This window comes from Schistocerca americana, chromosome 3 (genome assembly GCF_021461395.2).
Source record: "Schistocerca americana isolate TAMUIC-IGC-003095 chromosome 3, iqSchAmer2.1, whole genome shotgun sequence".
In the NCBI taxonomy this organism is placed as follows: domain Eukaryota; kingdom Metazoa; phylum Arthropoda; class Insecta; order Orthoptera; family Acrididae; genus Schistocerca; species Schistocerca americana.
The window spans coordinates 303,132,610-303,709,325 of NC_060121.1; the positions used below are offsets into that span (position 1 = coordinate 303,132,610).

The window sequence follows — 576,716 nt, forward strand, 5'->3', positions numbered from 1 at the left end:
TGACTACCTCAGCCAGTTGGATGTATTTTTCAATTTGTTCTCCTGTCTTCTTCTGTATATTTGTTGTATTGGGTATGGATATTTCAATTAGTTGTGTTAATTTCTTCTTTTTATTGGTGAGTGTGATGTCAGGTTTGTTATGTGGTGTTGTTTTATCTGTTATAATGGTTCTGTTCCAGTATAACTTGTATTCATCATTCTCCAGTACATTTTATGGTGCATACTTGTTTGTGGGAGCGTGTCGTTTTATTAGTTTATGTTGTATTGCAAGTGGTTGATGTATTATTTTTGCTACATTGTCATGTCTTCTGGTGTATTCTGTATTTGCTAGTATTGTACATCCACTTGTGATGTGATCTACTGTTTCTATTTGTTGTTTGCAAAGTCTGCATTTGTCTGTTGTGGTATTGGGATCTTTAATAATATGCTTGCTGTAGTATCTGGTGTTTATTGTTTGATCCTGTATTGCAATCATGAATCCTTCCATCTCACTGTATATATTGCCTTTTCTTAGCCATGTGTTGGATGTGTCTTGATTGATGTGTGGCTGTGTTAGTTGATATGGGTGCTTGCCATGTAGTGTTTTCTTTTTCCAATTTACTTTCTTTGTATCTGTTGATGTTATGTGATCTAAAGGGTTGTAGAAGTGGTTATGAAATTGCAATGGTGTAGCCGATGTATTTATATGAGTGATTGCTTTGTGTATTTTGCTAGTCTCTGCTCGTTCTAGAAAGAATTTTCTTAAATTGTCTACCTGTCCATAATGTAGGTTTTTTTATGTCGATAAATCCCCTTCCTCCTTCCTTTCTGCTTAATGTGAATCTTTCTGTTGCTGAATGTATGTAATGTATTCTATATTTGTGGCATTGTGATCGTGTAAGTATATTGAGTGCTTCTAGTTCTGTGTTACTCCATTTCACTACTCCAAATGAATAGGTCAATATTGGTATAGCATAAGTATTTATAGCTTTTGTCTTGTTTCTTGCTGTCAATTCTGTTTTCAGTATTTTTGTTAGTCGTTGTCTATATTTTTCTTTTATTTCTTCTTTAATATTTGTATTATCTATTCCTATTTTTTGTCTGTATCCTAGATATTTATAGGTATCTGTTTTTTTTCATCGCTTCTATGCAGTCGCTGTGGTTATCCAATAAGTAATCATCTTGTTTAGTGTGTTTTCCCTTGACTATGCTATTTTTCTTACATTTTTCTGTTCCAAAAGCCATATTTATATCATTGCTGAATATTATCATTATTATTCATATTATTATTATTATTACTATTATTATTATTATTATTATTATTATTATTCTATCAATAGGATTGTGGAAACATCACATCTATTACCGTTAGCGAAACAGTGTAATTTGAAACCGAACATTTCACAATTAGCAGTGTTGAGATGAATCATGGAGAACAATATCTGTGAGAAGTGTAATGTGCATTAGGTGGAACAGCACACAGGACTGACAGCCCATTTATACTGTATGCACTGTCCACCAGACAGGGACTAGTTGTGAGTGGAGTAATACACCCGTGACAGACTCCAATGTACATTCGCACACGTATAGAATTTTCTCATTGTAAATCTCTAAATCAGTGTGGCAGACATATGGCATAGAAAAATGATGTATATGTGGATATGCTTCTGGTCCTTGGTGCATGTGATAACCAGGCTGGTGTTGCCGCTCGTGAATATGCTGCTAGATATCCTCATCGATGCCAGCCAGAAAAAATGTGTTTTGTCATCTGGAGCTGTGCCTTCAGGAGTCACGTTGTCTCCTTCCACCGTCGCGTGACAGAGGTCGTCCATGGGCTCACTGTACCCCAGCTACTGAGGAAGCTATTCTGGAGGTCATACGCCAGGAACCTCAGTGAAGTACACGTAGCATAGCAAAGCAGCTGCGCGTCTTGGAAAGCACGGTCGTTAACATGCTGCACTCGCATGAGCTGCACCCCTATCATTATGCTTTCACGCAACACCTGCATCCTGCACATTGCCATCAGAGAATGCAATTCTGTGAATGGTTCCAACAACAACAGGAATCCAATTATGAATTTGTGAACACTGTCAGATGAACCAGCATTCACTCATGGGGATGTCTTTAATATGCACAATGCCCACCTTTGGTGTGAGGATAACTCACACATCACCGACAACTGTGGATACCAAGTTCACTTTGGTATCAACGTCTGGGCCAGAATATTAGGCAACAGGTGGTTGGGCCCTACATGTTGCCTGACCGGTTGACTGCACGAAGATATCAAGCATTCCTCTCAAACTATCTGCCTGATGTGCTGGAAGATTTTCCACTACATGTTCAGCAGAGGATATGGTTCCAACATGATGGTGCACCTCCACACTCTGGAATTAATGTGCGACAGTATTTGGACAGAACATTTCCAGGGAAATGCTCGGATGTGGAGGTCCAGTTGTATGGCCACTGCTTTCACCTGATCTAAATCCCTTGGATTTCTTCCTGTGTGGACACCTGAAGGAGCTCATGTACTCTACTCCACCGACAAATGTGGAAGAATTGGTAGTGTGTGTTCATGCTGCTCTTGTTACTGTAGACTCAGCTTTGCTGCAAAGGGTCCAGAGGTTTATGATCTGGCGATTTGCACAATGTCTGGATGTGGAGGGGGATTGATTTGAGCATCTGTTGTTCTGAAGACAACGTATTCTGTTGTGAAGGTCGTTAATATGGACATTATTTTTGTCACTGGTAGTTACTGTCCGATGTCTGAATGCTCATATTACATGTAGTATAAATGACAAGTAGATGTTTTGTTATTGTACTGTGCTGTCATCTTTAGCATTTTGAAACTGATATTGTTTTGTAGTTATTTTGTCCTATGACAGGTCATTTGTTTCAACTGTCTATTCTTATTTGTCTAACCATGTATTTGTTACAGGGTGTTTCAAAAATGACCGGTATATTTGAAACGGCAATAAAAACTAAATGAGCAGTGATAGAAATACACCGTTTGTTGCAATATGCTTGGGACAACAGTACATTTTCAGGCGGACAAACTTTCGAAGTTACAGTAGTTACAATTTTCAACAACAGATGGCGCTGCAAGTGATGTGAAAGATATAGAAGACAACACAGTCTGTGGGTGTGCCATTCTGTACATCGTCTTTCTGCTGTAAGCGTGTGCTGTTCACAACGTGCAAGTGTGCTGTAGACAACATGGTTTATTCCTTAGAACAGAGGATTTTTCTGGTGTTGGAATTTCACCACCTAGAACACAGTGTTGTTGCAACAAGACGAAGTTTTCAACGGAGGTTTAATGTAACCAAAGGACCGAAAAGCGATACAATAAGGGATCTGTTTGAAAAATTTCAACGGACTGGGAACGTGACGGATGAACATGCTGGAAAGGTAGGGCGACCGCGTACGGCAACCACAGAGGGCAACGCGCAGCTAGTGCAGCAGGTGATCCAACAGCGGCCTCGGGTTTCCGTTCGCCGTGTTGCAGCTGCGGTCCAAATGACGCCAACGTCCACTTATCGTCTCATGCGCCAGAGTTTACACCTCTATCCATACAAAATTCAAACGCGGCAACCCCTCAGCGCCGCTACCATTGCTGCACGAGAGACATTCGCTAACGATATAGTGCACAGGATTGATGACAGCGATATGCATGTGGGCAGCATTTGGTTTACTGACGAAGCTTATTTTTACCTGGACGGCTTCGTCAATAAACAGAACTGGCGCATATGGGGAACTGAAAAGCCCCATGTTGCAGTCCCATCGTCCCTGCATCCTCAAAAAGTACTGGTCTGGGCCGCCATTTCTTCCAAAGGAATCATTGGCCCATTTTTCAGATCCGAAACGATTACTGCATCACGCTATCTGGACATTCTTCGTGAATTTGTGGCGGTACAAACTGCCTTAGACGACACTGCGAACACCTCGTGGTTTATGCAAGATGGTGCCCGGCCACATCGCACGGCAGACATCTTTAATTTCATGAATGAATATTTCGATGATCGTGTGATTGCTTTGGGCTATCCGAAACATACAGGAGACGGCGTGGATTGGCCTCCCTATTCGCCAGACATGAACCCCTGTGACTTCTTTCCGTGGGGACACTTGAAAGACCAGGTGTACCGCCAGAATCCAGAAACAATTGAACAGCTGAAGCAGTACATCTCATCTGAATGTGAAGCCATTCCGCCAGACACGTTGTCAAAGGTTTCGGGTAATTTCATTCAAAGACTACGCCATATTATTGCTATGCATGGTGGATATGTGGAAAATATTGTACTATAGAGTTTCCCAGACCGCAGCTCCATCTGTTGTTGAAAATTGTAACTACTGTAATTTCAAAAGTTTGTCTGCCTGAAAATGTACTGTTGTCCCAAGCATATTGCAACAAACGGTGTATTTCTATCGCTGCTCGTTTAGTTTTTATTGCCATTTCAAATATACCGGTCATTTTTGAAACACCCTGTATGTTCAGCGTTACAAAATGTAAATTTAGGATACGCGTGACCTAAGAAATGGTGTATATTACAGAATAAAATGTCAGAATGAAATTAGCAAATAAAAAATGCGCCCCAACCCAGGATTGAGCCCTCGACCTCCTGCATGCTAACTCAAAACTTTATACACTGCACCAACTGCACAGTACAACCAACATTTGCTGACAGAGGTAGTTGCCTCACATGTGGTTACAGTGTTGCCAGATTGACACTCTCTATCATCCTTTTTCTGCCAGATGTACTCATCAGACAAAATTTGGGGACAGACATTTTTTTATCGCTGACATGTGAGGAGTCGTGCTGCGAAGCCCATGTGCACAAATTTCGCTTCACCTTGTAGGGTAAGTATTCTATGGAGACCATGTACAAAAAGCATTTAACATGAGCTGTCAATTGTAGTTATTACATTGCCTCACACTGCTAAAACTTTCAGATTAGATACTTTTACAGCATTTGGATTTACATTTCAGGTCACTGTCAGTTCAGTTTCAACTGGTATTATCTTTTTGATTTTCAATAATTTTTGTCAAAAATTTTCAGTTAATTTTTGCACCAGACCTTCACTGTGCATCAGTCTTCAAGTTACTCATAATGTTTAAATTGTCAGCATTTCTCAGTTTTACTAAGGCATAACTAACTCTTTTCATACTAATATACAAACTCAAACAGAAAATTGACTGTTTGGAACATTAGGTGTAGTCAAGCTTACATCCAGTAGGGACTGGGTCATATTAACAGCTGTAGTAAAAGAACAGATTGTGACTACCATATGGCAGTTCCAAGCTCATAGTAAATACATAATATATTGTTGATTCTTACCTGTTTATAGAAAAACTGCTGCCAAAATGATTAGGTTCAAAATACTTCTCCTAGCTATATCCCACCAAGACTCTTGAACCCCAGCTTTATGAGAGATCCAAAAATATCCTGGCTATCACTACTCCTTTCAGAGTAAGAGTTTCCATAACAGCTCAATGGAGATGTACTATACTGTTCGCATTACTTAAGTGACATAATTGTTGCTAGTGTTGAACAACAGAACCTTTGAAACAACATCTGGGCCTCTTTCCTCATTACTAGATGCTGGTCTTGAGTAGAATTCTAACAAATACAATTTTTTTTCGGGAAGAGGTTTTTGAGCTACCATCTCAGTGGAATGAGCACATCATTCAGTTTTAGCAACAACCAACACTCTACTTAATATCAATAATATTACTGAATTTCTTATCTTCACAGGCAAAGCAAATTACTATGTGACATTCATTCCCGAAGCCGCTGACATTATGTGTCCATTGAACAGACACCATCACATAAAGACTTTCCTTGTAAGTTGTGTGCAGCATGTGACAAAGCACTCTGCAAAAATTAGGTCCAGCCTCACGTGTAATATGATCCATTCCAGGTGCCTCCCCACACTGTAACAGAGCTGTATTGGAACACAGACAGCCTGACAGTACTGAATAGTCTATTGCACACATGGCAAAAACTCTCAATGAAGCCCTAAATCAATTATTCACAAGTTGAAAAAGATGCTTCAGTGAAAATCTATATAATTAAGAAATAATGTCTATATATATATTGTAAAAGTCCCATTTAACAACTGAATTGGTGCCTTGTAATGGTTTTTCCAAAAAAAAATTACATGGTGTTTACAGTGTTAGGGACTATTCTTCACATCTTCTCATCAAAAAAAGGTAAAATACAAGATGAGATCGCATGACACAAATGGACTCTTCGGCTACCTCACCCCATATAACAAATTCAGCAAACAGGAAACTGTCAGTTTCAAGCTTGGCAGTAACCTCAATACATTAGTAGAAGGGTTCTCCATTAGTTTACAGGTTATTGTATGTGCCACAGGAAGCAAACCTCTTCTAATGAAAGTGATGAACATTTACATCTTTCAAAGTGCCGCCGCACAGTTACGCGGGTCCTCTACATGCGGCGCTGTCTGCCAGCCATGCCGCCTAAGCGGCCAGCCAGCCAGCGGCCACTACACTTGGACTCAGTTATGATTTGACTGTTAAAGTGTACACACATCTTACTCTGTTTACTTGATCTGTGACTTTCATGTATTGTGTTTTCCTTGAAATATATTTGTTCAACTTGAAGTTATAACAATTGGCGACGAGGTAGTGATTTTTCTTTTCCATCGTTGACCCACATGTTTCCATGGCTACTTTAGAGCAACTATTGCAAGGTCTCATAGAACAGCAAACACTTCTCACAAATGCAATTCGTTATTTCGTCATGGCATCAAATGTGTGGCGTCTCTTGTCGTCGTCTCTACCTACTTTTCCTCCTTGCGACGAGATGGCAGAAGACAGGTCTGATTACGAAAAACGTCTTCGACAGCACTTCTTGGCATTTCATGTAACGGACGAACAAACATGTAAGTCTCTATTCCTTTCATGGATTTCACCTCAAACGTATCGGTTGTTGTCACAATTGGCTCCTTTGAAAGATCCTGCGTCTTTGTCCTTTGCTGAAATGTGCTCACTTCTGTCCGTCTATTTTCAAAAGCAAACGCATGTGGTAGCCTCTTGTGTTGCCTTTTATCATTGTCAAAAACAACCGAATCAATCCTAACGCACTTGGGCTGCTGAACTTCACGGCCCCAGTAGAAAGTGTCAATTTGTTACTGAAGTTCACAAAGAATTCTACGCCGATTCCATGGTACGGGGTGCTATTATCCGATCGGCACCCAACAAAGAAGTTAGGCAACGTGCCCTTCGGTTGGAAAATCCAACTCTAGATGAAGTCCTATCCATCGCTCAGTCTTTTGAAATTCCTCGCGCCGCTGGAGCACAAATAGAGGCATGGGGCGACATCAGGGAAATACAACCTCTGTGCGATGTCGACGAAGCGTGTGGCGTGTCCCCACTGGCCGACGTGGCCGCAGTACGCTCCCAAGTGCAGCCTTGGCCTAACCAGAAACAAACCTCTAAGAAACTGCAGCAAAACCCACGGCAACTTCCTTCATGTCCACGGTGTTCTACGAAACATTCACGAGAAGATTGTCCACAACGTTGGACCATGTGTCACAAACGCAAAAACAAAGGGTCATGTGTCACCCGTTTGCAAATCTGACTGCATACATGATGTTCATGAACATGACGCTGATTCTGATTCTGTGCTGTCTGTCAATTGTCCTTCTTCCCTTTCAGGGAAGTTATTCCTCACTGTCCAAATACTTGGTTGAGATGTTCGCATGCAGATGGATACTGGATCTGCTGCCACTATCATCAATTCTCAGACGTATCTTCAGTTGGGTTCTCCAATCCTGTCACCTGTCACTAGGCAATTACGGACTTACAATAAACAGAAGATTTTTCTCTTGGGACAATTAGATGCTGAGGTATCTTACCAATCTGTCGTTCGCACTGTTCCCATATTTGTGGTCGACCATAGTAATGCAGAGAATCTTTTTGGTTTCGATGCCTTTTGCGTTTTTGGGTTCTCCATAGATGACTCTGTCAATATCGTCGCTGATGTTATTCCTTATGCTCAATTGGATTCCTTGTCAATGACATTTTCGTCCCTTTTTTCTCCTGGGTTAGGCCGTGCAAACGACTTTGAAGCTCATATCACACTCAAACCCACTGCTCGGACTAAGTTTTTTCGGGCTCGGCCCATTTCTGTGGCCCTTCATGGTCAGGTCAAAAGGGAGCTGGATCGTCTCACTGCTTCAGGGGTCCTTGCTTCCTGTCACTTCCAGTGAGTGGTCCTCTCCTGTCATTGTCGTTGCTAAGCCAAATGGTGATATTCGTCTCTGTGGCGATTTCAAAGCCACTGTAAATGCTCAATGCCTTATCGACACTTACCCTATGCCTCGACCTGAAGAATTGTTCACTAAACTTGCTGGAGGCCAGTATTTTTCTAAACTTGACCTGTCAGAAGCTTATCATCAACTTCCTCTCAACGCTGCCTCCCGGCAGTTTCGGGTTCTTAATGCACCTTTCGGCCTCTATCAATACCAACGATTGCCATTCGTGGTTGCCAGCGCCCCTGCTCTCTTTCATCGATTCTTGGAACAATTATTGCTCACTGTCCCTGGGTGTATAAATTACCAGGACGACATTGATGTCACTGGCTCCACCACTGATGAACATCTACAAAATCTCCGCACACTTTTTCATGTCTTACAGACTGCCGATCTTAAGTGTAATCTTCAGAAATCAAAATTTTTTTAGGCATCTATCATGTACTTGGGTTTTCAACTCTCTCGGTATGGTATTCGTCCGCTTCAGCATACTGTTGCCAGGATCGATGCCCTTCCTCGCCCTACATCTGTTAAGGAACTGCAGGCCTTCTTGGGGAAAATAGCATACTATCACAAGTTTTTACCATCTGCTGCTTCAGTAGCTCGGCCATTGCATCGCCTGTTGCATAAAAACGTGCCTTTTCACTGGTCCGCATCATGCGATGCGGCTTTCCAGAAATTGAAGACTATGCTGAAACAGGCCCCGTGCCTGGCTACTTATCGACCTGGCCAACATCTTGTTCTTGCCACGGATGCCTCTCAATACAGGGTAGGTGCAGTCCTTGCGCACCGTTTTTCTGACGGTTCTGAACAACCCATTGCTTATGCCTCCAAAACACCCACGGATGCCCAACGAAAATATTCTCAAATTGAAAAGGAAGCTTTGGCCATTATTTACGCTCTTTGTAAGTTTGGTGTTTTTCCCTATGGATCCAAAGTTCATCTTGTTACGGATCACAAACCACTTGTTTCCTTGTTTCATCCATCGACGTCAGTTCCCGACAAGGCTGCGCACCGCCTCCAGCATTGGGCTCTTTACTTGTCTCGTTTTAATTATGAGATTCATTTCCGGACGACGGCTCAACATGCGAATGCTGATGGCACTGTCTCGCCTTCCCATGGGTCCTGATCTGGCATTCAATAGGGACGAACTTTTGTGTTTTCACCTGGATGTTGCCGAGCAGTGGGTTGTGGATGGGTTTCCCATCACCGGGGACCAGCTGGCGGCTGCTACGGGTTCTGACCCTACCATCTCCCGGGTTTTACACTGTATTCAGAAGGGTTAGCCAGATCATCTGAGCGCTAAGACTTCTGATCCATTGCGGAACTACTACGCTTTGCGTTAACGCCTCACGGCTAGGGATGGTGTTACCCTCCTTTCCACCAACAATGCTTCGTCGCGTGTTGTGGTACCTGCGTCTTTGCATGCTTCGATCTTGCGCCTCCTTCACCAAGGGCACTGGGGTGTCTCTCGCACAAAATCTCTGGTGCACTGTCATGTGTACTGGCCTGGCATCGACTCTGATATCACACACATGGTCACTGCCTGCGGCCCTTGTGCGTTTACAGGCCGCTACCCCGAAGTTATCTTTGTCACAGTGGCCTTCGCCTGAGAAGCCCCGGGAACGTATTCATGCTGATTTCAAGGGACCTTTTTTAGGTACTTATTGGCTTCTTGTTATTTATGCCTACTCTAACTTTCCTTTCATTGTCCGTTGCACGTCGCCTACCACCGCAGAAACCACCAATGCTCTAGCTCGCATTTTCTTTTTGGAAGGCCTTCCCTCTGCTCTTGTTACTGATAATGGTCCGCAATTTGCCTCTTCCGATTTTGCAGATTTTTGTGCCCATCACGACGTCATGCATGTCATGGCCCCTCCGTTCCATCCACAGCCAAACAGTGAGGCTGAACGACTGGTCCGCACATTTAAGGCTCAGATGTGGAAACTCCTGACTCCTTCTGCTGATGATGCGCTTCTCCAATTTCTGGCTTCTTACCGTTTAACCCCCATGGGCGACCACAGCCCGGCTGAGCTCTTACATGGCCGACAGCCCCGCACGCTACTTCATCTTCTGTGCCCTTCCACAATATGGCCGCAGGTGCCTTCGCTTGGCCGGTTTACCGCCGACGACCTTGTATGGGTACGGGGATATGGCATGCGGCCAAAATGGAATCCTGGCCGCATCTTACGACACCATGGCCAACGCCTGTATGAAATCCAGACAGACACGGGTGTTACAGTGTGTCATTCGGACCAGCTTCGGCCTCGTGTGCCGGCAACGCCTGTTCCGGATGCTGCTACACCACCTTTGGCTCTACCTGACGCTCGGGATACTGGAATCTTTCATTACTCACAACACAGTCTTCTCCTCATCACATTGTTGCCAGCACAAGAACTGACACCACCAGGAGACATGCCCACGCAGGAAGCAGATGACCATCATCTGTCGGAGCAACTCTACTCGTCTCCTTCTCCTACGGACGCGGACACATCGCCCGTGTCTCCTGTTATAACAACCGGACTTGCCGCAACAGGCAGATTGGTGCACGGGGCCCCAGCAGATTTGACCCCCACGTCTCCTGCCATCTTGACCCGTTATCATCGGGGACACTTCCGTCCGTACGGGATGCCTCCTCCTCGAGACTTTACGGCCAGTCAAACAACACCTATGGACGTTAGAAATCTACTGGCCACCTCCATCGAGACCTGTGCAAAAAATTCAAAGGCGGGAAAAGTGTTGTGACTCGCCGATCTTTCAAAGTGCCGCCGTGCAGTTACGTGCATCTTCTACATGCGGCACTGTCTACCAGCCATGCAGCAGCAGCGCCACCTAAGCGGCCAGCCAGCCAGTGGCCGCTAGACTTGGACTCAGTTATGATTTGACTGTTAAAGTGAACACACGTCTTACTCTGTTTACTTGATCTGTGACTTTCATGTATTGTGTCTTCCTTGAAATATATTTGTTCAACTTGAAGTTATAACAACAGAAAATCAAAACACATTAAATTGTGCACCTTCTTCTAACAACACTATGTATTATCAACTATAATTCATTCACTGTTTTCCACAGAATGGCAAAACTGATTTACTCCCAGACACTTTTTTACCTCAAAATCCTTCATTCCACTTGGCCACTATGCAATCATGACAGGCTATTCACTTAGACGTAGTTAACCCACTGGTGAAAACAGTGGGGATGGTGATAGTTGATGGATTCGCTAATTTCTTGTGTGTACACTAGTGTCCAAAATAAAAGCAACAAACTTCTATGTCCCTGTCCTGTCATGATGTAATCATACAATCTGTTATCAGATGTCTGTATGATCATGTTCTGCATGGAACATTGCATGCCGCTCAACGGACGACCATACCAGCAATGACATCAGGGAACCTATCACATGGGGTAGCGTTTGCCAGGTAGTCCCACATCCACAGTCATTATGTAGACAATCACAAATGGTGCAGTATGGCACAGAGAAGATGCCTGCCAGACTCTCTGCGGTGGAGGGCCATAGGAAGAATGAAAGCAGGACAGTTGCAAACTGATGTGGCCTGATGGCTTAATGTGAATCATTTGGTTTTTTCTCAGATATGGTGACAGTTTTGAGGACCAAAACTGTATCCCACAGATTAAGGCAGGGCCAACCATGTGTGACATCCAAAAGAGAGGACCATTATTTGGCTGCAAGGGCACAACAGTACTGCCTTATAAGTGGCATCTAACCCCACTGCATCAACTGAATCTGTTGTATCGAGGCAAATGGTACATAGAAAGCTTCATACTGAGTGGCCTTTATTGTCAGAGACCTGCTGTATGTGTACCTCTGATGTGTCTTCACAGAAGGGAACGTCTAGAATGGAGACGTCAACGCGCCCAATGGATGGTCGAAAAGTGGGCCAACATTCTTTTCAAGGATGAGTCCCAATTTGATCTGGAAACTGATTCATGATGGATTTGCATCTGAGGGGGACATGGAACACAATTCTGAGACCCAAACAGTTTGGAAAGAAACCATTATTGAGGAGGATCCCTAATGGTGTGGGCAGGGATTGTGTTGATCATACAAATACCTCTTCATGAAATTGGCAAGGTTTAACTGCTGTCAGGCACAGTGACAAGATCTTGGGATCTCATGTGAGGTTGTTACGAGGTGTTGTGGTCCCAGACTTTGTACTGATAATGATCAACCTAATAAAGGTTGACGTTTTCTTGGAAATGGAAGGTACTCATGCATGATGTGGCCCACTACTCTCCCAATTTCAATCACATAGAGCACGTCTGGGATGCACTGGGGGACAGATTGTATCATGTCAGCATCCACCAACCACTCTCCAAGATTCGTGAGCAGCTCTGCAGGAAGAATGGGCATTATTGCGTCAATATGAGATTGACGACATCATTCAAGCATGCCCCATAGATGTGCAGTCTGTACTGCTGCCATAGGTGGTCACACTCTGTTCTGAGCACATAACCAGTTATCAGAATGTGTATGCAAATCAGGTAAATTGGAAAAAATGAAGAACATTTTTGTCTACCATTATGTATGTTCTAGTGGTTTGGTCTGTATTCTGTACATTGTTTCTACTGTACTATCACCTATTTATACTGTTTTGTGACAAAATAAATGCAATCTTGCAAAATTTCTGTTTGTTGCTTTCATTTTGGACACCAGTGCATTAACTTTGTGTCTGAGTATTACAACATAGACAATGCAACTTCAGGTTAATCACAAATTATTGCTGCTGATAACTGCCCATAGCTCACTTCACTGTAGTTGCAGGCAGTCTACACCAAAACAACCACTGAATCACCCTTCCTATTCTGAAGAGTAACAGAGAAAGGGAGCACTTGGTGCAAATATTCAAAAGACAAATGACATAGGGCAGAGGAGAGTCTTCAACTGAAGGAGCACTTCCCATTTTCCTAAGTATTTATAGAACCACACCATTGCACTGTAAAAATTCTGACTGATCTGTAGCATGATGGGCAACTGTTCAAGTTGGACAGACATTTCAAAAGTTCTCTGCATATCCTAGAAAGAGCCAAGTCCTTCAGCAGGTGCCCAACATGAACATCCAACATGGTGAAGGCCTTGCTTAAATCATCTTGAATACAGTAGCCAATAAGCAACTCTCAGTTGCAAAGACTTTTGTCAATGTGCAAATTGCTTCTGAAGTTGCATCAAACACATGAAATGCACCCTCAAAGAGTGCCACTAGCTGCATTACTGTTGCCATTGCATCCTGGCAGACAGTGGCTGTATCACTTGTGACACATCTTGCCGTATCTCTGTTGTCATCACCCTACCCAGGTGTGCCAGAGTCAGGAGCATTGCAAACAATGCCTAGTTATCTTTTTCCATTGGTGCATGGGAGAAATTAACCAACACAGAGATATTGCTGGTCAAAAGTAAACTGATAGTAGGGAAAGGGTGATGAAGTCAAGAATGCAGAACTAATGGAGATTATGCAGCTTTGGAGGTCACAACCGTGTCACACTCAATGCCATAGCACCAGTGCATCATGTGGATAATATGTCTCAGTGTAGTCATCAAATTATGGACAGCACACCACTTAATGTTGCTTTTGCTTACGATACAGTCACATGCTCTAATTTATATGCTGCTGGACAGATCTACTTACAATGAATTCTACAATACATGGACTCTATTACCAAGACTCATTAGAATTATTGTGAAGCTGCTGTTTACAAATCAGGGCTGAGTAACGGGCTATAGTCATGAAAATATTGGTATCTTACTGAATTACCTCTTTGAGATAAGAACATTTCACTGAGTGCTTGGTCTCTATTCTTGCATGTAGCATATTTCAGTTCAATAAATGTCTGCAGCCACACAATGAACACAAAGTTTACATAGAAGTCATTTTTGGTTTATTGTACTGTGGTTGAATAATATACAATTCATTCAAAACTTTCTTAATGCACATTTTTCCTGGATAATTATTTTATTTACTCTGGGATCATTATCTCAAAATATAGTTCCATAAGAGAGTGGAGTGTGTGAGAATGCAAATAAGTTTTCACTCTTATCTTCAAATCAATGCTATATGGCAGAGGTTTTCAAACTTTTTGGGTCCTCAGGTCCCATAAACATCTGCAACTCCTTTCTCACAAAACATCAAACTCCAGGTGTGAGGTAAATAAACTTAAGTTTAAAAAAATGAATAATAGTATGTATTTCTTGATTCACTGTTGATGTAACACATTTCAATCAAATTTTAATGTTATTACATCTTATTCTTGCCACAAAATCAGTTTTTCAAATCTCTGCACAAGATTGAAAATTGCAACTCAAGTCTCTTTCAACGCACTCATTCATGATAAATATTTTGTATTGATGACTTCTAATCTTGAAGAACATAGCTCAGAGAAGTAGGATGTTGCAAAAGATATTCAAACTCATAAGGCCTTGTCACCTGTTTGTAGATAGTTACGCTTCAACAAGCTCCAAAACTCAAGCAGTAATGAGGAAACAAACTTCGATTTTAGTGTATAGTCTGGGTAAATATCAATAAATTACCCTTGCTCCTCAGTGGTAAGTGTTGAGGAAGTTCTGTACCAAAAGAATCTTTAATCCAGTCATGTTCATCAGCTTCTTCTGGAAAATACTTCAGAAAGTAATCACTGAGTTCAGTTAAATGCTCAAAAAATGCAGACCAATTCTTCACTCAGCTGAAAGATACCGTCTTCAAAAACTGTATGAAGAGTGGGAAAAATGTATATCTTTACCATCCAACTTCTTCTTCCACAATAGTTGTTTCTTTCTGATGCCTGAAATTTTGTCTGGTGGTTGCAGAATGTTGCTTTCGTTACCTTGAAGGGAAACATTCAATGAGCACATACCACAAAGATATGCCAGCTTCAAAACAAAGTCAGTACCTACAAATTTCTCAAAACTCAAATATTTTTCTTGAACAAGATAAGAATAATGTTAATTCCTGAGGTTTCCACACAAAAGCCAGTGGGAGCTACTGTTATAAATTAGAGCAATTTTGCTTAGCCCCATACCATCATACATTTGTTGATAATATCTCAACTTAAGGGGCCAACTTTTAATTAAGTTTAACATTTTGATCACTGATTGAAGAACCTCGTGAAGGACAGAGATTGTACTTTTTTATGCCAGCTTCTCAGTGAATAAAACTGTGCCAAACAGTATGAAGATCCTCTTTGTGGATCAGAGCTTGCAATCTGGCATAACAGGTAGCCATACTTCAGGTAGGACCTCCATCTGTATGCAAATCTGCACAAATTTCCAAATTAGTGCCATTTTCGTCCATAGAAGAGTGTAGTATTTCATTGAGGTCTACTGCTTTTGTTAAAAAGGGTTATTTTACTGCAGAAAAGAAGATCTTCAAAAAATCTGTCATCTTGTATAAACTGCATGTAACAAATTGCATGTGGACCATTGTAGTTCTCTGCAGCTTCATCTAACTAACTCTTTAAGCATTTCAACCAACTGATCATTAATGTCATTAGCCATATAAATTATTTGATGACTGATAGTGTTGCGTGACAAAGGCACAATTGCCAGCTGCTTGGCAGCTGATGCACTTATCGTAATTGATACCATGTCCAGAGCAGCTGGTGAAATAAGGTCTTCTGGTATGCTGAGGGGTTTCTTGCCCTTCAATACACTATAAGCAACTTTGTAAAATAAAGGAAGAACTTTAGAGCCATTGTAGGAATTGTAGCTTCTTTAGCGAAAGGTTTTTCTGTTTTCAAAAAGTTGGAAAAGTATTCTTGTGATTTGCTTACCAAGCTACAGTGATTTGATTCCAAATGTTGTTTCATTTTATTAGGAAGCATGCATTTGGTACATAGAACTTTTAAACAAATGATACATTGTGGTATTCTTCATTTACAATAGCAGTATATCTAAAACAGAAATTCAAGTAACTGTCATACTTTCTGCATTTTTGTCTATTCATGTCTTTAGAACTGCATGATACATTTGAAATATCACATTCTGTACTTTCATTCAAACATTTGTCCATGTTTACAGAGAAAATCATACAGTAAATAACAATTACAAACAATCTTTGTTCAACAAAAACAATCTTCAAACCGATTGTTACTGAATAGAAACTAAAGAGTCACATAGTATGATTTGACTGCCATGTAACAAGCTGCATATTAACAATCCTTACTTGCCAGTCAGACAGATATCACTACTAGCACACACACTGTTCTTTTACTGAGAAAGCAAAGAACAAATTATTATTTTTATGAGGCCACCACAACAGCTCTACTGTGAGGTCGTGATGCCTCTGGAAGCTGCAACATGTAGTTTGAAAATTCCTGCTATATGAGATGTCAAAATGGGCTCTTGGTTAACTTATATAGGGGCTGACACCATCTTATTCTGTCACCTAGCTGCCCGTAAGGCAATTTCACACATAGTTTTCTGTGTCCAATTTCAGTAGAACACTTCTGAGCATACCACAGCATCTTAATGTAAAGTACTGAACTAACCAAAGTGTGACTTTCCTTGGTGCAAGTGTTGTGTGTAGTGGAAGTTGGTGCTCATACTTATTGTATCTCTGATAGTTGTAAAGATCATTAGGCAATCACAGCAGTGTCTGGTTGAAAGTGTGGCCCATTGGTCAGTCATTTGTTTCATTGATTCACTCATTGTGTTCTGTAGATGCCATCAAGGAGAACCTTCAAGAATGTGGAGCAAGTGATGGTGTACATTAACAAAATACAAAGAAATCATAAAACTTAAAAAGTACAATAAATGTATTAACCATATGCCATCACTGCATTGCTTACCGCTATTTGTGCTTAAGTCAACTAAATTTAAGCAAGTGAACTAAAAATAAAGCTGCTGGTTCCTCCATAATGTTTAATATCTGCTGTTTATCTCCTGTTGGTAGCTTAATTTAGCTAGTTACAGTAATATCCTCCCCCTCACTGCAAAATAGTTACCTACATATGTAAATAAAGTGTCCTCTTTACAGTACATTACTTCTTGTCATGGATCTTTTCAATGAACACTGCCAGTTGTCAAGCAACTAAGAGTACTCTCGTATCATTGAATCTAGATATTCAGATAATTTGTAGAAAGAGTGGTTAACGAGATATGTTTTTAATTTTCTTATGAATTGATAGAGACAATTTCTTACAGTGTGTTAAAAAATGGAGCTTGTTGAATATCTTCTCACCAGATTACACAGCTCCATCTGAACCCAAGATAAGGAGGCAAAGTCTACATGAAATTTATTTTTGTACATTGCACTGTGATTTTATAGATCACAAGTTGGCTAAAAATGATTTTTAACATCAGTGAAAGAAATCATTAAGGAGTAAATAAATGGGAAAGTGAGTGTAAGAATTCTAAGATCCTTAAAAGTGCCTCTGAAAGATGTACAGTCATCTACTTTACACAATATTCTTACAGCTCACCTCTGCTAAATAAATACTTGAATTGCTTTACAAACACTGTCTCAGAAGATAATTCCATAAGGCAACAGACATGATGTACAGCCCATCATGCCGAAGTCACTGGCAACCAGAATGTATGGAACCATTAGCAATCCTAGGCTGCTACAGGACTTCAAGTTTTACATTGACACTCTGCAACTGTCTTGCAACCACTTGGACATCCGGGAACATTATAGAATAGCAATAGTTGTGGGAGTGTTATGCAGCCTCTGATTTATAGCGCTGATCCAATTGCATATAACTTTGAACATACACTGCTGTGCTTGGGCCAACAGGCCTCCTGGTTTGCCCTACACTATCAGAACTACAATGCATCCTTGGTGGCTCTGACATATCCTGTAAAGTCCTGAAGCAAGCAAAAAATATTAACAGAGAGGATGGCTAAGCACTCCAATGCCTTGGTTGCCAGTGATCTCAGAGTGATTTCTGGCCAGGAATTTCACCACACACTGATGTGACTGCCTAAACAAATACAATATTACTGGCTACATAACTGACCTGTAATTGTTGTTTCTGTTTCTAATGTATACTTCAGATCATTCCACATTTGAAGTTCTCCTTCTGGACATCTACAGAACATGACTAATAAATATTCAGAGTTTATCCTATTTGTGTAGCTGATAAATAAGCATTGTTTTCCTCTTTGAATTTAATGCACAGCAACCTCCTCCCATTTTTCCCCTAGATCCAAAGATTTGGGATTTATCAACTTTACTGTTCTCTGTTGCTGCCAATGCTGTCACAGACATTTTATTTGTCAGACTGAGGAGTGCAGCATCGGCCAAAATTTCTGGCCTATCTTCATAATTAGACTCCAGAGCGCTGAAGGGTGGGTCACACAGTGATGGTGTCTCACTGGATGCACACAAATATGAAGTTCTCATTCAGACCAATTCAGTTGCCAATATTTTATGAACTCATAAGCATTGAGCTTTAGAAATGAAAGCCAACATGGCAATGAGAATAATGTCACTGCTCAATGATTCTGTACTCACTCTCAATTAGCTCCCCTTACCTCAAAGTCAGACAAAAAATTGAGTATGTTGTAGGCTTTAGACATCAAGAAAATGGGGTGTGCTGTGAATAAGTGAAGGACGAAAACCCTCAAGTACTCATTCAACATGAAAGTAGTTTTCTGTTTGTACACATACAGTTACCCTACGATTGCCAAAGGCACTATGTGACAAAAGCTGCTTGGAAACCTTGATTTCTGTTAATACAATACAGTTCTTGTCCAAACACACTCTAGTCATTTGAGAATGAGTAAACATATTTCATGGGAATATCAATGTATTAAATAGTCTTCTTACTCATTGACATAATGCATTCCCATATGGCAATAAAATTTTCATTGTTAAGTTGGGAACAGCTGCAGTGAGTCCTAAATAAAGCATCTCCGCAACAAGAGAATCACTGCTTGAAGCAGATTATCATAAAGTTGTATAATTAAGAATTTAAAATGTAATTAAGTAGACATAGTGGCTAGAGAGAATTCTATTTGATATTTAAATGTGTCAGCAATGTTTTCACTTGCTCATGAGGAACTAGCTAGACATATATGAAGTGTGTTTGAGCAGGATAGACACACATCACAAAAACCGCTGAAAATTCTGATGCAGATGTTGGGTGGTCATTTGATAGCTCTAACTAGTATACTCTCATGACATATTTACATACCTGTCTACAGCCGTAAATTTCTAAATGTTGTCCCACAAGGCTGCAAGCTGTTAAGTACGCAATATTCTGAAAAAATTGTTGTAAACCTCACGACATGTTGAAGGAAGATGCTAAGAATTTTAAAAAGTGATCCTATATGGCTATCTACACACATCAAAACAAATTTTGCATCATCCTGGTTCCAAGAACTCCTGAATTAGACATTGACTGTGGGTATTGTATCACAGACACAGTCCCTTTGACTGTTGAGATATGTCACTAAACCTGCCCAAAGATGTAAACAACCATGCATGAGCAGCACCTATTAGACAGAGGGGGTCCGACAGTCGATCAGTTCCAGTCGTTCCACCAGGAAGGAGGTACAGCGGCTCGTGTTGCCTGTATTTCAACCATGCCTAGATGGTCAATATGCAGTTAGATCACATCCGCATTGTTACTTTGTGCCAGGATGGGCTCTCAACAAGGGAAGTGTCCAGGCGTCTTAGAGTCAATAAAAGCGATGTTGTTTGGACATGGAGGAATACAGAGAGACATGCCTCGCTCAGGCCGCCCAATGGCTACTACTGCAGTGTATGACCGCTACCCACGGATTATGGCTTGGAGGAACCCTGACAGCAAAGCCACCATGTTGAATATTGCTTTTCGTGCAGCCACAGGACATCATGTTACGACTCAAACTGTGCGAAATAGGCTGCATGATGTGCAACTTCACTCCCAACGTCCATGGCGAGGTCGATCTTTGCAACCATGACACCATGCAGCGCAGTACAGAGGGGCCCAAAAACATGCCGAATGGACCGCTCAGAATTTGCATCACATTCCCTTCATCGATGAGTGTCGCATATGCCTTCAACCAGACAATCGTCGGAGACTTGTTTGGAGGCAACCCGGTCAGGCTGAATGCCTTAGACACACTGTCAAGTGAGTGCAGTAAGGTGGAGGTTCCCTGCTGTTTTGGGGTGGGATTATGTGGGGCTGGCATATGCCACTGGTGGTCGTGGAAAGTGCCGTTACAGTTGTATGATACATGAATGCCATCCTCCTACCGACAGTGCAACCACATCGGCAGCAAATTGGCGAGGCATTCGTCTTCATGGATGACAATTCGCACCCCTATCATGCACATCTTGTGAATGACGTCCTTCAGGATAACAATGTCGCTCAACTAGAGTGGCCAGCATGTTCTCCAGACATGAACCCTCTGACATACCTGGTATAGATTGAAAAGGGCTGTTTATGGACAACGTGACCCACCAACCACTCTGAGGGATCTACACTGAATCGCCATTGAGGAGTGGGGCAATCTGGACCAACAGTGCCTTCATGAACTTGTGGATAGTATAGCACAATGAATACAGGCATGCATCAATGCAAGAGGGCATGCTACTGGGTATTATATGTACCAGTGTGTACAGCAATCTGGACCACTACCTCTGAAGGTCTTGCTATATGGTGGCACAAAATGGAATTTGTGGTTTTCATGAGCAATAAAAATGGCGTAAATGATGTTTATGTTGATCTCTATTCCAATTTTCTGTACAGGTTCCATAACTCTCAGAACCGAAGCGATGCAAAACTTTTTTTGATGTGCATATTAATTTCTGCAAGCAAAGGAAGCACAGGTTTTTAGAGCTAATGAATTGGTTAGAATTTGTATGTGTTGTCAAACTGTTGCCCTCTACCAAACAATAAATATTTGCTATCTCTGTCATTGTCTACAACACATTTCTTTACCAATAGTCTGCACACGCTCACTACATTTCAGATGAAGTGTTATGTCAGTACTTTGTGCTGCCTGAATAGTTACTCTATGCACGGACATCAAATTATATTTATTCCTTTTAAACAATGGAAAGTCCAAGATGAAATAATGACAATATTACTTAAAGGATAGATTCCTACTCACGATATAGAGGAGACACTGAGTCACAGACAAGCACCACAAAAAGAGTGCTATACATTTTCAGTTTGTGTGCAGTTTGGAAGGTGACAAATGAAGCACAAGAAAGATGAGAAAGAAAAGAATGAACACTGTGTAAAGTAATGCATTAGAGAATAGAAACAGATGAAAACAGCACTGGACTATGGGACAGCAGAAAAGCTGATGGGAAAATCAAACAATGGGAAGTCCAGGAGGAACAACGGCAATATTAAAAAGGAGAGACTGGTTCCCATCACATAGAGGGGACACTTTGAGTCACAGAAAGGCACAACGAAAAGATTGCTATGGATATTCAAAGCATGTCCTGCATGGAAGGCAATAGGCATATCACAACCTTGTGCTGTTTTCCTTTGTTACTGTTCTCTAATGCATTACTTTACTCATTGTCCGATTCTCTTCTTTCTCTTTTTTCCTGTGATTTACCTGTCACATTCCAAACCACATATGCTCTCAAACGGTACAGCAGTCTTTTTGTCATGCATGTCTGTGACTCAAAATTTCCTCTATGCGATTAGTGGCAATCCATTCTGTTGTTAATATTGTATTTCTTTCTTTTTTTAAATGTAATGGATTTGACTTGCATGCATGCTGAATCTAAAACTCATGGTGGAAGGGTTAATAATGTTTTTAATCAGTACTTAAATATTTGATACTCTTCAAACATTATAACAGAAGCGAAGGATGTATCCAACGGTTTCCTATTTTCTTAATAATATAAAAATGCATGCAAAATACACATCAGCAATATTGGCTCCTATAAGAAATGTTTTCAGCATTTTTATGTTCCAATTTCAGGATGAGAATAAAGTGAAATAATTGATAGGAAAGCTTCTAAGGGCAGAAAGTAAAAAGATAAGTAAAGCAAGACTTCAGAATAATTGAGACAAGAAAATAATTATAAGGTAGAACAGCAATCTGTAACGGCAAAGTTTAACTTTTTCATCCACCTGCAGTTATTCTGTATATTAAATACTTCTGGGTGTACATGTTCTGCCCTTGCTCACGTTTTGTTCCTCGTCTTAGAATTAAACAAACTGACTGAAGCATACAGAATTGGCAAAAAGGCATTAGGCTCCCTATGTACTGTGTGACAGACTTTTTTATTAAATATGCACCAAAAGAAGCAGCTACTATTCGTCCTTCTCACCACTATATTTTCTACCTGTTATTTCCACATGAGTTGCTCAGTCCCCATACTGTTACACCCTCTTGAGTAAGCTATATACAGATAGTCCCTCCCTTCTTCTTTAGACCTACTTACATACACTGATCAGCCAAAACATTATGACCACTGTCCACTGCAATGTTGGATGTTGCCTGGTGGCATTGTGGACATGTAATGTGGTAACAAAAGTACGTAAGTGGAGCAAACATGGACGGGGGATCACTCTAGCAAAGATATTGGCTAGAAATGGGGAAATCCATTGAGGTGAGTGACTCTGATAAAGGGCATGTTATTATTATGCAGAGCCTGTGACTGGGTGTCTCAAAAATGGTGACGCTAGTCCAATGTTCATGTGCTTCTGTTGTGAGCTTCTACAGAAAGAGGTAAAAGGGTAGTGAAACTACCATTAGGAATAACACAATGCTGGTACACGCACAACTGTTTTGGAGCACACTGTCCATCGTACATTGTTGAACATCGAGATCTGCAACAGATTGCCCCTACATGTTCACATGTTGACCCAACCACTTCGTCAGTTACAACTGCAGTGGGCACAGGACCACTGGAATTCAAACATCAATCAGTGGAAATGTGTCAGCTGCTTGGGTGAATCACATTTTTGCTGCACTAGGTCGCTGGTCATCTTCACAAACGCCACCATCAAGGTGAACAGTGGTTCGAAATGTGCAGCACCCCACGGACAGAGGCTGGTGGAAGCAGTATTATGCTATGGGAGACATTCTCCTGCGCTTGCATGTGGCCTGTGGTAGTATCGAAGACATGCTGACAGCTGTGAAGCACCTATATCCCTTCATGCCTGATGTCTTTCTTGGTGGTGATGGTTTCTTCCAGCAGTATAACTGTCCACATCTCGGAGCCAGAACCATGCTGCAATGGTTTGAGGAGCATTATAGTGAACTCGCATTGATGTCTCAGTGACCAAATTCACCTGATATAAATCCTTTGGAACCTATCTGGGTTGCTATTGGGTGCCATCAGCAGCCTGCTATTTAAATGAATTATGTGACCCGTGCATAGATGTCTAATGCCACATACATCCACAAAACCACCAACAAACTGTCAGATCTCTAATATGCAGCATCTGTGATTTATTTCATTGGAAAGATGGACAAACAAGCTATTGAGCAGTTCGTCACAATTCTTTGGCTCATCAGTGTACATACCTGTAAACCATTGTGAACAGCATGGAAGATAGTACTTGGGATTATACAACGTATTAGAGTTACTTCTGTTTCCAGTTACATGTGGAGCACAGGAAAAGTAACTTTGCCCAATGTAATTAGTCTAATCTTGTTTTTGCAGTCTCTTCGGAGGATGTACATAGGGGGCTAAATTTTAACACTAGATTCGTCATACAATATTGGTTCTTAAAATTTTGGAAGTAGGTATTCTTGGAATAATTTATGACTATCTTCAAGCATTTGCCAATTCAGAATTTTCAGCATTCCTGTGACGCTCTCCTGTAAGTCGATCAAACCTGTGACCACCCATGCTACTCGTCTTTGTATGCATTCGATACCCCCTCTCTCTCCTACTTAGTATATGTCACACTCACTTGAGCAGTAATTTGAGGTAGGACGTAAGTAGTCTTCATTGCAGACTGACTGCCTTTTCACAGTATAGTGTCAATGAATTGAAGTCTGCCTACCTGCAACTGAGCCAAGGAGTCATTCCATTACATATCGCCACACATTGTTACAACCTGATATTTGAATGAATTGCACAATTCCAACTTGAAATAATTGTTACTGTAGTTATATAATACTATGACTCTGCTTTCTGTGAAGTGCAAAATTTTACATTTCTCAGCATTTAAATTAGTTTCCTTATCTTTGCACCACTTTTAAATCCCAGTGAACATTTCTGAAGCTTTTTTTCAGATTGTACTTCACCATAGATAACTGCATCACCTGATGTCCCCATTAATATTGAACATCGACAGTAAGAGTCTTCATACACATCCCTGAGTTACTTCTACATCTGTGGATTACTTTGCTAAAGATATACTGTGCCCTCCCTACCATGAAATCCTTAGTCCAGTCACAAATTTTGTTTGATACCCCTATGATCATTTTCATCAACTAACACAAATATGACACTACCCTCTATAAGCACTCTCATCACCTACAATAAACAAATACATTTGAGATATTTAACACACAAGCCAATGAAATGCCACAAAAAGTTCTAGTCCACACAAAGCACACACATTTTCCTGTAAGCAGAATAATAAACTTTCTAAGTATGTTGTAATTTTTAATTCTTGGAATGCTTTGACAGCAGCTTATACTACATTTAGACCACAGCTTGTTTACAGTAATAAGATTCTTCCATAAAAGTCGTTTGTCAGCGAATGGGGAGGGGTGAGGCAGTGACAACATAGAATAGTAGGACTTCATAGAGCAGAGTACAGGTGAGTACAAGGTAACTTGACTAAAAGTGACAAGCAGAGATAAATATGAAGGGTGTATGTGACAGCAAGTGTGATGAAACCAAGGGTAGACATAGCACAGGGACTGGTAGAGCAAACTAGGATTGCAGCACCAAAGGATGTATGAAGGGATTGTTCCCGTCTGTGCAATTCAGATAATTTAGTCATATGGGGAGAAAGGGAAAAGGAGGGCATGACTTGAAAGGAATCTGAGCAGTATGGGCTATACTATGTGGCCAAAGAGTGCCCTTGTAACACTTTGATAGTCATCATTCATATGGATAAGCAGTTGGTTTGTGCCAATGCCCACACAAGCAGTAATACAGTGAAGCTGATGTATAAGACGGGCAGGCAGTTGAAAATCATTTTTGGAGGATTAGGGTAGATTTTGGAAAGGGCTGCTTATTTCAGAACTCAGTGAAAATTTTTTTAAAAGTGCAAGTGGAGAATGTTATTCAGCTGAGCCATTTACAAGAACAGAAGAAAATATTACGGTTAGTATTCTACTCAAAATGAGGGCATTCGAGACAGAATAAAAGCTCCAAGCACAGAAGGAAATTATTTTCAAAATAACCATTTCCACACTTGCCTTGAAGGATTTAGAGCAACAACAGAACATCTAAATTTGGATGATCAGGAGAAGTGACTCCCATTTCTCCTGCATGCAAGTCTAGCATTCATACAACTGAAGGAGGGTTGGGAGACGGGGAGTGGAGAAGTTGGATAAGTCTCCTTTCTGATCATATTTTTTTCTTTGTATCCTGAACTTAATTCTCCTTCGTGTGGTAATAAAACAACAGAGGTAATTCTGAAACCACATTTTATATTTTGGGCCTGTCCATAAGATAGCTGAATGTGTCTATCAGTGTTGGAGAGTTTTGCTGGTAATTATGCAGTACATGTAGTGCCCAGCTAGCCAGCTGCAGCTATTATTTTTCATGTTTGGATATAGCTTCCACTCTGGTTTTAGCACATAGATTCTATTTAACATAGCTAGTTTCTCCCTAGTCCAATTCAGTACAAGTATTTGATGTTTACCTATTATAATGTGCAGTAATGTAACCATTAAATTCATTTTGATGTCATCTCTGACCAGTGTGGGTCCTTGTAGTCAGCACAACCTAGAAGTACTAGCTTATCCTTTTTTATGTTAATACTTGTTCCATTAGCCTTAGCGTATTTTCAGTACTGCGGCAATCACCTCACTGGAGTTTATAATGACAATCATATCATTGGTGTACACGTGGCAAACTGTATTTGTACTGAATATTTCCAGTTCTTGTAAGCATATCTGAAATCTTACCAGCAACGGTTTAGTTGCATTGCGAATAAGATCACTGAACAAGGGCAGCCTCCTTACATATCTTTTTTTTACTGGTACGATAATAGTAAGTAATCCACTTCGCTTCATTCTTGAGATTGTTCCACATATATATTTGTGTGCAGGCTGTAGGACTTGCCCATTGAGAGTACGGTATGGAAGAACAGTTTGTGGACAAGCTTTATGGGGTTGTGTTCCTCAGAAAAGATCTTTACAAGGCTTTATATTTGGTGGCTGTTCATTCTACAGGTGATTGATTTTGCAGATGCCATGTCTGTACAGTAGAGGAGATTTGGTGTGGAAGGGGTATCAGCAGACAAAGTCGAGGTAGTGCTGGAAGTTTGTGGGCCTGAAATGTGTAAGAATGTTTACAGAGACATCAGAGAAATGTGAGATGACATCTAAAAAAAGGTACCAACTTGAGCTGAACAATACATTTGCCATGTTATTGGCTGCGAACAACCATGTGATTATAAATTTTAACTATGAAGTTTACATCACAATTTTTATTTATTGGCTACACCAGTTTTCAATTGTCAGTCATTGCCAACATAAAGCTTCTTGGTTGCATCACAATATGGTAAGAGTAAACATACCCTCAAAACTGTTAGTAGAATTGTCATATTCACAGACACAAAAACTTGAATGATACACAGCAAGTGAACATTGTGGGTTACATAAGAGAATTACTGTACACGATTGCAGTCCTGTTTCAATTACACTACCTGACAAAAAAAGTGAAGGGTCCAAAAGCGGAAGAGGAAACAAAATAGAAGTTCACAGTTGAAAGGATATGCGATATTTTTTAATTTCAAAACTGAGTTACATTTACAAGAATTTGGCAGTATGATCCCTCTTATGACTATGACATGGAACTCCTTGTGGTCTGGGTGTAAGCACCAATTTGGTGGGGAAATGTGTCAAAGCCATTGTATCCACTGCTGAGGCACACTGGCCCACAACTGTTGTAACTAGTCCTTGATCTCCTGGACACTGGCACCAGGATGGAGCTGACGCTGAAGCTGGTTTCTCTCATTCTTCTTACTGGCTATGTAAAGAACCTCAATATCTCACTCTCTCACACACACACACACACACACACACACACACACAAACTGTGTTGTCAAGCACTGCCCTGTTGAAAACTAGCCCCACTATACTGTTCTATGAGGGGATGCAGGATGTCCACGACATACCATTGTGCTGTCAAAATTCCCTTAATCACTACAAGCCATAACTTTATTAAGTCACACTCAGTGGCTCCCCACACAATGACACTAGAAGTAACAAGACTGTGCCTCTCCAAAATATTGGAAGAACACAACCTACCCACATGTTGCCATTAATGGACCCCCGCGCTAGTGCAGAACTGTAAGTCATCGCTGAACTTAAGGTGATACAATTCATCAGAAGTCCACGTTTCCTGGTCACTCAGCTCCTTGTGTCATAGCATTAACAGCAGCCTATGCTTGCGACAGTAATTTCCTAATCCAGATACTGCTCATCACCAACCAATGGTGTGGGATAACACAATGTTGCAGAGTGCCCATTACTTGTTCTTGAATTACAGTCACAGCTGTGAATAGACTGCTATGTGCTCAGTGCAGAATACAGCAGTTGTCCCTTGTGATGGTGGTCAGATCTGGTCAAGCATGACCTTGACAGGTATGCCTGCCCTCACTTTCCCATGCAGTCCCACACTGGGTCCTTGTGACATCAGAACGCCTAACAAATATAGATATTGCTCAATTTGATCAGCCGGCCAAACTGAGATCCCCAATGGGATCCTTTCAAACTGCTAAGTGCTCACAACACTGCCTCAGGCGAGTGTGCAGCATTTCTGTGTCATTCAGAGTAATCGTCAACATCTGATGCTGTCTCTGCCCCTTATACATCCTACCAGGCTTCGTAACAACACTAACGGCCATTCCACCTGACACAAAGGAATGTAACTCCAATCATTTAAATACCTGCAACAGCAAGTATGTGTACAAAGTTACAATAACATTAACAATGTCTTCTGGTTGCTTTACTTTTTTGTCAGGTAGTATAGTCAGCATCTGATAGCAAGTGGACTGGATTGTTCCCATTACCAATACATTGATAGGAGGCCAATATTGTCAGATCCCACTGTCTTGCCACTTCCACTGTGAAAAGCTTAGTGCCTGCCAGTTTTCGAGCAAGGAACTTTTCTGGGCACAAAAATTTCATCTATTTTAAGAAAAAACTCTTGGACAATTTGAAATCAAAAACAAATAATTGAGTTACTGATAGACAAAGGATCTTACACCACACATTAATTTCAGAATTTTTAAGTAATTTTTGTAGGAGACATGAGGCTTTACAATAATTTTCTACTACCAGGAAGAGCAGAGCACTGGTGGATGGCTTAAGTCAGTACCTACTATGACGCGGTTGCAACTTCAGACCTTACAGGTAAGATTCCACTAATTTAGACTAGTTTGTTGACTTTTCAAGGATATTTCATGTGTCACAACCATCAACTTAACTGTGAGGGAATACGTAGTAAAGTAGCTGACAATATAAAATCATTTTTGTGTGCATGGAAACAAGTTACTGAAGTGAGACTATCAAAGGAAGAACAGTTACATGGTGTGAGTGAAGTGAGTTAAGCACTGGTAGTGCACACTTGCTTTTATACTGTGTATGATCTCATATACTTGTAGCCACATGCTAAATAAATCTTTTATACTTATGTATAGCACAGCACATCAACTGATTTACAAAACAATACAAAGCCAAAAATACAGATACTTGGTTGGTTGATTGATTGATTTAATTACTGGCTGATTTGGGGGAGGTGACCAAACAGCAAGATCATCGGTCCCATAGGATTAGGGAACAAAGTCAGCCATGCTCTTTCAAAGGAACTATCCTGGTATCTGGCCGAAATGGTTTACTGAAATCAGGATGGCCAGACGCGGGTTTGAATGGTCATCCTCCCGAATGAGAGTCTAGTAAGCTAATCACTGTGCCACCTCTGTCAGTGGAGTTACTACTGCCATTCCAGTCTGTACAAAACTAGAATACAAAGAGAGAACCTTTTTTTTGGGAAGAGGAGGAGGTGGCTGGAGTGGTTTGTACATCACAAGCAAATAATATATTCAGTTCCACAAGAGACTGAAGTTAATGTGTGCATCACAGTGTAAACTAAGAACTCCAGATGGCTCATATATTCAAACATTTGGGTAATACACAAGCAACATTCATTCTATTATTTATGAAGTTTTCCATGTATGACTGACCAACTGTAATGCTAGTAACTTGAATAACAAGTTTCTGTCCAGCAGTTTAGTAGCAAAATATACTCTTAATGTTTTACATGTTCATTAAACAAACACAATGCAAAATAATGTTTTTTTCGCTGTTCCTTAATAAAACAAATTTAAGGAACTTGGAGATAATTTTTTTTTCTGCTTATAACTGTTAAAATGATTTCCTCTATCGACATCAGTTTTTGCTATGTTCATTGACTGACTGGCTGCTTAACAATACCTGAAAAACAATAAGTTATGCATTAGTGAAAACAAATGAAAATTTTGTACAGCAGTAGAAAAATCAAATTTATGTAGGATATACAATCTCACTCAACCTGAGTTAATAATACCTAATAACTGTAGCTCTAATGAACTAGTCCAAAAGTACTTCCATCTATGAAAGCTGTTTCAATACATATCACACTTCCTGTCTATAGTATTCTGTGTATGTGTGGGCAGAAGTACACAAGTGGTTCACAGAAAATAGTTTTTGGGAACTTTAGAGTTAGGCTAACATACAGTTTCAGACAGCAAATAAAAAATTTCAAGTTTATGAAGTGGAGATCAACAGCCAAAAACTTTATGAAACCAAACATACAGAATTTCTAGGCATCCAAATAGATACGCAGCTAAGATGGACAAAGCAAATTGATCAGCTGGTCAATAAACTTGGCACAGTGTGTTTTGCCCTGAGTGCTATTTTTCACCATGTCGAAGAAATATCGCTTTTGTCATATTTTGTCTATTTCCATTCCTTACTCTTCTATGGTATTCTCTTCTGAGAAATGCTACAGGGGTTGAAATAATCTTCAAACTACAAAAATGAGTAATGAGGTTTATATGTGACGTCTCTAACAGAACGTCCTGTACAGGCCTCTCGAAGACTCTCAGGATGTTTACTGTTAGAAATCAATACATATACTCACTGATAATGTTTACAGCCAGCAACAAGGAATTATTCCAGAAAAACTGACATTCACAAGCATAACACAAGACTGGAAAAATTTCCACCAGGGCTCTGCAACTCTCACAAAAGTCCATAGGGGAGTAACAGGCAGGAATAAAAATATACAACAAGCTTTCCATAAGTACAAAAAAATTAATGCAGTTATTCAAAAGGAAAATGAACACATTCCTCAGAACAAACTGAATTCCTAGAGTAATTAGACATCCTTTTGAATAAATATAGAGGAAAGAAATCTTTACTTGTGTTATGAAGACAAAATTGTGTATTCTAACAAATCATAGTGATAAAATGTAAATTTATTTATATCATAGATAAATATGTACCATTTATTTTACACAATTAAGTATTCACTTTAACTTACTTATGTGATGGAGATAAAAAAAATTGTATTTTAATTTAAATCACAATGACAAAATGTAAACTTCATTATTTAGCCTGTGTGTGGCACTAGGATAAAAATATGCACTTCCATTCATTCTGCTAATTTTAAGCATTCACTTTAAAAATGTAAAATGCTGGTTGTCTGAAATCCATCATTCACAGATAATGACTATTTGTATGACATATAAAACGCTCACATAATTTTGTATTATTTCACTCGACTTGTCCTTTATTACTAGTACACCCTTTGTACAATATGTAATCAACAGGTCCAAATAAAAAATCAAATCAAACCAAATTTAACAAAAGTTACTTAGTGGACTCCCTTGCATTTTTCAAGAGTTGTGTGATATATGTACATAATATGCTCCAACATATTGGTACAGGATTTTTCCAACATATAAGTTTTCTGAATTACCAAGCAGTTTTTCTATTGACATAGTTTTAAATTAAAGGAGACAACTCACAAGAAAGCAGCAGCACTGAGTCATCGACAGCCAAACACAAAAAGCAAGAAAATTTGCTAGCTTTCAGGTTCTCTCTCTCTCTCTTTCACACACACACACACACACACACACACACACACACACACACACACGACTACAAACTGCACATAATACAAGATGAAAAGATTTTCCTCCACAGTATGCAGGTATTATAGTGATGGAACAATATGACTTAAATTTTTTTTTGTTATATATGCAGGACTTAGCCTATACTATTAGGCCTACTTCCACTGTCCTAGACTTTTAATTTGTTTTCTGTTACCAATCATGTCTTCTACATGCCAGTGTTTGGGCTGTTCTGTACACTAAACTTGCATTTATGATTATTTTGGTGTCATAATTCTTTATAGCCCTGAGCAATCATATAGCAAATTATTGTCAATCACTAAATTTCTTTAGTAGTCAAAAGACAATGTTGTAACAGTACACAGACCTGTCCACCAAGCATGTGTTGGTTTGGTACAGCTGTAACCACACAAACACTAAATTTCAACAAAACCATCTTAACATTCAGATTATAAAAGACTACATATTTCTGTTGCCTTATTCTCATCTAGATGAGGCGGTCTAAACCTGAAATATCTGAAACTGAAATCTCTACATAAATCAAGCAAATATGTCAACATACACAGTGAAAAACCAGAACTGTGCACAGTAGGTAAATAGAACCAGAATGCTGTTATCCTTACATGACTAATATGCAATGAAATTCTCTCTCGTATGCGTATGGAAAGCTCTTCAGTATCCGGTGTAGCTTAAAGTACAAGGTACAGGTTGTCTTTCTTTGCCAACATAATTACACACAATAAACGCTGATTACAAAATTTTGTGCTTCAAGCGAAGTGAGGGCACTTACCTACAAAAATTTTACAAAAGTTTCCACACCACAAAAGGCGTGGATTGTTCGACAGGACACATGTTTTTAAACACAGTTTCCTCATGATTTTCCAGTCATCAAAACTGTTTCAGTGCGTATGGAACTGCAAATGAATAAAAACATGTACAACTAGCTGCACCCGAATTTGATGTCACACAACTTAGTTTACTGTCATCACAGTGTTTTTCAGAGACGGAAAGAACAACACACTATACAACTCACCTGCTCTGATTAATGCAATTAAAAGGAAAAACGTTGTAATGTTCCCTATTACTCCTTCTTTCGCTTTCTTCTTTTCTTCTGCAGTTAATTCCTCTGGTCCTCGAATCCGTATCATTCTACAGAGCGTGTCACTACGTCACCAATTTTTTAAAAAAAATAATGAACAACAAATATCCTTCGCTCCACAACAAAACACCAATCAACCACACGCTTCGAGGATGCTAAGTTCACCCGACTTGGATACGATGTGACGTCTTTATGACGTATACACGCTACATCGAAAACGATAGAAACCGTATATCGACTATTCGACTTTTGTGAACTTTCGAGAGATTGTGACAGGGTAGCGCTGTGCTCTGCGCCATTCGTTTAAATGTGTTTTGCGTTCCTTGCGTTTAAATCGTGTATTGTACTGTGTTTGTGTCCTGTGCGTTGTTTTTCGTTTGCTTGTCTCTAATTATGTGTTCAGCATTTGGGAGACTAATGAGAGAAAAGCTTACCACCATGGAATGCTTTGACACTGCATTCAATCATTTCATACGTCAATCAGTACTAGACACTAACCTTTGGTTAAGATTACATTGAGAAATCCACTTCCCCTCGTATTTCAACCCCGGTCGACGAGTTTTCTTCAACAATGCCTCATATTTTTCTTTTTAAGTTCGAAATTCAATCATTCTACACACCAGTCATTACTGGACACTAAGGTACCTGTCTCTGCGGTCCGAGTGTAAAATTACGTGGAATTATGGTCGATAAAAGACTATCTTGGGATGGACATATAAATTACTTACCTAACAAACTTGCACGAGTTTTCTTTCAGCTATATAAATGAAGAAAAAAAGTCAGCAAGAGTATGCTGCTACAATCTAATATGTACTGACAAGACCAATTGTATGAAACCATACTAAAATGTTGATAATAAACAAATATTATTTTCGGCGTAAGCATTCAATACAACAATCACACAATCTAATCTGGTCGGGACATAAGAAGACTTCACTTTTTTACGTGGTGTTTTCAAGGCCACGGTCAGGAATATTTCTATTAATATCCAGCTCTTTTATTTTGGCGAAAGACATATACGCTGCCACACTGAGCTGTTTTCAGAATCGCACGTGTCAAAACAAACCACTAGCTGACGACAGTATAGAATCTCGAACGTTCGTAAAAGTCGATAGGTGCGTTAATCGACTAAAGCGTGTATACGTCATAATGACGTCACATCATATCCAGGTTGGGTGAACTTAGCATACTCCCACACGCTTTTTCAACGTTCCCACTTAACTACTCTCGTTGATGCAGTTGCAGTCCGTCGTTCGACTATAGCTCCACGGAAAGAGCCGAAGTTGCAAGAGGAAGCACACAGATAATACTCACTGCTCACCATCAGTCAGAAGTTGGCTACTTGACTCCCAGTAGCGCACGTGGTGTTTCGTGTATCTAACGAGTGTAATTTTCGCTGCCCTTGCGTGAAATGAAAGCGCAAAGAATTTCTTCTTCTTCCGCTAGGAACAAGGTGACGTTGGGTCAGTACCATCAGAAATATTATGAATGAAGATAAAAAATACTCACGTTCAGAGTGTGGGAGAAGCTGTGATTGTCGATCGCTCCACAATCAACGACGCAAAAGTTTACAAATATTTGTGTTCCTTAGTTTACGTGGCAAACTGTTCAACAAGGAGCGCAATTTAATGTGTCACGAAAGAGACGCTGTTGTACGAAAATAAATGTCCTTAGTGCATTATTTGACTTGCATGCAGACAGAATCTACTTTCATCACTGCAGCGCATTCCAACTTCCAAATGATCCTCTAACGGCACCATTCGAGCCCTACACGTCGATGCTGTGGTGTGAGTGGAAGACGGCTAGAAATGTGTGTGCCTGTAGTCCCGCTGCAAATAACTTGTTTGCAACAGTTCGTGTTAACACGTCTGGGCTCACAAACCCTCTTATCTGTGCTGTGGTGCCTGTAGGACTTGCCGCTGCTGCCCTTACCTACGACGATCATGGCGGAAAGATGTGCTGTGTGGAAGTCCAGAACCTCTTCTACATTAGTGAGATGTTCACTTGACCACTAATATCAGCATTGTTGGATACCTGACACAGAACATCCAACGCATGTGGCGGTTCTCTGAAAGGACAATCCCGCAATTCGTAAGGACACAACTTGACTCCTTTCAAACTTGCCCAGTAGGCTGTAGAAAGAACGAATGCATCTCCATGGCATGGTTGTCTGCTTGCTTCACACGTCTGCACCACATTGAGCCCCCTTTATGTACCTTTTCCCTATTAAAGGGTAGATACAGATGGCGCTCTGGTAGCTATGCCACCTTGCTATTTGTTCAAATGTGTGTGAATTGCTATGGGAGCAAACTGCTAAGATCATCGGTCCTTACACACTACTTAAACTAACTTAGACTAACTTACGCTAAGGACAACACAGCACCCATGCCGGAGGGAGGACTCGAACCTCCAACAGAGGCAGCCGCACGAACCGTGGCATGACCCCCTGAGACCGCGCGGCTACTCCGCATGGCACTTCGCTATTTGTTGGTGAACCACGTTCAAACCATTACCAGTACATCTGCTCTCTCCCAGGTGGCATATGTCATCATCAGATCAAAATCGACATCACCTTTCCAGTGTACTATTTTTTTCTGGCAGCCTAAGAGGCAATTTATTTGCTTCCAAGTTAGAGCGAAGTACCCTGGATCCAAAAAAGAAGCATATAACACTGAGCAGTACAATGATTTACATTCCATTGTTATGAAACATAAAGGGTATGGCACCTGTATAGAAACGTGGCTAAATGATAGTGATAACCCTTCTGTGATGTTCTCCAAGACACAAGCACCTGACACAATCGATTCCTGAGAAGGGAAGACTTTGTCCTCATTATTATGAATAGCGCTCAATGTAAAATTCTGTAGAAGTACAGGGTGATTCAAACAGAATACCACAACTTTAGGAATTTAAAACTCTGGAACGACAAAAGGCAGAGCTAAGCACTATCTGTCGGCGAATTAAGGGAGCTATAAAGTTTCATTTAGTTGTACATTTGTTCGCTTGAGGCGCTGTTGACTAGGCGTCAGTGTCAGTTGATGCTAAGATGATGACCGCTCAACAGAAAGCTTTTAGTGTTATTGAGTACGGCAGAAGTGAATCAACGACAGTTGTTCAGCGTGCATTTCGAACGAAGCATGGTGTTAAACGTCCTGATAGGTGGTGTATTAAACGTTGGTATAAACAGTTTACAGAGAATGGGTGTTTGTGCAAAGGGAAAAGTTCTGGACGGCCAAGAACGAGTGATGAAAATGTAGCACGCATCCAGCAAGCATTTGTTCGCAGCCCAGGAAATTCGACTCGCAGAGCTAGCAGAGAGCTGCAAATTCCACAATCAACTGTATGGAGAGTCCTACGAAAAAGGATAGTTATGAAACCTTATCGTCTGAATTGAACGTCAACTACCCGAGGCGATGGATTGGCCGCCAGGCAGCCCGTGACAGAACACTTCATCACTGGCCTCCAAGAAGCCCTGATCTTACCCCCTGCGATTTTTTCTTATGGGGGTATGTTAAGGATATGGTGTTTCGGCCACCTCTCCCAGCCACCATTGATGATTTGAAACGAGAAATAACAGCAACTATCCAAACTGTTACGCCTGATATGCTACAGAGAGTGTGGAACGAGTTGGAGTATCGGGTTGATATTGCTCGTGTGTCTGGAGGGGGCCGTATTGAACATCTCTGAACTTGTTTTTGAGTGAAAAAAAAAACTTTTTAAATACTCTTTGTAATGATGTATAACAGAAGGTTATATTATGTTTCTTTCATTAAATACACATTTTTAAAGTTGTGGTATTCTTTTTGAATCACCCTGTACTGTAGTGACTGCTTTTACATTGGTGGAACTAATGGCTGTGGTTTTGGGTTAATTACACCATTTGCACTTGATGACATGAGACGACTTTTTTTTTAACTTTCCTTATTTTGAACAGGTCTCACCAAGAGATACTGTCATTATTTTAATGAAATAAATACTGAAATAGGAAATGCAAGTCCACAGGTGTTTATGTATGAATTAGATGGGTCATTTTATAACACTTTGCTTCCACAGATAAAAGAAGTTATAACTTTTGAGCTGAGTTTGGTAACTATGCTATCATACAAGCTCCATCCACAAAACTTCTAGTCGTATGGGTGGACGAGCAATTGAGATAGTAGAAGTATCTAGAATTTTTGAACAAAAAACTAAGTAAATACTATTATGTGGCAAAAATGCTTCAGGACTAACACAGAATTGAATCACTGTTGCGTGCCTATTAAGCTTACATAAACAGTTTGCTTAGATATGGTGTGATCTTCTGGGGAAATACAGGTACGGCAAAACAAACTTTCAAACTTAAAAAAAATGGCTGTCAGAATAATGAAAGGAGTTCGCTATAGAGAGCCATGCAGGGAAAGATTTAAAGAATTTAAAATAATGACATTTCCTGGTTTATGCATTCATGAATGTGTATGCTTTCTGAAGACTCACCAGGAATTTTCAAACATCAAACAACCAGGTTCATAACTACAAAACAAGAAACCGAGATAACTTTCACAGAGATATCCACAAAAAAAACTGTTACCAAAAAATCTTCATTGCCAAACAAAAATACTTTTGAATGCCTTGCCTGCAACTATAAAGAAAGTTAAGGAGTTTAATAAATTCTGAGTAGAGGTAAAATAATTTTTAATAATGCGTAAATTATATAACGTTGAAGAATATCTGAATATGAGAAAGTAAAATTATTTACATATACTGATGTAAGATGGTTGTACTTTTTATGTGAGATTGTAAACACCTTAAATATAAGAAATCTTACTGTCACTAGCCCTGGCTATGAACTGACTATATTCATACAGTTATTGGATGAATGAAGAAATTGAATTAAATGAATTTAATTAAATTTCTCTAGCAATGGAGTGACTGATTTTAGATCCTGTTACAACTAAGTCAGAGCAGTGGCATAATGTGGATTTTTGTTAGCCTAAACAAGCCCTAAATTTTCCGCTCCTTTCTCACCCAATTAAGCAAAATATAATTAAGATCTTTGACAATGAGGAGCAATATTTAGTTAATACTTGTAATCAGAAGATAGGGACGTTAGAATTTATTTTCCCTGCATATTTTTTAGTGTCTTCTATGTTTGCCTTTACGCTGAACAGATAAGCTCTCAAAAATTATTTACATAACTTGTCTGTAACAGCAAAGAAAAAATCATGTATCCAAAACAGTTTCAACAAAGAAAATACATACTTTCATGCAATGAGAAGTAAATAATTTGCTACATCTGAACCTACAGAGAATAGGCTTTCATAGCAATAAATTATGTTGTTCTGGTGTATGTTTGGGGAGTACTTTTATGTATGTTAAGTCTGTAATACTTCCTTGTCAATAGGACCTTAGTAGGCATTTCCACTGAACGCTACGTGATGTGCATTCAGTCCGTGTATGGACAGGCATGCTACATTTTGTCAGCTTACAACTAGCTGATGGGATGAATTCAGCTGGCTTTGCTGGATTCAGGAGAGTTTCACGACTTACAATAGCTTACCTTCATAATACACAAATCAAAAAAAGTTTTGCATCACCCCGGTTCCCAGAACTCCTGAAGATAAACGTTGACTGTGGATATTGTATCACAGACACAGTCCCTTTGTGTTTTCAGACATGTCACTAAACCAATCCAAAGATGTACACAACCATGCATGAGCAGAGCCTATTAGACAGAGGGGGTCCAGCAGCTGAACAATTCCAGTCATTCCACCAGGAAAGAGGTGCACGGCTTATGTTGTCTGTAGTTCAGCCATGCCTAGACAGTCAATCTCGTCTGCATTGTTACTTTGTACCAGAGAGGGCTCTCAATGAATGAAGTGTCCAGGCATCTCGGAGTCAATCAAAGCTATGTTGTTCGGACATGGAGGAGATACAGAGAGATAGGAACGTCGATGACATGCCTCGCTCAGGCCGCCCAAGGGCTTCTACTGCAGTGGATGACCGCTACCTACGGATTATGGCTCAGAGGAAACCTGACAGCGACTCAGCCATGTTGAATAGTTCTTTTCGTGAAGTCACAGGACGTTGTGTTATGACTCAAGCTGTGCGAAATAGGCTGCATGATGTGCAACTTCACTCACAGCGTCCATGGCGAGATCCATCTTTGCAACCATGACACCATGCTTTGTGGTAGAGATGGGCCCAAGAACATGCCGAATGGACCGCTCAGGATTGGCATCATGTTCTATTCACCAATGAGTGTCGCCTATGCTTTCAACCAGACAATCATCAGAGAAGTGTTTGGAGGCAACCCAGTCAGGCTGAATGCCTTAGACACACTGTCAAGTGAGTGCAACAAGGTGGAGGTTCCATGCTGTTTTGGGGTGGCGTTATGTGGGGCCGGTGTACGTCGTTGGTGGTTATGGAAGGCGCCATAACGGTTGTACGATACATGAATGGCATCCTCTGACTGATAGTGCACCCATTCAGCAGCATACTAGCGAGGCATTCATCTTCATGGACGACAATTCGCTCCCCGATCATGCACATCTTGTGAATGACATCCTTCAGGATAACAACATTTCCCGACTAGAGGGGCCAGCATGTTCTCCAGACATGAACCCTCTTGAACATGCCTGGGATAGATGAAAAGGGCTGTTTATGGACGATGTGACCCACCAACCACTCTGAGGGATATACGCCGAATCGCTGTTGAGGAGTGGAACAATCTGGACCAACAGTGCCTTGATGAACTTGTGGATAGTATGCCACAACGAGTACAGGCATGCATCAATGCAAGAGGAAGTGCTATTGGAGATTAAATGTACCGGTGTGTACAGAAATGTGGACCACCACCCCTGAAGGTCTCGCTGTATGGTCGTACAACATGCAATGTGTGGTTTTCATGAGCAATAAAAAGGGCGGAAATGATGTTTATGTTGATCACTATTCCAATTTTCTGTACAGGTTCCGGAACTCTCGGAAACGAGGTGATGCAAAACTTTTTTTGATGTATATATTATACTGAAAGTAGTAGCAACGAATAGTTATGTCAGGAAGCGACACCAAGGAGGAAACTGCTCATAGAAGAGAGAATGGGAATGCTTATACTGGGGTGAAAGCTGAAACATTTAATCTAAAAGGAATGTCCTCCATACTAGAGATTTAGATCGCCTAATAATAAACCTTTGCGGAGTCTAGAGCACAGGCAGACATCCGGTGGGGTATGGGGAACACATGGGAGATTTTTTAATTTGCAGCTCTGATTTTCGAGAGTGAGTGATTATGCATTAACTTAAGCATGGCATTATCTTTCGGTGGCAGCCATATGACATGTAGTAGAAGTAATAGTTAGTTGAAGAAGGTTTTTTGTTGAGAAAATGGAGTTCTCTATAGCTAGGGCTAAAAGCAGCTATGACGGAATATTCTTGTTTACCGATTTAAGGTGTATCTTTCAGTATTTCTAGAACCGTCGATAAAAATCCAATTAAAATTTTTTTAGCAGTCATGATGTTGTTAAGAATGCTTTCTGTAACGAAGTAGAGTGTGTCTCATGTCACCTGGAGCACAGGGACGAAGACAGCGTGTGTTGTCATAGACATCGCGAAAACGGGAAAAGGAACGTCACAGCTTCGCTATGTTTTGGATTCGTTCGCCTCTAATGTCCTAGGTATCTGTACAATGGGGAAACTAATTGTTCTGTGAGGGAGGATCGGTAAATAACGCACAATATTTTTTTCTCCATTCGTACAGCAGCTGGAATGTTGGAATTTCAAGATGACACAGTATGAAGTTTGTTCTACAGAAGGTATTTAGTTTTCATGTGTAGCTCCAGCGAGAAAAGCCTGAACTGGAAACAAACATGGCGCGCATGTTACAGTCGTCAGTTTGTTAAGAGCAGCGAAGTGCAGTTCGATATCTGTAAGATATGGGCATAAACCGAGTGATATTCATAAGAACATGTGTAGCGTGTATAGGGACGACTGTATGGACCACATCAATGACTACAGGTAGTGTGCATTCAGCCAAGAGGACAGCGTGAACCTTAGTGATTCGCCACGCTCGAGGTGGCCAATAACAGCTACAATCCTTCAGAAAGTCAGAGCCATAGAGGCAGCAATCGTGAACTACTGGCGAGTGCAACTGCGAATCTTACATAGCAGTTCAACATTTCCTATGCTGTGCTGTACGATATTGTTCACAACATTAATGCCAATGCTATCAAACTTCTTTATGACAATGTTCGCCCCCATGTTCCTGGTCCTTGAACCGTCCACTGGTGTGCTGCCATTTCATAGTGCCAAAGAGACACAAAATTTGGCGATCAGACATGTCCCCATCGTCAGGTGCGTTGACGAATTGAACTTCTGACAGACAGGCAGATGTGGCTCGAGTGCATTCATGCACAGCTGATGAAGGTTAAGCAGATCCAGCTGTTCCTGGTTTGGAGATTCATGCTGAAATTGTTGACCTTTTATTGGCTTTGTCCTCTCAGTTGTCACTGCTAATATGTTTGTTCTTGTCTTGTTGCCTGGTGTGTTCCAGCGTGTGGCCTCAAAACAACGACAGCCAACCTCTTCCGCACCAGTTCGACCTGGAAGGAGCTTTGCTTCTGCTGCTGCTTATACAGCACCTGCCAGATCAGCCGAGCAGCACCTTGCCGCCCCCACAGACGTCTAAGGGCGTGGCAGACTTTTATTTTGTGCAACTACATCAACAGCGGTAGCCATTCGTGGGAGTGGACCATCGTGCAGCAGCTGAGGCAGGCCTCTAGTGCAGATGAAGGAGGAAGTGTCCACCTCATGAGTCTGCCACCTCACAGCCTGCTGTGCGAGTTCCACACATGGATAAATACACCCAAGGACTAACCATCTGTGTGTGGAAAGCAAACACCATCAGAATTCAAACTGGAGAATTTCAGCAGTTTCTGCATGATGAGCACGTGGACGTCTGCCTCGTCTCCGAAATATGGCTGAAACCTGGCGTGGATATGTGTGGAGCGAATTTCTGATGCTATCGCCCCAATTGGGCGACTCAGGGAGGCAGGATGGCAGTTTATGTGAAGATGACGCTGCACCACTAACAATTGCAACTACTAGAGATGGCAATACTGGAGACCACGGGCATTATGGTCAACACTTCAGCTGGCCAAGAAACGTCGTGTCGGCTTTCCGGCAGCCGACAGGACTCCTGCAACCCAAAGACTTCGAGACGCTGCTGTCGATGCATGGGAAACTTCATCGGTGGCTATATCAAAGCCAAACACCTGGAGTGGAACTCCTGGGTCACCAACAACTGCGGTAGGAGGCTACTCCAGTTAGTTAACGACCATGACACCATAGTGCTGGGTCCATTTGATCCCATGCACTACCCGAAGCGCGGCCGACGCGACGTTCTCGACATCGCGATTGTCAAAAGGGCAGCCTACAACGCAGTTGCGACTGCTGACCCCCACGCTCTTACACTGGATAATGGTTTCACATAAAGACTACCTTTTTTACACCATAGTTTCCTTTAAAAAATTACAATTTTAATATGACAAATAGTATTAAAACAATCTGAGTGTCTGAAGTGGCAGTGTGAGCAAGTAATACAATGAATAACAAAACCAATACTGGCAGTGCTTGTACTACAGCAGCTGCTGCCACTAGTAGCGTTAAGAGTAATAATAATAATAACAATAATAATAATAGTGGTGGAGATAAAAAGAATATAAAGATGCACCAAATAGATGTTTTCTGATATAGCGAGTTCTGGGGAATGGAAATGTAGGGAGATTGCACCAGCTAAGAATCCTGGGAAGAGAGGAAGATCTGGTCGGAAAGATGGATGCACAAGGATAACAAGTGTGTACAGGGACAATGATAATTCTTATTGCTGCTTCAGTAGCAATGTCACTAACTGTCTTCTGAAGCTGGAGATGTTATTCAGTTCCCTACTATAATGCCAGAGGTTATTCTAGTTGGGTTCCTGCCACTGAGGAAGACTTCAAGAAAGAGACTGGATGATATGGAGTGGGATAGAAAGGTTTTGCTCTCATGGGAATGGGTGTTTATGCCATGTTGTTCAGATAACAACGTTAGGACTGAGGAGAAATATGAGGGACAGTGTTCGCTAATAAGCGATTAGGGAAGACAGAGAGTATGGAAATCTCTGCACTTGTCTGCATGCAGCCAGGATAACTATGCATATGATGGTGAAATATGATCAGAGTCGAACACCACAGATATAATGAACAATGGTACTCATAACCATTTCCAGGTATTGTGGGCTTTCCTGATAGACGCCTTGCAGGATAACATTGCAGAAATCAATAACTGAAAGTATAAGTATTGAGGAGTAAACGAAACAATAATTATTCATTGTGGCAAACAAGCCAGAACGAAGTCTCTCGTGGCCAGTATATGAACTAACAAATCTATCCATACTAATGCCACTGCTGTTACGTATTCGAAAATCATTGTTCCAACACTTCTATCATTAACTATTTCCTCTGACAACAGATCAAAACTTTTTTCCTCTTCTGGCTGAAGCTAACACTAAAGAGTTCAAGTAAACCTAGTTTATGGTGTAATCTCACACCTTCATTTTGAACCAGTTCCATTTGTTCACTTGCCTTCAGATTATGTGTAAACACCTATGTAGACAGAATTAAAATGCATTAACTAATCTAATGATCATGCAGACAGGATTATCCAGCTTAGTCACTACCTGCCACCCACCATTTGTGCCGCCTGTGGTCATGGCTGTGCCAGAATCCCCCTCCCTCCCTCCCCCGTGACTACACCATTGAGTTAGAGTTGTATCTCCAAGAACAATATGCTAAAACACCAGGTTCTGAGCATATCGTTACAGAACAAACAGCAGTGTTAGCACAAACATGCATCCTGAAAGACTGCACCAAACCATAAAATACATATATCTGTACGACAAAAACGTGAAATGTCTCAACAAATCATTTCAAGTATTGATGAGCGTCGTCAGGGACATTATTTGACAAGTTCATTATTTGTAAAAGTAGTAAAGTCACAAGTAAACTCCACGATGTTCACAAAAAACACAACTTAAGTGTAGACATGGTTAGAGAACGCATAGTTGAGAAAGGAAAAGGCTGACCTCACATCATCCACTTCTGAGGTGAATTTCACTTATTTTGCTCACGAAAATTTACACAACTGCAGTTACAAATTGATTTGTACTGCATCTGAAACCTGTATCCACCAATACATATGTTCACACTAGAGTCCACAATCAGGTCTGCTTATGCAAAATAAGTAAGCCATCCAGCAAGCGAATGTCAGAAGCTTTGACAGTCTTAATGATGTCATACAGGAAGATGCATCAAATTGTATGAAGAAGGAGAATCAATAAGAATGTCCCTTGATAAATTTGAACAACTAAATTACTGTAGTGCTGTGCTTTTTCCTCTTTTCTCTTATATTCGTGATTAAAATAGTAAAGAGTGGTCTTAAGCTGTTCATGTGCCAGTGATATGGAGAAAGAAACTATTTCATGTAAGTCGATTTTGGGTTCAGCCTCTGTCACCAGCAGAGAACGAGTATATAACACAATAAGTAAAACATCTTTTTTTACAGTTGCATTTGATTTCGGCGTGTTGATATGTACTTTCAGTCATATCACAGTGTAGTGGTAGGTTGTAAAGATCAGGTTACTGTTGTGTTGGCTAACACATAAATATCACTGAAATTCGTATGTCCCACCAACACTCAGGTCACTTCATAAGCATGGAGCTGCAATTGCACATCAGGCCCTAGAAACGTGTCTCAGCAGTCACATACATCCAGCGAATGAAATGAAATGATTGTATGGCACTGATGGCTGGGAGTCCCTACCTGGGGAAGCTTGGACAGTTGAATTGCAAATCTTTTCAGTTGACACCACATGGGCAACTTGTGTGTCGATGACGATAAAATGATGAGGAGGACAACACAACCCCCTGCCCCCGAGCAGAGAAAATCTCCAAAAAGGCCAGGGATTGAACCTTAACTCACTGCATGGAAGTCAGAGACACTGACCACTCAGCTAAGGGGGTGGACCCACATTCAGTGTCTGTGATCGAAGACAACTTGGGTCTAGCTCTCGACCATAGCTATGGCTCCTTACAGCTTTCATAAAGGGAGGAACACCATTGATTATTTAAGTATCCTGATGATACAAGTCGAGAAAACCTTTGCTTAGAATGCTTATATTACAGATTTATTCTCAGATATTCCGGCAGCTTATCACTGTGATGATGTTTTCTTGTTTACGCAAAAGTTTGGTGTCCCACATGTTTGTCTTTGTGTTCTTCTGAATAATTTACATCATAGAACCGCTTACATTATACAGCAAGACAACAGTTTACACAGAACTTTCTTAGCGCCGAAAGGAATACCTCAACGTGCTATCCAAAGTCCCCTCTTATATTCATTATTTGCAGCAGAATTGGAAAAAAGCTTCTGTCAGCTTAGAACTGTATTGCTCACAGATGAATAATGCAGCTGATCTACTATCTGAATGATCCCTGAGGAACAGTCTCATTCTGATGCCCTCAAAACCCAACGAATACTATCAGCCTGGGACCTTTTAGATTAAATGTACAGAAGTCAGCAAAGCTATTCAGGCCTCTTCTGGACAGCAGATTATCCTGGACCAAACGTGTTAATCGTATTGTCATGAAAACAGAAACAGCTCTGAATGTTGTTTAACAGCATTTTACCTGCAAGATGTGGATATAAACCTCCGACATGTCAAATACTGATATCTGTAATTTTGTATATGCAAAAGACTTGTAGAGTTAAAATTTAATTGTCTTCTGTAACCTTAATAAGCAACTGTAGCAGCTGTATTGTTTTAAGGAAACAAACCCAATAAAATTACAGCTTCAAACTTGTGAAGTGAGCCACACTTAGGTGGGAAATACGAATTTCACCAATTTTTGTGGCATACAACACGAAGTAAGCTTGATGTTTACAGCCAACCAGAACATTGTATTATCATTGAAAGAATTTATAAACACGCTTAGCTTAAACGCATTTGCAAAAGAACAGTGATTTACCACACATATGGAGACCTCAAAGACATCGACACAAAGAGAATCACTCACCAATACTGCAAAGTGGGGATGTGAAATCTCTGAGATCAAGACGCCAGTTCGGACCGAGCAATCGTAGATGGCACTCCCCTCTCATATTCTTGTGTATTGAACATATGTTTATCCACACATAACAGTGTCCACGTATTATTATCACGTCACTTATTAATATATTGAAGTGTACTTCCACATTTGCGACACACAACAGCAGAGTACACTGTGTGACTTGTAAAATACTGTCATGTGCCATGCCACTGCGCATTAACAATGGACACAAATTTAACCATTTCCCTGTTCCACAGAATTATACTGCTACAAATCCATCAACAAGGACTGCAGTGCAGTGTACCCATTGCTTCAGCCAACGAACTATACTGTATACAGAGCAACAAGTATGTACAGACATAGCCTCACAAAATATGGTGACTGTGGATCAATAATGGCCACCATCAGAGTCTGGATAGGAAGTTGGCCCCAGCGGGCAGACTATATCCAGTCGTTCAGCACGGTCGAAATATCAATTTGGTACCCAAGCCTCCTCTGCCTGGCTGGCCGGCACACGCTCTGAACAATTGCGATGCCTCCTGACTTCACACAAAGCTGTCATCACAAGCTGCCCTACAAAAAATGAGGCACCACCTGTACATGACATCACAGCAACAGTCAAGTCGACTCCACCAGCTAACTGCACCCCTTCTCTCCTGGAACGCTGCTGGTATCATATGTGATAAGGTACATCAGCATACAACTGTCTTCAGCCTTGGGAATGTCTAAAAGACAACTGTGCACCACCCACCATTACATAGACGAGTCACCTCCCCTCATCTACAGTGACTTCACACAATAGATATCTCTACATTCAAGATCTTGACACTAATCTGTACTTTCTCATTGACACAGGATCAGACATGTGCACCGTGCTTTTTCTACTATTTGAACTAAACATTGCGAACATAGTACTGCATTTGCAAGTGGCTAATAGTGCAGGTATCCCTGTACATGGCATTTGAAATTTCGCAATTCATGTTTCCAAAAAAATTATACTGTAAATGGACCTTCTACATAGCCGATGTCGCTGAGCTGGTGATAGGGGTAGTTCAATCTCTTACCTGACCTGTACCATGGTGCCTTATCAGTGGCGGCTCGTAGGAATGGATTCTGGATGTTCACAAATGTTCAGATAAATATGAGATACGAAATTAATAACATATGCTGTATATCAGTTACACTTATCAACATATTTATACAGCTTCAGCAGTTGTCAAATAATAATAAAGTACAGTTTATGGCAAGAACGAAATAATGTTAAGCTTTCACTACTCTCTGTTTCGCATGTCTGTGTAAGTGGAAGTTTCCATGCTTTTTTATCTTTTTGGACAAATGCGCAAGGTCTCTAATACATGTATTAATTAACGAATTAACTTCAGGGCTGAAAATCAGACATTATTACGTTGCACCCACACAACTTAAGCTTACTGTACACTTCGTTAAGTGTCCACCTGTAGACACGCTTATTTGATTTTTGCCACTTTCTCAGGCAATAGATCTAGTTTGGGAGGTCCTACTTTCTTTGCGACTAACTTTTCCTGGTAGTTTTCTTTTCTGTTAGTGCTTAATAAAGGTTCAACAGAAGCCATGTTGACACTGCACAGGATAGACAATTCCTGCACAGTAAGCAACCAACTGCAAACATAAACTGCCGTTTGTCGAAATTATTAAATTCCAGTAGTACTATCAACCAACAAGGCCACTTGATTAGAATACAAATGAGGCACTGAGAGTCATAAGGGCCAAAAGCAAGCCTTCTTCGACCCCCGCCTCCCCCAACCCCCTCCCCACCATATTTATGTTAATATCAGAGAAACCAGAAAGACAGCTTTTCATGAATGTTGATATATACGAGGGTATTTCGGAAAGTAAAGATACACCGTATGCCAGAGTAACAGAAGAGTTTTGGCGAGCAAGTTGGCAACACTGGTGTTAACCATGAACCGTTAGCTTTCTCCTCGCAGTCGTTCGGCAGTTGAACGTTGCTTCTGGTTGGAGTAGGTCGTGTTTAAAATGGCTGTACCGATTCAGAATCCCGCCAAATGCGAAGTGCGCTCCATCATACGTTTTCTTCATGCAAAAGGTCATCGACCAGCGGATATTCACAAAGAAATTGTTTCTGTTTCTGGAACCATTATGAATCAACAAAATGTAACGAAATGGTGTCGTCATTTCTCTAAATGTAGGACCGATCTTCATGACGAACAAAGAAAAGGTCAGCCATCTGTGATATTTGATGCCCTTCTTCGGAGAACGGAGGAAGCAATTCGCGCGAATAGACATCTCACATTGAAAGAATCGCATCAGATCATACCAGACGTGTCAATGACATCTCTTTATGACACTGTGACTGTCAAGTTAGGGTACAGGAAATTGTGTGCACGCTGGGTTCCAAAACTGTTAACGGAAGAACACAAAATGAAAAGGATGGGCTTTGCACTCGACTTTCTCACACGCTATGCTGAAGCAGGTGATGAGTTCCTTGATCACATTATGACAGGTGACGAGACGTGGGTTTATCACCATACACCTGAATCCAAGCAACAATCAATGCAATGGCACCATTTGAATTCACCAAAAGCCAAGAAATGCATAATGTCGATTTCAGCGAAGAAAATCATGGCTTCTGTGTTTTGGGACAGACGAGGCATTCTTCTGTTGGAATTTATGCCTCCTAGAACGACAATTAATGCTGGTGCATATTGCCAGATTTTGAAACATCTTCGAAGGGCAATTCAAAACAAACGCAGGGGAATGCTGACAAGTGAAGTCCGCTTGTTTCATGACAATGCTCGGCGTCACACAGCGCTCGTAACCAAAGCACTACTCAGACAATTCAAATGGGACGTATTGGACCATCCACCATAAGGTGGACCTTGCGCCCACAGCCTTCCATATCTTCCGTTACCTGAAGTCACATCTTGGTGGAAAATCATTCAACGACATTGAAGAGATCAAATGTGGTTCCGACAACAGGCGGCAACCTTCTATGACTGTGGGATACAAAAGCTTGTGCACCGACTTAACAAATGTTTGGATAACGGGGGTGATTATGTCGAAAAATAACAAATAATTGAGTTAATAAGATGTAACTGAAATATTCTAAATAAATTTTCTATTTAAGGATTGCAAGCCATTGTATCTTTACTTTTTGAAATGACCTCGTACACACAATGTGGGCCTACAGTACAGATAAACCTGAAACACCATAAGAATGACAGATGTTAGAAACATGAACGAATGCTACAGTCTCACAATCGAAAAAGATGTGCTTCATGGTTCTCAGCGCCTCAAACGGATTACTGTATGATAAAATCCAAAACTTAATATACTGTATCTCATTCAAAACCCCATGAAATAGGTTTTTCTGTGAATAATACTATAACATATACTGACGTCCGACCTAATTTTAGTATATTGTGGTGTCACTGCCAGACACCACACTTGCTAGGTGGTAGCTTTTAAATCGGCCGTGGTCCGGTAGTATGCGTCGGACCCGCGTGTCGCCACTGTCAGTGATAGCAGACCGAGCGCCACCACACGGCAGGTCTAGAGAGACGTACTAGCACTCGACCCAGTTGTACAGCCGACTTTGCTAGCGACGCCACACTGACAAATACGCTCTCATTTGCCTAGACGATAGTTAGCATAGCCTTCAGCTAAGTCAATTGCTACGACCTAGCAAGGCACCATCACCAAGTTATATTGAGATAATAATACTGTATCAACAAGACCAATGTTCACCAATTGTGGATTAAAGTTAAGTATTCCAGCAGCTACGTACTTTTCTTTATAGGATTCATTACGTATCCTGTTTCAGACCTCACGCCAGTCTGTGTGAGTTTAACGCATGCATTTAGGCCTTCTCTAGCAATACATCAAGTGGCAACGAGGATAAAAACGAGCTTCTTTATACTTGCTTAATTTACTTGTGCCATGGCTTCGCCACATTCTCCAGATGTACTGCCCGAATTTTATCGCTTGCAGAATCAGCAGACACAGTCGTTATTGGATGCCCTTGGACAGCTCGTCCAGGGTCAACGTGCAATGCAAAACGATGCGGTGGCCGCCGCTCCACCGCTACCGCAGCCACAACATGCAGTTGCACACCCATTTCGGCAATTTGATATGGCGATGGAAAGCTGGACGGAGTGGTCACGCCAATTTGGATTCCATCTCGCCGCCTACAGAATTCAAGATAACGAGCGGCAGCCTTTTCTATTGGCCTGTGTAGGTGTGTCCACCTACCGTGAGATAGTGAGATTGTTTCCCCGACGCGACACAGCAACTCTGTCCTACGAAGAAATTTTGTCAGCATTGGATGCCTATTTCAAAGAAACAGTCAATGTCGTTGCAAAAAGGTATACGTTCTTTGGTACAAAATGTATGGCTGGTCAGACTAATAGGGAGTGGGTTGCAACTTTGCAAGGCCTTACTAGGGATTGTGCTTTTGAGTGTGAATGTGGACTAACTTATTCAGATACTATGGTACGTGATGCCATTGCACAGAACGTTTCTGATGTTCGTATACGGGAGCAAATTTTGAAACTAGTCAATCCCTCCCTTCAACAAGTGATGGACATATTGGATAGGCAAGACACACTTGACTTTGCTCAGGAATCATTTGAAACTTCGCCAGCCGTGTGTCACATTAACCGGCCCGCCGGGCGAGCTGCACGGAACTGTAAACAGCCCTCGAGCCCGTCCGCGCAGCCATGTGTGCCGCGTATGCAGGCAAATGCAGTGATAAAATCATGCCCGCGGTGTGCAACCAGACATTCGCGCGAGAATTGCCCGTCACGCCAAGCTATTTGATTTTTCTGTAAGAAAAAAGGACATGTTCAGAGTGTTTGCCAGAAAAAGCTCAGATCGGACACTAACAACCATTCCAGGCCCTTTGCTTCGCGCCGGAATCGGAATCGAACCAAGAATACTCTGGCTCGTGAACCTTCGCCCATGGACATTCATGTAGTTAATTCCACTCCGCCCAGTGCCAATCTCTCTAACAGTGACTGTGTTCGTCCCACAAAAAGTGTGCGTCGACGTCGCCGGAAATCACTTCAATTAGCAAGTGATTCTGTACCAGTGTCTGTTCAAACTGCACGAGACAGTCGCTCTTGTCGTCAGCAGGACAATGAACTTTTTGTAGACTTGGACATTAATGGCAACGTGATCCCATTCCAGCTCGATACCGGAGCTGCAGTTTCACTAATCAATCACGACACGTACCAACAGCTGGGCAAACCTCCGTTGCGTACCCCCAATGTTAAGCTAACTACATATTCAGGTCACAAGATCCCTGTGTTAGGACAGTGCAGCCTTCTTGCGACATACAAGGGACAAACAAAACTTGTGTCATTTTACGTACTTCGTTCTTCTTCTGCAGTGAACGTGTTTGGTTTAGATATATTTCAGTTGTTTAACTTGTCTATAGTCAATCAGCCCCTATCTGTAAACAAGACTGTGCCTTCAGCCAGTGTTTCTAGTCTATGTGAGGAATTTGCAGACATTTTTGCACCGGGCCTTGCGCTAAGAACTATGAAGCACATTTGGAGCTGAAAGTAAACGCGCAACCGAAATTTTTCCGAGCGCGCAATGTTCCTCACGCATTGTGTGATGAGGTCGCAAGAACATTACACGATTTAGAATCACAAGGTGTAATTGAACGTGTGCAGGCTTCTCTCTGGGCTTCACCCTTAGTAATTTTGCACAAACCTTCCGGAAAATTGAGACTTTGTGTGGACTTCAAGGCCACAGTGAATCGACAACTAGTGATTGCAACTTATCCTTTACCCCGCCCGGAAGATCTTTTTGACAAACTGTGCCCGGGTAAATATTTTTCGAAGTTGGACCTAGCAGATGCGTACTGCAAATACCAGTGGACGACGAATCTCAGTACGTCTTGGTGGTTAACACGCATCTTGGTTTGTATCGGTTCAAAAGCCTACCATTCGGGTGTGCATCCGCCCCTGCATTGTTTCAGCAATATCTGCAAACTGTTTGTGCCTCGGCCCCTACTGCAGCAAACTATCTGGACGATATTGTGATCTCCGGAAAGACGGAAGAAGAACATTTAGCCAATCTCAGAACATTATTTCAGGTCTTGCGACAAAGTGGTCTTCGCTTGTGGAAGGACAAATGTGTGTTTTTTGCTCGTGATTTACCATATCTGGGACATGTAATCAATGCCCAAGGCATACATTCTAGTCCAGAGCACCTCCGTGCCATACAAGACTTGCCTTCGCCGCAGAATTTGAAGCAGCTACAGAGTGTGCTGGGAAAAATTAATTATTATAAAAAATTTGTGCCGCGCGCTTCTTCCATTTCAGCTCCACTTCATCGCTTACGCCGTAAAGGTGTTCCGTTCATCTGGACGACGGAATGCGAACGCGCCTTTCGCCAGTTGAAATCGGCGTTGCTTTCAAATACTTGCCTTACGCCATTCGATCCCCAGAAACCCCTTTTGTTGATGGTAGATGCATCGGATTTCGGGATCGGTGCTGTGCTTGCGCACAAAGATGATTCGCACGATCGCCCTATTGCCCTTGCGTCCAAATTCCTCTCGTCTGCGCAAAGACATTATTCACAGATAGAGAAAGAAGCCCTTGGCTCTCGTATTTGGTGTTACTAAGTTTCGTGATTTCTTGTATGGTCGTCACTTTACCGTCATCACAGACCACAAACCTTTGACATCGCTTTTTCATTCGAACAAGCCTGTACCTCCACGTCCAGCGCAGAAATTCATTCGCTGCTCTATTTTCCTCTCGCAGTGCCGCTACGATATCTTGTATCGGTCCACTGCTAAGCACGGAAACGCCGATGCGTTGTCCCGTTTGCCTGTTGCTGAGGATAGAGCATTCGATTCTTCCGAACTTGCTTGCATGTTCATTGATGCGGAAACCGATGACGTGGTCGAATCGTTTCCGATTGATTTTCCTCGTGTAGCTACGGCCACAGCTGCTGACCCTGTCCTTGCTACCGTTTTGCGTTTTGTTGCTACGCAATGGCCCTTGTCGAAATCACGGATCGAGGATCCGTTGGTTCGCCGATTTTTTGCTCACAAGGAGAGACTTTTTGTTCGACGTGGTGTTTTGCTGTTGCGTTCTGATAATGATCAGTCCAGAGTCGTGGTTCCACGTTCGTTACAGTCCTCTGTCTTACAGCTTCTCCACCAAGGACATTGGGGTATAGTGAGAACGAAACAACTTGCTCGTCAGCACTGTACTTGTTTCGGAATCGATGCTGCGATTGCGAATATGTGCTCTTCTTGCATGGCATGTGCCGAACAACAATCCGCACCACCGCGGAAATTCTTTGCGTGGCCGAAAGCCTCTTCCCCTTGGCAACGCTTACACATAGATTTTGCTGGTCCATTCTGGAATGCTCGATGGTTGGTTGTTGTCGATTCCTTCAGTAACTTTCCTTTTGTTGTCAGGGTGTCTTCCACGACGTCATCTGCCACCATCCAAGCGTTATCCGCTATTTTTTGCATTGAAGGTCTTCCACAGACTATTGTTTCCGACAATGGCCCACAATTCATGTCCGCAGAATTTCAGTCATTCTGCAAGGCCAATGGTATTCAACATCTGACATCCGCGCCGTTTTCGCCTCAGTCAAACGGTGCCGCTGAACGCTTGGTCCGGACTTTCAAGTCACAGATGTTGAAGTTAAAAGAGTCGCATTCTCGGGAGGACGTGTTGTTGCTCTTTTTGTCCTCGTATCGCTCTCAGCCCCGAGATGGTCGCTCGCCGGCTGAGTTGCTCCACGGTCGTCCTCATCGAACCTTGATGTCTTTGGTGCATCCGCCGCATCAGGTTCCTGTGCAGCGGCAGACTCCTGCTTTTGCTCCAGGCGACGTTGTATTCTATCGCAACTATCGAGGTTCATGGCGTTGGCTCGCAGGGCTGATTCTTCGCTGCCTCGGCCGCGCGATGTATTTGGTTTTGGGGGCCTCTGGTGAGGTGCGTCGGCATCTCAATCAGCTGCGCCTCTGTCGTCGCACGGGTTCTGCCGCTCCCCGTCTGCTTTCAGCGACGGTGCCGTCCGGTCAGCGCCCTGGGGACCCATCTACTGGCTCGCCTCATCCCCAGGTGTTACCGACGCTGCCTTCCATTTTGCCCCATGGCGACGCGCCGCCGCCGCCGCCACCGCCGCCTGTTCTCCCGCCGGCGCCGCCCGCAGTGGACGCTTCGCTGCAGCCGCCAAGCGCCTTCCTGGGTCACGCGCCGCCGATCGCTTCCCGTGACCAGCTGTCCTCCGACATGGACATCTTGCCCGCTCCGGACCAGATGTCGTCTTCGCCCGTCAGCTGCCCCGACGCGATGGAGGTCGAATCTTCGGCCCCTCCTGTCTCTTTACGGGCGCATACACCGCATGTTGGCGTGCACCCTGGACTAGGTTTTCAGGCGTTTCCTAGCTCCCCTCGGACCGAATGGCCGGGTGCGGGTGGCACAGCCTCGCCTGTTGTTAGGCTCTCCACCTCGTCGCATACGTCAACATGGGGTCCCCCCCACGGCGGGCGGAAGCCTTATAACACAACCGTACGCCGATTTGCGGGGGAGGAATGTGGTGTCACCGCCAGACACTACACTTGCTAGGTGGTAGCTTTTAAATCGGCCGCGGTCCGGTAGTATACGTCGGACCCGCGTGTCGCCACTGTCAGTGATAGCAGACCGAGCGCCACCACACGGCAGGTCTAGAGAGACGTACTAGCACTCGACCCAGTTGTACAGCCGACTTTGCTAGCGACGCCACACTGACAAATACGCTCTCATTTGCCGAGACGATAGTTAGCATAGCCTTCAGCTAAGTCAATTGCTACGACCTAGCAAGGCGCCATCACCAAGTTATATTGAGATAATAATACTGTATCAACAAGACCAACGTTCACCGTGAATTGTGGATTAAAGTTAAGTATTCCAGCAGCTACGTACTTTTCTTTATAGCATTCATTACGTATCCTGTTTCAGACCTCACGCAAGCCTGCCTGAGTTTAACGCGTGCTTTTAGGCCTTCTCTAGCAATACATCATATATAACGAGTGATTTGCCATATGTGTGGAGTGTGCTACCGCTTAGTGGGATTTATGACAAGTGAACATGCATAGGCGTGCTGCAGTGTGCTTCTACCTGGTGGCATTAACGTAAACCTGTAGTTGAGTAGGAAGGACCATCAGTGCACACCATGAACTGTGCATGTTGTATATCAAATTCGTATGTATTTGATCTGTAAGGCAATTACGTCACACCAGTTGCGATTGAGCTGAACCTCCTTAAAACGTGCACAAGTGAAGGTGTTCTCACAACCCTGATGCCAAGTTCACCGACTATAGAGGAGCAATATAGCACAGCACAGTGGATTTAGTGCCGTGTGTTTCAGATTACCGCACCTACATTACATTTAACAGCATGCAAAGAAAAACAATAAATACATCCGCAAGGTGTCATAAGTTAGGGTGTTCATGTGCTCTTGTGCTCTTATATAACATCTGCCACTGTGCCTTATGCTACCATGCCGCCTAACATCTCATACCAGGGGTTTTTGCACTGACATCATCACAGGCCACGAATTACAATTTGCAACACAAATGGCCTATGTCATGTGCTACACTGACAGTGGTCTACTACTATGTAAGTATGTTACTAGGCCACAGCCTGCCTATATTGCAACACATGGCGTGTTGCACTACTGAATTGTACAGGTTAGTACATCACTATCTACCTTGCTTTCTCCTCTGCAGTGGGGACATTTCAATCCATCGTGTAACACACCAAGGGTTAAACTCGATCAGTGTGCAGTTAGAAACGGTACTGCACACTGTATCAGCGCAACCCCAAGTCTGTCCACCTGCCACAAGGCACGGTGTCTCACACCAACTCTTCTTCAGGCAGCCACGACAGTGATAGATGATAGGTTGCAAGTGGGCATTGTCGATCCTTCCGCCAGCGCCAGGTCAGCGCCCATAAAGCTGGTGACAAGAAAAGACGCTTCTGTGAGACTCTGCAGTGACTACACGTCGCTCAGTTCTGATACATGATAGCTACCCAATACCAACATTTCTCACATTCGCTCGCAGAAGCCACGATTTTCAGCGCAACTGACTGCTGAAAAGCCTCCTATCAGAGTCCCGTGCGCTCATATGATATCAGTAAAACCGCCATCATCATTCCATTTGGATTATTTGAATTTTTGGTGGTGTCACATGGCCCAAAAAACGCGGCACAAGTGTGGCAACAAATCATTGATGATGTAACACACACAGCCCCAAACAGCACCTCCATTTAGTTCTCATTACTCTCCGTAACGCAGGTGTCATCAACAATGGTGACAAATCGCAACTGAAAAAACAAGAAGCCACGTTCCTTGGCTACGCTCTCAAAGCAGAAGGCATAGAACCGACTCTAGATCGAACTGAATCAGGTCGCCAGCTTCCTCCCCCGCAAACTTACCACGGCCTTTGTCGGTGCTTTGGCATTCTGAACTTTTATCGACGTCATTTACTTCATGGAGGAGATGTAGAGGCACTCTTACTGACGCCCTAGCGCGCCCTTACATACAGGGGAAGCGGAAAATAGAGTGGACCACAGAAATTCAAAAGGCATTCGATCGCTGTAAAGAATCTCTTACGATGACAGTGTCCTTGGCATATCCAGTATCAAACACTTAAATTACACTTACAACTGATGCCAGCGACTCAGCTATCAGAGCTACACTGCAACAGATGGCAACGGATATAATACAGCATCTCAGGATTTTCGCCAAGAAACTGACAACTTTACAATCAAAATTCTCAGCCCTCGACCAGAAGTTATAGCAGCATACGAATCAATGTGGAACAACCCGGAAGCCACAGAATGGTGTCTTGTCCTCATTTACATTGACACTAGCCGTTAGTAGAGGCCGTAAGACACCCTTTGGTGATGATTAACCCCAGGCAGTACAAACGCCTAGATATAATCGTTCAATATTCAAACAACATTTGGCACTTTCACAGCAGAGACAAAGTAGTAGCAGACCACCTGTTACAACTTCACACAATCTCTCTCACACAGGACTGTAGCACACTAACAGAAGAACAAAAAAAAAAAACACATTCTTCCAAGCCTTGCTCACAGACACTTTGTCCAACCCACAACTGAATGACAATCAATCCGTGGGTCAGAAATCAATATCCTTTGTGACATTTCATAATACAATATTCGCCCCAATCTTGCCCAGCTCCATGCAACAAATGGTCTTTGATAGCATACATAATCTTGCACACCCAGGTATCTACTCCATAACATGGTTAGTCAACAATCGATTTTGTTTGGTGGGGTATTAGAAGAAACTGTCTTAACTGGACACACATGCACATTGACTGCCAGTGAAGTATAGTCGGTCGACATGTGCAAACACTGCTTGGCAATTTTGAAATATGATGTGGGCACTTCCATCACATACACCTAGTCCTTGTGGGCCTGGTACCGGTGTCAGAGGGCTGCAAATAACTCCTCTCCATGGTTGACAGAGTTTCACTCTTGGTGGAAGCCATCCCACTAACAGACATCACAGTGGGATTCACAGTTAAGGCATTTATTACAGCCTGGATATCGGGTTTTGGTTGTGTAAATATTATTGCTATGGGCCAGAGACATCAATATGAGTTGACACTTTTTGCAGCTATCTGTAACCTCTGTGGCATCTCTCGCCATAGTGTAATGGCATAACACCCTCAAAGCAATGATTTAGTTGAGAGATGGCACTTCACAATGAAGATGGCTACCATATGCTTCGAAGGCACATGGGCCAAAGCTCTCCCATGGTTACCCCCTGGTGTACATAGATCGTGTGAAGAAGATCTACAAGCCTCAGTAACATAGATCCTCTAAAGTGAGACATTAACGCTGCAAAACAAGTTTGTATTACTGGCACCCATGCCTGAGCCCTCGAATCTTCTGGCAGTGATACAACGTGTCAGTAACGATATATGCAATTTGCTTGTACCTCCTCTGGTGCCACACATCTTATTGAAACCATTCATACATAGGAGACTCACGCAACCCACACACACCATGCTCCTTGACGATACTCTAGGAATGGCATTTCAGCCTCCATGCAACTACCCATTTCGAGTGGCCAAATGGGGAGCCCATTCCTGTGAAATTAATACCATTGGAATTACCACAATGGTCTCAATTAACAGACTGAAGACAATGTGGAGACTTATCACCAAAGATGACACAAATACCCAACATAATTACAACAAACAAGATATCTCACATATCTGTGAATCGTGCCCTGCCCAAACGGAAACAATTAATTCACAAGAATAACTACTGTTTCCATCGAAGCAAGAACAGCCTCTGTGATACTTTTCCAGTTTTTCTCCTTCAGTGCTATTCAGAATAATGAGAACGATGACTTCTTTTCTGTGGAGTGGTTGTCATAGGCTTTTTACATCTTGTTGCTTGTAGAACAACACACAGGGTTATCGCTAATGTTGATCTCGTTTGTAGCTTACCTATGTCTTTATGTCAAGACTTTTGAACGTATATTATTGTATTGCTTAATGTCATATAAATCTATTTTATTGGCAAAAGAATTACCTCTAACTTGGAAGCACATAGAGGTTCTCTTACTGTCATGTATGTCTGGAATTGAATTGTATTAACGATGTCGTTATCAATGCCTTCCACTTTTGTTAAGCCTAAATGACTTCTAACACTCTGATGACCCACATGAGTGGTTGCATAATTGATTTCTTAGCAACCATACACAGTCTTGGTTATTTCAATGCTGCCAGGACAAGCACTAGTTTTTCGTTACTAGGTCATGTGACATTATCTAAAGTATGCTAAGATACATGCCTTTTTATGTTAAGTGACAACATATTCCTTTCACTTTGCTGCTTCAAGTCATTGAACATCGAGAAAAATTCAAATTTAGTCTCTTCTGACATGATCAACAGATCATATTTCGACTGCATGTCTTAGAAACGACTGAAGGATGGCATGGCCGACGTTATATTTCCACATTATCACCATTTACTGATAGTGACATTACAAGTGGCGAGTCCACTAAATATTGTACATAAAACCATTTGGTTCAGTGGTATGTGAATGATAAGTTACCATGAAATGCTCCAACCAAGCAAGTTAGAGATGGCACTGTTCAAAGTACACCTATTGCGTCAAGCTATGAATGGATATGGAGAGCTGCTCAGCTAGTTACAGCGGCCTAGTGACGTGGAAATCCTGTGGTTTTGGAGGAGAGTGAGCTGCTTTATGGTTAAGGAAATGAGGCAAAATGGTCAGCAACTGTCTATGTTAAAAGTGAAACTTCTACTGAAAAAACTAAACCTAGTTCCACACATACTACGAAAAATCTAAAGACAGCGCCAAATTCGTCGTAGTGAGACAAGCTCATTAAAATTATCACCATACGCAAAAGATTATTATTAACAAAGTTATTAACATATACACTAAAAATTGTTTCCAGAATCACTAAAAATAATACAGACATGTAAAATATACTTATGACACACAGTTAGGAAGATTTTGATGCCAACTAGGGTTGACCATATTAATGTTACTATTAAAAAACTACACAAATAGTTATAAATTATTTACTGAATTATTTGTACAACACTGCAAAAACAAAAATTTCTCCACAAGTACACAAACGATTACTGCCAGTAAGAGAGAGTTGTTCTATTAGTCTACTATCCATATGTTTTAATGTTCAAATGTGTGGGAAATCTTATGGGACTTAACTGCTAAGGTCAGCAGTCCCTAAGCTTACACACTACTTAACCTAAATTATCCTAAGGACAAAAGGACAAACACACACACATCCATGCCCGAGGAAGGACTCGAACCTCCGCCGGTACCAGCTGTACAGTCCATGACTGGAGCGTCTTAGACCTCTAGGCTAATCCCGTGCAGCCCATTTGTTTATTTAATGAGATTTTAGTAACTTAAATTTTGCAAAATCGTCATTTGAGTAATGTAGAATTGTAACAGCAACGCGAATAAAGTTGTCAGGCTGACAAGGTCACTGGAGATGCCTTTCTGGTGTATAAAATTGAATAAAGTCAGTATATTTTTTATGTTTAAAACTAAATAATGTGATATGAGGTTGCTAGTCTCCTGCAGAAGAGCTTCTGTGAAGTTTGGAAGGTAGGAGACGAGGTACTGGCGGAATTGGAGGTGTCAGGATGGGTCATGAGTCGTGCCTGGGTAGCTCAGTTGGTAGAGCAGTTGTCTGCGAAAGGACCTGAGTTCGAGTCCGAGTCCTGCATACAGTTTTAATCTGCCAGAATGTTTCAAGTTTGAAATGTAGTATCCCAGTTATCTTTTTGTCAACAGTAATTGGAATACCACATTTCAAGCTTTTTTTATTCCATGAAACAACAAACATCACAGTTATCTTGTTTCAATTAAATTTTACAGTTAATTTCTGGCTTTTTAAATTTAGTTTGAGGTGGCTTGTTTGTGGACGTCATTAGTTATTTTATCATCAAGAAGCCAAGGTTGCATCTTAATTCAATGTTCGATTAATGTTTCACAAAAACTAACTATTTATTTATGCAGTCATGTGTCACCAAGAACATCATTAACCAGCAATGACCTTTTGGCCTGAAGTTAATTGTCAGTCAATCTGTTAAAGTCAATGAGTATAATTTTTTAATTTGAAGTAAAAGTACTTCAAATTTTTTAATAATGTCAAGCAACAATTAGAATAGTTGTGATGTCCTTTCTTGTTCCTTCAAATCGATAATTTATTGTTGAAAGTTCGCACTTGGAGCAATGTTACTTGTATATTGTTGTTTTATATGGAAATATGATCCATATGAATATGAATAATTTCAGCTATTGGTGGCAGCGTAAAAATAGTTAAAATTATAAATATGGAATCTGTAGAAAAAAGTGATGATGTTGACAGCAAATTTGCTGATCCAGCAGTTGATCACGTAGAACCTTCAACTGTTGATACAGAATCGTATGCTTAGTTAGGAGTTTGTCCACAAACTAAACACATTACAGATCCATCTGAGAAGCTGTATTTAAAGATCGAAAGAATGGCAAATACAAATTTCGATTGCATATCAACAAAACAGGACGCCTTTCAGTCCAAAGAGAATTCATTTTAGTCCATTCAGCACACCTTTCAACCCAAGGATGCACTAAGAACCGAAATCTCGGAATTATGAAGTGATTAAGAGAATAGTCCTGATACCACAAAAAAATTAACAGGAGAAGTGGGTTCAGTACGATCAGAACAATTCAACGTAAAAGAAATTGTTCAGCAGCTAACCAAGACAGTAGATAGCTTAGGCATTGAACGAGTCATAAAACCGAAAGAACAATTTGGTGAACAGAGGTAGAATTTTTCTCGTGAACTTACAAAATGGGTATCTGAGAAAGACACACAGATTAATGAACAAGTGGATTTTGAGTTAAAAGTTGCATCACGACAGTCTACTATTGGAGTATCAGCAGAACGAGATGCTTCAGGGGAACTAACTAAATCTGTGTTGTGTCAAATTAAAACTACACTGAGTAGGGCCTCCCTGACTTGCGTAATGATGTTGCTACACAAATTAATGATATGAGGAGGGAATTGCCTGCCGCTAAGGAAACTGTGCATGACACACTGCCCCTTGTTATTAGGGCAGGTGAGGCTTTTAACATCCTGAGTTAGTTTGATAGGATACATAGAGATGATGTAGATCGTAGTAGCCCATCGCCTAACCATGCACCTTTGCACCTTATAGGATTGGCGAAACTCCTACTTTGTTATCTGTTCTTTTAGAGGAAGGTCTGCTAAAGCATAGGCAGTTCGAAGTCTTCTCGCCTCATAGAAGGAGCACAAATCCAGCTGTTTTCATAAAATCGTTTAAAGAAGTTTTACCTAAGACTTTCTAAAAAACATAATTCACTATAGATTTATACAGCGCTAAGTAGCAGTATGGGCAACAGCAACTGTCGACTGTTGCCGCTCATATGAACAATTTTAAAAGGCTTCCTTGTCCATACGTGTACAGGAATGGTTTAGAAATGAAGTCTTTAATCCAGAGTCCTTCTATAGCTGACAGATTAGTTTGTGCAAATACTTAAAAAATATTTTGAGCGAAACGCAGTACTGGGTGAACCGAACTCACGCCGAGATGTGCTACAGATTCTTAAAGCTAAAGTACCCCCAGATATTAGAGAAAAATTAATATATGTTTCTGAAACAAACTTGGAGCATTTTATGTCCATATTGGACTCGAATGATGTGACACAGGAGGATCCAAAAACAAATAATGTCAACACTACTGGCCAGACCACTCTGTCAGGTAACCATTTCAGCAATCAAGGTAGAACAAACAATTGCCGCAACAGCTGTATAACGTCGTCATTAGGGCCTCTAATGAGCAACCATGCACAAAAAAATCAAAGTCCACAGAAACAAAATAGAAGAAGAAGACACAACAATAGTCTCAATACCACATACATCGTTAATGGAGGAAATCAATGGCATTGTAATCATTACACTTGGTGAAATCCTAATTTAGGAAATCACGATCTATAAAATGTAAATAATATTCACCAGGGCTATAATCAAGTCCAAAATTGCACTGTCAAAGTGAACTGGCACACCCAGAATTCAACAGTTTGTTTGGCTGAGGTGGCAGAAGATGGCCATTCTGTTATGTCAAATTCAACAAATTAAAAGTGACGTCATTAAACCTTCAAATTTCAGTCACAGGATAGGTTGGTTGAATACGACGCCAGTTCTGTTAACTTGTTGCAATACAGTGATGGAATGGAAACTAGAAATGAGTTGTATACTGATCTTAACAAGTGTAATGAGCAACATGAAAACATAGTTCAGGCTGCTGTTAATGATGTAACGTGCCAAGTATGACTGTACCAGATAGTGGAGCTACTGCCATTGTGATATCTACTAATTTATTTAACTGAATGAATGAGTCTAATAAAGTGCCTACTTTGCCAGTTCAGAACTCTACAATTCTTGGTGCAATCGATACCAGATCACACAGTATGAAGGCGCAAACATAACTTCCTCTGGTCCTACAAAATGGAGTCATTAGATGCAACTTCCTAATTCTAGATGGTCTGTTCATCGATTGCATCTTTGGTATTGAATCTTTGCAGGAGAGGGACACCAAGTTACGCAAAGAAGTACGAGAGCACAAAAAAGCTGCAGACATTAATATGACTTGTACTAATAGACATACTGTATGTATGATATATGTATATTCTGTCGCTATTTTGTATGTATTTCAAGACGTACCCAGTAACAGAAATTGTCTGCTGTCAGTTACATGACTGTCTCCACACAAATATAGTTACATTGTGAAACTGTGTAAGTGTGTGATTAGCTAATCCCCTCCATGCCTGCTGTATTTGTATATATCACATAGTAGTGAGTAAGCACATAGAATAAAATGCACTTTAAATTCTTTTTTTAAAAAATCCAGGCAGGAATGGACCTAGCAATTAATGACTATCTACATTGCTATTGGCATCTGTCTCTATGTTGATAATTATCGTTAGCTCATTGAACTACAGACATTATTAACATTTGAAGACATAGTCGATAAGATGATACATACACTCCTGGAAATGGAAAACAGAACACATTGACACCGGTGTGTCAGACCCACCATACTTGCTCCGGACACTGCGAGAGGGCTGTACAAGCAATGATCACACGCACGGCACAGCGGACACACCAGGAACCGCGGTGTTGGCCGTCGAATGGCGCTAGCTGCGCAGCATTTGTGCACCGCCGCCGTCAGTGTCAGCCAGTTTGCCGTGGCATACGGAGCTCCATCGCAGTCTTTAACACTGGTAGCATGCCGCGACAGCGTGGACGTGAACCGTATGTGCAGTTGACGGACTTTGAGCGAGGGCGTATAGTGGGCATGCGGGAGGCCGGGTGGACGTACCGCCGAATTGCTCAACACGTGGGGCGTGAGGTCTCCACAGTACATCGATGTTGTCGCCAGTGGTCGGCGGAAGGTGCACGTGCCCGTCGACCTGGGACCGGACCGCAGCGACGCACGGATGCACGCCAAGACCGTAGGATCCTACGCAGTGCCGTAGGGGACCGCACCGCCACTTCCCAGAAAATTAGGGACACTGTTGCTCCTGGGGTATCGGCGAGGACCATTCGCAACCGTCTCCATGAAACTGGGCTACGGTCCCGCACACCGTCAGGCCGTCTTCCGCTCACGCCCCAACATCGTGCAGCCCGCCTCCAGTGGTGTCGCGACAGGCGTGAATGGAGGGACGAATGGAGACGTGTCGTCTTCAGCGATGAGAGTCACTTCTGCCTTGGTGCCAATGATGGTCATACGCGTGTTTGGCGCCGTGCAGGTGAGCGCCACAATCAGGACTGCATACGACCGAGGCACACAGGGCCAACACCCGGCATCATGGTGTGGGGAGCGATCTCCTACACTGGCCGTACACCACTGGTGATCGTCGAGGGGACACTGAATAGTGCACGGTACATCCAAACCGTCATCGAACCCATCGTTCTACCATTCCTAGACCGGCAAGGGAACTTGCTGTTCCAACAGGACAATGCACGTCTGCGTGTATCCCGTGCCACCCAACGTGCTCTAGAAGGTGTAAGTCAACTACCCTGGCCAGCAAGATCTCCGGATCTGTCCCCCATTGAGCATGTTTGGGACTGGATGAAGCGTCGTCTCACGTGGTCTGCACGTCCAGCACGAACGCTGGTCCAACTGAGGCGCCAGGTGGAAATGGCATGGCAAGCCGTTCCACAGGACTACATCCAGCATCTCTACGATCGTCTCCATGGGAGAATAGCAGCCTGCATTGCTGCGAAAGGTGGATATACACTGTACTAGTGCCGACATTGTGCATGCTCTGTTGCCTGTGTCTATGTGCCTGTGGTTCTGTCAGTGTGATCATGTGATGTATCTGACCCCAGGAATGTGTCAATAAAGTTTCCCCTTCCTGGGACAATGAATTCACGGTGTTCTTATTTCAATTTCCAGGAGTGTATATTCAAGCATTCGCTTAGGAAAAGCACAAATGAGTACTAAGCTGAGGAAAGGTATACCTGCCAGCCACTGTGGCCGAGTGGTTCTAGGCACTTCAGTCTGGAACCGCACGACTGCTACGGTCGCAGGTTCGAATTCTGCCCCAGGCATGGATGTGTGTGATGTCCTTAGGTTACTTAGGTTTAAATACCATTGTTCTAAGTTCTAGAGGACTGATGACCTCAGACGTTAAGTCCCATAGTGCTTGGAGCCATTTGAACCACATGAACAGTATACCTTACTATGTAAATTTTGATACAGTTTTGAGAATGAGACCTATTTTTCAATAGGATAGTGTTTGACTCCGTCTTAGATGTCAATGTGGTGAAGACATATAGTGTACATGGCATAATAGCTGTTCTCCAAGATCAACAATTGACAGTAAAAGGAATATTTCTACCATCAGGATGTACACAACTGGCACAAAAGAATGTGCAAAGGTAATGCAAAATATGTATACGCCTCAACACTTCTCACACTTGTATATATCTATCTACAACAGTGGCAAGACGCAATCAATATCTTCACTGCACAATAACAATGGTGATGTTGCTTATGACACTACTAAACACGTATTTCCGAAATTCCTTCACCAAACAATATGAAATAAATATTCCGAATTCGAATCAAGAACAACTTCCAATATGAGTAACTTGGTAGTAGATAGCCTCGGTATAGCAAAGCAGATTAAATCTCTTAATAAAGGCAAGGTCTCTGGTCCAGACCATAGAGTAAATATCTCTGGAGTGAGCATCACATGCGCAGAACAGATTTTGCGTTGGAACTTCCTGGCAGATTAAAACTGTGTGACCCGACCGAGACTCGAACTCAGGACCTTGCTTTTCGCGAGCAAGTGCTCTACCATCTGAGCTACCGAAGCACTACTCACACCTGCTCCTCACAGCTTTTCTTCTGCCAGTATCTTGTCTCCTATCTTCCAAACCTTATAGAAGCTCTCCTGCGAATCTTGCAGAACTAGCACTCCTGAAACAAAGGATACAGCAGAGACATGGCTTAGCCACTCCGCTGCAGAGTGGAAATCTCATTCTGGAAACATCACCTAGGCTGTGGCTAACCCATGTCAACGCAGCATCCTTTCTTTCAGGAGTGCTAGTTCTGCAAGGTTCGCAGGAGAGCTTCTGTAAAGTTTGGAAGGTAGGAGATGAGATACTGGCAGAAGTAAAGCTGTGAGAACCAGGCGTTAGTCGTGCTTCGGTAACTCAGATGGTAGACCACTTGCCCGTGAAAGGCAAGCTCCCAAGTTCGAGTCTCGGTCGGGCACACAGTTTTAATCCGCCAGGAAGTTTCATATCAGCGTACACTCTGCTGCAGAGTGAAAATCTCATTCTAGATTTTGTGTTGTCAACATACATTGCCGGCCTGGTCACTTGTTCTCGGGACGTCGTATGTTTGTATATTTCGAATGTCACTACATCCCTAGTACAGATGGATTCTTTTCGTACGTGTCGTGGATTGTTTATATATGTTGCGCAGACATTTTAACAGTATCCATTTGATGCCAGGAATAAACCAGCTACGTAAATTTTAAGGGCAAGTGATATTGCATTCTGCTTCTTTTCGATAGGTGTCACAGTTCAGATGCACTCGGTTTTTGGTAGTTTTCGGTATGATACGGCACTTAATAGTATTACAGAGTCCGACTTACATTTTTGCAGTGATAGTCTCGCAAAACGACTTGACAGGACGCTAGTACTTTTGCAAGTGTCCGAAAAACACCGAATTTGCCTCACATTAGCGATTATATCCCTGCTAATTCGTCCTTTTTTCTGCTATTTCTGCGTATGTATTTTCTCGTTTTTGCGAGCTAAAGCACAATTTTTCTTAATGGTGACACTTTGAAGTGGTTATTTAACGCATTTTACGTACTTGCTCCCAGTTTATTAAATAAATAGTAGACTGAGTAAGAAGGGGGAAAAAAGGCGATCGGAGAATAAATGTACTGTAAAGCAAATACAGTTGGTCATGTAACAGTCAACCCATATAACACCATTAAGGGAAGTGAAAAGTGACACAAATGAATGAGTTTGGGGACATGTTTACCAATATTTTACGCTTCTTAATCAAATGGTGAAGAAAATAAATTGAAGGCAAAATACACCAAAGATGATGAATGTGTACTTTGATCAGCTACACTATTGCGTTTTTTATTTGATTTGTGCAGAAAATGTATTTAAGCTGAATGCAGAAATTGGTAGTGGGTGCTGTGGAAAATTAAAAATAGTTGGTATAGCATCTACCTTCAGCCACACACGTCCAAATTTTTCTCTTTCTAAACATTCCTCTTCAAAGTGTTTTGAACATACTTTGGAATATTTTGTGGAGACAAAATTACTCCGTCTTATTTTCTGGAGCCACATCTTTACTCGTTGTTCATCCTTCGGGAAACTAAAATATGAATCACACATAATCATTCTCCATGTCCTAGACACACTTAACATGGTCTCCTACTGCAACTTTATAGTAAGCAAAAAGGTCTGAAAACACATATTATACGAAGACAATTACAGACTCTCACTCTATTGAATTTCTCTGTCTCCCGTCTTTCAAATCTATATACATAATCGACAAGTCACTGACAAATACATGGAGGGTAGTATTTGCTGAAACAACTAACCATTCCCTTTCCTGTTCCACTAGCAAATTTACGAGAGGAAGCGATTGTTTGTAAGTTCTTGTACGAGCTGTAATATCTATTATATAGTCATAAAATCGTAGAAAAATAGGTCTACAGAATCAAGCTTTAATGATAATGCGTCTCGAAATTTTTAAACATAGTACCCATGAAAAGTTACTGTCCCTCCTTTCATAAATTTTCCTTTGCACCCGTAGCAACAACAGTAATTCACCATCGCTATTACACTATCAACAAACGGTGAAAACACAACAAAAACTCTTGATCTTATAAACTTCAAACTCTGAGGAAAGCACACACGCGCAGCGAAGTCCCGAAAACACGTGACAATCCTGGTTTAATGTTGACAGCATGCGCAGAACGCAATGCTCATTCCAGAGATGTTTACTCTATGGTCCAGACTGCGTAAAATGTCTGGTTTCTCTCAGAGTATGCTGATGTAATTGCTCCATACTTAGGAGTCATATACAACTGGCTCACTCATAGAAAGACGGTACCTAAAGACTGGTAAGTTGGACAAGTCACATCTGTACCCAAGAAAGGAATTAAGACTAATAAGCTGAATTACAGATCGATATCACTAACTTCAATTTGCAGTAGGATTTTGGAGCATGTATTTTGGTACATGTATTGTGTTTGAATATTATCATCAGTTGTGGGACTGGATTTGTGATATGCTGTCAGAAAGGTTCTAGTTCATAGTAACTCACAGAAAATCATCGAGTAAAATTGGCATTGCCCAGGGAAGTGTTATAGGGCCTCTGCTCTCTCTGATCTATATAAACGATTTAACAGATAATTTGAGGAGCCCTCTTAGATTGTTTAGGCATGGTGCTGTTACTTACTGTTTTGTAAATCATCAGACGATCAAAACCAATTGCAAATGATTTAAATAAGATATCTGTATGGTGCATAAAGTGACAATTGACTCGAAATAATGAAAAGTGGACAGCCGGAGTGCCCGAGCGGTTCTAGGCCTTACAGTCTGGAACCGCGCGACCACTACGGTCGCCGGTTCGAATCCTGCCTCGGCCATGGATGTGTGTCATGTCCTTAGGTTAGTTAGGTTTAAGTAGTTCTAAGTTCTAGGGGACTGATGACCTCAGAAGTTAAGTCCCATAGCGCTCAGAGCCATTTGAACCATTTTTAATGAAAAGTGTGAAGTCATTCGCAACAGCACTAAAAGGAATCCGCTAACTTTTGGTTACACAATAAATCACACAAATCTAAAGGCTCTAAATTCAACTAAATACTTGAGGATTACAATTACGAATAATTTAAATGGGACCGATCACATACATAATGTTATGGAGAAATTAAACCAGAGACTGCGGTTGATTGGCAGTATATTTAGAAAATGCTTACACTACACATGTCTGCCCTCTTCTGAAGTATTGCTGTGCAGTGTGGGATCCGAATCAAATGGGACTGATGGAGGACACTGAAAATTTGAAAGAAGCGCAGCTCGTTTTGTATTATCGCGAAATAGTGGAGAAAGTGGCATGGATGTAATATACCAATTGGACTGGAAACCATAAAACAGAGGCATTTTCAGTTGCAGCAGGATCTTCCCATGCAATTTCAATCACTAACTTTCTCCCCAGTGTGTTAAAAAGTTTTGTTTGCACCCACTCACACAAGGAGAAATGATTATCATAATAAAATAAGAGTAATCAGAGATTGCACAGAAAGATTTAAGTCTAAGTTTCTCCTGTACACTGTCTGAGAGTGGAATGGTAGAGAATTAGCTTGAATGTGGTTCACTGAAAGCTCTGCCAGGCACTGGAATGTGAACTGCAGAGGAATCATGTAGCTGTAGCTGTATGATAGATATAGATGTAGATGTATGGTTATTCAGAACTGTAGTGTAGTGTCAATTTCCAAGTGGTACATGAGGATGTTCATAGGCCTAGAGGTAGCAATATTGAACTTACTCACATATGGCCTTTGAACTATTTATTGTGGAGCTGACACTAGCCTGTAGTTAGGAAATAGTTGTTTCAGACATCTAGAGCTTATCGTTGACTTTCACTTCAAACTAAATGAAGTCTTCTTCCAGCATTCTGATATAGATATAGTGTACGGAAGGACTTACGCTTTTGAAAATAGACAACGATTCCCTAAATTTAAAGTAAATATAATAATTTCGTGATGGTTTGCATGCCTGTAAAGTTCAAGCTAAAATGACAAACTCTTATAAATATGTGAACAGCTGTGGATCAGAGTTATCTATGAAATGCATAAATGCGATGAAAATATTTTTCGTTGTATGTTGTATCATGAGAAATGGCGACCGTGGGGACAAAATTAGAACGTCTGCGCACATAGAACGAGAACTGAAAAGCTGTCTGTGGTGCTACGAATTCGTTGTAGTAGTGTTCGAATTTAAACTTTGCAAAGCGAACGGTTAAAACACTCCTTTGAGTGATGCTAGCAAGTGGCGACAAGAACAGCAAGTTTAGTACATAAATAAATAAACTGTAATTTCTCACTCATCTTATTTGAGTTTGCAGTAAGATGTGTTCATATTCATGATCCAATGAGAGCTCTCAACTCCAGACAAGTCTGATAAATTGTTTTTTATAAACAAGGATAAGCACGTTCACTGTAAGAGAACATTAAATGGCCACTGTATCCATGGTTTCTGTAGATGACAATTCTGAATGCACTGTTCCTGATTTTTGGCATGGAATGCTGCCAGCTTGATCATTACTGACTTAAACTTTGTAGTTCCAGTATTGAAACTTAGCTCTACAAGACCTTATTGAGTGCATATAGTAGATATTGAAATGTATGAGACTTGCCTGTGAAATATGTACAGTTCATTAATAATAGACAACAAATTAAATCAGTATATGAAAATGTGTGGGTCAGTGGTCAATAAACGAAAAGGAAAACGTGTCCCTAATAAAACACCAGATCTGTTTAATGTGCTCAAGTACTTACCAATTTGTTCATATACACTCCTGGAAATGGAAAAAAGAACACATTGACACCGGTGTGTCAGACCCACCATACTTGCTCCGGACACTGCGAGAGGGCTGTACAAGCAATGATCACACGCACGGCACAGCGGACACACCAGGAACCGCGGTGTTGGCCGTCGAATGGCGCTAGCTGCGCAGCATTTGTGCACCGCCGCCGTCAGTGTCAGCCAGTTTGCCGTGGCATACGGAGCTCCATCGCAGTCTTTAACACTGGTAGCATGCCGCGACAGCGTGGACGTGAACCGTATGTGCAGTTGACGGACTTTGAGCGAGGGCGTATAGTGGGCATGCGGGAGGCCGGGTGGACGTACCGCCGAATTGCTCAACACGTGGGGCGTGAGGTCTCCACAGTACATCGATGTTGTCGCCAGTGGTCGGCGGAAGGTGCACGTGCCCGTCGACCTGGGACCGGACCGCAGCGACGCAAGGATGCACGCCAAGACCGTAGGATCCTACGCAGTGCCGTAGGGGACCGCACCGCCACTTCCCAGAAAATTAGGGACACTGTTGCTCCTGGGGTATCGGCGAGGACCATTCGCAACCGTCTCCATGAAGCTGGGCTACGGTCCCACACACCGTTAGGCCGTCTTCCGCTCACGCCCCAACATCGTGCAGCCCGCCTCCAGTGGTGTCGCGACAGGCGTGAATGGAGGGACGAATGGAGACGTGTCGTCTTCAGCGATGAGAGTCGCTTCTGCCTTGGTGCCAATAATGGTCGTATGCGTGTTTGGCGCCGTGCAGGTGAGCGCCACAATCAGGACTGCATACGACCGAGGCACACAGGGCCAACACCCGGCATCATGGTGTGGGGAGCGATCTCCTACACTGGCCGTACACCACTGGTGATCGTCGAGGGGACACTGAATAGTGCACGGTACATCCAAACCGTCATCGAACCCACCGTTCTACCATTCCTAGACCGGCAAGGGAACTTGTTGTTCCAACATGACAATGCACGTCCGCATGTATCCCGTGCCACCCAACGTGCTCTAGAAGGTGTAAGTCAACTACCCTGGCCAGCAAGATCTCCGGATCTGTCCCCCATTGAGCATGTTTGGGACTGGATGAAGCGTCGTCTCACGTGGTCTGCACGTCCAGCACGAACGCTGGTCCAACTGAGGCGCCAGGTGGAAATGGCATGACAAGCCGTTCCACAGGACTACATCCAGCATCTCTACGATCGTCTCCATGGGAGAATAGCAGCCTGCATTGCTGCGAAAGGTGGATATGCACTGTACTAGCGCCGACATTGTGCATGCTCTGTTGCCTGTGTCTATGTGCCTGAGGTTCTGTCAGTGTGATCATGTGATGTATCTGACCCCAGGAATGTGTCAATAAAGTTTCCCCTTCCTGGGACAATGAATTCACGGTGTTCTTATTTCAATTTCCAGGAGTGTACTTCTGTAAATTTCATGTATGTGTTAATAACGTTTTTATTTCAGAACAATTTAATGTAAGTCTTATGTTACATGTTTTTGAAACAATTGTACAACTGCTTCATGTAATCCATATCTTACAAGTTGCCTAATGTCTCCATGAAATGAAATCAACCTATCCTGAGGGCCGTGACCTTCCACCACTTCACTGATGTGGCTGTCTCTGGAAGCTAGGTAGCAATGTAATGAACCTGTATGAAGATTAATTTCTTATTATGATTACCCCCAGTCACGTTGCAATCAGTCTGGCCTTGTCCAGGATTAAACACTTGTAACTAGTGGTGGCCCATGATGCACATATGTTTCTTTCACACCACATTAAATTTAAGTCCTGGTTGTACTGTATGCCAAATAAACCATACAAATACTTGTAAAATATTTGCAACTGTAACTGTGAAGTGACGCTCTAACTTCTCTGAATGCGAGTGGAATAAGATTTTTCTTAAATTATTGTTGTGACCATAACTTTTCTCGCACTCTAAGCCATCAAACATTAAGCCATTAAACAATGTCTATCTTCCATTTGCTGTCTCACAGATCCTTGGCTCTTCCCATGAGAGACGGGACTGTGGAGACATAGCTGCAAGACAGAGTAGAGACACAAGTCAAGAGAAAGAAGAAGAATATTTATGGGGTGAGCATTCAGAATGTGGCATACTAAGTCATCTTACTTTCTGGTACTTACATAAGAAAAGTAATTTGTCCCTGTTAATTTTAACTGTTAGTGGATTCTTTTTCACCAGACTTTCATTATCAATTACACATCATTCTAAAAAAACAGTTGAACACAGTGATGAGTTTCTTAGATTAAAGGGTGATTCCTGTCTTCAGCAAAATGGAATAGCAGGCAGTATCACCATTAAATAATGATCTAATTTGATTTACTTATAAAGCTAGGGATCATATTACAGTGATGACATGTTGTCATAATTCGATGAAAGTAAATAGTTCTAAATAAGCAGAGACACTGATATGTAAGTACAGGTTGGCCATAAATGTTTGCCCCAATTTTAATATTGTCTATTAATTTCATATTTATTATAATGGTAATATTTGTTTTTTTGCTACAGATCTACTAGCAAACCCATGAAGTTACTGTGCATCCATATCTCATTCAACACTTTCGCCATAAGGACCACTGTGTCAGCTACATCGTAAAAATAGCTTCCCTCCCCCCCACCGCCACCCCGCCCAGGAGAAAGCTCAATGTTTTGTGTGGATAGCAAAAACCAAATCAACAAGTACTGTGCAGTGATAGTTTATGTCCCATTAATGAAAGAAAACACCTAATGTCAAGTTAATAATGACATGGATGGAAACTTTTTTATTAGGGGTTGTTTCACAAACAAACAAGCAGCACCAGACCATCTGTTTTGGAGGAGATTGAGCAGGCAGCTGAAACTACAATCATGAGGTCACCCAGAAACGAATTAGGCATGATTCACAGGATCTTCAAGTGCCAAAGGGTACAGTGCATGCAGTGGTCGCTAAAGTCTTAAAACGAATGCATACAAGGTCCAAATTATTCAGGCATTACAATTAGATATTCGCCCAAAACATGAACTACTAGCAGCGAACGTGCATACCGTGTGTATGAGGACAATAATTTCTTGAAGCACATGTACTTTCCCAATGAGGTTACATTTCATGCCTGTGGCTCAGATAACCACCACAATGTCCGGATTTAGCGATTAGAAAATCCTCATGTCATGCGAGAACACATTTGGGACAGTCCAAAGATGTGTGTTAATGTGCGATCGAGTGACTGGTCCATTTCTCTTCCTTGAGAGCAATGTGAGTAGATATGGTTACCTATACATATTAGTAAATTACTCCATTCTCTAGCTGCAGGATATGCAAGACATTGTCATTTTTCACACTGATGGTGTTCCCCTCATTGGGCCCTAGAAGTTAGGTATTTTGTTAATGAAATCTTCCCCAACAGGTGGACCGGGAAAAAGAACCCAATTCCATGGATTCCCAGATCTCCTGACATTACCCCCATTAGATTTCTTTCTTTGGGGGTATGTGTAGGATATTGTGTGCAAAACAGCAATTTTTGATATTGTGACATTGTAACAACACATCAGACACGCCACTGGCACGATAACACTAGACATGTTGCAGAATGTGTGGCAAGAGACTGAATACCGGTTTGATATTTTGCGTGTTACCATGGTTACACATGTTTAAATGGTTTATATGTTGAAGTACACTACCTGTATTAAATTTTTGTGTAAGGTTCAAAGCTTAACGGATAGTCAATGTCATATAACGCATTTTCATTTACTGTGCCAATAAATGAGTTATATTGTTTTGTTTTGAGGATAATAATTTATGGAAGCTCTCCATAATTTTATGGGGTAATAACAGGTGATCGGCCAAGGCTTTGAGAACGAACCATCCTAACATATGCCTGAATGATTTAGGAAAACCATGAAAAACAAAAATAAGGATGGCCAGACTGCGTCTTTCATTGCACAATGTTTTTCACTTTACACACAATTTGAAGCAGATTACTGTAATACAAAAGGTTGTTCCGTACTGCATCACTGAACATATTAAGGTCACCCACTGGTGCCTCCTGAACCATGAAAATGTTGCTATGCCCATTGCAGTAACTCCAACCTGCTTGGACATTTGAAACCAGGATCATAAACTCGCAGCTATGCTCTGTGCATGACTTCAGGGTCTCCCATCAGTCTGCCTGAAAACTCTGTTAGCACCAGCTGATGGTGGGTGAGCTGTTGACCTCAGGTGAGTGACAAGACATGAGAACCATGCATTATAGATCTTGACACATGACTTTTTGTAGAGCTGTTACGTTGTGATCACATATTGTAATATGAGTGGGAGCTGCTGTTATCCCTCTTCATTATTAACAACTAATCTGGGTCCTCAAAATAATCCTTAACTGAATAGTATGCAATGCTTATGATGAATGTTATACCTGCCTTTTCAAGCAATGGTATATTATAAACCTAAGATATCCCTTTGTGCAATTCACTCCTTGGCATAACATTTTTTCCATGATAAATTTAGCTCCAAACTGGCGCTTGTTTCCTGATTATGTATAGAAATAAAGAATTGTGAAATGCTAAAAAAGGTTTTCCATGATTTGCACTAGAGATTGGTAGACCTACTCACTTGGTGCAATAAGTTGTCTGTGTTTTTTAAGTAGTTCTTTATTCGACTCCATTACTGTTTATAAGTGTTATTCTTGTGGCCCTTTTCTGCAATTTAAAAATTGTGTCGTTTTTTGTGCCTATGATCCTCAGAAAGGACTCCTGTAGCTAAGACGTGAGTGTATTTAGGAACAGTAAGTCACCACAAGTCATTGACTGTTGCAAACTGATTATAGAAGCCTTGCTCTAGACCGTACATCAACACTTCGTCACTTCAGCTAAACCTGGTACTGAACAGAGAAAGTGAGATTATTAGATACCATCCATGATACAAAATGGCATATTATATTATTGTAAGTAACGAATTACCAATGATGAAGTTTATTAGCGACCAAAGGAAACCTCACAGGTGTTATTATTGATGAAGTTTGTATTGAACTGATGAGAAGTGGAACAAAATCAAAAGTTTTGTAAAAATGACAACACTTATTTGCTATATACATAGAAACACATAAAAATATTTTTAAGATAACACAGAAACCCTGTTAATGTAATGCATAGTATTTTTTTCTTGCCAAAAACCAAATAAGGCCAAAAAGTACTGTGTTTCACTCCCACAATAGAACTGACTCTTTTAATTGTTAAAAACAATTATTTAACGAAAATATCTTCATCATTTGATATTTCTAATTATACACATGGCAGGCTTTTCACTGTGCAGTTATTCTAAAATGTAAATCAATTTTTGCTTTCAGATATCTGGTCTTTCATGTGGAAGCACACTCACTAAAAAAATATCAGTGTCATTATGGGACATCTGCATTACATCATGAAAACAAAGCAAAAGAATAAAAATTAAGACCAAGAAGAAATAAAAATACAAAAACCAAATACTATATTCTCATGAGCACGGCAAAAATACAATTCCTTTCGATATTAGAAGATGGTGACATGCTGCTCTCATGTGGTGTAATATTATGGGGGTTGATGCTAAAGTGGACAAAGCTTTTAAACTACAAAAACGAGATATGAGATTTATGTGTGTTGTTACAAATCACCTATTGTGTAGGTGCCTACTCAAGACCGTTATGATATTGACATCCATAAGTCAGTACAGCTACTCACTGATGATATTTGTAATAATCAACTTTAAAAGTTTCCAAATGATCAGTGACATTCACAATCATGACACAAGGCAGAAGCAAAGACTTCATGAAGAATCAATAACTCTCAAAACAGTGCAAAAAAGGAGTTAGCAAGTTTACAGTAAAAATTTATGATAAATTCTGTGGTGTCACCGCCAGACACCACACTTGCTAGGTGGTAGCCTTTAAATCGGCCGCGGTCCGTTAGTATACGTCGGACCCGCGTGTCGCCACTATCAGTGATTGCAGACCGAGCGCCGCCACACGGCAGGTCTAGAGAGGCTTCCTAGCACTCGCCCCTGTTGTACAGACGACTTTGCTAGCGATGGTTCACTGACAAATTACGCTCTCATTTACCGAGACGATAGTTAGCATAGCCTTCAGCTACGTCATTTGCTACGACCTAGCAAGGCGCCATTACCAGTTACTATTGATGCTGTAAAACATGTACCGTCAAGAGCGATGTTCACCAATTATGGATTAAAGTTAAGTATTCCAGCAGCTACGTCCTTTTTTGCTAGTCTCATTTCCTTGCCCTGTTCCAGACCTCACGCCAGCCTGCGTGAGCTAAAACGGGTGCCTTTCGGCTTCCTCTCATAGTGGGTTGGCTGTCTTGCCAATCCACAACAAATTCCAACTGAATATAAATAAGGACATTGGCAACAATCATTCAAAAAGAAAGTGAAACGATTCCTCATAAACCACACTGTATACAATTTAAATTAACTTCTAGATCTATAAGTCATGTGAAAGATGTCTTAAATCATAAATGACACTGTAATAATATATGCTAATGCACAAAATACTGTATGCCTTGTAGATATATTTTTAAAGTATTCTTGTATTTCATGAAACCATGAACATAGGACTGCATACCTTGATTGTTAACTGTTTTCATTATAACTTTAATTTATTTTGTTTCTCTGTGTAATACTGAATTCCTTTATTTGTCCTGTACAGCCTATATACATAATGTAATTTAACAGGACCAAACAAAAATCAAATCAAATTATCAGCCATTATGTCAGGAACTGCCATCAACTGTCTCATATTCCTAAACCATCCACACAGATAAACACTAGTTCACATGACATCAACAGGACAAATTGGATCATTAGTTTACATTATCATTGGATGATGGAGGCTTCATGCTAAATGGAACAACAACATGATGTCAGTTCAGTTAAAGTGGAGTTATTTGATACTATCTGTGATCGAAAAGTCAGAGTATAATAAAATCGGAATTGAGGAACTAACAACGATAAAGTATATTAAAGGCCAAAGTTAACTTCATACTGGGTGTTCTTGATCAATTTTGTGTTGTAAGTTGCTGAGAAGTGAAACAACAATTCAGATTATCGACATTTACTTACTACAGAAAATATATACATAAAAAATATTAAATGATATTTACAAGAGAATACACAGAGCCTGCTTATCTTATGCATTAAATTTTTCTTCTAAACAGCAAATAACGCCATGATAACTTAAGTTTCCACATGGAAGGACACCAGATCAAATTAACTGACAAAGAACCTCTCTATATTATTTGTCCCTGAAAGTCTTGAAATACCCAATCAGGTTCTGGACCCAGGTATTAAACGGTACGTCTGAGAGAAAAGGACAAGTTGTATGATAAGAAGTTACTCAGTAAAACGCTGTCAGCCGCTGTCAAGTGGTGCAGTTTCGTTAGCTGTGCTCACGACATGTTCGGGCGAAAAGTAATCTACAATGGCTGAAAAAGTTTTTGTAAGACATACCAGGAAATTAGACAGGAAGAATTATCATGCCAGTAAATTCCAGATGACTGTTATTCTTAATGTCTAAGTAATTTTTGATGTTCTAGTTAGAAAAATTATTCAGATATCTAACATCCACAAAGCAGCCTTGGAAATTCAGAAAAGAGAAAGTATCGAGGATGTTCCGCATCAGTCGACGAAAATCAAACGCAAAATCTGATAGTTTATGATACAGCACAGGGAATGAGGAACAAGTTGGGATTCATACCCAAACAGCAATCAGAAACCAGTCAGTTATTTTTAAAGCAGCATTTTCATGATATTGGATAGAAGGTGCTGAAAGTAGCCCTATTGCCGAAAATCGTCACATCATTACTATGGATGTACAACACATTTGAAACAGCAAATGGTAGTGAGAACCACTTATCAAAGCACGGTTCACAGCTGATGATGAAGTATTGTATTTGCAGCAATGGCGATCAGTAAGAAAACAAAAAAGGTAATTAAACGTGATGAAACCAAGAGTGAAAACCACAGTCTGCTGTCGAGTGTTTTTACTACAAAAAGCAGTGACACTTACAATATCTCATTAGTCCCAGAAGAAAAGTTAGACATGGAGAAACATAAAAGAGTCAAAGTTAAATCTTTCTGTGCATTTATAGTCTAGTCCGATAAAACATGCCCTGTTGTCAAAACGTCGTGATAGATTTGTGTAAATTGGTTTGAGTATGCATGTTCATGGAGAGTTGTGCCTTACATCAAGCACTTTTTTATGGGAACACTTCTGAGAGGTTCAGTTCTCAAGTTCAGAATATGTCTCACTCGACAATAATAAAGAATGCCAAATCACCAGTATAGCAACCGTCAGTCTCAGCAAAAAATTGATAGCAAATAGAGCAAATCATGTCATGAAAACATTCTCGATCTACCAACTATCAAAAGAATTTGTTTAGTGTCAGAGCATGTACTTCACAGAAAATCACTACATTTTTCCAAAACTATCAAGTTCTATTAGTGTACAATAAATAAACTGTAGCAGAAGTTGAAGTATGAAAATAATATTTATAGACTGCTTTTGATGATGAAATCCACTCAGGTGAGTGATGAAGTAAACACTTCAGCGAATGACTGAAGCAATGGCATGAACAGTTGGAGCTTGTCAACAGAAGGATGCTGCAGCAAATGTCAATGAAAGGGACCATTGAAGGACCTAATGAAATAAAACAAGATTTGTTTGCAAATCTTGTCAGAAAGGCAAGGAAAGTTCAATAACAAAGTCACAATCCATTCCACAAACTGAGATGAATTTATACATTTGAACATCTGTGGTCAGATGTCAGCTGAATCAGGCAGTGGTGCAAAGTTTCTTATCAAACTGAAATATGACATTACTATATACATGTTGTTTATTATACACAAATCTGATATGTTTGATCAGTTTTGTGAATTCAGTGCTCCTGTGGTATACAAGCTTCGTTAAAGAATGAAAAGTTGCATGCAGACAATGATGATGAGAAATCTCGTAGCATTGTGTGTTTGTGAGGAAGAAATTTTAATTTTAATTAATTTATTCACTGAAGAAAGTATTATGTTAGAAATGCTTTGTAACAACACACACTCAATGTACAGAAAAAGTCGAAGTCTATCCATTACTGAAGATGAATAAATAGGAAACAGATCATAAGGACTATAATATAGAATTGCTGTTTTTTCACTCCACCTCAATTCTATTTAAATATAATCCACAACTTCACACATTCCCAACCCTTGTGACAATTCCAAATTTTTGTTTACACAACGTTTTGTAAAATGTCAGCTACCTGATTTTCTGTACTAAACACCTATTTTCCTTTTTAGACGAAGTTTGTAACAAATCCATATTAACATCTTAGTCTGTTATACTCCTATTTACAAGGAGAGGCAATAGAAGACTGATTGTCTTCATAAATTATAAGTTTTTCATTTAAATTTAATAAACTGTGGGTTTTTTGTGAAACATTGTAAATTAATTAAACAAACACTGCTTTTAGCTTTGTTTCACAATTTATTACTAATATTATTGCACAACCTAGGTTTCAGGTTATAAGCCTAATTTCACGTACATGACTGACTCCCAAAGATGATAATGCACAGAAAAACATGACGACAAGGCAAAGATAATCATTTCTAGTTCTTGAGACATCAATCTATAATTTAATGTACAATTACGTCAATGACCATTTTTTAACAAATTATATACAGTGTTACCATTCACCAATTATACTACAATGACCAAACTAAATTTATGCATCAGCCAAGATATTTTTAACTACAATGGACTGGGGCCGAAAATTTCGCTTCTGTCTTGGGGATCTAATCTTATCTGAAAGAGGTGAATAATTGAATTGGCTTCGCTTGTCTAAAAATAGGTGCAGGGAAAGATGCATCTGTTTTTTAATTTGTAAAATTTCTAATTGGTTGCGTTTGACCCCGTTTACCTTTGTGTGTAGCACTTGTACATCTCTTGTGTGGCAAAGGCAGAATCAGGCTTCCTTTATCTCCAGCTTCTGTGGTGTTCTTTAAGCCTGGTACAGATTCACTTCCACATCTGTTCAATGTAGCAAGACTGACACTCATGGCATATGATTTTATAAACCCCACTTTTTGTGGTGGCTGGCTGTTTGTCCATTGCATTGAACAACAAACCACCTATTGTCTGAGGGACATAGAAAAGCACATAGGAACCCTTTGCCTTCAATATGTTATTTATGCTATTTCATGTTTTCCCTATAAAAAGTAATCTGCACCATTTATTTTCTTGTTTCTCTGTGTTTCTCATTGGGGACATTAGGGACCTGGCTTGCTTCTTCATCTTTTTACCTAAAATTTTATCAGTGGTGGGGTCAAATTCATTGTTTATGGCTATCGTTTTTATTGTGTTAGAAAGGAGACAGTGGATCATGTGATGGACTGCTGCATGTTTGTGGGTTGTAGGATGTTGGGAGGAAGCTGGGATAAAAGTGTCAGTGAAGGAATCTTTTCGGTAAATTTTAAATTTATGGTTACTGTCTTCTCTCTTTCAGACAATGTCCTGGAAATTTATGCTGGGCGCACCCAACTCCATGCTGACCTTTATGTTAGTGTGCCACTGGTTCATATTTTCCACAAGTTAATGGAGTTGTCTATTGGAACCTTTCCACATGCAAAGAATATCATCTACATATCTGTACCAATACACAACATGTTTTGCCAGTGGTTTTATCTACAGAAAATCAGTCTCCCACTGAAACGTATTATAAATGATGTCTGAAGCTGTTTCCCTAACAGTATTATCCATCCACATAAATTCACATAAATCAGGTGCATACTGACATTATCAAGAATTCTGTATTAATTCGAAGTTTCTTGTTTATCCCATAGTTTTTCTGCTGCCTTCTTCATATGTCTTGCTGAGGCTAAGGTCTGTTTGATCATGATGTTTCTGTGTCAAAAGAAGAAGTTAGAGCAGTTACTATCAGTGAAGGAGAGAACATTAACCCCAAAAACGCCGATCCACTTTGCAGATAGGATTGTTAATTTATCAACATTAACCCTTTCTGAACCGAAAGAAAAGTTAATATCAAAAGGCCACAAACACACTCCAGACATGACAACAAAACCTCAAGTGTTAGACGATCAAGGGTAGATCTGGAACTAGCCCTATAGAAAGATATAATAACGAAAGTGCAGTGTATGGAAGAAATCAAGCAGGCACAGAAACAACAACAACAACAACAACAACAACCACAACATCAGAGGAACAACTAACTCCTAGTCGTAAAGGAACTTAAAACTATGATTGAAAACAGCAACAACAACAACAACAAGCACAAAATCAGAGGAACAACTAATTCCTAGTCGTAAAGGAACTTAAAACTATGATTGAAAACAGTAATGTGGTTCTGACTAGGGCGGGTAAAGGAAGGACTGTAGTGCTGTTACATAAAACAGATTACGCAAGCAAAGTAGAGGATTTTTTCCAATCAGTGCAGCTACAGAACCTGCAGAGAGACCCGACAGCTAGTTACAATGATCAGGCTAAGCAAATAGCAAACAAGTACTCCAATATCTTTTCTGAATATGCCTGTAAGAGCATACTGCAAATGAACCCTAGGCCACCACAGCTGTATGGTTTACCAAAACTCCACAAACCAAATGTGCCAATCTGTCCTGTGGTATCTGCAATACATGCTCCAGTATACAAGATTGCCAGGAGAATCAACACCATCTTGAAGAAGAAGCTGAACCTCAAAGGGAAATATACTACTGAAAACAGTTTAGATTTAGTTAACAAGTTAACAGATGTTAAGGTTCCAACAAATGAAAAACTAGTCTCTTTTGATGTGCATAGCTAGTTCACTTGTATTTCAGTGAAAGACTGTATAGGTATTGTGGAACAATCAATGTATTCACACAACATAAATCCAGAAGAGCACCTGAGCATTGTTAGTGCAGTGGAATGTCGTTTAAATCAAAATTGTTTCTGCTTTCAAGGGAGCTACTACCAGCAAGCAGACGGTCTGGCAATGGGCTCACCTTTATCCTCCTTACCAGCAGTAATGTTCATGGACAAGTGGGAGGGAACCACTGGCAAAACATGTCGTGAATTGGTACAGATACGTAGATGATATTCTTTGTATGTGGAAAGGTTCCAATAGACGACTCCATAAACTTGTGGAAAATATAAACCAGTGGCACACTAAAATAAAGGTCAGCATGGAGTTGGGGGCCCCACAATATAAATTTCCTGGACATTAGCTTAAAGATAAAAGACAGTAACCATATATTTAAAATTTACCGAAAAGATCCCTTCACTGACACTTTCATTCCGGCTCCCTCCCAGGAACCTACAACTTACAAAGATGCAGCATTTCATCACATGATCCACCGTCTCCTTCCTATCCCTATCTCCAAGAAGACTTTGACCAGGAACTTATTACAATAAAAACAATAGCCATAAATTTTGAATTTGACCCCAACACCACTGACAAAATTTTAGGTAAAAACATAAGAAGCAAGCCAGGCCCCAATGAAAACACAGACAAACAGAAAAACAAAGAACACCACAGAAGCTAGATATAAAGGAAGCCTGATTTTTGCCTTAACAATAACCACACAATAGCTGTACACGTCATACACACAGACGAAAACGAGGCCAAATCAAAAAACGTTCCGAAACCAGACAATGTGGCAGCAGTTCACCAGAAAATGCTTCAGAGTCCTACCACATCAACCCAGTGCCTGTCGATAGACACTGGCATATCATGTCAATCGTGTGGACGAATACTCCACCTGAACCTACACATGCATCCCTAAGTTTTAGAAATTAAAAACATATGAGTATATCCACAAACCTATTGTTAAACAAGCGAACCCAATTCAATTATTCACCTCTTTTAGATGAGATCGAACCCTAGGATAGAAGTGAAACTTTGGGCCTCAGTCCATCATAGTTAAAAATATCTTGGCTGATGCATAACTTTAGTCTGGTCAAGGTAGTATTATTGGTGAATGGTAATAATATATGTAATTTGTTAAAAAATTGTCATTGACGTAATTGTTCATTACACTATGGATCGATACCTCAAGAAGTTGAAATGATTATCTTTGCCTTGTCAGCATGTTTATCTGTGCATTATCACCTTTGGGAGTCAGTCATGAACTTGAAAATGGGCTTATAACCTGAAACCTAGGTTGTGCAATAACATTAATAATAAATTGTGAAACCAGGCTGAAAGTGGTTGTTTAGTTAATTTATGAATTTTTCATTTTCCAGGATTATTAAGTAATACTTCAACACAAGGTACAAGTGGCATAAATTCTCCTTTTGTAGAACAAGTTCTCCTACCCAGAGTATTACCAAACATCTTCACAGCATAACCTTTTACTGACTTTCTATCTGAGCTGCTGGCCTAATCAGCATCAGCATTAGCTGTTACAGTTCCATTGTTTCCTCATTTTTGTAATGCATTCCATAATTCACTTTGCCTTGCATTTAGTGCAGTATTCTCTTTAAACATTATTAATGCAATTCCATCAAATCACTTTAATAATGACTGAAACAACTCACAGTAGAGTTTAAATCAGGTCATATGGTTTGTATTACATAAGACAAACATCCTGTCAATTGTATGTAAGAAACTTTCTCGTGCAGTTTCTCATTGTCACCAACTTATCTGTATTTGAGTTCCATGAATGCTTTAATTAGCTTGCTTTCATTCTTACCAAAACTCTTCAACAGATTTCCGAGTAAGTTTTCTGATTCAAAATGATTCCATTCTCCCTCTCACCTTCTCAGATCCCATGACATGGAATATGCATTTGCATGTTGCATATGCATTTGTATGTTTGGCTCCCTTTCACCTGTTATTGCATATTTTAACTAAAAACTAGTGACGATGCACATTTTTTTCTCTATGTTTACAGTATTTTAAAAATTTAGAAGGGCGGTCTCTAGCTCGATCTAATTTTGATGTCTCTCAGATTGAACCCAACTGCCTAGCGAAATCATTACAGAAGAGGAACAGGAACAGGCAGACAGAGTCAATGGTCCTGCGCCCGCGTCCCCCGGTTAATCTGCTCCACAGTCATACCGTATGAGTCGGCAACAATTAAATTAAATTTCGAAAACTTTTACCCGCACGTTCATTGTTTTAATTTATCTTTCTATTTACTTGTACACAGCTGAATGTGTTTATGACGTGTAGTGTGTAATGTGTTGTGCTCCATGCCAGCCGAAAAAAGAAACGCCGTTTTGTGGATAGCTGACCATCCTGGAACATTTATATATGACGGAATTGTTTTATATTGTCGAGTTTGGCGAGAAAATCGTTTCGTGCAAAAAACGTTTCAAATGGACCAGCATGTCAAGACAAGTCTTCATATCGCAAGAGTGCAGACAAAAGGACCACGACAACAACTTCAGACAATAGCAAGTTGCAGTAGCAGGGATTTGTCGAAAGGTAACGAAACAAGTCAGTTTAACATGGATCTACGTGAAGCATTCATTGCAAGCAATATGCCTCTTCACAAACTTACAAACCCTATTCTCTAAGGCTACCTAAGCAAATATTTCTTAAATCGAAATATAACAGATGAATTACATTACGTAAAACTTATGTACCGAAAATTTTATTTAAATGCTCTGGAAGAAACATGCAATGAACTCAAAGACAGCATTATCTGGATTTCAGATGACAAGACTAAAGACACTTGTGGCCGTTGCATTGCAAATTTAATTGTTAGTGTTTTAAAAGAAGAGCATTCTTCTTCCTATTTAGTGGCCTGCAAAGAACTTGAAAAGGTAAATCATTCTACGCTCGCCAGATTTGTGAATAAGGTTACTAGAAAAATATTTCCAGAATCTTCTGCAGATGAAAAGGTATATGATTTTATTTCAGATGCTGCTCCCTATATGATGAAAGCAGGAAAAGCCCTCTGAGTATTTTATCCCAATTTGATTCATGTGTTGCGCTTTGCTCATGGAGTGCATTGCCTTGCTAAAGGAGTGTGTTCCACATTCGTGAACGTAAATAAATTGATTTTACCCACAAAGAAATTGTTTCTAAAGTCACCTGCTCGCATCAACACCTACAAAGATAAACTACCAAATGTGCCTTTACCTCGCAAACCAGTGGTAACTCGTTGAGGTACGTGGGTCGAAGGTGTGTTGTTCTACAATGAACATTTCAAGGCCATTAATGGGGTAGTACACGACTTCAATAGTGCAGAGGCTTTGGCAGTTTGTCAGTGCAAGGAAGCTTTTAATGATTCTGGTATTAAAAGAGACATAGCTGTGATTAGCATTCATTTTTCCCATATACCTACAAGTATAAAAAAAGCTTGAAACTCAAGGTTTGGCGTTGAATTAATCTGTCCAGTTAATAAATAAAATTGTTCTAGTGAGCTCCTCATTGCCAGATGTATTCCCAAGAAAACTTAAAGAAATGTTTGAAAACATTTTAGACAATAACCCAGGCTTTGAACCCTTGTGAAAAATTGATAGTTTTAGTAATAGGATGGGTGAACTTTTACCAGAAACAATAAATGTCAACATAGTACCCAACTTCAAATACTGCCCAGTTATCTCAGTTGATGAAGAAAGATCCTTTTCTGCTTATAAAAATATTTTGAGTGATCGAAGAGAAATCTTACTACCGCGCATTTGGAACAATACTTGGTCATTTATGTTTACAATAGAAGAAAAATGCAAAATAAATTCTAAATAATGCTTTGGTCCTACAGTACTAATTAAAAGTTAATACTGTTCCAAAAAAAATTGATAATTGCATGTTGTTTTTCAAATAAAATATTACAGAGTGTGATATATCTCGATGTGAGTCCTGTACATATCGATTGTTTTGCTACAACTCCCTCAAGTCACATACTGTTGTTACCGACAACAGAAAATAAGGAACAATTCTCAAAACACGGTATGTGTCCCTATTTTGCAAATTTTTAGAAAATAATCCCAGGAAGTCCTCCTTCCTAACCTCTACAATAAAGTATTCAGAAAATGATATCAGCATTCTGAATTTACGGATTTTTCGTAATTTCATAATTGATATGCACAGGTTTGACTCTGAGATATAATGCACACAGTAACTACCATGTTTTGTTTATTATTTGATCTTGCATATTTCGACACTTTTCACGCATTTTTTAAGAATTTTTCATGCATATTTTAAGGTTTTTGTGATGTATATAATTCAGTCCTTACCTATGAGAGTCTCAAATTTCCTAACTCTTTCACTTTAAATTTTCTTCTGAAAGTAACTGGAATTTTTCAGTTATCATCTTATCATTTCCTAAATCGATAATATCATCTACAGATAATAAAACGTAAGCTGTAGCATTTAGTTTGCTGTAAGTATATAGACAACAATAGAACTGCTTTCAAAAAAGCCTAGATCTTTGGAAAACTTGTCAGACAATAAATTCCAAGATCTTGATGCATGCTTTAATGTTGCAACACTGACTCATTGCTGTGTGCCTATTATGCTTACATGAACAGTTTGCTTAGATATGGTATGATCTTCTGGGGAAATTCAGGTACAGCAAAACAAGCTTTCAAACTTCAAAAAAGGGCTATTAGAATATTGAAAGAGGTTCCCTGCAGACTGTCACGCAGGGAAATATTTAAAGACTTTAATATAATGACTCTTCCTAATTTATACAGCTATGAATGTGTATGCTTTCTGAAAACTCACCAGGAATTTTCAATATTAAATAATCAGGCTCATAACCATGAAGCAAGGAACAGGGATGATTTTCACAGAAACACCCACAAAGGAGCACACTACCAAAAAAGTGTAAACTACCAGCCCAAAATACTTTTCAGTGCATTTCCTTCTACAATAAAGAAAATTAAAGAATTTCATAAATTCGAGGTAGGCCTTAAACAATTTTTACTATCACATAGTTTTTATAGCATTGAAGAATATCTTAATATGGAAAAGTAATATTATTTATATACACCGATATAAAATATTCCTATTTACTATCCAAGTTTTTGAAACAAGTTAAAGGTATGAATCTATATTGAAATTGACTACAGCTATACAATGTGTATTGTTAATGGATGAATAAAGAGATTGATTCATTGATTGATTAACTGGTTTGTTTAGCATACATACAGTACCTGATAATGCATTAAATTCTGCCAGTATTTTTATACACAATTTGTCATCCAAATTTCCGTAAAGGACAGAATCTTTTATATCCATTTGATTTATAATCAGTTTTTTATGATTCGCAACAGGAAGTAATGTTCTCAGAACTGCCAGTCTTGGTGCAGGGGAACATAATTCCTTTAATGAAAACCTTTTCTTTGACAACAACCACAAGCATCTAATCCAGTTTTACATTTGTAATGTTGCTTACATCATTGCATTTCTCTTTAAAAATCTACTTCGTGTCAATAACCTCATTATTTTGAGGTAAATCTTATATTGGCCAGGTTTTGTTTTCACTTATTATTCATATTCATTCTATTACAGAGTGAAGCCATTGTCTTTATCCAATCAGCTGCTAATGTCACTGAATGTCTTCAGAACATCCCTGATGTACTTTTCTGAATGCAGTGCTAATAAGCATAGTTTTCCATTCATGCTGAGCTTTTCTTTCTCTTTGGATTTCTTATCTTCGCTTCATTATCACTTGATGCAGAGTCATTTCTGTTGTCACTGACATCTTCTTCATCAATAATAGCATCATTTTTGCCTAATTTGCGAAAGAATCAATCTTCTTTGTTAAAATCATAACATCAGACTTGACGTTCTTCCAAGAATGACATGTCTCTCTTCAGGACGCTATAGCCCGTATCCATTTATACAATATCGAGCCAAGAAGCACTTCTCTATTCTGCAATCAGTGTTTCCACAAATCACTTCTTCTGGAAGTCATAAATATGTCAATTCACCAGTCATTTTCTGTTTCTCCCACTGTGGTATTTCACCATATCACAGAATAACAGGAATTGTTATTTTTAATGCATGCATTCGTGTTCTGTTTATCAAGTAAACAACAGTCTGTACTGTAATTCTTCAAGCTTTCCCAGTGATGCGTTGTCATGCTGATTAATCGGGTTTCTGCCGGTTATTCACGTGTTTCCTGCACGATATTTCAACTGCGTGGCTTTCAGTCTTCAGGTGCTGTCCGATACTGATTCCATTGTGGAATATTGTGCACGAAAGACGCGAATAGCCGTCAGAAACTCGATTAATCAACATGACAGCGGTCTGTACTACTTCTCACAAATCGTTTTTTCAAGTTTACCGCTCAACAACATTCAGTGAGCCCAGCCCTCACATCTCTCATAGTCGATCCAGTTTTCTTCCAAAAATTCGTCACAAACCATTTTCGTTTGAAAAACCCCATCTGGGGCATCATAGATGTCTCGTGATTCCATACAAGTGATGTTAATCTCCTTTGTAGTGTAGTTCCAGGAACATTAAACCGATTAGCAGCTGCTCTTTTGGTCATTTTCTCTTCTTAAACCACTGAAATTGCACATTCCATTGTAGTTTTGGAGCACCCTCTTCAAGGATCACTGGCATGCATCTTCTCAAACATCAGCTTTATTCCAGATAGCTGTCCACAATTCGTTCTATTAGTTCTGAATAATAGTTTTTATCATATTTTGTGAGAATTTTTGATTTGTTTATTTTCTCAATTCATTTCTTTTCTGTGTCACTATCTAGAAACTTCACCTGTTGTCTGTATTTTTCTGCAGTGAGATCCAACAAATCTAATTTGTCTACCAAACCTTGCATTCGAAATTTCTAGTGGCCAAAATTGTTTGCATTGGAAAGTAGATCGCGTTATTTCGTTCTACATTCTGCCAGTATCTAGACGCTCCAAGCTGATGAACTAGAAATATAAAAATTCTTCCACAATAGTTATGATTTAAGCTTTCAACTACTTACCTTGTGCCTTTGCACCTAGACAAGGGAGGCGCTAGTTTCACCTCTGTAACACTTTGTAACCACCCTGTTAAATTGTTAAAAACTCAGTCAGTCAGTGTCGTAATTTTGAAATGAGAGTTTGTATGAATGTCATGTAACAAATATTTTTGCATGAAGCACTGTTGCGAAAGAGGCAAAGGTCAATTGTGGAAATTAAGCCACTGAATATTAAAAGTAACGTTATTAAGGAATACACACGACTGACTATGCAAAATAAAAGGGCATGTACATTCGCGAATGAGTGGATCAAAATAAGAATTAATACTGTAAGAGAAATGGGTCATAAGTATAGCTATGTCGGTACACACTCAGATGTATGCGAACATGCAATCGGGATAGAGGCAAGTACGTTATAAGTACTATCATTCCCTGTGGCCAGTGTAAAACGAATTGTGGTTAAAATGCATTTATTCGCCTGAGAAATAAAATAAACAGACTTCGTAATTAAATGAAAAGAAACGTTTGAGGTTTTGAATGTCGTGGCAAGTATGACCTAAATACTGAAATACTAATAAACAGAGAGCATAAGTCTTGTTTTGTCCATCAGTGTCAAGTACTTTTCAAATGAATCTTTGGTATGAGAGCCGAATAGTTATCTACAGATTTATCTTTATAAGAAAAAAGTCACTTTACTTATACAGTTCTGGTGCCAGTCTGGCTGCTTAGCTAATCATTTGTTGTAACATTCGTTTCTCTCATATATTGTATGTTTGTGGTTTTTTAGGAATGAAAACATACACACTAGGGTACAAAAAATATACATTAACCTACACTGTACACACAAAAATTGCTGCATCGTCATTTACATCAATACATGATTATTATATTACATTTTATACAAGCTCATAGTTAAGTTCTTTATGTTTGGTCTGTAGCGCCATTATTCATGGGTACAAATATCATTCTCAGTAGCACGTTGACAACAAAGTTACATTCCACAGGTCTTTTCTATGCTTCTACGATTACATTTTTCCTGAAAATAAAAAAAAATTCATAAGATCAGCGTTTATTTTGGTGTGCTGATCCAGGTTGTAGGGTTAGCAAGGGTATCTGGAGTGGTAAGTGTGACAAATTCTTCCTTACAGTTGCTTATGCTCTCTGCTGCCTCCCTCTTTTATACCACGATCTATTTGATAACATCCCAGTGTATCTCCTGTCTCAGTTTTATAATTGTCTCATCATGGCCAAGATGAGCATGTAACAAACAAAGTTCACAGAGATTAGTACTTAGTCTAACTTAACACTAACATACATGTAAACATACCGGTAGGTGCTGTTCTGCCTTAAGTTCAATGAACACGGACGTCGTTTTTATTTCGTAACGTGGGGTGTAGATCATGAGCTGTAGTGGTAAGACTTTATTTAGTGAGTCAGGTTCAAAAATGGTTCAAATGGCTCTGAGCACTATGGGACTTAACATCTGAGGTCATCAGTCCCCTAGAACTTAGAACTGCTTAAACCTAACTAATCTAAGGATATCAGACACATCCATGCCTGAATTGGGATTCGAACCTGCGACCGTAGCAGTCGCGTGGTTCCAGACTGAAGCGCCAAGAACCGCTCGGCTACATCGGCCGGCTTGGGTCGGGAAACTGTGTCGATACATCTCTTTGCACTATAGTGAGTGTCCATTTGAAGGTAGATTTCGCTTTCCTTTCAAACTGTCCTGCTGCATGACGCCGTCAGTCAATAATGCGTCAATTACAAGTAACCAAACAAGCAACAATTAGTCTGGGAGCACTCTACGCACCGTTTGGAGTTCAATAACAGCGCATCCACCTGCGGGTAGTGGTACTGCGCGTGCTGATCGATGCATCTTTATGAAGTATTTTGCGCAGCATTTACGAAACTACTGCACCTGCTTCAAATCGTCGTACACCTTGGCTGTGATAAGGGACCTCACGGCACCTCCTACGTTCACTGCTCGACGGTAAGTAGTGCACTTTATTATTTAGTGTGCCAACAGCACACTGTCCTAATGCACCCATACTGTAGCAGGCGTCCTGGATTCACCAAGTCTCATTTATTTCGAAGTAGAAGGCTCGTGGTATAAAACTTGTTCTCACTTGCCTCTATGTATGTAACTCACATGTCACTTAATAAATCACTATCACTGAACAACTCACTGTCATTACATTAGGTAACTATACACTCTTCCATTCAAAAAATTGTAGCTCATGAGACCACTGGATAAGTTTTAGTAGTTTATGCCCATGTTCGTTATTTGCTCCTGTATCCTCTTTCGAAACTTTATCTCTGTGCATACTGCTCAAAATATTTAATTACCCAAGTTGGTAAGTGAATGTGCTCTCAGAAAACACGTGCCTCTACTGCTACAGTTCGCGATCGCGATACTATCTTACATCTCTCAGGTCATAGGAGGACAAGTTTTCGAGAATAACGGTACTTTCCTAGCTTAGGATCGTGCTACAAACGCAATCATACGTCGAAACGACTATACAATAAATGAATGCACCAAAAGTGCCTATAGGAATTATCTCTAAATGAGGCAAAAGCTGTGCTTTAACTACTCACGAGTTACTAAGGGGCAAGAATCTCATGTTTACGTCACCCAAACCAAAGTAACAACGCGTGATAAGAGGGTGGTTTGAAAAGTTCTCGAAACACAGTAGGAAAAAGTACTTACATCACCGAAACTTTTTTTTATTTTTCAATGTAGTTTCCTTCGTCCACCAAGACAAATTTTCAGTTTTGGGAAGAGATGGAAGTCTGACGGAGCCATATCAGGTGAACCAGGCGGGTGTGGCAACAATTCCTACCTTAATTCGTGTAATTTTGCCAAGGCGACGGTACATGTGTGCGGGCGCGCGTCAAGAGTGGCGGCACCCATCTTGCAGATTATTTTTTCATTTCTAATTCTTCAGTTGAAAAGTGATATACCCTTTCAGATGACGTCTGACAAGCGTGAGCAATTTCATACACTTTGAATCGGCGATCCTTCATGACCATTTTGTGCACTTTTGCAATGATTTCTGGAGTAGTGACACGTCTTGGCTGACCACTGCGAGGATCATCATCTAAGCTCTCCCGACCAAATTTAAATTCATTTGTCCACTTGGCAATAGTTGAATATGAAGTATCAGAGTCCCCCAATGTATTCTGGACACCGGCATGGATGTCCTTTGCTTTCATTCATTTCTTTACGAAGTACTTAAACACTGCTCGAATCTCGATTTTTTCCCATCTCCGCAAATCGGTACGCTGGAACAAAAACAGAGCAACGTCACCACCTCAGCTCTCTTCCAAGAACACTGACGTGGCACATGTTTACAGGAAACAGTGCAATGAATATCACGTGTACAATTCGTTGCGCTGGTGCTGTCCTCTCGTGGTGATTCCGACAACTTTTCAAACCACTCTCGTACAAACGCCAAAGAAAGAAAGTAATAAATAACACACAAATAAAACGAATCTCTATTTCTAACATCACATAAATATAAAGCAAACAGGAATAACCTGACAAGTAATACAAGTAATATTAGTAATAAATGAAGCTTGGTTGCAGTGCACTAGACTGCTTCTAAGTGCGTGTCAATGTATTGTACATGTCTTATGTTGTGTATGCTTCTTCAATGCACTAGTATGTGAATGTATTAACAATCATCCTGACCTCTGTCACCTCTCAACTCCTATCACACATAAAATATCTTGCATAAAATATTATAAATATAAGAAAATTCAAAGTATGTACATTTTTTATTAAAAGCAATCATATCATGTTTTCATGACATTAAGCTCATGTTTCCACTGGGGTTACTGAACAGCATGGTGAGTGCAGCCAATGCTATGATAAACTTTACAAGATTGCCTGGAATAGTTGTAATGTCTGTATAACTTTACTACTTTTTATCGCCAGATGAAGTCTTGTAGAATTTCGATGCCACCATCCGTAAATAATTGCGATGACTTGGTGCTACATAGTATTACTTCCCAGGTTTGCATTTGTAACTTATCTTGTACTTTTTGTAGACTGTGTCGTATTTACCTTATTCCATGTTCACAAATTGTACATCATTAGTGTAGTCAGCATCTCACATATACAGATAAAGATAAATGTATCCTTGCCAGTTCACACTAATTCTCTATTATAAGTATTATCTCTGGATGCACATAACTTAGGCTAGGTTGCCAAGTAAATAGTAGATGATGTGAGAGACTTTCTTCAGCAGCTCAAAATCATTTAATCTGTGTAAAACATACTATAATTAATTCAGTTCTAATCAAAGCTGCATCGAAACTGCATAGTGGTGTGGATACGTCATTAAAGGTTCTATGCACCATGACATGTACTTGTGTAACCATATACCCTGCCTTGGCGGGTCCAAATTTTTTATGTAACTTACCCAGATCCTTATTATCCTGATCCACAAGTGGTGAATTAAACTTACAACTACTTTAGTTTAGTACCATGTCAGTGCTAATTGTTCTCTTCAAGTACCTGTATTCATAAGCTTAAAACTAAAACCACTGTGATAAAAAAATCATTCAATCAGAACCTTACAAGTACATTCTGTGCTTATTTCACTAATTCTTGTCTGTGTGTCCTAGTATAATTACATTTTGTGTCCATATTCACTTGTGGTGAAAACAAGTATAGTATAAACATAACTTTCTTGGCCAGATTTTTTTCTCTTATCATAGAGCACTTAGTGTATTTATGTGCATTAACAGGTATAATGTGTGATTCTAAACATGGTAAAATTTCTTTAAGTCTCAGTGTGCGTAAAGTCCTTTGACTTCGCTGTTGTGAGGGTACACGATTAGGTAACATCGATCGAGTGGAATATGTACAATGGTGAAAGGGCCAGTGTATTTAATTTGCCACTTATCGTTTCCCTTAGTTAATAAAGATGATTTAACATGAGTTTCAAGCAACATCTTCTCTCCAATAGCAACTCTTGTTATACCACGTAATTTCCTGTCAAAATGTTTCCTCCTACGATTGGCATTCTCTGTAATAGAAACTAGCACTTGCCTCACCTTTTCATCTAAATTTACTTGTTCTCTTGGAACAGATAGGATGGGATTTACCCACTCATTGTCCTTCTTCTTGTTATGAGTTATATCCAATGGTGTAACTGTTGTGTCGTAAATTGGTAAATTGTTTAACAATAGTTCAAAGACATTTAAGTACTGGATCCAATCTGATTGCTTACCAGCTACATATGTCCTCATGAATGTATTTAGCTCACGGAAAACACTTGCAATGGGATTAGATTGTGGGCTGTACTTTGATATCAAAATTTGCTGGATCTGCTGCTCCCTTAAAAATTGTTTCTAACACTTGCAGGTAAAATTAGTTACATTGTCCGATAAAATCACTTGAGATTTCCCAACAGAGGAAAAGTAGTCACTTAGGCTTAGTTGCCATAGATTTTAGTAGTAGTAGTAGTAGCTTTATTCATCTGTAGATCTCTTTTTACAATGATATAGGACATGTCAAATTATTTACAAGTTTAGATCAATTTAAAATAAGCTAATTCGTATACACATATATTTACAGACTCCTAGTTAGAGACAATCATTAGATTTACTCCTGGTATACAATACATTTTTTTACAAATAACTTATTAAATGATGTAATGCCACACTGTTCACTCATATCTCACTATCAGTCACTGTGCACACTATGCATACATTGTTTCATAACACTTCACTCACTACACACATGCACAGAACACCCACCCACCCACCCACCCACACACACACACACACACACACACACACACACACACTGGTGATCTCTGAGCCGTTTTATGTTCCAGAACGTCCCATCATTTGCTCTCCTGACAAACTGAGTCAGCAGCCCTCCATAATGAGTGAGATATTGGGCTCAGAAAGAGGAAGAGGTGTTACTATTGTGCTATGCATTGCTTTGGGGTAAGTTTTTCTAGAAAAGAAAAAAAGAAGGAAAAAAACGTAGTGTGAAGGTGTTATGTGGAATGTTGGATGTTTTATAATCATTTTTACTATTTATTTGTTTAATTTTTTTCTTACCAAAGCCCTACTCTGTTTTATCTAAGTAGTCCTTCAATGCATAAAATGTATTACATTACAGGTACTTTTTAGCTGCCTTTTTAAATAAGTGTATTTTTGCAATTTCTTTAATCTCTTTTGGTAATTTATTGTACAGTTTTATTGCTTGGTAGAAAATACTGTTTTGAGCTTTGTTTATTTTTCCTTGGTAAGTGTAAGTGGAGTCTATCAATTGCTGCATAGGTATGGACAGAGCTGTTCGTGCAGTAATTACCAATGTTATTTTTGATGAGTACAGCTTACTGGTAAATGTATTCACATGGAGCAGCTAAAATCCCCAGTATTTTTGACAGATCTTTACAATGCACTCAAATAGTATTTTTTGTTATTATTCTTATGACTCTTTTCTGGAGTTTGAAAATTGTGTTCATATTTTGTGCATTTTTCCCCAAAAACGAATGCCATAGCTAAGAGTTGGGTGTACACATGAATAATATGTAACTAAAAGACACTGAATGTTGCACACTGATAATAGGATTCTAAGGGTGTTAACATGCTGATGACATTCTGTTTGTGTGTTCACACCACTTCAACTGAGAATCAATATTCATTCCTAGAAATTTTGCATTTGTTACACAGTCTATAGTGGTGCCATCTACATTTAATTTAATACTGTCATTTTTCCTTGTCAAACTGAAATTCATGGCATTAGTTTTCTTTATGTTCAATGTCACTTTGTTGCTTATTGACCCATCAAACTTCCTTGAGAGTTTCATTTGCTTTCGTGGCAAGGAGTTCTCTTGTTTTCTTAGTGACTATAATATTGCTGTCATCAGCGAAGAGAATTTTTTCACCATGAGTAACACTACTGGGAAAGTCATTGATGTATATCAGGAACAGTATTTGTCCTAACATGCTACCTTGTGGAACCCCTATATTAGTGTATTTTGATTCTGATGAGTGTTTTACTAAATGTTTACATCTATTTGAAGTATGTGTTATCTCTACTCTTTGTGCCCGATCTGTTAGGTACGATCGAAAGCAGTCATTAGCTACCCCTCTTATTCCTAATGCTTCTAATTTATTTAATAGAATCTTGTGGTCGACTGTATCAAACGCCTTAGGAAGATCCAAAAATATGCCTGTGACACACTCATCTTTACCAAGAGCATCAAGTACAACTATTCTGAATTCTACTATGGCTGACTCTGTATTTTTGCCACTTTGGAAAACCAAACTGTGATTCACTTAAAAGATTGTATTTATTCAGGTAATTCATTAATCTGTCTTTCATAATTGCTTCTATTATTTTTGAGAATGCTGGCAACAGGGAAATGGGGCAATAATTTTCTGTATCTTCTGCATTACTTTTCTTAAGCAAAGGTACAACTCTTGCCTGTTTTAACTGCTCTGGAAATGTTCCTGATGTGGAGGATTCACTTATTATATTTGTTAAGGGGCCTTGTATAATCCCTATGCATTGTTTCAGTACACACATTGGTACTTCATCTAAGCCTACTGACTTTTATTTTTTTATTTTTGAACAGTTTTATTGACTTCATTCTCTATGGTTGGAAGTAACATCATTGTATTTAATGCGACATTATTTACAGGTGTTGTATTTCTTTTGGGGAATTTTTGCTGTAACGTCCCTAAAATACTTGAAAAATGCTCGTTTAAATAGTTTACTAAGTGTTGTGGATCATATATACCCCTCCATTAGCAGTATATTATTCTGCGTTTGTTTGCCTCTCCCAATTTCCTTTTTTATAACATCCCAGTCTCCTTCGCTTTTATTCTCTGCATTCTATATTATTTTGTCATTAAATGACTTTTTTTGCAGCAATCAGCTTCTTCCTATAAATCTTTTTGTACCTATGATAGAAATTTAAGAGTTTTGGATCACTGCGAAACTTTTTCATGAAACTGAGGTGTTTAAGTGTGTTCAGGGACTTCTTAATACCTGCTGTTATCCATCTGTTTTGTGAGATGTTGATACAGACATGCATACTTTTGGAAATGCCTTTTCAAAGTTCAATGTAAACAATGTGGAGAGTTTAGAGAATTTCATATTCACATTGGCTTCTTTGTACATTTCATCCCAGCTTTGTTTTGCTAGTTCTTTTAAAAAATCTTTTATTTTAATTTCTGATAGATGTCATTTGTAGGCTCGTAGGTTAGGGAATGATTCGATGCCTGATTTTAATGTTGTTATTTGACAGAGATGGTCTGATAGTCTGAGATCTTTTACAGCTACATCATATTTTTCCCTGTCCATATTTGTGGCCACATGGTCAATTACTGATGCAGTCAGTGTAGTAACCCTTGTTGGACTATTGACCAATAGGGGCATGCAAAACTTTGAAGGATGTTTATGAAGGAGCTGCTGGATTCATTTATCATATGTGTTGATGTTAATGTCCCCACACAGAAATATCTTTGACCTTTGTACTTGAGACTTTATCTAGAATTTCTGTTAATTTATTGAAAAAAGTGTTCACATTACCATTGGAAGATCTATACACACACAAAATAATTAATTGCTCAGTGATATCAAGCCTTGTTAATTCAATAGCTGATATTTCAAAGTGTTTGTCTTCACTTACTGTGTTGAGGTCATGTCTTGATTTGAACTTTGTTCCTTTTCTGATATAAATACATGATACTCCACCCCTTGAAGTAGTTCTGCAGTCAGAGTTCGCCTTTTCATATAATGATAATACTACATGTTGGATTTCTGTGTCTCTGCACCAGTGCTCTGTAATACAAACTACTGTGCAGTTCAAAGACTGGAGCTTCTAATAGTTGTATTTTATTTTTTATTGATTGCATGTTTTGATGGAGGATTGTCAAGTCTGTGAAATTTCCCATGTTATTCTTTCCAATTGTTTTTTTTTCTTTGTGACATCTGGTATGTGTGATATTTGGAGTATTAAAATCTGTCTTGTGAGTTATTGTTTTAGTATTTTTTAAACTGCTGGAGATACTCTTTAGGCTGGAGAACCTGTTGTCTGAATTTATCCTAAAAAAGACCTACTTTTCCTACATATGACAACAGGAATTTGATCACTTTCATGAATCAGCTGTACCAATCTTCCATTCTCAGTCCTGTTTAGGTGTAGGCCATGCCTAGTGAAACCCCATCTGCTGATAGTCCTGACAGGCACAAGAGAAACATGAGCAAAGTTGGCTGTCCTTAGGGCCATCCCTAACCCACATTGCTTCACCTCACAACTCCATCAAGGTGTGGTCAATCATGACACCAGAACAGCTCAACAGAGTGTACATTGGTGCCATGAGTCAGGGAAGCTATCTTGTCCAGGTCACCATCTATGTCGTATGCACCACCCCTGACCAAACTGTTTCCCGCACCACTCACTATCACAAAATGGTTCTCTTTTGTAAACTCCTTACATAAAGATGTCTGGGTCCTCTAACACATGACTTATCCCTGCATTTTGCCTGAAGATACTGGTGGCCTGGTACACTGCTCCTAAACTTTCCTGTAATTCGGGGCCTACACCTCGCCCATGGCTACTACCTAGCAGCAGCACTTTCTTCTTCCAAAGACTTTGTACATTACTAGGCTTCTTGGCCTCGGTTGAAGTGTGATGGACATTTCCTGCTCCTCACTCTACCAGATCCCTTAATCGGGCAGGTAGGTTAGAAAATTTAAAAAGGGAAATGGATAGGTTGAAGTTAGATATAGTGGGAATTAGTGAAGTTCGGTGGCAGGAGGAACAAGACTTCTGGTCAGGTGACTACAGGGTTATAAACATAAAATCAAATAGGGGTAATGCAGGAGTAGGTTTAATAATGAATAGGAAAATAGGAATGCGGGTAAGCTACTACAAACAGCATAGTGAACGCAGTATTGTGGCCAAGATAGATACGAAGCCCACACCTACTACAGTAGTACAAGTTTATATGCCAACTGGCTCTGCAGATGACGAAGAAATTGAAGAAATGTATGATGAAATAAAAGAAATTATTCAGATTGTGAAGGGAGACGAAAATTGCACACAGCACAACATAATCATAGCTAACACTTGGTTTAAGAATCATGAAAGAAGGTTGTATACATGGAAGAACCCTGGAGATACTAAAAGGTATCAGATAGATTATATAATGGTAAGACAGAGATTTAGGAACCAGGTTTTAAATTGTAAGACATTTCCAGGGGCAGATGTGGACTCTGGCCACAATCTATTGGTTATGACCTGTAGATTAAAACTGAAGAAACTGCAAAAAGGTGGGAATTTAAGGAGATGGGACCTGGATAAACTGAAAGAACCAGAGGTTGTACACAGTTTCAGGGAGAGCATAAGGGAACAATTGACAGGAATGGGGGAAAGAAATACAGTAGAAGAAGAATGGGTAGCTTTGGGGGATGAAGTAGCGAAGGCAGCAGAGGATCAAGTAGGTAAAAAGACGAGGGCTAGTAGAAATCCTTGGGTAACAGAAGAAATATTGAATTTAATTGATGAAAGGAGAAAATATAAAAATGCAGTAAATGAAGCAGGCAAAAAGGAATACAAACGTCTAAAAAATGAGATCGACAGGAAGTGTAAAATGGCTAAGCAGGGATGGCTAGAGGACAAATGTAAGGATGTAGAGGCCTATCTCACTAGGGGTAAGATAGATACTGCCTACAGGAAAATTAAAGAGACCTTTGGAGATAAGAGAACGACTTGTATGAATATTAAGAGCTCAGATGGAAACCCAGTTCTAAGCAAAGAAGGGAAAGCAGAAAGGTGGAAGGAGTATATAGAGGGTCTATACAAGGGCGATGTACTTGAGGACAATATTATGGAAATGGAAGAGGATGTAGATGAAGATGAAATGGGAGATATGATACTGCGTGAAGAGTTTGACAGAGCACTGAAAGACCTGAGTCGAAACATGGCCCCCGGAGTAGACAACATTCCATTGGAACTACTGACGGCCTTGGGAGAGCCAGTCCTGACAAAACTCTACCATCTGGTGAGCAAGATGTATGAAACAGGCGAAATACCCTCAGACTTCAAGAAGAATATAATAATTCCAATCCCAGAGAAAGCAGGTGTTGACAGATGTGAAAATTACCGAACTATCAGTTTAATAAGTCACAGCTGCAAAATACTAACACGAATTCTTTACAGACGAATGGAAAAACTAGTAGAAGCCAACCTCGGGGAAGATCAGTTTGGACTCCGTAGAAACACTGGAACACGTGAGGCAATACTAACCTTACGACTTATCTTAGAAGAAAGATTAAGGAAAGGCAAACCTACGTTTCTAGCATTTGTAGACTTAGAGAAAGCTTTTGACAATGTTGACTGGAACACTCTCTTTCAACTTCTAAAGGTGGCAGGGGTAAAATACAGGGAGCGAAAGGCTATTTACAATTTGTACAGAAACCAGATGGCAGTTATAAGAGTCGAGGGACATGAAAGGGAAGCAGTGGTTGGGAAGGGAGTGAGACAGGGTTGTAGCCTCTCCCCGATGTTGTTCAATCTGTATATTGAGCAAGCAGTAAAGGAAACAAAAGAAAAATTCGGAGTAGGTATTAAAATTCATGGAGAAGAAATAAAAACTTTGAGGTTCGCCGATGACATTGTAATTCTGTCAGAGACAGCAAAGGACTTGGAAGAGCAGTTGAATGGAATGGACAGTGTCTTGAAAGGAGGATATAAGATGAACACCAACAAAAGCAAAACAAGGATAATGGAATGTAGTTGAATTAAGTCGGGTGATGCTGAGGGAATTAGATTGGGAAATGAGACACTTAAAATAGTAAAGGAGTTTTGCTATTTGGGGAGCAAAATAACTGATGATGGTCGAAGTAGAGAGGATATAAAATGTAGACTGGCAATGGCAAGGAAAGCGTTTCTGAAGAAGAGAAATTTGTTAACATCGAGTATAGATTTAAGTGTCAGGAAGTCATTTCTGAAAGTATTTGAATGGAGTGTAGCCATGTATGGAAGTGAAACATGGACGATAAATAGTTTGGACAAGAAGAGAATAGAAGCTTTCGAAATGTGGTGCTACAGAAGAATGCTGAAGATTAGATGGGTAGATCACATAACTAATGAGGAAGTATTGAATAGGATTGGGGAGAAGAGAAGTTTGTGGCACAACTTGACCAGAAGAAGGGATCGGTTGGTAGGACATGTTCTGAGGCATCAAGGGATCACCAATTTAGTATTGGAGGGCAGCGTGGAGAGTAAAAATCGTAGAGGGAGACCGAGAGATGAATACACTAAGCAGATTCAGAAGGATGTAGGCTGCAGTAGGTACTGGGAGATGAAAAAGCTTGCACAGGATAGAGTAGCATGGAGAGCTGCATCAAACGTCTCAGGACTGAAGACCACAACAACAACAACACTCTACCTGACGCTCTTCTCCACTTAACTCTGGCAGTGGTAGATACCTGTTTTTGGTGTTGATGATAAAACTGTCAGACCGAGTTCTCTTTCTTACTATCCTCCTACCTCCCCCCTATCTCCCTTGATCCCTATGAGTTCCTTCCTTGCTTCCTCCAACTGTGCCTGAAGGGCACAGATTTTCTTTTCCTGTTCCCCAATCAAAATGTTTCTACTGCATACTCCTCAGTTCCAGGAGAGGGCCTCTTCTGTTCTGCCAACATTCTCCCCACTCCATCCCCCCCCCCCCCCTCCCTAGTGAAAATATTTCCTACAATATTGGCAACAAATCCCTCTACTCACTATCATATAACAGCTTCCATATTTATTACTCATGGTCAGTTTCGAAAGAATAATTAAGTTTAAAGAATGTTTTAAATTTGTTGAAGACGAGAGATTGGCAGTGTGTAATCAAAAAACGAAACAGAGGTCTTATGTGCGGTGGTTGTTGTTTTTGTACTGATTTAGAGACACAATGACAGAAGAATGAATTTGTAATTAGTTTGCCTTTAGAGAATTTACGTAATCAAGCGTGTTTGGTCAGGTTTTTAAACGTTTATAATTCGGCAAATTTAGGCCTAGATCGCGTCTATGTAACCAGTAAACAATATGAAATGTGTTAGTTAAATACGATTTAGAAACGTTTCATTACACATTTATTGCTACAATAGACACTGATGAAACTAGTAGCAGTCTTTTTTAAACGAATTTTGCACTATCAAGAAAATTGGAATAGATTTTTTTGAGTTTATGTCACGCAACATTTCGGGTTATGTCGCGATTATCGGGACTTCATCGAAGAACAAGTTTTTTCACGAAAAAGCTCTGTTGGGACGCTAATATTCAATTGTGTGACAAGAACGGACACTACAGCAAGTATACAAAACAAAGAAAATTTAAATTTGACACTATTTCCTCTTAAATAAGTTCTTTTAGTAGACGAAGGAAATACCTGTGATCTCACTCGGCGGCCATGCGGCCGTCTTGTCTGTGGACGAACACCAACCTCCGAATGTGGACTCATACTCTCACTCACCTGGTGAGTTTGCAGCTGCAGACCTAGTACTGTGGTGTACAGTTTTACATTTTTGGAAAATACATCATATACGCTTATTATGTACTTAACACTACCTCGAGCAGATGGCAGGGGTCCTGAAGCATCAATACAAACTAGTTCTAGTTGATTCTTTGGCAGTATAGGACATAGTACTGTTTCACAGTTCTGGTTGGAAGGCTTAGCCTTTTGGCAAAAAATACAAGTTTTTAAAACTTGCTCGGTGTGTCTGAGTATATTAGGAAAATAGCAATAAACATTTAACTTATTACAGCACTTACGGGCACCGAGTGTGCCAAATTAAATTCCCTTCACACACTTTGGGAATGCAAACACACCACGAATTGCTGTATGGGTTTCTCCTATAAAATAGCACATCGTGATAAAGTTGGTAATGCTGGTACACAGGTACATGTTAATTGTTATTTAACTGTAACGTTTTTCCGCCGACGATCCTCCTTTTGCAGTTTAGTCATGTTATTACACACATCCAAAAAATATTTTCTATACTTAGTGTCCTTTATAAGAATAGTCCTAAACTTAGTAGCCGGTTCTACCAATTCCACAAATTCAGGTGAACCTTGAGGCAATTACGTTGTCTTTACTGTTCACATGTATAATTTCAAAATCGTAAGCTTGTAAGAACAGTGTCCACCTTGCAAGCCGATTGTGTAACAACCTACAACAGAGTAGAAAACTTAGTGCTTGATGATCGCCGTACACTCGCACATGCATACCAAACAGATCGTTGGTGCCACCACCTTCAGTCATCTGAAAGAGGCAGGCACCTGAACCTGAAAATGATACATCGGTAGTGATACAAAAGACTTGGCTAATGTCTGGGTGGCCAAGAATGTTAGAGTTTACCAGAGCACATTTTATGTCCTTGAAGCGGCTTGTCAAATCCATTGCCTGTCCTTCTCTAACAATCCTAACAAGGTGGTACTATTTAGCAGTTGATTAGGTACAAAACGGCGAAAGAAAAACCAACACATTTAGCTTCCGTTTTGTGCAAGGTACAGGAAAATTCTTAATCGCCAGCAGTTTTTCAGGGTCAGGCTTTATTCCAGTAGGTGAAATTATGTGACGTAAAAATTTAATATTTTATTGTAACGAACTCTGATTTCTTAAGATTCGCCGTTACCCCAGCTGCCAAATATCACTGTAGCATTCTGTCTAATAGTTATAAATGTTCAACCCAGGTAGATGTTGCGATTAATATATCATCAATGTACACATTGGGCTTGTCTAGGAGATCAGGCCCTAATACAGTGTCAAGTGCAGTTATAAAAACTCCAGCACTAATGTTCACCCGAAAGGGTAAAATGCAGCACTGGAAGGACCTGCCTGAAAAAATAAAGGCTGTGTACTTTCTGCTTTCAGGTGGCAGTGTGATCTGCCATTAAGAACGCCGGAGGTCAACACTGGACAGATACTGCACGTCATGAAAGAGTTATAACTGTTCCCCCAAATTTTCAGGCCGGGTATTTAGTGGGACAGTAATTTTGTTAATTTCCCGATCGTCGAGAACGAGCCTCACTGTGTTATCTGCCTTTTTTTACCGCTAGCGGCGGGCTGCAGTATGGTGATAACGATGTTTCAATAATATTCCAGACAGCATCCTTTCTATCTCGCGAGCTACCGCCGCTCTTTGACCATGGTATGGAATATGTGTTCTTGCAAAACGTGTCGTGGGGTCTAATATCCACGTGGTACTAATACATTCTAATAACTCCGGGTGCTTTATCGAACACACGTGTATATTCCTACAATAAACTTCTAAGTTCTTTTTGTTGCAGAGAAGTCTCTGTGCACTCTTCCACCTTATTTTCGATTTCATCACGCTCCACTTGTTGGAACCACTGTTCTGTCGAGTCATGGCAGTGAAACGCGTTGACCTTCAAAATTTGAATGTGTATGTTTCTACAAGGCTTACCAATCCTACCTTTAACCTTTATTAAATCTATTACACAGTTTTGACCATTGATAAAAATATGACATTCTCCAGATTCTACATCAATTGTAGCATACTTTTCCCTCAGGAAATCCAGTCCGAAAATACATCGTTCTATCAACCCTTCGACCGCCAGGAAAATCGACTGGAATACGATCTCCTCAGTCTGTACTTCGATCATGGTTTGCACTTTAATCAGCTTGGATTTGCCACCTATGGCACCTAGTATCCTATAATTTTTAGTGGGTAGGTTGGAAGGGCTCTGTGACTGTCAATCTCTTTGAAAAGGGCTTTTGGTAGCACACTAACCTTGACGCCGGTGTCCAGTAAGATATTGATCGGTATTTTTCCTATTAGCGCCTGTATTCTTGCTTGAACTGTGTCATCCTTCTCGTACAAATGGGGTATTTCATTGTTTGTCAATACACCATGTATGTCAGCTTCATCTTGGTATCTCAGTAAATAGGTATGCTGATTGCATGGATCGTCCCCACGACAATCCATGGCCAACATTGGAGGGTATAATGTGGCCACGTTTAGTTTAACACCATATTTTTGTCGGTTGGTATCTTATTCATACTTCGATAATGTTTACGGCTGCTGTGTTATTTATACGTTTCGCATTGCGGTCATTATTTGGTCCTGAGTTCACAGGTATAATATTAATTAATAATTAATATTAATTAATTAGTATATTATTTTGTGCCTGAAACTGAAACAGTTTGTTCTTTGGGCATACTGCCATTGCGTATTTCTAGGATCGGATAAGTTGTTGCTATTGTGCTATGGTTGACACTGGTTGTAAGCGTTTCCCCACTGATTTCTACTATCCTGCCTATTCCAGTTTCGATTTCCGTTGCCTTAATAATTTCGATCACCATTCTTCCTCTTTCTTTTAAAGCCTTGGTTGTAATTAGAATTGTAATTGGGGCTAAAACTGCCTCCCGATTTCGGGTTTTGTATTTGCGCTGCAGAGGCTGAATCGAAAAAGCCGGTCCTGGCTCAGCCGCGCGCTCGGCATTGTTGACTTGCGCTTGGTGCGGCGCAGAATGAATTCCGCCACCGTTACGATAGCCATTTTGGCTGTTACCGCTGTGCCTCTTGTCTTCATAAATCATATCTGTGGAATATAAGATCGATAAGATGTACTGCAAGTTGGTCTCAGGTACCTGTACAAGTTTTTCTCTAATGTTAATGGGCTGTTACACTTTCAAAATCAGTATAACATCAGTACGTGAAACTTGTTCATCCCAGAAACGCTTTTTGTTTAGATACTTTTCGAAGGATTTTCGTAAAGATCCAAACTTTATATTGTATTGTTGAGAAGCATATGCCGATTTCCTCAGTCGTTCCTGTACACAACGCGACCCGTACTTAGAATGAAAAGCATTTTCGAATTGCTCTAATGTTTGGCAACTTTCAGATATTTTGGTTGCCCACAGCGAACGATCGCCTTGAATGTATCCAGTAACATACTGAATCTTTTGCTATTCGGACCATCCCTTGGGCAACACATCTCTGAATAACCTAATAAAAATAACAGGATGTACAAACTTGCATTCAGGGATAAACACCTGAAACTGCCGATGTTTTATAAGACTCTCGTCGAGCAATATAGTCGACAAAGCTGGTTTTACTGTTGTCTGTTTCCTAACACATTCTGGTGTCGTTGATTGCCATAGGCAAATACATATTAACGTATATACTGAAATAGTCTCTATGTAAACTGTCTTCCTTACCTGCATGCGTGTGTTCAGGTTCTTCCTCTTCTTCTGCATTTCTACGTTGCCCCAAATTTCATGAAGTTGCCTGTTAGTTTGCTCTATGTCTGTGTGTAATTTCGTAACGTGTTCTGTTTAGAGTAAACTTGTTCCATTATGTTATTTATAGCTTTCTGTTTCTAAAGTGCGCTTTATATTAATATCTTTCTCCTGCAAAAATTCATCAAACTGTCGCTTCTGTTTTTTAGTTACCTCTTCAACTTGAGTGCCAGCTTGCTGCATTTTTGTGTTAAGTGTTGTTTGTTGTAAGTGCATGGCATTAAAGTCTGCAGTTAGCTTTCTTATTTCTTAAAATAAAACCTGTCCAACTTAAAAGTGGAAGCTCTCCTTTTCAAGGAACGTAGAACAGTGTGGTACTAATCAACAGAAAAAAAATTATGGGTTGGCATTTTTGCAAAAAAAAATTCCATAAATTATGAAAAAAGCTCAGAACACTATGGTAAAAGAACTTTGACAGATAAGTCCAAATGGAGGATTTCTTTGTAATCATAATGCAATTCTCTTTCAAATAAAAAAAAAAAACCAACAAAATATCTAAAACTATTCCAGAGATACAGCATTTTAGAATTTTTTCCAAAGTTTGCATCTTCAAAACGGTGTTTGCAGTGTCATCTTTGGAGGCCTGTATCTTAGGGCAGTAATTTTTTTTGGAGAAAACAAAAAAATATGTGTTTCTTATTTACTCCTGAATTTTAACATATACCAAATTCAATAACATCTGAGACTATGAAGGTAACCCCCTGCCATTTATATATAATACAATATATTAAGTTATTTTGAAGGTCAACTGCCAGTCCCTAAATCAAATGGCAATCACTGCTGGCCTTCCTATATTTTTCTATAGTTTTCTGAGATTATGACTTTCCTATATACAACAACTTTCCTACTTCCTACTACATCATCTGTAAACATCCTCGCTACCGTATTTACTCGAATCTAAGCCGCACTTTTTTCCGGTTTTTGTAATCCAAAAAACCGCCTGCGGCTTAGAATCGAGCGCAAAGTAAGCAGAAGTTCCGAAAAATGTTGGTAGGTGCCGCCACAACTAATTTTTTTTTTCCTTTATTGAGTTTCGATTCCCCTTAAAGGGGGCGGGCTGGCAGCAGCTTATTACGCCGCTCTTCAGCCTACGGAATTTGTTTTAAAAAGATGAAGAAAAGAAAAAAATAATAACAGTTGGCGATAAAATCGGTGACTTAAAGGTAAAATGGCAGAAAATGCTGGAGCTTAAAACATAAAACACAGGGTTGATGATGCTAATAAAATACACAGGAAGCAGAAAAATAATAGACAGACAATTAAAAAACATGGCGGCAGTCTGGGTTCTGTTCACAAGAGATATAAAATGCACACCCAACGACAGCATGATTTCTGTTCACAACACTGTGGAAAGACGCACAACACTGAACACTCACTTAAGCACTGCACTAAAAAGTTGGCACAAATATGACATACCACACCAGAGAGCAGGTGGGGGAAACTGGTCAGATGACGGGAAAAAAGGGGGGGAAGGAGAGGAAAAGTGAAGTGGGAGGGGGGAAAGGAGCCAATGGAAGAGGAGGATCCATAAGAGGGGTGGGGGGTGCTGAGCAGACGTGCCAGGGAGTGGGGAAGGCAGAGGAGGGGAGTACAAAAGGACTCGGAGGGGGGGGGAGAAAGGAGATAGGGAGAGGGTAGGCGGGGAGAAAACACAGGATGGAAGGGGGGAGGAAGAGGGAGCCCATGGAAAGGACGGAGGAAAGGAGGAGGGTGAGGATCAGAGTTGATAGGAGGGATAAATGGAGGGAGAGAGGGCACCATCCGGGAGGGGGAGTTGATGGAAGCCACCTTGGGAAAGGAGATGTAGGGTGTAGAGATGGAGGGTAGGAGGGATACAACAGTGAAGACATGGCAGGGGGCGGGGATGGGAGAGGAGAGGAGCAACCAGGGGGTGAGGGGGTTCAAGGCGGTGGGAGGTGTAGAGGATGCAGATATGTTTGAGGAAGAGGAGCAGATGGGGGGAAGGAATGAGTTCATAGAGGATCTGCGTGGGGGACGGGAGGTGTATACGGAAGGCGAGGCAGAGTGCATGACGCTCAAGGATCTGGAGGGACTTATAGAATTTGGGGGGGGGGGGGCAGATATCCAGGCAGGACTGGCATAACAGAGGATGGGATGGATTAAGGATTGGTAGGTGTGGAGGATGGTAGAGGGGTGCAACCCCCATATCTGGCCAGAGAGGAGTTTGAGGAGTCGGAGGCGGTTGTGGGCTTTGGATTGGATGGTGCGGAGATGAGGGATCCAGGTGAGGTGACGGTCAATGGTGAGGCCAAGGTAGGTGAGGGTGGGGGTGAGGCGGACAGGATGGGCACAGACAGTAAGGGAGAAATCCAGGAGCCGGAAGGAGCAAGTGGTAAGACCTACGATGATTGCCTGGGTCTTGGAAGGATTGATTTTCAGGAGCCACTGGTTACACCATGCAGCACAAAGGTCAAGGTGATTCTGGAGAAGGCGTCGGGACCGTTGGAGGGTAGGAGCGAGGGCGAGGAATGAGATGTCATCAGCATATTGCAGGAGGTGTACTGGAGGGGGGGGGGGGGTTGGGGCATATCTGCCGTGTACAGGAGGTAGAGGAGAGGGGAGAGGACAGAGCCCTTGGGTACACCCACAGAGGGGTAGAAGGTGTGGGAATTGGCATTATGGATGGTAAAATAGGAGGGGCAGTGGGAAAGGAAGGAGGCAATCAGACAGATGTAGTTGATAGGAAGGGCGTAGGTTTGGACTTTAAACAGGAGACCGGGATGCCAGACATGGTCATAGGCCTTTTCGAGGTCAAGGGAGACAAAAATGGCGGAGCAACGGGAGTTAAGCTGGAGGGAGAGGAGATGAGTGAGGCAGAGGAGTTGGTCATCAGCAGAGAAGGAAGGTCGAAAGCCACAATGGGTGTTGGGGAGGAGGTGGTTTTGGTGGAGGTGGTGATGGATGCGCCGGGAAAGGATGGATTCCAAGAGCTTGCTGAACACCGATGTGAGACAGATAGGACGATAGGAAGAGGCATCAGATGGAGGCTTGTTGGGTTTGGAGAACATCAGGATACGGGAGGTTTTCCACAGGTCGGGATAGAAGCCAGTGGCAAGGATGACATTGTAGAGGGTGGCAAGGATTGGGGATCATCTGGAATGGAAAAAACATCAGAGAGGTGAGAGGCAAAGTGGTTGGCCTTACAGAGGTTGTCAGGAAAGGGACAGTCATTAAGGAGGAGAGGGTACTGGGGGGTGGGGCGGGTCCCAGTAAGGCGGTGGAAAGCAGACCAATACTTGGAAGAGTTTATGGGGAGCGTGGTGTTGAGTTGTGTACATGTCTGGTGCCAGGCACAGCGTTTCTTCGCTGTAAGCAGGTTGCGGATGTTTCGTTGTAATTGCCGGTGGCGGGTAAGTGTATCCCAGTCACGAGTGTGGAGAAAAGAGCAGTAGAGGCGGCGGGACCCTCGAAGGAGGAGGACGGCCTGTGGAGGCAGTGCGGAGCGGTGAGGGTGGATGGCTTTGGTGGGGATATGGGTGGCGATGGCGTCAGACAAGGTCTGGTGCAGGAAGGCAGCAGTGCGAGAGATGTCATCAGGATATTGGAGGGTAAGGTCGTGGCCGGCAACCTGAGTGTGAATGGAGTCCCGGTAGGCATCCCAGTTGGCACGGGAGTAATCATGGACAAGTTTAGGAGGGACATCAGGGCGAGGAGCGTTGCGGGGATGGCGATCATTAGAGATAGTGAGGAGAACAGGAGCATGGTCACTGCCAATGAGGTCAAGGACATCTGCGGTGATGCGCCCAAGGCGGTTGGGAGAGGCAAAGACCACATTGGGAGTGGTGTTGGATTCGGGTCGAGTGTTCTGAGGCAGGGGAACCAGGTCTCCCTGGAGTGTGGTGAGAAACTGATGCCACCGCTGGAGGTCGGCAGGATCACGGCTGTGGATATTGAGGTCGGCGACAATCACATAGGTGGAGAAGGTGCGGTCAATGTGGGCCAGGAAATCGTACGGGATGGGGGTGCGAGGGCGGACATAAATGGTGGCACAGGTGATGGTAAGGGTGCGGAAGAAGAGGCCGAGGGTGAGATGCTCGGCAGGATTGTTAAGGAGAGGTTGGGGCCAGACAGGGAGGTGCTTGAGGTGGCCTATAGCAACTCCGCCACGCACCAGAGGGTATGGGTTATCGGTGCGGTGAAGGGTGTAAGGAGCCGTGGAGATGGAGATACGGGGTTGAAGGAAGGTTTCATTTAGGACGAAGGCATCCACGCGGTGCTGACGGAGGGTGAGGAGGAAGAGGAGTTTGTGGGTGGGCAGGGAGCGAATGTTGTGGTACAGGATACAGTAGGGTTGTTGTACCATGAGAGGAGAGAGTTAAACGAGGGTGGTGAGGGGGATGAAGGTGAAGTGGGCCTGGTTGTGGGAGTATGTGGCATAGGTGGTAAGATGGAAGATGGAACGGGCAGCGAGGGCGATTTGGGAAAGGGTGTGGGAGCACTGGAAGGGCTGGATGTTTTGGAGTACAATGGTGATGAAACGGATGATGTCCTCTGCAGTAGGTGGAGGGCGGAGCGAGCTGTTGGGGTGGATGGTGTCATCAGCAGGATGGACAGGGACGGTGAGCTCAGGGGTGACTGGAGGAGGTTTCGCTTTACACTTCGAGGAGTAGGTAGGATGTGGTTCGTTGCAAGTGTTGCAGGAGGGGGGAGAGGTGAGGTTGGGGCAATTCTTGAGGAAGTGTGAAGCTTTGCAGTGGGGACAAGTAGGGGAGTTCTTGCAGGCAGAGGTAACGTGGTCGTTGTACGTGAGACAGCGTTGGCAGCGGTAGGATTGGACTGGGGAATGGGAGGGGTCCACCTTATGACGGCGATTGTAGATGAGGGCTCCCTCGGTGAGGAGGCGGTCAATGGAGGAGGAGGATTCGGTGAATATCCACATGAGAAAAGTCGGCCCGGCATCATTGAAGATGCGACGGGCCGAGCGGATTTCAATGTCGGGCCGGGAGTTGAGTTCCGCCAACACCTCAGCCTCCGTGATCACGGGGCTAAGCTTCGTGATCACAGCGGTGAAGGTTGGCGGACGTCGGGGACGTTGAGGCTGACGGGTAGAGGAGGGGGTGTGGTAGGGGGTGAGGGTTGGACGTTGGCCAAATTGGATACGGGGGATGCGGGAGAGGAGATCGGTGTGGAAGGAAGCATTGGGGGATTTAATGAGGACCGAGTCCTTGCGAGGAATCAGAAGGGAGATGGGGGCATTGGGGTAGTATTTCTGGATGGCGAGGGTGAGGGAGCGGGCATTAAGGAATTGAGGGTCAGGATTGGAGAGGACAAAGGTGTGGGTGGCAGGCGTGGTGGGGGCGGGGGCTGGGGTCGCGTCCATGGGGGTGGGTGAGTCACGGGGATTGGGGGTTTTTTTGGAGGAGATGTCGTGGAAAGGGTCAACATTCGGGCACTTTGAAGGTTTCGTGGTCACGACTGGGTGGAGAGGGGGCTGGGGGATGGGTTGCAGGGGGAGATGGCGGGGGCAAGACCACCCTGAGCAGCAGATGACGCAGAGGGAGGGGGCGTGGGTGTCACAGAGACAGTGGAACGTCGAGCCGAAATCTGCGCTGACTTGGAGTCCGTCGGAGGCGGTGCAGGGAGCAGCGGAAAGTCAGTAGCTGTCGATGGGGCGACAGTGATAGAGGAGGGTGAGTTGGGGGTGGTTACAGCGGAGGGAGAGGTGAAAATGATAGTGGTGGTGGGTTGGGACATGGTGGCGGTGCGCGAGAAGGGCGGCGGCGCAAGCACCGGCAGGCGGCGACCAGGCGGCGGCGGCGGCAGCAGACGACGGCGGCAGGCAGCGACCGAACGGCGGCGGCGGCGGCGGCGAGCACCGGCAGGCGGCAGCGGCGGCGAGGAGGACCGGACGGTGAGCAGTAGTGACGGCGAGCAGACGACACGGCAAGGAAATGGTGGGGCTCTTCCACGTCGAAGATACACCCTGAGAGTAGCCCAGGCAGTGAGAGTCTTCGATGAAGAAGTGAGGGAATCCAACCCTCGAAAGCCACAACTAACTTCTGCCGTCAGTAAATGAATTAAAAAAAAAAACAAAAAAACTGGAAGACGAGCTTTTTTCTCCGTCCCGAGTTTCGATCACTGCATTTTGATACATTATCCAACGAAGTAAATACAAATTCCGTATTGTTCATCTTCGAATGTAGCAGCATTTCAATGTACTACGAAAATCCGACTGGCAAGACTGTTTGGGGTTTTTGTCAATATGGCCAATTCTGATTTTTTTCCTACCTGTGAGAAGAAATGGTTGCTAATAGGAACTTTTATGAATTGTGAATCACATGCAGTATTCTCTTCACCATAAGAATAATACGAATATAAACATTTTGCCATGTATTCTTTCGTGTTGCTGCTATCTCATTTAAATCCTGTCTGCCTAATAAACTACGAAACTAGAGTGAGACAACAGCAAACGCGGAAGAATATACATATCATATCATGTTTATATTCGTATTATTCTTATGCCTAATAGTGATACAGTCAGAAATGAAACACGGCAATTGACTAGATTTTTAAATCTAAGATGACTAATTTCTGTGCAGAATGTAATGTACTAAAGGGGCGTCTGCAAAGATTTTCAAACGGAGAAAAATTTTCGCTAAACTCTCGTTCAGAACGTCTTCTATCATACGCAGTCTGTTATTTGGCTCTTGTTGATCATTATCAAAGAAAGCAGCAGTGTAAGTAACAACAAATAGCAGTCTCTTGCCATTGTTTTGCTAATGAGTCAATTCCTTTCTCTCTCTCTTTTTTTTTTTTTTTTTTTTCATTGTAAGCGGCGGTAGCGCGCACAAAAGCAAGCCAAGCCGCGAGCGGCGACAGGCCGTAAACGCACATTATCGGAATGCGGCAAACAATGCATGACACAGTACAGTAATGCATTTTCAGCTTAGAGTGACGTTAACACCTATAACAAAGAGAAAGGCACTTATGAGATCAAAGAAAAATAAGCAATCAATTCAAACCAGACGAAGCACGTGAAAAAGGAAGGGTACCCGTATAAATAAGGACGGAGCGTCTGACGCATAGTAATGGCTGCCTGGTAAATCTTAACTGCTAAGCTTTACCACTCGAACCAAGCTGCTGTAGCTGTATCATTCATTCGACCTAAATTGTGTCTCTTACTAAAATGGACCAGCTTTGTTTCGATTTGGAGGTGCGGCCTAAAACTTTTCTCTCCCCTTGAATTTCGAGTCTCAAATTTCAGGTGCGGCTTAGATTCGGGAAAATTTTTTTTCCTTGATTTCGAGTCTCATTTTTCATGTGCGGCTTAGATTCGAGTGCGGCTTAGATTCGAGTAAATACGGTAAGTTTATGAAGCTATTCTGCATATAGGTTACATGTATCATGAACAGCAACTGTCCTATAACAGTCTCTCGCAATACTCCCAAAACTACGTTAGCGTATTTTGTATTGACTTTTTTATTCTCTTTTGTCAGTTATTGTACAAGATACAATAAGATATGATATAATTAGGTGAGAACTGATACCATGCACACACATTTTTTGTGATAATATAGGTATATATTTGTGGTTAAGTTACATAAAATAGTTTAGAATTGTGTTATAGAAACTAATAGCCTACTTCCCTGAAATTATTTTATACACACAAGCAAGAAGAGAATTATATTTTCTGTAGTGATAAAATATGGAATCTTACATAGTGCGTTTCTGAAACCCGTAGTCAATCTACAGTTTATAGCAGGTGAATTCTTACAATTGCTGTAAAATTTTAAACAGCTTGTAAGCAGTACTTAAATATCTATGTGGATTGCTTCCCAATGAATTCCCAAGCCATAACAGTAGCTATGAATTAAATAAGCCTTCAATCTGACTTTAAGATGTGATTATAATATCTAGATATTTAATTTATTTCAGGAGCTTTTGTAAAATTTTTTAACCTTAATGTAGTGTTCATCTCTAAATGACACTTGTTTTTTGCCTGTTCAGTCAACAGATTCCTTTTCTTGTCATATTTTACAAACATGAATATCTTCATTCCTGCAGAACAGATATCCAATATCAGATGCATACCTCTTAATGAACATAACTGTGTTAAATAAACAGGGCATTCCAAAATTACATCAACAAACTGGGAGAGGATGTTGAAGGTGTCTTGAGGAACAAAATGGGGGTAGTAACCAGAAACATCGTCCAATGATGCTACAGAGTTTTAAGGTTACAAGTGCCAGCGCCTGCCACTAGGTTAACCCTTCGGCAGCAGACATGACTTTTTATACTGACAGACTGTAGGGGGAATGTTGCATAGTGTTTGTTGATTGCAACTGATGCCATGATCAGGCATGGAGAAGATAGAACTAGATGCTGAGTCTCCTAGGAATGTAATGCTCTGTTGCGTTGAGGAGAAAGGTCTTGGACACAGGTTTCCATACACACTTTATTTTCTGTTGGAACTTTCTAAAATCTCCGTGGTTTTTGCTATAAGGGAGAAAAATGAGGCAAGAGAGCTTTGCGATCATAGGAGGCAAGGCCTGTCTATGCAGCAGCTAGCTTCAACTTCTCCACTGGCATTTGTGGCAGTCAGTCACAATCAATGAACAACAAACAACACTGCAAGACGCTCTGATTATAGTCCATTGGCGAGCAAAGTCACATCTGCTGCTGAAGGTGTAGTCTAGCAGTGGTCAACGGCACCTATAACTTCAACGCTCTATAGCTTCATGGGACGATGGTTCTGGACATGGGTTCCTACCTTCGTTTTGTTTCCCAGGACACCTTATACATCTCCTTGAAGTTTGTTAGTGTAATTTTCAAATACCATGTACATATACTAGCAACCAGTCCCAACTTTGCATCGATAGCACTGAGCATCCACAGCTTACCAACTTTTCTCGTGTAGCGGCAATAAATTGTACACACAAACCTTCCACAGGAATCAGTGTATCTCTTAGTGAAAACATTACCAAATTTCCAATAGTAGCCCATGAGATTAACCTTCACATACAGACAGAAAAAAATGAGTAGGAGTTTACTTTACAACTTATATAGAAGACGTGTGTAGATGAATACATTCTGACCAAGCTCTGCTGTTCTCTGGAGTTGCTGCAGCTGTTTACATTTCTGCTTTTCCTGCCAGATGCCACCTCATCTGTAGTTGACCAGCTCATAGTTTCCATCTTTGCCACAAGATTAAATACAGAACAGATAACAATTCACATATTACACACTCATAATTACTATAAATTACGTACACAAACCATGCTCATGAATCAGTCTGTGTACAGGGTGTTTCAAATCTTTTGGGTCAAATTGAAACAGGTGATACTGGGTCCACAACCAATTATGTTGAGATAGGGAACCAATTGTCAGAAAGGCATATTTATTGTGTTTTGGGTATGCATGCATACACCACATTACAACAACATAACTCATAGTAATTGTTGAAACAGATGACTGCCAATCTTAGTCCATGCATGACAATGATGTATGTAGTTCTGCCACACTCTCTCAAAGATATCTGGTGTTTGTTGTACCAGGATACAGGCAGCTTGGACTCTAGGAAGCAGGACTTCATTTGTTTCTTGGGGGGGGGGGAGTTAATATACCATAATTTTGACATAACTCAAGAGGAAAGAGTACAAGGGTGTGTGAATTGCCAATTGCACTGGTCATGGGACAGGACCTCCCCTTTCAATCCAGTGATGAGGGCAGGGGCGATTCTAGGGGTCGGTCAAGAGGGGGAGGGGGTTTGGAGGAATGGAATATGGCTTAACAAAAGGAGAGTTGGGGTCCTCTACCAATAAATTGGTAAAATTTGGTGTTGCTTAAAATAGCTTTTGGTAACTGTTTAGGAGTTCAAGGTAAAAAATGTGTATTAATAAATAATAAGGTGCCTTTTTTAAGTTAAATGATATTTATTGGTTTAGGTAGTAAGCTATTTGCCACTCTTATGCTTTTGTTAAAATGTAATTGGAATACATTGCAACTTATATTGGTACATAATTATAAAAAAAATTATTGAATCTGTTGGAGTAATATATTTGCTGATTTCTGAAGTAATTTTATCCAATGTAATATAATACTCCATGAGGGGGGAGGAGGGGGGGGGGCTTAAGCCCCCCTGGCCCCTTCCTTGCCACCGCCCCTGGATGAGGGTATGTATTCTTCAGATGTTCGTGGACATTAACATCAAAGTGAGCTGGTGTACTGCCATGTTGAAATCGACCTTTCATGGACAACAAGGGGTACAGTCTCTGAGAACTGAGGCAGCACATCTCACAGGAATGGATCAGCCAAATGGGAGGTAGCAAATAAGATCATATTAGATGATCTTGAACAATGTCTGCCCATTTGGTGACAGAGAATTGTTGCTGGTGGCCACCAATGTGAGTGGCGCAGGGATTGTCCTCACTCCAGAAATGGCTGCTGCAGCTGTTTCAAACACCATCACAGGCGATTGAGACCTCATCTTGTACAAAGATCAGCACTACAGTGCTTCAGTGGATAATCCACCGTCAGAAGTGAACGTGGGGTCTTGCTTGCACACATTCTTTATTATAGGGGTGTAATACCTGTTCTGCCAGTACTCTCCACACTGTATCCTTCAAAGTGTGCATTTCATGGGTAAGTTAACCAGTGTGTATAAGTGAGTGGTCAGGCTTATGATCCAACATCATCTCCTCGAAGTCTGCTATTCAGATATGGCTTTAGAGGGAACCTTGTGAGCTCTCTGCAGTGTGAATGAACTCATCTCTCGTAAGCTGCTATTCACGGAGATAAACTTCTTCCAATTAAGATTACACCTGTTGAAAAAGCATTCTCTGTATCTTTGTGCTGCTTTATGAGCACTGCATCCTGCAGCACTCTACATTAAAGGCATCTCTGCCAACTCTTGTGATGAGTATGTGTAACATACTGTACACAGTAGTACACCTCACTATGGACACATCACAGGCTGTCTGATGCAATGGACAACTGATGCCGGGGATAGTGGCATGCACATAGCACATGTTCATATGCCAGTGTGATGCATGCAGTTGTCACGTGACACTTGTGGTATGAGTTGTGTACTCTACCTCAATTTGGCAGTCAGGGGTGTATGCAGTTTATCACCTGCTGCCTGTTCCAGAGTAAAAGACACACCAAGGATCTTCACAAGAGTTTGGAAAAACTGTTTGCATCATTGCAATGTATGCATTGAGAGTAGCAGTCAGCACTTTGAACAATTACTGTGAGCTATGTTGTCATTACACTATGTATGTTCACAACACAATAAATACGCATTTCCAACCATTGGTTCCCTATCTCATTATAATCAGCTGTGGACCCTCTAATGTGAAATGTGTTTTATTCATCCCATACCGTACACGATTTCAGAACATATATCTGATGCATAGGAGACATGTCAAGGTTACAATTAGCTTGTTTGAAATTTTGTCACATTTGGAATAATACCTTGTGGAGAATTTACTTATTTAAAATTTGTCAAACTTACAGTATTTACATCTACTATAACTATCAAAATTTTTATTTCATTTTAGGGATCAAGCTCAAAATATCACTTCATCCTTCATGAAATCTTCCACAGAGTAGTAGCATTGTTCAATTAGAAAATCATGTAACTTGCTTTTTAAAATATTTATCTTCATACTCATTATGTTATACCCTTTTATTGTGTTGTGAATTTTCATGGCTATAAACTGAGGAGTCTGAGCACGCAGTTTTAAGTGATGTGAGATAAGCATAAAGTTTTCTTTACACCTTGTGTTGCATGAGTGTTCAAAATGATTTTTTTTAATAGATCAGATCTGCTGTATAGGAAAAGAACCACCTCAAAGATGTATAAAGAGGGGACAATTAATATTTTTAGGTCTTTAAACAATGGTTGACTTGATGCCCTCAGCTGTGCAGAACACATGTTGCAAATGATTCTTTTTTGCAACTTTCTACACCTGATTCAGTTCGGCCCAAAGAGTTTGAGACACCCTTTATTACAGAAAACTGTATCAAAATCCCTACAGTAGTACCTGATATTAGTCTTAACATACAAACAGAAAAATTTGTTGAAGGACTATAATTTATAACTTGGTGTAGATGGTAAGGGCAGTATTCCTGTTTCACCGTATAGTGATTTGCAGGATGTTCCATTTTGTACTGCTTGTAATTCTTAAAATTCATTGATGAAAAAAGCAAATAAATTCTTCTCAGGTAGTGTTTGTGTCAGTAATTTTCAAGAAATCTCTTTATGTAACATACTGTGCTTAGCTGCTTCGAGACATTTTCATTGTGCATTTCATCAGAAATCATCCAGGAGTCAAATGCCAAGAAATTCTGCAGTGAATACTGACTGAGTTTTTTTAAAGTGCACTGCTTGTTTGTGCTATGGAATTCTTATTTGCTGGAATATGAAAGCTTAACATGAGAGCTTCGTTTCCACATTACTCTTTACTAGGTGAAGTCAGAGGTGGAAGACCTGCCCAAACCATACACTCGGCACTTCCTATTCCAGTACTGTCAAAGGCTTATCCTACCCCCTGAGGCACTGGGCCACTTCTGAGAGTAGCCAGGGCATATACCAACTCTGCTGCAGTTATTGCACAGCTTTTTCTTTTGGTATGACTACCACCAGCCAGCTGTCCATCAGGATGAACGGCCACCACCAAACTGTGGCAAAGAGCGTGGTAGACTATCTTGTGGCACAACATGCAACTAAACATAACACATTTGATTTCAATGGCTGCTGCACAAGCAGGTCCTCCCCTTCACTATCAGCTTAACTGAACTGCACAGACAGGAGTTATCCTTACAACACATTCCCTGCTCCTAAAATTATCACGGCCTCAACCTACAGTAACCTACTGTCCTCACACCCTCCACCCATCAGTTCCCTTCCCTTCTGTCATATCACATCCCTCCTGTTCATGCTCTCTCACTCTCATTGTGTGCCACACTTTGCCAGTTGCACACATCTTTCCCTGTCCCTGCTCCTCTCTTCTCCTTTCCTGCTTCCCCTACCCCCCACCCACACATAGCTTCAGCCTCCTGACACTGGGACTGACAGTGAGGGTCCCCCCCCCCCCCCCCCCCCTGTCCTCCCATGCCTCCATCTAGTGCATATGGTATTCTTCTCTCTCCTCACCTGTACCCTGCTATCCCTCTCACTTCCCTGCCCCACTCCAGATTGCTGCTCTGTGTGACAGCCCCATTCTGGTTCAAGTTGCTGGTCATGTGCACACGAGGTGTGCTTGCTTTTCTGAAGAAGGCTTTGGCTAAAACCTAAACTTGTAACAGTCTTTTTGTTGTGCCTGTCTGCAATTCAATATGTTGCATTTATGATGAATAACAATCTATCCTTTTCCTAATATTGTTGATACTATAACCTGGAGTTTTCATTGTTATTTTTTCTAGGTGATGTACCAAGATGATGTTTGAACCCACTCATTCAAAGTGTAGGTCCAGTGTTTTAATCACAATATCAACTCTCCCAGTTAGGATGTGTAGGAACATGATACTTAAAGGGAAATAGTCCAGTAAACTACAAATATATCAAAACCATTGAACCGTTTTATTAAGAATTGTTTTTACTTTGTACATCTGTGGAGTTTATAAAATCTGAGTGATTAATGCACAACTTTGTGGTCTTACTCAATCTGTGGTGCAAAATGTGTAATCAGATATGTCCAGTATGCTGCATCATTTCATGCGAGAGTCTTGTATAATAGTTTGTGGCAGTATGTAGCATCAAAAACAAACATCTATGGTATCTATTGATACTGCCATATGCATATAATTACACATTATTTCAGTTGTAATACTAACAACAATGTCCATAAATTTTGTTACTGCTGTGGCTTAATTGAAAAGATTAACTCTTTGAAATGTCTGTCAGAAGGCTTTGCTTTTGAAGTGCCTCCAATGGTGCACACCAAACAACAGCATAATGAGATGCAGTTACAGTCCATTTACATTAATTTCTTTCTAGGAAACAACTATTTAAGATTTCTTCTTTTAGTGACAAAAAGAGAGTTGTTTGTTTGTTGTCTGAATATCAGACATTACATTCTGAAGGCAAGTGAGCTGAGCATCATGATATAGAATAAGACAAGATCATCTCTGAGTGCCTCATGAAAGTCATGTGCTTTTGGACAACAGCAGTAAAATGACAACTGTTTGGGAACTGTGTGCTTCAGAGGCATAATGCATGCTATAACTGCCACACAGTCATACATCATTTTCATCACAAAACTCTATTTCTTCAGTATTATTATGAAGGTGCTGCAGTTCAATCTGTTCTTGGGACACTTTAATGCTATCAATGCACCCTCTGAAGCCAACATAGAAAGGAGCAGGAAGACCAGCTGGAAGGACAGCAGCACCACCTGAGGACAGAAGGATAAATGATACGCAATTTTAAATATGTTTCAAATAAAAATAGTATTTATCTATAGCAAACAAATATGTTTTGATTGATGCTGCCCCAGATACACTTTCTAATACAAATTATTGCAAAGAACTAGTAATTTTGCATGAAATGCCACAGTTTTATTTTAGTTATCATATGCAATGAAATGGATAGAAACATATAGTTGATAATTTTGTAGACTGTGAGTTACTATGTTTACTTAAAGATGGCGGCTAGTATTGCTATACGTAGTGTTCATGCGAAAAAAGTGAAAATTATACCAATAAAAACAGTGTGTGCGTGAATTGTAGTGATGAAATCAGAAAGTTAAATGATCATGTAAGTAGGCTGCAACTAACCATTAATATGCTGATGAGCAAACTAAAAAAACTTACATCTGAAAAGTGTGAACTGACAGCAAACTTGCCTCACAGTAACTTTGAAATTCCAGGCAAAGTGAAAAACAAAGTAATTTTTTTTTAATTACTGCTACCAGTCACAAAATACCACATTCTCAATGAAGCTTATTAAATGAACTTAATATCGTGTTCACAAGCATATTCAGTGTGCAATCAACACGCAAGATAAGAAACACTGTGCACATGATAAAACTCATTTGCGAGCTGAATATGAAACTACAAATATGCAGAGTGATACATCCGAAATAATGCTTAACAACTCGATTACTATTACGAAAGAGAAAGAGTCTGCTAGACCTGAACACTTGTATGACTTAAATATCAAGTGTTTGTTCAACACTGATACTAAATGTTTTTGCTATAAAGCTGGCGGCCCTTCTAAACATGCAAAGAATCCTGAACAAAAAAAAAAGTAGTTGTTATGGCAGACAGTCATGGTCATGGATTTGCTTGCCTTCTGAATGGTCAATCCAGTGTACAAACAATCTCTTACATAAAGCCTGGTGCTTCTATGTCAGAAGTTTTCAAGTATGTACAATCCACAGACTTTGCTGACTTATCCTCTGAAGACTTTGTTGTGCTATTTGGTGGGTCAAATGCCATGTACAAAAACGAAACTTACAACAAAAAGTAAAAAAAGTGCTTAGGACAGTTGACACACACAAATGTTTTAGTGCTGAACATCCCACATTGGCATGACTTACCATTTTGGTCATGCATAAATAAAGAAATAATTAATGACAACCACCAAATTTCATTTCTTTGCTAACATTTCAGAAATGTACAACTTGTAAATGTTAACAATATTGGGCACAGATTCCACACATTACATGGATTCCATTAACAACATAGGGAAAAAACTGCTTGTCAAAAAAATTAAGAAATTATCAAGAGGCATCAAACACTCAAAAGCAAAATCATCCTAGACTCCCCCCCCCCCCCCCCCCCCCCTCCATTATCCAAAAGAAAGGAAACAATGCCAGCAAGACGCCAGTCACCAACATCAACGATAACGAAAGAAAAAACAAGGTGCCTTCAATATTTAGTCACAGCAACAACAATGAATGCAGTAACAGCTACACCAATTGCAGATCCAGTTCTAAACCAGCAGCAAAATCATCAACAGTCACATCAGCAGCAGGATCAACAACCAGAACAGCTGAACAACTAACAGGGGAGCTAGACACAGAAGAAAATTCTGCAGCAGATGATATTAGAAGAATAAGTGATTTAGGGAAAAGAAAAGTAGTACCTCCGTCACACCTGAACGATTTTTTACTGACAAGATAAAGGTAAATGATCAATTAAATATGCCAAAGTCCAAACAATCTTTTAATTTCATGCTGATTCATCAAAATGTCCAATCATTGCAAAACAAAAGTAAGTGAACTTGAAATTTTATTTACTGATGAGTTAAAAAATGCTTCTGTAATGTGTATAACTGAACACTGGCTGCCTAAAGATGCAATGCCAGTCACAAAACTTGCAGACTTCACTCTTTCATAATCATTCTCTAGAACTACATCTAGTCATGGAGGGTCATGTGTATTTGTTAAAATTGGTATTGATTATTGTAACATAAAATCTAATGAACTGTTAGCTGAAGAGAATGTCTTTGAAGTATCTGCATTTGAGCTCTCCGCATTAAAATTAATAATCATCTGTGTATATAGAAGCCCTGATGGGTACTTAAATGATTCCTGTCATCAACTAGAAGCAGCTTTAAACACCATAAAAAACCTCAACAAAACAATGATCATATGGGGAGATTTTAATATTGATTTTCAAGAAATCTCAAAAGACCAGCAAACTGTAATGGCCCTACTGGGAACATATAACATAAAAGCCACCATAGATTCTCCTACAAGAGTTACATCAACAATAAACTCAACAATTGAGCAGATATTAATAAACACAAATGTAAATCACAAATTCTGTGCTGGAAAGCTCAGTACTGGCTCCACTGACCATTATGCACAGTTTATTGTTTTACATACCCCAAGCAAAACAAATGAGAAAGAGGAACTTGTAAAAGAAACAAGAAAATTCAGTAACAAACAAAGGTTTTTACACAGAGACTAAGTGAAGAAACCTGGTATGAAGTGTATACTTGTGAAAATACCAATAAAAAGTTTGAAAAATTCATGGAAATCTTCATGTCATACTTTGAAGCTGCATTTCCATTAAAATAACAAAAATGTCAACTTAACTTCAACAAGAACAAATGGATTACAACAGGTATTAGAATCTCTTATGCAAAGAAGAGAAGATTACACAGTATAGTAAAGACACAGAACATGTCTCTTGAATTTAATTTATACCTGAAGAATTACAAGAGGATCCTCAAAAATGTAGTAAGGAAAGCTAAAACAATGACAAATGATAAATACATTGAAAATTTAAAAAAATGCTAAAGCTGTATGAGAAGTTATAAAAAATCAAACAGCAAGTGAAACCAAACAGGATAAAAATATAAACTTATGTTATGAAGGACAAACGATTTCTTGCAGAGACTTTCAACAAATATTTAGCAAACGTAAGTGAACAGTTGGTGAGTGGACTTGAACACAACAAAATAACATATCCATCATACAATAGCATAAGAAATATGTCAAAATCATTGTTCCTTTCACCTAAAAATACAGAAGAAATTTTATCAGTTATAAAAACCTCGAAAACAGGGTACTCATGAGGAATTGATGGAATAACAGATGCGATTATTAAAAAATGCTGTCTTGTCTTAGCTGAACCCTTGACACACTTGTGCAAAAGCTCACTGGCACCAGGAACCTTCCCTTCATGCTTAAAACAGCAAAACTGAAACCACTGCTCAAAAACGGAAATCCTAAAGACCTTTTAGTCCCTACTGCCTGTATTTTCAAAAAATTTTTAAGAGATTGTCTGATTTCCTAAATAAACATAAAATTCTCTCTCTCACACACAGCATGGTTTCAGGAACGGCTATTCAACTGAGAGTGCAATATTTGAATTTCTTAATGAAATCTATGCCTGCTACGTGATAAGGATCTTAAAAAGTTGTTGCGGCAAAGCCAGCACGTTATGTGTATACTACTCCTATGTGCATTCTGTAATTAAAAATGGTATAATCTTTTGAGGCAATGCAATAACACATATTAAACTTTTCACGATGCAAAAGAGAATATTAAGAATTATTGAAGAGGTAAACAATAGGAAATCATGCAGATCCATAATTTAAAAAAAAAAGTTCAATTCTTCCTCTTCCTTGCATTTTTATCTACGAAATATCAGTTTTCATAAAACAATATATTGATAGACACCCAGATATCTTATTAAAAAATGAAGCTATACATGCATACAATACAAGACAAAAATCTGATCTTCATATGAAACAGGTGAGAACATCATTGTGCCAAAAAGGCACTCTACATATTAGGATAAAAATTTACAATAATCTGCCTAACCATATTAAATCAATAAGTAAATTCAGTAGTTTTAAGGCTGAGCTAAAGGCATATTTAATTGATCATTGCTTTTACAGTCTGACAGAGGACCTAGAAACCAAACAACAAAAATAAATAAGCATTATGAATATTCTACTTTCCATGTTGTCTCTAATGTTTGTTGTATATATGATTCTTTGCTAAATTAATTAAATATCTAGTCCTTAGGAATGCAATACAAATTGTATTTTATGTTAAGACTTAACCATGTCCAATATCCTTGTATATATTCCATACAGGTAGGATTAGAAGGACTAAATAAATAAAAAGTAAATATTGCTTACAATGCTTCTGAGTAAAAGTTTGTAAGTTCACAAAAAAATCTGTACACATAAGAGTGTTGCCACAGAAATAACTAATATAATTACCAAATGAAACTATAAGGCTCCAGAAACCTTTTCCAGCATAAAACATCTGTGATATATAAACAGACTGAAGCGATGAATGAAAATCTGCACAAAGGCTGGGATTCAAACCCTGCTTAAAAACTAATTTCAACTGTGTGTGTGCAATTATCAGTATATTTATGCAGTTTAGTCTGAAGAGTTAATATTTTTTTCTGTCTTTATTAGGTGATAATAATAATGGAAAATGAAATTTCAATGAAATAAAAAAGATATACTGATGAGCCTGAAATATGACCATAACTCTATGTTAATAAGGAGAAAGGTGAATTAGCACTTGAAATGTAGCCACAGATTTGGCACTGATGGACCCATAATATACCTATGTAATTCATTTTACAAGGTTAAACAAAGAAATTTTCCAATATATTTGGCTGTAGATAGACACATTAAAGCAGGATAGAATTGGTATTAACAGACAAATAAATTTACTTTGTCAAGGATGCCCTCTAGAGATATTTTTCTAGAACAGTGCTAGAAAAACACATGAATTTCTTCTTCAGTGCTGTCTTCATTCCACTTATCTGTTTGGTTGTCAGTAATGTTGCTTTCTCCCCACTTTTGTCTTATATCCATCTGTTGATCCACACACTCAAGGTAGCTGTCTTACTTATTGCAGCACATGAAGAATGAGTGTTTACTTACCTCTGTGCATGCTGTAACTAATCTAATCCTGTCCCCATGATCCTGAAAGGAGCAATATGTAGGGGCTGTAGTTCATTCATAGACTTGTCATTTAAAGCTGGTTTTTGAAACTTTGTAATTAGGCTTTCTTGGGATGGTTTGCATCTATCTTCAAGTGTGCACCAGTTCAGTTCTTTCTACATAGCTGTAACATGCTCCCTTGGGTCAAACAAATTACTGTCCTTCTCTGCATATGCTCAGTATCGTGTGCTAGTCATATTTCGTGCAGTTTCCACATACTTGATCATTTTTCTAGCATGGGTCATATGACTGAATGACAAGAAATCTCTTTTGTAGGGTGATTGCATTTCCCTAGTATTCTACTAATAAACCAAAGTCCCCTATCTTCTTTACCCACGACTGAGCCTAAGTGATTGTTCCATTTCATGTCCCTACAAAGTGTCACACACATTTATTTGTATGGGTTTACTGGTCCCAGCTGAGACTAGTTGATACTGTAGCAATAAGATACTATATTTTTTTCATTTTGTGAAGTGTACTACTTTACATTTTTGAACATTTAAAGCAAGTTGCCAATCTTTGCACCACTTTGAATCCCCTACCAAAAAAACCTCAGTTGAGTCACAAATTTTGCTTGATACTCCTTACAATTTTACTTTTGATAATAAGTGTAGGTGTGGTATTAATTCAAATCAAGAAACATGCATGTGCATAACCATTTATATATGAGAGTGCAGGCTTTCTCAGTGAATTTCATATATGAAGTCTTTATGGGTTGTCAGCTGAGGAGCATCGTCGTCTTGTAGCAACGTTTCGATGGAATGTGTCTCCATTATCTTCAGGTGAAGTGTCGGGATATTGTTGGTCACAGGCTGATATCTCTACTGGACCACTCTCCACTTCCCGCCGCTGGCCAATCATGTGCCCACGGAATTGCCCGATGTGCCTGGAGCGGCTGGTGGAAGGGGGGACGTGTGTGCTGGGTTCGTGTCCCGCCGTCCGTCTCTGTCTGTGGCCCTTGGTGGAACAGAACGTTCTCTGATTTTCCTGATTGCAGGTTCCCAGGCTGTGCTGAGATGGTAGCCACTGTCACGGTTGATTAGGTTGTCGTGTAACCGTATTTCTATGGACTCTTTGATTACAGAGTCCCAAAATCTGTTTGACCACATACTTTCTTTGTGTCCTCGAAATTGAAGGTGTGCTTCTCATCAATACTATGTTCCACCACAGCAGATTTGTTGGTCTGACCCAAGCATACATGCTTGATGTGTTCATTGTGGCGCTGTGAGATGCAATGTTGCGTGTGTCCTATATATTGCATCCTACATTCGCATCTGATCTTGCACACACCAGGTGCCGTCAGACCTAGCAGGTCCTTGGTTGAACCGAGAAGGTCTTTGATTTTTCCCACTGTGTGGAAAATGGTCTTCACTTTATGTATCTTGAGATTTCTCGCGATCTTGACCTTTTGAGGACTTGCGTATGGCAAGAATGCACAGCCCATTGCTTCGTCTTCATCCGGTCTCTCTTCTCTCTTCTTGTGGTCAGTCTTCAGAGCTCTCCTTATCTGTGTCTGACTGTATCCATTTTTCTTGAAGGTGTCATTGAGGTGTTGCAATTCTCCTGGCAAACTTTCCTTATTGCAGATTGACCTGGCCCTGTGCACTAAGGTGTTGAGTACAGAATTGCGCTGCGCAGGGTGGTGGCAGCTATTGGCATTAAGATAGAGGTCCATGATGGAGACGCATTCCATCGAATCATTGCTACGAGTTGACGACACTACTCGGCTGACAACCTTTGAAGACTTCATATATACATTCATATAACTAGTTTCTCCAAAGTCTACTTCTACAGGAGTCAGGGAAAACACTCAACATCTCTGATGAAATATTTATTCCCTGACATGCACATGCCATTATTTTACAGAGTTTAGCAATAGTTGCAAGTATGAAGAACATTATGTTTAATACAAAGTTGTAAGTGATTCTGTCAAGTTCAAGGAATGTCAGTAAGGGGCTTCACTGTATATACCAAACATTAAATATTTACCAATCCAGAGTGTGCTGAATACTGGCTGGAAAGACGTTCTGTTGAACTGAATACGTACTGGATTCTCACTGTCAACTTGTAGAGAGCTCAAATGAGCAGTTACTGTATGCCATGTTCCATCACTCACATACACCTGCAATACAATATCATTTACCACTGATTATAAAGAAAATTTAAATGATAGCAGAGCTGACAAGCTCTGCTGAAATTGTTCCTAAAGTGCTACATATTATACAAGATCTGACTTTACCACTGCATTGCATTAACCTATTTTTCCATAAGTTACCTCTCTAAATTAAAATCTTCACTTACAGTTTCAATTTATAAATGGAAAACAATGAGAAAAATCATTAGATCATGATAAGCTTAATAACTTGTAAATAAATATTCAACTTCTCTTTAAAATTTTAAAAGAAATAAAATTTTAGATACTTACCTTAGATTTTGCAACTAATTTTCTGTCATCTGTTAAATGAAGTTCTACAAAGCCATCAGAAATAACTAATGAGAAGAAATCAGATTCATAAGAGAAGTCATTGGATAACCAGAGGAGAAGGCTATTTGATTCCGCTGTACGAAATACAACTTCGTAACTTTGCCTTTGTTCAATGGTGACACTAAAAGGTAAATTGAAAATATGAGACTCAAATTACAACTTTTCATTGTGAAAAATAATATAGAACAAGCTTCAAATGCAAAGAGCCTAATGATAAAAGTTACCTGTTAATAAATTTAAGAGCACAAAAACAATAAAATAACTCAAAGAACTGAAGAAAACACTTATTTAATTGTTCATTATGAACCAGCTTTCAGTTATCTGACAATGGGCTAACAAGCTGAAAGCCAGTTCATAACAAACTATTAAATGGGTATTATTGTGGAACATTAATACTGTGAATTGAAGTTATTAATTTGTCTATGTTTCTCCAAGAACTGACAGACTATTCCATCAACACTAATTTTAAAAAAATTTGTGTACTTTATTCCTTATTTATGCTACAAAACAACTACAAGTGTAACATGTAATGATAGTTAAATGTAGGCAAGAAAGAAGAAACTAATGTTTAATAGACAAACTGCTGACAGCTTAAACATATTGTAATATAGTGTGCTTTGTTGATCCTTGTCATCATGTAAGGAGGTAGGTGACAGAGGGAGTAGTCATGAAATATCTACACTTAATGTGTCTGCTCACTTAGCTGAGTGGTAAAGTGCTTGCATACCATGCCACAAGCCTGGGTTTGATTCCTGGCTGGGTTGTAGATCTCCACCCATGGACTGTCTGTTGTGTTGTCCTCATCATCATCTCATCATCACCAATGAGAAAGTCGCCCAACGTGGTATCACCTGAAATAAGACTTGCACCCAGTGGCCAAACTATCCTGGATGGGGCCTCCTGGCCGACAGTGCCACACTATCATTTTTGTAATTAAACTAGATGAGAGTCATATTGAAAACCCAGCTCCAGTATCAGTTTATATTAATGAATTCTTCGTAAATGTTGCAAAGGTGGATGTCAACATGGGAGTGGGTAAAGTAAATCCCCCTGGGATCTGAGTGAAGTAAATCCCTCTGGATTTCAGCAAGAAGCCATGTATCTTACAGACTTATAAAGATTTCAATAAAGGATGGGGGAAATGTTACACTACCACTAAAAAGCAGAAGCTCTGCAGGATAGCAGTACATCACATAACTGAATCTCCACTAAGTTAAATAATCAACCAATATTTTGATCAGGGGTGCTTTTGCGATGCGTTGAAGTATGCTTAAGTTCAAGAATGGCTGGAGGGAAGACTTGGGAAACAGTCATCCTATTTCTATACTTCCATTTCTGTCAAAAGTGCTGAGGAAAGTAGTTGCAAACCAGATTCAAAATTTCATTATAAACATTTTAATATTATTCCAGTCTGGACTTTCCATTGCTTCCTTATTAAATCTGTGTACTGAATCAAATGATTTAATTTATTTTGTGAAACTAATAATCCGTGACTCACTTTTTCATAATTCTTGTACTAAGTACAATAAGACATGGGGCAAGTCAATTTATAAATGATGTGATGGCTACGTGTTTTTTTAATGACGTTATGTGTACATATTTTACAGTTAAATAATAGTTTATAAGTGTCATACATAACAACCTACATCTTTGAAATTATTATACACATGAAGGCATCAGTCCTACAAAATTCATCAAACTCAAATTTTTCAATTAGTGGGAAACTTTGTCATGCAATTGTTTTGCCTGAATAGACAAGGAGCACAACAGAGACATTTCATCAAGAATTTTCCCATGATAGTGAGCATTTAAATCCCACCTCTACTCTCCAATATGTATTATGAATTATTATTCACAATATGGTAACCACACAAAACAGAGTGGCACAGGAAACAAGATAATTTGAAGATGGAGATGATTATAACTTGACAATGATAGCAGAAGTGGAGAAAGGGCATCAAACTTGCATAGCAGTAATTTACAATTTAGTGACTATGAAGCACTGGAGTTGTGCAGTATGTATGTTTACCACACATAATGACAGACTGACAGTAATAGAACAATTTCAGAGCAGCTATTGTAACAGATCTCCAACCCAGCCGGGAATCAAAGCCAAGCCTGTGGCATGGTAGGCAAGCACTTTACCACTCAGCAAAGTGGGCAGACAGATTAATTGTTGATATTTAATGACTACTCTCTCTGTCACCTATCTCCTTACATGATGACACTTGTTGTGTTATATAGGTGCTGCCGACCTCAGCGCCGTATTCCGTCTGTTTGCATATCACTGTATTTGAATGTGCATGCCTAAACCAGTTTCTTTGGTGCTTGAGTGTAAAATCTTTGAATGTGCTGTGAAGCCCATTATCTTTTAATAGTTACACAAATAAACAGAACTTGAGTTAATAGGCTCAAAATAATTCTGCTCAAAGCCACCAGTATCCATTACACAGTGCCAAAGTTACAATATGGCTTGCAGTATCGTGTCACAATATGATGGGCCTTTATGTTTTTGAGCGTGAATGAAGCACCACTGTTGCTGTGACATCTGAACAATACATCAACATGCTTCAGACAATTATTTGGCTCATAGGCTTCAAACATTCCAAAATCTTGGCATTTAGCATATTTAGCCATTTTTGCACATGGCAGGACAGTGCATGACAGCAATGAATAATGTATTTTAGGATCACATTGTTTCAAGGAGTGCTATCACTGCTAGGTCAACCTGGTCTCTGGGCTTTTGGCTTTTTCATATCAGACTATGCCAAATATTTTTGCTCAACTCATGACACGAGTGACAGAATTAATTGTCAGGACCCCTAGTGACACATTTTACCTCTGCAGAAATAGTGTACTGAAAACCTGTAGTAGGATTGGATGGCATTCGACTGATGTAATTTTTAAAGAGATGCTAAATGTAATTTCTAGTCTTATAGAGCATATTTTTGATCCCAAATAAAGTTTTGTCATTTTTCTTAATTTTTTTCTAGTGACTTAAACATTTCCTGTTTCCATGTACCATCATTATTAAAATGTTAAGATTAAATTACGTTACCTTTTCTGAAAAAGGTGTCCATCATTTTCATCGTACATATCTTGCTCCCAAAATGTTTCATTCTCCATGAAGAGGGATTCTTCTTGTATCTTCTCAAAATTCACATTTGAATCATTAAAACTGGCAGAAATATTGGTGCTGGAAGAAAAAGTGTATGTGATGACAAATTTAAAGACAATGACCTTTCATTTCTCTATTGAGACATTTTTGGGTACTACTGAAATGTTGATGACTGTTATTGTGAACAATGAAGAAACACTTGGGCTGTATGCAATTTATAGCCAATATGAATTTCAGCACACAATCATGACACCTTTGCAAATGTTTTGTACTTGCAATGTAGGCTCTGTTGCCACGGAATGCTGATGGAACAAGTGTTTCTACAATCATAATGACAGTGTTGAAAACTAATGAACACCAACACTATATTATAGTTTACCTGTCTAACTGCCTATAGATTCCAGTCTGTCAATGAGTGCAAAGAACACTTTACACATTGGCACTCAAATATCTATATTGTCATTAATGGAGGCGTAACATATCTCATATCTTAGAGGCGGGCCAGAACACTGGTCTCAACCCATGTACAGTCTGCAGAGACATGGACAGAGGTCAATGTTCTAGCCCACCTCCGAGATACAAGATATGTTACACCCTGTTAAAGATGATGTAGATCCTGTGCCTAGTGTGTAAGGAGTCCCCTGTGAATGTGGTAGCATCCACTTAGGCCAAACTATTCACACTGTTGCTGAGTGGTGTTCTCATCACACACTACACACTAAACAAAGCAAAAATGAGAATTCAGCTGTGGCTGAAAATTGCCTAAAGAATGGACACAAAATACAATCTGAAAAGATGAGAGTCTTGACTCATGCAGTACGATACTGGGATTCCATTATAACAGTGGTGAATGAAATTAGAATAAATTCCAACACTTACATCAGAGACCAGAGTACATAATTAGTAGGGCATGAGGGTGAACTTTGGGAAGCAAAGATGGATGCCTGATGCTTATAGGGAGGTGGGAGTGCTAGCACTTCATGCCACCTGAACCCAACACCTGCAAGCCAGAGCTGCATTGAGCTACCCAACTCGCTTTCCTATACATGCATCACTCCAGCCCTCTCTGGAAGGTTCCAGATACTGCTATCATGTCTCTATAAATGAAACACTGTTCCAGCTCTGGAAGTATGGGTGAAGACAGCTGGCAAAAGTTAAAGCGTTTTATTCGAAGGGACTGAGATGATTTTATTTGAGAATGTTATCATGAAAGACTCTGAGACTGACTTTCAGTTAGTTAATTAGTTTCATCTTCCATGGATCATTTGTATGATAAATCTTAATGATATGGAATGAGTAACTTTACATTCACATTGCAAATTAGTTTCTAAATATGACTACATGCTGAAAATTTAGAAGTTTTTTTTTACATTATTATTATTATTATTATTAAATATGTATTTGTGAGTTAGAATTCCTACCCACCACCTTTTACATATTACAATAACAGAAATTCTTCTATGGAATAAAAGGAGTTGTCAAAGATAAACTTTTTCAGCTGTTTTGAAATTTTACTTTGCTGTCTGTCAGACATTTTATCTCTCTGGATAAGTGAGAAAAATTTTAATTGTAGTCTTGTGCACCACTTAAAGCACTAAAGACAACACTTATGTGGAGTAATGAACATCTTTTTTCCTTCTGATATTGTAATTATGTAAATCATTGCTCCTTTGAACTGCAGTGGATTATTTACAACATACTTCACAAGGGTCACTGTGAAGCAGTAATCACAATGCCCAACTCCTTAAACAGATGTCTACAACATGATTGGGGGTAAGCACCAAATATTATTCATAGAGCATGTTTTTAAACTATGAAGACTTCTTTATTAAAGATGAGTTAGTCCAGAACATTATTCGACTGACATTATTGAATGAAGATATGTCAACTTACTGATTTTTTAAAATAAGTTTCCTTAGTAACTGTGAGTAGTTTTTGTAGTGTGCAACTGCACAGGATCTTTACTCATTCTTGACAGAAGATACAATTCCTTTTTCATTCCACATGATACATTAATCCCTATAGTGATTCGTGGTATTTATATGGCCAGTCAATGTCCTTTCTGATTTGCCTATGCAGAAAGCTGTTTTCAAATAATGATATGAAATTATCATGTAATAGATTAAATTTGATTCAGCATTTGGTTCATTATAGATTTGATCCCAAGTCATCTCTTGTAAAATATTCTTGAAAAGATTTGTTCAGGAGTCATTAATTATTCTAACTCTCATACACTGAGGAGCATCTATACTGTAAGACACTATCTCATTTATCCTAACTTACTGTGTATCATGATCAGAGTGAGCATTTGCTGCTGGGTCTATAAACAATTAAAACTGAACTATTTTTGAGTATTAATTCACCAGCACATACTTCTAAGTGCAGATCACTGTAAACCCTACTTGTCTCAATGTTTTTGAACTTGTGTTCTAGCTTAATACATGGAACACTATCTCCTTTCTCCACATTAGTTCTACATGAGTAAGATGCTAGAATGTAATCTTTTATGTTTAGCATCTCTAACCCTGTGGTTATGTGGTTCTCAGACAGGCAAAGAATATCTATCTTTCGAGAGCTTTCTAAATTTTTCAAACAGGCAAGAAGCTTTCTACCTTATACTCAGTACTTTAATGTTTTGATGAACTAAGCTAATGTTTCTTTTCTGTGCATTATTAAACATTTTGTGTGACTCTTCTGGTTTTGTAACTTCCTTCTTAACAGGGTGGCCAACTGCTGATCCTAAAATAAAAAAGGTACCTCTGTGACACGAGTAACCACAGGGATCTTGCCATTGTGTGATGGTGGCCCAGATATATCTTCGGTAAGAAGCTCAGCCAGTTTATCTTTCCCTATCTTATTCAGGTGTAGGCCACATTTAGAATATCCACATCTTCCAATTGTAGCGACAGCCACTGCACTCATTTGCAGTTTCATTTCCATCAGCAGCAGCCTGTCCACCTCTGTGTTTATGCATCTCAAGGAGTGTTAACACAGGGCTGGTCATGGTGCTGCAGAACCTTCACAAAAGTCACAATTGTGTGTGTCGTTGCTACACCTATTTCATCCAGGTCACCCCTATTGTTCTCTTGTTTTATATGTCTGTTAAGAGTTGGAGATATGCAGTTTGAAAAAGTGAACACATTTAAGTATCTAGGTGTGGACATCACTTTGAGAAATGAGATTGAATCCGAACTGAAGAAGAGATTACGGGCGGGAAATGTGTGCTACTTCTCACTGAATAGATTACTTTCATCACGGATATTGTCTAGGAATTTAAAGATTAGAATATAGAAAACTATTATTCTACCAGTTATGCTGTATGGGTGTGAGACTTGGTCCCTCATTGTGCAAAATGAAAAGCCATTTCGAGTATTTGAAAACAAAATTTTGAGGAAAATTTTCGGAGCAAAAAGGGATGACATTCACGGAGAGTGGCAAAAACTGCTTAACGAAGAGGTTCACAAACTCTATTGAAGCCCTGACATAATCAGTATTACTGAATCACGTAGGCTGCGATGAGCGGATCACCTAGCTCGAATGGATGAGGGCAGGGCATCGCGCAGAGTACTGGTAGGGCACTTAGAGGGAAAACGTCCTGTGGGGAGACCGAGGTGTAGATGGGAGGACAATGTGAAGGCTTGTTGTGACTTAGCAAGACAGCCAAGTCATAACGAGAGGAAGCCGAAAGGCACGCGCTTAAACTCACGCAGGCTGGCGTGAGGTCTGAAACAGGATACGTAATGAATGCTATAAAGAAAAGTACGTAGCTGCTGGACTACTTAACTTTAATCCACATTTGTAGAACATCGCTCTTGATGATACATTAATAGAATCTCAATATCAATTGAATACGGCGCCTTGCTAGGTCGTAGCAAATGTAGCTGAAGGCTATGCTAACTATCGTCTCGGCAAATGAGAGCGTATTTGTCAGTGAACCGTTCCTTGCAAAGTCGGCTGTACAACTGGGGCGAGTGCTAGTACGTCTCTCTAGACCTGCCGTGTGGTGGCGCTCGGTCTGCTATCACTGACAGTGGCGACACGCGGGTCCGGCGTATACTAATGAACCGCGGCCAATTTAAAGGCTACCACCTAGCAAGTGTGGTGTCTCGCGGTGATACCACAAGGCTGATTTGAGGATCCTAGGTATTGAAGGTGAATGGAAGGAAACAGCCCAATACAGGGACAGATGGCGAAAGTACACTGCTGTGGTAATGGACTCTTGAGTCCGGTATGGACAGTGTGTGTGTGTGTGTGTGTGTGTGTGTGTGTGTGTGTGTGGATGTGTGTGTGTTGTTTACTCTGGTAACAAGGTTAGTTGACACTGCTTAGTAATTCGAAACACTAAAACGAAAAACACTTTAATATTGTAATGTAATGCAGATGTATCCAAATTCATTAAGTCAGTGATAATGTTAAGAAACAAATGTTGTAAAATGATTTGAATTTTATTCATTTCTTTTAAAAAAAGTTTGTCTTTAGAATCACATGAGATATTTATAAGTCCTCACTGGAAATGAGTTGCAATAAAAGTGACATACTCATACAAACAAAAATACAATTGTAATAATACTCACTCCTTCTTAATATTAAGAGGACTGCTGAAGAAATTTCTGCCATCAAATTTCACTGGTTTTACAGTGTCTGTAAAGAAAATCACAGCTAAGTTTACATTTGTTGTTATATCAGGGTATGTAATAAAATTTCCTCCACATTTAAAAATTACATAAATAAATCACTTTAAAACATCAAAGTAATTGAAGAAGCTTCACAATGCTTCCCAGTCACTATCAGAGAGAGGACGGAGAGCAGGAAGGGAGTAGAGATAGAGAGAGAGAGAGAGAGAGAGAGAGAGAACGTTCTAGGAAACAGTGAATGACACTCTTCTTATCTTATGAGAAACTTGGATTGCAACAAAACTATCAATAACTGCTTTAAAAGAAATGTGTCAAATGCCACTGGAAATACTGTTAGTAATCAGGAAGAAAATAACTTATTTGTACTGATCACAAGATAAAATTCTGACAGTCAGAACTGTGTCTTATAACCAAGAAAAATAAAATGTACACCGAACAGTCAGATTGTATGATACATAGTTTGATCATAGAAAACGTTTTAGAATCAAGGAAAGGGCTCCACAATGACTCCCATTTCAAATCTACCCCACATACAAATGAGCCAGAAATGAGACAGACCTGCAGAAAATGAAAGAGTGAAATTTTCATATGAGATGATTTTTGAAATATCTGCGGTAAGAATAAAGTTCAGAATAGCAGTTTAATAATAGGTAGCTGTACAGATCTCCTAATTCTTTTGTCATTTAGAGGAATTTATTGATAAATTCTAACCTCATAAACAGGCTATAATAGTAAGGGATGTGAACATTGCCTCCTTAAATAATAATGTAACTTACCTTAGATATACTGGTATGTTGCAGTCCTATAATTACTTCCATGTGATTTCAACAACAAAAAGCCTGACATGTGTCTCTCAGGTATGTATGGACCATGTTATTACAAACTTCAGCAAGGAAGACCTTGTGATTAGAACTGCTGAGCACCACAATTCTGATCATAGTTATTGGTCCTGAAGCTTCATATAAATAAAGAAATATTATCTCACGGTGACCTATTTACCTTTTATAGAAAAGGTGTCACACATTAAAGGAAACCCGTGCACACATAAACTGGCAGTTTCAAGAGCCTTAAATTCCCTCTGACGTTATAGAATTAAGGGAAGGTTTACTATCTTTTGGTCCAAAAAATCGATTTTTTTAAAATTTCATTTTTGGATCCACAAAAGTGTTTAGAATTCACCCCTGAAACGGTTTTCTCAAATACAGAACAGAAATGTTTCTTATTCACGGTAGAACAAAAAAATGCACCTGCCTGAAATCGGCCTTTTTCACGCACCAGTTTTTTTCTTTCAGAGGACAAGGTATTGTACTGGTGCTTAGTAGGAAAAACACAAAATTCAGATGAAAGTTTGAACACGTGTGTTTGGAAGTTAGCCCCCAAGCATTTGCATTCTGGTGTGAAGACTGTGGAGATTGCGACTTTCCTGGCAGTGAGCAGCTTCAACGAAGGGTATTCAGCAATTATGAAGACCATGACAATGATGAACGTCACCCTGGGACTCTATTCGATGCAGTTCGCCAAGCATTCGGACGACCACCGAATTCAAGCGACCGAAAACCGCTTGTCACCGGCCGTACGAGCGGCTCTGGAGCAGTGCAGGATGGCCCAGATTGAGCAGAATGGCCTCTATGAGGAAGAGGAAGGACTAGTTTATGGACCCAGAAGAGCAGATTGAACGTAAGTTGCTTAATATTGCATTCATATGTAGTCAAAACTTCAAACGCGTTTTTCTTGAAATGACTTTTTTTTTTATCGCGCGGTATGGTAACTTCAAATCTACTGAATGAATTGGCATCATTCTTTGTTTACAATGAAGCTAACTAGATTATCTAGGAGTTTTACCACTTTTATTCTGATCCATCAACTATAAATACTTTTATTTGGCTGACAAAGTCGAAAAATAGATGAAAAAAAACCCCTTTTTTTTTCAAATGGCTGCCATTTTGTTTCCTATGGTCCAAATACACTCCTGGAAATTGAAATAAGAACACCGTGAATTCATTGTCCCAGGAAGGGGAAACTTTATTGACACATTCCTGGGGTCAGATACATCACATGATCACACTGACAGAACCACAGGCACATAGACACAGGCAACAGAGCATGCACAATGTCGGCACTAGTACAGTGTATATCCACCTTTCGCAGCAATGCAGGCTGCTATTCTCCCATGGAGACGAGCGTAGAGATGCTGGATGTAGTCCTGTGGAATGGCTTGCCATGCCATTTCCACCTGGCGCCTCAGTTGGACCAGCGTTTGTGCTGGACGTGCAGACCGCGTGAGACGACGCTTCATCCAGTCCCAAACATGCTCAATGGGGGACAGATCCGGAGATCTTGCGGGCCAGGGTAGTTGACTTACACCTTCTAGAGCACGTTGGGTGGCACGGGATACATGCGGACGTGCATTGTCTTGTTGGAACAGCAAGTTCCCTTGCCGGTCTAGGAATGGTAGAACGATGGGTTCGATGACGGTTTGGATGTACCGTGCACTATTCAGTGTCCCCTCGACGATCACCAGTGGTGTACGGCCAGTGTAGGAGATCGCTCCCCACACCATGATGCCGGGTGTTGGCCCTGTGTGCCTCGGTCGTATGCAGTCCTGATTGTGGTGCTCACCTGCATGGCGCCAAACACGCATACAACCATCATTGGCACCAAGGCAGAAGCGACTCTCATCGCTGAAGACGACACGTCTCCATTCGTCCCTCCATTCACGCCTGTCGCGACACCACTGGAGGCAGGCTGCACGATGTTGGGGCGTGAGCGGAAGACGGCCTAACGGTGTGCGGGACCGTAGCCCAGCTTCATGGAGACGGTTGCGAATGGTCCTCGCCGATACCCCAGCAGCAACAGTGTCCCTAATTTGCTGGGAAGTGGCGGTGCGGTCCCCTACGGCACTGCGTAGGATCCTACGGTCTTGGCGTGCATCCGTGCGTCGCTGCGGTCCGGTCCCAGGTCGACGGGCACGTGCACCTTCCGCCGACCACTGGCGACAACATCGATGTACTGTGGAGACCTCACGCCCCACGTGTTGAGCAATTCGGCGGTACGTCCACCCGGCCTCCCGCATGCCCACTATACGCCCTCGCTCAAAGTCCGTCAACTGCACATACGGTTCACGTCCACACTGTCGCGGCATGCTACCAGTGTTAAAGACTGCGATGGAGCTCCGTATGCCACGGCAAACTGGCTGACACTGACGGCGGCGGTGCACAAATGCTGCGCAGCTAGCGCCATTCGACGGCCAACACCACGGTTCCTGGTGTGTCCGCTGTGCCGTGCGTGTGATCATTGCTTGTACAGCCCTCTCGCAGTGTCCGGAGCAAGTATGGTGGGTCTGACACACCGGTGTCAATGTGTTTTTTTTTCCATTTCCAGGAGTGTAACTTAATCGAGGTACAACTTCTAAAGAATCTTATATACTTGGCTAATGTCAACTCAATTTTGATTTCAGATGAGCTGGATGACCTGTGACACATCGCACGTGGAGATCTGCATTGAAATTTTGTTTCGTTCCAACGGCACTTCCACCTTGACTCTTACATTTCCGGTCGAAAAAACATTTTGACCAAATTTGACAATGATATTTATAACACATCCAGAGAAAAAAAATTGTCAATGAATATGCTTTTTTGGGGCCAAAGATAGTAAACCTCCCCTTAAAGTATGATATGAAGGATTTATATATATTTTTTTAGAGACCCCAAACTGCAGTACTTCCAGTCTAAATACAAAGCCTGTAGAAAAACCTACAGGGAAGCACTTAAGACATTAAAAGCACATATGCAGAACAGATGAGACAATCTAGTAATGTTAGGAAAACAGCAAGGAGTATAGTAAATAAGGAAAGTGGGGGGAGCAACAACGCAATGTGCAATAACTTAATAATAAGAGACAATGAAAAATTGCTGAGTGACCAAAAGGAAGTATGTGAGATATTCAGAGACCAATTTAGTAAGAAGAATAGGGAGGATGTGATTGATCCACCACAGGTGCTAAATCTCAGTAATGGCATTCATTCTTCCTGAGTGTGTTAAATAACTGGAAATCCTGAATTAATTGTTTTTACCAAATATGTTTCACAGAATCATGTTAGGCTCTTCAGAGGATTGCAAAGTTTAGTTCTGTTTTTTATTATTTTACCAAATATGTTTCACAGAATCATGTTAGGCTCTTCAGAGGATTGCAAAGTTTAGTTCTGTTTTTTATTATACTATCAACAACTTGCTATGATGTGGAACATATCAACTTGTTTTCAAGTAAGATATATTTTCTTTGTAAAACATGGCTTCTTGCTGGCTATTTACATAAATGAATGTTTTTAGATCTTAATCTTCAACATTATTTAGTTAATGAAACCCAACCACAAATATACTGTCTATTCAAAAATTCATCTATGTAGTAGGTGCTGTCAAGAAGAAATGAATTCAATTTGTTTTTAAAACTTTCATTATCTACCAACATCTGTAATTCACAAGGGAGGTGATCAAATAATTTTATGGCTGCATACTTTGCTCATTCATGTGCAAGAGAACGGTTAAGTTGTGGCTAGCTTCTTTTGTTCCTAGTTATATATTTATGCATGCTATTTATTATTTTCAAACTGTGCTTATTATTCATAATAAACTTTGAAAGAGAATAAATGTATTGTGAAACTGTTGTTAGCATGCCTAATTTTTTAAACAGTTACCAGCAAAAAGTTCGAGGATGGGCACGAAATATGTTTACTGTGTATTTATGTGCAATGAATACTGTGTGTGTGTGTGTGTGTGTGTGTGTGTGTGTGTGTTGCCTCAAATAATACCATATGACATAAATGAATGGAAGTCTGCATAGTAAGATAACTTCCTAATGCTTTCATTGCCAAAATTGGCAATTATACATAGAGCAAACACTACTGAACTCAAGTGCTTAAGATTAACAATATGTCATTTTCAGTTCTACTTCTGTCAGTATGAACACCCAGGGATTTTGGAAATTGATTCTACATATTTTCTTTCCCTCTGTTGTATTGTTGTTAATGATTTATTTTGCATTATGAAGTACTGAAAGAACAGTGTTTCTTAAAAGGTAGGTGACAGACCAGTTACCGAGAGGCAAACAATAATTACTCTGAATATTTTATTTATGGCTTCTTTTACAGTTAGGCTTGATTATGATGTCTGCATAATCAACAAAGAGCACTGTTCCTATTTTGTCAGCATAAGAGGGAAGGTAACTTATATATAGCAAGAACCAGAGTGGCCCTAGAATTGAACACTGTGGAATACCAATAATAATTTGTCCCACTCTGAAGGAGATTCATAATAAAAGTTACATGAAGTACCTAATATGACCCTTTTCTTCCTGTCAGTTACGTATGAAGTAAATCACTTAGTTATTTTACATTGAAAGCCATAAACTTCAAAAGGTTGTTATGAAAAGAGCTAATGAAGTAATTATCCTTTTATTTTTTACAGTTTTGAACATGGATTTTATTTCTTTTTAGATCACAGATCGTAATATGATTACATTACACACATTTGGTAAATCAATAATAAAAATTTAGTTGCAACAGAGACGTACCGTAATACTTATTCTGTCTACAAGAAGTAACAACTGAGGAGGAATGACTGTAAAAATCAACTACATAAACAAGGATGGATGGGAGCAGACATGTCACAGAAATACAGAGCTCACAGGACTGCACTGAATGCTATAAAAATGAAATTTAGAAGAGTGTGTATGAAATGCAACTGACAAAGGTAAAGCACGCAATGCTTTCGAAAGTTTTGTAATACATCTCTATAGCTGATGAACTGTCTTTGAAACACTCCATATCATACAGGAGACTACACAAAGATATTTGTCATTCAATTAAAGGGAACATCAATACCAAAGTCAGGCCCAAAGACCACAAAAAAATGATGCAACTGTGAAAACCAAAGGGCATAAACACACAAAACTGATGTTAAGTAGAATGTCTTTCATCATAATACATGCTACTATCATGAATGGCAAGAAATAAGGAACATTACGGTTTAATGAACCACTGATGACAAGAAAGCTGAGAGATGGAAAGCATGCTCAGAAAGGATAGGGATAGAGAAGGATATCACCTGTTATCTTTTCAAAGTGATGATTCTAACGTTAACCTTAACAGATTTAAGGAGATGAGGGACAAAATAAATTTGGGAAAATGAACCGAAATATTAACACTACTCCTCTTTAATATGAGTCCAGTGCTGCCTAACTCTTTATGAATTGCAAGAGCTAATGCATAGTAGCCTTACACACTTAGAGAAATGACCTTGGACTTTCTGCAGTGAATATAGTGATGTAAGTTAGCCTTTGAGATTCATGTTAGAAGAGCAGTTCATATTAACTTAATCTGGTAGAAAAGAATATACTTTTGAAATATGAAGGATTAGCAGAAAGTAACTTCTAATTAACAATTGCTCCTATAAATATGGTAATGAAAAGTTCTGGTGGCATTTAAGTAATTTAAGGACAAAAGATTGTTGTTGTTGTTGTTGTCGTCTTCAATCCTGAGACTGGTTTGATGCAGCTCTCCATGCCACTCTATCCTGTGCAAGCTTCTTCATCTCCCAGTACTTACTGCAACCTACATCCTTCTGAACCTGCTTAGTCTATTCAACTCTTGGTCTCCCTCTACGATTTTTACCCTCCATGATGCCCTCCAATGCTAAATTGGTGACACCTTGATGCCTCAGAACATGTCCTACCAACCGGTCCCTTCTTGTTTTCGGACAAAAGATAATTCACCAACTAGTAAATTAGTGAGTTGCTGAAAGAAACATAAACAAAGCTGAGAAATTTGACAATATTTTGAAAACGATAGCTGCTACTCACCTCATAGCAGAGATGGTGAGTTGCAGATAGGGGCGCATGCACGCACACGCACACACACACACACACACACACACACACACACACACACACACCAAATGCAACTCTCACACAAATGACCACAGTCTCTGGCAACTGAAGCCAGACTGAGAAATTTGCTAGCTTTCACACATATATCGTTTTCCACAGCTATACAATACAGTATACATATACACGCAGGTGTATGTGCATTACACTGCCTGATAAAAAAGTGAAGCACCCAGAAACAGAGCAGGAGACAAAATGAAACTTCATCAGTTGAGAGGGTAGGTGGTGTTATTTCAGCAATTAAAAAATGTGAGTGTACATAGAACTTGGCATTCTAAACCCACTTATCAGTACAATGTTGCACCTCCAATGGAATTAATTCATGCACTGATTCAATTGGGAAAGTATCATGAAGCTGTTGTACCCTCTCTTGAGGCAAATTGCCCCACAACTGTTGTAACTTGTCCTCGATACCTTGCACACTGGTATTGAGATGAAGCCGACATCAGAGCTGATCTCACACTTGTTCTATCAGGGACAGATCTGGAGACGTTGCTGGCTATTGGTGTACCTCAGTATGATGTAGACAGTTCACACAGTCATGTACCATGTGTGAATGAGGATTGACATGTTGAAAATGGCACCACAAAACTGTTACATGAGAGGTAACACAGGAGGACACAGGATGTCTGTGATGTACTGTTGTGCCATTAGAGTTCCCTAAACAGGTAGTAGCCATCAGACCTGATGGCCTCCCACATTATGCCGTCAGAAGTTAATGCTGCTGTGCCTCTGCAAAACACTAAAAGAATGGAACCTCTCTCTCTAGGTCATCGCCATAGCCACTAATGATGGTCATCTGCAGTAGTGCAAACTCTGTTTCATAGCTGAACACATTCGGGAGGACGACGGTTCAATCCCGCGTCCGGCCATCCTGATTTAGGTTTTCCATGATTTCCCTAAATCACTCCAGGCCAATGCCGGGATGGTTCCTCTGAAAGGGCACGGCCGACTTCCTTCCCCATCCTTCCCTAATCCGATGAGACCGCTGACCACGCTGTCTGGTCTCCTTCCCCAAACCAACCAACCAACCATAGCTCAAGATAATGCTATGCCATTCATCAAAAGTCCGTAGTTCCTGGTCACAGCACCACTCCAAATGCAGTCATTTGTTTTATGACATAGATGGCAACCTATGCAGGAAAGGTACCTCCCTAGTTCAGCTGCTGCTATTCTTTGACCAAGGGCATGGGATGACACAGAATGTTTCACAGAGTCCATTACTTGTTTTCAGATGGCAGGCACAGATGTGAAGGATTTGATGTGCTTGGTGCAAGAGTCATGCATAATGAAAGCAGCAATCTGGAAGGGGTGGGGATGGGGGTGAGGAAAGGAGAAGGGACAGCAGGGTATGTATGAGGGAGAGAAGAGCACTGTCTAGTGGAGTGTGCAGGGTCTAGACAGAGGCACGACAAGACTGTCACCAGGCGCAGCATCAGAACGCTGTGGGACATGGACTAGGAGGAGGGGAAGGGGTGGAATGTGGAGTGGAAAATGAAAGGAACAGGGAAAAGAAAAGATGGGTGGGTGCACACAATGAGGGTGAGGGGATGTGAATAGGGAGCAGGTGACAGGACAGTGGGAGTGGAAACTGTTGGGTGGATGGGATGGGGCAATGGGTTACCATAGGTTGAGGCAGAGATAATTTCGGGAGTGGAGAATGTGTTGTGAAGATAACTCCCATCTGCACAGTTCAGAAAAGCTGGTGGTGGAGGAGAGGATCTAGATGGCACAGCAGCCTCTGAAATAAAGCATGTCATGTTCAGCTGCATGCTGTATCGTAGGAACGTTTACTTTGCTCTTGGCCACAGTTTGGTTGTGGCTGTGTATCCTAGTGGACAACAGGTTGGTAGTCACAACAATATAAAAAGCTTTGCAATAATTGCAGAAGAGTTGGTATGTGACATGGCTGCTTTCACAGGTGGCCCAACCTCTGATGGGGTAGGATAAGCCAGTGACAGGACTACAATATGAAGTGCTGGATGAATGAATTGGGCAGGTCTTGTACCTGGGTCTTTTACAGGGATATGAATCTTATGGCACAGGGTTGGGATTGGAATAGCCATAGGGATGGACTAGGATGTTGTGGAGGTTGGGTGGGTGCTGGAACACCACTTTAGAAGCGATGGGAAGGATCTTTCGTAGGATGCCCTCACTACAGTGCATCACAATAGGTAATAAAAGTGCTCATGAAGGATGTGGTTCAGTTGATCCAGTCCAGAGCGCATTTGGATGATGAAGGGCACATTTTTTTAGCTGGGCCTTGGGGGAGTGGTGGGAGGTTTGGGAGTGTGTGGGAAAATGGTAGGGGAGATCTGTTTGCAGACTTGATCTGGGGGATAGTACCTTTCTGTGATGGCCTCGGTGAAGCCTTCAGCATATTGGGCAAGTCAAAATGCAGATACTGTTGCTGTTTAGTGGGTTTAATGTGGACAGAAGTGTGGCTGGAGCCATCAGAGAGGAGGAGGTCGATGTCCAGAAAGGTGGCATGCTGGGTTGGAGAGGACCAGGTGAAGCAGATGGGAGAGAGATTGTTGAGGTTGTGAAGAAATGGAGGCAGGGCATCTTGGCCCTGATTGCAGATCATGAATATGTTGTTGATGAACCTGAAATAGACCAGGTGTTAGGCATTTTGGGGGAGCTAGGAATGTCTCCTCTAGGTGGACCATAAACAGGTTGGCATAGGAGTGTCCCATGCATGTGCCCATGGTTGTACAGCTGATTTGTTTGTATACCTTCCCTTCAAAGGAGAAGTAGTTGTGTGTTAGGATGAAGTTAGTAAGGTATATGCGGAATGAGGTGGTGGATTTGAAGTCTTTCGCTCTACACCCAAAATTAACCATATTTGACTTTTCAAAGACCTACTCTCCTTCTCCCAAACCCTGGAATGGAAAAATTTCTTTGCCATGAATCCCTAATCTAAAACATTGAACCCTGCCTCTCCAACTAAAAAAGTGCTTAGAATAGTTGACGCACACAAATGTCTTCATGCTGGATATCCCACACCGATATGAATTACCACTGTGGTTGTGGGTAAACAAGGAAATTACTGCCGCCAATGAACAAATGTCAATATTATATAAACATTTCAGAACTGTAAAAATCCTTGATGGTAGCAACATTGGCTGAAGATTCCAATCAATGCATGCATTACACCTTAATAGACTACAGAAAAACTGTTCATAAAAAATATAAACAATAATGTCAACAACAGGATTCAAATGTGCAAAAGTGAAATCATGTTAAACTGGCACTCTTACAACACAGCAGAGACAACACCAACACCTCCACTATCAGCATTTCCAGCAGAAAAAACAGCTCATCTGACATGCACAAGAAAGGAACCCCAGTGTTTTTTTTATGGTGAGTCACACAAGGGAAGTGCAGCTTAAGTCATCTGATGCATTTCACCTGGGGCAGCCACATGACAACAGTCAAGAATTTTGTGTGTCCAACAGCCAGACAATATTGCAAGAAGTTTGTTTTTCTTGCACATTAATATGCAGGCACAAAAAAAATGGAAATGGAATACTGGTTGGAAGAATTAAACTGCAATGTTTTGCTAGTAAATGAACACTGGTTAGTTCACTGTGCACTAGAATTAAATGTACCTCATTGATACAAATTAGCAACAAGTTACTGTAGAACAAATCTGAAGCAGGGTGGTGTTCCAGTCTTTGTCAAAGGAACAAATAATTTAATATATGAAGTGATAGATAATAAGTTCTCTATGTATGGAAGCAGTTTTTGAAGTCTCAACAACTAATAGCTATATCAGTATACCACTCTTCTAGTTGTAGAGCCGACTTCTACCACCAAATGTATCACGATGACCAAATGTAGTGGGAAGAGGTAGAAGCCACTGTATTAAGACTCGACTGAGCTTTCCAAGTGATTTATTGTTTCCAACTACAGTGCTGTGTTCCCCTTGGTCTGCGTCACTGGGTCCCACAATGCTGAGGACACCGCTTCGCTGCCTGCAAAATGGCTTGGCGCGGAATGGCTGCCTCAGTGACCCGTGCACACACTGTGTGATGGCCTTGTATGCCAGCAGAGTTGTGTCGTCATCAGGATGCCGGCAGTTGATGCAGTGGTCTGCATCCCTGCCAACTCGACACTGCTCGGTGCAAGCTGCAGGCAGCCAGCTGCATCCTTTTCTCTGGCGTGGCTGAGATCGTGGAGCCAATGAGTGCCCATTATCCGGCATCCAAATCTGTGGCCCTCGTCTCTGGCATGCGTTGAAAGCTAGGACACCTGCCCGCGATAGCGAGCCATGGAGTGGCCCACTGCTGGCTGGCTACAGACCCCGTGTCAGCCTCAGAGGGTTGAACCAGTGACCCGCAGTGGACTGGAATGCTAGCGCACCATCTGCTGCTGTGGCTAGCTGGTGGTGTAACACTCCCCGCTGTCCAGGACAGCTGCCACACTTGAATGAATCTCGTTAGAAACCCGCAGCTCTTTATATGCAGCTGTGCACCTCTGTTTTGCTATGCATGCCGCTTCGCATCATGTACTCATAACACACTAGGTTGGCCAGTGGGCCCCTTCTGCCTGTAATTTGCGACATGCAAAACTGCTACGTATACTCTTTCAGCAATTTGATGGCCCTGTGGCCTCTATTCTACTTCGAAACTGTTGGTATGTGCAACTCACTGCAATTTGGCTCGCACCTAGCTGTAACCTGTGCTCAGAATATTGCACAAAACTGACTTTCTCTATCCTAAACGGTGGTGCCGCTATGTTATTCCCCTCTTTGGAAAGACCTGGTCCCCAGGTTGACTCTTAACTAGCTCTCATCTTGTTTGGGTTGGCACCTATGGCATATTTCCTTACTATTAGAAAACTTAAATGTGGTCTAGTTCCCCTTGAAACCATGACATGAAACAAAACGAAAAATTCCCTACTGGAAGAGCACTGCTCAAATCAAATGGTTCAGATGGCTCTGAGCACTATGGGACTCAACTTCTAAGCTCACAGTCCCCTAGAACTAAGAACTACTTAAACCTAACTAACTTAAGGACAGTGCACACATCCATGCTCGAGGCAGGATTCGAACCTGTGACCATAGAGGTCGCGCAGTTCTAGACTGTAGCGCCTAGAACCGCTCGGCCACCCCCACCTGCGACCACTGCGCCATCAACCCCTTACTTACTCATCTCACGCCCTCAGTATCCAATCCACTGGGACTTGGACTACCCTTGGTTCCCTCTTGAAATTATCTCTCTGCCTGATCTGAAAGAAAACAACACATAACAAAGTTAAGGCTGCATTGACACTTGGCACCGAGGTGCTCAAAATGATCATTGTTTGCCTTTGCCTTTCCCTATACTGAGTGACATGTTGCACAAGCTGTTCAGCTGAGTCTGATTTAACAAGGTCAGGTTCTGCCTTGGCAAAAACTCTAAAGTGGTTTCTGGCCAGTACGGCTGTGGCTGCATAACATTCAATTGTGTGACTCCTGAAATTGACGCTGGCAGGTGGAAGGTTGATCCTATTATGCTACACTTAGTTCCATTGATTAAAATTCCATTCCCCTCGAGCTCTATACATTTTGCTTCTGCAAATACTCCCCGCTCAAAACAACTTGCTACTACTACCAAATTCTCATAGGTGGAGAAGATCCAATGTATCCCAACCCATTGCAAGCTCAATTTTGGCTCCACGATGTCCCTTGGACAGTCTGTTCCTTTCCCCCTGGCTAAAAATAATTGCACTGTGCATGTGTCCAGATTGGTACTTACCACCCTGGCTGGACATACCATTACCTTCCCTCTATGGCAGCTTCGTAATTCCTCCCTTGCCATCTCGGCGTACCAGTTTTTAGTTGCTGAGATCAGCAACACCTCATTAGTTTTCACTTCCACAAACTTGCCCAACTTCACTAGCCTGAGGACAGGGATCCCCATCCCCCTTTCTCCCTCTTCAAAAGGACTGCTGTCCGCAGCAGGCTATATTCGAAAATACACGCAACATACGAAATACAATGCCTATGTTGCTCTCTATCTTCCTGATGTTCTCTGTGCTTAGCACCTCTCTTCCCTCTCTCTTTCTTCCTCTTTCCTACCTGTGACATGCCTGGAACCACATCTGGGCAACCCTTAAATGGCCGTAACTCCCCAATGTGTACTATCGTTGTTCTAGTTGGCAGCTGAAGCTTAACATTAACGTGGGATGTGGTTTCAACAACTTGGTATGGCCCTTGATACCTTGTGAGTAACTTCTTCATTTTCCTTTTTTGCGTATAGGGGTTGGACAGCATTACTCATTGCCCCACTCTATACTGCGGTAAACTGCCTTTCCACTTTACTGCGTCTTCCTGCCTTTCCAAAGCCTTTGTATTCGCCTTTTGTACCCATTACCAAACAACCCAAATTGTCCTTGCGAATTTCACCGGTCCTTCCTTTCTGTAGCCTCACCAAATCAAGCAGTGACGGCATTTTTCACCTGTACACTACCTCATATGGAGACAAACTGGTATTTGTATGGACTTTTGCTTTTTATGCGCATACAGTATGCTTCAAATACTTGTCCCACTGATGTTAATGAGAATCCACATAAAAACTCAGCATCTTCTCGATTGTTCTGTGTACCCATTCTATCCTTCTGTTGGCCTGTGGATGCAAAGCACTCACCCTCCACTTCTTTATGTTCAACAATTTACACAGTTCCTTCATTAAATCTGACATGAAGTTGGTCCCTTGGTCAGTAATTATTGTCTCCGTTACACAAAACTTCAAAATCCAGTTGTTACTAATACTTGCACTACCACTGCTGCCTGCTGATTTGGCATAGCCACCACCTCCACATGCCTCGAAAAATGGTCTATTATTGTCAGAAGGAATCTGTTCCCCTACGGTGTTCACCTGAAAGGTCCTAAGACATCGATCCCCAACAAAGAAAATGGACATGTTGCTTCTAGTAATCGTTGTAGCTGTATCTGTTTCCAACTCAAATCTGCTCTCCGCGCACATGGTATACAATTCTTGACATATTGATCCACATCTCCTTTCCTACCTCTTCACAAATATCTTTCCGCCACTCTCCTATTCGTTGCTCTACACCCCCCATGACTGGATAATGCGTGATCATGTGCTTCCTTTAAAACCTCATCCCTCAGTTTCGCTGGCACTGCTACCCTTGGCCCTAACTTTGTTTCCCTGCACAGAAGACCGTCATACATATTAAACTGTGGTTGTGTTCGATACAATTTACAATTGTTGTCCACGTCCTGTAATACTTGCCATACTGCTAGGTCATAACCTATGATTTCTACTTTTGCCACCTTCCTACTTAGTGCATCCACATTACCGTGCTTCTTCCCAGGCTTGTGCACCACCACGTAGTCGAATTAAGCCTCACAGCCCATCTAGCGAGTCTAGTGGACGGATCCTTCAACCCCAACAACCACTTCAATGCAGCATGATCTGTCACTACCCGAAATCTTCTCCCATATAAATAACATTTAAGATATGTGATTCCATAGATTACACTAACCATCTCCCTCTGAGTTGTTAAGTAATTCCTCTTTGCTGCATTCAACTGCCTAGACACATAGGCTACAGGATGTTCTTTCCAATCAGTTTCCTGACTAAGAACACACCCTAATGCTTGATTCAATGCATGGCATGCTAGTATAAACTCCTTTTCAAAATCTGGAAACACAAGAACCGGACCTGATATTAACACTTCTTTCAGTTTGACAAACACTTTCTCACACTCCTCTGTCTACTCAAATTTCACACCCCTCCATAACAATCGAATCAAGCACTGTGCTAAACCTGCAAAATCCTTCACAAACTTTTGGTAGAAATTGCAAATTCTGATGACTGACTGCACATCCTTAATTGTTTTTGGTTCCCGAAAATCCCTTACAGCCTGTACCAACCTCAGATCTGTTCACACTCCGTCCTTACTGATAATATGACCCAAATATTTTACTTCTTTTAATGCAAAATGACACTTCTCCAGGCTCAACGTCAAACAAGCTGCTTTTAACCTCATAAAGACTTCCCTTAACTGCTTTCTATGTTGCTCCATGCTACTTGAAAACACTATAATGTCATCTGAATAGACCAGACACTGCTGTGGTTTCAAACCCCTCAAGACACTGTCTAGCAACCTCTGAAATGTAATCAGAGTGTTTTTCAAACCGAATGGCATTCTAATGTACTGGTAATGGCCTCCAAGAATAGAGAAAGCAGTTTTTGTGTGATCCTCTGGAGCCACCTCTAATTGATGATAACCACTTGTCAAATCCATCGTGGAAAAGTACTGGCACTGCCCTAAATGATCCAAAGTCTCTGATATGTTTGGAATGGGATATGCGTCTGTTACTGTCTTATTATTGAGGCATCAGTAGTCACAACAGAATCTGTATTTCTTAGTTACATCCATAGATTTTTTTAGGCATAATGACAATGCCCGCTCCCCAGCAACTATTACTATGCTCTATAATACCATCTGCAAGCTGCTGATCAATGAAATCCTCCACAATCGACTGCAAATACCCCGGTATTCTGTAGGGTTTACAGTAAACAGGTGCTTCATTCCCTGTTGGTATCCTATGTTGAACTAACGCTGGTAACGGCTCTAATGGTAAAAACAAATCCTTAAATTCCCACAATAATTCTTCCATATGCTCTCTTTCTCCTCCTTTCAAATGCTTAATTTGCCAAGCAATGCAATTCTATTGGCAGTTAGTGGTTGATCACTTCGCCTACCTCTCGAACATCAGTCTTCACCATCTGGGCACATACAAATTTGCTACTAAAACTCCTTTCCTCACATTCGCGTCTACAGTGCTAAAATTATCCACGTTCATGGGAAATACTCGCCCGTCATTCCCCTCCTGTATGCGTCCAACACTACGTTTCACAAAACAACCCAATGAAGCCAAAACTTCATTATCCTACAATGATTCAATAACACATACTGTACCCACAGGTAGATTTGACTCCACACTTACCCAAAGTGACTTTCCTGTGCCACTAGACACACACTCATGCGAATTAAGCCTTAATGCTAATGTACGCAGTTTAATTTGTTTGTTCATTACGCTGAACGCCCCTGGTAACAGCTCTGCATTGACAACAGCTTCCCCTAGCTGAAATAACATTCCAACAAGTTCCACAGTTCATTGTCCAAGGTCAATTTTGGCATGATGTTGATGCAAGAAATCTACTCCAAGGATCACGTCGTAGCCCTCACTTAGTCACGGTACTACCTTCATGCATTCATTAAATCAGACTTTCTCTATTTGAAAGTCAACTGTCACCAACCTCAAAGGCATGACCTCCTTATCCCCCACTCTATGCAACCTGTAACGTGGTGGGTCTAGCTTCCTTCACCCCATTATATTCCTAGTAGCCACTGACACTTGCGCCCCTGTGTCCAACAAAATCTTAAACTTTTTAGTTCCTATGGATCCTACCACTGAACATTCCACCTCTGCATATGTATCCATAGCATTGAAATTAAACGGGAACTCCCTTAGGTGGGTCTTGGGCCCCCTCTGCCATTTAGCGCTTGTCCATCTCTCCTATCCCCACTTCTCCATCCTCCCCGCTGCCGATTTCCACCCCTTCCTTTATTCTTTGGTGACTGGGAACATTACCTCTGCACATGTCCCGTACAGCCACACTTAAAACATTTCACACCCACTGTAAACACTGTTTGCCTCTTGCATACCCCTGTTGCCACATCTATTTCCTCTCATTGAATTGCCAGCTGAATGGCTGAATACAAATCTTTCGGAGACCCTTCATGCATTTTCTGTGACATATGCACCAGTAACCCTCTCAAAAATACATCAAGTGCTCTTTGATTGGCCTTCTGCAACAGAACACTATTCGCTTCATCACTCTGACCCAACTCATAAGTATACTCATTAATTTCCCTTATCCTGTCCACATATTTCTCCATCATCTTCCCCTGTCTCTTTGTCATTGTTCTTAACCTCTCTCTAAAATACCGAGCGCTATTCTGTTTTTTGTACCGTTGTAAAATCCCTTCCTTTAACTGCTTAAACTGTCCTGCATTCCATGCGGCCTCAGAACACCTTACATATGTTTTCGCTTCACTCGTTAATCTAATCTTGGCTACATGTAACAACTGCTCATCAGACCAACCATTCATCACCGCTGAAGTCTCCAAGTCCTCCACAAACGAACACACATCCTCAGATGCCTTGCCAGAAAATGGAATAATCAAACTTGCAGCAGGTGGATCAATCTCCTGCACCCTAGGCAACAACGACTGATCAGATGTGGTTTCCCGCTCACTTCTAGATGTTAATTCATTTCTCAACTGCATATTGTCTGCTGTCAATTGTGCTACTTTTTCCAATAAAATCCATACTGCTTCTGGTTCCGACACACCTTGCGTCCTTGACTCTGCCATTGTGTTGCTTTTGTTCCTAGTTAGTCCCGAAACAAAACATTTAAGTACAAGAATAATCCAACCCCCTACACCTCAGTATTGTCATACTCAGTAACATCATACTCAAATCAATACAAAAGTAATTAAATACCACGAAAAAAAAAAAAATCTTACTGCCCCAAATACACTAACACTTATTCTGACAAAATAATAATAATAATATGCCTACACAAAACTTATAAAATGTGGCTCCTGGCAGTCCATAGTCAAAACACAAACAAGAAAGAAAATGACTAACACTCAAAAGAAAACTGGTCAAAATTCACCACATCTTGTGAATGTAATGCGGGTGGTGGGCTTGAATGTCGTACTGGACAGACAATGACCACTATTCTGACACCAAATGTAGTAGCAACTTCTACCACCAAATGTATCAGGATGACCAAACGTAGTGGGAAGAGGTAGAAGGCACCGTATGAAGACTCGTCCAAGCTTTCCAAGTGATTTACTGTTCCCATCCACAGTGCCGTGTTCCCCTCAGTCTCTGTCACCGGGTCCCACAATGCTGAGGACACCGCTTCAGTGTCTGCGAAACAGCTTGGCATGGGATGGCTGCCTCAGTGACCTGTGCATGCACTGTGTGTCAGCCTTGTACACCAGCGGAGTTCCGTCGTCGTCAGGATGCTGGCAGTTGATGCAGCGGTCTGCGTCCCTGCTGACTCAGCGCTGCTCGGTGCGAGCTGCAGGGGCCCAGCTGCGTCCTTCTCTCTGGCATGGCTGAGATCGCGGTGACAATGAGCACTCGTGATCCGGTGTCTGAATCTGTGGCCCTCACCTCGGGATGCTTCTGGCATGCGTTGGAAGCCAGGACGCCTGCCCGCCATAGTGAGCCAGGGAGTAGCCCACTGCTGGCTAACTACGGACCCCGTGTTGGTCTCAGAGGGTCGAACCAGCAACCCACTGTGGACTCGAATGCTGGTGCCTCATCTGCTGCTGCGTGTAGCTGGTGGTGTGACATGCCCCACCATCCAGGAGAGCTGCCACACTTGAATGAATCTTGTTAGAAACCCGCACCTATTTATATGAAGCTGTGCACCTCTGTTTTGCCATATGCGCCACTTTGCGTCACGTACCCACAACATGCTAGGTTGGCCAGTGGGCCCCTTCTGCCTGTGATTTGTGACATGCAAAACCACTACATATACTCTTTCAGCAATTTGATGGCCCAGTGGCCTCTATTCTACTTTGCAACTGTTGGTATGCGTAACTCACTGCAATCTGGCCTGCACCTGGATGTAACTTGTGCTCAGAATATTGCACAAAACTAATTTTCCCTATCCTAAATGGTGATGCCACTACGTAGTTATGACACAGAATTATTATATAAAATCTTGAAAAATTGATAATAATGCTCTTAAACATTTGAAGCATCTATTATAAATATTAAGATCATTAAACTTATACTGTCTAAATGACAAACCCACCAGGCTCAGTGCTTGCTTAGATAATATGATATGCAACTTTTGGCCAAATAAAACTGAATTTGTTACTGTAAACCTTGCTATTCAGAACATGCATGGCTGTGGTTTAGGCACCCTTTAAACAACAATACAGACAGTTCAGCAACTGAACTAGGAAGAGTAACCAGGCCAATCAATGAACATAAATTGAATCAGTTAAAAACCAATCTTAATCACATAAACTGGGATACAGTACTCGCTAGTGATACGTATGTCAAGGGTTCAACACAGAAATTTTTAGAATTATTGGCAGAAAACCTCAACTTATGTTGTTCCAAGTATCACAGAAAGCACCCAAAGCAGACCTGGAGTAATAAACTGCAAGAACTGAGAAACTGGCACATGTGGCACCTGCGCAAACTTAGGGAAGAATGACGGTGCACTATGACAGATTGCATCGGAATCAAGTTGAGAAGGCAACTTACACAGCAGCAAGAAGAGTGTATAGATCACAAATTGAAGCACCCAAGAGGAAAGCCAATGATAGTTACATATTCAGTTTGACAAATAAGTGTAAAGCAGCATGGAATATTATCAAAACTGAGATAAGCTCCAAAAATAAACACAACAACATTCCAATGCAACTAAACACCTCAAGTGCACACTATACCAGTTCTGGCTCAAATAAAAATCTCACTGAAGATGCAAATAAAGTGTAGTTTTGCTTCCAGCTCTAGATAGTAAGCAACATGACAACTTCTGCTGGACTTGTGTACGCTACAGACAGTCAGCAAAACAATTGCCAAACTTAATAACTCAAAAGCAGAAGGCTTCTATGTGCTCCCAAACAATATAATAAAAAATGTATAGAAAGAAATTCTACTGCCACTAACCAAAATCATGAAACAAATGCCAGACAAAGGAATTTTCCCAGATTTCCTAAAAATTACTATTGGAACACCTTTCCATAAGAAAGGCGATAAAGCATCTCCTGATATCTATCATCTCATCTCACTCATACCAGTCATATAAAAAATTATAGAGTATTGTATGCACAAAAAGATGAACCAGCATTTCAAACAAAATAATCTACTTAGCTCCTCACAATACGGTTTCAGACCTCATTGTTTCACAGTCAAAGCAGTTGAGAAAGCCATCACAAAAATTTATGGCTGTTTTGAGACTAAGAAAACAACCTGTGCAACTCTTCTAGGTTTGAGGAAAGCTTTTAACACTGTCTCCTACTGTTTACTTATAAAAAGGCTCCAATACTATAGAGCTGGAGAAGATGTTCTTTACCCTCCTCCAAGTAACCACTCATCCCACTCTTCCCCAATTCTGTCAGCCTCAGCAACTGTTCAATAGCTGCCTGCCACTTTAGCCATTACTGCCTGGGTTGGATGTCTGTGTGTATGAAAGTGATTAAAATGATTAGAACAATAGCTACACAACCATTCATGTGAATGACTAACGTCAATAAATCCACCAAGAGGATAAAAGCATTTTTATATTTGGCAGAACAGATAAAGAGTCATTAATCTCTTACTTACAAAACAAATGGCCATAATTTAAATGAAGTGTGATGGATATAGAGGAACTGTGGGCAAAATTGAACCTTGCTGTGCATTATTCTTTAGATGAGTGTGTGCCACCTATGTTGATTAAAGGCATAAAATGACACAACAATGGTGATGAGTTAAAGTTAGTAGAAACTCATGCACTTATATAGAGTTTATGCACTATGCCGCCATTACACGTATAAAATGCATGTTTGGCCATTAGCTGATTTATCAACCAGTTTCAGCACAGACCATCTTGGACTGGCATGAGATGCTGGAGTTTGCAGTCATGTGTGCATGTGGTGTGCTTGCTTGTGTATGTGAATGCTGTGTGTGTGTGTGTGTGTGTGTGTGTGTGTGTGTGTGCGTGTGTGTGTGTGTCTTTTACTGATGAAGGCTGTGCCTGAAAGCTTTATGCAAGGGTCACTTAATTGTGCCTGTCTGCAACTTGACATGTCTTCTTGTGGATAATGACATAAAATACACAGTCTCTTCTCCACAAACAACACAACACATAAAATACACAATTTTAACATCAGTATGTGTCATGAAAGGTAAGCATAGAAACATATTTAAATAATAGTGGTAAAGCATGCATAAAAATGAAACAAGAAATTGAGTAGCAATTTACCATGGCATAAGTGCCACAACTTCAATTAGGAGGCTGTATGTGAAATTTTTAAAATTAAGAATGGAAAGAATATAACAGAAATGGAGAAATACAGTGGCTTTCAAAGAGGCAGATCAAGTGTATACAATATCTTCACCCTAAGACAGATCATTGGGAAGAGACTGTAAAGGAATACAAGCAGTAACTTGAGGTCTTTATGGGTCTTGAAAAAACTTATGACATGGTGACACTGAAGATGTTGTTTGAGGTGCTGTGGTCAGGGGAACTGCCAAAAACTTATGTAAGGAGAATCTTAAACCTCTACATGTAAGAATAATATGCCATTAAAGTAGCAAAATAAAGTTGTACAGAGGGCTTCCAATCTTTAAGATGTATGTGCAGAAAGCACTGGATCTCTGGTATGAAAAGTGCATGGGCATGGGAACAGAAGCAGGGAACCAGTTCATGTACATACTGTTCTATACTGATGGTCAGATTGTTGCAGCAAACAATGAAGAGGATATATGGTAACCTGCTTAGGACATTATTGGAAGAATATAAAAAGTGGTGTTTGAAAATGACTTTTGAGAAGATAGTATACCTATGTTTGCAAAAGGAGAAAAGTAACTTGGACATTGGTGGACATCAAATTAAAGTGTGTAAAGATGATTCAAAAGGCTCTGAGCACTATGTGACTTGAAAAGTGTGTAAAGAGTTTAAGTATCTGGTCAGTATTATACGATATGTGACGGTAGATTTGACAGGGATATCCAACAATGGATTGGACAGGGAAGGGCGGGAAGGGTGGTCCTCAAAAATGAGTTTAAAAGTTAAAATGCAGTAATACAAATCCACTATGGAACTAATAACAAGTAATGGGAGTGAGTGATAGGAAATCATGAAAAGAAATAAAAAGACTTAGAACTTTAGAAATGAACAACGTGAGAAGAGAATGTAGAATTTCCTGACTTGATTGCATGAGAAATGAGGACATACGAGAAAAGAAGCAGACCTAATATGATATTATGAATAGAATTGAAAGAAGACAGCTAGGATGGTTAGAGAATGTCAAAAGAATCGACAAGGACACATGATCAAGCAGCACTTTCATGGCAGCCTAATGGAAAAAGAAGAAGAACACCATGATAATGATGGCTAAGAGGAATCCAAGAAAAAAAGGAGAGAAAAGGATGAGGAAGAATGGTGATGTTGAGGTGTTTGGTGACAGAGATGCAGGATGTGGTGACAGCTATAGGACACCCATGACAAAAAGAAGGAAAAGTATCCTGCATTCTCATCTCCATCTCCTTCCCTTCCTCAAATGTACAATTGTTATATATATCAGATCCATCTCCAATTTAATAGAAAACTTAATTCTTCACAGTTTTATCTGAGTATCCATCACCATATCAGTTAGAGGCAAAAAATACAGCTCTTTTGATGATGGAATTAACTTACTGGAAATCTAGAAGAGAACTTTAAACATTTACTCCTATTTTCGATTACTTACTTCCATTTTCACAGAACCTCCCTGAGTAAGGTTCTGGACAAAGACAAGTATACTCCTGTAACATGGGTTGACACACACCACCATGCACACAGTGGCTTTGGGAACATGGTATTCCTGTCCACTGTGGTAAACCAGATGTTCTGAAGTCCCCTATGGAGTTTCCATTGACAATAAATTGTTGCACTGCTCCATCTAAGCCAACAGAGGTGTTATCTTTTGATCTGAAATGTTAATAAGGCTACTGTAATACATTAGTGATACTTATTACTGTTCTTGAAGAAAATGCCCATCAGTAAACCAACACTGCTTTCAGGTCAAGATTAATAATGCTGTTACTATGGTTCAAAAACAATTTGTACTTGTTAGTGTCAATTGAATAGCTTTTTTTCTTTACAGAGAGCAGAGTTTAACACATTTTAAATAAAATGTGCAACTGGACATACCACATTTACAAGTTTTGAGGAACAAGATTTACATCTAAAGGAGATTAACAGCAAAACATTCATTTATGAAGGTATGCAAATAATTGTGAAGATTGTATCACAATGTACAGACCTTTATGTGATAAGGGGTAAAGCATACCAACCATATTAGCAGCTACAGAACCTATTCCTCCTGCCAACAAGCAGAAATCATTTATCTTACAGTAAGGTTTCAACCCATGTAGAATTACAGTATATCCTATTAGTTTTCTATTATTCAGTGACATCAATTGTGTTTGAACTTTATAATCACTTATTCTTATAGCTCCTATTTTCGTATTCATGTAATGATCAATAGAAGGGTCTCTGGCACAATTCATCTGTAACACAACTTCCAAATGCAGAGTTTAGAATTTTGGCCTCCACTTCATCGTTTTCTAGACTGAACTGTGACTGAATATATTCAATCTCTAAACTGATTTTGCATAAGTCCAAAGGTTCCTGTGACATTTTGTACAATTTGACAGATAAAATTGTGCTTTTGAATTCTTTCAGCGCTTCTCTCCCACATAATTTTTTAAAAATAATTTCCTTATACTATCATTAATCAAAGTTCAACTCTCTTGTCATTTACTATGTGCACGTAGCTAGCACACATCCTTCAATATGTTTGAATTTAAAGCAAACATCCTTTACATTTTCCCCTCCACAGCTGAAATTTACTGCTGGACACTCAAATATTTAGTCAGTTTTTGCACTGCATGTCTAAAAATGCAAGTAGCCAATGAGACTTATTTCTTCCTCCAGAGTAAAGTGATTGAAGACTTAGGGCTTGTTTATTGCCATGAAGTTTAGACTACTAGGAAGACAAACAAACTTACGGGATTCCTCCAATGTACAATGGAAGCTCAAGGTTTAATTCAACAAGAGGCAATCCTGATTCACCCCTGGTTAAAGCACCATTATCCAGCTGCAGTGTTCCTTCACGGTCTTGTCTATTCACTTTCACAGAATGCCATTTTCCAAGAACAATTTCATCATCAGATCTGCAAAACATGTTAAAAGTAGAATACTGTGATGAATCTGAACAGTTTCTCATAGATGTCTGTATTTATTCAAAATATCATGGACAAATAATAAATAACAATACTTAAATATACATTCTGTTGCACTTATATTTGCTATTTTTTTCTCAACAATGTAGGTGCAAGATGAATAGACATATCAGTACTCCATACATACATGATTTTGCAGAAAAGCAGCTAATCTTTTCAGATATTGTAGTTTACTTTTGCTCAAGATAGCTATGAGGCATATCAAATAAGAAGGGCAACTTGATATTTTTAGGCTATGATTATGATATGATGATGATAATGCACAATCAGAATTAGTAAGGGAATGTAATTTTATAGTTCTCATTTGTTTTAGTTTTATAGATGTTTTTAATGATGCAGGAAATTTAGCTAGACATTTGTTAACTGAAATGGCAGGAGACGAGATTTTAAGAACTTACTTTTTACTTTAAATTTGAGCAAAGTGCTTTTACCCCTATGCTCTATCAAGTTGATATGCTAATTATCAGGAAGATAAGGCTGCCTGCAGATTGAAACAATCTGGTATATACAAGCAGTAATTCTCATTACTTCAAGGGCATGTAGTGGGGATCAAGCAGGTATCATTTTGAATACTAACTCATGTTGACTTATTAGCAATATAGTACTACAACACTTTTAAACTTACTGCATGTTTGATACATCAAAGAGAGGAGTACAATTGTTGTTGATTTGCTCTTGTGTTCACTTAAAAGAGTAGCTCAACAAGATGGTGGCATCTCAAGTTTTGGTATGCATGTTTACTAGTGCCTGTTAGTCCAACATTCCCTGCTGCCGCAACCTAACCCAGCATATGTTTTTACAGATCTTTCCAAGATTTCAAGGCTGTAAAAAGCCTGAAAACTTGCTTTAAATGTTCAGAAATGTAAAACTGCATATTTTGCAAACTGCAAAACGAGAGTATCATATGAAGACAGTATTAGTGAGTTACAGTTGGAGTCAGTCAACTCAGACATGTAGTTTGATTTAAGAATTTGTGAGGATATGAAACGGATTGATCACAGAGGTTCAACTGTACATAAAGCAGATAGTAGGATTTGTTCAGTCATAGGATGCTTGTAAAATTTCAGGATATTCACCTCAATAATAAATTGACATGTACAGAACACATCAGTATAATATGTAGTAAAGTAAATTCAGTCTGTTATGCATTTCAAAAGTTAGCCAGAATTGTGAGTACCGAAGTTCTTAAAATGTATTAATTTGTACACTTCGAATCTATTACATCATATGGTCTAGACCTATGAGGAATCTCAGTAAATATGATGAGATACAGAAAAGGGCTTTCCGTACAGTGACTATTGAGAAACACTGAACACACACATAAAAAAAGAACACTACTCATAGGTACATCAACATAAAATGAGAAACTGTTGAAAACTAAGAAAAATTGAACACAGGTCAAGTCATTCCAAGAAAATTATAGTGTGCATAAGGATGTACCTATTCAACTTTCTTTCATACAATATCAGCTAAATAAAGAACATTAATGCCTTTAAGAAAACAGTTACAGAAATAATGAAGAAAAATCCATTTTATTCAGCAAATTAATTTTATTCTTATTGGAAAGTAAATCACACAGGCTGCAGCAGTTTTAGATGGGGATGTTTTGAACTGTGGCTGCCAAAGATACCAATAGAGGTTATGACCTAATACCACATTTACAATACTGCCGATATTAGCAAACAATTGTGCTCTAGACATTACTGAATGCTTCTTCTGTTCTGCTTTGTTTTGTGTTATATGTTGCTCATTGTTTTCTTTTCTTATTTTCAAATGCATGAAGTAACTAACCCTGGTCCATGAAGGGTTTGAGCACAATCCTTACAACATGAGATGGAATCAGTGATCCCTGATAAGTACTGTTAAGTACTGCTGATGCTTACTGGCAATTGATTGATCTTATTGCAAACCATTCTTGACTGGAACTGGAAATGAGGGAAGTGACAGTGGTGCACAAAGCCTGCCCCCATCCTCCATCACACACTGCAAGGTGGCTCATGGAGCATAGATGTAGATGTAGATACAGTCCCTGGCCAAATCATTAGATGCACTGCACATTTTTAATGTTATTTATAATAATTACATGTTGAGTACTTTATTTAATGTGTTTAATCAGAAAATTTATGACAGTTATTCAGGGCACTTATTACATTGTTGAATTTTTGTATTTGTTGTTGCTACGTGACATTGGATTGTTGACTTATTGTAGGTATCAATGTGCAGAGTACAGTGTACAGGAAAGGACCTGTTCAGTGGCATTCTTGCGTGTAAATGGTGTAATACTTTGTTCATTTTGATTATCAATTTCATAATATTGACATCACAACTGATTGTTTAACAGCCAGATATTACTAATTGTGACCTTTAAAAATGGGTAAAAGAGGGGACATTTCACCATGTAAAAAAGCTGAGGTCAAAGCCCTCGTTAATAGGAAAATGTATTCCAATTGGGAAATTTCACTAAGGTTGGAAATGTCAGGAGCTGGCGAGAGGTGTATAAAGAAGAAAATTAATTCAGGTAAAGAACTGAGTCCCAGAAAGAAGAATAAATGTGGAAGAAAACCAATTTTCATCCCAAGGTCAGAAAGATTTCTCAAAATAATTTGGCTAGTAAACAGATTTGCAACAATGAAACAGATAAAATCTCAACTGGAAGAGGCTCATGTGAATACATCTGAATGCACTATTCACAGAAAGCTGAAGGATATTGATTTCAAGACCTGTCGACAGGCTAGAAAACCAAAGTTAACAGCCAAAATGAAAGCAAAGCATCTGAAGTGGGCTAAATAGTGGTGTAATAAGGATGTGGACTTCTGGAGATCAGTAATTTAACTTTAAAACTGTTATTTATGATATGATATAATCTATGTAGATTTATTCATAATGTATTAAATACGTTTCCTGATTTTTACAGGTATGCTTCAGCGATGAAAGCATGTTTGAAATTTTAACTAACATATCTCAGTATGTGCGCTGTTCAACAGGAGAAAAATTTCATACTGACTGCATTATTCAGACCGTAAATTGTGTCAATAAGGTTATGACTTGGTCTGTCATCTGTGGCAAGGGTACAGGATGTCTTTACGTGGTTAAAGGTATAATGAGGCAAGACCAGTACAAGGAAGTCCTACAAAAATGGTTAATAGCACACCACAGAGAATGGTTCATGAATGGGGAACCATTTATTTTTATGCAAAAAGTAGCTCCCAGTCCCACAGCCAGATCAGTTAAATCCTCTGTTAGACTGGCCAGGTAATAGTACCAACATGAACCCCATAGAAAACATATGGGAATTAATGAAGAGGGAGGTGGTAAAAGATGTTGTCACAATAAAAACACAGCTCTTAGAGAAGATTATCCATGTATGGTATCATCATCCACAAACGCAGGAGACTGTACAGTCCTGTATCGACAGCATGCTATGCCATATTAAGGATCTCATAGCTGCAAAAGGTGGCTCAACAAGATATTAAAACTAATGTTTTCACTTTCACAATATTTTAATTTTTGTTGTAATTATTGAAATAAAATATTTCCAACAAATACTACATTTTATTTATTTGTTGTATCACGTTAGTTATGAAATAGGCTACACATAATCATTTCATTACAATTTATGTATTAAAGAACAAATATCCTTAGACATAAATCAAAATTTGCTTAAAAACTGTAGTGTGTCTAATAAATTGGCTAGGGACTGTGTATTCTCTAACAAATATGATACTTAGTATGCAACATATTCCCACAGGTAGTTAATGAAGTCTTAAAGCCACAGCATTTGTTTAATATATCTAACAACACACATGTAAAATAAAACTAAAAATAAACTCCTCCCAAACAGGCCATGAAGGCCCAATGGTACCGACCAGCAGCCGTGCCATCCTCAGCCCGTAGGCATCACTGGCTGCAGATATCGAAGGGCATGTGGTCAGCACACCGGTCTCCCGGCTGTATGTCAGTTTCTGAGACCGGAGTGGCTACTTCTCAATCAAGTAGCTCCTCAGTTTGCCTCACAAGGGCTGAGTGCACCCTGGTTGCTAACAGTGCTCGGTAGACTGGATGGTCACCCATCCAAGTATTAGCCCAGCCCGACAGTGCTTAACTTTGGTGATCTGATGGGAACCAGTGTTACCACTGCGGCAAGGCCATGTAAAATAAAGGAAAAGCAACAACTTACCTACAGTTGACTGATGAGAGGTGCATAGAAATATGCAACAGGAGACAATATTCACACTAGCTTTTGAATTCTCACTCTTTCTCTAATAAAAGTACACACATTCACACACACAAAACCACACAGACATCCAAATGCACACACCTGTGGCTCCAAAGAAATTATCGATGGGAACAGTGCCTAGGTAGTTGGAGGTGATGAGGGGATAAGGAAGGATACATGAGACGAGAAGAGGGTTGCAGGCTAGTGTGAGGCAGATTTCCAAACAGATGACTCTCTGAGTGCACGAGAAGATGAGAGGAGATCAGAGGGTAGAGGCATATCAGAGACAGAGGGGTTGGGGGGAGGGTTTACAGTGGAGGAAGGTTGAGATCAAGGGAGAGACAGGGAGAGGAGTGCAAAAGGGGAGGGGTAGAGAGTGAATGCCTGTATTGGGGGGGGGGGGGGGGGGGAGGAAGGGATGTAGAAGAAGGCAGTACACGTTCTGTATGGGAAAGGTGTGGAGTGGACAGAATAGAGAAGGGAAAATGTCAGGTGAGGCAGTGTGAAATAGGTTAGCAGAGATTTAAGGCAGGAGGGTTGCAATGAGTGCAGGATATACTGGAGATACATTTTCGAACTGCAAAATTCAGAGAAACTAGTGCTGGAATTGCTTGCACAGTGAATCAGCTGTTGAAGTCATTTGTGTTGTAGTGTGCAGCATGTTCAGCAATTAGATGTTCAAGTTTGCAGTTAACCACAGTTTGGCAGTGGCCATTTATGTGAGAATCATCTCATTACACAGTGAGAGGTAGTCAAAGCCCTGGTGAAGGATGTGGTTGAGCTCTTCAAGGCCAGGGTGATACTGGGTGATCAGAACACTGCTGGTTGTTAGCCAGTTAACAGTTTTCCTGGCATCAGAAACAAAGATGGCACAGAAGATCTGTTTTTGGATTGGCTGGGTATGATACCATCTGTCAATAAAGGCTGTAGTAAGGTTCTCTGTATATTTTGAAAACTCCTGGTTTCCATTGCAGATGGGGCATCCACAAATGAATGACAAGGCTGTAAGGGAGAGACTTTTTGACATGGAACAAGAGACAACTGCCAAATTGGAGGCACTGCTGGTGGTTGGAACACTTGATATAAACAGATATGTTTATGGAGCCACCTGGGAGGATGAGACAGACATCTAGGAAGGTGACATTTAGAGTTTGGAAGCACTAGAGGAAGGGGATTTGCGAGCAGGTGTTGAGACTGAAGAGGACAGAGCAAAGGTTGTCCCTGCCATGAGTACAGATCATAAAATGTCTAGAATGAATCTGAACCAGGCAAGGAGCTGTAGGTGTTAACTGGATAGGAGGGATTCCTCCATATGGCCAGTATACAAGTTGTCAGAGGGTGGTGGCAAGTGAATACCCATGGCAGTACCATTGATTTGTTTACAGATTTGGCCTCTGAAAGTGAAGCAATTGTGCCCCAAGATGTGGTTGACTAGAATGATTAGGAAAAGAGGTGGTGGGTTTGGTATTAGAAGGACATTGGAAAAGTTAGTGTTCCATGACCACAAAGTGACAGATATCAGGGAAGTTGGTGTATAAAGTGACCAACAAGGAGTCTGGAGGTAATGGGACAGGAAATGTGGAAAGGCAGTGAAGCAAGAGAGATTCTTGAACACAGGATGTGTGGCACTTGCATTACGCCATCCTACGCAATTTATTTATGGGCCATCTGGAGGAATCCTTCCTATCAAGTCAAAACATAAAACCCCTTGTCTGGTTGAGAGTCACTGATTGTATTTTCATGACCTGGACCCTTGGCAGGGACAACTAATGTTCTTTCCTCCATCACCTCAATACCTACGCCCAAATCTGTTTCACTTGGTCTATTTCAACTCAACAAGCCACTTTCCTAGGTGCCAATCTCATCCTCTCTGATGGCTACATAAATATGTCTGCTCATATTGTGCTCTCCAATCACCAATAGTATCTCAACTTTGAAAGCTGTTCTTTTGCATTACCACCCCTGCACATTCCATATACAGCAGAAATCAAGAGTTATCTATATACAGGATGAATCAGAAGGAAAGGTACATGCTTTGAGGGGTGATAGTATTAGTAATTCTGAACAAAAAACTTAATAAGGACATATACCCTGTTCTGAATGGTTTCTGAAATAGAACACATTTAATATCACTTTTGTACGTAACTCGAAAACTGCACCCTCCAAAAAAAATGTGTCGCTGTACAAAACTGAACTATATTTAATTTCCTACAAAAAAGGTCCTATTCATCTTTTTCTCTAGAACTAATGGTTTGTGCAAAGAGAGCAATGTTGAAAAACTAGCTCGACATGCATGCACGGTAGCTTACATAGTTTTTGTAGGCCAATTTGAAGTAGTTTCCCGACTTGACAGACTACAAGTGTCCCATATCAAACTGTTTGTCTCAACTTGCTCTACACTACTGTGATACATTACAAACCTAAAATTGGCCTACAAAAACTTCCGGAACATTGTAAACCTCAAATTGGCCTACAAAAACTACATAAGCTACAGTGCACGTGCGTTGAGCGAGTTTTTCAACATTCTCACGCCCTGTTCACACAAACCATTAGTTCTAGAGAAAAAAATGAATAGGACCTTTTTTGTAGGAAATTTAATATCGTTTAATTTTGTACTGTGACACGTTTCCGCTGAAGGCTGTGGTTTTCAAGTTACTCAAGAAAAACGTACAAAAGTGATATTAAATGTCTTCTAACTCGGAAGCCATTTGGAATAGGGCATATGTCCATATGAAGTTTTTTGTTCAGAGTCATTAATACTCTCACCCCTCAAAGCATGTACCTTTCCTCCTGACTCATCCTGTAAATAGATAACATTACCGGAGCCTTTACTGATAGACAGTATTGTACCTAGCCCATCCAGGAACAGATCTCCTGTGCTGTCTCCTTCTCTGACACCAGTAAATCTGTTAACCGGCCACAGACCAGCACTCCTCTGATCAGCCAGTATCACCCTGCCCTTGAAAATCTCAACCAAATCCTTCATCAGAACTTCAACTACCTTACTACAAGCCCTGAGAAGAGGGATATCTTACTCAAATTCCTACCCACATCACCCAAAGTAGTGTAGTGCTGCCCAAGCACTCTACAGAATATCTTTGTCCATCCCTACTCCAGCCCTGCACCACATGGATCATTCCCTTGTGGTCAACCCAGGTACAAGGCATGTCACATACACCCATCCACCACCTCCTACTGCAGTCCAGTAACAGGCATTTCCTGTCTTATAAGAAGCAGGGACATGTGTGGAAGCAGCTATGTTATATATCAACTGCAATTATTGTGCAGCAGTCTATGTGGGCATGAAAAGAAACCAACTGACTACTTGCATGAATGGCCACCGCCAAACTGTGGTGCATTGTAAACTTGGCCATCTAGTTGCCAACACAAATGGCTTCAAATGATCTCAACAGCTGCTTCACTAATGGAGCCATTTGGATACTCCCTTCCAGCACTAGTTACTCTGAACTATGCTTGTGGGAATTGTCTCTCCAGCATGTTCTGTACTTTTTCGGTCCTCCTGGCCTAAATCTCCACTAACGTGTCTAGTACTGCCTCACCTAACATTTTTCCTTCTCTCTTCTGTCCACACCATTTCTTCCCCATTCAGATTGTTTCCTGCTTTTTTTCTACAACTCCCCCCCCCCCCCTCCCACCAATGCAGGCATTCATTCTCTCTCTCTCTCTCTCTCCTGTTTTTGCATCTCACGCCTCTTTCCCACCCCTCCTCACTATCTCTTGTATGCTCTACCCTCTGATCTTCCTTCATCTTGTTGTTTAGCAGCTGAGTCATCTGTTGAAAAACCTGTCTCACACTAGCCTGCTACCTGCTCCTCACCTCATGCATTCTCCCTTATCCTCTCAAAATCTCCATCTATCCGGGCAACCGCTGTCAATAATCAATGTCAACATTCAGTCTCATCACTTCCGTGGCTGTGTACATTTGGGTGTCTGTATGGTAGTGTGTGTGAATGTATGCACTTTTGCCAGAGAACGAGCAACTGTTCCAATGATAGTGTGAATACTGTTTTCTGTTGCATGTTTCTTTGTGTCACACATCAATCAGCTATAGGTAAGTGGTTACCTTTCCTTTATTTTTTTGTATTATTGCATCCAGGAATTTCCATTGTGAATAATATGTATGCTTATTTCATAAATATACAGTTTCAAAACTATGTTAACGAGAATGAAATGAAGTGAATTTAACTGCTCAGCATTATAAAGAACTACAGGATGTGGTCAAAATTCAGCAAGAAATAAACACAGCATCTCATGTTCCCACAATAATGTATATGGTGTGCATACATCACTTAAATTGTACATGCAAATATGATGATTCACCATAGAGTCAACTGTATTTCCACCTGATAGATACCCATGAAAAATTTAATTCATTTAAAACACATTGATTTCCATTTAAAGTGTATACAGATGTAAGCAAAGGCTGTCTTAGTAAATAAAATTAACCATTGCACTATGCTTTTATGTAGAATACAAAGATAAAATCCTCAAAGACAAATTACAACTTTTTTAACTTGGTGTGGACTTGACAGGAGAAACTTAGTATGTAAAAGATTAAAAAAATTCAAACATGCTTACATACTTGTTACAAGAATTTATTTATTTTCTGCAATATTAAGAGCACCATACTTTATATTTCAATTAGACTGTTATAAACACAATAAAAACTTTTATTTTTTATTTGTAAAATTTACATATAGCTAAGAAACTCACGTTATATTTGCTGGGCCACTTCCCAAATCATACTGGAATTGTACATGGCCATTAATTAATTCTAGTGATATGAAATCACCTTTTCCATTTGCCATCTGTCCATTATAAAACAACATTCCATCCAAAGCTTGTGAGAGGAACCACATTTCTATGGAGAAAGCTCTTCCCACACCTTCTAGCTTTGGAAGTTTTATGTATGAGCTGCCATTAAACTCAGGGACATAAATCTCCTGTAATGCAACATCCACTGGAAAATAAAACACACATTTCTTTGTATTTTGTCTGCAAGAGGGAAAAGAAATTAGTTGTGTCAGAGTTAAAAGCCTATATTTAAAGTTCACTTTTGGTTTTCTGAAATTTAACTCTCCATTCCCCCACTGTTTGTTTATATGGCATATAAAGAAACACAACCTTGGATCTGTTGGAGCTGCAAATGGTTGGAAAGAGTTTAGGAAAAAAACTGTTCACAAGTAATAGGAATGTACGCAGTAAATGTCTGCATGATGTTTTACAGTACTGCATGCCATTTCCTATTCTATTCACTGCACATGTAAGCAAATTTTAAATGAGTGCATGTTTTCGGGTCCTTCATTCACAGGCAGTTCTACATTAATTCAGAGATTCTTCACTAGTTTACCTCACAATAAGGTGTCATCAGGGTAAAAAGGGGGGGGGGGGGCAGAGAATGAGAGAGAGAGAGAGAGAGAGAGCGGGGGTGAGGAGTCGGGCATCATATCCTATGCACTCACAAAGCATTAATAACTGTATCAGGTTGCACGGACCAGCATTTAAATGAAGCTAGTCCACAGCTCATGGTCTAGTGGCTAGTGTTGCTATCTCTGAATCACGGGGTCCCGGGTTTGATACCCGGTCGGGCTGGGGATTTTCTCTGCCCGTGGACTGGGTGTTTGTTTTGTCATCATCATTCCTGGAAGTGGCTACATTGGACTGTGTACTGATTAGGAATTTGTATGGGTGCTGATGACTGCACAGTTGAGTGTCCCACAAACCACACATCCTCATCATCATTAAATGAAGCTGCTTCCAAATGTAAATCCCAAAGTTCAGTGCTCTGTGGTGGAAGAGTGAACTAAATTTAAGAAATTAAGTAAAAGTAGAAATCTGTATAAGCTATAGTAGCAGGAATGCAGAAAATAGCTGAATGATGCCAAAGTTGCATTAAAATTCCTCATTTAATAATACATTGAAAGACTGCTCTATATGTCACAGAGATTCAGAAAGATATTGATCTTATAATCTTTTATTTTTTACATTTGCTAGGCAGTCAACACAAGAACAGGAAACGATGCTGTACTAAACTGAATTTTGTTCTGTTCATTGTGATGGTGAACAGTTTTTGGAAATATTAGAAAATATGTGACGCAGCTGCCAGCCCCTTGAAGGAGTTACCAAGTCCCACCACTCCTGTTCGTAGAAGGAGAATGATCACATGAAGCAAAACTAATAACATGATGATGAACATGCTCTATCAATTGTTGCATCCTGTTTTCTGTTACACCATGCAATGGCATAAATGCTACTTGGAATATACTTTTTCTGTATTGATCAAAATATTTTATTTGGAGGGGGCTGAATGGAACTTTGGAAACTCACTAAAAAGCTTATACTCCTTCACATTACCTTTCCAGTGAACTGTTGCAAGAAAATACCTTCATCATCCTTGGCTCTGAACAAAGTAATAGTGCTGAACAAGCCTGATTTGTAATCAACATTTAATTTGAAGAAACAATGCACACAGTACTTATAGTCAGAATCTATTTTTCTTATTCAATAATGTCAAATCTCCAATTTTCACATTCTTGGTCCTTTGGTGATTTCTTTTAAATTTCTCACTTTTTATTTTCTTCTTCTCTGGAGTACTTTCAGTACAACTTTCGCTGAAACTCATTATGAAATATCTCCAAACAGCACATTATCAATTAAAGAGCACAGGCTTTGGAATTTGACAATAATTTGAACACACTGTTATAAAGACAGTCTTTGTTAATATCCAACATGCTTGCACTGTATGGGCCTCAGCACTGGGACGTCATCTACTGACTGGAGCATAAACAATATTAAATTGCTAATCAGATTGTTTATTCAGTTGCTGCAGTTTTAGATAGGGCTGTGTCTTTGACATGAGGCACCTGACAAGTGGGATTTCTACACACACTGTGTACCAACCACAATAAAGTCCATTAACAGTGGAAAACATGTTACAAAAACTTCTGGACTTTCAAGGATTCTGCAGTTTATTGCTGATCTAATTTTCATCCATAATCAGTTATTGTTCTAGGTGATGTACTCTATAACAAAGAAAGCACTTACATTTCATGACTTGAAGGCAGCAGTGTTCAAGTATCTATGAAAGAGATAAATCCACTGTGACTATAGCATGAGGAACGAAATTCTTCATTCCTTAATTGGCTTATGTGAGTCTTATGTTGTCAGTACATAGGCTATAAGTGAAGGCACTTACCATCACATAACTCTCACCTGAATGCAGTTAACCTTCCATGGGTGAAAATTAAAAAAGTGTGTTCAGGCAGCAAACATAACTGAGAAAATTTTGTAAATGTACTGACACTTCTCACAGTCACCACAGAGGACTGGACAGGATACTGTCAGACAGTGACAATTAGAGAGTGAGTATTGGGTATAATGAGAGATGGCATCTATGATGTTTTTAATGCAGGCACAGCACTCCATTGCCAACAATGAACAGGTTTCCAGCAGAGACAATGATGTTAGTGGAATATGGATTTGATTGCTTTTTCACAAGTTTGAAACTTTTCTACTTACTTTCCACATTTTACATTGTGTACAAAACAGGAAAGTTTCAACAAAAGTAAAAACCAACAGGAACCTTATTCAGTGTTTCACATCTGTCTAAATCAATTTTCATAAAGTCAATTGATAACTCCTACATATTTTATAGCTGTGAACATATTAATTGATTATATAATTTCATCTTCAGTCAGACATTATAACTAAGCAATCTGTAACACTGTGTGATGTGGTATACAAAATCAGATGATATGCTAATATATGTTAATATCATCAAGTTAGGATGATATGACAGAAAGCTGCCAGAGCTCGTCAAGGACCTTTGAAACATATTGATTCAGCTAACTCCATCAGCCACCACACCAAGTATCTTTGTGGAATCTGTGGATACTACCAATCCAACGTCTAAACTCAAACTTACTGGTAATAGCTCAAATTGTGGGTGAACAGACCTACTACAGATTCACATGAAACAGATTTAAGTCTTAATTTCATCAAGACTTGTATTTTGAAGTTTTAAATACATAAATATGACATGACAATATATGATGTAAACATTAATGGCCATACACAAAACGAAACACCACATTTGAAATTACTTTGAGTTTTGTCAAGAAGTTCTATTCAATGTATTGTGCTCATAGCTGTGTATCTCATTGAGATGCGCATATTTTCACTCCCTGTGTCTCATAGAATTATTTTCTGGAGCAATGCACGTAAAGTAAGTGAAGTATTTATTCAGCAAAACCAAACAGTAAGATTACTGTGTAAATTAGATAACAGCTCATCTTACAGAGGTCTCTTTAAGGACCTTTGATGTTTTAATACTGACTTCTCAGTACATTTATTTCTTGATAGTTTTTGCTGCTGATAATAAAAATATATGATCTAAGGATTTCCAGAGTAAATGGTACTTCCATGGTTCTTAGATGTATTGCCAGATCCAATTGTCAAAAGTATATTTCTGTGGACAACTGACCCATCACCATCAGGTGGTGCTGAAGAAATGAAGTGTCTGCTGCAGACATACAGTATTTATACTTGCCAGTTCAGAGTTCAGGCCACACCAGCCCTGCACCGTGTTAAATGGTGGGAGTACATGCAGCTGCGGTGGTAAAGAGGAGAGTCTCTTTCACCTCCCGCCCATCAACCCTGTTGCATCTTGTGTTCAGGTGTCTCATTTTGCTTTCACAGAGCTTAGTATTATTGGCTCACATGCCTTGCTCAGTTGATTAAATTATCAGTTACACAAATTTCAATTGCTTCTTTGAAAGTGAAGTCCCATAAATTTATTAGTGTTAATCAAGATTTTCATTTGCTGATAAGTCATTTTACGTCCATTTTCAATGCAGTTTTCTGCTACTGCAAACTTGTTAGACTGCAGAAAGTCTGTGTGGTGCTCATGTTCTATATGTCGATCTTCAGTTGTGCAGGTTGTTTGTCCAATATTACGTTAACATACCATTGCAATGCCTCTGCGATGTGGCTATCGTCGACGTTGGCAGTGCACTGTTCCTGTGTACAAGTCACTGAGAGGAATAGAGATTGACTTGGCTGGACAATTCAATAAGCAGCAACTTACAGGAGGTCTAAATGTTTCTTGTGGGCTAAGAATGCGGTTCATGTGTGATGTTTCTGCTGTGTTTGGAGGCAGTACATGGCTGACCTTGGCTGTTGTATGGGGCAATAATGCTGACTATGGTGGCCTTGAAGCTTTCCCTGATGTAAACATCTTGGCTTGGAAGACATGGAGTATAGCCGAGAGTACAGGTCTACTGGCTAAGGTTCTCTATGGTACTTTGGTGCCAGACAAGCTGTTTACACTGTCTACAAGAAGGAAGTAGAAGCTAAATGCAGACGAGTATCTGTTTATATGGGCCAAAGTAGGGAACAACAATTGTAAAATAAAGATTACTGGAGATTGAACATTTTACTATAGACAGAACTTGGTGAATCTCCACTTTAGTCCTAGGCAGGCAAAAAACTGGGGTTATGTGGTGTTTTCACGGTAGTCTGCTGAAGACATCCAAAATTATTCTGCCAGCAAGAAATTATGCATGTTTTTTAGTTCTATAATGTTTATGAATCAATTCTGAAGAAAGTGTGTGGTTAAAAATTTGGTTTTGTACATTTACCTTTTCATAATTTGTAACAGTCATTGTGAAATCATGCTATTTGTCAGGCAGGTGCACCTGATTTACAAATCTTGTAGTGAACAAGTTTTGTATCAGGTAGCCTACTGTTAGATACATTACTAGAAATGAAATATAACTAAACGTACAAAATTTTTTTTGAAATAGTAGTGACGGTGATATCTGTCTCTGTTCACAAGTAAATGTGTGTTATTCAGTGGTATCAATGTCGTGATTGCGAGATTATGGAGTTCGTGTATGTTCAGTGTAATGTAAGACAATGCAAGATAAAAAGAAAATGGAATTATTAGTGATCAATGCAGGACTAGTGTTCATCCTTCATATTATTTTAATGAACCACGTGCTGAAAACTCTAAACATTTATGACTTTTTCCTTCAGTGAACACCAGTTATACAAGTAATGGTTTTATAAAAGGCCACACTTGACGTTATGAAAGGAAAATAATTATTTGTTATCAACATCTTACAATTAGTAGAATGTACATTTTGAATTTGGAACTAGAAGATAAGAACAAATTAATCAGAGACTTTGCTGTGGGTGGATTATAATAAATCTTGTGACATTTAACTTAATTGCTTTCCAGTTGGAAATGAAAAACTGCACAGGCCAAAAAACAGAATTAAATTTATTGATGTTCCTTTATATAAGCTGACTAATGTACAAGATGTTCTGTTTGGAAATTTTTACTTTCATATTTCTGTGTGAGTGTAGTGCTACAAGTTGTAAATATTTACAACTCACATCCATCCCTAAGGAGTTTTGATTTCTGCTTTTCTATAAAACAGAAAGAAGGAAGCAACATCTGGATTTAATGTCCTGTCGATATAAAGACCATTAGAGACATTTAACAAAATAGAATAATGGACAGTTTCAGAATACTATCAAACACTGCAGCACAGGTAAACAAATTACTGTTGACTGAGGTGGGGGTGCCCATCATTTTTCCAGCCCCACCTTCCCTGGTGGGGTGAGCTGCACTAGCAACGGAATACCCACTATTTGACAGGTAGGCTTTCATCAAAGCTATTTTGCCGTTTTTCAGTTGCAAAAATTCTTCAATACTTTTCCCACTAGTTTTTTTCTTTTTCCTTAGTGATGTGGTAGCTGGCAGTGGCAATGGTTCATCGACTGCAGCCAATGACAACTTCTTGTAATGATCTCATTTGTCTTATGGCTAAGACAGATTGACAAGCGAAAATTCTTGAGATAATGCCATTTGGCTTACTGGTTTTGTTTCCAATGACAAGGAACTTTGCATAGCTCTTTCAATTAAGATGGTTTTTAGGAAATTGTGATGAAGGCCAAGTGGAACTACAGTTCAAAGAACATTTTCCTGCATCATCCAACCTGATTTTGCCAAGTTTTTCACGTTTTTCTCTGTAACTTTTTCTGAGGTATTTCCATTTCAAATTGAAGAATAATAAAAAGGTGTTAAACATATGTCTCTTTAGTTCCCTATTGTTACAGATACATGAAAATACATGGATGAAGTAACTTTGCATGTATCATTTCAATTCCTCTAATTTTTCATCACTGACTGTGAAATGTGACAGAACTTTTTTAAGGAGGAAAAACACAACAACATGTACAGTGACTCTTCTGACAAAAGCAGATGGGAGATATCTGATAAATGTACTGTGGAGGCTAAAGCACAGCTTCACTAACTTGCACCAGCCATGGACTTGTGTCGGAAATTTTAAACATTCTGGATGTTGTTGTGGTCTGGCTCTCAGAGTACCATAGTGGCCCAGTCATGAGAGTGAACACCACAGTGCAAAACAATGGATTTGATATTCCAGCATGCCACAGCCAAGGCTGGCATGTCTTGGCCCACTGTGCAGTATAAATATGCCCTTAAGGTTTTGTATACTTACTATAAGATATTTAACACATTAACTCATTTGTAAAATAACACAGGCCTACGAAAAATTTTTTCTGAAAAACTTTTTTTACTTTGATAGCTGATCTTTATAGATTTTTATGAGCTGAATCCAAATCTAGCCTTAGTTTTTTTTTGTATCACCCATAGTTTTCGAGCAATATGATTTTTATTATATAGTATAAAAATCCTATGCTATACAGTACACGGGGAAATTAATAAAGCACTTTGTTACAACATAATCATGGTTTGCATTTAGAGTAAGCTTCTTAAAACAATGATATGTGTTAATAGAGGTTTCACTTGTCAGCTGGAATTGGATGGTATTTTCTTTCTTTTTTCTTTGAAACTTCTTGTGTAGCCTTTTCTACAATGAGTTGATTGCTGAACTTCCCGGTGAAGTGACCAACAGTAGTCCCCCATCATGTTGGTGTTCCAGCAATCTTGGCAGAGTTTTTCCATCACTAGTTTTGGATGAATCAATAAACAGCCTCCAGTCTTCCTTTTTGTATTCAATACCAAACTCATTCATCAGACCGGGAATGTCTTAGCCATACACTAAATCACCTTCCTGTTGAAAAAACTTGGAAAATTGCTGCTCTCTCTTTCTATACATGTATATGCTGGTCCCAACTCCCAATAAGTTCATTTCTTTTAATCTAGAGCCAAGCAATTCAGCTTTTTCTTTCATTAAGCCCAGATCCCAAACCAAATCATTAAGCTTGCTCTGAGTAAACAATCTGGACTCTAGACTTTCTGTATTACAATGGAATTCATCATCATCTGGTTCATCTAAATCACATTGTACATCAGAAAATATTTCTGTTGGAATAGAATTTAAATCATCTGGTGGTTCAGGAACAGCCAAATCTACACCATGCTGCACTGGTCGGATGGCGGACGGAAGGTTAGGGTAGCTTATTAACTTCTTGTTTTTCGAATTATGACCAGTAATATCAGCACTGCAAAATTAGCAAGCATCAGAATGATTTATTGGCTCCCTCCATATCATAGCAACAGCAAATCTAAAGGCTTCTTTTCTCCTTTTTGGACCATTTTCTCACATCTTCAACACACACATAACATACCTTATTCGGTGCCCAAGATTTATCTTGATCACCAAGTTTAGATCCAAAGTATGATAGATAAACCTTTTTCATAAAGTCTGTAGTGTTTCTTTGGTGTTTCTTAATCACAAATTCACCACAAATACAACAAAAACTGTCAGCAGAGTTTTTACAACCACGATTAGACACTGTACTCAGCACGTGAACAGGTAACAGGAAAGTGAGGTTAGGTTGACAATAAACAAAACACCATCTGTTAACACAAAAATAGAATCGACCTTTTTATGACACAAATGTTTTTCAGCAGTGCTACCAACGTCATCTACATTGAGACCTGAGTTTCTCCTGGCGTATACAACTTTCAAATAACTTCCGGGAATTCAGCCAGGTAACACTTTCAGCGACCGCCGATATTTCGGCGGGAGAACACCCCGCCATTTTCAAGGCAAACTGCAACGGACAGGCGACGTACATGCAAATTTAATACCTCGGTTCTCGGACCCAAGCAGGAAAGATAACACACACACACTGAACACTAGTGCCACCAAAGATGGCCAAAGTCAGAGCTATCGATAGTGAGACTATGAATTCGCAGGTGAGGTAGCATTGAGTCTGTCCCTCTGTTTCTTGACAAGGGAGAGAGCCGGATTCCAAACAGAGTTTAAACAGAAACCTCCATCCCTGTTAACAAGGTTGCTCGCTAATTTAATCTCAACTGCCTCCCGAATCACACTGTCCCAATAGCTGGACGTGCATGCCAATATCTCGGTGTTATTATATAACATGGAGTGACCAGTATCCAAGCAATGTTCGGCAATAGCAGATCTATTTGGCTGCTGTAATCGTGTGTGCCGTTTATGCTCAGTACATCTGTCCTCCACGGTCCTGATAGTTTGACCAATATATGCCATGCCACAGCTACAAGGGACACGATATACACCCGCCTTACGCAGTCCAAGATCATCCTTAACGGAACTCAAAAGTGCTCTAATTTTAGATGGAGGTCGGAAAACACATTTCACATCGTATTTCTGTAAAATACGACCGATCTTATTGGACGTGTTTCCTACGTAAGGCAAGAAGGCAGTAGACTTAGGTGTTGACTCAGAATTATCATCAATCACCTGATGTACAGTTGGTCGATAGCGCAACGCACGTTCAATCTGTCTATCACTGTAACCATTTTGACGAAATGTAACTTCAAGATGGGACAGCTCAGCTGGCAAAGTCTCAGCGTCAGAAACGATATGTGCCCTGTGTACCAAGGTACGAAGTACCCCTTCACGCTGAGCCGAATGGTGACAACTATTAGCTTGTAAGTACAAGTCGGTGTGAGTACGTTTCCTGTAGACTGCATGTCCCAATGATCCATCATCCTTCCTCCTAACCAACACGTCGAGAAAGGGAAGGCAACCATCCTTTTCCACCTCCATCGTAAAACGAATGTTCGGGTGGATTGAGTTCAGATGTTCTAGAAAGACATTCAAATTCTCCCTACCGTGAGGCCAAACAACGAAGGTATCGTCAACGTATCTATAGAAACAGGCGGGTTTTAAAGGCGCCGACTCCAATGCACGTTCCTCGAAGTCTTCCATAAACAAATTTGCGATCACAGGAGACAACGGACTACCCATCGCAACTCCATCTGTCTGCTCGTAATACTGGTCATTAAATAAAAAGTAAGTGGATGTCAACACATGCCTAAAGAGATTAGTTAAATCAGCACCAAACCTGGCTTCAATTAACCGCAACGAATCAGACAGAGGAACACGAGTGAAGAGAGAGACCACATCGAAACTCACTAAAATATCAGAGTCATTCAGCCTCAGTCCCTCCAAACGACGTAAAAAATCAGCTGAGTTCCTGATATGATGTCGCTGTCGCTGTCGCGGTCGCTGAAAGTGTTACCTGGCTGAATTCCCGGAAGTTATTTGAAAGTCATCTACATTCATTACACCTCCTTTTTAAATTATTTTAACTACATAAAAGCTGTTAAATTCTTTAAAAAATTACTTAATAAATTTAACTATAAAATGTGAAGAAATGGTAGGTGATACCATTTTTTAAGTATCATATTTGGATTTCCCACCCTAAAAACACAAGAAAAAGATATTTTCAGCAAAAAGTTTTTCCGGCATTGGCCTGTGTAATCAGACGGTTGAAGCTGTTTTATACATGGGAATTTTACTTTTGAAAGAATCAGGGGTGGTGTCAGTGTTAGTGATGGGTGGTGGGGTGTGACTGGTAAATACTATCAGGTAGTGGTTTATTTCTACTGCAGTGTACAGAGAAAATTTGTAGGAATTGACTCGATTTTGTTTATGTATAAGTCGATTCATTCCACACCATGATGAGGCTTATGGAACATGATGAATGAATGAATGATTAATGAAAAAAGTTCCTGGTGTATTGTTTCCTAGAGGAATATGACACTACAGTTCCTCTTCCACACACTGTAAAGTGGCTTGTGGAATTTAGATGCCGAAAACTGTTGGTAACTGGAGAAACTTGAAGGTCACAAAAAAATAATTTAATTCTACTGACATAAAGGTTAAAGCTACTAGAAATAAATTCTAAAGATCACAAACTAGACAAAATTTGATATACAAGACTTCCTATGAAAGGGATCTACATAAATAAAAAAGATAGAATAAAACCATTGATTGACTTATCGAAAACTGCAGCAATTTCTTTGCCTTAGGAGTCTGTCTAAATCTGCTACAACAAATGTGCTAACATATTCCTCAGTTATGTGGCATTTGTGCCCATAGCTGCTTTATAATTACTGAAAATGTGATGTAACTGGATAGGTAAAAAAAATCTACTCATCAAGTGGTGACAGGAGAATACACATTTTAAGATATTATAATTTGCAAGCTTTCAGAGCCAGTGGCTCCTTCTTCCAGCAGAAGGGTTGAAGAGGAAGGAAGAGGGATTGGGGGAGTTAAAGAAAATGACTGTTGAGGTGTAGGATATGGAGAGAGTTCAGAAAAGTTGCACAGAAATGGGATCAGGGGAGACTTACCAGATGGGATGACAAGGCTTTATAATTATTGAGGGTATTTTAAATTAATGTTGCTATTTTTTCCTTTTTTAAAAAATATGCTTTTATAGTTACAGAGACAGATTTAAACACCATCAATATACTAACATAAATTGTGTATTATGAATGCAAGTTAACATAATAAATAAATCCAATTAATGTACATAAATATATCTTTATATAATCATGTTTGCTTTTATAACATGTTGTCTAATAAATTACAAGACGGGTCACAAGTCAATATTTTTCTTCAAAAGACAAAATATGTAGTACTGCTGCAGACACATATTAAATTAAAGGTACACATTACTTAGCTTTCAGAACTAATAGTTTCTTCACTGGGGAGGAGAGAGGGATACACTGGGGAAGGTTAAAAGGAAAGGAAAGGTCACTCAGACGCCAGGATTAGAGGGACCCACCTATAGTAAGGATGAGGAAGATGAAGGGAGAGGCATAAGAGAGAGAAGGTTAGAAATAATACACTGGAAAACACTGTGGCAGCTTCATTCCAAAGGTATGGACAGACTGAGAAGTACAGCTTAGGGAAAAGAGAGATGAATAGCACAATTAAGGATTAGAATAGATGAAACATATAAAGTTGTTCAAATGTTTCCATTCCTTGTACACTGATTCAGCTGCAGAAAATGCTGAAAAGCACAGGCCCCTCACAATAACTCATAACTGCCCCCGGTAGCTGAGTGGTCAGTGCGACAGACTGTCAATCCAAAGGGCCCGGGTTCGATTCCCAGGTGGGTCGGAGATTTTCTCCACTCAGGGACTGGGTGTTGAGTTGTCCTTATCATCATCATTTTCATCCCCATCGACGCGCAAGTCGCCGAAGTGGTGTCAAATCGAAAGACTTGCACCATGCGAACGATCTACCCGACGGGAGGCCCTCGTCACACGACATTTCATCTCATTTTTTCCATAGAACTTCTTACCGTTCATGAGGATTAGTTAAAATAGGTGTGCCTCAGGGATCTGTACTGGAGCCTTTTATGTTCCTAATAATGATTAATGATCTGCAATCATTCATTGAGTGCATGACAGTACTATACGCAGATGATACAACTTTCCTTCATTGTAGTAATGATTTCAGTAGCCTCAAAGCTTGTGTTGCAGAGACAATGGTTCAAGCAACCTATTGGTTTAAAGCAAATGGCTGTCTACTGAAAATGATAACAAAATGCAGCAGATGGTTTTTAGTCTAAAAGACAAGCCTCCATCAGATGATTCTAGTAGTGTTACGTTTTTATAGGTATATACAGATGAAAAATTATCCTGGGGTCAACATGTACAATATATCAGTGGTAAATTGTCTAGAGTGATGTATTTGCTATGGCGACTTATGGACTGTGTACCTCAAAATTATGTTAGAACGTTATATTTTGCTTTTTTCCAAAGCATCCTAACATATGGTATTATTTTATGGGCGAACTCGATTTCAGTGCATGACATCCTAATACAACAAAAGAAAGCCATTAGGATAATTACTGGTTCTCCATATAAAGCACACTGCAAACCATTGTTCTGTGAACAAAAATTCAGGACTGTAATAAACCTATATATTTACTATGTTTTACTCCACACAAAAAAGAAGTTACCGGAAGCAAAACGTAGAGAAAATATACATTTCTACAACACAAGAAGGAGCTTATGCATTTATACTCCTTACCACAGACTGTCAAAGTCACTTAACAGTTATAAACTGATGGAGCACAAATTAATTATTCAGCTTCCACAGTATGTACAAGAACTACCTGAACAAGCATTCAAACAAAAACTATACAAATGGCTAGTTGCTCAGCCATTCTATGACATAAATGATTATTTCAAATGTAATATAATTTTGTAGTGTTAATGACATGTCTCTTGATTTCTCTGAATTAACAGTTATATTGTATTATATGCCTGACGTTGTCTGTTGCTGTAATGCTGAATGACAATAAAATTACTATTATTATTATTATTTAATCACAGGATGACACTTCTGGACACACCCATACTGTGGTCACAGTAGTGATACTTTGACCAGCTTTGAGCCATCCAACAGCTTGGCTACAATCTTAAGCACTCAAATAATGTCTTGCAGGCATGTTGATGTACTACATGGAATGTCGCACTAATTGATTCTAGAACAACCTTGACCACATGCTGTACTGCATGAACTTGAATGTGTACAGAGTGTTTGTGCACAAGCTTTGCTGCAGCTGACATGTCTCCCTCTCTACATCTCCTTTTACTATTATTGGCTCATTGTTTGGGTGTTCTGTAGAATAGTCGGTTGTTTTGTAGCAATTCTTTAGCAAGTGTCAATTGTTCCTTAGCAACTGTCAAGCAGTGCATGAGTGTGTATCCCCCCACTAAATGACCTACAGCCTCTTATTTCTATTGCAGGTTCCATAGTTCTATTAGAGTTGATTTCAATGACACTTCACTCTTCTAAATCTGATAGATGATTTTAAGGAAATGATGATATTTAGGACTTAAGAATTAATTGTTTTGAACATGGAACTGAGTACTGTCTAATGCAAAAGTTAGTGTACTTATAGGGAACTGTCACATCTGGGTGACGGGCTCCCCTGTTATACTTACGAAAGAAGAATAATGGAAAAAAGTTTAAACACCAATTGACAGGCACTGGATGCGGCAGCCAAGGATGATTCACCAGTTAACTATGGTAATGGTTCTGCTCTTTTTCTGCCATAGCCTTGAATTTGTAAGTGCACGTCAAAATTTAAATGGATTTGTAAAACAGAGAACTGAGGTATAAAGACTGTTGGATACCAATTTTGTGTCATGAGTTTAATGTCAAGAGACACACTTACATTGCAAAATTATATCAGCAACAGCAAGGAATGGAAAATCATGAAAGAGTGTGCTCACAAACACTTCTTAAAATTTCATTTATCTCTCCAGTGTTCAAAATTGCCACTGTCTGCTGTAATACGTGTTTGTAGTCACTGGCACAAGGATTTTCTGAACAGACTGAAGAGAATTCTTTGATGTCATTGCACATGTTGCAATAATTAAATGTTTAAATACTTGTCAGAACTTGTGCAAATTTGTCTCCTCTGATTTTGCCCCAGAGAAAAAAAAAAATGGCATGAAATCAAGAAAATGAGCACGAAACTGGTAATTCCTTGATGTCTAATCCAGCCACAAGCAAATAGTAAGCTGGACACCCATTGTGCTGATGCCACATTCATCTATGTATTTGAAGTGGCATGTCCTCTAGGACAGCCACTAGCTTTGGTAAGAAATCATGCACACCTTTTAACTGTTAAGGTTTTTTCAGTGTAGTAAGTACAAATGATGTAGTCTCCAAAAGTCCATTACCAAATGGTCACACTCTGTTGACTCTGGTGTTCAACCTGTCTCAGTCAGTTGAGATTCTCACAAGGGAACCTCCCCATCGCACCCCCTTCAGATTTAGTTATAAGTTCGCACGGTGGATAGGCCTTGGAAAACTGAACACAGATCAATCGAGAAAACAGGAAGAAGTTGTATGGGACTGTGAAAAAAATAAGCAAAATATACAAACTGAGTAGTCCATGTGGGAGATAGGCAACATCAAGGAAAGTCGAAGCTCAGCAGCGCCGTGGTCCCGTGGTTAGCGTGAGCAGCTGCGGAACGAGAGATCCTTGGTTCAAGTCTTCCCTCTAGTGAAAAGTTTAATTTTTTATTTTCAGTTTATGTGACAGTGATTATCACATCCACAAGAAAACCTAAATCGGGCAAGGTAGAAGAATCTTTTTACCCATTCGCCAAGTGTACTAGTTAGGTGGGTCGACAACATATTCCTGTCATGTGACGCACATGCCGTCACCAGTGTCGTATAGAATATATCAGACGTGTTTTCCTGTGGAGGAATCGGTTGACCTATGATCTTGCGATCAAATGTTTTTGGTTCCCATTGGAGAGGCACGTCCTTTCATCTACTAATCACCCGGTTTTGCGGTGCGGTCGCAAAACACAGACATTAAACTTATTACAGTGAACAGAGACGTCAATGAACGAATGGACAGATCATAGCTATGCAAAAATAAAGAAGGTAAACTTCTCACTCGAGGGAAGACTTGATCCGAGGACTTCTAATTCCGCAGCTGCTCACGCTAACCACGGGACCACGGAGCTCCTGAGCTCACACTATCCTTGATGTTGCTTATCTTGCGCATGGACTACTCAGTTTGTATATTTTGCTTATTTTTTTCATAGTTCAGTTTTTCAAGGCCTATCCACTGTGCCAACTTATAACTAAATCTAAGGGGGGTGCGATGGGGAGATTCCCTTGTCAGAACTGCAATAACACATATTTCTTCCATATAGCTTTCCATGATTTGTAAAGATAGTGTTATGGCCAGATGAAACTACAATCACCCACCCACAACTGTGGTTCTTTGATTGCTCTGGATGATGGCTCATCTGAACTACAACATTTGAAATATTAGTTCACTTTATTACATGAATGATAACAAGATTTATTTAACTTGGTACAATCCTTTGCCACAGAAGTGCCTGATAATTCTCAGCTGTTGGTGATTGTTAAAGCATGACTTGATGTACTAATTACCAAACTCTTCTCTTGAAGTACAACATTCAACATTTACAAAAGTACATTTACATCTGAGCCTTGAATGACTCTTTAGTCCTACTTGATGATATTGACTGCTTCAGCTAACGTCACGAACTGGGGCAGAGTGTTTCCATGGTTGCTTCTATTTCAACCTCTGTGCGAGATGCTGCTGTGCTGAGAAAGAGGGTGTGTCTTCTTCAGCCTTTCCCATTTGTTGTTGCAGATTGCAGCGAGACATCGCTAATGTCTGTGATATCAATGTGAGCTGCCAGCAGTGGTGTGGCACCGTGATCTCTGGACGATACCACAAATAGCTTCATTGATAAAGATAATCCTTTGAAGAAAGAATCTATTGTCCACTTGCCACATCAGAACTGAATAGCAGGCAGCTTTTGAAATCCTGCTGGTTATTTAGTGGTGAAGTGACACCACCAATGATGCATATGGAAGCTGTTTGTGTGCAAAGTGCAAACAATTCTGGGCTGACTTAGACCATAGGTGCATGCAATTTCTGGAGCTAACCTGCGGGTTATGAGCAACAGTTCCAGAGCATCTGCCTCATTTGCTTTACTTGTTGTAGGCTTGCTCCTTACCTTCTGTGTACAAGGTCTTTTCAAAAAATTCCAGAATATTCATAATTTTGCACCAATGGTGTGTTTCAGTGAAATGCGACTGGCATCCATGCACATGCCTGTATTTAATATGTATCTGCCAAAAGTTTCAGTGTTGTATTTCTGTTAGTTATGGTCCAGTGCTATATTGAGTAGAACATTGTGTTACACAGCCTGAGAATTTCAAGATGACAGTGTAAGAGAAGCAACACATTATTAAACTTAGCATGAAACTCAAGAAAATCTTTACAGAGACACACCAAATGATGCAGGATGCCTATGCTGATGAGTACTTAAGTCACACTTCATGTTACAAATGGTTAACATGGTTTAAAAATGGCATGGCAGAAGTTAAAGATGATACTTGTTCAGGACATCCTTTGATGTCTACTGATAATGGTCATGTCAGAAACATCAAAGAAATTGTGTGTGCCAATTCAAGAACGACTGTCCAAGAGATTGCAGAAGTATGTAGCATTTCAGATTGAACAGGTCATGAAATCCTGACACATCACCTTGGAATGCATCATGTTGCTGCCAAGTTTGCCCCAGAGCTCATGAGTCAAGACCAGAAGGACCTTTGCCTTCTGTGAAGAGCTTATGGCTCACACAAATGAGAATGAGATGTTCAATCTTCACAATGGCTCACAAGAGGTTCTCCAAGACCAGAAAAAGCTCGTCAGGTTAGGTCAAATGTTAAAGCCATACTGATAGTTTTATTTGATTTTGAAGGATTAGTTCATTACGAATTTGTGCCACAGCAACAAATTGTTAACCAATGGTACTACTCGGACATGTTGTGATGCCTGTGAGCAAATGTGAGAAGGAAAGGCCTCGAAATGTGGCAAGACATTTCATGGCTCTTGCATTATAATGCACCCATATATTCATCCCTGTTCGTGTGTGACTATTGTACAAAAAAACAAAATCGCTGTGTGGCCTCATGCTCTATGCTCTCCAAACCTGGTTCCTGCAGACACTTTTTGTTTCCAAAGTTGAAAACCCCATTGAAAGGACAAAGATATGCAATGACAGATGAGATAAAAGAAAATTTGCAGATGGCATTTCACACAATCCGGCAAGAGGCGTACCAACACTGCTTTCAGAAGTGGAAGTGGCGTTGGGAGCAGTGTATAAATTGCCGAGGAGAAGTTTTCGAAGGAGATCATGCACAATAAGTAAAAGATAAGTGCAGAAAAATTTTGTGGACAAAGTTCTGGAATTTTTTGAGCAGACTGCATATTATTACAGTGAACTTACAATGATGATTTTTTGCACATTTACTGAATTATCGTTTTCCTTGCATACTGTCTGTTGGATTACCTATGTCGATGCAATTCAACTGTTCTCCTCATGTTCCTTCTGCATCTCCTATAAAGAAGTAGCATATCTAGTTTATCCTGGTTTGTTAAGACATTTCTTAAGAACATTAATTTTTCAAACTAACCAGCACAGATGAGTGATGTAGACAAAATGAAAGGTACATTTCCAGAGCTCTTTTATACTGGTATCATGGCAGTGCAATGCTCTGTTTCCTGCTTATACACTGTGATGTATTTCATTATTTGGGTATGAAATCACAGACTTCAGCTTAACACAGCAATTGGTTTCTAGTTCAAGGTAGATCAGTTCTATGTTATAAATATCGGTAATTACTCAGAAACTAATAATTAGACTGTGGCAAGAGAAAAGTCGCTGAATTTGCCTCTTTTTAAGTTATGATAGAACCAGCACAAATTACCATAGTTACATTTGAAAAAGCAAAGTTGATACTGATACCTCTGTAATTAGTATAGCTATAAAAAGAGACCATATGTCATTTAGTGGGGAATTTTTCACAATTAATCTGGGGTGAAACAGAATCACAGCATCTTGAATGGTCCCAGAAATATTTGAGGGCATTGTTAACTGCACAATTTGTCTCTTTCCCCTAATTGTCTACACTTCTCTCTGTCATTATCTCTGGACTGGAGCTGAAACAGTGCCTTCCCATGTACCATCTCTGAACTATTCTCTCACACGCCTTGCTGTCCATCTTTGTCAACTCTCGTTGTCAATATATTTGGGTCTCTCTCATCCTGAGTGACTTGCCATTCCCTTTTAACATTCTCAAAAGTATCCCCCTCTCCTCTCCAATGAAGGAACAATTAGTTCCAAAAGCTAGGCAGTGTGCATCTTTTACTTTAATATGTGTTTATAGGCAGTACTTCACATTTCACCTCCTGTAGCACTTCTGCCTCATTTATTAGTTTTCTCGACCAAATCTTCCTTTGATACAATTAGAACATACTCAGGTTCCAAGCCTAGTGAGATCGTGGAAAGCATGACACTTATAAAGTAGATTCACTTCCAACATCTCCACCAGGAGATCAGGACATCAGCTTACCATGTCTTTTTCATGATTTTACTCAGCTGGACATCTGAGAAGTTAGTATTAAAATATTTCTTCCTTTGCAGAGCATACAATTTAATAATTTAAAAATCTGAAGATAATAATCATAAATTTAAGAATGAGAATTATGTTGCCCAGTTTGTTTCTTGGTTCAATGATGCAACTGATTTAGTTAAAGATAACCTTTAGGGAAATTATGACGGTTATTAGTTACAACATATGGAGGATAGGAGCAAAATTTCATCTATCAAAAGTGTTTAATGAGAATTGATATCATTATTAACTATCTGGCAGTAAGTGTACACATTATTTCATTTTAAAAAGCAATTATCTATTTTCAGCAATGATTAAAAATTCTAAAAGAAATTAATAATAAGTGAATTTATCACATATTTCTTACTTTTTGGAACTGAGCAACAGTGTGTAAGAGGTTGGCTCAAGGTAATTCATCTTAAAAGAATCCCAAGAAAATGATGTTTACAAATATAACACAATAATTTAATTCATACCTTTATGACAGGTTTTCCCTGAATGACCAGGGGGACATCTGCATGTAAAACCTCCATGTGACAACATTTCACACGTTGAACCAGATGCACACGGATGAGATGCACAAGAATTCAACTGGTTCTCACAGTTTACACCTACAACAAACAAATAATTACTATTTTTGGCACATACCTGTATATTCAATGTAACTGAAGTATATTAATATTTGTACGCCTCATGGAAAAGTCTTACACAACATGTTTTCAAGATACGTAATTAACAGCAATAAAAATTCACTAAATTGTTATAAGTGTTAATTTTTAACATAAAAATATCTGTTCTCCCATTAACATTCAGATCTTAATGAACAGACCAGTAACACAGTTTCAACTGTGATGGAGGACAGAAACACTGATGTCTTGTCAAAGAAACTGTAATGGTACTTGACAATTTTAGAAAAGTGAGGAAAATTGATATCGATATTACTGGATGGGTATTTGATCCTACTCTGATGAAAAGTTGCAGCGCCACAAATTAAAGAAAAATGTATGATTTTTGAACAACTGTAATCATCAGTTTTAGAATTTTGTACTAAGTAGATACCATCAATATTGAGAAGCATATCACATACCTATCTCACACTTTGTTTTATTTTACAGTTAGTGAGAAAATATGCAAAAAGTTATGACACTGATAATGTTTGTGGTAAAACTAGTGTTCATTTACCTGTTACTGATGCACAGAGAAAAGGATGAGAAACCCACGAATTTAAAAATGTAGTGAGTCTTCACCTTTTACATTTTCTTAAAATATCTACATCAAGATGAAGATGAGGAAATTGAAAAAGTGTATGTGTCAAAGGAAACATCATCACTACTCTGAATTAGGAAAGACACTAGGTACTACAACTAAATTAAAAATGTGCTGTCAGCTACGATTCAGATTTTAAAGTACTGTTAATGAAAAGATTGTATGGCACTAATGGTCAGAAGACCCCATCTTTTTTTGACACCACTTCATCAATTTGCCTATTTTTGTGATGAAGATGAGATTAAATTATTAGGACAACATAAACATCCAACCCCTAAGTGGAAAACTCTTGGACACGGTCAGCAATCGAACCCAGGACCTCGGGATATGGAGGCAACGACGCAAACCATTAGACCTGTAGCTGTGTACAGTACCGTTAATAATGAGCTGTTTGTTAGCAATAATTTAATTACAGAGTCTATACGCAAAGAAAGTATATTATTCTCCTGAAAGATAGTTCTCATCTTTGACTACTGACTTCTGTCACATCATTATTATCAGTGTAGTGCTATATGAAAATTGGTCACTAGTCTGTCGCTCCTTTGATTACATCTGATCCAGGATCTACATCAACTTTTTCTTTCTTTCAGTACCTGAAATTAACTGTTTGTGTTTGCAGCTCATCGTCAGCACTATGATGGAATTTTATAAACAGCTGTCAGTGATTTAACTGCTTTTTTACACTTATGTCAACTAACTTTGCTTTAACCATTTCTGGATTGGTAGATGATAAATCAACACCCCTCTATGACCACACATATTATTTCATAACAAAATTTTTATGAACTATTATACACAGGCATTAGGCTATTGCACCAATATTTAGAATGTAAGTTTCCCATATCGACAAAAGATGCCAGCCAGTACATTGCAAAAGGAGGCAAAGGGTGTGAGGAAGGAGATGGAGAATATGCCTGAAGTATGCTGAAGCTGGCACTTTACTATCATCCACAGACGGACCATTGACATGAATGGAAATAGCTGCTCTGATTTTTTTTCCTCCCACCAGTCATGCACACAACTCACTGATACAACTTTCAAGCACATAGAACATAATGTGATTAAAATTTAGTGTTAGTTCTGTCTAGAGTATGGACTGAATATCATAACCAAGCAGACAATGAACTGATGTGGCATGTGATACTGTCATGAATTTGTCCACTGTGAAGTGTGGTCACTGCGCAATAAGATGATCTTGTGGATAAGGCATGGCCATACACTGTGTAGAACCACTGCTTTATGATTACTGAACTCAACAGTTTTTGAAAAAAAAAAAAAAAAAACCTGTTGAGTTCAGTAATCATATATATATATATATATATATATATATATATATATATATATATATATATATATATATACAGGGTGGTTCACTGATCGTGATGGGGCCAAATATCTCATGAAATATGCATCAAACAAAAAAACTACAAGCAACGAAACTTGTCTAGCTTGAAGGGGGAAACCAGATGGCACTATGGTTGGCCCACTAGATGGTGCTGCCATAGGTCAAACGGATATCAACTATGTTTCTTTTTTTTTTTTTTTTTTTTTTTTTTTTTTAATAGGGACCCCCATTTTTTATTAAATATTCATGTAGAACGTAAAGAAATATGAAAGTTTTAGTTGGACCACTTTTTTTCCTTTGTGATAGATGGTGCTGTAATAGTCACAAACATATGGCTCACAATTTTAGACAAACAGTTGGTAACAGGTAGGGTTTTTAAATTAAAATACAGGACGTAGGTATGTAAGAACATTTTATTTTGGTTGTTCCAATGTGAAAAATGTACCTTTGTGAACTTATCATTTCTGAGAACTCATGCTGTTACAGCATGATTACCTGTAAATACCATATTAATGCAATCAATGCTCAAAATGATGTCCGTCAACCTCAATGCATTTGGAAATACGTGTAATGGCATTCCTCTCAACAGCGATTAGTTCGCCTTCCGTAATGTTCGCATATGCATTGACAATGCGCTGACGCATGTTGTCAGGCATTGTCGGTGGATCACGATAGCAAATATCCTTCAACTTTCCCCACAGAAACAAATCCGGGGACGTCAGATCCGGTGAATGTGCGGGCCATGGTATGGTGCTTCGACAAACAATCCACCTGTCATGAAATATGCTATTTAATACCGCTTCAACTGCATGCGAGCTATGTGCTGGACATCCATCATGTTGGAAGTACATCGCCATTCTGTCATGCAGTGAAACATCTTGTAGTAACATCGGTAGAACATAACATAGGAAATCAGCATACATTGCACCATTCAGATTGCCATCGATAAAATGGGGGCCAATTATCCTTCCTGCCGCACCATACATTAACCCGCCAAGGTTGCTGATGTTCCACTTGTCACAGCCATCGTGGATTTTCCGTTGCCCAATAGTGCATATTATGCCAGTTTACGTTACCACTGTTGGTGAATGATGTTTCGTCGCTACATAGAATGCATGCAAAAAATCTGTCATTGTCCCACAATTTCTCTTGTGCCCAGTGGCAGAACTGTACACAACGTTCAAACTCATCGCCATGCAATTCATGGTGCATAGAAATATGGTACGGGTGCAATTGATGTTGATGTAGCATTCTCAACACCGACATTTTTGAGATACCTGATTCTCGCGCAGTTTGTCTGCTACTGATGTGCGGATTATCCACAACAGCACCTAAAACACCTACTTGGGTTTCATCATTTGTTGCAGGTCTTGGTTGATGTTTCACATGTGGCTGAACACTTCCTGTTTCCTTAAATAACGTAACTATCTGGCAAATGGTCCGGACACATGGATGATGTCGTCCAGGATACCGAGCAGCATACATAGCACATGCCCGTTGGGCATTTTGATCACAATAGCAATACATCAACATGATATCAACCTTTTCTGCGATTGGTAAATGGTCCAACGCAGGTAATGTATCAAGAAGCAAATACCATCCGCACTGGCGGAATTTTACCTGATACCACATACTTATATGTTTGTGACTATTACAGCGCCATCTATCACAAAGTGAAAAAAGTGGTCCAACTAAACATTCATATTTCTTTATGTACTACATGAATATTTAATAAAAAATGGGGGTTCCTATTAAAAAAATGCAGTTGATATCCATTTGACCTATGGCGGCACCATCTAGTGGGCCAACTACTTTTTCTTTTTTTTTAAAAAAAAAAAAATAATAATAAATGGCCAAATGCAAGTAGGGCTTGTACACTGAGGGTTCTGTGCAAACATAATTATGTATGTATGTGTATAGTTCATCCATGCTAGGAACTGAGAATGTCTTTGTTTTTTGCTCGTTTTTGATTTAGGTACTGGAAAGATATTGGTCTGGGAATTCCAGGACTGTACCAAAATTTCTACAGTAGTTCCTCAGACTAGCCTGGACACCCAAAAAGAAGCAAGCAAGGCACTTCAGTTTATATATGTAGATACAGAAGATATAATAAAATATTGTTTATTTACTTATTAAAACATGACTGCAACTTACATTTTATATTAGCATGCAGTAATAGCATGCAGTAAAGTTCATCTATAATGCTTTTGATGGACAATGAATGCAATGTACATTCTAATGGCAAAAAGATATTTTTATGTGATATAATTACAATTTAAAATCCAGGATGGAATAATGACAGTATTGTGATGATAGTCTACTACTTACCATATAGTGGAGATGTTGAGTCACAGACATGCACAATGAATACACTGCTAAACAAATACGCCTTTGGCCAAAAGATTTCTTTCTTGTTGCCCAGAGGCAATGGCCATGTGTGTGTGAATTGTGTTTGCATGAATATGTGTGTGTGTGTGTGTGCTCCTCCTCATGTATGTTGTTCATTTCAAAAGAAGGCCTTTTAGCTGAAAGCTTACTTTTTCAGCAGTCTTTTTATTGTGCCTTCTGCAGCTCAACATCACTTAATGGTGAGTGGCAATCTATCCTTTTCATTATATTACAGTTAAACCATTTTCAGATTTTTTACTTTACTTATTCTGTGAAACCGTACTTATTGTCAAATTTCATTATTCTACATCAATGGGGCATACCCTTTTCAAGAGTGAGTTTCCGAGTATCAAAATATGTGACATAAATGGCCGAATCTTTTGATTGCATTCACTCAGATGCTTAAATTTTTTACCCTGCCAAAGGGACATAGATGTTAGTGAGTGACATAAATTTGAATTTGATAAGCCAACCTGTCTTGGGTCTTGATGGACAGACTTGAATTGACTTAGCAGCTTAAATTCTTGACACTACCAATGGACAATAGACATTAATATGTGGCATAAATTTGAACTTGATATGTCTACCCATTCCTGAGAAAAAAGGTTCTTAACAGTCAGACATACAGACAGATGGACAAGAAAGTGAACCTACAAGGGTTCCATTTTTACAGACTGATGCACAGAAACCTAAAAAGATCTGCCTACCAAGTAATCATTTTCATAATGATGAAAATGTATGACTAGCTATCAGACATTGGTTCTATTCTGTTATATGTCAGCCACACAAGGGTGTCAATTCTAGTGTAATTTGCACAGAAAAATAACTCAACAATTGCTGTATCTTTCCAGCCAGCTATGTTTAATTTCTCTGTATGGCCCTAGGGAAACTTGCTTTCTAGATGGTATTAATACATAAGGTTACTGCAGCTTTTTGTGGCATATGTGATGAAGGTACATATAAGAAGATCATTACAATATTTGTAACACAATATGATAGAGTTATTACATTTATAAGAAAGAACTGAAGGTATAACCTGTAAAATCATGATGACATGAACAAGTGTAATTGTCAGTTCCTACAACACTGCATGATCCACCATGGAGACACGGCAGGTTAGCGCAAGGGCTGAGACCACATTCACGAACATCTGATGCCCGCACTACCTGTGCATCACGACCCTCATGGAGCTCCAGCCATCGTTGCCCAAGTCTCATTGCGTAAATGCAGCCAGTCAAACCAACTTCTGTGCCAGCATTTTCAAATACCCTGCACAACAACCAAACATACTAATAACTAGCATTAATGTATTATCACAAGTTGTTTTATTCAGTGGTATCACTTTATGCACATTTTGTGGCTGCATTTCAGATATATGTGTACATAAAAAAGTAAATATGATGCACAACAAAGTATCGCACTGCATTTCTAGTTTCAGTCACTTTTATTGTATCAAATATGAAATTGTTGCATGTTTAATGTTGAGTGCAATAATTGCTTTCCCCTACCAGTGTGTTATTTATGTTAAAGTCAAATACATGGAAGAACGGATGTGTGGCTTTTGCTACTGCACAGCAAAGTAGCACCTATTATCACACCACTTTTATGTTATGGATGAAAAAATAAAATCTTCAAAATAACAACAGTTTCATGGGCAAAAATACAAAATGTGCTAAAAAAAATATTGTAAGCAGTTGACCAGAAATTTAGTGCATATCACATTTTGGACTCCTATGTCTCTTCTGATTCATAGCCTAAAGTGACTTCTCTATTTAATCCCTGAATAGTCCTGTGCACCATCCAAAGCTGTACATACTTTTTTCCATGCATTTGACTTTAACAACACACTGGCAGTTGAAAGCAATTATACATCTAAATTTCTTGATGTAATAAAAGAGCATGGCTTTAGATTACATTTCTGTGATGAGACCAGAGTAATTGCACAGTCAGCAAATTGTGTTGATAATACTGCAACTAATTACATGTTAGATGATGTATATTTATTTAGCTTAGATTTAAGAATCTCTTGACCACTCTCTGTTATTCACTGAACTATCAGAAATGAGCAGGGAAATTTCTTCTGAAAATGAACTTACAAATAAATAAATAAATGAAACTTCCTGGCAGATTAAAACTGTGTGCCCGACCGAGACTCGAACTCGGTTGGGCACACAGTTTTAATCTGCCAGGAAGTTTCATATCAGCGCACACTCCGCTGCAGAGTGAAAATCTCATTCTGAAATAAATAAATACTAATAAAAAACAAACTGATCATATTTACGGGGGTAATCCCAAAAGTAAGGTCTCCTATTTCTTTATAAGTACATAGACCTGTTTATTTCTACAATGGTTTACATCAGTTTACAGCTTGAACATTTAGCTACTTTTCGATATAATCACCATTTCCGTCGATGGAAGTTTGAAGATGCTGTGACAGTTTTTGTATGCCCATGTCATACCAGCTCGCCGCCATGCTGTTGAGAAAGTTATGAACCTCTTCTTTCACTTCATCATTGGAGCTGAATCGCTTTCCGGCCAAATATTCTTTTAACCTACGGAATAGGTGATAGTCACTGGGCGCCAAGTCAGGACTATAGGGTTGGTGGGTGATTATGTTCCACTGAAACTGTTGCAGGAGAGCAACGGTTTGCCAAGCGATGTGTGGGCGAGCGTTGTCATGGAGAATGTATATGCCCTTGCTCAACATTCCTCTTCTCTGGTTCTGATTTGCCCGTTTGAGTTTTTTCAGAGTCCCACAGTACCTGTCAGTGTTAATTGTGGTCCCAACGATTCAGCTCCGATGACGAGGTGAAAGAAGAGGCTCATAACTTTCTGAAGAGCATGGTGGCAAGCTGGCATGATATGGGCATACAAAAACTGCCACAGCGTCTACAAAAATGCAGCAACAGAAATGGTGATTATGTCAAAAAATAGCTAAATGTTCAAGCTGTAAACTGATGTAACCCATTGTAGAAATAAACAGGTCTATGTACTTATAAAAAAATAGGAGACCTTACTTTTGGGATTACCCTCGTAGTAATAAGCTGAGAGAGGGAGGCAACTTGATAATAAAATAAAGTATGATAAAATAGTTATGTTACTGAATATGTAATACATTATAAAATCATACTGTGAAGGCAATGAAGCATATGACAAACACTAAGTCAATTTTAAATCATAAAAGTAAGACAGAAGCAGTGCAGTTAGTTGTTAGATCAGAATTAGACAGTCTAAAATAAAACTAAATGATAACATTATTGTATATTCTGCTCTAATATCAGAGCACATACATGAATTCCTCATAAATATAGTTGAAGCAGATGTTGTTACAGTAGGTTATCAGTATGAAGTACTTGGACTTCACCAAAAATCTGAATATCTTAAAGGATGTGAAAAATGTTAGGTTATAATTAAAAAACAAAAATATTCTGGGTCAGATGGGATATCTACTGAAGTAATTAAAATGGTATATAAAATAATAGTAACTACACTAACTCTAACAATCAATCAATTTTTTGAACAAGGGTGCTTTCCTGACAAGTTTCAGTAGACAGAGGTTGAATCTCTGATTGAGAAATGGTCAAGAGAAGACACTGGAGACTGACATTATTTCTGTTCTTCCAAAACTGTTAGAGAAAGTAGTTGCCATCCAGCCTCAAAGTATTCTTGTTAAATGTAATATTATTCTAGGTAAGCAATTAAGATCCAACAAGGAAAATGCAAGGTGCATGCAAAAGATAAATAAATGTGACTATATTAATATTAGGTTGCTGTTAATGGTATTTAATATGCTTTGATACTGGTGAAGTTTTATCACAGATTTTTGATGTGTCTCTTGCACTTGATCCACTAGTTGGAAATGTGTGTTTCGAGGTAGATGAAGCACAATTCAGTAAATCATTTGTACTGCTTGTCTATGTTGATTAATTACAATCTTTTAATGTAATTTCACATAACAGGGTTAGGTACTTGGCATTAATTGTTTCAGCAGTTTTGAACATCAGATACTAGTAATGATTCATTCTAATGGCACGCCAATAAATACCAGCATCAATCTTCCACTGACAAAGGGACAGTTTAGGCAAGTTTTTTGCAGCCTTATCAGTGTCTGGCCATTAGTCAGTTCAGTTCAGTTGTGGTTACTGGACAATCTCCATTTTTCTTTGTATTACTACTCAGCATAAAAATTTCTGTTACTTTAGAATAGGGGAATGTTTACTTTCTGATGAACTGCTAACAGCCAGCTAGCCTTTGGCACTCGATTCTCAGAGACATACAAGTTCACAAGGCAAACAATCAGTTAAGTACCTGTGGAATTAAGGTATGGTGGAAAACACTTTATTTTGTATATGTTATAAATGAATGCAACTGTTTAATGTGTAGACATAATAATGAGTGATATGATGTCTCATGCAGCTGAACATCAGCAAGTGTGTGAAACTTCAATAATTATTCATGATAATGTCATAAGTAATCTGACTGACTCTATGGATTTGCTTTCCAATGTCAAACTTAAAAAAGGGGACTTTCTAGTGATACAGCATACATTGTACTGTGATTTTCAGAGAAATCAAATTATCCAGTTTCCTTTAAGCACTCAGAATGTGTGGCATTATCAACATCCTTTGTCTTTTACAAGTCCCAAGCAGTTTGGTACGAGTTAATCTCCATTACTGGTTGCTGTTACTTGTGATCAATGGCCATTAATCCATGTACAAAACTATTTTGTAATAATATTACAATTTTGAGATCATTATATGATTTGGCTATTTACAAAAATGTCAACATAAAGAAAAAGTAGAATACCTCATAATTTATACGTTGTTGTTATACAATAGCATGGTGTGTGATCATTCATCTGATATCTTGATAATATGTCGGGGTGTACACACCTCACTCTCTGATAGACTAGCATAATGTGGTAATGTAGAACCTACTTCATTTAAAAATTCGGCATCCATTTGCAATGATTTGATATTTTAACTAACAAATAAGTGTGACTCAAATGGAACATTTTGAGATCTTTCTACTGGTTATAAACCGAGTCACAAGTTCCTTGTGATTCATTTATAAGCTGAAGATATAAATTTACAGATGCATAATTTAAAAGTGGTGGTAAAAGTGTTGGTATTTACATTTCTCCGGGTGGCCTGACTTCATCATTTGCAGTATCCACCATCAGTTAGTGATGTGATATATTCAGTGTTGCATTTCTGAGTTCAGTGGAACACAATCCAAAACAGAAAGATACCAAAATGCAGGAAGCCGAAGGTTTGAATTTAATGTATGCTCTATGACAAAAAGATAATGCACCATGAAAGTATTATCCAAATTGAACAGAAATTAGTATATGTGATGTTCATGTACAAACAAACAATTACAGTTTCAGGAAAACTGGATGATTTATTCAAAAGAAAGAGCTTTACAAACTGAGCAAATCAATAATATGTTGGTTCACCTATGGCCCTTATGAAAGCAGTTATTCAGCTTGGCACTGATTGACAGTGTTGTTGGATGTTCTCCTCAGGAATATCATGCAAAATTCTGTCCAATTAGCATTTTAGATTATCAAAATCCTGAGCTGTTTGGAAGCCCTGTCCATAATGCTCCAAACATTCTCAATTGAGGAGAGATCTGGCGGTCTTGTTGGCCAAGGCAGGGTTTGGAAGGCACAAAGACAAGCAGTAGAAACTCTGGCTGTGTGTGAGTGAGATGTATGCCCGGGATGGTTTGCCATGAAGGGCAACAAAACGGGGAGTAGAATGTCATCAGTGTACTGCTGTGCAGTAAGGCTGCTGCAGATGACAACCAGAGGGGTCCTGCTAAGAACCGAAATGGCACCCCAGACCACCACACCTGTTTGTCGAGCCATATGGTGGGATACAGTCAGGTTGGAATCCCACCACTGTCCGGGGCATCTCCAGACAAATAGTCGCTCATTGTTGGGGATAAATTTGAAGTGAGACTCATCACTTAAAGACAGTTCTACACCAAACAGTGAGGTTCCAGGTCAAAGACATGCCCAGGACAGATGTGGAATCAAACTTAACTGTCGCCTACCAAACAGCCCAACAGTCAGGAGTGATGGTCTGGGCTTCCATTTCTTTTCATAGTAGGACTCCTTTAAAAGCTGCCATATGTTTGATATAAAATATTCAGCCAGCTACAGCCTTAGTATTCATGACAGATGTATTTGTTTGAATGCTTACTTCTTACAGGAAAACATCACCAGTATTACCTTTGCTTTCATTGTTTTGTTTTAGGTTGCAAAAACAACTAGGGTCATATGTACCCATGTCAGAATTGTAGAACATAAAGACAAAAAAAGGAGTTAAGAATGACTAAACTTAAGCCCATTGGATGGAAGGAAAGACAGCCAAAAACAGGGACTTGGAGAAAGGTTCATAAAATACACCATAGAGAAATGGAGGTCCTGAACTAAAGATTAAATGTCCTTTGCCATACTGCTATGACAAATAAAAAGTAAAACATGTTTGACAGTCTGTGCATCGTTCGCTAAAATGGCCAATAACACAAATGGCAAACATAAATGAGGATGTAAGTGGTTAAAAAAAAGGGTACTCTGCCAGGAAACGGCAATGAGCACAAAGAGCTGGGGGAGCAGCACTTAACAAATGGTGATCACTAAAAAGACAGTGCCCAATATGAAATCTGGTTAAAATGATATCCTCATCGTGAGAGAGCCAAGAGGAGGTCGTCCAAGCCGCTGGAAGAGGCTTAATTCTCCGGAGCTAGTTCCCCTGAAAGGGAGGACCAGTAGTGATGCCAAAGTGACGCCAACTGCTGATAGACAACAACACAGAGATCATTTGAAGGAATGGAAAAACTAGTGGGCTGAGGTACAAGGACTCCAGCTTTGGCAGCAGCATCAGTGGCCTCATTTCCCATCAGACAGATGTGACAAGGAACCAACATAAACATCATAGTGCCTCCATCAAGCATGAGCAAGTGACAGCTTTCCTGGACCCGTTACACTAAGGGATGGACAGTGTACAGCACACAGAGGCTTTGAAAGGCTCTGAGAGTGTTGGAGCAGATGATGCAATTCAAAAGTCTGTGTCTCCGGATGTACTGTGTGGCCTGATGCAGAGCAAAGAGCTTTGCTATAAATATTGAGAAGTGTTCTGGAAGCCAATACCAAAAACTGTCAGTGCCAATGATGAAGGCACATCTGACACCATGGTCAGTCCGAGAGCCATCAGTGTACTATTGCAAAGTTCCATGTAAAGGTCATGAAACTTACAGCGATAGAGTGAGGTTGGAGTAGTGTCCTCAGGAAGCAAATGGAGGCCAAGGTGAACATGGGCCACTGCATGAAGCCTAGGTGGAGAGGGTTCTCACCCATCAGGAAAGTGGCAGGTAGCATGAAGTTGAGCTGTCAGAGCAAGAGCCAAAAGCGAACTCCAGGAGGTAACAGAGAAGAGAGACGTGCCCCATACTGGTGATCAAATGAGTCATCGAAGAAGGAGACATAGGATGGGTGGTCAGGCATGGCAGACAAATGGCAAGCGTATCTGCTGAGGAGAAAGTCACAGCAGTATGGTAGTGGTAGTTTGGCAGCTTCTGTACAGAGACTCTCAACCGGGCTAGTGTATAAGGCGCCAGTTGCTAAATGGATGACACGATGGTGCATAGTATTGAGATGGAATAAGACAGCCAGATGTGCAGGTGCATAAATGAAACACCCACAGTTTAGTTTCAATTGCACAAGGGACCGATACAAATGGAGGAGGGTTGTCCGATCCGCTCCCCAGGAAGTACTGCTGAGGACACGTAGGACGCTGAGGGACCGCATACAGCAGGCAGCCAGGTAAGACTTGTGAGAGGAATATGGTGGATACCAGACCTCCAACAGGTGTTGTAGGCTTCCTCCAAATCGAAAAACATGGCCACAGTCTGGTATTTTTGTAGAAAACCATTCATGACATGGGTGGACAAGGTGGTGAGATGGTCAACTGTAGAATGGCTTGCTCGAAATCCACACTGTGCAGTGGTTAGTAAATTGTGACTTGAGCCACCATACCAGCTGTGTGTGAGTCATATATTCCATCATCATGCAAACAGAGCTTGTGAGAGAAATGGGGCAATAACTACTGTAGAAGGAAGGTGTCTGTCATTACCGGGCTTAGGTATGAATGTGACGGTGGCTTCACGCCAGCATCTGGAAAACGTGCCCTCTACTCAGATGTGATTGTACTTGCCTACAAGAGAAAGGTTCTCCAGCATCTGAATGTGAGCATCGCCTGACCCTGGGTGATTAAGTGAGAGCGTGATCTAGCTCCCACACAGTGAAGGTGGCATTGTAGCACTCACAATTCTGAGAAGAGAAGGGTATCATCTGAGCCTCCTCCATTCATTTCTCATAAGGAAGGCAGGGTGATAGCAGATGGAGCTCAAAATCTCCATAAAATAGTGGCCAGGGTGTTGGAGATGGAAATAGTATCCACTCTGACATCATCTGCTATGGTCAGGCCAGAAATAGGGGGATGGACCTTGATCCCAGACAGCTGTCAGAGATTGGCCCACACAACGGAAGAGGTAGTGAAAAAAGAACTAGAAAAGGAAATAGGAAATGTGGCTAGCTTTTCTGATGTCCTGATGAATGCGGCAACACTGTGCACACAACTGTTTATAATTAATGCACATTTCCATCATAGGATGATGGTTAAAAATGCAGAGAGCACAGCTCAACACGTAAATTGCAGCGGGAACTGGGACATGGCACTGTAAAGAGGAAGTGTGAGGAATGGAATGTTCTGTGCTGTTAAAGATAATGTTTGTAAAATATTCTACCTGTTCATCATACATGGGGTGATATTGTTCATCAAAGGTCACCAGGGAAGAGAAATGCCTCCAGTCAGCCTTGGAAAGCTGACACTTGGGTGTGCACATAGGTGGGGTACGAGTGAGCAAATGGACAGCACATGGGAAATGGTCACTTGAGTTTGTGTCAGAGAGAATGGACCACTTTGAGATGATGGGCAAGCTGTGCAGTGCAGAAGGAGAGGTTAAAATGGGAACTGGTGTACATGGAGTCTGAAAGGAACATGGGTGCTCCTGTGTTAAGGCAGATGAGGTTGAGTTGGTTGCGAATGTTAGCCAAGGGAGCACTCCTCAGATAGGTTCTTGGAGAACCCCAAAGGGGATGGTGCACATTAAAGTCACCGAGCAGCAATAAGGAATGAGGGAGTTTGCAATAAGCTGGAAGAAGTCTGCCCTGGTGACACCGAATGACGGAGGGATGTAAACAGTCAAAAGGAAAAGGTCAAGTGAGGAAGGAAAATCTGGACCACAACAGCTTGAATCCAGGTCATCAGGAAGATGGGTTGACTACAAACATCACCCCAGGTCAGTGGCATGACTCCTCTATGAGATGGAAAGCCATCCTTGGGGGAAGGTCAGAGCGGACTGGGAAGAAATGTCACGGCTCGAAGCAGTCACGAGGACACAATTTGGTTTCCTCGAAGAAGAGAACAAGTGGACACTGCGATGCCAAGAGTAGCCGCGAGTCCTCTTTGTTGGATTGAAGGCCGCAAACATTTCGATTGGAGGAGAGTCTCAATGAGGTAAGGGGAGGAGGGAAAAAATGTAGATGTGTCAACTTGGTGGCTGCAGAGTGCCAACCTTTGAAGACTCACTGCTACAGTGCAGCAGAGGCTGGAGGATCCTGCTCCATGAGATATACAGAGGTGTCGACAGATTCCTTCTGTCGCTCTGCAGAGTTCAGGACAGAAAAACAGTTGGCAGTGCACACAGGAGACATGGGTTGGCCAGGGTGAGGGTATCACATAGTGACACTGTCGAAGATCACTGAGTTGGCAAAGGAGAAGACTGTTTGCCTTTGTTTGATTTCTTGCAGCCTCTTTGGTTGGGAAAGAAAGACTCAGATGTTTGTTGGCTGGATGGATGTAACAAGTCTTTGTGGGAGTATTCCTTCTGTCCTTTCTGGCCTGCTGGTTGTGTAGCGTGTGACTTCGTCCCATGACATGAAAGTTTCGTGGCTTGTTGTACAGCTCGAGGAGGAGACGGGGATGCTACCATGACACTGAATTATTTTACAGCTGTGGTGCTGAATTTGAGGTTGCATGTCTGCACGACCATGTATTTTGTGGAGCAAGATGTAGCAAGAACAGTAATGTGTAAGAGCTGGATGGTAGAACTCAAGGTTTCTGACCAGGCAACAACTTATGAGCGACCGAGTAAGGCACTTTTTCCTTCACCCAGATGTCCTGGATGGCCTGCTCATTTAGATATAAGGGACAATCTCAGGAGGAGGCAACGTGATTGCCATTACAACTGATACAGCAGGGGGCCCTTATGAGCATCCATACCATTGGTTACACATTTGGTCAGGTGTTGCCAGGAAATTTGAGTGTGGTTGTAATGGTGACACTGGTAGTAGCACAGTTTCAGAATGTAATGTCGGACTGTGATAACTTCATAGCCTACTTTGATCTTTGATGGAAGCACCACTATATTGAAAGTAAGAACAAGAGTGCATATGGGCAATAAGGATGCATCCACCTTTTTTGTCACCCAATGGACTGCAATGATAACTTGATCAGAGGTAGGTTTGGATTTCTGCCTTGGTCAGACTATTGAGCAGCCTAGTGTAAATATCACGATGGACAGACTTCAGTGTTCAATAGGCCTCAACATGAACAGAATAGCAGTGGAGGAGCAAAGGTGCAAGCAGTTGTTGTGCTCGAGAATCACAAGTAGCCTCCAAACACAAAGTGACATTGCATAAACGAGAGTAGAATTTTCACAGGCATGGCAATTACATCGACACCTATCAGAATAATAAACGGATTTACCGTAGCCAAGAAGTAAGTGAAACCATAAGGAAGAGTGGTGCAGCTGGGATGTTCTTTGAATTAGCTTCATTCCGTTTATGTTTAGTAGACACTGATTGTAAAGAAGATGATTGGCTCATTGCGAGAAAATCCCCCCAATTGCCAGTGTCTCCGATAGCGTGCTCCTTCCAACTGGGGCCCTCCTAAGATGGGTTTGCACTCACCTTAGGTGATTGTTCACACCTCAGGTCACACTTCCCGAACACCTGACAGAGGGACCAATCAGCTATTTGGGAAAGTAGCAGCTCAGGCAGTCACCCCTGCCTAGGCCTGACCTGTACCAGGAGGTATATGTGAATCCTACCTGTCGACCCGGGGCTGGAAATTAAGCATTACCCAATCACCTGTTCTGTGTCAGTCGCTTGGGCCAGCCTTCAGGAGTGCACAGGGAGAAAGAAGAGAAAGAGGAACCTCAAACACTGAAGCAGAGGAAGGGTAGGAGGAAGGGAACAGATAAAGAAAAAAGGAACAAAAAACAGCAGAGAGACTGTTCTGATATCAGCTACTGAGCAGAACACATTTCCAGAAACATCTCTGACATATTCCTCAAGGGAGGGGAAAAATAGTAGCTAGAGGATGGACATGCAGCATGACAGGGAAAAGATGCTGCAAAGGCTGGGGCTCTGTGGTAGCCAAGCATGAACCAACCAAAGAGTGGTGAGCCCCCTAGGGGGTACCTGCATTGTTGTAATTACCCCACCAGCCCATTTTACAGACCTAGTACTGCAGAATGCATTAACAATATTCTTCAGCCAGGGTATGAATTCTGAAATCATGTCCTGAAATGAAGACCACCGTACTTTATTTTCATCCCACACCACCTAGGATAACAAAATTTTAACGCCATCCCCCCTCCTACTCCCAACCTCTACATTATAATCAGAACCCAGATACTACATTCTTCCTGAATCATTTCCTTGTCAAAGGTTATCATTACTGTGACTGCCCACACTATAGGATTTGTCCTATATTTCCTCTTACAACTACCTACAGTAGCCTCATTAGTGGTAAAACCTATTCTAACAAAGGTAGACACACCTGCAAACCAGCTCACATCATTAACCAACTTAAGTGCAACCGCTATACAAGGTTTTATGCTGGTAAAACAACAAGTAAGGTGTCAGCAAGATGGAATGAACACAAACAGATAATATGCACTGGTAACACACAGTATCCTGCATGCTCCACAATGTGAGAGTCATGACCTTGATGCCTATTTTAGCCTGCAGGCTACCTGGTTTCTCTCTTACTATAAAGTTCCCTAGAACTTTGCAGATGTATACTTATTCCACAAATGCATTCTTTCTGCCACCGATGTGGTCTCAGTGTATGTCACTTTTTAAGCCTTCTTCTTCTTCCTTTGTTCATTTATTATGTCTTTCCTTTTCATTAATTTTCCTTCCTCTTTACTATTTTTCCTGTATTTTATGTCCCACCTATTTATGGCATGTTTCTATTAATGTGACATATCCCTCTTACATGGTCCCTTTCATCCTGACTTTCACTTGGGACAGGCTTTCTAATCTACTTCTGCCAGAAGAAGAAGACCCTCTTTACCACTTCATGTTTTCTGCATGTTTTTAATCTGTCACCATTAGGTGAGAAGATTTCCCTATTCATGTTATTTTCAGTTCATGGACTTTCACTGACTGAATCTGTACATCTGTAATGGAACCAGTGAAATCTTTTACACACTAACAATGAATAAATTTGGAAATTAAGAACCTTGCTAAATAAAATCACGAAGTGTGGCTGTGTGTCCTTAATTCCTTCCCTTTTTTTTTTTTTTTTTTTTTTTTTTTTTTTTTTTTTTTTTTTTTAACCCAAAGACTTTAAGACTATACAGGCCAACAGGATAAAACGGCAACTGAAAAATAATGGCACGAAATGTGACTGCTTTTAACAGGTAGTACCTAGCAGACACTGGTGTGGAAAGGTTCCATAACAGTTTTTCAATCTCTAGCAATGGTAAAAATTAAAACAATGGTTGAAATATAGCAAGGTGAAATCACTCAACTTGCTGTTGTTCTACACCTCTTAAATAACTAATTTTTCTCTCAAATTTCATATATATTTAGTTATACACTTTGGGTATAACTAGTGTGTACCTAAATCTTCCAAAATGCTGTTCATACAATATTTGTGTAGCTTCATTACTTATATCATAACATTTAACCTGCTGATTGTAACAGTATTGCTAGTTTCCAGTGAAACATTCTCACCCCATCCAATAAGTTTCCCCTGATCTGGTGTTCTGGGTGACTTTTTCGAACTCTACCCATTTTTCTAAGCCTCTGCAGTCCTTTTCCTTCCCCCTCTTCTTTTCCCTTCAACCCTCCTGTCAGAAGAAGGAGCCACTGGCTCCAAAAGATTACATACATAAGATCTTTTTTATATGTGTGTTCTCATGCCGCCACTCGGTGAGCAGATTTTTTGTCTATTCAGTGACATTACTTGCAAATAGGTAAAGAGACATACAAAATAACTTTATAGTCTTTCTTAGTTTGTTAACTAAAAATATTTTTTCTACACAAGTTTTGGTTGAAACATATAGAAACTCTAGAAAATGTTCACCTTACAGTTTTATAAATTATAATATAATTGTAAAGAGCACAAAAAATCACTACACCAGTCTTTATATGGCACCCGCACCTCAAAAATTTTCAGTCTGAACCTGGTAATCACATGAGTAAGATCTATGTAACAACTCCATCTTCTGCTTTCACCACAGTAACATCTCTGCATTACTATTATGGAAAGTGTACCAGCAGTATTCATATGATCAACATCTCTGTCATTCACTTAACGTGTTAACATCATGTAGTAACCAGTATTTGCTTTTATTAAGTTCTTTGAGTCAATCTATGAATAATTTATGTTCTGGGTGGAATATTAACAATATTATGAAAATGACAAATTACTACTCACTGTAAAGATAACATGCTGGCTTTCAGACAGGAACAATGAAAAGACTGCAACATATTAGCTTTCAGACAGAGCCTTCTCCAGAAAAGGGAAACACACACACGTTCTCACAAGCAAGCACACTTGCATGAAAAGGACCACTATCACTGGCCACTTCAGCCAGACTGCAACAGAAACATGTTGAATGGGAGCAACAATCATGGGCAGAGTGGGAAAGGGAGAGTGGTAGAAAGGTACAGGTGGGGGAAGAGGAACTGATGCTGTCTGGCAGAGGTGGCATGGCAGGGCTGACAGGTGCAGTGTTAGGAGGCTGTGGGGGAGGGAGAGCAGCGGGGAAAAACAGGGAGCTTGTGTGAATGTTGTTCATTTCTGTTTTCTGAAAACGACTCTGGCAAAAAGCTAATACATAATAGTCTGTTCATCGTGCCTGTATGCAACTCAATGTGTTAGCTGTACAGTGAGCAGCAACCTATCCTTTTCATAATTTTGTTAATTTATGTTATGGTCACATCTTTGTGTCAACATCATGGACATATGTGTCTTTTTATCATAAGGAAATCTAGTGTGTTAACTAAAAGCAGTATTGTGATAATGTTCCGTTAGAACTAGATTGTAAAAGTGTAAATATTTTGCCACTATCATACAGATTAGTAGGATGTTGAAAATATCTGCCTGTGATACACATTTTGTTGTAAATCTATGACTCATCATCAAGTTGCTATAGTAATAATAAAAGAAGAAACAGACAGTGAATTTATCATAAAACCAGTTTACAGCAGTTCGGTTCACTTTCGCCTATGGGACACTTGGGTGCAAACAAGAAATCACAAGTAATGTATGTTTCGCAGTAGGTTCTTAATTAAATAAAGAAATATAAAATATATGAAATGAGACATTACACTGGCAGCAATTCCCTCCCCCCCTCCCTCCCCCCCTTTCCCCCTGCCTCTGTCTAACCTCTCAACTGCACCTACCTGCCCAACACTCTTCCCACCTCATCCCTGTATACTACCACAAGCATGTCTTTACCATCCACTACCCCAACTTCTGTCCCTCCTCCTCCATGCACCCTGGTCACGGGTGTATGAGTTGCATTTGAGTATGCGTGTGTGTTTTTTGTCTACTTCCAATGAAGGCCTTTTTGGCTGAAAGCTTGCTTGTTTGACAATCATTTTGTTGTGCCTATCTGTGACTCAGAATCTCTGTTATATGGTGAGTTGCAGTTATCTTTTTCATATCATAATCATTATTTGCTGCTTCAAGTATTCCTTTTGGCAGCTTTAGGTAAGTGTGGCCAGCCGTTCTGTCTCTTCATGGTAAGTATTAAAGATGAAATCAGTAACCTGATTAAACATCCTGTCCAGTTTTGCTACATCATCAACTGTGCAATGAGAGTAACAAAGCATCAGAACCAAAAACAGACCAGATATTTACATATAGACACATAACATGGCTGCAACTCATGTGTAAAAGAATTTGATGTCTTAGATCATTTATGCTAAAGAATAAATTTACAAGAAGGATATCTGCAACACACCACTGAATTTCTGGCATCTCACTCTGGCTAGTTTACAATTATTTCCCCATGTGTGAGTATGCTAACATTTAGACAGCAGCAGATGTTCCATAATCAGATTTCTGTAAATAACAACTTTTAAACAGAAATTTTTAACTAATTAACTTAGCTTAATTTATTAGTGCTTCAAAACAGTGCAATTTTTTTTAGTGTCAGTATTGACAACATGCTCCCTCTTTTGCTATGCACATAACAGTAAACTGCTACACTGGTAAATGTATATGTTGATTATGATGCTCCATTGTGTACAGTGAATTCTGTTTTCATGTTTTTCACTTATGTCTCCCAAGTACATGCTCTTCTTCCACTTCTTTGTCCTTGTATCTGATCATACTATTCCAGTGTTTCCTAAAGCATTACACTATTAGCAGACATTGGTTCCATTTTCCTCCTTTCTTTCTCCTTTTTCATCATTATTAACTTACACTAGTTATGTAAACTGAATTTGGAGTTACTTAGTTCAATAGTCTGTATGAATGGCAAATTGCTTTTTCTACAATTGCATTGTGCACTTAGAGTTCAAACTCATTTGATTCAACACATAGCTTCATTCTTCTAAATAATTTCTCAAGTATTATCTCAGTATAAATGAGATCTGAAATGTTACTTCAGTACAAGTATTATAATTATTCTATATTTACACAGCATTTCACAGTATATCAATAGTTTTCCAGTTTCTTTTTCATCTATTATGAAAATGTTTCAAAAACTTTGACAGAGGAGCAGTCACAAGCAGCTCTCTGGAAGTTCTTTAGTGACACAGTGTTCTTTTTGTATTCCTCATTCTTTGTTCTATTTTAAACAATCACACTCAATGTCTCTCAGTCACTGATACAGTTTGAAATCATACATTTATGCATCAAGTGTATTCTTTAACAAAAGTAAAAGCACATCAGCCAGAAGAAAATGATGTGAATTAGTAAATTGGTTCTACACACATAATATTTTTCAGTATCTGTTAGTCAGGATGTCTCTCGCTGTTATCACTTGATAATGACCATCATCAGAGTGAAAATTGGTTGTGCCAAATAAATCTCTGTTGCAACTGCAACTGTGTTTGTCACAGTTACTACATATAACAGCCACAGGCCGGTTATCCTTCTGAACAGGGAAAAACATTTATTCATAAAATATTTGTTGTGATACTTAATTATTATTACTGGTATATTTGAAGAACAAATAAACAAAAATAAGTCCCAGAATGTTCTTTTAGGTTTGGAAGCTTATGTTTTAATCTTCGCAAAACTTTGATATTTTTTTCTCAAAATCCTTGAATGCTACAACTAACAAAAGTCACTTTGCATATTTCAAAGGCACTGTGTACCAAATCAGATGCCTGACTGTTTGTACAAGGTCCATTCAATAAATGAAGTTGTGTGAAAGTTGTATGGAAACACAAAACTTCAACAAAGCTTGTCCTCCGTTGTTATTTTTTGGTGGTGTATAGAACTATTATCAGATGGGCCTGGCACGCCTACCTCATAAACAGGATGCTGGGAATGAATAACATAAGATGGCAACACCCAAGCAGGTTTGCACCAATGTGGACCAGTGAAGTGTTATAGCTGAAGAGTTGAAATCAATCAAAATTCATTGTCAGATGGCAGTGCAATACAGTAAAAATTGTTTGAGTCAAACTTCGATGTATGAGTGGGCAGATAAGTTCAAAAGAGGTGTAACAAGTGCCAAAGATTCACCACACCCAGGATGCTCTGTCTGTGTCATCATGGAGAATAACATTGTGTGGGTTGATGGACTGATATGGGAAAACAGGCATATTTTAGTGAGTGTTATTGCAGTAGCAATGAACATTAGTGTCAGATGAGCCAACCATACTGTTCATGAAGTACTGATGTTCAAGAAAGTGTGAGCGAGGTAGGTCCAAAAACATTTGACATCGGAAAGGAAAGAGAGGTACATGGATGTGTGCCAGGAGCCTTTGTGATAGTACAAGGCAGAAGAGGAGGTGTTTCTTTACTGCACTTTAATGGGAGGTGAAAGTTGGGTGCATTTGTAACCAGCTGAAAGAAGCTCTTAGTGGCTCAAGGTTCACTGATGAGGAATCCAGGCAGCAGTACATAACTAGTTATGCATATGCCCCCAATAATTCTTTGCATGTAGAACTGAGAAGCTTGTTCAGCACTAACATAAGTGCGTAGAACTTCACAGTGATTAAACTGAAAAATAAATAAGTGTTGTATTCCATTCTCATAATAGATTCTTAATAAAACAATCATATTCTTTTAGTCAATGACTGTATGTCATTCACATCAGTTTGTTGGTCAGCAGAATAAATTGTGAAACTTTTATTGAGTAATTATTGCAAGGAAATAATTCAAATTATAACTGTAATTAGCACAATGATATTATTTATCTCATTCTGACATTAATAGGAAAACATGACTGATGGCAGAACATAGCTAGGAGATCCACATGGGATACCCGTGGTTGATGTCCCACACACTTGGAGACATTGGTGGGCACATATCCAATGAAGGCGTCCTCTCCCAAGTCAAGCGCACGAAGTGAGCCTTTTGTCTGACCAGTGACATCTTCTCCACCATCTAGTCGTAACACACCATCTCGATGGTATCGTTTCACTATTATGTGATGCTTCCGACCTAGTTGAATACGTTCAAGTGATGTTATTGAGACTGGTCCACTACCAAGATTGTAGCGGAACTCCACATGCCTGAAACATACAGGACACAGATTACTATTAAAGCCAATAGATTATGCTGAATTACTTTAACCTAAATAACCTCATAGCAGACGACTGTTAATAAAACTGAATTTCAAATCATTTAAAAATAAACAGTTATTAAAAGAGCAATTCGAAAATACATTGCTGAATGAACCTGCAGGGTGATTTTGAACAACAGGAACAAAGTGTGGGAGGTGATCCCTAAGAGGATAAGGAACAAATAAGATCTAATCAACATATCTTCATAAATGCATGATTTGATGTTACTTGTCATTTTATTCATACCATGGAGCAACCTGTAACAATTATGTATGTGAGCAGTGACTGATGGGAGTAGCAGAGCTGAAAAGAAAATTAAAGATGTGGAAAACTAAAACCTTACCTGTCCATTTTTGGTGGCCCCCCTCCCACCTCTGTTATGTACAATCCACTTAGATTTTCACTCTTATTAACTCATGCATGATGTTTAAGCAGTCATCTCTGTCTAGCATATTACCCTGTCTTCCATCTTTAAGTACTCAGGTTTTCAAATCTCATCCAGCGCAGTCACCAGCAGTCAGTATTTCCTTCTCATCCTGTCCGTTAAGTTTCCCCTGACCCGCTGTTCCGGGTGACTTTCCAAAATCTACCCCTTTTCCAAGACCTCTCCTGTCCTTTTCCTTCACCCCTCTTCCTTCCCTTCAACCATTCTGCCAGAAGAAGGAGCCTCTGGCTCTGAAAGCTTGCATAATTATAACCACTTTTTATGTGCATGTTCTGCTGCCATCCAGTTACATTATACTGTCAAAAATTAACTATTTTTGTTGTTATATTAGACTCAACTGTGTATGTTCTGCCCTGCACCATGGATGGAACTGTATCATTTCCCTCACAGATGCCAATTGAACAGCATAGCGGTACAGCCTATGTGGGAACTGGAAGATGTGGAGAGCAACAAGTGACAATTCAAACTTTGAGCTTAGCAGTGAGGTGCATACGGATGCAACAATTGGTAACAAACCACTTGCAAAACACAAAGATCCTGGTGAGACTCCAAGTATGGTGCTCAGTTTTAACTTGTGGCAAATGTCTAAACAAAATGCAGTTCAATCAAAAGTCGACTGCTGAGGTATGTAATTCTATAGAACCTTTTACATAGGCAGTGGGCACAGACGGAGCCTACAGTGACACCATAAAGACAACAGTTTCTCCACAACTGATACCTCATGACATCACATTTCTGCTGCTTTTAGTAATTAATGGAAGTAACATGGGACAGGGCACAAGTTCCTCTCAACAAATTAAGGTCATTTTTGAATGTATCATAGCTTCTGCCAACCAATTATTATCACCACTGAAGAAAGATGACCTCAGCTTGATAAGAAGATCCTTGAAATTGTATGGGGAGTACATAAGTTCTTCTATTATTTATACATACATTATTTTATACAGATAGTCAGTCATAAGCTTAATTCACAAATATGAGAGCTACAAAAATCATTACCACTATTATGCATAATTATTATGATGTTTTTATTTTGGTCTTCAGTCCAAAGGTAGGTTTGATATAGCTCTTGAAGCCTTGGTCTCTTAGTTGCAGTTGACTGAAAATTTCAAAGCCCTAATGATAAATGTGAACAATCACATACTAATTTGTTAGTGTGGACATGAGTTTAATGCATTCTCCTGATGAGGGGTTGAAAAATGAAGTTTTGAAGTTAAAAACCACCTAATTTGAAACATTTTTGCCCCTCATTCATGCATTTTAGCAAACAATAACATCATCTGGCGCATTACATAAACTATCCCAAAAACATCTACTAATAGAAAGTTTCAAGAACTGGTTTCAAATGACGACTCTAGGAATATACTACAGCCCGCTAGGTATCATTCACATATGGATAATGAGGATAAAATTACAATAATTACTGCATACACAGGAGCATTCAAACAATCATTCTTCCTGTGGTGCATGGAATGGGAAGAAACCCTGATAACCGGAAAAATGGGACATACCCTCTGCCATGCACTTCATGGTGGTTTGCAGACCACAGATGTAGATGTAAATGTACATTACATGATCCTTTGGTGGTCTGAAAAACTGGTAAATGATCACCAAGGTGAGAGCACACACAACCCACTACTAACTAGGCTCGACTTAGTTACACCACTTTAACAGAACTTTAATCATTTGTAGTAACAACAACATGGGTTTGTATTTGTTGTCTATACTGGATCTTGGAGGGCATGATTCCACCAGCCAAGTGTCTAATGATGAGAAAATACATGTATGGATGAAAGGACTTGGTGTACTTGCTGAGAATGTAACTGTAACTGGTGATATTACTTTGTATTATAATTATTAATAAAGTGTTATCCTTGACTCCTGTAACCGGGGGCGTCAGCCGAGAACCACTAGATGTACATATGGTAATCAGGGGCTCAAGGATGCAACAATTTGAAAAAATTAACAAAGCATAGTGCCGCACAGCCCGCTGGGTGCCTAGCCAGCCAGTTACGCATGAACTCCACACTTGGTGGCAGCATTCAACAGAAGTTTTGTTTTTAATGTCTGCCAAGCCAAGACTGGGCATTTCAGCAAAGTACATGCATAGTTATTTGAGAGCAGAGGCACTGCCACTCACAAGTATGTGGCCAACAATCATATGAACAGTTTCTCTAAGTCTCCAAAAAAGAGAAGACTTTTTTTTTTTTTTTTTTTTTTTTTGATTGCCCTTATATCAAGGAGACTAACTGAAAAAAAGAAGAATGTGGTAGAAATATTAGAAAATGTGTTATCTTATCCATGAAAATGTAGAAGCTCTCAATGAAATAGAAGAATCTGCTAGAAAGACTAACAAATTGTGGAATTGTGTGGATGAAAAATTGGAAGCACTTGAGGAAAAAACAGAAGAATATGTTAAGAATACTAAAAACTTGGTAGTGCACATAGATGAAGCATATGTTAAGGACACTCACAGTAAAAGGGATAACAGTAAAAAAGAATGTAAACACAAACAATGGAAAATCAAGGATGGAATAACAACAATATTATGAAAGGCTAGATTGCTACTCGCCATACAGAGGAGGCGTTGAGGCACAGACAGGCACTGAGGCTATTGGCCAGAGACTGGTTATGTGCATGTGAGTTGTGAATGTGTGTGTGTGTGTGTGTAGACTGGTTATTTGCATGTGGGTTGTGAATGTGTGTGTGTGTGTGTGTGTGTGTGTGTTTTCCTATGTTAGTGAAAGTCCTTTTGGCCAAAAGCTCACATGTGTAACTTTTTGTTGTGTCTGTCTGCAACTCAATATCTTATCTATAGGGTAAGTAGCAACCTATCCTTTTCATAATACTATCATAGAATGTAAAGCCATAAATAAAGATTTTAAATGGTGGTGCTCTCTGGAAGGCATGAGAAGGGGGGGGGGAGGGGGGCACAGTAGATTCAGTTACTCCTAGTGAGAATTCATTGTGAGTGAAAACTGGCCTGTAACCACAGAGCTTTGATTTTTGTGACCTTAAATTCCAGGTAAATTATCAATAAAATTACCTGGCAACATCGATAAAATGATTTAAAAGTGATATGAAACACATGTAAAGTGAGTTATGAAATGAACTAGGACAGGGAATTACAAACTGCCTGTCATGACCTTACAGTAGGGGAATCATGGTGGTTTCATAAAAATAATTGGATTACAGGTTTGCTTTTTGAGTATAGGAACAATATGTGTGATTGTAGTGCAGGCTACCAGCTTGGCAAGTATGTGTTGTTCCTATGGCAGCATTGTAACATGGAAAATTTTTTAAATTCAAATACAATTTGGGACATTTCAAATGTACCATACAATTCTAAAAAAATGAACAGATGAAAATGTAGGAAATATGATGACTGCTACTGAAATTTCAGCTTTACACTTTCAGAAATGAAGAATAACCATAGTGTGCCATTTGTTTCAAAGATCTAGTTTCTGAAAGCATGTATCCTAATAAAATGAAATGACAGTCATAGTCATACTGTGATAGTTTGATAAACAAAACATGAGAGTACTTTTCCAACAAGTTAAAAAAAGGAAAGCTTCCATTAAATAAGCTCCAAAGGCTCTTCTCTCATCTTAAAAAGCTGCCTACTATATGATAAAGGGCAAACCTCACACTGTAATGAAGACATTATTTTAAGAGCTGCTCTAAACATGGTATCTGTCATGATACTTGCGTCAGCTGCCAAGTAACTGGCATATGTACCTTTACCCTACAATACTATCAGTTACTGAATACCTGATATGGCCGATGGCATTAATGATCACTTGTTTCAAAATCTCAAAGGTAATCATGATTTTGTAATTCAGTTGGATGAAGCTACAGACAATGACAATGATGGGCATCCATTTAATTTGTTATGTGTGATTTACACATGACAAGAAATTTCATGAAGGTTTTCTTTCCTGCAGGAAAACAACTCCTGGAACAAAACCAGCAGACCTTTTTGAAACACTACAGTCTTATGGAAGAAAACAGTGTAGCCTTGTGTACAGATAGAGGTCTTAGTATGCCCGGCTGTTATGCTGGACTGGAAGCTCTGATCCATGACCAGGCTCCTCATGCTATTTGGACACATTGTTTTAGTCACGAAGTACTGGCACTACAAATCAATCATGAGCCTTGTCCTTCATGAGGTCCTTCAGTTAGAGATTAAATTGGTAAACTTCATTAACAATTGGCCATTTATGCCCAGATGTTTTCAACACATGTGCATTGCTATGGGAGCTGAGTGCATTTCCCTAATTTTTTGCAGTATACAATTTCACTGCCTACATAACAGAGTCTTTAAATAGTAAAATGCCACTATCACGAATTTTCTGTGACTTATTGAAAGTGCTTTTGTGAACCAAGACATAATGTTACAGAAATTACAATACTGTGGTATAAATGGAATAGCATATGAGTGGTTTAAGTCATATCTATGGAACAGGAAGGAAAAACATTTCTTTATATGGTTTAAATGATTTAAGGAATTTTCCCACTTCATCTAAATGGGGTGAAATTACATTAGGTGTTCCACTGGGTTTGATCATGGGTCCCCTGCTGTTTTTGATATATGTGAATGACCTCCCTTCTTATCTGAAACTAGAAGCTAAAGTGACAATGTTTTCTGATGATACAAGTTTAAGTATCAATCCAGTGAAAGAAATTCCAATACAAAATGATACAAATAATGTCTTCAGAAAAGTTATTGGTTGGTTTTCTGTGTATGGTCTTGCTCTGAACTTTGAAAAAATAAAGTACATCCAATTTCCTATTGCAAAGAGTACAGGAGTACAGTTCCTTCAATAAATATAACACATCAACAGAAGTCAGCAGCCGGGGTGGAGCATACTAAGTTTTTGGGTGTATGTATAGATGAGAATCTTAATTGGAAAATTCATATTTTGGATCTCCTAAAGCAACTACATTGAGCAACTTTTGCAATCAGAATAATTGCTAATTTTGAGGATATAGAAATTAGCAAGCTAACATACTTCAGATACTTTCATTCTTTGATGTCATATGAAATAACATTTTGGCGTAACTCAACACTTAGACAAAAAGTATTCACTGCTCAGAAGAAAGTGGTTAGAATAATATGTGGGGTTCATAGTTGCACATCATGTAGGCATCTGTTTAAAAGGTTAGGAATTGTTACAACAGCCTGACAGTACATTTAGTCAGTAATAAAATTTGTTCTCAACAACATGGACCAGTTTAAAAACAACAGTGACATTCATGATTGTAATACCAGAAGAATGAAAGACTTACACTATCCTCTACTTAACTTATCTTGGCACAGAAAGTGGTAAAATACACTGCTGTAAAACTTGTCAATAAATTACCAGATGAAATAAAATGTCTGACAGACAGCAGTAATAGTTTTAAAAATAAATTGAAATCATATCCCCTTGACAACTCCTTCTATACCAAAGATGAATTCTCAAACAAGAATAAATAAATCTATAGGTATAATATACACATTTTGTGCCATTTAAGGGAATGGAGTAAGAAACAAAAATTTTTAAGCTTTTTTTATTTTTATTTATTTATTTATTTATTTTAATCTTGATTCGTGTGTCCATTTATTATGCTGGCACATTTCACATCATAATGATTACTGTGAGATTGATCAATGGAACACATAGCTAAGTAACTCCCACTGGTTTTCACTTGGGAATGCCTTGAACAGGGGTGTGAACTCAGAAATAAACTTTACTCCTACCTTGCTCAGGAGAAACATTTGAGTTCAAAGAAAATTATAGACAGTGTCATTGGTTTGAAGCTGGCATATCTTTGTAATATCTTTGAAAAATTCAGTTCATTACATGTATCCCTTCAAGGTAGTGAGACCAGCATACTCTCAGACTACATTTCAGCTTTCAGAAAGAAACTACTATTATGGAAAAAAACTCTGGATGATTTGGAAATCTATTATATTTTCCATGCTCCTCAGATGATTTTAGAAGACAAAGAATTTCAGCTGAATAAAAGACTGAAATCTGAGTTTGTGGATCATGTAATTAAAATCAGTGATTACATTCAGGGGGGTTACAATTAAACTTTCACTGCTAGAACCAGTGTGGACAGAAAAACATTTCACATGTGGGCACATAACTTTATAGGAATGGAGTTCAGACTGTGCGCTGCACAATTTATGTTGTCGGCAATGTTAATGTTGTGACTTTCATTAGGTGCTGGTAACGGTATGGCAACACAGGGCTGAAACACAAGTGACAGTGTGCATTACAGTTGCACACAGTCAGTATGGGTCTTTTATATGAAAACAACAACAACAATTGTCCTGCTGCTATTCATGAGTATTGATGCATTAAACGAATATGGAGAGGTCCTCTTTCTGCACTGTGGTTGAAGAAGTTCGAATTAATTGGCAACTTGGGTAACTGGTCCTGAGAGAGATCAATGGTAAATTGCACCAAAATTTGTTGAAGAAGTTACTGTTGCCAACGCTGTGAATGCTGGATGCAATGTGTTATCTTCAAGCAGAGCATGAGCTGGACATTCGATGGTCCACTGTTTAAAAAATGTTACGAACAATTGTGAAATGGTGTCTCTAGTGCAGTTACAGACTGTCATGGATGCAGATAGTTGTCATACTGAGCAACATTTGTAACCTGGAATGTAAACAAGGTATGAATTAATAAATGTTACCCTCTCATTTGGAAATTAAAATGTGTTTCTTTCAATGTTTTATTCATTATTTCTCTTATGCAGGTCTTTACAAATGATTCCACAAAGTGTTATTGTCCTAAGATCACTCATTTTTCATGGGGGATCTTTCAAGTAGTGAAAATTTAATCATAACTACCCTCTACTTTTCAGAAGGAGGTTAAATTTACAAGTGGAGTAAAGCTCCTTTCAGTGCAAAACTTCCATCAAAATTTACCACTGAAAAACAAGAGTGATTTATTGATGTTCCTTCAGACTCCAAATTGAAATTGAAGATCATTTCCTCATCATTCCTTGCGTTTTGGAGTTTCATGGAGCAGGAGTATCAGCAAGTATGTCACAATTCTCCACAAGTTATGATACCTCTTGCAACAACCAACTCACATGAGGTAGATTTTTCAGCACTGGGAGCCATCAGCATGAAATATAGATCATGAATGACTGTGGAGAGAGAGACATGAGTCACTATTTCCAATCTGATGCTCAGGGGCAGTGTGAGAACACATTTCCATGAAAGTGACATATCATTTGACACTCTTCCCCTCCTTTCTCTTCACATACATTAGTTGCCATTCCTTGAGTACTTAGTAAGGCCTTTGCAAATAAAACTAAAACAAATAAGTGTGAAAATGGATTATTTTCACTACTAATTATGATACACCCTGTATACAAATTTTGTGCTTCTGGAGCCCCTCTCAGCTTGGTGTGTTGCTTGGACATTGAGCTGGCCCTGCTGAAGAAGCAAGCTCACACTTTCCATTTATTCTGTTGCAAAATTAAGATGTAATAATGTTGAAAGTTGATTAAGTTTGTTATATCAGTAGGTAATAATGTAATAACAGCTGTTACTTTTTTTTAAACTTAAGTTTACTTAACCCAAACTTCAAGTCAGATACATGTGAAAGGGCCTACAGGTGTTTATGTTCAGGCCAAGGTTGCCTTGCAGCTAAAAAGTTTGAACACCACCAAACTAGAATAAAACTTTATGGACATTTGGGAAAGATATTACAAAAATGATAATTAATTTAAAATCACTAGGTTTTTCTTTAAGAAGTACAATTAATAAAGTGTCATGAGAATTGTTGTATAAGCATCTCAGAACTATTGCAGTGTATGACAGTCAGCATGCATATATTCTCAAAAGTGAGGGAACATGTGTTGTTTAACTACAGTTACTTGTAGTTAGAAAAACTTTCAACATTTTCTACAACTGCAGTTTGCACTTTTATATTTTCCTCTAGTTACAAAATCGAAAACAAATCTAAATAACTGAGACACTAATACTGAAAGTTCACAAATGTACATTATGTTTGGTAGAACAGTGACACAAGGTATCATTATTTTTGTTTCAAAACCCATAACTGGAACACGCTCACAACAGTAAGCAATGGGACAATTACAGTAGGCAGATCAATGATTGTTTTTTCTCAACATGTATGAATACATTCTTGAATAACTTTTTCTTTTCGCTGCACCTGTGTTACTCAGTGTTCCGCTATATGATGAGTAGCAGTCTATCCTTTACATAATATTGTGATTATTCCATCTTGGATTTTATGGTGTTTGATTTTATTGTATTTACATTGTTAACTTGTTTAGGTTTATAACAGTGACCAAGTATTAAATGTGTGCTGTAGAAATTAATCAGAGAAAATGACGAGCAGATAATGATGTCCTTGAACTTACTCATGAACATGTGTAGGGAAAAACCTGCAAGCATGCTTGATGTCAACGAAACTGAGGTAGCCATTAATACTTGGCAAACTACGGTTAGTGAGGAGACTGAAGAATGTATAAGGACAGTCTCTGATATAAATAGTAAGTTGGTCCCAGATGATCGGGATCAGTCAACCTGGGTGTTAAAGTAGAATCTGACAGAAAATCTGACATAAGTAATCCAAAGGAGGTAATTGAGAAGGTAAATAGTATTTACCATGAGGTCAGTGATTTTAATGATATAGATACTGAACCTTCTGCTGGAAATGTAAAGAAAAAGCCAAATTCAAAATTGAAAAGTAGGCCTGCAGTAAATAATAATAGTTGAAATGTTACCACTGAAGACCATTGTTTGAAAGAACATATTTGCCACAAATTCATTGCTATAAAAATGTACACTCCATCGGGAATCATAGAAAGAAAACTGAGGATATTAGCAAGGCCCTGAGTCAGGTGGTTGCTTTGTTAGAAAAAGCAACAAAGGATAATAGTTGAAAGAATGTAAGATGGAAGTCAAAGGATAATTGGGAAAGAAACCATAGCAATTAGATTAGATTAGTTTTTTGTTCCATAGATCTGAGCTGAGGAGATCCTCGTGGATGTGGAACACCTCAATTTTTTTTTTTTTTTAAGCTGAAATAACAATACTAATTCGTCAATGGAGTAGAAGGAGTTGGCCACTAGTAAGTCTTTCAGGCTCCTTTTAAACTGATCTTTATTTGTAACTAAATTTTTTATGTTTACTGGCAAATTATTGAAGATGAGTGTTCCTGAGTAGTGGACCCCTTTTTGAACTAAAGTAAGTGCTTTTAAGTCTTTGTGCAGATCATTTTTGTTCCTGGTATTGTATGTATGAACTGAGCTGTTTGTTGGAAAAAGAGATATATTATTTAGGACAAATTTCATTAAGGAGTAAATATACTGAGAGGCAGTAGTTAGTATACCCAGTTCTTTAAAGAGGTTTCTACAGGACGTCCGTGAATTTACTCCACAAATAATACGTATTACACACTTTTGGACTCTGAAAACTTTTGTTTGACTTGAAGAGTCCATTATACCATATGACATTATGGAATGAAAGTAGGCAAAGTATGCAAGCTTTTTCATTTTTATGTCACATATGTCTGCTAACACTCGAATTGCAAATACAGATTTGTTAAGGCGTTTCTGCAGTTCTGTGGTGTGCTCCTCCCAACTGATTTTATTATCAAGTTGTAATCCCAGGAATTAAAGACTGTCAACCTCTTCTATCTGCTCTTCTTCGTACCTTATGCATATGCTGGGTGGAAACCTCTTACAGGTTCTGAATTGCATATAGTGAGTCTTTTCGAAGTTTAATGTCAGTGAGTTGGCTTTAAACCATTTATTAATATCCATGAAAATATCATTAGCAGATCTTTCTAGAACTACACTTGACATACTATTTATTGCAATACTTGTGTCATCTGCAAACAAAACGAACTCTGCTTCTGACAGTGTAGCTGATGACAGATCATTAATGCACACAAGAAAAAGCAATGGCCCTAAGATGGATCCTTGTGGGACACCACATGTAATTTCTTCCCATTCTGAATATGACTGATGACTTAATTCACTAGTCCCTTGCACTGACACCATTTGTTTCCTGTTAGTGTGGTATGACTTGAACCATTTTGCAGCACTGCCCATGACGCCATAGAATTCTAATTTATTTAAAAGGATGTTGTGGTTCACACAATCAAATGCCTTTGACAAATCACAGAAAATACCTACTGCTTGTAATTTGTTATTTAATGAATTAAGTACATTTTCAATGTAGGTGTAAATAGCCTTCTCAATATCAGAACCCTTCAGAAATCCAAACTGTGTTCTTGATAATATGTTATTTGTGGTCAGATGGTTGAGCAGATGCCTGTACATTACTTTTTCTAAAATTTTTGAGAATGCTGGCAAAAGTGAAATCGGTCTGTACTTTGATGGTATCTCTTTATCCCCTTTCTTGAATAGAGGCTTAACATCTGCATATTTTAGCCAGTCAGGAAATGTCCCAGTTATAATTGACTGGTTACACAAGTAACTTAAAATTGCACTAAACTCACAACAACATGCCTTAGTTAACTTTGTTGATATTTCATTGTAACCACTAGAATGCTTTGTTTCTAAAGATTTTATTATGGAAGTTATTTATTTTGGTGAAGTGAGTGACATATTCATGTACCTGAAGCTATTTGTAAAGGCTAGTTTCAGATATTCAAGGGCATTATTTACTGATCCTGACAGTCCCATTCTATCAGTAACGGTTATAAAGTACTTGTTAAATAGATTTGCCACACTATGCCCATCGGTTACTAACGTGCAATCTACCCTTAGTGCTATTTGCTCCTGTTCCTTTCTGGTTCTACCAGTCTCCTCTTTCACTATATCCCATACTGTTTTTATTTTGTTCCCTGACATTGCTATCTTCTTCTCGTAGAGCATTTGTGTAGATGTCTGAATTACTTTTTTAAATATTTTACAGTATTCCTTGTATTGACCTAAAACATCAGCACTGGAGCTTTTTGTCTTACAGGAAATCTTTATTCCTTGTGTAATCCATGGTTTTATTATAGACTTCTGTTTAATTTGAGTAACTTTTAGAGGAAAACAGGTTTCAAACATGGTACTGACATTGTTCATGAATGTGTTATATTTTTCATTTATGTCATGAGCGCTATAAACATCTTTCCAGTTCATATCTTTGAGCAGTTTTCTAAAACACTCAATTTTTGGTTGATTGACTACTCTCCTGTACTCAGATTTAGCAGTCTTGATAATCTGCTTAGAATTTACATCTAAAACAAGGAGCTGCATTTCATAATCTGATAGTCCATTTATAACAGGTTTTATGATATGATTTTGTTTCTTTGATTTGTCTATAAAAATGTTATCAATGGCTGTCCTTGAGGATTTAGTGATCCTAGTTGGAAAGTTTACAGTGTGAGTTAGATTGAAAGACAACATTACTAACTGCACTGAATGTTTACTGGAAGATTGCATTAGAAAATCTGTATTAAAGTCACCAGCAATCAAAATTTCTTCGTTTCTTCCTGTCAAATAACCCAAAAGAGCTTCTAGATGATTTATGAATAGATTATAATTTCCTAAAAGTGCTCAGTAAATAGTTACTACTGTTACTTCTGTTGCACATGCTTCTAGATGCTGCTCTAAACAGAATTTATTAATGTCAATGTTCTTGAATTTATGGCAGTTTTTAATAAATGTGGCAACTCCTCCTCCATCCATATCTACTCTGCAGAAGTAGGAAGCTAGCCTAAATCCTGAAATGTCCAACATATCTATACCAGTGGTCACTTGATGTTCAGAGAGGCAGATTATGTCAATTTGGTTAGATGAATTCATTTCATCGATACAAATGAATAGTTCATCTACTTTATTTCTGAGTCCCGGAATGCTCTGGCATAATAAAGATAACTGATACTGCATACTAATGGGATTATAGCTGCTTTGGCGAAGATGAACTGGCAGCTTCTGATTACTTTCTGTTAAACATTGTTTAAATGGAGGCTGTATGCTAAAATCTGACTCCTGTTCATCTGTTTTCTCAAACTGAGTGTGTCTGCCAATCTCTCTTAAAACTCGTTTTCTTTCCCCCTTCCCTATCCTAAAAAAGGCACCCCTCAGACACCTGTGACCACTGGTATTTTACCACTTGTGACAGTGTCCCCCCTTAAGTTTTCTGCAATCAACCCAGACAGTTTTCCCTTCCCTTTCCTATTGAGGTGAAGGCCATGCCTAGTGTAGTCTCACCTATCGATAGTGTAGTGTTGGCAGAAAAGCCAACACTGTTTTTCTAGAGGAGGCCGAAATGCACGCGTTTAATTACACGCTGACTGGCGTGAGGTCTGGAACAGGACAATATCTTGAGAATTGCAAATAAAGTACGTAGTTGATATAATACTTAACTTTAATCCACAATTGTAGAACATCTCTCATTACGGTACATGCTTCATAATATTAATTATCAATTGAATACGGCGCCTTGCTAGGTCGTAGCAAATGCAGCTGAAGGCTATGCTAACTATCGTCTTGGCAAATGAGGGCGTATTTGTCAGTGAACCATTGGTATGAAGGTCGGCTGTACAACTGGGGCGAGTGCTAGTAAGTCTCTCTAGACCTGTCGTGTGGTGGCGCTCGGTCTGCTATCACTGACAGTGCCGACACGCGGGTCCGGCATATACTAATGGACCGCGGCCGATTTAAAGGCTACCACCTAACAAGAGTGGTGTCTGGCGGTGACACCACAGATAGCATCCACAGGAATCAAACCAATACGTGACCCTATATCCGTCCTAAGCAGCCACTCCAACTCCAAGTTCACCCTCCTTATGGAAGAGTTCAAATGAGGCTGATCATGGCATCTCAACACAGACACAAATCCCACACTCGTATGCTTTGTTGCTGATGCTATCTTCACCAGGTTACTCTCTGTGGAATATTCAGAGTCTTTGTCAATGCTACTTCCCGGACCACCCACCATAACCATGGCATCCTCCTTTGTGAAATCCTTGCATAAAGAACCTAAATCCTCTGTTACCTGACCCAGATCTGCACTGGGCTTGAAAAAGTTTGTGACCTGATACTCTGGACCTAGATTTTCCTGCAGTAGTTGGCCAACACCTCTACCATGGGAAGTACCTAACAACAGAACTTTCTTTCTCTTTACAAATTTCCCTACCTGTTTCATGTGCTTGAAAGCTTGTTGTGCCGTTTATACAGCATCAGTTACGCGAGGCTCTGACTGAGGCAACAGGCCAAATCTATTTTCAAGTTTTATGACAAAGGTGTCTGATGCTGTCCGTTGCCTGTTCCCCCTATTACCTGTTGCTACTTCCCACCTCTGTTCACCCTTCTCCCTCTTTAACCTGTCCAGATCCTTCCTTGCCTTGTCTAGGTCAGCTTGAAGAGCTGCAATTTTCAATTCCTGTTCCAGTATTTTCCTATTTCTACTGCAGATCTTACAATACCACTGGTGAGCCTCATTTATGTCCCCATTTCCCATGCCACTACATTTGCCCCAATGAAAGAAACTACAGCACCCATCACACCATACCCAGGAACTAATGATGCTACGGCATGCCACACACTTCTCACTCGTGGTAAAAACAGAAATCGTATAAACTCATTTAAGTAGTGACTAAAACGTAAACAAAGGACCCTAGAAACTATTCAGGCAGATATAAATAAATTGAAAGAGTAGTGAATAAAAAACTGGTGATTACATATAAGTTTAAGTTACTGTTTACTTACGATTAAACAATGTTCCCACAAATCAGAATGAAAGATACACTAACGGTTTTTCCAGAAAAGCAATAGATGGGAGACAAAGTGGTTAACATTTTTGTGACTATAGACAATATAATGATTGTGACCAAGAAAACATACATAAGAGGAAAGGAATAAGGAATGAGAGTAAAGGGAATCATCAGTTTGTTGCAAGTGTTAAAATTAATGTTACTGAACAGTAGCAGCCATTGATACCAGCAGCAAAATACGCACTGTTCTTGGAGGACTTTATGGAAAAATAATAAATGGAGAGAGAGTACCAGTATTACCAATACAGAGGTTTGAGATCATAGATGATACTGGAGATAAGAATAAGAAAACGAGTATTACTAGAAATGCGGAAACAAGAAACATTGTTGAGGGTTACTGCTCTGATGGTAAAAGATATATGTATCAGTTTTATTATAAGAAAGGATCCATTGGTAGATCACACCGAGATAATAGGTTTTGAGAAGGGTAGTATGACCATCGAAGTAAATGGTCCTTTATACTCTGTGTCATACAACCCGTCTCAAAACCTACCACCTCAGCAAGTTCCACCAACAGATCCTTTCATATAACAAAACAAAGACAAAGTCTGCAAATATTACTAGTCTTTGCAAAGGAGCACAGAACTGATGCTACGTGAAGGTGATGAGCTAATGCTTTCAATAGAAATCCAATAAAAATGAGATTACATTGCTAAAGAAAAGAATAGTCAGCTCAATAGTGAAATACATGTGTCAAACAATAGTATATGAGTTGAAGTAATGGAAATTATAGGAATTAACAAAGCTGTAAAGGGAAAATTAAAGAATTTGCTTTGGAAATACCACAATGTGTTCTCAACAAAGACAAATTTGATAAAGATGACAAAAAATCATCAGATACTAATAACAAGATAGAGAATTTTTACCAAATTTTTGAAGGTTCGTACACGGTGAGCAGGGTACCTCATCCAAACACAGTGGAGGTGTCACATCCTACATCGCAGGTGGTAAAGAAAGTGATGATTGCAAGGATAATATATTAAGGTTAAATTGTACCGGTACTTCAAAATAACTACTTTATGACTTACCCATTGATGACAGCCAAAGAAACAAAATCTCCTGTTCCATCAGATTTCTGTTGATTGTACAGGATGATGCCATTGTTGGTGTATGTACTGAATTCCAGTTCTACACTTAATTTATTGTAAGCTTTCAGCCGTTTCAGCTGAATATATGACTTCCCATCAAATGATGGTATTTTGTAAGCTGTTTTGAGGGAAATTAAAATTATTTTAATATTAGTATTTAGGTGAACTAGTCACATTAGATTGATGAGATTTCTTGAATAACAGCTTTTATTATTTGGAAGTTACATCATAGCATAGGCATGTTTTACAAGAAATTTTGTAATAAATAAAATAAACATTGTTCATTTACTGTTCATGAGTTATCACAGGCATGAAGTCTATATAATCAAATTCATAGTTAGTACTTGCATACAAAAATGATGTGTATTAATGATCCTGAAATTAATATCAGATTGTGACACATGTCAGATATCAGTTCTACAGATATTCTGTATTAACTGATTAAATAGAGACTTTGGAAACATAACCTCTTTTCATTGGCCAGGTAACTATGCAGTTCAGATTTGTCATTTGTTGTTTATCAGTAATATTAGCGGTAACAAATTAGAAATACAAGTAAAGTTATCTCGAAAACATCTACTTAGGAGCAAAATACAAAATAATACGCAAATAACCACTCTAAACTGCTTAAACTAGTGGATTAAACAACTGCCAGATCAAAAGAAATGAAGAGGACATAGAATAAATATGACTGAGGCAAACAAAGACAAAGCTATCATTTTATAATTGTCTACCCTTTCTGAAACACAAGAGAATTGTTTCTCATAAAAGTTCTGTAGTTTATAATTTTGTCTGTAACTACTAACAATTTACGTAACTTTGGTGGTTCCACTATTTCCCCTGATTATGTATTATGCATGACATAATTAAAGAAAACCATTACATAATAGGAACACTTGTTGAAACATAAAAGAATCACGATTGTACACAAAAGATTGTTTGACAAAACTGACAAAGGTGCCCAGCATTTGAACACAAATGTGAATCAACTTACCACTGGTGTACAATATATAATGTCTGGGTTTATTAATTTTAGAGACTGATCTTCACTGCAGATTCAGATTACAATTAATAACCATTACAAAAACAAAGTCATTCAGAGAAACTGGAAACTAAGTTCTGAGGTAAAGTGTTTACATGCAAATATGAACCATAAATAACTTATTTATCACAAACTATTTTGATAAGTAATGTAAGTGAAACTGAGAAACAGATAGAGATGTTTTTCTATAATAAATGAAAAGATCAGTGGATATTTTACACAACTCTCTCTCTCTCTCTACAGAAAGTGGTAGTCCAATTAACATCCCTCCCATTTAGCCATTCGATCTGTCATTTTGTCTGTGATGCCCAAACATTCACAGTTAACAGTTTATCATACGGTACATTGATGGAAAAATGACAATTTTGGAGAAGGCAGAAAACTGAGCAATGAACTAAGAAAGTTAACTGATCAGTCTTGAGAGGATTTGATGAGGAAACAATATGGGCAAATAGAAGAATTGGAAATAAGGAAAATTGGAAGAAGTGTAGAAAACAGTAAAATCCTTAACAAGAGAGGCAAGGAAAATAAGCAAGCAAGGAATTTTAAATAAAGATGGGAAGAAGATCATATCAGACTAGTTTATGAAGATGAAGAGGAACAAAATGAAGAAGACCAAGGTTCTAATAGGGAAACAGAGAACATAACTTGGGAGCTCTGGGAAAAGAAAGCATTGGGCTGTACAGAATACCATCTGAGGCAACGAAAGTCTTAGGTCTAACTTCAATAGTCGGACTGACTGACATGGGAATAATCCAGTCCAACATGCCAAAACCTACCTGTAAATTTTCCCCTCAGGAAGACTAAGTCAAAAGCAATGCACTGTCAAAAATTTAGCTGCTGATGTGTGCTGCAAGTATTTAAAAAATGTTAAAGTTATTCTCATTACCACCACAGAAAGAACTGCTCATAACAGTGGTTTGTACAGTCCTTCCTGCCTCGCACTCAAGTCAGCAAATAAGTAGATGTAGTTGTGACAAGACGATGTAGTGCCATGTAGCAAATTTTAAGCGCTTACAACCATACCGAAAACGTCTCACTTCATTAATGTTTTGAACCTGCAGTTCAAATTGACAGCTAAACTGTTGCAGGTGTGTCAGAAGTGACTTATAGAGGAAAGACAATCAAAGCAGTGTATGATATTACATTACAGATGACTTGCATCAATCAGAACTTTAATATGTTGATATTAAATATTTTGTGACAATTCCTTATGATGATTTTTGAATAATGTGTAGTTAGGTAACAATGAAACCATTCCTTGTTTATTCTATGTAGTTGTCACAAAAATGCGAAGTTTGTATTGGATGACAAAGAGAAAGATTTTCATTACACAAAGCACACCTAATAAAAGAAAAAATAATTCATTCAGACAGTTCAGAGTAATTAATGATTTTATTTAGACACAACAGGAATGGAGGAAGAAAATGTCATTGCTGTTGCTTTGCATATTGTGGTGCATACCAGGCACATTTGATCAGATTTGTAAAATATGATGATGCAAACTGACAGTACAGGAATGACTGAATTTCACAGTACTGTTCCACTGATAAATCTGAAATGACAAAGAGCTATTGGGAATTATATTGTCCAACAATTTTCTAAAAAATGAAAGAAAAAGAAATTTCTTTATTGAGTCGGTTAATCACACCATTAATTCAGAGTGGAATTTGTATTATATTAAGTCTTTTTGTCATCCTCCGAAAGACAGAGGTATCATTATATCCAGACCAAGATCCAAGGAAAGCAGCGAATTACTTCCTCCAACTGGTAAGAAAATGCTTCAGATGTAGTAGTGAAAATAATTCTCATCCATTTTTCCAGATTTTGCTATGTTGAGTACAAGATATTTTTCAACTAAAAAGTCCACTTTTTAATTTGGTGGTTACTTGCCTTGAGGTTCCTTATGATAGACACAACGCTATGGATACAGTAATTCACTGATATCACTGGCATTGTTGTATATGAATGTATCAGAGCATTCATTGACTTCACAAGCAGCTCTGCATATTTTCACTTGAAACGACAAAGTGTGAGTCACAAGCAGTCCTTGCACAAAACTGACTAATTATCCTTATACATAGCATTTTAGGAGATAGCAAGAAGCTCCATCTTCAAGTCAGTTACAAAGTTCCCTACTATATTATCTATTAATGACATTTCCTGTACATGTTTACTTGAAGTAAACTTCGAAATTTTGTGACTTCCTTCTCCATATAATTTACTGAATCCGTTTAACCAGTTCAAAGAGGTACGAAAGTCAGTAATGTTCATCTCACTTGCAATTCAGAGGTCCTCAGATCTCCCTTGGTAATAATGCACTGACTCTCATGAGAGCAGTTCTAAATCTTTCAAATATTTTTTCTTTCACACTTTTGCAAGTTTCACTTTGGTGCATATTTCGTACGTTGTGTGAATCCACCTTTCATTTATACAATTCATGTTCAAATTTTATGAAGCAAACCCAGCTTTGCACACCACTTATATGTAAGTGTTTCTCCTACCTTCATTTAATCAAAACATTTACAGCTTTTTCTTTGTCACTGAACATTATAAATGTGCATGTTTTCTTTGGGCTAGGAAGGTACTGTATTTTTGTTTTGGGCTTTAATGAGTACAAAAACCATTGTTGGAATAACAGTTCATGGAATCATCAGGGTTATTTCCTGTTTCTTCTAATATTTCCACAATTTCTAATGAAATACTGAAACCATTCAAATGACTGTCCAAGAAAGTAATTAATAAATAACAGATATGTAGGTCTTCACGAGAAGTAAGCAATTTAAATTGAGTATTATTCATATTTTGATTCCTTATATTTCTTGTTTTCAAGATTGAGAACAGTAACTGGATTTGACATTATTGTGAAACTCTGGAAAGTGCAAAAAGACAGATGCTACTGGCAACAACGTATGCAGAAAACACAAAAAAAATTACTTCAGTTTTATCTCCATTGTTAACAATTAGTAATGCCTCAAAGGAAACTGTTAATTAGTATTGATATTAAATAAGCTGCAAATTTGAGTGAGTAACAACTGTGAACAACTGTCAGAGAAACTGAAATTCAGTTTACAAATCATGACTGCACGGTGCCCTATTATCTATTTACCAATGTGCTGTCAACCAAGACTATGTACCTGTCGTGTTGCACTTGTGCTATCTGCTACAGCTACGGTAGAGGTGTACATTTCTTTGGCCACCTGCTGAGCTATAAATTCATAAATTTTCAACGTTTAAAAAAAGGAATACTTGCAGTGTGTCTTAGCAATTATAATTTTGACAGTGTGTTCCTTTCCATGTATTCTTCTTGCATAACATATTTTAGGACAGGTTTTGACATGTTGGGTTAGGCAGGTTCCTTGTGAGTTAGTGAACAGAATTTATGACAAAGGAAATTGTCCTCAAGATCTACACAAGGCCATTCTAGTACCTTTACCTAAAAATGAAATGCAAAATAATGCAAAGACTACAGGACAATTAGTTTTATCAATGCCTATAATAAGAGTCATACTACAGATATTGAAAAAAAAAATAGTGGGGAAGTCCAGTTTGGGTTTAGAGAGGGTAAAGAGACAAGAGATGCTATAAATTGTTGGAGGAAGAATGATAGAAATGAACAAGGACGTGCTTTCGATATAGTTAACTGGAGAATTCTGCTGAGAATTTTAAAAGATGTGGGTTCAGACTGAAAAGCTAGAAATTCATAAAGGATCTGTATACAAAACAAAAAGTGACAACTAGAGTAGGGAATGAGGAGATGGAAGAGATGTGCATTGGAAGAGGTGTAAGGCATGGATGCTCACTCTATCAAAGCTATTCAACATATATGGAGAAGAACTGACAGGTAAGGAAAAAAACAGGGTGCAAGAAGCATTGAAATTGGAGGAGGAAGGACAAAAACTATAAAATATGTGGATAACTGAGCAGTGCTGGCACAATCAGAAGAGCAGCTAGAGGAGATGTTGATGAGTATTGCAAGAAAGGGCAAGGAGTATGGAATGAAGATAAATATAGGGAAGACAAAAGTGATGTAACTTATACCCAGATGGAAAAAAATACAAGTAAAATCCTTTCTATGCTTATGGAATTTAACGACATGGAATGGAAGCTGTACAGGAGAAATAGGAAGGATATAGATGGGAAAGATAGAACTTGAAAAGGTGAAGTGATCACCAACGTCTAGAAGAATTCCAATGTAGCTGAGGAAATGATTTGCTAGCTGTTACGTCTGAGTGTAGTGTAATACAGCAGTGGAATCATGGGCAGTTAAAAAGAAAGAAGAAAAATATCCTGAAAGTTTTGAAATGTGGCTGCAGAGAAGCATGCTTAAGGATACATGGACTGAAAGGCTTAAAAATGAAGAAGTAATGAAGAAAACAGGAAAAGAAAGAAGGTAAGTGGAAGTGACCAGAACGAGCAAAAAATTTTGGCTGGGATACATATGGTGCAGGAATTGTCTGCAACAAAGAATTATAGATGGAAATGTGGAAGGAATGAAAGGAAGATGTAGGAAGAGAATTGAAAAGTTTGATGACACCAGAAGAGATTGAACATATATACAGATGGAGGAAAATGCTTAGAGCAGGATGCAATGGAGCCTCTCCAGTTGAAACCTGTCATATGACAAATACACTAAGACAAACAAAGAAAGAAGAAGATATGATATGTGGAATAATCGGGTCTACTGCCAGCAGTAGACCCGATTATTCCACATGTCAAGATCTTGCCGGGAAAGCCTGAAGAGTTAAGAAGATATGACTTTATTTCACTTCAGTGACTGGAACTAAACTGCTTCTTTATCCTCAGTGATTGTCTACCAGTGATGAGCAGTTGTTCATTCTTGACTTGACTGCTATTTTAATTTTAATTCTGTAACAAGGTGCTCTTACTGCTCTCACAAATACCAGCCACTGTAATGGAGGAAATTCATGTGCAACATATGTCTATGAATCCTGGAACTGTATACAGTGTCTATTTGTATTTTAACTCTTTGAGTGTTGCAGTTTCTATTAGGAAATGGACCCAGGTCTACATTTGTCATGACCCATGGAAAACCATCTAAAATAACATATGCAAGACCAACATATACAAGATCAACAGTCATGTTCTGGCACCTGGATTCCGCCTGGCTCTGCTTCACCTCCCTGTTTTGTATGCCAATGTGTTTACACACATGCAGCATTTGTTACAACAATAGCTTAATACAGAAAGAATTTTCTGATTTTTATTCTCTACTGATTTAAATAATATGTGTGTCTGTGCTTTGTGGTGAGAACTGAGGTTATGAAGATGCATCAATTCAATCTATGTCATGTAGGAAGTTTGTTAAGTGCACAGACAAAATTTCAGGTTACGACATGTGGAATAAGATAGTTCTTGGAGAAAAGTATAGATTACAAAACTCACAGAAAGTTAGTAGTTAAATGTGTTTAAGTGATATAAGCATAAGAAGATATTTGAACATTTCAATTAGACTCAACAAATGAAAAATCAAAAAATAATTTCAAGTTCATATGTATAAATACTTAGATTTAATGTTAGAATGTAACCACTGAATTGCAAAAATTACTTGAATTTTAACAAAGGTCCACTCATGATAAAAGACTGGTGTCTATTGACTAACAGCCAAGAGGGCAGAAACTGGCCTGCATGCACCCCCCCCCCCCCCCTCCACACACACACACACACACACACACACACACACACACACACACACACACACACAACTGTTAGTTATTTCTTAATCCTTTCCTACAACTGGTATCATTTCTCACTCAGTTTTGGAGTGATTTTCACTTCCTTCCAGCACCTGCAAAATTGGACCTTTCTTTTGCTCCTTTCCTATCATTTCCTTTTTCTGGGTGAATTATGCTTTGTTAATCGCAAAAACTACATTTTTCACGATTCCTGCTCACTTCACTCCTCTTTTGGGATGTGGGAAGAAGACAGTTAGCTTCTGTTACAAATTTTCTTAGAAATCTTAAACATGGCTGCAAAACAGCAACTGTGTAAATCTGAAGAGGTTGAAAGATCAGTCATCCAGTTGCAAAATAAATGTTTATTAGCCCTTGACCTAGGTTTAGATATTTCTAAAGTATCTTCTTCTGAAGGAGTGGGCCTTGTCACATCACATGATGGAATGTTGGATTAGATGAAGCCGAGCGGCTCTTGTCTTATAAGACATTGACAAAACAAGAATTATCCTAAGCAATGGCTTTATATAGAAGCCGGATTACATACGAAACTTCCTGGCAGATTAAAACTGTGTGCCTGACCGAGACTCGAACTCGGGACCTTTGCCTTTCGCGGGCAAGGCTCTACCATCTGAGCTACCGAAGCACGACTCACGCCCGGTACTCACAGCTTTACTTCTGCCAGTACCTCGTCTCCTACCTTCCAAACTTTACAGAAGCTCTTCTGCGAACCTTGCAGAACTAGCACTCCTGAAAGAAAGGATATTGCGGAGACATGGCTTAGCCACAGCCTGGGGGATGTTTCCAGAATGAGATTTTCACTCTGCAGCGGAGTGTGCGCTGATATGAAACTTCCTGGCAGATTAAAACTGTGTGCCCGACCGAGACTCGAACTCGGGACCTTTGCCTTTGCCTGCGAAAGGCAAAGGTCCCGAGTTCGAGTCTCGGTCGGGCACACAGTTTTAATCTGCCAGGAAGTTTCATATCAGCGCACACTCCGCTGCAGAGTGAAAATCTCATTCTGGAAACATCCCCCAGGCTGTGGCTAAGCCATGTCTCCGCAATATCCTTTCTTTCAGGAGTGCTAGTTCTGCAAGGTTCGCAGAAGAGCTTCTGTAAAGTTTGGAAGGTAGGAGACGAGGTACTGGCAGAAGTAAAGCTGTGAGTACCGGGCGTGAGTCGTGCTTCGGTAGCTCAGATGGTAGAACCCTTGCCCGCGAAAGGCAAAGGTCCCGAGTTCGAGTCTCGGTTGGGTCACAGTTTTAATCTGCCAGGAAGTTTCATATCAGCGCACACTCCGCTGCAGAGTGAAAATCTCATTCCAGATTACATACGTCGTACTTTTGAATGAATGCTCACTAGTAAATGCCCACAGTTAGAGGCTCTTGTCAACATAAAGTGTAACAGGAGTCATAGGATAAAATATTTTCATAAGTTACGTGTACGTCATGCCAGAGTCTCTACCTGCAGGAATTTACTAGTGAGCATTCATTCTAAAGTATGATACATGTGATCTGGCTGCTATGTAAAGCCATGGCTTAGGATAATTCTTATTTTGTCAATGTTATATATGACAAGGGCCTCTCGGCTTCATCTAATCTAATGTTCCATCATGTGATGTAACAAGGACCACTCCTTCTGCAGAAGATATTTTTAGAAGTATGAAAACCTAGGTAAAGTGCTAATAAATCTTTGTTTTGTAACTGGTTGGCTGATTTTTCAACCCCTACAAATTTTCTTAGATCTGAAAGTTGATTAAATATTTTAATATGTTGACATTCTTTTGTTATTATTTTTTCTTCACTATATCCCCATATCTTACAATACCCACTGAAGAGTACATGAGAGTTCATCCCATACTGGATACAGGTTTACTGTTACATGCAATCCATTGTTGTGGCGGACCGATTACAGCCAGTGAGTAACTAACAAAAAGTTTCTAGTATAAGCTAAGACTAAACTTAATAACAATTTTAATAACAGCTGAAGTGTAAGTATTTTTCCCATTAGTAATGGTACTTAACAAATCACAGACTTGTGATTACAACTGAAATTAATTTACCAATGCAGCCTTGCCTGTCTGGTGCTTCGAAATAGCCATCACTGCACATGCACTGGCCAGAAATACAGTGGCTCTTAGGAATGGTGCACGATGAATTAGTACCACATCTTTCTCCAATTGCAGCAATAATTAACTGAACAGTTGCAGGTGTAGGTTGAAGTACAGCTTCAAATGAAATATCTGCAAAAGTTAAAACCAAATTAAATCACTTTTGTAAATATTTCCTGCAAGTATTGTATACATATCTGCATGCTTAACTTTCATATTTTTGTTAGAAAGATAACACTGTCAATTATTGAATTTTTAAGCTACAGAATATCTTTTAATTTACAAGAATTTACCACATTAAAATCATAAAATTTTAACTGGCATATACAGAATTAAAATAACAATCCTACCAAGACATAAAATGTTCTCTATATCTTACCACTGTTATTGTCAGATCCTTCTTGATGCAAATTGCCAGAATGATAAAAGTATCTGTCATCTGGTGCTACTGGGACCAACAGATGCCTTGTAAACTTAAAGATGGGAAGGTTAACATCAAGAGCCTCTGTGTACTGATAAGTAGTTGATCTTCTTATTGGACGTTCTGTTCCAGGAACAAGCACTTCTGAAAAGGAAAATTACATTTCTTATACATTTTATCTTAGATTGCAGTTACTCATAGAATACCAATAAGTTCTTATTTGCAATAAATCATTACTGTTACAAACTGATTAATCAAAAGTATTCTTCACAAATGTATTTAACTGCTAAATTGGGGTTTCATTGGCAACTTCTACCAGACAGTGCATCTGCACTACTGGTTGTACAGCAACACATTTGTTTTCAGATGAAACAAACACATATACCCATAAATCTGAAATTTGACTACACAGAGATGATAATGAAACCATTATGAAATAAATATGCTAAATTACAGTTACCAAGAATATATAATAAAATATAGGTCAAATAACAAATTGATAACTAACATAAATAATTTAGGAGTAAAGGAGACCACTCAATCAACAGCAGGAGTGTTGAGTCGTTGACAGGCACACTCAAAAGAAAAAGAAAACTTGCTAGTTTTTGGAACAAATCATTTGTCAAAATGGTTCAAATGACTGTAACCACTATGGGGCTTAACATCTGAGGTCATCAGTCCCCTAGACTTAGAACTACTTAAACCTAACTAACCTAACGACATCACACACACCTATGCCCGAGGCAGGATTCGGACCTGCAACCGCAGCAGCAGCGCGGTTCCGGACTGACGCGCTTAGAACCACTTGGCCACAGCGGCCGGCAATCCTTTGTCAAGCTAGAGTACAAATACACATACAAAGTGCATGTACACCAACACCAACACACACACACACACACACACACACACACACACACTTGTGGCCATAAATTATGCCAGTGGATGCACAATGCTGGGATTCCATTTCAGAAAGTGGATTAGGGTGGTGTGGGGTCGTATCAAGTGGGGTGGGTAGAGGAAATAAGACACAGGATGCACAAAGAGTGGTTGGGGATGGGTAGCTAGCAGCTCAGAGGGAGGCAGCATTTTGATGGTTAAGAATGTGGGAGAATGGTGCGGTAGGTGTACAGGCTCGGCATGTGATGCCTGGTTACTGGACGGAGAAATGGGAAACTGCTCTGTGGAGGGTATGGGGACACAAGGTTTTCAGAGACTGAGGCCAGAAGGGTTGCAGGAGTGAACAATGTATTGCAAGCATACCTCGCATCTGTATAGTACAGAAAAGCAGGTAACAGAGGGAAGGATCCAGATGGACCTGGTTGTGAAACAGCCACTGAAGCCAAGCATTTTGCACTCAGCTGCATGTTGTGGCACTTACTGGTCAATTTTGTTCTTGCCACACACTTTGGCAGTGGCCATTCATTCTGGTGGACAGCTGGTTGGTTGTCATACTGACATAAAAAACTGTGCACGGATTGCAACAGAGTTGATGCATGACATAGCTGCTTATGATAGGATAAGACTAAACTGTGACATGACTAGGGTAGAAAGTGTCATTGATTGGAAGCAACCTGTTCAAGGTCTTTCACCTGGGTCTTCCACAGGGATATGATACCTGTGGCAAGGTGCTGAGCTGGAGAGTGGCAGGGGGCTGGGCCAAGATTGTGCATAAGTTGGGTGGGTGATTGGAATACCACATTAGGAGGTTTGGGAAGGTCTGTGGATGGGATGTCCCTCATTTCCAGGCATGATCATAATAATCATAGCCCTGGTGAAAGATTTGGTTCAGTTGTTCCAGTCCTGGGTGATACTGGGTGACAAGGGGGCATTCCTTTGTAGCTGATTTGTGGGGCTCATAGGAGGATTAGGGGTGAGAGAATATAACTGTTTGTGGAGTAGATTTGTAGAAGAGTGCCTGTCTGTTAAGACCCTCCTGAGACCTTCAGCATATGTGACAATGGAGTTCTCATGGCTGCAGATACATGGTCCATGGGTGACCAGGCTGTAAAATAGTGATTTTTTGGTGTGTGCAACAGGGACCATGTCCCTGTGGAAGACCCAGGTGCAAGACAATCCATCCACTCAGCACTTCCCACTCCAGTCCTGTCACTGGTTATCTGATCCCATCAAGGCAGGGCCACCTGTGAAAGCAGCCACGTCATATACCAACTCTGCTGCAACCACTTCACAGTTTTATATCAGCTATCCACCAGAATGAATAGCCACTGTCAAAGTGTGGCAGAGAACAGAGTTGACCAGCCACTGGCACAACATGCTTGATTTCAACAGCTGCTTCATAGCTTGTGTCATCTGGATCCTTCCCTCCACTATCAGCTTCTCCGAGCTATGTAGATGGGAGTCATCCTTGCAACATATCTTTCAATCTTATAACCCTCCTGACCTCAGTCTCTGTAAACCCACCATCCCCGAACCCTCCATCCAACAGTTTCCCTTCCCACTGTCCTGTCATCCCCTATCAATCCCTGCCTACAGATCGACTTCAACATGCACTAAAATCACTGGCTCTGGTATCTGTGCATCACGTGCCGAGCCCATTCATCAACAACTCCTCCATCCCATATTCCAAGCCAGCAAACATACTGCCTCCCTCTTAGCTCCTAGTTATTCACATCCAATCCCTCTTCCTGTCTCTTGCCTCTCCCTTCCTCTACCCATCCTCATGAGACAATCCCCATCCTATTCCAGTCCACCTGCCAAAATGCAATCCCAGCATCGTATGTCTAGCCAGTACGATCTAGGCGCACAGGTAGGTGTGTGTGTGTGTGTGTGTGTGTGTGTGTGTGTGTGTGTGTGTGTGTGTGTGTGTGTGTGGTTGGTTGGGTGGGTGTGTTTAAACACTGGCTTGATATCTGAACTGATACAAAATATATTGCTACAGTTATTTGCCTGGTGGATGTATACTGGAATCAGAAAAAATAATTTTCTGACAAAAAATACAAGTAAGTATGCCTTATTTTTACTATAAAATTTCTAAAATAAATAATGTATATGGCAACAAGAATTATTACTTTTCTATATACGGGCCAGTGTCAGGCCAAAGCACTTAGAATCAGTTAGCTGTGTTATAGAGTTGCAATGTGTCAGCGCAGTTCATGTGCAGTGCAGTCATGACTCAGATAATTGTTGTATTTCATACTGCACTGTAATGTCAAAGACTGGATATGAATTTACCAGCAAAAGGGAATTGATGAGTATGAAAAATTGTGAAAGAATAAATTAGAAGATGTATACAGTGAAACTTTGATTTTACATTCTCTGATTTTACATTGTTTGTGACTCTACACCATAAATTAGTAGCCCCTGTGAAAAATCTGTAAGATCAATGCTAAAAATTCCCCAATTTTACATTTCTTCCTCATAAAGTTTACCTTGATTCTAAGTTCTTGCTCAATGTCTCACTTGACTTTAGCTAAAAATTCACCAGTTTTAAATTTCTTCCTAGTAAGGTTCACCTTGACTCTAAGTTCTTACTTGACTTCTCACTTGACTTTGTCCCGTTTTCATCCTATTGACATTTGATTTTACTGAATGAGTTATAAATGGTGCAAAGGACAGATGGTTCACACCATGGGTGGTGGTGGAGTTTAGGGAATATTTTAGGTCATTGTGGAGAGGGGAGATGTGAGAGAGGAGAGTGATGTAATCCATGATCGGTGTTGCCAACACAACTTCCAACATTTAGCTTCACTGTGCAGTTTGATACAACTACTGCCAGGTTGCAATGGTACTGGAAAAACAAGACAGTCGACATGAAGCATTCCGGAATGAGCCAATACAAGATGAAGGTGCCTGGCCACCACCTTTTCTTGTTCCACTTATAACTCAGTCTCATCTTTTTGCATGTATTTCCAAGGTACTATATCAATAGACAACCTTTTAAATTCAAACACTGAGTCTCGAAGAACATGCTTGATCATAACTGAGGAAACGTTGCCCATTTCTGGCTAGTGAACTCTGATTGGTTGGCGGCTTGTTAAGTTATCCAATTGCCAGCGCAGCCACCACACCACACCAACTAGAATGAGCTGACCTACTGCATGTATGGAGAGAAGGAGTGGCCCTTCAGTGATGGGAGTGCACGTATGGGTGAAAGAACTTTCTGAAGTGCTGAAAATATACTTTTTATGCAGATGATGTCCTATGACAGAGATGTCAGATGGAAATAGAAAAAGGGTTTCGTAATAGCACATGCTAAAGGCTTTCATGTTCAAATCTGACAAGATACAGTTGCAACAACTATATACACTACTCATGTATATACTCTGCACCGCACACACCACACACTCTTGACTGTAAAGATTGGCAGCAGTGATACAGGGCATGAAGTGAAACTGTAGCACCTGAGCTTTCTTTCAAATTTACATTTAACACAGTGCACAGAAATTCACTGAGCCAACTTCTAATAATCTTGTTACATCAACTGGGGAAGTAAACTCATTTTTTCACATCTGTGTTTCTCTCATCAAGCCTAAAATAATACTTTAACAGTGGTGAGCATATGAAGTGCGGCTCGTAAGAAAAGCATTAAACAATAACAGCAATGGTGACAAAGTATATCATTAAGCACATGTCCACATTTATGCTTACAGTTTAACCACTTAGCTGCTGTATGTTTTTGGTTTAATTCAATATACTCATCATCAATTTTTGCTTTTTCTCTGGATGAGCACAAAGGATGAGCTCTCAAAAATGCTTGTTTTGAACATATAATTTGTGGCCGTTGCATTTCAGAAAAGAGCTCGAATACTTTGTACACAGATACCAATTTCAGTTTTTTTATGAGTTTTTACTTGCTGTCACACATCAGTACCTCACCTCACCTCCTTCCTTCCAAACTTCAAAGAAACTCTTCTGTGAGCCTTGCAGCAATACCACTTTTGGAAGAAAGAGGAAACTGCAGGGATATGGCTTAGCCACAGCCTGGGGGATGTTTCCAGAATGAAATTTTCACTTTGCAGTGGAGTGTGCACTAATATGGAACTTCCTGACATATTACAACTGTGTGCCAGACTGAGACTAAAACTCTGGACCTTTGCCTTTGGCAGGCAAGTGCTCTATTGACTGAGCTACCCAAGCACAACTCATGACAAATACTCACAGCTTTACTGTGAACATTGCTGGAGAGCTTCACTGAAGTTTGGAAGGTAAGAGACAAGGAATGGCAGAAGTAAAGCTCTGAGAACAGGTCATGAGTCATGCTTGGGTACCTTAGTTGGTAGAGTACTTGCCTGTGAAAGGCAAAGGTCCTGTATTTGAGTCTTAGTCTGGAATAAAGTTTTAAGCTGCCAGGAAGTTTCATATCAGTGCACAGTTTGCTGCAAATTGAAAATTTATGCATCTACATGTACATTACATACTCCACATACCACTGTATGGTGTGTAGCAGAAGGTACCTTGTACCACTACTAGACAGTTCCTTTCCTGTTCCATTTGCAGATGGAGTGAGGGAAAAATGATTGTTTATATGCCTTTGAGTGAGCCATAATGTCTTGTATCCTATCTTCATAGTCCTTATGTGACATGTATGCTGGCAGAATAGGATCATTCTAAAGTCAGCTTCAAATGCCAGTTCTCAAAATTTTCTCAACAGCATCCCCCCCCCCCCCTCAAAAAAAAAAAAAAAAAAAGAACCACCTTCCCTCTGGGGATTCCCATTTGAGTTCTTAAAGCATCTCATTAATGATTGCACATTGTTTGACCCTACTGATAACAAAACTAGCAGCCCACTTCTGAACTGCTTCAATGTCTTCTTTTAATACGATCTGGTGCAGATCCCAAGCGCCTAAGAAGTACTCAAGAATACCTCGCACTAGTATCCTACATGATGCTGCCTCCTTCACAGATGAACCACACTTTTCTAAAATTCTTCCAGTAAACTGAAATAAACATTCGCCGCCAAGAACAACTACAGTGTTTTGTTACTTAAGTTTTCTTCAAGCCACACTCATATTTGGGATCTTGTTCTGTATGCTCATACCTTCATTAACAGTCTGCAGTGATGTCCAGCGTCAGATACGTTTTGGAACTTTAGAAATATGGAATCTCCCTGTTGTCCATCATCCACAGTTTGCAGTACATCTTTTGAGAAAAGGGCAAGTTGAATTTCACTTCACATGAGTGATGCTTTTTAAATTTCATTCTGGAAACATCCCCTTGGCTGTGACTAAGCCATGTTTCTATAATACTCTTTCTTCCAGGAGTGATAGTCCAGCAAAGTTTGCAGGAGAGCGTCTTTGAAGTTTGGAAGGTAGGAGATGAGGTCTGATGGAAGTAAAGCTGCAAGGAGGGCTCACGAGTTCCGCTTGGGTGGCTCAGTCAGTAGAGCGCTTGCCCGCCCAAAAGGCAAAGGTCCCAAGTTTGACTCTCAGTCTGGCACATAGTTTTAATCTGCCAGGAAATTTCATATCAGCACACACTATGATACAAAGTAAAAATTTCATTCTAATAAAAAATGTAATTAATTGTGAATCAGTTAGTAAACTAGATTCCACGAAATTTGTTTTGAGGATATATCAGAAAATTCAAATAAAAGTATGGACTCTGAAACAGCATCTTGTACTAATGATAGTGCATCCAAGGAGAGGGAAATTGAAAACCAATGTGATAAGCAGATATTAGTTACTGTTAATTCTTTTTAGGCCAAGTCAGAAGAAGTAGTAGTTTTGTAATGATAATATTAATGAGCTGGATTATAAAAATGCAAAAAGATACTGAGAATGTAAAAATTGTGGAAATGGAGGAAGAAGTTGTAATGAGGAATTTATTAATGGCAAATCTGTTGACATTGTGACAGAATGTCAGATTGAGGATGAACTTAAAAAATATCAGTAATGTAAATAAAATGCACCTGGTTCACACTAGTGTATGGAAAGTTTAGCCACTGTATACTGTGCAATGTAACAGACTGGGATTCTCTTACTGTAGTATAAACCTGATTATGAATTTGGGTTATGAAAAGGCCAATAGGGTTCAAGTGGACTCCCTAGCTTTTGCTGATGGCATAGCAACAGTGCATGAGGCAAAAGAAGATGCAAAGTCACAACTTGACAATCAAAGGTAGCCTGGAAGGTGGGACTGAGAATCACCTGCAACAAGGCAAGGCACGGAATACAACTGGGGATTGAAGAACACCAGAAGGCATGCAACTGGTGGACAATTTTAAATTTCTGGGTGAATATATAAGAGGAAGAAAGAGGAACAATGAGGGAATAGTTGATAGGATAAAGATGATGAGGTCAGTTTTCTGTATGACAAGAGATAAATACAACAAAAATAATATATCTACAGACACAAGATCAAACATTACAAGGCAGCAGTGAGGAATGTGGTACTGTATGCACCAATCAATGGATATACAAAGAGAGGAAAGTACTAGATTGTAAAGATCTAGAGAAGAACTATACTGGGGTATGAGGACAATATAAGCCGGCAATTAGACTGAAAAGGGCAAGGTTTGCTGGACATGTGATTAGGATGAATATGAATAGAGGTGCTTCCATGTTCCTGCAGAGACTGTAACACACAAAAGGGAAGAAGAAGAGAGATGAAAATATATGAGAAATGTTGAAGGAGGGTGAGGTGTACAGCTGGAGGAGGCGACAAGTTTCTGTTGACTTGTAAAATGAAATAGACAATTTCAAAGGAAGAATGTGGAAGCAATTATTGGCTAACAGTGATCAATCAAATTCCTGGGTATTAACAGTGAGCTGTTAGCAGTTTGCAGCCAGAGAGAAAGGTTAATCTCAAAAGAATTGGCAGTGTGTAAATGAAAATGAACACATTCATCATTTCATTCTTACTCTGTTTATTTTTCAACACTCATGTCCCTCTTGATTTATGTTTTCTTGTGAGTTTGCCCTTCCTCACAAGCATTACACATACAATTTATTTCTGCAATTGTCTGCCATTTCCCTTTTCATTATGACAGGAACTCTAAGCCACCTCTTCCATAGATTTCACACAAAAACCTAATGTGTTAATGCATATACAAAGAAATTAGTCTGTTTAACATTTTTGTTACTGATGAAAATAATTACTTTACTAGAAAATAAATATACAGATAATAATAACCAAATCTTGGTAAGCAGCCAAACATTTACCATCACACATTACAACAGTGAAGATCAGTTACACTGTATGCCTCAGCAGGACAGCTAGATCCCAGCATGAAAAAGAACTGTCATCACTTTGCTGATTGAAATATATTCCAGTGGGCCTATATCAAGTAACGTGATTTTTACACAGATCAGTCTCATTTTTGGCAATTCAACATTGCATGGGTATGTACCCATTCCTTTTTCATTTTAGTTACTGCTGAACTGTTTTTTAGTCAAGGATCAGTTTGATTCCTAATTCCATTTATCCACTTTTACTCACTGGACATTCATTAGTGATGATGGTTTTTATCAGTTGAAGAAGGATGAGAACTTTGTCTTGACATGCCAATTGTTACTCTGTGGCATTCTGTAATAGGTCTCTATACCATACGACATATTTTCCATCTTCTGGTATGAAATCACAAATCATATTTATTAAATATGTAAAGGCCCATTCTTTGTGAAGCATGTGTGATCCACACGTAGTTTCCTAACTAGATGAATATGAGGGTTGTTTCAAAAGTAAGGTTCCCAAATCTGTACCCCTACCGTGCATCATGCAATGCGAAATCTGGCAACACCACCATGTTTACTGGATCCCCCACCACCAATTCCAACAACCAGTATGGCTCTACAATGGTCAGTACCAGCCTGACAGCCATAAGCAATGGAGCCCATCATTGCCAGGCATGAAATTCGTGCGGTCATCCAATTTTTGCACGCAAGAAAGTTACCACCTGTAGAAATTCATCGGCAATTGAGTGAAGTGTATGGGGAAACGTGTATAAGCATTCAACACATCCGAAAATGGTGTAGGGAGTTTTCCAACGACCATATGGACGTCCACGATGAACAACGAAGCGGGAGGCTGTCAATCTCAGATGAAGTTGTGGCAAAAGTTGAGCAAATCCTGCTCAAAGATCGGCGAATCACCATCTGGCAACTGGCTGCTCAAATTCCTGAGGCTTCTCAAGCTTCAATTGACAGGATATTGAATGAAAAGCTAGGCTACCACAAGTTGTGCGCACGCTGGGTGCCGCATATGCTTTCAGAAGTCCACAAACAGCAGCACGTCGACTGTGCTCGGAAGTTCTGGAGTGAATGCGACGAGAATAAGGAAGACTTCTTTGATCCTATTGTTACGGGAGATGAATCATGGTGCCATTACATTACTCTGGAAACAAAACAACAATCGTGCTAATGGAAACACACCGGATCGCCACCAGTTTAAGCAGCAGCTGTCAGCGGGAAAAATCATGGCATTGGTGTTTTGGGACTGGAGTGGTGTACTGCTCATTGATTTTATGCCTAGAGGGACCACCATAAACTCAACAGGTTATTGCGAGACCCTGAAAAGGCTCAGACGGGCAATACAAAATTGTCATAAGAGAAAACTCAGCAAAGGCATAAGGCTGCACCATGACAATGCCCGTCCACATGTGTCGCAACAAATGAAGGAGTTAATCGACAAATTTGGCTGGGATGTCATTGACCACCCCCCTTACAGCCTCGATTTGGCACTCAGCAATTTCCATCTGTTTCTGAAATTGAAGGAGCACCTAGGCGGTCTACGATTCCAGACAGACGAGGAATTGCAAGATGAAGTTTCCAAGTTTCTCAACGGGTTGGTGGTAGACTTCTTTTGAGGTGTGAATGCAAAAGTGGATTACTCGACAGAAAAAATGCATAGAAAATATGGGAACTATGTGGAAAAAAGCTTAAAGATCAACATTTCCAATGGTGTATTTGATTTTTCGAATAAAAAATTCTTTGTGTCTAAAAAAAATGTGGGAACCTTATTTTTGAAACAACCCTTACAATTTTGTCTTCCTTGTTTAACTCTATTCACTCAGTGCTTTAACTTACCTCAGATAACTTCATCTTTCCCATTATCAGAGTATTAATTTATAAAAATTTTCTGTACAGTTATGAACCAGAGGATGCACCTTAAAAGTTGCGAAATCAGTTGTATAAGTGTCTAATTGACTTACATAAATATAGCTACAGAGTACTATTGGATTTATTATTCAGTTTTATATTTCAGTAGTTTAACATTGTATATAAACACCTGTTATACTATATGAATTGGTCAATGGATTACGTATACTCCCAGAAGCTGTTTTTATAAACTGATTCAATAGTTATTACCACTCTTGATTCCTAGTGATCTGTCTTTCAATGAACTCTGTCCTTTGTTAACTGAATTCTATGGTCATCAGACACACCTTGTTGCAGCTAAACTAAAGTTTAATCATTGTCATAAACAACATGGATAGTCTTACACAGCATACGCTGACAACTTGCAGAGAGTTGCACATTTCAGGGCAGTAAAGTTTCATACGCAGAATCATTGATTTGGAATGTGATTGAGTGCCTTGCCTTTGAGGCGGAGGGGGGGGGGGGGGGGGGGGCTTTACGGTAAAAGCTTTGACCACATCTGACCTTAGTCTCAGTAAAGTGCTTAAAATTGCTAAATCTTTTAAGGTTGCTTTTGAAGCTCAGTATGCTTTCACAAAAGAAATTCACCACAATGACCAGTGGTCAACCATTGATTCTGGCTTGTCACCATCTTTTTTTGGCTTTAAGTCTCAGCTGAGTTCATGGGTATCCATATCACCAGTTTCTCTTAAGAGACTTGAGTATGCCAATTTTTCTACTCCCCCCCTCAGCATCAAGTGATCGTTTTTGTAATTTCAGAAACAGGTCAGAAGCAACTACCCTCCTTGGTGTTGTGATGTGCTTCACACAAAGCAAAAAACTCCAGTTCAGTCCTGATCATTGAAGCAGGCATTCTGGACACAGCTGCCAGCATTGAACAGCAGACTGCTGGGCCTGGGGCAAGCAGGGATAGTGGATAGTTCTGTCTGATGTACAGAAGGGGTGGCCAGAGCATTTTCCTGTCACACCAACATGGTCTCGCTCAGTTATTTCGAATTGCATTTGCTGCTCAACCCCATAGGGGAACCTTAACATTGGACCACAGAGAAATCTGAGTGCCAATTCACTATTCTGCCCACACACTGACCTCACACCCTCCAGCCTCTTCATGCTTCTCACTGGGGGATGATGCACATGAAGGCACTGGACAAGTGGCATATCTACAGCTCTGGCTATGATGCCAACACTGAATGTGTGTGCTGCTCCTGTTGTGCCTGCTCCCTCAGTCAGGTGGCCAATGTACAACATTTCTCACCATGACTCCACCCTGACCAACCATGGCAGAGGGTCCATGTTGATTTTGCCAGGTTGTTTTAGGGAGCTATGTGGCTGCTGGTGGAGGACATCCTTTCAAACTTCCCTGCTCTGCTACCATTCATGCCCTCTCAACAATTCTGACATGTACTCTGGTGTTGGAAAATGGCCATCAACTTTCATTGTTGCAGTTCCAGGTCTTCTTTCACCGTAACAGTATCGAACACTTGACCACCACACCATTTCACCCTGTCTCCAATGCAGAGGCTGAGCAGATGGTCAGCACTTTTAAACCTCAGAAGTGGAAGGCCTTGCCTACATTGTTCACCAAGGAAGCCCTCCACAGCTTTCTTGCCATCTATCAGTCCACTCCCATCAATGGGATCAGTCCAGGCAAAACACTGTGTGGGCACTGGCATTGCTCCCTGTTAGACCTCCTGCATTCTGTACAGTGTGCCTGCCTACACATAGGTCACCTGTGTCTGGTCACACACCTTTGGCCAGCATTCAGAGTGGGCCCAAGTGTTCATCGTAGGACACAGGGGTTGTCAGCTGTTTGACGCCATGGCCAGAGGTGATCTTCTGACTCACCAGTGCAACCCGTTCTGACCCTGACCACAGTTGCAGGAAGTGCTCCTGTCCGTCCTTCCTCGGGCGTGGGTGTGTGTGTTGTTCTTAGCATAAGTTAGTTTACGTAGTGTGTAAATCTAGGGACTGATGACCTCAGCAGTTTGGTCCCTTAGGAATTCACACAAATTTGAACATCTGAACCAGCCATGCCTACTGCCCTTCCATCACACCACCCACATTCCTGTGGCAGTTTGGTTAGTGGACAATGGCGTGGAAACCCATGGGGACAGAACTGTTCCCTTTTCCCTATCTCCAATCACCCTTGTCATACTGGCACAACCCATTGCCTTTGGCATGCTACCATCTCCACTATTGTCTTAGTCCCTTGTTGGATCATCTCAGTTGGATGGCCCCACAACCATGCAGCTCTATCTGTTGTTGGCAGAGAATTTTGCCACTCCTCTCACTCCCAACCTCCTTGCCAGCAGCAGCAGCATAAGCCTGGACATTTTTGGCCCTATGTGTCAGTTTTCTTGCCAATGGTGGATATCAATTACAGCTCCAATGTGATGCATCTTGCAATCGATGATTGCTGCCAGAGTCGTATGTCGAATGTCATGTGGTCTATCCACTCTCACAGTGTGATACCATGAGTAATAAAGAAATGTATTTTTATGGCCTTTTCTTAAATGTCTAATGATGTAGAATATTTTTATTTGGTTATATAGTGTAGAACATGAAGTGCGACTATGTTTAGTTTGCTCTTTCCTATATGAGTTCCTTATGTAAAGACTTGGATTTTTTTTCTGATGATCATTCAGATAGTTTTGTTAAATGTATTGTGTGAAACGTAATGCAATAGGCAGAAGTGTTGTAAGAACTGTGGAGTGAGAGAGGTATCGATAATTGTTGGGTCGAACAGTGTGGCAGACAGCCGCAGATGGTGCGTGAGCGTGCCGGTACAAAAGCAAGTATTGTGTGTAGTAAGGGTGTGCTTTTAATGCAATATGAATATTGGACTTTCGTGTGTTAGACACGTTTGAAATTTGACTCCATGATGGGCATTCTAAATGGCTGGTGAATTATGCGAACGCTGTTGGTTTTTGCAGAACAATTTTTGTGGTAGTGACAATGCACTCGTGAATAGACAGTATTGTTGCTGGTTTAGAATTGAACTGCATTACATAAACTGCAAATTTAATATTGTTCATGTTCTTGACTATGACATGTGACATATGCTAAAACACTAACCGCCAATGTGGAAACTGTGAACTGTGTTGCTACATAAATGACTGTTTTCGCGGGAACAGTGTTATCGTGAACCATGTATATTAACAGTAGGTGAACTGTCTAACTTTGCAGTAGGTAAATTATAGCAAATGGAATGTTAATTTAAACATGATGTATGGACTGTGCCAAAGTATCGTGTGTGAAAGTTGCAATTGAAATAATACAACCTTGAAGTGCTGTGTAAGGAAAAGAGAATATATTACTGCCAGGGAAGCAAATGGATGAACTTACAGGATTCGTATCAGCAACTTCTAACTGCTTCTACCGCCTTCACCATATCACGCCAAACTAGAACAGATAAGACTCAAAACCATATCTCTCTTCGAGAACTCACAACTGTAACCAATTTAATTTCTTTCTGCGTTGTAACAGACTATCTCTTAATGTTTCACCCAGTAAATAAAAGTATAGTAGTGTGTATCATAAAGACTGGTAACCTTCAGTGATTGCTGACCCCGCCACTAACAGTAGTTATTGCCATAATTTATTTGTTTTAGCGTTTCAGTGTATTTGTACTAGTCGTTGCATGCATTGTATGTGTGTTTTGGAAGTGTGTGCTTTGATGTGTATATACAGTAGTTTAGGCAGGAGAATTTGTGTGTTGTACAGTGAAATGTGGCCAGATGTATAAGTTGAGGCATCTGCCATTAAAGTTATTTACACCGACCAATTACAGAGAAGTAGCTTACTCACCACTGGTGCAAGTTAGTGTATTGGTACCCTGAACTTGACAACTGTCAAAGTACGCAATCTTTGTTTACATGCCACTTAACATCATATTTCCATCCATTCATGTCTATATGCAAGTTTATCTGGGTAAGCAAAATTACAGTATACTGTGTCCTTATTTATCAAATTAGCTTCAGAGTGTTTTACTGTTTGTACTATCAAAGAATTTTATCATCACAATTTTAACAGGATTGGGAAACTTCTCATACATAGGCTTGCTTTTGAAGTTTCCGGAAGTAAAAGGGGTTCTCGGGGTTTATGCAATATTAATTTACTTCATGCAGTTTTTCTTTAAACATTTTCTGATTACAAATTGACAGTCACAGTGAATCTCCAAGAACTATTTTCTTCACAACAGGAACCGGGCAATGCAGGCAGCTGCTGACCCAGTCTAGTATAGCACATCGTATGAGTTGCAGTCAATCACATATTGCTGTTATTCAGATAATGATTCTGCTTTGGACACTGACTTTCTGCATTAGTATTACAAGCAGGTCTGGGTTGCAGTTTTAAGACTGTAATATCATTGTCCATTACGATGATCCAGTTCTTGGAAGTGACAGCATTCATTTCCAAATAGCAGTCATTCTGTTTTTCTTACACCTGAATACAAATTTGCTCCCAGAAAGAAAATCAGGGGAAGAGCTAGTGTATAGAATTCCTAGTTCTCTGTGAACTTTTCCTAAGGGAACCAAAAAACTTGCCAGTATCACCACTCATTTTTAAGCACATTTTCATCAAATCATTCTGATTCACCCATAGTTCATCAAGGTAACAACTTTGAACTATCTTTTCCCTAATTTTGTGCAGCTACCTCAGACATATAGCTTCTGCCACAACTACACCACTTCTTGCTGCTAAAATTTTCTTCCATCATTACTTTTAAAGTACGTAAACCCAACATTTTTTTTTACAAAACACTTTGTATTGATGAAGTACTACCTCTGAAGTGAATTTTCCCATGTACCATTGTAAAAAGTTTATGTCATGTTGAATACTCACAGTTCATATACATTTCAAACACAGAGTACCTTAAAATGTTGTTGTCAAAATCATTAGTCGCATTAGATGTGTCTTGTGATTTCAGAACATGACTACAGTGACAAAAAAAGTGAAAATTTTAGTACTGCTGAGACACACACACACACACACACACACACACACACACACACACACACACACACACAAGTAAAGAACACAGAATATCTATTCCTTTCTCGCCGCACCCTCACAACAGAGTCTGGTGTCTCAGTGATGTGTCCTCCCTTTTTAATCTTCCACAACCTATCCCTTTTTTCTTCTCATGGAAGGAAATTATAGTTCTGAAAGCTAGAACTGTTTCATGTACTTTTATATATGTCTATGAGCAGTTCTAAAATCTTTGTGCCCTGAAGTCAAGTACTGAATAGCAATTTTATCTCATAATTGTACAGTTTTCTCAAGTGAATTTTCCTTTTGAAACAATAAATATTATCTATATATTGGAGTAATTGAGGCCTGTGACACAATCTTTGTGCACGAAAACCCTTTTGAAGTGATTTCAACTGTAGACTGTGATATCATGACGAGCTGCATCAAACCACATGGGAAGAAAAAGGACATGAGAAACAAAGAACGACACAGTTGTTTTCAACCACAGGAAAAAAGCAACTTAGCTGTGAGTGTAGTCACTGACAGTGAATCAAAATCAAGCATTCCTTAAGATAGATTATTGACTAATATGGACAAAGAAGACAACACAAACAGTACCACCATGCAACACCCAAGTACCGGCGGGCTTAAAACCAGTTATCATCAACCAGCAAATGTGTAAAATAAACCTATTAATAATGTACAATTAACTGTGAATAAGGATGATATCTCTGATCCCTTTCTAGTCAGCAAATATTTTTAATAATAAATTCGCAGATACTGTGGAAAATGATGTCTCTATGAAACAGGATATACAGAACACAGCACACTACCCGCAGTAAGCACATATGATATTCTGCAGACTCAGAAACAAAAACATCAGCAGAATTAGATGAAATTTCTCGATACCTATTGAATAAATGCAAACATAAATTAATGAAACCACTAGTTCATCTAATAAACTGTGTTTTTGAAGATGGTGAGTTCCCTGATGAGTTGAAACTGACTGTAGTTAAATCAATACACAAAAAGGGGAAAATAAAGGATGTACAGAGCTACATACCCATTGCCCTAATATTAATTTTCAGCAGACTGATAGAGAAAATGATATTAAAAAAATCCTGGAATATTATAACAATGCTTACAAATTAAGTGATTTCCAGCATGGTTTCAGAAGAGGTCGAAGTACCACATCAGCATCAGTACAATTTGTCCATCATGCACTTGAAAAAATAGATGGAAAATCCCAAGCAGCAGGAGTATTCCTGGACATCTCAAGGGCTTTTGATAGAGTGCATCATGATGTGCTCTTATCAAAAACTGTGAAGAGTGGTGTCACTGGAAAACTCACGCAATTGCTAGAAACATATTTAACGGGTAGACAGCAGAGCAAGGAGATTATATACTCTAATGGAGAAATACTGGAGAGGACAAGGTCAAGTATAAGAAATAGACATTTTAGTGTTCCTCAGGGCTCCATTTTAGGTCCAATTCTATTCATATGCTATGTAAATGATTTCCCAAGTTCTTTTGATAGTACGCAATTGATCACTATGTATGCAGACAATACATATGGTGTCTGCTATGCAGACAGTGAACCCAGCCAAGTTGAAGAGATACATAGCTTTAGTGAAAAGGCAAGGGCTCACTTTGAAAGAGACAACCTAAAAGTAAAAATAGAAAAAACTAATATTTTAAACCAAGAAAAAACTAATATTTTAAACCAAGTGGTCCAAATGGACAAAATACCATGATAGGCGAAATTCTATCGAAAATCTGTACAGACTGTAAATTATTGGGTTCATGCATAGATGATCGACTTTTATGGAAGCAACAAGCTGATTATGTCTGTAAAAAAATAACACCCCGTCTATAGGTATTAAAAAGATTATCACCATATCTTAATTCTGAAACCCTAAGGTCTGTATACAGGGTGATTATAAATGAATATCAGGGTTTTAACACTTTATAATACTCATTATATTAAACTTACAGTTAAAAATGATATGTAAAATGAAAGAGCAACTCAGACAGTTTTACCAAAAACCTTGTAAATGTTCAATGTGAGCATCATTTGTCACATTGCACACATCAAGTCTATAGCTGAGTTCTTCCCAAACATTGATTTGATTTTGATTTATTGATCCATTTTCATCTACAGCTGCACAATGTGCAAGAGATATTTGGATTTTTTTGTTAGTATTAACAGTTTTACATATAATATAACTTTGTATACAATAACACACATTAATATATCAATTAATGATGAGTACTTAAATAAATGTTGTTGCATTATATACAGAGAGATAAAATACAAATGTTCTTCTGAATGAGACTACATTGGGTAAACAAAAAAAAAAAAAAAAAATTAGTTTTGTAGGTATTCATTTACTGTGTAAAAGCAGTGATCAACTAAGTACGACTTCAGTTTAGATTTGAAGTGGCCAATGTTTTGTATGTGTTTAATGGTATCTGGTAAGGCATTGTATAGTTTGATACTAGGATGGATAAGGCTGTTTTGAAATAACTTTGGGTTGGCGCTTTGAACATGTACATCCAATTTTTGTCCTGCATTTTAGCTGTGTATTGTGCGATTAGTGGTCTTTTTGTACGTAAGTTACTTTAAATACATTATATTTTCAAGTATATATATGCAAGGAAGTGGCAGGATCATCCTTTTTTGAAACAATGGTCTACATGATTTGCGATTATCTACCCCTTCCATTATTTTTATAATTTTTTTTTTTTTTGAATTTTGAATGTTTTGATGACATCTCCAGAATTTCCCCAGAACATAATCCCATACCGGAGGTGAGAGTGTACCACTGCATAATATACACACTGAAGGGTGTTGTAGCTGGTACAATTTTTTAATGTACGCAGCACAAAACAAGAAGCACTTAATTTTTTGTTCATTTGCTCAATATATGCTTTCCATTTGAAGTTGTCTTGTAGATGAAGTCCAAGAAATTTGGTACAGGCTGTTTTGGCAATTGTCTGTCCGGATAGCTGTAGATTGGGTGATATCAGATTTTTTTGTTTGTGCTTTGTGTATATCCATAGCTACAGTTTTTTCAGTGTTTATTATTAAGTTATTGTCATCAAAGTAACATGTTAGCCTGTCGGTGGTTTCTTTTATGTTTTTTACAAGAGTTTCTTCTGAGTTTCCTGTAATTAGAACACTTGTATCATCAGCAAATTGAAATATTTTACTGCTGTCATTGCTTATGTTTAGGTCATTTACATAGAGTAAGAACATAACAGGACCCATTACTGATCCTTGTGGCAATCCATATTTAACAGTCAGTAGCTTGGAATTATATTTCCTAATGACATTGTCCCTTTCTTGATCTATTTCAACATATTGTTCCCTGTTTTTAAGATAAGAGCTGAGCCAGTTGCTAGCTGTTCTCCTAATGCCAAGATTTTCTAGCTTATGTAGCAATTTGTCATGATTTATGGTGTCAAATGCCTTTGACAAATCTAAAAATATGCCCATGGTAAGTTTTTTGTTGTCTAATGCTATCAGTGCCTCTAATTGAAAGGAGTGAAGTGCAGATTCGGTTGAGTGGTTTGCTCTAAATCCACATTGAGATTCTGACAGAATGCCATTTACCTCTAAGAACTCTGTTAGACTCTTATTGAAAAGTCTTTTTAATATTTTTGAGAAAACAGACAGAAGTGTCAATGGTCTGTAGTTGGAAACATCATCTTTGTTTCCTTTCTTGTATAATGGCTTTACTTTTGCTATTTTCAAACATGAAGGAAAAGTTCCTGTAGCAAAAGATAGGTTACATAGGTGGGTTAAGGGCTCAGTAATCAAGTCCCCACACTTCTTTATAATGAAATCAGGTATATCATCTACAGCTGCAGAGTGTTTCATTTTGAGACTTTTTATTGTAACCTGTACTTCTTCTACATTTGTTGGGTACAGAAACATTGATCTGCTTGAGACTTTTTTCCCTGTTTCTGTATGCTGTTTTCTATTAGCAGTCTGTTGTAGTAGTTTCTCTGTTACATTTATAAAATAGTTATTAAACATATTAGCTACTTCCTGTGGGTTATTAATGTTTTCCAAGCCAGCCTTTAATACTATATTATTAACTCTACTATTGTAAGATTTGGTTTCTTTTTTTACAACTTGCCAGATTGTTTTGTTTCTGTTTGAAGCATCTTCGATGAATTTGTCATTGTCTCGTTTCTTTGCCTCCTTTATTATTTTATTTAAGATAGATTTATATTTTTTAAAGTAACTATCAAACTCCTGAGTTGTGTTGTAGCTTCTTGCAATATTGTTATGGTACCGTTTTTTAGCACAAGATTTCCTTATACCATTAGTAATCCACTTGTTGCTTTTAGTGGTTTGCACTGTTCTGGCTTTCAATGGAAAAGCAAGATCAAAATAATACTTAAAAATATTCATGAATGTCCGAAATTTATAAGAAATATTTTCTGTACTATACACTATCTCCCATGATTCTTGTTGGAGATAATTCTGGAATGTTTGTACTGCAGTATTACTGAAAGTTCTGCCCATGTGTGTAGTCTTCCTCATATAATTATAGGATGGATTAGTGTTTACACAAAAGCTTATAGCCTGTGCATGATGGTCTGCCAGTCCAGCTTTTATTACAACTGATTTATATTTTGTTTTGGAGCTTATTATTATTTGGTCTATGGTAGTGCTAGAATGATTCGTTTCACATATAGGGGAGTGGATTGTAATCTCCAAATTATTGTCTGTTAATATGTTCATCAGCTCAGATTTTGAATTGCTTCACTTACTAAAGTCTACATTTAGGTCTCCACATATAAGAACTGTTTTTCGATTTGTTACTACTTTATTTAATAAAGTATCAAGCCGCGTACTGAATTTTTTTAGGTGGGTATCTGGAGATCTATATAAACATACTACAATTAATTTGAATGCTGGAATTTCTATGCCTGATATTTCAAAATCTTTCTCAGTGTTCAAGGATTCAACATTGTCTAAGTTATTGAATTCAATATCTTTCTTTATGTATATGCAGTTCCCTCCACGTGTAAACTTATATCTACAAGTCTGTGCTGCTAACACATAATCCGTTATTTTCACTGTCTTTAACTCATTTTCTTTCAGCCAGTGATCAGTTAAGCACAGTATATTAACGTATCTGAGTTCACTTGATAGCAAGATTTCAGGCTCTCTTACTTTATTCCTAAGTGACTGTATATTCTGATGAAGAAGAGTGACCTGGTGAGATTTTAGGTTTGTTCTGATTGTACTTGGTTGACCACTTACCTTTATTCCTGAATTTAAATTGTGTGAGAAATCTTCGTTCTCATCTAGAAGCATGAGTTGGTTTTTTCCATTGGTCATAAGAAAATGTCCTGATGGTGAAAAAGAGGCAGTTCTCCATCTCTCTGGTCATTTTACTTGTGTGGTCGATGTTGAAGTGGTTTCTGTTTTTGCTGCAAGGACTGCCACTGGAGGTGGTGTTGATAGGTGCACTAGTTATCCTAATTTGGTCTTGAGGCTTTTTGGGAATAAAAAATCTGGTAGATGACATGGTCGCCTTACATTTCTTCTCACTGGAATTGCTGAACTTCCTCCTGTTGCTGGGATGCTAGTAGTTGATTGTAGGTGTTCACTGATACATGTAAAATTAGATGTCCTTGGTGATACTTTTGAGACTGGATCTGCTGATGTCCTTAGTGGGTCTTCTGTAGGTACTGCTTCTGGTTTCCAGGGCCCAGTTCTTCTTGTTGTATCTTGAATATCTTCAGTTGTGGAACTTGGTTCTGCTGCTTTTTTTGGGTTAGATGCTTTTGCCGGTATCACAGCCTGGTTTAGTCGATGGTAGTTTTGTTTCGCTGTGTCTTCTTTGAGTGATGAAGGTATAGTACAGTTCTTTTTTGCGCCTGCTCGTTTATCTTTCATAACTATCAAGTTGGATAAGTCCGTTTCCACTTCTGATTTTTCTTGTGTTTTCACTGTCATATTTGCTGAAAGGTCTTCACATTGTATGTATGTTAGAGCCGGTATTTGCAGATTGTCACTTACTGCTAGTTGTAAATGTCTACATAATTTCTCTTTGCCTTCCATTCGCAAGTGAAGTCCACGCTTTGTATAATCGCTTCTACTGAGGAATGTATTGATGTCCACTACCATTACATGCTCATAATTTTTTGCTGTCCTCATTGAGAATTCGTTTGCAGCATAGATTCTGTTGTTCAGTTTTGGTACATCATATCTGTACGGAATTGTGCACAAGACAACTTTTGTGCGGATTGTCTTACGAAGAGAATCTGTTAAGGCACATTTGAAATCCTGAAATTTCTTTAGGATGTCATTTGTCCCACCTAGAATGATGACACTGTCATTTTTCGTATATTCTTTCGTCTTCCTGTCTATGTTACAGACCACGTCCTTTAACTGTGCAATAGGTTTTATTACAGAAGAGATGTAGTGTTTTTGATTTTGAGAACTGTTCATAATTTTTGCACAGTGATGACCATGACCGTCAGAAAGAATTAATACGTTCTGTCTCTTGTTATCACTGTGTTACATTTTTTGGGGCACTGGTTGATTGCTATTTTTACAATTTTCATTTGTATTAACGCTGTTGGTTTTGTCAGGGCACTTCATAATACAAACACTTGAGTCCTTCGCTATAGTATTTTTGCTTTTGGTCCATTCATGCTGCTTTTCTTTCTCACTATTTACAGTTTTTGTCGGTTTTGACTGGTGCACTCAATTTCAGATAACCTAACAGTTCGGTATTTTCATTTTGAAGTTTCGTTAAATCATTCTTTAAAGTGTTAATTGCTGTTTGTATGCTTATGAAACACTCTTTTAAATGTTCGATATCTGTTACACATTTGTTACATGGAATATTTTCACTTTCAACGGCTGTATTTCCGCGTGGTAGAACATTGCGCACATCACACTCGTGAGCCATTTTATTTGACTTCCAAATGTGTCTTCAGTGATTGAAGCAACAGCTGCTTCAATCCATTTTCTTAATTCAAGGAGGTCTGCTGGTAGCAGAGGCATGTACACACAATCCCTGATGGGAAAAAATCTCATGGCGTTAGGTCAGGTGAACATGGAGGCCATGCAAAGCAAGCCCTGTCATTGGGCCCCTTGCAGCCTATCCAGTGCTTGGGTACATGGGTAAATAGACTTGATGTGTGCCGTGTGATAGATGGTGCTCACATTGAACATTTATAAGGTTCTTGGTAAAACTGTTTGAGTTGCTCTTTCATTTGACATTTCATTTATAACTGTAAGTTTAATGTAATAAATATTACAAAGCATTAAAACCTGATATTCATTTATAAACAGCCTGTATTATGGATTAGTGTACCCTTTCTTATCTTAGGGAATAGTACTGTGGGGTGGGACATGCCAAACTAATACGGAAAGGGTTTTTATACTGCAGAAGTAAGCCTTGAGGAACATAGCTGAAGTAAAACCGGGAACTTCTTGCAAACCCCTGTTCATTAGACACAATATTCTCACAATTTATGCTGTGTATATGGTGGAAACTATAATGCTAGTGAAAGGAGACACTAAGATTACAAGAAGAAACAAGGATATTCACAACTATGAAACAAGGCATAGAAAAGACTTTCATATGGTTAACAAAAGATTAACTTTAATAGCAAAAATTCCCTATGTCAAAGGAGCTGTTTTTCATAACTTGTTACCACATGAAGTTAAGATATTCACAGGGGATACTTTTAAAAAGTAAGTCAAGTAGTGGTTTTATCCCAAAAGGCCCTTGTAACTTGAATTTATTATGAATTATAATGTAATAAGAAATAATGTAATCTGAAAAAATTTAATTGTAAAAGCTTTATACTTAATTGAAAATGCACATGCATGTGAGCCCCATTGCATTAATGAAGGTGTGAGCATATGGAAGAAATTCGCAGATATGTGACTGGCTCAAAGACTTCTTAAATAATAGAACCCTGTATGTTGTTCTCAATGGCAAGTGTTCATCAGAGACAAGGGCATTGTCAGGAGTGCCCAGGGAAGTGTGAAAGGACTGCTGTTGTTCTCTGTATAGATAAATTATTTGGCAGACAGGGTGGGCAGCACTCTGCAGTTGTTTGCTGATGATGTCATGCTGTATGGTAAGGTGCCAAAGATGAGTGACTGTAGGAAGATACAAGATGACTTAGACAAAATTCCAGTTGGTGTGATGAATGGCAGCTAGCCCTAAATTTGGAGAAATGTAAGTTAATGCAGATGAGTAGGAAGAACAAACCTGTAATGTTCAGATACAGTATTACTGGTGTCCAGCTTTTGCAAAGCAGTATGAGGTGGATAGAGCATGTGAAAACTGTGGTAGGGAAGGCAAATGGTTGACTTCAGTTTATTGGGAGAATTCCAGGAAAGAGTGGTTCACCTGTAAAGGAGACAGCATATAGGACTCTGACATGACCTATTCTTGAGTACTGCTTGAGTGTTTGGAATCTGTACAAGGTCAAATTGAAGGAAGACATAAAAGAAATTCAGAAGAGGGCTGCTAGATTTGTTACCAGTAGGTTGGGAAAAACTTAAGTATTACAGAGATGCTTCAGAAACTCAAACGGGAATCCCTGAAGAGAAGGTAGTGTTCTTTTTGGGAAATACTACTGTGAAAATTTACATAACCAGCATTTTAAGTTGACTGCCAAATGATTCTGCTCCCACCAACATACATCATGCGTAAGATAAGAATATACAAGAAAATAAGGCTCATACGAAGGTGTACGGACAGTCATTTTTCCCTTGCTCTATTTGTGAGTGGAACAGGAGGGGAAATGACAAGTAGTGGTACACTATATCCTACATCACACACCTTACAGTGGCTTGCTCAGTATCTATGTAGATGTAGATTTAGATTCCCATACCTAAACCTTAGGTAAGAACACAAAGTCTGGATGGAAGATATTTTTGTATCTTGTATTGTTGTATACATCACACTTCATCTGAATCTGCTTCTTATTACAGATAATTTTAAAATTAGGGCTCAATTAATTATACATAATTGCTTCACCATTCATACAGTATAACACAGGTGTTAAAAGTTTTAAAATATAAAACTGAATGAAAAGTCCAACAGTCCACAATAGCTGTATTTATTGAAGTTGATTAGAGATGCTAATTAACATCACTAAATATAGCTACTACTGACTGATTTTTCATTCAGTTTAATATTTAAAAGTTTTAACACTTGTCTTATACTGTGTGAATGGTCAATAAATTATGTTGATTTTTATAACTAGCCCAAAGTAGCACTAACAAGCAAATGAACAGGGAAGTGAATCTAAGAATGTCATGATAATTGAAGAGACCTCTGTAATATGTATGGCTGTGAACTAGAGTATAAGTGAAGTATGCAAAATACTCTATCACCCTTGTTACCAAGTCAACACAACAGAAGCTACTTGTAAATGCAAAACATACCAAACTAAGCTTCCTGGTTAGTTTGCCAGTAGGTAGCCTTCATTTTGGCTTGTCACTCATTTGGATGCTAAGGACTTTTTTTTTTTTTTTTTTTTTTTTTTTTTTTTAAATCATTGTTGAGTGATGAGGAAAACATTCTGAGTGTGAATAATTCCCTCATTAGAACCTGTGATATTCCTGAATTACTGTCTCTACCACAGTATTTCCCCTAATCTAACTAATGCTGTTCGAAAACTCAGTTATGTCTGCACAAATCCAGAGCAAGTTGGAAACAAATCATATCATGTGTATAGCATCTAACTTATTCAAAGTGTATTTATATAAGCTGCAGTTAATAGTTTGATTCTGAATGCAAAGATGAATAAGTTTTGTGGTTGTCCAACAAATGAATATGCTACATATAGTTGTTTATTATGAAACAAGATTCTTTTAAATTCACTCTGCAACATTGGAATGTTTGTCCCTGTGCTTTACTGATAGTCATACTGTACACTAATCTTACTGGAGTCTTTTAAAGCTGAATGGAAAGTTAGTTGAAACAAGTGCAATTCATAGTTACGATGATTTTGTCAGAATGCAGATCAATGTGACACATGCTGTTTCCAAGTTGTAATCTGGAATATTTGAGAATATTCTGCAACATTCAAAAATGTGTCACTAGTGTCACCATTTGACAACACTCACACGAACTTGAAAATATTATAGTGCATCTCATTTATCTTATTTTATTTTATTTTATTTATTTTTTTAACTTTGAAAAATACATTGATGCCAAAGAGACAGGAAAGAATTCTGGTAACAACCATGGTGTGATGGTGACCACTTCAAACACAGTGAAACCTTGACAGCAAAACAGTTAGCAGCATACAGCCACTATAGAGCACAATAAGGGAACTACATGTAGCATCAGACACTAAACCACATATTTGCAATGGGCAGTTTTGGAGATATCATCAGTTTCATCCACTAACACATACTAATTCGCTGCTAGAACACAGGCATTAATGATGAAGAACAAAGTGAGCACATTATACAGTATGTATCAATGTCTAGCACAGATTGAAAAGAGGCAGAGTGTACTGAAATAACATTAACATGCAACACTAACTGATGTAGAAATCATAGGTTCAAGAAGATGAAAATTTAATATTTGTTTATGACTCTAATTATCACCCTTACCATAACCTTATCCTGACTGCTGAATGTAGATTTCATTCACTAAATTGAACACTGGACATTTCTTATATTTGTTTTTTTTGTCTGTATTACACTGCACTACAAATACATAATTTTAATGATTATTCTTACCTGACACTGACACACAGCCTGAAGGACCAAGAGTTAAGTTATGCCCAGTACAGACAGTGCACTTCTGTCCTTGAACACCAGATTTGCACATGCACCGGCCAGTCATCTGTTCACAATCTTCTCGAACAGCACCATATGTGGAGCATCCACAAGCTAATTGTTTGAAGAAAATACATCTAATCTTTAATGCGCTTCCATTTATGAATTATATGTATTCTATTCAAATATACGAACTTTCACAGGATATTCAAAAATCCTTGCCATCTGCAGTACTAGTGATATACATTTTACAATTATATTTTATACAAACAAGCTTATGTCTGTTAGCTATTTTTCACATGCGAACGACTTTGGGTAGTAAAGAAGAAGGTATATATTATAAATTCAGTTTTATATTCAGACTGTAGGTGTATAAACTGTATTACGAGATTTATTAAGGTGTAAAAGTTCTCCACTGTTGCATTAAGCTGTGACAGAAAATGGTAATTGGTGCAGTGAAGGAAAATAAACTAATTCATTTCAAGTGTAGAATAGTTTCCACATAAATCATTTTAATCTTCAGTTGTGATTACTCAGTTACTTCAATAAACTGTCAAAACAGCACATTGGTTTGACTAACCTGACGGTGTCTGGAAAACTTTTTATGGAGTATGAAAAGCTGAGAGCAATGGATCACTCTTTCTTACTTAATGCTCAGATGCAGCTGCCCCCAGTTTTGTCTCCATAAGGCTGAGACAAATACAAAATCTACAAATTTCCAGCTCCAGTCTTGGAATATTACTACCCAGTAAGATTACTTCACCCCTCACAGCATCTGCACTCGTGGTCTAGTGGCTAGTGTTGCTGCCTTTGGATCAAGAGGTCCCGGGTTCGATTCCCGGCCACGTTAGGGATTTTCTCTGCTCAGGGACTGGGTGTTTGTGTTGTACTCATCATTTCATCATCATCATTATCATTAGCAACAGTGTCTAGATTGGCCTTTATAAAAAATTGTACCGTGTAAAAATTGGGACTTCATCTGCACAGGCACTGATGACTGCTCAGTTGAGTGCTCCAAAACCAAACATCATCATCATCACCCCTCACAGGCAGTTCCCCTATTATCAACACTTCAGTGCTCCATTAATCCATTTTCCCCCTATTTTCCCAGAAGATCCCCAGCCTCAACTCAAAGACAACAAACTCGTACAGATCCACAATGTACCTACCCTGCAGAAATTTCAAACATATTTAAAGGGATCATTCTATACAGTACCTACAGATCTATTTTTTACTTACTTACACAGCAAATGACAAAGTGTAAAGTGTTATACACAAACTTTGTCACAGTTTTGCCTCATTTGACTGCCTGATCAACAGAAGTGTTGAATGCACCCAAGCTTATAAAATATGACATTTACTTCATGTCAAATAAACTACATGTGGAAGTGCATTAGACTAATAAATGAAAAAAAAGCATCTGTGATTTTCTAACATATTAAAATTTCCAAACTATTTGGGGTGGCCATAAATTTTAATTGTCTACTCAAAAAATTAAACTGTGACCTTAAAAACTAAAGGTGGTGCTTGTCTTTCACTACATGCTGGACTTTCAATGCAACTCTCCTTTTCCTAACATGTATTACTTGGCAGAAACATTGATTAAAGAAATCTGGATTTTTGTTGTTCAGGAAACATTTAACATTTATCTTGTCAGCATTCTGGAAAAGGCTGCAAAGCAATGGTTTCTTCTTACAAGGAGAGAGAGAGAGAGAGAGAAAGTCACAGGGTGCATGACAGAAGAATAGAGGGTTGAGGAAAATCTGACAGCCAAAAGAAGCAGTATGTAAGACCTGTGCAGAATGAGCTGGCATGTTGTCATGGAACTAAAACACTTTGTCTTGATAGCCTCCTGTAACCTCAACAGTAGATTTTGGTAGTATGCTTTGGTGATGGTTCGATACTTATGAGCATTAGCAACATATTGAAGCAGTCCAAAAAATACTCAGCATCACATTACTGAATGGTGGTTGAGCCTTCACCTTTTTCTGTCAATGGTGAATCCACACACTTCCACTACTTGATTTGCTCCTATGTCTTGGAGTAATAGTGATAGGCATAGCACACATCCATCTTGATTAGGTAGGTAGACATCTGGATTGGCCTAAGATTGGTGCAATATTTACCCCGCTGTCTCAGTTTGGCAAACTGTTCAAATGGATGTGAGCAGCCATGGAACCCAGCTAGAAAACTGATCCATGATGATTTTCATTTTTACCACTAATGCACCAAGACCTGCTCTTCTTTTCCACTTCCTGCTCTTCACAGAGAGATGGTCTGCCATGTAGTTCTTGATTATTCAGACTTGTTTGACCACACTGTATGTATCTGTGCCACCTACCCACTGTATTACACTCCTGGAAATTGAAATAAGAACACCGTGAATTCATTGTTCCAGGAAGGGGAAACTTTATTGACACATTCCTGGGGTCAGATACATCACATGATCACACTGACAGAACCACAGGCACATAGACACAGGCAACAGAGCATGCACAATGTCGGCACTAGTACAGTGTATATCCACCTTTCGCAGCAATGCAGGCTGCTATTCTCCCATGGAGACGATCGTAGAGATGCTGGATGTAGTCCTGTGGAACGGCTTGCCATGCCATTTCCACCTGGCGCCTCAGTTGGACCAGCGTTCGTGCTGGACGTGCAGACCGCGTGAGACGACGCTTCATCCAGTCCCAAACATGCTCAATGGGGGACAGATCCGGAGATCTTGCTGGCCAGGGTAGTTGACTTACACCTTCTAGAGCACGTTGGGTGGCACGGGATACATGCGGACGTGCATTGTCTTGTTGGAACAGCAAGTTCCCTTGCCGGTCTAGGAATGGTAGAACGATGGGTTCGATGACGGTTTGGGTGTACCGTGCACTATTCAGTGTCCCCTCGACGATCACCAGTGGTGTACGGCCAGTGTAGGAGATCGCTCCCCACACCATGATGCCGGGTGTTGGCCCTGTGTGCCTCGGTCGTATGCAGTCCTGATTGTGGTGCTCACCTGCACGGCGCCAAACACGCATACGACCATCATTGGCACCAAGGCAGAAGCGACTCTCATCACTGAAGACGACACGTCTCCATTCGTCCCTCCATTCACGCCTGTCGCGACACCACTGGAGGCGGGCTGCACGATGTTGGGGCGTGAGCGGAAGACGGCCTAACGGTGTGCGGGACCGTAGCCCAGCTTCATGGAGACGGTTGCGAATGGTCCTCGCCGATACCCCAGGAGCAACAGTGTCCCTAATTTGCTGGGAAGTGGCGGTGCGGTCCCCTACGGCACTGCGTAGGATCCTACGGTCTTGGCGTGCATCCGTGCGTCGCTGCGGTCCGGTCCCAGGTCGACGGGCACGTGCACCTTCTGCCGACCACTGGCGACAACATCGATGTACTGTGGAGACCTCACGCCCCACGTGTTGAGCAATTCGGCGGTACGTCCACCCGGCCTCCCGCATGCCCACTATACGCCCTCGCTCAAAGTCCGTCAACTGCACATACGGTTCACGTCCACGCTGTCACGGCATGCTACCAGTGTTAAAGACTGCGATGGAGCTCAGTATGCCACGGCAAACTGGCTGACACTGACGGCGGCGGTGCACAAATGCTGCGCAGCTAGCGCCATTCGACGGCCAACACCGCGGTTCCTGGTGTGTCCGCAGTGCCGTGCGTGTGATCATTGCTTGTACAGCCCTCTCGCAGTGTCCGGAGCAAGTATGGTGGGTCTGACACACCGGTGTCAATGTGTTCTTTTTTCCATTTCCAGGAGTGTATATGATGCTGCATTTTTTATTTCTGTTTCCACCAATTCAGCATGTGTTGTTGTTGTATTGTTTCCCTTCAAATGCACAATTCTCCACTTAGTCAATACACTGTCAAAAAAACAAAAACTGTGACCCTCTGTGGGGAATACCCAGTACAAAGTAAGATCTGTTTGAGAGAAATTCTAGAAAGAGTGAATACATTCACATATATAGGCTATAAACTAACCTTTCTGGAAGAAACAGACCTAGCTGAAAAAGCCACCAGGTATACAAAGGCAATGGGAGTCATTAATAATGTAATGAAACCCTCTCTCACCCAGAAGCAAACCAGAACATGCCTTTATAAAACTTTAGAAAGACCTATGTCTATAATATGGCATCAATGCCTAGAAAATAAAGGCAAAAGATGCAAAAAGACTAACAGTCTGTGAAATGGAATCCTTGACACAAACAGCTAATTACACCAAATGGGATCGCAAAAAGCATGAAGATGTGCTGAAGGAAATTATATTCAGAATGACCAAAGGAACTGCAGATAATATCTGCAATGAATTAGCTCTTGGAGAGTCCCAAAATCCAAGCTACACTTCTACACCAATGGTGTATGATTGCTAGGTCAACCAACATTTATTTAAATAATATTTGTTACCAATATTAAAATTTACTTACCACAATGTGAAAACAGACATGGAAACTTTATCATGCAATAGAGGTATGAGCTGATATAGGTCACAATAATGTGTGGAAATTCCAGGACTGAATGTAACAATATAATGAAAAGGATGGTTGCTAGTCACCATAAAGCAGGGATGCTGAGTCGCTCAGCATCTCCGCTACTATATGGTGAGGAGCAACTATTCTTTTCATTATACTGTCACAATAATGTATATTGCAGGAGTGAAGCAATGTATTCTAACAATATTTGATCCCATGATGAACAGAAACTGATTGTTGTAGCAGTTTTCATATACCTGGTGCAGTGTACTACTACAACATGTCATGTATAGATAGAGGTGGTAACACATATTTGCAAAAGCTTTGGGATAGCCCTGAGTTGGTGGTAAGTAAGCTTCTCAAGGACCACGAGTGCCAGATTAACTTCATGGTAAGTACACATCGGAAGCCCTTTCCAGAAACTATTTTGATGGTAACCATACTTCCCAAGAGCCATTAACATGCCATTGTTTGGTGAGCTATGTACTTCCCACAGCCCTGAAGGCTGTGTTCCACAACAAACAGAAACTATAGCTGTTACAGTGGACTGCCACTAGATGCCAGGAGTGTACAGAAGTGGTAACACATATTCCCTTAAATGCTGTAAAGAAATACATTTAGTTGGAAGTATATCCCCTACGGCCTGCAAAAGGGTTAAACAATCTGTTAGCAATACTAAAATTTTGAATATAACCTCCTTACTGAAGAGCTGTTACTTCACTCAATTGTTTACTCTAATTTACAGAGCACGCAAGCTTGGGCAGTACAAAAATGTGACAGTTATACAAGATTTAGTGTCTTACTTCTAAAAACGCAAGACAACACCTACATTTACACGATGTCGTGCACACAGCTGTCTCCAAAAAGCATATAATGTATTTGGTCCATGATGAACAATATTATTGCATAGAACTATCAAAACAGGATAGCGTATAATTTTTAGAAACAAATGATATAGTGCTGCAAACAGTCTTTAATATAGAAATATTCCAAATTATACATGATTTAACTGTTCTTTTAAATGGCTGCTGTACTTTTCTATGGAGGTGAGAGGCAGACTTCCAAGATTCCTTGGTGGTTTGTTGACAGAACAGCTTTATTCAAAAAGACGCAAAAAATTGTCTGTTGCAGACTACTTCATATATTCTGTAACGTGCATTTATAGAAAAAGCATGCCTTTACCAACTGTACTTTCTGGGGTCACAGGGAAGGGTAACTTGAGATTATGTTATCGTCTCATACCCAATTGCAAGATATTTCAGTGTACTTTGGCATAACATTCCCTGGAAGAAGAAAAGAACTGCACTTGCAGTAAGTATCCGATTAAACAACAAAACAAAATTCAAACACTGGTAACCCTGTGGTGTGCAGTGTGGTGTGCCTCAAGCCAGTCCTGGCAATTCTGCCATTCCTGCTGCGCAGTGTTTTATGGTATGGTGCATATCGAAACATGGGACAGTATACAGTCTCCCCCCCCCCCCCTTTTTTTTGTTGCAGCCAACATATCTTATCACATGGCAGATGTTTTTTCCAAGACAAAACAACAATGCCTGAAAAGTGATTTTATTGTAGTCACAAAGCGATTTCCTCTCCTGGTTTTATATAAATTGCATGTGGAGGGGGAGGAAGGAAAGGAAAGGAAAGGGACTGTGGATGACAGCTGCATTGGGCGTTTATGCAAAATCAGCAGTGATGAGTGGAAATGTGTGCCTAACCAGGATTTGAACCTGGGATCACCTACTTACTAGGCAGTTGCCTTAACCATTGCGCCACCTGGATGCAATGTTTGTCGTAACTGTGTGCACTATCTCAGCATGCCTCTTGGCCAATCCACATTGCCACTTCCAACAACAGCAAGGAAAACAAATTGAATGAGAAAGAAGAACTAAAATACAGCACTACCGACGATCCTAATTTAAACTAAAGGTAAGTAATGCTGTAAACATGACTCCCAATTATGAGATGGTGAGTAAGCACGATCTAAAAATTTACCACCATAATGTGCAGTCCCTGCATAATAAGATTGATGAAATTAATGTACTGTTAACAGGTGAACTTATATATTTCTCAGTGTTACGCATTTCTGAGCACTGTCTTAGCCCAGAATTAAACCAGAATATGAAAATAAACAAATTCACTTTGGATTCTTACTACTGCAGGAAAAACAGTAAGCATGGTGGGGTGGCAATTTACACAAAGGAAAACATAAATTTTATTACCCTACCTGGCTTAACTAGAACATACGTCAAAAAAAGTTTATGAAACTGCAGCTATAAAAATTATTCAGTTCAACCTGGTTTTTGCTACAGTTTACTAATCACCATCTGGAAATTTTGAACTTTCTTAAACAAAATGGAGTCATTGCTACATAAAGTAAATAAAATGGATAGATTTCCTTACAAATAGTAACCCTTTTGAACCTTGCAACATCCTATAATTTAAAGGCTGAATAAAAGCTGCTATCTGAGTACCAGAAACTTGCCAAACACCTCTAGACCGATTTCTAGTCAAGAAGAGTTTACACAACACTTCACTAAAACTTTTCAATGCAGGTTTTAGTGACCCTCTTGCTCAAATATTAAGCATAAAAGTAAAAGGCAGTATTATTAACAACATTTCTTTAAGACGTTATAATCAGGATAATGTAAACTACTTCAACAGCTTATTACAGAAATAAATCAGTCACAACTGTACAGAATGAATGATATAAATGTAAAGTTCAACACTTTCATTGGTACATTAACCCATTTCTTTAAAATTGCATTCCTACTGAAAACTGTAAGCATACGGGGGAACTCCAGAACAAACAGTTGAAGCACAAGGGGAATAAGGGTTTCATGCCAGAAGAAAAGACTACTTCATGGAGTATGTAACCCAAAAAATTCCTCACCAGAAGTACACACATACTATAAAAAATACTTCAAAATATTTAACAAAGTAATAAAAGCAGCAAAAATAATGCATTATGATGAATATGTTTATGATTCAGTTAATAAATCGTAGGCTATGTGTTATAAAAAATGAAATTGGAGAATACAGACAATCTTGCAAAAATATAACACTATCTCAAAAAATAAAGAAGTGACATATCCTTTACAGGTAGCCAACACATTTAACAATTTTATTATAATCAAACTTACATAAGAACACTCAGGCAAATGGATATAAAATAAGTGCATGTAGAGGATCAATGTATATCAATTCTGTTTCACAAGATGAAGTAACTAAAGAAATGAAAAGACTGAAAAATTCCAACCCTGTGGCATTGATGGTGTACCTGCAACAATAATAGAAGAGAGCATCAAACCTAATTGAAATACTCACACTTTTATGTGACTGCTCACTTCAGGCACGTACTTTCCATGATGTATTGAGAATATCAAAAGTTATTCCAGTATACAATAAGGTGAGAAAGATATGTAAATAACTACAGACCCATCACAATTTCCTCCTGCATCTCAAAAGTATTAGAAAACGTTATGTATGACAAACTTATGAAATTTATAAATAAAAACAACACCCTATGCAATGAACACCATCGATTCAGAAATAAGAGGTCAATGACAACTGCTAATTATGAGTACATCAGTTCCATCCTAAACCTGATGGGCAAGAAACAGGAATCAATAGGACTATTTATCAACCCGTCAAAAGCTTTTGACATGGTGGATCATAAAATTCTGCTATCAAAGCTTGAAAGATATGGTATTCAAGGTCTGACCAACAACTGGATCAGTTCTTTCCTGACTAATCATAAGCAGACAGCATGTATCAAGCACACAAATATTGAGCTAAAAACTGTATTGGAACACTTATCTCACTATAAACAAAGTAAATGTGGTGTACCCCAAGGATCAGTAATGGGACCTCATTTGTTTCTTCTGTACATAAATGATATAAGCGTAAATGTTGACGCACATAAAACAATCATATTTGCAGATTACACCACAATTCTACTAAAAGGAGACAGCAATTAACAGTTACAACAGATCAGTAAACATGGTCACAAAAAAGACAGCAATGAACAGTTACAGTAGTCAGTAAACATGGTCACGAAAAAACTTAGCAGCTGGGTACAGAATAATCAGCTTGTAATAAACAGTAAAAAAACCATTGCACTAAAATTCCACAATGCTCCAAACAAAACATGTTTATCCCATTGGTCACTATCAAAGACGAACTAGTTGGTAACAGTACTGAAACCAAATTCTTAGGACAATGGCTGCAGAGCAACATAAAATGGAATAAACGTATTGAATATCTCAATGCAGAACCGAGAAAAACATGTTACTTTCTTCGCTCACTAAAATCATGCTGTAGTGAGAAAACAGTAATGAATGCATATCACACCTATTTTCATTCTTGTTTAGATACGGGGTCACTTTCTGGGGCAACTCGAGAACAGCTAATAGCATTTTTAAACTACAAAAAAAGGGCCATTAGTATCATGTTTGGGTACAAGCCTAGAGACTCTTGTAAACCTCTGTTAAAGAAATCGAACAATGGAAAATCCAGGATGGAATGTAACAATTCCAGCACTACACAGTCGTCATTTCACCACCTCACCCAGTCTTTTCATTTCTTTTTATTTCTCTTACTTACCCCCTCCCCCCTCCGCACCTTCTCTCCTGCTCTCTGTCTAAACTGCAACACTTCACTGTCCGCCACTCCCACTATATTATCCCTCCCCCTCCCTGCGCCAGCCTCCTCCTTACCCCCACCCAGTTTCCACTCCCATCACGCACTGGTGCTGCTGCTCACAGTGTAGTTTCAGCTCTCTGAGACTGCGGACACATGTGCAAGTTGCGTTTGCGTGAGTGTGTGTGTGTGTGTGTGTGCGCGCGTGTGTGTACATGTGTCTACTGCTGACGAAGGCCTTAATGGCTGAAAGCTATAATTGTGTGAATCTTTTTGTTGTGCCTATCGCGACTCACCATCTCCGCTATATTCTTTAAGAAATCTGGTATACCTCCATTACCATGTGTATACATTATGGAAACCATTTTATTCTTTAAAATAAATGTAATAGGAAAGGACTGCAGACTCCAAAAATACTGTGATATACATGATCACTTTACCAGACAAAACAGAAACTTACATATAACACAAATCAGCACAGCTCTGTGCCAAAAAGGTACTTTTCACATGGGGGTAAGCTTTATAACAAACTTCCTAAAAACATAAAAGCTATTGCTGAGGTCAATACCTTTGGAAAATCTCTAAGATCATATTTATAGCATGACTGCTTTTACTCCTTTGAAGAATATTTAAAGTTACGAAGTTTGTTATATAAATACTTATGTACAAACTGCATTATTGTAACCTAAAATAAGCATGCCTAGAAACGACTTTCAGCTGTATACTTATAACCTGAGCTATCCAATGTATTATGCATAAGCTGCTTTGTAGTCAACTGGACCAATAAATTCAATACAATACAATACTTAGAGCCATCTATCTGTTCCTGTCTATGTCCTCCATGCTCACTGCTATATGATTCCAGCAGGTGATCGGTTGTAGTTGAGCATCAGCACTACTGAATGTGGTGGAATCATTGCCCCTCAAGGCATCAGTAGAGTGGGTGACCAACTTCCTGTGGGACTCTCAAAGTAGTGAGGATCGTGGACATGGACAGGGACTTCCGGTATTTGACAGTAAATGGGAATGTGGGAAGGCCGAGAGATATGCCAAGACAGTCTGCACAATTGCAATAAATACTGTGTGCAGTTGGCACAGTGCTTAATGCAGCTGAATCCCGATGCAGCTGACATCAATAGTCCCTTCCCTTTCCTTTCTTCCCTCCACTTTCAATTTACATAATATGTATCACAGCTACAAATTCTGTGTGGTGTCTGTTCTTTTGGATGTGTCTGAAAGAACAGGCACCATGCATTCATGTAACCTTCTAATTTTGTTCTTTCTTTGTCATGCTTTTCTATAATTTCTCAAATAAGAGTGAAATGATATTCTGAGATTAATAGGTTTTCTTACTTACAGAATTTGTAAGTAACATGTGAATTTAGTACCAGTACACTTGTTTATCATGTGAAGACTAATTTTTAAATAATTTTATGTTGATTCAAGTGCATTCTGCATCAAGTCACACTGTCTTGTCTATTGCTCCCACTGATTGATTGCAGTTCAATAAGTATTTTGGTGACACCAAATTGTTAAAAGTTTCTATTTTATTACTCTTCAGCTAGTTTCAACCTAACCATTCATCTTCTAGCAGAACTTTAATGTTGGCACAAGCATAAACCAATGTAACTTAATATTCCAGGCATTTCTTATTAAAAGTATGATGTTACTGCAGTTTGCTAATTTGAATTTAAGCCTTTGGTATGCCAGTGCTGAACTTCTAATTTGGTCAGACAAAACTCGTATTATCTTCTTACAAGAATATGTCTTTTACCAAAGCTGTGCCACATAATTTTAAGATGATTTTGGATTCAGTTTCTCAAGATTGCTTTGATAGTCCATTTTTCTTGCTGATACCATTTCAACAGTAAGACATGTGGACAATATACACACGTCTCTTCTCCTGCACCTATTCAGTGCCACTAGGATACTCATCAATCTAATTTCCGGATATACTCTCTTCCACTTGTGTTCAAGTCCTGGGACCTGAGAGTTATGAGTATTTCTCCATCTTCAATACCGTGAAAGAAATCTCCTTTACTTCCAAGTTTTTTGCTTTCCATATTTTGAGAGTCAGTGTGGATCAAAGCATGGAAAAATATCCAATCAACATGGGCTCTTAATGCATACCTTAAGAGCTACGAGCACTTCTTCATATTCACTACTGTGAAATACATTTCTTCTACTGAACATGTGCTCATAGCACTTAAGGTATGCTTTTTAGAGCCAATGTTTACCAGGCAATTTTTTCCTGTTTTGGTCCACAATAACCCCTCCCAAAATATGTAAAGCCAAGAGATTGCAGTAGAAGAGATTTGTTTCACAATATCGAAGATAAAGAAGTGCTCATAGCTCTTAATGTATGCATTTTAGACCCCATGTTTACTACACTTTTTTGCTTTGAATGATTGTTCCTGTCATAACCCTGAATGCTGATCATTCCTCCTGAGACTCCATGTATTTGTATTTTTTTATAGCTATGTTGCCTTATTGCCTAGCTATGTTGTCTTATTGCTCTTCTGTTCTATCAGCCTCTTAGTATAATGCCTCATCTTTGAGTAATTGACTGCTTTCTGTTTTGTAATGCATTATTGTTATAATGCATTATTATCCTATAATCGTAATCTTGGCTATGAAATCATACATTTCAGATTCAGATTTTGTGTCAATGTATATTATTATGCTCCTATAGGTCTGCGTTCACTGTGTCCAGTTCTCTTTCATAATTGCAATAGTTTGTACATACTGTCCTTCCTTCACTTCAAAACATAATTCCATATTTAGTGAATATAACATTTGCTGTAAGAGTAAACACCACTACAATAAAGGAAAATGAACAACTGGAAGTGAAAAGAACAAGCAAAAAGGTAAACAAACTTTATAACATTAAGTGAATGAAATATGGTAAACCATTTGCAAAATCAAATAATATCTTACGTAAACATCCATCATGACCTTCAGATATCTTTGGCAGCCCCCAGTAGCCCGGTTCACAACGGTCACATTTCACACCACCAACTCCAGGTTTGCATTTGCATTGCAGAGTATCTGGATCACATGCATCAGAGATAGAACCTACAAAAAAGAGAAAAGCACAAACATTTACAATATACTCAAGAAGAAGAAAATTTAAAAGATGTTGATGAAGATGATGTGATGATATTTTGAAGGTGTGCAATGGCTTCAGATGACGTGATGATATTTTGAAGGTGTGCAATGGCTTCAGTTGTCACCACTTTAAAATATTATTAGATGAGTGTTATTTACCTGTTACAAGTATCATTTTTAAATTAGTAAAAAATAGTTCTTACTTACATTAAAATCATAAGAAGCATCTATATTTTAAACATGTAAGGAAAAAGAACAAAATAATTTGTTAAGACAGTACACGTAATAGCTGACCATTACACTAAAAATGGATGAGCTGGCTCCATGCAACGTACTAATGTCTGAAACATAAACATATTGCATAGTACACTCCTTCCATCACCAGCTACAGTACACAGCAGAACCTCACTTGTATTAACAATATAATTCCAGATCATCAAATGCACTGTTTTGAAATGAGGCATACATGTGTCACAAGGACCATGAACAAGTGAGGCTTTCGATGTGAGAATAAAAGCACATTCACCAGAAACTGAACTATACACAAAGACATGTAAAGCCATTTCACCCAGTCTAAGTGACCAAGAGGAGGAAAAGCAAAAGTGGAATGCAAATCTTTTCACGGTGCCCAGCAACTGAGTTTTCCACTGACCTATGACCAAGTCCAACAATGAGTTTATGAATTATGTGCCCCAGCAGGCACTTTTGCTATTAAATCAGCTTGCTTGTATCCTTGGATTCTGATGTACCTCTTGTGACTCGCCTATCATTCAAAGTGCCGCCGCGCAATTACGCGCGTCCTCTACATGCGGCGCTGTCTGCCAGCCATGCAGCAGCCGTGCCACCTAAGTGGCCAGCCAGCCAGTGGCCTCTAGACTTGGACTCAGTGCTCATTCAACTGTTGCCGTGTTCACATGTCTTGCTTGTCAACTTGCTCTGTGACTTATATGTGTTGTGTCGTTTTGAAATATATGTGTTCAACTTGACGTTGTAACAACTGGCAATGAGGCAGTGGAATTTTCCTTTTCATCGTTGACCCACAGGTTTCCATGGCTACTGTCGAGCAACTATTGCAAGGTCTCATTGAACAGCAAACGCTTCTAACATCGGTGATTTGCGATTTCGTCGCGGCGTCAAAAGCGGGGCGTTTCTCCTCGTTGGCTATACCTCCCTTTCCTCCTTACGACGAGACGGCGGAAGACTGGTCTGACTATGAAAACCGTCTTCGATAGCACTTCTTGGCATTTCATGTCACGGATGAACAAACATGTAAGTCTCTGTTCCTTTCCTGGATTTCACCTCAAATGTATCGGTTGTTGTCGCAATTGCCTCCTTTGAAAGATCCTGCATCTTTGTCTTTTGCTGAAATGTGCTCACTTCTGTCTGTCTATTTTCACAAGCAAATGCATGTGGTAGCCTCTCGTGTTGCCTTTTATCATGGTCAAAAACAACCGCATCAATCCTATTGCACTTGGGCTGCTGAACTTCACGGCCTCAGTCGAAAGTGTCAGTTTGTTACGGACATTCACAAAGAATCCTATGCCGATTCCATGGTATGGCATGCTATTATCCGGTTGGCGCCCAACAAAGAAGTTGGGCAATGTGCCCTTCAGTTGGCAAATCCGACTCTAGATGAAGTCCTCTCCATTGCGCAGTCTTTTGAAATTTCTCGCGCCGCTGGGGCGCAAATAGAGGCGTGGGGTGATGTTGGGGAAATACAACCTCTGTGCACTGTTGACGACGCGTGTGGCGCGTCCCCGCCGGCCGACGTGGCCGCACTGCGCTCCCACGCACAGCCTCGGCCTAACCGTAAACAACCTGCTAAGAAACTGCAGCGAAACCCCCGGCAACTTCCTTCATGTCCGCGGTGTTTTATGAAACATTGACGTGAGGATTGTCCCTAACGTTGGGCTGGTGTCACAATTGCAAAAAAGAAAGGTCATGTGTCTTCTGTTTGCAAATCCGACCGCATACATGATGTTCACGAACATGGCACTGATTCTGATTCTGTGTTGTCTGTCAATTGCACTTCTTCCCTTTCAGGTAAGTTACTCCTCACTGTCCAAATCCTTGGTCGGGATGTTCGCATGCAGGTGGATACTGGTTCTGCTGCCACAATAATTAATTCTCAGATGTATCTTCAGTTGGGTTCTCCACTCCTGTCACCTGTCACTCGGCAATTATGGACGTACAATAAACAGAAGATTTCTCTCTTGGGACAATTTAATGCTGTGGTATCTTACAAATCCATCGTTCACACTGTTCCCATATTTGTGGTCGATCAGAGTAATGAAGAGAATCTTTTTGGTTTCGATGCCTTTTGCGTTTTTGGGTTCTCCATAGATGACTCTGTCAATATCGTCTCTGATGCTATTCCTTATGCTCAATTGGATTCCTTGTCGACGACATTTTCATCCCTTTTTTCTCCTGGATTAGGCCGTGCAAACGACTTTGAAGCTAATATCACGCTCAAAACCACTGCTCGGCCTAAGTTTTTTCGGGCTTGGCCCATTCCTGTGGCCCTTCATGATTGGGTAAAATGGGAGCAGGATCGTCTCACTACTTCAGGGGTCTTGCTTCCTGTCACTTCCAGTGAGTGGTCCTCTCCTGTCATTGTCGTTGCTAAGCCAAATGGTGATATTCGTCTCAGTGGCAATTTCAAAGCCACTGTAAATGCCTCATCGACACTTACCCTATGCCCCAACCTGAAGAACTGTTCACTAAACTTGCTGAAGGCCAGTATTTTTCTAAAATTGACCTGTCGGAAGCTTATCATCAACTTCCTCTTGACGCTGCTTCCTGGCAGTTTCTGGTCCTTAACACGCCTTTTGGCCTCTATCAATACCAACACTTGCCATTCAGGGGTTGCTAGCGCCCCTGCTCTCTTTCAGCGATTCTTGGAACAATTATTGCTCCCTGTCCCTGGGTGTATCAATTACATGGACGACATTGTTGTCACTGGCTCCACCACTGAAGAACATCTTCAAAATTTCCACACACTTTTTCATGTCTTAAGACTGCTGGTCTTAAGTGTAATCTTCAGAAATCACAATCTTTTCAGGCATCTATCACGTACTTGGGGTTTCAACTCTCTTGGGATGGTATTCATCCGCTTCAGCAAACTGTCGCTGCGATCGATGCCCTTCCTCGCCCTACATCTGTTAGTGAACTGCAGGCATTCCTGGGGAAAATAGCATACTATCACAAGTTCTTACCATCTGCTGCTTTGGTGGCTCAGCCGTTGCATTGCCTGTTGCATAAAAACGTACCTTTTCACTGGTCCGCGTCATGTGATGCGGCTTTCCAGAAATTGAAGACTATGCTGAAACAGGCCCCGTGCCTGGCTACTTATCGACCTGGCCAACATCTTGTTCTTGCCACAGACGCCTCTCAATACGGGGTCGGTGCAGTCCTCGCGCACCATTTTTCAGACGGCTCTGAACAACCCATTGCTTATGCCTCCAAAACGCTCATGGATGCACAACAAAAGTATTCTTAAATTGAAAAAGGAGCTTTGGCTATTATTTATGCTCTTCATAAGTTTGGTGTTTTTCTCTATGGATCTAAATTTCACCTTGTTACGGATAACAAACCGCTTGTTTCCTTGTTTCATCCATCATCGTCACTTCCCGAAAAGGCTGCACACTGCCTCCAGCGTTGGGCTCTTTACTTGTCTCCTTTCAATTATGAGATTCATTTCCGGCCGACGGCTCAACATGCAAATGCTGATGCACTGTCTCGCCTTCCCGTGGGTCCTGATCTGGCATTTGATAAGGACAAACTTCTGTGTTTCCATCTGGATGTTGCCGAGCAGCGGGTTGTGGATGGATTCCCCATCACAGGGGACCGGCTGGCGGTGGCTACAGGTTCTGATCCTACCCTCTCCCAGGTTTTACACTGTATTCAGAAGGGTTGGCCAGATTGTCCATCAGCTAAGACGTCTGACCCGTTGCGGTACTACTACGCTTTGCGCTACCGCCTCACGGCTAGGGATGGTGTTATCCTCCTTTCCACCGACAATGCTTTGCCGCATGTTGTGGTACCTGCATCTTTGCGTGCTTCAGTCTTGCGCCTCCTTCACCAAGGGCACTGGGGTGTGTCTCGCACAAAATTTCTGGCATGCCGTCAAGTGTACTGGCCTGGCATTGACTCTGAAATAGCACACATGGTCGGTGCCTGTGGCCCTTATGCGCCACAGGCCACCACCGCGAATTCATCTTTGTCAACGTGGCCTTCGCCTGAGATGCCCTGGGAGCGCACTCATGTGGACTTTGCGGGACCTTTTTTAGGTACTTATTGGCTCCTCATAATTGACGCCTACTCTAATTTTCCTTTCATTGTCCGTTGCACGTCGCCTATCACCACGGCAACCACAAGTGCTCTCGCCCGCATTTTTTGTTTGGAAGGCCTTCCCTCTACTCTTGTTACTGATAATGGTCCGCAATTTGCCTCTCCCGATTTTGCGGATTTTTGTGCTCGTCACGGCGTTATGCATGTCACAGCCCCTCCGTTCCATCCATAATCAAACGGTGAGGCTGAACGTCTGGTCTGCACATTTAAGGCTCAGATGCAGAAACTCCTGACTTCTTCTGCTGCTGATGATGCGCTTCTCCAGTTTCTGGCTTCTTCCCGTTTCACCCCCATGGGCGACCACAGCCTGGCTGAGCTCTTACATGGCCGACAGCCCTGCATGCTACTTCATCTGTGGCCTTCCACCTCATGGCCGCGGGTGCCTTCGCATGGCCGGTTTACTGCCGACGACCTAGTCTGCGTACGGAGATATGGCAGGCGGCCAAAATGGAGTCCGGGCCGCATCTTACGACACCGTGGCCGACGCCTGTATGAAATCCAGACGGACACGGGTGTTGCAGTGCGTCATTCGGACCAGCTTCGGGCTCGTGTGCCGGCAACGCCTGTTCCGAATGCTGCTACACCACCTTCAGCTCTACCTGACGCTCAGGATCTTGGCATATCTCATTACTCACAACGCAGCCCTCTCACCGTCATCTCAGTGCCAGTACAAGAACGGATGCCACCAGGAGACGTGCCCATGCAGGAACCGGATGACCATCATCTGTCGGAGCAACTCTACTCACCTCTTTCTCCTACTGACGCTGACACATCGCCCACGTCTCCTGTTATATCAACTGGAGTTGCCGCAACAGGCAGATTGGTGCACGGGGCCCTAGCAGATTCGACCCCTACGGCTCCTGTCATCTCGACCCGTTATCATCGGGGACACTTCCGTCCGTACGGGAAGCCTCCTTCTCGAGACTTTACGCCCAGTCAAACAACGCCTACGGACGTTAGCAATCTACAGGCCACCTCCATCAAGACCAGTGAAAAAATTTCAAAGGGGGGAAAAGTGTTGTGACGCGCCTCTACATGCGGCACTGTCTGCCAGCCATGCAGCAGCCGTGCCACCTAAGCGGCCAGCCAGCCAGCGGCTGCTAGACTTGGACTCAGTGCTCATTCGACTGTTACCATGTTCACATGTCTTGCTTGTCAACTTGCTCTGTGACTTATATGTGTTGTGTCGTTTTGAAATATATGTGTTCAACTTGACGTTATAACAGTACCTTTGTGCCTGTCAGAATAACATCTACTTTCCCAGTTCTGTACACAGACAAAGGATTCTTGTATATTCTAGATCATTTTGTCCATTATGTGAATCAGTCAAGGGGCATGGAGGACATAAAACAAATCACAACAAATGAGAAACTTCTCCCTAAGTCACGTCATCTTTCTCAGTGTCTACATTCCTTCACACTAAATGCTGTAAATACATTTTTAATGATTATCCATAAGAAATATTGATAAAGTCTCTCTTCCATGAGTAGACATGAAGTTAAAATATCAAGGCTAATTCTGGTAAAGTTGATTGACAGCAGACCAGATACTGAATATGAAAGTGTTAGATATTATATGCTAAAGTGTTAGATATTATATGCTGATAGTAAGGTAATATTATCCAGTTTTGTAGATTCACTGTGATATGCTAGTTGACTTATTAGCAGAAATAGAAGCTGATGAAAACCTAATGGTAAATATAAGAGAACGGTAAAGTTGACTAACAGCAAGTCCAAAATAAATTCCATGAATGTTTATTTAACCCCTTTGAAATCAAAACATGTCGTTAACAGGAATCTGGACTGTTGCCACTTTTGTTTAACTGTGTGTTAAATAATAATACAAACAATAATAACAATAATGGTAGAAGGAATAAAAGTTTCAGAACATTTGAAAAATTAAAGATCATTTAAAGATGAGACTAAGAGGAATAACATAGAAATATAATTTTTAGGTTTTGTAGATGATACAGTCCTAATAACAGAATATTCTGAACCAGCAAGAAGAAAAAATAATGTAATGAAAGTGTAGGTCATGGTTCCAAACAAAGTCAGCACCACAAAATATAACAATGCGTCAGAGCATACTGCAACAATGAATGGGAGGTGCTAGCAAAGCCACACCCTCTCTCCCAGCTCCACAGCACTATCACAGGGATGCCGATATATAGTCAAGCAGAGGAAGGCTGCCCCAGTTTGTGACATCCAATCAAACAGAAAACATTGTCTACTTACGACACATGTATTACTCATGTCTTAGAATGAACTATATTTCAGAACTCTGTGATCCTTATACTTGAAGAGAAGAGTTAGTAAAAGTGTGCATCAAGTGATGCTTTAATATTTTAAGACAGCTGTAAATAATCAGCACATTCCTGTGGCAATGGATTGTATAAAGTTAAGTAAATATTTTTATCATTCTTGTAATAAAGTGCACTAATATTTCTTAGGTTGTAGTTTTACTCCACCATATTCCATAGCAACCCACAGTTATATTTGACGATTGTAGTTCCATCAGGACATAACAGAAAGAATGTATTGAAAGAAGTGGCAGAGCAGATATCGCTTGGAAAAAAAAGAAACATTGTATAATACCAAATGTCAAGGACAATACATCCCAATTAAACACCAGATAATGACAATAATATGCATAAAAATTTTTACATCCCTTGGCAAATAGATTACAATCAATGAGTTCAATAAAGAAGCATTGAAAACAAGTGCCAGAAAAATGGAAACATGAAACATTTACAAAAAAAAAAAATTCTTTTTTATACATGCCAAAACTCATCATTAAAATTCTTCCAAAAACCATCATGTTTATATGAGAAACATTCCTAGTGGAATTAGAATAAAAATAAGAAAAGATCATACAAAATTTACTGTGTCCAAACTATAAAAACTTGTTCCACTTTTAAAAAATTAGAAAAAATTAGAGACACAGTACACAAACAATAAGTCTTCTTTTATGATCATATAAAAAGAATGAATGACCCCAAATGGATGAAATGCCTCTTCAACATCTCTGACTTGAAACACAAAAACATACATGGCTGTCTAAAGACATAGATGAAAGGAGCATAAAAAAATCTGTTAGCTTAGTGTGTTTCTTCAGTGGTCAAGCAATGAAATAAAGAAAAATAATACTGATGCACATCATGTTTCATGTATATTTTAATAGATACAATTTGAACCATCGTTACAACTATTGTGTCAATTTATACATGGTTCATGAAATAATACTCTATACATGTTACCTCTGATACAGAATCTGGTGTAGCTGGAGAGACTATTTAATGGTAAATAAATATTTCAAAACATAGAATAGCCGCTAGTCTCTGCCTGGACTATCTTCTATTTATGCCACAGTTCCAAGGTTAATATGTATGATATTTAATGATAGAATGCTAAAAACTAATGCCTCCAAATTCTTTATGCGAAAACTCTAAGCTTTTTAAAGAAAACAAACATTATTAACATTCTAAATCCTTATTATTTATGTCTACCAATTTGCAGCCCTCTGCCACAAGAGGGCTCCAAATTATAGCAAGGAACATGGCAGTGTGTAACATGACTATATTAGTGTGGAAGAAATTGCATGCTGTGCAATCAAGTTTCAAATTCGAAGACTTCGTCCACACATGGAGCACCCTCTCCTTCAGCATGATAATGTCAGACCACACACAGGCACTGCAACACCTGCAACAATCCAATGCCTTTGGTTCACTATCATTACTCATCCTCCATACAGTCTTGATTTTGCCCCATCCAATCTTCATATGTTTCCAAAACTTAGAGAACACCTTGAAGGACTTCACTCTAATAGTGTTGAAGCGGTGCTCCCAGAGATGAGGTTGTGAGTCCATCAACAAAGTCTTCAAACACTGCACAGTGATGATATCAACAAACTGGTCTCTCAGTGGAAACAATGTGTTAATCTCTAGAGTGACTACCTTGAGAAATAAGTAATAATATCAGGAAAAGGATAGTTGCTACTCACCATATAGTGGAGATGCTGAGCCATAGATAACCACAATGAGCTTTTGGCCACAAGGCCTTTGTCAGAAATAGAAACACACACACACACACAGATTGGGCAGTCATGTGTTTGTGAGTTGTGTGTGTGTGTGTGTGTGTGTGTGTGTGTGTGTGTGTGTGTGGGTGGGTGGGTGGGTGGGTGGGTGGGTGTGTGGGTGTGGGTGTACATTCTGTCCCCAACGAACGCCTTGTTTGCCAAAAGCACATATTCTGACAGTCTTTTTGTTGTGCCTATCTGCAACTCAGCATCTACACAATATGGTGAATAGCAACTATCCTTTTTATAACATTGTTACATTCCATCCCGGATTTTCCATTGAGAAATAAATATGTATAAATGAGGAACAATGATGTAGAATGCCAGTAACATTTGTTTTATTTTTTTTAAAAATTAATAGTTTTCACATAAAAGATTTGAAGGCATTACTTCTCAGCAAAACTTCATAAAATAATGTTGGGAAAGAAAGCACAGAATGTAAGTGCTTCTTCTCCATGAAGGAGCTGTGCAATGCCACCTGAGATAGTCTATGAAAGGCTTCTCTGCAGTTTCCTGAAAATCCTTCTAATGGTCACCCAAACAACAGCAGACTTCCTGAAATTGTGTTGATGTTTAGGAGCTCACAATGAAATATCTTCTAGTTCTATTTACCAGTAAATCATTTATATTTTGTTGTTGTCAACTAAAAGGCTGTGATGATCTGTGCAGTTCACCTGCATTTAGCTTTTACAGTACTGCACTCATGTTTCTGATACACACGTGCCAGTTTATACTCTGTCAGGATCAGGCTGCTTTCACTATTGGCCTGAAAAGTCTTTAACTGAAGTCATCAACTACTGTCCCCAGAGCAGCATCTACAAAGATGGCAGAGAATTACGAGAGACTGGTGCTGGAGAACAATTCTGTGACAGTGCTGAAATTGCTAGTTTGTACTGTGCATTACATTCATAATAGACAGAGCTTCTGATAACAATAGGTATACTCGAGAGATCAGTTTATGAGGAAGGTGCTAACAGAACATAATGCAACATAACATTCATTAAACTCTCAATCTAGGAAAACTGAATGGGAAGGCGTGATGAGGTTGTAGAGCACTTCCTGATTTATGGCATCATGGAGTCACAGAAAGGGGAAACGTCATTCTCCTATTATCCATGTGCATGACCAAGCAATTACAAGTTAACCAATCATGAGACATAGAGTGGTATTGCTGGCAAGCAGTGTAGGGTCACTATACCCTGTGAGTAAAATTATCAGGATCTAATGTGCTGGAAACAAATATGTTATAATCAGACACTTCCTAAGCAACTTCACACTTAGGAGCATAGTGAAACATTCTATTTCCACCAGGAAAGTGTCATTTGATAGTTGCTTTATTGCTTCTGAACATAGAAATCCCATTTCCCTGCTTAACAATTACAAACACATTCAGGAGAGAAGAACTGTTCTGTTACTATCAGCAAAGGAATTTTTTATTACCAGTTTCCCACAGGACTAGCTGTTCAAGCTCTCTTTGTTGCTTGGACGTTAAAATTTCCTGGCAATCTGACCACAACTGTAATCCAGTTGGTTGAGCCATGATCTGTGCTTCCTAAAATGCACAGTATTTCTGTATAATGCCACGCAGATTTCACTTCTTCACTGCTTATGTTGTCCTTTCATGTGGAGAGCAACTCTTCCTCTTTCCCCATACTCTATCAGTTACTTTTAGTTTCTAAACCACTACATGAAATAATATTTTATTTTTTTTATAAATTAGCTAATGAGACAATTTTTGTGAAAACAGTTAATATTAAAACATTTCTTAAATAAAAGTTTATTGTGCTATAAAATAACACACAGTGCCTCTTTGATCCAGTTTAAGTAACTACACTGAAGCACCAAAGAAACTGGTTTAGGCATGTGTATTCAAATACATAGATATGTACATAGGAAGAATATGGCACTGCAGTTGGCAATGCCTATATTAAACAACAAGTGTCTGGTGCAGTTGTTAGATTGATTACTGCTGCTACAATGGCATGTTATCAAGATTTAAGTGAGCTTGAATGTGGTGTTATAGTCGGCACATGAGTTATGGGACACAGCATCTCTGAGGTAGCGATGGAGTGGGGATTTTCCCGTATGACCATTTCACGAGTGTACCGTGAATATCTGGAATCCGGTAAAATATCAAATCTCTGACATTGTTGCAGCCGGAAAAAGATCCTGCAAGAACAGGAACAACAATGACTGAAGAGAATTGTTCAACATGACAGAAGTCCAGCCCTTCAGCAAATTGCTATAGATTTCAAAGGTGGGCCATCAACAAGTGTCCGGGTGTAAACCATTCAATGAAATATCATCAATATTGGCTTTTGGAGCCAAAGGTCCACTTGTTTACCCTTGATGACTGCATGACACAAAGCTTTACACCTTGCCTGGCCTGTCAACACTGACATTGGACTGTTAATGATTGAACACATGTTGCCTGGTCAGACAAATCTCATTTCAAATTATATCAAGCAGGTGGACATGTATGGGTATGGAGACAACCTCATGAATCCATGGGCCCTGCATTTCAGTAGGGGACTGTTCAAGCTGGTGGAAGCTCTGTAATGGTATGCGACATGTGCAGTTGGCTGATACGTCTAGATACAATTCTGACAGGTGACATATGTAAGCATCTTATCTGATCACCTGCATCCATTCATGTCCATTATGCATTTCAACGGACTTAGGTAATTCCAGCAGGACAATGCAACACCCCACATGTTCATAATTGCTACAGAGTGGCTTCAGTAACACTCTTCTGGGTTTAAACACTTCTGCTGTTCACCAAACTCCCCAGACATGAACATTATTGAGCATGTCTGTGATGCCTTGCAATGTACTGTTCAGAAGAGATCTCCATGCCCTCACACTCTTATGGATTTATGGACAGCCCTGCAGGATTCATGGTGTCAATTCCCTCCAGCACTACTTCAAGTCCATGCCATGTTGTGTTGAGGCACTTCTGCGTGCTCACGGGAATCCTACACTGTACTAGGCAGATGTACCAGTTTCTTTGGCTCTTCAGTGTATATTACACATTGTCATTTAATCAGTATATTAACATCATATATTTCATCGTAACTAAATCACACTCACCCAGTTTGTTACATCCACAAAGTGAGGGGCAACCAGCATTTCCCTCTCCTTGGATAGGAGTTTTTCCATCAGGACAACAACCAAGAAATGTTGCTTGACATGGACTGGCCTCAACAGCTGACAGAAATTTTATTAAGATATACTGCATGTATTTTGTAAACAATAATGAAAATCAATTGCATTTACACACATTCCATGTATGAATTATCTACAAAAAAACCTTAGTTCATTATTTGTTTCATACTGGTAATGTCCTTTTATCACAGGGTATGAGACAAAGCTCTGTAAAGAACTGCCCCTCCCTTTTCCAACCTCCCAAAACCCATAAGTGCGGAATAATATGGAGCTATTAAGTAAGTCAAACTGATGATTAAAAAATACTAGAATTCTATGCTCATTACTATGATCATTTAAATGTAATTTTCAGTTTTATTTCTTCTTATTACTTGTACAAAATCCAGCACACACATATATCTATACTCTGCAAAACTCTGTGAAGTGTATGGCAGAGTCTATATCCTGTTGTACAACATATTATGGTTTCTTGTCAGTCCGATTGTATATGGAGTGGGAGAAGAATGATTGTTTAATTGCCTCTGTGTGTACTTAAATTAGTCTAGTCTTTTCAGTCCTTGTGTGAGGGATATGTGGGCACTGTAATACATTCCTAGATTTCTCACTTAGTAGTGTTTCTTGGAACCTCATAAAGATGAGTGATGCGGATAAGGAGGAGGCATGCAGTAGGGAGAGGGAGGGATATCAGGGTAGGAGTGGGTGAAGATGCCTGTGCTGCATTTGGGTACTTGCAGGGACATGGTGGGGACAGGCTAGAACTGCTAGGTAGATATGTAATACGGAGAGTTCCCACCTGATGACAGTGGGGAGGATCCAGTTGGCACAGCCTGTGAAACAGTCATTATATTGAAGCACATCTATTTGGGTGGCATGTTCACAAACTGTATGGTCTAGCTGTCTCTTGGCCACAGTTTGGCAGCAACCATTCATACCCAAAGATAGCTTGTTAGTAGTTATGCCCACATAGAATGCAGCGCAGTGATTGCAGCTAATTGTCCGCATGCATCTACAAGTGTCTGCCAGTGCAGCTGTTTCTGTATCTCAGTGATGCTGTCCCAGGGTCTAAGAAACCCAGCAACCATTCTTGCTGGTATTCTTTGTACATCCTGTTAGACCGGTATAGGCCACACATGTGTGAGGAGTATTCTAGGATGAGTGGCATGAGTGTTTTATAAGAAATCTCCTTTGTAGACAGACTGAATTTTCCTTGTCTCTTGTCAATAAACTGAAGACTGCACCTTCTTTACTTATGATTAAGTCTAGTTGACTGATTCCAATTGTGTCTCATTGCTACTGTAACCAAAGGTTACTACATTTCTGCAGTGTTTGAAGTGCACAATTTTCCATTTCTGAACATTTAGTTTGATATGATTGTTCTTCCATTAATAAGAATTTGTGCTCAGAATATATTTTAAGATTCTATAACGTATGGATGTCAAAGATACTGGAGGTAGTTACAACAGTGTAGAAAGAATACATTGCTACTCACAGCATACAGGAGGCACAGACAGGCACAATAAAAAAGAATACTAGAAATATTTAAGCTTTTGGATGAAGCTTTTGGATGAAGACCTTTCTCTGAAGCAGAGCTCTCACACATTCACACAAAAAACAACACAAACATACATGGCTACTGTCTCTGGGTGCTAAGACTCAACTGCGAGTGTGTCTGACATGGGCAGTGATCAACTGTGTGGGTGATGTGAATAAGGAGGTGTGCAGTGGGAGGGTGAAGGATAGGATGGGGGGATGAGAAACTATTGCTGCCTGTGGGAGCATGAAGGGGCATGGTGGGGACAAGTTAGGGCTGCTACGCAGATATGATATAGGGTGAATTCCCACCTACGCAGTTCAGAAAAGCTGGTGTTGGTGAGAAGAATTCAGATACTACGAACTGTGAAACAGCCATTATACTGAAGCACATCTATCTGGGTGGCATGTTCATAAACTGTATGGTCCAGCTGCCTCTTGGCCACAGTTGACAGTGGCCATTCATGCACACAGACAGCTTGCTAGTAGTTAGGCCCACAGAGAATGCTGCACAGTCATTGCAGCTAAATGAATCTTAACTGTGGAGGTTGGTATTCTAGCTACAACATATCCTTCATTCTGACAACCACCCTATCCTCAGCTTTTGTTAGTCCCTGTCCTCCACCAGCCTAGTCCCTTACCAGCTCCCACTACAATACACACATGCCTTCTAGCACACCAATGCACCTACAAGTCATTTCCTCTTCTCTGCTTCTCTCCCCTTCCTCCTTCCCCTCAGCAACCAATGCTGTACCTAGCAGCCCTGTTCTGTCCCACCTCAGCCCTGCATGCTCCCACAGGCACCACTAGCATCTTCTCTCACACCTACTCTGCTATCCCTCCCCCTCCTTGCCACATGCCTCTTTCTTATCCCCACCAACTGCCCCAACAGACTGTTGCTCTTGTCAGACACTGTTTCAGTCAGACCTTAGCACCCAGGGACATAAGTCATAATGGTGAGAGTTCTGTTTCTGAGGAACCACTTTGTCTGATAGCTTAAATATTTCTAGTGTTATTTTTCATTATTCCAGGCTGCACCTCAATGCCTCTTCTATGTGGTGAATGCAATTTATTCTTTACATATAATTGTTATTCCATTCTGGACTTTCCATTGGATGGTAATTATGTGGATCACAGCTACTACCATTCTTCTACACAGGTGTGACCTGCAGTTTCTTCAACTACTGGTCAAGTTATTTGTTGGCATGATCTACCATATATTATGTTTAAAAGAGGGGTAGCTCAATCACAAATTCTGTAGAGATAGGGATTCTATTAGGCACAGGGCCTGGTTCAGTTTCAGCGATATCCACTGTTCCTGTTGATACTAATATCTTTATCAGTCATCCTTGCAATGGTATGAGAATTAACTTGCAGCAGACTCCTGTATCTAGTTTAGTGACATATGAAAATGAAATTCAGCATCTCTACTTTTGCTTTGTGAACTTCAGTTTCAGTACCTGTATCATCATCAACTGTCTGGACACCAACTTTTTTGCCACTGACACCCAGTACACATACATTCTGCTGCAGGAGGCATTAAAAGCATCATGAACTCCCATTTGATGGCATGTTTCCTTTAGCATCTCTCTATCTATAATTGGAAACTTTGTTTTACATCTATTGTGCGGTATTTGCAGTTTCTTTAGAGGGACTGCATATGATGGAGCAATGACAACCCCCCCTCCTCCCTTGTCCTCCAACTCAAAAAAGTCACAAACTGTTCTGCTAGTTACATATCTATTGACTGAAAAATAGTAATGACAAAGACAGCCTGTTTTACTCATGTGTTGTTAAAGTAAATAACTGTAAAGGTATCTCTGCGTGATCAAGAATGGAAAACTGTATTCCAGTTCCATAAAGCGGTCAAAATCTCTTAATGCACTTAGCATCAGAAGATGAGATAATTAAGATGTTGCAACATGGTAGGAATGCTCTATTAGTGAGAATCAGTGAGTTAGAGCAAAAACTAAATAAACATGTAACCAGTGAAAAGTCATGTATGAGGCATTTTCAGAAAGTAAGTACCATTCTGTTCTACCACCACCACAGCACTAGCATTGCTGCTCCACAGATTGCACTCATCTCTCTGGTTCATTGTCTTTACACAGACACCATTACAGCAGGACTCTGTTTTATTTACATTTGTAGTGATCGTTCAAAATATTTAAGACAATCTCTGAGCCTGTCAACTTTGAAGTACACTGTAATAAAGTTTTTGAATGCAAAGAGTGCTAAGCCAGCTGAAATTCATCATCAAGTTTTAGGATTTATGGTGAAAATGTAATGACTGATGGAGTGGTGAGGAAGTGGGTGAGACAGTTCAATGATGGATGAATCAACGTTTATGATGAAACACGGACTGGGCAGCCTTCTGCTGTTTGGTTTGGTTGAGAGAGTGAATGAGAAAATTCATGAAAACAGATGGCTGACAATAAACATGCTTTGTGATGAGTTTCCACAAATTTAAAAAACTGTTTTGCATGCAATTGTCACAAATTGCTTAAATATTTGCAAATTGTATTCCAGCTGGGTTATGAAAATGCTTACAGATTTTCACAAAATGAAGTGTGGCAGTGCTTTGATATTTCTTAACCAATAAACTGATGAAGGAGATGAATTCTCAAAGAGAATTGTGACTGGTAATGAAACTTGGGTTTGTGATGTCACTCCAGAATCAAAACAACAGTCAGTGATGTTGGGGCATTCATGAACCCCCAAAACAAGAATTAAAAACAACACTGGCAAGACAAACAAATCTTGTGCAGTGTGTTCTGGGACAGACAGAGCATTCTGCTCTTTGTGTTTCTTCGCAGAGGTGAAGCCACCAGTGTGGTACAATACTTTGGAACATTGTGAAAACTTTGGCACGCAGTCAAAAACAAAAGGCATGGAGTGCTCAGTTGAGGCAGTGTATTGCTTTATGATAATGCATGTCCTCAGTCTGATGGTGTCACTCAAAATCTTATTCAGCAATTTTGGTGGGAGCAGTTCGATCACCCACCGTACCACTCTGATCTTGCACTTTCTGACTATCACTTATTCTTGAACTTGAGGTGTCATTTTGGAGGTAGCGCTTTGACAGCTATGCCAACACAAAAATGATGTTCAACAGTGGCTGTCTTCACTGGTGGCAGCTTTCTATGACAAGGGCATACAAAAGTTGGTTTCCCACTATGACAAATGTCTGAACAATGGTGACAGCCATTTACAAAAATAGTTTAAGAAATACTCTTTCCTGTAAAAACAAATTTCGTGTTGAAAAAAAATGTTTTATGAGTTTTTTCCCAAAAAAGTATTTGCTTTTGGGATAGGCCTGGTACATTAGGAAGGGTATCCAATTCATGTAATTTAAAATCACCACTGATGACAAACTTGTGATATATGTACCCAGTTCTCTTGTGCCAGCTAGCAAAATGGCAGTGCAACATGTAAGTGTAATTAAAAACATTGATTACACGCCAACCAGTGAAAATGAAATAGCACAAAAAACTGTGGTTAAAGATGCCTGCAGTGTTCTGGAAGATAAAGCATCTAATTATAGGAAAAGTTGCAAGTCAAGAAATACAGCACTGAAACAGGAGATGTAATAGTCAGTGACAATCATGTCAGGAGTGTAGAAACATACCGGAGAAAAAAAGTGAATCAAATAAGGCATTCAAAGTTTTATTTAGCCAAATGCTGCTCTCATGGAAGTTTTTCATGAAGGCTCACATAAAAATAATTTTAAAAACAATGATAACGTCTTACCAAGTAGTCTCCATCTGAGTAAATAGATATATGTAATTTTACATCCAATAACTAAAAGATGTGACAAAGGACATATGAACAAAAAAGTCAATATGGTTAACCATCATGTAGTGAAAACAGTGAGCTGTTCAGAATCATGCATCAAAAGCAGAATATCCACAAATTTTGAAATGGGAAGACTACCATGTGATAAATTCACACGCCACTGTTTTCACTTTAACAGAAAAGGGAAAGAACCAGTATACAATACATTCTCTTCATTAATTAAAATTAGCTCCTGCACAAAGCAGGTGAAGTCATCTTTAAACCAAAAAGTCTGCCTGGAGACATCAGAATTTTTATCTTATTTTATTTTGTTTCATTTTGATATACAGAGAGAGAGAGAGAGAGAGAGAGAGAGAGAGAGAGAGGATGGAAGCCAATGAAGTACCCATACCTAAACTGAAACAAATGCTGCTCAACAAGTGGGTTATCATTAGAAACACCACAAAACAAGAAAGGCAGACTCCAGATAAGGTTATAGTGGTATTCCTGCATTATGTTTTACTGAGCACCAGTTGAATAAAGGCTTGTTAGAACTGATACACCTCCATCAGTTCAAATTGGTGGACAAATATTGCAGAGAAATACTCATTCATGATGGTAGCTGTATATATGGCTGAGAAAATACAAAATTTGGTAATATAACCAAATCTGACAACTTATCGGGAGAAAGAGACATCAGACTTCAACAGCAGAACTCCCAAATCAAAATACTGTGATCATCTCTGCATATACATCACAAGATGGTGACGAAATGTCTATCATAATTATATGGAGGAACTGTTAGAAAATTTCATTACCTTCAAGAAAAATATTTTCATATGCGGAGTTTTCAATACTGATTTCTCCAAACCCAACAGATTTAAAGATTTACTGAAATCCTTTAATTAAAACCAACTGTAACTAATCCAATTTATATAACTATTACTTCTGCAACATGCAGTGACCAGGCTTTTATAAATACAGATAAATATACCTACGACACACAAATTATTAACACTGGTTTTAGTGATCAACATGCACAGATTCTAACAACAGCTATTTTTTTGATGCGGCTTTCTCCAAATAAACATCAAAAAGTGAATCACAGCAGGAATAAAAATCCCATGCCAGAGTCAGAGCAGATTATATGAACAGTCAAAGCAAATTAAAAATCCTGTTTTTATTAACTGTTTAAACAATATAAACAAATACTTAGACAACTAATACCAAATTAAATGCAACAGAAAATGACAAACAAATAGAAAATTCCAGGAACAAGATGAAAATATCCTGGAAAATCTTCAAAACAGAAATGAGTGCCATGTCATCACACAACCACAGAGCAATAAATGAAAACCAGATTGAAAAATTCATACAAGAACAGCATCTGTGTCTCCTATAACACCTGAAGAATTATCTATAATGATAAAAACATTACCCAATAAATACGCAACAGGTGCTGATGAAAACCCAGATATTCCATTAAACCACTTTCCTAGTGTATTTTATGTACAGTGGACACTTTCTCTGAAATGGCTTTATTTTCATGGCTACAAGGAAACTCTGTGACATAGTCTTTGAACAAAAAATGAGTACTTTTACTACTTTCAATCACCATGATGTCTTTCCTGTAAGACATCACTTATACCATCATGGCTCCAAATATTTTTATTAACTCAAAACTGTAATATTAGAATTTCACTCTTTGTGTTTAAAAATTACTTTCTGCCCAAGAGTAGAACAACCAACATCTTCACTAAAACTATGGTTTTTTTCTGAGCATAGAAAAAAAAAAAAAGACCAATTAATGCTTGTCGTATCCACTCTGCCAGTGCCTGCTACCACCATTTCAGTTTCAGCAGCATAATTCCTATGCCTATAATATTGATTGAGAGCTGCCCTGCCTCCCTTACAGAATTTTCATGATACATATAAATGATCAATACAAACACTGGTTACAGACTTGTTTTTGGAAAGTGGCAAAGGAAAGTCTAAGTGTGAGATTAGTCATATTTTACATAATTTTTTGTGCAAAGGTTGCTCAGTTTTCTGCAATGACATTGTCATTTGCTATAAGTGTATGCATGTACTCTCTGAAAACCCTAGTAGCTTCTCATCAGAAACATTATGATAGATGATAAGATAAATGAAGATCAGTTTATGACATCTGGACATGATAAGATGTGGAGAGAAACATAGATAGCCAAGGATATGTGCTGAGTTTGAGGATTTTTTTTCTGAAATACAGCTTGGCTTCTGCCACTGGCTCCCCTATTAACTCACTTCAAATGTCAGAAAACAGGAAGGGAATAACACCTCTAAGTGTAATATGCTTGACAAAACACTAGAATGTGTAGACATCTACATCTACGTGATTATTCTGCTATTCACAATTAAGTGCCTGGCAGAGGGTTCAATGAACCACCTTCAAGCTGTCTCTCTACCGTTCCACTCTCGAATAGTGCACGGGAAAAATGAGTACTTGCATATTTCTGTGTGATCCCTGATTTCACTTATTTTACCATGATGATCATTTCTCCCTATGTAGGTGGGTGCCTACAGAATGTTTTTGCAATTGGAGGAGAAAATTGGTGACTGAAATTTCATGAGAGGAAAAACGCCTTTGTTTTAATGATTGCCACTCCATTTCACATATCATGTCTGTGGCACTATCTCCCCTATATTGTGATAATACAAAACGAGCCGCCCTTCTTTGAACTTTTTCAGTGTCATCTGTCAGTCCCATCTGATGCAGATCCTACACCACACAGCATTACTCCAGAATAGGGTGGACAAGTGCAGTATAAGCAGTCTCTTTAGTAGATCTGTTGCATCTTCTAAGTGTTTTACCAATGAATTGCAGTCTTTGGTTTGCTCTACCCGCAACATTACCTATGTGATCATTCTAATTTAAGTTAATTGTAATACCTAAGTATTTAGTTGAAATTACAGCCTTCAGATTTGTGTGACTTATTGCGTAATCAAAATTTAATGGATTTCTTTTAGTACTCATGTGAATAACTTCACACTTTTTTTATTCAGGGTCAATTGCCACTTTTTGCACCATACAGATATCTTATCTAAATCATTTTGCAATTCATTATGGTCATCTGATGACTTTACAAGACAGCAAATGACAGCATCATCTGCAAATAATCTAAGAGGGCTACTCAGATTGTCTCCTATGTCGTTAATATAGGTCAGGAACAATAGAGGGCCTATAACACTTCCTTGGGGAATGCTGGATATTACCTCTGTTTTACTCAATGACTTTCCATCTACTACTAAGAACTGTGACCTTTCTGACAGGAAATTATGAATCCCATTGCACAACTGAGGTGATATTCCAGCCTCCGTAATGTAGCGGTAGCGTTACCACCTACCACGCAGGGGGTCAGGTTCGATTCCCGGTAGGGAACTGGGTGTTGTGTGTCCTTCATCATCATTTTCATCATCATTGACTCACGAGTTGCCAATGTGGCGTCACCTAAAAAGGACTTGCAATATGGCGGCTGAACTCCCCCGAAAGGGGTCTCCCAGCTAACAATGCCATATGCTCATTTCCATTTTGGTTAGAAGATTCTTATGAGGAACGATGTCGAAAGCCTTCTAGAATGTTGAGAACTGTTTTCCTTTATTTGTGCATTAAGAAGACATTACACTACTGGCCATTAAAATTGCTGCACCAAGAAGAAATGCAGATGATAAAACAGGTATTCATTGGAGAAATATATTATACTAGAAATGACATGTCATTACATTTTCACGCAATTTGGGTGCATAGATCCTGAGAAACAGTACCCAGAACAACCACCTCTGGCATTAATAATGGCCTTGATAGGCCTGGACATTGAGTCAATCAGAGCTTGGATGGCGTGTACAGGTACAGCTGCCCATGCAGCTTCAACATGATACCACAGTTCATCAACAGTAGTGACTGGCGTATTGTGACAAGCCAGTTGCTCAGCCACCATTGACCAGACATTTTCAATTGGTGAGAGATCTGGAGAATGTGCTGGCCAGGGCAGCAGTCGAATGTTTTCTGTATCCAGAAAGGCCCGTACAGGACCTGCAACATGTGGTCGTGCATTATCCTGCTGAAATGTAGGGTTTTACAGGAATCGAATGAAGGGTAGAGCCACGGGTCGTAAAACATCTGAAATGTAACGTCCACTGTTAAAAGTGCCGTCAATGCAAACAAGAGGTGACTGAGACGTGTAACCAATGGCACCCCACAGCATAACGCCGGGTGATACGCCAGTATGGCGATGACGAATACACGCTTCCAATGTACGTTCACCGCGATGTCGCCAAACACGGATGCGACCATCATGATGCTGCATACAGAACCTGGATGCATCCGAAAAAATCACGTTTTGCCATTCGTGCACCCAGGTTCGTCGTTGAGTACACCATCGCAGGCGCTCCTGTCTGTGATGCAGCGTAAAGGGTAACCGCAGCCATGGTCTCCGAGCTGATAGTCCATGCTGCTGCAAATGTCGTCGAATTGTTCGTGCAGATGGTTCTTGTCTTGCGAACATCCCCATCTGTAGACTCAGGGATCGAGATGTGGCTGCATGATCCATTACAGTCATACGGATAAGATGCCTGTCATCTCAACTGCTAGTGATATGATGCCGTTGGGATCCAGCACGGTGTTCCGCATTACGCTCCTGAACCCACCGATTTCATATTCAGCTAACAGTCATTGGATCTTGACCAATGAAAGCAGCAATGTCGCGATATGGTAAACTGCAATCGCGATAGGCTACAATCTGACCTTTATCAAAGTCGGAAACATGATGGTACGCATTTCGCCTCCTTATACGAGGCATCACAACAACGTTTCACCAGGCAACGCCGGTTAACTGCTGTTTGTGTATGAGAAATTGGTTGGAAACTTTCCTCATGTCAGCATGTTGTAGGTGTCGCCACTGGCGCCAACCTTGTGTGAATGCTCTGAAAAGCTAATCATTTCCAGATCACAGCATCTTCTTCCTGTCGGTTAAATTTCACGTCTGTAGCACATCATCTTCATGGTGTAGCAATTTTAATGTCCAGTAGTGTATTGTGAAGGATTACTGGTTGTTGACTTTGGAAGCACACCAATAAAAAGTTTTCAAATGATAGTTTACTACATCATGTGCTGTGATTAATTTCATCTAATATAATTAGATAGATAAAAAATCTAGTCACCAAGCACCAGATGGAGAAAACATGTAAAATTTCAGGAAAACTGCAAGCTTTTGGCATCAGTGGATCCTTCTTCTGACAGGAAGGTTGAAGGGGAAGGAAGAAGGATGTAGGAGAAGGGCTGTTGAAGTGTATGTACTAGAGAGAGTTACAAAAAAGCGGGTCAGATCGCCGAGCCAAGGGGAACTTACCAGACAGGATCAGAAGGAAAGAATGATTGTGAGGACTCTACAACTTGACAGGCACAACCTCAGCGCCTGTTTCACCACATATGACATCTGGATTCTTCTTACTGACACCAGTTTCTCAGCACTACACAGGTGGAAACTGGCATTACAATATGCCCTTGGTTCTTGCCACCCACTTGGCCTTAATTTAGTTTAACTTAGTTTTTTGTGCAAAGGTTGCACAAAAATTAATTTACATTAACTTCTTAATTTAGGTTAACTTCTTTGGTCTCAGCATTTCCTTTCAGTAGCTATTCTTTTCTTCATTCTCTTTTAGTTTTCTAACAATGGAAAAACCAGGATGGAATGTGATGGTATTATGAAAAGTAAAGTTGCTATTCACCATATAGTGGAGACACTGGGTCACAGATAGGCGCAACAAAAAGACACACCTAAGCTTTCGGCCAATGGGGCCTTCGTCGAAAATAGATGACACGTACACAGACACACACACACACACACACACACACACACACACACACACACACACACTTATGCAAACACAACTCACACACACGACGGCAATCTCTGGCAGCTGAAGCCACACTCAGCTTCAGCTGCGTTAGTGTGAGTGTCAGTGTGTGTGTGTGTGTGTGTGTGTGTGTGTGTGTGTGTGTGTGTGTGTTGCCTATTTTTGAGAAAGGCCTTGTTGGCCAAAAGCTTATTTGTGACAGCCTTTTTGTTGTGTCTATCTGCGACTCAGCATCTCCGCTATATGGTGAGTAGCAACTTTCCCTTTCATAATATTGTTACATTCTTTTAGTTTTCTATACCTTTTACTTCTAATCTGTCTATTTCCTTCCCCTTCCCCCACCCCTTGTGCCTCCCTCCCACATCTCACATGTCTAACCTGTATAATGCACTTAGCTTTCTGCACTTATTACCTGTTGCACAATGTTTTGTCGGTAATCTGTGTCTAGCTTATCACCCATCTTCCACCCTTAAGCTCTCAGATTTTCAAATCTCGACTGGTGCAGTCCACAACAGTCAGTCTTCCCTTTTCATCCTGTTCAGTAGTTCACCCCCGACCTGGGGTTCTGGGTCACTTTTCCATCACTCTCAACCCTTCTGCCATGAGCCACTGGCTCTGAGAGGTTGTACATTGTCTTCATTTTCCTCCTGGTGCTTGGTGAGTGGATTTTTTATCTATCCAGTTATATTATCTTGTCAAAAACTGATTGTTTTTCTTGATAACTTAATTTCAGCTGATATTTCTGACACTGGATGTGAACTCACTTCCTCCCATGATATACATCTACTTTGGTGTTATTTATCCATGAATCACATACTCTTTTCCCTGTGGCCTCACAACAGATTTTCTTCATCCATTAATCCCCTTCAGCTTCAAAAATGGGGCACCAGATAATGGGCAACACAACAGTTCAGTAATCAGAATGTATACATATTTCTCTGTCTTATTTGCTTCTTGATAGTGAAAGTCACTGTCGCTAAGTAATGGTTTTAACTGATTTCTCTATGGTGGTTCTGGATACAAATTGCAGGTTAACAGGTTTTATCACTTAAAACAAACAACTAAAAGCAGTGACAACTAACAATAACTGATTCAAAAGAGTCCTAAGCTGCCAGAGCAGCTGAAGAAAGACTAACAGAAAGATAGGATGGGATCTTTAAATTTCACTACTTTCAAATAGATCTTTGATTGGTAGAGAATGAAAGATGCACCGTGAGAAGAGGGTTCAAGATTTACAGATGCTGGAGACAAGCAAAAAGCCACTATAAAGTATGAATTAGATTATCCAAAAAATTTGGCAAGAGAGAGTGATATAATGTACCTATTATGATTTTCTAACACAGGTCATGCAGGGACTTTTGTTTCTTTCTGGCCTCTTCACACATTACGCTATTAGCAGTCCAGAAAGCTAGAGGTTCTATTTTGTAGCTATACTGGAATTATAGGACTTGCTCCAGCTGTTCATATTTATGTAGCAGCTAACCAGATATTTCTCTGCCATTGCAAATATTGTTGAAATTAATTCTAAAATTCTGTTATGAAAGTGTGTGTAGGGATGAAAAAGGTTGTAGAATTACTATTTTTCAGCATTAAACAGTTTTAAAGGAAAGAAAACATATGGCATATTATGTTAATTTTAGTACACCATATTCAGTTTACATAATAAGGATAGTGATAATTTAAGTAGCATCTTCCAGTATTTGAGAAGCTGTAAGGAAGAAGATTCTCTTCTTTTGACTTGAAAACTTATCAAACTTTCTTGAGTGACAACATACTGTCAGAGTTGAATCACTAACAACTACAAGCCCAATAATGTGTAAACAGTGAATGAGCTCACAACGGATGGGTTGCATTTGTACAATTTGTTCACAAAGAGATGAATGAGGGTTCCGTAGTTCTGAATTGGGAAAATTTGGTAGATGCATCGATATTAAATTTAGAATTAAAAAATAATGAAAGATTTTATACCATGTTACTTGTAAATATGTTTGGAGTTATACAAAATGCAACTCAGAGGAAAGCTTACATCAAATGGACTCCAAAAGGCCTAAAAAGTCCAATGTGAGGCAAATGCAAGAGATATGGCAGCTTCAAAAAGAAAATGAAAATACAGCACAAAGTGATTATGCAGCTGGCCCATCAAGCAAACAGTAGCCAGAAAGTCAAAACTTGTGATTATCTATTCTATAACCATTATACTACTCTGTGTAACCACTGTGTTAAATATATTGATAAGTAAGTTCCATATTAAGATGAGACACTTGATATGATTTTATCCTGCCATTTCCACGAAAAACCTGCAGCACGGACCTGAACTGCACGCAGGTAAATTCTTTGTAGGAATGTCTCCCCTTTGCAGTTAAAATGTTTTGTTGGTATTTAAATGACTTGCGTGTAAACATTTTAACTTATTAGGAAACACAAAACAGTTGTAAGCTATTAAAATCTTTACAGGAAGAAAGCCTGATACATCTGCCTCTTATTTAATTATCTAAGGTTACGGCAAACAGAATGAAATGCAGAAGGCAAAAATTTACAGAAGTGTATGTCCAGTATTAGATGTTTAAATCTACATCATAATTGGTTTGCAATTAAAATGAAATAATATGACAGAAAATTTTTGAAGAACCATCCAAATTTTGTTACAGTTTTCACGTCCATCTACTACAATTTAGCTTCATTTTTGTAATTACTTTTATTATTAATTTACTTAGTTCCAATTTATAGCTGTGAACTCTCTGCATCAGGTATGATAACAGCTTACATTTAATAATGAAAAATGATTTGTTGATAGTTTTACAGAAGGTAGTGTTTGAAAGGAGTTAAACTGACTGTGTGTTCCACATTTTTAGGGAACTAAACCATGAGTAGAATATTTTACAGAGTTTTGTGAGAGATACAAACAATTTATTCTTTCAATCAAAAACATCCTGATCTGCTAGACTGCACCATTGCTCAAACCTTCTTCAATCCAACATTTTTGTCTTGGTGTTACTTTCTTCAGTAGCGCCCTACTTGAATTTTGAGGTGGAGGAGATTTGAAAAATAATGGGTCCTAGCAGTTCACAACATTTTAAGTTGTATGGAACAGCTGCAAAAGCTTAGACAAATAATTTATTCTTAATTCTTATACAAAGACATAGTTACATTCATTTTCAGAATATACATAAATATGTTCAGTCATAATTATTATTTGTATTTATATTACTCAGTAACAGTTTCATAATCGGTAGAGAAGATTCAGAAAATAGTTTTTCTACTACGATGTCCAAATTCAGCTACCATAAAAATGTACGGTAATTTATGTACTCCAGATACTGTAAGACTTTTGTATTATTTGACAGTAACACCATGTAAATCACAAGTTCAAATGTATTTACTGCATATGAGCAACACAGGCCAATATAAAAGAGGTTATGTATGAAAGTGAATGCATCTAATATGAACAGTTATGACACATGATGACCTTATACCTACACGACTTCATTAAATCCATTTCTTGTTTATTTCATAATTAGGAAACAATGAGAATAGGTTTGCCATTTATAATATGTCTGATAACTGACACCAGAGATGTATGAATAGAATTTTAAACAGTTTGGCCATTAATCTTACCCTTCTTACAGCAGCGAGCAAAGTATGGTGTCTGGTGGCAGTAACTGCCAGCAGGACAGTCCTGCCTTGAAGGGCCACTGCCACAATCATATGCCATACCAGTAATGGGGTTCATCAAAGGGGGTGCACCATTGCATGGCTTAACTTTCATTCCTGCAAGCATTTCATTTTACTGTTTGCAACTCCTTTTTGATATGTAAAGCATGCAATTCCAATGATAATCTGTTTTTCTTTAATAAAAAATCAAATGACTATGTGCTTATCAGTCTGAAGTGTACTTTATGAAAAGACAGCAGCATGACTTTTATTACTAACAATTAGATGGAATTACATCGTTTGTTTCTCTACTGCTATTTATAACAATGTTCTTCAATGAACATATGAGTTACAAAAGTAAATACGCAACAGAGGATCTGACCCACAGAGATAGAGAAGAATATTAAGGAATGAAGTAAAGAAGAACAAGAGGGACAGATGACGAAGGAAGTGAACTAAATATGCAAAAGAAAAAAAGATTTTTCCAGTTTTAGGAGTCAGCTTGGATCAATTGTTTTTCTATGCAAAAGAAAGAAAATAACTTCCGTGGAAGTGTTGAAACATGAATCTCCAGAGAGATTTTGTTGTACATCTTTCACTGAAAGTAAAGGATGAAAATATTGATATGATTTGAGAACAGGAAAAATCCTTGTTGTCTTCTCTTTGGTCTGCACAGTCTGTAATACATAACAGTTTCTGTCATGTGATCCCACAATCCAAACATAAAATGTATTGTTTTGAACAAAGAATGGTCATCCCTAACTACTCTACTGACAAGAGTACCTCATGTCTTCTGAAAGATACAAATGTAGAATAAAGCAATAGATATTTATTGTAAGACCAACCTTGACAGAGATCCATTGGTCGTAATCTTAGTTCTTCTTTACGCATACAAGACTCCAATTTCATTTCACACAAGGATGGATATACACGTTTGTCTGAAGCACATACTGGCTCTCCCTTTTGCAAATGTTTGCAGTTAAAGTCACATTCACAGTGTGGATGACCATCAGATCCAATCTGACATTTAGCATCAAAATCACATCTCACATCTTGGCACATTTCCTCCTTGGCAAGTCCTGGTTTCATCAACAGGCTGAACATCTTGGTGTTATTTTTCCTCTCCTGATTGACTGAGTTGCTCAAAATGCTATTTTCATGATGCAACATTCTTTCATTTTCACTAACTACGAATATCTTCTGACGGACGGGACTTTGGTAAAATGAAGGTGTTGTCATTGTCGCTAGAGAAAAGAAATAAATTTTGTGGAATTAGTGTCAAAGGTGCCATATTTTGCAAGAATATACACAGAAGACAACATGTGTTAGTTATGTGTACAGGCAATAATCACCAATGCAACATCAAACATTTATACATACCAAAATGAGTAAGCTATGCAAGTATGAACATTACAGAAATTCCTGACTAATACAAAGTGAGTCAAAAAGGACTTTACAACTTTGGAATGGTATAGAAATTTATTTGAGATAGCTTACAGAATTGGTATATGTGTCACTTTGTAGCAAACAACCTCAAGTTTGATTCATGTAGTGCATCGTACCCCATTCTGCCACCAGGAGTGCCAGTGTAGTGCGCAGTTCAAGCGGCTCCTTTCAATGGCATGGAGAATGCTTGTCATGTGTTTTAGTTTCATGAAACAAACTCTTCAACAACTGTTCAGTGTAAAATCCACACTGAATATGCTGAGGAATCGCCAAGCAGGCCTACAATTTACTCTTGGCACAAGAACTTTGTTAAGACAGGTTTTTCACTGTGACATGATAAATCACCAAGTCACCTGCATGTTGATGATTATGTTGTACAGGTTAGGGAGAGCTTTACTTGCAGTTTACAAAAATCAACGAGACATGTGTCTTGCGTGACTAATACTCCACAAAAGACTGTTTGGTGAGTACTGCATAGATGTTTACACTTGAAAGCAGATAGATAGATTCACAATGGTGTGTCATATTAGTAATGCAGGTAAGGTTGCTTGTGGGGAATTCTGTGTGGAAATGTTACATCAGAAAGAGGGCAACAAGACATACCTGAAAACAATAATCTTCGACGATGAGTCAACATTCATATCAGTGGCATGTGAACACCCACAACTGCAGAATACCAAATCTACACTGCCAATGCACAAGTTACACCCGATTTGATACAAAGAGTATGAGAAGAAACTGACTACCAGTGGGATGTGTGCCGCATCACAAATGGAAGACATATCAAATCAAAATGACACTTGACACTTTTATGTGAAACTTGAGATTGTTTGCTACAAAATGACATGTCTACTGATTCTGTAAGTTGTCTCAATAAATTTACATATAATTGCAAAATTGTAAAGTCCTTTTTGATTCACCCTGTACCATAGGTGAGTTGGTTAAGTTGATCCCTGACAGCTGCAGTGGGTTCGGCGCGGCAGCTTCACACGGCTACCTTAAGCAGTAACATAACACAATTTCATAAATGTCTCTATGGAAATGACTCAGGATTGTCACAATTTTTTATATAGATGCTGTTCTCACCTGCGGCTATTAGCGCTTCATACTGAAAGCTGGTAACAGTGCTGCAAGCTGTCAGGGATCTTCTTATTCCATCTTGGCTATAATTTCCATTTATTGTTATATACAAAGCTCAACATACCTTTACCAAATCCAACACTATCGGCATGAGGAGTGGAGCATTTTAATGTCAAAAGTTGAGGGACTAATAACCTTTACAGATATAAAAACTGCATCAGAAGGAATCAGAGCGAGTTTCATACTTGACAATGATATCAAACACACAGCCTAAAGGGGATTCTGAGTGGAATAGTTTGCCTCTGGTTTAAGTGCTCAGTTTGTTCAATGACAATTCTACACACTCTAAAGATGCAAGTGCATCAATAGATGTGATTGGAATTATGGGCCCAAATTTAGCAGCAGCTAGTTTCAAATCAATCGTTGATTCTTCAGATTTACACTTCCTCAATTTCCACATATTATTTCCAGTGAATTTATGCATTCAAATCACTTTCTTGTTGCAAACTTAGTTAATTTACTTCCTGCAATGACATTACTTTTGGTAGAACAGTAAATATTATTAAATAAAATAAAAATTCAGTATTTTGGCAATCAACCTTGCTGCCATCATCAGGTAAACTGATGTACTGCCAAGGAACAGCAGATGTGAGGTATATATCAGATTCCCCCTCCCCTCCCTCGGGTGCTCCCTCTGCCGTCTGCGCTGCGGGAACTTTCTCAGTTGTTCACAGCGGGGTTCGATCCTTGGCTTGTGGCCCAGCATCTGCGTATCCCTCATAGGTCAGCACCCAGGAAGGTTTGCCAGTGGGGTTTTGGAGATTCCTCCCCCTGCCCTCGAAGTCAGTACATTCTGGGATACCTCTATCTTCTCCCTGATCTGGGTAATGGCTAGTTCCCAAGCTTGGTTAACGGAATAGCTGCTGTCACAATTCAGTTCAGGTTTTATAACTCCGATCTCTATAGCTTCTTTGATGATACAGTCCCAATATTTCGAAATCTATGTTAGGACCTTGGACTTATCATAATCCATGCCATGAAATTCTGACAGGCAATGCTCGCAGATTCCACACTTATTAGGCTGTTGCAATCTCGTGTGCCATTGGTGTTCACGGCATCAATCTTCAATGGTGTGAATTGTCTGACCTATGTATTCCTTACCGCATTGGCATGGTATTTTGTAAACCCCTGATTTACGTAAACCAAGGTCATCCTTAACACTGCCAAGAAGTGCTCTGGTGTTAGTTGGAGGGCAGAAGACGGTTTTTACTTGATATTTGCGTAGAATTCATCCAACTTTTCCTGATAAGGCCCCACAAAATGGAATGAATGCCATGGCCATGTTTTTCTCAGGTTCTTCATTAGTTTCCGCCAGTTGTGTTGTGAGTGTCGGAAGTAGAGCATCCTGGATTTTCCTTTCCTTATAACTGCTCCTCAGAAACACAAACTTCAGATGGGCCAATTCTTGTTGGAACCTGTCCTCGTCAGAGAGGGCATGAGCTCTGTGTACAAGAGTTTTTAGAACGCCGTTCTTCTGAGCAGGGTGGTGGCAACTGTCCACGTGTAGGTATAAGTCGGTGTGAGTTTTCTTTCTGTACACACTGTGCCCCAACCTGCCGTCATCTCATGTTTTGACGAGAAGATCCGTGAAGGGGAGCATCACATTCGATTCTACCTCCATAGTGAACTTGATATTCTTGTATCTTGAGTTGAGATGTGTGAGAAATTCCATCAACTTGTCTCTTACATGTGGCCAAATTACAAAAGTGTCATCCACATATCTGAAGAAACAGGTAGGTTTTAGATGCACTGAGTCCAAGGCTTCCTCCTAGAAATGTTCCATGTACATGTTAGCAATGACGGGAGAGAGAGAACTCCCCATAGTAACACCTTCGGTTTGCTAGTAGTCGTCACTGTCAAATAGAAAATATGTTGACGTTAGAACATGTCTGAACAGATCTGTGGTTTTCTCATCAAATTTCCAGCCAATGAGATCCAGAGATTCACGTAACATAACCTTAGTACACAGCGAAACCACGTGGAAGCTCACGAGTATGTCAGATTCCTTAATGTGAGGTGGTTGATGCCTCCAAAGAAATCCAAAGAGTTATGGATATAGTGTGTACATGTCCCCATGTGAGGGCTGAGCAGTACCCTTGAGGTACTTGGGGAGAGGATATGTTGGGGCAGCAATATTGCTGACAATAGGACATAAAGCGATGTGTTCCTTGTGAACTTTCGGTAAGCCGTACAGCCTCAGAGGATCAGGGGCCCTGGGTTGTAACTTCTTTGTGACGTATTCAGGGAAGCCGGAATCTTTGAGAAGGGCCAAAGTTTCCCTTTTGACACACTCGGAAGGATTGGTGTAAATCTTGAGGTATGTGGTGCCATCTAGCAGGTCCCGCATCTTCCTGGTGTAATCCTGGTAGGACAAGATTACCATAGTGTTAACCTTGTCTGCTGGTAAGACCACTATGTCTGGATCTTCTTTTTGCATCTGGATGGCCACCCTCTCTTTTTTGGAAATATTCGGTTTCATAGGTCTAGTTCTATTTATGGCCCTGCAGGTTTCACGACGCACCTCTTCCACTGCCTCAAGTGGGAGTCGAGCCACCGTCTGTTCAATTGCACTAATGATGTCAGTGATGGATGCATCTTTAGGTGTCAGAGCAAAGTTCAATCCTTTCTTGAGAATGGAGATCGCTTCATTATCCAGTTCTATGTTTGTGAGATTGATAATTGTTTCCCCCTATCTTCAGAACTGAAGCGGCGAGTTGTAGATGTAGCTGGAGGAGAACTCGCCAACTGCTTCAATTCCTGCACCTGGGATTGGGTTGATGGTGTCACATTGGCCCCACGCATCTGTGCCCAAAAGAACTCTGCCAGAAGACAGATATCCAAGTTCGAATGTATACTGGAGAAATGGCCCTCTGAAGAGGTCACAAGGAAGTTACGACCCAGGGCCCCTGATCCTCTGAGGCTGTATGGCTTACTGACAATTCACAAGGAACACGTCTCTTTATGTCCTATTGTCAGCAATATTGGTGCCCTGATGTATCCTCTTGCCAAGTACCTCAAGGAGCTGCTCAGCCATCACATGAGGACATGCCCACACTATAGCCATAACTCTTCAGATTTCTTGGGATGCCTTAACCACCTCACATTAAGGAATCTGACATATTTGTGAGCTTCGACGTGGTTTCCCTGTTTACTAGGTTCTGTTACCTGAATCTCTGGGACTCAACAGCCAGAAGTTTGATGAGAAAACCACCGATCTGTTCAGACATGTTCTAACATCAACATATTTTCTATTTGGCAGTGACTACTGTGTGCAGACCAAAGGTGTTACCATGGGGAGTCCTCTCTCTTTCATCATTGCTAACACGTACATGGAACATTTCGAGGAACAAGCCTTGGACTCAGCGCATCTAAAACCTACCTGTTTATTCAGATACGTGGACAACACATTTGTTAGTTGACCACATGGATGAGACAAGCTGACGGAATTTCTTGCACATCTCAACTCAAGACACGAAAGTATCACGTTCACTATGGAAGTAGAATCGGATGGGATGCTCCCCTTCTTGGATCTTCTTGTCAAAACATGAGATGACGGCAGGTTGGGGCACAGCATGTACAGAAAGAAAACTCACACCAACTTATACCTACACGTGGACAGCTGCCACCACCTTGCTCTGAAGAATGGCATGCCAAAAGCTCTTGTACACAGTGCTCACACTCTCTCTGACAAGGACAGTCTCCAACAAGAATTGGCCCATCTGAATTAAGTGTTTCTGAGGAACGGTTATAAGGAAAGGAAAATCCAGGACGCTCTACAGCCAACACTCGCAACACAACTGGCATAAACTAATGAAGAACCTGAGGAAAACATGGCCATGGCATTCATTCCGTTTTGTGGGGACTTATTGGGAAAAATTGGATGCATTTTATGCAAATATCAAGTAAAAACCATATTCTGCTCTCCAACTAAAACCAGAGCACTTCTTGGCAGTGTTAATGATGATCTTGGTTTACGTAAATCATGGGTTTACAAAATACCATGCCAATGCGGTAAGGAATACATAGGTCAGACAATTTGCACAATTGAAGACCGGTGTCTTGAACACCAACGGCACACGAGATTGCAACAGCCTAATAAGTCTGCAATCGCCGAGCATTGCCTGTCAGAATTTCATGGCATGGATTATGACAAGTCCAAGGTCCTAACACAGACTTCAAAATCTTGAGACTGTATCATCAAAGAAGCTATAGAGATCAGAGTAAGAAAACCTGAACTGAATTGTGACAGCAGCTATTCCCTTAACCAAGCTTGGGAACCAGCCATTACCCAGGTTAAGGCGAAGATAGAAATATCCCAGAATGTACTGAATTTGAGGGCAGGGGGAGGAACCTTCAAACGATGCTGGCAAACCTCCCTGGGTGCAGACCTACAAGGGAACACTCAGGAGCTGGGCCGCAAGCTAGGCGTCGAACGCTGGCGCGGATGGCCAAGAGAGCACCCATGGTGCGGACAGCGGAAGGAGTGCCCGAGGGAGGGGGAGGAGGAATCTGGTATCTACCTCACGCCTGCTGTCCCTTGGCAGTACATCAGCACACCTGATGATGGCAGCAAGGTTGATTGCCGAAATATTGTGTCCTTTGTACACTCACACCAAGATGTTCACCTGAGATTTATTTCATCAACAATTAGAGTTGTGTACTGGTGGGATGGTGTTACATCATTGGATATAGTTTGTACAGGATTAACATCAGCGCACTGAGTCAGCTGCACAACTGGGCTGTGGAAGCAGTTAACAGTGTTACATCTGATGAACTATAGAACATGTTCTTGGCTAACAGCTGAAAGGTGATCTCTCTGTGTTGACTTGCGGGGTGGTCATATTGAACTTTAATGATTTCTAATGTTTCATATATGTCTTTGTCATATAGATATATGTTTTAGGGCTCCAAACCTCAATCAATAAAAACAGAGCCCTTATAGGATCACTTTTTTGTCCACCTATCTGTCTGTCTGTCAGTTAAAAATTCTTTTTCTCATGAACATATAGACATATCAAGTTGAAATTTGGTCCCTTGGTGGTATAATAAATGTAAGCTTCTAAGTCAATGCAATCAAAAGATATGACAATTTATGTTACATATTTTGATACTTGTAAACTCACTCTGCAAAACATACAGGGTACTTCCCATATGCCGAGAATCATGAAATTTGGTAAGAAGCAAGGTTGCACAGTACAACCAGTGCAAAAAATTTGAAAATTGTTAATTTGTAATGATACATATAAAAAAAATGTATTTTTAACTGTTTGACTGTCTGTCTGTACATCTGTTAAGATCGCTTTAGCTCAGGAACAGGTAGTAGACATATCAGCTTGAAATTTATGTCACATACTGAGATCTATGGCCCTTGGTGGTGCAAAATTGTTAAGCTTGTAAATCAATACAACAAAAAGATACTGCCATTTACGTCAACAATGTACGAAAAGACAGACTGCTATTTACCATAATGAAGACACGTTAAGTTGCAGACAGGCACAATTAAAAGACACTTACACAAAGCTTTTAGCCGCAGCCTTCATCAGCAAAAGAGAAACAGACACCATTCATACACACAAGCAATCACGTTTCACAGGCACATGACCACCAACTCTGGCACCTCAGGCCAGAAGTCCGGCTTGAGCTGCCTGCATTGTTGATATTCGTATGTGGAGTTTCCATTGTTTCGTTTACCCATTTATGCCTCATATTTTGATACTCACAAACTCACTGTCCTATAGGGTACTTCCCATCTTCCCATTGATCTATAATCATGAAATTTGGCAGAAAGCCAGATTTCAGAGTAAAAAAAATGTTAATTTGTAATTATGTCAGACACACAAAAAAATTCTTTTCTGACTTGTTATCTGACTTCAAACTTGAAATTAAAACATTTTCGAAAATCTTGGCATCCCCAGGACTGATATCTTGCCTGTATCAATTTCGATGGAAAAAAAAAAAATCAAGATTCTCAATTCCTGGAATGGATGAATTGTCTATACACAATTTAGTTTGTACTGAACCCTCAGAGCACTAATCCTATTCAAGCTTGGCCAATTTTTTATTCTAAATATGTGCTGAATGGATTGATTTGATTTGATTTTAAAAGGAGAGCTAAAACAGCTTAGGTCTAACCCGCCACTGCCTGCACACTGAAACTAGGTTTATTGTGGGGTATCACTCCCTGTATATCCAGTAAAGCCAATCAGTGCCCTTGAGTAGTGCAAGGAGTCCCTCTACCAGTTTTTTGTTAGACACAATTTCTTCAGGTCTAGTTGTCCCAAAGATTCTGTATCTTTTACTCTCCAATGCCATGCATTCAAAGATTAGGTGTGATGCAGTTTCCTCACTCTCATCACAGATCCTACATTTAGGTTCCTCTTCCATTATACCCATTGTGTGTAGGTGTTTTTTTAAGTTCCCATGGCCGATCATCAGTCCAGTCATGAGTTTTTCCTGTTCAATCCCAGGATTACAGAGCTTCTTTTAAAACATGGCTTGGGCATCATTACCATACTATGTTTTTGTTTATGGACCTTGGTCCAATATCCTACATGCTGTTTCCTAAGCCAGTTCTGTAGTTCTAATTTGATCATAGCCTTGGTGATTGTCAAGACAGGTTCCAGTCCAATAAATGGAGTTGTTGCACCCATCCTAACCAATCTATCGGCTTGTTCATTGCCACAGATCCTTGAGTGGCCAGGGACCCACACTAGGTACACCCTATTACCTCCCCGTAGCTCCACCAGAGCCCTGTGGCAATCTGCAACAATCTTAGATCTTGTTGCAGGAGCTGCCAATGATTTCAGGGCTGCCTGGCTGTCTGAATAGATGTAGATGCTACGATCATTGTAGCGCCTACTCATATTCTCCTCCACACATGCCCAGATTGCAGTAATTTCGGCTTGGAATACAGAGGCCAGTTTCCCTAGAGAGATGCTGCTCTCCAGTCTTGGCTGAATCCCGTTCAACCCTGCCCAATGCCTTGATCTGTTTTTGACCCATTGGTGAACCAAACAATGTCCCCCTTACGGTGTTGAACTGTTTTCTCCCACTGCTCCCTACTTCCAATTATTATGTTGTAAGGCTTGCCAAAGCAGTTAGGAGTTATTATATAGTCAGCGGGCATTTCCCCAGCCATACCTATATTTACCTCACTCACTATGTTAGTGTGTGATTCTGGATATCCAAATGAGACCCAGTTTTGGCCAGTTTTAAGTCTGTATGCCCCAGCTGCTGCCTCCATCATAACCCAAAGGTGGAGGCATGTCCAGCATGGCTTCCACTCCAGCGGTTGGTGTGCTGCTAATTCTGCCCGTTATGGCTAAGCAGGCCACTCTCTGCACCTTAGCAAGCTCTTTAGCAGCAACCCACTGTTCTACCTTCTTCCACCACACTACGGCCCCATAGGAAATCCTAGGTCTAACCACTGTGGTGTATATCCAGTGCATACCCCTGGGGCTGTGCTGAATGGAAATGAATCATCTCTTTTGGCACAACTTGTACTTAGTAGTTTCGAGAGAGACATGTAAAATAGTTTTGAAGCCTAGGATAGTATTGTTCACTTTTTTATGTGTCATTTGAAAGTGCAACATATTTCATCTCCTGAAGATAAGTACTAGCCAGTAATTCAATTTCACAATTTCAGTAATAGCTTTGAACTGAAGAGTTATTTTTTTAGTTATTGAGGTGAGTTACAAAAATATATATATTTCCGGACATTGCTTCCATTTTGTGAAATATTCTGTTTCCCATGGAGAAGCACATGTGCTTGGAAATGAACAGGTTGAGAAGACCAGACTTGCATGCAGAGTTCCAACGAAGCTCATAATTTGCACCATTGTCCCCAGAACTGATCGTGGCCCTTGGAAGGACTGAACCAGAAACTTTGAAGTTTCAAAACTACCTAGAACAAATAGTTAGGAACCTCACTCATGATGGAAATATATTCAAAACTAGTATCAGTGACCACGATGTGGCTGTGGCAACAATGATTACCAAAGTACAAAGGATAACTAAAACAAGTAGAAAGATATATATGTTCAGTAAACTAGTTAAAAAAAATCAATAGTGTCATTCATCAATGAGCAACTTGAAACTTTCAGCACACGGCAGGAGCATTTAGAGGAACTCTGGCTCATATTTAAAAGAATAGTTGACCATTCACTGGACAGATATTTACCTAGTAGAACAGTTCATAATGGGAGGTAACCTCCATGGTACACAGTAACTGCAAAGAAACTGATCAAGAAACAGATTACTCCATAACGAGTGTAAAACATAGCATAGAGTTACAGATAGAGAGATGCTGAATGGAGTATGTATGGCTGTCAAGAGAGCTATGTGTGATGCCTTCAACATCTGCCATAGCAGAATATTGTCAAATGACATTTCACAAAATCCAAAGAAATTCTGGTTGCATGTAAATGCTGTTAGTGCCACCAAAGTTAGTGTCCAGTACCTAGTGAATGAGACAGAAACTGAAACTGAGGATGCAAAGCAAAAGCCAAATGTTCCTTTACAAAGGAAAATCCAGGAGAATTGCCACAATTTAATCCTTGTCCCACTGAAAATATGAATGAAATAAGTAAAAAGGGTGTTCAAAAAGTTTTGCACAGTTGTCCCTAATTTTATTATTTTTTGCAGGAGGAGAATGAATTTTTTTGTAAACATACTTGGAACATTTAGCTATAAGTTGGTATATAAAAGTATTTTCCTTTATCTACATGTGAGCCACAATGGACCATGAAGTAGATGTCAGCTTGAGACAATGGTCGGTGATGGAGTTCCTCTTCAAGACCGGTGATGACTCTGCCACATTGATTCACAGGAAGTTGCTCCCTGTTTATGGGGAGGACACAGTAGATTGCAGCAGGATCCAGTGGTGGTTGCAGAGGTTTAAAGAAGGTGATTTCTCTCTACTGGACATGTGTGCGAGGGTCTCATGAAGACCTTTACTGAAGAGTGGAAACAGTGTTTTGATGGCGTCATTACCCAGGACGAAACATAGTTGTTTTTGTATGAAACTGAGAGCAAAACCCAATCCATAGAGTGGCATCATCCGGGTTCCCCCCGGAAGAAGAAACCAAGACTTTCACAAACAGCAGGCCAAAATGTGATGGCCTACTTTTTCTGGAATCAGTGTGGTGTCATTTTCATTGACTTTTTGGAACCTGGCTTTACAATCAACCGGGACCATTACTATTTGTCATTGGACAAGCTGTGATGTGTCATCAAGATGCACAGACCACAGCTTCAGGGTCAGCTCATCAGACTACACCATGACAATGCAAAACCCCATACAGTCCTTATGACGCAGGAGAAAATCGTGGGTTGGAAAACTGTTCCTCATCCTCCCTACACTCCGAGCTCTGTCTGATTTTTACCTCTTTGGTCATCTATAAGCCCACCTGCATGGTACAACATTTGATAGTGAGAAAGACCTTATTTCCTGTGTCAAGAGATGGTGTAAAAGTCAATCCCTAGAATTTTACCAAAGTGCATTTACATCATGGAAGGAACGTTGGGCCAGATGTCTCACAACTGATGGAGGCTACACTGAGTAGGCTCAATGTATAGCTAAATGCTCCAAATATGTTCACAAAAATTTTCATTATCCTCCTGCAAAAAATAAAAAAAAACTTTTTGAGTGCCCTTTCTACTAGAGTCAGTGGTGTTGAAAAACAGCTGAAATAGTTGAAACTGAACAAAGCTACAGGCCCTGATGAAATCCCTGTCAGATTCTACACTGAATTTGCAGCTGAGTTAGCCCCTCTTATAACTATAATCTACTGTAGATCCCTTCAAAAAGACGTGCCCAGTTCTTGGAAAAAAGCACAGGTCATACACTTCTAGAAGAATGGTAGTGGAAGTGATCTGCAAAACTACTGTCCAATATCCTTGACAGTGATTTGTTCTAGAGTCTTAGAACATATTCTGAGCTCAAACATAATGAGGTATCTTAAAGGGAATGACCACCTCAATGCCAAAAGGCATGGATTTCGTAAATATCGATCATGTGAATCCCAAATCGGACTTTTCTCACATGACATACTGAAGGCTTTGGATCAAGGCAACCAGGTAGATGCAGTATTTCTTGATTTCCAGAAAGCATCTGACTCATTACCACTCCTAAGCTTATTGTCAAAAGTACAGTCACATGGGGTATCAAGTGAACTTTGTGAATAGGTTGAGGACTGTTTGGTAGGAAGGACACAGCCTGTTATCTTACATGGAGAGTCATTATCAGATGTAGAAGTAACTTTGGGTGTGCCCCGGCCAAGTGTGTTGGGACCCTTGCTGTTCATGTTGTATATTAATGACCTTTCAGACAATATTAACAGTAAAATCAGGGTCTTTGGAGATGATGCAGTTATCTATAATGAAGTACTATCTGAAAGAAGCAGCATAAATATACAGTTGAATACTGATAAGATTTCAACGTGGTGCAGATATTGGCAACTTGCTCTAAATGTTCAGAAATGTAAAATTTTGCACTTCACAAAACAAAAAAATGTAATATCCTTTGACTATAATATCAATGAGTCAGTGTCGGAATCGACCAACTCGTACAAATACCTGAGTGTAAAGCTTTGTAGGGATATGGAATGGAATGATCACATAGGTTCAGTTGTGGGCAAGGCAGGTGGTAGGCTTTGGTTTATTGGTAGAATACTGGGGAAGTGAAATCAGTCTACAAAGGAGATTCCTTACAAATCACTCATGTGACTGGTTCTAGAATCCTGCTCAAGTGTATGGGACCCTTACCAGATGGGACTAGCAGGGGATATTGAACATATGCAGAGAAGGGCAGCATGAATGGTCACAGATTTGTTTAATCTGTGGGATATTGTCACAGAGAAAGAACTTAATTGGCAGACTCTTGAAGACCGACATAAACTATCCCAAGAAAGTCTATTAACAAAGTTTCACAATTGGCTTTAAATGATTACTGTAGCATTATACTACAACCCCCTACATATCGCTCCTATAGGGATCATGAGGATAAGATTAGAAAAATTAGTGCATGCACAGAGGCATTCAAACAATCACTCTTCCCACACTCCATACATGAATGGAATAGGAAGAGACCCTAATAATTGGCACAATGGGACATACCCTCTGCCATGCACCTCAAGGTGGTTTGCAGAGTATAGATATAGATGTATAAATGAAACTCAATCTTCCACACAAATAAAAAAATTGCCTCTTTCTTTCTTTTAACCATGGTCTTTGTAAGTACATTTGCTTGAAAGAACCTTAACCCTCCATGCAAACCAAAAATTTCTCTTTCTCTCTTTTTAGCTTATGTAATTTTGCTGTTTATAAAATACTGTACATAATTTTTATGGTACTATATGTTACATGTAGATGATATATAGACAGGAGTCCAGCTACTACTACTACTACTGTAGTTTTTTGTTGTTATAGTCTGCATTCTGAAGAGATGTTTAATGCAGCTCTCTATGCTAGTCTATCCTGAGAAAACCTCTTCACTTCTGAATAATTACAGTAACATGCTTGTTATAGTCAAGCCTTCATCTCCCACTACAAATCCCCCTGCCCCCTCTCCCCCACTTTTCTCCATTACCAAACTGATGATACCTCGATACCTCAGGATGTGTCCTATCAACTGATCCTTCCTAATACTCAAGTTGTACCATAGTTTTTTACCCCAGTTTGATTCCGTAATTCTTCATCAGTTACCCAATCCACCTATGTAATCTTCAACTTTCTCATGTAGCATCATATTTCAAAAGCTTCTATTATCTTCTTGTCTGAACCGTTTATCATCCATGAGGCTACACCCCACACAAATACTTTCAGAAAATAATTCCTAAAACTTAAATTTATATTTGATATTAACAAATTTCTTGCTATTCATAGTCTGCACCTATTTAACTAACAGGTTTTTGTCTTCTAGGTATAAAGGTAAATATGTGTGACTGAATTTTGTGAGATCAAAGATTTTATCTATGTTCATCCAAAAAATCTCTCAACAGCCTGTCAAAATCTTAGACTGGAAGAGTACTCTGCTCAGGTTTGAAAATGTTATAGCTTTATCAGTTTCAGTGTGCAGTAACAAGATACAATAGGAATTATGCAAGTAGAACTTAAATCACAGAAAAGAGATTTATTAAAAGAGTAAAAGGTTGCACACAGTTAGATACAGAACATAATTACTGTGTTAGATATGAAGAAGAGTGGAAAGAAAAATAAATGACAAAATAAATAAATATTGAGAGAAATGACCACAACATATACACACAATGACAGATGGTCTGGTGGAAGCAATGCAATACCACCTCAAGGAAAGGCAAGAACTGGAAGACTAAGAAAAAGATGAACTGGAAAAAAAACAGTCAATCTGTAAAGTAGGAAGAAGATTATTTTATTTTTAGTCCTCTCATTTAGTTATTATCTTTTTTCTGTCTTATATATAATTTTTCTCTTCTAGGACTTGAGAATTCAAATTTCCAAAAGCTGGAAATTCAACATGTTTCTCACTTCTGTCTCAAACAGCATTAATATTCAGTAGCTAAAACATGGACATCATAAAGTTAGAAACAAGGTTGAATCCCAAGATTTGACTTTCTTTTAAAGAAAGAGAAGAGGAAGAAGAAAACTCCTACATCAGAGAAAGACAAGAACCAAGGAAAACCAAGTGGTCACAAGGTACTGATAACATTGACCAGAAAATGGGTTGAACTGTGGCACAGTGCCTGACCTGAATGTCGTTAACATTGAGTAAGTGACAGCTCCTTCTGTTACTTAACTTCTCAGGTTTTCAAGGCTCATATATTGTTGGATCCACATACTTACTAATAAATCAAAGGATAGGTTTCCAATGAATAAATAGGATTAACAGGCCTGCCATACCAATGAGGCTAGATCTTGATTTTGTTCTATTATGATATACACACTGTACCCAGCATTATTACTCATAATACTTTTAGAACATTTTTACACTCACTTAGGATTGCTGCTGCTGTGTAACCAGCTCGTTCTCTACATTCTCCAAAGAAAACAACCCTAAGAGGTGATGAGCCAAGAGGCTGAGAACAGGAGGCATGTCTCATTTCACACTCATTAGCATATGTCTGCCCATTTGAAGCACAGACTGGTTCTGATCGCTGGAGAGGTGACAAGCTACTGTTGGTACAGTTGCTAACGCAAGTGCATTTTCCTGATTCACAGTGTGTACCAAGTTCACATTTTATGCCTTCACACAGATCTGGTAAAAGAAAAGCAAATTTATTAATCAGATATAAACAAAAATTATTATGAGGACTCTGTATTGGGTACATGTACAAACCAGTGCACCAATTTATGTTCACAAAACTAAGTTTAAAGTCAGCAAAGACAAGATATAAGTCTAAGCAAAAGATTTCACATGGTTGAAGATCTTAAATTACTTAGGAAAAAACAACACATGTGGAAAATACAATTCATTACATTCTGTTGTTACAAAAGTGATTTAGTAACTCATGTGGAATTGCTTCTACTTCCGAGTGTACAGGATCTTTCATATATTATTACCACAAGCTCCTCTATAAGCCACAGCAAGAGCCTTCTGAAGCTGACAGGAACTTCTCCTCAGCTCACACTCATTTCTGTATGTGATGCTGTCAGTGCCACAAACAGGAGCTTCCAACTGGAAGAGAAAAACTTAAGTCAGGTACAATAAAACAAATACATGAAAGTAATTCTCCTATTCCTCTTATTAATGTTAAGAAGCAGTTGATGAGACTTTTGCCATTTTTTTTTTATTAAAAGAAGGATTCCAAATGCCAGCATATTACTACAGCCAATACTGTGCGGTAAAATGTGCACAGTACCTTTCTGTTAAATACATAAATTGTGTTTGTTTGTTTAGGGGTTGTAAGGTTACGATATTGACTGAAGCCACTAGAAGTCAGTGTTGTCACACAGAGTGCAAAGGCACACAAATTAAAAATCAACAATAGGACAGTGAGGCAACTGTCCTTGTAAAGTACTGGAATCTATGAGATTCTGCACAAGCATATGTTAAAATATGTTGTTGTTGTTGTTGTTGTTGTTGTCTTCAGTCATGAGACTGGTTTGATGCAGCTCTCCATGCTACTCTATCCTATGCAAGCTCTTCATCTCCCAGTACTTACTGCAACCTACATCCTTCTGAATCTGCTTAGTGTATTCATCTCTTGGTCTCCCTCTACGATTTTTACCCTCCACGCAGCCCTCCAACGCTAAATTTGTGATCCCTTGATGCCTGAGAACATGTCCTACCAACCGGTCCCTTCTTCTTGTCAAGTTGTGCCACAAACTCCTCTTCTCCCCAATGCTATTCAGTACCTCCTCATTAGTTATGTGATCTACCCATCTAATCTTCAGCATTCTTCTGTAGCACCACATTTCGAAAGCTTCTATTCTCTTCTTGTCCAAACTAGTTATCGTCCATGTTTCACTTCCCTATATACTCTATGTTAACAAATTTCTCTTCTTCAGAAACGCTTTCCTTGCCATTGACAGTCTACATTTTATATCCTCTCTTCTTCGACCATCATCAGTTATTTTGCTCCCCAAATAGCAAAACTCCTTTACTACTTTAAGTGTCTCATTTCCTAATCTAATTCCCTCAGCATCACCCAACTTAATTTGACTACATTCCATTATCCTCGTTTTGCTTTTGTTGATGTGCATCTTATATCCTCCTTTCAAGACACTGTCCATTCCGTTCAACTGCTCTTCCAAGTCCTTTGCTGTCTGTAACAGAATTACAATGTCATCGGCGAACCTCAATGTTTTTATTTCTTCTCCATGGACTTTAATACCTACTCCGGATTTTTCTTTTGTTTCCTTCACTGCTTGCTCAATATACAGATTGAATAACATTGGGGAGAGGCTACAACCCTGTCTCACTCCCTTCCCAACCACTGCTTCCCTTTCATGCCCCTCGACTCTTATAACTGCCATCTGGCTTCTGTACAAATTGTAAATAGCTTTTCGCTCCCTGTATTTTACCAAGATAAGTCATAGGGTCAATATTGCCTCACGTGTTCCAACATTTCAGCGGAATCCAAACTCAAACTGATCAAAATGTTAAAATATAAGTCAATGAAATGGCAGTGACAGAGAGATCGAATTTAAAAATTGTGATAATGGTGTTTTTTTTTTTTTTTTTTTTTTTTTTTTTTTTTTTTTTTTTTTTTTTTTTTTTTTTTTTGACAGTAGCATTCTGTGATATGTTAGTCAAGGTAATAGCTATTAGACTTCTAAATAAAGCAAAGTGTTTTCAGAGAGTGTCTTTCATTTACCTAGAGTCACACTCCATGTCCAAAATCTTTAACCTACTAATGAGAAGGGCCATATTTATGACAGGGATTTTGCAGGATGCCTGAATGGCAGAGGCTTAGAAGTAATTATCAGGTCACCAGGGTGTACATTTATGGTGATTCATTCTGGTATTAGCTCATGGTCCATTCGTATGTTGTAAAATGAGAAGCACTCTCTACCTTGCAGTTCACAGTGGGTTGCAGAGTATGTAGGTAGATATAGATTTAAATGTAAAGGGATCAATTAGCTGATGAATTATACTGCCAAAAATGTTTACTTTTACAACTAGACACTGCTAAATTGAATAAATGTTAAAAAATATTGTAGTATATGGTGATGGTAGACTATAGGTTTGTTGCAATTGTTCATTAAATGTAGGACATATTCCTAACACAAACTCACTGAAGAATTTTTGTAAACACTCTGTATATGACCTAGAAAACATAGTCATTGTCATGGATCAGGTGACAGTTTAATACCAAAAGCAATGGTAAAAATAAGCTTAGTTTGAAAAAGTCATACAAAAATGTCTCTGCATTAGATGAATAATGATAGTATTACATTACTTTTAGGGATAACTAAAGTATTAAAGACTGTTTTTGATTTTGTAAGTAGGTACATAGAGAGAGGAGAGACAAAGGAGGGGGGGGGGGAGAGAGAGAGAGAGAGAGAGAGGGGGGGGGAGGGAGGGAGGGAGGGAGGGAGGGAGGGAGGGAGGGAGGGAAGGAAGATGGGAGGGAGAGACAGAGAGAGAGAGAGAGAGAGAGAGAGAGAGAGAGAGAGAGAGAGGAGCAGGCCACAGGAGGGGGAGAGGAGGGAGGAGGAGATAAAGAGGGGGGAGGGTTGAATGATTTAACTATTGTAAGAACTTTGTCTCTCAAAATTTATCAGTGACAGATAGCTTGCACAAATTTTTGGTGAACTTACACACACATCTCCTTAATAGAAATATCATGGAACAGTCTACAATGAGATAGAAAACACTGATTTGGAGACAAATGAATGAGTGACTCTACGCTGACATCATATGTTGGCTCCTTCCAACTATTAAAAAAAAAAAGTAGCACAAGAAATATGGCACTTACAAACTATGAGGTCATTAGAAGTGGAACACTAGCTACACTGGATATGGTGAGAAAGTACATCAACTGTGACCTGTTGAAATGAACCATTCCAGCATGCTCATGCAGTGATTTAGGAAAACTACGGAAAACCTCAATCAAGATGGCTAAATGGAGATGTGATCCCACTCCTCCCACATGTAAGTCCAGTGTATTAATGCCTAAACCACCTTACTTGGTTCTAATTAGCAAGAGATTATGCCTATGACAGAAGATGCTTTATGCATAGATGCTTTGAGAAGGAAAATGTGATACCCATGACAACCACATCGTGCATACTAGAGACAACTAAGTATATTTCCATGAAGTTCTACAATTGCCAGTAGACCATGAACAATAAAAGGAAGTTGTTGTCCTGGAAGAAAATACTGATAAATGTACTTCTACAGATGAAATTGTGTCTTATGCTGCAGATGAAGTTAATTTCCTGAATATCATAGCATCATTAACAAGGAAAAAACTGCTCATCTGAGAAACATGTACATAAAATTGTGAGCAACACTAGGAATCTCTAGAGTCAATTGTCATCAATGCCATGAAATCAGTGGTGTCATATTCAGGTTTCACTGATGAGGGTACACAATAGGTTAACTTGCTTATTTTTCCTGTGAATTTCTGTCAGTGACACAGTGATGAATATTATTATGCATATGTTTTTATTTTTTATTTTCAGTGTTTGTAAAAAGTAATGTACATAATGCACATAACTTACATCATCACAGGCCTCTGGACATATGCACCTTACTGTTCCAGCACCATCACTCTCACATATGCCATAGTGACTGCACTTATGGTTCTCACAGCCATCTGCAAGAAGAAAATTACATATATCGCTGCTGCCTAAAATTTCATAGAAAACAAATAGTTTATAAAATCAAAAAATTAAGTGAATTGTGTTGCACTATGTCATAATAAACCAACATAAAGTTCAGAGTTCAGATCCTTTCTCCTCTTGTCCTCCTAACAGTTGGGTCTCTCTCATCCTGGGGTCTTCCTTTCCTTTTCAATCTTCCCCACCTACTCCTCTTTCCTCTGCTCTATACACTTCAACAATGTTCTAGAATGGGCTGTACAAGTATTTTGTAAGCAATTTCCTTTGTAGATTGACTGTATTTTCCTGGTATTCTATCAGCGAACCAGAGTCTGCCGCCCACCTTACCTACGACTGAATCTATGTGGTCACTCTGTTTTATAACCCTAAAAATTGTTGCACCCTGGTATTTATATGAGCTGACTGATTCAAACAGACTCACTGATATTGTAACCATGGGATACTATATCTTTTTCATTTAAAAAAATTGTATATGAGATGCCATTTCTTGGACAACTTTAAAATCTTAGGAATATATGACTGAATATCGGTGCAGCCTCTTTCAGACAGTACTTCATTATACACTGAGTGCAAAAGAAACTGGTACACCTGCCTAATATCGTAAAGGGCCCCTACAAGCATGCAGAAGTGCCGCAGCACGATGTAGCATAGACTCGACTAATGTCTGAAGTAGTAGTGCTGGAGGGAATTGACACTATGAATCCTGCAGGGCTGTGCATAAATCAATAAGAGTATGAGATGGTGGTGATCTCTTCTGAAGATCACGTTGCAAGGCATCCCAGATATGCTCAATAATGTTCGGGAGTCTGATGGCCAGCGGAAGAGTTTAAATCCAGAAGAGTGTTTCTGGAGCCGCTTTGTAGCAACTCTGAACTTGTGGGATTTTGCATCATCCTGCTGGAATTGCCCAAGTCTGTCGGAATGCACAACAGACATGAATGGATGCATGTGATCAGACAGGATGCTTACATATGTGTCACCTGTCAGAGTCATATTTAGACATATAAGGGGTCCCATATCACTCCAATTGCACACGCCCCACACCGTTACAGAGCCTCCACCAGCTTGAACGGTCCTCTGCTGACATGCAGGGTCCATGGATTCATGAGGTTGTCTTCATACCCATACATGTCCATCTGCTTGATACAATTTGAAACGAGACTCGTCCAACCTGGTAACATGTTTCCAGTCATCAACAGTCCAATGTTGGCATTGATGGGTCCAGGGGAGGCATAAGGCATTGAGTTGTGCTGTGATCAAGCGTACTCAAGTGGACCTTCGGCTCCAAAAGCCCATAATGATGATGCTTCATAAAATTGTTTGCACACTCACTTTTGTTGATGGCCCAGCTTTGAAATCTGCAGCAGTTTGCAGAAGGATTGCACTTTTGTCACATTGAACAATTCTCTTCAGTTGTCACTGGTCCCATTCTTGTAGGATCTTTTTCTGGCCGCAGCAATGTCAGAGATTTGACGTTTTACCAGATTCCTGATATTATATACATGGAACATTCGTAAAATGGTCGTAGGGGAAAATCGCTACCTTGGAGATGCTGTGTCCCATCGCTCGTGCACCGACTGTAGCACCACGTTCAGACTCACTTAAGTCTTGATAACCCGCCATTGTAGCAGCAGTAACCGATCAACAACTGCACCAGACACTTATTGTCTTATATAGGCATTGCCGACCACAGTGCTGTATTCTGCCTGTTTACATATCTCTGTATTTGAATATGCATGCCTATACCAGTATCTTTGGTGGTTCATTGTAGATAACTGCATCATCTGCAGAAACTTTGAGGTGGCTATTAACACTGTCTGCAAGATCATTAATATACATTCCGCAGCATCAATAGCAAGAGTCCCACACACTTTCCTGAAACACACCTGAAGTTTCTTCAACATCTGTCAAAAACTCTCCATCAAAAATAACTTACCGTGCCCTGTCAACCAAGATGTTCTGAATCCAGTCACAAATTTAACATGATAGCCTATATGATCGTGTTTTTTGTAATAAGCATAGATGTGATATTGAGTCAATTCCAAAACTGAGAAATACTGGACTTCCCTGACTGCCTTGTTTCCTGACCTTCAGAATGCCATGCGAAAAAGTGTTGAGCTGTTTTTTTTTAATGCAAGGTGATTGGCATTGAAGAGGTCATTCTGTTTGAGATACCTCATTACATTTGAGCTCATAAAATGTTCTATGATTGTACAATACATGGAGGATAGTGTATTTTTATATGTGCCTATTGCCAGTACTGATGCTTCGCCTCCTAATTAGGTATGTACCAGTCAGCAGTTCTATCACATACATTACATAATGACAGCTTTATTGTGATAAGAGCTCACATTATTCTTAAAATACAACTAGCGTGTATTATCATGACACCAATAAACTCTGTTCTGTAATTCTGTCATCATACATTTACGATCCAGTTTATTATGAATGTATGAAACTATGTAATTCAAAAATACAATAAATATGGACTGTGCAACTATCTCACACAGAAACACAGTAAATTAAAAAGGTTGTGGCAATTATGTTTTCCAGACTATGCAGTGTTAAGGTTGCCATGGATATATGCTCGTGCCATTAACCAGTACTGGAGGTAAATTATGATTGTTAAACAGTAGCAAGATCATTTGGTGAAATAATTTTACAATGAAAGCTTTCACTACATTAAAAAATGAAATGTAACCATCTGAATACGAGCAAAACTGCCCAGCATCTGTTATGACAACTAAACAAAATCTTTTTTAGGTATTTGTAGCTAGTTTTGGTCCCATTCAGTGATGTTTAATCATCTTACTGTTGAAATGTTGGAACTATTCTGGGTACAATGGAGTACCAAGTGGCTTTTTGAAACAGTTCACTGATTTTTCAGAAACGTCCCTAAACTAACTCTGTAATCAGTGTATTACCTGAAAGTCTGAAACATGCAGCAGAAATAGCTATTTATAAAAGTGTAAACAAAAATAGATTTGCTAATACAGTAGTAGACTTGTTTCACTTCTTTCAATATCTGAACATTTTTGACGTGGTAACACAGTAGAGTACATACCCATGTTACACACAAGACCTTGTTAATGGCATTTAAGTTAGACTTTTGTATATGCTACTGGACATATAGCTGTAAATTATATCAACACAATTTATAAAAAAACTGCTAAGGGCTTTAACTGTATATACAGTGGAACTTACTGGCAGTTTAAAACTGTGTGGTTGACAGGAACTCAAAACTGGGACCTATGCCTTTCATGGGCAATTGCTCTAGTGGTTGAGCTCCCTAAGCACAGTACACCCTTATAGCTTTACTTCCACCAGTAAGTCATCTCCTACCTTCCAGACATCACTGGAGTTCTCCTGCATACCTTGTGGCACACAATTTTAATGTGCCAGGAAGTTTCAAATCAGTGCACACTCCACTGCAGAGTGAAAATTCATTCTGGACACAATCATCCAGGTTGCAGTTAAGCCATGTCTCCACAATACCCTTTCTTCTATGAATGCTAGTTCTGCAAAGTACACAGGAGAATTGTTGTGAACTCTGGAAGTCAGGATATGAGGTAAAGGCAGAATTAAAGCTGTGAGGGTGGGTACTGTATCATGTCTGAATAGCTCAGTTGGAAAAGTAGTTGCCCACAATAGCCAAAGGTCCCAAGTTTGGGTCCTGGTATGGCTCACAGTTTTAATCTGCAGGTAGTTTCTGTTGTGGGTTGGCAGGAGAGCCAACACCGGGTTACAAGAGGAAGCCGAAAGGCACGCGTTTTAGCTCACGCAGGCTGGCGTGAGGTCTGGAACAGGACAAGGAAATTAGAATTTAGAAAAAAACAGACGTAGCTGGTGGAATACTTAACTTTAATCCATAAATGGTGAACGCCGCTCTTGATGGTACATTATTCTCAGTATCAATAGTAACTGGTAATGGTGCCTTGCTAGGTCGTAGCAAATGACGTAGCTGAAGGCTATGCTAACTATCGTCTTGGCAAATGAGAACGTATTTTGTCAGTGAACCATCGCTAGCAAAGTCGGTTGTACAACTGGGACGAGTTCCAGGAAGTCTCTCTAGACCTTACGTGTGGCGGCGCTCGGTCTGCAATCACTGATAGTGGCGACACGCGGGTTCAATGTATACTAATGGACCACAGCCGATTTAAAGACTACCACCAAGCAAGTGTGGTGTCTGGCAGTGACACCACAGTTTCAAACCAGCACATACTCTGCTGCAAAGTGAAAATTCATTCTGCATAGATAGTATTGTAGTGCCTATATTCCCCATCCCACCCTTTCCGAAGTACGAGTTAACTAGTGATGAGAAGTGGAGGTTGTATTAGAATACTCCTCAATAGCAACAGGAATGAAATCAGAATGAGGAAACATCAAATACAGCTTAAATTGATCCATAAATAAATTTTCTAATAAATATACTGAACAAGCATTTGGATAACTATCACATGCAAAATAAGGCCACATTGATATTTCAAACAGAAGTAAGGCACTGGACAGTTTTCCACAGCAGCCCTGAAGATGTTCAACCACCTACCACTGAATATTTCAACATTGTCACTGAGGATATTCAGAACTAGACTGACACATCTGGTCAAACAACAGCCCTATATCCTGTAAATGAATTTTTCTCTACAAGTGGAATTGTAGACTGGTCAACATGATACCATCATATGTGAAGCCATAAACTCAAAACATTAAGCACCTGTAAAGTGTTGTTTATAACCACTGCTTATAACATCAGCATTGTGTAATGGTTATTGTCTTTCATCTTAGTTTTAGCAGTGCTTTTAATATATAATCACTAACATGTGATGCAATCTGTCTGCTCATGGCCACTGAATGATGTTGAGTTAGTAATAGTAATAGTGCATAGGCACATAAATTCACATTGTGTTTCAGCTGTCGAACTTGCATTGTTTACCAGGGTAACCACATACACTGATGAGCCAGATTATGACCACCTGTTTAATAGCTTGTTTGTCCATCCTCGGAATGAAATACATCACTGTTCTGCAATCAGGGTTCTGACAGTTTGTTGATAGGTTTGTGGAGGCATGGTTACAGATAGCGACCCAGATGGGTTCTATAGGATTTACATCAGGCAAATTTGGTCACCAAAGCAACACCACAATTTCACTATAATGTTCCTCAAACCACTGTAGCATTGTTCTGGCTCTGAGACATGGACAATTCTATTGCTGAAAGATGACATCACTGTTGGGGAAGACATCAAACATAAAGGGATGCAGGTGGTGTCTTTGATTACTACCACAGGTCCCATGCGAGCACAATACTGTTTCCACTAGCCAGTGTCCATGGCTCACTACACATTTTGAGCTGCCAATTAGCTCAATGAGCGCATTTTTGGAGACGATCATTGACATAGTGTAGCAAAATGTTATTCATCCAAAGAGGCAACATGTTGTCATAGATCAATGGTCGAATCCCAATGGTCTCATGACCCTGCAATTGTAATTGATGATGTTGTTGGGTCAACATGTGAACATGTAGAGTTGGTCTGTTGCAGAGCTCCATGTTAACAATGTACAATGGATGGATTGTGCTCCGAAACACTTGTGCATGCACCAGCATTGTGCTCTTTGGGCAGAGATCCCACAAATCATCATCTATTCTATTTTACAGAGCAGGCAAGCCTCTGAACTCCACACTCTGTGAAGAGTCGTGGATGTCACATTCAACCTTCTAGCAACTAGTGGTAGTTCACTGCCCTTCTACCTCTTTCCAAAGATGCTCATGACAGTAGCATGTGAACATTTGACCAACTTCACCATTTTTGAGATATCTGTTTATAGGCTCTGCATAGTAATAATCTGCCCTTTGTCAGACTCACTTATCTCAATGGATTTCCCCATTTGCAGACCATATCTTCACTAGGTGATCCCTGTCCACTTCTGCTTCGCTTACATACTTTGAATCTTGCGTCAGGTGCCTGCAATGCCACCAGGAGGCATCCAGTGTTGCAGTGGGCAGTGGTCATAATGATTTGGCTTATCAGTGTACTGATCACTTTACACAAAAAGCCACAATACACTCCAACTGAAGAGATAGGCAAAAGAAAGTGCTAATCTACAAGAATGTATAGGCTATTGAGATACTGCATGTTACATGTTTGGTTAAATTCAAAGCAAGAAAATATATACAATTAAGACACAAAAATGTATATAGTAGATAGTGCTTTTTAGCAAGTTGTAGGGAACTACTATTTAGCAGCACATGGTACATTCTAAAACACAATGGATAAAATGACCAGCCTAATCGTTATTAAACTGAGGGTTAATGGTTTCTTCCACCAACCCCCTGATCTAAAATGATTATTTACATGATGTTGGGTGGGTGGGATGATCTCTAAAGACATAAGGGGTAGTCAGTAAGAGTTAATAAGAGATGTGATCAGAGAAGGACAACATGGGAAAGGGTAGGAATACATGAACAGTTGTAATAAAATTTTTTTAAAAAAAGTTGCTGAATAAAAATAAAAATTGTACCAAATATTGAATTTGGAGAGATATAAAGTGCAGGAAATAATGAGGAAATAACAATGGACCCTTACTGAAACCTGGAGATTGAAATAATTTTAAATTTTTGAGCCTACCAACTTTCCTCCATTGTTCCCATTCTGGTGGCTGAAAGCGGTTGATGTACCACTGTCACAAATATTCTGCGTATTATTTTTTTATCTCATAAATAATGCTAGTATTCTCTTTTTTGTTTAGAATATGTCACCACATACTGAGAAATTATGCTTTTCTGTAAATAGGTTCCCATTATTATAGTATGTACCAAATATATCTATTCCTCCTGGACAATAATTAGTGAGCTCAGGCAAATGGTAAACAAATGTAGTACTCAAACTGACTGAATAGTACACCTGGAAGAGCAGCTGTCTCTGTGAAAGCAGATGCCTTGTAATAAAATGTGTTTGACATTTATTTAGACACAAATAATGGAAACTAAGTACCGGTACGTTGAATCATGATTAGACATCAATTTATTCCACCTCTCTGAAGTTCATCTTCATGATGAGATTTATGTGAAGCAATATAAAAATAATACGATTGTGTGTTCGTAACTAAAAGTTCCCTTAGAATTCGTATATAAATAAATTTATATTCGTATTTAAATAACATGATGTGGTAAAAAATGCGTCACTTGAACACCAGTACCTGTAGGCCTTCCAGTATTAAAAAGTTGTATCAGTGGTAGAGAATTAGAGATTTTGATTTATTACCAAATATAGGGACGCAAAGCTATGCCAAGGTTTGCTGCCAATGTTGTGAACCCCCACTCTTCGCTTTTAACTATGCAGCTTGAGCATATTTTATGATTTTTTAAGCAGTTTTAATAGAATAATACTTTTGAATTCTGCGAATTAAAAAATCATGCACACAACCAATGAAATGTATCATTGTAATAAGTGAACTGCAAATTGACTACAAATCACGACTGCTCAAGAGCAGTGAGTAGATTGCAGGTTAGGTAGTCTAACCTCCTTAGCTTGTAGCTTCCCGCAGTACTGCCATCGTTTTAGTTCATGGTGAAGAGGATACGTAATTTGCTTAACCCTCCAGCCAGCACTTTGACTACTGCTAAGTTTCGGTTGGTACCCTATTCAATCTTTCTGATTCAATTTGGAGAAACTATTCGGTTAAAAAATTGATTTTTCCGTATCTTAAAATCTGGCTTCACAGCTGGATGATGACCCACCGGGCATATTTTGAAAAGTTATCATCAAAGTAAGTGGTCGTTGGCCAGTTAACATTTGATGGGTTTTTAGAAAATGGATTGCTGCGTACGAAAATAGCAACATATCGAAATTCTTTTTGGTGTTTAAGAGCATTATAAAGAAACGACTTCTCCCGAACAGACGTTTATCGTTAAACATGACTTCATGTGGCAACAATGTGCTTGGTTCATACTAGAGTCGGGCAACACGATTCTTTTTCCCGATTCGATTCCTACGATTCAATCTCACATTGCGAATCGATTACTACGATTCTTTCACGATTCATTCTAGTCTTCGATGGCACGATTCTTACGGAATGCAAAAAGTTCTACATCTTACTCACAGATGGCAGGACATGTCTCGCGGCTCCTAGCGAAAATGTTTACCAGTATATAATTAAACTACATTAAATTTCCTACAAAAACGTTCCTGTTCATTCTGTGTCTACGGCTAATTCTATCTGCGTTGCATGGAATGGAAAAATTGCAGTTTATTAAAACTAGTGTTTTGCCGTAATAAAATTAATGATTTATCGGAAGTGAAGTAGAGCCGTTTTAAAGAATAAATTGTGTTCGGGAAATGTAACAGGGTGAAGACGGGGTGCAGACCAGAAGCGTAAAGCCACACTGTTCTAACGCATACATCCGCCGTATGTCCCATATTGATTTCTGCCGTTATTTCAAGCAGTGTTAGTTGTATGTTAGCACTGACAATTCTACGCTATCCTTGCTACTCTCTTTCGTCAAGTGAAGGCCGTCCGCCTCGGTAGCTGAGTGGTCAGCGTGACAGACTGTTAATCCCAAGGGCTGGGGTTCGATTCCCGGCTGGGTCGGAGATTTTCTCCGCTCAGGGACTGGGTGTTGTGTTGTCCTAATCATCATCATTTCATCCCCATCGACGCGCAGGTCGCCGAAGTGGCGTCAAATCAAAGACCTGCACCAGGCGAACGGTGTACCCGACGGGAGGCCCTAGCCACACGACATTTCCATTTCCAAGTGAAGGCCGTCGGCCATTGCGTTGTCCGTGTTGAGAGGCGATGCCTGAAATTTGGTATTCTCGACACACTCTTGACACTGTGGGTTTCGGGACTATTCAATTCCCTAGCTATTTCCGAAATGGAACGTCCCACGCGTCTAGCTCCAACTACCATTCCACGTACAAAATATGTTAATTTCCGTAGTGCAGCAATAGCCACGTCGTAAGCCTTTTCACATGAATCACCTGAGCACAAAATACAGCTCCGTTTGTGTGTCTGTGTGAAGTGAGGCAGAGTGCTACCTGACATTAAGCTGGGCTTCTGAGTATAGGGATTTATTCAAGCTTTATTCTGACATAAACAGGGGGGAGGGCTCACAGCCCGTGGCCCCACTAAAGCAGTTGGGTTTCGTTGGATCCAGTTATTGAGGTGTGGGGGGCTCGATGATTGCACGAGGGACCTGCACTTGGTGCCACCATTGTGGAGCTATAGAGCAGCCAGTATATTCCAGGAGTCGCGCAGTGGGCCTGAGTTCATCGATCCATGGAGGAGTTTCTGCATTGCAGATGTGATGTGATCAGAGATGCGTGAGATGTTCAGTTCGTCGTGAAGGTCAGCAATACGGGCCCAGCTTGGAGCTCCGAAGATGAGCGGAGGTATCTGTTTTGAAAGACTTGTAGCGGTCGAAGACTGGACAGGCTGGTGGTTCCCCACGTGGAGTAGCCATAAAGAAGCGTAGGTAAAACTGTCGCTCGATATAGCTGAAGCTTTATTGGAACGTTCATCTGGCCACTGCTTAACAGTGGATACAATTGGTGTAGGAGGTACAGTAGTTGAATCCTCTTGTTGTGGATATGACGTTTGAAAAGGAGTTTGCTATCCAGGGTCAGCCCTAGGTACACTCCTGGAAATTGAAATAAGAACACCGTGAATTCATTGTCCCAGGAAGGGGAAACTTTATTGACACATTCCTGGGGTCAGATACATCACATGATCACACTGACAGAACCACAGGCACATAGACACAGGCAACAGAGCATGCACAATGTCGGCACTAGTACAGTGTATATCCACCTTTCGCAGCAATGCAGGCTGCTATTCTCCCATGGAGACGATCGTAGAGATGCTGGATGTAGTCCTGTGGAACGGCTTGCCATGCCATTTCCACCTGGCGCCTCAGTTGGACCAGCGTTCGTGCTGGACGTGCAGACCGCGTGAGACGACGCTTCATCCAGTCCCAAACATGCTCAATGGGGGACAGATCCGGAGATCTTGCTGGCCAGGGTAGTTGACTTACACCTTCTAGAGCACGTTGGGTGGCACGGGATACATGCGGACGTGCATTGTCCTGTTGGAACAGCAAGTTCCCTTGCCGGTCTAGGAATGGTAGAACGATGGGTTCGATGACGGTTTGGATGTACCGTGCACTATTCAGTGTCCCCTCGACGATCACCAGTGGTGTACGGCCAGTGTAGGAGATCGCTCCCCACACCATGATGCCGGGTGTTGGCCCTGTGTGCCTCGGTCGTATGCAGTCCTGATTGTGGCGCTCACCTGCACGGCGCCAAACACGCATACGACCATCATTGGCACCAAGGCAGAAGCGACTCTCATCGCTGAAGACGACACGTCTCCATTCGTCCCTCCATTCACGACTGTCGCGACACCACTGGGGGCGGGCTGCACGATGTTGGGGCGTGAGCGGAAGACGGCCTAACGGTGTGCGGGACCGTAGCCCAGCTTCATGGAGACGGTTGCGAATGGTCCTCGCCGATACCCCAGGAGCAACAGTGTTCCTAATTTGCTGGGAAGTGGCGGTGCGGTCCCCTACGGCACTGCGTAGGATCCTACGGTCTTGGCGTGCATCCGTGCGTCGCTGCGGTCCGGTCCCAGGTCGACGGGCACGTGCACCTTCCGCCGACCACTGGCGACAACATCGATGTACTGTGGAGACCTCACGCCCCACGTGTTGAGCAATTCGGCGGTACGTCCACCCGGCCTCCCGCATGCCCACTATACGCCCTTGCTCAAAGTCCGTCAACTGCACATACGGTTCACGTCCACGCTGTCGCGGCATGCTACCAGTGTTGGAGACTGCGATGGAGCTCCGTATGCCACGGCAACCTGGCTGACACTGACGGCGGCGGTGCACAAATGCTGCGCAGCTAGCGCCATTCGACGGCCAACACCGCGGTTCCTGGTGTGTCCGCTGTGCCGTGCGTGTGATCATTGCTTGTACAGCCCTCTCGCAGTGTCCGGAGCAAGTATGGTGGGTCTGACACACTGGTGTCAATGTGTTCTTTTTTCCATTTCCAGGAGTGTATTTTACTTGGTTTATCCATGCAAGTTCTTGATGATGAAGAGTAAGGCTGTCTCGTAGATCAGGTCATTTGCAAGTGAAGAGTATGGCCTTAGTTTTGTTAGGGTTGAGACGAGTGTGATTATTTGATGCCCACTGTTCTGTCAGCGTGAACTGGCGTTGCGGTCTCCCTACTGCTGCAGTAATCTGCCAGCTACTGGTGAGTAAGGCTGTGTCGTCCACAAACTGAACTAGGACGACGTGGTGCAGGATGGTAAGTCGTTAACATAAACGATGAAAAGAGTTGGGGATAGGTCCGAGCCCTGTGGGATACCTTCCTATAAATGTCTAACGCGGGAGCGTTGTCCATCGATGTGAAGCATTATCTTCCAATGCTGAGAAAATTGCCAATTATATGTAGGCAATAGTCAGGCAAGGTTTGCAGGTTTTTCAGTTTGATCAAGGGCACTGCCATTTACTTTGCCATACACGAAGTGCATGGCAGCGTAGTCTCCATTGGTGTAGCCTCTGTCCATGGCGCCTTCACGTTCATAACTGATTGTGAGGCCGGTACGGCACAATGCACGGAGGGGGAAAGGGAAGTAGACGCGCATGCATCAACAAACAGATAGTCGATCCCAAACCTTGAGATACGTACGTAAATACCGCGGTATCCAGGGGCGTTTACAGTTGGTTCCCAAGTCGAATTATTTCGATACGTCGGCAATAGTTTATTTGTGGACCCGTGTTTATGGGAGCTTTTTAGCTATTTTTGGCCTGTACTTTCCACCACTTCTGAAACACCCTGTATGCACGCCCACAGCAGCGAAAAGGCCTACTGAGTATGGTTTTTTTTGTGCGTATGCAGTTACTTGAGAATGGTAACACAGCTGAATTGTCGTAGTGCACAAAACGAAATCAGCCGACGCAGGAAAGTTATTTGTTTGGAGGAGAGGAGAGGCACTGACCGCAGAGCCCCTGGTAGAGCGCGACGATGCGGCGTCCGCGCCGGCAGGCCTCGGCGCGCAGCTTGCAGCCGTTGCCGTAGGAGATGCCGTCGCTGGCGCAGACGGGCGCCCACTCCTCGGAGCAGCTGGGGCAGCGGCACTCGGCGCGGCCCGCCCGCTCCTCGCACTCGGCGCCGTGCTCGCAGCGCCGCACGCTGCACGGGCCGCCGCCACCTGCGCAAGCGCGAAACACCTCTCTCAGCCTGCACAGTACATCCACAATCTAACATGACACTCGTGAAGCTCACTGCTGTAAAAGATGTTTACCGTTTGACAGCTGGAGAGACACTAGCGCTCCAAGCGGCAAGAAAGGAGAACTTCAAATGCGTCGTAAAGCCGTCGGCACACGGACCTTGCTGTCGAACGTTAACGTTGAGCGAGTCAAGTTCAACGTGCTGCTGAACGCCCAGGAACGATATGACTTGTGCATACGGTACGTATGACCAATGTGGTATACGCGATCGCAACGCAGTCCAGCGGCAGTTGAGGGATGTTTCTAGTTCGTAAATCACACTATTTACTCAACGGGCGCGCGTAAAATTCCCACGTTACCTCTATTAAAATGTACATTTCCTCCATCGTCCACGAAAAGGAAAGTACCATGTCCAATCAATAAGGACACAGACTTATAAAAGTTCCATTACAAACAGTGCGGTACAAATTTTGAATACTTCTCCGCATAAGATAAACATTATTTCATCATTCCCACATTTTAGTAAAACCCCAAGGTCAGTCTTACTTGATCACTGTTCCTACATCCTACCTAGTAGCAGAATCTTTGCAACATGTGAATTGCGAAGCGTAAAAGAAAAAGGAGCAAAATATCTTTATACAAGTAGTGCAAGCTGTCCTGTAGATGAAGCCAATCGAACAAAGTCATCCCTCAAAAAAAGTGAATTTATATTTACATAACGTCAACTATTATTGTATATACTTATATTAAACTAATAATAAAGTACCAGAACGTAATAAAAACGCGAATGCTAAGAAAAAATTTGGGAGTGTCACTAAGCGAACCACCGCCCCAATATACAATTTTCTACAAAACAGAGATACTACTCTTTGCGCTAAACCAACACCACAGCTCTTGTTCATAATCGTAGCATTTTAAGACTTTCTGAAAGCCTTATTCGTAAATATGTTACGAATTGAAATTTAATTACAACAAATTGTACCAAGAACAATGCGTTTTGGGTGGATCTTCAGTTATGTTGCTGACTTCAAATAGCCTATTCTCATAATATGCAAGTTACAATAATTCTTTTGCCACAAATATGATGATTCTCATTATTTTATTGGAACGAATCACACAGTTAACAACGGGTTTTCCAGTGATTCTCAATTTGATGGTGCTCAGAAACGGCATATATACATATAGACTTGAAATGAATGCCAATATGGCGCCTCACAACTCTGTTCTGAAGGAGGATGCTAAGTTCACCGGACTTGGATACGATGTGACGTCTTTATGACGTATACACGCTACATCGAAAACGATAGAAACCGTATATCGACTATTCGACTTTTGTGAACTTTCGAGAGGTTGTGACAGGGTAGCGCTGTGCTCTGCATCATTCGTTGAAATGTGTTTTGCGTTCCTTGCGTTTAAATCGTGTATTGTACTGTGTTTATGTCCTGTGCGTTGTTTTTCGTTTGCTCGTCTCTAATTATGTGTTCAGCATTCGAGAGACTAACGAGAGAAAATCTGAAAGAGTTCAGCATAGATGACGACAGGCAATTGCGTGGTTATTGTGAATCTCAAGCAGAAATTGATGTACTTCTGACCCAGCTGAAGTGCGTCGGTTATTTGTACTCGGAGAGAAGAAGCACTCAGCAGCCAAAATCTTTAGATGCGTCAAGACACTAACCTTTCGTTAAGATTACATTGAGAAATCCACTTCCCCTCGTATTTCATCTCCGGTCGACGATTTTTCTTCAACAATGCCTCATATTTTTCTTTTTAAGTTCGAAATTCAATCATTCTACACACCAGTCATTACTGGACACTAAGGTACCTGTCTCTGCGGTCCGAGTGTAAAATTACTTGGAATTATGGTTGATAAAAGACTATCTTGGGATGGACGTATAAATTACTTAGCTAACAAACTTGCACGAGTTCTCTTTCAGCTATATAAATTAAGAAAAAAAAGTCAGCAAGAGTATGCTGCTACAATCTAATATGTACTGACAAGACCAATTGTATGAAACCATACTAAAATATTGATAATAAATAAATATTATTTTCGGCGTAAGCGTTCAATACAACAATCACACAATCTAATCTGGTCAGGACACAAGAAGACTTCACTTTTTTACGAAACGTGTTGTCCGGGGTGTTTTCAAGGCCACGGTCAGGAATATTTCTATTAATATCCAGCTCTTTTACTTTTATTTTTGCGAAATACATATACGCTGCCACACTGAGCTGTTATCAGAATCGCACGTGTCAAAACAAACCACTAGCTGACGACAGTTTAGAACCTCGAACGTTCGTAAAAGTCGGCTAAAGCGTGTTACGTCATAATGACGTCACATCATATCCAGGTTGGGTGAACTTAGCATCCTCCTGTTCTGAAGGGAGACGGCGTGCGTGTGACGTAGGTGGCGTTGTGCCATCTCATTGGTCAACGCTCAGACGCACGCTCAGAATATCTGACATGCCAGATATTGCTCTGCACGTTCGGAAAGACTCCCGAACGTGCTGTTCCACGTTATGACGTCAGAAACACGGCACGCTCAACGCTCAACGTTCGGATGCACAGTCCGTGTGCCGACGGCTTAAGCATAATGTTTGTTTTGCATCCCTTTCCTACGTGATTTACGAAATATTTAAATTATTTTTTTGTCTCCAAGGGTTTTTTTTAATATCATAAGACATAGATGTTTCTAAAAATGATTCTAACATACGCGCAGATAGGGATAAATATCATGAATCGAGTGGCAAATTACATCATATTCGTGAAGAAACACTTGTGATGTTGGATAGAACTGCAGCTTACCCCGTTGATATCAACGGAATATAAACACATAGATTCACGCACAAGAAGCATACACACGTACCTCTACATGAAAAAGGGTTCGACGCCCCATTTGTCGTTCCATAGGCCTACTGTGTTTTAGTCATTGTCGCCTGTTTCCACAAGTATCACCTTAATCTTTATATTATTCTAAGTGGGCCAAGAAACTGCCAAATAGTGGGAGAAACATACTGTGCGTTTAAACCCCACTTCACCACAGCCAATAACGCTGTCAGATGTGCTGTCAGATGTTAAGTTTGCCATTAGAGACTTTTCATCCAATGACATATGCGCTAGTTTATCAGTATCGGAGAAATGCTCTACTTTTAGCTTTAAAAGGCGGAACATATTGTCACTTATCCATCATTTTATGTGTATGCTTTCCACGTACCTCTATAATGTACACACGGATGGAAACATAAAACATTCTGACGAAACCTGTATGCCTGAGTGCTGTAATGTAATAAATTTAGAGCAAACAGTTTATTTTCGTCTTTCCATCTTGCAGATGGCATGCTAATTTGCCGCGCGCATTGGCCGCGCGGTTTAGGCGCCTTGTCACGGACTGCGCGGCCCCTCCCGCCGGAGGTTCGAGTCCTCCCACGGGCCTGGGTGTGTTTGTTGTTGTTAGCATAAGTTAGTTTGAGTAGTGTGCAAGTCTAGGGACCGACGACCTTGGCTGTTTGGTCCCTTAGGAATTCACACATATTTGAACCTCTTTTTTTTTTTTTTTTTTTTTTTTTTTTGCTAATCTGTCTCAACAAGTCAAGGGCATCTTTTATTAAATATCGAGATCCTGTAGTCTTCAAAATTTTGTTTGTCCTTCTTCGCTTGATCCTTCTGATACAGTTTCTGTTGCTGTCTGTACTTAAAATGACAGGTACTTTTCTTGTCCCATAACAGTTTTGCACGAAGTCTAGCGATCTGCACATTCTGATACTCCACACGCCTTTTTACTAGATACGAATAACTGCACTTAATTTTACCACTTCAACGTCAAAGCGGGTGAATCTGGCACTGACATATGGAGAGTTGAACTGGCTGCTTCTGTGCCATAGGAGTGTTTTACGGCTTTAGACGGATTGTCGAACCTTTGTGGTAGTTTCCTGGCCGGCCGTTGTGGCCGAGCGGTTCTAGGCTCTTCAGTCTGGAACCGCACGACCGCTACGGTCACAGGTTCGAATCCTTCCTCGGGCATGGATGTGTGTGATGTCCTTAGCTTAGTTAGGTTTAAGTAGTTCTAAGTTTAGGGGACTGATGACCTGAGATGTTAAGTCCCATAGTGTTCAGAGCGATTTGAACCATTTGGTAGTATCCTCTTCATCGTCAGTTCAGGTGGCTCATTTGGAATGTCAGACAGTGTGGTTAACTGCATTCCACACGAGTTTATTATTGTCTGCATTCATGAACTGGCTTTGTTCGACATGTAGCGGACAAAACTTAACATTATTATGAAGGTAAACAGGGTCTGTTTTCGTAAGATCTTCTCGTCTGCAATTCAGTAGCCATTTTCTGCTCCAGAAACGAAACATTAATTGTCAATACACATGTAGTTTGCAAGCGAATCCTGACGATACAGTTTAGTGACATGATGGTATATACCTCTCAGGGTGCTTAGGGAACCTAAAAAAAAAAAAATAGATATTGTATCTTCTTCTTATTGTTTCTGCAATCTAGTGCGCTACGCTACACTCACATTTGTAAAAGCCATTGTGCAAACCAAAATAAAGAACTACTATACGCTCTCGCTTTCACGATCGCTCCGATCTCAACAGCTTAGCTTGCTGGTCGCTTGGCGCGCTTCTGACGCAGTAGGCAACAAAATTGAGACGAAGTGTCGCGACTGTTATGTTAGACTGTGGTACAGCCGTCTTCGCACGGGACGAAGCAGCTAACGTAGACGTGGACGCGGATGGGGCATCCGACCTCACCAGAGACAGCGGCGTCGGCTCACCGGACCAGATGGATAACATGATTTGCGCTCTCAGCGCTCTCCAGCGGCCGTTGTCCGCTTTATTTGGCTCGCAAACCGCACAACTTCTTTCCGAAAATAGTTGCCCGTTAAATAGTCGCCTCATCTCTGTTAGCCATTGTCGAAGGACAGTGGAGAAAATCGTGAAGAAGGTTCTCGACTCGCCGACAGCTTGAATAGCCGGATTGCTGGTAGTGGAACATTACATGATGCTGTACGACGACCTGGGATACATACTAGTAGAAGTTATTTGTTAATTCAATTGCATTTTCATCCCATTTCCGGTTCAAAAATGATTCAGATCGCTCTAAGCACTATAGGACTTAACATCTGAGGTCATCAGTCCCCTAGACTTAGAACTACTTAAACCTAACTAACCTGACATCACACACGTCCATGCCAGACGCAGGATTCGAACCTACGACCGTAGCAGCAGCGCGGTTCCAGACTGAAGCGCCTAGAACCGCTCGGCCACAGCGGCCGGCCCATTTCCGGGTTTAAATAGAAATGGTTAAGGTATAGTGTCTAACGTTAGTTTGCGCGTGCAAAATATCCACATTCTCGATGTTGCATTGACCATCAACACACTGAAATATCGTAGTTCATTACGTAGATTTCAGTATTCGAAGCTGCTCACCATCATATAAAAAGATGTTGATTGGCAAGATACAAACCTGAGCCAGTCCATAAACCGAGACGTAGGTATATATATTTTACAAAAAGCTTTATAATAGCAAAAACCTGATGTGTGTAACTTGCGCTTACTTTCTGACATAGACTGACAGTCACGTTAAGTTTTCTGGCTTCAAGGGAAACATTCCAGCTACTGGCCTTTGCAACAAGAAATGCAGCAAATGAATTATTTATAATAAATTACATCAATTTTTGAGATAATACTTCTATTATACTAATAAGAAAGACCCACAATCTTTTAGAAAATTATAGGGTTAGAAAAACTGCAAGGAGGTGAACGCAAACGTGTTACCATTCTACACACATCTCACAGCGCTATCAGGTGCACTACAGTTTCAGCATAGATGTTGGTGTTTCGTACATGACATAACTGCGGAAGACTGTATCTACAAATGTACTTTTTTCCTTTGAGTTTATAAGCTTCTGCAAACGTCATGACTTGATATTAAAATGCAAATTGTGCCAAAAAACACGCGCTTTTGATAGACCATCATTGTGCCGCACCATTAAAATGGTACATTTCCGTAGCACATACGCTATAATATTGAAAACACCAGCTACAGGAAGCCTTTACCTACCGATGTGTGTAGTGGAACGTGGAATTCCACGCTGTCACGCCACCATCTCCTCGTCCACTTGCCTTTTTTACGTCTCGTGAGAGGACGGCTTAAGTCGTAATCAGAGTCATGTACGGTCCAATTCTCAGTCCGCCCTGCCCGTGTGCCGCTGCCTGGCCTATACTGTACCTCGACCACCCAGGCTGGCTCGTCGACTGCGCAGGAAAATCCGCCCTCTCACGGAACGAAAAAGACGTTTGTGGATGAGGAGCTGGTGAGGTCATAGCGTGGAATTCCACGTTCCATTACATGGCGAAACGTGAAATAAAGAGTATGGCACGCCAGATTTTTCTCTCGTGGAGAGGAACGTGGCCAACAATATGCGATATCCTGTCGTATATTGCCGATGTAATGACTTGTACATTGTTGAGCTTAAGGCTGTTAAAAGCCAGCAAGGGCAGCCAAGTATGAATACAAGCTACTAAAAAAAAAAGAAATAAAAGGTGAATATTTTCAGGGAATTGATACTGAAGCCGCACCAGTTGCGTACTCAGATTACATTTACACTGAAGAGCCAATGAAAGTGGTACACCTTCCTAATATCGTGTAGGGCCCCCATGAGCACGCAGAAGTGCCGCAACACGACGTGTCATGCACTCTACTAATGTCTGAAGTAGTGCTGGAGGGAATTGACACTATGAATCCTGCAGGGCTGTGCATAAATCAATAAGAGTATGAGATGGTGGTGATCTCTTCTGAAGAGCACGTTGCAAGGCATCCCAGAGTTTAAATCCAGAAGAGTGTTTCTGGAGCCGCTTTGTAGCAACTCTGAACTTGTGGGATTTTGCATCATCCTGCTGGAATTGCCCAAGTCTGTCGGAATGCACAACAAACATGAATGGATGCATGTGATCAGACAGGATGCTTACATATGTGTCACCTGTCAGAGTCATATTTAGACACATAAGGGGTCCCATATCACTCCAATTGCACACGCCCCACACCGTTACAGAGCCTCCACCAGCTTGAACGGTCCTCTGCTGACATGCAGGGTCCATGGATTCATGAGGTTGTCTTCATACCCATACATGTCCATCTGTTTGATACAATTTGAAACGAGACTCGTCCGACCAGGCAACACGTTTCCAGCCATCAACAGTCCAATGTCGGTGTCGACAGTACCAGGCGAGGCGTAAAGGTTTTTGTCGTGCAGTCACTAAGGGTACACGAGTGGGCCTTCGACTCCAAAAGCCCATATCGAGGATGTTTCGTTGAATGGTTCGCTCGCTGACACTTGTTGATGACCCAGCAATGAAATCTGCAGCAATTTGCGGAAGGGTTGCACTTCTGTCATGTTGACGATTCTCTTCAGTCGTCGTTGGTCCCATTCTTGAAGGATCTTTTCCCGGCCACAGGGATGTCGGAGATTTGATATTTTACGGGGTTCTTGATATTCACGGTACACTCGTAAAAGGTAGTAAGGGGAAATCCCAACTTCATCGCTACCTCGGAGATGCTGCGTCCCATCGCTCGTGTGCCGAGTATAACACCACGTTCAAACTCACTTAAATCTTGATAGCCTGCCAATGCTGCAGCAGTAACCGATCTAACAACTGCGACAGGCACTTGTTATCTTATGTAGGCGTTGCCGACCGCAGCACCGTATTCTGCCTGTTTACATACCTCTGTATTTGAATACGCATACCTGTATCTCACGAGGGGTAAGATAGACACTGCCTATAGGAAAATTAAAGAGACCTTTGGAGAAAAGAGAACCACTTGCTTTATTATCAAGAGCTCAGATGGAAACCCAGTTCTAAGCAAAGAAGGGAAAGCAGAAAGGTGGAAGGAGTATATAGAGGGTCTATACAGGGTCGATGTTCTTGAGGGCAATATTATGGAAATGGAAGAGGAGGTATATGAAGATGAAATGGGAGATATGATACTGCGTAAAGAGTTTGACAGAGCACTGAAAGACAAGGCCCCAGGAGTAGACAACATTCCACTAGAACTACTGACAGCCTTGGGAGAGCCAGTCCTGACAAAACTCTACCATCTGGTGAGCAAGATGTATGAGACAGGCGAAATTCCCTCAGACTTCAAAAAGAATATAATAATTCCAATCCCAAAGAAAGCAGGTGTAGACAAGTGTGAAAATTACCGAACTATCAGTTTAATAAGTCACAGCTGCAAAATAGTAACGCGAATTCTTTACAGACGAATGGAAAAGCTGGTAATAGCCGACCTGGGGGAAGATCAGTTTGGATTCCATAGAAATGTTGGAACACGGGAGGCAATACTGACCTTACGACTTATCTTAGAAGAAAGATTAAGGAAAGGCAAACCTACGTTTCTAGCATTTGTAGACTTAGAGAAAGCTTTTGACAACGTTGACAGGAATACTTTCTTTCAAATTCTGAAGGTGGCAGGGGTAAAATACAGGGAGCGAAAGGCTATTTACAATTTGTACAGAAGCCAGATAGCAGTTATAAGAGTCGAGGGACATGAAAGGGAAGCAGTGGTTGGGAAAGGAGTGAGACAGGGTTGTAGCCTCTCCTCGATGCTATTCAATCTGTATGTTGAACAAGCAGTAAAGGAAACAAAAGAAAAGTTTGGGGTAGGCATTAAAATCCATGGAGAAAAAATACAAAGTTTGAGGTTCGCCGATGACATTTTAATTCTGTCAGAGACAGCAAAGGACTTGGAAGAGCAGTTGAACGGAATGGACAGTGTCTTGGAAGGAGGGTATAAGATGAACATCAACAAAAGCAAAACGAGGATAATGGAATGTAGTCGAATTAAGACGGGTGATGCTGAGGGAATTAGGTTAGGAAATGAGGCACTTAAAGTAGTAAAGGAGTTTTGCTATTTGGGGAGCAAAATAACTGATGATGGTCGAAGTAGAGAGGATATAAAATGTAGACTGGCAATGGCAAGGAAAGCATTTGTGATGAAGAGAAATTTGTTAACATCGGGCATAGATTTAAATGTCAGGAAGTCGTTTCTGAAAGTATTTGTATGGAGTGTAGCCATGTATGGAAGTGAAACATGGACGACAAATAGTTTAGAGAAGAAGAGAATAGAAGCTTTCGAAATGTGGTGCTACAGAAGCATGCTGAAGATTAGATGGGTAGATCACATAACTAATGAGGAGGTATTGAATAGGATTGGGGGGAAGAGGAGTTTGTGGCACAACTTGACTAGAAGAAGGGATCGATTGGTAGGACATGTTCTGAGGCATCAAGGGATCACCAATTTAGTATTGGAGGGCAGCTTGGAGGGTAAAAATCGTAGAGGGGCACCAAGAGATGAATACACTAAGCAGATTGAGAAGAATGTAGGCTGCAGTAGGTACTGGGAGATGAAGAGGCTTGCACAGGATAGAGTAGCATGGAGAGCTGCATCAAACCAGTCTCAGGACTGAAGACCACAACAACAACAACAACAACAACAACAACATAGCTATACCAGTTTCTTTTGCGCTTCAGTGTAGAAAGGAGTAGAAGGCATAGGAGTTGATAGACACGGAGGTGCGAACGAGACGAATCTGGACGTGTTGGGAAGCGGTGTAGTAGGGGAGCAGTGTCGGTACTCACTGCAGGCGCCGGCGTGCGCGACGGCGATGGTGGTCCTGGCGGCGCAGGCGGCGCGGCGCAGCTGGCAGCGGCTGGGGTAGGTGCGGCCGTCCGAGCCGCAGACGGGCCGCAGCACCGGCTCGCAGTCGCCCGGCTCCGGGCACTCGCAGCGCGCGTGGCCGCCCGCCAGCACCACGCAGCGCTCCTCGGGCCCGCAGCGCAGCGCCGCGCACGGGTTCGCCCCTGTCGGCACACGCACAACCCCCACTCCTCTAGTCTGCCTGGCAGCGCGCAAAATCTACACGTGCATCTCAGTATCTGCCGTTACGATGATCGAAAGGAGGTATTGCGTTACACGTGCCTAGAAGCAATTTCGGAAGATCGACTTCAGACTGCTCTGCGACTCGTACTCAGTGCGTGGCACAGGGTTTGTCAAACTACCTTTCGACTTTTTCTCTACTGTTTCACTCTCGGACAATGACTCTGAAAGTAAAACTTTGTGAAGTTGTAAGAGGTCCATGATTAAGGAATTTGTTGCTAGCGCACTCGAGCAGATGTAATTTCGATGGATTGCTCATGCGCTGCCTGCGATACGTAAGGTATAAGAGAATATCAGACCAGAGAGCAGTGTTGTCAGCAGTAGGAACTGTGTGGCAGTAGCAGTAAGTTGTTGCTAGCAGTTGTGTCTGTGGAGTTGGCTGGGCCGGTCGTGGGGGAGCGATGGCGGTGCCTGAGCGTTGTAGTATAAGGTAAAAGCAGCCTCGCACGTATGTACTATTGTAATATCAATTCCCATATAATCTTTCTTATAAAAAGTAACTTTTCACAATTATTCATTTCAATTTAAAGAATTTGCTAATTACTCCAATCCATGCTCATCCTGATTATTGTAAAGAAAAAAAATCAGTTGTTCTTTTTATACATGACAAATCTATCGGCCAGCATTGCACTGGGCTGTGCCAGAAAAATTTCATATAGGAGCAGATATACACGCGTTATCCGGCGACTTCATTGAGGTAAGATTTTTCAATTTATTCAGCATGATCTTTCAGGGCCATGACGCAGCACTGCTGACGTCTAAAATTTATCAGTTTAAATTCACAATCAATTATTGAAAGGTTATAAGTGAGCCACGATTTTATTGAGAGGTTAGTCACATTGCATTATTGGTAGGTTACGCAGAATGTGAATTATATAATTATATTTTTTACTGTAGGGAGGTTTCGGAATTTTTCTGTTGGGAGGTTACAAAGTGATCTGACTAAAGCCACTAAGAGGCTTTGCTCTTCCGTAAAATCAGTTCGAAACACATGTTCAATCACTCAGAGACCACAATGACACGGAAAAGGAACGTGACAGACAGAAGGTCAGAATACTTCCGAAATTACTTCATCGTGAAACACTGTGACACCGTCGCTCCTTTCAAACATTATGTGAACATCGAAATGGCAGATATTGAGATAACCGATTGTGGAATAGAAAAACAATTACAATTGCTTAGCAGCGGAAAGGTGTGAGACCCAGATGCAGTAACTATTAAGGTTCTACAAATGTTGAGTGCGAGAGCTTGCTCCATTTCCAGCAGCAGTTTATTATAAATCATTGGGTCAACGAATGGTACCTAGCAACTGGAAAAAAGCACGGGTAATTCCCGTTTGCAACAATGACCATAGCACAGATGCACACAATTACAGGTCTACATCATTGACGTCAGTCTGTTGTAGAATTATGGAATATGTTTTATGCTCAAGAACTGTGGCATTTTCGAGAACGAATATCTGCTCTATAAAAGTCATCGTGCATTCTGCAAACAGAAATTCAGCAAAATTCAGGTCGCTCTGTTCCTCCATGAGACATATAGATCTGTAGGCAAAGGCACTCAGGTTGATCGTTGTGTTCTTTGACTTCAGGAAAGCATCTTGTGGTATTAAGTATCGGTACCACTTCACGGAGTATCGAGGTAGGTACCAGAATGGCAAGTTTCCGTCTGACACTGATACCAGTTGCACGGAATCAAATGGACCCAATAGTGTCTGTCCACCAAGCCACAGCTCCTGCAGTTTTGCACTATGAGTGCGCTCTACCGCCGTAATTCACACATCGAAAGAAGTTTTGCATCACCTAGGTTCCGAGAATTCCGGAACCTGTACAGAAAATTGGAATAGAGATCAAAATTAACATCATTTCCCCCCTTCCCTGAAAACCACGTTTGCATGCATACAGTGAGACCTCTAACACCCAGTGGCACATCCTCTTGCATTGATGCACATCTGTATTCGTCATGACATATTATCCACAAGTTCATGAAGGCACTGTTGGTCCAGATTGTCCGACTCCTCAATGGTACTTCAGCGTAGATCCCTCAGAGTGGTTGGTGGGTCATGCCGTCCATAGACAGCCCTTTTCAGTCTATCCCAGGCATCTTCGATAGGGTTCATCTCTGGAGAACATGCTGGCCCCTCAAGTCGAGCGAATTCGTTATTCTGAAGGAAGTCATTCACAAGATGGAGGCGCGAATTGTCGTCCAAGAAGACGAATGCCTCGCCAATATACTGCCGATATGGTTGCACTATCGGTCGGAGGATGACATTCACGTACCGTACTGCCGTTACGGTGCCTTCCATGACCACCAGCGGCGTACGTCGGCCCCACATAATGCCACACCAAAGGGTCAGGGAACCTGTCCTTGCTGCACTCGCTGCACAGTGTGTCTAAGGCGTTCAGCCTGAACGGGTTGTCTCCAAACACGTCTCCAACGATTGTCTGGTTGAAGACATATGCGACACTAATCTGTGAAGAGAAACGTGATGCCAATCCCGAGCGGTCCATTCGGCACGTTGTTAGGCCCATCTTTACCGCGTCGCACAATGTCGTGGTTGCAAAGATGGGCCGGCCAGGGTGGCCGAGCGGTTCTAGGCGCTACAGTCTGCGTTGCTTTCAAGGTTCCTCCGAGCCATAATCCGGAGGTAGCGGTCATCCACTGCAGTAGTAGCTCCTGGGCGGCCTGAGCTAGGCATTTCATCGACAGTTCCTGTCTCTCTGTATCTCCCCCATGTCCGAACAACATCGCTTTGGTTCACTCCGAAACGCCTGGACACTTCCCTTGTTGACACAAAGTAACAATGCGGACGCGATCGACCCTCGGTATTGACCGTCTAGGCATGGTTGAACTACAGACAACACGAGCCGTGTACCTCCTTCCTGGTGGAATGACTGGAGCTGATCGTTTGTCGGACCCCCTCAGTCTAATGGTCGCTACTTATGCATCGTTGTTTACATATTTGGGCGAGTTTAGTGACATCTCTGAACAGTCAAAGGGACTGTGTCTATGATACAATATCCACAGTCAACGTCTATCTTCAGGAGTTCTGGGAACCGGGGTAATGCAAAACTTTTTTGATATGTATAGAAGACAACTAGCAGCAGCGCTCAGAGCCACTATACTATGACACCTTCGTTCTTGCTTCATATCTGTTAACACTGTGATAGCGGACTTTGTTTCTTGCTGCATTATTTGTAATGAGTCTTCTTTCGCTGGGAGAAATACAAGTTAAGCAAATCTGCTGTTTGCTGTAATTAACTTGCTCAATAACCATTTCTGCTACTGTCCAGCTTTGCTACAACAACAGCTGCCACACCACTCTGTAGCGCATCGCTCTTTACCACTGTGCACCAAGTCATACACAACACATCTAACACAGTCCCTCACTGTCATTTACTGAATAAATACGAGCTTACCAAGTATTGGACCAGACTTGCGACTGGATTCAAGATTTCCTTACAGACAGAACTCAACACGTTGCTCTTAATGGAACAAAATCGACGGATATAGAAGTAATTTCTGGAGTACCCCAATGGAGTTTGATAGGACAGTTACCATTTACAGTGTATATAAATGATCTATTTGAAAGCTTCGGATGCTCTTTAAGTCTGTTTGGAGATGATACAGTCACCTATAAACGAGTAGCAACGCCAAAAACTGTATAGATTTGCTGAATCACCTACAGAAAGTTGATGGACTATGCTGTCTCTGGCAGTCAACCCCGAGCATCAATAGATGTAAGATATTGCGCATACATAGGAAAAGAAATCCACTACTGTACAACTACGCTATTGATGACAAACTGCTGGAAACAGAATATACCATAAAATATCTATGAGTAGCTATCCAGAGCGACCATAAGTCGAATGACTGTGTAAAAATAATAGTAAGATAAGCAGATGCAACTCTGAGAACCCTACAGTACACCCTCTGAAGAGCCATTGAAGCTCCGCATACGTATATAAAATACTGTCAAATTCTCAAATATTGCAATTTGATACTAATTACTACGTCAATTACACACCAGTTAATAAGGAAGTTCTTGTTAGAAGCCAAACAGAAAGTTTATTACTACATCAGATTCAAGTAAACTTAATATCCAGACTCTGTAATTGGTAGGAATATTTTTTGTTATCACTGAAACCATTATTTAGTTAAAATCTTTAATGAATACCAGTGTTCACTAGAATTTATATTTGCCTCATATTCTGTTCGCATTGTATGCATTATTTCATCAAAGTTTGCAGTATAATAGGTCAACAATTTAAATACTTGCAATGTCGTTTGAAATTAAAGAGAAATTATGCAGTCCTTTATTACAAATATAAAATTATACAGATTTTCAGTCCCAGCAATCATTTTGAACATGTAACTACTGTTAAATTTGATTTGTAACTTCAGTTTATGTTAGGAAAACGACGTAACTTACTTTTGCTTGTAAATAAAAAAATGTAATTCGCGTTGTTAATTTCTGTATATTATCTTTTTCAAGCTTCTAAATTGCTTATGTGACATACTACCTGTACATACTCATCAGGAAATAATGAACCTAAATTTCGCTGTTCACAGTTTATCGTGTGCCTTAATATTCAATTCTAATTTTGTACATTTACGTGTTAAACAATAGTGTTGATTATTCCTAAAAGCCAGCCGGGGTGGCCGAGCGGTTCTAGGCGCTACAGTCTGGAACCGCGCGACCTCTACGGTCGCATGTTCGAATCTTGCCTCGGGCATGGATGTGTGTGCTGTCCTTAGGTTAGTTAGGATTAAGTAGTTCTAAGTTGTAGGAGAAAATGGCTCAAATGGCTCTGAGCACTATGGGACTCAACTGCTGAGGTCATTAGTCCCCTAGAACTTAGAACTAGTTAAACCTAACTAACCTAAGGACATCACAAACATCCATGCCCGAGGCAGGATTCGAACCTGCGACCGTAGCAGTCTTGCGGTTCCAGACTGCAGCGCCTTTAACCGCACGGCCACTTCGGCCGGCAGTTGTAGGAGACTGATGACCTTAGAAGTTAAGTCCTATAGTGCTCAGAGCCATTTGAACCATTTATTATTAAAAGTATAAAAAGACGTACAACAGCACTGCCATTACGCGCTTTTTAGACAGTTTTCTGAAAGTCGAGATGTCGTCGGTTTGTAATGCCAATTGTTCATTGCTCCACACCACCTACACAGTAATAAAAGGCTCCATTGCACCTCCTGAACTTTCATCGATGATTTCCACGATGTGACAACATTGGTTCAGTTTGTTGCAGCTACATATCAAGGACAACAGGGCATCAGCAGCAAAGCAGATATGAAGATCTAAAAGTTGAATGTTAAATTCTACCGCCGAATTTATATCACCCAAGAACTTTATTGACATTATCATTCTCATTAGTTTCAGTCTAAAGTTTCGATATAAGCACGTCGTGTTCTGTACCTTGTGGAGGAACCTTTTTTATTATTCAATTTTGCTGCGACTGCTCAATGGGATTTCATAGTGAACATTAATATTTTGCAGTTTTAAATAATTATATTTACTCATATTCCCAGCAGTAATGTTACAAGATTCATAGGAAGAATTTTAAGGAACTGTAGCTCATCCACGTAAGAAGTGGTTTACAAGGCGCTTGCTGGACCGATTCTTGACCAGTATTCACAATATGTGACTTATACTAGGTAGGACTGATAGACGAAATAGAGAAGAGCCAAAGAAGAGCGGCGCATTTCGTCACTGGATCGTTAATCGGCGCGAGAGCGTTACAGATATACTCAGCAAACTCTCTTAGCAGACGTTGCAATAGAGCCACTGTGCATCACGTAGAGGTATACTATTGGAATTTCGAGAGAGTACTTTCTGGGAAGAGTGGGACACCATATTACATCCTCCCATATCCATCTCAGCAGCTGTTCTGCGAGGCATGCAGGAGAGCTTCTGCGAAGTTTTGAAGGTAGGAGACGAGGTACTGGCGGAATTAAAGCTGTGAGGACGGGGCGTGAGTCGTGCTTGGGTAGCTCAGTTGGTAGAGCACTTGCCCGCAAAAGGCAAAGGTTCCGAGTTCGAGTCTCGGCCCGGCACACAGTTTTAATCTGCCAGGAAGTTTCAATACACAGGCTTACTGACAATTCTTCCATACGCCATTTGCGACCGGAACAGGTAAGGGGCGATCAGTTACTGGTACCGGAAGTACCCTTCGCCAAACACCGTCAGGTGTCTTGCGGAGTACTGATGTAGATGTAGAAAAATAAACAGTTAAATCTTTCTGTATGAGCTCTCATTTCTCTATTTTGTTATGATGGTCTTTTAGCCCCATGTAAGTGGGAGTCAACAAAATATTTTCGCATTCGGTGGAGAAACTGGTGTTTCAAATTACGTGAAAATATCTCGCCGCAATGAGAAACGCCTTTCTTTTAAAGATTACCACCCCAACTCGCACAGCATATCCGTGACACTCTCTTATTTATTTTGCAATAATACAAAACGAGCTCCCCTTCTGTGAACTTTATCGACATCTTCCATCAATCCCACCTGATACGGATTCCACACCATGCAGGAATACTCAGAAGAGGACTGACAAGCGTAGTGTAAGCAGTCTCTTTAGTAGGCCTGTTGCGCCTTCCAACCGTTCTGCCAGTAAAACAGTCTTTGGTTCACCTTCCCCACAATATTTTCTGTAAGAGGCAGTGAGATGACAACGAGACAGATAGAAAAAAGTAATTGAACTGTTTATTATTTCAGAAGTAATCGCCGTAAGTGTTAATACATTTCTCATACATTATGGAATCTGACAAATGAAAAAAGTAAGTCAACTGTTTATTATTTCAAAAATAATCGCCATAATTATTAAAACAGTTATCCGCCGTTGGACAAGACGGTCGACGCTTTCATGGAAAAATGTTTGCGGTTGCCTAGGTAACCATGATTGTATCCAGACGTGCACCTCTTCGTCCGAAGGAAATCGACAGTCACAAATTGCTTTCTTCAGTGCTCCAAAAATATGCAAATCCCATGGGGAGGTATCGAGACTGTATGGTGGATGCGTGAAGCTACCCAGAGAAACTTTTGGAGCGTAGTCAAAACAAACTACCAATAAATTGTCCGGCCACATGCTGCCAAGGTTGTTTCGAACGTGCTGTAGGAGTTTTGCTGGGAAGCCCTTACACAGCCTCCATACAGTCCCGGTCTCTCTGCATGCGATATCCATATTTTTGGAATTCTGAGGAAAGATATTCTTGGCTGTCGATTTGAATCATCGTTCCCTAGCTAACCGCAAACATTTTTCCATGAAAGCTTTGATCCTCTTGTTTCATGGCTGGATAAATGTATTAGAAGATATGGCGATTATTTTTGAAACAATAAAAAGTTTACTCAATTTTTTCCATCTGTCTCGATTTCATTTTACTGCCCCTTACATGTCATCGTTCCAACTGAACTTCTTCGTAATTGTAATACCTAGGTATTTCGTTGAAGTGAATTTGTGCGATTTGTCATGAAACCGAAATTTAACGTATTCGTTTAAAGGCCATGTAAAACTGTGTAGGCTAACGTCAGATACCACTACTGTTTTACACGGTGGCTTTCTGTCAATTACAACGAATTGTGACCTTTCTGACAGGAATTCACGAACCTAGTCGCACAACTAAGACGCTACTCCATAGGCAAGCAATATGATTAGAAGCCAAGCCGCTTGTGAGGAATTGTGTTAAAAACAATCTGTAAATCTAGAAATATGGATTCCGTTGGAGAACCCCTGTCGATGGCACTCATTACTTAGCGTGAATAAAGAGCTAGTTCTGTTTCACGAGAACGATATTTTCCGAACCCGAACTATCTAAGGGTCAATACATAGTTTTCTCCGAGGTAATTCATATTGTTCGAACAAAGTACATGTTCCAAAATCCTATTGCAAATCGACGTTAGTGTAATTCAGTGGATTACTTCTATTTCTTTTCTCAAGCATTGGTGTGACCTAAGCAATTTTCCAGTCCTTAGGTACCGATCTTTCGTCGAGCGAGCAGTTGTGTGGAGCAGTAAAGTATGGAGCTATCAGCATACTCTGAAAGGAACCTAATTGATAACCCTACAGGCTGGAGGACTTGCCTTTATTAAGTGATTTAAGCTGCTTCGCTGTACTAATGAAATCTACTTCTAAATACCCCACGTTGGTAGCTGTTCTTGATTGTGATATTGTGATTGGTAACATTACCATTGCTATCTCACAGTGAAAGTATTAATTTTATCTTGCGGTTGGTGTACTTTACATAGGCGAGAATCTCTCTGGATTTCTAAACAGAGCTTCGTTGTAGAAGCATCTCACATTGAAGTTCGCGCTTCTGTAAAACATCGCCAGTTTCGCGCTTGGTCGTTTCCATCTTACTGCAATACAGCTATGTTTGTTGGAACTAGTTTCATGCAATTGCAGTTATTACTAACTCCCTATGTTCTATTTAGTTTTTAAGCATTTAATTTCTAATTAATTTTCTTGTTTGTTTAGCATCCGGCAACGTTATCAAAATCGCACCATCCGACTCACCAGAAACAGCTCGCCACCGCGGGATAGCCAGCCCAAGATTTCACACGACACTTTGAGCTGCTCAATAGAGATAAGAGAAGGGAACACCGGCAGTACTGATCGCACATCCGAAGTCCAACTCTTCCTGAAACCTTATAGATCGCATCCTATTAGCCTCACGTCAGTCTTAGAACCTTTCAAAGCATCCTTAACCGACTAAGTCAGCAACTTGTAATAAACCAGCCTGTTCTCAACACCTAATGTGCATCTAATCTCAGTCATTTCATGGTTACCCACCCTCTCCTTCCGGGACTTCAACCAGGTCCCCATGACCCAACAATGAAATCCGTAAACACCAAGCCTGGTATCCTGTTGCGCCACTACATCCATACTTCATCTTCTATGCACCTTCTATCATACATCAACTAAATAAAGAGTGTGTATAGTGTTTATTAAACTGGGTGGTTCACAACACCACAACAGGACACAGCAGTCCACCCACCCCACCGCCGCCCCACACCGAGCCCAGGGTTATTGTGCCGTTCGGTCCATAGTGGACCCTCCCGGGAACGTCTCATACCGGACGAGTGTAACCCCAAATGTTTGCTTGGTAGGGTAATTATGGTGTAAGCGTACGTGGAGACAGTGTTTGCGTAGCAATCGCCGACATAGTGTAACTGAGGCGGAATGAGGGGAACCAACCTGCATTCGCCGAGGCAGATGGAAAACCGCCATAAAAACCATCCACACGCTGGCCGGCACACCGGACCTCCACACTAATCCGCCGGGCGGATTCGTGCCGGAGAAAGGCACGCCTTCCCGCTCGGGAAGCAGCGCGTTATACCGTGTGGCTAGCAGGGTGGGCAAATAAACAGTATTACATCATATTTCTCTTCCTTGAGATCCAAATCGCTTCTGGCCGGGAATGACATTCCGGGCTGCACCTCAGGGTACAAAACCATACACTTTCAGCTAACTATGCCTTAAAGCATCCTTCCTCCATCGCCACCCGACATACACCGTACGTCCAATAGGCCCAAAAAGTTCTGAGACTGTCTTTATTCCTGGCGTATAAGTGACAACCCCCCCCCCCCATGAACCATGGACCTTGCCGCTGGTGGGGAGGCTTGCGTGCCTCAGCGATACAGATGGCTGTACCGTAGGTGCAACCAAAACGGAGGGGTATCTGTTGAGAGGCCAGACAAACGTGTGGTTCCTGAAGAGGGGCAGCAGCCTTTTCAGTAGTTGCAGGGGCAACAGTCAGGATGATTGACTGATCTGGCCTTGTAACAATGACCAAAACGATCTTTCTGTGCTGGTACTGCGAACGGCTGAAAGCAAGGGGAAACTACGGCCGTAATTTTTCCCGAGGGCATGCAGCTTTACTGTATGGTTAAATGATGATGGCGTCCTTTTGGGTAAAATATTCCGGAGGTAAAATAGTCCCCCTTTCGGAACTCCGGGCGGGGACTACTCAAGATGATGTTGTTATCAGGAGAAAGAAAACTGGCATTCTACGGATCGGAGCGTGGAATGTCAGATCCCTTAATCGGGCAGGTAGGTTAGAAAATTTAAAAAGGGAAATGGATAGGTTAAAGTTAGATATAATTGGAATTAGTGACGTTCGGTGGCAGGAGGAACAAGACTTCTGGTCAGGTGAATACAGGGTTATAAATACAAAATAAAATAGGGGTAATGCAGGAGTAGGTTTAATAATGAATAATAAAGTAGAAGTGCGGGTAAGCTACTACAAACAGCATAGTGAACGCATTATTGTGGCCAAGATAGACACCCAACTAGCTCTGCAGATGATGAAGAAATTGATGAAATGTATGATGAGATAAAAGAAGTTATTCGGATAGTGAAGGGAGACGAAAATTTAATAGTCATGGGTGACTGGAATTCGAATGTAGGAAAAGGGAGAGAAGGAAACATAGTAGGTGAATATGGATTGGGGGTAAGAAATGAAAGAGGAACCCGTCTGTTAGAATTTTGCACAGAGTATAACTTAATCATAGCTAACACTTAGTTCAAGAATCATAAAAGAAGGTTGTATACATGGAAGAATCCCGGAGATACTAAAAGGTATCAGATAGATTATATAATGGTAAGACAGAGATTTAGGAACCAGGTTTTAAATTGTAAGACATTTCCAGGGGCAGATGTGGACTCTGACTACAATCTATTGGTTATGAACTGCAGATTAAAATTGAAGAAACTGCAAAAAGGTGGGAGTTTAAGGAGATGGGACCTGGATAAACTGACTAAACCAGAACTTGTGCAGAGTTTCAGGGAGAGCATAAGGGAACAATTGACAGCAGTGGGGGAAAGAAGTACAGTAGAAGAAGAATGGGTAGCTCTGAGGGATGAAGTAGTGAAGGCAGCAGAGGATCAAGTAGGTAAAAAGACGAAGGCTAGTAGAAATCCTTGGGTAACGGAAGAAATATTGAATTTAATTGATGAAAGGAGGAAACATAAAAACGCAGTAAATGAAGCAGGCAAAAAAGAATACAAACGTCTCAAAAATGAGATTGATAGGAAGTGCAAAATGGCTAAGCAGGGATGGCTAGAGGACAAATGTAAGGATGTAGAGGCTTATCTCACTAAGGGTAAGATAGAAACTGCCTACAGGAAAATTAAAGAGACCTTTGGGGAAAAGAGAACCACTTGTATGAATATCAAGAGCTCAGATGGAAACCCAGTCCTAACCAAAAAAGGCAACGCAGAAAGGTGGAAGGAGTATATGGAGGGTCTATACACGGGCATTGCACTTGAGGATAATATTATAGAAATGGAAGAGAATGTAGATGAAGATGAAATGGGAGATACGATACTGCGTGAAGAGTTTGACAGAGCACTGAAAGACCTGAGCCGAAACAAGGCCCCGGGAGTAGACAACATTCCATTAGAACTACTGACGGCCTTGGGAGAGCCAGTCCTGACTAAACTCTACCATCTGGTGAGCAAGATGTATGAGACAGGCGAAGTACTCTCAGACTTCAAGAAGAATGTAATAATCCCAATCCCAAAGAAAGCAGGTGTTGACAGATGTGAAAATTACCGAACAATCAGTTTAATAAGTCACGGCTGCAAAATACTAACGCGAATTCTTTACAGACGAATGGAAAAACTGGTAGAAGCCAACCTCGGGGAAGATCAGTTTGGATTCCGTAGAAATATTGGAAAATGTGAGGCAATACTGACCTTACGACTTATCTTAGAAGAAAGATTAAGGAAAGGCAAACCTACGTTTCTAGCATTTGTAGACTTAGAGAAAGCTTTTGACAATGTTGACTGGAATACTCTCTTTCAAGTTCTAAAGCTGGCAGGGGTAAAATACAGGGAGCGAAAGGCTATTTACAATTTGTACAGAAACCAGATGGCAGTTATAAGAGTCGAGGGGCATGAAAGGGAAGCAGTGGTTGGGAAGGGAGTGAGACAGGGTTGTAGCCTCTCCCCAATGTTATTCAATCTGTATACTGAGCAAGCCGTAAAGGAACAAAAGAAAAATTCGGAGTAGGTATTAAAATCCATGGAGAAGAAATAAAAACTTTGAGGTTCGCCGATGACATTGTAATTCTGTCAGAGACAGCAAAGGACTTGGAAGAGCAGTTGAACGGAATGGATAGTGTCTTGAAAGGAGGATATAAGATGAACATCAACAAAAGTAAAACGCGGATAATGGAATGTAGTCGAATTAAGTCGGGTGATGCTGAGGGAATTAGGTTAGGAAATGAGACACTTAAAGTAGTAAAGGAGTTTTGCTATTTGGGGAGCAGAATAACTGATTATGGTCGAAGTAGAGAAGATATAAAATTTAGACTGACAATGGCAAGGAAAGCGTTTCTGAAGAAGAGAAATTTGTTAACCTCGAGTATAGATTTAAGTGTCAGGAAGTCGTTTCTGAAAGTATTTGTATGGATTGTAGCCATGTATGGAAGTGAAACGTGGACAATAAATAGTTTGGACAGGAAGAGAAGAGAAGCTTTCGAAATGTGGTGCTACAGAAGAATGCTGAAGATTAGGTGGGTAGATCACATAACTAATGAGGAGGTATTGTACAGAATTGGGGAGAAGAGGAGTTTGTGGCACAACTTGACGAGAAGAAGGGACCGGTTGGTAGAACATGTTCTGAGGCGTCAAGGGATCACAAATTTAGCATTGGAAGGCAGCGTGGAGGGTAAAAATCGTAGAGGGAGACCAAGAGATGAATACACTAAGCAGATTCAGAAGGATGAAGGTTGGAGTAGGTACTGGGAGATGAAGAAACTTGCACAGGATAGGGTAGCATGGAGAGCTGCATCAACCAGTCCCAGGACTGAAGATCACAACAAACAACAACAAGTGACAGCGCAGTAACTGCGGTGGCAGCTTGAATTACCAACTGTAAACAAGAGACGCGCATTCGACCAGTCTGTTGTGAGCAGGCTGTGTTAAGCAATGGACGTGAAGCCATAGTGTGTCAACGTTTCTGTATCATAAATCATAATGGAGCAACATCTCTAAATCAAGTGTTCAAAACATCCTGCAGAATGTTTCGAAAAAGAGAAGAGTCTGTGCAAGCTTTGTCACGCACTCTTTGACTTCAGAACAAAAAGAACGACACGTGAACGCTTGCCGCGAATTGATTGAAATGCAAAATGTTGATATTTCTTTTCTGGAAAAAATCATCACTGGTGACGAGACTTGGTGTTATCAACACACACCTACCATAAAACGGCAGAAATTCCGATGAAGAGTCATTGCTTTGACGACATATCGGACATTCAAGTCAGTGCAACGCGAGAGTTGAACAACATCCCAAAGAAGGACTTTTCTAGCAGTTTCACATGGTTGTCTGTACTTTCTGTGGTGCGTTGTACTCAAGTAGGGGAGACTATGTAGAACACCTGAAGCATTAAAACCACCGTTACGTTTTTCTATCTTTTATTAATCCACCCTCCAAAGTTATCTACTGAGGGAGTATATTTCAGTCACCCATATTGACGCGTCTTTCGTCTAACAGCTCGTGTGCCTGAATATTCTGTCCTATTCCCCCTTAGTTACGTCCTGTACACGGAAGACATCGTTCCCCCCTCCCCACCTAACCTACCTCCTGCAATATGCTGATGACACTGTATATCTATCTACCGTGCAGACTCTGCCATCTTTGACATCTCTCACCAGCGTGACTTGAATCTTCGGATCGAGTGGTGAAGACGTGGAAACTACAAGTAAATTCACAGAAAAGCCAAGCTCCCATCTTTGACCGCGCCACTTGGCATCTTCGTCGTCCATATTTCCATGTTGTTGTTGTTGTTGTGGTCTTCAGTCCTGAGACTGGTTTGATGCAGCTCTCCATGCTACTCTATCCCGTGCAAGCATCTTCATCTCCCAGTACCTACTGCAACCTACATCCCTCTGAATCTGCTTAGTGTCTTCATCTCTTGGTCTCCCTCTACGATTCTTACCCTCCATGCTGCCCCCCAATACTAAATTGTTGATCCCTTGATGCCTCAGAACATGTCCTACCAACCGATCCGTTCTTCTAGTCAAGTTAAGCCACCGACTTCTCTTCCCCCCAAATCGTATTCAGTAGCTCCTCATTCGTTATGTGATCTACCCATATAATCTTCAGCATTCTTCTGTAGCACCACATCACGAAAGCTTCTATTCTCTTCTTGTCCAAACTATTTATCGTCCATGTTTCACTTCCATACATGGCTACACACCATACAAATACTTTCAGAAACGACTTCCTAACACTTAAATCTATACTTGATGTTAACAAATTTCTCTTCTTCAGAAACGGTTTCCTTGCCATTGCCAGTCTACATTTTATAACCTCTCTACTTTGACCATCATCCGTTATTTTGCTCCCCAAATAGCAAAACTCCTTTACTGCTTTAAGTGTCTCATTTCCTAATCTAATTCCCTCAGCATCTCCCGACTTAATTCGACTACATTCCATTATCCGCGTTTTGCTTTTGTTGATGTTCATCTTATATCCTCCTTTCACGACACTATCGATTCCGGTTCAACTGCTCTTCCAAGTCCTTTGCTGTCTCTGACAGAATTACAATGTCATCGGCGAACCTCAAAGTTTTTATTTCTTCTCCATGGATTTTAATACCTACTCCGAATTTTTCTTTTGTTCCTTTACGGCTTGCTCAGTATACAGATTGAATAACATTGGGGAGAGGCTACAACCCTGTCTCACTCCCTTCCCAACCACTGCTTCCCTTTCATGCCCCTCGACTCTTATAACTGCCATCTGGTTTCTGTACAAATTGTAAATAGCCTTTCGCTCCCTGTATTTTACCCCTGCCATCTTCAGAATTTGAAAGAGAGTATTCCAGTCAACATTGTCAAACGCTTTCTCTAAGTCAATGCTAGAAACGTAGGTTTGCCTTTCCTTAATCTAGCTTCTAAGATAAGTGGTAGGGTCAGTATTGCCTCACGCGTTCCAATATTTCTACGGAATCCAAACTGATCTACCCTGAGGTCGGCTTCTACTAGTTTTTCCATTCGTCTGTAAAGAATTCGCGTTAGTATTTTGCAGCCGTGACTTATTAAATTGATAGTTCCGTAATTTTCACATCTGTCAACACCTGCCTTCTGTGGGATTGGAATTATTATATTCTTCTTGAAGTCTGAGGGTATTTCGCCTGTCTCATACACCTTGCTGACCAGACGGTAGAGTTTTATCACGACTGGCTCTCCCAAGGCTGTCAGTAGTTCTAATGGAATGTTGTCTACTCCCAGGGTCTTGTTTCGATTCAGATCTTTCAATGCTCTGTCAAACTCTTCACGCAGTATCATATCTCCCATTTCATCTTCATCTACATTCTCTTCCATTTCCACAATATTGTCCTCAAGTACATTGCCCTTGTATAGACCCTCTATATACTCCTTCCACCTTTCTGATTTCCCTTCTTTGCTCACCCCTAGTGAGATAAGCCTCTACAGCTTTACATTTGTCCTCTAGCCATCCCTGCTTAGCCATTTTGCACTTCCTGTCGATCTCATTTTTGAGACGTTTGTATTCGTTTTTGCCTGCTTCATTTACTGCATTTTTATATTTTCTCCTTTCATCAATTAAACTCAATATTTCTTCTGTTACCCAAGGATTTCTACTAGCCCTCGTCTTTTTACCTACTTGATCCGCTGCTGCCTTCACTACTTCATCCCTCAAACCTAACCATTCTTCTTCTACTGTATTTCTTTCCCCCACTCCTGTCAATTGCTCCCTTATGCTCTCCCTGAAACTCTGACAAGCTCTAGTTCTTTCAGTTTATCCCGGTCCCATCTCCTTAATTTCCCACCTTTTTGCAGTTTCTTTAGTTTTAATCTACAGTTCATAACCAATAGATTGTGGTCAGAATCATTAGCTGCCCCTGGAAATATCTTACAATTTAAAACTTGGTACCTAAATCTCTGTCTTACCATTGTATAATCTATCTGAAACCTGTCAGTATCTCCAGGCTTCTTCCATGTATACAACCTTCTTTTGTGATTCTTGAACCAAGTGTTAGCTATGATTAAGTTATGCTCTGTGCAAAATTCTAACAGACGGGTTCCTCTTTCATTTCTTACCCCCAATCCATATTCACCTACTATGTTTCCTTCTCTCCCTTTTCCTACTGCCGAGTTGCAGTCACCCATGACTATTAAATTTTCGTCTCCCTTCTTTATCTGAATAATTTCTTTTATCTCATCATACATTTATTCAATTTCTTCATCATCTGCAGAGCTAGTTGGCATATAAACTTGTACTACTGTAGTAGGCGTGGGCTTCGTGTCTATCTTGGCCACAATAATGCTTTCACTATGCTGCTTGTGGTATCTTACCCGCACTCCTATTTTTTTATTGATTATTAAACCTACTCCCGCATTACCCCTATTTGATTTTGTATTTATAACCCTGTATTCGCCTGACCAAAAGTCTTGTTTCTCCTGCCACCGAACTTCACTACTTTCCATTATATCTAACTTTAACCTATCCATTTCCCTTTTAAATTTTCTAACCTACCTGCCCGATTAAGGGATCTGACATTCCATGCTTCGATCCGTAGAACGCCAGTTTTCTTTCTCCTGATAACGACATCCTCTTGAATAGCCCAGCCTGGAGGTCCGAATGGGGGACTATTTTACCTCCGGAATATCTTACCCAAGAGGACGCCATCATCATTTAACCATAGAATAAAGCTGCATGCCCTCGGGAAAAATTTCGGCTGTAGTTTCCCCTTGCTTTCAGCCGTTCGCAATACCAGCACAGCAAGGCCAGATCAGTCAATTATCCAGACTGTTGCCCCTGCAACTACTGAAAAGGCTGCTGCCCCTCTTCAGGAACCACACGTTTGTCTGGCCTCTCAACAGATACCCATCCGTTGTGGTTGCACCTATGGCACGGCTATCTGTATCGCTGAGGCACGCAAGCCTCCCCACCAACGGCAAGGTCCATGGTTCAGGGGGTGGGGGGTCATATTTCCATGTCTCCACCAATATCAAAGTAAAGTATTTAGGGCTAGCTCTTGACAGAATACTAACATGTAATGCACACCTCCTAACTATACGACATAAATTCCGATACTACTAAAACTACTAACACATCGCATCTCATGTCTACATATTTGCTCCACTATCTTCGCACAAAAATGGCTCATTTACCACATCTTAAATTATATCAATATATCTCCAATGTCGGTCTGTTGTACACTGAAGAGCCAAAGAAACTGGTACACCTGCCTAATTATCGTGTAGGCCCCCCGCGGACAGGCAGAAGTGCTCCAATACGACGTTTCATGGACTCGAATGAAGTCTGAAGTAGTACTGGAGGGAATTGGCACCATGAATCCTGTAGGGCTGTCCATAAACCCGTAACACTACGAGGGGGTCGAAATCTCTTCTCAACGGCAAGGCATCCCAGATATGCTCAATAATGTTCATGTCTGGGGAGTTCGGTGGCCAGCGGAAGTGTTTAACCTCAGAAGAGTGTTCCTGGAGCCTCTCTGTCGCAATTCTGAACGTGTGGGTTGTCGCATTGTCCTGCTGGAATTGCCTAAGACCGTTGGAATGTATAATGGACATGAATGGATGCAGATGATCAGACAGGATACTTAGGTACGTGTCACCTGTCAGAGTCATATCTAGACATATCAGGGGTCCCATATCACTCCAAGTGCACATGCACCACACCATTACAGAGCCTCCACCAACTTGAACATTCCTCTGCTGACATGCAGGGTCCATGGATTCATGAGGTTGTCTCCATACCCGTACATATCCATCCCCTCGATGTAATATGAAGCGATACTCGTCCGACCAGGCAACATGTTTCGAGGCATAAACAGTCCAATGTCGGTGTTGACGGGCGCAGGCGAGGTGTAGAGCTTGGTATCGTGCAGTCATCATGGATACACGAGTGGGCCTTCGGCTTCAAAAGCCCATATTGTTGATGTATAGTTGAATGGTTTGCACGCTGACACTTGTTGATGACCCTGCACTGAAATCTGCAGCAGTTTGCGGAAGGGTTGCCCTTCTGTTACGTCGAACGATTCTCATCAGTCGTCGTTGGCCGTGTTCTTGCAGGGTCATTTTCCGTCCGCAGCGATGTCGTAGATTTGATGTTTTACCGGATTCCAGATATTCACGGTACACTCGTGAAATGGTTGTACGGGAAAATCCCCGCTTCATCGCTACCTCGAAGATGCTGTGCCCTATCGCTCGTGCGACACCACGTACAAAAACACGTAAATCTTGATAACCTACCATTGTAGCAGCAGTAACCGGTCAGTAACTGCGTCAGACACTGGTTGTCTTATATAGGCGTTTCCGACCGCAGCGCCGTATTCTGGCTATTTACATATCTCTGTATTTGAATACGCATGCCGATACCACTTTCTTTGGTATAGAATTCTGGAACATGTTTCTTGCTCGCATATTATGGCATTTCTGGAGACCAAAAATCTTCTGTGTAGGAACCAACATGGGTTCCGAAAACAACGATCGTGTGAAACCCAGCTCGCTGTGTTCGTCTGCGAGGCCCAGAAAGCAGTAGATACACGAGCCTAGTTAAATGCTATGTTCCTTGACTTCCGGAAGGCGATAGAGCTCCGCACTGCGCCCAGTGAGTAAAATACAAGTACTCGGAATTTCAGTTCAGCTGAGTGATTGGACTGAATCGTTTTTAACAGACATGACAGAGCATATCTGACCGGAGAGTAGTCTTCAGATGTGTTGCCTCCAGAGACGGTATCGAAATGCAGCAAGACCTGCAAAGGATCGGCGCTTGGTCCAGGGAGTGGCAGCTGACCCTCAACACAAACAAATGTAACACATTGCGTACACATAGGCAGAAAGACCCTTTACTGTGTGATTTCACAACTGCAGAACCATCCCTGGAAGCAGTTACTTCCATAAAATATGTAGGAGCATATGTACAGAGCGATTTGAAGTGAGACGACCACATAAAATTAATTTCGGCTGAGGCAGATGCCAGACTGGGATTCATTGGAAGAATCCTCAAGAAAAAGCACTTCTCTCAGCGCTGTTGAAACCTATATGTTTCTGGAAATATGTGGACGACACTTTTTCCTGCGTTTCTGGAACACCTTAACTCACTCCATCCCAGCATTTGCTTCACCATGGAAGTGGAGAAAAATGGAGACCTCCCGTTTCTTGACGTCTTGGTCCACAGAAAAGAAGACGATTCCTTGGGTCACAGCGTGTTCCGCAAAACGACTCACACTGACCCGTATCTACGAGCTACGAGTTGCCGACACACACCTCAACGCAGTGGCGTGTTGCGGGCTCTCATTCATGGGGCCAGAATTATCTCTGATGCAGGGAGCTTATCAGCAGAGCTTAGCCATCTTCGCTCTGTGTTTGTACAAAACGGGTACTCTGATAAACAGATTAGTAAGGTATTTAAACCTGCACCATCTAAAGGTCAAGAACAGCCAGAAGAAACATAGAACTCCAAGATGACGGTTTTTCTACCGTATGTTGGTAGCGCGACCTTTAAGATTGGCAGGCTCTTCAAAAAACATCAAATAAAATGTGTCTTCTGCCCTACATCGCGAGTGCAAACTATGCTGGGTTTTGTTAAAGACGGCCTGAGTCTAAGGGGACCAGGGATATATAAAATCCCGTGCCAGTGTAGGAAATCATATATTGCCAGACGTGTCGCACTGTTAAGGATAGATGTGCTGAACATAGACGTCACACCAGATTGGGTCAGCCAGAAAAGTCTGCTGTGGCTGAAAACTGTCTTGACACGGGTCACAGTATGAATAGGGAGAGACAAAGATGCTTTCGTCCGCTTCCACGTACGGGGACTCCATCATTAAAGAAGCAGTCGAAATTCGTGTAAGTAATGACCTGATCAATAGAGACACTGGATTTCAACTCAGCAAGGCATGGGAACCAGCGGTACTAAGGCATTGTCGGCCGCAGACGAACAAAGCTGAGTCGACACAGACGGAGAATCAAAGTTCGCACGGAAACTGGGCGTCAACACTCTGCCCGCACGCGCGCTGGGCAGCTATCTGCGGCCGCGCTTTTCCCACATCGCGAATGAGAAGACTGTGCCCCGTTTGTATGGCGGGGACACTGGATGCCGCCGTGCTCTATGTTTCGTCTACGATGGCGGTTTAGCCCCAACCCTTGGCACCTGCACTTTTCTTCCGAGTCAGCGTATATATTGCCAAGCCAATGCAGCAACAGGTCAGTAAGCACCTGCGGGTGACAAGCAGCTGTCTCGTCGAAATATTATGCAGCTTCCAGCAGATCATTCGACGCGACGCTCGTGAACCAGTGAAACAGTGTGGTAATCTTTTGGTTTATCAGTGTACATTTAGATGCATTATTACTCGTAATTTCTAAGTTTTGATCGTAATATTTATATTTACGTGTCACTGAAGAGAAGTTTAATGGAAAATACGAATATTAAATACGAAGACGTAAATAAATCCGAAATGTATAGGTTATAACGTAGCGTTCGCTTTTTACCTGGTATTTCACTAAAGCCACAATAACCTCTAACTATATTTTGAGATTTTTATTGCACTTTGTACTTTTTGCATGTATGTTAGGCCGTAGTAGCAATAGGTAAACCACAATTAAAAGCGACAATGACACATATCTTTCTTGTTTCGGAAAGTATTTTCGTTTAGAAAAGTCAGCTCTGTTTTCGTTTAGAAAAGTCAGCTCTTACAATGGGCAGAGGTAATAGACTGCTGCAGCTGTCACTGTTATTATACATGACAAAGCTGTACAGAATTTATACAGTAACTAAGTACTTCAAAATAAATAAAATGGTGTTCATAATAAGATGATATAAAACGGGGTTCTGTCATCCCTGATTAATAAGTTAACTTCGTAAAATATAGATGTGAAGCTGGGCATCCATCATGCCCTTTTGCCTATAATTGATAAAAGTCTCTTTTACGTAATAATTTTGGCACAAAATCGATATGCAATGTCAGAAGTCGGTTAAAAAATCTTCCTAACGATACCTCATTGATCCCTTTTCGATTAGAATGTGTTCAGAAGAGGGGTGTTGACTTGAGAAATAATATATATGATAGAGAAGATCCAAACCAGAGCAGCACGTTTAGTTTCAGGTCCATTTAGTAAGTGCGTAAGCGCCACGGGGAAGATCAATCAACTCCATTGGCAGACGCTTCAAGAGAGGCGACCGGCATCACGGTATGGTCTGCTGTCAAACTTCCGAGAGTGCGCGTTCCGAGAAGAGTCCTCCTATGTATACCTCTTGCGAAGACCGCGAGCTAAAGTTATAGAGAGATTCGAGCCCACAATGAGTCTTACAAGCAGTCGCTCTTCCTGCGAAGCGTACGCGACTGGAACTCAAAAATGGGTACGTGACAGTGGTACACACAGTACTCTCAGTCACATTCCCTAAGGTGGCTTGCAGAGTATCTGCTGCGTCGTCCGAAAAAGACACACTTAGGGCAAAAGAACCACTGGCGCAAAGATGCGAGCTGGCGCCAGTGCCATAGAGACTCGCCACTTGCGCGAGATCCACGAGCGCCACCTGCTTACAAGTTCGTGGTGCCTTCCACCGGTAATGCTGGAATTCAGTACGGCGTTGGCCCACCCTTAACCTTGATGACAGCATCCACTCTTGCAGGCATACGTTCAATGAGGTGCTAGAAGCTTCATTGGGGAATGGCAGCCCATTCTTCACTGAGTGCTGCACTGAGGAGGGGTATCGATGTCGGTCGGTGAGGCCTGGCACGAAGTAGGCGTTTCAAAAGATCCCATAGGTGTTCTATAGGATCCAGGTCAGGACTCTGTGCAGGTCAGTCCATTACAGGGATTTTATTTTTGTGTCACCACTCCGCCACAGGCCCTGCAGTATGAGCAGGTGCTCGATCGTGTTGAAAGATGCAATCGCCATCCCCGAATTGCTCTTCAACAGTGGGAAGCAAGAAGGTGCTTAAAACATCAATGTAGGCCTGTGCTGTGATAGTGCCACGCAAAGCAACAACGGGTGCAAGCCCCCTCCATGAAAAACATGACCACACCATAACACCGCCGCTTCCGAATTTTACTATTGGCACATAACGTTCACCAGGCATTCGCCATACCCACACCCTGCCATCGGATCGCCACATTGTGTACCGTGATTCGTCACTCTACACAACATTTTTCCACCGTTCAATCGTCGAGTGTTTACGCTTCTTACACCAAGCGAGGCGTCGTTTGGCATTTACCGGTGTAATGTGTGGCTTATGAGCAGCCGCTCGACCATGAAATCCAAGTTTCCTCACCTCCTGCCTAACTTCCATAGTACTTACAGTGAGTCTCGATGCAGTTTGGAATTACACATTACGACTCTCTTCAACTGTCGTCGGTCTCTGTCAGTCAACACACGAGGTCGGCCTATACGCTTTTGTGCTGTACGTGTCCCTTCACGTATCCACTTCACTATCACATTTGAAAGAATGGATCTAGGGATGTTTAAGAGTGTGGAAATCTCGCGTACAGACGTATGACACAAGTGACACCCACTCACCTGACCACGTTCTAAGTCCGTGAGTTCCGCGGAGCGCCCCATTCTGCTCTCTCCCGATGTCTAATGACTGCTGAGGTCGCTGATATGGAGTAACTGGCAATAGCTGGCAGCACAATGCTGGGGGTGTACGGATACTTTTGACCTCATAGTGTACATCTACATGGATACTCTGCAAATCACATTTAAGTGCCCGGCAGATGGTTCTTCGAACCACCTTCACAATTCTATATTATTCGAGTCTCGTATAGCGCGCGGAAAGAACGATCACCTATATCTATCCGTACGAGCTATGATTTCCCTTATTTTAGCATGGTGATCGTTTCTTTCTATGTAGGTCGTTGTCAACAAAATATTTTCGCATTCGGAGGAGAAAGTTGGTCATTGGAATTTCGTGAGAAGATTCTGCAGCAACGCTAATGCCTTTATTTTAATGATGTCCACCCTAAATCTTGTGTCATTTCAGTGGCACTCTCTCCCTTATTTCGCGATAAGACAAAACGTGCTGCCCTTCTTTGAACTTTTTCGATGTACTACGTCAATCCTATCTGGTAAGGATACCACATCGCGCAGCAGTATTCTAAAAGAGGAGTAGGCAAGCATAGTGTAGGCAGAATGAAGATATCGACTTAGTCTCGGCCAATTGCCGGCAGAGTGTGTTCTGCCAATGACCGGACGCCAACAGACAGAAGCCTAGTGGGAAGATAGAGGAGCAGCTCTCGCGCACATGGGTATAGCTCATCGTCCAGGGCTGCCTTAGGCAGTGAAAGTCGTTTAGAGAACTGTTAGAATTGAGCAGACAGTTGTTAACTGCATTTGCTGTGTACTGTGAACTTTATCTATGAATATTTGCGCTTAGCCGTTGAAGGCCTTTTTGTGTTATATTACATGCAGAGCACTGAAAGACTTGTCTAAACAAGGCCCCGGGAGTAGACAACATACCATTAGAACTACTGATAGCCTTGGGAGAGCCAGCCCTGACAAAACTCCACCATCTGCTAAGCTAGATGTATGACAAAGGCGAAATACTCTCAGACTTCAAGAAGAATAATCCCAATCACAAAGATAGCGGTTCTAGGCGCTACAGTCTGGAACCGCGCGACCGCTACGGTCGCAGGTTCGAATCCTGCCTCGGGCATGGATGTGTGTGATGTCCTTAGGTTAGTTAGGTTTAAGTAGTTCTAAGTTCTAGGGGACTGATGACCTCAGAAGTTAAGTCCCATAGCGCTCAGAGCCATTTGAACCATTTGAACCAAAGAAAGCAGGTGTTGAAAAGTGTGACAATTACCGAAATATCACTTTAATGAGTCACGGCTGTAAAATATTAACAATAATTCCTTACAGACAAAGGAAAAAACTGGTAGAAGCCGAACTTGGGGGAGATCAGTTTGGATTCCGTAGAAATGTTGGAACACGTTAGGCAATACTGACCCTACGACTTATCTTAGAAGATAGATTAAGGAAAGAGAATGCTCTTGACAATACTCTCTTTCAAAATCTGAAGGTGGTAGGAGTCAAATACAGGGAGCGAAACAGCTATTTACAATTTACACAAACACCAGACGGCAGTTATACGAGTCGAGGGACATGAAAGGGATGCAGTGGTTGGGGAGCGAATGAGACATGGTCGTAGCCTATCCCCGATGTTATTGAATCTGTATATTGAGAAGCAGTAAAGGAAACAAAAGAAAATTTGGAGTAGGAATTAAAATCCACGGAGAAGAAATAAAAAATTTGAGGTTCGCCTACGACCTTGTAATTCTGTCAGAGACAGAGCAGTTGAACGGAATGGGCAGTGTCTTAAAAGGAGGATGTAAGATGAACACGAAGAAAAGCAAAATGAGGATAATGGGATGTGGTCGAATTAAATCAGGTGATGCTGACGGAATTAGATTAGGAAATGAGACACTTAAAGCAGTAGATGAGTTTTGCAATTTGGGGAGCAAAATAACTGATGATGGTCGAAGTAGAGAGGATATAAAATGTAGACTGACAATGGCAAGGAAAGCGTTTCTGAAGAAGAGAAATTTGTTGACACCGAGTATAAATATAAGTGCCAGGAAGTCTTTTCTGAAATTATTAGTCTGGAATGTAGGCATGTATGGGAGTGAAACAAAGACGATAAATAGTTTGGACAAGAAGAGAATAGAAGCTTTCGAAATGTGGTGCTACAGAAGAATGCTGAAGGTAAGATGGGAAGGTACTGAATCGAATTCTTGAGAAGTGGAGTTTGTGGCACAGCTTGACAAGAAGAAGGGATCGATTGGTAGGACATGTTCTGAGGCATCAAGGGATCGCCAATTTAGTATTGGAGGGTAGCGTGGAGGGTAAAAATCGTAGATGGAGACCAAGAGATGAATACACTAATCAGATGCGGAAGGATGTGGGTTGCAGTAGTTAGTTGGAGATGAAGAAGCGTGCACAAGGTAGAGTAGCATGGAGAGCTGCGTCAAACAAGTCTCTGGACAGAAGACTACAGCCGGCCGGAGTGGCCGAGTGGTTCTAGGCGCTGCAGCTGGAACCTCGCGACTGCTACGGTCGCAGGTTCGAATCCTGCCTCAGGTATGGACGTATGTGATGTCCTTAGGTTAGTTAGGTTCAAGTAGTTCTAAGTTCTAGGGGACTGGTGACCTCAGAAGTTACGTCCCATAGTGCTCAGAGCGATTTTTTGAAGACTACAACAACAACAACAACAACAACATTACATGCATTGTTACAGACTTAATCATTCAACAAGTCACAAAGATAAGTAAATCTTTTAACTCATTTGTGTGATTTTGTTACTAATTTGTTGGAGTGTTGAGGTATCTTCGTTCTGCGATCCTGTTACTTGACCCAGGTGCAGCGAGAAATTGTCTTAGCGGTCTACTGCACTAGAAGCCGTTTCACGGACTCACAGGCTCGGTCTACGTAACAACAGTGGCAACTCGGCCTCCACAGCAGTAGCGACGAGGCCTTTGCAAAACTGGCGACGAGGGTTTACAAAAGTATGAATGCAGATGCAGGTGTTTGATTAGCCTCTGGATTTTCTAGTCACTGGTTCTAAGACCAGTCGGTGTGGCTGGCGCAGAGAGCGGAAGGAAGAGTGTTGTTACCTTCGGAGCACTTGCCGCGGAAGAGCACGGTGAGGGCCCTGCGCGTGCGGCAGGCCTCCTGGCGCAGCGAGCACTCGTTGGCGTAGGTGCGGCCGTCGGAGGCGCAGACGGGCGTCAGGTCGAGCGGGCACGTCTCCCCGCAGCGGCACGACGGCTGCCGGTCCGCGTCCAGCTGGCACACCTCGGGCGGCGCGCACCGCACAGACTCGCACGGATCTGCCGCAGCACAGGCAGGGGGAGGCGTTGAGGGGGGCCGACTTGGAGCACGAGAGGCACCACGGCACATTTCAGTTTCCACTGTCTATACCGGGTGATCAAAAAGTCAGTATCAATTTGAAAACTTAATAAACCACGGAATAGTGTAAATAGAGAGACACACATGCTTGGAATGACATGGGGTTTTATTAGAACCAAAAAAAACAACAAAGTTCACAAAATGTCCGACAGACGGCGCTGGACAGTAAAACGTCAGTGACTGCGCATGTCACTCGTGTATAAAAGGAGCTGTAATGAGAGAGAGAATCAGGTGCGCCAGCAGTCGCAGCATGTTGACGTTACCTGAAAAGGCGCTTTTAGTGAAGCTGTATTATCAGAATGGGGAATGTGCTAGTTCAGCGTTACGATCCTATCGCCATAGGAAGGGGATTCGGACGGGTAAAGGTCCGTTGACAAATGCAGCTGTGGCGAGAATGATTTCGAAGTTCGAAGCCACGGGTTGTTTAGGCGACAGACCCCGTAGTGGCCGACCGAGCACAAGGCTTAATGCTGTTGAGACAGTTCAGGAAGAAATGGAGACTGTAGCGGGTTCGTCTATGCACGGGGAAGTCAGCGCTCGTGCAGTCGCACATCGCACCGGCATTCCATACACTACTGATTGGTTGCCACTGAGGTGTATCCTTCGATGCTATCCGTACAAAATCCATCGGCATCATGAACTGTTACCTGGCGATTTAGTGAAGCGGAGCCCATTTGCGGTGTGGGCGTTTCAAAAGATGGTGGAAGATGACGATTGGTTGGGTAACGTGTTGTGGACCGAAGAAGCTCATTTTACGCTCCGAGGGTCTGTCAACGCCCACAACTGCAGAATTTGGGCTACTGAAAATCCTAGAGATGTCATGGAAACCATTGCATGACGAGAAAGTCACGGTATGGGTTGGATTTACCACATCTACCGTTATTGGGCCTATTTTCTTCGAGAAAATGTGTGATTCTGGTTTTGTAACTGCTACCGTGACAGGTGAGAGGTACGCCGATATGTTACAGAATCGCATCACCCCAGCCTGGCTGATAAACACCTGCTCGAATGTACGATGTTTATGCAGGATGGTGCTCCAGCCCATATTGCTGGACGCTTCAAGATACCTTGCGCGCGTCGTTTGGTGATGATGGTGTGCTCAGCCGCCACTTTCGTCATGCTTGGCCTCCCATGTCCCCAGACATCAGTCCGTGCGATTATTGGCTTTGGGGTTACCTGAAGTCGCAAGTGTCTCGTGATCGACCGACATCTCTACGGATGCTGAAATACAACATCCGACGCCAATGCCTCACCGTAACTCCGGACATGCTTTACAGTGCTGTTCACAACATTATTTCTCGACTACAGCTATTGTTGAGGAATGATGGTGGACATATTGAGCATTTCCTGTAAAGAACGTCATCTTTGCTTTGTCTTACTTTGTTATACTAATTATTGCTATTCAGATCACACGAAGCGCCATCTGTCAGACATTTTTTGAACTTTTACATTTTTTTGGTTCTAATAAAACCCTATGTCATTCCAAGCATGTGTGTCAATTTGTACCTCTCTATCTACATTATTCCGTGACTTATTCAGTTTTCAAATTTATACTGACTTTTGGATCACCCGGTGCTTTTACAAATTAAATTCATAAGACATTGTCAGCATGACCAGGAAGGATTCAAGATTCACACTCATAGCAGCAGATGTTCCACAAAATAACAAAATAATTTTTTTTTACATGTGAAATTTCATCATGTTTTCACCTTCTATTGGTTGCATTTCTTGCTGTAGGTACACTTTTCTTCATAAGTAAGAGAGATTCTTCCATGAATTTTGCGCAGCATACAAAACATACTTACAGATGTATGAAACTCAACAATTTACTTAAGTCATGAAAAAATTAATGAGCTGTTACATTTTAAACTTCATGTTTAGAAAAATCTCAAATTTTATAGTTAACTATATCAGTTTCTAGAATATAAATTTTCACTGTGCTGCGCAGTGTGCGCTGATATGAAACTTCCTGGCAGATTAAAACTGTGTGCTGGACCGAGAATCGAACTAAGGACCTTTGCCTTTCGAGGGCAAGTGCTCTACCAAGTGAGGTACCAAGCACGATTCATGACCGCCCTCACAGCTTTACTTCCGGCAGTACCTCGTCTCCTACCTTCAAAACTTCACAGAAGCTCTCCGAGTTCGATTCACGGTCCAGCACACAGTTTTAATCTGCCAGGAAGTTTCATATCAGCGCACACTCCGCTGTAGAGTGAAAATTTCATTCTGAAAACATCCCCCAGGCTGTGGCTAAGCAATGTCTCCGCAACAGCCTTTCTTCCAGCAGTGCTTGGTCTGCAGGAGAGCTTCTGTGAAGCTTGGAAGGTAGGAGATATACTGGCGGAAGTAAAGCTGTAAGGGCGGGTCCTGAGTCGTGCTTCGGTAGCTCAAATAGGTGCAGCCGGCACGGTCGCTCAGCGTGTTCGGTCAGAGGGTTAACTGCCCTCTGCATTAAAAGAAAAGAAAAAAAAAACCCTGAGTGAATGGATCAATAATGAACTTCAACGGGCGTCAGGGGACGTCCGCCAGTAACAGTAACAATTACAACGAACTATAACGAACAAAATGCAAGAAGAAAAAGAAAAAAAAAGATAGGTAGAGCTCTTTCCCGCCGAAGGCAAAGTTCCCGAGTTCGAGTCCCTGTGCGGCACACAGTTTTAATCTGCCGGGAAGTTTCATCTCAATTTTCATCACAGTTTTTAATACATTTGGAAAATTCTAGAGTTTTGCATAAAGGAGTTTGTGTTTAATAAACATACCAAGTTTGAAAGTAATAGAACATTTATTTTGGATGTGACATGTGCGTAACTACAGAAATGTGTTTTGCGGAAAATGGCCGATAAAGTTTCTGCTTGTATTTGGCATTTTTTTAAACTGTCCAGCAAGATAAGCAGGTTCTTTTTCGTTTTCTAAATTAGTTTTCTTCCTTTTCACATTCCTATGATGCATTCTTCTTGATTTTATCACCTCCAAAAACGATTTACCTGCTTTCACTAGACACTCTCTGTCTATCGCATACAAAGATTCGATGCAGTTCACTTCGGGCTTAATTCCCATTTTCTCTAAAACGTATTCCCTGCTTTGCACACCATCATTAAAACGTGAAACTGCATCATAAACACCAATAGCAAGTGCATTTCTTACCACAAAAATGGCATTTGGCAATCTTTTCCATACACATTGGTTAAAACTTTCATTTGGGTTTTGGGTACCGCCATGAAAACATTTCTTCAATAAGTTTTCATTTGCAAGGTCCCTGAACATAGGTGTGATGGCTTCCATTACAGCATTTGGTAGAGAATTGCTGTGATGAGTTGGGTTGTTTGGGGGAAGAGACCAAACAGCGAGGTCATCGGTCTCATCGGATTAGGGAAGCGGGGAAGGAAGCCGGCTGTGCCCTTTCAAAGGAACCATCCCTGGATTTGCCTGGAGCGATTTAGGTAAATCACTAAAAACCTGAATCAGGATGGCCGGACGCGGGATTGAACCGTCGTCCTCCCGAATGCGAGTCCAGTGTGCTAACCACTGCGCCACCTCGCTCGGTTCCTGTGATGATATTCTTCACCAGCAGCAATTGACCTTTGGTAGCCACACCATGATTCGCTTCCTTTTGGGCACATTTGTGGACATTTTCTGGAAGTATAAGGCCTAAACTGCTTGCTTCATATGTTTCAAGTCCCCTGTGTTCCTTCTTATCGCCAAGCCATAATATGTCTGTAGCTTGTCAATTGCTGCATTCGTCAGTCGCCCTCTTCCTTTTATTCCCTTACAATCAGATAATTTTTGTCCTAAAAAATCTTGTATCAGCCTTCTAAGTCTAGTACCAAGTCTTTTCTGTACATATCCGACACACTCAAACTTCTGCACAACAGTCTCAGCTCCATACGGAGCACGTTTTTGAACCTCAAGGAAAGCTTTACTATCACCATCATCTTGCTACACTTAAGACCAAATAAAGTGCATTATGATCTCTCAAATATATGTATTTTATACTTCAAACTATTCAAGAAGATGTGCACTGCCAAATAGGAATATTTTTGAAAAATCGACTTTTTTTCAAATTTTTGACGTCCGGCCTCATCAAGACTGGCGCCCACACTAGGCCAGCAGGCCAGTGCGGCAGAGGTCTAGTAGCTTGCAAAATTCCAATACACAGGGGTCGGGAAAAAATATGAAAACAGTGCGAGAAGCGTATGTAGGACCTGTCTTGTTTCCCACTGTTTCCAACTACTTCCCAAGAGTGAAACATGGTGGGCTTCGGTGATATGGGCAGCCCCGTTGTAGTATTCCACGGACCCCATGGTTACCTTGCAAGGTTACGCTACTGACAAGTATTATGTGACCATTTAGGTGAATCAGTTTGTGGCGAGAAAAGCGCAGTATCATTTGAGAAATACAGAGCTGAGCGAGTGTGCCGGGACTTACCCCAGTTCACTGCTAGTAGCGCCACGTCACCTTAACGCATCTGTGCGTAGCACACAAGTATTGCACTATAATTTAAGAACGAAATTAAAAGTTAAAGATGCTCTTCCAAAATTTGTCAACATATGCTTCAGTTTGTAAATGTTTAAATTGTCAAATCTCAAATCGATCACATGAATATCTTTCCATAAATGCAACGTTCTAAGAAAAAAATAAGTGGCGCTAAATAATAAAGCTAGCAAGACAAAAATTGGTCATAACGTGCAGATGTATGTCAAAATTAACTGGTACAAGTGTCAATGTGATTAAAGAAATATTTTTGTCAGAAACCATGTCCTTAAGAAAAATTGAAGGCGCTAAATATTAAACTTAGAAATATGAAAATTCGTATGAAGTTTCAGTTCAACATAAAAATGGTAGCTACTTGACCCCATTGAGCTACCTCTAATAGTTTTCGAGTAATTTACTGAAAACTAAATTTGGAACAAAATCGTCCTTATTTGTAGGAGATTAAGTATCTGTTATATTAATGCTAGAAAGTTCTGATTACAGCACGTGATGAAACCTATTAAATAATAGAGCTATAACAAGTGTCAAAGGCTAGATGTAAATAGCAACAAGAAAAGGTCCTTTAAAATTGTAGTTCAGAGGTCATGTTCTACTGTCAGTTCCGTTCTAAAAGTTCTAGACGGCAAAGTTTAAATGCAGGCGAGCTAAAACTTTTTCTGTGATTTCAACCAACTTAACTACATTCATATAAAAATTACGAAGATTCTAAATTGATTCATAACCGTGTTATAAAATATTGTGTGTCCGAGGAGGCGGCAGTTTAGAGGCTACTACCATGAGGATAGAGCGGGTAACAGTAGATTTTCTACTGGCCGTCCGCTGCGCCCGTATATAAATAACGGCCTGAGAGGCAAGACTTCACTCACTTTGCACCTAGCTACCGTACAATACGCGTCAGCCAAACGCCAGAGTACGCGCTGGCTCGGATGTCGTCACAGTCAGACCGCAACTAAACTCATATTTTTGGTACAAATAGGAAGTGAACTCACGAGGACTGCACACAGTCCTTTATCGCTTACATTTCGCGGAAGTAACTGTTAGTGTGCCGCCCGTAATGTTAACAAATCCGCACGGTAAGTTGTGATAATTATTTTCCGCTTTTGTGGTGAGCAACTATTTTGATCACCAGAAGTCAGGGCGAAAGACCATTTAATCGGAATTTACCGTAGAGGTCGCCTCTGAACTGCTTATAGTGCTGTTTAGGATAGAGAGATTTATTATTAGTACTAACGTAATGAATATTACGATGTTGTACGTGTGAAAATTTATCAATTAGAACTCAAAATCTTGGTTTATAATCATAGTAAACAGAGAATAGAAACATTCCTTTCAGTGGGCCGGACGAGAATGTGGACTTGCAGACTGGGAATTATGGTCAGGATGTTCTCCATCGCTTTCTGGCTGACCACAGAAATAGTTTCCAGGCTCTCGTAAAAGACTGCGAACAATAGTCTAATATTTCCTAATTACTATTAGTTTTTATTAACCCGCCGCCCCAGAAGTTCCATACCATGATGCAGTGTTTGTTCCGTAATGGTTATGCTGTGTTCCAAGACGACAGGGCCGCTGTTCGCACAGCTCACATCGACCCAGACTGGTTTTGTGAACACGAGCACGAACTGTCGCATCTCCCCTGGTCACCGCAGTCAGCAGAACTCAATATTGTTGAGCTATGTGGCCTACTTTGCAGAGAAGGGTGTGTGATCGCTATATACTTCCATTACCGTAACGTGAAATTACCATTATTTTGTAGGAATAACGGTATAAGATTCCCTTGTAAACCATACAGGTCCTATATTTATCCACTACGAGACGACTGGAATGGGTTTTGAAAGTCATCAGTTTTCCTACGCCGATCAGACTTAGTAATCTCTTGTGCTTTTGCCGTTTACATATTTATGTGCACTTAACCCCCCCCCCCCCCCCCCCCCCACCTTGCTCCCATAAGGAAACTAAAATTAAATTTTATTAAAGTATGGTAGTTTCTAGACTGCTCTACAAATTTTCCAACCTACAAAGAACGAAAACAACAATAAAAAATGAGAACTCTTGTCTTTTACACAGGGGTTTGTACTACGGTACTATCAATACAGAGGCATGCTGGTAGATTCCTTATTAGCAGGTTTGACAACATACGAGTATTATGGGGACGCTCTGTGAACACAAATGGGGACCTCTGCGACGTTTTTACGTGAAACACTATTGAGGAAATGTAGAGAAGCGGCATTTGCAGCTGACTGCAGAGCGATTCTACCTTTGCCAACGAACATTTCGCGTAATGAGTGCAAAGACAAGATAAGAGAAGGTTCGTATGGAGCCATATAGTCATTTCCTCCTCCCTTTACTTGCGAGTGCAACAGTAAATGGAATTACTATTAGTGGAAAAATATACCGCCCCCCATGCATCATATGGTGGCTTGCAGCCGAATATGTGCGTAGATGTAGATGTGGATGTGGATGTAGAAAACAGGTCCAATGAGACGGGGCAGTATTCGTCTACCTCTCTGCTGCAAGCATGGGACTCATCTTGCAGCATGCCCCGGTGTGTGAGATTGTGAAACTTACCAATGGACCTACCCAGATCCCGTCACATTCGCCTTAAGACTCCATGTTAACTCCTAATAATGCAACAGAATCGCTATCTTCAAATGCCCTAACGTAGAATATAAGGTGGGAAATTGCGATGATCCTACTATATGTACACTCCTGGAAATTGAAATAAGAACACCGTGAATTCATTGTCCCAGGAAGGGGAAACTTTATTGACACATTCCTGGGGTCAGATACATCACATGATCACACTGACAGAACCACAGGCACATAGACACAGGCAACAGAGCATGCACAATGTCGGCACTAGTACAGTGTATATCCACCTTTCGCAGCAATGCAGGCTGCTATTCTCCCATGGAGACGATCGTAGAGATGCTGGATGTAGTCCTGTGGAACGGCTTGCCATGCCATTTCCACCTGGCGCCTCAGTTGGACCAGCGTTCGTGCTGGACGTGCAGACCGCGTGAGACGACGCTTCATCCAGTCCCAAACATGCTCAATGGGGGACAGATCCGGAGATCTTGCTGGCCAGGGTAGTTGACTTACACCTTCTAGAGCACGTTGGGTGGCACGGGACACATGCGGACGTGCATTGTCCTGTTGGAACAGCAAGTTCCCTTGCCGGTCTAGGAATGGTAGAACGATGGGTTCGATGACGGTTTGGATGTACCGTGCACTATTCAGTGTCCCCTCGACGATCACCAGTGGTGTACGGCCAGTGTAGGAGATCGCTCCCCACACCATGATGCCGGGTGTTGGCCCTGTGTGCCTCGGTCGTATGCAGTCCTGATTGTGGCGCTCACCTGCACGGCGCCAAACACGCATACGACCATCATTGGCACCAAGGCAGAAGCGACTCTCATCGCTGAAGACGACACGTCTCCATTCGTCCCTCCATTCACGCCTGTCGCGACACCACTGGAGGCGGGCTGCACGATGTTGGGGCGTGAGCGGAAGACGGCCTAACGGTGTGCGGGACCGTAGCCCAGCTTCATGGAGACGGTTGCGAATGGTCCTCGCCGATACCCCAGGAGCAACAGTGTCCCTAATTTGCTGGGAGTGGCGGTGCGGTCCCCTACGGCACTGCGTAGGATCCTACGGTCTTGGCGTGCATCCGTGCGTCGCTGCGGTCCGGTCCCAGGTCGACGGGCACGTGTACCTTCCGCCGACCACTGGCGACAACATCGATGTACTGTGGAGACCTCACGCCCCACGTGTTGAGCAATTCGGCGGTACGTCCACCCGGCCTCCCGCATGCCCACTATACGCCCTCGCTCAAAGTCCGTCAACTGCACATACGGTTCACGTCCACGCTGTCGCGGCATGCTACCAGTGTTAAAGACTGCGATGGAGCTCCGTATGCCACGGCAAACTGGCTGACACTGACGGCGGCGGTGCACAAATGCTGCGGAGCTAGCGCCATTCGACGGCCAACACCGCGGTTCCTGGTGTGTCCGCTGTGCCGTGCGTGTGATCATTGCTTGTACAGCCCTCTCGCAGTGTCCGGAGCAAGTATGGTGGGTCTGACACACCGGTGTCAATGTGTTCTTTTTTCCATTTCCAGGAGTGTAATTACTCAATCAAGAGAACACATAATTGGTTTGAAGGGAACTACGTGCGCCTTCAAATAAAAAAAGAAAATGAAACATAAACCAATTATTTATTATATTTGCCAGTTACCAAATACTCGCATCAACATTCTATGAAAAACCAACATTAACTGTTGTCGACAGCTAACAAGATAGAAAAGCGGAGGGGTGGATACCGCATACTAGCTGGACATTAAATCATTAATCCACTACAATCCAACGATTAAGTTAGAAACCCCAGTGGTCGATTGAATACGACATCAAACGAGAGTTGTGGCAACGGTACACTTCCTATCTAAACATTAACCACCACTTTGTATACTCTCACCAATCTGCTGTGGCGGTAAGTCAGAGGACCGTGGTCATTGAAGAGAATCAGAATCTCGCTCGTCAGGACTCTGATACCTCCAAGCGCCACCATGTCTGGAACCAGCGACCTATCTCGATACACAATCAAAGCAAAATTGCCCCTTTTCCTTCCACCAACACTCAGCTCCGCAATTAAGATCAATCAGTCTGCAAACGACAATCAGGAAAAACGTTACTACTCGTATTTTCCATCAATAGCGTGTCAGTGCCACGTTTTACAAATTCCCATCCCAAAATATCGTCAATTAAGGGCCAATCAGAGCACTTCTTCCTCTATAGTTTGTCCTAGAAATTCCCGTCTGATGTCAGCCGGCGACTGGCGAATCGGAGCGTTGTTTAACACTTCTGAGTTTCCCAGGGTCACTGTTCTCACCGTGCTTTGCCCCAACATTCCAAGACTTGTACATTTCCGCCATAAATTGTGGTATCCCAGCAAGCACTTGGAATTGTTGTCCTCGACCATTTGAAGAGGCGAGTCGTACCACAGGCCGCTAACCCCGACTTAGTGAAAAAGATCGGAAGGTTCCGTAAGATTTGCAGGCCACTTGACACACTGAAGCCGGCACAAAGCTCTTAATGCCCACGACACACCTGCCGCATTCAGAGCAGTGTGCGAGCTGTGCATTTCTCACGTATTCACAGTCTAAAACTATTAGCGCCTTTACCGATGACACTGAAATTCTTATAAAATACGTTTCCATGTGATACATTAAAGTAATTGGAGTTAACCAAGTGTCCTACCTATAACCAGTTGTGACAAAGGGCGGATTAATTTAGTATAAATGGAAGGAGGCAAGCCAGACAGCTTGTAATCTTCCAATCTGACTCGTTAAATATATACATATTTTTTATTGTAAGAAAGATGAGTTGATTTTATACAGGTTTCATTCTGTGGCGGAAAGAAAGCTTCTTCTCTGAAACAACCTGATGGATTAATGCTGTGTGTCGGACTGGGACTCGAACCCGATACCCTGTACACTAGCTGATCAAGAGTATCTGCGCAAATCTATGTAATGCATAGCTGACCGCTAGACGTCAAGAGGGGCGGACCCGCCAGTATAAATGGAGGCGGGGAATATCGCGTTGTGGGTCGGTCAGCAAAACTCCATGTCTCCGAACATGAACTTGTCACTGGATGTCACTTCAGAGAAACAAATCCACAAAGGACATTTCATCCCTTCTAAAGCTAGCCACGTCGACTGTTTGTGATGCGACTGTGAAATGGAAACGTCAAGGAACAAACCCCAGCTAAATCAAGACCAAGCTGATCTTACTCACTGCAGTCAGTACAGGACCGTGGAGCATTGCGGACAGTGGGTGCAAAAAATCACATGACATCATCGGAAGAAATCGCTTGGGAGTCCCAAAGTGGGGGTCAATGGTTGTGCACCTCCTTAGAAGCAACATATTTCTGTAATCAATGGTAAGCAGCGCTTGAGGTGGTGAAAAGACCGGCGCTAATGAAGAGAAGATGACTAGAATCGAGTGTTTTGGGGTGACGAATCACGCTATAACCCATGGCAGTCCTAAGGAAGGGTCTGGGTTTGGCGAATGCTTGGAGTACATTAACTGCCACCACATGTAGTGCCAACAGTGAAACAAGGAGTTGACATTACGGTATGTTCTTGTTGAACGCAGCTACCTCCTTATTCGCATGAAGTAATGGCCGCTATCTACAGGGGTCTCAAGTTGATTCCGTATTTCTAGATTTCCGGAAAGCTTTTGACACCGTTCCTCACAAGTGACTTCTAATCAAGCTGCGGGCCTAGGGGATATCGTCTCAGTTGTGCGACTGGATTCGTGATTTCCTGTCAGGAAGGTCGCAGTTCGTAGTAATAAATGGCAAATCATCGAGTGAAACTGAAGTGATATCAGGTGTTCCCCAGGGAAGCTGAGAGGTGGCATGAGCCCCCTCTCATATTTCTATCTTACGATTTTCCTCTCTAATTGCATGCGGTGAAAAGTTGCTATTCCTTCACACGCGGGCTTCCCACGCAGCGTCTCTCGTCACCCGGGTGGTCCGGTGACAGGCGGGCTCTGCTGATCTTGAAAGGGTAAGCCGACGGGTGTGAGGGAGTCGAGTGAATGCTTTCCAGAAGCCGACATTGTGGAATAGCGGCGGAGGCACGCTCGGAGGGGCCTGAAGTAGCGGCTGGGCTGGAGGTTTCGTTACTTCACAGAAACTTAGCAAAAACACTTTCTGGCGGGCTACCAGCGAGGCATGGGAATGACTTGTGTACCCAGGCAGTTTTGGCGGGCAAATTCCCGCGCTTTCTGCAAAATCGTAACTGTGATTGGCTTGCTCAGGGCATAGCTCCGTGACGTAGCAAAATCGGCGCAGAAATTGGCGCCAAGAATCTCCATTGGTGGAATGGTAGTGCTCCGGCAAAATAGAGTGGAATTTTCCGCCAGTTTTCGAGTTGCTGATTGGAACGGTTAACCACGGCCACTGTCGTGGGGGCGGGAATGTTATGTGTTCGGTTTTGTACGGGTGCTCTTGTGGGGTAGTCAGGTCTCACCTTTCAGTTGGAGTAGGTTACAACACTGAGTCTCGCTGCTCTGGACATCCTGCCTTTCGTTGGCTGTCTAGTATACTTTTATTTGATTGTAACTGTTTAACAAAGTTGCTGAAGTTTCGACTTCAACGTAACTTTCCGAGTACAGTTGGCAATTGAGCGTTCTGCGTACAAGCGGTCTATGTTGTCTGTCTTGGGCAGTTTTGGCTAATGTTGACTGTATCGGAGTTACTGTGTGACTTCGCTTGTGAAAATCAATCACTGTACCATCAGTGATTGTGTGGTGAGCCTTCTTCGTCTCCCTCAGAGGCGCATTTGTATTGATAGGAAGTCTTTAGTCTGGAACAACCAGACCAGGACAATTTGTTTCAGGCTATACTCGTGACATTATCATCACCACGACGGGACGTCGAAGCAACCAGCCATTGCTTCCAGTACGCCAGATCGTGTCCTTGCAGCTAAGAAGACAGCTTGGTAATGTACGTCCGCAGCATCGGCAAAGCAGGCAGTTTTGCTAGGCGATAATCAGAGCACAGCAGAGCGCACCTGTTCGTCTTTTCTAACTTTGTTCTATCTTGGGTGTTCATTGTCTGAGTTCTCACTAATGTAGCAGCAATTAATGTTGGGTTAGCTGTGTGTCTCTCTTAAGATTTGAATTGCAAGGAATTGGCTCCACATACCACTTCGTCATAAACGTCATAATCTAATTTGGGGACAACTTCACCTTCACAGCGTTTATTTGAGTATCCAAATTGAGCCAATTTGATGTATTGTAAATGTTTCATGTGTTTTTGTTTATTATTTTGTGTTTAGTCTTAATAAATCATATTGTTATTTTGGACAGAACTTTCATTCTGTTAATCGGTAGAGCAACCCTATCATTTCTCACTACGTTAATGAAACCTTCCTTTATTTAACTTATTTATCAAATTAAATTATTGCAGGTGCCAAACTCTTTTTCTACTCCACTTGCAGGGTTTGTTACAGTCAGTTCGCGTATCTTTTTAATCCATGTGCAGCAGCGAAAGTCGGAGTTAGAATAGGGGGGCTTAGAGCATCATTTACATATGTAGATTCTAGAAGAATTTAGTGTTAAATACACTGCTAGCCCCGGCACCTCGCATAAAATGGCGACCCTTAGCCTCGGATCTTCCAGTGAATCGCTGATAAGCAAGCAGTAATATTAGTAGGGACACCCTGAATTTTTTTTGCTTAATTTTTTATTGATTAATACCCAAGTTTTTTTTCTGGTAGTTCCGCGTTTAGTTTTAAGTAGCGGCACATGATTACAGTTTTTGTTTTCAGTGTATATATTTTTTTGTTCATTGTTTTTTGTGTTCCTTTGATGGTGTGTCCGTATCACATCACACATTGTCGGGTTTGTGTGCGGTTTCTGTACCACAACAAATCGTGCATATAATTACAGCGTTGGAGCGGCGTTGTTGAAATTTTGTGTCTATGTGTAAAAATATATGGAGTAGATTAATTTTATTGTGCATTTTTAGATAAATTAGTTTTTCATGAATGATAACGAGAAGTAAGGCACGACTATCGAGCGAAGCTAAAACAAAAGAGGATAGCATAATGGATAAGGGGCAGTTTACTGACGGGAATAGGTTTGGAGATGAGATGGGCACATTTTTAGCAGGACAGGACGCCAGGGTCATTGATGAGGAAGGTGATTTGGAGGCGATCTTAGAGCAGCGTTGCGGCCGTGATTATGATAATGAAGTAGAGGATGAAACAGAGACAGGCACACAGGTCGAGACGGTAGCAGAAGTTTATAATCAAACGAACGAGAGCAGACAGGGGCTAGCTCGGCCACGTCAGAGCTCTAGCGCCCAGGTGTTCAGAGTTACATCTCCCACGTTTGAAGAGGATCAAAAAGATGACGTAAACCCAATACTGAGCTTCCTACGATCAATGAAAGAAGAAGCTGACGAACAACGCAAGAAGGAGAAGGAAGAAGATGAGAAACAACGTAAGAAGGAGAAGGAAGAAGATGAGAAACAACGTGAGAGGGAGAGGGAAGAAGAGGAGAAACAACGTAATAAGGAGAAGTAAGAAGCTGACGAACAGCGTAAGAAGGAGAAGGAAGAAGATGAGAAGCAACGTAAGAGGGAGAAGGAAGAAGAGGAGAAACAACGTAAGAAGGAGAAGGAAGAAGCTGACGAACAGCGTAAGAAGGAGAAGGAAGAAGATGAGAAGCAACGTAAGAGGGAGAAGGAAGAAGAGGAGAAACAACGCAAGAAGGAGAAGGAAGAAACTGACGAACAGCGTAAGAAGGACACTGAGGCAATAATTTCGCATATAGGGGAAATTCGTGCGGAATTACTAACAATAAAGAAATAATGTGGAGAAGCAAAACAAATGTCAGTGGTAGCACAAAAAGTAGCAGGCCTAGCCAAAACGGCAGCAACAGGGGCAATGAAAATCGCAAAAGTAACTTCTCAACTTGCAGGGCGCTTGCGACGTGCAACACAAGCTCACTCAAAATCCCTAGCGTTCTTAAAAACCCAAGGTAATATCGCGGTTACGAACATCGCGAAACGAACGAAAGAAGTAGAGAGTCGGATAGCAAAACTAGAGCGAAACAGGCACACGAGCACTCGCGTTCGGATACCAATGATGGAGTACACAGGATTGTGTCTCCGAGGAAAAGCTCGCCGTGCTCTAGCCCAATGACCGAGTGCGGAACTAACAATGCACACGGAGAAACAGCGAGTAATAGCTCCAATAATTGTAGCCCACTTAGGAGACTGAATTCTGAGTGCCACTTCCACTGTGATACAGAGGTAGCAAATCACAGTTATCAGCAAGATAGATCAGGACACTCAGCAGACGTGCAAGTATCGGAAACGAGTGACAACACCAGTGCGAGGATCAGACAGGATTTTGATCACAATCACTTCCTGTCGATGCTAAAATTCCAGAAGTTCAAAGATAATGGAGGGTCGATGCATCCGAAGAGCTGGGTGATGCAGTTTACAAATTCATTACTGTCGTCATCGCCAACCCAGGCAAAATTAGAATTTATGTGTGGACATATCGAAGGCTAAGCCGCGGAAAAGATACGGGGTGTGGCAGCAACGTGTCGGACTTATCAGGAATTTGTTGGTGCATTCCTGCGGACCTACTGGTCAAAGGAAACGCAAGACAGGATTAAAGAGGAAATAATATTTTGTCCTGAACTGGAAGTGTCCGGGCATAGGAGCGCAACCAAATTTTTTGATGATTTACTCAAGAAGAATCAGTTTTTAGATAGTCCATATAGCAACGGAGAAATCATTAAATTTTGTTTTTCCAAATTGCCAATTAGGTATCAACAGACACTTGTCGGGAAGTGTGGATCTGACATAGAAGCATTCAAGAGTCTATTGCGCGAACTCGAAGTAGTCTTTGATAAACAAGACGCAAAGGACAGGAAGAAGGCGCAAAATAACAAATACCACGGGCCAGCAAGGGAAGACAACAGAACGCATAATCGCACTGGTCAGTTAGGAAACCAGGGTTACAGAAATCAAGGTTACACTCTTCAAGGTTATGGAAACCAGAGACACGGAAACCAGAACGTCAGGGAACAGGGTCATGCTAGACAAGGAATCTGGGACAGGAGGAATAACGAACGGCAAAGCGACCGTAATTGGAGAGAGCGAAACGAAGGACAACAGGAGAACCAGGAGACTGAAATTAGACCTGCAAATCCTAATGCATGTCAGAGGAGGGGGAGTCTGACAAGGGATTGGCGCTAGTCCATAGGACTCCACCACGTGTCTCACACAAGGAAGTTCGTGGAATAGTAGTAGTGTATGTGGTATACATAGTAGAATGGGCAAAACATGAACCTTTCTTCGGGGAACAATAATCATTGCATTAATAGATTATGATTGCTAAAGTATTAACACGCTGCATTGTCTCGCATAAGAATTTACTGCTGCTATCCTTTTTTGTTTCTGTTCGCGACTTCCAGTGTCGATGGAGTAGGAGACACTACCTTTACATGAGCAATGTTTTAGTCCTTTCCTGTCTGGTGTCCATGTTGAGGGATAATGATGAGTGAGGAGATGTCGCACAAACGGACGCATGCAAGAACGTGCTCTTAGAAGCGTTCTGAGAAGTCGTGATACGCTCCATAGCGGCCACAACCAGTTCGTGAGACGTTCATACCAATGCTTGCAGGCACGCGTCAGTGCACTGCAAGATTGTGGTATATTGCGTGATTTCGAGGATGAACATGGGCAGTATAGTTTTTACAGTGATGCGCCAGCATCGTTGTCTTGCAAGTCGGGGTGAACCTGTGAGCGTTTGACTCCAATGGTGCCCTAGACGGTAGAAATGCGGGCTTAAAGCCTAACATGCCAATGTGCTGCTTGGGGATTTAGCGTGCTGCTTGTGACTGTTACAGATGAATAACCAAGGAATTATACTTGGAGATACGTGACATACTGTGTAGCTGGTGTGTGGTGGGCGACGGAATCCTGAACAGGAACCAGTCCTGGCTTGGTCATATTACATTGCCTCTGGAAAGGTGTGCTTTGATCGCGAAAACCGCATAACATAGAAAAAGAAGTTGCAACTATAAATTGATTGTCTTGTATAGCCATGGCTAACCCAGTATCTGGAGTTTCAGTGAGGCGTAGTGAGAACTCGGAGGCCATGTCGTACGGCGCGCACATCACTGTCGTCAATAGCGGCGAGCAGCGAGACATCTCAGCGTAACAGGAATTATGTAAGAATGCTGTATAAGGTAAAAAATTAAAAAAAAATAGAGAGAGTACCATATACTAGGATAAATTAAACTTTAGGATTTAACAATAACTAGATCCTTAATATTGTGGTGGTTTTCTACCACAAGTGTTTGGCGCGCGCCTGTTGGGATGCTATTTTTCAGGTCACCAGACCACAGACCCGAGATGGAGGGACGACAGGCGAGCGAAAGTAGAATAGTTGCATCTTCTTTATAGCACAGTAAAACTTCGACCTGCATAACAACATAATTTAGTCAAAAGACATAGAATGTAGGTCGTTGGCAAATGGTAGTTAATTCTTGAGCGTGTGTACTGTCGATCTATATAATTAATAGTAATATTAGTGCGGGCCCGCACATGTAGTTGTTCATCCAATACATAGCATGTTGTCACACACAAAATACAATAGTGAGATCGGTCTCTACACAAATATCAAGATAAATTATTTCCATGTCTAGATTAGATACACCAAGATTTTGTTATAATGATAGCCATAGATTAATAACTATAAAAGTAAAATAAGAGTGTCTGAAATGACAGACCGTCAATGTGTCGATTATGTAAATTTATTATAAGATAGAAGGTCATGGGAAAAAGTTAGGCATAAGATTTTTGTCAGAATTGTGCAGATGACGGGTATCGTGGCAATGCAGAGGCCAGCCGGAGCAAAAACAAGAGGTCTTCAGCTACCTGGAAGAAGGGGAGCGTCAGTGCGCCACCTAATGAGAAGGGCGCGGGAGCGTCCGGTCGTGCAAGCTGACACCGGGCCGTATACCTGAGGGATTAGGCGAGATCCTCGCCGGGCCACAAGCGAAAGTGAGGCTGGCCGTTGACACTGACACGCGACCCACACGCGACATCCAGCTAGCTCTCCGGACGCGGCAGCCGTTTGGAGGGATTCCCTGCGGCAGACCACGTTGTCATGAGTACAGGAAGAAGATCACATACGGTGTCAGAACCTCCACCTCATGTGCCTCAGGACAGAAAGGGGCACTATATACTCACCTGTTTGGGTTTTTACAACTCACTAGCATTGGACGATCTGCATACACAAAGCAGTATCGTGCCACAAACTCTAACAAATGAATTGTCTCATTTCTAACTTCTCCTCTCTATTAGAGAGCAGTTGTAGCAATTGTCGCTCCTAGTTAGATCCTGTCTGGATGACCTAACACACTTGTGGAGTCACTCCACGTGCCATCATCCCTTGTCGAACTTCAATATTGGGAAACGTAAAGTACTGTCCAGGGAGAGAAGAGATCTGGACTAGTGATGCATCCCAACTAGTAGAACTCAGAGACATTTAATTGACATGAGGAGAGCCTATCACTATGTCTTCCTACCATACTGCCGTTATCATATGCGTGGGTCTTGCTGCAATCTCAACAGAGTACTGCAGATGCTCCAGCACACCCTATTGCTGTTGCAACAACATAGCAACAACACCCGACATTTAGCCCTATGTGATGTCAGTACTGTGGCCCCATCCCAAAAGCCCCCCTCCGATGCTCAAGACATGGAACCACGTGCATCAATGCATATGACTCAACATACCAACCCCCTCAGAGAAACTAACGAATTTGTGAAGTGCTTCGAATATTTCTAACAATGTGATTTAGTGCCTCATTCTCAGCACAGTAGTGAACATTGTGCAATGTGCACGCACAACTTGATGCCCCATGAACCATGCTTTTTTCTTAAATTTCTTTCTCTAGTGTTGTTTTTGTAATGTATGTTATACCTTGTATGTGTTTGTGTTTTACACTGTAATTCTTATGTAAGTGATAGAGTAGGGTGCACAAATTACAAATTACAGTATTATTCTCCACACCATGTTGTTTTTTTGTATTTTGTATTTATTGTTGTGTGTGTGCAAACAGTGTGCCTGAAGTCCCCATAAACTGAAGCAGATACCACCACTGTCATTGTGAATGGACCATCAGTTCAGGGAACATTTTGTAAAGGTTATTCTTGCTGCAGGGAGACAGAATGAATCGGAGGTTGTAATTAGATTCTGAAAGCTCATAAAGAGATTGTTAACTTAAATAGTATCATGTGTGAGTGAGTTCAGGTTAGTTTAATGATTCAAATTGTTGTAACATCTTGGGCATTTAATTGCAGACCACTCCAACTCTGATTGTAAAGAATAAATTGCTCCATATTTGGCTCACATGCCCAGGCCATGTTTAGAGAGTGAATGTCTGTGTGAATCGGTGTTTGGAAGGGGCTCCCTGGGTATGGATGTGTGATGTGAGTGTTAGAGTTCCATATTAAGAAGGTGAAGTTGGCTACATCATAAGTAATCCTCCCTCTATGAGCTGCATTTTTCAGTTGCAGTGATTTTTTTTATAGAGTGCGGCATGTGGAGTCAGTTTGCTAGATTGTTCTTGGGCGATTGACTCACTACCTTGCTCCTAAGTGAGCCAACCACTCACCAATTACAATCTAAAATGGTGTAGTGGCTATGAGAGGTGGCATGAGCCCCCTCTCATATTTCTATCTTACGATTTTCCTCTCTAATTGCATGCGGTGAAAAGTTGCTATTCCTTCACACGCGGGCTTCCCACGCAGCGTCTTCCTTTATTTAACTTATTTATCAAATTAAATTATTGCAGGTGCCAAACTCTTTTTCTACTCCACTTGCAGGGTTTGTTACAGTCAGTTCGCGTATCTTTTTAATCCATGTGCAGCAGCAAAAGTCGGAGTTAGAATAGGGGGGGCTTAGAGCATCACTTACATATGTAGATTCTAGAAGAAATTAGTGTTAAATACACAGCTAGCCCCGGCACCTCGCAAAGTGTCCTGGGACCTCTGCTGTTCCTGATCTATGTAGATGACCTGGGTGACAATCTGAGTAGTTCTCTTAGGTTGTTGGCAGATGATGCTGTAATTTACCGTCTAGTAAGGTCATCCGAAGGCCAGTATCAGTTGCAATGCGATTTAGAAAAGATTGCTGTATGGTGTGGCAGGTGACAGTTGAAACTAAATAACGAAAAGTGTCAGGTGATCCACATGAGTTCCAAAAGAACTGCGTTGGAATTCGATTATTCGATAAATAGTACAATTCTCAAGGCTGTCAATTCAACTAAGTACCTGGGTGTTAAAATTACGAACAACTTCAGTTGGAAAGACCACATAGATAATATTGTGGGGAAGGTGAGCCAAAGGTTGCGTTTCATTGGCAGAACACTTAGAAGATGCAACAAGTTCACTAAAGAGACAGCTTACACTACACTCGTTCGTTCTCTGTTAGAATATTGCTGCGTGGTGTGGGATCCTTACCAGGTGGGATTGATGGAGGACATCGAAAGGGTGCAAAAAAGGGCAGATCGTTTTGTATTATCACGTAATAGGGGAGAGAGTGTGGCAGATATGATACGCGAGTTGGGATGGAAGTCATTAAAGCAAAGACGTTTTTCGTTGCGGCGAGATCTATTTACGAAATTTCAGTCACCAACTTTCTCTTCCGAATGCGAAAATATTTTGTTGAGCCCAATTTACATAGGTAGGAATGATCATCAAAATAAAATAATAGAAATCAGAGCTCGAACAGAAAGGTTTAGGTGTTCGTTTTTCCCGCGCGCTGTTCGGGAGTGGAATGGTAGAGAGATAGTATGATTGTGGTTCGATGAACCCTCTGCCAAGCACTTAAATGTGAATTGCAGAGTAATCATGTAGATGTAGATGGTGTTGTTTTTCGTGATGATGGTCTGGTCCACTTATTACGCTAATTGCTGAAGGATGTGAACACATTTTACAGCACTGTGTTCTGTATACAGTAGAGGAACAGGTCGGGGACGATGTTTGTATTAGCATGACAGTGAACCCTATCATAAGGCTGTATCTGTGAGGCAATGGTTTGTGGACAACAAAATTTCTAAAATGTAGTGGCCTGCCCAGAGTCCTGGCCTCAACGTAGTGAAGCAGCTCTGGAATGAGATGGAACGTCGACTTCGTTACAGACTCCATCGTCCAACATCAATACCTTCTCTGAATTAATGCCGTTCCTACGCAGACATTCAGACACCCTACTGAAAGTGTCCCCAGCAGAGCTCAAGCCGCCATAAAGACGTGCGGTGGATAAGCCTCATACTAATTCCCAGTAACCGTTGTCCGGATACTTTTGATAAGGCAGTGTATTTCGGGGCCAAAGTTCCTACTGACTGAGCAACGCAGGCATATCTCACGTACTGCGCTCAGAGAGCATTTTCGTCAGTACCTCTCTCGCAATTTCAAGCGCCTCAGAAGCACTGCATGTTATCTTGTTTTAAAAGCACCACTTGAAAGAAGGATACTCGGCAGAAATGTCGATAAACTTTTTTCTTACATTAACAAATAAATCTATACTTTACAAATCACCTTACAGTATGTGGGATGGTACTATCTCTCCCTCCCCTCCCCCCATTCCCTTTTCCGTGTTTCATTTGCGAATGGCGCGTGGGATGAATTACTGACGCTAAACCTCCGTTTCAATTCTGGTTCCTCTGATTTCCTTGATGTCGTCATTTTGTGAAATGTATGTGCGATGAAGTAATTAATGTGTTTCGTGACTCTTCCTGGTGTATGCTATCTCACAGTAAACCTCTCCGTGAAGCACAACGCCTCTCTACTACCGCCTACTTGTGTGACGATCTCGCGCCAACTCGGAGATCCTGTGACGAGTGGTAACTCTGTAAGGCGGCAGGGGAGTTTCTAAGAAGTTTACACAATAGCAGAAAAGTACTGACAAAACGTAACTGATGATGGGTCTTGTGTCGTGCCTGGGTAGCGGGAACATTGGTCGCCGTTTCAACTCATGGTCCGGTACACTGGCAGGGAGATTCAAAAGACCACATACTCCGCTGAATAGTGAAAGATTCATTCTGGAAACCATATCTACTGTTACAAAGTAGTCAGCAATGGTAGCAACAGGTACTGTTTGTTTGAAATTTGTACGTACTACATTGCTGACAGGCAAGAAACATTGCCGCGCGGAGTGGCCGCGCGGTTAGACGCGCCATGACACGGATTGCGCGGCCCCTCCCGCTGGAGGTTCGAGTCCTCCCTCGGGCATGGGTGTGTGTGTTGTCCTTAGCATAAGTTAGTTTAACTTAGTTTGGACCGATGACCTTGTAAGGTGTCAGGCAAATCCAACACCTTCCATGAAAACCCTGACATGATAAGCAAATCCAGTAGTATGTCACATAGTTCCGTATAAATCGTCACATTAAATTAACCAAAGTAATACGAGTAACGAGTGAGCAAACGGAATACCACAGACAACACAAGAATGGCTAAATACATCTCATACCTTCCCACCGTGAGACAGACGCAGTTCCGAGGGGAGAAACGAGAACAGAAGCCAAGAGCAGAACCGTGTTAAGCTGGAAGGCCCTACGATAAGGGACAGACACCCACGTCGCCAGCTAACCGCTAGGACCACCCCCCAGCCCATGTTAAAAGCTAGAGCCCTCCAGAAGAACAGTATAGATTTTATGATAACACAAAAAGGGCCACCATAGCCGCAAGTTTTAGCGTGAGACATTTTCGCGTCTCTGTTACGTCAGGACCACCCCCCAGCCCATGTTAAAAGATAGTGCCCTCCAGAAGAACAGTATAGATCTTACGATAACACTAAAAGGACCACACCAGCTGCAAGTTTTAGCGTGAGACTTTTTCACGTCTCTGTTACGTTGCTAACTTTAAAAATATTGCCCAACCACGAAAAGTATAACGTTTCTCATTGGATAGACAGACTTTTTGTAGGTGGAGCTTAAGGTTAACATTGAGACCCTGATTGGTCAGATGAAAACACAGCCAGATAGTTTTTTTAAACCAACTTCGGTAAATTGTAGTAAGGAGAAGTTAGGAGGGAGTTGCTTCCGAGACAGCGAGGTGAGCAGAGCTGTGCTGCACGCCGCTCCCTGACGAACACCGACAAGGTAATGAACGCACGCGATGCCACATAACAGCGCATAAAGCTTCACTCAGAACTGCAGAAGTCTCATCTGTTACACCCCCTTTTTGTGTAATACTAGTGTCGATCGTCAATTAAAGCTCATGGTGTTCACATTTGCCACTTGAAGTAAAAATCTGAAATGCGATGATTTTTCTGTTATATAATTATTGAGAAGCCACATCAGCCACTGTAATTTACGACAAGTTAGATAAGTAATTAAAGATAATTGAGGGTCACTGTAGACCATTTTGATAGTTTTCTCTTTTGTGAAACTTAATTTAAACCTAGATTATAGATGTGATATGGCATAGGTCATCCTTTGATCCATTGTAGGACTTGGAAACCCATTCAGGAAATATTCGTTCACATTTTTGTTGAACGCAGTTGTTTTTTTGCCATTCTGTATTCAAACATTTCCTTTTATCAATAGTGCAATTTATAAACAATGTTTTGTGAGTAGAATAAAATTTCCAATGGTAAACTTAACTGCTTTTTCGACGTTATTTTACCAGCTAACTAAAAATAGGAAAGCCTTGAACTCCTTCCACTAAATTTAGTTAGTATTAAGATTCTTTTACAGGGAGTGCAGTGGAGCTGACTCTGAAATCATTAAGTGTTTGGTTATATCATCGCTAGTCTCACTGAACTCTTCTGAACTCTACATGTCATGTGTGGTCTGGCGTCTCCTTACCAGCAACAGGTCCCAGGTTCAAACTAGTCAATTCCCTAAAAAACATGCTCAGAGCGTCGTTGCGCAAAAGTGGTAGGGAGACACAATATAGAACAAACAGACACCACGCAGAATGTTAGAAAATGGCGACCCTGCCAGGATGGTAAAATACCATGATTGAAGGTCGACCACATGCGTAACTAGGTCAGAAAAATATCCTGTTAAAAATTTTTCGTAGTAAAAAAAAAATTTTTTTTGAAAGGCATAAATAGTTGAAAACAGTAGCTGCAGCGATAGATAGTGAGACATTCTAGGAGAGACCATAGCATAATTAAGTTAAGAATTTTAAAAATTGTTAGAATTAAGTTTTCTCCTCAATTTAAGCGCACAGGTGGCGGATACATCGTTGACAAGTTGGTTCTGACCCAACAAGTAAGTGAATGGATTGTCAGTCTTGGGTATAATAAGCGTCAAGTCGTGTGAACAAAAAGTTTATGAAACGCGTGAAATCGTATGAGCGCATGTTGACTCGAAGTAGGGCGCGTGAATTGCTTTTAAAACAGAAAATAAGGGATTCGGAAAGATTAGCAATGGTAGATCGAGCCCTTGGCCGAATTGAGGTAGAGACCCAGCATGAAAGTGGACAGAGAGTAGAGGACAGTACAACAGGCGATGCAGTATCGCGAGAAATAGGACATATAACGCACCATAACGAGGATAATGTACGTCAAGGCATAGAAAACGTAAGTCAGCATACGACAGAGGAGCAGGAAAGTAGAGAGACAGTCGATGAGGATTCTAACTTGCGTCTTGAATACGTAGAACCCATAGTACAAGTAATCAGAGCTCCCTCACCACAGAGTATAAGGAATGCGAGCAGAAACGTGTCACAGCACATTTCAATGCAATCGGTTGCGAACCAACACTTTAGCGAAAACACAGAGCGTAGGACGTCGGAAGAAAACGCAATAGGACCCACCAATCTGGCAGAATTATTACAACAAATTACGGAAACCATGACAAGGCAAAATAAAGACATAGCGAACCAAATTCAAATTCAGAATGCAGAAACCACGAGACAAATGCGTGCGATTAAAGAACAAAACAAAAAATTTCAGTTACACCTAAGTCATATAGAAGACGAGGCAAAAGAATCTCGAGAAGTGATAGGAAACTTAATAACAGGTCACAATCAATTGAGAACAGACATTGACGAGGTACAAGCGGACGTACAAACATTGCGTAATGACATTCGGGACGAGATCAAAACATTACGTAACAACACCCAGGGAGAAGTCAAGAAACTAGAGAAACAGATAAACGAAATTACTAGACAAGCAGCAGGTACAGCGCGTGAAGTTGTTGAAAACAGTGTGTAACACAAACGTATCACAAAAGCAGCGCTGAAAAGATATGATAACCGCATAGTCAAAATAGAAGCGCAAACGAAGCGACAATTTCAGAAATTGCGAACAGAGTTGTTGCAAAACCATTGAAGAGCGTAGTGAACAGAATCGAACAAGCACAGAGTCTGCAACCACATCCGTATCTGTAACAGCACCGGAAAAACAAGCAATTAACGAAGATATTACGCATTTGCGATTCCAATCCCAGGCGGAAAGTAACATACGTGAAATCAGACAGCCTGCACAGCAACAAACACGTTTCGAAATTCTTGATGAACAAACGTCATCACAAACACATGCGGAACCACAAATGTATGTTTCAAGACGGTTTGGATCGTGCAATGAAGCAGCAAGGTTAGCCAGACAAGATACCGAACCAATGCCTGACAATGGAAAGCCAGGTCGCAAAGAGTACAGTGCAATGCATTCAGCTACACGTTCACAACCGATGGAAGAAAATTATTGCGTACCACTCCAACGATACTACGCAAGGGTAGGCGAAAGTTACAGTGGACAATATGCAATGGATCTACCACAACCGGAAAGAACGACGGGAGAAATGATCAGAAACAAAAGTGGCGAAGAATCGCGAATTTCATATGGAACTATGACGAAGTACGACAACGATTGTTTCCTCACAGTCAGAAAATTTCAACACTTTCGAGAAGGAAACTCATTACATCCACGAACTTTTATTGATCAATTCCGAGTAGGATTACCAGAGCACTGGACGCTAGCACACAAATTAGACTTTATATGTGCACACATGTCAGGAACAGTCGCAGAAACCATGCAGAATGTTGCAGCGACATGCCGATCGTACGAAGATTTCAGAGAGAAGTTTCTCTCTCGATATTAGTCCAGCGAAGCACAGAACAGAGTGAAGTACGAATTATTACAGAACCCATATTTTGAAAATTCAGGAGAGAAGAGTTCCGTGAAATTTTTCGAATTAATGGCAAAGAAAAATCAATGCTTAGATGTACCATACAGTGATGAAGAGTTGATTAAATTATGCGCGATGAAGCTACCATTGAAATACCAGCAATCATTAGTAGGTCGCGGAGGCAATGACGTCGAAGAATTTAAAAGTATTCCAAGGGAACTAGAGTTCATATTTTCGGAAGATGACGCAAGAAAAAGACGAAGCGCACGTGAAAACGAAAGCAAAAAGCAGTGGAATCCACAAGACACAGTACGAAGAAACAATCATTACGAACCATGCGATAACTTCGCACCAAGAAACGACAATAGATTTCAACAAAAAACCGGTTATGCATTTAGAAGAGAATATGGCAATAACTATAATTCACCCAGGAACGGCAACAACTATTACAGAGGGAATAACGACAACCGGAACGGGTACTGGAGAACCAATAGACCGACAAATTATCAACAAAGAAACCACTATCAACAAGCTGAACAAGAAAAGAGAATACAGATAGAAGAGGTGGAGGTAAGACCACCAAACTCCGATAAACGTTCGAATTGACAGCTAAGCGCCCATGCCAAAGAGAATGACGCACCGACCCAGGACAATTGCAGCACCTTGAACAGAGAAGTAAAAATCTTATCACGAGAAGAGAAGGAAGAAACAAATCCGCAGGGACCAGATGAAAATGGAGACAAGAAAATAACAATATCGTGTTGGGACGAAATTAATTGGGAGAATACTGACGAGGAAGATGAATTACCAGAGGCATGCACAACGAATGTAGGAGGAAAGGACGAAGTAATGAGTATTGCAGAGCTATTTGAGATGGAAACCAGGGAAAGCGAATTCAATGAGGTTAATGCGCAGTCGACAGAAGTTGAAAATAAGTTACGAGTGGGCACACAACTCAACGTATATAATGAAGGAAGTTATGAAGCGATAATTAGAGCATTTAGATGCGATTATGTGGAAGCAGCGACGAAGAAGGTGAAGATAGACGAGGATGAGGAAAAAGTAGAAGATGTTGAAGAAAGCTTAAATGAAGGAAGAAATAGAGAAGAGGGAATAAAAGAGAGAGAAGTAGTAGTCGAAGCTTATCCTACAGAAAGTTCGAATTCACAAGGGAAATTCCTAAAAAGACTCATGAATGATTCAGTGGAGGATTCGTTGATGCAAGAAGAAGAAGAAGAAGAGAACCAACCCATTCAAATTCAACCAATTGTGAAGGCCATGGTAAAGCATATACCAGTCAATATTGTAATTGATATCGGAAGTGAACTGACTGCGATCTCAGAAAATTTATTCATGCAGTGTAATGCCAATGAGGAATTGCCAGTTCTGAAAACACGTAAGATTAAAGTAAGAGGTCCTATTAGAAACAATGCTGCGTAAGTTACGAGACAAACAAGGTTAATTCTTTCGTGTCAAGGTCAAAAGATCGAAGCCAACTTCGTGATTATACCTAAACTAACTGTAGATTTGATTAGAGGTGCAGATTTTTAAAATGAGAGACGAGCGATAATAGATATGGGGAAAGGTAGCGTAACATTCGGGAAAGTCACACTTCTCTTTGAGCAAAAGCTAAAATTAGAAGAAATACCAGTTATAAACAAACAATTAAGAATGACGCGAGATAAAGAGGATGAAGAACTAGAATGGTAAGCACAAAAGGGGCAATCGCCTCAACTCATGTTAGAAGTCCATAAAGAAATCGACGAAAAACTGCAAGAAGTTAAAGGTATTTCGGAACACAGTAAAAGAGAATTAGAGGGTATTTTACGAGATAAAGCAGAGGTATTTTTACCTGAGACTGGCAGTATTAAACACTTTCAGTACAAGTTTGAAGTAAAACAGCACGAACCATTTAGAGTGCCACCCTATACAATCCCATTAAGCTACAGGAATAAAGTATTCCAGGAGATATCTAAAATGTTAGATGACGATATTATTGAACCAGCTACCTCCACATATAATAGCCCGCTCCATATTGTACAAAAACGAGATGGGAGCATCAGGTTAGTGCTTGATTCCAGACAGATCAACACAATCATAATCACTAAGACAGATCGCCCAGAAAAATTAGAGGAATTTATACAAAACTTACACGGTGCTAAGATATTTTCATCAACTGATTTACAGAGTAGTTTCTGGCAATTAGAATTTGCCTCAGAATGTAGAAAATTTACAGCATTTATCGTATTCGGTAGATGTTACCAGTTTAAACGATTGCCACTTGGTTTAAACATATCATCAGCAGCGTTTATTAGGGGATTTAATACTATACTCAGTCCTGAAATTTTACAAAAAAATTACTTGTTATGTTGATGATGTGATTATAGCAGAACCCTCTTGGGAACATCACAACGACACATTAAATCAGTTTTTACAGATCACGAAAGAGCATGGGGTCACAGTAAATATAACAAAATCCAAATTTGGAAGGCGAGAGGTCAAATTTCTAGGACACATAATTACCGAGAAAGGGGTGATGCCCGACCCAGAAAAACTAACGGCAATCAAAGAATTCTGTACTCCATATAATAAGAAAACTCTCAGAGGATTTCTAGGTCTCCCCGCATTCTATAAAAAATTTATTTGGATCGACTCTCTCGCAACACCACGCCTATGTGCATTGACTGGAAAAAACACGCCATGGGTATGGGATCAACAAGCCAATGAAGAATTTTTAAAAGTGAAAAACGCACTAACAACAGCACCGATTTTAGCACATCCTGATCTAACACAAAAGTTTTGTATGGCCACTGATAGCGCGAAAACAGGTTTAGGAGTTGTTTTATTCCAAGAATACGAACAGGCAGGACTAAGATCATATAGAACAACTGCATCTGCCAGTCGTGTACTCACAAAAAGCGAGAAAAACTATTCAGTCACGGAGCTGGAAGCATTGGCCATTGTATGGGGCTTCCAACGTTTTCGATACTTCCTACTCGGAAGAAAAACAAAAGTATACACTGACCACAAAGCATTAGAATTTCTGTTATCCGCCAAACTAACTCATGGGAGGTTAGCCAGATGGATGTTAATACTACAAGAATTTGTCTTCACTATTACACACATACCAGGACCAGCGAATGTATTAGCAGATGCTTTATCACGATGTCTACAGGGTGCATCCAATAACATAGGTTTGGAAGCAGCAGAAGACCAGTTTACGATGTACTATATGAAACAAGTACCTTTCGAAAACTACATTACGATAGCATTGAAAAACATAGGCAAAGAACAGGACAAGGATCCCGAAATACTAGGAATAAAACACAAGTGGAGAAGTAAGGATTTTCCAGACATTCGACAGCACTATCTCGTAGAAAACAATGTTTTATTTTTTAGACGAAATGTTCCAACGAATGAATGGCTAATTTATATCCCAGATGAACTAATTAATAAGTACATATGGTATACACATTTAAGTAATGGCCACTTTGGACCAAAGAAATGCTTTTTAAAAATAAAACAAACAAGCCATTTTCCTAATATGGAAAGACGAATTAGAACAGTATTAGTCAAATGCAAAAAATGTGTAAGGGCTAAACATGTCACTTTCCAAACCAAACCACCTATGTTTCCAATAATCCCTAAAAGATTAAAACAAATAGCTGCAACAGATTTGATGGGGCCCCTCCCACGCACAAAAAATGGATATATTTTCATATTTGTCGTTTTGGAACTTACTTCTAAATATGTTACCTTGACACCATTAAAATGGGCAACAGGTCTTACTATAAGTAAAGCATTTAGACAAGATTTTCTCAGACAAGTAGGTCGAGTGGAACGAATAATTTCGGATAATGGCCCACAATACAAATCAGTGCAATGGCAGAACACGTTAAAACAACACAAAATAAAACCCATCTACATATCTAAGTACAAACCTCGTGTAAATCCAGCAGAACGATCTATGAAGGACATAGGCACTTTATGCCGATTGTATGCAGGAAAAAGACACAACACTTGGGATATATACCTTAAAGATTTTCAAGAAGTAATAAATGAAATGCCACATAGGACTACACTACTACCTCCAGTTACTGTACTTAAAAATATTGAACCCCCAAACATAACCAGAGAAAATGTTAGATTTCCTATTGTACCACGTAGACAGCATGAACAAGTCATAGCAACAGCACTCTCCAACATCAGAAAGGCAGCCATTAAAAGAAAAGAAAGAGGAGATAGAACAGCAATTAAAAGAACATTCTCAGTAGGCCAGTAAGTATTTGTAAAATCACATCATCTCTCCAGCAAACAGAAACACAAAATACATAAGTTTTATGCTGCATACAAAGGACCTGTCATAATTAGCCGAAGTGCTCATGATAATGCTGTGGAACTAATGAACCCAAAAACAGGCAAAACCTTAGGACTTCACCATGTGAGCCATATCAAAAAGTTAGAAGCTTAATTTTATTTCTGGTAAATAATCAGCACAATATTTCAAGATTATGTTTCAGGTAAGGTTGTCAGAAGAAAGAAGAATGAAGAGAGTGGAAGGTGGGAAAAAGAAAGTAGTTTCAAAAAAAACAAAAAACAAAAATAACACCAATAGTACCATAGATTAAGGTGAAGGGATAGAGTGTAGATAGTCTAACAGCATGAAATACTAAAATGATATACACCACGACACTACCCAAAAATAAAAAACGAATTTGAGGATTCTTGTAGATGTTAAGACTCAAAATATCTTAGAATTGTAACATGGAAAGGGCGCCGAAATTTGTAAAGCTTTTAAGAAGGCGTAAAACAATGTAGCTACTAGACATATGTTAGATGATTATAAGCAAAACTTTTTGTAAGAACCATTGTAAAATCTCCAGCAAGGACGAGATGCAATGACCCACAAGGTGCAACACGAGAAGTATCAAGAAAGGAAAGGACGTAATTAGCAAGACACGATTCCTACAAGGCAGAAGCGACGAGAGAAGGGAAAGGACAGCGAGACCAACAGAAGGCCCTTGTAGCCGAAGTGGGCAGTAAATAAATCTGCTGCCAAACTGAACCACAGGGTGGAGGAACCCTGCTGGGACAGAACACAGAACCACACAGTGGCAGAACCCTGCAGAGACACGACAGGACACTGAATGCCAGAAGGGTCTCCCAACGCCCCGACTCAGTGGAGCGAGCAAAAAATGGCCCGACGAGAAGACCGCTTGGGCAAGCCACCACTGGCAAAAAATATGTCTGAAAGTCACACTACTGCTTTTAAACAGCACGCTGATGCACAAAACTGAAGAAAACTTCCACAAAGTAAAACTGACATGCCCAAACAATTTATCAAACTGTTACTAAGAGGAGAACTTCAAAGCGACTAGTTATCAATAAATATTTCCATATCCTGCCCAGAGAAGGACCAAGAAGCAAGAAAGAGGCAGAGAAAAGCAGGAAGAACACAAGTTGAAGATATGCAAGATTTAGACCAAGAAAGAAGATGGGTGAAGATTAGATGACATACCTTCCCAAATCCCTATCAAAAAAATGGTTCAAATGGCTCTGAGCACTATGGGACTTAACATCTATGGTCATCAGTCCCCTAGAACTTAGAACTGCTCAAACCTAACCAACCCAAGGACATCACACACATCCATGCCCGAGGCAGGATTCGAACCTGCGACCGTAGCAGTCGTGCAGCTCCAGACTGTGCACCTAGAACCGCTAGACCAATCCCTATCCTATTGTAAACTAGTCGTCTGTGAAGTATTACAACGAAAAACGACCGCTTTCAGCGACACATAACGATGACTTTCACGCATACAAAGCCAGTAAACTACGAGATTCTGCACTCACAGCTCCATTCCATTATGGGACCTCCACAACAGCAACACACACTTGCAAAGCCAACAAGGAATGACGAACGAAGCTGTACATCAAATACTTGCCCACATTCATCTAACTCAAGTCCATCACCTTCGTGCAAAAACATTCGCCAACCTCATGCTTAAACATTCATAGGATTGTGTGAATGTGTGAAATCAAATTATGTGATATAGGAATTGTGCAAAAGAAACGTGTGAAAAACTAAATAAGTTAAGCACACCAGACAGCTAATAAACTACAAAATAACAGTCACTGACTGTGGACTTAAGTAAAAAATAGGATATTGATAAAAATAAGTCATTAGTTCTAAAATGGACAGTATATAAAGAACAAAAGTAAGGCATAATAAACACTAAAACTATATGCCACTTATTTTATCCTCATAAAAATAAAAGAATAACTATATTTTACTTATTTTCTCCTTATAAAAACAGAAGAATAAAAAATTATCTTGTTGTATGTTTTCCCTTTTTTAACATTTGTACCATTTGTTAGGATAATATCTCAATACTTGTGTATGTATATTTCTGTGTCAAAGCAATTCTTGGAAATAATCCTTATTTGTTAGTGTAATAATGTTGAAATGAGTGTCTATAAACAAAAACATTTTACTTGTATATGATATTTAGAAAATGTGTTAAGAATAGATTTTACTTAATTACTACATTTATAAAAACAATATTTATAAGAAAATCGATGTGAAAGACTCCTCAATTTCGATAACAAACTTCTTAAAAAACAAACTTCACAATTAAATAAAGAAAGAAAATAATTAAAAAATGATAATTATAATAGAATATTCTTCCCTTGTCAATATAAACATTTTTTGATAACAATGTGGAAGAATATAAAAATATAAATTAGTAATACAAACTAGCATAGAACAGAATAACGTGGCTGAACAGTAGGCAACGAAATTTAGATAATGGAATAATTTTTGACTGGCTTAGACAACGATTCAATAATTGCCTAACTTCAGTACAAAAATTAAGTTCGAAGGGTGGTGATATGTAAGGTGTCAGGCAAATCCAACACCTTCCATGAAAACCCTGACATGATAAGCAAATCCAGTAGTATGTCACATAGCTCCGAATAAATCGTCACATTAAATTAACCAAAGTAATACGAGTAACTAGTGAACAAACGGAATACCACAGACAACACAAGAATGGCTAAATACATGTCATACCTTCCCACCGTGAGACAGACGCAGTTCCGAGGGGAGAAACGAGAACAGAAGCCGAGAGCAGAACTGTGTTAAGCTGGAAGGCCCTACGATAAGGGACGGACACCCACGTCGCCAGCTAACCGCTAGGACCACCCCCCAGCCCATGTTAAAAGCTAGAGCCCTCCAGAAGAACAGTATAGATCTTACGATAATACAAAAAGGGCCACCACAGCTGCAAGTTTTAGCGTGAGACTTTTTCGCGTCTCTGTTACGTCAGGACCACCCCTCGGCCCATGTTAAAAGATAGACCCCTCCAGAAGAACAGTATAGATCTTACGATAACACTAAAAGGACCACACCAGCTGCAAGTTTTAGCATGAGACTTTTTCACATTGCCCCACCACGAAAAGTATAACGTTTCTCATTGGATAGACAGAATTTTTGTAGGCGGAGCTTAAGGTTAACATTGAGACCCTGATTGGTCAGATGAAAACACAACCAGATTGTTTTTTTTAAACCAACTTCGGTAAATTATAGTAAGGAGAAGTTAGGAGGGAGTTGCTTCCGAGACAGCGAGGTGAGCAGAGCTGTGCTGCCCACCGCCCCCTGACGAACACCGACAAGGTAATGAACGCACGCGATGCCACATAACAGCGCATAAAGCTTCACTCAGAACTGCAGAAGTCTCATCTGTTACACCCCCTTTTTGCGTAATACTAGTGTCGATCGTCAATTAAAGCTCATGGTGTTCACATTTGCCACTTGAAGTAAAAATCTGATACGCGATGATTTTTCTGTTATATGGTTATTGAGAAGCCACATCAGCCGCTGTAATTTACGACAAGTTAGATAAGTAATTAAAGATAATTGAGGGTCACTGTAGACCATTTTGATAGTTTTCTCTTTTGTGAAACTTAATTTAAACCTAGATTATAGATGTGATATGGCATAGGTCATCCTTCGATCAATTGTAGAACTTGGAAACCCATTCAGGAAATATTCGTTCACATTTTTATTGAACGCAGTTGGTTTTTACCATCCTGTATTAAAACCTTTCCTTTTATCAATAGTGCAATTTATAAACAATGTTTTTTGAGTAGAATAAAATTTCCAATGGTAAACTTAACTGCTTTTTCGACGTTATTTTACCAGCTAACTAAAAATAGGAAAGCCTTGAACCCCTTCCACTCAATTTAGTTAGTATTAAGATTCTTTTACAGGGAGTGCAGTGGAGCTGACGCTAAAATCATTAAGTATTTGGTTATATCATCGCTAGTCTCACTGAACTCGTCTGAACTCTGCATGTCATGTGTGGTCTGGTGTCTCCTTACCAGCAACAGGTCCCAGGTTCAAACTAGTCAATTCCCTAAAAAACACGCTCAGAGCGTCGTTGCGCGAAAGTGGTAGAAAGACACGATATAGAACAAACAGACACCACGCAGAATGTTAGAACCTCAGCAGTTTGGTCCCTTAGGAATTCACACACATTTGAAAATTTTGTATTTCTTGTTTTGCAAGTAACATTCAGATAAGCGCGAATCATTTCCATATTCACACTTTTAGTAGTACTTGAAATTGGCTAATGACACATTGATATTCGATATGATGTGTTTCTGGAGCAATTCTAACTTATAGAATTCTCGGGCGTCCGCCGGGAACACGTCGTAAGTTTTCCACTATGATTTGGCAGAGTGGTTGTCATCTTCGGGTGGTTGCTAATGGCTGCAGTTATGCGCGGGCTGGCGTCCCATTCGTCAATTCTTCCCTGCCGCCGAGAGTAATGGTGGTGGTGGTAGGCGTGGCTTCACCCGACAGCGAACTGTCCGTTCCGGTTCGTGCAATATCTCCTTTACCAGCAGACCTCACTGTACGGGTACACTTCTCTTTTTCTCGCCTCAGTGGAGGGTTCTATGCCTGTCTCATTTGTAGGTACAGTTGTAAACAGTTTTGAGCTCTATTTTCAATGGCCTATTTAATCACACCATCCCATAAGGAGGTTGTGTTGTAATCTACAATATGGCCGACCATAGTACAAAAACTAACCTACAGCCGAGTCAGGCATGGAACCCTGCAATGATCCGAGAAAAAAAGTGTGCTGCCTGTAACCCCCCCCCCCCCCTCCATTGAGGATAGCGCGGAGCCTGTAGACCGCAGCTTGGAGCCGCCGACGTCACCCTACCACCACCACCACCACCCACAACAGCAAATGCAGAAATAGCACCAGGAGCGGCGAGATGGAGGGAATAGCGGAAAATGTATATAAGACGCCCAGCTTCTAGAAAGAAATATGAATTAAAAAAGTAAATAAATTGTCGCTGTACATCAAAAGGCTGAAAAGGGTATTGCAAGCCCTCAAGCAGCCTGCCCGTCCCCCTCAGCGAAGGGAATGAAAAGTGCAAAAACTTTCTAATCCGGCGCTCTTAGTTCCAAGGAGAGCAGTGGTGAAGGATAAATTTTTTTGAGATCTCACGTAGCTGCTGGCCCTGCCACTCGCTGGCCACGCCCTTTTATTTGATGTAGGAGCACCTGGAATGTATGAAGTGTAATCGACTTTGTCTTGTCATTTTACGTGTAACAATACAGCTGCCACATTTGCCAATAGGCAAGGAAAACTATTTTATATGCTTAATGAGCTCACAAGTATATTGCTGTGACACATTTATTTACAGCAGTCTACAGTAGTGTTTTGTAGATAACAATGCATGATAATCTAACATGAAAAACATGGAAAACATAGTATCGAATGTAGTGTAAGCCCCCTTACCCTACAGGCATTTCTAATAGGTGATTTGTCTGCTATGCTCGCATTGTTGTGCTCAATTTACATGCTATGTAATAAAACAGAGCCTCTTTTGTTGGAATTATTGTTTCACAACTCATTTGCAGGTCTTCCAAAAAAAAAAAAATGAAACATGTATGTGTACAACTTTTTGTTGTCAAGACGAGATTTACCAGAGGGTCCGTCCTGGCTAAGGTTAAAGTAATAAAATGGTACCGCAGCCATATCACTGCCAATTTGTCCTCTGAAGCTCGTGTTACTTTACGTTTTGAGTTAGTCTACTACATACACGAATTCCAAGACAACCAATATGAAGCATATCTAGGGTTCCCATTTATTCCGATTCTTCCGAGACAGTCCCGAGTTTTAACAAAATTCCCAGGGTCCTTAAACTACCTCTGTGGACAACAAAGTGTACCGGATTTTCGTCGTACATAGTGTGACTTTTTTGTTTCTAAACTAATCACCTGCCCTGATACAATACATTTTTCGCCTCAAGTTTTGGAACGCTGGCATTACGCTCCGTTCTCACGAAGAAAGTAAACTGTATTTGTTGTCAAGTTCGACGTACACTTCAGTTCTTTCGAAACTCGGCGGTCCCGCGATCCTGTAAGGTATTGCACGTATTCTGACTTCGGTGTGTTGTACTATTCTAAGGCGTGGCTCAGGTTTATTTACTTGTTTTACGTGTTCCGGACATGAAATTATTAAATACTGATACAGCATTATTAACATACAGAGATTAATTACATACAAAGTATAAATTGTAGAGAAAATTCAATATAATAAAGACTGAAAGTAATAATAAAAATACGACGACTGATATGTACAACAAGAATTTATACAATACAGACAGGAAGATGTGTGGTAAAGTGCCGGACTGCAAATCGAAAGGTCTTGTGTTCGGTCTCCGGGCAATTTTCTTTCACGTGTGGTAATGCTTGTCCAAGTGAAAAAAGCAGAGTTGGACAGTGGGTCGGAACCCACGTTAAATGCTAGGTCTCCTCATAACTGGCTGGATGAGTCAGTTCAAAGGTCGGAGGCGGGCAATAGCATGCCACCTCCAACTCACAAAGATCAGAAATTGATAACTAATTATCTGTGAAGATAGTTTCAGACATGGATAAGCAATTTTGGATCAAGAAACCACATTTGCGTCCCACACAGTGATGCATAACAAAAGATTATGACTGCATCACTGACAGAATTAAATCACTGTTCGATAATAAATTCTTGTGCTTGCCGACGAAAATCAAATCAGTTTGACGAACATGATTGTGCCGATTGCTATGGAACAAATAATGAAGGAAGTGAAAGAAGCATGGTTTATTTCAGTTGTGATAGAATCTTCTACCCACACGAACTTCAGACTGGTTCCTTTACTGATTAGGTTTTAAAATTCACGTAGTAGTCGTAGTCGTAGTTAGTGAACATTAATGCTGAAAGTGCAGAGAATCTGAGCAGAAAGTTGTAGGAATTCAAATTATAGAGGAAATAAAAAGAAAGGGAAAAATATTATTCTTAACTCGCAAGAAAATAGTGAAAGAAATTTAGTAAGAGTAGCATGTCCTTGATCATACAGCGCACAGTGTTCGCCAAAGTGGCCCAGACAGTTTACCCATTGATATACAGATTATGATTTGTAAAATCTATCAACATTTCCATATTTATGTTGCACGTGTACAAAACTGAAATCACTTAGTGAGTTTGCTGAAGTAGAATTCAAGAAACTTTTAGATCGTAGTAAAACTAATTTGTTATCCCTTTTATCAACTGTGAAAGATTCAGTGATGTTTCACAAGCATTAAAATCCTACCTACAGTTCGTTGGCCAGTGTCCTATTATCCAGAAGAATTTATTCAAACATTTCCTCTCCTTCATCCTACTAAATTTCCTTTCAAGATAATTAAGTATTTTTTCCGTCGTTTTCTGTGCACTAAAAAAGAAAATGTAAGTAGAAGTTGCAGACAAAAAAATACAGTGCTCAACAAATTAGAAGCTAGAAATTCCCAACGAGTTATTATTTATCTGCAGTAAAACAGTCGTTACATGATTTGGAAAGTGAGGGACTGGTGACACTTGATCATTTTAATGATATCACCACGGGTTTCTGTGATAACTGCTTTGGATATATTGACAAATGATGGAAACCATTTCTGAAATCTCTTCATCCAATGAGGTGGATCGCCCTTAATGAAACAATGAGCTAAGCTAATGCTCAAGAACTGCATAGTTTTGTACAGTCTAGTGCTACGAATTGTTTGACGACTGCTGTTGTGTAAATAAATAATGTGAAAGTAAACTGCTGGATTGGAATACGAAATCAAATGCGTCGGTGAAAAATAACAGCAAACTTTTAGTCACTTTCACACATATTAAAATTTGGCTGAATTTTCGCTTGCCATTCGAGGCTCTAATGCGTCAGTCGAAATTGTATGCTCAGTAATTAAAGTATTGCGCACAGGTGAAACAATAATATTCAGATTATAAACAAAAGCTGTGACAATGATAAAAACCACATTTGTTAGCTTCCCTTGTGTAGGTTTCTACAATCTGATAGCAAATGAAAATAAATTTATAAAGCAAACACACCACCGAAAAGTGCTACTCAAATACTAGTATGTCTGTACCACCTTCTTCAATGCAAAATGTATGAAATTTGAGTTTATATTTACGTCGAAAATGTATATACAAAACTGCTGGTAACCTCTCATCACTAACATGGTTGATTATGTGAAAATAAATGAAGTCAATTTCTACCCTGTCCCGATTTTTACTCATTTGTCCTGCATTTATGTGTGTTATTTTGAAAATCCCTCAATTCTGCTAAAAACAATATGGGAAACCTAGACATGACAGATGATAATGACTGACTGGTGTGAGCAGTAACGCAAAATGGATTTCACCGCAAGCATGTATCCTGCCAGGACAAACAAACAGGGGCTTCACGCGATGCCGCTGACGGACAATGTGGGTGACCGCTTTCGGTTGTCCAGCGGACATTTCAAAACATTGTACGAACGTTAACAATGGATGACCGCGCTCCAATAGCGTAGGCTTTTGAATGTGGCGACCGGTCTGCGGTCATCGGGACCGCTGGGAAGAACACACGGATTGCGTGCGTGATGTGGAAGTTATCTCAATGACGAAAGCCTTCAGGTGCATCAGAATTCAGGAAGCGTCGAGGTAATTTATACTATTTTGTACTTGTATCGCAGCTTTTCGGAGAAGATTCGTCTGACGTGATTCCACCATTACAATCACAAAGCGAGTTGGAGTAAAGCTAGAGCACTGGACGGTCATCCAGATTTAAGTTTTTTGTGGTTTCCCCAAACACGACTAAAGCTAATGCCGGGATTAGCTGTTTGTAAAGAGCGCGGTCTATTTCCTTCCATAATTCGAGGTTCTGCTCTGTCTCAAATTATCTCGGCATAGATGGGAAATAAAACTGTACTCTTCTTGACTTCCTTTCTATCTCCTAAAGCTAAGGAGCTTGCTTTTAATATTACAGTTTACTATTTTTCTAATTAAGTGTTAGAATTCAGTACAATGTTGTTCGTTTGTAGCGTGAACCAATTTTTTTAAGAACAACAGAAGGTGTTACTGATTGGAATAAATAATCTTCTGCATCGAATAATAAAAAATGAAAAAACGCTGAGGCGTTCCGAGGTAGTAATTTTCTCAGTCGTAAAAGTGAGGGTTACAACATTTTTGTCTAAGCCTGACGGACACCTCGTGGACAGCTGGTCGATATTGTAAGAAGTCGATGGTGGAAGGCGAGAAATATTTATTCCCGAAGATTCGGCGTTTGAACTTTTTAGACACTGACGGCAGGGTAGACGCAGGTGCAAAACAAGTGTCTTGTGAACGCGTACTACTGGCCACTAATTTTTATATACTTGTCACACTTGATCTCTTTGCGCTTGACTTATGCTTTACAAGTGCAAGTTTATATTTCAGATAGGGAAGCTCCAAGTGTGAGTTTATGTTTGATGTAATCCTAGAATATTGCAAACTTTTGTCGGAAATGTTACCCTCAGCAGTTCTACTGTTTTTTGTAGCGTCTCCACACATCAGTGTAAGGAACCACCTCCACTACACTAGCTTAATAACAAATCGCAATCGTAAGAAAGCAACGAAAGATGCAATATGTGACTTCTTCAGCTGCAAGCCAACAATTTACAAATACACCATGCAAAATAGATTTGATTGAATAGCTAAACTGAACGGATGGGTAACAATAACTAACTTCAGTCACGAGGAAGAGTTATGTATACAATGGATTCTGATATACAATGGGGCCACCAATTTAGCAGTCTCAAAGACACCAGTAATTTACCAAGTTAGTTAGTTAGTTACTTACATATTCCATGAATCATTTTGTATGATAAGTCGTAATGTTGTGGGAAGAGTCATTTTACATTCAAATCCCAAAATAATTTGTACATATGGTTACATTCTGAACATTTCTAAGTTTCTTTTCTTTCTTTATATATATATATATATATATATATATATATATAACATTAGGAAAAGCATACGAAAATGTTGGATATAATGTGGAAATGTATCAACATTATTGATATATCGACATCATAACATTGATGTATGAACACTGGTATTAAATCCACAAAATATATATCATATCTATATTTCTGGTATATCGTCATCTCACCATCTAGGACGTACCACACTGTAATATCATGATTGCCCAGTGTGTACTCAGGCCATATGAGCAGCGAGATTGTCAGCATGTCTCACTGCATTGTAATTCTCTGACTGAGTAATGTATGTGCAGGACTTACTGTACTGTAGTGCTGTCAATGGCCAGCGCGTCTTCAAGATTTACTGCTCTGCGGTACTGTAAGTGACCAGTATGTGTGTGTGTGTGTGTGTGTGATGAGATTTGTCAGTGTGCATTCAGGATAGATTGCACGGCGGTAAAGTGAGCACACTGTAGCTACTTCTTAGGCCAAAGTGGATACAGAGTTTACTGCACTATAGTGCTGTTAGCAACCAGTGTGTGTGTGTGTGTGTGTGTGTGTGTGTGTGTGTGTGCAGAATTTATTGCACTTTTGTATTATGCGAAGCATGCATGTCTACAGGACTTACTACACTGTAGCAACATGAGCGTCTAGTGTTTGAGCACTGAGCACTACTTACCAAGTCGTAGGGATGTGAGAGTCCAGAGGATCTGTAGGATTTACTGCACTGTACTGTTCCGAGTGGGCAGTACATCTACAGGACTTACTGCACTGTAATGATGCGAGCAACCAGGGTCTGTAAAGACCTCATCACGCTGTAGTCATATGAATGTCCAGTGTATGCATAAGACTTACCACACTGTGGTGATGTGGGCGTCCAGTCCATTTGAAGGACTTACCGCACTGTATGCTTCCATTACGTGTGACGGACTTACGGCACTGCAGTGACCTGAGCGTCCTTTATGTGTGAAGGACTTATCACAACGTAGTGATGTCTGTGTCCGTTGTGTCTGAAGGACCAACCACAACGTGGTGACGTGAGGGTCCAGTGCGAATGGAGGACTTACCGCACTTGCCGGGGAAGCGGACGGCGAGGTCCGCGGCGTGCGCGCAGGCGGCGCGGCGCAGCTCGCACTGGTTGCGGTAGGTGCGGCCGTCGCTGGCGCAGACGGGCCGCGAGCCCTCGTGGTCGCCGTAGTCGGGGCAGGAGGCGGGGCAGCGGCACGACGCCGAGCGGCCGTCCCGCGAGGGCACGCAGCGCGCCCCGTGCCGGCACGACACGCCCACGCACGGGTCGGGCACGCCCGCCGGGAACACGTAGCACGCCCCCGCCCCCGCCGCCAGCGACATCGCCAGCGCGACCACCCACGCCGCCCCTCCCAGCGCCCCCATCACTAAGCTCGCACGGTGTCGCCCCACATGGTTCGAACCACTCGCCTCCTCTGCCAGTTCTCGCCTACTCGTCGCAGCTCCTCACCAGTTGGTCGCCTCACCGGTGTCTTACCGATTCGTAACGACGTTGGGAAAGCATCTTTCCGTGGAATCAGTTGCAAGTTTCGGACATCCTCTCTCCTTTCCGCTCCTCCGCAGGGGGGAACTCGTACACTTAACAATTATCGTGTTAATGCGAAACCAACTTTCTCCCCACTTCCTTTGGTACACTTCTGTTGTTGTTCAGCTGCTAAAAGTTCAAGTAGTTATTGCATATCCGGCGGTCACCGATTGCGTCTGCAACTATTGTTTTTTCCTGTAATCACCATTAGATTTCCTGAATAGTGCTTAGTCGCACGAAACTTTTTGTGAAGCTGTTTTTCCGCAGCGATTTCTCGAGTTGCTGAGAGATTGACAGTGAATTCACTTTTTGTTACGTCTGATCTACAAGACCAGCGTTATATGTGGCTGACAGATTTCCGAGATGTCTTCATGGAGAGATATGCTGTCTTCCAGTCAGTCCTCTTCGACTTGGTGAGGCGGTGCGGTGACAACACTCGCAAGTGTCTTTCGAAATCGAGCTCTGTAAGTTGAAAAACCGAGTATACAGTACATGGGACAGCAATTCAAGTACGTTGTATATTAAAATGTAGACTGTAAAGTGTAGGGAGTTTCTTTTGTAACGGGAAGGACAGGAGACTGGATACACACACTCCCTTTCCCTTCGTTTATTTATACCCACTGCAGCAGCAGTCTCTCTCTCTCTCTCTCTCTCTCTCTCTCTCTCTCTCTCCCTCCACACACACACACACACACACACACACACACATACACACAAACGTTGATGGATAACTACCACACTTTCAGAATCTCTCATTCATTCACAAATGCAGTAAAAATTGAATTAAATTAAATATCGTATCGGATTGTTGTCTGGGAAATAGCGCGAGGTGGTCTCAGCCGTCTAGTCACAAGGTCTGTGCTCCTTCGCGCACATAGGCTCGTCTGTTCATGAATATCTGTGGGTTGCGTCGCACATGTGTTTCTGGAGTGTAGGTGAGTGTAATGGATGTGTGTATAGTGTAGTGTTATGTTTTGTGTTGTCTGACGGTTGAAGAGGGAAGGGAGTGGCTGAAACCCAGTGTTGCAACATAGCCTACTCTTCTAGCATGGCAACAAGTAGGCCGCTGTGCTTAACATCCACACCCAACCGACGGATCGTCATACACAGCGTCACATGCCCTCACTTCATGAGACACTAGGATCAGGTTTGGAATTTAATCCAGGATATTGGCGCAAAGACTGGTGATCAGGATCTTTATGCGAACACCTCTCTTCCCCTTGCAGGGCAAATACTGGCAGTGAAAATTCCATCCATCACCGTCACACCAGCGTTCGAACAGGCTTATCTCTGAGTCGAGCGCCACTGCACAGGCTTGCATTACTCACATCTGCAGTGGAGGCTGGTGACAGTGCAGTTATTGCCCAAAAGAAGAGCGACAAACACTGACGATTCAAAATATTATAACCACTACCATACATAAGAGTGAATGCCATGTTGTGACATTTCGGCCATGCGGTGAGAAAAGTACGTAAGCGGAGCATACCCGAATGTGAGCATTATAGCCACGAATTAGCAGCAAATGAGGAAGTCCACTGACATCGGCGGCCTTGACAAAGGGCAGGTCCTTATGACCAGGCATCTGGGAACAAGCATCTCCGAAACGGAGGAAGCTGGTCGGCAGTTCGTGTGCTGCTGTCGTGAGCATCTACCGGCATTGCTTGAAGTGTAGTGAAACCACGAGTGGGTGACAGTGTGTTGGACGTCCACAACTCATCACACGACGTGGAGCTCTGAGGCTTGCTCGCTTTGTAAAGTGTAATGGGCCGCGATATGTGGCAGTGCAATCCTGGTACAGACATACAGACAGAGTTGTTTCGGAGTACACTGTTCAGTGCATATCGTTGATCGTGGGGCTCTACGTGCTCCCACGCTAACCCAAGATTGTCAGTTATGGTGGCAGTCGGCATGGGATCATCGAAACTGCTCTGTGGATCAATAGAAACGTCGTTTCTTGTTATACAGTGTCGATGGTCGCGTCCGGACATGCCATTATCCATGCCAACGACGGGTAAAAACTGGCAACACGTCGCTGATGCAGGGCTATGGGAGCAGTATTATGCTATGGGACTTGGGCTTTTGTGGGGTCTGTGGTAATAATTTGAGACACCAGACTGCTGTGGAGTACTCGAACATTATTACAGACCAACTGCTAACCTTAATGGTTGATGTCTTCTATGACACCTGTGGCATCTTCCAGCACGATAACTATTAACGTTATATGGCCATAATCATGCTACAGTGGTTTGAGGAACGTGGTAGTGAACTCACATTAATGTCTTAGCCCACAAATTCACCTGACTGAAACCAAATCTAACACATCTCGGTCGCCATCGGGCGCCAGCTGTACATCCACAAACCACCGGCAGATAATGGAAAACGATCACGAAAACAGCTCAGAAACAGATGTAAGATGGGCAGTGCCCTCAAAACGTGTAGAACACTATTTCTGTAAGTCTTTCAACGCCACAACGAATTCTTGACGATTCGCGTTCTCTTTAACGTCAGTGAATTCAGGGAAATGTACCGTTTCTTTTCCAGAGATTGCCCCTTCCACAATGCGATTTTCTTTTTAAATGCATCTCCAGTAGTAAGTAGTATACCACCATGCGTCTTACTGTGAGCTGTGAGTAGTGAAGTCCACTTAAAGTGAGAGGTAGGCAATCCATTCTGGACATTCTGATTTCGGTTCCTGCTTTTCTTTTTAGTCCAGAAACTCAACAATAGCGGTTCTTAATTCGAAAAATCGTTACAGGCACACCCCTTGACTTAACCAACGTTCTATGCGGTAATACATAACATCTCCATACTCTTCGTTCTCTTCGAGCGAAAACTCCTGTAACTGACGACATTAATAATGCGTCCAAGTTCATAAAATTTACCGTGGATACCACCAATTTCATCACGTGCTCTAGGCCTGCTATTTCTCGATTTACAAAACAATGAATCCCATACGAATGGGCTGTCAATCCTAGTAATTTTTTGCACTTTCATCATCAACTAAATCTTTAAATTATGTCCGCACGGTTTTATAATGCTGTTCGAGCGTAAATGTGCAGTATTCGTCGATTATGCGACTGCATAATAGGTACTGAGAATTCTCATCCTTCCATTCCGTGATTCCCATTCATTTTTAAATGTGACGATAGATCGCTAGATTGCCTCTTTCTGTGCAAGCAGCCTTTGGACCTATGAACTTCCTTTATACCACAAATAAATAGCGAAGGAGAAACAACGTCGTTACTAAGATTCTGCGCAATTGGATGAAAGTTGTGCCGACTGCAAAATGCCACCCTAAATTCCAGAAGAAACAGTATCGCATCGTGCCAAAACGGACCGAGCCTCGTACTGCACGACTGCAACGCACAGTGCACGCTTGAGGTTTGGCATGCCATGGCCTACCCTGATTTTGACGATTCTTGTCACAATGTTCAAGATGGGAAACGAGTAGCGCAGTATTACGACACGACGTATAGTGCTTAGAAATGGAAAGAGCCTCGCTCTTTCATGTCCAGGTAGTATACAATGAACCCTAATTTATCTGATTTTTTTGTTATAATCCTATGTGAAGACGAATTCTGCGGATTTTAATGGTAGCTCTGTATAAGTCACTATTCTTACAGACTTCCGTTGGGTATTTTTGAACGGCATTGCAATGTCTTCATGCAGACGAAGCAGCATCTCTCACAAACGCTGCAGTCCCCATTTGTTTCCGCTTTTTTAATGTCTGCTTCTTAATAAGCAACCGGGACAAGTGAGCAATGCACAAGGATGAGAGATCGAATATGTGGTACACTCATGTCCAGAAAAAACAACACCTTCAACGACTGAAGATTGGACATCCGTATCCATAGGACATGTGTATTATTATGTTCTGCAGAAATAATTAGCATTTCAGTTACCTCGGTTCAGTATGTGGACTGTTGCCTAGTGGGCACTGGGTCCGCCATGAGCCCTGATAACTTGTTCCATGAATGAAGGCATCGAAGCGTATAAGGCGCGAATTGTGTCCTGCGGTACAGCCATCCACACTGTATTCACCTGTTTCCAAAGTTCAAGTTGATCTGCCGTGGTCGGCATTGGACCACAGTGCTGCACCCTTAGTTTCACCACATTCCACACATTTTCGATTGGCGACAAGTCTGGTGATCTGATGGGCCAGGGTAAAAGGCTAGAGCCAGTGGCGCCTGCGGCAACATGTGGTCGTGCGTTGTGATGCTGAAAAGTTGCATCTGGGGTGTTGTGAAGAAAGGGTACGGGTAAGGGTTGCAGGACGTCATTCACGCAGGTCATACTGGTCGCCGTGCCCTGGACACACAACAACAGTGATTTGTGGTTGTATCCAATAGCACCCCACACCATAAGGCCTCGAGTTGGCACGGTATGTCTTGGGCGAATCAGCCACTGTGATGCCGCTCTCCCAATCCGCGGCGAACCAAAATGCGGCCATCATTTTCAAACGAACAGAACCGGGATTCGTCTGAAAACACTATATGATGATATTCCTGTCCACAATGACGTCGTCCTGTACACCATTGCCGGCTAGCATGTTTCCGCGTATTCGTCAAAGGTAGGCGGAGAAGTGGACGACGCAAACGCAACCTGCACCGCAATAAACGGCGACGGAATGTAACCCTTGATAATATACGATGTTTTACACCGTTGCTCCAGAGCCGAGGAGGACGCAGATCTTTCCTGTAAATGCCATTCGGATGGGGTGTCGATCTCGGGAGTGCGACCTGACCATCTCGTCGTGTTCTACGGCCTTCCGTGAAACATTCTACACACACCCGTTGCACTGCCTAACTACACGAGCAATTGCCCGGATGAATGCATCACATTCTCTCATGGCAAATATGCGCCCTCTTTTAAACTCACTGATTTGACGGTATGGTTCGCGAATACCTCTGCGAGGCATCCTGAACGTCTGCTCATGTCACACTGATCCATTACCTTCGGTTTATGTCAACAACGAGAGCCACAGGCACATTTTACCGGTGGATGATCTTGCGCGGCGATACCGATGTTGACCTCGAACCCATGGGCAGAGAAGGTTCAAATGTTAATCATTTGGTTCAAATGACTCTAAGCACTATGGGAATTAACATCTGAGGTCATCAGTCCCCTTGACTTAGAACTACTTAAACCTAAATAAGCTAAGGACATCACACACATCAATGCCCGAGGCAGGATTCGAACCTGTGACCGTAGCAGCAGCGCGGTTCCGGACTGAAGCGCCTAGAACGGCTCGGCCACAGCGACCGGCGCTAATCATTTCTGCAGAACATACTAATGTACACGACCTGTGAATAGGAACGTCCTGTACCTAGTCGTTGAAGGCGTTCTGCTTTTTCTGAACATTAGTGTACATTGTAACGAAGTTACTTTATTACTTCTGTTTCAGGTATGGAAGGGTAAATAAAACGTAATGTATAATCAGGACTTGCATTTATCCACACCGAGGCGACTAGAAGTTGTTTTAAGTGCCAACAGTTTTCCTGAACTGTATTACGCGTGGTAATGTGCTGTAATTTGGTGCCTCCATACTTCTGTCTACCCCCAGTGTATACGTGAAACATAGTTACTGATTCATCTTCCAGGAGTAGGTTGGCTTTATGTGTACGTAATGTACCAGTGCAGTGTACAAAACTTAGGAGGAGAACAGTTGGACAGGCCCGCCACAGCTCGAAAAATATATGTTCGAGATTATCCAATTGCAGTATGGTGAGGGGGGGGGGGGGGGGGAGGGATGCGGGTGGCGAGCAGCCAGCCACACTTGACATGAAGGCTATCGTGCACTTGTAAAACAGGCAACGCAACGAGCACGTTACATCGAGAAAGACCTACGACTGGCTGACAGCTGCCACCTATCACCCGACTCGCTAATACCACCAAAGTTATTTGAATCAAATATAGCATTGCGCTGCGAGTGGACAGAGCGCGCGAGCAACCCAAGTCTGGAACGAGCGACCACACAATGAAAGGCAGAAAACGTCTGCAAACCAAGAATATCACTTTTAGGTATCAACATTGATTCTGCAAACAACAGTCCTGTGAAAACGAGCTGGCTATGTTCGTCCACGAGAAGAAAACAAGCTTTATATGGACTATAAGAGAAACTTCGTCATTTACCTAAAGGGTTCCTGGAAAATAAAACAAAATATGTCATTCGTAACGGAGAGACATCCTCGGATGTAAAAGTAATTTCAGGTGTACCACAGGCGAGTGATATAGGACCATTACTGTTCAAAATATAGCGGGTGGCCCATTGATAGTGACTGGGCCAAATATCTCACGAAATAAGCATCAAACGAAAAAACTACAAAGAACGAAACTCGTCCTGCTTGACGGGAGAAACCAGATGGCGCTATGGTTGGCCCGCTAGATGGAGCTGCCATAGCTCAAACGGATATCAACTGCGATTTTTTAATACGAACCCCCATTCTTATTACATATTCGTATAGTACGTAAAGAAATATGAATGTTTTAGTTGGACCACTTTTTTCGCTTTGTGATAGATGACGTTGTAATAATCAGAAACATATAAGTACGTGGTATCACGTAACATTCCGCCAGAGCGGACGGTATTAGCTTCGTGATACATTACCCGTGTTAAAATGGACCGTTTACCAATTGCGGAAATGGTCGATGTCGTGTTGATGTATGGCTATTGTGATCAAAATGTGCAACGGGCGTGTTCTATGTATGCTGCTCGGTATCCTGGACGACATCATCCAATTGTCCGGACTGTTCGCCGGATAGTTACGTTATTTAAGGAAACAGGAAGTGTTCAGCCACATGTGAAACGTCAACCACGACCTGCAAGAATTGATGATGCCCAAGTAGGTGTTTTAGCTGCTTTCGTGGCTAATCCGCACATCAGTAGCAGACAAATGGCGCGAAAATCGGGAATCTCAAAAACGTCGGTGTTGAGAATGCTACATCAACATCGATTGCACCCGTACCATATTTCTATGCACCAGCAATTGCATGGCGACGACTTTAACGTAGTGAACATTTCTGCCACTGGGCACAAGAGAAATTACGGGACGATGACAGATTTTTTGCACGCGTTCTATTTAGCTACGAAACGTCATTCACCAACAGCGGTAACGTAAACCGCCATAATATGCACTATGTGGCAACGGAAAATCCACGATGGCTGTGACAAGTGGAACATCAGCGACCTTGGCGGGTTAATGTATGGTGCGGTGGCCCCCATTTTATCGATGGCAATCTAAATGGTGCAATGTATGCTGATTTCCTTCGTAATGTTCTACCGATGTTTTACAAGATGTTTCACCGCATGACAGAATGGTGATGTACTTCCAACATGATGGATGTGCGGCACATAGCACGCGTGCGGTTGAAGCGGTATTGAATAGCATATTTCATGACAGGTGGATTTGTCGTCGAAGCACCATACCATGGCCCGCACGTTCAGTGGATCTGACGTTGCTGGATTTCTTTCTGAGGGGAAAGTTGAAGGATATTTGCTATCGTGATCCGCCGACAACACCTGACAACATGTGTCAGCGCATTGTCAATGCATGTGCGAACATTACGGAAGGCGAACTACTCGGTGTTGAGAGGAATGTCGCTACACGTATTGCCAAACGCATTGAGGTTGACGGACATCATTTTGAGCATTTATTGCATTAATGTGGTATTTACAGGTAATCACGCTGTAACAGGATGCGTTCTCAGAAATGATAAGTTTACGAAGGTACATGTATCACATTGGAACAACCGAAATAAAATGTTCAAACGTACCTACGTTCTGTATTTTAATTTAAAAAAACCTACCCGTTGCCAGGTGTTCGTCTAAAATCGTGTGCCGTATGTTTGTGACTATTACAGCGCCATCTATCACAAAGCGAAAAACATGGTCCAACTAAAACATTAATATTTCTTTACGTACTACACGAATATGTAATAAAAAATGGGGGTTCCTATTTTTAAAAAAAGCGCAGTTGATATCCGTTTGACCTATGGCAGCGGCATCTAGCGGGCCAACCATAACGCCATCTGGTTTCCCCCTTCAAGCTAGACAAGTTTCCGTATTTGTAGTTTTTTCGTTTGACGCTTATTTCGTGAGAATTTGGCCCGCTCTCGATCAATGGACCACCTTGTATAGAAATGATCTTCTGGATATCACCGGGTGGTCCATTAGGTTTGGTGCACAGATTAGGAGTTGACCTTCAACACAAAAAAATGTAATATATTGAGTATAAAGAGACGGAAAGACACGTTACTGTATGAAACGACCACGATCCTAGGAAAGAATCATTGAAAGGATCCTCAGGGAAGTGTAGTCCACCTACGACGGACACAAGCTATAAAACGCTCCTTCGACCGTACTTAAATGTTGCACGCCCGTCTGGGACCCGTACGAGAGAGAATGATAGAGGAAATAGAGAAGATTGAAGGAATAGCAGCGAGTTCCGTCCGAGGTTCGCTTAGTAACTGCGAAAGCGCAACGTAGATGCTCATTCAATTCCAGTCGCAGAATCCAGAACAGAGGCGCTGTGCATCACGGAGTGGTTTACTTTTAAAATTCCTAGGGTGTATGTTTCCAGTGGTGTCAGACAATTTATTGTTTCCTCCCATATATATATCTTGGAGAGACCACGAAGGTGAAGTTAGAGAGGTTCGAGAACCAACAATCGTTCTTCCCAGGCACCATTAGCGACTAGAACAACAAAGTGGGGAAAGTGACAGTGGTAGACAAAGTATCCTCCACCATACACGAGAAGGTGTGTGACGCAGCCATGTTTACTTTGTAAACGCGCAAAGCGATGTGATGTGACAATACTGAAAACTACCACAGATGGAGTGAACGATGCCTTGACGCGGCTAGCAAGCGCACTAAACTATATTTCCAACCTGAAGACGATTAGAAGTGCAGATACCTATTAACTTACCCTTATATCTTATACATGGTAACTATGACATGAAAATTAAAAGTATTAACGATTTGTTAATTAAGTATAGATGCTAAGTAAGACCCTAACGTGTTCCACCAAATTTAGGTTAAAAAGAGGATCTATACTATCTGATCCAAGGTATCTGGACACCTATTATCTCCTACATCTACATAGATACTCCTCAAGCCACCGTACGGTACGTGGCGGAGCGTACCTCTTCCACTAATAGTCGTTTTATTTCCCGTTTCACTCGCAAACAGAACGAGCGAAAACGACTGCCTTTACGCCTTCGTAGGGTTTTAACTTCTCGTATCTTGTCTTCCTGGTTCTTAAGCGAAATGTATGTTGGCGGCAGTAGGATTTTTCTGCAGTCAGTTTCAAATGCCGGTTCTGTAAATTTTCTCAACAGTGTCTGTAGAATCCTCCAATGAAGCTGTACTCTCGGACAGCTAGCCAACATACAAGCAATTCATATTAATTGAGTTTATTACAGTAATTTAATTGACAATACTTAATTTGCGTATGTACAAGGTGCTGCCTCCAGCAATTGGCGACATGCAAATAATCAGTGTCCTTCGAAATATCAATTTCCACGCAAGTTATTGATACGGGTGACAAGTTTCGGACCTTCTAATGCGGCTCTACTGGTGCGGCTCTTCTAGATCGGCCGAGGCTAGGCGCCGCGTCGCTTTTATCGTCCTTGTGTAGAGGTCGCTCTTGTCGGAGTGACGTCCTAGTCAGTGAGCTATTGGCTGACGTCTCACAGCCCTCTCTACTGTATCGTTCCTGATCTTCCTGCCGGTGCTTGTCGCTACGCCGGAACAGTGCTCATCGAAAAGAACTTCGCCTTCCCTCCAGGGATTCACATTTGGGTTCCCGAAGCACCTCTGTAATACTTGCGTGTTGTTCGAAACCACAGACAACAAATCTAGCAGGCCGCTTCTGCATTGGTTCGAGGTGTTCCTTTAATCTGACCTGGTGCGAACCCCAGACGTTCGAGCAGTGCTCAAGAATAGGTCCCTCCAGCGATCTATATGCGGTCTCCTTCACAGATGAACCACACTTCCCTAAAATTCTCTCAATAAACCGAAGTCGACCATTCGCCTTCCCTACCACAGTTCTCACATGCTCGTTCCATTTCATATCACTTTGTAGTGTTACTCCCAGATATTTAAAGGACATCACTGTGTCAGGCAGGACACTACTAAAGCTGTGTCCGAACTTTACGGTTTGTCTTACCTACTCATCCGCATTTTTCTACACTTAGAGCTAGCTTCCATTCATCTCACCAACTATAAATTTAATCTAAGCCATCTTGAATCATCCAAGAAACTTGGACACCTTCCCGTACACCACAACATCAGCAGCAAACAGCCGCAGATTGCTGCAGACCCTGTCCTCCAGATCATTTATGTACATAGAAAATAAATAGTGGTCCGAACATACTTACCAGTAACACTCCTGACGGTGCCCTTATCTCTGATGAACATTCGGCCCCGGCCGCGGTGGCCTAGCGGTTCTAGGCTCCGGAACCGCGCGACTGCTACGGTCGCAGGTTCGAATCCTGCCTCGGACATGGAGGTGTGTGATGTCCTTAGGTTCTAAGTTCTAGGGGACTGATGACCTCAGATGTTAAGTCCCATAGTGCTCAGAGCCATTTGACCATTTTTTTGAACATTCAGCGTCGAGGACAACATACTGGTAGTTCTTCTAGCCACTCACTTATCTGGAAACCTATTCCATGCACTCGTACCTTCGTTAACAGCCTGCAATGGGCACTTTCAAATGCTTTCTGGAAATCTAGAAATATGGAATCTTCCTTTTGCCCTTCAGCCATACTTCGCAGTATGTCATGTGAGAAAAGGGCAAGCTAAGTTTCGCACAAGCGATGCTTTCTAAAACTTTCGGTTTCTAGGGAATTTATTATATCCGAACTCACAATACGTTCTAGAACTCTGCAGCAGATCGGTGTTAAGGATACTGGCCTGTAATTTTGCCGGTTCGTTATTTACCCCTTCTTGTATACAGGAGTCACCTATGCTGTTTTCCAGTCGCTTGGGAGTTCGCGCCGGGCGAGAGATTTACGATAAATGCAAGTTAAGTAAGGAGGCAATGCCGTAGAGTACTGTTTGTTTTAATATGACGTACGTCCACCCTAAGGCTTTACGATGGTTTGAACACTTTCAACGATGTATTGTAGGTCTGCGGAGTAATGGCACCTTACTGTTCATTGAGAGGCGAAACCAGAAACGTTGTGATTTTGGACGCTGGAGTCTGCAGCGAAGTCGACATAGTAACTGATCCAAATGTGTTGCATTGGATTCCTGTCGGGACACTGGACAGGTCAGTCCATTTCAGGAATGTCACGAAAACTGCCGCTCAGATGCAGCTTCATGACAGGGTGCATTGTCATGCTGCTCAAATAATCAGCGTCCCCGAAGTGTTTCTCTGCTGTACGCAGTGAAAAATAGAGTAAAACATAATCATATACTTCTGTTTTTAGCGTTTACTTAAGCACAAGAAGAAGACCACACCCAAACCACGAAAAACACCCCCATACCGGAACACCACTTACTCTGTACTTCAGTACTGGCACTACACAAGATGGCAGGTAACGTTCTCCAGGTATTCGCCAAATCCAAACCGTGTACATGTTTCATCACTCCAAGTAACCCGCTTCTAGTCACATACTGTCCAGTGGAGTCGCTCTTTAGACCATCTCCAGCGTCACTTAGCACGAGGAGCTGCTCGGTGACTGCAACTTATTCTTTCTAAATTCCTACCCAATGTGACTGTGCGAGCTACAGTGCTGGTATCACTTTGAAACTCACAAGTTATTTCCTCCGCTGACTACATGCGATTTCTAACAACCTTTCTCCGCAATGCTGTACGGACCCTATCCGTCAGTGCATGAATTGGGCACGGTCTTGGTTTAGCTATGGTTGTTCCTCCTCGTTAACACTCCACAGTAATATCACCAACAGTCGAGCTTGACAGCTTTAAAAGAATTCAGTTTTCCTTGATGGCTTTGTTACTCAGGTGTCATCCAGTCACTAATCCACGTTCGAAGTCACTGAGCTCTACTGAAAGACCCTTTCTGCTCTTACTGCTTCTCTGCTGACAACAGAATTCGCACCCTTGCTCGGCCTGGGCGCACGGTAGACACCAATGTGTTGTTCAAGCTTGTCCTCTTGGTTTTTGAGCTGTGTGACCTGGCCTCTGGTGACGTGAGTGGGCCATATTGTCACTCTGTGGCGGGGAGTATTACTCCCGTGACAGGCCCGGACTGACAACAGAAAACTCCCTGCCTATGTTTGTACTGGTAGCACCGCCTAGTAGTGGTCAGTTCCACGTTACACAGGAGTGGCTGGGAGTCTTTGATCAGGTAATGTAAGTATTCAGTAGATATAATTTAAGTACAAAGATGTTATTTCTGCAAATATTTAAGCGTAAAAAAACTTCACAGGATCGGGTAAAAGACTGACACACTTTCTGAAGAAGTAGAATTTGACGTAAGATACGCTTTTTGAATGGAGATACACATTTAGAATATAAACTGACAGTACAGCCGTCTTTATCTCAGTAGGAGTCTCAAGACAACCGCTGTGCCAACGTACAAGGCAGCAACAGATTTAATTACGTCTCTAATGAGCGGGTTCTCTGACAGTAAGAGTCTTCGAAAACCTCGTTTCCGTTCCGTGCCGCCGTTGTCGCAGTAGCCACACGCTTGCAGGAGCCCTTTATCTTTTGATTCTTCTTATAGAAATGTCCTTAGACGGCGCAACGGGAGTGGTGGCAAAGGAAAAGACAATTTTGGCTTGAATAATTAGTTTCAGAGTCCTTTGCATGCCTCAGAGAAGACTACATTATAAGCACTCACGGCACTGAAATATTAAACGGCGTTCCCAGGTACTGATCAAAGGGCTGCTCTCATAACTGGAGGCTATTTACAACATTAATTGAGTGAACATGCAGCGTCCTATAGTACATACACCGCTGTAGAAATTATATTAATAACGTCTGTGATCTTGGATTTTGTTGAGACAAGGAGGCCGTTTCTGACAGGTAAGAGCTAACTATAAGATGATTTCTGTTCTGCTGGAGCACTTAAATAAATACCACAAAGAAACTTTTTCCTTTTAAATAAATTTATGGTCGATGTAGTTTTAAAATTAGATAAGATCTTAGAGAATTGTAAGGGGCTCAGTATGTAAGAGCCTTATTGTTCATTACCCTACTGGAGCAAATGTAATTTGCTGCCTGCGATATAAAACATCTGTGCTGCAATAGAATCGCAGGTCAGAGCAGTGTCGGCAGCAGTAATAATCACTCGCTCCTACAGAGCAGTCGCAATAGTTAGTTGTTATGGAACAGTCACAATAGCTCGCTGTTACGGAGAAGTCGTAGTAGCTCACCGCTACAGTACACTTCCTAGCATGTAAGAACAATAGCAGTCGCCACTGGTGCAGCGCAGTTTATTGCCATGTAGTGTAAGGTAAACTTTATTATTCTTCATCGCCATGCGCGTACTTAAATTTGTTGTCTGAGATGTCAATATGAATTTGTTTCAATCTTTTTGAGTTTTTTCAGCACTAATTAAGTCAGACTTGAAATATTCAAGAAAGAAATATGGCTTTTACCAGGCAGTTGAACATGACGGACTCAGGAAAGGTCTGAGTTCAACTGACCGTATTCAAGCAGTACGCACACCGACAGAGAAATGTGTGGGGTATGGTATCCCACTTCTTTCATAGACTACCAGACGGTGTTCGGTACGATCGAAACCTGGGTTGTACTGAGGGCGATCAACAGAGGGCATATTAACTACAGATGCACCAACTCAGTCCGCTGCTTTTACGAGAATGTCACTCCACATATGAAGATGAAGGAAGTCTGGATGACTGGAAAGGTCACCCTAGAAGAGGCGTCAGACAAGGAGACAAGATCTCACCTAAGTTATTCGTGTTGGCTCTGAAAGGTGTGACCAAGTGTTTGCCCTGGAGACAGAAAGGTGCCAATGCAGATGGAAAACGTCCCAACCATTTTCGCTTTGCAGATGATATCATCCTATTTAGCACCCACTGAAGCGAAATGACAATGGTGATCCGAGAACTCAAAGTGCACCCCCCCCCCCTCCCCCCCCGCTCCGACAAGTTGTAGCCCTCAAAATTAACCTTCAAACCAGCTAAGTCACGAACCCTGTCAAAATTACGGCTTCCATCATTCCATCAAAAATCATCCTCTGGAAGTAGTAAATGAATACATTTATGTGGGACATAAAATCCAACTTGGAAAAGATAACCTGACGCAGAGATCATCCGTCGAATTGGTGTAACCTGAATGACATTCGGGAATCTTGATTACATTCTCCGTAAACCGACCATCCCTATAAATTTAGAAATGGAGGTTTATGTCACATGCATCCTGTCAATAACAGGAAACTGACTCAAAACAATGACAAAAGCTGCGATAATCGACTCCAGGTATATCAACCGACAATAGAGCAATGCTTGGGGCGGGTGTGAGAGACAGGATCAAGAACGAAGAGATATGGAGGAGAAAAGGGTTTTACGATGTTGTCAAGCGGATAGTGAGACTGGAGTGGCGTTGGGCAGTATATGTGGCCAGGAGCAGAACACTGATGCAGTGGCGTCCGAGGGAGTCAAAGAGAAGCGTCTCTGGCGAGATGGAGAGACGACATCCAACGACATGCAGGAAGAAACTGGATCCAGACCGCCCAGCAAAGATGGACATGGAAATCTTTGGAAGAGGCCTACGTGGAGGAGAGGATATTTACAGGTTGAAGAAGATGATAGGAAGTGATATGAAATGGGATGAACATGTGAAATTAGCGGCAGGGTTGGTAACAGAAAACTTAGCCTTGGTGGGACGGTTCTGGTTAAGTGCTGTGCCTGTGGAGAGAACCATATACAAGTACAGTAGAGCACTGCTCCAGCGGGTGGACCATTATGGCCGCAGACATCGAACGAATTGAGAGATATGTTCCTAGAATTGTAAGAGGTGACTGCAGTCAATACGAAAGTGTAAAGGAGTAGTGGATAATCTCAGGGGACTTAAATGAGAATCTTTGGAACAAACTGGACGCCGTTCCCCTGAAATTCTGTTGGATAAATTTAGATAACGACATTTCGAGACAGAGTGCTGCCTAAGTGGTACAACTCGCGACTTGATCGTAAAAATAAGATAGAGAGATTAGGATGCTTGTCGATGCATTTCCCCCCTACTCTATACACGAGTGGAATGTAACAGAGTTTCGTAGATACACTACCAGAAAAAAATTAGTTCACTCTTTTAGAGATTTCCAAGTCACACAAGATCTATTGTTGCAACGGTACATATAGAGAACATAAAATAATTACATTTACAAATCATTAGCAGAAGCGCTTCTGAGGCACCAGGTATCGACCCATGCTGCAACACCCATATCAGCACGTGGTGTAGCCTCCACGGGCGCCAATGCGAACGCTGGCGCTGGCATCCAGCGAATCGTACAATGATGAGTAATGTCCTGGGATACGCCACGCCTGCTCAACCTGTTCATGTAGTTAGATAAGAATTGTCAGCCGACGAGTCGCACGAGTCGCTACGCGCCCCATCATTCATACCCCACACGTGCTCGACTGGAGACCAGTACGGAGATCGTGCTGGCGAGGGAAGTTGCTTCACGTCTTGCAGAGTACGTTGAGCTTCGCAGGGAGTGTGTGGGCGAGTATTATCCTTTTGGATTGACGCATCACCTTTCTGTTGCAAGAACTGCAAAGAACAGGTCTAACAATATTCTTCACGTACCGAGCGGTAGTTAGCGCCCCCTCCAGAAACACCAAAGGTGAATGAGAGTTGTAGCTTATCGCAACCTAGACCATAAGGCCTGCGGTAGGGCCAGTTTGTCTTGGACGAATGCACTATACGAGACAACACTCGATAGGTCTACGTATATGCGCAAAAGACAATCACTTGCCTTCAGGCAGAATCTGCTTTAATCACTGAAGACCACAGACTGCCATTCCATCTTCCAGATTATCCTCTGACGGCACCAGCCGAGCCGTTCACGTCGATGCCGTGGCGTGACTGGAAACCGGGCTAGAGGTGTGTGTGCCCAGAGTCCCACTACCAGTAACCGGTTCGCAATAGTTCGTGTAGAAACGTCTACGCTGACAAACCCCCTTATATACACTAAGATGGCATCTGTCCTTTCGGACATGTCCGAAAGAACAGATACCATCGGTGACCATGCAGCTCGTTAGAATGAAATTACAATGAAATGGACACCCTTAGCTGCTTACAGGCGTTGACATACGTCAACGGGGACAGATGAAAATGTGTACCTTGACAGGGACTCGAACCCGGGATCTCCTACTTACATGGCAGACGCTCTATCCATCTTTTTTTCTTTCTTCCTGTTCGTTGTTGATTGCTGTGTTTGGTCGTTGCGGACGTCACATGACATCCGCTTAAGTTCGTTGTTGATCCTTTCACTCAGTTTTTTTTATTACAGACGACCGCAGGGATTTATCTCTGGCACGCCTCCCGCGAAACCCACATTCTCAACGTATTGTCCCGCACTACATTCGTAGTGCCCCCGGCCATTATACTCATCACTCGCGCCGCGTTGCCGATTTCCGAAAGAGTTCGTGCACTGTTTGTGCATTCGCAGAGAAGAAGAAGATGGTCAAGTGGCCGGGGAGCCTTAACTGTATATATACTAAGATGGTATCTGAAAGAACAGATAATACGTTGAGAATGTGGGTTTCGTGGGAGGCGTGCCAGAGATAAATCCCTGCAGTGGCGCTATCCTCTGTGCCCTCGCTGGCTCAGATGGATAGGGCGTCTGCCACGTAAGCAGGAGATCCCGGGTTCGAGTCCCGGTCCTGGCACACATTTTCATCTGTCCCCGTTGACGTATGTCAACGCCTGCAAGCAGCTAAGGGTGTTCATTTCATTGTAAACCCTCTTATCTCTGCTATGGTAACTGAACGATCTGCCACTGCTGGCTTTACAATGCGGTGATCGTGGAGGTCGTCTGTGCTGCGTGGGCGTCCACAACCTCGTCTACGGGTTTGGGAGTGTTCACGTGACCACTGATACCAGCATCATTGCACTACTGACACATCACGTCCAACTTGTGTGGCACTTCTCCGAAAGGACCTACCCACCATAAGGAAAGCAACAATTTGAGTCCTTTCAGAGCCACTCAGTTGGCTGTAGGAAGCACGAGTGCGTCTCCGTGTCATGGTTGCCTGCTTGCTTCACATTTTGCACCACACCTAGCATTCCTGCTGTGAGAATTCCCTATTGAAGAGTAGACACAAAGGGTCCTCTGGTAGCTATGCCACTACGCTATCTGTTGGTAGACGATGTTGAGACTGTTATTAGTACATCTACTATTCCCTAGGTGGTATATGCCGTCATCAGATAAAAATTGACGCCGTCTTTCCTGTTGTACTCTGTTTTTTCTGTTTGTGTATTTATACGTAGTACCGTAGTGCGATGCACTGCGCAACAGCCTGAGAAGGACGTACGTGCACGTAAGTGCAGAGAACCTACAACTGTCTGTACCACGTCTCGTGATAAATGATTAATTATTCTCCAAAGCACCTGGTGACATTCTAAACTAGCCTGCCTCCCTCACATAAATATTATTCTCATTCAACACAGCCACTTCCTGTGTTGCTCTGAGAGGATTTATGACCACACTAGGACTTCGTACATTCTTTAGCAGCCCTCCAGTGCTCATCATACGTGGCTGCTGAAACAAGTATTTATTGTAAGACATATGCACTGAATTATAAACGATGTAAAAGGGAGTAAAAAGTTTCATTTCAGTTTGATTAATGCTACGGTTTATTTTACGTTAAATACTAAGCTGTAATGATTAAGTAATTAAAAATATGGTGCAGTTTGATTTTCTGTTCCTAATTAAGATGAATGATGTCCCTCTTTTCAAAAAATAACGATCTAAGCAGCTCACCAAAGTCCATTGCTTTTTGGTCGGACAGGTCCTTTCTTGCAGTACATTCAAAATCAATATCCAAAGTTCAGACAGAAATATTCATGAAAGACTCACGAATGTTCATTATCTTCCCACCTACAACGAATTATTACTTAATATACACGTATACTTGGAGTTCTTTTACTATTGAGTGATATTCTTTCAAAGCGTCTGTCGGTAGCAATTTATTGCTTCTGAGTCGGAAGCAGTGTGTAGCGTGTATCATCTCTGAATCTGGAGCTGCGCTATAGTGGAAAATATTTAGTTTCTTGCACTCTACTTCGTCTCTAGTTTCCCAGAACTCGCTTCACCTCGCGTCGTATGATAAAAGTGCAAAATGAAAGGTACGAGTAAAATAATACGTGATCACTACGCGTGTAAGATCAAAATCTGACCTAAAATCTTTGTAGATAAAAGGCAAACATACGTTCATAGATTTTTAGACATGGAAAAAGCTTTTCACAATGTTTACTTTGAAATTCGGGAAGCAGCAGGGAGCGAAAAGTTTTTCGCAACTTCTACAGAAACCAGAATGAAAGGGCATGAAAAGGAAGCAGTATTTGAGAAGTGACTGAGACAGGATAGCAGCCTCTTCGCGTGTTTTTGAACCTGCACATTGAGCAAGCAGTAATGGAAACCAAAGAGAAATTTTGAAAGGGGATAACAGTTCAGGAAGATGAAATACAAATTCTGAGGTTCGCCGACGACTTAATGGATCTACCAGAGACAGCAAAGGACTTGGAAAAGAAGGTGAACGGTGTATATGTCTTGAAAAGAGGTTATAAAATGAACGTCAAGAAAACTAAAACAAGGGTAACGGAATTTAGTCGAAGTAAATCAGGTGATGCTGAGGAAATTATACTAGGAATTGAGACACTAAAAGTAGTCAAGTGAGTGAAATAAGTGATGATGGCCGAAATAGAGAGAATGTAAAATGTAGATTGGCAATAGCAAGAAAAAGATTTCTGAATAGGAGGAAGTTGTTAACATCGAATATAAATTTTAGTGTAAGGAATTGTTTTCTGAAGACATTTGACTAAAGTATAGCTTTGTACGAAAGTGAAACGTGGACGAGAAGAATACTGAAATTAGATGAGTAAACCGAATAACTAATGAGGAAGCACTGAATCGAGTTAGGAAAACAAGAAATCTTGACTAAAAGAAGGGATCGATTTATATAACACATTCAACGAATCGTCAGTTTGATAATGAAGGGACGTGTGGAGATTAAAAAATGTAGACCAAAGCTCGAATACAGCTAGCAGGTTCAAATGGAAGTAGGATGCAGTAGTTATGCGGAGGCAAATGGGCTTGCACAGGATAGAGTAGCGTGGAGAACTGCATCAAACTAGTCTTCGGACTGAAGACCACAATAACAACGGGTGTAGAGAGATATTGTTTTTATAAATTTATTCCTGTTGCACGGACGCTGTACATGTCAGATGTGGGTTTATTTTCAAACAAATACCTGTCTGGCGGCTTCTTCACTTCTCACTTGTCGTAATTGTTGCTGTCTTAACTAAAAACGCCGTATCAGCTATATAGGCTATGACTTTACTGATTGTAAATATATCTACACCTACATTTGTACTCCGCAAGCCACCCAACAGTGTGTGGCGGAGGGCACTTTACGTGCCACTGTCCTTACCTCCCTTTCCTGTTCCAGTCGCGTATGGTTCGCGGGAAGAACGACTGCCGGAAAGCCTCCGTGCGCCCTCGAATCTCTCTAATTTTACATTCGTGATCTCCTCGGGAGGTATAAGTAGGGGGAAGCAATATATTCGATACCTCATCGAGAAATGCACCCTCTCGAAACCTGGACGGCAAGCTACACCGCGATGCAGAGCGCCTCTCTTGCAGAATCTGCCATTTGAGTTTGCTGAACATCTCCATAACGCTATCACGCTTACCAAATAATCCTGGGTGTTGGTAACATGCACGAGCACAAGAAACAGATGTTTAACACATGTGAGTTCCAAAGCTGATACCTGTATGAAGTTTAAACACTTGACCATAGGAAATACCACTGTCATGTTGTTTCATTTCAATACATTGTTTCTGGAATATTTAGCAAGATATCATGCAGTCTTGCATAAAAAAAACCTTTCTAGCATTTGGACGAAGGGTATGCAAGCAGCCTAGAAGTCTGATTTCTTGGTAAAGCTAAAGCTCATTACTATTTAGGGCCTTCGGCGGCGGACAGGATTCTCCATCTACTTCTGCATAGATACTCCGCAAGACACCGTATGGTGCGCTGCGGAGGGTACACTGTACCACTACTAGTCTTTTCCTCTCCAGTTGCACCCTCAAATAGAGCGAGGGAAAAACGACTGCCTATATGCCTCCGTGTCAGCCCTAATTCCTCGAATCTTATCTTCGTGGTCCTTACGCGCATGTTTGCGACAGTAGAATCGTTCAGCAGTTAGCTTCAGATGCCGTTTCTCTAAATTTTCTCAGCAGTGTTTCTCGAGAAGAACGTCGCCTTCCCTCCAGGGACACCCATTTGAGTTCCGGAAGCATCCTCCATAACACTTAACGTGTTACTCGAACCTACGGTAACAAATCTAGCAGACCGCCTCTGACTTGCTTCGATGTCTTCCTTCAATCCGACCTGGTCCGGATCTCAAACACTCGAGCAGTACTCAATAATAGGTCGCACCAGCGTCCTGTATGCTGTCTCCTTTACAGATGAACCACTCTTTCCTAAAATTCTCCCAATAAACCGAAGTCGACCATTCGCCTTCCCTACCATAATCCTCACATGCTCGTTCCATTTGATACTGCTTTGAAACGTTACACCCAGGTACTTAAAGGACTCGACTGTGTCAATCAGGACTCTAGTAATACCGTAACTGAACATTACAGGTTTATTCTGCCTACTTCCTTCCTCCTAATTCTGTCAGAGACAGAAAAGGTCTTGGAAGAGCAGTTGGACGGAATGGACTGTGTCTTGAAAGGAGGATATAAGATGAACATCAACAAAAGCAAAACGAGGATAATGGAATGTAGTCGAATTAAGTCGGGTGATGCTGAGGGAATTAGATTAGGAAATGATACACTTAAAGTAGTAAAGGAGTTTTGCTATTTGGGGAGCAAAATAACTAATGATGGTCGAAATAGAGCGGATATAGAATGTAGACTGGCAATGGCAAGGAAAGCGTTTCTGAAGAAGAGAAATTTGTTAACATCGAGTATAGATTTAAGTGTCAGGAAGTCGTTTCTGAAAGTATTTGTATGGAGTGTAGCCAAGGATCGAAGTGAAACATGGACGGTAAATAGTTTGGACAAGAAGAGAATAGAAGCTTTCGAAATGTTGTGCTACAGAAGATTAGATGGGTAGATCACATAACTAATGAGGAGATACTGAATAGAATTGGGGAGAAGAGGAGTTTGTGGCACAACTTGACAAGAAGAAGGGACCGGTTGGTAGGACATGTTCTGAGGCATCAAGGGATCACAAGTTTAGCATTGGAGGGCAGCGTGGAGGGTAAAAATCGTAGAGGGAGACCAAGAGACGAATGCTCTAAGCAGATTCAGAAGGATGTAGGTTACAGTAAGCACTGGGAGATGAAGAAGCTTGCACAGGATAGAGTAGCATGGAGAGCTGCATCAAACCAGTCTCAGGACTGAAGACCACAACAACAACAACACCCCCATTAACTTACATTTTTCCACATTTAGAATTAGCTTCCGTTCATCACACAAAATAGAAATTTTATCTAAGTCGTCTTGTATCTTGCAACAGTCACTCAGCTTCAACACCTTACCGTCCACCAGAGCATCATCAGCAAACAACCGTAGATTGATGCCCACCTTGTGCGCCAAATCATTTATGTATAAGGAGAACAACAGCGGTCCTACCACACTTTCCTGGGGCACTCCTGACGATACCCTTGTCTCGGACGAACACTCGCCGTCGAGAACAACATACTGGGTTCTATTATTTAAGAAGTCTTCGAGCCACTCACGTATCTGTGAACTTACTCCATATGACCGTAACTTCTTTAACAGCCTGCAATGGGAAACCGTGTCAAATGCTTTCCGGAAATCTAGAAATTTGGAATCTGCCTGTTGCCCTTGTATCATGTGAGAACAAAGAAGCTGAGTTTTGTCCGAGCGATGGTTTCTAAAACCATGCTGATTCGTGGACATAAGCTTCTCAGTCTCAAGAAAGTTTATTATATTCGAACTAAGAATATGTTCAAGATGTCTGCAGTGAAACGAAATTAGGGATATTGGTCTGTAATTCTGCGGGTCCGTTCTTTAACTCTTCGTATATACTAGAGTCACCTAGGCTTTTTTCCAGTCGCTTGCGACTTTGTGCTGGGCGGTAGAGTCACGTTCAATGCAAGCTAGGTAAGAGGGCAATGCCGTAAAAGTACTCTTTGTAAAATAGAACTGGGATTCCATTCTGACCTGCTCATTTATTTGCTTTGATAGGCTTTTCCGTTATGCTGTACGGCACTATAGGGCAGAAAAATACATAGCAAATACCTGTGACAAAAACTTTCTCTTGTCACGCAATTAGTATGCAGAAATTAGTTTACACTTTCTTAATGCTCTTCACGGAATCTCGAAATATTAGCAAATGTTTTAACGCTCCCTACGATAATAGTACACAATGTGATCCATTATGAGCCCTGTTTGGGCATTAAAACGGCGAAGTGTGATACTGGCGACGTGCACAGCGCTATGTAGAAGGTAGAGATCAGATGGAGCAATCTGTGTACTCAGGGCGAATGTAAAATAGCGTACTGAGCGTACATCCTCCATTCGGAGAAGGAACGTAAAACAATTTGGCTTTACTACCTTAAGATATGGTGAGGGAGGGCTACTTATTATGTCCTAAAAGAGCTCCCGCACAGTTACTTTCCTCACATTAATGGCCTGCGGTTGTGAACTCTCGTGAGAGTCCCAAAACCTAAAGGGACAGCGACCCTTTATCACTTGTCAGAAACACCTAACCATTGCAGCCTAACATAGCACAAATAATTAATACGTTTTGGACAGATAAAAATTTGTACCTGACTAATAATCAAACACGGCCCTCCTGCTTAGCACGAGTAGTCGCCTTAATCATTCTGGCCTTTCCAGTATTCATAATAGACACAAACACTCATTTTCCCTTACGTTTTCCACTACTTTACCGAACAAATCAACTGAACTAAATTCGCAGTCACCATAAGAATGGAATCAATTGGGATGAGTTCAGTTTAATGAAACGTCAGGAAATGATAACCGTGAAATAAGTTTTGAGATGATAATCATGAAATGCGATGGTTATGCAGTGACAAATGAAATTGCGTGCTATAGTGGAATTTGATTCCAGAAACTGTGCTAATTCCGAGCAGTGATCTTATCCAAATAAGCCATCCGAGCACACCATAGCGGATTACACAAACTATTATTGTCACTTAGAAGATCCTCTGTCAGTTTCATTCCTCCAAGGAGAAAGAATCTCTAATTCTTTATTTGGAAAAATTGGAGGAAAACAGAAATCAATTTACCGTTCTTAAACGTGGTAAATCTTTTGTCGTAGAAGTGTATAGGGGGTATCCCACTGTGAAACAGGACAAAAAAAGAAAAACCCTAGTGGATAACATAGAAAGCTCAATAATGTTGTCATATACAGAGATATCCAACCGCTAGAAAATTGGTGCGAAATGCAGGAACATCTGCTAAGGATCGACGTTTGATGCAGAAATTAGCACTCGGACCTCAACACGAACAAATGTTATGTACTGTCCGTTAACAAGCGGAAAGACCCGTTGCTGTTTGAGTACATGATTACCGGACAATCACTATAAACAGTACTGACGTTTTTCTGTGGAGAAGGTGGATCAAAAACGGTACGTTCAAAATCTAGATGGCAAGACTCGATTGGCCAAATAGTGTATGAATTTTGATTATCATGAGAAGCAGAAGTTAAATGAAATTTTGTGGTAAAGTATTTATCTGTGGTCAAAGTAAGGGATGATAACACACGAACTTCGTTGAGTTTCGAAGCTTCAAAATAGGGTGCAGGTGATGTGTAGGCCTTTATCTCTGCAAATGTGTAGACGTAAAAGACATTAACCTCTGTTATTTGGAAATTATTCATAATTTCGCAGAAGTCCTGAATAAGTTCTCCAACAATGTCTGTGCGTTTGATCTAATCTGCAATTTCTGCTGTATAAACAATAAGAGAAACCAGTCAGACAAAAGTTTGAAAAGAACTTCTCATGCTGAATTTCCAGGAACAAACACAAATTGTGTGTTGCATAGCAATTTGGGAATATTCACGTAAAAAGTTTTTGACATATATTTGTGTGTCAAGATTTGAAAGATGATTGCTGGTCATATATACTTTCTTTGTTATACATTCTCTTTATTAAAAAAAAGTACAGGGCTATTACAAATGATTGAAGCGATTTCATAAATTCACTGTAGCTCCATTCATTGACGTATGGTCACGACACACTAGAGATACGTAGAAAAACTCATAAAGTTTTGTTCGGCTGAAGCCGCACTTCAGGTTTCTGCCGCCAGAGCGCCCGAGAGCGCAGTGAGACAAAATGGCGACAGGAGCCGAGAAAGCGTAATGTCGTGCTTGAAATGCACTCACATCAGTCAGTCATAACAGTGCAACGACACTTCAGGACGAAGTTCAACAAAGATCCACGAACTGCTAACTCCATTCGGCGATGGTATGCGCAGTTTAAAGCTTCTGGATGCTTCTGTAAGGGGAAATCAACGGGTCGGCCTGCAGTGAGCGAAGAAACGGTTGAACGCGTGCGGGCAAGTTTCAAGCGTAGCCCGCGGAAGTCGACGAATAAACCAAGCAGGGAGCTAAACGTACCACAGCCGACGGTTTGTAAAATCTTACGGAAAAGGCTAAAGCTGAAGCCTTACCGTTTACAATTGCTACAAGCCCTGACACCCAATGACAAAGTCAAACGCTTTGAATTTTCGGCGCGGTTGCAACAGCTCATGGAAGAGGATGCGTTCAGTGCGAAACTTGTATTCAGTGATGAAGCAACGTTTTTTCTTAATGGTGAAGTGAACAGACACAATGTGCGAATCTGGGCGGTAGAGAATCCTCACGCATTCGTGCAGAAAATTCGCAATTCACCAAAAGTTAACGTGTTTTGTGCAATCTCACGGTTTAAAGTTTACGGCCCCTTTTTCTTCTGCGAAAAAACGTTACAGGACACGTGTATCAGGACATGCTGGAAAATTAGCTCATGCCACAACTGGAGACCGACAGCGCCGACTTCATCTTTCAACAGAATTGTGCTCCACCGCACTTCCATCACGATGTTCGGCATTTCTTAAACAGGAGATTGGAAAACCGATGGATCGGTCGTGGTGGAGATCATGATCAGCAATTCATGTCATGGCCTCCACGCTCTCCCGACTTAACCCCATGTGATTTCTTTCTATGGGGTTATGTGAAAGATTTAGTGTTTAAACCTCCTCTACCAAGAAACGTGCCAGAACTGCGAGCTCGCATCAACGATGCTTTCGAACTCATTGTTGGGGACATGCTGCGCCGAGTGTGGGAGGAACTTGATTATCGGCTTGATGTCTGCCGAATCACTAAAGGGGCACATATCGAACATTTGTGAATGCCTAAAAAAACTTTTTGAGTTTTTGTATGTCTGTGCAAAGCATTGTGAAAATATCTCAAATAATAAAGTTATTGGAGAGCTATGAAATCGCTTCAATCATTTGTAATAACCCTGTATCAGAAGTCCCTGACGCCTTTACATTGGCGCTCGACTCGGGGAGTAAGCCGATTTGAATCCTGGTGGTGGATGGAATTTTCACTGCTGGTATTTGGTCAGTAACGCTAAGAGAGGTAGTGATATAACGTTACTGATCACCAGTCTTTGTGCCAATGTTCCGAATTACATTCCAAACCTCTCTGGGATCAACATGTGCGGAGGAAGAAAAACCTTTCCCACCATGCGGGATATCCCAGCCAACAATGCCATACGACTTTTACATTTTTTACTGGAAGTAGTGATATACATCAGCTATCCGGCTGTATGTGCGTGCAGCATTAGGAAAGAAGATGCGAGACTGCGATTCATTTCAGAAATTCTGAGGAAGTGTTGTCCACCCAACAAAGAAGACAGCTTACAGAACACTCGTTCGTACTAACGGTATTTGAGTACATCTCTTCAGTCTGGGATTTTTATTAGGTGTAATTAAAGCACCGCGTTTCCTCAGAGGTTCATTCAGTAAGCGCGAAAGCATCATGGAGATGCTCTGCAGAAGCTACAAGAGAAACGTTGAGCATCAGTGTACGGTTTGATGGTAAAATTCCCATAGTTTACGTTCGTGGAAGAGTAACCAACATTTTGTTGTATCCTGTATATAACTAGATAAAATACCACAAAGATAAAAAAAGATCAAGTGTTAAAATTGCGAGATATTACTTTCGTGGGGGACTTAACCAAAATTTATTTCGTTCTGTACATAAACAGCGAAAAGACCAAGAAGAGAAAAGTAAGAGGATTGGAAAGCTCACACAGAGGTTTACGAACAGGTGCAAAAGTAACAGGAAGGAGGAGAAATGACAGACATATATAAAGTGCCCTCCAACACACACTGTAAGATGAACTGCGCAGTGTGGATGTACGATAATGGCCTCAGTTCAGCAACGGAGAGAGTCCACGGGTCTCTTAAGGTGTACTACATCCATTCGAAGCTACTCCCTGATGATCAGAGCTTAAAGAGATATTAAATTACGGGGTTGTTGATTGCAGCATATGACACACTGTTCCAAACGGTCCTAGACATTTTCTGCAGGGTTAGTAGGGTAGCAGGTTATTCACCGAGCCAGCCGGAGTACGTCAGTGTACCTAAGTGTTCGTCAAACCAGCAATGTATAGGTCTGCGCATGGTTGACAGAAAAATTGCAAGATGTAAAAATCCAGTAAAGATCACACGCGAGTTGGGATGGCAATTACTAAAACAAAGGCGTTTTTCCGTTCGGCGATGTCTTTTTACGAAATTTCAATCTCCAGCTTTATCCTCTGGATGCTAAAATATTTTGTTGACGTCAACCTACATGGAGAGAAATAATATCGAAATAAAATAAGAAAGATCAGAGATCGCATGGATGGAGTTAAGTGTCCGTTTTTCCCGCGCTTTTCGAGAGTAGAACGGTAGAGAAATAGTGTGAAAGTTGTTCTATGAACCCTCTATCAGTAACTTGTGTTTGAATATAGCTGTCTTTGAGTGGTTATCTACAGCCACTAAATATTTGGAAAAAATAATTTTTTGTGCCAACAGCTGTACAATTTTATTTATTCTTTGCCGGTTTCGGTACTGGCTGCCATTTTAACAAGAGATACTGCAAGGTACAAAGCCGGATAATACAAGTATGTGATTATCCACAATCTTACAACATGAAAGTAAGTGCAAAATTGTTGAAGCATCAGCTACTAACATAATGTGCATCGACTGATCAAAAATACATCTCCGCCAAATCAAGTATAACATACGACGAATTATCGCAGTAATAGTTTCATTGAATTTCCACAGTAGTAGATTTACACAGTTGAAATGTGGTGCCATTTACACACTTGGTCTTCACATCAATTAACCAGCTAAAGCTGAGTCAGAGCATGACCTATACAGGAAAACATTATTTCGTCGATATATAGTACACTGTGTATAATGCAGTCCAAAGATAAAATTACTCTATTAATACAGGAAGAGCTTACACGTTCATCAAAGAACATCAGGCTATAGTTATGTTTTGCCGGTAAATCTCTTGTATTGTTTCTTTGATTACAGAGCAAATGAATAAACATTCAGTTTAAGACGGCATCTAGTAGTAGTGGTGCAAGAGTGCAAGAGTACATTACCCATAAATGTACGGCACGTTTACACACAAAATTAAATAAGCCCTGAATATAAGTATTTTTCACTCCCAAATCGGAGTAATCTACCCTAATCAAATACTCCATATGTATTATATGTTTACTGTGTTACACAGCATTGTGCAAAAATCGTGATCTTAGCAAGTTTTATGTATATCAGCAGTGAATGTATTTGCAAGTATTGTATTCATAAAATTTATGTAGGTCATCCATAACCGTCACTGGAACACATTTCCATCCAGAAAGGTCACAGTCCGTAGTAATTCACGGAAAGCCATCGAGAAAACCAGAAGTAATATCTGGGATTCCCCGAGGATGTATTACAGGCGCTGTGCTGTTCCTGATGTACATAAACGATTTAGGTGACAATCCGAGTAGGATGAGCACCAAAAGGAATTCGCTAAATTACACGATAAATCACGCAAATCGAAAGGCTGAAAATTCAACTTAATACTTAGGGATTACAGTTACAAATAACTTAAGTTGGAACGATTATACAGATAACGTTGTGTGTAAAGGAAACCAAATACTAAGATTTATTGGCAGAACAGAGAGAAAATCCAACAGGTCTCATAAAGAGACTGGCTACACTACGCTTGTACGTCCCCTTCTGGTTGGTTGCTTGGTAAACAAACAGCGAGGTCATCGATCCCATCGGATTAGGGAAGGATGGGGAAGGAAGTTGGCTGTGCCCTTTCAGCGGAACCATCCCGGCATATGCCCGAAATGATCTAGGGAAATCACGGAAAACCTAAATCAGGATGGCCGGAGACGGGATTGAACCGTCGTCCTCCCGAATGCGAGTCCAGTGTGCTAAGCAGTGCGCCACCTAGCTCGATCGTCTTCTTCTGGAATATTGCTGTGCGGTGTGGGATCCGCATCAGATAGAATCGATGGAAGACATCGAAAAAGTTCAAAGAAGGGCAGCTCGTTCTGTACTATCGCTAAATAGGGGAGAGAGAGCCACGGATATGATACGTGAATTGGAGTGGCAATCACTAAAACAAAGGTTTTTTTCGTTGCCGCAGGAACTTCTCATCAAATTTCAATCATCTACTTTCTCTTCAGAGTGTGAAAATATTTTGCTAGTGTCGACTGTCATAGGGAGGAAAGATTATCATAACAAAATAAGAGAAGTCAGAGCTCGAGCAGAAAGATTTAAGTGTTCGTGTTCCCGCACGCTGTTTGAGAGTGGAATGGTAGAGAAAATTGCTTGAATGTGGTTGGATGAACCTTCTGCCATGCAATTAATTGTGACTTGCAGAGCAATCATGTAGATGTAGGTGTAAATTGTAGGACATGTCTTACTTGTATTGTCCTGTTTTGTACCTTGCAGTATTTCCTGCGAAAGCGATAGCCAGTACCGAAACCGGTATAAAATAAGTAAAATTCTACAGATATTGACACAATAAATTATTTATTTCTCAACGTAAGTGTGAATTTCAGAACAGTCATGTAAATGTTGATGTAGATGGGTGCTGTGCTGTGACCACGACTGTTTCCATCTTGGAAGGTTCAAATGGCTCTGAGCACTACGGGACTTAACTTCTGAGGTCATCATCCCAATAGAACTTAGAACTACTTAAACCTAACTAACCTGAGGACATCACACACATCCATGCCCGAGGCAGGATTCGAGCCTGCGACCGTAGCGGTCGCGCGGTTCCAGACTGTAGCGCCTAGAACCGCTCGGCCACACAGGCCGGCCATCTTGGAAGTCTTGAGCGTCCACAGCGTACTTGTCGTCAAGATACAGAAGAAAGGCAACTCTTGGTCATCGAGAACGTTAAAAATGAACATCATGGTCCTTATTCACAGTAATCTGAAGCAGTGGGGTCAAGTAATGGTACAAAAGAACCCACAAACAACCACAGAACTATCTGTGGATTAAGCGCCACATTAGGCTCTCAGTGTCGTCGAAGCATTGCGTAATTTGAAAAACGAAAAATCGTGACTTGTCCGACGACAATACACGTGTCCGGTCAACTACTGTCGAGTTTCTGTGTTGGTTGACTCCTTGAAGATGTGCAGCTTTCTGTATCGCTGTGCCTTCTGCGAGCCAACTGAGTCGAAATTTCCATTACATGGAGTTTCCTTCGCAAAGACCGCTGCGGAACTGGTTGAGAAAGATCTGCGTCCGCTGACAGATGTTATTCCTGTCGCCTTCGAAATCGAATGCCTTTGACAAAAGGTGACTCACGTCACTGGATCCTATCGGATAGGATTTTTCTTACGACAACTGTTCTCATGTCGTTTTATACGGCTGCGTGTCGTAAACCATTCCTTTCACACACACTGGACCGTCGACGCTGATACATCAACGATTTGGGCAGCTTCATTCACGTTATGGTGAAGCTTTTTTCTGACATTTTATCACGTCTCCCCATCGACGCTCTTACTCCGCTGTTCCCATACATCTGACCGGGACAGACACATCACTTTGCTGCCGTAACATATGTCAGCGGTGGAGGTCGCATGACCGCCGGTTACCGTTACTATATCACGTACAGTCGTATACGGTTCCAAAGTGACCAGTGCGCTCTTTTAAGGGGGTGTTAGAATTTTTCTCGCTGAGTTTCTGATCTTCCCTACCATGTGTTCTACTCTGAAAACAAAAAGAAGTTGAAATTCCGCTACTTCCCTTTTGGAGGATTTTTATAAAACCTAGAGTAAACAGGCTTTAGAATATGGGACTGGATGCTGTGACCACATGTGCAAACACGACCCACAGCAATTACGCATACTATCACGTGTATGAAACAGATTTATACGACCAGCAGTAGTGATGGAGTTCCACATATTTAAAATATCATAAATTTGTCCTTCTTATGTAACATCCGTATTGTAACATCGCTCTTGCAATGCGAGAGTGCTTGGAGTAGAAGCACAGAGCTGTCTATCCGATCGGATGAGAATACAAAATCATGGGCTGCACAGACTGTTAGGGGTATTACTGTAGATATTGTGATCATTGGTACGTTAATATGCACTCAATTCAGTTTGTTAGTTGTTTTTTTATCTACGTCTAACAGTCTTCACGCAAACACACCACGCTGTTTATTACCTGACATTTTCTGCACCGTCGCAACTGCAACGCTAAGTGAATTGCATCTGTCACTATAGACTGACTGTGTTGCGTCCACATGTCCACACTTCGTCACATGACCTCGTACGCAGGCGGATATAATCATTAATGACTTGCTCTTGCCACATGTAGTTGGAGGTACTGACCAACATAAAAATATGCTACTGCTAATAGCTATAGTTATTAGCCTGAAAATGAAGTAAACTTTGATGTAATCTTGTACAATACACTGCCCTCAGTCCCAATAAAACATCTGCACTTATACCTCTAAAACACCATGTATATTGAATATAATTTGAAAATAGTAGTTGTTAAAAACAAATATTATTAGTATTTGTGTTAATTACTGACGACTGTAACATTTTTTCAGTACACCTTGCAAATTATTTCTCTCGTAAGCAGTAATTTGGTTATGAGACAGTCTGTAATAAGAGTATCTCTATTTAAGATGGCAACGATAGTTTGTCAGGAACGGAGTTTTTGCATAGCTGTAGAAAGAGAATAATTCTGTGTTTTGTCGCGTTATGATGTACGTTTTGTGTGCTATCTCTCTCTCTACATAATGTTGGGACTACGTATTAAAGCTCCGTACCTTCCTTAATGGATTCGGTAACAACAGAAATACGTCAGCTGCGTGAAACAAGCAAGGGAACAGCTCACCTATGGGACCATTCGAAAAAAGAACAAAAATATTTCTCCATGAGTCTTGAGCTGCTGCTTGAAGGTAACCGATTGTATTAACATCGAAAACACATGTAAAATTGACAGTGTCCTCAAAACCTTTATAAAACTATCGTTTTAATCCTTGCAAGGCCACAATGAATTCTTCAAACCTCGCGCTTTCTTTAATGCCATTGAGCTTACGGAACTGTACTTCGTCAGAATGTGTCAGTTCTACAATGATATTTTCTTTTTAAATGCATCCTCGTCAAATCACAAAGAAGTTACCTTGCAGTGTCGTACTGTGGCGGCGTGTAGTGAAATCCACTTAAAATGTGAAGTTTGAAATCCATTCCGAATGTTCTAATTTTTGTTCCTTCTCTTCATTTCCCTTCAGAAATTCAACAGTAGCTTAATTTAAATCGAGGAATCGTTTCAGGCATGCCCCTTGGCTTAACCAACGCACAGCGCAGTGATAATATGGAGTCTCCATACTCTTCGTTCATTTCCATCGAAAACTATTGCAAATACAAATGGAATAATGGATGCGACTACAGAAATTTTACTATTCGTATCACCAATTTCTTCAAGTGCTCCGTGCCTGTAAATTTAGCAGGAAGTGCTTCTTGATGTACAGAACAGTGAATTCCATCTGTCGATCGTTGTAATTTTTTTCTTTCGTTGTCATCTAAAAGTTTTAATTGTTTCTGCATGGCACTATAACGTCGTTCTTAGGAAAGTAACAGAACTCGTCGCTTATGCAAATTGAGAATTCTCATCCGTATCTTCTGTCATTCCTGTTCATCTTAAAGGATTATGACGATAGGTCGCTAGAGAGTCTCTTTTTGTGCATACAGCCACTGGACCTATGAACGTCCTTAATACCACTTACAAATTTCGATGGGTAAACGGCGCTCACACAACGATCCTGCCAAACTAGGAGAGTTGTGCCGACTGCAGAATGCCGCACCACAGTGCTAAATGAAATGTAGCGCTATTCCGGGTTGTTTCGAGAAGGGCCGAGCAAAGCTTAGGAACAAGCCAGGCCTCTGCCCCGTGCGACCTGCAAACGCTGCACGCGTGAAGTCTGGCACACCGTGGCCGGCCATGTTGTGAGTATTATTAAAATCCGTTTATTGGCTAAAAATACGAATCCATGACTGCCGCTGCATCCTGTGAAAACTGCACACCGGTAACACTTTCCGTTTTCGCAATATTTGTGGTGCAAGTTTAGATGACTCATCCTGCCCAAGTGTCTGTGTAGCTTGTTTTACATGGGTGTGTCTTCTATTCCCACAACCTGCAAATACTAGGGGAATTGTGCAGGGCTGTTTTCCACTTTCAGTTAGAATATCACATTTATTTCGCTCATACAGCCAGCACCATACTGACGTCTGTGTAGCCGCTTTGTTTACAGAGGAGGTAGATGATAATGCCCATGGTTGTCACTAACTGTCAACACCTATTTTGAAACCAAGTGTGAAGTGGTATTATACATGATCACCCGACTGGCCCAAATACGGCATATTGCCCAAAGAACTTAATCTAGCAATATATTTGAATTTTTTAAGGGGCACAATATCTACGCAATTGGAAAACGCAGCCTCCCCCCCTCCCCTCCACATAGTTCACTGTGCCACGTCATTTGCTCATCATGGGGCCACTTCAGTTTGGACGTGCGCTTGGCCTGGAATCTCACTGACTGAGGTAGAATTGTCTTCAGTTATGGGCCTCACTTCGAAGTAAGCACCATTGACCAGTTAAGACGGGTCTGAAGACGCCGTAGACAACTGTGGGATACCAACTTGACTGTCGCCCACCACATTGCCTGGTGGGTCTGGGGGATGCCATTTAATTCCATAGCAGGACCCCACTGGATGTCATCTGCAGCATCCTCACAGCACAGTGGTACGTTGACGATGTTCTACGCTTCGTTTCGTTGCCCTTCACGGCAAGTCATCCTGCGCTTACATTTCGATGTCCGTCCGCACACGGTGAGAATTTCTTAGTGTTTGCTAAACCCTATCTTGGCCAGCGAAGTTGTCGGGTCTCTCTCCGGTTGAGAATGTTAAGAGCATTATCGGTAGGGCCTTCCAACCAGCTGGGCATTCTGACAACCTAACGCACCAATTTGACAGAATTTCACACGATATCTCTCTGCAGGACATCCAGCAACTCCGTCAGTGCCAAGCCGAATATCTGCTTGCGTAATGGCCAGAGGTGGACCAAAGCGTTATTGGCTTGCTCAATTTGTGAAGCTCTTTCTCTTGAATAAATCATCCAGTTCTTCTGAACTTGTAATCCTTTGTTTGTCTGAACATGTACATCAAACTTAACGATTTCCGACCAATTTGGCTAATTCCTTCATGATGCGTCTTCCTTTTTGGTTTTAGAGCATACTAAGCCCACTTTCCGTTCCATTCCTGTTTGGTGCAGGGTAAGAACATCTCTGTGTGTGCTGTTATTAATCCTATCTTTTCTTCACGGTTCCTATGGGAGCGTTACTTTAGGCGTTGCAGGGTCATCATTTAACGGTCGATCTTGAAACTTTGTAAGTAGGCTTTCGCGAGATTGCTGGTGACTGTCTTCTAGAGTCAGTCAGTTCAGGTTTTTCGCGATCTCCGTCATGCTTTCCCGTGGGTGAAGAGAACCTGTGCTGCTTTTCTTTGTATATGTTCGTTATGCCCTACTACCTCTGTTTAATATGGATCCCACGTACTTCAGTAACATTCTAGGCCGGATTGTACGAATGTTTTGTGAGTAATCTCGTATGTAGAGTGACTGCATTTTCCCAGTGTCCTACCAATGAACCACAGTTTTCCACCTGTTTTTCCTACGACTATTCCTCTGTATTCATTCTGTTTCATATCCCTAGATTAATAACGTAATTGTAAGATACTGTGTTCTTTATTTCTTTTTCTGAAGATACAGGTATTGTTCAGCATTTGCAAATGCTAAACATGTCATTACCAGGGAGTGGAAAACTTACGTACTTGTATGGTTTAGAGCAGAATGTATTTAGCTAAGATTATTTCGGAAGGAACTTAGGAATAAAACATTTGCTTATCTCTAAAGTCTGAAGAATGCGCAGGACAACATACAATGAAAAGTACCAAGATAACAGAACGAGAAATGAGGACCACATTATAAGCAGGCACGTTTTATAAAGAGAATGTTTTTCCAGAGGTGGATGTCGTGTTAAATTTTGCCGTCTATTTGCATGGATTAGCACCTGGGAGGGGCGGTTCTAGGCGCGTCAGTCCGGAACCGCGCGACTGCTGCAGTCGCAGGTTCGAATCCTGCCTCGGACATGGATGTGTGTGATGTCCTTAGGTTAGTTAGGTTTAAGTAGTTCTAAGTTCTAGGGGACTGATGACCTCAGATGTTAAGTCCCATAGTGCTCAGAGCCATTTGAATCATTTTAGCACCTGGGAGGAATCAACGACCTCACTAAGAAAACAATCGCTGGTTTAATGATTTGATGACGCTTAAATATTCATATCCGTTTCTGGAAAGTCAGTTTGCTGTTAATGTTGTGAACGATGGCTACCTCGTTTCACCGCCAGTTGTAAAGAATTCAACAACTTTAGATTTGTAGTCACAGAAACTGGAAGAGGACGAAGGACTAAAAGGACTGGAACTTGCTATTTGTTCAACTATTGAATTTTGGAAGAGATTTCGAGAAGAAAAATACCGCCTAACAAATTTTTGGTAAGAGATCTCAGTTTTTAGGATCACTTGTCTGTGACCCCCTGCACTCAACACTCAAAAAATGCATTAAATCTAAATATCTTTACGAATTAAATTATGTGTATTTAAACGAACTTGTGCGAATTGTGATCACTAGTTACCAGAAGTTTCATACTGTTCATAACAGAAATGAACGCTGGAAAATGCAAATCATAAAAGTAACAACTTATTTCTTGTTATGTAATGAAATATCGTTCAAATATGTTAGTTAATAACGAAACGAAAATATTTCTTCATTAATGTTTGCAGTCAGTCTCTAAACGATGCAGTTTTCTCCGTATAAGCTCCCAAAGGTAAGGGTGATGGTCACTCATGTCGAACATTTTCGGACAGACCAACAGCTCCGAAAAAAGCAGTGACGTTGATGTTGTTATTCCGACATTTTTCGTTTTTTTTTTCTAGTCAGAATATCCAAGGCTCGATCCGCGTTTTCTCAGAGAATTCCCTGTAGGATTTAATATGAGTTTTACATATGAAAAAAATGAACTTTGTACTTGTGAAAACAGATAATTCAAAACGAAGTCGCCTATAACTAAGTGATCGAACTAATTCTCAGTTTAGAGATTAAAAGGGCACACTAGCTGTTAGTAAAGCACAGTGGGGACGACTTTATTTTATGTGCTCTAAAAATGTCCTCTGCGTGTCATTCAGTTTAGCAGTTATCTCGATAGCGATATTCTCTTCACAGCTGAAGTATGACGCGAGTGCTGTGACGTATTACAATGTTCTCCTATTGTTCGGAATATGAAAGGGATGGAGGCAGCCGAATAGTCAATATCTCTGCAGCTTAGTGGCCATTGATTCGCAGCCAGTCATCTGTAGCGAATAAAGGCGCTAAGCAGCGAACCGGCAGCGGGAAGCTTCGATTTTTCAGGGCTTACTGTGTTGGCTTTCGTTTCATCGAAAGATAGCTCGAAAGAGGAAAAATCATACATCTAGAGGTTAGTATCTTCCAGCAGCGCACAACGTTTGTGCCAGTCGATAGGTATTTTATAACCAATGACTGTTCTCTTTAGAGACTGCGCAGAACAACATACAGTCATAAGTATCAAGATAGCATAACGAGAGATCAAAATTACATTGTAAGTAGACACGTTTCATAAACAGGAAGTTTTTCCAGAGGCTAATGTTATGTTAAAAGCTGGAAGTAATCAGGGAAACAAACGGGAACCGTGCCTTAATTTTGTGACTTAGTAACAGAACTCTGAGCTCTGAACGGCTGTTTAAAAACATGCACAAATTATTCCTTGTTGCTGAAATTTTATCTCAATCACAACTTTTGACCTTTGCTGAAGTAGTTACGAATTTTTAACCGATGTATTTTCTTACAAATGTGTTAGGTTTTAAAATCTATGTTCGTTGATTAGCACTCGGATGGAATAAACGACCTAGCCACTCGACTGCAAGTTCTTGACCGGCGGTAAACCGAATACAGCATTCACGTCTCTGTTGCCGACATGACTCAAAGACGGAAACATTCTGGAGACTCATGACTGTCTACTGCGGTCTACTTTCGTTTAATGTGGCTCGCTGTGTGGTGGTTTTGGAAGTACTGTACTGTGACTTCCTAGATAAGCAGTAGAAAATACGACCATTTTACGCAAGAATGAGAAAAAAATGGTTCAAATGGCTCTGAGCACTATGGAACTTAACTTCTGATGCCATCAGTCCCCTAGAACTTAGAACTACTTAAACCTAACCTAAGGACATCACACACATCCATGCCCGAAGCAGGATTCGAACCTGCGACCGTAGCGGTCGCGCGGGTCCGGACTGTAGCGCCTAGAACCGCTCGGCCACTCCGGCCGGCAAGAATCAGAAAGTTCACTTCAAACACTATAACATTTTTTCCAATGTTTCGCATTTTAACGACTAATATTTTTCTGCCTGTTAAATGTCCTTTCGGTCGATGAAGAGTCTCGCATGAACAGGTGCAGCCTCTCCTACATGGGCTCTCGATCTTTATGTTCGTTCTTCTTCCATGCTACACTGTAAGAATTCCGTAGATGTCATTTAGCTAACTTCCGTCCCGGGGGGTACGGGGTGGTGACAGGAAGGGCAACCGGCCACCCTCTGAAACTAACATTGTCAAACTCCATAGCAACAACCCAGACCCGACAGTAGCTGGAGCGGGATCCGGATATAGATAGATCTACACACATACTATTCTTAGTTATTTTATGTTTTATTCAATTTCCATCTTGAGGTGCAGGTAATTGAACGTCTCTATGCCTCTGGACGTTCCCTTAAGTGTCTTCCACTATTTTAATTATTTCTTAGGGTGATATAAGATGGTGACTGTAGAAATGTGACTCAGTCTTCCTGGAATATAGATTTTATAAATTTAAACTGTAACATTTCGCGATAACCCTGTCATCATTCTTCTAAGAACGTTTCTGTTACATTTTAGTATGGGCTATACCGAGCTGCTGCGATCACGGCAGTGCGTGTTTGCCTTTAGTGTTTTGTTTTATTTGGTCTTCAGAGTTTGTACTCTATTTAACCATCAAAAACACATGTTTACGTTGTATATGTAATTCTGTACAGAAAATGCATGAATGCATATTTACAGAACTGTGCCGGTTAAATTCCGTCACCGAGCCGTTTCGAACAACTGCCGAAGGTCGGTTGCAGACACGGTGGATTTTTTTCGCCGCGGTCCATTGACGGTCGCCGCTCATACGAATCTAGTTTTTGCACACGCGGCTATAAAATGGTCAGACACTTATTGACAGTGTATTTTCACCAACAAACTAGTTCACTAAATTTTACTGTGTTATTTAAATTGTTTACTGCTGTTAAGCGCACAGCGTTACCTTAAATGAACAGAGATTAAATTCTAGGTCTATTGTTATTATGTCGCGACACGTTGCCACAGTCGGAGCGGCTTCCCCCGTCGGAGGTTCGAGTCCTCCCTTGGGCATGGGTGTGTGTGCTGTCCTTAGCAGTTAGTTTAAGTAGTAGTGTAAGTCTAGGGACCGATGCCCTCAGCAGTTTGGTCTCATAGGAACTTATCACAAATTTCCAAAATTTATTATGTCGACGAATGTTTGCTTGCGAGGCAGTGGTTTTGCTATCTTTTGCCCTCTTTTCAGCCTTGGCCAAGGTGTCACGTGGGTGCTTCTATCGTTTTATCACTTCTATCTAAAAAGGTTCAAAAATGGTTCAAATGGCTCTGAGTACTATGGGACTCAACTGCTGAGGTCATTAGTCCCCTAGAACTTAGAACTAGTTAAACCTAACTAACCCAAGGACATCACAAACATCCATGCCCGAGGCAGGATTCGAACCTGCGACCGTAGCGGTCTTGCGGTTCCAGACTGCAGCGCCTTTAACCGCACGGCCACTTCGGCCGGCATCTAAAAAGGGAAATAATTAAGTACCGCCCACGTCAAGTATGCACAAAATATTAAGTAATTCTTTTTTTAGTTTTTCAGATATCTAACAAGTGGATTCCCCTCCAGCGACCTTCATGACCCCGTCAGAGTAAGAAACTCAACAGCAAGAGTGATCGAGAAGTTTGTCCAGCTCTATGGAAGATTATGCAGAGCCAGTGTTTGCACGCCCTTACAAAGGAAATGTGACAGACAGCACAAAATGGATTTGAACATGCACAAAACTTTTCCCATTATGTAGGTGCAGTAGATGGAAGCATGTCCCCATCGAGGTTCCAAATAGAAAGTGGATATATGTATTATAAATACAAAGACTATTTTTCGGTTGAGTTAATGGGTATTGCAGATAGTAAGTACCTTTTGTTTATGTGCACTTTGGTAGCTATGAACAAGATGTTTACTCGTATATTTTTAAATACACTCAACTTTGCAAATCAACAGAAAGCAGTTCAAAATATCTACCTGACAACAAGTGCCTACCAGGTGCAGGAAGTCAGAAAGTGCCACATTTTTTTGTTAATGATGCAGCATTTGGGCTACATAAAGGGCTTACGCTGGAACACATTTAACAGTTGACAAGTGAATCTTTAATTATCGATTACGCCGAACAAGAAGGCAAATACAATGTGCGCTCGGTATACTCAGCAAGAAACGAAGAATATCATAACAATCATCAAATGTCCAAGCACAATTTGCTAGTGACTATTTTAAAGCCTGCGATATTCTTAATAATTGTGTTAGGGATGGAGATGGCTATATGGTTGAGGATAGATAAATTATCCGGCGGGAAGATATTCATGGACAGAGTACAACAATAGCCTCAAAGGAAACAATGTGAAAAACATTCAACGTAAATATTTCGTTTCAATTGCAGGGAGCACTCACGGGCAAATGCCCAAGAAATAAAGGCATTTCGAACAGTATGGCGTCGACAACAGTAAAAAAAAAAAAAGAAAAAAATAGTCGTGTGACGAGGGCCTCCCGTCGGGTACCCCACTCGCCTGGTGCAAGTCTTTCCGTTTGACGCCACTTCGGCGACTTGCGCGTCGATGGGGATGAAATGATGATGATTAGAACAACACAACACCCAGTCCCTGAACGGAGAAAATCTCCGACCCACCCGGGAATCGAACCCGGGCCCTTAGGATTGACATTCCGAGTTAACAGTCAAATGGGCTGCTTTCGCACTGAACATAAGTATTCCAACAGAAATACGGAACGTTTATCTTCTATTATTGTAACAATAGAAGTAACTTGCAAGCACAATAAACCTTTTCGCAAAAAAGTGACGTTATCAATGAGTTTTCCAAGAATATTTATATTACTAGAAATAAATTATTTGTTAATAATACCCCACCAAAACCGTTACGATGATGAAAAAACACATAAATAATAAAACCAAGAAACGCCTTTAAGTTCCTGTGCCACTATAGACAATGAGCCCTACTACTTTTAAGCTCTCTGATTCGAATTTCTTCTAGTAGGCGATATACACGCGAAAAAAATTATGCACTTAACAAAATGATTTCTCTCCCTTTCGTCCAACACATCAATGTTGCTCCGAATTCCCTGGCAGCTTCACGCCAAACGATTCTGGTAGCGTCTCAGTCATGAATATGTCGACGGTTTTGTCTCACAAAACGGTCCTTTCTTGAATTAATGAAATTAAAATGTCGTCATTTATATACGGATTATTCACATTTGCAACGGAAAAACCACTTAATAACTGTGTACACTCACGAAGGTTCAGCTACCACTGAAAAAAAGAAAAACTCTCGACGTTAGGAAAAACATTTGGGAACGTACGCCACTACTTGGGCGGTGACGGTTAAACTACCGTTGCACCAGTGGCAGCCGGCGGTAGCACAGCCACCGCCGACGGCAGGTTTACCGTTTGTTTATTTCTCCGCCTGACGTGGAAGCTGTAATTTACTGCAGTGCACTACTGTTGGAACGGTGGCGACGGACAATTGATCGCGGCGGAAAAGTCCACCGTGTGTGTAACCGCTGTGGCACGTCCCGGGCGCACCGCCGTAGAAGTACACACGCTCGCCGCTGCTAGTGTGAGCGCTCCGGTGCCAAGTTCTGCGATGCGACTTCCCGAGCGTGCTCTTCGCAGTCGAGCGGCCAGCAAAAAAACATAGCCTATCGTCATACCGGCGGCGCATGTGTTTTACTGTGGAACGTGTCTCGACATAGCGAGAAATTGGAATTATCAAAAGGATTCGCCGCCAGTATGTTAGCTTGGGTCGGTATCGACTAAATTTACCCTGTATAAAGGGGAGATTCATTGAGGAGAAAAAACGCTGCGATTCCCTGTTAAGTCGGTTGCGGACATTCTATAATCATGGTTAAATCGTGACTGAAGTGAGTTGTATCATCACACGGACAGTGACGTGTGCCCGCGCAGGTGATGTTGACTGCGTTAAGCGTAATTCCGTTTTTCTTATTACGTTTTCTGTTCATTATTGAATAGGAATCATAGGATACATGTTAGTTAACATTGCCGACTGAATACAAATTCTTGCCTGTTTCGCCCCACGGGTGTTTGTGATAATTTGTAGCCTTTATTACTGCACATGTTGAGGCTACTGCTTACTTTTTGTTGGCCTCATTTAAACTATGTTGTGTTTTTTGAAACCTCTGTGGATCACGGTTAGGCGTTGATCTGTTCAAGGGCCAATATGAAATTGAAATTATATGTGATTTCTAAAGGAATGTTATTTCACAATGAGTGTAGTTTTTATATTTATGCACAATAAGTACTGTTGTGTATTTTATTTTTATTCGTTGCTCGTTGAGTTTTTTTATAATCTGTGTTAACTAATTATGATTGTTCGCTGGTAGTCCGCCTCTTGGTTTGGATCTCATTTGAAATCATATCTTAATTTGTAACAAAGATGCTTCGTGCTTGTTGTTGCACGCCTTTCAGCCCGTCACCACCACTCTTAAGTAACACAAAAATTAAAAACTGAAGCTGTCATAATTTTATCTACAGTAAATTTTTAGCAAATCGCCTTAAAAGGTAGACATCCTTATATTACTGGTTCACAGTACACAGAGGTGATAAAAGTCGTGGGATACATCCTGACATCGTGCCAGTCCTTTACCCCAGCGTAGCGCGGCAAATCGTCGTGGCCTGAACTCAACAAGTTGAAAGTCCCCTGAAGAAATACTGAGCCATGTAGCCTCTACAGCCGTCCATAATTCCGTAGTTGCCGTTGTAGGATTTTATGCACGAACTGAACTCTCGATTAAGTCTCATAAATGTTCGATGGGATCCAAGTAGGGCGATCTGGGCGCCAAATCACTCACTCGAACTGTCTAGAATGTTCTTTAAAGCAACCGTGAACAAATGTCCCTGTGACATGGGTGTTATCACCCATAAAGATTCCATCATCGTTTTGGAACATGAAGTCCATGAATGACTGAAAATGGTCTCCAAGTAGCCGAACATAACCATTTCCAGTCAATGATCGGTTCAGTCGGACCAGAGTACTCAGACCATTCCATGTAAAGACAGCCCACACCACTATGGCGCCATCACCAGCTTGCACAGTGCTTTGTTGATAACATGGGTCCATGGCTTCGTGGGGTCTGCGCCACACTCAAACTCTACCATCAGCTGTTACCAACTGAAATCGGCACTTGTTTGACGAGGCCACGGTTTTCCAGAGATCTGGTGTCCAGCCGATATGGTCACGTGTGCAGGACAGCTGCTGCAGGCGATGTTGTGCTGTTAGCAAAGGCACTAGCATCGGTCGTCTGCTACCATAGTCCATTAACATGAAATTTCGGAGTACTATTCAAACTAATACATTCGTCGTACGTCGCACGTTATTTCACTCAATGTTGCTTGTCTGTCAGCACTGACAATTCTATGCAAACTCCGCGGTCGTTAAGTGAAGGCCGTCGGCCACTGGGTTATCCGTGGTGAGAGGCAATGCCCGAAGTTTCGCACTCTCGGCACACTCTTGACACTGCGGATCTCGGAATACTGAATTCCCTTACGATTTTCTAAATGGAGCGTCCCATATGTATAGCTTCAACTACCATTCCGCTTCAAGGTCTGCTAATTTTTGACATGCGGCCATAATCACATCAGAAAACTTTTCACTTAAATGACCTGAGTACAAACGACAGCTCCGCCAACGCACTGCCCTTTTATACCCTGTGTACGTGATACTACCGCCATCTGTATTTGTGCATATCTCAATCCCAAGACTTTTGTCACCATAGTGTATTTCTTAAATTTAGTCGTAAGTGATACAGGGAAATGGAAATATGAACAGTGTGAGGGGCAGTCAAATGAAACCCGAACAACCGGAACAACTGGACCATGGAATGATTGCATTCAACAGGAATCACCACATGCACTAAGACATCTCTATGCCACTGCGGGACGAGACGACCAATTCCCCTTTCGTATAACGCGATCGGCCGCTGGTGGATCCACAACCGCACCCATGCTTGCAGTTCCTCATCCGACTTTAACCGACATCCACGCTTGTCTTTCTTCGGGTCGCCAAAGATGTGAAAATCGCACTGTGAAAGATCTGAGTTGTCCGGAGAATGCTGCAGTGTTTTCCAATTAAATCGCCGAAGCGTAATCTTCATCCGATTGGCAGTGTGAGGTGGGAATTCTCGTGCGACAGGATGATTCCGACAGACAGCATTCCGACAGCCTGAGGGCAAACAGGAAAGCCGACAGTGGAAGCATCCCACATCTCTCCCGGAAAAGAAATCCAAAGCTGTTCACATTGTTTGGTAGGGTCGTGATGACCTCCCTCTTAGACAGCAGGGGCTCTCTGCTCGTCGTGGAACTACAATCATTGCGCAGAGTTGTGAAGACACTTTGCAGAAACTGCGATATGTCATAAACTCAAAAAGTGATCTGAAGAAAGCTGTGCGTGGACGTCGGTTTCAGTCGGACAAAGAATTGCAAGAATGGGCGCGATTGTACATCCGTTAGCGTCCGACTGCGTTCCACGAAACACGAACTGTGGAATAAATGTATAAACAGCTGTGGTAGTTGCTTACGAATGGAGCCATTCCATGGGCTCATTGTGGCGGGTGTTCGGTTGTTATTTGACTACTCCTTATATTAAAAATTACACATTTTCCCCTATACTCTTAAGGCAACTGGCTATGACTTTATAGAGGCGAATATGTTTGGTAAGTAAAGCAGAAGAAGCTAACTGTGGGAGGTGATGTTCCATATTAACCAATGTCTTCAAAAATTCCGATCTTTCACAGTCAAATCTGGGCCAGGAAAACGAGATGCGGTTTATGTCAGCTTCTGATTCAGAAGCATTCTCATATACAGGAGAGCCGTAAATGTTTATTCTGTGTAGACGAAGAGAAAAAAGGGCATGGTTAAATAGGAGTCAAATGATGGTGGAGATGGTTGATGGGTCGAAATGAATCCTTATACACCACGGCCTTGTAGGAATTTGGGGTGGTAATTCCTCACAGTATGCACTTTTCATTTGTTGTGACACGTTCCACATCTCTTCCTATAGATATTATCCGCGGCTCTTGGCCTCGCGTAAGTCGTCTATATATTGAAGTTTCAAATTTAAGACTGTTCCTATAGATGTAGTTTCCTTCGCTGAGACGTCAGCTTCCTCAGTATAGCGGATGCCAGCGTGGGAATGCGATTACGGCAAACAGATTGTTCGCCCCCTCGGTTTACTGTGAACATATTCCAGTACCACACCCAACGCATAACATTTGGTAGTCTCATTCCATCTCCGGTGTTGAACATTTTAAGGAAACTCTGGAAAATATCTTTAAGAAGAGAGTTGAAGATGCATTTCAGCGAATGTGCAACGGATCGTGGCACAAAAGCGAGAAACATTTATTTCTGGAGTAAAGAAAACCCACGTTTTTACGAAGAGCTTGAACACATCCCATCACATGTTATGATCTACGCTGCGATGTCTGCAACGCACTCGGTAGGTTCGTATTTCTCTGAAGGGGCTGTGAATCACATTGCATGTCTCATCATGTTACATGATTGGTTTATTCCACATCTGCGAGATAGAGGACTGCTCGGCTGTGTATGGTTCCAGAAGCAGGAAGGAACAGCATATTATGCTATAGCTGTTAGAGAATATCTCAATGAGGTGTTTCCTGATAAATGGTTTGGACGTGGTTCTGTCCATTTCCAAGCACCTTTGGAGTGGCCTTCCAGAAGTCCGGATATGTCACCTTGCGAAATGCATTATGGGGGTCCATTAAACTGAATGTTGCTGCCACACGTTACGAGGCAGTTGACGAACTTAAGGCTGCGGTTCGACCTGCATTTACTGCCATCACGCCAGCAAAGTTTGAGGCGTCATGTCACGGATTGCGCGGCCCCTCCCGCCGGAGGTTCGAGTCCTCCCTCAGGCATGGGTGTGTGTGTTGTTCTTAGCATACGTTAGTTTGAGTTAAGTAGTTTGTAAGTCTAGGGACATATGACCTCAGCAGTTTGGTGCCTTAGGAATTCACACACATTTGAACATTTTTGAGCAGTGTTGAGGAGAATTTCGTATCGTTCATGGAGGAGTATCATACTCTGTTAAGGGAACGTTGGTGTACACACAGCCACTCTGGAATAAATAATAAAGAATAGTCGCACTACATCAAAGTTGTCCTCTGCCACGAGCTCATATGTGTGGACATCTGATTACTGTGTAGAATTAATCACACGAGAATGTTGTCTGCGAATTCCTGTACAGTTGGAATGAACTTTCCCAGCATCCTTCCGGCAAATCTAAGTTTTCTTTTAGCGTTCCGTAAAACTGATTGACCTAATAGTAGCATGTCGTATTGCTTCGTTAGTATTACCCCTAAATATACGATGTGATATGCTGAAGATAAATCTTGTGACCTACAGGACGGGGCAAATGAAAGTGTCCCAGACGAGTGGATACGACTGGACATGAATGCACACATATAACCACACCCCTTGACGCGCGCACCACCTGTACACCCACCAAGTGATTCACACCATTTCAGAGCGTAGTGAGCGCTGTGTTAATGTGAGTGGAGCAGTGCAGAAGGGACGATAGTACTCACAATGGAGCAGGGGGTGTTCGTTGTGGAAAGTTACGCGACAACAGAAACGTGGAAACGGTGCCGTCAGAGGTTTGTTGAAGAAAAAATGGTATCAAAGTGCCAGGAAATAGTGCCATGCAACGCTTAGTCTGGAAATAGAGTCAGACAGGATCTGTTTTGAATAAGACAAAAACATTCTGAAAAGTACCAGCACACCAGAAAATGTGGCTGCAGTTCACCAGAAAATGCCTCAGAGTCCTACCAAATCAACCCTACTCCTATAGCAAGATATAAGCGTGCAACGTCGAACACGCGGACGAATACTTTACCCGGACATGCACTAGAATCCCTACTGAGTGTCTGTTGTTCCTGCATTAAAACCAGTAGATGCTCCTCGGCGCCTCCTGTTTTGTGAGTGGCTGTTTATGAGATAAAAATGAATGGCTTGGACATGAATCTGTTCTTTATGTCTGATGAAGCCTGGTTTCACCTGAGTGGTTGTCTCAACTCACAAAATCACAGGTTCTGGGCAGTGGAGAAACCGCATACCCGTATTTAAAAATTTAAAACGACGTCATAATACACTCACTAAGAGCTATAACCTTTTGTTGAAGGTTTAACACGGTAAGAGAAATGTTACAGTTAGAAACAGTGTACACGTCTTGAGGTAACGTAACACATGTCGCGCAAATTACCCACATCATATTCATTCGGCATATGAGAGTGAGATCACCTAGAGACTTCCGGTAGAGTTTAACGTAATTTCGAACTTTGACGAAACTTTTACTCGCTGACACCCCTCACAAAGTTTACCGCTTACTACATTTCAGCATCAAGAATCACGTAATTTATTGTTTTTTTACTGCTAACTTTATTGCCAAAACATTTCGCAGACAGTATCCACGTATACCACTGAATTTACCAGCAAAGTTATGTCATTGTACTACAAGTTGTCGGTCGTGCGGTAGCGTTCTCGCTTCCCATGCCCGGGTTCCCGGGTTCGATTCCCGGCGGGTTCAGGGATTTTCTCTGCCTCGTGATGACTGAGTGTTGTGTGCTGTCCTTAGGTTAGTTAGGTTTAAGTAGTTCTAAGTTCTAGGGGACTGATGACCATAGATGTTAAGTCCCATAGTGCTCAGAGCCATTTGAACCATTTTTGAACCACAAGTTGTCCAGGAAATATGACTTTATACGCAGTGAAGTGCGTGAAAAACTAGCTTTTGCTTAAAACTCAGCGCAGATTACCCAGATTATATTCTTAACGCCAACTGATTAACACATCAACTCATTTGTAAAGTAATCAGTTGTTAGAAGGTGTTTTACACATGGTGTTCGATTCTTTAAGGAATCACGGGTGGCGGCTTTACTGGTCGGATACTATCGGATTCTTTCTCTTTGTTATGGACATTCTCCTTTTAAAGGGGCTACTATTCTACTACAGAAACTATTAGTACGTGGGGCTAGCCAGTATCAGCCAGTGAAATGATGAATAATCTGATTGTGCTTCAAATGGCTCTGAGCACGATGACACTTAACATCTGAGGTCATCAGTCCCCTAGAACTTAGAACTACTTAAACCTAACCAACCTAAGGACATCACACACATCCATGCCCGAGGCAGGATTCGAATCTGCGACCGTAGCAGCCGCGTGCTTCCGGACTGAAGCGCCTAGAAACGCTCGGCCACCGCGGCCGGCTCTGATTGCGCATCGTAAACAGTGATCTAATACGAATATAAATCTACAAGAATGTTAAATGTTTGCTGCAATATCTTGCCACCTTACATGTCTAATACCATGGTAAACAAGACATGAACAGAAACCATGACACACAGAATGCTATGGTACATATGAGACTACCGCTACGAAATAATGACAGAGATTGTTGAAGCAAAACCTCCAAGGAATGCCTGGTGCATGCTGAAACATGTATCTCGTCCGTCCAAATGCTCATACAACGACGTGAAACTGTCAGAAAGGTCGTTCTTTCCGACATTGTTCAACTCGCGCATCACATTAGCTTGAATATCGATTATGTCGTCAAAACATTGACCTTTAAAGTGAATTTCAGCATTATGTCGTTTGGTGGTAGGTTCGTGTTCATAACACCAAGTCTCATTATTAATGATGATCTCTTCCAGAAAAGCATTGTGCACATTTCACGTTTCAATCAAGTCGCGGCACGTTTCCATACGTCGTTGCTTTTATTTGGGAGTAAAAGTGTGCAGGACAAACTTTGTATACGCTTTTCTCGTCTTCGAAAGATTCTTGAGAATATATTGGAAACCTTATTTAGAGATGTTGCTGAATTGCGATTTGTGTCACAGCAACGTTGACACACTACGGGCACCGACACTACTTAACACTGCCTGCTAACAAGTGGCTCGTGGAACGCACGTCTGTCGTTTACAGTAGCTATTCAAGCTGCCATCGTAGTTAGTGGAATGACGTGGCTTATGCACCAGGAATAGTCAGTCTCGGAAGCATTTAGACGAATGGTGTATGTGCGAAAGAAAAATAATCAAACTGTTTCTTGAATAAGGTGGGAAGACCTTTCGTTTTTCTTCGTAAACACGTTAATTGAGAAGAGCGACAATATCCGAGAACGAATAATTTTTGTGCTGGTCTGAGCTGTCACCAGCACATCGGCCGGCAAAGATGCAGCGTGAAGATCGATAGTAGGAGCTGGACCAAGTGCGTCTATCACAAGAGTGGTCAGAGACACACCAGAAGCAACACGCCACCAACGCCCTCTCGGCAGCAAGTATTTAGGCCGCCGGCACTGACTCACCTTTCAGTATGGCGTCTGTCAGTCCATTCGCAGTGCAGGTTTACTTCATTGCAGGTTACGACACTACAAAGCGACCAGATTAGTGACTATAGCGGGACTTAAGCTTAACAGCAGTGAGACTAAAGTTTGTAACAGCAAGATTACCGATATTGTCTGCAAGAGGAATGTAACTGATGAGCTTGTACTACAACACATGGACTCTGTTCAAGTTAAGTATCCAGTTCATGTGAATTAAGAACCGTGTTAATCCACGTGTGCATTTGTGTTGGAGAAAGAGGATACTGGCCACAGATAACATCATCTCCTCCCCACCCCCCACCCCCGCCCCACCCTTGCTTCCTTGCGGTACAAGACTGTACAATTTTAATAACTCCGTGGGAATGCCTCAAGCGCTTGTAGTCCTCCCATTCCTTGCATATTTTATTGCTTCTTCTGCTATGTATATCTGGAAAAAGCGAAACTTTCGGTAATTTATTGGTATGTAACTAAATTTGTAACATCCGCATTTAGTTCCGGCAACGGCCTTGCCGCAGTGGTTACACCGGTTTCCGTGAGATCACCGGAGTTTAGCGCTGTTGGGCGATGGCCGGCTCTTGGATGGGTGACTATCCAGCCTCAATGCGCTGTTGCCATTTTTCGGGGGGCACTCAGCCTCGTGATGCCAATTGAGGAGCTACGCGACCTAGTTGTAGCGGCTTCGGTCAAGAATACCATTATGACTACCGGGAGAGCGGTGTGCTGACCCCACGCCCCTCCTATCCGCATCCTCCTCTGAGGATGACACGGCGGTCGGATGGTCCCGGTAGGCCACTCGTGGCCTGCAGACGGAGTGCATTTGGTGCCACATTTCAAAAGCTGACAGTTCCCCCTCAGGTTGTTTCCACAACAGCTAGTGTGCTACAGCAGGAGCAGAAGGCGGCCAGTTCTCCGCGGCCTAATGACGTACGGCGTGGGTGGAGCGCTGAGACCGTGGCGGCCGCACACGCTGAGCCAGCAGCGAGGCGCCCTGTGTGTTGTGGACGCGCGGCACACCCAGCTTGTCGTAAAGGGCTGTGTGCGTGCGCTAGCAGGCAGCGGCCGTAATTAATACGCCGCCTAATGACCAGAGGCCGGCGCGCCGGCTGGCCTATGATTTACTGCCGTGCCCAGCCATTACAGCGGCGCACGCACCCCGCTGACACAGTGACGAATGTCGCGAAAACAGCTGCCCACTGCCGGCTTCCGCTGCAAAGCGTTTGTGCGGCCCGTTCCGCAGGTAGGCTCGTCCTAACTAACTGTCCTCCGCAAACACGTGGCCTCTGCAGCGCTCGGCGCGCATTCCTCATCGCACACTGTAGCAACTGTGCGGCAGACACGAGTCGTAGGTCCGCAGCTGTGGCAGCTTCGCTGGACTGGAATGTGTATAAGACCCGTCTGTTGACCGATACCCTCGTGCCACATGCCCCGTGCTGTTGCCTTCCTCTTGCAGTATTTCATTGGAGGCAAGTCCAGTAACTCTTCTTTTACGATACCGGACTTAACATCAACTTTGCGAATTTTTTTATGTTGAACAATATCCGCCCCGTGTGACATATTGGCACAGCTGCTCCAGCACCAAACTAAAACATTTCTTCTAGAAAATATACTGCCGGAAAAAAAGCTTAGTACATTCTTTTAGAGTTTCCATTTTAGTCAAGATTTATTGTAGCAAAGGTGCATACGGAGAATATGAAATACACTCGTGCTCATAAATTAAGGATAACTGCTGAATGTGGTGCCACACAACGAAGCACTACACAAAACTGGCGCTAACAGCATAGGCACATAGGTAACACACACGACACAGATCTGTAAGTCCACGGTACTGGTGATAAGTTGAGAAAACTGTCCCGAAACACATGTGCTACAAAACGCCACTCTTTCCTGCGCACGTACCCCGACAGCAATATGGGATATGGTCACCATGCACACGTACACAGGCAGCACAACGGGTTGGCATGCCCTGGATCAGGTGGTCGAGCAGCTGCTGGGGTATAGCATCCCATTCTTGCAACAGTGCCTGTCGGAGCTCCTGAAGTGTCGTAGGGCTTTGAAGACGTGCAGCGATATGTCGACCGAGAGCATCCTAGACGTGCTCGATGGGGTTTAGGTCTGGAGAACAGGCAGGCCACTCCATTTGTCTGATTTCTTCTATTTCAAGGTACTCCTCCACGATGGCAGCTCGGTGGGGCCGTGCGTTATCATCCATGAAGAGGAAGGTGGGACCCACTGCACCCCTGAAAACTCGGACATTCTGGTGCAAAATGACGTCCCGGTACACCTGACCTGTTACCGTTCCTCTCTCAAAGACATGCAGGGGTGCACCAATCATAATGCCGCACCACACCATCAGACCACGACCTCCATACAGGACCGTTTCACGGACATTAAGGGGTTGGTATCTGGTTCCTGGTTCACGCCAGATGAAAACCCGGCGAGAATTACTGTTCAGACTATACCTGGACTCGCCGTGAACATAACCTTGGACCACTGTTCCGATGACCATGTACTGTGTTCGTGACACCAGACTTTACGGGCTCTCCTGTGACCAGGGGTCAGTGGAATGCACCTTGCAGGTCTCCGGTCGAATAAACCATGTCTGTTCAGTCGTCTGTAGACTGTGTGTCCGGAGACAACTGTTCCAGTGGCTGCGGTAAGGTCCCGAGCAAGGCTACCTGCAGTACTCCGTGGCCGTCTGCGGGCACTGATGGTGAGAAATCGGCCTTCTTGTGGTGTTGTACACTGTGGGCGTCCCGTACTGTAGCACATGGACACGTCTGCTGGAATCGTTGCCATAATCTTGAGATCACACTTTGTGGCACACAGAGGGCCCCGTGTTACGACCTGCTGTGTTTGACCAGCCTCCAGTCGCCCTAGTCGTCTACCCCTCATAACGTCATCAATATGTGTTCTTTGAGCTATTTTCAACACACGGTCACCATTGGCACGTCTGGAAACGTCTGCACACTTACTCGCTGCACTGTATACTGACATGCACGAAGACATCTCTGCGTATGTGGACTGCTGCCAGCGCCACCGTCCGACGACCGCAGGTCAAATGCACCGCATACCCGTACCCCGAGGTGATTTAAAGGCGCAAACGGCACGCCAGAGCCGGTCGGGGTAGCCGAGCGGTTCTAGGCGCTACAATCTGGAACCGCGCGACCGCTACGGTTGCCGGTTCGAATCCTGCCTCGGGCATGGATGTTTGTGATGTCTTTAGGTTAGTTAGGTTTAAGTAGTTCTAAGTTCTAGGGGACTGATGACCTTCGAAGTTAAGTCCCATAGTGCTCAGACTGCTACGCGTCCCCATCTGTTCCTTCCGAAGTGTCAATTTTAAAGTACTCCTGAACAGATTATAGAGTAAATTAGAATGTCATTGAGGGTATTTTCTTCCAGATTATAGTGCAAAGAGCCCACGAGTAGTTGCAGCTGTCTGTCGAATAGAGCACAACGTACTACAGCTTGTTTTCACCGGTTGGCTCAAAATCGTTGGACTGGACGAAGGTAATAAGTGCCTTGGTCTGCACTTCCACCTGGTTAGACTATCTTAAGTTTCGTTTCTCCGGGGAAAGTTAAGACACTGTTTGCTACGATATAAGGATTGCACCAGATGGTATAAAACGACTTGTTACTGCTGCCTGTGCCGAACTCTCCGATGAAATGCCACGAGGGTCTTTCAATAATTAAAGAGACAAATTGGTCTGGGAAAAAACTGTTAGTAGGGCATGTTTGGTACTTTTATGGGTTTAAGTTGGGATCACTGGGATGAGCCCTAATCAACTGATGTGTCAACATTGTTTTTTTTATAACCTCAAAAATTCATTTCAAGATGGCGAGTCCGCTTGAAACGTCCACATTAGTTGAACAATGCTCTGTTATTCGTTTCTTATTTGCTGAAGGCGAGAAACCAGTGAATATATGCTGCAGAATGTCTAAAGTTTATGGTGAAGATTGTATGAATTGTACAAATTTACAAGTGGGTCGCGACTCAGTGACTCACGAACACCGTTCTGGCCGACCGTTTACAGTTTCAACTCCGTCACTTGAAAGTCGAATTGATGACATTATTCGTGCCGACCACCGTATGTCTGTGGAAACCATGGTTGATAAGGTTCAAGTTAGTACTGGTACAGTTCACAACATTATCTGTAACAAGCTGAAGTACCGCAAAACACGTGCAAGGTGGGTCCCAAAGGAATTGACGCGGCTACACAAGGAAACAAGGTCGAGAGTATGCACAGACCTAATGAAACGTTATGAAAGAGAAGGTGAGCACTTCCTCAACAAAATTTTTAACTTGTAATGAAACTTGGGTTCATTATTATGAGCGAGAAGCAAAAAGACAAAGCATGGAGTGGAAGCACACCAAGTCACCTGTCAAGAAAAAATTCGGAACACAAGCATCAGAAGGAAAAGTCATGTTGACGCTGTTTTGGACTGGTGGAGGTCCAGTTTTTTCTGATTACCTCGAAGAGCAGCGTACAGTGAACAGCCAATACTACTCGGATTTGCTTTTAAACAAGGTGAAGCCAGCCATGAGAGAGACGTCGTGGATCTCAGAGAAGAGGTGTGATTCTCCAGCAAGACAACGCACGTCCTCATATTGCTCAACTAACCAGTGGAACCATCAACAAAAATGGGCTGGTAAGTACTGCCTCATCGCCCTTACAGTCCTGATTTAGCCCCTAGTGATTTACATTTGTTTGGTGCACTGAAGGAGGCATTACTTGGGAGGAAGTTCCAGGACAATGAGGAAGTGAAAAAGTTTGTGGGAAATTGGTTCAGACATCAAGATAAAGAGTTCTTTACAGGCAGTATAAATGAAGCTTGCATACCGTTGGAAGAAGTGCATAAATGCTCAAGTGGACTATGTTGAAAAGTAGAAAAAGTATTGTTTTGTAAAAATAAACGCTTTTGTCTCCAGACCAATTTGTTTATTTAATTATTGAGTGACCCTCGTAGAATGTGTGCATCGACCTTTACATGGCAGACTGCAAGCTTGTAGTGAATAAGGTGGTCGGCATTTTAAACACCTCCTTTGAAGGTCAGTCCTCTGTTTTCTTCAGAACCCAAAGCAATGGTTTATTCCCTTTTGCCTTAAGTTATTGCTGAAACATAGTGCATACAACTGCTGGTATTTAAAACTATTGGACTGTGGTTGGTCATGAACTTCTCATGCAGTGGAACCCCACTTATCCTTCCCTCATTAGAGCAGATCTCCAGCTCATCCAGAATTTATTTCCTACTTGTTTTAGCGCATTAACTATACGGCATTTGATACTCCAAAAGTAATAGTGGCAACAATCGATGACAGCAATCATTAAATTTAAATTCAGCCAACCACCGTTTACGGGTCATGCCACGTTGTCAGTTACCAAGTCAACAGTGTCGTGTACAAAAATGTATAGATCCAGGCTTAGAGATTTTAAATAAGATCAAAAAGTTAGATGCTCTGCGTAACCGTCATTAGTAAGAGGCTAAAATGGTCACACAATACTTGTTGCAGGTTGCCTGCCTACCAGCTTCCAGGAGCAACAAAAATTTGATTTTCATTATTTCATTTAATTATTGATTGAATATAATCTACTCATTATGAGGGATATTATTACGTTAAAAGTTTAGCACAATGAGTATTCAAGTTATGCTATGTTGTCATTATGGTCACTAAAATACAGAATTTTATACCAAAGTTTACCAAAAATGTGATAAAACATTTAGAGTTAAAAAGCACCTTGCGCACATGGCCATGTACGTGTATGTAGCGCTCGCATATGATTGTTGCTTCTTCAAAATCACAATAAACAGTAAAATGCGCATTTGCAAATCTGTTTACGTTTGCGTGCTATGCAGTGTTGAAAGATTTGCAAACTACAGGTACATGTTTATCTGACAACAGACGCTCCCTCAATTTAAGGAATCTTTTCGTGCTATCATACGTGCTCTTCACTAGCTCTAAGATGATTATACAATTTTCGTACATCTTCAAATAATGAGATTTCTTACTAAAAATGATAACGATTTTAAATGAATTATCCATTTTTTAATTTCGGTCCCAAACTCCTATAAAGTTTTTCACTAATCTAGTTATTTTACAACTCACTTTACGAAAGTTTTATATCAATTTACGTCAGTTTATCGATATTTTCAAGTTAATTCAGTGATAATTTTCCAGGTATTTTAGGTCACAAACGTAGTTTCTCAGTAATAGGCTACTGAAAGAAATACTATTGTCATTATAATTTACTCTATTTTTCTTTTGTTAATGGGCCATTTAAAAATGTGATTTTTTAAACTAAATGCACATTCTAGAGATTATTAAAATCCTTGCGTAGGCTGCGATTGTGGGTCCTTGGTTACACATCATTTCTATGAAAACGACGCATCTATAGCACCTTCCATTTCAGAAGAGCGTGGGATGCAAGTTTTAAATCATTCAAACCCTCTGCATCTCGCATAATGAACACAGCGCTAAAATTAAAAACATTCGGGTTCATATAGAAAGGCACCGACAGTCTGTCTTACAGGCTCCAACTGCGAGTGGAATAGCGTTGGGCCGGGGGTGAATTTTTGATGCACTGTGGACGCCTTGCTGCACATCGTACTGTGGCTTGCGGAGTGCATATGTAGATGTAACGAAATGTGGTGATTATTTGGCGTATGCTGTAGCAGCTTTCAACTTTTGAGAAACTAGTGCTGTAGCCATGCATTACTAGAGAGGAATGCTTTCATAGCTTCAGTGCATCTAGACCTTACTGTTAATGCCCAGGTCCATTCGGCAGTGGACCAAGCGGACAGGGTCGTCTCCTAGCCTCTAATGAAGCTAGCTGTGGACGGGACGTTAATCACCAGAAGAGCAGTAAGAAGCGACGTATTATACCGCAGGGCCTACATCGTGTGTGTGTGTATTCGCCGTGGGTGATGTGGCTCAACGCTGCGCTGCGACGCTGAAAGCGCGGCTCGCCTTTCACGGCGGGAAATTGGGTCCATACTCGGGCCCAAGGCGTTTTCACTGTAGGCGAGCCGGCGCCGTCTAACTAGAGCCACTGCGGTCGCCATAGCAAACTCACGCAACGCAGCTGCCCATTCCACTCACAGCATCAGGACCCGTAATTCTGATGACTCGTTCTGCCACCTCAATGCGGGTATTCTCAAGAACACTGAGGACATCCTATCTTCTTCCACGGCATCTTCTCTTACGTTAGATGAACACGTTTCATTGTACAAGGGTTGGAAAATAAATAAATCAGACATATACAGGCTCAGGTCTGCAATTTGGTTCCTCAAATATGTACTGTTTCTCCCGGTATTCTGTCTCGTCTGGACAGCTTCTTCATCGGTCAGGACTTGGTGGGCAATGTTTTAGATCACTGCAGTTGTTCACATACAACGCAGTTGTTGAAATACCATTCAAGTCATAAGAAGTGTTCAGTATTTGGTACGACGAACAGCAAGTAACCTTCAACATAAACATAAGTAGTAATGTAATGGATGTACAAAGATGAAACGGTTTCCTTACACTGTCGGCAGTTAGTCATTGAGATGCATCATTCGGGTTGGTTACTGGGATCAGCTATCAGTGAGATTGCCCAGTTGACCACTACAATCAGTCACTGAGCTTCATCACTCTGATTCAAATGGTTCAAACGTCCCTGAGCACTATGCGACTTAACTTCTGAGGTCATCAGTCCCCTAGAACTTAGAACTACTTAAACCTAACTAACCTAAGGACACCACACACATCCATCCCCGAGACAGGATTCGAACCTGCGACCGTAGTGGTCGCGCGGTTCCAGACTGTAGCGCCTAGAACCGCTCGACCACCCCTGCCGGCTCACTCTGATTCGGTAAATGGATTTGAGCGTTGGCTGTGATTAGCTGCTGGCATTGATCAGTTGCTGGAATAGGTCAGCCGCTGGAGTTGGTCAGCCAGATAGGAGTGGTCAGCCCATTGGAAGTGGCTGACAGCTGGAAGTGTTAGGCCACTGGAGGTGGTCACTGGAATTTGTCAGAAAAATAAAGCACCTAGGAGAATACGTCCAGAACGATTTAAGTGATTGATTCCCAATGCATGCTAAACGTCTGGCCATAAATACAGTAAATTACCCCCTATGTTTTAGTAAATAATGTTCGATCCAGATATTTAAACTAATAGTGCACTCTGATTAGAGCTGTCAGCGTAATAATTCAATTACTGTAGGTTGTTGTATCCTCCGGTCAGTGATTGGATCATTTCAGCAGTAAAATGGAAAAACGAAACAGCTTTGCAAATGCCAAATTACATTATTTTTTCTTAATATTTAATATTGAACAATAGATAGTTACAATCTTCGATGATTTGCATCCATGCTACAACTGAAAGTCTTTCAATGGATGCCTCCACTTCAGTTGTCCTCTTTGTCTTTTCTTATTTTTTGGAATACAGTATTATATTGGTCATCTGAAACGTTTGACTGTCCAATAATGGAGGCCATTTCATGTCATTTTCATTTGGTAGTAATTATTCTGCTTCTTGATCCATTTTTTCTCTCTGTCTGTTAATAATTGACAACACACATATCTCCATTGCCCGATCAGCTATTTCTGAATGGTTTCCAAGTGAAAAGTCCATGTCTTGGTTTCCATGTGGAAAGTCCATGTCTCATACCAAAGGTAATACACACCAATTCTAAACATTCCTTTAAAGTCACGTCGGAAACTTAGATCGGAAAGGCTCTTTAGTGCACCAAAGGCACACCAAGCCACGTGAAGTAGCTTTTTATTTCTTAGTCAGTCCATCCAATCCCTGTCTTCAGCTGTCCTAACTAATGAACTAATTCTATGACTTCATTGTTTATTTGTTCCATTTTTTCGTACGTTGATTACCCATTATTTTAGTCTTATTATAATTTATATTCAGGCGTATTTTCGATCACTTTCCATTACGTTGTTCCATTCGTTAGTGAAGTTTGTCTGCACCAGGAGTCTTCTTTAGATTTTGCCTTTATCCCATACCCTTGTTCCACATCGACAATGGTCAGCATAGTTATTACCGTATTTGGCGCTGTTAATTTTAGAGGGTAGTCGAATGTTCTTCCTTCCACCTCCCCTTTACCACCCTCCCTTCCCCTCACCCCCTGCCTCAAGGAACGGAATTGGTGTACCCCAACCACCTTCGTGTAGTGTTCTCCATGTGAAAGTGTGGAAACACATTGTAAATGTTTGCAAACCGTGTAACTAAGGAGCGGCTTGAGTACCAGCTCAGTGCTCACCTACTTGGATAAGGGAAACCGCCTAAAAACCCGATCCAGGATGGCCGGCACACCGGCCCTCGTCATTAATTCACCGGCGGATTCGATCCGAGACCGGATCGTCTACTCGAATCCCGAAAGCGGCGCACATTTGGCCAGAATCCCGAAAAAGTGACCATTAATTTAAAAAAAAAAAGTTCGATCTTGAGTCTTACAAGCGGCCAGCTATTTCTCCAGAAGGTGAATTTCGTTCGGATGTAGTATTTATCTTCAACGGAATCAGACAGACAGTTTTTTAAACGGAAGCTATTACAGAAGGTATGTACTTAATTACGAATCTTACTTCATTATGTTATCGTAATTAGCAACGGTTTTTGTTAATTAACTTCTAGCCGGAATGCAAGCAAAAAATTGTAAAATGCTGACGAAAAAAAGAGAAGTTATAGATACCATGACATTCCGTCTCATTTTTCGTTCCATTCTCAAGTATGTGCTATAACACTTGCGAATCAACCTCAAAATCCAGCTACTAGCGGCAACTCCGACTCTGAGCCACTTTTTACACGATAGTTGCAAAATGTCGTTATTTACAACGAGAAAACAAAATTGAAATCTTACTAAAATACGAATAAAACATATGCACACATAGTCATACAGTTTCTATTTCTACAACATTGCTGATAAGTTATTACAAAATACAAATATAATTGCTAAATAAAAAATAGATAAAATGCATTAAAAATATAAAAAAATACTTTTTATAAAATAACATTATCCGACATCCATAAGCTTTTTTCTTGATAAATTTTATTTTGATAAATTATATTTTACTACTACATATTATTTCTTGCGAAACCATCCGTGAGGAAAGTGAAAACTGTCGTCGGAAGCTGTTGTCCTCTTCGCACCTGCTGCAGAGGATTACAAGGAATCAGATGCTGAGGATCATGAAGAGGATACAAATGTCGGTCAGGAAGAAAATGAAGAACGAAATGAAATTTATGAACAAGAACCAGACAAGCAAGAAGATTAAGAAGCCTTACGTAAAATTCAATCTTTGTTACTAATATACATTTTCTGTAATAAAGCCTGTAATAGAGGCAGTTTTTTTAATAAAGGTTATCATTAAAATTATAAATGATGAAAATATTTTTCAGAAGGGTCAGAAATCAAATTATGCATACCTATCTTTGGGTATATTCTATAAGATTTTGCAATTTTGGCCAGGTTTTTCAGGATTCTGGCCCAGTGCGGCGTGCTAACAAGCGCGGCTACCCGGGTAGTTTTCCCCTGCGCCTTGGTTAAATAGGAGAATATCACTTGCAAACATAAGGTGGTTCAGGTATGTTCCAGTAACACGTAGTCCATCCTCGTTTTCCCATTTTAAGGATCTGCCCCGGCAGCTGATGGCAGCAGATTCTAATGCAGATCGAAATCTTGAGTGACTGGTACCAATTCTTTGCATTCTTTAGAAGACTTTGCATCTGATGTCTGCAGTTCACAGACTATGATCAGTCTGTTGCAAAAACTAGGTGATGCTGCCAGAGAACAGAGCTGGTCATCATTTAACGACAACGGTAGAATTTACTCGTGTGAGTAAGAACAGAGCTTTAGGCAACATACATCAAATTGCACCCGTTCATTTGAGATTCTGAATGTGTATTACAGCTGAAATGTGTATTCCATCTGTGCAGAATTTCTTATGGTTTTACGTTTTACCTATGAGAAATTGTAAAATTCCAAAATGCATATGTTTCTTGTTTACGTCCCGTTAACTCAACACGAGGCTAACACAGAAGCGTACTATGTTGAACGAGTCACAACAGAGAAGGCTCTTACGTAGCGTTTTACTATTTAGAAACGTAAAAGTATTTCCTGCGTATGTAACTGGTCTCCTTTCATTCGTGGGAACTGCCATACATCAATGGAAAAGAAAAAAAAATCGAAATTACGGGGAGAAGCTGGAATAGTTGTGTATTTATATCAGCTTTTCGGTGGGAAGAAGGTCTCACTGAAGATTTCTTAAGTCCGGATTGATCATCACTGGACTTCGGCTTAATCTTGTTACTAGTCTTCACGAGTCTGCAACCGAATGTTTACCTACTTCGCTCAGTGAGCCGGTGCGGTAGTTCAGCGTGTTCGGTCAGAGCGTTAACTGCCCTCTGTTAAAAAATAAATAAATAAATAAATAAAAATAAATAAAAAATGTCCGGAGTGACTGGATCAACGACGAACTTGGACGGGTATCATGGAACGTCCCCACCAAACAAATGCAACAAACGATGATGAACAAAATGAGATTAACAAAAAAGTGGTAACGTGCTTGCGTTCCATACAGTGGGCCCGGGTTCGATTCCTTGCAGGGTTGGAGATTTTCTCCGCTAATGGACTGGGTGGTGTGTTATCATCACCGACGCGCAAGTCACCCAATGTAGCGTCACCTGAAATAAGACTTGCAACCCGGCAGCCGAACTTCTCCGGATGTAGCCTCACGGTCGTCAATGCCACACGATCGTTTAATTTTTTTTCCAATCAAATGAAATGAAATGATCGTATGGCATTGTTGGCCGGGAGGCCCCATGCGGGGAAGTTCGGCCTCCGTATTGCAAGTCTTTTTAGTTCATCTACATCTACATCTACATCCATACTCCGCAAGCCACCTGACGGTGTGTGGCGGAGGGTACCTTGAGTACCTCTATCGGTTCTCCCTTCTATTCCAGTCTCGTATTGTTCGTGGAAAGAAGGATTGTCGGTATACCTCTGTGTGGGCTCTAATCTCTCTGATTTTATCCTCATGGTCTCTTCGCGAGATATACGTAGGAGGGAGCAATATACTGCTTGACGCCTCGGTGAAGGTATGTTCTCGAAACTTCAACAAAAGCCCGTACCGAGCTACTGAGCGTCTCTCCTGCAGAGTCTTCCACTGGAGTTTATCTATAATCTCCGTAACACTTTCGCGATTACTAAATGATCCTGTAACGAAGCGCGCTGCCCACCGTTGGATCTTCTCTATCTCGTCTATCAACCCTATCTGGTACGGATCCCACACTGCTGAGCAGTATTCAAGCAGTGGGCGAACAAGCGTACTGTAACCTACTTCCTTTGTTTTTGGATTGCATTTCCTTACGATTCTTCCAATGAATCTCAGTCTGGCATCTGCTTTACCGACGATCAACTTTATATGATCATTCCATTTTAAGTCACTCCTAATGCTTACTCCCAGATAATCTATGGAATTAACTACTTCCAGTTGCTGACCTGCTATATTGTAGCTAAATGATAAGGGATCTTTCTTTCTATGTATTCGCAGCACATTACACTTGTCTACATTCAGATTCAATTGCCATTCCCTGCACCATGCGTCAATTCGCTGCAGATCCTCCTGCATGTCAGTACAATTTTCCGTTGTTACAACCTCTCGATATACCGCAGGATCATTCGCAAAGAGCCTCAGTGAACTTCCGATGTCATCCACCAGGTCATTTATGTATATTGTAAATAGCAACGGTCCTACGACACTCCCCTGCGGCACACCTGAAATCACTCTTACTTCGAAAGACTTCTCTCCATTGAGAATGACATGCTGCGTTCTGTTATCTAGGAACTCTTCAATCCAATCACACAATTGGTCTGATAGTCCATATGCTCTTACTTTGTTCATTAAACGACTGTGGGGAACTGTATCGAACGCCTTGCGGAAGTCAAGAAACACGGCATCTACCAGGGAACCCGTGTCTATGGCCCTCTGAGTCTCGTGGACGAATAGCGCGAGCTGGGTTTCACACGATCGTCTTTTTCGAAACCCATGCTGATTTCTACAGAGTAGATTTCTAGTCTCCAGAAAAGTCATTATACTCGAACACAATACGTGTTCCAAAATTCTACAACTGATAGACGTTAGAGATATAGGTCTATAGTTCTGCACATCTGTTCGACGTCCCTTCTTGAAAACGGGGATGACCTGTGTCCTTTTCCAATCCTTTGGAACGCTACGCTCTTCTAGAGACCTACGGCACACCGCTACAACAAGGGGGGCAAGTTCCTTCGCGTACTCTGTGTAAAATCGAACTGGTATCCCATCAGGTCCAGCGACCTTTCCTCTTTTGAGCGATTTTAATTGTTTCTCTATCCCTCTGTCGTCTATTTCGATATCTACCATTTTGCCATCTGTGCGACAATCTAGAGATGGAACTACAGTGCAGTCTTCCTCTGTGAAACAGCTTTGGAAAAAGACATTTAGTATTTCGGCCTTTAGTCTGCCATCCTCTGTTTCAGTACCATTTTGGTCACAGAGTGTCTAGACATTTTGTTTTGATCCACCTACCGCTTTGACATAAAACCAAAATTTTTTAGGATTTTCTGTCAAGTCAGTACATAGAACTTTGCTTTCGAATTCATTGAACGCCTCTCGCATAGCCCTCCTCACACTACATTTCGCTTCGCATAATTTTTGTTTGTCTGCAAGGCTTTGTCTATGTTTATGTTTGCTGTGATGTTTCCTTTGCTTCCGCAGCAGTTTTCTAACTCGGTTGTTGTACCACGGTGGCTATTTTCCATCTCTTACGATCTTGCTTGGCACATACTCATCTAACACATATTGCACGATGGTTTAGAACTTTGTCCACTGATCCTCAACACTATTTGTACTTGAGACAAAACTTCTGTGTTGAGCCGTCAGGTACTCTGAAATCTGCTTTTTGTCACTTTTGCTAAACAGAAATATCTTCCTAACTTTTATAATATTTCTATTTACGGCTGAAATCATAGATGCAGTAACCACTTTATTATCGCTGATTCCTTGTTCTGCGTTAACTGTTTCAAATAGTTCGGGTCTGTTTGTCACCAGAAGGTCTAATATGTTATCGGCACGTGTCGGTTCTCTGTTTAACTGCTCAAGGTAGTTTTGTAAGTAGGCTGTTTAGGTTTTTTTATTGGTAACGCCACCTCTGTATGAAAATCACTGGCTGTGCTGTGTGCAATCTGTGGCTGCTTTGCATTGTTGTAATACTCGCCATTGTCGTGTTGGGCAGCGGCAGCTGGATGTTAACAGCGCGTAGCGTTGCGCAGTTGGAGGTGAGCCGCCAGCAGTGGTGGATGTGGGGAGAGAGATGGCGGAGTTCTGTAATTTGTCATGATCTGCTATATATATATTATGACTATTAAGGTAAATACATTGTTTGTTCTCTATTAATATCTTTCATTTGCTAACTATCCCTATCAGTAGTTAGTGCCTTCCGTAGTTTGAATCTTTTATTTAGCTGGCAGTAGTGGCGCTCGCTGTATTGCAGTAGTTCGAGTAATGAAGATTTTTGTGAGGTAAGTGATTTCTGAAAGGTATAGTTTAATGTTAGTCAGGGCCATTCTTTTGTAGGGATTACTGAAAGTCAGATTGCGTTGCGCTAAAAAAATATTGTGTGTCAGTTTAAGCACAGTCTTGTACAATTTTTCAAACGGGACGTTTCAGTTTTCAGATAAAGCACTTAAAAAATTTTCACTGGATTCTTTGTCCCTGCCACCCGTTATGAACGTTTGAGTTTCCCAGTCTATATCCGGCAAATTAAAATCTCCACCCAGAATTATAACATGGTGGGGAAATCTACCCGACGCCACTTCGGCGACTTGCGAGTCAATGTTGATGAAATGATGATGAAGAACACACAACACCTAGTCATCACGAGGCAGAGAAAATCCCTGACCCTACCGGGAATCGAACCCGGGACCCCGTGCGGCGGAAGCGAGAACGCTACCGCAAGGCCACGAGCTGCAGACTCTAATCAAATGACATTCGTAAAAGTGCGCAATATCTCGCCAGGCCAGTTTTCTCTACTCATTAGCAGTTGGAAAAAAATTTTGAAAATCTCAACATTGAAATTTCTAATTAACACTTTGAACATTAATATTTCTTTACAGACCAGGACGTTTGCACTTGTTGTGCGTTGTCTATGTATCGATCATAAAACTGATAACACTATCACAACATACCATTATGTGCCTCAGGATTTCGGACTAAATAATTTAATTTAAGCAATCAGGGTATACAATCAGTCACGACAGCGGCTTACAACAGAATGGAGGCATAGATTTAACTAAAATTCTGTAGACATAGCAGCGTCCGTTGTAAGAGTGCCAGGAGTCCCCTGTGAATTAGACTACCGGGTGGTACGCGTGTCTGTGGTGACCGGTATGGCTGTGTCCTCTTAATTCTTTAGTAGAAAACAGGTTGACAGTCTTCGTACCCAACGAAAATGAAAAATGCGACCCAAAGTGTCCTCTTTCACTGCACTCGATATTTTAAATGTTATAAAATAGGTAACTACCGCATATACTCATTACACATTTCACGTAGTGAAGCTACATTCCGTGGCAATACGCATTCCGTGTCCAACACCAATTCATTCAATACTGAAATTCGAATTTCAAGTTAAATAAGAAGTTCTTTAGACCAGAAAAGTTTTTTAAATGTAACATCCACTGTAATATCATTGTGAACAGTTATTGATGATGATGATAATGATAATGTTTGGTTTGTGGGGCGCTCAACTATGCGATCATCAGCGTCCGTACAAATTTCCAGTCTTTACATCGCCACTTTCGCGAATGATGATGAAATGATGAGGACAACACGAACACCCAGTCCCCGGGCGGAGAAAATCCTTAACCCGGTAGGGAATGGAACCCGGAACCCCTTGATCCAGAGGCAGCAATGCTATGAACAGTTATTGTACAGGAAAAATGACCTTGCTTGAGTAAACTGACGCAGAATCTTTGTCCACAACAATACAGAGGTTGGGGCTACCATAAATGAAAAAAGAGAAATTATTGTTTAGACGTGAGATACTTCAAAAGTTTTTTAGTCTCACATAATGGTAAAAAACGTAGGGCAGTTCGCATTTGTTTACACGAACGGTAACAGAACGAACGCACGTAATTACAGTACAGTATCCGTGGTTGTAAATCTGGAACGGGAGCCTAATAGTATATTCCAAGCTCTAAAATTATGATATTCCTGGAGAAAAGAAGTTTATCTCAAAGTTATTAACGGGCTCGGAAAAATTACCCCTGTGAAATACAGCTCGTCTTATTCACGCTCACTATCTGGTAAATAGTAGACCCAACCGCACACGTAGATTATGTCTTAATAGATATCCGTAAGGAGTTCGACATTAATAACCATGATATGATCGTAGGGAGTTTTTTCATGGATAGGAAATTCAAAGAATTTACTACTAATCGCGATCAACACTCAATGATACACTGGAATTTCTTCCGTGCATTCTACTGTGTATTCATGACACGTTTCAAAACCCTCATCCTCAGATCTGTAATATCAAATACATAAATCAGTCAATTATGAAATACAAAGGGTATTTCAAACAAGATATGGAAACGTACTGCAGTATACCTACAATATAATATCAGAGCATGTACCCGTCCAACAACCTCGTCAAACGACCAGAATTTCATAGCATATAATGCCAGCCTGCCAACAGCGCCATGTGACGCTTACGGGAAGCATAATAATGACTTGGCTTTGAGAGCGTTGCGTCTAAAGATGCTAGCATACAGTTTGTAGATACGTATGACACCATTTTACATCTACAAAGTTGAAGTTAATGTCAGCCTTTAGCCTTTCAGAGAGGTGCAGACGCCATGAAGACGACAAAGAATACAATAAGATGAAAACTGTCAGAAATTTACCCTGAACGATCGTGAGGCATTGGCTACAGATATAAAAGAACTAATACAGAAATACTATTTGTGTAGAGTGCTGGTCGTTAGTAGATCCCTGACAGTTTATATGTTAACGGCTGCTGTATATTTTTGTGCTTCTTTTTATTTTTTCTTGTCCTGTTAATTATGTTTGAGTCTCGTTAACGCGTTAAAGAATGACATTAACTTAATATTTTTTGTATTTAAGCATGTCACGCTGAATTAAGAGATATGGATTAACATATCTGGGCGTAACGCTCTCGCCACCTGGTGTCTACCAGGAAACCCCAGATTTTTAAAGAATCGAATTCCCATGTAAGCAGCTTAAAACGTCTGATTACTTTACAAACAAGCTAATGTGTTAAATACTTTTCTTTAAGCATATAAGCGAGGAAATGTTTAGAAAAAGTTTGAAATTATGCTTAAAGGTTGTTGGAAGCTGAAAATAGCCTCTAAATTCGCGCGACAATTTATGCAAAAGTTAGCTTTTCTTGCATCTCAATGTTTTCGTCGCTATATTTCCTGAACTGTGAGTCGTACAACGATACAATTTGGTAGTAGATTCAATGATATATGTAGATTCCAAATGCAAAGTGTGTTGCAAATAGAGTTAGTAGTACAAAATAATAAATTAAAACGTAATGTCTGATGATTAACAGGGCGCCATTTTAAGCAATAGCTAGTTTTTCGCGCATATAAATGTTTATGACGCCATATCTCTCAAACTACATGTCGTACAATGATACAATTTTGCAAGTACATTCAATGATATATGTAGATACTGTCTGTAAAGTATGTTGCGAAAAATTTGAACCTAGTCTTGGGTAGAGTTAATAGTAAAGATGTAAACAATTAAAACGTCATTTCTGTGCAAAAGTTTTTCTGCCCGTCATTTTAAGCAAAACCTAGTTTTTCACACATGTAAATATTTATGATGTCATATATCCTGAAATGTGTTTCGTGCAATGATATAATTTTGCAGATTATACCTGGTGCTGAATTTTGACTGTACGAACAGCGAAGTTGTAGTAATTGATAAACATTTTTTATTTCATTTTTCTTTTTTATTGAAGTGGAGTGGAGTCTAGAATTTGCCTCTTCCGAGTCTATGTTCATGAGGTCAGTTCAGCTTGCATCACTCACGGCAGGCACTCATAATGACGTAAAGGATTGGACTGACTCCAGTGACTGGTTGCCGGTCTCGTAGTCAAACGTTATCGGATTCTTAGCCTATTTACGTGTATTACATAACATTTATGTATGTTTAATGTCATTTGGCAACCATTGCACCAGGCACTGGTCATGTGCAGACGTCTCTGCAATTTGTAACAAGTTTCTAAGGCCACCTCCTTCCAGTAAAGAACTGCATCAACTGTGAACAACCTTCTCAGCTGCATACTTTACCGTCACGTCATTTACATATATCGTGAAAAGCAGCAAAAATATTAGATCAAATTTTAGAACGAAATATGGACGGGGAGAAAAACAGAAAACAGGGCTATTACTTAAGGTCACGTGGATGACGCGGGCATTAGAGTCCATTACCACGTTCGTATCCTTTATATTAGGGTAGTGGAGAGAGGCAAGTGTTGAACTGAAGTTACTGAGCGTAAGATTTAAAATTTAATATGTAGTGAAGTAAGAGCAATATTTGCGTAAATAGTTTACAACCAGCTGACCTACAGAACAGCTGTTAAACTTAGTTTTAATGGCAGAATTGAATGACAAGCTAAGGCGCGACTCGCATGTGATAAAAGTGTCTGATAATGGCTCTATGACCGGTATGGCCGAGCGGTTCCGGGCGATTCAGTCTGGAACCGCGTGACCGCTACGGTCGCAGGTTCGAATCCTGCCTCGGGCATGGATGTGTGTGATGTCCTTAGGTCAGTTAGGTTTAAGTAGTTCTAAGTTCTAGGGGCCTGATGACCTCCGATGTTAAGTCCCATAGTGCTCAGAGCCATTTGAACCATTTTGAATGGCTCTATGGTGAAATACGTTCTTTTATTGAAGTTAAATGATTTGAAAGTGCGATATAGACCAAAACAGAAATAAAGAGTAGGTATTAGAAACAAACACGACTTAGGTACCGCTAGGATGTGAAATAGTGTGGTCTTTTCAAATGCAAAAGGCTGCATTCGGCTGAAGTGATTTTGAAAAAGCACAAAAACGTTAACCTGGTGGCTCCATTAGCATTATGTCCACTTGCTTCAGAATGAGATCCCAGAGCAGTACCAAGTGGACCATCTCGATAGGCAATTCACGAAAAATATATAAAAAAGGATTTTATATCTAACATAGAAATTTGTGTGCGAACGGCAACAGCAATGTAACACGTCAAAACTCGTTAGAAAATTGCATCTTGCCGAGGTGCAACCAACTACTCTACCCAAGACTTGGTTCAAATATTGCAAAATATGGAGACGAACCATCTTCACGATATAAGGAATAAGGTTCCGTCAGATGACTTGTCCCGTATTTGCTTGATAGATCGTTAATTACACAGAGCACAAATAATACAGAAATGCACAAGTATACAGCCCTCGCGGCATAATAACTATGGCAAGAAGGCTGCCAATCAGTGTCCAAATCAGCACCGGAAACCCAGTGGAGAACAGCCAACAGAGTACGCACACATAATCCCAACAATCTGCTCGAACATTGATACGCACCACTTGAAGATAATGAACACGTTTGTGGGCTAAAATTCAAAGGGAAAGTAAGAAACTAAAAAAAAAAAAATGCAAAATATAAGGAAGAATGTAGCTTCCGCATTATGTGTCATTGCCAAGTAACATGATGAAGCTCGGTCTATACCTACAAAGGATTGCTACAGTGTAGCACAGAAGGTAACTGAAATAAATACGCAATGATATCGTTCCGCCATGGAATAGGAAAGGGGAAGAAATCAAAAATTTTCTTAAGTTCACGCTAGCACAGCCACAGGCAACACCAGGCAGAGGTGGTGACATAGCTATACAGCGAAAAGAAACACTGAACACTGTAAGTCGGTCGCGTAAGTGAGCACAGGTTGCTACGTCGGCATCAACCTACAGGCACAAGTTACACAATCAGCGAAACGTCCACTGTGAGAGGGGGGACAGAAATATATTCGTTAGCTGGGAGCCCCTGCAAAACGAACAGAAATGACACTTTTATTCACAGAAAATAGTTACACTGAATCCACCGAGATTCATAATGGTCTCCTGTACATTACGAAAGACGAGACACGGTTCTTAATAGGGCGTGTGGTCTCCACAGACGACAACGGATGTTCTGCAGTGCGCTTCCATGCTCACATCAACGTCTTTAAGGAATCCTTGTGGTACGGCGTTCTATTCCCCAACCAGGTCGGTTGACATCTGCTAAATGGTCTTTAGTGCATGTGGACGTGCTGCAGTATGTCTCCCCAGTGCATATCACGAGTTCCCGATGGGATTTAAGCAGGGGGAAAGGTGAGGCAAGTCCATTCGCCTAATATCCTCTCGTTCCAAGAGCTCCTCTACTGGCGCTTTTCCGTGCGGTCGCGCATTGGCACCGATAGAAATGAGGTCAGGGCAGAATGCACTCCTGAAGAGACGCACATGGGGAATGAGGACATTGTCACAGAAAGGTTGAGCGATGAGTATACCGCGTTCGAAGATATGTTAGTACACCCGTACAACATTTTACCTCCCTGCACCATTACCCCTGGAGTCCCAGAACGTTCATGTCGACACTGCTGTATGTAACCCCAATGGCGAGAGATGAGAACACGTAACGCACCCTGCAACATAGTCGAACACGATTGTTTCGGTGGTCCAGGTATTATGGTATGGGAGGCATAAAGGTACATAGGTGTATTTCCCTGCAGTACACCCTTACAAGGGAAACTCGCCATTGCAACCCCCTCAGATTTAACGGTAAGATGGATCAGTGGATAGCCTGTCAAAAACTGAACACAGATCAAGCATGAAAGTAGGAAGAAGGTGTACTGAACGGTGAAACAAAAAAAAAGTAGAAACAGAGCAGTGGAGAAGACGAATGGCACCGTAGTTAAGTAGTTACGGTGTTGGACTGTCAAGTTGGCGAGTTGTGTTCAAATCTCTCTCGTTGTATATATATATAACTATGAACTCTCCGTCCGGTCACTGAAACTTTTGTTCTCTTTCTGTAGTCTTGACAGGTGCATACTTTATATTGGTTATAGAATATGAGTCATGTGGTAAGAATATGTTACCGTCGCAAATGAAAACAACAAATAAAACGGCTGTGAACTATGTTACAACACAGGATTCAGGAATCAAGTCTTCCATTATGGACCGCAACTTCAAAACCGTTAAAACATATATTTTGACAGAGCACAGAGAAACTTGTAAGGTCGCTATAATTTTGCACCTTACAAGTACTCATCTACATACTTTACCATGATTTACAACCGGAATTAGGTATCATTTGATAGGTTGTATATCGAATATATATAAATATTTAAAGACGACTGACATTGTCACGTACACCTTGTAAACAGTTGTTAACGCTTATTGCATGGAAGGTGACGGAGTGTCTTTATTATCAAAACGGCGTAATGAATGATTGGCTATACTAGTAGAGGTTGGAACGCCAGTGGAAATGAAACGGCAGGTGTAACTCACGCCCTGGGTGGAAAAGCCCGCACAGGTGTGTTGGTCCTGCTTCACACATGAGGTGCCAGGACGGACGGTCAGGGCACCTGAGCGCGGAAGCACAATACAGCGGCGGCCGACCGGTTTGTAGTGGGGCCGGATGGATAACCAGATAATACTTCGGAAACTCTGAAAATCTTGGACGCAGCAGACGAGAACGATTAATCGTTACCTCGGAAATCTCAGGTTGGGTTATTTCCGAGAATTTTTTTCTGAGAACCTATCATTGTATGAGTATAGGTATTCCCTCGCAAACTTTTTGCACTAAAATATGGTTGGTCGGCGTTCGGAAGAATCTGTAGAGAAGAGGATATTCCGTGGTTTCGAGAATATGATTCGCCTTTTTAGTTATGAGGGAGGAGAGCCGAGCTTTGCTGGGAAACCAGCGGTGGAGAGAAGAGTCTTTCGTTTTGAGCGCCCGAGTTTGACGGTCGCTCCGTATCAGCTTTTGTTGGTACAGACGGACTTGCTGTCTTTTCTCTCAGAAGATTTTACGGTTAGAACGGTTAGGCACTGTACTGTTGCGAACTTATACGATTCTGGACCCCGCCTACGGGTTGGGAGTCGTCGTTAAGTACGCAGCGTTCAGTGATTGAGAGCACTTCTTCTGCCTATACTCACGTCGAGACGTTATCTGAACTCCGTCCTTGTGAGTTTGCGTTTCTCGTCTGTAGAACACAGAGAGGAGAAGACAGTATTAGACTGTACTAGTCAGAGGACCATCTTGTGCCGTCCTATTGTTTGAATGAGTTTTTTTACATATTTTGTGGCTGGAGTTCTTCCGTCGTCGCAGACGTGTACGAGAACCCTCACTCCGATGCACCGGACGCGGTACATATGGTGATATTGCTAATTGCTTCTGCTTATTATGCCTATAAAGCTAAACAGCTGTGAGCACGTAAATTTTATTTCCAATGAGGTTGCACATCACTGTAAATCATGTTTGAAAGTAGTGTCTTCTAGTGTTTGGTACGTAGATGGTGTCAGTCGTCTCGCGTTATTTATATTAGATTGCATGGCCATAAAACGGGCAGATTTGAGCAATTGATCAATCGTATTAGTTATGAAATTCATTTGTATCTGTGTATGTCCATTGGACATAGGTATATAAACACTTGTAATATAAAGGGGTTTTAATCTACAGTAAATGTATAAGCGGAAACAGCATTTATTTTTGGTCATTACTAGTGCCCTTAATCATTCATTTATGTTTATGTTGTAATGTATATGTTAAAGTGAAAGAAGGAGGAGATACTCACCATTAAGAGACCGTACTTCAGGAGGTAGTCAAATAGGGCCAAATCTTCATTTTCGCGTTCAGTATTTCCGTTGCGCACATTCATTTTACACCCGCCTGGAGTAGCATCTTGGAAACTGTGCGATTGTGAAACTGTTACGTTCATTTGTTGCAGCTTATGTGACAAACTATTATGTTTTCATCATTTCATTGGGAGTGATCACATTCATATCGGACAAAGAGGCATATCTCACTTACTCACCCACCAGTCGTACAAATCAGGTGAGTCGGCAAGAGAATCCTATCTGATGATACATGTACTGTTACTAATGCCATATAAATCCCTACCTTACACCTCGCTGTTGCAAACGGGCGTTACAACACGACACAGACACAAATTTGAATGAAGCGAACAGTGGTTCAGAAGAAAAACTGCAACGAGCGAGATCTGAACACGCCTTGCCCACCTATCAGTCCAACACCGTAACCACTTCTTCTTTTTGCTGATATCGTATTTTTCGTTATTGTTCATTGCACTTGTTTTAGGGTGCACATTCCATGACACCTGTTCAAGTTCATCGTTGATCGGTTCACCTTTTTTTTATTACAGAGGTCAGCTAACCCTCTGACCGAACACGCTGAGCTACCGTGCCGGCGTTAACCACAACACCGTCTTTCTTCTCGGCTTCTTTATATTGCACTTCTTGTTGTGGGACATTTCACTATTTCTATTTTGCTTCATTTTTCGCAGCTCAGCAAAGGTACTATGAGGGTGTTTTTCGCTGTTACGATGTGAGCTCCCTAGCGTGCTTAAGAAAACACTAAATGGGGAAAGTAATGAACACATTTTAGAGCACTGTGTACTGCGAACAGCAGAGGAACAGTTCGGAGAGGATTATTTTTTTATGTCAGATAGACGTAGTAGGCTGTAAAACAGTATCTGTGAGCAATGGCTTGTGAGCAATAATATTTATGGCCCTCCCAAAACCTCGACCTGAACTCAATGGAACACTTTTGGAATGAGTTAGAGCGTCGACTACCCACCAGAACCCACCGTCCAAAATCACTACCTGCTCTGGTTTCGGCTTTTGAGGAAGAATGGGCTGCCATTCCACCACACACATTCGTATACCTCACTGAAAGTGTCCCCTGCAGAATTCAAGTGCCGTTGTGAATACAAAGGGAAGACACACTCCATATTAACGTCCACTAATATGTTCAAATGGCTCTGGGCACTATGGGACTCAACTGCTGTGGTTATCAGTCCCCTAGAACTTAGAACTACTTAAACCTTACTAACCTAAGGACATCACACACATCCATGCCCGAGACAGGATTCGAATCTGCGACCGTAGCGGTCGCACGGTTCCGGACTGCGCGCCTAGAACCGCGAGACCACCGCGGCCGGCCCACTGATGTGTATCTGGACACTTTTGATCGGATAGTATACTGACTGCAAACGTGTCGACCCAGAAAGAAAGTGCATTATGTACTTAACAAAACACAATTTCTCAACTTCAAGTTTAAAAGATTTTCCCCTTGCCCTCATTACTACGGATGGAAGTGTTGTGGCTCTGAATGGCTCTGAGCACTGTGGGACTTAACATCTGAGACCATCAGTCGAAGTGTTGTGAAAAGTACATACTATGAGAATTCTACTTCTATAACCACACTAATCCCTGCAAATCACATTTAAGTGCTTCGCAGATGGTTCATCAAACCACCTTCGCAGTTCTATATTTTTCCAATCTCGTATAGCGCGCAGAAAGATTGGACACCTATATCTTTCCGTACGAGCCTTGATTTCCCTTATTTTATCATGGTGATCGTTTCTCCCTATGTAGGTCGCTGTCAACAAAACACTTTCGCATACGGAGGAGAAAGAAAATAACTGGAATTTCGTGAGAAGATTCCTCCGAAGCAAAATACGCCTTTGTTTTAATGGTTTCCATTCCAAATCCTGTATCATTTCAGTGACACTTTCTCGCCTATTTAGCGATAATATAAAACGTGCTGCCCTTCTTTGAACTTTTTCGATGTACTTCGTCAATCCTATCTGGTAAGGATCCCACACCATGCAGCAGTGTTCTAAAAGAGTGTAGGTAGTCTCCTTAGTAGATCTGTTACATTTTCTAAGTGTCCTGCCAATAAAACGCAGTCCTTGCTTAGTCTTCCCCACAAAATTTTCTATGTGTTCTTTCCAATTTAAGTTGTTCGTAATTGTAATTGAATATACGGCCTTTAGATTTGACTGACTTATAAAAAATGGTTCAAATGGCTCTGAGCACTATGGGACTTAACTGCTGTGGTCATCAGTCCCCTAGTACTTAGAACTACTTAAACCTAACTAACCTAAGGAAATCACACACATCCATGCCCGAGGCAGGATTCGAATCTGCGACCGTAGCGGTCCCGCGGTTCCACACTGTAGCGCCTAGAACCGCTCGGCCACTCCGGCCGGCGACTGACTTATAGCGTAACCATAGCTTAACGGATTCCTTTCAGCAGTCATGTGGATGACCTTACACTTTTCGTTATTTAGGATTTATTGTCAATTTCCGTACCATACAGATAACTTTTGTAAATCGTTTTTCGATTTCTTTCATCTTCTGATGACTTTACTTGTCGATAAACGAAAGTGTTATATGCAAACAACCTAAGACAGCTTCTCAGATTGTCTCCAAAATCGTTTATATAGATAAGGAACAGAAAAGGGCCTATAACACTACCTGGGGGACCGCCAGAAATCTGTTTTACTCGATTACTTTCCGTCAGTTACTATGAACTGTGACCCCTCTGACAGGAAATCACGAATCTAGTCACATAACTGAGATGATTTATCATAAGCATGAAATTTCATTTCAAACCGATTGTGTGGTACAGTGTCACTAGCCTTTCGGAAATCTAGAAATAAGGAATAAATTTGAAATCCCACCCAATAGCACTCAAGACTTCATGCGAGTAAAGATCTAGTTGTGTTTCACAAGAACGATGTTTTCTAAATCCGTTTTGACTGTGTGTCAATAGACAGTTTTCTTCGAGGTAATTCATAATGTTCGAACACAATATATGTTCCAAAATCCTGCTGCATATCGACGTTTCTGATGTTTGACTAGTCACCCTTACTTTTCTGTCGAGAGAGCCACACCATCAACAAGCTTAACCTTAATATATTAGCATTAAACCAACGCATGCATTCAAGCAAATAAGCTGTCAGAGACACGCAGGAAATTAATTTTAAAAATAAAAAAAACAGCTTAATTTTGTCATGTGGCTAAGCGGATGGACATACTTTGAGGCAGGAGCTAACTGCAGCACTGCTACAGCGGATTTAAGCGGTCACCTCGAAACTACTGAAAATAACTGACCAAATAACACAAACAACTACTCGCTACGTGAACATTAATATTCTGCTGTCGTCGTGAAAACATTACCCTTTTGCACATTTGCACATAAATAATGAATCATCACCGAGGGATCATCTACGAACACCATATCAAAATAATAACCCCTTGGAGGATTACGGCATTTTTACAGTTTCCGCCCGCGAACAAATAATATGCTGGAATCCACTGCAGTTTGTCTACATTGGTGGACAAGCTTACATGAGTAATATCGCTCTAAATTCACAGCATCGTGTCTGAAACTATTAATCTGTTCGTTCTGCTACATACAAATGCTGATCAAATTATCGACATTATAACAAATTCTATTTGCAATATTTCAGCAGTAATACTACTTCAGCTGATGGTTCTGTAACAAGCAATCGTAGAAGATCATTCAGTCCCAGAAACGATTTCTGTTTTCATCGACACTGGATGTACCTCAGTTATATTGACATGAATGTCGCCACTGTCGTTTTAATGTATGTATATGCTTTCAGATAAAGTATGATCCAGATCATGGAGTCTGACTGAAACAGATCGCGTAATAAATAAGTAAATTTTAAAAGGAGCTTAGTGCCAAATCAGATACCGCTTCTGAAGTACATAAAAATTGTGGGACGCAACCAATGTCAAATATTCCGTTTATTTTCGCGATATTTCTGTGAATATTTCACCGAACCATGTGTCACGTTGGCCACCAGAAAACTTCCAGCCCCGATCCTTCACAGAATCGAAATTCATTTTTTGTAACAACTTCAAACGTCTTATTACTCTAAAAATGAGTTCATGCGTTAAATACCTGATGTTACGCATATAAGTGAGGAAAATGTAGAAAAGGTTTGAAATTATGTTTAAAGTCTGTTGCAAGTCGCTAAGTGCTCTCATTAACAAAGACTTGATGAGTGTACTCTGAGTAAATTGTGCTCCGTTGTATGCAAAAGCTATTTTTTCACGCATCTCAATGTTTATTACGTCCAATGCCTGATGCTGAAGTTTTACTGCATGAATAGCGAAAATATAGTAAACTTTTGTTCTTTCATCATTTTGGGGATGGGGGGGCGGGGAAGCGTCATCGAGAAAAAGTTTCATTAGGTTTGAAATTATGTGCAAAGTTTGTAGGAAAGCGCTAAGTTCACTAATTCTCAAACACTGGATGAATTTAGTGTGGGTAATTGGGTGCCATGAGTTACATTGGCTGATGACGTATATATAGTTCGAAACTGGTAATGCTTGTATTAACTATGTTAAACATTTAACATACTATTATGCCCCTTAATGGACGGATTATGACAACATTTCAAATATTTAAATTCGGTCAATAACTAGATGAAGCATTCAAAACTCAAACTTTTGTTGCTCCTGGAAACCTTTAGTTAGGCAGCCTACAACTAGAACCGTGCATCATCAATCGGATTAGCCCTTTAGAATTGGTACGCAAGCGACATCATGCGCTACCAATATGTTCCAAAACGCCACGCATAAGAACGAGAGGTTTTCGCGGTTCATACCTCGGATTCTATTGGTGATAGAAAGGTAGGGTCAAGTGCTTTGGATACCTCTTGGGATAGGGACCATTTGTACACCCAACAGAAGGATTGTCTTACTGTAGCTATTCTAGAGTACGGGGTCAAATTTTTAATATTATATACATCCTCAAGCTTAGACAAATGGAGTAAATCGGTTGGTTCTTTTTGCATTAGATGTGGTTTACGGTGCTCCTTAAGGGTCTTGCGGAGGCACCATTTACTTGATGGGCGTTTCCTGAGAAAACACGAAAAAAGCCTTTTTAATCATTTTTAGGCGTCAGCGACGGTTATTTAAATAACTAACCGCAGCAAATTGTTCAAATTTTAACGGTGTATTCTCTAAGTACATATGTAGAAGCGAAAGTTACGGTTATCAAGAGACGCCCCAAAAACATGGTTTTTGGGAACCAAAACCAAGCCGCGGTTTACAAGACGGCTATGCACAACAAACGGCTGAAGTTTTCACGATATATTTATATGATCTCTATCTCGAATACCCTTGAAAATTTTATTCATATCTTGATCTGTTCCCGAGATAAAAAAATTAAAAGTTACCCTACTTGTACACGTGTAATAGGGGCGTAAAATCCTGTGTGCAGCGAAAACTTAGTTTATAAAGTGACTTAGCGCGGAGAAATATGCGATAAAATGTGTGTTATCATCAGAAGGGTTCTGGGAACCTGATGCTGTTGTTGTACTAAAGTACATGCAAAATATTTGTGTCGATTAAACCGAGGCTGAGTGTAAAATCATGTAGTTTTGCGTTATTGCAATTTCACATATATAAACTCTCAAAATTTTACTGATCCATGAGGTCATTTTCATATGAGTGAAATGCCCTGCTACAGCAGGGAAAAGAAGGGAAGCAGCGGAAAAATTCTCCCATAGAAGCACAAAAAAAGCGAATATGCTCTTGTTTAAAAGACTCTGACTGAAATGCGGGGTAGTAGCTGCCTTATTCTACCTCCCTCGGCACCTCTAAAAATTTTCATAAAAATTTTGGGATGCGAACATATTCGCAGTTATAAATGATGACTAACTGAAACCCTCAGCGGCCGACGGGTGTTGTTGATATACCTCGATGTGGACAGCTGAAAATGTGTGCCCCGACCGGGACTCGAACCCGTGATCTCCTGCTTACATGGCAGACACTTTATCCATCTGAGCCACCGACGGGACTGCTACGGTCGCAGGTTCGAATCCTGCCTCGGAAATGGGTGTGTGTGATGTCCTTAGGTTAGTTAGGTTTAAGTAGTTCTAATTTCTAGGGGACTTATGACCTAAGATGTTGAGTCCCATAGTGCTCAGAGCCATTTGAACCATTTTTAGAGCCACCGAGGACACAGATTAATAGCGCGGCTGCAGGGACTTATCCCTTGCACGCCTCCTGTGAGACTCACATTCCCGGCTGTCCACAATTCTACATATGTAATTTACCTTATAGACATTTGCCCATTCACTCATTACTCGCACACTGTTGTTGACCGTGCAGCTTTTCCCTGGAATAAATGATGACTAACTGAAACCCTCAGCTGCCGGCAGGTGTTGATATACCTCGATGTGGACAGCTGAAAATGTATTTTACCTTATAGACATGTCTATAAGGTAAAGTACATATGTAGAATTGTGGGCAGCTGGGAATGAGAGTCTCACGGGAAGCGTGCAAGGGATAAGTCCCTGCAGTCGCGCACTTCATCTGTGTCCTCCGTGGCTGAGATGGATAGAGCGTCTGCCGTGTAAGCAGGAGATCCCGGGTTCGAGTCACGGTGGGGCGCACATTTTTAGCTGTCCACATCGAGGTATATCAACAACACCTGTCGGCAGCTGAGGGTTTCAGTTAGTCATCATTTATTCCAGGGAAAAGCTGCGCGGTCAACAACAGTAATCTGTTCTTTCGAGAGCAGTTACTGTCTTCATATATATATATTCGCAGTTCTTATACGGAGAGACTGATGTAGTGGCTGTGCGAAAGAGATGGAAAATAATAAAGCTGCAAGATAGGACACCTACTGATACATCTACATGGATACTCCGCAAATCACATTTAAGTGCCTGGCAGAGGCTTCATGGAACTACCATCATGAAAATTCCCTATTATTCCAGTCTCGAATAGCGCGTGAAAAAAACGAACACCTATATCTCTCCGTGTGAGCTCTGATGATTGTTTCTCCCCATGTAGTTGGTCTCAACAAAATATTTTCGCATTCGGAGAATAAAGTTGGTGATTGAAATTTTGTGAGAAGTTTCCGCCGCAACGAAAAACCCCTTTCTTTTGATGATGTCCACCCCAAATCCTGTAGCATATCAGTTACACTCTCTCCCCTATTTCGCGATAATACAAACGTGCTACTCTTCTTTGAACTTTCTCGATGTACTCAGTTAATCATATCTGCTAAGGATCCCACACCGCGTAGCAGTACTCCAAAAGAGGACGGACAAGCGTAGTGTAGGCAGTCTCCTTAGTGGATCTGTTACATTTTCTAAGTGTCCTACCAATACAACGTATAGTTTGCCTTCTCCAAAACATTTTTTATGTGCTCTTTCCAATATAAGTTGTTCGTAATTGTAATTCCTAGGTATTTAGTTGAATTTACGCCCTTTAGACTCGATTAATTTATCGTGTAACCATGTTTAACGGATTTCTTTTAGTGCTCATGTGGATGACCTCACACTTTTCATTATTTAGGCTCAACTTCCAGTTTTAGCACCATAAATACATATTTTCTAAATCGTTTTGTAATTTGTTATGATACGGAATAGACCATAAACGACAGCATGATCGGGAAACACCCTAAGACGGCTGCTCAGATTGTCTCCTAAATCATTTAATTGGGTAAGGAACAGCTGAGAGCCTACAACACTACCTCCTATTTTACTCGATGACTTTCCGTCAATTATTACGAACTGCGTCCTCTCCGGCAGGAAATCACGAATCCAGTCACGTAACTGAGGTGATATTCTAGAACGACGCAATTTCACTATAAGCCGGTTATGTGGTACAGTGTCGAAAGCCTTCTAAAAATCTAGAAATACGGAATCAGTTTGATATCCCTTGTCAATAGCACTCATCACTTCATGTGTGTGAAGAGCTATTTGTGTTTCTCACGTATTATGTTGTCTATATTCTTGTTCACTGTAAGCCAGTAGACGGTTCTTTTCGAGGTCATTCAGTAGGTTCGAAAACAATGTATGTTCCAAAATCGTGCAGCATATCGACGTTAATCATATGGGTCTGTAATTAAGCGGATTACTCCTACTTTTTTTCTGAGTATTTGTGTGACTTGTGCAACTTTCCCGTCTTTGGGTACGGATCTTTCGTCGAGCGGGCGTTTGTGTATCATTGTTAAGTGTGGAGCTATTGCATCAGCATATTATGAAAGGAACCTAATTGCGATACAGTCTTGACCGGAAGACTTGCTTTTATTAAGTGATTTAAGCTGCCTCCCTACTCCGAGGATATCTGCTTCTAAGTTACTCATGTTGGCAGCTGTTCTTGATTCGAACTGATAGTAGACAGTGATTGTGGTATAGAAAGAGCGGAGGAGACACTGGCAGAATGACAGAAAGAGACGAACCCAGTGGCAGTGGAACATAGTTGATAGTGACAGAACGATGCTAGGAAAAGAGTGGAGGAGACATTGAGAGTGGGAGAAGACTAAAGAGAAGAAGGAAGCAGAACTGCGTGAGAGCCAGTGATAATGAGGGACAGAATCTATGACAATGGCAACGTGGAGGAGGAAATATTGGCAGTGAGAAAAGACAGCATCACTGGGGAAGACAGAAATAGATAGCAGCAGTTAGAGAGAGCGAGAGGGAGATAATAGTGAGTTGAGACAGTAAGAGTATGAAGAACGGAGGAGGCTGTGGCTGTGGGAATGGAGATGATGACAGTTAGAGAAGCACAAAGAGACGATGACAATGAGCTGGTCTGAATGACTGAGTGAGAATGGGCTAGTAGAAGTGGATGGTTGTGAGTTACTGACAGCGATGGACTAGAGGTGCGAGCGAGTTACAATTAAGGGAGCTTGTGGGTCTGAGAGGTGACATGAATGTTAAAAAGAGCGCGAATATATTCTCCTGCCAAAATCTATGAGAAAATTTTAAAGGTGCAGAGGAAGGTCGACAAAGGTATCAGGTATCCCACTTTTCAGTCATAATCTTTTAAACAGAAGCAATATTCAACTTTTTTTGCTCCGATAGCGGCGTATTTTCAGTGATTTTGATACTGGACGAACATTCGAGAGGCACGGTGTTCAAACACTACACCACCATCCAATTTTAAGTTTTCCGTGATTTCCTTAAATCGGTAAAGGCAATGCCGGGTTATTTTCTGTTAGAAGGACACTCACCTATTGCGTACCCTAATCTTGTTCTGCCAGAACGTATGTTACGGAATGTTAAACCTAGTCTTCGTTCCTTGCTTACTTTGCATGGGAAATCATTTTCCTCTCGTGTGCACAAATGCATTCAGAAGAGAGACAGAAAGATGATTTCTGTTCTGAATTGTGTCATGATCGATTGCACCGAAAAACCCATCGAATAGCAGAGATGGCACATCAAATCGCCCCCTTTAAATGTGGAGAATATTTATGTCATAACTCTGATTCTAAAAGAGTTTCTTACATCTAATTGAAAGAAAGTCTCTGGACATTTCACAAACTTACTAACTGCTATCACTTTCTGAAACTTGATCACACATCTAAAATTTCTTGATGAGGTCAAATAAGCTGCGTAATGAAATATGAAGCGAAACTGACATGCAGACTTTTGAAGTGGCTTCAGATCGAACTTTTCGTACCAGGTTGAAGTCACACAGCAATTATTTATTTAACCATCCGCTCTTTATAAAATAATGTATTTCTTTGGACACAAAGCTGCATTGCTACATCATTCCACTGATTTGTTTTAATAGGAAGACGTCAGAATGTTATCGTACCGGCAATACAAATGAAAATGTCAAGTTTACTTCGAGGAAATCATGTAAATGCCTACATGTGTTTGTAGCTGACTACACAGAATTGCTTGATGAGCTTTTACTGTTTGCAGGCAATTTTTTAATCTTGACAGGATATTCCCGGAAAGCAGTTACATGAGTACCCATTGTAATTAGAATGAAATAGGATCAAGCGTAGAAAAGTACCAATTTATGAGGTACAGTTAAACTGTAAATGTCGTATGGCACTGCTAGCTGGGATATCCCGCGGGGTGGGTTCAGCCACCTTTCGGAAACGGTGTTCTTCCTCCGCGCATATTGCTCCCTATCCTAGCAGATACGTCGTATGTGTATTTTTAGAGTGTAACTGATGCATGTGTACTTTAGTGTTACGTTTTGCATTAAAAGATGATGATGAGAGAAGGGAGAGGGTGAAATGCGGTGCCGGAAAATAAGGACAATACTGTACAATAATTGTTCAAGTCATGTGAGCAGTCAACAGCAATAGTGAATGATGTTAGTCTAGTGACGGACAGTTCCCTGAAAATGCAAACTGAATTGCCTCCGATGCCAGATCTGTACTTTCTGAGTTAGTGTAAAGTACATAGCAGAAGGTAATTTTTAGTAGGCCATGTAGTAAATATTCCTTCCATTCCATTAACAAGTAGAGAGTGTGTACCATTTTCCATTCGTATATTTACAGAGTTGTCAGGCGCAGTTTCTCTAGTGTTTCATCAGATACTTGGGATTTTATTTCACATTGTGTAGCTGGAGTCACTCCAAACAAACACTGCTCGTCAAATGTTTCATGCGACGAGAAGTGCCGTCGTAAAGCGTGATTTGTTTCCTTTTACAAGCAAAATGATTTTTAAAAGAGGACTTTGTGTGCCCATTCGATAGAGCGCTCCCAAATTAGTCTATATGTATTAACTGGGACAGTAAAACTCGAAAAATAACCAGTACTCCATCATTGAAGGAAGCACTGCCCTGGCCCGCATTGGCCGCTACCGTCAAACTCGGCAGCGCTACTGAGTCGCTGCTGCAGTTGGTGTGGAGAAAGGCAAATGAAGTGCTGAACACCAGAAATATTGCACCGACAGTGAGGCAAGGTGGAGGGAGTGTCATCATCTTTGGTTACTTGAATCACGAATGCGTTGCAGAACTAGCCGTTATATTTTAACGCAGTCGGTTATATAAACACTTTGTGTAACAGTTTAGTAACAAATGTACAGGCGCTTGGAATCGAGAGATGGCTTTTATTCCATCAAGATAACGACTCCAAACATTAACACTTATGACCCATGGCTGGTTGCTTAGCAATAGCTCATCAATTACGAGTTGCTCCTCAGTCACCGAACATAACCTAGTAGAAGCTACGGCGTCGATATTGGAGAATCAAATTAGGAAACGGAAGAGATCATCATGTAATGAGTCAGTTAGGCACTTGATAACAATGACTAAGTCGTACAAATGAAAATCTGAGTCAGGCTAAGACCCGAACCTGGATATCTTGCTTGCGCCGTCCGTCCGATAAGATCTGATACTGATTTTATTCCTGGCGCATAAGCGACGTCAGCGCAGTAATTACGGCGACAGTGTGAACTAACAACAGCTGTAGACAATAGGTGAGCCTACGATGAATAAGTTGTGAGCAGGCGGTGTTAAGTAGATGACGTGCGGCCGTGGCGTGTCAGCGTCATTGCGTCACAAATCGCTGTGGAGTAACGAATTGAACATCTGTCTGTACATCGAGTGTTCAAGGTATTCTCCAGAATGTTTTGAAGAACAGAAAATTGTTTGCAAAGTTCGTCCCGCACACTCTGCATCCAGAACAGAAGCAAATACGTGTGTACGTCTGCCGAGGCTGATTGAATTGGCATAACGCAAACCATTTTTTTCTGCAAAAAATTGTCACGAGTGAAAAGACTTTGTGTTATCAGTGCGAACCTACCACAAAATGATAAAGTTCGGAATGGGTCTCTGGTGAAAGAAGGTGTGAATGTGACGCGCGAGTTGAACAAACGTTCAGAAGACGGACTTGTTTGGGACTTTCACATGATTGTACAAACGTTCTCTGCATAGTACTCAAGTGGGGGAGGCTATCTAGAACACCCCAAGCCATCATCTTAACTTTTCTCTGTTTTTATTAATTCAGTCTCGAAACTGGACTGAAGGGGTATGGGTAGCAGTCACCTTAACCGTAAGGCAGGCTGAGCACGCCGATCGTGCTGCTATTCCCACACACCCTGTGAAGGTACATGTGTTGTAGTATAGGGATGTGAGGAAAAAATCAGTGACAGTATAAGTTTGAGTCAGGTTTGAAGCCGTGCCTAGGCAACTTACGAAGGCCAGGTTCGAATTTTGGTCTGGTACAGATTTTTATTTGTTAATATCTGTTACTGAAGTCTCAGCATTTCTTAACTATTTTTACTGATGTTATTTAGTGCCATTAGATTTCAACTGACTTCTTCTTCTCCGAATTCAAGGATTTCATTGAATTTCATTCACTAAATGTGGGTGAAATAGTTCCTGAAGTCATACATGATCTATTGGATTCGAAACTTAGAAGTCCATATGCCGTGATAGGAGCCGAGGGCCTCCTTGCGAAATATTAGAATTTACAGAAAGCCTGAAAAAAGATATCGTGATAAGGATATTTCTTTGGACTCAATTTGAGTTTTTTATTTTTTGCTTTTTGTATACAATTTTCTTTATTGGTATTTCATGTTCGCATTCTTACTTACAGTTAAACAATTTACGGCAACTTGGACACAAATGAAACAGAAATGAAAATTAATTGGCAAATCATGTGTCAATGAATACTTCATTTTTCACTGCAGTTCTCCGCATCTACGTTATCATCGTCATACCTTCCGTATCACTACAGCAGCGATTTTTAGTTGCTCTTGGAATTTTCTAGGTTGGTTTCCGTGAGGTATTAAGTTTCGTTCTTCAAGTGACTGATGGCTTAGATTTAACAGAGTTTCTGTTATAACCTTCCCTCCCGTCAAATACGCCTGTGCCGGCCGATGTGGCCGAGCGGTTCTAGGCGCTTCAGTCTGGGACAGCGCGGCCGCTACGGTCGCAGGTTCGAATCCTGCCTCGGGCATGGATGTGTGTGATGTACTTAGGTTAGTTAGGTTTAAGTTCAAATGGCTCTGAGCACTATGGGACTTAACATCTATGGTCATCAGTCCCCTAGAACTTAGAACTACTTAAACCTAACTAACCTAAGGACAGCACACAACACCCAGCCATCACGAGGCAGAGAAAATCCTTGACCCCGCCGGGAATCGAACCCGGGAACCCGGGCGTGGGAAGCGAGAACGCTACCGCACGACCACGAGATGCGGGCAGTTAGGTTTAAGTAGTTCTAAGTTCTAGGGGACTGATGACCTCAGATGCTAAGTCCCATAGTGCTCAGAGCCATTTGAAATACGTCTGTGGTTATTGGGGTTCCCATATTTCTGTCAGTCCAGGGCTCCACACAGACCATTCTACTCATTTGAGCAATGTTTAATACACACTGTAAAAAATGTTTTACAGCAGATCTTTGTAATGAATGTCTGCCTGTGACATTCGAGCAATAATTTCAACCGAGAGCGTCAAAAAATGCTGCTTTTTGTATACGATGTGAGGATTAAACTGGGTGCTTTCGAACACTTAATAAAATTCGAACTGCCGACCATAAAAGGTGAATGCTAGTGCGCATGCTACCCCAATACTAAAAGGTGTGCGTTAGGTGTTTTTCCTTTGGTCGAAGACATTAGCAATCTGTCTCATATTAGTGAACAGTCAGTCAGAAGAAACTCTTTCCGTAGCCGTATTAACTACCACAGACCAGACACATACCAGAGGCGAAGGCAGTAACCATCTTGTGATAGAAATTGTTTTATTCTCTTTTTCTAGGCTCGAGTCAGACAGACGGGATTATAATCGATTTCGATTTCTTAGGAGTCATCGTCGGATGATCTGAATACGTTACATAGTGACCCGACTCTATCCTGGATAATACAATAAAAGAATAACTACTATTGATGACACGAATAAAAGAATAACTACTATTGATGACACGAATTCAGCGACATAGCTCTGCCATTTGCTTGGAGAGAAATTATGAAGTAAAATGTTCTGAACATTGACATTATTTTTGTTGGTCGCATGGTGGGAAGAATTTCACACAGAATTGTGAGAATCGCTTGAGATAAGAGATATTTTATCAGTTACGTATCGCGCTTCGGAGACTTCAATGGAAGTTCCTTTAAATGAACGCCTGACTTCATCAACGTCGTTCGGTGACATGCTGAAATTCATTTACACCAAGTTGTTAGTAAGACATATCCATTCGAATTTGACGAAGCTTACCTAGCGAACGTACTGTACCAGTTGTGAGATTTGGAAATTTGTTGCTTTGTTGGGAAATTCCTTACTTCAATTTTCTCTGTGCAATAACTACCGTTTCGCACATTAATGATGATGATGATGGCACGAAGTGGACAACCTCTTTTCGTATGATGTAAGCCCGTCCGCTCTTGATACACGTAAGTACCATTTTCCATTTCCATTTTCAGTATCGTTATCAAGCAATTAATCATTATTAAATATTATTGTAGAGTTACAATGATTTACTAATTAATAAAGATGGGACACTGAAAATGTTGTACTAGCAATATAACGTAAATAAATTTCGACGTATTTTTTTGGGAATTTGAACTGCGTCGAACGGCGCTACATTTAGTTACGTCGAAAGACAATACACCAATAAACCTGGAATTATCTTAGCGCCGCATTTATGTCTCCGTCAATGACATTAACGTTCGCGTGACGCCCCAGTGAATCCGTCTCAATAAAGATATAAAAATCGAATTTATGATGCGATTTTATTTTGTACTGTTTTCCAGTTGTTTAACTGAATTTGTCTCGTTGTGAACTGGTGTTTTGGCGCCATTAGAGGTGTATTTGATAATATTAAGTTGATATCTTTATCTCAGCCATTAATACGATTACGAAAAAAATAAGCATCTTTGCGATTATTCATCTCCTTAGCAGTGTTGTAAGTATCCATCATTTATGCGGTAAACACGTTAAATAGGTCAATCAGTATCATTTACACAGTGATACGAAGAGATGTTAATTTATAAATTCAGTCAGTCAGTATCATTTACGCAGTGACATGAAGAGACGTTCGTTTACGAATCCACAACTCAGAAACTGGAAGGAACTTAAGTGGAACTTAAGTCAGTATCATATACGCAGTGACATGAAGAGGCGTTCGTTTACGAATCCACAACTCAGCAACTGGAAGGAACTTAAGCGGAAGATGCAAATTCTATATGGATTCTAAATGTGCGCTTACTGCATAGTTTCTCAAAAGCCCCAGAAATCACTGATAGAAACAGTCATGTGCATTCGTGTGTGACGGGTGTAACACACACAAGTAGATGCAACAATAATGTGAATGATAAATATGTATAAGGCAGATGCAAATACTAAAACTGTTGACTCAGTTTCAATGGTACATAGCTACATGCCAGTATAAAAACAGAGGGCAGGAGCCAATTCGGTGGCACAGACGTAGGGTTTTTTTTCCATGGACGTCAATCGTTCGTTTGACAGTAGAGATAGTACAAGAGTCAAAGTATGCAAATGTATCTGTGAACCACACGAAAGCAAACAGAAACACACACACACACACACACACACACACACAAGCACACACATATACACATAGTACATGTCTAGGCCTACACAAGTCCCCACCACCACACATACCTCCACCCACACAAACATAAAAGCACACACACATGCAGAAGTGCATCTCCTCGGAGGGGAAGCAGGGGAAGGGGTAGTAGTAGGGGAAGGTGTGTACAGTCTAGGAGAGGACAGTTAAGACACCCCCCCCCTTCCCCCCAAGGAGCGGTCGGAGGAGCGGCCGTGTGCGATGTGACGCAGTGAGAGGAGGCCGTGCTCAGCACAGTACTTACCGTGGGGGCTGGCGGCTCGCTCGGCGGACGGCGGCCTCCGGGACGGGTCCTGAGCGCCCACTGCCGGCAGCAGCTGTGCCGGGCCGAGGCTGCGGCTGACCCGGCGTCATATTGATTTGCCCTCGGCCTCCACCGCCGCCGCCACCGCCCATCTCGCCGCCCCCGCAGCTGCCGCCGCCGCCCCCAGTCTCCTAGTGTGCACTACCACTCCACACGAGGGCTTCGGCCACTTTACACTGGCCACCCGACGGCGGTGCTCCCTTACACGTGTCTCGAGACGCCCCTTCCAGGGTTACCGCTTTGACACCCTCCGCCTCAGGCGCAGCTCAGTCGCCTCCTTTTTGCAGACACTCTGACGTCACTCGCTACAGAAAAGACACGAAATACGAGGTGTGATAAAAAAGTAACGGCAATTCTTTTAATTTCGTGGGCGTTATACATCGGATTTTTTCAGCTTTTTTAATCTTGTCGGTACACATGTTCCTGATGCATGTTTGCATTTCCACCCGTTTTGAATATTTAGTTCGTTGTTGACGGTCGAAAAGGTTACACGTGTTTTCGAATGCTCGGCTAATTTTACTTTCGAAGAAGATGGACTGAAGAATTTACATTAAATTTTGCTTGAAACATGCAATAAAGTGCAGCACCCAATTTTCAATGATGACTGCGACTATGAGTGAGAAGAGAATTTGCGAGTGGTGTAAACATTTGAGAAAGGACCGAGAAGACGTTGAAGACGAAGACCGGTCTGGAGGCCATGACACATCAATTACTGACGATAATGTGGAATAAGTAGAGAAAAGGTTCTGGAAAATCACCGAATCACCATCGGAGAAGTTGCTGATGGTGTCAGCATATTATTTGGCTCATGCTAGGCAATTTTTTCGGATGTCTTGGGTTTGAAACGTGTAGCAGCGAAGTCTGTTCCGAAACAGCTGAATTTCAATCAAAAACGACGTCACGTAGATATGGCTCAGAAACCTTTGAATGAAGTCGACAGCGATCCAGAATTTCTAAAGAAGGTTATAAAAGGCGACGAAACAGTGTTGTACAGGTGTGACAGCCGTGTCAAGGCCAATGGAACCTGCCTGAAGAGCCAATACCGGTGAAAATACGACAAGTACGATCGCATGTGACCGCTATTTTCTTCGATTACCATGGAGCAGCGCATCATGAGTTCTTGCCTTACGGTCAATAAGGGATACTACCTGGCAGTTATAAGCCGTTTGCGTGAAGCAGTCCGATGAAAACGCCAAGAGCTGTGGCAATTCTACTCGTGGAAACTGTATTACAATGATGCTCCTGTTCGTATCTCAATACTTGTTCATGTTTTTTTGGCAGAAAAACACAACTGCTGTGTTGCCTCAGCCACCGTATTCGCCGGACGTGGCCTCCTGTGACTTCTTTCTATTCCCGAGGCTGAAGACAACCATGAAAGGATGTCGTTTTCTAGCATTGATGACACAAAAATAGAATCGTTGATGGAGTTAAAACATCACAACAAAAGATGAGTTCCGGAAGTGCTTCCTCGACTGGAAAATGCGTTGGCACAAGTGTATTATATCTGAGGGGGATTACTTTGAAAGGGAAAATGGTGATGCTCCTATCTTCACAGCAAGAAAGACAAACTTGGGGTACATATTGATGAAAAGCTTAGCTGCTGCGATGACATATCGGGAGTAGTGGGTAAGACCTCCAAAATGATGGAAACGTACAAAAGAACTACAGTGGTGTGCGAAACTCATGGACGACAGTAACGTTTGCATGATGTGTCACTGCCAAGTAACATAGATCGATGAAACTTGGACCACGCATAGAAAGAACTACTATAGAATGTTACTTAAGGTATCTAAAACAAATGAGCAATGAGTCGAACAGAAATCGCCTTTTTATTCAAAAACAATAATGACAGTGAGATCACCGTCATTCATGATGGTCCCCTGGACATTACAACAGGCGAGACATAATTCTTAATAGGGTGTGTGATCACCAAGGACGGAAAATCAAGCTCGGCAACGTGTTTTCATGCTGGCCACAAGGTTGGCAAGGAGTTGTTCTGGTAGGGCGTCCCATTCTTGAAATAGCGCGGATGACAAGTGCTGGATAGTCGTTGGTGCCTGTGCAATACCTGTCCCCAACTTGTCCCACAAGTCCTCGATGGGATTTAAGTTGGGGCAACGAGCAGGCCAGTAGTACAATGTATAATAAGGTTGACCTTCGGTGTGCCGCGTTCAAAGATTTGGAGGTCAGTACGCTCTTTCAACTTTATGGCTCGTCACTCCATAACACCTGTACCATCAATACGACCTTCGACAACGTGGGACGTTCCCCATGTGGCGAGAGATGGGAAAAGGTAATGCTTCCAGGAACATTGTCGAATATGATCGTTTTGTTGGTCCAGGTGTTATGATGGGGGAAGGTGTGGTGTTGCAGGGGCTTACTAACTAACCTCCAATTCTTCGAACGCGGTACGTTCACCGCATTCGCCGGTCAACGACACCGTGACACTGTACTCCTCTCGCATGTGTGTCTTTTCACGGGTGCATTCGTCACTGACTTCGTATTTATGGCTGACAACACGCGATCGCATCAGACAGTGAGGCTGGAGAAGCTCCTCGACAGCTATTCGGCGACTTAAATTCCATCGAGCATGTGTGAGTTGGGGAGACGTTTTGCAGCATTCCACGTGCACCAACGACCATCCAGCCGTTGATAATCGCGGTAACGAAACTCGTCACCAGTCTTATGGCCAGCGTGGAAGCACTTTGGAGAACATCCATTCCTGTCCGTGTTGGTCATATATCCTGTAGGGAACCATCTTCCGCCTTTTGTAATGTCCAGGCGATTATTATAAAACCGCGGTGAATTCGGTGGAATTATTGTCTTTGCATAAAAGTTCATTTCTGTTCGTCTAGTTGCGTATTTGTTTCAGTTACCCTCGTTACTATACTGTAGTGGTTCTTTCTATGTATGGTCCAAGTTTAATCAATCTATATTACTTCACAGTGACAAATCACGCGAAGGATAGGGAGGCTATTCAGAAAGTAAGATCCGATCAGGCATGAAAAGTAAATCACAGTGGAAACCTGATGAAGCTTTGCACAGATGTGTTGGGCAGTCTCTCTAGTACGCCTGTCGATCGCATTACGTCGCTCTTTATAGTTCTGAGCGCACAGTGAGCATGCAAAGATGCCTAGATAAGTAGTGTTTTCCCCCAATATGAGCACCTGTAATAGATTTCTCCTGATGTCATGTAGCCCACATAACATAACTGTCATGCGTATCCTTCTTTGTGATAATTCTCGGCTGCACGCTGCAGGGGCAATGAGGACGCTCCTGCAGCGTTTTTGATGGAAAGTGTTTGGTCACTCACCATACGGCCCGGACGTGGCTCTCCGTCTTTTACATCTCTGCTCACATGAACCTCTGGTTATGAAGATAACTTTTTGGCAAAGACAACGAACTGTGGACCAGCCTAGAGAATTGGCGAAAAGCACAGGTGGCTCCCTGCCTTCTATGATGAGGGTATTGGAAAGTCGGTACAACGCTACGACAAATGTCTAAGTCGGAGCGGCGGCTATGTTGAAAGTAATTTTTGATTTTCACGTGGTTTCCATTTCGCGACCGACTGGACCTTACTTTCCGAACAGCCCACGCACTTTCCTCCTTAAGTTTTGCAGATAAGTATAGTAATAACAATCTACCACAGTCCGGCATAAAAGCATAATATCACAGCTGCGTATTCCCAGCAATAGTCCGTTCTGGAGTCAGCGCTTAGGTTCACAGGCTGAATCGACATACAATAGTTGTGCGTCGAGGACACAGGAGTGTGATAGTGAGGTTATTTGGGGCACTGCGGACCATTCCAGTGGAGTCATAATATATGATGCACGGAAGATACCCGGTAGGCATTAGCATTAGGTACAATACTGCTTTATAGTGCCTAAAAAGAGGAAGATGTCTGGTGTTAGAATCAGTAATAAACGCCAGTTGAAAAAGTGGAGGGACGATGTATAGCAAAGTCAGTGGGACAATACTGATAACTGCCGACGACCTCACTCTCTCTTCCCGAATATCTGGGGTAAACTGTGCCGCCTCGTGCTTATGGACGCAAAGACACATGGTCAGTTCTGACTGTGCTAAAACTTTAGCTACAAATATTCAATAAAGACACAAAAACTCCTGAAGACATGCTACTGAAAATATAAAGACAGCGCTGAAATTGCAATAAAGAGGCAAACTCTCTAAAATTATTGCCATGTACGTAAAGTTATTATTAACAAGTTATTAGCATTTATACTGCAAATTGTTTACAAAATCGATAACAGATGGCATAGACACACAATGTATGTTCACAACACACGGCTGTATAAAGTTCGACGTCAGCTACAGAATAATCACGGTTTTATTATTGTTGAACAAATACACAAATTGTTATAAATAATTTATTGGTGAATTCCTGAAATACTTTTGTAGCGAAGATTTCTCCGCATGTTCACTGCAGATTAGTATCAGCTGGAGTGAAGTGTCACGTTACCCCTTTTTTTCTGTTTTCATTTAATGATAATTTAGGAGGCTAATGTTTGTAAGATGACCATATGACTGACGTAATACTGGAGCGGCAAACTGAATAAAGATGTGAACTTGACTAGTTTCTCGTCGTTCTGTTTATGGTGTGTAAGGGTTAAATAAAATTGTTCATTCAGTGAAGCATCTATTAATGTTATCACAGACTGCAAATTAATTAAAAGCTTAAGTCCTGTCATTGGATATCACCTGATTAACAACTGAATCACGGATATTTCAACCCTTCTAAAGCTGACAAAGTTGAGTGGTCGTGACGTGATTGTGAAGTGGATAAGCGAAGGAACAGCTGCAGCTAAACCAAGACCAGACAGATCTCATGTACTGACGGACAAGAAACGTCGACCACTGCAGAGAGTGGCCTTAAAAATCGCACGAAATCAGCGGAAGGGATCATTCGTGAGTTCCAAAGGGCTACCAGCAGTCCAGGTATTAATAGCTGTGTGCAGGGGGTGAAAAATAACGAGGTCTGAGGTCGAGCAGCTCCTCAAAAGCCACGGATTCATCTAGTCATTACCACGCGACGCTTGAAGTTACAGCGACGTCGCTGGTTCAAATGGCGCTAAGCACTTTGGGACTTAACAGCTGAGGTCATCAGTCCCCTAGACTTAGAACTACTTACACCTAACTAACCTAAGGACAGCGCACACATCCATGCTCGAGGCAGGATTCGAACCTGCGACCGTAGCAGCAGCGCGGTTCCGGACTGAAGCGCCTAGAACCGCTCGGCCACAGCGGTCGGCGACGTCGCTGGACGGTGGACTGCTGAATGATATATCAAGCTATGCCCTGTGCCAGTCGGCTGTAATGATTTGCAAATGAAACGGCACAATTTCAGAGACTTTACTGGTCTCATACAGATATGATTTTATGCTTATAGACTGAAGGCCGGGAATCGAACCCGGGTCTTCGGCTTACTATGTAGGTGCGCCAGACACTAAGTCACCTTGTCACAATGTTTCGCACAACTGCACAGAATGCTCTGGAAAGCCTCCTTCCTCTACCCAAATTCTCACTGTCACCCCATTCTACTTTAAATACCCTTACACACGAACAAAATTGCAAAGGCTCTCCATGTTCTGGCGCAGGTCCTCAACACCGAACGTAAATGAGGCATCCAACCTGAAACCCAGGTACAGGTACTTATACAAATGAAATGACAATTTCAGAAAAGCCAGGAATCGAACCTGGGTTTCCTCCTTACTAGGCAGGTGCGCTAGCTACTAAGCCACTTTGGCACAGGGGTCCGAACAACTTCTTACAAATTTTCACTCGCCGCTTCTGTCTATACACATAAAAATGGTGTCTATATGAGAGTAGTAAAGTCTCTGAAATTGTGTCACTTCATTTGTATCAGTACCTGCACCTGTATTTTATGCTGAATCCCCCATTTACTTTCGATGCTGAGGTGCTATTCCAGAACATGAAGAGCCTCGGCAATTCTGTTCGGGTGTAAGGGAGAATTTAGGTTGGGGCAGCAGTGAGGTTTTGGATCGAGGAGGGAGGCATGCAAGGGTAACTCGTGCAGTTGTACTAACCGCTGTGACAAAGTGGCTTTGCGGCTAACGCATCTGACTATTAAGCAGGAGACCTGAATTCGATTCCCGGCCTTGGTACAAATTTTCACTCTCCGCTTCAGTCTATATACATTAAAGGGAAGATTTTTGGTTGACTAACTCGTGGAGAGCTTAGTGTGTAGCGAAAACAGTAAAGTACGGTGAAGGTGGTGTTACGGTATGGGGGTGTCTTTCGTGGATAGGGTATAATCTCCTTAGTGCTCTTCAGAAACGCTAAATTCAGAACGATGCGAACACATTTTACAGAATCGCATACTGCGTACAGTAGAACATTTCGGAGACGATGACTTTTTATATCAGAATGACAATCCACCATGTCGAAAAGTAGCATCTGTAAGGCAATTGTTTGTAGACAATAACAACCTGGAATGGACTGGGCTGCGTAGAGTCCCGACCTGAACCCAAGGAAGACCTTTGCAATGAATTAGAACGTCGACTTTGCTCCAGAGCCCAGTGTTCAACACACACCGCTACCTTCTCTGGTTTCGGATCACGAGGAAGAATGGGCCGTCATTGTTCGTTAGACACTCAGATATCTTATGTAAAGGGTCCCCAGCTGAGCTCAAGCTTTTTTGTTCAGGTAATATATTAAATCCGTAACCCACTGTGCAATGCACGGCGGAGAATATTTTCTGTCACACTACAGCACCAACCCAATCTCCCTTATCCAGTTCTCATCGTCCCTGTGCGAAAAATACGCTGGAGGCGGCAGATATGTAACTCAGGCAACTGCGGATAAATTTCCTCTAAATTTATCAGAGTTTGCCAAAATCAATGTCGTATTTGTTCAAAAGATTCTCATTTAAGCAAAGCATCTATGTTACGTTAATTTAATTTTGTCTTGTCTAAAAGAAGGATTAAAGTGAAGGTTAGCACCAATTATCACTATACAGAAGCATGGCTTCATTTTCTCGTAACTAGCAAAAACTGCATCTTCCTTGTCGAGATCTAGAGCAGCATTTAGGTCGTGAATATAGCAAGCGTTGTATCTCCGGCGTACATCGCACTAACTGGCCTAGGTACTTTATCACAACGAAACTGCTCTGCGTTTAGGTATCTTTGTATACGAGGAAATAATGGAACGGAGACAGCACACTGGGGCGGTAGCAGAACAGACGCCGGGAGCAAGAACATTTAGCCGATAACACGGCCAGATAACACAGTTTCGGTCTGGCGCAAACAACCCAGTAAACGCGGAGACTCCGAACATATCTGTAGACGGTACAGCTTGAAATCCGGCACGGGCCACCATACGGCTGACACAAAGAGCTTTAGGCTGAAGCATTATCATTTGGGTTGACAAAGTGACGGCAAGTGTCGAAGTGAAATGGTATCGTAATAGAGTTAATATTAGTTACATAAACGCTTCTGAATATGTTTAAGATTTGTGAAGTCTTTCCTGAAAGTGTCGTCAGGTGTGTATTTACATCTCCATACTTTTATCAGAGTGAAACGTGGACAGTAACTAGAATCAATATGAACAGAACTGATGTTTTCGAGATGAGGTGTACAGAGGAATGCTGAAGATTTATTTGAGTAGACTCGATAACTAGTGAAGAGTAATTAAGCCGAATCGGGGAGAATAGAAATTTATCTACGAATATAACTAACAGAAGGGGTATGTTGACAGGACTCGTCTGAAGGCATCAAGGAATAGTTAATATGGTAATGGAGGAAAGTATGGCATGCAAAAATTGTAGATGTAGATCTAGTATTGACAAAAGTAAAAAGGTTCGAGTGGATGTAGGTCGTATTAGTTATGTGCATACCAGAGGAAATGAATGGGGTAGACTTGATTGGAGAACTGCAACAAACCAATCTTCAGACTGAAAATGAAGAATGGTTTGTTGCAGTTCTTCACTCTAGTCTACCCTTCACAAGTCTCTCCGTTTGAGTGTGTATGTACGGGAGATGTGATACTAGGGGGAAGAGCATCAGCGAAGCACTGAAAGACGTAGGAATCTGGAGCAGAAAACGTTCATCCATACAGGGGTTAGCCAGAAAGTAATGCACCCCATTTTTTCTTCAACATTTATTTCTTGAACATAATGAGACTCACACGAAAGAATGATGTTTTATCTACACACCCTATTTTTCTAAGTAATCTCCAAGCCGTTCTACGGCCTTCCTCCAGCGCGAAACAAGGACGTGTACGACCTGTCGGTACCAATCCTTATCCTGGTGGCGGAACCAGTGCTTCACTGTGTGAATCACCTCCCCGTCGTCCTCAAAATGTCTTCCACGAATGACATCCTTTAATGGCCCAAAAAAGTGGAAGTCCGAGGGGGCTAGGTCAGGTGTGGCAGGTGTGACAGCCGTGGATGGTCTCCCCGACCGCTGCAAATCGTGGAGCTCCGCTGAACCGCCTTCTGATCACGTTACCCTTCGTGCTCTGCGACTAACTGTACTTCTGTCGACAGCAGATGCTCCATAGACTTTGCACAAGCGTTTGTGAATATTCCCCACAGTTTCTTTCTCTGCGGTGAGAAAGGCAATGACGGAACGTTGCTTGTAACGTACATCACCTACAGACACCATTTTGAAACTGTCCTGCAGCTGTGCTATCCGTCGGAAATGACGGAAACTTAGCGCGCTCACTCAGAAGACTTCAAATAATACATACATTTTTTTTTTGGTCATCAGTCTACTGACTGGTTTGATGCAGCCCGCCACGAATTCCTTTCCTGTGCTAATCTCTTCATCTCAGAGTAGCACTTGCAACCTACGTCCTTAATTATTTGCTTGACGTATTCCAATCTCTGTCTTCCTATACAGTTTTTGCCCTCTACAGCTCCCTCTAGTACCATGGAAGTCATTCCCTCATGTCTTAGCAGATGTCCTATCATCCTGTCCCTTCTCCTTATCAGTGTTTTCCACATATTCCTTTCCTCTCCGATTCTGCGCAGAACCTCCTCATTCCTTACCTTATCAGTCCACCTAATTTTCAACATTCGTCTATAGCACCACAGCTCAAATGCTTCGGTTCTCTTCTGTTCCGGTTTTCCCACAGTCCATGTTTCACTACCATACAATGCTGTACTCCAGACGTACATCCTCAGAAATTTCGTCCCCAAATTAAGGCCGGTATTTGATATTAGTAGACTTCTCTTGGCCAGAAATGCCTTTTTTGCCATAGCGAGTCTGCTTTTGATGTCCTCCTTGCTCCGTCCGTCATTGGTTATTTTACTGCCTAGGTAACAGAATTCCTTAACTTCATTGACTTCGTGACCATCAACCCTGATATTAAGTTTCTAGCTGTTCTCATTTCTACTACTTCTCATTACCTTCGTCTTTCTCCGATTTACTCTCAAACCATACTGTGTACTCATTAGACTGTTCATTCGGTTCAGCAGATCATTTAATTCTTCTTCACTTTCACTCAGGATAGCAATGTCATCAGCGAATCGTATCATTGATATCCTTTCACCTTGTATTTTAATTCCACTCCTGAACCTTTCTTTTATTTCCATCATTGCTTCCTCGATGTACAGATTGAAGAGTAGGGGCGAAAGGCTACAGCCTTGTCTTACACCCTTCTTAATACGAGCACTTCGTTCTTGATCGTCCACTCTTATTATTCCCTCTTGGTTGTTGTACATATTGTATATGACCCGTCTCTCCCTATAGCTTACCTCTACTTTTTTCAGAACCTCGAACAGCTTGCACCATTTTATATTGTCGAACGCTTTTTCCAGGTCGACAAATCCTATGAAAGTGTCTTGATTTTTCTTTAGCCTTGCTTCCATTATTAGCCGTAACGTCAGAATTGCCTCTCTCGTCCCTTTACTTTTCCTAAAGCCAAACTGATCGTCACCTAGCGCATTCTCAATTTTCTTTTCCATTCTTCTGCATATTACTCTTGTAAGCAGCTTCGATGCATGAGCTGTTAAGCTGATTGTGCGATAATTCTCGCACTTGTCAGCTCTTGCCGTCTTCGGAATTGTGTGGATGATGCTTTTCCGATAGTCAGATGGTATGTCGCGAGACTCATATATTCTACACACCAACGTGAATAGTCGTTTAATGCCACTTCCCCCAATACATACATAACGGTTCGTATTCGTAGCATTGTTTTTGGCTGAGAAAAAAAATGCGGTGCATTTCTTTCTGTTCAACCCTCGTAATTATTTGACAGAACTGTTCCACTTGGATTGCAATGTACTGTTATAGTTCCTAATTCGAAAGAAGGCACGTAATGACAGGAGCAAGTATTACCCGATCATCAGTTTACTACGACATCATTGCAAAATACTGAACGAATTATTTACAGAATAAAGGAAACACTGGTAGAAGCTGACTGTGGAAAGGTCAGTTTGGGTTCCAGAGATATTTACGAAGTTGCGAGGTAATATTAATCTTACGAAATATCTTAGGAGATATATGGAAAAAAGATTTAGAGAAACCTTTTGACACTTTGCAGGTAGAAGAGAGTAGAAGAAATGACGCGGAACTAGTCTTTGACGAGGCAGTGAGACAAGGTTGTAGTCTGTCCCCGATGTTATTCAACCTGTACATTGAGCAAGCAGTGAAAGAAATCAAGAAGAAATTGGGAAAGGGAATTCTAGTTCAGAAAAATAAATAAAAACTTTGAGGTTTGACTGTGAAGTTTCACGATGACTTTGTAATTCTGTCGGAGACAGGGTAAAACGTAGAAGAGCATCTGAAGGTAACAGGAAGGAAGGAAGGAAGATTGCGAATTTAATATCCTACCGACAACGACGAAATTACAGGCGGAGCCTAAACTCGCATTGGGGAAAGCTGAGTAAGAAAATCGGCCCGTCTTTTAGAAGGAGCTATACTGGCATTTGCCTCATGCGATTTAGGACAAACACGGAAAAACTAAATTTGGATGGAATGAAGCGAATTTGAATCGTCGTCCAGGCGTATTCGTGTCCAGTGTGCTAAACACTACGCCGCCTCGCTCAATGCAGTTGATTGTGTCTTGAAGAGAAGATATAATACGAATATCAACAAAAACAAGAGAAAGATAAGAGACTGTAGTCAAAATAAATCAGACGACGCTGAGGAAATGAGATTAGATGATGAGACGGTAAACATGATAGGTGAATTTTGATATTTGAGCGTTGATAATGACCGAAGTAGAGAGAAATCTAGAAACATAATTGGACTTAAACTATTAAGATCTGCGTCCAATGACACACGCACCTAGTTGATACTGTGGCGGTGATGATTCTTAACTCATGTAGCATTAGTTATCTCCAAGTGATAAAAGGACGTTCAAATGGTTCAAATGGTTCTGAGCACTATGGACTTAACATCTGAGGTCATCAGTCCCCTATAACTTAGAACTACTTAAAACTAACTAACCTAAGGACATCACACACATCCATGCCCGAGGCAGGATTCGAACCTGCGACCGTAGCGGTCGCGCGGTTCCAGGGTGAAGCGCCTAGAACCGCTCGGCCACTCCAGCCGGCAAAAGGGCGTTATGGAAATAAATCTCCAGAAGCAACTACACTACCTTCAGCATCACATAGACGGTAGCCTACGTTACACTTCAAAGATCCTTCCCAACATAAAAGAAAGATGAAAAACGTCATTCTTCTCACAGGGGAAGGGAGCAATACATTTTCTGTCAGGACACTGTAAGTTCGCACAGAAAATTGAACAGCGCACCATAGACGCTTGTGATGTGAAGCAGTCGGAATTCCGAACCACGTCGTTAGGAAGTATTCGATTAGACAAGATGCTAAAAACTAGGACGTGAACATCACTGGTAATATACCAGTCTATAGCCTAACAAGGGCTAAGGAGCTGTGGCACAAAGTGAACTTGCTGACAGCCAAAATATTAGCTTACGAACTGCAAGCCTACATAGCAGAGAGACAAGCAAGAAGAGGCCATATACAGAACATCATGACAACGAGACGCACCAAGATGGACCATTAAGATACAGTGACCTTTCAAAAGCAGGGAGGAAGTGAGTGTCGGGGAGGATCAGGAAGGATTTCCTGAGACCCTGTACCATAATTCCTATCACCTTGTACACCAATAGAAAAGGTACGATAGGTGATAATGTCTCTGTCATAGTACGATTCCAATCCTTGTAATGCTTTATCACTACCTCGTACTATAGCAAGTGTTAACCAAGAATTACCAGGAACAAGTTCTGTAGTAGTACATGAAAAGTTAATCTTGCATCCAACAAATGTGATTGGACCGGTCAGTAGTTCTTCTTGAGAAACATTATTAGGAACAAAACTGAACGTGTCCACTGTCTTGTACACTGGCAATCTGCTCCTTCTTCTATACATTCTCCTCCTGTACGGCATGGCTGTGTGCTCCGTGCGGCTGCCTCGAGTCGAATGAGCATGCTGCTGCCTCAGAACAGGATGTACTTGTCAGTAGTTCTTCTTGAGAAACATTATTAGGAACAAAACTGAACGTGTCCACTGTCTTGTACACTGGCAATCTGCTCCTTCTTCTATACATTCTCCTCCTGTACGGCATGGCTGTGTGCCGTACAGGAGGAGAATGTATAGAAGAAGGAGCAGATTGCCAGTGTACAAGACAGTGGACACGTTCAGTTTTGTTCCTAATAATGTTTCTCAAGAAGAACTACTGACAAGTACATCCTGTTCTGAGGCAGCAGCATGCTCATTCGACTCGAGGCAGCCGCACGGAGCACACAGCCATGCCGTACAGGAGGAGAATGTATAGAAGAAGGAGCAGATTGCCAGTGTACAATCGTACTATGACAGAGACATTATCACCTATCGTACCTTTTCTATTGGTGTACAAGGTGATAGGAATTATGGTACAGGTGTTGTACATACTGATAAACCATTTTCATTACATACAAGAAACAGGAGACGTGTTAATGCTAATGAAAGAATTAATGTTTGGGCCAAGATTGATGGTGTGTTAGCAAATTATATTAAAGTACAAGGTGACATTACTGTATCTGCACCTTGGATGGCATGGCAGCACAGCACCTCTGGATCCTGAGCTGTGCCTCAGCGACTCAGCGCTCCAAGGGCTGATAACACAGAGAAAATGAGCGAATCTAGTTTTACCTCAGATACTAAATACAGTAGTGTGGAGCGGTGCTGGGTTGTATAGTGTTGTATAGTTTAGTATAGTATAGTCTACAACTGTAATTTACGAAATTGGTGATGTAGTTATGCTGTGTAGTACAACAGTACCTTCTGGATCCCGAACGAACATTTACCGGTGCGCCAGTTCACCAAAGGGAGGTTACCTTTTTGGTAAATGTTTTCTGTAGTTTTTTCCCTTAACCAGCGTAATGATGAGTTATACTAATACATTTGAAATCATAAATTAAAATATTACGTGTTCTGTTCATGAGTACCAATTCATATGTAAAATCTGGTTTTTTCTTCTACCTAGATTACAGACTAAAATAAAATGGCAAATGAATAACTTGAATAAATAAGTGTACACATTCGGTACAGTCTTAGCCCTCGGAATCCAACATCACCTATAGATGCTAAAGTATACATTTCTGATATTACTAAAATGATGCTGCGAAAGTTTTATGATGCCCAGTTGAATCCCCATTCTGATATAATAGTGACCAGTTTCTGTCCATATTTGCTGCTGTTTCAGTCTCTTCCTATCTTGTCCTACTGTTTTCATCTCTGCGTAAGTACTACACTCAGTACTGTCGGTAATTTGTTCCTCACACTCTAGGCTAAGCCTTACCCCACAAAGCTGCCCTTACACTGATCCTTCCAGTGGCAAGTTAATTATTGTTTCCTCACCCACTAGCCTACCTCTTCTGCTGGTAAGATTTTTGCTTATTCTCGTTTCCTTATTAAGCACCTCATCTACCAGTACTTTGCAGTTTACATAGTTCTTATGTTCGTCCTGTAGCGCTACGTGTCCAACTTCACACTAGGTTCGTCTCCAACATACTCACAGTCTACGTCAAACCTCCACAATTAACTGTGACGTAGATGACTTGTTTTTGGAATTTCTCTCTCCGTTCCACGTCTGCATTCGACACCATTAATGCTTCTTTGTTGTATGAAGTTCAAAAAAAGTCTGGAGTACCATAGCACCAATTTATTCAGATCCGTGGAGATTATGCTGAAAAATATATATATTTTTTTTTATCAAACGTATTAATTCAGACATTCACGTGGGAGCTAAAGAAGTGCAGTCACCGGAATGTGTCATATGAGGGCAAATTTTCGCATCTCTAAATATTGCACACTGTCTAATAGAATTTTGAAGTTTCTATCGGCACTGAAAATATAAAACGATTTTTCTTTTTTTTTTTAGCGAAAATGGACAAGCGATTACCTTAGATTTCGTGTATTAATGAATTAGTGCTTCCCGAGTCCGTTCTCGTTTGTAATACGGAAAATATTTTCCGTTACTGCTTCAGTCGAGATCGAAAGAACTGTCTATGGTAGGAGCAGATGTCCGTCATACAAACATACAGGTGGCTAATCTTGCTGATTGCTTGTTGATCTGCATGTTTCACTCTCTCGAGACGTCCGGTACTCTGGCAGTATTTTCCTCCACGTCCCTCTTTTCCCTTAGCCACTCCTTTCTCTTGCATATTCACATCTTCTAACCCTATTTTTTCCTTGCATTAAATACAAAAGCGGCGGCTCACAACTGCGTTACGCGCTCAACTAATTTGTGGGTTTTCTGAAAACATATGTTTTGCACGCTTGTTATGATTCAAAAGAAAATGAAGTTAAAATCCGGGACAGAATTACATTACGTGCGTGCGGGTAAGTAGATTCAGAGAATCTCGTAGTTGGTTTGTTACTTACACCTTCCTTAAATCTTATTATATTCAGCACAACATTGTGAAATTGCACGTGCTATATTCGAAACAGCGAAAAAAAAAACCACACACTCATACACACACACACACACACACACACACACACACACACACACACACAGCTCGAAATTAATAACTTTCCCCATAATAACTACACTGAACAGCTAAAGAAACTGGTACACCTGCCTAATATCGTGTAGGGCAAACGCAAGCACGCGGAAGTGCCGCAACCGACGTGGCATGGACTCGACTAACGTCTGAAGTAGTGCAGGGCTGTTCATAAATCTGTAATAGTAGGAGGGGATGGAGATCTCCTCTGAACAGAACGCTGCAAGGCATCCCAGATATGCTCAATAATGGTTATGTCTGGGGAATTTGGTGGCCAGCGGAAGTGTTTAAACACAGAAGAGTGTTCCTGGAGCCACTCTGTAGCAATTTTGGACTTGTGTGGCGTTGCATTGTCCTGCTGGAGTTGCCCAACTCTGTCTGAATGCACAATGGACATGAATGGATGCAGATGATGCTTACAAACGTCACGTGTTTGCAAACGTCACGTGTCAGAATCGTATCTAGACGTATCAGCCAACTGCACATGCCCCACACCATTACAGAGCCTACACCAGCTGCTGACATGCAGGGTCCATCGATTCATGAGGTTGTCTCAATACCTGTACACGCCCCTCTGCTTGATACAATTTGAAACGAGACTCGTCCGAGCAGGCAACATGTTTCCAGTCATCAACAGTCCAATGTCGGTGTTGATAGGCCCAGGCGAGGCGTAAAGCTTTGTGAGAGCAGTCATCAAGGGCACACGATTGGGCGTTCGACTCCGAAAGCCCTTATCGATTATGTTTCCTTGAATGGTTCGCGTGCTGTCAATCGTTGATGGCTCGGCATTGAAATCTGCAGCAATTTGTGGAAGTGTTTCACTTTGTCACGTTAAACGACTCTCTTTAGTCGTCGTTGGTCCCGTTCTTGCAGGATCTTTTTCCGGCCACAGCCGTGTCTCAAATTGTTCGGGCGCCGACTATAACAGCACAATCAAACTCACTTAAATCTTGAACCCTGCCGCTGTAGCAGCAGTAACCTATCTGACAACTGCGCCAGACACATGTTGTCTTATATAGGCGTTGCCGACCGCAGTGCCGTATTCTGCCTGTTTACATACCTGTGTACTTGAATACACGTGCCTATACCGGGTTCTTTGGCGCTTCAATGTAGAAGCCTTATAGTGGTTGGTGGTTGGAAATGTAACACTGATTCGGGTGTGCTAGTTAACTTTAATTCTCAGTAATATCAAAAGTCTTGTTTATTAACAAAAAATATAGCTATAACCGTGGACAGCTTATGTAAACTCAAAACTGTGACCCATGAAGCAGAATTTTACTTTGCCATGCTATCGATTCACCACTAGAAGTATCTTTCATTCGTTCCATTTTGTAGGCTGTCGGTGACCCCAACCAGTTATCTACATATTCAGTGCGTTTTAAAAACATTCATATGATTTGGCAAGACTGTATTATTGATGCGAGTGTAGAAACTTGCGGTAAAGTTTGATTTTCGCACTGAAACTAAAAGGTTACATTGACGAGAGTTCTAAGGTGCCACTCACACATTACATGATCAAAAGCATCCAGACACCTCTTAGCAATGGGGACTTGAGCACTAGATGTCAGGGGAGGTGGATCCGCCAGTATAAAAGGACGTGTAGAGTATCATCTTCTCAGTAGAGAAACAGTAACAGCAGAGTGGGTCGCTCAGGAGAGCTCATTGATTTCGAACGTGGACGAGGAATAGGGTGTCACTTGTGCATCGAATCCATCATGGGCATTTCAACCCTTCTAAAGCTGCCCAAGTCGACTGTTGGTAATGTGGTTGTGCAGTGGACACGAGAAGAAACAGCTACAGCTAAACCAAGACCAAGCAGACCCCATGTGGAGACGGACAGGGATCGTGGAGCACTGCGGAGAGTGGTTTAAAAATACCACGAAGTAGGAGAAAGGAACTATTAGTGAGTTCCACAGCGCTACCATAAATCCACCTAATATGGACACTGTGCGTAGGTAGTTAAAAATAATGGGATACAGTGATTCAGCAGCTCGACATAAGCCCCACTTTCGTGTAGTCGGCACTAAGCGACGCTTGATTTGGGGTATAGAGCGATGCCACTGCACAGTAGGTGACTGGAAAATAGTGGTTTGGAATAACGAATCACTCTATACCCTGTGGAAATCAGATGGCAAAATTTGGATCTGGCGTGAAGAATGTTACTTGCCATCACGTGTAATGCAAACGGTGAAATACGAAGGAGCTCGTGTTGCAGGGTGGAACTGTTTTTCGTGGTTACAGTGTGGTCTCGTTATTAGGCTTAAGAAAACGTGGAAGTATGTGAACACATTTGTGTTATGTACTATGTACAGTACAGGCACAATTCGGAGACGATGATTATTTGTCTCAGCATGACAATGCATCTTGTCAAAAAGCAGCATCTGTGAGGCAATGATTTGTGAACAACAACATTCCTGAAATGGAATGGCCTGCCCGGAGTTCCGACCTCAACCTAATGAACTTCCGTCGGATAAGACAAATTGTCGACTTCGCTCCAGACTCCAGCGTCAAATCCTCCCTGATTTTATACGAGTGCGTAGTGTCTGTTCCTTCTGTCATGTCCGAAACAACAGTGGTTTTGCCACTTCAGTAGGAATGGGCTACCACTATTCTACAGACTTTCGGACAACTCACTGAAAGAGTGGCCAGGATAATTCAAGCCGTCGTGAAGGCGAAGGATGTCCACAACCTTTATAAATGTCCATTAGTATGTGTTTCGATACTCTGATAAAGTTGTATATGATTGCCTGTCGCGGCCTCACTGGTGCAGATAGGTCGCTCGCTAGCGCGCATGTTTCAGATATCAAGTACGTGGGTAAGATCGAGACTTGGTTTTTTCTACAATTGTGAGAATGCCGAAAATTTCGTTTTTGAACAGGGCAGAACATCATATTATTAGCAGCTGCTCGTAAGAATGGTTCTTAACAATGATCTGCCTCGACGATGGATCAACCGTTAAGTGGCGCACGAATCTCGCACTGCATCATAGGCCTCAAAGGTCCCTTCATCTGATGGAAAATGATTTTTCTCGCCTTTTATGTGCCTCCCCTTCCAAGCATCCTTGGATGAACTTCGATACCGCAAAGCAACATCAGTGAATGCAATAACTCCAGGTACACTCGCGAAAGTATGGGACGAGTTTGACTATCGTATTGCTGTTTGTCGTGCGTCCAGAGGAACATTTGTCAAAAGTAGATGAAAACTTTCATGTGCAATGTTTCTGTTTTCGTTCATCACTTCATACCTTGCTGCTGGTCGCTGCAGTCCGTCGTAAATTACGCAGACTTCCACAAGGCGTGACATGTGCTTTTTGAGCGGGAACAGCAACTGTATCGCTCACAATCCACCTCCGTCGAAATGTTGCATCCTGCAAGCCTTATTGTCCATTTGACTTGCTGACACACCATAAATCCAGCTCGTGTTTGTTTTAAGCTCACTTTTAACTGTCTATAAGCAACGCTACCGTACCGTACTTAAACCGTCCCTTCCGCGCCGCGTAACCTCTGTTCTGCATCCGAACAGTTCCAGAACACCTCTCCCTCTACTGCCAAATTCACGCGCCACCCTGCATTGTCCGCGTTCTCGTGGATTTCCCTCACTTTTAAACATTAATTTACACTATTCCAAGTATTTACAAATAGACATACCATAACATTACCATATTCAATTACAGTCATTATATATATATATATATATATATATATATATATATATATATATATATAAAACTAATATTAAATTAATATTTTTACTATACGTAATAATATTATCCTAGTTTAACGCTTCTTTATTTCGTCGTTGACACAGTAGCACGTCAACAGCCGGCCAGCTTCGCCGTATACGAGGTGCTCGTTCAAAGACACCGCTTTGTCAGAGTCGCTTATGTAAGTATATTTTCCATTTGCTGTCCTTATCGTCACTAGATTGCTTTCCCATTCGTCACTGATCCGCTTATATACTTTCATTAACGCTAGTGGTGGGCAGTGGTCATAATGTCTTAGCTCGTCAGTGTATACGAGGAATTCCATACAAACCCAATATTCTTTCGCAACGAAATTCCCGTTGAACTAATACCAACTGATGAAATAGCAGAATGTCCCCAAGTCACCGTCCAAGAGGGCATCATCGGAGAATTGGGTTCGTCTCTTTAGATATTTAAGGCTTAAGTATTCGACTAACAGGACATGTGTTGGGTTCGAGATCACAGATGCAAAAAATGATCTTATATTTTCAGACTGTCATTTCTTGAACTTCTCTAATAGGATAAGAGAGGCTACCGAAAACATAGATTTTTATAGTCAAACTGGGAGCGTAAGGGAGAGCGTAAATGTTTGTCTCGTAGTCGGCACACCAGTTGCTACCTTATTTACTGCACGAAGCTGATTAATAATTTTTTCACGTCTGTTTACCACTTCCTTTTTTGTTCTGGGCAGTTTAATTTGTAATCATTGTGAAGGCCCAGATTCAAATGACACGAAAGGCGTGTAGAAAAGTGTAATAAGACAAATTTTGAAAGAGTAATGAATACATTAAAATGAAGAAACAAAACGAATACATATTTAGCAAAGCTCCGGTAGTATTCTGTAATCAAAAGTTAATAAAACCGCTGGAAGTGTACAGAATTTTATTGGAAGTAGAATTCTTAAAAGTGTGCGGAACAAACTGAATCATAAAGTTTCTGCGTAAGCGAGAAGCCACGTAGTGGCTACGTATTTAGCAAAGTTCCAGTAATATCGCATAACGAAAAATTAATAAATCCGTTAAAAGCATACAGCTGTAACGCTTAATTATCAGGAACTAGAAAGAGGAAGGGGTGAAGTCGGACGTTGCTTCAAGAAAGAAAAATTATTCAATAGGTCTGTGTGCTTAAGCGAGGTTTGTTCACTCGAAGTGCACAACGGATAACGATTAGTTCTGTGGGGAATTTCACTTTCCCCTAGAATATTTAAAACGCGGCCCTTAGTCTGAAGATGTAAAATACTGCAATCCGTGTTTATATAAGAGATAAAAAGACTATAATTTTTCATATGGTTAGTCAGGCCTGATTAGAATTGCTCAGATCTTTGTATTCTCTGAAACGTACGAGTATATTAAAGGACCGGCCGGTTTGGCCTATACGTATTGACGGGCAATCGCCATATTCAGTCCGATAGATACCTGATGAGCGGAGCGATTTTATTCTCTAGTTTCGTGGTGTTTCAATGGATATCTCTCTTTATTGGACGCATAGATGGCTTTTCTGAACCATTTACCAATCCTATCAGACATAATAGCTACGTACGGGATCGTAAAATAAATTTTTCCGACGTATGCTTTTTTAATGGGTGATAGGGTACTCTGGTAATGGTTGTTAGTTGAGGCTTTCGATTGCATTTGCTGAATAAGAACATCAATAACGTTTGGCTGATAGACGTTAGCATGTGCTATGAATTTAATTGTATCCACTTCTGGCTGGTAATCTTGTTCCGAGAGCGGCACTCGATTACCGCGGTGAAGCATTGTACGGAGAGGAGCCATTCTATGTTGCTCTTGGTGATCAAAAGAGCAATTAATGATAGAACTAATCTTAGTTTGTTTCCGGAATTTATTAAAATGAACTTTACCGTCTTGTAATGTTATTTCCAGGTCCAGAAATGGAAGAGTGAAGCCAGAGAGGTCTTCCGACGTAGGCATACACTAGATATTGGCGTGAATTTTATCGAAATCTTTTTGAAAAAGTTGCACTTAAGCGTCGGTAAAGAAGTAAAAAATGTCATCGACATATCTTTGAAGGTGTTAGGGGATGGGTTGAGGAGAGCCTATATTAACCTGAAACATGTCGTGAGTTAAAAATTAAAAGCCATACAACTGAAGCAGTGATTTTCATGTATCTTACGATGCTCAGTTGCGGATATTCCCCCAATGGGTTTATTTGTACCTTTATGATCATTTGCTTGCGAGAATACACGACTGCATTCCCACCAGAGCTGGGAACACTGTGTATTGATGCAACTGTTTGGGCGCCCTTCACAATGACATGTGTGTTTGGTTTGGTCTGAATTAGTTATCGTATTTTCCTACAATGATAACTACTCGTCACCTCACTTGACGCTAAACTGACCTTGTGTTGCATATTTTTTTCCGGTAAAGTGTACTAAGCAATAAGTGCTGTAGTGTTTATCCTTATGGTAGACCGTTACTAGTTTCCATAGCAGGAACAGTTTTGTTTCTCACTGTAACAATGAATTTCATATATCTTAAAAGACAGATTAGATTTTCCAACAAGTATGTCTGGTATGTCTATTCGTTCAATATTATCTTCCAGGAACTCGAGGCCGCTCCCTCAACTCCATAAATACTGCTGCAATGTACCTGTTGGCGCTCACTCTCAAAGTGTATCGTCAGTGTTACAGTCGCGTTGCGTTGGTACCTTTATCTTTCCTGAAACTCATCTGCAAAAGTGGCAATGTACCGTGCTCTCCACGTCAAAAATGGAGCCTGTGTTTGTCTATTCTTGGCAAGAGCCTAAGTCAACATAAAAGAAAGCTGATAGTTCGAAAGGTTTTCGCCTCCGATCCACGTTTCTCGGGTTTCAGTATGGGTACTATAGTTTGGTTACGACGAATTGCTCAGGGACAGGTCTGAAAGATACGGAGGCGCTGCAGTGCTCATTTCACGGAGGAAAAATAAATAACCTTATTTCCGTCTTTTTCTTTTTTTCCCCCCATTTCGTATTCAACATTGCGAGTAGCGTGCAAGATGAACGATTCGTTATCCGTCTCTGCATTACACCGAATTTATCTGCAGCTTTAGAAATATGTCGTAAGTGTGTAATTTTTCACAGTGGCACGAATTACACTCCGTTAAATACAGATTTAAGATCAGTTTTTAGTTAAGTAGCATTTCACAGGGTTTTGTTTACGCGAGCGCGACTCCACAAGTACTTCAGATTACGTCATTTACTGCATCAGTTATGCGGACCTTAGCGTGTTTTTCCGATGATATTAATGCAAATATCATGCATTATTTTATTCAGCTGGGAAGAAAGGAAATGTCTGCGGTGGGCGTGTGTTATGCACGCATACGGAGATGTATTGCCGCTGGCTGCGCGGAGGTCTTAACATTTCCGCCTCCCAGTAACAGAGAAACAGCCCTCTTCCTCTTCCAGTGCTTTTCTCCTTCTCTTTTCTTTTTCCAGTGCCTCTCCTAAATGTGTTTACGTCCAAGGGCGCATTCAGAATCTCAGCTGGGCAGTCGGCGGGAGGGGAAACAGAGAGGGAAGAGGAGGAGGATTCGTTGATGGTGCGAAGCGGGAGAATTGGAAGAAACGAGAGAGAATACCCTACAAAATACGATGAAACGCATTTTTATTGACAAACTGTGTTTATCAACCACTAAATACACTAATACTAGTACCTACTACCTACAATACACTTAATGGAGAGAGCATAGTTTGTGTGAGATGTGCCATATTAATTTGTTGTATGATAGGTAACTTCGAAATGTTTGCTAATATTTCTATATTCACATTTTTAGTAGCTTTAAATATTGGCTGAGAAAATGAGAAAAACACATAGCTATCAGAAGGTACAACGCTTCTGGAAGTTTCCAGAACCCAGAACTGCATAGCATTTTCAGCTACAAAGAAAATACTTATACAACAGTATCAGAAAACACACGCTACTTACTTCTTCCCATGGAAACGTCATGTGCAATAAACGATACACTTTCAGGAAGAAGCCTCTTTGACTTGTATTGAACAACGTTTTTGCTTTGATTGAAATATTTTAATTTTATGAGTGAATTATGGAACAGCTTACACCGTTTTGTACTTCAATACTTTCTGCGTGAAGTATAGATTCATAGATTCATTAGGGGATAAAATAATTCCGTTTTCTTTCTATGAATAGCTCTGAGCATTTCATTATTGTTCTCAAGTTGAAGTATGCGGTTGACTACAAATTTCTCCGACTGTATGTCTACATCTGCTTCTACGTCTACATCATTCTCCGCAAGGCACAAACGGTGTGTGGCGGAGGGTAGTTCTGGTACTAATAACTGGTCGCTCCTTTCCTCTTCCACTCGTGTAGGAAGAATGATTGTCTGTAATCCTCTGTGTTGTTATAATTTCTCGAATTTTCTCATCACAGTCACTTCGTGATATGTCTGGGGGAGGAAGTAATACGTTGTGAGACTCTCCTGGGAAGCCTTATCTCGAAATTTCAATAGTAGACCTCTCTGTCATGAGCAACACCTCTCTTGCAGCGTCTGCCACTGTAGTTAGCTGAGTTATCTCTACAACACTCTCTGTAGTACAGCGGCTAAAATAGAAACAAATCACGGTTCATCGTCCCGTCGACGATGAGATCATTAGAACGGAGCACAAGCTGGATTTGGGAGATGATGCCGAAGAAGATCGGTCGTGTTGTTTTCAAAGGAACCATCCTGATCATTTCCTTATCTGATCTGAACCCCGATAAGAATACAACTCTGCAGTCCTAGTGCATGTAGGCATCCTCGCACCCTAGTACCATAGCACGCCGCTATAGGAGCCCAAACAAACCGGCCCAGCCCATTGATAAAGTGGGATGGACTGGTAGCTCTGGCAATGTGGTGCGGTACTGTGGTGAGAGAATTCCAGCGTGTAGTAGAGCTACAGACACGAACCTGCAGACAAACAAACAATTAATTACGTAACTTCATTTTTTCGAGGTGACAACTACATCTTTATGATTAGCGCTCGTACATGAATCGCGCAAGTAATTCTAATTACCTTACTTTGAGCAGCGAATACTTTTGTACCTTAATCAAGAGTTTCCTCGAGATACTGTTTCCTAACGACTCGAAACGACAAAACATAAACACTATTTCGTTTCTTTTGGCCACTTATTTGGAATAAATATAAGCTCAGTATTAAGTAAAGTTTACCACATTGCTTCTTTTCGTGCGCCTTTCCACGAAATTATTGGTTTCACCTTTCTTTCTTTTCTTCTTTTTCTTCTCCAATTACATTTTATTCTGAGAAGACAGTACAGAGGTAAAGGAGTCGAAATATTTGAATTCTGCGTTATGTAGCGATCGAGGAGAAGTCAAAATCGGATTTCTATGAAAACTGGCTAAGAATCTCAAGAGAATGGATACTGTAATTCCTGACGAGAATATTCTAACAGCATTTCATTCAGTAGCAAGGGTTACCGAATGCTCGGAATACAGCAGTAATGCATTTTCACTGTGTGTTATACAACAGTTCCTTTTTGTCGTACTGAGGTAAAATTGGCTAGGTGAGCGTCCATTGCCCACCAATAGCTCGAAAACATTAGCAACGTTGTCTTTGCTGAAACTACACTACTGTTTATAAAAAGTCAATCGAACAGAAGCAATGTCGGCCGCGGTGGTCGTGCGGTTCTAGCGCTGCAGTCCGGAACCGCGTGACTGCTACGGTCGCAGGTTCGAATCCTGCCTCGGGCATGGATGTGTGTGATGTCCTTAGGTTAGTCAGGTTTAAGTAGTTCTAAGTTCTAGGGGACTGATGGCCTAAGATGTTAAGTCCCATAGTGCTCAGAGCCATTTGAACCATTTGAACAGAAGCAATGGTCTGCAACGCGCCACGATAAGACATGTAGGGTAGCGGACACACAATAAGTGATTTAAGTGGCAGCGAGGTGGAGTGCACGTAGGCCCAACAGCACCCTCTTTCGTGTCATCTGAGAGGTCAGTATTACGCAACGCTCAGTCTGTGCAGAGCCGTCATACGAAGTGGAAACATGTAACCTAGTGGCACTATGCCTCGCCGACATCACATGGTGGAATATGGGCCTTTGAGTGAGTTCGAACTTCGCACAAGGATTGGTCTTGGGGGAGGGGGGGGGGGGGGGGGAGTTGTCGATCTGTGACACTGCGGTTCGTCCAGGCCACCCTGCTTCAACAGGAAGGTACCAGTGGAGAGAAGAGTACTGTACACAACGCAGACAGGGCACTGGATGACACAATGTGATCACAGCGCATGATGACAACCATTCTTGTCCGCTTGGCCATAATGGACAGAAGAGCTTCATACACAGTGTTGACTCTACCTTGGGGAGCTGCAACGGGTGTAGACATGTCTGCGTCGATGGTTCGACGCCGTATTTTGCTGGGTGTACTAGTAGCACGTGTACCATTGCGTCGGCTTTCATTGACCAGAACCCGCCAACGCCACAGACTCCAACGGGCATGTGAACGCCAACACCACTGAGTGGCAAAATGTAATGTTTACGGACGAGTCCCGTTTCACCTTATCCTACTGTGATGGCCTCATACGCGTTCAATACCTCCGCTGTGAACACACTCGGGCAGACTGTATTGTTGAGCGGCATTGCAGGCAAGCGCGAAGTGCGATGGTTTGGGTCGTCATTGCTGCAACAAGCGATGTCGCCTCCTACGTCTTGAGGGCAATCTGAGCAGCTACCACTGCATCAGAGAGGTTTCACAGCCCGAGGCACTGCCCCTTCAGCAGGCCGTTCCACATGCCACAGTTCACCAGGACAACGCCTAGCCGCATGTGACAAGAATGTGTAAGCCGTTTACGAAGAACAACGGGTAGCACTAGTTTCTTGGCTGCGCTTTCGCTTGACAGGTCACCCATCGAACATGTCTGGGATATGATAGGTCGGGAACTTGTTTGTTCAGATGTTCCTGCATCCACAGTTGATGCCTTGTGGACGCACCTACAAACTGTGTGGCAGAGTATTCCCCAGCAGCATATTCAGGCACTCTTTGATGGCGCTGCACCGTACTGAATTTCCACACTCACAGTGCATGTACAGGTCTGTAAGGCTAATCATGTGTGTAGTGTCATGTCCCTGATGGGTGGAATAAATTTCATCGTGATCACGCCTCTGACTCTTGGTGTCTCACTTTTTTTCAGACAGCAGTATATAAAATAACGACGAAACCAACGTTCTTGTAAGGATGAGAATGTTGAACGCTTTTTAAACGACAGATCGACTGAGCAGAAATTCCAAAGACGAGATCCCCGAGAGACAGTAAGATAAATAAAGATATCAGGAAAGAATTATAGATACTTAATCTGAATGAAGAAATACTGAAGTACTGGAGCAAATAGAAAGAGCATGTAACAAGGATGCACGAATTCAGTGTTGCATTGTGCGTAAATAAAAAAAAAAAAAAAAAAGAGGATGGAAGGAAGACTGGATGACCAAAGAAAAGCTGGGCACAGCAAAATACTTGAGACCAGTGCATATTATAAATGCTCAAGTTTTGATGCTGATGATGGACTATCGCCTCTAAGAATATAATTTCCATTTTCTTCTGGTACACGTCTTATTTGGTACACACTATCTAAATTGGACGCCTGTTAATGGACATTAAAAAAGGATGTGTCCGCCTTTAGCCTTTGTGATGTTTTGAACTCTGCTGATGGCCTTCTGGTCGCGAATGGGGGTTTCAGACTATTCTCTGTCTCGGAGAATACCGCGGGACTTATTGCCAGCAGATCTAGAGGTCAGAAACTGAGTGGCAGACAGCGGAAACTGTGTGGCAGATAGTGTCGCGGTGCTACGCCCTATTTTATACGCGAGTAATTATTTCATTGGAGGTGGAAGGGTCTTCGCAATTGGAAGTAATTTTCGGTCGCGTAAGCTCCGTGAATTCTGATAACCGCACTAGTGACTTTGCATAATTGTTGTAAAGCATATACACCATCCAAATTAAAGGGCGCAGAGCTTCAACAATGTATTGAGATTTTAACAGATTAGTTTGTTCTTTATTTGATGGGTTACCACTTTCTCCTGGAGTGTTGTGACATTAAAATAAAGAGGAATCAAATTTCACATATGAGAGTGTACCGTATGAACTACTGCATAAAAGCTAAGAATAACAGGTCAAGTATCTGAGGCTGGTCTACCAGTGTACTGTACTAGAAGGTAGTTTTTTGTTGGAACTCACTCACACACCCCTGCTAGACTGCTTACTGTAACTGGGAGTTTAAACTGTATTCGACTGTGTAAACCAATGTATAAATGTCAGCTCCCAGTCGAGTAATATCAGAAATGTTAGGTAGAATTAAATTAAATCAACAGAGGAAATTTAAATGTTCCAAAATGGTGTATCACGGTGCCGAGAAATTGTATGGAATGCTGCTGTGTAATTTTGCAGGGAGTAATAAGTTTGTAATGAATTCTCCGATACTAGTCATGGTTGTGTAAAATACAACACTGAGAAGTAGCAGCTCGTCCGCCGGTCGCTGTGGCCGAGCGGTGCTAGGCGCTTCAGTCTGGAACCGCGCTGCTGCTTCGGTCTCAGATTCGAATCCTGCCTCGGGCATGCATGTCTGTGATGCCCTTAGGTTAGTTAGGTTTAAGTAGTTCTAAGTTTAGGAGACTGATGACCTCAGGTGTTAAGTCCCATAGTGCTTAGAGCCATTTGAACCATCTTACTCGCCCCATTTACGGCAGAAAGGGAGAGTTGCAGCGGTCAGCGCAGTTCTTCCGGGAGCAGGTAAAATCGGCTTTTTGGTCGTAAAATATGGCAGTTGTAGGCCCGGACGTAGTTGGTGGCAGACATAATGTCGCCGGAGACTGACGGGCGACGTTGTGGTTTACCGTTAAACTTCCGAATGCGAACTTTCCTAGAACAATCAACTAATAAATTACTTTCTCTTCCGGCTCTAATGACTACGTCGTCGACCGGACGTTGAAGCTTAATCTTTCTCCTTTCCTTGTTGGCCGACTCTTCGTTTAGCGAAGTTATATTCTGAGAGATCTTCTATGCTTTTTATCTTATGAATAATTTGTAGAGAATGAACGTTCAAGCGAAGAAACGTCCCGTGAAACTTCTCCTAAGCTGGTTTTGGAGTCTGTCGTGTCCTTGGACGATAAATATGAAGCACTCGCTTTGTTACACCCGTGCAGACGGCCGGTGATAGTCTATCTATAGACGAAAGGCAAACAGCGGTACATTTTGCAAAGCAACAGAAGGGCCGCAGGTTTCAAACTTTCAGCAAGCGCCGTGCTATGTTTGTCCAGCTCTGCAGCAAATGTCGATTCCACCCCTGCCGAAATACGGGAATGTCAATCCAGCTGACAGACATTTCTCTCTGGGTACGGCCTCGAGAATATGCTCCACTGCATGATCACGTCTGCGTGTCGATACAGACTGTATATCACTGTATTTCCGCCTATTACCTATGTACCTTTAGATGTGTACTTAGGAGATTGAGGAGGACGATCAAATATGATCCACAGAGACACATAACAAGATTTAAATTCCAGTACATTTTGGCACCAATACGAATGTCTTTCATTTGTGGTTATTTATGAGGTGCCATCAACTATCAGACAGATAACGTTAAACGTTTTATACTACATTAGTCTTATTGTATCTGCACGACTAGGGGTCTCTGGGATGTGGAAAGAAAACAAATATGTACATTTTATCTACGTTAAATATGATGAAATGGTTTTAACATTATAAAATATTATTGTGTTGCAGTGCTCATGTTCATTATGAAATAAACTAAAACATAAATTTTAAGACTTTCGGCTGAAGATAACCTTCAGTTTGATTGGAAAAAGTCGCTCACCTGAATGTTCTATAATGCAATATTAAAGTACATCTTACTTACAAGATATTTGACATGCATAAGCAAGTTGTTATCAAGTCGTTGAATGCATCTGCGTCCAAGTCTCTGATTATTTTCTGTACTGACGTTACCCCCGCTCCCCCCTCCCCTTTAAGTCTTTGTTCTTAGTATTGTATTCACTCTTTCCACTATTTTTTGAAGAAGGAAAAGTTATATATATTGTGAATCAGTTGTCAAAATTACCAGTTCTTGAAGAGGTCTCTGCAGGATGCTCTAGAAATAACCCAGATATAGTCCTTACAATAAGCTTCTTTACCATGAGAACACTGCCCCTGTTAATTTGATTTTCCGCAAGAAAGATTTACCTAACTCTTTAATGAATAAAAATTTGCTGAACAGTTTATTCATTTTTAAATAATCTACAGCAGTAGCCATACGTACTGAAAACATAGCTGGACTGAGATGATAGAATGACGACTTTCAGTACCGGATGACGTTGCTGGTGGTAAGCGTTTCTAGGTAGAGTCGTGAACCACTTTCTTATATACCGAAAGGTATACAAGCAATAGACAAACACGCATTATTAATTCTAAGCTCTAGTTTTTCTAGTCTGTAGCGTTAAAAACTAAACACTGTTTCTGTTGTATTTCATTGTTTGAGTAGACAATTTGTGCAGCTTGTGGTATCCTATGAGAAGAGGATAACTGTATGTACTGAAATCTTGTCTAAATTTAATGATATCATAATCCATTTGCGTTAATCCATCTGTAGACTTTTTCGAATACTTCGATACCTACTTTTTCAGTATTATTATACTTGTATCATGTGTAAAATGTACGAAATTTGTGCCCTCCGACAATGAACGTTGAATTTCATTTGTATATATCAGAAACAGCTTATGACGCATAATACACACCTATGGTACCGGTACACCATGTGTGATTGCCTCAAATTATGTGTTCTTACTGATGTATAGGGTACTTGTTTTGGTATAGCCCTGCTCCCTCTCGACCGTTTCCATCTGCTTGACCGGACACAAACACCATCTCGGCTTGTTCCCGACATAAATACTGGACCATTCAGCTGCTTACAGTACGCTGCGTCAGTCACACAGCCTGCAACACACAAGAAACACACGGTACGTGGTCAGAGGGACTTTCATTCGTCAGCGCCATCTACTGTGGCAACGATGCATTTCCGCACACATTCCATAGGATCTTTTTTCCTCTGTTTCCAGTCCTGCGATCGCAGGAGAGCTTCTGTGAAGTTTGGAAGTTAGGAGACGAGGTACTGGCGGAATTAAAGCTGTGAGGACGGAGCGTGAGTCGTGCTTGGGTAGCTCAGTTGGTAGAGCACTCGCCCGCGAAAGGCGAAGGTCCCGAGTTCGCGTCTCGGTCCGGCACACAGTTTCACTCTGCCAGGAAGTTCCAAAGACAGAAGAAATTTTCTTCTACATAATTCAGGTTGAATTTTTTCCGACTTGATTTCCAATTTAACAGATGGTAGAACTCACTAATGTGTAACTGAAGTCGCCTCGTAAACGCGCACAGTGTTCTAGTTATATAGACAGTTGGCCATAGAAATTACCAGCCTTCCGCATCTCTGAATTCCTTCTTCTCTTTCCAATCAAGGAGAAAATCTTCCATCATTACAGACTCTTTGATGAGCTGCTGAAATGCAGGGTATCCTGTGGATCCGTACCGGTTTGGTAATTTGGAAATACAGCGGTGCGCTTTATATACGCTTCAAAATATCAGAGGCTATTGGATCTTATTGCATAGCAGAGTGATTAGCTCGGTGGTGGACCACGGGCTGAGAACTTACGCTACTGGAACGAAGCTGAGAAAACACTCAAAGTGTCCGGAGCAAGTTGCCCTCTTTGTACGGAGTGTTTTGCCGCCCAAAGTAGACGATTAAAAGTAACAGGCCCTCGTTACGCTTCGTTGCTGTAAACGCTACAGTGCGGAATTCCTCTGAAAAATTTCGAGTATTGTTCTAAGGCCTGTTCCAGCATTGGTCTTCGAACTGTAGAAAGAGATACGTTAGTATTTTGTGTATGGGGTCGATGAGGATAAAAGCATTATTCTGCTAAATAATGAATTTAGTCAAGAGATGTAAATTTTAGTAGTCTTGTACAGGATAAAAAAAAAAAAACAGTTGGGGCTTTCATTAAGAAGCATGAAGATAGAGAGAGATGAAACTGAGATGGGGTTCAGTGAACACGGCATAAGATAAAATATTCACCGCTTTCATTCTTTGTTCCTATTTTTTCTTGTTGTTCATTAATAATTTATACCGCCTCGCTTGAGGGTTCTGTTGCTTCTCATAATTAGACTGTTGTTTTTGCAGGGCATTTCATGTTGTTGGGAGGACGCAATTAAAATACACATTATTTTTTGAAACGATGAAAAATATAGAGGACAATAATGCCCATCTGACACGACTACAGAACGCATGCCTGACTTCCATTTCGTAAAAATTTATCTCCACTGTCACTGCGGTGCCAGCATTGCTCCACCAATCCCATTATTTTTTGAGTATTTGAATTTATGTGAATTCTAAGCTTCAAAAGACAGAAAATTACTACAGCTCTTTTTTTATGTTTGTTTCAAATAACTGTAAGTTCCGCTGGTACAACCGTCTACACTTCAGAGCGATGGTGTCAATATTTTGGACTTCTCTAATAAGAAAATGGTTCAAATGGCTCTGAGCGCTATGGGACTTACCATCCTAGGTCATCAGTCCCCTAGAACGTAGAACTACTTCAACCTAACTAACCTAAGGACATCACACACATCCATGCTCGAGGCAGGATTCGAACCTGCGACCATAGCGGTCCCGCAGTTCCGGACTGAGGCGCCTAGAACCGCTCGGCCACCATGGCCGGCGGACTTCTCTAATAGACACGGATAATACTGAAACGTTTTGATGAACCTACATCCAATTCTCTACGAAAACTAGGATATCCTGTTTGAAATTTTCAAGGAACTTAACAAAAAATCATGATCGCAGTTGAAATGCGATAAATAGCGGCAGAGTACAAATGGGGCTAGGCGAAACATATTTTACGTATGTAGAATGTAAGATGATTATATAGCAATAGAAACTGATGAAAGTTTTATTCATCGTTTCTGTAAGCGCTGCAGTTGACGCAAGAGCACAACGTTACGGTAGTTTATAACTGTTCCAGAGCTTTTATTGTCGCTCTTATTTACAGGAAAGGGAAACGGAATGATATTTCAACTCTTTTATCCGAAACAAAACGCATGCAAAGTTTTGTTCCCACAGTGTGTCTATTGTTATTTATTATCATCTGGAGTTCTTGTATGTGAATGGAAAAACGAACGACTTTAAGACAGACGTAGCAGAGCTTGGTTTCAAGAAATAAACGAATGACCCGTATTATCATTCTTTACTCTCACACTCATGTCTACAATGTACATTTTTTACACCGTTATCCCGCATTCTCAACCTGACGTAGGCCAGATCATTGGTGATGAAGAGAACATTTTGTGTGTTAATCTCCCCTATTCACAGTATTTTAAGAATAAATTTCCTAATATCTATATATTACAGCGTCTCTTACATTCTCAATTAAAGACACTGCCACAAGAAAATTTAATATCCGCAAAGGAGGCTGAAGATCATTCCATTATCAAGACCTGTATTTCTTCCAGAAATTAGAAGGCTCTTTTAATGAGCCTTAAAAAATGGTGTTGAATATATGTTTTTGTTGTATTGCTGCACGTAAGTTATGCTAGTTAAAACACTTATGTTCTTTGTAACACGGCGGACATCTAACACAATGTTCTCATAACTAGAAGCCTACTAGTGGAAGGCTGCAATTCCAGCAACGCACAACTTCTGTTTTCGTAGTCTGAGATGAGTGTCCGTTCCACATGACGTCAATAAACCCATCACGTGCAGTACATCGTGATCTCCACAGTAAAAAAGGTCTTCTATGTCAATACAGAGCCTGCATCAGCGGTGCTGAGCCTCGCGCCCATGAGCCAGTACGTACGGTTGTCTTTAAAGTATTTTAATTGCTCCCTGGACTCGAGCAGTAATGCCCTCCGCTGACGTTCAGGTGTGCCGTCCACCATATTCTTCATACTATGCCATAGAAAATGGTCGAGGTGTCAGATCTGGCGACCCTGCTGGTGGAACTCGTCCACACCCACTAATCCGCCGACTAGGATATGCGACCTTGGGGTAATTCCGCAAATTGACTTCAAAGTGTGCTGGATCTCCGTCTTGTTGCAGCCGAATGTCCATCCGAACATCTATTGGCAATACATCCAATAATGCAGGCAAAACATCTCCAATAAATGTGAGGTAGATCAGTTCTGTTAGGCTGTTTGACAGTAGATATGGCCCAATGAAATGGTCACCAATTATCCCGGCCCATATGTTAATACCGTCACTGTGTTGGTGGTTTGGAGTCGTCTCTGCACGCGGATTTTCGCCCGCCCAAACATGCATGTTGGCCATGTTTGATATACCATCTCTAATAAACGTGCATTCATCATTGAACTCGGGAATTGTGGCTGGAGTATGCACTGTTGTAAATACCATTGCGCAGACTGTACACGTCGTGTGTAGTCCTCCTCCTGTAATGCCTGGACTTTCTGCGGATGGTGTGGAAGGAAGGAGCTGGTGTTCCTGTACAAGTCACACGGCACTTTTATCCGTGTGCAGCGCCTGTGGCACTTGACGGGTGGTGGTTGCTAGGTCCTCTACCAAGATTGTCAGTACGTCTTCCTCCAACTGTAGGGATCGAGCCGAGTGTGGTCGACCCGCATCACGTTTCGGCACTACCAGAGGACAAACAGTAGACTGCGGATAGTATTCGCAAGTATCAAGCATATTGCTACTACTCTACTATTACGATGGACACAACTCTGACAGACAATACATACGTTCAACTTCCCAGCTTCTCTGAGGCATCTCTATATGGCCACGAACGTGTAATGATATGGATACGTCTGTTTGGAAAATTTTCTGTATACATTCTTGCAGCAGCTCTCCGACTGAAATCCGCTTTGCAGTGTGCAAGTACCATATTGGTCATTTCCGCAGCTGTGTTCTTCTTGTACACATCGCACTGCTGTCAACAACGTTACTGAACTGACAGACCACACAACGACCACATAGCTCACAAGGGCTATGCGGAGGAATATAGCGCATGAGCAAGAGTGTTATTGGACTCAGGTCATCCACCGCAGTACACAGATGGCTGAAAGGTTGCATACCTTCCGTATTCAGACACCAAAACGATTCGTCGGAACAAACCGCTATAACCGTTCGTTCTCAGACTTCGACACTTTTCAGTGCCCAAGCCGTGAGTTTCCAGATATTGATTCCTTCTTGAAAATCGATCAGTTTGCCTTCCCGCGCAACATACTGAGCGTTGTCGATGTTTTTTTGGGACACCCCGTATATAGACAGTGGAAATATCAGACGTTGTAAGGGCTTGTTTTCACAAAACGCGTTTTCACTGTTATTGCTTTCTCGGTACTCTGTTGCGCATTACTAGACTTGTACCAGCCAAAACATGAAGAAAATGTTTCAAACATTCATTGCTAGATGGCGCATGGTCTTTATGTCACGTAATGCTTTCCTCTGGAGTTCCACGTGTCAAAGCCAACGTCTCCTTCATTTAACTATGACCTGTTAGTGTGGTAGAAAGAGTGCGTGTAAGTTTTTGTTTTTATCAATAAAACATCTTTGTAATGGAAGGATATAATATGAGTTACAAAAACAGAGAAAAAAGTTGATTTTAACAGACAAAACGTATCTCTGGAAAATGTCAGGAACAGCCACTTCATCCCGATCAGCACAGCGAGTTTTACAGTGAACTTTGCAACATCTGACGCCAAGTATGAAGCTGTGTAAGAAACAGAAGTCAATAATGAAAGATTTTTTCTTGAATTTAGTCATTCTCTTGTAAAAAGTTTAAAGAAGTTTGAAAAATGGTTTTTGTTCACAACTTGTGAAAACATTAACGTTTTATTTCAGTACTTGTATTATTACAAGTAAAAGGTACTGTCTCAGTACTAACGGAACCTGAAACAAAAATTTTGCTAGGGATACTAGTCAGTTCCCTGGAACTGCACCAAGAGAGTTTTTAAAAAATTATTTATTTTCCAATTTGCCTCATTATTTTTTGCAAGAGTGAGACGGGCAGCATAAAATATCTTCTCAGTCTTTTGGATTCAAATAAGATATGTATGAAACGAGATACATTATGTTTTGAATCTCCTGACAAATGTGGCGTGACATTCACGTCGATTGAAATTTTGCGACTCTTCACATACAGGAATGCTTGAAAATGAGTTATAAACAAGATAGACGATTGACAACAAAAAGAAGGGCTGTGCAGAAATTGTGGGTGCTACACAGAGAAAAGATAGTTGAAAACTACAAAAGGAAACACAAAACGTAGGAGAAAAACGCAGAGAGAAAATTCCTATTTCTTAGTAATATTCAATGGCAGGCTGCGGAAGCTATAACCACACTTATATTCTAGTACTTTTGTAAAAAAGACGCGGAGAGTAACCATTATTAAGGATCAGAGATAATAGATATTCCTAGAAGAATAAAATACTAAAGATACGTAGGATGATACATATGTAGAAACAATTTGAAATTAGAAGCAGTGTGGATGAACGCAAGAATCCGATAACACAGGAAAAAATGAAAGAATATTAGAAACCAAAGAATAACAAATAAAGATGAAGTAGGTCAATAAAAAATTAAACTACTGCAAAGTGACACAACAGTGCCCATAAGTTGAAGGATGTTTGAGATACAGGAGCCAACACCAAGCACCTCGAAAAAGATAAATTAAAAGATACCCTGTTAAGGACTGTGGGTAATACTCAAAAAGTGTGGTGCACTTCTAACAGTGGCATAAAGAACGCCACAATGATGGATTATCTTATGGAGACAGTATCGTAAGGGAAGCGGGCTATCGGTTTTCAAATATTTACGTAATTCTTTCATTTCCGATAAGCCACCTCCGTTAGGTACAACACGGTCAACGTAACAAAATTCCTCTCAGAGGGTAACACTGCTCTGTTGCTTTATACCATAATTACATTAACAAGATAGTTTTATTTCACGACCTGCCTACAACTTTAAGGTTATGGTACAGCAGTAGTAGACAGGAGTGCTATAAGTCGTTCATAATACGGCGTCCCACGTATGTCCAAATGCTCTGGGGAGCGAAATGGTCACTGTGAACATGTGATGAGATGCTGCAAGTATTTATCATGCCACCCCTGGGCGGCCAGACGCAGTCATTCATTACATATGACATAGGTCCATATGCACCATGAAAGGAGGTAGATGCTGTCACTGTATCCGTTTAAATCACATGCAGTGATGATGGTGCTATTAACAAGATGCCGAAAACACTGACCTCGCCATACCAGTACACTACAACAATATTGTATGTCTGTAGTGTTTTCCATGGGGGGGAAGGGGCGCTGGATAAAGTGATGACGAGAATCACTAACTCCCTTAATCACTCTGCTTGCCATAAAATAGGGTTAATAGAAACACTGGGTGAACAGAAACGAAACTTCAGAATAAAAAAAAAGTTTTATGCTATCGTGTCGGAAGGCAAATGGGAATATCACTCGAAGATTTGTTTGTTTAGGTTTATAGTGAAAGAATATAAAATGGGAGTTACGAATTTTAAAGTTGACGAAAGTGTCAGTTGAGGTTATGTACAGTCAATGACAATCATCGGATGTGAATTTGCTTACTTCTATATGTTTAAATCTAAATTGTGTTATTTTAATTTAAATACATGGTAAACAAACTTGTAATTTTGTTTCATTTACTAAATGTTCAGTTTTAAAGTATACTTTAATGTGACTTGTGTTTCGGCTAACTGAATGTGTACGGTTGTATTTTCGTAATTTGTGGTGTGAGTAGAAACAGTAATGGTCAGCGTTTCTTCAGAAGAAGACCAAGAATTTGAACCATCTCGCACTGTTCTGAACCTAGGAGATTATGCTGCGAGTAAAGTATTAGGTCGATGAGTAAGTTCGTTGCGTTTTTGGTTTGCATGTAGGTATTACGGTTGCTACAGGCTTACAAATATTTATCGATTGTTATTTTTTATTTGTATTTCAATGTTGCCTATTGTGTGTACATACTGTCACTTGAGGATAGTGAGTGGAGCTATGGACGCTAAAAATGGAGTGCAAAGTGGAGAAATCGGAACGTTTCCGACATATTCTTCTCTCTGAGTTCAGCACAGGAGCGACAGCTGCGGTGGCAGCCAGAAACATCTGCGCCGTGTATGGGGATAAAGACATTGCACAGAGCACGGCAAGAACATGATTTTCTCGTTTCAAGGAGGATCGTATATTAGTGACTCTCCAAGTTCAGGAAGACCTTCAGGGTTTGTTGAAGAGCTTTTAAAAGCATTAATTCACAATAATCCATGTCAGTGTACTCGAGAACTGGCAAATGTGATGAACTGTGCGATGTTTGCACTTGCAATGGGGAAGGTTCAAAAATCGGGTGTATGGGTATCGCTTGATCTAAGCCAAAATCACAAGAATCAGCCGGTGGCCACATGTTCATCTCTGTTTGCTCGTCATCAATTGGCTCGTGAACAACACCAACCGTACCTATCCTGTATAATTGGTGGTAGCAACAAATGGTGTCTTTATGATCGCATAAGGAAAATAAAGGAATGGGTGAGTCCAAACAATGCAGCAACTCTCCGTACAAAGACCTGCGTACATCCAGCAAAGAATATTATGCATCTGGAGGAACAGCGTCGGTGTGGTGCACTACGAATTGCTTCCCTCCCCCCCCCTCCCCTCCCCCCCCCCCCCCCCGACCCCTTCACAGCTGACGTTTATTGTGAACAACTGAGACGTCTTGCAGACGCAGTCCAGGAAAATCGACCAGGTAGACTGCGTGAAGTGATGCTACTCTACGATGATGTCCGCCCGCATTCAGCTAGACTGAAACAAAAACAACTGTATAAAAGTTGGCTCGAGAAGTCATTCCGCACTCACTTTATTCTCCTGATCTTGCGCCCTCAGATTTTCAACTTTTCCACTATCTATCGAGGAACCTACAAGACAGTTGCTTTCCGGATGTAAATGCGCTCCGAACAGGGCACGACGAGTTTTTGGCCTCAAAACCACATCACTTCTACAGCCGCGGAATCAGTAAGTTCCCCTAGCGTTGGCAGAGTTTTGTAAATAGCGAAGGAGAATATATTATCGTAGACGTAAGCCTCTGTTATGTGTATGTGTCATGTTCATTAAACTTCTCGAATACCACTACGAACTTATGCACCAACCCATTAATATCGTACGATCTTTCACCAGCGGTGAAACTACAATGAACCACGACGGATCGTATTTTATTACTTATAACATAACCACATCAGACAAAAAATTAGTCGTCCTCAAGAGACATTACCGTAATACTGTATAACGCACCTCTGTCCTTGATTTGGCGGGGAACAGAGTGCACGAGGTTTTTCAGGTGGGCCACATCAAGGTGAATAACTCGCCCACTGATGGTCAGATCTTGCAGAGCTGTCTAGTTTCGGGGATGTTCACTGTTACGTTTCACCCGCTGTTTCCGAATACTCCTTTCCACGGGACTGAGATATGGTGATTTAATGGCCCAGTCGAGGTACGGGCTCAATTTTTCGAAAGACCTCCTTAGTGCGCGCCAACTGTACATAACGGATGTTCCCTAAAAATTTAATGTTTATGGATCATTAGTTTAGAAAGGGCATCTAAATGGCAACAAAATTTTGAAGCTCTCTTTCGTCGCCTTACTTGATGAATAAAGAGAAAGTCGTTTCTAGAGGGCCTCAGAGATAAACAAAGAATGCTGCTTCCAAATTGTATTTCCGTAGAGCCAATACTCTAGGCTGGGAATTGATCCTTAAATTCTACCGAGTCGCATATAAATGTTTACGGTTGAATATTGACAGCCGCTACGGTCGCAGGTTCGAATCCTGCCTCGGGCATGGAGGTGTGTGATGTCCTTAGGTTAGTTAGGTTCAAGTAGTTCTAAGTTCTATGTGACTGATGACCTCAGAAGTTAAGTCCCATAGTGCTCAGAGCCATTTGAACCATATTGACAGCCAACTGATGAGAAATGACTGCTGCAAGATCCGCCAAAAAAGATATCCTCAACAGGCTATACGCTTCGACGCACGCGAGACAAATCAGTAGTGTTTGTCCAGAGTTCGGAGACTAAAGACATGTCATGCTGGCCTCACGTCGGTGACAGCAGATCTTACTACACTCAATGCCTGATTTCATTCATATAGCAAGGAGAGATTTGGATGCCTCTACTACGCTTGAAGATGGAATTCAATTTAAAATTCGCAAGTATAGCGCAAAGCGCAATTGCAGGGTTAGGATCAGGATTGTTAGTCTGAGACTGCAATAATCCCATGTTTTGCTTGTCAGTTAAAGAAGCCTCCTTATTCTCCAAATAATAATTATTATTCTCCACATATAATTAGTAAATAGGCTTTGGTTATTAAATGTTAATGTAACTTTGAAATTGAAATAATTTGTCAATCTGGCACTCAGTCGTTATTAATACTTGTCAAAATATTATTGGTCATGATGATCTCTGAAGTTTTTGAATAGACTTAATTTATGAAATCCCTTCTTACAAGCAATTTGGTATTTAAGAGGACCCAAGCAAACTACTTTTTATTAAATTCATTCTTAGTAACAATAAGCTTTAGCCGCTGCTGCTGCATGCTGCTGTGATTTGCTGTAAACCGCTTGGAAAAATGCAGTCATCTAAAGAGGTGAGTGCAAAGCTTAGGGCCAAAGCAGAGACACTGACACACCACAACATGTCGTGTACTCTAAGAAGCCAGATTCAGTCTGATTTGTAAGTTCTTATTCAAATGCGCAGTCAGATAGCTTATCCAAATGTTAGTTTTAACCTCATCAAATAACGATCTGTTCAGGCCTTAAATGAGAGTGAAACTGACACTTATACAACATGCACACAGTATTAAGTACGTTATATTCCAATTACTGACAGCTCATGTTGGTTATCGAGTCCATTTTAACAGACGAACACAGGCTTTATTTGTTGTATTTACGTTACATATATTTGTTGTAGGTACGTTACACAAACTAGGATGCGAGCTAGTGCGCCAGATACTGAGCTAGTGACTGAGACTGAGAGTGTCTGAGAGACAGATTGCATGAGCCCTCCGGGCAGCGGCGACGATCTAAATACTTGTGGTCGAGAGGGCGTTGGCGGATTGCTGCTTGCGAGTGTCTTTGCCCTCTTTCCTGATAAGCACGCTTGATCCAACACCCACTATCGATCTTCTTGCTACATCTTTGCCGGCCGGTGTGCTGACGACAGCTTACGCCAGCACAGTGTACATGCTGAGAATATACATACATTGTACAATGTGTATGGACGGCTAAATAAATAAATAACAAACAAGTGATACCTACTTTAGCCCCTTGTTGTTGTTATTGTGGTCTTCAGTCCAGAGACTGGTTTGATGCAGCTCTCCATGCTACTCTATCCTGTGCGTGCGTCTTCATCTCCCAGTACTTACTGCAACCTACATCCCTCTGAATCTGTTTAGTGGATTCATTTCTTGGTCTCCCTCTACGATTTTTATCCTCCACGCTGCCCTCCAATACTAAATTGGTAATCCCTTTATGCCTCAGAACACGTCCTGCCAACCGATCCCTCCTTCTAGTGAAGTTGTGCCACAAGTTTCTCTTCTCCCCAATCCTATTCAATACCTCCTCATTAGTTAGGTGATCTACGGATCTAATCTTCAGCATTCTTCTGTAGCACCATATTTCGAAAGCCTCTGTTCTTTTCTTGTCTAAACTATCGTCCACGTTTCACTTCCATACATGGCTACATTCCAGACAAATACTTTCAGAAAGGACTTCCTGACACTTAAATCTATACTCGATGTTAACAAATTTCTCTTCTTCAGAAACGCTTTTCTTGCCATTGCCAGTCGACATCTTATATCCTCTCTACTTCAACCATCATCAGCTATTTTGCTCCCCAAATAGCAAAACTCATTTACTACTTTAAGCCCCTTGGAGTTGCATTTTACAATATATGTTGTGAGTAGGAGCCTAGGGCTAATAATGAACATTCCCACCAAATTTGACGTTGTTATGACCAGTGGTTTAGGCCTGTGGGTTGTTGCGTGAGTCATCCACTTCCTCCTTTTATATTTTCAGATACATGTCACACAGTACAATGTGACTGGTCAGTGTTTTGTGTTTTCGGCAGCTGAATCGCCGCCGCGAACGGCGGGAAGTAGTTGGCGGCCAATCGCCGGCAGACACTCCACACCCCCAGACCGAGCACACGAGTAAGAGGCTCTGGAAACGGTCGAGATCGCAATAAGGGTGGAGTCGCCCTCCCGCTGGGAGGTCTTTTTCCGCTGTAAAGTTGGGCCGTCGCGAGCAGAACCCCCGCTAACGGGCCAACTTCGGAGATCATCTCCGGCCGACTCGCCGCCGTAAAAACCTTCGGCTGCTGTAACAGTTGGAAAGTTGCTCGGACTGCAATCCTGGCCGCATAAAATATTTACTCTCGGCAACTTCTGCTCCGCGGCAAACACAGGAGCCGCCGCCCAGTTCACTGAGCACCACGTCCCGGGGTAGGCGCGGCCGAGCTCATCTGCCGGAAACCTGGACTCCAGCGGCAGGTGGGCTGCCCGTCTGGAACGTGTTGCCATACGCGCTTCCGCTCGTCCGGATCCGTTCGCAAAAGTATGGGCACTGCCATTGATTAACCGGGTTCCGAAACTTTAAAACCGGGAAGCTATTCACTGGTTTCCCTGAAAGTTCGATGTTACATTTTAAATGTGCGAGCGAGCGTAGTCATGGTGGATGGTCGGCTGCACTCCGAACAATTAACATTTCTACGCAGTTTTAGATTGATGGCACTGTAAAATGCTAAGTTACTTGCTTGACTTGGATATTTGTTATCATTATTCCTTGGTAATCATAAAGGTGAAATTTCTTGGCACCACTGTGTTGTGCGACAGACTGAACTGGAACGTGGGTCATTTGCCTTTCACGGGCTAGTACCCTATCGACTGAGATTATCACCATCAATGCATCCTTCAAATTATTTAAATTAAGCAAAAAACTGAAAAAGGGACTATACCAGTATACATTTTGTATCCACAATAAATATACTTTTTAAACAACATAAACTGATTTTGAAGATAAAACCGTTTCAACTGTAAGTATTTATAAGCATGACTGATTTAGCAGCATTTTGCTGCACAATCAGGTGCAATTTGTACACCGTTTTTCGTGATCCCACAGATGATCATATGTGGCCGGTTTATGACCACTTTCTCGACGTTAGGGGACCCGATAGCTCACAACATACTGGCACTCACGTGAGTGGAATTTAGTAGTAGTTTACCTACCTGATAGTTTACTATCAGGAAGTCCTTATTTTAGTTTTGTCCTTTCTATGTATCAAGAGAGCGTATCAAGGGGAGCGTTCTACGCTGTTTTATGCTATTTTATAATTGACGTCCGCTGCTCAGCGAAAGATTATTGACTATGAACGCTGAGTCATCCCATCCTCTTTTCCGATATGATTTTGATTTGTGTGCATGTTCATCCCGTATATCCATTCATTTTAGTTACGTTTCTTGTCCTACATGAGTTTTTGTCTACTACTTTGTGCAGACTGCACCTAATGACGCAGCCCGCATCTCGTGGTCGTGCGGTAGCGTTCTCGCTTCCCACGCCCGGGTTCCCGGGTTCGATTCCCGGCGGGGTCAGGGATTTTCTCTGCCTCGTGATGGCTGGGTGTTGTGTGCTGTCCTTAGGTTAGTTAGGCTTAAGTAGTTCTAAGTTCTAGGGGACTTATGACCACAGCAGTTGAGTCCCATAGTGCTCAGAGCCATCTAATGACGCAGCTAAATTGTTGCGAAACTGGTCGTGTTAAAAATAAAGAACTTACAGCTGAAGCTATTTTATCTTCAAAAGGTATATCCTGGCTGTGGCTGCCCTGACTACAAAGTCTTCAGAATACAAACTGAGTTTAATCTCTTCATTCAGAAGATTTTCTCTGTGCTACAAAAAAATGGTTCAAATGGCTCTGAGCACTATGGGACTTAACATCTGTGGTCATCAGTCCCCTAGAACTTAGAACTACTTAAACCTAACTAACCTAAGGACATCACACACATCCATGCCCGAGGCAGGATTCGAACCTGCGACCGTAGCAGTCGCGCGGTTCCGGACTGAGCGCCTGAACCGCTAGACCACCGCGGCCGGCTCTGTGCTACATTGATGTATCTTCTGAACTGGGTTTAGATGTAAATTAGACAAATTAAGCAGCAGTATTGGAATACTTACCATAGAATATGTGTTTTCTGAAATAAGCATTTCATGTATATTACAAAAAGGTGATCATTTGATGTTAATGTTAACGGAGTCAATGATGTGTCAACTTTGTCGTAGATGAAAGTTATTTGTCTTATTTTTGTTGACTAAACTATGTACTTAGTGAAAATTAGACCTGAAATACAACCACATGAACCGCAACGCTATTTCAAAGACTACTTTGGCTTAATGACGAGTCTCAAAACATTCTGCTTTTTTAAGTCTACTTTCCTTGTATTTTACATAATTTTCCCAACTGTCCTATTCCATTAGGTGAATTATTGAAATAATAAAGAATCGTGAAGGTGGTTCGATGAACCCTCTGACAATTACTTAAAACTGATTTGCAGAGTACCCATGTAAATACCCATTTAGACGTAGCACCTCATCTCCTATCTGGTACAGGCGAAAGTAAGGCTGTGAGGGCGGGTCGTGAGTCATGCTTGAGTAAAAAACGATAGGTCTGTCTGTAGGGCAGTTGTCTGCAAAACGAATGATCCGAAGATCGAACCACGGTTCGACACAAAGTTTTAATCTGCCATCAGCGCTCACTTCACAGCAAAGTGAAAATTGATTTTCCTACCTTTGACAGAGTTCCTTGAAATCCTTTTGATGTGGGGAGGCAATACCTTTCCATTCGCTTGACACTCCAACAAAGGGAATTTTAGAGGTTTTATTAATGGACTGGAGCCACCAGTAGACCGAGGTACTTTTGGAAAGAAGAGTTAGACGGTTCTGGCAAAGCACTCCGCAGGCATAGGTGCTAAAGAACAATAGGCTGAAATGCTGCGAGTAAATTATTTTTATGAGATGATCTAACGAAGCTTTTGCGCGAGCAACTTCCTTGTCTCGATCGACTACTTATGGTAAGTGAGTTCACAACTGCGCCTCTGATGTGTTTTTCCTGTACTGGGTGTAAGCCAGCTGGTGTGGCCGTGCGGTTCTAGGCGCTACAATCTGGAACCGCGTGACCGCTACGGTCGCAGGTTCGAATTCTGCCTCGGGCATGGATGTGTATAATGTCCTTAGGTTAGTTAAGTTTAAGTAGTTCTAAGTTCTAGGAGACTGATGACCACAGATGTTAAGGCCCATAGTGCTCAGAGTCATTTGAACTTTTTTGCATGTCATTTAAGAGCTTTCTGCTGCGAAGTTTGAACCAGAGCCGTGAAAGTGAATATATGGGGGGCCAGCCTTTTATAAAAAAGTTGAAATATAACAACAGCCTTAAAGAACTACCAATGATGATAACTTTTTTAATGAATGAAAGCAAAATTTAACGTGCATGTTCTTGATAAAGGTCAAATTATTTATACTATTGAGAAGCGAAAGAATTGGAAAAGCGTCGTCTAGATATTTCAAAACAATAATGTTTACTTACTGGATGAATATATACCTACAAAACCATCAGACAATATTTAGAATGCAATATATAGCGCCTTTGTGCTACATCTTTATTTCTTTTTACTTTCTAAATGCCAAAAAACACCCAAAAATGTTTCTCCTTCAGTAGAGCTCACTTTTTTCACTGGTTGAACAATTTTAATTAAATAACATTTCTCATCTGTTTACGTTGATATTTATGCAGACTGCAGCTTTTTCTTTGTTTGTATTTTGTAAAGTGAAATAGCGTTTTGCCTTCAGAAATCTGATTCCTTGTGTGAGAGAACTGTCGGAAGAAAAATATCAGTCCTCATATAATCTTTGGAATAGGTAACCAAAACAAACAAAAAAATAAAGATTTCAAAACAAAAAACACAAAATCTATTACTATAATCTGAATGAGCGAAGCTAGTACAGGTTAACTTATCATATTAGCAGACTATGCCACCACCCCTGTTTCTGCACATGTGCAGTGAGTCTTCAGAATGATCAGAATTTCAGAACTTCACTCTCGACACAATCGACTGGTCACGGAAGTAACTGTGGCCCACTCGCGATGTGATTGGCGGTTGATTTACATGCTGGCATGTGACGTGCACCCACCACTATTAGTCGATTTTAACCAGAAAATTGCTTGTGGAAAACAGACTTAAGGATGTATCTTCGTGCCCACGCTGCATTTCGAACCCAACGGAATGGAGCCTGTTTTAATCTCTTTGAGTGAAATCATTGCGCTTTAGGCGGTTAAAATATTATTTACTGCGATTGCAATTTCTACACACGGACATTGCCCAGTATTGTGGGATGTTGTAACTCACTCAGTAACATGTAGCTAAACGAGATTTTGACTTAAATATCTACCATATCTGCTGTTATTTCGCCAGCTTTCCAACGTGTGCTTGTATGATGTATGGAAATGCGGAGATATTTACTCCACGACATGCATTTGCATTTACACTGCTCGGAACATTGTTCCAGCATGTCACAGGTTTTTGTTATTGACTGGGTTACAATATCTCACAATGCTTGACAGTGACCATGTATCGAAATTGCAATCGCAATAAATAAGTATTTTGACAGCCTAAGGCGGAATGACATCAGTCTTCACCAAAATTCTGAATTTTTAACGTTCCTTACAATCGCTAAGTGAGTTTTTCAACACGTCTAGACGAAAAGTAATCTTTCTTAGAATAAAAATGTCATTATTTGGGTAAAGAAATAATGGAAGGCGTAAAATTGCGCAATTTATATACGACGGCTAATCGGTACCAGCTAGCAGCTGCACTAGCACATAACCACACTGAAGGGCCAAAGAAACCGGTACACATGCGTAATATCGTGTAGCGTCCCCACGAGCACGCAGGAATGCCGCAGCACGACGTGGCATGGACTTTACTAATTTCTGAAGTAGTGCTGGAGGGAACTGACAACATGAATCCTCCAGGGCTGTTCAGAAATCCGTACCAAAAGGAGGGGATGGAGATCTCCTCTGAACAGCACGTTGCTAGGCAACCCAGATACGCTCAATAATGTTCATATCTGAGGAGTTTATTGGACAGTGGAAGTGTTTAAACTCAGAACAGTGTTCCTGGAGCCACTCTGTAGCAATTCTGGGATTGTGGGGTGTCGCATTGTCCTGCTGGAATTGCCCGAGTCCGTCGGAATGCACAATGGTCATGAATGGATACAGGCGATCAGACAGGATGCCTACGTACGTGTCACCTGTCAGAGTCGTATCTAGACGTATCACAGGTCCCATATCACTCCAACTGCACACGCTCCACACCATTACAGAGCCTCCACCAGCTTGAACAGTCCCCTGCTGACATGCGGGGTCCGTGGATTCATGATGTTGTCTCCATACCTGTACACGTCCATCCACTCGATAAAATTTGAAACGAGTCTCGTCCGAGCAGGCAACAGTCCAATGTCGGTGTTGGCAGGCGCAGGCGAGGCGTAAAGCTTTGTGTCGTGCAGTAATCAAAGGTATACGAGTGGAACTTCGGCACCGAAAATCCATATCGATGGTGTTTCGTTGAATGGTTCGCACGCTGACACTTGTTGATGGTCCAGCACTGAAATCTGCAGCATCTTGCGGAAGGGTTACACTTCTGTCACGTTGAACGTTTCTCTTCGGTCGTCTTTGGTCCCGTTCTTGCAGGGTGTTTTTCCGGCCGCAGCGATGTCGGAGATTTGATATTTTACCGGATTCCTGATATTCACGGTACGCTCGTGAAATAGTAGTACGAGAAAATCCCCACATCATCTCTTCCTCGGAGATGTCGTGTCCCATAGCTCGTGCGCCGACTATTACACCACTTTCAAACTCACTTAAATCTTGACAACATGCCGTTGTAGCAGCAGTAACTGGTCTAACAACTGCGCCAGCCACTTGTCTTATATTCTGTCTGTTTACATACCTCTGTATTTGGAAAGGCATGCCTATATCAGTTTGTTTGGAGCTCAGTGCATGTTGGCAAAATTTGAGATAGCCTTGCAGAAAATTTAATGTGTTGCAACTAAAATAGCAACTGTAGCTAAATTATTATTCAGTAACGAAAGCCACAACGAAATTTGTGGCATAATGTGATGTGATGTTTGGTTTGTGTAGCCCTCAACTGCGCGGTCATCAGCACCCGTACAAAGCCCAAATTTTTTCACACTCCAATATTTTACGCAGTCCAATCGAGCCACTATCACGAATGATGACGACGATGAAATGATGAGGACAGCACAAACACCCAGTCCCCGGGCAGAGAAAATCCCCAACCCGGCCGGGAATCGAACCTGGGACCCCGTGATACAGAGGCAGCAATGCTAGCCACTAAACCACGAGCTGCGGACGGCATAATGTGATATACAGGGTATCCAAGGAGGAATGATGAGTATTCAGGGATATGACAGAAGCGATCATACAAAGCAAAAAAGTCTAGTAAATATGGGTTCTAAGAAGCGTACCTGAAGAGATATGGGCTTTTGTCCATCTTCGCTACTGTGTAACACATTTCTTGTACTGAACAAGTGGTCATTGCCCTTAAGACATGGATTTTAGAGCCCATATGTACTGTACTTTTTTGCTTAGAATGGTTGTTCCGAACACACTCCTGAATTCTGACCGCACATACGGGCAACTTAAAGCAGAGCTGTCGCAGGTTAGGTCATCATAACGTGACCGAAGCTAGAGACTAGGAAAGAGAGATTCTACCTTTGCAGAACATTTTTAACAGAATATTGCTATGTACATTATGACGTTGTACATACTGCTAAGAAAAGCAGATAGATGATATTACTAGTAATACCCAAATTCAGTAAACATATGACAAAGTGTGACAGCTTAATTTTATGTCTCCATCACAATTTGCTTTTCCCCGTCTATTACGTATTGTTTCAGTTACGTAAATACAGATTAGAGTAGTATACTGAATTTTATTTTTCATATATCGTAAGTGTGACGATACTTACTTTGTCAACATTCTGAATCTCATCATTTTAGGTGTGCTCTGTATCTGTAATATCTTTTAAGTCGCACGTTACTTTGTCTGTGCTTGCAACATTCGTTTGTCACCTGAATGTGGCCTAAAAAGTCACTGGCGGTTCATTATCAAAGAAACAATCTTTCCAGAATACAAGGGAAATGGAAACATTTCAATACAATTGTAATACATTGCTTTGCAAATTTCCATGTCTCTGGAAATCAACAGTGTCCCTAGGCCTGCTGGTGATTCATGTGCCGGCCTCTGTGACCGAGCGGTTCTAGGCGCTTCAGTCCGGAACCGCGCTGCTGCTACGGTCGCAGGTTCGAATTCTGCCTCGGGCATGGATGTGTGTGATGTCCTTAGGTTAGTTAGCTTTAAGCAGTTCTAAGTCTAGGGGACTGAAGACCTCAGATGTTGAGTCCCATATGCTCTGAGCCATTTGAGCCATTTGATTAATGTGTATTTATGAATTCACTAAATCCAGTCTACAATTTTGTACGCCCAAACAAGGAGATATTTATGTCTCAGCTTGCTCCGCATTAGCAATTTTGTGTATTCACTACGCCACTTTCGGAAGAATGTTTCTTACGGTATCCATGATTAAATTTCAGTATAGAAATGGTTCCAGAAAATTTGTCGTCTATTACCATAACTGTTACTAGTTGAATGGTAGAACGTTTCTGTTATCTAGAACAAGACTGTATATCATACTGGTTGAAAATATCAAAGGTGGAGTGAAACATTATATATCCCCTTCAAACTGGGAACTGTTAATAGGCCATGCGAAGTTGGTTATAGGTATTAAAAAATTCACTGACATCACAATGCAAACTTCGACCAAACATTTAGTTGCAGTAAGTAATTCCTCAGCACATACGAAATAACAGTGATAAGAAGGCCTAAACGTAATTACGGCCAGTGACCACAAGATGAAAATCTTAAAAAGAAATTGGGTTTCGTGTATCGTGGAAAAATAGCTCAAAAATGTGTTGAATGTGGTGAAACTTTGTCAGAGTTAAATCACGAGATATGTGGTATATAAAATCCGTAAACACACCTAAGCACTGCAACGTAATTGTCAGCTTGGTATTGTACGAGCAAAGTAAATGTGCACGAGAAATACCTCATGAAGCGATGTGTGATGTGTTTATAGATGGCTCTGAACTCCATACCAATGAATGCCATTCTTTGACAAAGAAGACGCACTTGGGGTGATAAAGATATACCCCTCCTCCCACTACTCTCCAATATCTCGACATTATCCGAAACATGCTCTACGGGTTGAACTGGATATTCTGATGCTTGCCTAGTGCGCACTGAGGTTTCCAATGAAGTAACGAAGCACGAGTAGAGTTCCCTACCACTGAACAAGTATTAAAGTCTATTACAAGTCTGTGCCATCGCTGTCCACTAGGTAGTTCAGTCTATGTCTACAACGCTGTGACTATGGAGCAGCAGGTGTGAAATACAGTTTACAATTGCAAATATCCACTGCATCCTGTTCCCTTCACAATGTTCGCTCGCAAATTGGTTGAGATAGATCTACATACACTGTCTGCAGAAATTTCTGTCTGGTTTGAAACCGATTTTCACTGGCAAGGGACGGCATTCGTGTCCGGTACCCAGCGTCCGTGATCTCTTCGATCTCTTGACGACTACTGTTCTTATGCTGTGTTACAAGGCTAAAAGTGGTAAACCAATCCTTGTAAACATGTTGGACAATCCGCGTTGCTACAGTAAGAAATCGTATACTTAATTCGCAGTGTGGTCAGGGGCACATACAAACACGCCAGCTCTTTTCTGACATTGTGTCACGTCTCCATGTCGAACAGTCTTCACTGCGCTGATTCCATACAAGCGCCTGGTACGTGCAGACCACTACTCTACCAGGACTTACGTCAGCGGTGGCCACCTAGTACCAGTTACACACTTTTTACAATGCTGCAAAACCATCACTGTGATCTTTCAAGCGGGTTACTAATATAGGATGTTTATGAATTAGTTATAGAGAAGTAGCCTTTAATTGTGAAAAGGTAACGCGTGAGTTACTGCAAAAGTCTTCATGCAATCGTATAATGGTGCAGAGCGTGCAGAGTGTTGTTTGTGGTTTCATGAATCCAAATCCGCTACTACAATTCAGAAACGATTCAGGACTAAACATCGCAAGCCATCACCTCAAAGAGGAACTGTTACTGCCGGCCGGTGTGGCCGTGCGGTGCTAGGTGCTTCAGTCTGGAACCGCGTGAACGCTACGGTCGCAGGTTCGAATCCTGCCTCGGGTATGGATGTGTGTGATGTTCTTAGGTTAGTTAGGTTTAAGTAGTTCTAAGTTCTAGGGTACTGATGACCACAGATGTTAAGTCCCATAGTGCTCAGAGCCATTTGAACCAAACTGCTACTAATTGGTACAAAAGTTTCACCGAAACCGGCGTGTATCACTAGGATGCCGTGTCAGGATCCGCCAGCAGCCTCTGGCGCAGAAAGTCGCCAGTCTTACATTCGCAGTCCAGGTAAATCAACAAGACGTGCCAGCTTACAATTGGATAGGACTAGTGTTACAGTGTGGGAGGTATTACGGAAACCTCTGCCATTCAAATCCTACAAATTGTAACTGTTGTAAGCTTTAAGAGAAGGTGATCAAGAAAAACGAGCTGAGTTTTCTGTAGAAATGGTTTACATTGTGCAGACTAAAGACGACTTTCTTATGAGGGCTGTCCAGAAAGTAAGTTACGATTGATCGCGAAATGAAAATCACAGTGAAAATCAGAAATGTTTCATTTGTAACAGTTAGCTACACCTTTCAGCTCCTTCTCAACGTACTCGCCGTTCTGACTCAGACATTCGTCGTAGCGTTGTACCAACTTTCCAATACCCTCATCATAGAAGGCAGCCGCCAGTGCTTTCCGCCAATTCTCTACGCTGGCCTAAAGCTCGTTGTCTGTGCCAAAATGTTGTCTTCATAGCCAGCGGTTCGATTGAGCAAAGATGAAACTCAGTGGGAGACAATTACGGGCTGTATTGTGGGTAACCAAACATTTCCAACTGAAACGATGCAGGAACATCTTCATTGCCCCTGCAGAATGAGGCTGAGAATTGTCTTGAAGAAAAAACCGCAAGACAGTTATGTAATGTTGGTTGCATAGCTTCAGGGGAAAATTCTCACCAGGCCCTCGTACTTGGCGGGAGACACTATTTTCTATAACATCCTTACGAGCTCACTAAGAGCTCAGGAATGAAAAAAGTGAGATAATTCTACCTAGAGTCATACTAGAGACACTACCCAACACATCTTTGCAAAGCTTTATAGGATTTTCATAGTCGTTTCCATTTGGTGACCGATCGTAACTTACTTTCTGGACAGCCCTCGTATTAAAATAGTCTTAACAAAATATCGTACCTGGACGGGCTTGAATATTATATAATGCTTCAATTACAACAAGATATTGGCACAATATTTATTTTCCAGCAAGATAGTGCACCACCGTATTATTATCGTGGAATTTTCGTATATCTATATAGGAATGTGGCGACTTAGGTAGGGCGTGATGGAACAGTATCCTGGCCATTGTGATCACCTGATTAACCGCAATGGACTTCCGTGTATGTGGTTACATTACAGACGGAGTGTTTGTTCCTCCGCTTCTACATCCACATCTACATTTATACTCCGCAAGCCACCCAACGGTGTGTGGCGGAGGGCATTTTACGTGCCACTGTCATTACCTCCCTTTCCTGTTCCAGTCGCGTATGGTTCGCGGGAAGAACGACTGTCTGAAAGCCTCCGTGCGCGCTCTAATCTCTCTAATTTTACATTCGTGATCTCCTCGGGAGGTATAAGTAGGGGGAAGCAATATATTCGATACCTCATCCAGAAACGCACCCTCTCGAAACCTGGCGAGCAAGCTACACCGCGATGCAGAGCGCCTCTCTTGCAGAGTCTGCCACTTGAGTTTATTAAACATCTCCGTAACGCTATTACGGTTACCAAATAACCCAGTGACGAAACGAGCCGCTCTTCTTTGGATCTTCTCTATCTCCTCCGTCAGACCGATCTGGTACGGATCCCACACTGATGAGCAATACTCAAGTATAGGTCGAACGAGTGTTTTGTAAGCCACCTCCTTTGTTGATGGACTACATTTTCTAAGCACTCTCCCAATGAATCTCAACCTGGTACCCGCCTTACCAACAATTAATTTTATATGATCATTCCACTTCAAATCGTTCCGCACGCATACTCCCAGATATTTTACAGAAGTAACTGCTACCAGTGTTTGTTCCGCTATCATATAATCATACAATAAAGGATCCTTCTTTCTATGTATTCGCAATACATTACATTTGTCTATGTTAAGGGTCAGTTGCCACTCCCTGCACCAAGTGCCTATCCGCTGCAGATCTTCCTGCATTTCGCTACAATTTTCTGATGCTGCAACTTCTCTGTATACTACAGCATCATCCGCGAAAAGCCGCATGGAACTTCCGACACTATCTACTAGGTCATTTATATATATTGTGAAAAGCAATGGTCCCATAACACTCCCCTGTGGCACGCCAGAGGTTACTTTAACGTCTGTAGACGTCTCTCCATTGATAACAACATGACAACATGCTGTGTTCTGTTTGCTAAAAACTCTTCAATCCAGCCACACAGCTGGTCTGATATTCCGTAGGCTCTTACTTTGTTTATCAGGCGACAGTGCTGAACTGTATCGAACGCCTTCCGGAAGTCAAGAAAAATAGCATCTACCTGGGAGCCTGTATCTAATATTTTCTGGGTCTCATGAACAAATAAAGCGAGTTGGGTCTCACACGATCGCTGTTTCCGGAATCCACGTTGAGTCCTACATAGTAGATTCTGGGTTTCCAAAAACGACATGATACTCGAGCAAAAAACGTTTTAAAATTCTACAACAGATCGACGTCAGAGATATAGGTCTATAGTTTTGCGCATCTGCTCGACGACCCTTCTTGAAGACTGGGACTATCTGTGCTCTTTTCCAATCATTTGGAACCCTCCGTTCCTCTAGAGACTTGCGGTACACGGCTGTTAGAAGGGGGGCAAGTTCTTTCGCGTACTCTGTGTAGAATCGAATTGGTATCCCGTCAGGTCCAGTGGACTTTCCTCTATTGAGTGATTCCAGTTGCTTTTCTATTCCTTTGACACTTATTTCGATGTCAGCCATTTTTTCGTTTGTGCGAGGATTTAGAGAAGGAACTGCAGTGCGGTCTTCCTCTGTGAAACAGCTTTGGAAAAAGGTGTTTAGTATTTCAGCTTTACGCGTGTCATCCTCTGTTTCAATGCCATCATCATCCCGTAGTGTCTGGATATGCTGTTTCGAGCCACTTACTGATTTTACGTAAGACCAGAACTTCCTAGGATTTTCTGTCAAGTCGGTACATAGAATTTTACTTTCGAATTCACTGAACGCTTCACGCATAGCCCTCCTTACGCTAACTTTGACATCGTTTAGCTTCTGTTTGTCTGAGAGGTTTTGGCTGCGTTTAAACATGGAGTGGAGCTCTCTTTGCTTTCGCAGTAGTTTCCTAACTTTGTTGTTGTACCACGGTGGGTTTTTCCCGTCCCTCACAGTTTTACTCGGCACGTACCTGTCTAAAACGCATTTTACGATTGCCTTGAACTTTTTCCATAAACACTCAACATTGTCAGTGTCGGAACAGAAATTTTCGTTTTGATCTGTTACGTAGTCTGAAATCTGCCTTCTATTACTCTTGCTAAACAGATAAACCTTCCTCCCTTTTTTTATATTCCTATTAACTTCCATATTCAGGGATGCTGCAACGGCCTTATGATCACTGATTCCCTGTTCTGTACATACAGAGTCGAAAAGTTCGGGTCTGTTTGTTATCAGTAGGTCCAAGATGTTATCTCCACGAATCGGTTCTCTGTTTAATTGCTCGAGGTAATTTTCGGATAGTGCACTCAGTATAATGTCACTCGATGCTCTGTCCCTACCACCCGTCCTAAACATCTGAGTGTCCCAGTCTATATCTGGTAAATTGAAATCTCCACCTAAGACTATAACATGCTGAGAAAATTTATGTGAAATGTATTCCAAATTTTCTCTCAGTTGTTCTGCCACTAATGCTGCTGAGTCGGGAGGTCGGTAAAAGGAGCGAATTATTAACCTAGTTCGGTCGTTGAGTGTAACCTCCACCCATAATAATTCACAGGAACTATCCACTTCTACTTCACTACAGGATAAACTACTACTAACAGCGACGAACACTCCACCACCGGTTGCATGCAATCTATCCTTTCTAAACACCGTCTGTACCTTTGCAAAAATTTCGGCAGAATTTATCTCTGGCTTAAGCCAGCTTTCTGTACCTATAACGATTTCAGCTTCGGTGCTTACTATCAGCGCTTGAAGTTCTGGTACTTTACCAACGCAGCTTCGACAGTTGACAATTACAATACCGATTGCTGCTTGGTCCCCGCATGTCCTGACTTTGCCCCGCACCCGTTGAGGCTGTTGCCCTTTCTGTACTTGCCCAAGGTCATCTAACCTAAAAAACCGCCCAGCCCACGCCACACAACCCCTGCTACCCGTGTAGCCGCTTGTTGCGTGTAGTGGACTCCTGACCTATCCAGCGGAACCCGAAATCCCACCACCCTATGGCGCAAGTCGAGGAATCTGCAGCCCACACGGTCGCAGAACCGTCTCAGCCTCTGATTCAGACCCTCCACTCGGCTCTGTACCAAAGGTCCGCAGTCAGTCCTGTCGACGATGCTGCAGATGGTGAGCTCTGCTTTCATCCCGCTAGCGAGACTGGCAGTCTTCACCAAATCAGATATTCGCCGGAAATGTTGATGAGCTGTTACAACGGATTAATACAAGCGACTTCCACCATACATCAAGACTTTCTTCACAGGTTTTGGCAAGAAATTGATTATAGGTGGGACATTTGTCGTGTTACAAACATCTGTATGAAACATTTTTGTAAGTTACTCACCTTTTTCATAATTAAAGGTTACTTTTGTATAAGTAATTTATAAGCATCCTGTATTGCGTCCTGTCGTTGTAAGATTCAGGTAGTTACTGCAGTATCCTCTTGATGACAACTTGTTTAATGTTGAGCTGCAGGTTACGGGCTGGCGCGCATCGTCAGTTAGAGTTACACACAGGACTTACAACTTACGAGGCGGAAAAATATTTGGCACATAGGACATCCGCAACTGAGAGACATGATAATTAATTTAGAGAGATCCACTTCAGTTGTACTAATATTTATTTAAACAAAGACCTGTTTCGAGATTTTAAAATTCTGTCTTCAGGTATATGAAATTATTGTATCTGGTAACACGTAAAATGCGTTCTGACCAGTCAGTGTACGAATTCCAACCATCGCATGTTGGCGAAACTGTCCACCGCCGGGCAGCCGCACGGTAGGAACGCCAACCACTTCTGCGTTACGCCACTCTTGACAACGTTACGGGAACAGGTACAAATTCAAAGGTAATAACTACAGACTGAGAAACAGAAAAAAATAAAACAGGCGCCAGGATTCGTCTGAGGTTTTCTACAAATTAGAGGACGCACTCAGTGCCCCCTAAGGACTTCATTTGCATTACCTGTAGGAGAATGCTAGGTCAGTCGCCTAAATATTGCGTGCAAAATTAAAACAATCAACTCGACTAGAAACCAGGAAACTTAAGATCAGTCGTAAAGCCATTTTCTGCACAGTCTGTGCTTCTGACAACTAGCACCGAAGCTCATGCATCTTCAGAATCGTTTTTGTCTTGCAATGAATAATCATTGTGTTAATATTAATCACTAGATGACACAAAATCATTTGCAGCAATTAGCGTACAACGTAATTTAGAATGCAATACTATATTAAGGAAAGACAAATATAAGGTATCAAATACAGAAAAAAAAAATCTTCAGAGCTTTATTACTGACGATGGAAAGCTAAACATTGCACTTTTTACAGGCGTAACGATAGTGAAAAAGGTGCGAAAAGAGACGGAAAGAAAGTTGTGGGGATAGAGAAAGAGAGAAGGATGGAAAGAAGGAAAGAGACTGAGAGAGGAGTGGAGGTGGGGTAGGGGCGGTGGGAAAGGATTAGTAAACTGTTCGATCAAAAGTACGGCAACTGCGTGATCACATTTTCAAAAGTCTAAGACTGAAAGGCAATTTCAGAAGAAGAAAATTATGATTTAATACTACTAATTTCGAAACGAAAGAATTATATGCAAATTAGGGTAGGCGTATAATGTCTATTTACAAATATTTATTGGTTTTATTGGATTCCAAAACACAATTTGTCGGCATTTACCAGCCAAGTCGAGGCTAATTAGCAGCATCATGAGCACATCTGCAAATTCGACAAACACAGTGGCAATGGAGAAATTTTCTACGATAATATCTGAGATGATAACATGCAGAAGAAACTATGTACAGCAGACGTTCGTTTTACAACCAAAAAGCCTACCGAAGAGTCGCGAATGAAATCACTGCAGGCATTTCTTTCTGTCTGATAACAATTCTACGCTATTAATTTTTGTCATCGATTGTCAGTAACGTCATATGAAAGAAAACGCTTTAGTAACTTAGTTATTATTTGTTTCTACTTTACGTTCACAATCTGACATTAATTTCTGATTCCACGTTTTGCATATTTTATGTATTTCTTTTACATATAACTACAAGAAGTAACATTTAATTAAAATCACGGATAAATGAAGTTTACTTGCTGTCAATTACGAAGTATGTTAAAATCTCATGTGTACACTTATTTGATGTTAAAAATTTATTCGCCTAATAATAATTTCATTTTTATTTTCATCGTAATGTATTATGTTTCTGAAATATTCAAATTAAAAATTTTAATTCTTACAATAAATCATCATAATCGAATCTTTTTGCGATGGCAAATATAAATTTTAAACAGCTGCTACGAAGTTGTTTACAGATATTCTTTTGTTTTGGCTCATATATATGAAACTAAGATATTGCTCTTTAGTTACTATGGTTATAATGTTCCGTAAACTGTTTCTTAATAAACTAAAACACTGAAGTCAGATCTACACAAATGGTGAGAACAGAGAATGGGTTACTTCAAGCAATGCTTAATAGTGTATACTATAGAATTCCGTTAGGTCCGAAGAAACAGTATGAGTAGTACGCCGGGAAAACCATCACACAAAATAACGGCTTCAATCCAGCTTCAGTTGATTACCTACACAGTAACATCACAGGGAAAACATCTGAAAATAACAGTACTTGTACAGCCAACGTTATTACCACTCTTCACGGGAAGCACGAGAAAATATAACCAAGTACTGTACGTTGGCGTGCTTTTCAGTGGAACAATATCACATAAAACCGCAAAATTTCGCAGTAGTAAAGTAAGAATTAGTTCCTTCGCAGACATCAAGTTACACAAAACATGCACGCATAATTCAATGAAGTTAGCCATCTAAACAGTGTGTAAGGAGTGCACAAGTTTAACTATGGCGATTGCGTGTGCAACTAAGTAGGAATGCCGAAACGAAATGCAAAAAAATGCATATGCACTGTAAGTAAAAGTTCGAAAATGGTCAGGCTTTGCTTGGCAATTAACTGAGAGTTAACACTTAGTAAAAGATATCCAAAAAACGTGGACGCATTATACGATGCCAAAAAGGCAAAAATATGAACCTGCTATCAGAAATCAAAATTCTACACACGTAACTAGACAGCCAACAACTGTATACTGAATCAAAAGAACTGAGCTAGCGAACATAAATTTCATTTATAACTGAAGGTATTTTACTTTGAAGACAAGAACAAACGCGCGCGCGCACACGCACACACACACACACACACACACACACACACACACAACACACACACACACACACCTCTGTCAGTACAATACAAATGTTCCATCTTTGTTAACATAAACAACAGCTACTTTCATATTTCCTAACGTGTTATGAATTTGATAGGCGTGCACAATAAACCACTGCAAGAAAAAGGTAAATTACCTTTGTGACATTATGTATACGTGAAAGCAAACTGCAATAAATTTCGTAACAACTGTTGAAAAATTGTGTTTCGTATTGTCTGTGTAAAAATTGTGTACTGAAATGAATATCTGTATCCTAGCGTTCACCCCGTCACAAAGCGTGGCCTGTTCTCACGATGTGACAAACTTTTATTTATCTTTGTGTCCCTACGCCCTTCCTGTCGCCACAGACGCCAGCTACCATAAGGGAGGGAAGTCGTCTCTGCCACCTGTCAGTGAAACGTGTAAATTCTGTGCGGTGTGTTATAGTATTTTAGCTATTTGTGTACTTTTCTTCCGAGGAGGGGAATGGGGATCAGCCAAGCATTTGCCTAAATAAGCATGGAAAACCGCCTAAAAACTACAATCGGGCTGCTTGGTGTACCACATTAATGGTCATTAACACACCGAAAGGATTTCATCTGAGTCTGGCTCACCTACGTGTCCCGCTGGCTATCCCACTGTGCTGTAAACTGTACAAGCTGGTTGTGTACACAAATAAATATGTCTATAAAAAAGTCGTAGAAGCTAAGATTTATGTTTGATATAATCTTTTTAATGAAACATATAATTTTTATGGGAATAAAGGTGCCCCAATATGGCTACAATACAAGGTAGTTGTACGAAGTGGCCAGGAAGTATTGCTGATGTTGCAATTAGTTGCGGAGGGGTTGCCGGTGTTCTCCACCAAGGGTGGAGAATATTTCGTATTGCAAGGCAATGTCTTTGTCCTTGTCTCTAAATGCTTCCCATACACTCTTACCTTTGTTTCTTGCTTCTCTTACCGACAGGGCTGCAGTCGCGTGTGTGAACCAAAACGATGTCGTTTCGCCTTTGCTCAAAAGTTTGCCCCCAAACATGTAGCAATCTATGTTGTTACTTATTTTTTATTGTTGTGAGTTTCTTGTGAACAGAAACTGAGAAGCGGACAAATGAGAGAACTATGAATTTCGTAAATTCAATTAATCTAGAACCAAAGCTATGGGAAGTGAAAGTATTGTGTACAGAGACTGCAATCTGAATTTTGTTCTGTTTTCGTGTGTTGGCGAATAACATTAAAATATAAACAACCATCGTATTTTTTTTTCAAACTAAGCGTAATGAAAATAAGGCATTGAGAACTATAAGGGCCTAAAGACCACTGTCATTGATTTTGAGATTGTAGCATGCTCCTGACATCTGTTGATTTTATGGTGATCCAGCTTATTTTATACCTGTACTCCCAGGCTGTATATATGAACATTCACGGAAGCTGTGTCATAATTTCTTGGATATTTATTTTCTTCATATGGACCCAATGCATAAACCATAATTTTTTTGCTCTGCGATGATCAGTTGCTATCTGGGGTTGGTAACGATGTAGCGTCTATATCATATACGTAGCAGCAATACTTCATAATCAGAGGTGTATCGAAAGTTTTGTCTGAACTTGAAGCCACAGAATGTGCTTGATGAAGATTACGACAAAGGGGAGCACGAAGTGTTGAAATGGCTGATTATCGTAAGTACGGTGCATTTAATATCTGTTCTTCATGTTCTAATTAATTACAAACTTACAACTTTCAAAAGACACTATTGTCAGTACCCTAGACCTCGAAATCTTGTGAATTTATATTAATAATAAATATAATCTTCAACATTAATTAATATTTGATAACATGAATCGGGTACATTATTTTTTCATAGGAAAGTATAGGCTGCTGAGACTTCGTTAAAAACCAATCCAGACTTATGAGACTGATGACTCGTATATAAATTTGATTTCCACACACAGCTATTTTCCACAAAGTTTTGTTTCTTTGGCTCAAATGGTTCAAATGGCTCTGAGCACTATGGGACTTAACATCTGAGGTCATCAGTCCCATAGAACTTAGAACTACTTAAACCTAATTAACCTAAGGACATCACACACATCCATGCCCGAGGTAGGATTCGAACCTGCGACCGTAGCAGTCGCGCGGTTCCGGACTGAAGCGCCTAGAACCGCTCGGCCACCGCGGCCGGGGTTTGTTTCTTTGCTTTGGGCCTTTACAGTTCTCAGTGCCTTTAATATTTCAGTATTTCTACCAATGCGCTGCATGGTTCTGGTACCACGAGGCTCATTGTTGTATAGTGCATTTTAAAGAGATAGATTAAATTTCTGTATGAAGCACCAATAGCTAAAAACCGAAGGGTGATCTCCAGTCGGGTTGCAACTGGTATACACCCTCTCACGTTAGTATCTGTTTTAGCAATTTTATGACCAATTGCTTGTACGTATTGTTTCGACATTTTAGTAAAATTCTGAGAAAGTTATATATCCAGCAACAGCTCGTGAGTTGAAATTTTCTGAAGCATTCCGCTCACGTAAAAAAGAACGTATCCACAAAGCCCAATTTCTCTCTTCTTTCTTACTCGATTCCTTGTTCGATGTAACAGTTGGAAAGCCGTACTCATGCCCACTATCTTGCGTTCGTCCATTTCGTGACAGCAGTGTGGTCCCATGTAAACATTTCTGACCCTGAAATGTTTTGTCGCGAACAATGCCGAGCAACACCGGTCGATAATGTTGGACATGTTGCTGCAGTCTGCGTGGTTGGAATGTTGCTGGACAACACAGTCAAGATATATTGTCGGCAACATGCAACTCTTACAGCTCATATTAACGTACGTTAAAGTGAATCTGTAGTGGTGCTTAAATGTTATGTTCATGACACTCTACAAAACCGAATGCGACATCTCGGTAAATATTGGTACATATTCTTGTCACTGGGATCCTACAGCTGTCCCCCTTTCACTCATCGCTGTTGACAAACCCCTCGACTTTTCCATTATTCCTCACCCTCTTCTACTCTCCTCCTCGCCATTGCTTCTTTGGTACTCTTTAGCCACTCTTTTCGTGACCTTCTCCTTCTTCTTCTTGTTCGAGTAGGCTGCCATGAAAGTGCTCTTTTCGGCCATCTGTCTTCTCCCATTCTTTTGAAATGCCCTAAAAATCCACGCTCCTCTATTCTATCCATAATACTATAATGAGTTTGCGTCTTTTCCCCTGTTACCTCATGTCTTACGCGGTCAAGTCGGTAAATTTTACATAGGCTTTCCAAGTGGTCCACTACTTAAGCTCTAAGACTGTTTTAATTCCTTTCTGTGAGATCCCAACATTCCTTCCCTCCCGTAACATGTTATTGAGTCCGTGATGTATTTGTGTAATCGCATTTTAACCTTTAACCTTATATTTGATGAAGAACGTACAGTATTATATTTTTGGATAGTTGTCTTTACCAGCCTTATACGTTGTTGGATACCTCTGTCACGTCTCTCATCACGTGATACTATTCAGATACTTAAACTCTTTACATACTTTAACTTGATGCCCGCCAATATGCAAATTACTTCCCTCCTCTTTACAACATAGATATTCCGTCTTCTCAAAATTAATTTTCAAATCCCCCATTTTGTATCTTCCAACAACTTTCTAAGCATGTAAGATGTATCCTCTTCATAGTTTCTTGCAATGACCTGATTAGTGGCATAGAAAAGTGTGTACGTACACCGGTTCCGTCCTTCAGCCCCGATGCCCACCCACTTTCTACGCTGGAGATCCAGTGCCTTCCGTACATACAGGGTGATCAGAAAGAGTTTGAAAAGCTTGTAAAGGTGTTGCAGGGAAGATGTTGCTGTGACTTAACTGTTAAAAAAATCGGTAGTTTTCACTGTTTCTGAGTTATTTAGCTTTGAACTTAGCCAGCTAGGTCGTTGCGCGCACAAATTCAAGGACTTGCACCCGCTAAAATGCGGTAATTTCACAGACATCTGTGGGTCTGTTAGTTACCAAGTGTTCAAATGCTCATTGTCAGTTAAATGTGCTTTTTCCGGGGGTGGTAAATTAAAGGTAGGTGAGTGAAATCCACACTTGTTCGGCTTGAAGAAACCACACGGAGAACACGTTTGGCGTCACCGCCTCTGACAGATTGCTTGAATTTACGCACGTGACGACCTGACTGGCTAACTTCAATGCTAACTAATTCAGAAACAACGCAGCATACCGAATTTTCTTCTTAACAGTTTTTTCTCAGCACAACCTCCCCTGAAACACCATTACAACCTTTTCACACTGTTTCTGAGCACCCTGTACATCGTAAAGAGTGTGGGAGACTAACGATAACCTTGCTTCTGTCCTTTAGTTATTGTAAAGGCTCGTCTACAAAAATTTTTCCTCAGTTTAATCGCACATTCAGCCGACTTATAGAGGTTGTAAAACTCCGCTAATCTCTTTGCAGTTTATTTTTAGATATAGTTTACGGCTGCCGGACTATCGGTTTCAAATATAGGAACTTTACATAGAGAATACGCTTCGTTACGAAGAAACTCGACCAAGTGCCTGATATGAACTGTGTCTCTTATAATTTTGAAAAGTAAATCAGTTGAAAAATGGAAAATAATGCCAGTACAAGTCAAATCGTTTTGTTTCATTGACCTATTATTAACACACAACACGCTTCCCTAACAATGCCTAAGTTCTAACAGTCTCGTTTTAACATTTATGATTGCTTCACATTCGCAATGAAGTAACCATTGATCTTACGTTGTGTTTCCACACTAATTAAACAGATAATCACTGATCACGGAAGCCTTTCCATTCACGTCCTAATATCAATATGTTTCCCCAAGGAAATTTCTGATTCATGGACGCGATACTAGCCTAATAACTAATTCCGCAAGCCTTTCCGCGAAATAACTGAATTACTCGAACACTTTTCTCCTACGAGCCGACGTAAACTTTTAACTGTTAATTATACCTTCTACTAATTTATTCACACTGTTTACCCGCCACGCAGCTGCCGGCATCAGCGCGGGGGCTCAACAACGACCGCTGTCTTTGCTCACACAAAACCGGTGGGTGACCACTACTGTTGGGGCATTGTTGTTATTATACACCAAGGCAGTCTTTCCTCCATAGAAAAGGCGCGCTCAGATTCGAAAATTCCAGAAGCGAACGATAAGTAAGGAGTATAATACTGATACGTTAGAACGCCAAATATAGAAGAACTCCTTACAAGCTTTCTGAACTTCTTACATAAACTTTTGGTAACTGCCCTGGACACAGCACTTCGAACAATATCTTTAGCAGCACTGTGGCATTTGCTTTCTCCAGCTATGACCAAATAACTGTTTGGACTCCTTTAGAAACTCTTTTCCACGATCTGTCCTAGGGTAAAGATATTATATACACATATCCTATCTCTCCAAAGCCACTTTGTTCTTCCACTTCAGTTATTGCCTTGTCTGTTCTTTGTTCTAAAATCTTCCCACACAGGCTGCAAACTGAACTTGCGACACTTATGCCACTACACCTTCTATACATTTTCTTGTTTCTTCTTTTATGTACAGGGCTCTGCTGGAATTTCCTCTCCATACCACTTACACTTATTAAATAACTTTTGTATGAGTTTTGGCATATCGATGACGTAAAAGTCGATTGCAGACTGCGGTTCCCATTTGACAGATATGACCTCACGTGTAGCAGGTATACATACTGTGTTTTCTGAGAATTCTGCAAAGATTTCCGCAGCCACGCTAATAAGAAGGAAGAAGTGGATGTGAGCATTGAGAGACAACATCGTTGCAACTATTTTTTTCGCTGTTATTACAATAATCATCCGTAAGAAGCGTTGCCTTGATGCAGTTCTCCACTTCTACCGCTTGTCAAGTATCATCTTAATTCCAAAATAAATGTTACAGCTTCAATCATCAGCTCACGGCGTTATTTATTCATAAATCCTTTCACCATTACTTAATGTTCGGTTTTAAGCTAAGACTCATATTGTCATACGTGCTCTTTCAGTAGCCACGCGGTTAGAGGCGCCATGTCACGGACTGCGCGGCCCCTACCGCCGGAGGTTCGAGTCCTCCCTCGGGCATGGGTGTGTGCGTTGTTCTTAGCATAAGTTAGTTTAAATAGTGTGTAAGTGTAGGGACCGATGATCTAAGCAGTTTTGCCCCTTAGAAATTCACACACACTTGAACATTTGCTCTTTCATGCTTCTTAGTAGGGTGTCTACAGTACAAAATCAAATGGCTCTGAGCACTATGGGACTTAAATGCTGAGGTCATCAGTCCTCTAGAACTTAGAACTTCTTAAACCTAACTAACCTAAGGACATCACACACATCCATGCCCGAGGCAGGATTCGAACCTGCGAGCGCAGCGGTCGCGCGATTCCAGACTGTAGCGCCTAGAACCGCTCGGCCACTCCGGCCAGCTGTCTACACTACATTTCAAAGAGTTTGTAATCGATTCATTTCTGTCTTCCTCTTCGTCCACATTTCGTAACCATATAACTTTATGCTCTAAACATAGCTTTTCGTGAATCTGCTTCTGGCCTCGAGATTCGTATTATTTTATCTTTACAGCTTTATCATTTTATGGAAAGCGTTTTGTTTTGTATGTTCATTGTCGCTGCGCCTTTCTTACACCTATAATCCTTATTTATTCTATTCGTCCACCTCTTCAAGAGGATCTCCACCAAGTTAAAATTGTATTCATGGCGCACATTCGCCAGCTATGCGTGCAGTTCTTTGTGTTTACGTGCGTGGTATATGCTATAACTATCAAGTATCTGTTCTGCGTTTCTCAAATCTAACGGTGCATCTTCTGTGAATGGGTGTGAAAACACCCGAAACCGGAGAAGGTTGTGGAATGAACTAGTACTGCCTGCAATGATACTCTATACCTGGCGCGTAGGCCTAACCAACCTACCCCTGCCCACGGGCGAGCTGACTACGCCCAAGTCTCTAGGATCAAGAAAAATCTGCAGCCATCTCAAAGACATCAGAACGGGCAACCACCAAGTGCAATATCTCTTTCCCAACTGGGGATTGCAGAAACACTGTGGTACAATGAAGCAAAAAGTGAGAAGATTTCGTGGAGCCTGGAATAACTTCATGAAGGCTTATGCAAACGCTGTTGCTTCGTTAGCTTCCCTGGAATACAGCTGCTATAGAACTGTGATATTAATCTCATTCTTCTCCTTTTTCTTTTACTGAGCGTTAATCCCGCCTGGACGGGATCCACGGTACTTATACTTTGGCGTATTTATTATTTTACTTAACTTTGCCACCGGATGACTTCCAGTCGCCATAGTCGTCAAGGTAACCTAAGGAAGGGAAGTCGTGGGTACCACATGTCTGTGAATTGTATAAACTTCGTTCCGTGTGTGATCGTATTTTAGCTGTGTATCGTATATTCCGAGGCGAAAATTGTAGACCAGCCCAGAATTTACCAAGGCGAGCATGGAAATCCGCCTAATAGCCAGCCACAACAGGGCTGGCCGATGCGCCAGCCACGGTCATCAGCCCGCCGCCCGGGTTCGACCCTGGTCCGGCTTACCTCCCCATATCGCAAAGAGATCAGGCTGCGCGTTACTCTGATCGAGCAGATCGGAATGGTGGTATTAATAACTTTCGTACATGTTCATTTGCTGTAAGTTTTTACTAGTTCATCAATATTTTAGTATGGTTATTTTTAATTTGATATTTGTTTTTGTACCAGTCTGGTTCAAAAAGCAAGACAACAAGTCATCTGTGAGAAAATTTTTATTGGTGACCTGACTGGTGTTTTAAGGCGCTGAACGACAAGTCATCAGCGCCCTTGCTTGAAGTAAATAGAGACGGGGGCGGTGAAAATATTTAAAAAATAGTAATAATCAATTTAGAAACGAAGTTGTATAAATAAACAAGAGCTGAAAATACAAGACTGACTTTCTGAGGCTCATAAAATATCATAAAATGCAGACTAAACACAGCAGAATAGCTAAGTAAGATGGAGGGTAAAATACCGGTACTCACTGAAAAGCGCCCAGACTATTGTGGCTAGGTGGCTACTGATAAATAATAGGTGACCTGGCCAATTATGCGACACATTAATTGTTTTGGGAGGGACTCCTGGCATCACTCAAAACCTTAAAATACGAACCAAACTCAGCTCACCTTATTATAATGTAAAATAGAGGGCCGGTACTGTGGGAGACCCGGGAAGAAAAGATGATTAGGATTTAATATCCCGTCGACACCGAGGTCGTCAGATAAGGAGCACAAACTCGGATTGTTATTGTTAAGGATGGGGAAGGAAATCTGCAATGCCCTTTCAAAGGAATCACTCCGGCATTTCATAAATTTGGAAAACATGGTCCAGAGGAGTGATAAGTTGATTCCCGGCGGGGTCGGGGATTTTCTCTGCCTCGTGATGGCTGGGTGTTGCGTGGTGTCCTTAGGTTAGTTAGATTTAAGTAGTTCTAAGTTCTAGGGGACTGATGACCATAGATGTTAAGTCCCATAGTGCTCAGAGCCACTTCAAATAGTGATAACGATCTGGCGATACAATTTGGTTAAAACAACAGTCTAGATCGCATTGTGATATAGACTGTTGTTTTAACTCACGCGGGTTTTGCCTGGAGTGATTTAAGGAAATCACGGAAAACCCAAATCTTGATGGAGGTGGATTTCAACCGCCATCCTCCCGTATGCGAATCCAGTGTGCTAACCACTCTGCCACCATGCTCGGGAGACCCGGTCTGCCTTCCGGTCGTCATACAAAAAGCACTCAATAGAAATTTGCTCTATTCACACCTGTGTTCCACGTCTTTGACGCACTGGTGGCTCCTCGCAACGAACGCAGAAGCAATGAGCCTTCAGTTCGTCGCCGTAGGAATGAGGTAAGCCACGATCGCATTGAAGGTTTCACCGACCGCAGCTTATTACTTAATCCTCACTTCCAGCCACTGTGCCTCCCACCAACACATGGTCTTTAGGATCAGGTATGTGGTAAAAGCCTGCAGGGGGACTGAACAGCGAGTAGGAGTTGGAAGGGAGGAAGTCTCCTTGACAGCTGCATCAAAGAGTTTATTTCCCAGGATCCTTACAGGCCTTGGAAAATTTTTGTTCAGGAAATGAAAGTTCCTATGGCACTCATACATATTACTTTTCCACACAGCCATCATGACTGGCTAATCATTTGTTCCAGTAGTAAAACAATTTGTCGAAACAGGCATAAAAGAAATCAGGGTTCAGGTCTAGGAGACACTTAACAACAGTCCCTGAACGTCAACATATGTCTGAAGGGCGATCGGTCCGATGTTTCTTTATGGGTCCAGATGGATTAAACTTAGTTACTGGGAGATCCCTACTGTGAAGAGAGATTTCTAATACAGTCCACTGGAAATGCCGAACCAAATCGCGCGAACCAAGGCCGCACGCGGTGAGGCGTTGTGGTGCCTCAATCGCCGTCGTTTCTTCCGAAACGCCTGCTCCAACCGTTGAAGTGCTGCACAGTAACTGGCAACATTCACCTGCCTTTCCCAAAGGAATTTAACCAAACGTGTCTCCACTGATAGGGCACTGATGACCTCGCCGTTTAGCACCCTGAACCACGAATCATCATCATCGTCATCCATTCACTGATAGTGTTGTTTTGAATTTCGTACAGGAAAGGGGAAGAGAGAGGGGAAGGGAGACTGTGTGTCCGTGTCACTGATGCTTTCTTCGTTTCAAGCGTCACGCGATGCAGCCAAATTTTGCTCCTTCTAATTATACGGAGCAGGAATGAAACACCGTCCGCCTCGTACTGCATGAAGTGCTGGGCACACAACCTTATTTCCTTGGCTTCATTCCTGCCTGAGAGTTGCAGCTGTATCTACAGAGAACACCTCTGCCGGTATTCTAATGTGTTTTGCACCGGCGCTGAAACTGTTTCGTTCTGGCGGTATCTTAGTTGTTTGTTACTGTCACTGTCGCCCTCCCCGCTTCTTCCCGTTAAATATGAATATAACTTGCCGCAAACTCATCCTCACCGTTAACGGCCACACGCTATAGACTTAAATAATAACAACAAAATATGTGAAATATTTTAAAATAATAATAAATTGTATTGTTTAGTTACCATAAAGTGTTTAAAATCTTGTAATGCAACAATAAGAAATATAGCCTTTGAAACGCACATGCCCGAAAATGCTCAGAAGTACGGTATCTGATCAAAAGTATGTGGACACCTTTTATTGTTAGTGAACGTTAATATGGGGTGTGTGTACCCTTCGTCTTTATCCCGGCTTCAGCTCTGCTGGGAGCAATTTTAATGAGGTGCCTGAATATCTATGGAGGAATGGCAGCTCACTCTTCCTCAAGAGCGGAAACCAGAGACAGTAGATTTCCACTGGGATCAGTTCGAAACGCTGGGCAGGCCAGTCCATTTAAGGAACGTTATTCTCCACAAACCATTGCCTCACTGATGATGCTGTTCCTCTACTGTATACAATACACAATGCTGTAAAATGTGTTCATATCTTTTCACATATAGTATTTTCTGAAGTGCAATAAGGGGACCACATCCTAACCACAAAAAATACCCACATAGCGGAAGACAACCTCCTTCATTCTATGTTGCTGGCACCATATACGATGGCATGTAACGTTATCCAGGCATTAACTAAAACCACCTTCCATCGCATAGCACAGTGCTGAGCGTGATTCATCTCTCCAAATTACTTGTTTCCAATCATCGACTGTCCAGTCGCGCTGCTGTTTACACCATCTAAAGCGCTCATTAGTACTGGCTACTGAAATGTGTGACTGAACGAGTTGGTGTAGTGGTTAGCACAGTGGACTGGAATACGGGAGGAGGACGGTTCAAACCCGCGTCCGACTACTCAGAATTAGGTTTCCTCGGGATTTCAATAAATCGCTCCTGGAAAATATCGGAATGGTTCCTTTGAAAGGACACGTCCAATTTCCAAAAAATGGTTCAAATGGCTCTGAGCACTATGGGACTTAACATCTGAGGTCATCGGTCCCCTAGAACTTAGAACTACTTAAACCTAACTAACCTAAGGATATCACACACATCCATGCCCGAGGCAGGATTCGAGCCTGCGACCGTAGCAGTCGCGCGGTTCCGGACTGAAGCGCCTAGAACCGCTCGCCCACAACGGTCGGCGGCCAATTTCCTTCTCTATCCTTGACACAATACGAGCTCGTGCTTCGTCTCTAATGACCTCGTCCTCGACGTAACGTTAAACCCAATCTTCCTTCCTTGCTTCCTGATATATGTGACTTATGAGGAGCTGTTGGATCATTGCACCCCATTCTGTTTAACTCCCTACACACCGTCATTTTGCTAGCTGGGCTGTTGGTAACACTTTGGAACTCACGAGTGTTTCCTTCCGCTGATTTCAAGCAGTTTTTATAACCACCGGTCGTAATGCTCGACGGTCCCTGTCCGTCAGTATGTGCATGACTTCAAGTCTTAATTTAGCTGTTCATACTTTACTGAGCTGTCCTGAGTGCTCCTTTCGTCTGTTACTTCTTCTCTGCTGACAACACAATACCCCTCGTCTCCATTTATACTGGAGAGCCCGCCTCTCTTGGCGTCTAGTGGTCAATCCCGCATTACAAAGGGGTGTCCGGATACTTTTTTGTCTTATGTAATATTAATAAATAGTACAGTTACCATAAAATGTATAAAATATTTTAATGAAATAATGACAATAGTTCTCCCTCCACCACGAACCATGGACCTTGCCGTCGGTAGGGTGGCTTGCGTATCTCAGCGATACGGATAGGTGCGTGTAACCACAACGGAGGGTATCTGTTGGGAGACCAGACAAACCAGCAGGCTTTCAGTAGTTGCAGGGCCAACAGTCTGGATGACTGATCGATCTGGCCTTGTAACATCAACCAAAACGGGCCTTGCTGTGCTGATACTGTGAACTACAGCCATAATTTTTCCCGAGGGCATCCAGCTCTTCTGTATGGTTAAATGAAGATTGCATCCTCTTGAGTAATATATTCTAAAGGTAAAATAGTCCCCCATTCGGCTCTCTGGGCGGGGACTACTCAATAGGATGTCGTCATCAGGAGAAAAAAAGACTGGCATTCTACGGATCGGAGGGTAGAAAGTTAGATCCCTTAATCGGGCAGATAGGTCAGAAAATTTAAAAAGGGAAATAGATCGGTGGAAGTTAGATATAGTAGAAATAAGTAAAGTTCGGTGGCAGGAGAAACAGGCCTTCAGGTCGGGTGAATACGGTGTCATAAATACAAAATCAAATAGGGGTAATGCAGGAGTAGGTTTAACAATGAATAAGAAAGTAGGGTTGCGGGTAAGCTACTACGAACACCATAGTGAACGCATTGTCGTAGCCAAGACAGACGCGAAGCCCACACCAACACAGTAGTACAAGTTTATATGAAAACTAGCTCCGCAGATGAGGAGGAGATTGAGGAAATGTATGATGAGATAAAAGAAATTATTGAGATAGTTAAGGGAGACGAAAATTTAATAGTGACGAGTGACTCGAATTCCTTGGTAGGAAAAGGAAGAGAAGGAAAAATAATACATTACTGGCCATTAAAATTGCTACACCAAGAAGAAATGCAGGTGATAAACGGGTATTCATTGCACAAATATATTATACTAGAACTGACATGTGATTACATTTTCACGCAATTTGGATGCATAGATCCTGAGAAATCACTACCCAGAACAACCACCTCTCGCCGTAATAACGGCCTTGATAAGCCTGGGCATTGAGTCAAACAGAGCTTGGATGGCGTGTGCAGCTACAGCTGCCCATGCAGCTTCAACACGATACCACAGTTCATCAAGAGTAGTGACTGGCGTATTGTGACGAGCCACTTGCTCGGCCACCATTGACCAGACGTTTTCAGTTGGTGAGAGACCTGGCGAATGTACTGGCCAGGGCAGCAGTCGAACATTTTCTGTATCCAGAAAGGCCCGTACAGGACCTGTAACATGCGGTCGTGCATTATCCTGCTGAAATGTAGGGTTTCGCAGGGATCGAATAAAGGGTAGAGCCACGGGTCGTAACACATCTGAAATGTAACGTCTACTGTTCAAAGTGCCGTCAATGCGAACAAGAGGTGACCGAGACGTGTAACCAATGGCACCCCATACCATCACGCCGGGTGATACGCCAGTTTGGCGATGACGAATACTCGCTTCCAATGTGCGTTCACCGCGATGTCGCCAAACACGGATGCGACCATCATGATGCTGTAAACGGAATCTGGATTCATCCGAAAAAATGACATTTTGCCATTCGTGCACCCAAGTTCGTCGTCGAGTACACCATCGCAGGCGCTCCTGTCTGTGATGCAGCGTCAAGGGTAACCGCAGCCATGGCCTCCAAGCTGACAGTCCATGCCGCTGCAAACGTCGTCGAACTCTTCGTGCAGATGGTTGTTGTCTTGCAAACGTCCCCATCTGTTGACTGCGGGATCGAGACGTGGCTGCACGATCCGTTACAGCCATGCGGATAAGATGCCTGTCATCTCAACTGCTAGTGATACGAGGCCGTTGGGATCCAGCACGGCGTTCCGTATTACCCTCCTGAACCCACCGATTCCATATTCTGCTAACAGGCATTGGACCTCGAATAACGCGAGCAGCAATGTCGCGAGACGATAAACCGCAATCGCGATAGGCTACAATCCGACCTATATCAAAGTCGGAAACGTGATGGTACGCGTTTCTGCTCCTTACACGAGGCATCACAACAAAGTTTCACCAGGCAAGGCCGGTCAACTGCTGCTTGTGTATGAGAAATCAGTTGGAAACTTTCCTTATGTCAGCACGTTGTAGGTGTCGCCACCGGCGCCAGCTTTGTGTGAATGCTCTGAAAAGCTAATCATTTGCATATCACAGCATCTTCTTCCTGTCGGTTAAATTTCGCGTCTGTAGCACGTCATCTTCGTGGTGTAGCAATTCTAATGGCCAGTAGTGTAGATGAATATGGACTTGGGGGAAATGAATGAAAGAGAAAGCAGCTTGGTAGAGTTTTGCTCAAAGCATAAGTTAATCATCGCCAACACTTGGTTTAAGAATCATGAGAGAAGGTTGTGTACGTGGAAAATAACTGGAGTCAACGGAATGTTACACATTGTTTATACAGGGTGAGTCACCTAACGTTACCGCTGGATATATTTCGTAAACCATATCAAATACTGACGAACCGATTCCACAGACCGAACGTGAGGAGAGGGGCTAGTGTAATTGTTTAATACAAACCATACAAAAATGCACGGAGGTATGTTTTTTAACACAAATCTACGTTTTTTTAAATGGAACCACGTTAGTTTTGTTAACACATCTGAACATATAAACAAATACGTAATCAGTGCCGTTTGTTGCATTGTAAAATGTTGATTACATCCGCAGATATTGTAACCTAAAGTTGACGCTTGAAACCTCCGACGGGCGTTTCATAGAACGTGGAGGACGCATAAATTGGCCAGCCCGTTCTCCTGATCTTACACCTCTGGACTTCTTTCTGTGGGGTCCGTCAAAGGAGAATGTGTACCGTGCACCTACAACCCCAGAGGATATGAAACAACGTATTGTGGCAGCCTGCAGCGACATTACACCAGATGTACTGCGGCGTGTACGACATTCATTACGCCAGAGATTGCAATTGTGTGCAGCACATGATGGCCACCACATTGAACATCTATTGGCTTGACATGTCGGGACACACTCTATTCCACTCCTTAAATGAAAACGGAAACCACGTGTGTACATGTACCTCACCCCTCATGGTAATGTACATGTGCGTCAGTGATAAAGACCAATAAAATGGTGTTAGCATGTGGACGTAATGTGCTGTTCCAGTCTCTTCTGTGCCTAAGGTCCATCACCGTTCCCTTTGGATCTCTACGTAATTCGGTACTCTCCGATACACACGATCGAACAGCGGAGGAGTGGTACTCAAGCGTCAACTTTAGGTTACAATATCTCCGGATGTAATTAACATTTTACAATGCAACAAACGTCACTGATTACCTATTTGTTTATATGTTCAGATGTGCTAACAAAACTAACGTGGTTACATTTAAGAAAACGTGGGTTTGTGTTAAAAAACATACTTCCGTGCATTTTTTATGGTTTGTATTAACCAATTATACTAGCCCCTCTCCTCACGTTCGGTCTGTGGAATCGATTCGTCAGTATTTGATGTGGTTTACGAAATATATCCAGCGGTAATGTTAGGTGACTCACCCTGTATATAGTGGTAAGAGGGATTTACGAAGGTTTTAAATTGTAAAACATTTCCAGAGGCAAATGTGGAGTCTGACCACCATTTATTAGTTATGAACTGTAGATTAAAACTTAAGAAACTGGAAAAAGATAGGAAATGAAGGAGGTAGGGCTGGATAAGCTGAAAGAACCAGAGGTTGCTGAGAGTTTCAGAAGGAGCATTAGGCAACGTGTGACTAGAACAGAGGAAAAGAGTACAGCAGGAGACGAATGGGTAGCTCTAAGAGATGAAATGGTGAAGGCAGCACAGGATCAAATAGGTAAAAAGACAAAGCCTAGTAGAAATCCTTAGGTAACACAAGAGATATTGAATTTAATAGATGAAAGGAGAAAAAAATAAAAACACAGCAAATGAAGCAGGCGAAAGGGAACACAAACATTTAAAAAATCAAATTGACAGGAAGTGTAAAATGGCTAAGCAGCAATGGCTCAAAGTCAAATGTAAGGATTTACAAGCATAATCCATCAGGGGAGAGATACATACTGAAAGATCTAAGTCGAAATTAGGCACCGGGAGTCGACGAATTTCCGTCAGAATTACTGACAGTCTTTGGAGAGCCAGCCATGGTAAAACTCTTCCATCTGCTGTACAAGGTGTATGAGACAGGCGAAATAACCTCGACTTTAAGAAAAATGTAATAATTCCAGTTCCAAAGAAATCAAGTGCCGACAGTTGTGAAAATACCGAACAATCAGTTTAATAAGTCATGGTTGCGAAATGTTAACACGACTTCTTTACAGAAGAATGGAAAAACTGGTAGAAGCCGACCTTAGGGAAAATTAATTCGGATTCCGGAGAAATGTAGGCAATACTGATCCTACGACTTAACTTAGAAGATAGGTTAAGGAAAAGCAAACCTGGAGTTGGAATTAAAGTTCAGGGAAAAGAAATAAAAACTTTAAGATTTACCGATGTTCCTGTAATTCTGTCAGAGACAATAGCACTTGTAAGAGCAGTTGAACGTAATGGATAGTGCCTTGAAGGGAGGATACAGGATGAACATCAACGAAAGGAAATCAAAGATAGTGGAATGTAGTCGAATTAAGTCAGTTGATGCCAAGGGAATTAGTTTAGGAAACGAGTTACTTACCTGTAAAGTGGTATATGAGCTTTTTCTATTTGGGCACCAAAATAACTGATAACGGACCTCCGCCACACACCGTTGGGTGGCTTGCGGAGTATAAATGTAGATGTAGAAACTGGAAATGGCAAGAAAAGCATTTCTGAAGAAGAGAAGTTTGTTTACATCGAATATAGAGTTAAGTGTTACGAAGTTGTTTCTGAAAGTATTTGTTTGTAGTGTAGCCATGTATGGAACTGAAACTTGGTCGATAAACAGTCATTTTAGACAAAAAGAGAATATCAGTTTTCGAAATGTACTGCTACAGAGGTATATTGAAGATTAGGTGGGTGGGTAATGTAACTAACGAGGAGGTATTGAATAGAATTGGGGAGACAAGAAGTTTGTGGTACTACTTGACCAAAAGGAGGATCGGTTAAGAGACACATACTGAGACATAAACATATCACCAGTTTACTATTGGAGAGAAGTGGGGGGAGGTGGGGGTAAAAAACGTAGAGGGATACCAAGAGCTGAATGCAGTAAGCAGATTCAGAAGGATGTAGGTTGCAACAGTTAGTCGGTTGTGAAGAGGCTCACACGGGACGGAGTAACTTGGAGAGCCGTATCAAACCAGTCTTCAGACTGAAGACCACAACAATAGCAACACTAAAAGTAACATTTACTTAATATTAGTAAATATTATAATGTTTTACCATCACATAGACGAAATTAAAAATCAGATAGATATAGCTTTTGTAAGGCATATCCCTGATATCAGAGGAGTACATGTTTCAACTAAAACTTTAAACACTCTGAAGTTTGAGAACATCATTATCTTAAAAAGAAAATGGTTCAAATGGCTCTGAGCACTATGAGACGTAACTGCTGTGGTCATCAGTCCCCTAGAACTTAGAACTACCTGAACCTAACTAACCTAAGGACATCACACACATCCATGCCCGAGGCAGGATTCAAACCTGCGACCGTAGCGGTCGCGCGGTTCCAGACTGTAGCGCCTAGAACCGCTCGGCCACTCCGGCCGGTCCATTATCTTCAACAATATGATACCAATAAATGTGTTCTTAATTACCAGTGTTTCGCTGAGCACTACGACGAGGTCTGTAAGCTATGGCTATATGAGAGTGTAAATGAAAGGAATGCTCTTTCTTTCAGTAGTTTCTGCATACGTGATGGATGTCATTTATCTTCTTCTTTTTAGTGCAGAGCCTTTGCTTTCCTGTTTTCCCTTACTCAACTTCCTGTGTATTATTCACGAACGATTTTTGTCGAAATCAAGTAGTCAGCCTCTGAATGTACACTTTTACTTGGTTGGAATGTTACCAGTCAGACCCGGCGGAGGTTCGAGTCCTCCCTCGGGCATGGGTGTGTGTGTGTTTGTCCCTAGGATAATTTAGGTTAAGTAGTGTGTAAGCTTAGGGACTGATGACCTTTGCAGTTAAGTCTCATAAGATTTCACACACATTTGAACATTTTTGTTACCAGTCAGGCTGCAGGCCTATCAAAGAGAGCAGCCCCCCACTCAAGTAGCTGAAAATATCTAGAGCTGAAACTGACGTGTAAGTTGCAGAATTCCTTGCTATTTACGAGACTCTTAGATTTCATGTAACTTAATTATCCCAGTAGACTATTCTAATATGGTTGAGAGTGAGAGCAGAGGAGACGTGAGTCACAAGATTACTGCGCTGTCGCCAGCACACCGGTCGTCAAAGATGAAGCGCGAAGATCGATAAGTAGCTGCAGGATGAAGCACGCCCATCACAAGAGAGGCCAGAGACACACCGACGTGCAACAAGCCGCCAACGCCTTCTCGGCATCATGTATTTAGGTTGCCGCCGGTGGCTGGAGAGTCTCACTGACTCACACATTCCAATATGGTGTCTGTTAGTTAGTTGCAGTGGGGGCTCTGTTCACATCGAGGGTTATAACAGTACATAGCGACCAAAAAAATGGCTCTGAGCACTATGGGACTCAACTGCTGAGGTCATTAGTCCCCTAGAACTTAGAACTAGTTAAACGTAACTAACCTAAGGACATCACAAACATCCATGCCCGAGGCAGGATTCGAACCTGCGACCGTAGCGGTCTTGCGGTTCCAGACTGCAGCGCCTTTAACCGCACGGCCACTTCGGCCGGCCACATAGCGACCAGATTTGTGTAATAGCAAGATTACTGATACCGTCTACAAGAGGACTAGTACTGTTGAGCTTGTACCACAACTCATGGACTCTGTTCAAGCTAAGTAGCAGCTATGAGTTCATGTAAATAAAGGACCGTGTTAATCCACACACGCATTTGTGTTGTAGAACGAGGACACCAGCCACCCACAACAACATCCTCTCCCTTGCTTCCTACAGTACAAGACTCTTCAATTACACCACCAACGTCCCCTTCCCCCCTACCTCCCCCATCTTTCCGTGCCTGGTTGTGCACGATATCTGTAACATTGCCAGTGGAGATGTAGAATGTGCGTGCAGTCTATTTCACATGAGTACGACTATCAGCCTGAACGAATCCTTCTACACAGCATATGTTGTTTCCGAAGTTGATTTGTCGGCTGCCTTTACATTTGATTGTGTCGATCATCTGTTCTGTACTTATCAACTTCCTATTGATATGTAAGTATTCTAGCGATGTCGAGCAGAGTTCTGACCTTGCTGCTATTAAAAAAATGAAATAATCAGTAACCCATCGTCTGATCTGACCGTTGTATGCAAAGGACAACACCGAAACAGCAAAGCACATCTTTGCAGTCGGCCAGGTTGCATTTATTATTTTGAATGGGACTCCTAACCAGGAAAGTTGTAGGCCAAGTTAAGAATCTTTAACTGCATTTAATTTACTCTTAAGTTTCACAAAGGTCAATCAAAAGTTATTACAGAGCAAGAATAACTGAGTCATGAAATGACGTTAGCAAATGTGATGCTAGCACTGTGGGAGTTACCAAATGAAAGGAAGGCTGTATGGAGAATGAAGCACAGAGCTTTCCATATCTGTCAGACACGCAGACAGATTAAATAAACAAAATACAAATCTACATCTGCATCTACATGGATACTCTGCAAATCACATTTGAGTGCATGGCAGAGGGTTCATCGAACGACCTTCACAAATCTCTATTATTCCAATCTCGTATAGCGTGCGGAAAGAACGAACATCTATATCTCTTCGTACGAGCTCTGATTTCCCTTATTTTATCGTGATGATCGTTTCTCTTTAAGTAGATCGGTGTCAACAAAAATTTTCGCATTCGGAGGAGAAAGTTGGCGATTGGAATTTCGTGAGAAGATTCCGTCGCAACGAAAAACGCCTTTGTTTTAATGATGTCCATCCCAAACCCTGTATCATTCCAGTGACACTCACTCCCATATTTCGCGGTAATACAAAACGTGCTGCCCTTCTCTGAGCTTTTTCGATATACTCGGTCAATTCTATCTGGTAAGGATCCCACACCTCGCAGGGTCGCAACAGTATTCTAAAAGAGGACGGACAAGCGTAGTGTAGGCAGTCTCCTTAGTAGATCTATTAAATGTGTGTCCTGCCACTAAAACGCAGTCTTTGGTTAGCCTTCCCCATAACATTTTCTATGGGTTAGTTCCAATTTAAGTTGTTTGTAATTGTAATTTCTAGGTATTTAGTTGAATTCACTGCCTTTATATTTGACTGATTTATCGTGTAACCGAAGTTTAAAGAATTCCTTTTAGCACTCATGTGGATGACCTCACACTTTTCGTTATTTAGGGTCAATTGGCAATTTTCGCTTGGGGAACGCCACAAATCACTTCTGTTTTACTCGATGACTTTCCGTCAGTTACTACGAACTGTGACCTCTCTGACAGGAAATCACAAATCCAGTCACATTATTGAGACGATATTCAAGCACGCAATTTCACTACAAGCCGCTTGTGTGGTACAGTGTCAAAAGCCTTTCGGCAATCCAGAAATACGGAATCGATCTGAAATCCCTTGCCAATAGCTCTCAACACTTCATGCGAATAAAGAGCTAGTTGTGTTTCACAAGAACGATGTTTTCTAAACCCCTGTTGACTATGTGTCAATAGACCGTTCTCTTCGAGGTAATTCATAATGTTCGAACACAATATATTTTCCAAAATCCTGCTGCGTATCGACGTTAATAATATGGGCCTGTGATTTAGTGGATTACTCCTACTACGTTTCTTGAATACTGACGTGACCTGTGCAACTTTCCAGTCTTTGGGTACGGATCTTTCGTCGAGCAAACGGATGTATATGATTGTTAAGTATGGAGCTAATGCATCAGCATACTCCGAAAGAAGCCTAATTGGTATACAGTCTGGACCAGAAGACTTGCTTTTATTAAGTGATTTAAGCTGCTTCATTACTCCGAGGGTGTTTACTTCTACGTTACTCATGTTGGCAGCTGTTCTTGATTCGAATTCTGGAATATTTACTTCGTCTTCTTTTGTGAAGGCATTTCGGAAGGCTGTGTTTAGTAGTTTTGCTTTGGCAGCACTGTCTTTGATAGTATCTCCACTGCTTTCACGCAGAGAAGGCATTGATTGTTTCTTGCCGCTGACACAGTTCACATACGACCAGAACTCTTTGGATTTTCTGCCAGGTTTTGAGACAAAGTTTCGTTGTGGAAACTATTATAAGCATCTCGCATTGAAGTCCACGCTAAATTCCTAGCTTCCGTAAGAGATCGCCAATCTGGGGACTTTCCGTTTGTTTAAATTTGGCATGTTTGTTTCGTTGCTTCTGCAACAGTGTTCTGACCCGTTTTGTGTGCGAAGGAGGATCAGGTCCGTCGTTTGTTATTTTATTTGGTATAAATCTCTCAACTGCTGCCTAATCTATTTCTTTGAATCAGGCCACATCTGGTCTACACTTATATTATTAATTTAGAACGAGTGGAGATTGTCTTTCAGGAAGGCGTCAAGTGAATTTTTATCTGCTTTTTGGAAGAGGTATATGTTTCGTTTACATTTGGAGGATTTCGGGGTCACAATATTCAGTCTCGCAACGAAAACCTTGTGTTCACTAATCCCTGTATCCGTTTTGATGCTCGCTGTTAACTCAGGATTATTTGTTGTTAAGAGGTCAAAAGTGTTTGCATAGCCGTTTACTATTCGCGTGGGCTAATGAACTAAGTCTTCGAAATATTTTTACGAAAATGCGTTTAGCACAATTTCGGATGATGTTTGATGCGTACCTCCGGAATTAAACATGTATTTTCTCCCACATATCGAGCGTAAATTAAAGTTACCACCAAGAATAATCGTATGATTCGGGTAAGTGTTTCAAATCAAAGTCAAATTTTCTTTGAACCTTTCAAGAACTGTATCATCTGAATTGGGAGATCGGTATAAGTATCCAATTATTATTTTATTCCAGTTGGCAACAATGACCTCTGCCCGTAATAACTCACAGGAACTATCTACTTCAATTTCGCGACAAGATAAACCACTTCTAACAACATACAAACAAGCCACCGCCAACCGTGTTTAGCCTATCCTTTCGGAACACCGCAATTAAACCAACGATCTAGCTTACATACCCAAAATATACAAGAAGCGAGCGGCTCAGATTGCAGATTGCGAATACTTACATGTCCTCAAGATCAGCAAATTGTGCCAAACAACCGCAGATGGTGGTCGGCTTCCGACTCCTCTGAAGGTACATCCCTAAATGCCCAAAAAGTTACTTCCTCCTACCCCACTTCCAACCTTTAACAAAATTCAACATGAAGGGCGTAACTTCAAACTACTGCCAATGTGATGTACGAGAAATACAACAAAATTTACCAAAAATTTTGGGGGAGAACTGGAAGCTTCAAACTTTTTGCATACAAGGCACACGTTTTAATACCACGGTGTTGTCACTGGGCTGAAGCAGTGTTACTTTTATTGGTCAGTCCGTGCACGCCATGTGCTAGGTGTCATGATGCAATCTTTTTGGATGAAGCAAATTTTTGGCGTGAAACAGCACCGACGTTGCTACACTAGCTAAATAGCACTATTGAATGTGAGCCTTCAAAGTTAGTGCAGAAAGGCTAAAACGCCACGTTCAGATTATTCCGAGGGGATGGCAAAGTTGGAGCAGCATTGATTCCATTCACTGGGCAGGTGCGGGCCGTGTCCCCACAAGAGCAGCGGAGCCGGCGACAACCTGGCTAGCGTGAAGGTCCTGACCTGATGAGATTCACAGACTGCCCTCTGCCGGCGAACGAGACTCGAGACTGTACCGGAGCCCTCTGAAACGCTAGCAGGGCGCGAAGCTTCCTCTTCAAGTACGCGGTTCCAGTGTCCACAACTGTAACTGTAAAACAGTGGGCAAAAAGTGAACTGGTATTGCTAATCCATACCTGACAGTATGTCACATTGTTTTTGTGACATTACAGTCACTCCATAAACTTCCGCTTAAAGCAGTTGTTGACAGATGTGAAAATTACCGAACTATCAGTTTAATACGTCACGGCTGCAAAATACTAACGCGAATTATTTACAGACGAATGGAAAAACTGGTAGAAGCTGATCTCGGAGAAGATCAGTTTGGATTCCGTAGAAATACTGGAACACGTGCGCCAATACTGACCCTACGACTTATCTTAGAAAATAGATTAAG

At 41.1% G+C, this 576,716-nt stretch overlaps 1 protein-coding gene, 1 long non-coding RNA gene and 1 other non-coding gene across 3 annotated transcripts; 1 reads left to right on the forward strand and 2 right to left on the reverse strand.

Moving 5' to 3' along the window:
* Positions 1-27,063: 27,063 nt before the first annotated feature.
* LOC124605818 lies at positions 27,064-32,761 on the reverse strand. Its single transcript, XR_006978681.1, has 3 exons — positions 32,513-32,761; positions 32,270-32,393; positions 27,064-29,797 (listed from the first exon to the last, which is right to left on the reverse strand). It is a non-coding gene; the product is annotated as an uncharacterized LOC124605818 (long non-coding RNA).
* An 87,346-nt stretch (positions 32,762-120,107) lies between these two features.
* On the reverse strand, positions 120,108-408,610 carry LOC124606045 (agrin-like). The gene is made up of 26 exons (XM_047138007.1): positions 408,328-408,610; positions 367,489-367,704; positions 341,575-341,796; positions 331,701-331,913; positions 319,582-319,676; positions 315,973-316,087; positions 315,407-315,667; positions 300,696-301,094; positions 299,815-299,967; positions 284,929-285,045; positions 273,244-273,381; positions 261,149-261,301; positions 235,328-235,513; positions 234,901-235,080; positions 226,044-226,221; positions 210,517-210,744; positions 193,711-193,943; positions 188,152-188,286; positions 169,131-169,377; positions 159,947-160,111; positions 158,644-158,864; positions 136,129-136,195; positions 131,495-131,632; positions 128,377-128,557; positions 127,941-128,073; positions 120,108-120,918 (listed from the first exon to the last, which is right to left on the reverse strand). The coding sequence occupies exons 1-26, from the start codon at positions 408,608-408,610 to the stop codon at positions 120,761-120,763; spliced, it is 4,815 nt and encodes a 1,604-aa protein (XP_046993963.1). The 3' UTR covers positions 120,108-120,760.
* Trnal-caa lies at positions 347,868-347,942 on the forward strand. Its single transcript has one exon. It is a non-coding gene; the product is annotated as a tRNA-Leu (tRNA).
* Positions 408,611-576,716: the final 168,106 nt, after the last annotated feature.

Coding starts and splice junctions, on each gene's coding strand:
- LOC124606045 (XM_047138007.1), bottom strand. CDS start 408,610: ATGTCGCTGGCGGCGGGGGCGGGGGCGTGCTACGTGTTCCCGGCGGGC. Junction 285,046..299,814: donor TGCTCGCTGCTGTAAGAAGG/GTAAGATTAATG, acceptor AATTTCTGTCAG/CTGTTGAGGCCAGTCCATGT. Junction 160,112..169,130: donor AGTGGCCCAGCAAATATAAC/GTGAGTTTCTTA, acceptor CATGTTTTGCAG/ATCTGATGATGAAATTGTTC.